Below are 576716 nucleotides of genomic sequence, written 5' to 3'. Positions count from 1 at the left end.
ACTCGGAATGGACTGGACCCTCTGGTTCAACTGAACCGACCATTGACTGGAAATGGTTATGTTCGACTAGTTTGCCGTGATATGGTCAGATGACTCCCGATTTCCGTTGATAAGAGCTGGTGATAGGGTTCGCATGTGGCGCAGACCCCACGTAGCCATGGACCCCTGTTGTCAAGGCACAGAAGAAACTGGTTGTGGCTCCATAATGGTGCAGGGTGTGTTTACACGGAATGTACTGGACCCTCTGGTTCAACTGAACCGACCATTGACTGGAAATGGTTATGTTCGACAAGTTTGCCGTGATATGGTCAGATGACTCCCGATTTCCGTTGATAAGAGCTGGTGATAGGGTTCGCATGTGGCGCAGACCCCACGTAGCCATGGACCCCTGTTGTCAAGGCACAGAGGAAACTGGTGGTGGCTCCATAATGGTGCAGGGTGTGTTTACACGGAATGGACTGGACCCTCTGGTTCAACTGAACCGACCATTGACTGGAAATGGTTATGTTCGACTAGTTTGAGACTATTTGCAGCCATTCATGGACTTCATATTCCCAAACAACGAAGGAATTTCTATGGATGAGAATGAGCCATGTCACCGGGCCATAACCGTTTGCAGTTGGTATGAAGGACATTCTGGACAGCTCGAGCGAATAGTTTGGCCGTCCAGATCGCCCGACCTGAATCCCATTGAACATCTGTGGAACAGAATCGATTGGTCAGTTCGTGCACGAAATCCTGGATTGCAAAACTTTCGCAACTATGGACTGTTGCAGAGGCAGCATGACTCAATAGTTCTGCAAGGGACTTCCAGCGACTTGTGATTCCATGCCATGACACGATATTAGGAGGTATGCCATGACTTGTCAACTCTGCGTAAAACTGTCGAGTCCTTTGTGGCCAGTTGTAGGACCATTACATATTGCCATTTGGATGGGAGGGGGGGGGGGGAGGGGGGCGGACGAAAATTACACGATATTTCTTTGAATTTGCTTTATTTATTACTTCCCTCGAACATGAGACAGGCCCCTAACTGGCTAACAATACTGACGAATCGAATAAACTGGAATTAGTTCCTTCATGGGTGAACTAAATTTCCTTATGTGTTTACTACAAACCTCAGTCGGCCATTTGCTTAGCAATAACTAGTTTTATGCTAACTTTCCGTTGTAAAATCACTCCAGACGGGTACCGTTAAGCAGTTTATGACTGTGTCTGAGTCCAGTGATTTATGAAACCAACACCCTGTGCTTCCATCTATTTACACGGACCATATACGTTGAGTACCAAGGACTTCCTGGTTCTCGCGGCGAGTTTATCAGGTCGTGAACTTCCAGTCTACAGCATGTCAGATTATTTCCTTATAGGCCTATAACTCATGCACATGCACTGCTTCTGTCGGACTCTTCCCATTGAGAATTACGAACTGTGTTCGGGTTAAGCTATAAAGAAGACATCTGACGTTGTCGAATGCTTTCTCCAGGTTGACAGATCCCAGGAGCGTGTCTTTTTCTTCAGTCTTATTTCCGTTATCGACTGAAATGTCAGAGCTGCCTCTCTGGTGCCTTTACCTTTCTCAAAGCCAAACTAATCCTCAACTATCATATTCTCAATTTTCTTTCCCATTCTTCTGTATATTATTCCTGTGAGCAACTTGGATACACGAGTTGTTAAACTGATCTTGTGATAATTCTCGCATTTGTCAGCTCTTGCAGTCTTCTAAACTGTCTGGATGATATCTTTCCGAAGGTCAAGAGTTATATCTCCAGAGTCATACATTCTACATATCAACGGGAAGAGTTGTTTTGAAGCCACTTCCCCCAAAGATTTTAGAAATGCTGATGAAGTGTTAACTACTCCTTCTGCCATATTTTGACGTTAAGTTTTTAGAGCTGTTTCAATTCTGATTCTAGTGCGGATCCCCTATCTCTTCTATAACGACTCCTGTTTCTTCTTCTATCACATCAGAGAAGTCTTCCCCCTCAGAGAGACCTTCAATGTACTCTTGTCACCTATCCGCTCTTTCGTCTGCATTTAACACTCGAATTCACACTGCACACTTAATGTTACCGCCCCTGCTTTTAATTTCACCGTTTGGAGTTATGACTTTTCTATATGCGGAGTCAGTCCTTCCGACAATAATTTCTTTTTCGATTTCTTCATTTTTTTCATGCAGCCATTTCGTCTCAGCTTCCCTGCATTTCTGTTTCTCCTCAAACACTTGCATTTCTGTATTCCTGAATTTCCCTGAACATTTTTGTACTTCCTTCTTTCATGGATCAACTGAAGTATTTGTTCTGTTTTCCCATGGTTTCTTCGAAGTTACCGTCTTTGTACGAGGGTAATCCCAAAAGTAAGGTCTCCTGTTTTTTTGTACAGGGTGTTTAAAAATGACCAGTATATTTGAAACGGCAATAAAAACTAAACGAGCAGCGATAGAAATACACCGTTTGTTGCAATATGCTTGGGACAACAGTACATTTTCAGGCAGAAAAACTTTCGAAATTACAGTAGTTACAATTTTCAACAACAGATTGCGCTGCAAGTGATGTGAAAGATATAGAAGACAACGTAGTCTGTGGGTGCGCCATTCTGTACGTCGTCTTTCTGCTGTAAGCGTGTGCTGTTCACAACGTGCAAGTGTGCTGTAGACAACATGGTTTATTCCTTAGAACAGAGGATTTTTCTGGTGTTGGAATTCCACCGCCTAGAACACAGTGTTGTTGCAACAAGACGAAGTTTTCAACGGATGTTTAATGTAACCAAAGGACCGAAAAGCGATACAATAAAGGATCTGTTTGAAAAATTTCAACGGACTGGGAACGTGACGGATGAACGTGCTGGAAAGGTAGGGCGACCGCGTACGGCAACCACAGAGGGCAACACGCAGCTAGTGCAGCAGGTGATCCAACAGCGGCCTCGGGTTTCCGTTCGCCGTGTTGCAGCTGCGGTCCAAATGACGCCAACGTCCACGTATCGTCTCATGCGCCAGAGTTTACACCTCTATCCATACAAAATTCAAACGCGGCAACCCCTCAGCGCCGCTACCATTGCTGCACGAGAGACATTCGCTAACGATATAGTGCACAGGATTGATGACGGCGATATGCATGTGGGCAGCATTTGGTTTACTGACGAAGCTTATTTTTACCTGGACGGCTTCGTCAATAAACAGAACTGGCGCATATGGGGAACCGAAAAGCCCCATGTTGCAGTCCCATCGTCCCTGCATCCTCAAAAAGTACTGGTCTGGGCCGCCATTTCTTCCAAAGGAATCATTGGCCCATTTTTCAGATCCGAAACGATTACTGCATCACGCTATCTGGACATTCTTCGTGAATTTGTGGCGGTACAAACTGCCTTAGACGACACTGCGAACACCTCGTGGTTTATGCAAGATGGTGCCCGGCCACATCGCACGGCCGACGTCTTTAATTTCCTGAATGAATATTTCGATGATCGTGTGATTGCTTTGGGCTATCCGAAACATACAGGAGGCGGCGTGGATTGGCCTCCCTATTCGCCAGACATGAACCCCTGTGACTTCTTTCTGTGGGGACACTTGAAAGACCAGGTGTACCGCCAGAATCCAGAAACAATTGAACAGCTGAAGCAGTACATCTCATCTGCATGTGAAGCCATTCCTGCCAGACACGTTGTCAAAGGTTTCGGGTAATTTCATTCACAGACTACGCCATATTATTGCTACACATGGTGGATATGTGGAAAATATCGTACTATAGAGTTTCCCAGACCGCAGCGCCATTTGTTGTTGAAAATTGTAACTACTGTAATTTCGAAAGTCTGTCTGCCTGAAAATGTACTGTTGTCCCAAGCAAATTGCAACAAACGGTGTATTTCTATCGCTGCTCGTTTAGTTTTTATTGCCGTTTCAAATATACCGGTCATTTTTGAAACACCCTGTAAGTACATAGACCTGTTTATTTCTACAACGGTTTACATCAGTTTACAGCTTGAACATTCAGCTATTTTCGACATAATCACCATTTCTGTCGATGCATTTTTGTAGACGCTGTGGCAGTTTTCGTATGCCCATGTCATACCTGCTCGCCGCCATGCTGTTCAGAAAGAAAAACCTCTTCTTTCACCTCGTCGTCGGAGCTGAATCGCTGGGACCACAATTAACGCTGACAGGTACTGTGAGACTGAAAAAACTCAAACGGGCAATTCAGAACCGGAGAAGAGGAATGTTGAGCAAGGGCGTACACATTCTCCATGACAACACTCTCCCCACACATCGCTCGGCAAACCGTTGCTCTCCTGCAACAGTTTCACAGTTTCAGTGCAACATAATCACCCACCCACCCTATATCCCGACTTGGCGCCCAGTGACTATCTATCACCTGTACCCTAGGTTAAAAGAACATGTGGCCGGAAAGCCATTCAGCTCCAACGACGAGGTGAAATAAGAGGTTCATAAATTTCTGAACAGCAAGGCGGCGAGCTGATATGACATGAGCATACAAAAACTGCCACACAGCGTCTACAAATATACATCGACAGAAATGGTGATTGTGTAGAAAAATAGCTAAATGTTCAAGCTGTAAACTGATGTAAACCATTGTAGAAATAAACAGGTCTATGTGCTTATAAAAAAAATAGACCTTACTTTTGGGATTACCCTTCTCCTTACGCAGCATCTACAGACCCAGAGAACTTCAAGCGTATCTCCTCATTATTTAGTACTTTCGTGCCCATGTCTTTGCATATTGATTGTTGCTGATTAATATCTTGAACTTCAGCGTTCTCTTCATCACTGCTAAACTGTGATCTGGGTACGCCTTACAATCCAGTATCTGATTTCGGAATTTCTGCCTGACTATGATGTAATATAACTGAAATTTTTCCTTATCTCGCTGTCTTTTCCAAGTATACCTTCGCCTCTTGTGATTCTTGAACAGAGTATTGGCTATTACGAGCTGAAATCGATTGCAGAACTCAGTCTTTCTCCTATCTCATCCCTAGTACCAAGCAAATATTCTCCTGTAACTCTTTCTTCTACTCCTTCCATAGAACCACATTCCAGTTCCCCATGACTTATATTTTCATCTCATCTTACGTAATGAATTACCCGTTCAGTATCGTAACATGTTTTCTCTATCTCTTCAACTTGCGACGTCGGCAAATGTACTTGAACTATCGTTGTCGGGACTGGCTGGCCGTCGATTCTAATGAGACCAACCATGTCACTGAACTGTTCATAGTAACTCACTTTCAGACCTACCTTCCTATCCATAACGAACTTTACTCCCGTCATATCATTCTCTACTGCTGTTTATACTACGATGTACTCATCTGATGAGGAGTCTTTGCCTTCTTTCCATTTCACTTGACTGATCCCACGGTATCTAGACTGAGTCTTTGCATTTCCCCTTTTCACATTTTATAGCTTCATGGTCACCTCCCCCTTGGCAGTCCTCTCTCGGAGGTACGAATGGGGGACTATTCCGGAATCTTTTACCAATGGAGAGATTGTAAGTGGGCTACTTCTGTGTTGGTAGCGCTGTGTAGCGCTTTGAATTGGACTGCGCTTTGTTTGTAAGAGACTCTGTGGCTGGTCGGACTCGTTGTTGAAAGTTAATCGCCAGTATTGTTGGGCAATTAGAAGTTAGTCGCCAGCAGCGATGGAAGTACTGTTGGGCAGGTGGAGGTGAACAGCCAGCAGTGATGGATGTTAGATGTGAAAAGTTAGCATTGATGGAGGGTAGAGGTCTGAAGTGTTAGCGTAGGCTAACCAGCTGTACATGTTCGACTTGGAGATTGAATATTATTCATGATTATATACCTTTGTACTAGATGTCAACGACGATTTGTATTCGTGTTTGAACTGGTTGTCACATCATTAAGGTAAAAAATACATTATTTGGTTTGCACGAAAGTCTTTCCTTTGCTAACCACGTGCCTATTAGTAGTTAGTGGCTTTAGTCAGGGCTATTGTTTTGAGTTAATTTGGTAGCAGTCAGATCGCGTTACCGTTGTATATTGAGAGTAATTAATGAATAATAAAAGTTTGAGTTTTGTTTGCCAGGGCAAATTCAGTAGGTCAGTATTGTAAGGATAAAGACTAACAAAGGGACACTTGCATTCAATTGTACTCAGCAAAAAAAAAAAAAAGAAAAAAAAAGGTTCAAATGGCTCTGAGCACTATGGGACTTAACATCTCAGGTCATCAGTCCCCTAGAACTTAGAACTACTTAAACCTAACTAACCTAAGGACATGACACACATCCATGCCCGAGGCAGGATTCGAACCTGCGACCGTATCGGTCGCGCGATTCCAGAATGAAGCGCCTAGAACCGCTCGACCACCAGCGGCCGGCTGCACTCAGCAGTTTAAGCAAATATTTTATTAAGAAGTTTCGAGATCATCACGACCCCTTTTCAGTTACGTTGACCATAGAATTAAAAAAACGATACAAACTCATATCTTGCCTGATTTTCCTTAAGTCCTTAAGGGGCAGTCAAACGAAAACGAGTCAGATTGAAAAAAAATTAAGTAGGCTGTTAATTACTTCGCCGGCCGGAATGGCTGAGCGGTTCTAGGCGCTTCAGTCTGGAACCGCGCGACCGCTACGGTCGCAGGTTCGAATCCTGCCTCGGGCATGGATATTTGTGATGTCCTTAGGTTAGTAAGTTTAGTTTAAGTAGTTCTAAGTTCTAGGGGACTGATGACCTCAGAAGTTAAGTCCCATAGTGCTCAGAGCCATTTGAACCATTTGATTACTTCAAAAGTAATCGCCGTAACTGTTACTACATTTATCCCGCTGTTAGACAAGACTGTCAGTACCTTAATGAAAAAATGTTTACGTCTGCTTACGGAACCATGATTGTACCCTGGCGTGCACCTCTTGGTCCAAAACAAATCGACGACCACAAATAACTTCCTTCAGGGCTCATGGAAAGAAAGCGGGAGTGTATGGAGGACGGGTAAGGGTGCCAAAGTTTAAACTATGCTGCAGAAGTGTCGCTGGAAAACCATTACACATCACACAGTCCAATCTCTCCCCGTGTGACTTCCACATTTTTGGAGCCCTGAAGAAAGACATAGGTCGTCGTCTATCTACTTCGGATAAAGAAGGTAAAATCATGTTACTGCATACAATTTTCCATGAAGGCACTGATCGTCTTGTCTTGTCTGGGATAAATATATTAACAGTTATGGCGATTAATTTTGAAATAATAAACGGGTTACTTACTTTTCTCGTTTGACAGTCCCTTGTATTACTTATGTATCTACACTACAACTTGTAACGGTCAAGAAACGTGGCATCGACTTGAGCCGAGTTACCTACAGCACAAGACGGATTTTGTTAAGTATCCAACAAACACTGTTTTTTACCCAAGAATGTTTTTTTTTCAATTTTTGGATATGTAACGTGCAAATCCGTGATTATATGTAGTTCACACATAGATTACAGCAGTAGAAATAAACGACTTTCGGAAAAAGGAAGAAGTATTATGACGTACCGTGTACGTCTTTACAAACGGCGTCGTAGCACCACAGTGCAGCTTTGCGCACAAGGAAGTTCACTTGGGGCGGACCGCACGAAGTTCCCAGTTCGGCGACTGGCAGGATCTCACAGATCAGCAGTATTTACGCACCGGCGGCTGCTGCATCAGTCAGGGGTACATTGTTTTCCGACCGTAGCTCCAGAAAGGGGCTGCTATTACGGAACGGCCTTCCCAGAAAGCACCTCCCGCCGTATTTCGTGCGCTAATGCGCGCGAGCAGCGTTTCGGACGCATACGCCGGCCTCCTCCTCAGTCACGCGCCGACGTTTATTGCGGCCCATTACGGACAACGCGCATGCGCGCTTTATGTTTTATGCATCCCCCTCTCTATAATCGGACCCTAATATAAAACGTCCCTAAAAATCCATAAACAAGACGATTTTCCTTCCCACTGTTCGTTTTGTTTCCATTCCGAGAATGCAATTCACTACGCAGTAATAACTGACGCGCCTCATTGAAATTCTAATGCGCACGCGCCCTAGCAGTGGCAGCTGCAAAACGTCTGCGAACACGCCGTCTCCAGCGTACGGCCTGACCACTGCCCGCTAACACTGGCGAGTTGCAACCGGTAGCTTCGTGAGCTTCGGCCTCCTCACGCAGGATGAAGCGTTACACTTAGTTCACAGGAAAGGAATTTCATGAAAAGTTAAAAATTATAAAAATCGCCAATACCTAGTGAAACATGTAGCAGCGTACAGTGTCATCAGAGATATCAGTTGGTTCACTGTAGAGGTCTATTTCGCGGGGTGTCGAACCGTTCACTTATTTTCGCAGTAATTTGGAAGCATGCTTGCAAGCGATATACGTATCGAAGGTGCGACTGTCACGGAGACTGATATAGATTATGTTTACAGCGGTAACAATGAGAACGGCAAAATATGAACGACATGGAGTTTCTGTACAGCGTTACAAACAGCAACGACCATACACGAACATCAGCCTATGATTAGGTGTAATGTAATTTCGCTTACCTTATTCGTCATCGACAACTCCGCGCGATGTGTACGCAACCGGCAGTAGTCCTTTCATTCCGTAACCAGGGTAGACTATAACTATGTCTCGTAAAAAATTGGTAAAGTTTCACTAGGATGTTTTATACCACGTAATCACAGATTGTGGAAGTAGACATAATGAAAGTTGCACAGTTTTTCACGTTCTTCCGGTCGGTCTTCTCTTTTCCTAGACCAGTTAAGAAATTTCCATAGACGCTACATGCTCTGCGTACATACAGAGGCATCATCAGAGGACACGAATTCCGGTGAATGATTCACAAAAACGTGGTCAAAACCTTCATTCTTGAGTGTCTTGTATGACTTCCATCCATCCGTAATTACTCTCGTTGCAGGCAGGATTAAATTCTTTGTAAGAGGTACTATTCGTATAGTCCTGGAATAAACTTTCACACTGAAACATTTCTTTGTTCCCTTCTCAGTACCTCCAAATGTCCAAATCTGTTCACCTTTATTCGTCAAACATTGTCCTTTCCTATACTTTCCGGTATTTAGGTGTGACTCATCGATTCCCACGGTTATTTATAAACGCCTATCGGTGCCATATCATTAGTCACAATTAGGTAGCACACTACGCGGCAGAATCAATAGTAATCACACACAGTTTTTAATGATAGTTTCTGAGGCAGTGTTCTCCAATATGTAGTCCTTAATCCAGCAAGCCACCACGATAATACACTACTGGCCATTAAAATTGCTAAACCGAGAAGAAATCCAGATGATAAACGGGTATTCATTGGACACATATATTGTACTAGGACTGACATGTGATTACCTTTTCACGCAATTTGGGTGCATAGATCCTGAGAAATCAGTACCCAGAACAACCACCTCCGGCCGTAATAACGGCCTTGATACGCCTGGGCATTGAGTCAAACAGAGCTTGGATGGCGTGTACAGGTGCAGCTGCCCTTGCAGCTTCAACACGATACCACAGTTCATCAAGAGTAGTGACTGGCATATTGTGACGAGCCATTTACACGGCCACCATTGACCAGACGTTTTCAATAGGTGAGAGATCTGGAGAATGTGCTCGCCAGGGCAGCAGTCGTACATTTTCTGTATCCAGAAAGGCTCGTACAGGACCTGCAACATGCGGTCGTGCATTATCCTGCTGAAATGTAGGGTTTCGCAGGGATCGAATGAAGGGTAGAACCACGGGACGTCACACATCTGAAATGTAACGTCCACTGTTCAAAGTGCCGTCAATGCGAACAAGAGGTGACCGAGATGTGTAACCAATGGTACCCCATACCACCGCGCCGGGTGATACGCCAGTGTGCGTTCATCGTAATGTCGCCAAATACGGATGCGGCCATCGTGATGCTGTAAACAGAACCTGGATTCATCCGAAAAAATGCCGTTTTGCCATTCGTGCACCCAGGTTCGTCGTTGAGTACACCATCGCAGGCGCTCCTGTCTGTGATGCAGCGTCAAGGATAACCGCAGCCATGGTCTCCGAGCTGATACTCCAAGCTGCTGCAAACGTCGTCGAACTGTTCGTGCAGATGGTTGTTGTCTTGCAAACGTCCCCATCTGTTGACTCAGGGATCGAGACGTGGCTGCACGATCCGTTACAGCCATGCGGATAAGATGCCTGTCATCTCGACTCCTAGTGATACGAGGCCGTTGGGATCGAGCACGGCGTTCCGTATTACCGTCCTGAACCCATGGATTCCATATTCTGCTAACAGTCATTGGATCTCGACCAACGCGAGCAACAATGTCGCGATACGATATACCGCAATCGGGATAGGCTACAATCCGACCATTATCAAAGTCGTAAACGTGATGGTACGCATTTCTCCTCCTTACACGAGGCATCACAACAACGTTTCACCAGGCAACGCCAGTCAACTGCTGTTTGTGTATGAGAAATCGGTTGGAAACTTTCCTCATGTCAGCACGTTGTAGGTGTCGCCACCGGCGCCAACCTTGTGTGAATTCTCTGAAAAGCTAATCATTTGCATATCACAGCATCTTCTGCCTGTCGGTTAAATTTCGCGTCTGTAGCACGTCATCTTCGTGGTGTAGCAATTTTAATGGCCAGTAGTGTACTCTGTTGAAATGTCAGTTTGCCGTTTCCGAGCCACGCACTTCTCCTTATACTATTTCTTTTGCTGCGTTTTGTGCAATACCTCTGAAATTGGAATTCCGTATCAGTACTTTTTGTGCCAAACTTTAGACTTGTCTGTCCACTGCAGTTGGTGCTGTTTCTCGAGTCCACTGTGTAATTCAGGATAGGTAGCGATCTGTGGCAGATCTGACGACAAAGTACAGTGTTGGTGCAGGCACAGGTGTTTCGCAGCGGTACCCGCCAAAGGTGGTTGTTGAACAAGGAGCTACACATCACACGACCCCTACGTGTTCGTTTGTTGACCCAACGACATCGTCAGCTCTGATTGCAGTGGGCACAGCATCACGGAGTTTTCACCGTGGATAGATAGGAATGTGTCGCCTGTCGAAGGAATCGCATTTCTTGTTACACCAGGTCGACGGCTGGGTCGTTACACGCCGTCGTACAGGCGGATGGCTGCACGAAACGTACACCGCGCAACAGAAGGAGGCCGTCGACGGCACAATTATGCTATGTCGCACATTGAGTTGTGCTTCCATGGGAGCTGTAGTGGTAAATGGAGGCAACGTGACAGCCGGCAGTGGTGACCGAGCGGTTCTAGGCGCTTCAGTCCGGAACCGCTCTGCTGCTAAGGTCGCAGGTTCGAATCCTGCCTCGGGCATGGATATGTGTGGTTAGTTAGGTTTAAGTAGTTCTAAGTCTAGGGGATTGATGACCTCCGATGTTAAGTCCCATAGTGCTCACAAGGGAACCTCCCCATCGCAACCCCCTCAGATTTAGTTATAAGTTGGCACAGCCTTGAAAAACTGAATAAATGGTTCAAACGGCTCTGAGCACTATGGGACTTAACATCTATGGTCATCAGTCCCCTAGAACTTAGAACTACTTAAACCTAACTAACCTAAGGACAGCACACAACACCCAGCCATCACGAGGCAGAGAAAATCCCTGACCCCGCCGGGAATCGAACCCGGGAACCCGGGCGTGGGAAGCGAGAACGCTACCGCACGACCACGAGATGCGGGCTGAAGAACTGAACACAGATCAGTCGAGAAAACAGGAAGAAGTTGTGTGGAACTACGAAAAAAATAAGCAAAATATACAAACTGAGTAGCCCATGTGTAAGATAGGCAACATCAAGGAGAAGATGAGGTGAGGAGCACTCTAGTCCCGTGGTTAGCGTGAGTAGCTGCAGAACGAGAAGTCCTTGGTTCAAGTCTTCCCTCTACTGAAAATTTTTCTTTCTTTATTTTCGCAAAGTTATGATCTGTCCGTTCGTTCATTGACGTCTCTGTTCACTGTAATAAGTTTAGTGTCTGTGTTTTGCGACCGCACCGCAAAACCGTGCGATGAGTAGACGAATGGACGTGCCTCTCCAATGGGAACCGAAAACATTTGATCGCAAAGTCATAGGTCAACCGATTCCTCTACGGGAAAACAGGTCTGATATATTCTATACGACACTGGTGACGGCATGTGCGTCACATGACAGGAATATGTTGTCGACCCATGGGTAAAAAGATTCTTCTACCTTGACCGATTTAGGTTTTCTTGTGGAAGTGATAATCACTCCCAAAAAAGTGATGAAAACATAAGAGTTAGTCACATACGCTGAAAATAAAAAATTAAACTTTTCACTCGAGGGAAGACTTGAACCTAGGACCTCTCGTTCCGTAGCAGCTCTCGATAACCACGGGACCACGGCGCTCCTTAACTCTTACTGTCCTTGATATTGCCCATCTTCGCATTGACTACTCAGTTTGTATATTTTGCTTATTTTTTTCATAGTTCCACACAGCTTCTTCCTGTTTTCTCGATTGATCTGTGTTCAGTTTCTCAAGGCCTGTCCACTGTGCCAACTTATAACTAAATCTGAGGGGGGTGCGATGGGGAGGTTCCCTTGTCAGAGCCGTCTGTCCGCAGCGTGACAGCAGTGAACAACGTGAACGTTATTGCAGACCACCTGCATCACTTTATGCTTGAAGTCTCTCCCTACGGCGATGACATCTTCCATTAGGATGATTGTCCGTGTTGCAGGGTCAGAATGGTGCTACAATGGTTTGAGGAGCATTATAGTGAACTCACACGGATATCTTGGCCAGCAAATGTGCCCGACCTGTACCCATTGCAACACATATCAGTCGTCTGCTGCCTGCCCGTAAACCAGCATTCCGTAATTTGTGGGTATTGCTTGACCTGTGCGTATACATCTGGTGCCACATACTTCTGGAATCTTGTCAAGGAATTGTAGAATCCATGCCAAGAATATTCTCTGTAGTACTGTGTTTGAAAAGAGGAACGCTATTAAACAGGGGGCATAATGTTTTGGCTCATCGGTATATATAAGGCTCTTTGCTATTCATGATGTGGCGATTCTCACACTAGATATGTGGCTCCGTGACAGTCATACCTTCGAGATATATCACTTGCAGGCTTTTTTCCAAACTATCATTCTCGTGACATGGTATTTGTGTCTTCAATATTATTTTCGTGATGTAGGGGGGGGGGGGGGGCGCTGTGGCCGAGCGGGTCTAGCCGCTTCCGTCCGGAACCCCGCTGCTGCTACGGTCGGGCATGTATGTGTGTGATGTCCTTAGGTTGGTTAGGTTTAAGTAGTTCTAAGTCTAGGGGACTGATGACCTCAGATGTTAAGTCCAATAGTGCTTAGAGCCATTTGAACCACTTGAAATGGTTCAAAAGTCTCTGAGCACTATGGGACTTAAGATCTGAGGGCATCAGTCCCTTGAACTTACAACTACTTAAACCTAACTAACCTAAGGATATCACACACATCCATGCCCGAGTCAGGATTCGAACCTGCGGCCTTAGCAGCAGCGCGGTTTCGGACTGAAGCGCCTAGAACCGCTCGGACACAGCAGCCGGCTAATTACTTTTTGCTGTTCCAGTTTTTTCCATGTCAGTGCATCTATCGTTGTAACGAACACGACACCTCCAGTCTGAATCCTGCATTCATTTGTGTATCCAATAACTCCTCCTTTTAGTATTATTACGTAAAGTATACTTACTTTACCAATGTCCGATTTCCACATTTGCTCACGCAAGTAAACGTATTCGATACATGCAGTCTGTGAAGTAGCGAACGCTCCGTTGTAATGATTCTTAAAAGAAGTACTTCTGGATATAAAATAAAAGATAACTGCAGTATTCGAGATGCAATTGACACCCTCGTAATAATTGTGTATACGGAAGCTAACAAAACTTGAGCGGATGCTCGAAAATGTCTTGGCAGACACAAAAGAAAGGACAGTGATGTGTAAGTAATGACCTCAGAAACGCCGGGATGTTAGTGTTTCTGACTTTGCTGGCAACTGCAGTTACTTTAGTATTAGAGATGTTTGCTTATGAGTAGATCAGTTGCCGACATGGTTTTCGTATTCAGAGCTTCAAGCCAATTTACATGAAACACAGTTCCATGCAATCACGATAGGAACTGAGATTGTAAATAGAGCCCTGGTAGTCCGTCGTTGCAATAAATCCCCTGAGAGGGCAGCCGTCTGGCGCAGCAGTTCATCGTCCCGATATCGTCTCAAAAAGTGCGAAATGGGCGCAACCTGTTCCCAGGCCGGAGGCGACGCGGGCAGGTGTCCGCACAGCCGCGCCGCATGTCGTATTTGAAATTGCAGGAGAAGCAAACACAGCCGGCCCGATTGGATCCGGTCGCTGGGCGACCCTCGCCTTATCGCGATCTCCCAGACTGGGCTGACGGGTTGCCGACGGTCGGGGAATCAAATGATTGCGGAGCAAATGTTGCTCGCCTAGCAGCAAATAAGGGCAGACTGCAGGCTGCGCTGGGGACACCTCGCCTGGCCGATGCTCTGCCGATAGGCCCGCGCGTCTCGCAGGAGTAACTCCGCAACTGACATTACTGGCTGGAAGTGGCTCTTGTTTAGCTATTGGCTGCAAACAATGGTAACGAAACAAGAATATCCAACATGGATTACGTTAGTACTGCGCACGCAGCACTGACTAGCTGCCACAGTAACTGACAGCCATCACTCACATGTCGTACAGACTGTGCAGGACATCTCCAACCAGAAATAAGAGCTAAACCTGATCGTTGGCACAGCACAAAACGATGGATGCAAAAGCAAGGTAGTAGACCTACACAAGCTACACAGCGCCTTTAAGAGGATACAAGCAGAAGACGGCAAAAATGAGAACAGTCCAGCTATACTAACACGTAACGGCGACATACAACGCACACTCACATCAGAAAACTCTCCCTGCATCGCCGGCCGGTGTGGCCGTGCGGTTCTAGGCGCTACAGTCTGGAACCGCGTGACCGCTACGGTCGCAGGTTCGAATCCTGCCTCGGGCATGGATGTGTGTGATATCCTTAGGTTAGTTAGGTTTAAGTAGTTCTAAGTTCTAGGGGACTGAAGACCTCAGATGTTAAGTCCCATAGTGCTCAGAGCCATTTTTTTCTCCCTGCATCAGAAACGCAAAATAGCGCATCGTAACATATCATAGCCATTTAAGATACAAATTTAGCAGCATCTTCAGAAACAAAGAATTAAAATATCCTCCAAGACAAGAATCACGATATAAAATAAATTAAAAACAGTGGCAGAAGAGAAAGATAAGTGGAACACAACCGCAATACCAGATCGGATACGTCTAGCATCTTGGCTGTACCTTTACATAACAGAAAATCTTTCTCCGTGTCATTCTCCATCTCAGCCATACGACTATGGAACGCGCTCCCCTGTGATCTGCGTCTTATCCAGAACCACTCAACATTCAAGAGGGAACTCAAGACTTACATATTAGAGACGGTATAGCACCATTGTTGTGCCTTTCTCATCTTTTTCTTTCTCCTCTCCATCATAGCTTCGAATTTTACCATTCTATTTCTCTTCCTGTAACCTATCTACCTCTTTTATATCTCTTTCACCCCATTCTATCGTCTTATGTCTCTGCTTGATGAGAATAACTCACAAGCTGCAAGACTATAACGAGAAAATTCCCAACTAGCAATAGGACTGACATTCATAAAAGAAAAATATGTTTACTTTCATATACATAGTCATTACTATTATTATTATTATTATTGATTGTTATAATTATTTTTTGATTGTTATAATTATCATTGTACTACTTTTATAATCTATATTTTTTTCTTTAACATTAATAGTGTATAACATGTTATATGTCCTTAATGTTCTGTAGAAACTGAAATTTGTTGAATCTGAGTATGCCTGGTTAGGTGTAAGAGAGGGCCTGAAGGCCCTATTCTTGACAGGTAAAATAAATGCATAAATAAGTAAATAAATAAATAGTTCAAAAGCAAAAGAACTAAAAAGTAATAGCTGTAACTCCAGCCGGCCGGGGTGGCCGAGAGGTTCTAGGCGCTACAGTCTGGAATCGCGCGACAGCTATGGTCGCAGGTTCGAATCCTGCCTCGGGCATGGATGTGTGTGATGTTCTTAGGTTAGTTAGGTTTAAGTAGTTCTAGGGGACTGATAACCTCAGAAGTTAAGTCCCATAGTGCTCAGAGCCATTTTGTAACTCCAAATATACTCAGAGTATTGCAAGAAATTCTGTAGTACTAAGTTCAAGGAACATATAAGGACATTCTAGTCTGACTGTACCCACTCCAAATTTTCAGAACATTTAATAGAAGAAAATCTACATCGTATTAGGATAACAACATGCTTGGAAATCGAATGCTAAAATAACAAAAGGAGGGGCACTCTCTCTGTCCAGAAAAGTTTCATGTAGTCATAAATAAAAATCAAAATGTGTTCAAAGACTGGAAAACCAGTAACAGAAGGTAAATCAAAGATTACTACACACACACACACACACACACACACACACACAGACAGAAAGAGAGAGAGATCACCTGCTATGTACAGCAGGCAACGTTATGCCCAGTGAAATACCTGATGGTGACAGTCAACTTGAAACTTGTATCGTGTGAATCTAGCGCTTGCACAAGAGCCAGTGGGCAGACGAAAATAAATGGAAACATAGAAGTAAGTATTAATAATAAAATGAGGCTCAGCATTGGTCGTTGAAGTAGAACTCTTTATTTCTGCTGCAAATCGACCTCAATCACTGCGTGACCATCATAAGTACTAGTATTAAAGCATTGTGGACTCATAGATACAAGTAGGAAAATTGCAATATTTGCACATAACATTGAAGGGTGCTTGTCAGCCTGACCAACGCTGACCCTTCTTTTGTTGTTAATAATTGTGTGGTGCTAACGGTGTACGCACCTCCCTATTGCGTGCGTCGCCATTCAAAAAATACGGTAAGTGATAAATTACAATCTTGAGAACTGTAAATGCTAAGATACTCGGCAAAGCAAAGTGGTAACTCGCCACGGTGGAGCAACATCTTGTTTACGCTACAGAAACAGGGAGCGGGAAGCTGAGCAGTAGGTACTGATGTACACTCCAGTGTTTTTACAAATGGGCCGGTTCACAGGTCGCCCATCTGACATCACGTTTACACGGGACACAATTTGTGAAAGACAAAAAGCTAACTTTAGGGCTGTATCTACTTCGCCAACTCGATCAAATATCAGTTTCCGAGTGTCAGTTGTTTAACACGAACGGAGTATGTAAATATGCTGTTCCTATTCAGTCAACTATGTGAAATGAGATTATCAGCGCTTCGTAGTATTTTTGTATAACAGACAGAGAAGTTTGTTCTAGAAGAGATTTTTAAAAGTATTACCTGTGCGTGATTGCCGTATTATTCCCACCATATCACGCGAATTATGGAAAATAAATGCGAAGTGATCATTGGTTGAAAGTTATTGTAATGAAACATTGTGGACATTTACAATGGTTAGAAATATACCAAATGTGTAAAGACATACCGAGTAATCAACAAAAAGAACCTGCGTGATGCTAAAGATACCAAGAGCATTAAAACCAACAGTGCTGTCGTTAGTAGCGTAGTGGTAAAAAAATATAAGCAAGAGGTCGAGAGTTAGAATCTCTTCAGATGTTTTATCTTATTAACTTATTTCAATCATTGTATTAACTGTTTTTAACACCCTACCATCTTATTGATGGTTTCAAAAATTCGATCTCTACTTCCACTTCTGAATTATCCCATGTTTTGCCACTAGCGAACGAGAGCTTTTGCTAGTAAGAGCAAGTGTCTATAATTTACAAATTAACCGGCTTCTAAGAAAGAAGAATAATACGGTTGTTCATAATTAATTTTTTTATTAATTTAGAAAATATTTCACGTCAAAGAGAAATAAAAGGTAATTCTTTTCAAATAAGTAAAGAAAAAGACTTCATGATCCATTTCTGAGTGTCCGACTTTTGGTTTTTGAATAACATATCGCACCCCGGTAAGAACAGTGATACAGCTCAAAACTGGAATACTTGAGAAAACTCGATTTGAAGAATTAAATCTATAAAACGTGTACTGTAATACTATAATCTTCCTTTATATTTTTCGTTAACATTGGGGTAGTTCATAAATATTTTTCACTGACCAAAACTAAAGATACCGTTTTTCGACTTGTCACTTTTCTTGATTGGGTGCGTTATGAGTAGTGAACACTTAACGATCAACCCATGTCACCGTCAGCTTCCACTGTTACACGCTGACGAGCTCTTTCATTCGACAACACTACTTGCACACTATCACTTTGCGAACACGTATTTACGGTGTAATGTGTGTGAACCCATGTTTCATGCCAAATCTAAACGAACGCAAAATCTCCAACATTTGCGATCTTTTACACAAGCTCGAAATTTAGCGCGGGCATCAATGCGAGATGCTTATAATAGCTTCCACAACGAAACTTTGCCTCGAAACCTGGCAGAAGGAAAATAAATACTATCGACGACAGTGCAGCGAAAGCAGAGTTACTAAACACAGCCTTCTGAAATTCCTTCACAGAAGAAGACGAAGTAACTACTCCAGAATTTGAATCAAGAACAGCAGCCAATATGGGTAACTTAGAAGTAGATACCCTAGGAGTAGTGAAGCAATTTAAATCATTTAATAAAATCTAGTCTTCCGGTCCAGTCTGTATACCAATTAGGTTCCTTTCAGAGTATTCTGATGCAAAAGGTCCATTCTTAACAATCATATACAAGCGCTCGCTCGACGAAAGATCCGTACCGAAAGTCTGGAAAGTTGCGTAAGTCACACCAATATTCAAGAAAGGTAGTAGGAGTAATCCACTAAAGTACAGACCCACATCATTAAAGTCGATATGCAGCAGGATTTTAGAACATATATTGTGTTTGAACATTATTAATTTCCCCGAAGAGAGTGGTCTATTGAACTGACACACAGTCAACACGGATTCAGAAAATATCGCTCTTGTGAAACACAACTAGCTCTTTACACACTCGAAGTACTGAGTTCTATTGACAAAGGATATCAAATTGGTTCCGTATTTCTAGATTTCCAAAATATTTTGCAACTGTATCACGCAAGTGGCTTGTAGTGAATTTGCGTGCTAATGGAATATCGTCTCAGTTATGTTACTGGATTCGTGATTTCTTGTCAGAGAGGACACAGTTCGTAGTAACTGACGGAAAGTCATCGAGTAAAACAGAAGTGATTTCTGGCGTTCCCCAAGGTAATGGTATAGGCCCTTTGCTGTTCCTTATGTATATAAACGATTTGGGAGACAATCGGAGCAGCCGTCTAAGGGTGTTTGCAGATGACGCTGTCGTTTCAAATGGCACTGAGCACTATGGGACTTAACATCTTAGGTCATCAGTCCCCTAGAACTTAGAACTACTTAAACCTAAGTAACCTAAGGACATCACACACATCCATGCCCGAGGCAGGATTCGAACCTGCGACCGTAGCAGTCCCGCGGTTCCCGACTGCAGCGCCTAGAACCGCAAGACCACCGCGGCCGGCACGCTGTCGCTTCCGACTACAAAGTCATCAGATCAAGACAAATTCCAAAACGATTTAGAAAAGATATCGGAGTGGTGCGAAAATTGGCAGTTGACCCTAAATAACGAAAAGTGTGAGGTCATCCACGTAAATGCTAAAAGGAATCCGTTACACTTCGGTTACACGATAAATCAGTCTAACCTAAAAGCCGTAAACTCAACTATTACCTAGGTATTGCAATTACGAACAATTTAAATGGTAAAGAACACATAGAAAATGTCTTGGGGAAAGGAAACCAAACACTGTGTTTTGTTGGCATAACACATACAACAGATCTATTAAGGAGACTGCTCACACTACGCTTGTCCTCCTCCTTTTTGGAGTATTGCTGCGCGGTCTGGGGTCCTTACCAGGTAGTATTAACGGAGTATATCGAGAAAGTTCAAAGAAGGGCAGCACATTTTGTACTATCGCGAAATAGGAGAGTGAGTGCCACATGATACAGGAATTGGGGTGGACACCATTAAAACAAAGGCGTTTTTCGTTGCGGCGGAACCTTCTTACTAAAATTGTCACCGACTTCCTCCTCCGAATGCGAAAATATTTTTTTGACGCCACCGAGAACGATTAGATTAACAAAATAAGGGAAAACAGAGCTCGATGGAAAGATATAGATGTTCATTTTTTACACGCGCTGTTCAAGATTGGAATAGTAGAGAACTACTGTGAAGGTGTTTCGATGAACCCTCTGGCAGGCACTTAACTGAGAGTTGCACAGTATCCATATAGATGCAGATGTAGGTCTAAATAAACCACTGGCCGCTTTGATTCTGGTCCTTCATTCTTCCATAAAAACGTAAAGTAGTATCCATTTTTGCAGATATATCCTCTCGTACTCAAATAACAGTTTTACTTTGGCAATTTTTATAATTAAATCCCGTAGAAAGAACGATTTTTGTGAGTTTCCTTGCTAGCGATGAAGATCGCTTTCGTGCAACAAAAGCTGTGTAGTTTTTCAAAGTTGGTATTTATTTTGTTCGTATTAGCGTAGAAATTGCTGCCTGATAATACAGTTACCCGTATCGTTACAGAAATATTTGTTGTGAGCATCTTGGTTCTACTTCTTTGGCGCAGAAACTTGAGTTGTGTTCTCATCTGTTTGTTTTCCTGTCCCTGCTTCCGTAATTTGCCAACCATCTTCTTGCTCAACTTTAATATTTGGCTGCACGTTTCGTCGCATTCCCCGCCTGTGCGATAAACCATTTCTTCTTTTCATCGTCAAAAAAGTGAATCACATCAACTAAAAACCGACGCACGAAGACATTTTCCGCGCTCACCTTCGACGCTTGTACTGCGATGTAACAATTCGTACTACTTTAAGCGGCGTTGTTTTTTGACCGTGCAGCACGTGGTCTAGTGGAGCCGGCACGGTAGCTCAGCGTGTTCGGTCAGAGGGCTGCGTGCTCTCTGTAACAAAAAAACTGAGTCAAGGAATCAACGATCAACTTGAACGGATGTCTTGTGACGTCCGCCCAGACCAAACGCGACGAACTACACTCCTGGAAATTGAAATAAGAACACCGTGAATTCATTGTCCCAGGAAGGGGAAACTTTATTGACACATTCCTGGGATCAGATACATCACATGATCACACTGACAGAACCACAGGCACATAGACACAGGCAACAGAGCATGCACAATGTCGGCACTAGTACAGTGTATATCCACCTTTCGCAGCAATGCAGGCTGCTATTCTCCCATGGAGACGATCGTAGAGATGCTGGATGTAGTCCTGTGGAACGGCTTGCCATGCCATTTCCACCTGGCGCCTCAGTTGGACCAGCGTTCGTGCTGGACGTGCAGACCGCGTGAGACGACGCTTCATCCAGTCCCGAACATGCTCAATGGGGGACAGATCCGGAGATCTTGCTGGCCAGGGTAGTTGACTTACACCTTCTAGAGCACGTTGGGTGGCACGGGATACATGCGGACGTGCATTGTCCTGTTGGAACAGCAAGTTCCCTTGCCGGTCTAGGAATGGTAGAACAATGGGTTCGATGACGGTTTGGATGTACCGTGCACTATTCAGTGTCCCCTCGACGATCACCAGTGGTGTACGGCCAGTGTAGGAGATCGCTCCCCACACCATGATGCCGGGTGTTGGCCCTGTGTGCCTCGGTCGTATGCAGTCCTGATTGTGGCGCTCACCTGCACGGCGCCAAACACGCATACGACCATCATTGGCACCAAGGCAGAAGCGACTCTCATCGCTGAAGACGACACGTCTCCATTCGTCCCTCCATTCACGCCTGTCGCGACACCACTGGAGGCGGGCTGCACGATGTTGGGGCGTGAGCGGAAGACGGCCTAACGGTGTGCGGGACCGTAGCCCAGCTTCATGGAGACGGTTGCGAATGGTCCTCGCCGATACCCCAGGAGCAACTGTGTCCCTAATTTGCTGGGAAGTGGCGGTGCGGTCCCCTACGGCACTGCGTAGGATCCTACGGTCTTGGCGTACATCCGTGCGTCGCTGCGGTCCGGTCCCAGGTCGACGGGCACGTGCACCTTCCGCCGACCACTGGCGACAACATCGATGTACTGTGGAGACCTCACGCCCCACGTGTTGAGCAATTCGGCCGTACGTCCACCCGGCCTCCCGCATGCCCACTATATGCCCTCGCTCAAAGTCCGTCAACTGCACATACGGTTCACGTCCACGCTGTCGCGGCATGCTACCAGTGTTAAAGACTGCGATGGAGCTCCGTATGCCACGGAAAACTGGCTGACACTGACGGCGGCGGTGCACAAATGCTGCGCAGCTAGCGCCATTCGACGGCCAACACCGCGGTTCCTGGTGTGTCCGCTGTGCCGTGCGTGTGATCATTGCTTGTACAGCCCTCTCGCAGTGTCCGGAGCAAGTATGGTGGGTCTGACACACCGGTGTCAATGTGTTCTTTTTTCCATTTCCAGGAGTGTATATCGAGGATAAAAAATAAAATTGTGGATGGCGTTGTTGTTCTTGAAACACGGGGTCCCAAGTTTGGTTCGCAGCTGGGTTTTTGTGTTGCCCTCACCATTTTCATCATCGTTTGGGAAAGCGGCGAGACTGGACTGTGAAAAGATTGGGACTTAGTATGGGCGATGCGCAGTTGAACGCATTAGTTCCTCCTACGGCCTCATTAAACTTCAGCTTCCGTGTTGCCAGGAAACACTACATGCCTCATAAGAAAATAGACTGTCATATCATTTTGTAGACCACAGATGACACCTAGTACGAATGGTTAAAACAAAGTAAACATTTAACTGCGGAAGATGGCTAATATTTATTCTTATATACATGACAAATGTAATGGTAATGACTAATGAGTACAGTTGTGAGATGTAGATAATTTCGTAAATGATACAACATGCGGAAGTTAGGACTCATATGCGCACTATAGTACGTATAAAATTAGGATGGATGGCATTTGGAAGAGTCCAAAATGAAAATCAACTTTAAAAGAAGAGTTTTGAGCCACACTGTTCTTCCCATTTTAACTTAAACCTGCGAAAACATTGACATTAAGCGAATTCGCGAAAGGAAAATGAGAACAGGATCGTTACCAGTTCTAACTCGAGAAGACTGAGAGCTGATGATAACTGTGTACTGATGCATTACAATGGAAACAATGGAAGATGGGCAAAGGAAGGCAAAAATTCAACGGGGCTTGCAACACCTGCACTCTGAAAAACTGTGCCCCACTGGTTGATTGTACAGCATTGCTGTACACATGGGGGCTGTAGTTGAAGATGTTCAACATCTTCAAAAGCGAAGCACTTGCTTTGACCCTGCTCCTTGGCTAAGCTAACCGATCACCGTCACATTTTGCCCAAGACTCGACGACGGCTGGCTCTGCCGGCCACTGTGGCCGAGCGGTTCTAGGCGCTTCAGTCCTGAACCGCGCTGCTGCTACGGTCGCAGGTTCGAATCCTGCCTCGGGCATAGATGTGTGTGATGTCCTTAGGCTAGTTAGGTTTAAGTATGTAAGTAGGCTGTTTAGATTTTTATATTGGTAATGCCACATAGCGCTCTGTATGAAAATCACTGGCTGTGCTGTGTGCAGTCTGTGGCTAGTTTGCATTGTTGTCTAACTTTTGAAGCTTTTGTCCCATTTGTTGCATTAATTGTAATAACAATGCACTGGTGTCTGAAACATGTTCCTCAGTGCTTTTCGGCAGTGAATTTGCACCGGCAACATTCACATTTTGACAAGCAGAAAATGTGTCTTGACTTATTTGAGAGAACGGTGAGGACCCAAAACCTGAATCTACAGTATTTGCGAGATTGTGTCCTGTCATTTCGGATTCCTGAGGCGAGTTGTTGCCGACCGATCGATCGATAATGCTTCCCTGTTCACTAATTGTTTCACTGTCTACGCCATTATTTGCCGCCCGCTCCATTTCCCTATGCACAATTACCAAATTACTACTTTGAACATTAGTTACTTCATCACACGGTGGCGCTAACACACTGCTTTCGTCTTCACTGTCATTTCTCAGTTTACTTTGGAGCCTAGTATTACGTTTTTCACACGCCATTATTGTCACAATATTTCACACGACAACACAGAAAAGCACAATTTGAAGAGCAAAAATAAGAGAACACATTAACATAGTACTGAAAATAATATCTAGTTAATTGCAAGCGCAGCTGCGAAATACTTGGTGCAAATCTACATGCATGCCACAACTGTTTTACTGTGCAACAATGAAAAACCAAAACTACCAAGGAAATTCTCTCTATAATTACGCGCTAGCAATAAACAAAAGCTACACTAAATACACAAACTACAAGAAAAAAATCAGAAGATTCCAATGAGGTATCCTAGGCTAAGAGTCGACATATGAAACGTCCCCTTAGAAAAATTTATACAAGACTGTGCTTAACCTGACACACAATATTTTTAGCGCAACGCAATCTGACTTTCAAAAATCTCTACTAAAGAATGGTCCTGACTAACATTAACCTATACCTTTCACAAATCACTTACCTCACAAAAATCTTCGTTACTCGAACTACTGCAATACAGCGAGCGCCACTACTGCCAGCTAAATAAAAGATTCAAACTACGGAGGGCACTAACTACTAATAGGGATAGTTAGCAAATGAAAGATTTTAATAGAGAACAAACAATGTATTTACCTTAATATCATCAAAAGTCATAATATATGTAATTTCAATACTCCGCCGTTTCCTTCCACACATCCACCACTGCTGGCGGCTCATCTCCAACTGCGCAGCGCTACGCGCTGTTAACATCCAGCTGCCCCTCTACAATGGCAGACAACAATGCAAACTAGCCACAGACTGCACACAGCACAGCCAGTGATTTTCATACAGAGCGCTACGTGGCATTACCAATATAAAAATCTAAACTGCCTACTCACAAGTAGTTCTAAGTTCTAGGGGACTGATGACTTCAGATGTAAAGTCCCATAGTGCTCAGAACCATTTGAACCATTTTGAAGATGGCAGTTAACGTATTGAAACCAGCAATCTTTTTAGTGTGTCTTCTCTCATTTTGTGCAGGGTTCATATGGTTACGAAAAGATGTGGCACAGTTACTTTACGGGGTGTCCGGATGCCCTTACTCTCACCATCCGTGATCGCCTGGGACGCAATGTGTGTTCCCCAATTGTCTGCGTGCAGTGTTATCCGTGGAAAAGTGAGCGAAACTTTTCCAAAGTTTGCGAATCGTGTAAATAAAGATGTGATTTAGGCACCAACACGGTATTTATTTATCGTGATGTGAGAAACCGCCTAAAAATCACATCCAAGTTGCCCGACACACCGACCCTCATCGTCAATTCGCCGACTGTTTTGATAGAGGGACGGCGCACCTCGCCGTTTCGGAAGCGGTGCCATAACACTAACGGCTATCGGGGCCTTTATTGAAAACGGTAATATGTAAGTGTGTAGTTACTAGTGACAATCTCGAAAAATTATTGTGTGAACATGAAAACGTCACAGTCTTCAGTTTTTAAATATGTTAATTAAAAAAACTGAAATTCTGAGCAAGTTCTGGCGAGATACACGGCATCTTATTGACGTGTGTGTCTCTTTACATTTTCACATTTCTGTTACACTTTCTAGCCTCTCAAACACGCCAGAGTTCATCTTTACTGCCCTCCTCCGTATGTCACGTGTGAAACCTACCCGATACGAGACCGACAGACTTGGACAGTATTTAAGTATCAATCGTACAAGTGCGAAATCTCTTATTTGACAAATAGTTGCTACATTCGCGGTAGTAATGAAGCCCATTATTTGCTTTACCCTCAATGCAAACTGTGTGGTCGTACCATCTCATATTTTTGTATCTACCATGATTCATTCGAACAGGAAATTCTTGTTTTTTGGGGTGAATGACAGTTATTAAGACAATTTTTTTCAGGAAGGGATGAGTTCGTTGCTTGGAACGTTTTCCTTTCAGAAATCTGCGGAAATTATTTCTCTACTATCGACTTAATATCAACGTCTGATATTCAATTTGTGTATATTTAGGCATTTATAGGTTAGAACCGAATGTCGGTATCAGAAAGAGTTTACGCGTGCGAGAGGTTTAACTGGTGGATTCTGTATCGATAGAATCTTTGCACTAGGATTTAATCGAGCCGATAGCATAAAAGTTACAATTCGCTACGCGGAAGAGTAAACAATGAAGTAAAATTGAAGTTAAATAAAAAGATCTCACGATAGAAACGATCCATAATTTCAACGATCATACAGCACTTGTCTCCCTCACAGTTTGATAGATGTAGGGGCGTCGCCAAAATGCTGTTAAAATGGGCAACCAATCACGCCCAACGAGAACAATACACACATTAACAAGATTACTACTCCAAATTTCCCAGAAATTACTTTCCACTTTCATCGGCCGTCGTGATGTCAGAAGGGAACAAGCACCGCCTGGATAAAGCGCACTCGGCTGGAGAGAACGTGGCAGAGATCACGAGTGCCCACTCTTTGTGATCCAGCGAGGCAGGTTCCCGGAAAAGAGAGTGATTCTGCTTCGCGCTGTGGACCTAGCGTGGTAAAAAACACACCAGCTGCGACTGGTAAAAGTTCTCTCCAGTATCTCCGGTCGTTGTCGCGGGGGTTCCAGGCACCACACAGAGGTGAGCGATGCACGAGCTGTTCCAGGATTCACTCTGTACTCCATCCTTCCTCGCCTTTTCTGCCTTTCATATAACGCTCGCCTAGAAAACCGGAAAGGGCCTAAGAAATTCCACAACTCACTTTACTTTTCTAGCAGGCGATTTGTGTCGCAAATAATCTGTCAACACATCGGAGAGTGGATACTTTCTTCAGTGGTACATTTGCATTGTGATATTTGCCTGAAGAGGGAGGATTACTAGAAAATGCAGAAGAAATAAATGCAAAGGTTACCGTGTTTACCATCTAAAATTCCTAGCCACATCGCGAATACACAACATGAACATGTGAAAGTCGTCAGCTGTAAACAATTTTCATATCATGTAGTAGCTGACGAACCCAGCACTGCCGCGGTATTCATTTTGCCGATTTTCTCTTTGAAACAAACAAAAAATTAACTGTGTCTGGAGTGTAATATCGGAAACATTTCGTGTCCATGTATTCGTTAAAACACCTTTGAAATTATGAAACACTCGCACAAACAAATATGCATAATGTACAAATGTGTAAGTACAGCATCTAGGCCAGTTTCTATACGCTGGGCGCAGCTACCTCACGTGCCTACAACGCAATTTTGTAAACGTCACTTTGGCAACGCCTCATTCTAGCTCTACAGTCGGCTATAGTTTTCGCCTACAATCGTTTGCACTTATCAATTGAAAGCCGTCAAAAGGGTAGCCAGGTGTCAGCGATTTCCTTGATTCAACAGTAGAAGTGTCTCATTAGTACAGAATAGTCCGCCCCCGGTACCTGAGTGGTCAGCGCGACAGAATGTCAATCCGAAGGGCCCGGGTTCGATTCCCGGCTGCGTCGGAAATTTTCTCCGCTCACGGACTGGGTGTTGTGGTGTCCTAATCATCATCATTTCATCCCCATCGACGCGCAAATCGCTGAAGTGGCGTCAAATCGAAAACCTTGCACCCGGCGAACGGTCTACCCGACGGGAGGCCCTCGTCACACGACATTTTTGTTAGTACAGAATAAATGTATTGAAACTTAACGCATGGTCCTGAATTTTTCACGCTTCTCAGTGTTTATGACGTTATATCTCCTGAATTATTCGTCGTACCATGATATAATTTTGTAGATCCATTTAGCCGCATATGTGGATACCTTTTGCTACATTTATTGACAGTATAATTAGCAGCACAGACGTAATAAATTTAACCGTCACACATGATGTTGCAGTTTTTCATGGATCTCACTAGGGGTAACATAGATACTGCCTACAGGAAAATTAAAGAGACCTTTGGAGAAAGGAGAACCACTTGCATGAATATCGAGAGCTTTGATGGAAACCCAGTTCTAAGCAAAGAAGGGAAAAGGTGGAAGGAGTGTATAGAGGGTCTACACAAGGGCGATGTACTTGAGGACAATATTATGGAAATGGAAGAGAAGGTAGATGAAGATGAAATGGGAGATATGATACTGCGTGAAGAGTTTGACAGAGTACTGAAAGACCTGAGTAGAAACAAGGCCCCCGAAGTAGACAACATTCCATTAGAACTACTGACAGCCGTGGGAGAGCCAGTCCCGACAAAACTCTACCATCTGGTGAGCAAGATGTACGGGACAGGCGAAATACCCTCAGACTTCAAGAAGAATATAATAATTCCAATCCCAAAGAAAGCAGGTGTTGATAGATGTGAGAATTACCGAACTGTCAGTTTAATAAGTCACAGCTGCAAAATACTAACGCGAATTCTTTACAGACGAATGGAAAAACTGGTAGAAGCCGACCTCGGCGAAGATCAGTTTGGATTCCCTAGAAATGTTGGAACACGTGAGGCAATACTGACCCTACGACGTATCTTAGAAGAAAGATTAAGGAAATGCAAACCTACGTTTCTAGCATTTGTAGACTTGGAGAAAGCTTTCGAAAATGTTGATTGGAATACTCTCTTTCAAATTCTGAAGGTGGCAGGGGTAAAATACAGGGAGCGAAAGGCTATTTACAATTTGTACAGAAACCAGATGGCAGTTATAAGAGTCGAGGGGTATGAAAGGGAAGCAGTGGTTGGGAAGGGAGTGAGACAGGGTTGTAGCCTATCCCCGATGTTATTCTATCTGTATATTGAGCAAACAATAACGGAAACAAAAGAAAAGTTTGGAGTAGGTATTAAAATCCATGGAGAAGAAATAAAAACTTTGAGGTTCGCCGATGACATTGTAATTCTGTCAGAGACAGCAAAGGACTTCGAAGAGCAGTTGAACGGAATGGACAGTGTCTTGAAAGGAGGGTTTAAGATGAACATCAACAAAAGCAAAACGAGGATAATTGAATGTAGTCGAATTAAGTCGGGTGATGCTGAGGAAATTAGATTAGGAAATGAGAAACAAAGTAGTAAAGGAGTTTTGCTATTTGGGGAGCAAAATAACTGATGATGGTCGAAGTAGAGAGGATATAAAATGTAGACTGGCAATGGCAAGGAAAGCGTTTCTGAAGAAGAAAAATTTGTTAACATCGAGTATAGATTTAAATGTCAGGAAGTCGTTTCTGAAACTATTCGTATGGAGTGTAGCCATGTATGGAAGTGAAACGTGGACGATAAATAGTTTAGACAAGAAGAGAATAGAAGCTTTCGAAATGTGATGCTACAGAAGAATGCTGAAGATTAGATGGGTAGATCACATAACTAACGCAACATTGCATCACATGCAAATATAGAGTTGGGGAGAAGAGGAGCATGTGGCGCAACTTGACTAGAAGAAGGGATCGGTTGGTAAGATATGTTCTGAGACATCGAGGGATCACCACTTTAGTATTGGAGGGCAGCGTGGAGGGCAAAAATCGTAGAGGGAGACCAAGAGATGAATACACTAAGCAGAGTCAGAAGGTTGTAGGCTCCAGTAGGTACTGGGAGATGAAGAAGCTTGCACAGGATAGAGTGGCATGGAGAGCTGCATCAATACAGTCTCAGGACTGAAGACCACAACAACAACAAAGTAGCTTTATCTGTAGATGGAAACAGCAGAGCAACTCTCTACCCAGAAGTCTGAATGCTGATTCCAACCAACTAGTCACACCGCTTGACGCCGTAACTTGAGTTCGATAGAGCATTGTAGTATTCTGGACACTCAATTTTGGTTTCCGCCTCGAGCTGTGAAGTACCTTTGCCTGGTGCCGGCTTGTAAAATACAGACATTTGTTTTGTGCTGCTAAAATGGGCGTACTGAAGCAACATCGTCTGTTGAGTTTTTTAGTGAGGTGGTTGCTTACTCGCACTGCACTGTCGTAATTATTTGCACTTGATTTTTCAGGTTTATTTACGGGACGTGCGTTGTAGTTTTGTATCATGTGCTCGATTTACGTATTTGTTGGGTTATGTTTCTAATTTTCGAAAATCCGTGGTTCTGTATGAATACATGGTATATAAAGGGTCATTTGTATACCTTTTTCCATGAGCTTTTGCATCCGATTTTTGGATAACACATGAGTTTAAATTCAACTCCCTCATTTTTTTCTCACGAAGCTATTTTTCAATCCTCTGATTCACCCACACATGTCGCTCAACAACTTGAAATCTATCCATCTATTTAACACATGTGCTCACGTAAGCCTCTGTCACGAATGCACCAAGTTCACGTGCAGCCTGTGTGAAATATTTCTTGAATTGCAGAGATAACGTACGGTTTTATATGCAAATTACACTTAACTAAGATGAGTGCGAGTAGCACTGGATCTTCAAGAGGCAGGTTGAAGGGACGAAGACTCTGAGACTTCTTTTCAAATGTATTATTTGCATTTGGATGTTATAAAGTTCAGCATGCGGTTACATCCTCATTTCACGTATCACGTCGATAAGGAGTGATACATGGACACAGATAGGTTGGGTTTGGACATTTGGAGATTTCTGGATGCAGTTTATCTTAATCCAGTTTATGTTAAAAGCCTGTTTATTATTCCACTGCGCTAAGAATTTTGGCGCACTGTAGTACATTCAGCTAAAAGCAGTTACATCGCGCGTTTGTCCATTTATGGGGAAAATTCCATACAAAGGAAGCTGTTTTCAGGGCTTTAATATCAGAGTTAAGTAATAGCTACGTTCACAATAAACGACCCAGCATACTTCCTCTCCTGAACAGCAGGAGCACAAATATGGAGTACGGCAAAGATAATTCGTAGCACACAGGGTATGTTTTTACCGAGTGGGTCACCGCCTACTGTGTACATATAATCAGTATACAACATTGTATCCTTCGTATCAGGAAGTTGAAGTAGTTCGCTATGCAAGAAATATCAGAATTAGAAAATGGTTCAAATGGCTCTGAGCACTATGGGACTTAACTGCTAAGGTCATCAGTCCCCTAGAACTTAGAACTACTTAAACCTAACTAATCTAAGTACATCACACACATCCATGCCCGAGGCAGGATTCGAACCTGCGACCGTAGCGGCCACGCGGTTCCAGACTGTAGCGCCTTTAACCGCTTGGCCACACTGGCCGGCTATCAGAATTAGAACGAGAGGTAAACATCTGTCATGGATTCGTTTTCGTTTTAACTTTTAAACATTCCTTCCATAAATATAAAAGTTTCTAAATATGGTACCGCATCATAATACAAAAACTAAACATTATGATGCGGTACCGTTCAAAGAAAACTGACCCTGGTCTTGGAAATCTGTGCAGTTACAGTCCTTCCAACACCTCCCCGGAACTTCCATAGAATCAAGCGAAGTCTCACTTGCGGCCGCAAATAAAATCTGCATGTTCTTTGCGATATGCACTGTGCGAAACCAATTTTAGTCGTTCGAAACACTGACTGTAGTATGTCATTGGTCAACCTAGATTAATCCTTTGCGCTGATGCATTATTAAATCGCTCACTCACTTGCCTGAATAGCAGCAGCGCAAATATTGAATTCAGCAGAGATGATTCGTTTCACATCGGATGTGTTTTTATTGAATTGCACTGTCTATTGCGTACGTACAGTCAGTGTCTAAATACAGTCTGTCTAAATAAGATTCGCCAACCTCTCTTTGACCTGCAAGACAGTGTTGAAATGATCACTTCTCCTGCGCAAGTAATGCTGCTCCTTTATTAAAAACTACAGTTAGGTCCAATAACGGCCCCACATTCTGATATGAGGCCTGTGTTCCCACTGGGCACATGAACGCTGATTAAACTGAAACATCACCTATTAAACCAGAAAGTGCCTCAGTGCAAAGTGCCTGCACAGAAACGAACTTTCGAGTTCTTTTAAGGCATTCCTTGTTTAGGCTTTTCTCATGGCCTGCCCTCATACGCATTCAACACACATTTTGCACACAGCTCTTCCTCCCCATGTCTGTCTCCCACTCTCACCTCTCTCTCTGTCCATCTCCTCCTCTCTCTGGTCAGTCGTTCCCATCTGCATGTGTAGCCCTCTGTAATGCATGCCGATAGTACCTACACAACATTCTTGTCGTGCACAGCAAGCTAGATGTCAGGGGTTGAGTGCTGTTTCCCAGATATTAAGTAGCATGTGCACCAAATGTGGTGGAAATCGATCCAGTGATTTAAGAGGAGACATTGGATGTGTACACACACACACACACACACACACATATATATATATATATATATATATATATATATATATATATATATATATATAAATTTTTATTTAAATACTAACATCATTATTGATAACAGAGGATTACTAACTCCCAACATCCGAAATGGTGACCACAATCCCTGCTGCAGGGGGCAAACGTCTTACCTTCTACACCCGAAGGGATTGGCGGTCAACTCCTCGATTTCGCAACATACAAGCAGCTCCACGAAATTGACATTTAGCCCCTTCAGACAATAAGTCTCTGCAGCAGAATGTTAGTTTTTCATCTGGCAATTCCAAACTCCACCTCTGGATTGCACTGTTTACTAGCAGCAGTTTTAAAAAATGTATTTCCAGCGGTTGCTCGAAAATACTTGCTGTCACATAGGCCATGACCAGGGTGGAGAAGGCCCTTTCCTAAGGATACCAGAAACTAGCCCTGGCGTCCGCTAAGGTCCGTAGACGCGAGCAGGAATATTACGTTACAGCTTGATGATGAAAATGTTTATATAGACCATCAGTTTCCATGTAAACCTTAGTGAAAATACAACTGCTTTAGGTCTATACGGACCATCAGCTGACGCTGGACCAGTAGCATATTTCAATAAAGTTTGTTTCTAGGTTAAAGTGTGAAAGCATTTTCACTTTACAGCACAGCGACATTATTCGAATATTTTCGCTCACCTTAGATAAAGTATGCTGAAGATTTTTCTCATATTGGTCGCCTTTGGTCAATACCATCTGATGATCGCTACTAGCAAATTAAAGCTCGTAGTAACCTGGAGGAGACCACAACACTATAGGGCTGTGTTAATTCAGGCAGCACGCAGAAGTCGCACATGAACAATTTGGCCTCTATGCATCCTTTACGAACAAAATTATAAACCGTTCGGCACCGTGGTAGGTAACGGAACATCTTGAAGGAAACGTAGATCAACGATGTCGGGTTCTCTTTACCAATATGCGTAGGATCTGACCAACGCTTGATTGTTGTTGTTGAAGAATGAGGAGGCAGCCAGACACCAGAGTATCTCTTAGGCCTGCAACCCACAGACACAGCAGGGACGTGTCACTGCTCATCTCTATCGAGAGTAATTTGAGGGCTGTGTGGTATGGGAGCAAGGTCCTCCAATCAATTGTGCAGCCTTACAGCCAACATTTCGATGCAGGCTGATCTTTCAAAATGGTAATGGATGTGCACATCACGACCATCACGTGCTACGCTCCTTCCAAAAGAAAAATTTTAGAATTCAGCAATCAATCAAATCTAATGGGTTGTGGCAGCTGTTAACATGAATCCTATTATGCATGACTGGGAGTAATGGACTACTTCGTCGCAGGAACCATCTTCACACAATGGGTGAAGGCCGTCGTCCAAGAATGGGGATGTTCGAGCACCAACATCTCTGCCACATCCAACCATGTAACACTGTACCTGGTGTAAATGTTACCCAGATGTCTATGACTGCACAGATGTGCCCCTGCGAACAGACTGTCTTTGTTTTGGTTTTCTTTTTACGCTATAGGAAAGTACTCTTGTTTCACAAGGCTTACTCCTGTTGCGTTTAAGCCCACACCCGTTCGCATACATGCTGACGCTACGAAAATATTTTTGAGTAGTTTATGTTCTCCCTTATCATATTCCAACCAGAGTAGGCAGCATCGCTGTCTTGTAAAGCGGAAATATCGAGTTACTGGCGTCAGTATCAAATGTGACGTCATTGTGTGTGCATCCCCCAAATGCAGAACTGAAACCTGTGAATACACTCCTGGAAATGGAAAAAAGAACACATTGACACCGGTGTGTCAGACCCACCATACTTGCTCCGGACACTGCGAGAGGGCTGTACAAGCAATGATCACACGCACGGCACAGCGGACACACCAGGAACCGCGGTGTTGGCCGTCGAATGGCGCTAGCTGCGCAGCATTTGTGAACCGCCGCCGTCAGTGTCAGCCAGTTTGCCGTGGCATACGGAGCCCCATCGCAGTCTTTAACACTGGTAGCATGCCGCGACAGCGTGGACGTGAACCGTATGTGCAGTTGACGGACTTTGAGCGAGGGCGTATAGTGGGCATGCGGGAGGCCGGGTGGACGTACCGCCGAATTGCTCAACACGTGGGGTGTGAGGTCTCCACAGTACATCGATGTTGTCGCCAGTGGTCGGCGGAAGGTGCACGTGCCCGTCGACCTGGGACCGGACCGCAGCGACGCACGGATGCACGCCAAGACCGTAGGATCCTACGCAGTGCCGTAGGGGACCGCACCGCCACTTCCCAGCAAATTAGGGACACTGTTGCTCCAGGGGTATCGGCGAGGACCATTCGCAACCGTCTCCATGAAGCTGGGCTACGGTCCCGCACACCGTTAGGCCGTCTTCCGCTCACGCCGCAACATCGTGCAGCCCGCCTCCAGTGGTGTCGCGACAGGCGTGAATGGAGGGACGAATGGAGACGTGTCGTCTTCAGCGATGAGAGTCGCTTCTGCCTTGGTGCCAATGATGGTCGTATGCGTGTTTGGCGCCGTGCAGGTGAGCGCCACAATCAGGACTGCATACGACCGAGGCACACAGGGCCAACACGCGGCATCATGGTGTGGGGAGCGATCTCCTACACTGGCCGTACACCACTGGTGATCGTCGAGGGGACACTGAATAGTGCACGGTACATCCAAACCGTCATCGAACCCATCGTTCTACCATTCCTAGACCGGCAAAGGAACTTGCTGTTCCAACAGGACAATGCACGTCCGCATGTATCCTGTGCCACCCACCGTGCTCTAGAAGGTGTAAGTCAACTACCCTGGCCAGCAAGATCTCCGGATCTGTCCCCCATTGAGCATGTTTGGGACTGGATGAAGCGTCGTCTCACGCGGTCTGCACGTCCAGCACGAACGCTGGTCCAACTGAGGCGCCAGGTGGAAATGGCATGACAAGCCATTCCACAGGACTACATGCAGCATCTCTACGATCGTCTCCATGGGAGAATAGCAGCCTGCATTGCTGCGAAAGGTGGATATACACTGTACTAGTGCCGACATTGTGCATGCTCTGTTGCCTGTGTCTATGTGCCTGTGGTTCTGTCAGTGTGATCATGTGATGTATCTGACCCCAGGAATGTGTCAATAAAGTTTCTCCTTCCTGGGACAATGAATTCACGGTGTTCTTATTTCAATTTCCAGGAGTGTAGATACTGTAAAGGAATTGTTGTCTAATATAGAGACATCTCTACAGTAACTGGAATGTAGGCCTACACTGGTTTAACTTCCTTTCCTGCATAGGAGAAAAAGCGGTACATCTTACATATATTTTGATCATTCTTTGTTGTACGCTGTCAAATACCAGCTGGAAATATAGTCCCGTATCATTGGCCCCCTTAACATCCGTTATTGGAGTAACCATTTTAAGAAAACGCTCAACTCTGATCATTAGCAATACCGTATATTGCTAGAAACTAAAGGCTTCCCATTTTCTTGGTACGTGCACATAGCTATACTCTCCTAACGGAATAGTCTGTCCAAGCAATTTGATTCGATTGCGACATAAACTGTCAGTAATTACAAACAAGTAGGGAACGAAATTGCAGACTGCACTGACTGTGTGTGCTTAGGAAATTGTTAAGCGTGTTACCTCATTTCCAGTATACAGATAATTCGATTCGCTATGAGGTAAGCCTGTGATTGGCATCTCTCTGGAGCAAGTTCAGGTGAATGTCAAGGATTAGTGCAATTCTAGGAGTAGGGAGAAGTTTTCAAACCGCTATAGTTCAAGGAAAAGCACATACATATAAAGGCACTGATACTAACACTATATAACTGACCCTTGAACCTGTACTGTAGACAATAGTCTTCAGTAGATCGTGTACCTGTCATTACCAAACAGTATTAACGCACTACAGCACAATATGCGAATAAAGAGTGCAAAAAAATCTCATAAAATACTCATTTCTGACACTGGCTTGGTCGTTACATAAACGCTACGTGATTGTTAGGACAGAAAAAAATGGTTCAAATGGCTCTAAGCACTATGGGACTTAACATCTGAGGTCACCAGTTCCCGAACTTACAGCTGCTTAAACCTAACTAACCTAAGGACATCACACACATCCATGCCCGAGGCAGGATTCGAACCTGCGACCGTAGCGGTCGCGCGATTCCAGACTGTAGCGCCTAGAACCGCTCGGCCACATCGGCCGGCTAGGACAGAAAATTTCGGTTCCTTTTGCGAAAAACTGTTAACTCTAATCTTTGTAGGAAGAAAATCCTTTTACATATAAGGCTGCTTCATTTTTAAACTATAGACAACTGTCGTAACAGAGGTTTCGATAGTCTTCCTCTTCATGGAGAATAGGAGCGCAATCGCCTGAACATGACTGCTCACCTTCAGTTTTTATAGCTGATTTTAGTTTCTAAACGACGTGGTGTTGTGTTCCAATGAATTTTAGTCGAACTCAAACTGACCATAGAACCTTATACACTAATATCAAATCGATACACATAATTGTACGTAATTTCTTTTATTTCAATCAATGTTTTCAAATTGTTACCAGACTATCCATGATCAACATCGTCAGATATGTAAGAAAAACAATAAATTATTAAAGCCTTAGCCGGCCGCGGCGGTCTAGCGGTTCCAGGCGCTCAGTCCGGAACCGCGCGACTGCTACGGTCGCAGGTTCGAATCCTGCCTCGGGCATGGATGTGTGTGATGTCCTTAGGTTAGTTAGGTTTAAGTAGTTCTACGGTCTAGGGGACTGATGACCACGGATGTTGAGTCCCATAGTGCTCAGAGCCATTTGAACCATTTATTAAAGCCTTAAACTTCATATATGGGTGTTTTGTGACTGTCATCTTGAGTTGCCGCCGTAGTTTTTCGGCATCATGTGTTGACACTAGCTCATTTCCTTTTTAATATATTTTTAATTACATTGGGTCCAGTATTATTTAAATCTACTTCCGGTAGAATCATAGAACATATTTTGAGCTGAGTATTATAGCTTATCAAGAACAAAATGAACTTCCGTATGGAATGAACCAGAGATTATACAATATCGATAATGGGAAACGCAACGTTTACTGTTCATGCACGATATTTTCAGTGCCTTGTATAGCTGAACACAGGTTGATCTCATGTTTCTACCGTGCTGAGAATCTTGTTATTCAGTACCACATCGAATCCTCTAAAGAAAATCTATTCATATGAGATCTCCAAATCAGTTTGCACTTTATTTAAAATTTCTTGGCAGCAAGGGTAAAGGAAGTTAACCTGAATCGAAAGTCAGCTACAGGCACGATACTAATATCTAGTAAGGCTAGGGGGAAGGCCCGCTCGGTTAGCCGTCCGGTCTAACGCACCGCTTTCCGGACTGGGAAGGAGCGCCTGGTCCCCGGCACGAATCCGCCCGGCGGACTTGTGTCCAGGTCCGGTGAGCCGGCCAGTCCGTGGATGGTTTTTAGGCTGTTTTCCATCTGCCACGGCGAATGCGGGCTGGTTCCCCTTATTCCGCCTCAGCTACACTATGTCGGCGATTGCTACCGCAAACAGGTTTTCCACCTACGCGTACACCACCAATACTCTACCATGCAAACATAGGGGTTACACTCGTCTGCTGTGAGACGTTCCCTGGGGGTCCACCGGGTACCGAACCGCACAGTAATTCTGAAAGAGTGGTTCGGTGTGGGGCGGCGGTGGGGTGAAGTGGACTGCGGTAGACGTCGTGGGGTTGTGGACCACTGCGGCTATGGCGGGGACGGAGCCTCTCCGTCGTTTCTAGGCCCCCCGGTTCACACACAATACAATACAATACAAGGCTAGGGGGAATGTAATAGGCCATCTGTATTAATGACTCAGCGGATAGTATTGGTCGAAATTTCAGGCTTTTCATGGATGATGTAGTTATCTAAGAGCAAATTCTATCCGGTAATAATTGCAGTATTGTCGGGACTGATAACTACAAAATATAAGGCGGGTGTAAAGATTGACAATTTACCATTAATGTGGAAACATACAAAGTCGTGAACTTCGCGAAGCGTAAGAGGCTTTTATATTTTGATTTAGTCCCCATTAGCATCAATCACGTCTTATCAGTGTTTGTACGAACGTGAAGAAATATGAAGTGGAGCGACAAAAAAGCTCAGTTTCTCTCCATAAAGAAAGTTTATTCGGCGAAAAATCTGAATTTAGCGTTATTCCACAAAGCTGCTTCTCCAGTTAACTGCAGCAGCAACATTCTGAGTCAACGGATGCCAGTACTGCAGGCGCTTGCAAAATGGCTGACATCGATGTTCGTATCTTACTCATAAATATGTACATTTATTTTTAGATCAGTCTGATGATCATCATTGCGATCGAAACCGGTTATTGAACTGAATGAAATAAACTGGCGATCAAAGACTGTTTTGATTTCCACGTACAATTGTACGTTTGATGCGTCTGCGAGTGTAATGCTTACGTACGTGGGACCAATATAAGGCTGACGAGGGAGATATTACGAAGGATGGTGGCGCGAATGGTCAGCGGCTTGTTTGACTGGCGGGAGAGTCTAGCAGAAATATACATTAACTAGCACACATTCGAAGAAAGACCGAACCCACTTCCAGAAGCTGCTTAGAAAGCTTCAAGAACCGTCTTTCAGTGTTCGTAACATTCTTGAGAATGTATCTAGCCCGTTGAGGGCATATAGATACAATTCAGCGAACAGATGCGTAAAAATTCGTTCTTGAGATGGTTCAGATGGCTCTAAGTACTATGGGACTTAACATCTGAGGTCATCAGTCCCCTAAACTTAGAACTACTTAAACCTAACTAACCAAAGGGCAATCCATACCCGAGTCAGGATTCGAACCTGCGACCGTAGTAGCCGCGTGGTTCCGGACTGAAGCGCCTAGAACCGCTCGCCCACCGCGGCCGGCAAATTCATACTTCTTACGGTCCATCCCTGAACAAATATGGATGAAATTTTAATTAAGTGGTACAATAAAAGATTCTCTATGCCACACAGCTTCGTGCGTGTGAAACACAAAATGAAGAGAATTCTCAGTACTGTGAACCATAAAACAAGTCACTGCGCTTAAAATTTCTCAGACTGGAGTGCCGCTGAGGGCATCTCATCAATTATGAATCATCGGCAACAAAATTCTAAAACTGTAGAACCAGACTGCAGCGTTTTCAAACGGTTTCTGCAATACTTCTTTACTTTTCAGAGCTCGGCGAGCAAGCGACATAACCTACAGGATCAAAAGTCTGCCACCCTGAACCGAAGAAAGAGGTTAGAAGTAGCCAGTCAGTAGGCACTATTCCCACAATGAAACTGAAACCACTGTCTTATGTTGGCTGTCGTATTCCTATCCAGGCAGGTCTAGTTTCATGCAACTATTATTAACAGCTTTCCAGACGTTGCAGTCTCGCATCTAGACGCAGGCTGTCCATCACCTTTCTATTAGAACGAGGCGCCTGTGCGAAGGACAGGAAAGCTTTTTGTCACCACCACCGCAAAAGTGAGTCCTTCTCATTTACAATACAGTAAAACGTTACCGTCGCTGGAAACAATAAGGCGACTGGCCCGCTCTATGAACCTCAGAAGAAACTGTTATCTCTCAACCAAACATTTCTCGTTACAGCACACAATTACGTGTAAAAACGCACTTTGCGTGAAAAATTGCCGCATCGTTCATGATGTTTGGATTTATCACTCCTTTGATAGGACACCTACTCCCAACACATTTAGCAGATAGTACCCATATATGCAGCTGACTGTACCGATAAAATTATATCATTGTACGGCACAGAGAGAGGACGAGGAGATGGAGATAAAAAGGGAAGAGGATGAGATAGGGAAGGGGAATAGGAGAAAGAAAACGGAGGAGTTGGACAGAGAGAGGGGAAGGAGGAGATGGAGAGAGAGAGAGGGGGGGGGGGTAATTAGATGGACAGAGATAGAGTGAGGAATAGGAGATGATGCACAGAGAGAGAGGGGCAAGAGGGGGAAGGGTGGCGGAAGTATACAGTGCTCTGGCGTAACCACAAGCGCCGGAACGAAGAGGAAGAACGCAAGACCAGAGAAGGCAGTGAGAGAACGTCAGCCAATTGCCCGCTGACAAGGACCGCGCCGTGCCAGGGGCGACCTCTGCAAGAAGTAAATATAAGAGCCGCTCCTGCCAGCCTCGGCCGGACGTTACTAGCTCAGATCGGCTTAGTATTTGGACATTAGTGGAACGTATTCGCGGAGCATAGCAAGGCCTAGGAGAGAGCGCTACGAATTCAGTTATTTGTGATCCACGAACTGTGTGATATACTTGCATGAACATAACTGTTCGCACGTCGCCCATCGTTTGCGACGACTGGTACTAGTAAACCTCCAAGTTGAGTTTTGTCAATCTGCTTTATAGAAATACAACTACTGATGTTATTTGCTTGAATTGTTGTATAGCATTCCGAGAACGCAGCATCCCTTAGGCACTCTGTATGAGACAAGTGAGCAAGACCCAACATACAGAGAGAAAGGGGAGTAGGAGATGGACATAAGGAGAGGTGTAGAGGAGGTGGACAGAGAGATGGGGAAGGAGAAAACTGGCCAGTAGCATGGAAATAAAGAGATGTCCTGGCAACGCTGAGTACTCAGCTAGTTTACAATAATCTTAGTTAGAGGGCAAGTAAAATCTCTCATTTTGAATACAAGGAAAAATATTATGCTGTATTTGCATCAAATAACTGGTATTGAAAATAAAAACACGAACTTCCAAGATAGTTAGTACTCAATTAATAATAATTAGCATTTCTTTTACTGGTGTTTGTTGCTTAAATCCTATATGTTTATTACACTGATGTTCCAAGATGCTAACCCAGGCGGGTGTAAAATGAATGTGCCCATCAGAGAATAATAAACGCTAAAAATGAATATTTGGCCCTGTCTGAGTACCCACTGAAGCAGATCTTAGGATCTCTTAATTCTATAAATTACCATCTAAATATAAATAAATGATGAAGGCAACTAATCCTACTAAATGATAAACGTTGTTCCTGCTTATATATTCATTGTAGATTAGAGAAAACATTTATATTACAAAGTTTACATTTCCTAAGTTAAATTACCAATCAATTGCCCAACTCTGCCCCTTATTATGGCTGCGCAGTCTAATATCAATAACGTGAAACGACTGACATCATCTACGTACCAAACACCAGAAGACACTACTTTCAAAGATGACCTACGGTGGTGTGGAACCCCAGTGGAACTAAAATAATGTGATCACAGCTGTTTAGCTTTGATACCGTAATAAGACGAAGCAATCTGCTATATCACCATATGTACTGCATCCACTGCGTCGAAGTGATGGTTCTCGTACTCAACTGCGACGATGGAACAATTCCAGCCACAAATAAACTCTTTCAAACACTAGGACGGCAAAAGGCGGTCCTGTGACTAATGTACTCTACTACTCTCTACTCCTCTCTGTGTTCTACAGACGAGAAACACGAACTCCCAACCACAAGGACGGGGTTCCAATAACGTCTCAACGTGAGTATAGGCAGAGGAAGTGGTCTCAATTACTGAACGCTGCCTAGTCAACGATGACTTCCAACCCAGAGGTGAAGTACAGAATCGTATAGGTTCGCAACGGTACAGTTCCTAACTGTTCTAACTATAAACTCTACTGAGAGCAAAGATAGCAAGTCCGTCTGTACTAACAAAGCTGATATCTAGTGACCGTCACACACTGGCGCTCACAACGGAAGACCTCGTCTCTCCACTGCTGTCTTACCAGCAAGGCTCGGCTCCCCACCATCGTAATCCCGCAAACGAATCGTATTCCCAAAACCACGTAATATTCACCTCTCTTCAGATTCTTCCGAACACCGACCAATCATATTTTAGTCTTTTGTCGTCCAGGGCCGAAAGTTTGCCAGGAATAACCTATACTAGTACAATGGTACGCTTCTGAGTATAAATCCTTGGAAGTAACCCAGCCTGCGTGGTTTACGAGGTGCCGCTTCCTCGTTCCTCTCACCTGCGTCCAAGATTTTCGTAGTTTCCGAAGTATAATCCTTCCGGTTCAGCTACAAACCGGCCGGTCGCGACTCTATTGTGCTCCAGCACTTACATGCTATGCCGTCCATCTTGCTATTTCCTGTGTTTAAGCAGGACCAAAACACCTGTGTGGGCCTTCCACCCAGGGCTTGAGTTCCGTCTGCCATTTCATTTCCATTGTCGTTGTCGTTCCAACCTCCACTAGTATGATAATCATTCATTACACCATTTTTATAATAAAGACACTCCATCACCTTTATGCAATAAGCTTTAAGAATTATTTACAAGACGTATGTTACAATGTCAGTCTTCTTTATATTCATATATACGATGTACACCTATCACATGATACCTAATTGTGTTTGTAGATCATGGAAAAGTATGTGCTTGTAAGGTGCGAAATTATAGCCACCTTACAATGTGTCATAATCATGGGATAACGATATGCTCATATACAGGTCGCGATAGTACAGCGAACTCAAGGTATAAGAGGGAAGGGTATTGGAAGTTGTCATCTATGTCAGGTGATTGATGTGAAAAGGCTTCCGGCGTGATTATGGCGACACTATGGGAATTAACAAACTTTGAACTCAGAATGGTAGCTGCAGATAGACGCATGGGAGGTACCTTTTCGGAAATCATTTGGGAATTCAGTATTCCGAGATTCACAATGCAGACAGTGTGCCGAGAATACCAAATTTCGTATTCGTTAGGGCAGAGCGGGGAAATTTGTCGTTAACGGGCTATGGCAGCAGACGCGAGTGCCTTTGCTAGCAGCACGATATCGCCCGCAGTCCCTCTCCTGGGATGGTGACCATACCGGTTGGACAACCATAGCCTGATCAGATGAGTCCCAGTAACAGTTGGTAAGAGCTGCTGGTAGGGTCAGAGCGTGGCGCAGACCTCACGAAGCCAGGGACCCAAGCTGTCAAACAGGCACTGTGCAAGCTGGTGGTAGCTCCACAATGACGTGGCCTGTGTTTACGGGGAATGAACTGGGTCGTCTTGTTGGCTACTTGGAAACCATTTGCAACCATTCGTGGACTTCATGTTCCCAAACAAAGAATTAATTTTTGTGGGTCAGAGAGCAATACGTCACTGGACCACAGTCGGTCGCGATTGGTTTGAAGAACATTCTAGTTTAAGCGAATGATTTGGCCACCCACATCGCTCGACATGGATCGCATCCAACATTTATGGGACATAATCGAGACGTCAGTTGGTGTACAAAATCCTGCACCGCCAACACTTTCGCCATTATGGACGGCCACAGAGGCAGCATGGCTCAATATTTCTGCAGGGGATTTAGAAACACATGTTGAGTGCATGCCACGTCGAGATACTGCATTACGCCGGCAAAAGGAGATTCGACACGATATTAGGAGGTATACCACGATTTTTATCTCCCCATAATACAGTACGTGGTGTGTAGTCGTCTCTTAGATTTTTTGTACATTGAAATGATACTGCATATATTCCTAATTCTCGTTAAACGTACAAAAACGTCGTTATTTTCCCATATCAGTATTGGTATTGTCATACTTTTGCAGTTCAATTAAATTAACTATGTTATGTTTCCAAAACTATCTAAACAGAAGTATTGCCCCTTTATCAGTAGTGTTCGAAAGACTATTGTGGCACCAGGCAATTCTGATTTGTCTTTTTTGTGATTACTTCTTCAGTAGTCATGCTTGCTCGGTCAGCTACTCCAGGAACTTGACGGTGGCTATTTTGTTGGTGTCCACGGCTCGGGGTCACTGTCGGTCACACGCGCTTCTCACACGGGACGCGCGGCCTCTGTCAACTGCGGCTGTAATTGATATTTATGTGCGCGACCGCTTCCTTCCTAACGCGCAGCCTCCCTTAAGCCCCAGGAATAAATGAATAAAAACATGAGTGAGGTGAGGTGAGCCGCGCCGAGGTTCCACGGCGCACGCCTGCCGGCCCCGCAGCGCGAGTATCGCAGGCAGCCTTCCCCGCGCGGCCGGCTGCGTGGGCGCGCTGCGCTGTGCATCGCCCGGGCACCTGCAGCGCCGTCACGTCGCCCCCTAATGAACGCGGAGTGCGCCAGGCGCGCCTCATTACCAGACGTCACAAACCCCTCACCCAGCAGAGATCACCACAGCATATCGCACAGTGGTACACCTCCCACAACTGTCACGTTAGGTTAGGTTAATGTTGTTTAACGTCCCGTAGACGACGAGGTCATCAGAGACGAAGCGCAAGCTCGGGTTAGGGAAGGATGGGGAAGGAAATCGGCCGTGCCCTTTCAAAGGAACCATTAAGGCATTTGCCTGAAACGATTTAGGGAAATCACGGAAAACCTAAATCAGGATGGCTGGAGGCGGGATTGAACCGTCGTCCTCCCGAATGCGAGTCCAGTGTGCTAAACAACTGTCAGGGGTTCGGCCGCTTGTAAACGAACATTTATCCACACTATCAAAAGTCTTGCCGCACATCGCCAGCTGTTATAAAAATTAATGCTACCAGTTTCAGTTTTACTAGTCATATTAAGATATGAGAAGCTTTTCTATTACGTCATCTCTGTGAATGTGCACAGGGAGTTTGTCTGGGAGGGGTTGTAACACCGAAAAATCAGATAAAATAAATACCTTCTGCAACATCCAAAATTTTTCGCCGTTTAATATCATTTGATAACTTTTACTGTACATCTGAATCGGTAAGCTTTATTACAGAAATTACACACTTCTGGCCATTAAATTAGCTACACCACGAAGATGTGCTACAGACGCGAAATTTAACCGACAGGAAGAAGATGCTGTGGTATGCAAATGATTAGCTCTTTACAGTATTCACAAAAGGTTGGCGCCGGTGGCGACAACTACAACGTGCTGACATGAGGAAAGTTTCCAACCGATTTCTCATACACAAACAGCAGTTGACCGGCGTTGCCTGGTGAAACGTTGTTGTGATGCCTCGTGTAAGGAGGGGAAATGCGTACCATCACGATTCCGACTTTGATAAAGGTCGGATTGTAGGCTATCGCGATTGCGGTTTATAGTATGGCGACATTGCTGCTCGCGTTGGTCGAGATCCAATGACTGTTAGCAGAATATGGAATCGGTGGGTTCAGGAGGGTAACACGGAACGCCGTGCTGGATCCCAACGGCCTCGTATCACTAGCAGTCGAGATGACAGGCATATTATCCGCATGGCTGTAACGGATCGTGCAGCCAAGTCTCGATCCCCGAGTCAACAGATGGGGACGTTTGCAAGACAACAACCATCTGCACCAACAGTTCGACGACGTTTGCAGCAGCATGGACTATCAGCTCGAAGACCTTGGCTGCGGTTACCCCTGACGCTGCAGCACAGACAGGAGCGCCTGCGATGGTGTACTCAACGACGAACCTGGGTGCACGAATGGCAAAACCTCATTTTTTCGGATGAATCCAGGTTCTGTTTACAGCATCATGATGGTCGCATCCGTGTTTGGCGACATAGCAGTGAACGCACGTTGGAAGCGTGTATTCGTGGTCTCCATACTGGCGTATCACCCGGCGTGTTGGTATGGGGTGCCATTGGTTACACGTTTCGGTCACCTGTTGTTCGCATTGACGGCACTTTGAACAGTGGACGTTACATTTCATTTGTGTTACCACTCGTGGCTCTACCCTTCATTCGATCCCTGCGAAACCTTACATTTCAGCAGGACAATGCACGACCGCATGTTGCAGGTCCTGTACGGGCCTTTCTGGATACAGAAAATGTTCGACTGCTGCCCTGGCAAGCACATTCTCCAGATCTCTCACCTATTGAAAACGTCTGGTCAACGGTGGTCGAGCAACTGGCCCGTCACAATACGCCTTTCACTACTCTTGATGAACTGTGGTATCGTGTTGAAGCTGCATGGGCAGCCACCTGTACACGCCATCCAAGCTCTGTTTGACTCAATGCCCAGGCGTATGAAGACCGTTATTACGGCCAGAGGTGGTTGTTCTGGGTACTGATTTCTCAGGATGTATGCACCCAAATTGCGCGGAAATGTAATTACATGTCAGTTCTAGTATAATATATTTGTCCAATGAATACCCGTTTATCATCGTCATTTCTTCTTCGTGTAGAAATTTTAATGGGCAGTAGTGTATTTAGTATGTAATGGATGTAATAGTGCATTTATTTCTGAATGGATATAATTGACTGTAATTATAATGTAAATATGTGATCTGTGGCGTTCTCGGCGTGTTTGCTGTTTTAAGAGTTCTCTGGTGTCCATCCAGATACGATCCTCAAATGCCTGCGATATTTCGGCGAATCATCGTTTGTAATGCATACGTGCATTCCCTTCACGTGTTTATGATAATTATTACGCACATTTATGAACCTTTGCGAGATCTAAACGCTCCGGAATGCTTTGTAGCAGCCAGGGTACATGTCCATCTGACAATTATGCGTCAACAAGGAGCATTAACGATAACATCATAAAAAGCAATGCAGGTGCGCTTTATTCGGAGGTGCGAAAAAGAAGACATCAGGTACTAGAAACCGACTTGAGAACGGTATCTGAATATGCTAGTCAGGTAGAGGCGGAAATATAATTGAGACTGGAGATGCGGTACGGACAGGAAAAGTTCAAAGATAGAAGTAAACAATACGTAGCCTCAAACGACCAGTATCTACGTGTGTACAAATTCCACAGCTTTCCGTCAAAAGGACAGATACATCCCGTAGCTTTTAAGCGGCAATTTGAGGGTGTCTTTCCTGAATATTGGGATGACAAAAAGAAAATAGGCTGTGTTGTAAGTAGGTTGGAAAGCGAAGCTTTATCCTGGGGTACGAAAACTGGATAGCAAGGCAAAACATATGAGGGGTTTATGTAAGCATTCATGATATGATGATGATCGCAGGAGAGGCGCTGCGGGCGATGCCGCACTGTTAGCAAAGGTACTGGCGTCGGTAATCTGGTGTCACAGCCCTTTAACGGACTGTGTGGCCTCTCCCGCTGGAGGTTTCAAAATGGTTCAGATGGCTCTGAGCACTATGGGACTTAACTTCTGAGGTCATAAGTCCCCTAGAACTTAGAACTACTTAAACCTAACTAACCTAAGGACATCACACACATCCATGCCTGAGGCAGGATTCGAACCTGCAACCGTAGCGGTCACGCGGTTCCAGACTGTAGCGCCTAGAACCGCTCGGCCACATCGGCCGGCGCCGGAGGTATGAGACCTCCTTCGGGCATGTGTGTGTGTGTGTGTGTTGTTCTTAGCATATGTTAGTTTAAGTAGTGTGTAAGACTAGGGACCGATGACCTCATCAGTTTGGTCCCTTAGGAATTCACACACAGTACATTACATTGGAAAGAGCAAACTCTCGAGTTTTATGTTGTTTCCGCTAGGTAGCTCCAGCGTACGTCCTCTTCAGTTCTAGTAAAAGTGGTGTCTGGACTAGAGATGGGGGATCCGCTCTTGAACTGATTCATAGAGAGAGAGACGGAGCATATCAGCAGCGCCTCTACTGGTCACAGCACAGTGCACGCCACACAACACAGCCAGCGCTGGCCTCTGCTGTGCTTCTACCTTGGCTGCCTGCATTGTGCAGTGCCCCATTGGATTTTGTGTTTCACATATGCCGTGCCGTCTCTGTGCATCGTCTGCCGCATGCAGTGTCTGGCACAGCTTAACTTCACATCGCACTCTGTCGGCGATCGTTTCAGTCGCACGTCCTGCCCTCTGGGCAGTTGATGCGAGCAACAGGACAGAGAGCCACCTAGCGGATACCATAGGAACTACTTGCAACAACCTGCTCGCAAGGGAACGGACGATTTGTCTCGGAGCGGGTGAGTTCACCGCTCCCCCCACCCTCGGAATTCGCCCGCTCAACGCTCACCCCACCGTTCTCGACTCTAGCCAGAGCATTGAGCAAAGCAACTCGGGTGTCACTCTGGTCTCTGCGGTCTTAGCTCACGCAGTAATACAGCTCGCTGCTCGACCTGCTCGACTCAGTGCCTCTGCATCGGAGTTCGTCTCTACTGGATATTGTTCTTCATAGTAATACCGCTATGTATATTACATTATTATGTTATGTATACATCATATGTTTTTATTTTATTTTTATTTGTTTAAACTGATCATATTAGGTTCCTGACGACTCCTCTTACTATAGGATTTTTATTATGGACACTCGAATTTACGCTTTAATTACGAGCGAACCGATAAACGTATCGCAAAATGTGATACACCAATATTTTCCTTGTTTTATTCTGCGTAAGGCTATATGCAGCACTTTCGTTTTACAGTCAAATTTATATTTTTTTTCGTATTCTGGTACGGATTTTGCGATTTTAGGCGTCTTCAGAAGGAAACGTTACTTTAAAAATATATGGCTTGCAATGTATTTGTATGAGGTTAATGAAATTTTAATACATTATAGCCAAATATATTGTTAATGTAAATCTCAAGTTACAACATTTTCCGATCACCCAAAAAACCACGATAGTGCAAAATAAATCAATAATCAAAAACTTTGTCATATCGTGGAAATTTCAATAAATAATACAAAATTCTTACTCATTATCTGTGTTACTTCAAAATAGGATCAAATAAGATCAAAATACAGGTATAGTACTGGAATAAACCAAGTTTAAAGGGCAATGTGCCTTCCATTTATTTTCTATTGTAAATGAGTGGTGAGTCATGAAAAAGAACTTATTCATTTCAGGGAGTGAACAGTTCTGATGCGATCTCTGAAAAGAACAGTTTTGCCCATCTCTAGTCTGGACAAGAGACAGCGTTTTGTGTTCTGCGTTTTGCGCTGTGTGAGACAGTAATAACTGTTCAGCGTGACTTTTGTACTAGGTATGGTATGGATGCTCCTACAGCACAGAGCGGCCGGCCGTGGTGGCCGAGTGGTTCTAGGCGCTACAGTCTGGAACCGAGCGACCGCTACGGTCACAGGTTCGAATCCTGCCTCAGGCATGGATGTGTGTGATGTCCTTAGGTTAGTTAGGTTTAAGTAGTTCTAAGTTCTAGGGGACTGATGACCTCAGAAGTTAAGTCCCATAGTGCTCAGAGCCATTTGAAGCCTTTGAATCAGCCTTACATTACTGGGCTCCAAGGTCACCGGACATGACTGTGTGTGATTATTTCTTGTGGGGGTTTATAAAAGACTCTGTTTATGTGCCTCCGTTACCAGCAACAGTGAATGAACATTGAATGAACTGAGACATCGCGTAACAGAGCTATGGAAGCTATAACTCAAAACGTACTCGCTGCAGTGTGGAAAAATTTGAAAACCGCACTGACATATGCCGTACATCTCAAGGGGAGCATGCTGAACTCCTATGAAAGGATATGAAAAGAAAAACGTTTTGAGATTCCCGTTCATCAAAGAAGAAAATTCATTGCAAATATTTATTAGTTTCACAAAAATAGACGTGACAAATCGGATGACTGTTTCTGATACACATTGTATATACACCGATCTGTGGGTTACTGAACTGGTTCATGTTGGTATCTTGTCGACAAGTATCGTTCTCGATGGTGGTGAGGAACTACGGAAAACATTTCCTATTCCATTGGAATGAAATTACGAAATGAATCTCGATCTTGAAATCTGTGTGATCAAGTACATTAATTCAGAGTGTTGGTAGTAAATGCAACATCCAGAATATGCATATTACGCACTGACATTAGATATTATACTTTAACTACAATTTAAAACTAAAAATTGTATCAAAATTCAGTTGACTTAATGATGTAGCTCACATCGTTGTACAGCGTTCCTCTACCAGTAATTTGCTGATCAAGCCACCGACGAGTCCAGAATTTTCTTGGCAACTTTCTCTGCTCTTCTTTGACAGTCGCTAACAGAGTTGAAACAGCTATTTTACGTGCGTCCATTTTCGAAAGAAAACTGTGTGGTTTGCGAGCGAAATAAAAGCGAAAACGGCCGTTGGAGAGCGCTGATCACGTTAAGGGGAGGTTTACTATCTTTGGCCCGAAAAAAGCACGATCTTTGAGAATTTTTTTCTCGGGATGTGTTACAGTTAATAACACAAAAATTTTCAAAAGAAGTTTTCTGCGATGTAGAAAAAGACTGGAGTTTATTCAAAGATACTTTAGTCGAAGCAGCACAAAAAGTATGTGGCAGAACATCTGGAAAGGAAAAAATAAGACAGACAAGTTGGTGGGATGATACCACAATCCAAGCAGTTAGAAGAAAAAATGGAGCATGGAGAAAATGGTGGAAAACTAAAAATGATGAAGACCATAAAAGATATATAGAGGAAAAGAAGAAGTGCAAAGAAATAGTGGAAACAGCAAAGAAAAAGGCATGGGAAGAGTTTACAAAAAAACTTGAAGAAGATGTGAAGAGCAATAAGAAAATGTTCTATAAAATGATGAAAAATAAAAGGAAGGCTTCTGAAGTACCAGTAAAGATGGAAACAGAGGACGGTACCATTATTGAAGATCCAGGGAATATAAAAGATCTCTGGAAAGAATATTTTAAGAAGCTGTTAAACGCTGAGGAGCAGGTATATGAGGAAACAACAAATAATGAAGAAATTGAGAGAAGTTGGAAAGCAGAATTAGGACAAGTTACACGGGAAGAAATGGAAAAAGCTGTGAAGAAGATGAATGGGGGGAAAGCCCCAGGACCTGATGAAGTATCAGTGGACATGATAAGAGCAGCAGGTCCAGTGGGAATGCAGTGGCTGTATAGAGTACTATCAAGCGTGTGGAGAAATAGTAAAATACCTGACGACTGGAGAACAGGAGACATTGTTCCCATCTTCAAGAAAGGCAATAAAAGTCTTTGTAAAAACTACAGAGGAATAACCATCATGAGTCATACAGCCAAGATTTTTGAAAGAATTTTACTAAATCGAATAAGTGAAAAGATAGAAAAGGAGCTGAGTGAAGAACAGCATGGGCTTAGGAAAGAAAGGAGCACGATCGACCTGATATTTTCTATCCGTCAACTGATGGAAAAAAGTTGGGAGTATAACAAAAGGGTGATAATGGTTTTTATAGACATAGAAAAGGCATATGACTCAGTTGACAGGGAAAGACTCTGGGAAGAACTGAAGAAGATAGATATAAAAGATGGATACATTAATGTTATAAAGACAATGTACAGAGGCCACAATTGTAGAATTAGAACACCACTGGGGAACTCTGAATACTTCGAAATAAGACAAGGACTTAAGCAAGGAAGTATTCTATCTCCTGCGCTTTTTAATGTTGTGATGGAGGGAATGAATATGGCAGTTAAAGATATAGTAAAAGAAAAAGACAAAAAGATGAGTTTTGAATATGATATGGTAATATGGGGTGATAAAGAGGTAGATGTACAGTTACAGCTTGATGCGTGGAAGGAAATAATGAAAAGGTATGGATTAAAAATAAATAAAGATAAGAGTGAAGTAATGGTATTTGGAAGGGAGAAAGGAATCAACGGAAATATTACCTTGAATGGAGAACCCCTCAAAGTGGTAGAAAGTTTCACTTATTTAGGGAGTGAAATATCTAGGGATGCAAGAATAACTAACGAAATTAATAGGAGGTTACAGAAGGGAGGCAATTCCTACCAAACAATAAAACATCTGATTTGGAACAATCAAGTTTCAGAAAGAGCAAAACTGCTTATGTATAAGAATTATTACATCCCTATTGTCACCTATGGTGGAGAAACATGGACAATGACAGAAAGGGACTGGAGCAGACTGCAAGCAGGGGAAATCAAAATTCTCAGAGCAGTTAAGGGAAAAATAAGAATGGACAGAGTAAGGAATGTAGAGATTAGAAAGGACCTAAAACAAAAAAGTATGAGAGAAGAAATTGAAAGAAAGAGATTAAGGTGGTATGGGCATGTTAAGAGGATGCATGGGCAGAGACTCCCCAAAATTATGGAAGAACTAAAGATGGATGGGAAAAGACCTAGAGGGCGCCCAAGAACACAGTGGAAAATGGGAGTGAGAATATCTGTTGAAAGGAGAGGTGTGACCTGGCAGCAAGTGTAGGAAGAAAAGTGGTGGGAGGACCGAGCCAAATGGAGAGGACTTGTCAGCACCCAGACCCGGCAGTAGCTGCAGCGGGATTCGGATATAGATAGATAGTGTTACAGTTATCAATGTCAAATTGTTTATTGATATTTCCTCTACAAACTGGATTTTTTTCGACTGGAAATGTCGAAGAGCAAAGTCGGAAGCGCCGTCGGAACGAAACAAAATTTGGATGTAGACCTCCACGCGCGATACGTCACAGGTCAGCCGGCTCGTCTGAAATCAAAATTGAGTTGACGTTAGCGGAGTATATAAGATTCTTTAGGAGTTGTACCTCGCTTAAGTTATTTGGACCAAAGAAACAAATTGGCGGCCATTTGAAAAAAAAATAGCGTTTTTTCATCGATTTTTCGACTTAGTCGGCCAAGTAAAAATATTTACAGTTGATGGATCGGAATAAAAGTGGTACAACTCATAGACAATTGAGTTAGTTCCCTCGGAAATAAAGAATCATGCCAATCGGTTCAGTAGATTTGAAGTTACCATACCACGCGATTAAAAAAAACGTCATTTATAGAAAACCGCGTTTGAAGTTTTGACTACGTATAAACGCAATATTATGCAACGTACGTTCAATCTGCTGTTCTGGGCCCATAAACTAGTCCTTCCTCTTCCCCACTGAGGGCGTTGTGTTCGATCTGGGCCATCCTGCGCTGCTCCAGGGCCGCTCATACGACCAGTGACAAGAGGTTTTCTACATCTACATCCATACTCCGAGGGCCACCTGACGGTGTGTGGCGGAGGGTACCTTGAGTACATCTATCGGTTTTCGGCCGCTTGAATCCGGTGGTCGTCCGAATGCTTGGCGAACTGCGTCGAATAGAGTCCCAGGGTGACGTCCATCGTTGTCATGGTCTTCAGAATTGGTGAATACCCTTCGTTGAAGCTGCTCGCTGTCAGGAAAGTCGCAGTCTCCACAGTCTTCGCACCAGAATGCAAATGCTTGGGCGCTAGCTTCCAAACACAAGCGTTCAAACTTTCATTTGAATTTTGTGTGTTTCCTTCCAATCACCGGTACAATAAGTCGTCCTCCGAAAGAATGGTGCATGAAAAAGGCCGATTTCTGGCAGGCGCATCTTTTTGTTCAACCGAGAATGAGAAGCATTTCCGTTCCGTATTCGGAAAAACCGTTTCAGGGGTGGATTCTAAACACTTTTATGGATCCAAAAATGCAATTAAAAAAATGGATTTTTTGAACCAAAAGAAAGTAAACCTCCCCTTAACCCTCCGGAAAGGCTCAAAATCATGAAAAGTTCAATTTTTACTTTTTTGCGTTTTCTGAATCTGCAGACTATTACCTTTTAATACGTATATAATTTATTCAATTCCGAAGACTACAACTATTTTTAAATGTTTTTTGAAATGTGTTCTACATGGGCGTGACCCACTGTGGCGCTGTTAAACTGCTGTAAAATGGTGTTATTAATGTTCAAGGACTGAAGACCTATGGTGATGATGTTGTAGTGCAGAAATTTGAGTGTATTGGACACGTACAGAAGCGAATGGGAACAAGACTTCCGCGACTGAAAGCTTCATACAAAAAACAAAAACTCAGTGATGGTAAAGGGTTGGATGGGAAGGGAAGGTTAACTGACAGTGTAATTGACTAAATACAGAACTATTATGGAATGGCTATTAGGCAAAATACACAAAGTGTCGACGAAATGAAGAAGGCTGCTTGGGCTCTTTTTTTTCACACTTCTTCAACTGATGAAAATCCCCAACATAGCTTGTGTCCCAAAGAAGAAGACAGTTGGTGTAAATATAACAAAGGATTGCTAACTGGTGAAGTGTACACTCATAAGCATAGTCTGCCTCATGCAATAATGGAGGTGATAAAACCTATTTTCAGAGACTTAGCAGCACCTGAACTGTTGAAAAAGTGTATTCACGGAAAAACTCAAAACCCCAATGAAAGTGTAAATAGTGTTATATGGTCGAGAATCCCCAAGACTGTATTTGTTGGAATAGAAACACTTCACTTTGGTGTGTATGATGCTGTTGCGACTTTCAATGATGGCAACATTGTAAGGTGCAAGGTATTTAGAAATATGGGAATGAAGATGGGTTCTAACATGGTACGAGCGATGTTTGCTTTAGACAAGGAACGCCTTCGGGCTGCAGACAGGGCTGTAAAGAGTCTAGAAATACAAGCAAGAGTAAACAGGAGGAGGAACAAGAGGAAGCTGGAGGAGGAGTTTGCAGAGGATGAAGATAATCCATCCTATGGACCTGGAATGCACTAAAAAGTTAATCCAATCTTTGTCGCTCGATTCCCAAAACTTTTATTTTCTCATACTAATTACATGTTTTCTAAGGATCTTCCAAACATATTTGTTTCAAACTTTCAGTAAATGTTACACAGTACCTTCTGCATAGTTTAACACAGCCTTTTTCCAAAAAACTGTATATTTTTTAATATATAAATAAAAAATTGCAAAAAATGTTGCGATTTTTCATTACAATTGAAAAAAAAATCATCTTTAATAACTGAACTAAAATTTTGTAAAATCCCTGAGTTAAGTTGTAGCCCATATTCCAATAAATAATCTGTAAAAAGTTCAACTTCCTACCTCAAACACTTTGTGAGGAAAGATGTAATTTCTAAGCGTTATTTTAACAGTGCAAGTATAGGGCATTCCGGAGCCCCTTAACCAGCTCGTCCCGTGTGACTGCGGCTCTCTGTCTCGTGAGGCCGGATGTCCCGTTCGCGTCCACATCAACGTTGGCTGCCAAGCCCCGTGTGATGACGTAAGCTGCAGAGCAGGAGGACCTCGGTGAGTCTGATAGCGGTAAGCGGCGGCCTCTCGCCTCAAACAGAGCCGGCCTGTGGGGCGCGCGCCGCAGGTATCGGCATTGTGAACTCCATCTGGGAGGCCGGCCGGCGTAAATCCCGACCAGTGGCTTCGTGTGTGGTCTCGCTGCGAGCCGTGGCCAGGGAGCAGTTGCGTGCGTCCCGGCTTTCGGCGCCTTACACTGGTTCCTCCCTTCTCTTCTCCTCCCCCTCATTCCTCTCCACTACTCAATGGATTAGAGTGCTGTCGGGCGTCGTCGTACGTAATCCACTCTATTCAAACACACGCAACGTGTAATATTTCAAAACAGATAAATCACGCAACGAGGAAAATGTGTCGTGAAACTTAATATTATCGTCTGTGTCGAGTCTCCTACTCGAGCCATTTGGAGTGGTAAATAAATGGGGGACACACCGAGGAGAAACAGTAATCGCAGACAGTCTCATTTATCACGGAACATTTGTTAACACTGAGTGAAAAATAACTGATTTATTGGCAACAATCTTCGGTCACAGCTTAACTTACCTGCTGAGTTTATTTTTATTATAGACTGTATTTTGCTCATATGAGTTAACGTACAATAAAATATTGGTGTTTTATAAATAGGCCATTATCTTGACGTTCTCAGGCGTAATGCAACTGGATAATGTTGCGTCCATATTTGCGCTGACAACCAGGCTGTTATTTTCGTATGAATTTTATGACTAGGCATTACTGTTTTGTTGTCATATGGAAATTTGTGGTAAGGTCTTATGGAACCAAACTACTGAGGTCATCGGTCCCTAATCTTATACACTACTTAATCTAACTTAACCCAATTTACGCTAAGGACAACACACACACCCATGCCCCAGGGAGGACTCGAACATCCGACGGGGGTAGCCGCGCGAACCGTGACTTGGCGTCCATGACCGCTCGGCTACCCGAAGCGGCTGTTGTCATGTGTGCCTGAGATCCACCGATTTCACAATATTTCTGCGTGTCGATGGCTATTTCTCACCTTGAAAGACAGAAAAAAAATGGTGCAAATGGCTCTAAGCACTATGGGACTTAACATCTGAGGCCATCAGTCCCCTAGACTTAGAACTACTTAAACCTAACAAACCTAAGGACATAACACACATCCAAGCCCGAGGCAGGATTCCAACCTGCGACCGTAGCAGCAGCGCGGTTCCGGACTGAAGCACCTAGAACCGCTCGGCCACTGCGGCCAGCTGAAAGACAGATAACGGGGCTTCTGCACTCGCAATCTTCCTATTATTGTCGTGTCCTCAGTTATCAGTCCCCTAGACTTAGAACTACTTAAACCTAACAAACCTAAGGACATAACATACATCCAAGCCCGAGGCAGGATTCGAACCTGCGACCGTAGCAGCAGCGCAGTTCCGGACTGAAGCACCTAGAACCGCTCGTCCACTGCGGCCGGCTGAAAGACAGTTAACGGGGCTTCTGCACTCGCAATCTTCCTATTATTGTCGTGTCCTCAGTTAACGTCATTAGCTTCAAAGAATGTTTCTAGGATTGTGTGATATCCTTCGAATATCATTCAGTATATTTAGGTTGCTGCGTAATCGCTTATGTTAACTAGATTTTCTACGTGTATCCTTACGACGACCTTGATGGTGCCTACTTGCAACGCATCGTGCATATTTCCAATTCTTTACCAGGGGTGGGAGGGGAAGAGGTTGCTTTGGTGTCCATGTAAGGGACTTATTTTCTAACGGTTGCAATCTGTGTGGAATAGATACAATACAGTAGTGTTGGTAAACCTGGTTTTATCTTCATCATCATCATCATCATCATCATTTAAGACTGATTATGCCTTTCAGCGTTCAGTCTGGAGCATAGTCCCCCTTATAAAATTCCTCCAAGATCCCCTATTCAGTGCTAACATTGGATCCTCTTCTGATGTTAAGCCTATTACTTGTAAATCAATCTTAACCGAATCCAGGACCTTCTCCTCGGTCTGCCCCGACTCCTCCTACCCTCTACTGCTGAATCCACGAGTCTCTTGGGTAACCTTGTTTCTCCCATGCGTGTAACATGACTCCACCATCTAAGCCTGTTCGCCCTGACTGCTACATCTGTAGAGTTCATTCCCAGTTTTTCTTTGATTTCCTCATTGTGCACACCCTCCTGCACAATGAGGAAATCAAAGAAACGGTCGGTGGATGTGCAAAGTGTTCGTTTCTTTGACCAAACAAACAACCAACCAGTGAGAAACTCGGTGTTAAAGTCTCACTAGTATCCGGGAGTAATATTTAGTTCGTCGGAGAAGTCGCTCTCGGATGCGACGCAAATCTGTGCACCAATTTTGACCAAATTTGGCGGACTCTATCGTTCTCTGTCCACCACAATCTGACAGTAAGTAGCGGCGACGGCGACAGAATGAGCTAGCTGCGTGCAGAAACACGACACACCACCGGCTGTTGTTTGCCCAATATGGCGAGCTAACAACTCCACACCGTTCCTTCTCTCCTTGTCGATTACAAGGTCAGTTAACTAGCAGCAAAGCATTACTTCATAGTGTGTGTATCTCGAGGAGCGGTGGGGTGCCAAGAGGATTTTTATGTGCATGATGCTTGCATCTCAAGAACGCTTCGTTTCAGGTCACGATTTTTCTGTTTATTCTGTGTTTTAGTGAATACTACCATGCCATTGACTTCATTCTATATATAGCATACATTTTTAATTTCCATGTTAACATCTACACCTATGTTCGTACGTACAGAGAGCAACCTTTATTCTAGGAGAGGGACAGTGGTGACCACATCGCCAAGGCTGCCTTTTATCACCGAGAAACCAACTGTAGGTCACGCACAGAAGCAGAATTCATTCTTAGACAGGTTTTAGAGAAGTCCATTGAAGGAAACAGACCAACTTATCTACGTTTTTTGATTTACAGAAGGCTTTCGATAGCATGCGGTAAAAGCAGCTCTATTGTAGGGGGATTCCGTCTAACTTAATACAAACCATTGAACAGATTTATTCCAACAACTACGTCCAGACGAAAATTGGTTCTGGGTTAGCTTGATGCGTAGCAGTTAATAGTGCTGTCAGACAAGGTGACTCTTCGAGCCAGCTACTTTTTATTATAGTCATGGACGAGGTGATAAAGAATATATTTTATGGTAGTGGTTATAGAATGGGGGACGACGAAATACCATCATTTGTTACGCTGACGATGCAGTTCCGCTGGCAAAGAGTGAGGATAATCTACAGAAACTTTTACACATATTCATCGTGGCGAACAAAAGCCTAACTATGGTCACACAGACTCAAAAACCCATATGGATGACCACATTCGGGGAACCAATTAGATGCAAACTGAGCGTGGATGGAAAAATTGTTCAACAGGTAATGACATTTAAATATCTTGTTATTGAATTGCCCAGCAGTATAAATGTCGAGAAAAGAGTTAGAGAACAAGTAGCAAACGCAAGTTAAATGGCGGGTGTTTAAAAGATACTTTTTGGAAAAATAAGCATATAGGGAAAGATGCAAAGTCAAGAATGTACAAACCAATAGTGAGAGGAGTTGTTTCATACATAGTTGAGGCGAGATTGGAAGCATCAAGAACAAAAAGACTCTTGGAAACCACGGAAATCAAAATTCTGCGAAGGATTATAGAAAAGAAACCGCGAGATAGATAGAGAAATGAAATCAGTAGAAAAGGATGTAAAGTGGACTGTATTAGCGACAGTGTACATAAGAGAAAGCGTGAATGGAAAGAAAACATATAGACAAGATAGATGAACGGAAGATTTTGAAAATCGTAAGGAATAAATTACGAGCTGGTAAAAGAAATATTGGCCGTACAAGGAAAAGATGGCGCGACAACCTCAGGGTAGACTAAGAAGTACTGAAGGAAGCAGAATTTAGTCTAGGCAGAAAAGGAGAGGAAGAAGAAGAAGAGGAAGAAGAAAAAGAAGAAGAAACTACCGGTACTCGTTCGACAACAGGCTGAATGGCCCTGCGCCTTCCTGCAGCGACTGGAATGTGGAAAAATTCTCTCTCCTACCCGGGATTGAACGTGGACATGCAAGGCCGGAATGTAGTGCTCTACCCACGAAACTACCAGGACCACATGTGGTCACCTATGCAGAATAAAATGAAGTCTCCTACCTTGATTTCCACATATTTTAGGTAGGTTCATGTGATGTAATACACACTTATATCTTCTTTTTCTGCAAAGGATAGCAATGCAAGTAGGTAATGGAATTCGTATTATTTGAGTTATAAGTCAGCTGCGTAATTATCGCATCCTGTTCCATTGTAAATGAAGCAATCTTCGAACTTCATGTAGATGTCCGGTGGCATATGTTTTCTTAAAGATCCACTTATTGACGCGAATAATTTCACGTGATCATTTGAAAACCAACTAAACAATCATCATAATCCTCTTCATCCTAGATTATAATTAGACTTCTAGAATGAATTTTACAGTCTATAGCGGACTGTGTGCTGATATGAAACTTTCTGACGTATTAAAACTGTTGGTAGAGCACTTTCCCGTGAAAGGCAAAAGTCTGAAGTTCGACTCTCGGTCCGGCACAGAGGATGATTCATTTTAAATTCCTGTTTCATTCCTGTGTTAAAGTTACGTAAGCATAAAGTTAATGTGAATGGTTAAAAGTAAGCGCTGCTGAGCACGCCAAAATGGTCGCTCGTCTTTCCGATGGCCAGTGAAAATGGCTGAAAAATAGAAAAAAATTATCTCTATCTGAAACACAAATTTCTCCCATTTCCAAAAATGTGTGCATTATAAATTTTCAAATTGTTTATTTGTTCTTAAACGCTCTTTGAACAAAAGTCTGTACACCAGCCACGTCTCCTTTCAGTTCACTGTCGCCCTGCCACAGTCATGCAAACAATAAAGTCAATATACAGAGACTTTGCAGATGTAATATTATTTAGCAGATGTCTACATGTCCTCACACAGAATCATAATAACAGTTTCAATAGTTGTGTGTGGCAACAAGTACCACACAGTGTTTGTTGGAAGGACGGTACTCAAAATAGGTGTGATGGATGCTGTCATCTGTTTCAGTGATGGTGTAATTAGCAGGACAAAGCTAACGGACAAATTGGTCCTCTAATCAGGAAATAATATGATAGTTCCTCCGACTGCCATAGATCGTCAGCGAGTAGTTGAAGCTGAAAAGCTGCGGAGGCCACCACTGAGGAGTTCAGAGTAAGGAAAGGACTCCTGAAAAAGTGTAGAGGATAAAGAAACAGCTGGCCAGCAAGTATGTGCTGCTGGAATGTTCTGAAAGATTCATTCGGTGAGTCAAAAGCTCTGTGAATTTTCTCGGAACTACATTTTCCGAACCTTAGGTACATACACTCCTGGAAATGGAAAAAAGAACACATTGACACCGGTGTGTCAGACCCACCATACTTGCTCCGGACACTGCGAGAGGGCTGTACAAGCAATGATCACACGCACGGCACAGCAGACACACCAGGAACCGCGGAGTTGGCCGTCGAATGGCGCTAGCTGCGCAGCATTTGTGCACCGCCGCCGTCAGTGTCAGCCAGTTTGCCGTGGCATACGGAGCTCCATCGCAGTCTTTAACACTGGTAGCATGCCGCGACAGCGTGGACGTGAACCGTATGTGCAGTTGACGGACTTTGAGCGAGGGCGTATAGTGGGCATGCGGGATGCCGGGTGGACGTACCGCCGAATTGCTCAACACGTGGGGCGTGAGGTCGCCACAGTACATCGATGTTGTCGCCAGTGGTCGGCGGAAGGTGCACGTGCCCGTCGACCTGGGACCGGACCGCAGCGACGCACGGATGCACGCCAAGACCGTAGGATCCTACGCAGTGCCGTAGGGGACCGCACCGCCACTTCCCAGCAAATTAGGGACACTGTTGCTCCTGGGGTATCGGCGAGGACCATTCGCAACCGTCTCCATGAAGCTGGGCTACGGTCCCGCACACCGTTAGGCCGTCTTCCGCTCACGCCCCAACATCGTGCAGCCCGCCTCCAGTGGTGTCGCGACAGGCGTGAATGGAGGGACGAATGGAGACGTGTCGTCTTCAGCGATGAGAGTCGCTTCTGCCTTGGTGCCAATGATGGTCGTATGCGTGTTTGGCGCCGTGCAGGTGAGCGCCACAATCAGGACTGCATACGACCGAGGCACACAGGGCCAACACCCGGCATCATGGTGTGGGGAGCGATCTCCTACACTGGCCGTACACCACTGGTGATCGTCGAGGGGACACTGAATAGTGCACGGTACATCCAAACCGTCATCGAACCCATCGTTCTACCATTCCTAGACCGGCAAGGGAACTTGCTGTTCCAACAGGACAATGCACGTCCGCATGTATCCCGTGCCACCCAACGTGCTCTAGAAGGTGTAAGTCAACTACCCTGGCCAGCAAGATCTCCGGATCTGTCCCCCATTGAGCATGTTTGGGACTGGATGAAGCGTCGTCTCACGCGGTCTGCACGTCCAGCACGAACGCTGGTCCAACTGAGGCGCCAGGTGGAAATGGCATGGCAAGCCGTTCCACAGGACTACATCCAGCATCTCTACGATCGTCTCCATGGGAGAATAGCAGCCTGCATTGCTGCGAAAGGTGGATATACACTGTACTAGTGCCGACATTGTGCATGCTCTGTTGCCTGTGTCTATGTGCCTGTGGTTTTGTCAGTGTGATCATGTGATGTATCTGACCCCAGGAATGTGTCAATAAAGTTCCCCCTTCCTGGGACAATGAATTCACGGTGTTCTTATTTCAATTTCCAGGAGTGTATGTCTTCAATATAGTTGAGCTATGTTCAGAAAATTTCTCCCAAGTGAAGAATGGCATAGTCTCATTGTATTATGCCTAATACATTGCAGAAAATTTCTATGTTTGTCATTATGCATATAATTTTAGCGGTTATATACGAGCAAAATAATTGTGTGGTATAACAAAGATTTCTGTTTCCCCAGCTGCACTACAAACTACAAAACGAGAGGGATAATGTGTTCCTATGAATGTTGACAGCAGCCTGCCATGGTATGAATGCTGTTAGATTGATGATGCACCAGAAAATAGTACCAGAAATGAAACGAGTGTTATAAAACCATCTAGTAGACAAAATTTTGTAATTCTTAAACTATAACTGACAATTTAATAAATTTCATTGTACAGCTTCAGTTAATATCATTCAGCGTTGGCGCAAAACCCTAACTTCATCCGCATTGCAGGTCATGGGTAACGCGCAGCGAAAGCGAAGCATAAAGAAACAGGCCGTTCACGTCCACGTTCTCTTAAGAATTGACGGGTTCATCAAAAGCTAATGTTTCGGTTTCACTCACTATTAACACTGGAGACACTGCGACGGATTTTTTTTACGTGCGTGCGTGCCATGCACCAATTGCGACGGATTATACATTGCTGCTGCAATGCAACTTCTTTCATAATTTTTGTTCAACTATCTCTTTACAGCGGTAGATCTTCGCACGTAAACTTCTGGCTGCAGCTACTTACGAGATCACAGAAAAGCAGTGTTGAGGAAACTGTAACCTCATAGCTACACGCCGGAGGCCGCTATAAGTAAAATTTGCTGAAAATTTTCTATGTACTTTAAAGAAATGATTCGGAAAGGGGATGTCACTCGTACTTTAAACATGAAGCTCAAATTTAAACCTAATAGATCTTTATTGCCGTTAAGCAAGATCATCAACCCACATTTACGAAAATTACTAAAGTTTCTGCTCACAGTTGTCACCATACCTAAAACAGCCAGAACTTTTACCTTCCCAAATTCCGAAACCAATTACTTGTAACACAGTCAATGATTGGCCAATTACCTCTGCACACGATATTCAGTGGTTGTCTTTAGTAAAAGTTTATGCTCGCCATAAAATACTCAGTAAGGATATACTCAGTACTGCCACGCTATATAATTCAAAGTTCACTCGCGATTTTCGTGGGAACGAATTATCACAACACTCTGAAGTTTTCATAAACAGTTTCTGGTCACTACCAGATACCATTAACACTGGACCATACGCGGAAGTCATCCCAAGACTTCATGTTACACATAATGCGAAAAGTCACATCCAGCATAACCGCCTCCAATCAAAGCTAGCTCGCGACTCTCCTCTCACTCTCCCACACTCAAAACTATATCTCCTCACTAGGCGGCCAACCGTCTCGCTTCTCATTGGCTGTCAGCACTTACGACCAATGAGAACTCACTTCTAGGACGCGGCTCGCGCCAAAATCTAGCAAGCACCAACCACTTCTCTAGGCTCATTGACGTCGTCAAATTAAGTAACACAAAACTCTCTAATTAAATAAACAAAACAAAATGAACTATTAGCTTTACTCTACATCTGGAAATTTATTATGTAGTTGCGAATGTTCTGGCTGTCTTATACATAAGCATACATACTTGGACATCCGACATTCACTAGTAGGGGAACCACTAGTGGATTCGTTCCCACGTTACAGAGTTGGAACACTTGCCAGTTCCTGTAGAGAATTACATGAATGATTTTTTAATAATGCCAAACATCCCACGTACTCTCACGCACGCATTCTCATTCACACGCACCCTAACACACAATACACATATTTTACTTAGAATTCTTGAAATTATTATTATAGAAAAGTCGCAGAGGTTTTCTGAAACTAAAAACTTCCCAAATTTATATATGAACACTGAAAGTGATATCAGATCATCGTACATAGTCACTGAAGGTGAACTATTACATCACTGTATTTATTTAAATTCTTGACTGTAGGAAAATTACATTTTTTTATGGAATTTTACTAACTTCCAAAATACAACTATTTTTGATCTCAGACTTTGACATATTGTTTGTTTTCACAACAGAAGGTTGAACATCAAATACGACGTTCCTCAGGTTATTCCTTTATTAGTTATTAATATTTTTAGTTTCGTATAATGTAAGTGGCCTGCCAGCACAACTCCACTGCTTTCACACGCGCAGCTGCAACAGATGGTCGTGACGTCAGTCTGCAGGACACAACTCGTCCGTTAATGACCGTGTAATACTCTACCGGCTTACATTGCAGCCCACATACATTCTGAAGTAAAGCTTTTAATAGACAAATGGGTGATCGCGCACTATTTCCGACGCCACAACACCGTTAACTTGTTAACATATCGAAGACCTGCAACACACTGACAGGCAGTGGACACATGGAACAATAGCACTCATAGATATTATATACTTTGTGTCGTCTCGTTGTCACTGTAAGCTTGGCCCATGTGAAGCAATGAGAGGACGTTGTTTGGTGACCGGTATCCTCTTTCTATAACACAACTGCACACGTATATTAACAAGTTTCTTATAAGTATAAGAAAGTATAAGAAAGCTACTTAACTTAAGCTAGTTGTTGTGGTACAAGCTCTTCTGTAATAGTCCACATTAGCCTCACTGCTGGTGAAGCACACTTCCCGATATGCACAATACTCTGGTCGCTACGTGCTGCCTGAGACTGAGACTCTGATTGCTACTGCGACTGCAAGTTGGGCTGACTGACTGTGAATGATGACTCGACTCGGTGACTCACAGGATGACTGACTGGGCGTCTGTAACTGACTGGACTCTTCGGCTCACGGCGGCGATCTAAGTACCAGCGGCCGAGAGGGCATTGGCGGCGCGTTTCTTGCGAGTTTGTCTTCGGCCTTCCTCCTGATAGGCTCGCTTGCTTCGGTGCCTACTATCGATCTTCTCGCAGCATCTTCGCCGACCGGAGTACGAGAAACAGCTTGAGCCATCTCAATATACAAAAAACACCTCTGAGAATAGAATGGTCAAATTTTGCATCTGTTATAAACTATCGACTGCCAGGCAACCAAGAAGGCGTCTGTCCTGCAATAGCTCTGTCTCAGCTTTCCCCATTTAGGCTAGGCGCAAACTGAGACGTATAGCGCGTGTGGCGCGACGCAGCGCAGCGCGCGTTTTTGTAACATCACAGGTTCAAATGGGGCCGCGCAAATTGCGACGCGACGCGACTGGGACGCGACACGCGCCTGCGCCAGGTCGCGCGGCGTTGTGGTTGAGGCACAGTTTCTCGCGCCGAGCGTCGCGCTTGCATCGCTAGCATCGTGGGAAATTTGAGGAGGGGAGCGGAAAAGTAACCCAGCCATATGCTCACATCGGAACGGCGCGTATCAGCAGTTGCAGTATTGCGAATACGATAAATTTTGCCTTATTGTGTACTGAATTTTATTGCCTTTGGGTAGTGTTTCGTTTTTCGTCATTTAAACGCTCCAGCTTTCTTCGTTAGCACGTTATACTTTTCTGTTATTTATATCTGCATAGTTTTGTTTTGTTTTTCTTCTGTCAAGAAAAATGTATACTTCAGTAACTGATGAGCCATTGGCCGCTGGAATTGTACCATATGCCTCCGTGATGTTTTCAGATCGCAAGAAGGGACAGTGGGTAGTGAATAAGGAAGCAAGGAATATTATAAAATTATGTGATTAAGAATCAAGGCAGGAAAGTAAAGCAAGGTTATATTCTCGCTGCCTAGTAAGCTAGCGTATCTGTACGATCTATTACAAAAATTTAGAAAGGGATAATCTCCACAGGTGTGATCCCTTTGTTCTTGTGGTAAAAAGCGTCCAAGATCTTAAGTATAGAAGTTTCACTGTGATTACTCTGATATGTATGTAATAATGTAATACGACACACTGTACTACATGCATGTGAACAACATATTTCCACTGCAAGCTAGAAACAGTCGAAAAGCAGTCACAAATAACAATGTTTTACTTGGTTCGCCGTGATGAGAAAAAGCATTTCAATTGTTGCATGGAGATATCAGCATTAATAAACTAATTATACAACAACAGGCTACACAAATGAAGAAAATGGTCGGTATTATTACGAAAGTAGGAATATCCTAAAAGAGTGTTATGATTAGATATATTTAATTTGTTGAAATGTGCTGCTGATAAAGGCAGATCTACTTTCATGACAATGTTTTTCGAACTCCATCTCACAAGGCACACATGGCTAACTTGTGCATTCCTATCGTGCGCATTATCCTTCGCCGCTGACAATACACTGACCATTGTGTTGTGCGACAGATCAATTGTTTATTTTTCTCAATAACAACTATTTTATTCGCGATCACGCATTGTCAGTTTGGCAAGCCCTAGGTGAGTAAACAGTATCTGGCATGTGCCTATCATTCCGCCTGAAAGAACGCTCGTCATTATTTTAATACTGCTCAGATCAAGAGAACGAATAAAATCCTTTGGTAAGTTTCCATTCTCGTCGCTCAGTGTTAAAAATACGATGGGTTACGGGAATTCCACCAAAATTCCAACAGAATTGCCAATCTGTTTTTGTGTGAGTTGTTAACCTTTTCTCATTCGAAGAAGCATCACCATTTATGAGTAAAGGCCACATTTTTCTTGGTGACTGGTTTAATTGTACTTCCTTTGTCACAATGTAATTTGCCAAACTCATCTGACAGCCGCTATTGAGACAGAATTCCGAAACGTAGGGCCTCATTAAACAAGTAATTGGCAATTAGAGAGCTCAATAGCTTACGAAAAACCTCGTAGTATCGGTTTGCAGTAACATAAAAGAAGAAATTTCATGTTTATTTTCATACTAGGAAGCTCTTGTTTCGCTAGTTGTCGATAACTCTTAAAAAATTACAGTCATTGGAGTAAAATAAATAAAAAAAGAAGTATAAGTAGTGATATATCGCCATAGATAAGAAAGTTCCGTGTGTTTAAGAATTGGCAAAACACTCTCCTCATTGTGTGCTATCATTCGCCAAACTTTCGTTTCGATGTCTTGAGCGGTTTAGGAGATACGAGAGATGTTGCGAGCATTTCATTCTCGCGGGCGTGAGATCAGAAGTGAGCGCGCTACATGGGGTCCATTTTCTCGAGATCGGAGGCACATAGAGATCTTCTCACAAGTCTAAACAAAAATTCAGCATGTTAGCTAAATTTCATACGCAGCAACATATGGTGTAATACGCACCAAACGCAAAATCATAGCGACCCCTAATTTTCGTTGCAAACTTTTTGAGTTTTGCGTAGTGTCTTACTAAAATGTGTACATCATAATAAGAATGGTCATTAGCGAGGTGATGGGCACTTCGTCACGAAGCTGACATATAACGCTACAAGTAAGACAAAAATCATATATTTTCAGAGAATAGTTTCTGTATAATCGTTTGTGAAAGATAAGGGGTTGCGCGCGCTTCGGTTCAGTCAGCGCAGAGCGTCGCCAGTCGGCGCGTGCGAAATATGGTGTACGCGTCGCAATATGCGCTGCACCCGCGTGACCCGTGCGGCACGTGCGTGTCGCGCTGTAGTGTCGTGTCACGTCACACGTGCTATACGCTTCTCAATTTGCGCCTAGCCTTAGACTAACGCACGTTGCAGCCATAGCCATCAGTGCGATTTGTATCTCTTGCTGATAAAAAAAAAAAACACACACACACACAAACTCTCTCGTCTACTCGAGACATACAATAATTACGCAAGTTTCTAGACGAAACACAGTCCTTCGTTGCGTATTGGAAAGCCACTATTCTATCCGAAAATATGATTAAACAGAGAAACTGGTGAGACCTGGAGGAACGTCCAGTTGTGCAAAAAATGCAAGCTCTCAGAATGGGCCCATCAAGGGCCCATCCCCAGCTGCGATAGAGTGGACTGAACAATTAAGTGTTAATATATAGTTTGACGCCTGTATTATATTTCTGACTTTACATTTGCGTGTCTGTCACTGAAATCTTCCTTTATATACAGTATTTGTGCCTTGTATATGTGCACTCCATACGGTAAATAAATAACAGTGGTGTAGACAATGTCTGAACAGCACCTTACCCCTAGTGCTCCAGCAGGCTTAGACTGGCATGAAGCGCACCCTCGGCATGCAGTAGAAGCGGAATCCCACCACCTGTCGGCTTCGTGCCGCCTCCTCACCTGCAACAGAGCAAGAATATGTGGGTCACACACTGGGACAAAAGTGTTCAGGTAATGGGCATGGACGTTCCCTGTTAGAGATGCGAGTAAGTATAGACTCCCATGACACCGATTTCGATATCAAGTATTCGATAAAATCATACACTGCATAGCATAGAACTGCAACACAGAGAACGATAACAAATAACGAAAATTTATGAACTACGCGTACTGTGATGGTGGAAGTTGCCTGTAGCATCAAGAGACTGGAAAGACTTTGAGGAAGAAGTCTTGTGCAGCTGTGGGTTCTAGGAGATCGGTATCGTATTCCAACTGGTACGCATAACGAATGTTTTGGGAACCAGTGATCGTCCGGAACCTCCCTACATGCTACCTTAGCTTCCAATATCACTTTACAGTAACTGCGACTTTGAAAGTATAATTAATCATCCCACATACATTTGTGGGAGACGATCTTCTTTGCCTATGTGTCTTGAACATACGAATTACTGCAACTTCCTGGCAGAATTAAAGTGCTGAGGCTGAAACACGGGAACTTTGCCTTTCCCGCGCATGTGATACACTTGCTGATTAACAAATAACTCACCTATCCGAGCACGGCTCCCGACCCGTCCCGTGAGTCGCGCTCGGGTAGCTCAGCTGATGGAGCACTTGCCCGCGAAAGGTAAAGGTTCCAGGTTTGAATCCCGGTACGGCACGCAGTTTTAATTTGCCAGCAAGTTTCGTATCATCGTACACTCAGCCGAGAGTGAAAAAATCCATCCACATGAATTACTTTTTACAATAAACGGGACATACGCAATTTAAATGCAGGACTGTGATTCCTTGACTCGTACTGACTCCACTGTTTTTTTAGGCAGACAAGGCTTGATGAACCATTGCCTTGCGTACCCGGACGGTCAAAGTCTTTTTATCCTGGCACCAAGCCGTCAAAGGAATTCTCATTCGAAGTCGCCTTTTCACAAAGGGCTGCTGTGTCTCACAACAGCCTGACGGTCCGCTTTCTTCTCTGGTGCCTACCCTCATGCTAATTTTCATCACAACCAATTCGATTCTACACAGAGTACGCGAAAGAACTTGCCCCCCTTCTAACAGCCGTGTACCGCAAGTCTCTAGAGGAACGGAAGGTTCCAAATGATTGGAAAAGAGCACAGGTAGTCCCAGTCTTCAAGAAGGGTCGTCGAGCAGATGCGCAAAACTATAGACCTATATCTCTGACGTCAATCTGTTGTAGAATTTTAGAAAATGTTTTTTGCCCGAGTATCATGTCGTTTTTTGAAACCCAGAATCTACTATGTAGGAATCAACATGGATTCCGGAAACAGCGATCGTGTGACACCCAACTCGCTTTATTTGTTCATGAGACCCAGAAAATATTAGATACAGGCTCCCAGGTAGATGCTATTTTTCTTGACTTCCGGAAGGCGTTCGATACAGTTCCGCACTGTCGCCTGATAAACAAAGTAAGAGCCTACGGAATACCAGACCAGCTGTGTGGCTGGATTGAAGAGTTTTTAGCAAACAGAACACAGCATGTTGTTATCAATGGAGAGACGTCTACAGACGTTAAAGTAACCTCTGGCGTGCCACAGGGGAGTGTTATGGGACCATTGTTTTTCACAATATATATAAATGACCTAGTAGATAGTTTCGGAAGTTCCATGCGGATTTTCGGGGATGATGCTGTAGTATACAGAGAAGTTCAGCATTAGAAAATTTTAGCGAAATGCAGGAAGATCTGCAGCGGACAGGCACTTGGTGCAGGGAGTGGCAACTGACCCTTAACATAGCCAAATGTAATGTATTGCGAATACATAGAAAGAAGGATCCTTTATTGTATGATTATATGATAGCGGAACAAACACTGGTAGCAGTTGGCCGGCCGGTGTGGCCGTGCGGTTAAAGGCGCTTCAGTCTGGAACCGCGTGACCGCTACGGTCGCAGGTTCGAATCCTGCCTCGGGCATGGATGTGTGTGATGTCCTTAGGTTAGTTAGATTTAATTAGTTCTAAGTTCTAGGCGACTGATGACCTCAGAAGTTAAGTCGCATAGTGCTCAGAGCCATTTGAACCATTTTGAACTGGTAGCACCTACTTCTGTAAAATATCTGGGAGTATGCGTGCGGAACGATTTGAAGTGGAATGATCATATAAAATTAATTGTTGGTAAGGCAGGTACCCGGTTGAGATTCATTGGGAGAGTCCTTAGAAAATGTAGTCCATCAACAAAGGAGGTGGCTTACAAAACACTCGTTCGACCTATACTTGAGTATTGCTCATCAGTGTGGGATCCGTACCAGATCGGGTTGACGGAGGAGATAGAGAAGATCCAAAGAAGAGCGGCGCGTTTCGTCACAGGGTTATTTGGTAACCATGATAGCGTTACGGAGATGTTTAACAAACTCAAGTGGCAGACTCTGCAAGAGAGGCGTTCGGCATCGCGCTGTAGCTTGCTCGCCAGGTTTCGAGAGGGTGCGTTTCTGGATGAGGTATCGAATATATTGCTTCCCCCTACTTATACCTCCCGAGGAGATCACGAATGTAAAATTAGAGAGATTAGAGCGCGTTCGGAGGCTTTCAGACAGTCGTTCTTCCCGCGAACCATACGCGACTGGAACAGGAAAGGGAGATAATGACAGTGGCACGTAAAGTGCCCTCCGCCACACACCGTTGGGTGGCTTGCAGAGTATAAATGTAGATGTAGATGTAGATGTAGCACGTGACACTAAGCTGTGGGTCCTGATTTATTTGTTCAGTTGCATTACAGCATGCAGAACAGGAAGAAGAATACACTGTTAAATTTGTCAGTGATTTGGAGCTGTACAGGTCGCAGAACAACAACGGCTCTAGCCCGGTTGGACATTGTGTCAAAGCGAGCTTTGATGACATGTACGGGTACGTCATTCCAACGCTGTTTCAGCTGTGTGCCAGAGCTCATCAGTCTTAGTGGCTGGCGAGTGGTGGTGCGCCAACCTATTGACAACCTGTGACCGAAGGTTTACAACTGGTGTGCTGCCTGGAGATACTTAGGGCAACTGTAGAAAAGACTCTGTCCAAGGAAGGTCAGAACAGCACTAGCAGCATGTGGGCTTGCGTTGCCTCGAAAATACTGCAGAGCCTCCAGTCACAAATTTAACGGTTGCCCTGTCTACAGGATGGTTATAATTAAACTTCGGTTACTTGAGAGGCTCTCATGATAAACGAATGAGCGTAGGACAACAAAACTTTGTGGAAACACTTGTAAGGATATGTGGAAGAGAAATGACAAAGAGATCGTTTAAAGAAACACAATGTAATTTCCACATGAGAGGGTAACATTTTTTAATTGTGTTCCATGTTTCCGTTCCAGGTTGTAAAAGTTGCTGGATATGGCGACCATGTGCATCCCCGAAAGCTTGGAATCGCACTGCAGAATGCTTCACAGCTACCCGAAACATATTAGGTGCGATGTTGGCTACCTCTCACGCTAGGCTCATCTGCAGCCCATAATGTGTGTTAGTGTTCGTTGATAAATCCTGCCCCTCAAGTAGAGCCACAGCCAAAAAGCACACGGGTTCAAATCTGGCGAACTTTGTGGCCATGCACTTTGGAACGATCGGTCAGTAATTCGTTTTTCTGAAAATGTGTGGCATTAAAAAAAAAAAATCCAGCAGCAGTGTCATTGAAGGACACTAGCGAAATGCCAGCAGCATTTAGCTAGGGCGTTTGCCATCAGCGATTGTTTAGAAAACCTCTTTTGTAACATGTCAAATAGTTTGTCCTTAAGTGATGCCAAATTGACGAAAAATAAATTGCTATCAATTTAGTTAATTTACCGGACCTGAGATGTGAAGCAGGGCGGGTAACTATGCGATAAAAATAAAATAAGCTTGTTGTGTGCGTTTTCCACGCAGTTGAGAGTAAACAAAAACACAGTAATTGAACAATTATAGATTTTATGCATATGTATAACGTGTCAATGTTTTTTTGTTTTCTTACTAAACAGCCTTCAAGCTTAAGTGCTCTTTTGTTTGTTTCTTTCTTCAAGTTATAGTGATGACAGTGCCTAAAATAGAAAATAAAAAAAATAAATTAAATGACGATACAACCGAGTTGCTCTTTCTGGGTGAGTAGATATCATTTACACACACTATGTACTTTGCAGCGTTATTATTTCAACCGGTTTGAAATCACCAAATATCCCACAAATTACATTATTTATCGGGTGCATTTGCTAGAAGTAAATAATAATGAACAACAAATTTGAAGTGAAATTGTGTAAATTGCATGATTTTGAGTTAGTCATGTTTATTTCAGTATAAAAGACACAAACTCATGATCTTCAAAAAATTTAGCTCTAGGTTTTTTAAAACAAGTAATCTACTTTTTTGTATAAATAACTCACTAACTGAATATGTATTCAAGGTCTAAAATTCAGCATAACAAATTTTAAGTGAATAATTACTTGAATTGTGTTATGTGTTATGCATTGATAAATTTCAGTTACATTCTGGAAATACAAAAGTAAAATATTAAGAAAAAATGAAGATAATATTACATGAATGAAAATACTTCGTAAGTCTACTTTTTACCAGAACTATGTAAATCACAAAAGAAAATACATAAATTAACTGGTCACAAATGTATATAAAGGATTATAAATGTTAAATGTCCATATGTACAGTATATACAACTATATATTTTGTTCAGAGATAAATTCAGAAGATGATCGTTTTCGCTTGGCTTCACGTTTATACGCATACTCGGAAACATCCTTTATGACAATCCAGCAGTAATCTGCTAAAACAGTAAGACTCCACCTTCCGGCATACCTCTTGTCAAATGTGGCAATATCTTGATGAAATCATTCTTTTTAAATGACATGTTGTAACCAAGTATTTCATAAGATAACATGTTATCTACAATCTCCTTGTAATTTATTGGTCGTTTGTTCCCTAAGAAATGTAAACAGACTGTCTTAAAACATTCCCATGTATGCTTCTCATCACCTTGTATGGTTCCATCAAAAATATGTTCTCCAAAAAGCTCTCGAATCTGTGGGCCTACAAAGATGCCTTCATTTCCTTTGGCATCACTTACACAAGGGAATTTTTGCCTTAAGTACTTAAAAGTGGCACCATCTTTGTTCATTCCCTTAACAAAGTTTTTCATGAGACTCAACTTCATGTGCAAGGGTGGGAGCAGAATCCTTTTAGGGTCTACTAGAGGTTCACTCTTAATGTTCTTTATACCTGGTTGAAGAGATTTTCTGGTTCGCCATTCATGTTTACTGTAATGAGATGCAGTAGCTCGGCTGCCCCATTAACAGAGAAAGCAGCAATATTTAGTATACCCTAACTGCATACCTAACAGCAGTGCAACCACTCCAAGTCACCACACATCTGCCATTGAGAGTCATTACACTTCAGGACTTCTAGTAAAATTTTCATGTTTGGGTATGATTCTTTCGTATGCATACTATGGCCAACTGGAATAGAAGGAAGCTCATCAACAATAAGTAAAAGCACCGCTTTTAAGCTCAACTTTGACGAATCAACAAAGAGTCCACTCATCAGGGTTGTAATTAATTCTGAGAGCCTTCATTAGACCATTTATGTCTACATAAGCCACAAGACTACCTTGCATGTTAAAAAAAGGAATGAATTGTTGCTCTCTTCTGCGACAGAATGAAACATTTACATTGCTTTCCAGAAAATTGCGCTGCTGCACTCCTGATGCTAAAATCTCAGCGTTAGCTTTAGAGAGCTCCAAATCTCTAACGAGATCACTTAACTCATTTTGAGACAATGTTTTTGGATCATCAGTTGATGACATATTTGGAAGAAACTCTGGATCTTGTGATGTACATGGCTCAGGACATTCAGAATCCCCATCAGAAGTAATCTCGTACACTGTCGGTGGTTCAGGTACTGGCAAGCCTTTCCCATGTAGAACTGGGCGTATGGTAGACGGAATGTTAGGATAGATCACTGTTCGCTTCTTTTTCTTCTTCTTCTTCTTAGATGTTCGCTTCTAGATAGGAGGAACCATACAAAAGTAGCAGTTACTGACATGGTTAGTTGACTCACGCCAGATCATGGGCACTGCAAAGGGCATTGAACGTCCTTTCCCCTGCATCCAATTCCTGAGGTTGCTGGCACAAGTGTTGCACATCACATGTGGAGCCCAGGGTTTATCCTGATCACCTATTTTGCACCCAAAATAACAACTGTAAGCTTTTTTGATCAATGGAGTTATTTGCTGTTTTTGTGAAGCAAATGTCACTTCTCCACACACATAGCAAAATGTGTCAGCACTGTTAACACAAAATCGTGGCATTTTTGTTCACTTCAGTAGCAGTCAACTTGAACAACTGGTAATTAATCTAGAAACAAATGTGCAAAAATTATTACATGCCTTAATAAAGTCAAAAAATTATTACATGCATTAACAAAGTCACTGAAATTGAAGAGGAGAGAGACAAAAAGATCACTAAAATTGGTATCAAAATGCTTATATCCAAAATATTGCACACAAGTAAGACCAGAGACAATAATATAATCCATTGTTACTAGTTATTATGACTTTGACAAACAATTATAATATTTCATATTAAACTTAACATAAAAATCCGTGTATAACAGTCTCATCTTAATAAAACAGTGTAAAATGAAAACTAGATCTAATTTTAAATTTTCTTTGTGATATTCGCGATCAGCACATTAGAATTGATAGGAAATGGCTATTTTCATTCGATTTACATTTTCATTGTTGCACAGCGTAATTTAAAACTTTATATATGTCATGATATTTACAGCTTTTCTGACATGGAACTGTATACTGTTCAATAACATTTCGATCACAAACACTGGGAGTATGTACTTACTAAGAAATTCGACCTTCTGCAAGACAGCGTCTGATTAGTTTTGTTTAATCCGAACATAGTTCAGCACTTTCAATGTTACCTTCAATGGGTTTTAAATTATTTTCTTTTTTACGTGACATTATCAGTTATTTGTGTTGGGAGTTCTCTGTCTGCCATGCATTCTACGGTTTTACATTTTTTTATGCTGTAGTTTTTTTCCCTTGTTTTTAAAGTGTTAAAACAGTTATTTGTTAATCAGCAAATATATCAAATGCGCGTGTAGCAGCTGAAAACACCGATACCAAAAGCATTAATTGGGCCCCACAGTGGTTAAGACCGACAATTCGTTTTTAAGAAATTCGTATCAAATTTGTAATCCATTCATCATGTCTGTTCTCTCTTCATCACTTTTTGTTTAATAAAATGACAGATTTACTTCTGAGATCCATAAATATAAAAAAGCTGTCTTCTTTCATAAATAAATCATTCAATACATCGGTTCCATGTCAGTTTGTGAATCCTTTTGGCACCTTAGAGAGGCATATTTGGTAACGATGCAACTGAAAAAGGTGAAGTTTGAATCGCTTTCAAATCTGGGTTATTGAAAGTTCTTCCTTCCTTTCTGTGAACCTTACTTAACTTCGAAAAATCTTCGCAGACTATGTGCACGACCTGGACGTGAACCAGGAACGTTACCATTGCTTTTAGTGACTGAGCTATCAAAACATGACTCACGACCCGTCCTCACACGTTTACATCCGCAAGTAACTCACCAACAACTTTCCAAACTTCACAGAAGTTCCCTTGGATACCTTCGGGACTGGCACTCTTGGAAGAAAGGAAGTTGAGGCGATAGCCCAACCGTATGGAAACGATTCTCAGCCTGCGAGGCGCGCCTACCTATAGCGGCGTGATCACTATAGTCTAAATGATAGGAGGGGGGGGGGGGGGCTGTGGCAATCATCGAAAAGAAAAAAAAAGTGAATTCCGACCAATTTACTAAAAGAAAAGAAAAGCAAAATACGTTCTGACATAATAAAAAATTAAAATTCACATTGACAGGTACAATACGCTTTTAGATAGGACTGCGTCAGTACTGCACATTGCATTTAATAATTAACTTTTCAATACTAAATTCAAAACAAGTTTGCCTGGCTTGCTGAGCAAAGCCTTCGAAAGAGGGTTTAATATTAGAAATAGGCAATCTGAGTAAAATATATCTTACGTATTGAGGAGTATAAAAAGTGGGGTACGAAAATTAATTTTGAGATGAGGGAATATCAATGTTGCGAAGAAGATAGAAATAACCTGGACATTGTCGGACAGCTTATTAAAGCGTATAAAGAGTTTAGGTACCTGGGTAGTATCTTATCACGTGATGGAAAATGGGACAGAGGTATCAAACAACGGATCAGGTGGGTAAGGGCGGCTATCCAAAAATTAAACCCTGTACTTTCGTCCTTAGTAATGAATTTGAAGGTTAACATTCATTTATACAATTACATCGTTGAACCAACAACAAGCTATGGGAGTGAGAACTGATAACTCACAGAAAGAAATAAAAAGATACTTAGAGTTTTAGAAATGAACCGCTTGAGAAGAACTTGTAGAATCTCCCGACTTGACCAAGTAAGAAATGGGGAAACAATAGAAAGGACACAGATACATCATAGTATTACGAATAAAAAAGAAGAAAGACAGTTAGGATTGTTTGCACAGGGCAAAAGGATGGAAGAAGACAGATGGCCCAAGAGAGTACTTTCGTGGCAACCTCCTGGACGAAGAAGAAGAGGAAGAGCACGGAAATTATGGCTAAGTGGTAAACAAGAAACGAGGGAGGGAAGAGGAATGGAAGAGGACGAGGAAGAATGGCGAGTTCGAAGCATTTGGGGACAGAGATGAGGAATGTGGCGACAACTGTAGGATCCCCGTAACAAGTGGTTGTTCTTTGTCTATGTTTAGCTGAGATTTATAATTCGTCTTCAAAGCAGCCAACGTAGAAAAACCGGTTTCGCAAAGATAGGATGTTGAGAATGGTACTAGTAGACGAAATGCTCTTTATTTTCACTGCAGAGAAGTCGTCACTTCACCTTACCCAAAATCCAAATAGCGATTTACTACCGAAGTGTCATTTGATTTCACCACTAGCCGCGAAGTCTATAACACTTCTTCCTCCACTGTTAAGAGACATTCGAAAGTATTTTCGCGCTCTACCTGTAAGACAGAGGGCAATTGAGAGCCATCGATTCTTATTCTTCAATGTAGACGATAAATGTTGCGATATAGCAAAACATTTCCATATTTACGACAGTTTGTAAGGTTGTAACATGGTACCATAAGCGTCAAAATACTAATATATATATTACTGTTATCGCATGAGTAATGGGGGGCGTGGGGGGTCTATGAAATTTATGACCGGCGAATACTGAAAGATAGGATACTGTTTCCAAAATGAATCTTTTATTCTGCAGCGGAGTGTGTTGAAACTTCTTAGAAGATTAAGACTATATGCTTGATCGGTAAAAATTGCCTACAACTTCCAGAAGTAGGTTATCATATCATATTGAAACTCTAAAGGCTCGTTCTTCATGTTTTACAAACAAGTGATATAATTTCGCCGTCATTTGAGGTGGTCTGGTCAACTAAAGCTCACTATCTAGCGAATTTTAATTTCTGTCCGCTCCCGCCACGAACGAGTAACCCGTATATCCGGGTGCGTCGAGCGTAAAACACTGAAGAAAAGCCAATAACAAGAAAAGGGAAGTCCATGTGCAGTGCAGGGTCGAAATACAGCACATAGAACGGCGGACTGATAGTAGCTCATTCAACGGACTGTTCATGAACAAACCCCTACCACGACGTACCGGAGAAGTAGGCAGCTGTTTCCTAATCGAAATCGCCATTTGCAGGGACGAGTATGAACAGTGGGGAAGTGACTTTAAGGGTATGAGGGACAGCGTAAGGAAATCGAAGAACAGAATAAAAGAATGTTGACCTCAAAAATCCTACGGAATTATCAAGGCTGTCTTAAATGAATGTAGTTTCCTAGTTTTCTGTAGTGGGTGTACAGCAAAAGACGGTAAGTTATAGGTATCTATTCAAGAACGTAGGTTTCGTTTCTTAGAAGTAATAACGAATTTGTGGCAAGTGATCGGTTGGCAATATTTGTATGAAACTTACGAAGTAGCAGATGGTGGGAGTATTTTATCATTCACTAAGTTTTTCACTTTCGACCCTTGTTTAATATTTCCTGGCACTTCCTCTGCGTCTATGTTTTGTACTCATTTTTCGTGTGGTATTAATTCTATCTACCTTTCTCCCCACGATTTTATCGTATTTTTCCTTCACCTGGCTTGGACTGAATAATTTTATCAAAAAATTACACTGCTTTCTAACAACAGTGATACAGAGTCTTTTTGAAAGTTATCTGCGACTGTTAAGTCACTCTGTGTATGCAACGTTTTATCTGGCATATGACATTATCTAGTGAGTGCAAACAGCGTTGCACTGCCAATGAGCAGTCTAGTTATTTTTAGTGATTCTATATACTAGATTGCATCACAGATGGGTGCTGATATGCATGAACACAGGACGGGATGGGGAAAAGAAGACTTGGTAGGACAGGCCTATAACTATCATCGTTTGTTATTTAAAAATCCATGTTTATTTTAAATAAACATAATACTTTAATAAAGTGCGTGAACAATGGTGCCAATTGAAATATGTTCTGGAATTCACCAGTTAAGATTAATCAATAATTAAAATGAACAACACCATAATGAAATTAAAAACATTTTGATAATTTAAAAAATAATCAAACTATCTCAGCCTTTCAGGCTGTAACTTTACAGTTAATATTTGACGACAAATAAAAGATTTCTATAAAATATATTCCCAAGTCATCAACAGACAATCTTAGCATTAAGGCAGGCAGACGCAAATAGTCGCAACAAAGGATCTAAATCTGGAGAAGTGGAACAATAGACAACTTTTCTCCAAAAATGAAACAATATCTACATGACACAAGGTGATGTTATGATAAAACAGGAATTGTAAAATGTAAACTTTCACGGCCAGAAATATCACAGTTAACAAAATGTTCGCGGCTATTATGCCGTGGTCGAATGGATTTCACCTTAAAACCCAACGTTTCTTTCCCATCTGCGGAGTATATCTTCAAGGGGGATAGCAGCGTCTTTGAATGTCCGATTCAGACCCTAGCTCGCTACTGATTACAGCGAAATTCCGCTTCCGCGTGCTTCCGCGCAGTGGCACCACGTCACGTGTTTTGAATGCTCGAGCGCAATTGGCCGTTGTCGACTGTCGTCGTCCGCTGTTGCTGTCAGCCCATGGTGCGGCACCGCGGTGTCACAGAAACGTGTCTCCCGCTCGCGGCAAGCACGCTACAATCGCGCGAGCATCCGAATTCCAGAACAGAATTAGCAAATTCAAATGGCTCTGAGCACTATGGAACTTAACATCTATGGTCATCAGTCCCCTAGAACTAAGAACTACTTAAACCTAACTAACCTAAGGACAGCACACAACACCCAGCCATCACGAGGCAGAGAAAATCCCTGACCCCGCCGGGAATCGAACCCGGGAACCCGGGCGTGGGAAGCGAGAACGCTACCGCACGACCACGAGATGCGGGCGCAGAATTAGCAAAAGCTGTCGACAAGAATACCATAGCCTAAGCTGAAATAAATTAAGCCAAGATAACTCAAGCCTTTTCTAACATTACTCGCATAAAGACGCCTTTAGAAGTTCATGCTAAGAAGCCAGAAAATTATTCTCTCAGCAACGGATTTAGAAATGCCTTTACTTGCTTTAACGTAACAAGGAGTTTAAAATAAGAAAAATTTGCAACACCATTCGCCAATGTATCTCAGACACCAAAGCTAACTCGAACCAAACAAAACGAAATGAACAAATTGATGTCCAGAAAACATAATTTAAATGAAAAGGCTTACGAATATAGATCCGCCAAAGGGCGGTTAATGCAATCACTGTCTTAAAAGATGCATAAGCCTCTCCTCTGTAATTGGTGATATGTAGCATAACTTTCCAAAGTCTTCAGTTTGCACAATACGATGTAAAACAATTCAAACAGATTAACAATGGCCTCTAAAATAACAAAATTTCATTTTAAGAAAAACATTTACCTCTATACAATAACAAATGAGTTTCAAAAAATTTGAAACTAGTTAATCTTCCAATTTTACGACACAACTTGGCCCATGAAACATCGCAATTCCCAAAATCGCATGAGCTGAACTGAAAATAAACCATTGCACTTTGAATAAACCGTATGGTAACTGCTCCATCAAATTAAACAGCAACAAATTTCACAGCCATGCAAGGCAGGAACCGAGTGAGCAGAGAGGTAAATAATACCAATTGCGGCACAAGAAGTGCTGTCCGTCCTGACACCTAACATTTCAGTCAACAAACAGACGGCCAAATCCGCAATTACGGCAATCCAACAAAATCGGAGACGACTCCCAAAACCAATGAGGGCGACGATTCCTCCACGCCACACACTGACTCTCTCAGCGCGCAGGGCTTGCTAATCAAAGACCTCGCGCTCCCGCGCCGCGGATCTTCAGTGGGGGTCGGACTTCAACCGGTGTGTTTATGGAGTGACCAGCCTCGCGGCCTCTCCTCCCGAGTCTGAGTTGGTGAGATGTAAGGACTACGTGGTATGTTTGTCTTCTGGGCGATCCGTCAGTGCAGGTCGTCAGTGGCTAACCGATCCGGTCGACTAGCAGATCTCGCCATCGGGTGGATGCTAGAAAGTGAATTTTCCTCCCGAGCGCCCGTATTTTCGGATTGTGCGAAACTTGCGTCTTCTGATAGAAGAGTTGCGCTGTCTCGCGGAAACGTTCGCGCAGTCTTTGTACTCCGGCCATCTGGTGTGCAACCGCCGAAGGGAAGTTGCGATCCACGTGGAGTGCAAGCAGGAGGGCTCGATTTTGCAGGGTCTGCAGTTTCTGGACGTGATAGTTGAAACGTCCCCTTAGGAAAATTATACATGACTGTGCTTAAACTGACACAATATTTTTAGCGCAACGCAATCTATCAAAAATCCCTACAAAAGAATGGCCCTGACTAACATTAACCTATACCTTTCACAAATCACTTACCTCACAAAAATCTTCATTACTCGAACTACTACAATACAGCGAGCGCCACTACTGCCAGCTAAATAAAAGATTCAAACTACTGAAGGCACTAACTACTGATAGGCATAGTTAGCAAATGAAAGATTTTAATAGAGCACAAACAATGTATTTACCTTAATAATCATAATATATATAGCAGTTCATGCCATCCAGTCTTACAAATTTCAAATCTCCGCCATTTCTCTCCCCACATCCACCACTGCTGGCGGCTCACCTCCAACTGCGCAACGCTACGCGCTGTTAACATCCAGCTGCCCAACACTACAATGGCAGACAACAATGCAAACTAACCACAGACTGCACACAGCACAGCCAGTGATTTTCATACAGAGCGCTACGTAACATTGCCTACTTACATCGTCAGCAGCATTTCCCCATACCACCGCAGCGTACTCTAGGACAGGGCGGAGCAGCGCCTTGAAGAGAGTCACCTTGAGGTGAGGAGGTAGCGATGAGCTCGGGTTGAGGAGGGGATAAAGAAGACTGAGCCTTCCTGAAGCCTTTCGTCTGACATCCGCGATATCTTGGCGCCACGTAAGACGGCGGTCGAGCGTGACGCCCAGGTATGGTGCGGTGTCGCTCCATGGAACAGCACTGCCGGCGAATGGCGGTGGTCGGAGGTCCAAGGGGGCGCGACGGCGGGTAACAATGAGGGCTTTGGTCTTTGCTGCATTAAAGCGGTCACGCCACCTGACTGCCCAACGGACGAGATCGTCGAGCTGGAGCCTCTGCTGCAGAAGATGGGGCTCCATACTTCGGGCGAAGACAGCAGTATCATCCGCGTACAGAGCCAGCTGTACGCGGTCAGTCTTCGGAGTATTCGCGGTGAACAGGGTGCAGAGGATGGGCCCGAGGACTGACCCCTGTGGTACACCTGCCCATTGATTCCCGGCGGGGTCAGGGATTTTCTCTGCCTCGTGATGACTGGGTGTTGTGTGATGTCCTTATGTTAGTGAGGTTTAAGTAGTTCTAAGTTCTAGGGGACTGATGACTATATATGTTAAGTCCCATAGTGCTCAGAGCCATTTGAACCATTTGAACACCTGCCCGGATGCGGCGGTCTGTGGACGTCCCAGTCTGGGCCCGCACGTGTAACGTCCGATCTGCCAGGTAACTGCGGATGAGGCGAACATGTGGCACGGGGAGCCCCTGCACTAAGAGGTGGTACAGGAGTCCCTCGTGCCACACGCTGTCAAACGCCTTCGAGACGTCCAACAAAACGGCTCCGAAGTATTCGTGGCGATCCATAGCATCGAAGACTTCTTCAACGAGACGAAGTAATTGCTGTTCCGTAGAATTGCCTCTTCGAAAACCGAACTGCTCTTCGGGGAGAATGGCTTCTGCTTCAACATAGCGCAGCACACGAGATAGAGCCGTTCGAAGCACTTGGAGACAGACGGCAGAAGACTAATGGGCCGATAGTTGTTCGCAAGCTGGAGATCCTTTCCAGGTTTGGGAATGGCCAGGGAATTGGATAACAGCCAGAGCGGAGTATCTTGTTAAAGATCGCAGCCAGTTGGGCGTGAGCGGGAGGTGGAAGCTGCTTGAGGATCGCATTTGGGACTCCATCCGGGCCTCCTGCTTTCCTGTTGTGGAGATGGCGTAGAGATTCGGCAGCCTCGTAGGCAGTAATGCGGTCGATCTCGTCTCCCTCCCCCTGCGGAGCGAGGAACACCGATAGCCTGGTGGCGACCTCGTGGATGGTAGAAGCATCGACGGGGTCGTCAACAGGGCGGAAGTTTTCAGCGAACGTGTCGGCAAGTAGATTAGCTTCCTCGTCAGGGTCGCAGACGACGCGTTGTCCATCACGAAGTGGAGGAATCCTCTAGGAGCGCCGTAGGAAGCTTTTCGTTGCCTGCCAAGCCGATTGGTCGTCCAGCCGCAGGCAGGCCACTCTGTTAGCCCACTCCAGGTGGCGGTGTCGTTCTACAGCAGCCTCGATGTTTTGGGCGAGGCGGTTTAGCAGACGTTTCGTCCGTGGTTGTCTCGTGAGCTGCCATTCACGACGGACGCGATTCTTTTCGCTGATCGCAACGAGGATGTCTGGCAGCAGCTGGCTAGAATAATTTCTCGGGCCTCGCCGTAGTGGAGGCGTAGCATATTCCGCAGCATGGAGAGTGGTCGCGCTAAAGTGCCGCACAGCTTCGTCGATGCCGGCGTCTGCCGAGGCTGGGGCCGCCCGCAAGTCGGCAGAGAGAGTGGCACGGAACTGCTGCCAGTCAGTGCTCCGGAAGTTTGGGGCGCCTTCAGGTAGTGCGATGGTGTCGGCATCGATCTCAAACAACACGGGGACGTGGTCTGAGGAGAGGACATTCCTCGCGTACGCATTAACATGTTGTCCGATGCCCTTGACGAGCGCGAAGTCGATGACATCGGGCTGGCCCCTGGAACGCGGGTAGACGGTAGGGTCGTAGCGCCCCACTGGTCGCGCTTCATGACGTTCCACTTCTTGCAGTAATCTTCTGCTGCTGGCATTGACGAGTCGGGAGATCCAAGCGGTGTTTTTAACACTGAAATCTCCGGCCAGGGAGAGTTTGCCTCGGGGAAATAGCAATGCGGCAAAGTCGTCAGGATCGAGCCTCGCTCTCGGCGGTCTATATACTGCAATGAAGTAGATGCGGCCCGTGTAAGTCTCGACCGCGACTCCGGTGGCTTCCAGCGCCGTCAGTGCAGGAAGTGCAATTTGGAAGTGGCGAAGTGTGGAGCGGACGTACACGGCAGTGCCCCCACCCGCCGTAGGTCGATCAGTGCGACAGCACATGTAGTTTGGCACTCGAACGTGGACTCCTGGTTTTAAGTGCGTTTCGTTGACCAGGCACACTGCAGGGCCCTATTCACGGAATTCAAAGACCTCGCCGCCGCCAGGCAGCGTCGTACTCCAGGACTCGGCTCTTACTAACTCCTGGTGGGAGCGCAAGGCCTATCTTTCACGTAGCTACGGTTACGATGAGTCCAGAGACACTATACTACGATCACACCAACTATCGAGCTGCCAGTAAATCGGACAAATAAAGGAGCCAAAGATTCGATTCTAGTAGGCACGGGTCAGCTGCCGACTCGCGCACGCTCCTGGTGGTGACAAGCACGAACCTTAGCGTCTCTGGGCCGCGGACGATTCCGGCCGTTGCCGGGGATTTTGAATCTTACAAATAACAGGTCCATTTCATCACCAGGTACCCCACAGCAATACTAAAGCAAGACTGATACTGTAAGCTCTCTCCTAGTAAATTGTTTTCGCGATTTATTTAATTTTCGGCTGTGATGTAAGTGACCCAGCTCATATCCGTTGGTCTTGTTGACAGCACACTCTAATCAATACGACCAGTGTTCAAATCATTAGAACGAGGACGTACTATTCCTGACTAGGAAAGTATTCTGTTATAGCCGTTCAAATCAGCTTTCACGACACTTTTGGAATTTATTATTAAATATGTTATTATCACTTCCACTCTCCCGGATAGCCATGCGCGTTAAAGCGCCGCTTCTGGGACGGGGAGATGTGCTGGCCCCAGATCGAATCCGCCCGGCAGGGTAACGCAGTAGCGGCAGGAAGGGCATCCAGCAACACCTTACACTACCCATGCTCTCTGACCTGTAACTCTTAACAACACATCATTCCGCCGCATCTACTTTCCGCAAAGCGTAATCATCTTGCAGATACTTTACAGTCTGCTAGCTGATGACGCTACATCGATACTAGCCCCAAAAGATTAGATTACTATTTAGTGACAGATTTAGGTGGTATAAAAAAGACCTTTGATGCCACATTTATAAGCTGTGGAGCACATTGTAGAGAGTATTTTCGCATGTATGTGCAGGACCTGATGAAACATGGATTCTTTTGCATCCTGTGTGAAAATATGTGGCGTCTGTGTTTGAGATATGGCTGATTGTAAAACTTAATTGAAAGGATGGTCTGATAACGTCGAAGACTGACGGAATAGTAAAAGTGACAGGTAAGTTTAAAATGTTCATCCGACAAAAAATCCACTGTCAATCCCTGCAGTCACACCTGTTGGTGAAAGGCAATAACACAATACAGAAATGCTCAATTATGAAGCATTGGGCTTCACCACCTCTCGTCAACTTGCTGATCAAACTCTTTCCCCATTTCTTCGGATAGGAGTCGAAGCGGAGGTGGATGTGGAGATCGAGACTTAAGTGGTGGTGGCGGTGATGATGATGATGATGATGATGGTGGTGGTGGTGGTAGTGGGGATGTCAACAGTCTTCTGACAGATCTGAAGTGCCAGCAAATGGTTCAAATGGCTCTGAGCACTATGGGACTTAACTTATGAGGTCATCAGTCCCCTGGAACTTACAACTACTTTAACCTAACTAACCTAAGGACATCACACACATCCATGCCCGAGGCAGGATTCGAACCTGCGACCGTAGCGGTCGCGCGGTTCCAGACTAAAGCACCTAGAACCGCTCGGCCACACCGGCCGGCGAAGTGTCTACATCTTCATGTCATAGTAGCGCTTACGATTAACATCCTTAATTATTTGTTGTATACTTTTCAACGTCTTCCCCTACAATATTTGCTCTGTAGTGTGGTAATAAGTCCCTAAGGGCTAAACCCAAATCCTGAAGTCTTGTGCCTTCTTCTAGTGTTTCCCATATACTTGTAATTATGACATGAAGTTACGCGGGAAGAATGCAACCATATTGCAAGAAACAGGAGTACTGCAAAATTGCTGTATTGGTCACAAAATAATAAACTACGAGCTGAGAAACCAACGACTTTATCTGACGCGTTTCGGTTGGTTAGTTGGTTGATTTGGTGAAGGGGACCAAACAGCCAGGTTATCTATCCCATCGGATTAGGAAATAACGGGGAATGAAATCGGCTGCGCCCTTTCAAAGGCACGTTTCGGGTGGAAACCATCTTCAGATTGTCATAAACATCTTGGTAATCAGATTTATAAAGGAAGTATGTGACAAAGAAAGGCATGAAAACTTTGTTTGTTACGTACTGTCTTTAATCATCTCATCACTAAGATGTTCATGACAATTTAAAGATGGGTTTTACTCAAAATGTGTCAGAGTCATTGGTTTATCAGCTTTTCATTTAATGTCCAGTATTGCAAATTTACAGTACTCCTATTGGTTTTCCAAATAACTGTGGAAAACCTCATCTCTGGAATATCTGTTTGGAACATTCTGTAACATGCAAAACCCTCTGGCCAGTCGAGGCCACTTCGGCACACCATTCTCCGCTGCTTCACAGGCTTTCCATCATACGTCCATTGTTTACTGCACTATTTTGTCACCCATATCTTCGTACCAAATCTCTGTAGTTCTAAATCGAGACCTTCTTCATGGGTAGGGGACGGGGCGGCACCGTAGCGTATAACCCCATTGGCGCTGTAGGGGTAAGTTGCGGAGTACAGCGGCAAGCACAGACAAACAACGTTTACATTTATTACATAGTTATACTGATATGAGGTTTATGGTAGCAGGAAAACGAAAGCTGGTAGATTCTAAATCAGATGTATGTCTGCTAGAGACCTAATAACTAAAATAACTGACCCCATCTCTGAAGGGCCGACAAATATCATCAATATGAGTATATATTAAGAATTCGACTCTCTTCACTGCTTTCAGCACATGTAGCCGTGAGAGATGGAGCAGCAAAGCTCATCAACACAAATACAGTGGTTTGAGGCATCGCGCCAGGCTCTGAACGAGGTAATTCGCGGGACGATTTACAATGTCCGATAACCACCCATACACTCGGCACCAGACTCACATTTGCCTGTGTTACGACCTGATTGTAGGTGAGTGCCGAAACAACTGAATTCTGAAGCTACTGTTCTTAAAAGGCCGCTGCTGCTCCCGGGGGTGTCGGACCTCTTCTTACTGCCAATCATCCTTCGAGGAACTGTTCTGACGCCCAAGGCTACCGAAAACCAGTAGCGACTTAGTTCGGAGCTCGCTGGACCATTACTTTTTGTCATTTTGTTTTCGGTGGCTGCACTGTTATTTAGAGGACTTCTTGAGCGCTCTCTTTCATTCACTTTTTTCTTCGTCACTCAGGTACGACGAATTTGAACACCGAATTCCGGACTTTCCCAGAGCAGCCGTCCGTTTTTTTTTTTTATTTTACTGCTACATTTACCGCTTACTGCGGACTCTATCGGAAACCACTTCGTACAGGAAGATTGGCATTCGTAAATGTGCCATTTACGTAAATGATTTCCTGTTATTGGTAAAGAACGAAATCAGTAAATGTAGGTCTCAAACTATTACGCCATTGATGCAACTCCCTACTTTCTTTACCAGTCATTGCCTTTCAGACTCCAATCTTTGCACCGATTATTTCCTTCATCCCTCACTACCTTACGATGCTTTCGTCTTTACATAGCCTAACTTCTTCTGCCCCCTATAATTTTTCCCTCTACTGCAATTTCAAATGTTTCGCACTTCTTTACTTACTTTTTTTCTAAAGGTATTAGTATCCTTTCTGTGCAATGCGGTGCTCAAGACGCGCATTTTCTGAAACATTTATCGCAGTTCCATGTCAACAGCGGATAAAATTACTCTTACGGCGAACAAGATTTTTCGGTTTGTTCTAGATCTTCAGAGATCCTTACATTACGGGACTGTTTCGTTTACAATGCGGATGTTCACGAGTCGAGGAGATAACAACAGTGTCCAGAGCGAGGCCGCTTCTCCAGGAAAACAATACTTTCTTTCTGAAACAACGATCCCAGTTCCATGTCAACAGCGGATAAAATTACTCTTACGGTGAACAAGATTTTTCGGTTGGTTCTAGATCTTCAGAGATCCTTACATTACGGGACTGTTTCGTTTACAGTGCGGATGTTCACGAGTCGAGGAGATAACAACAGTGTCCAGAGCGAGGCCGCTTCTCCAGGAAAACAATACTTTCACTTGACACTGATTTGAGTAAAATTTAAGGCCTCGGTGAAGATCTGCAAACACAAGTTTTGCTTACAGAAGGAAATCATGAAAACTGGTTGGCCCACCGCTATATGTGAGTGCGAAACATGGCAGTGGGGAAGGCAAAGAAGAAACGTTTAGTGGTTCAAATGGCTCTGAGCGCTATGGGACTTAACATCTATGGTCATCAGTCCCCTAGAACTTAGAACTACTTAAACCTAACTAACCTAAGGACAGCACACAACACCCAGCCATCACGAGGCAGAGAAAATCCCTGACCCCGCCGGGAATCGAACCCGGGCGTGGGAAGCGAGAACGCTACCGCACGACCACGAGATGCGGGCAAACGTTTAGTGTCTTTCGAAATGCGACTTTACAGGTGACTGTTTAGGATTTTCCTTTGGGGATGCATAAGGACCATATTTACGTATCCCCTACTGCACGGAACACTGGAAAATCTCGGAGAATGCATCAGTGATGCTTTGGTGGCCGTTGGCACGATGTTGCTACATAAGGTATGAAACGAATTTGACTACCGCTTGAACGTGTATCGTGTGACCAGTAGGGCACTCATAGAACATTTGTAGAGCACAAAACTGGTGAGTTTGCGATTATATTCAGGTACTGTTTTTTTCTTTTTTTTTTTTTTTTACAGTTAGTAATTCGGAAAACATAGAATTCAAAAGGAATGAATCATTTATAACACCCCGTATATTTATTTTTTATCTTAACTTGATCATTATTGTTAATACTATTGCTTTTACTATTACCATGGTGAGACACAACTTTGTAATCAATAAAAACGTGCAAGAGCTTAAAAAAATGTAACACACACAGCCTATTATATAAATATATTAAGTCTAAAGGAATCAATAAAATAAATAACAAGTAAGAAAAAGAGCGCAGACAAATAGCTACAAAGCTCAGATTTAAATTTCTTTACTCACTTCTAGCGTCACAAACGGCAATAGGCATTCAATGAAATTACGGAACTCTCAAAGTTGCACAAAAGTTTATTTTTGTTTAAATGGCGACCAGTCTCGGAACTTAGTCTATTACCAAGCAACAGACGTTAAGTGCTACCATAATGTGTGTACGCTGGCCGCACTGTTTGTTTGAGTGGCTAAGTGCACGATACTACACATATCAAAAAAAGTTTTGCGTCACCTCGGCTCCGAGAGTTCCGGAACCTGTACAGAAAACTGGAATAGAGATCAACATAAATATCATTTCCGCCCTTTTTATTGCTCATGAAAACCACACACTGCATGTTGCACCACCATACAACGAGACCTTCAGATATTGTGGTCGAGATTGTTGTACACACCGGTACCTCTAATACACAATAGCATGTCGTTTTGCATTGATGTATGCCTGTATTCGTCATGGCATACTATCCACAAGTTCATCAACGCACTGTTGGTCCAGATTGTCCCACTCCTCAACGGCGATTCGGCGTAGATCCCTGGAGTGATTGGTGGGTCACTTCGTCGATAAACAGCCCTTTTCAATCTATCCTAGGCAGGTTCGATAGGGTTCATGTCTGGAGAACATGCTGGCCTCTCTAGTCGAACCACGTCCTGAAGGAAGTTATTCACAAAGTGTGCAGGATGGAAGCGCGAACTGTCGTCCATGAAGAGGAATGCCTCACCAATACGATACCGATATGGTTGCACTATCGGTCGGAGGATGGCATTTGCGTATCGTACAGCCGTTATGGCACCTTCCATGACCACCAGCGGCGTACGTCGGTCCCACATAATGCCACCCCAAAACAGCAGGGAACCTCCACCTTGCTGCACTCGCTGGACAGTGTGTCTAAGGCGTCCAGCCTGACCGGGTTGACTCAAAAACACGTCTCCGACAATTGTCTGGTTGAAGGCATATGCGACACTCATCGGTGAAATAGACGTGATGCCAATCCTGAGCGGCCCATTTGGCATGTTGCTGGGCCCATCTGTATCGCGATGCATGGTGTCGTGGTTGCAAAGATAGACCTCAACATGGATGTCGAGAGTGAAGTTGCGCTTCATGCAGCCTGTTGCGCACAGTTTGAGTCGTAACACAACGTCATGTGGCTGCACGAAAAACATTATTCAACATGGTGACGTTGCTGCCAGGGTTCCTCTGAGCCATAATCCGTGGGTAGCGGTCATCCACTACAGTAGTAGCCCTTGGGCGCCTGAGCGAGGCATGTCATCGACGGTTGCTGCCTCTCTTTATCTCCTCCATTTCCGAACAACATCGCTTTGGTTCACTCAGAGACTCGTGGACACTTCCCTTGTTGAGAGCCCTTCCTGGCACAAAATAAAAATGCGGACGCGATCGAACCGTGGTATTGGCCGTCTAACAAGGGAACCTCCCCATCGCACCCCCCTCATATTTAGTTATAAGTTGGCACAGTGGATAGGCCTTTAAAAACTGAACATAGATCAATCGAGAAAACAGGAAGAAGTTGTGTGGAACTATGAAAAAAATAAGCAAAATATACAAACTGAGTAGTCCATGCGCATGATAAGCAACTTCATGGAGAGCGTAGGCTCAGGAGCGCCGTGGTCCCGTTGGTAGCGTGAGCAGCTGCGGAACGAGAGGTCCAAGGTTCAAGTCTTCCCTCGAGTGAAAAAATTACTTTTTTTTCGCAAAGTTATGATCTGTCCGTTCGTTTACTGACGTCTCTGTTCACTGTAATAAGTTTAGTGTCTGTTTTGCGACCGCACCGCAAAACCGTGCGATTAGTAGACGAAAGGACGTGCCTCTCCAATGGGAACAGAAAACATTTGATCGCAAGGTCATAGGTCAACCGATTCCTCCACAGGAAAACGTCTGATATATTCTGTACGACACTGGTGACGGCATGTGCGTCACATAATTGTCTGAAAAAATTTTCACTCGAGGGAAGATTTGAACCAAGGACCTTTCGTTTTGCAGTTGCTCACGCTAACAACGAGACCACGGCGCTCCTGAACTCAGATCGTCCTTGATGTTGGCTATCATGCACATGGACTACTCAGTTTGTATATTTTGCTTCTTTTTTTCATAGTTCCACACAACTTCTTCCTGTTTTCTCGACTGATCTGTGTTCAGTTTTTCAAGGCCTATCCACTGTGCCAACTATTAACTAAATCTGAGGGGGGGGTGCGATGGGAAGGTTCCCTTGTAAGCATGATTGAACTACGGACAACACGAGCCGTGTACCTCCTTCCTGCTGGAATGGCTGGAAATGATCGGCTGTCGGACCCCCTCCGTCTCTAATAAGCGCTGCTCATGCATGGTTATTTACACATTTGGCCGGGTTTAGTGACATATCTGAACAGTCAAAGGACTGTGTCTGTGATACAATATCCACAGTTGACGTATATCATCAGGAATTTTGGGAACCAGGGTGATGCAAAATTTTTTTGATGTGTGTCTTTCCTCGTGACAGTTCAGTGCTGCGTGTGCAAGCAGTGCGGCCAACGTACATAAATTATGGTAGCGCTTACGTTGATCGTTTTCAATGGACTAAGGTACGGAACTTGTCGCCTTTAAAAAAAAAAAAAACAAATTTCTTTGCAAATTTCATTAAATTTCTTTATGTAGCGAGATAACCGTAAGCAAATTCCAGCAGCAAACTTTCCGCTCTATAGTTTCGTCAGGTTCTTTAAACTCAGTACCGCCATTAGACTGTTTTGTTTATTTGCAGTGTTACATTTACACGATCATGATTTCGTCTGTAAGTTGCCATTATCAGGTGTTTTAATGTTATACAGTGCCTAAGATGGCCTACCCGTCGTATTTAGAATACACTATTAAACAATGTGTCTAATAGTGTATTTTAAATACGACGGGTAGGCCATCTTAGGCATTGTATAACATTAAAACACTTGGTAATGGCAACTTAAAGACGAAATCATGATCGTGTAAATGTAACACTGCAAATAAACAAAACAGTCTAATGGCGGTACTGAGTTTAAAGAAATGTATATGACTGTCGCCCCACATTATGGAAAACTTATTTCGTCAGTTTGCTCTCTGAAAGCTACTGATGACGTGTGCGGGTCACAGCCAGGCTAACTGCTGACGGAAGCGAGTGCTGCTCTGTCCGTCCCGGGAGGAGACGGGCAGGTCTGCCGCATTCATATGGTAATGACAGTGGCTGGCCAGAGCGCTTCTAAAAATACCTGGCGCCGTCTCACGCGATATTATTAACGTGCCAGATGCAGGCCGCTTCCTCGCGGCCGCGGAAGGAAGGCCTCGTCTTACTTTCCCGGCACGCCGCGCCGGCCTCCAGCGAGTAGCTGTCGCGCGTCTTGCGGGCCCACATTCCTCTCCATTACTTCCGTCAACAGCTGAGAACTTCCTGATGCCTTCGTTATCCGCGGTACGACCTCTGACGCATTAAGCTTATGCTTCACCATATCAAGTCCTGCTGACAACAGTCTGAGAGGAACTTCAACAGCCGGCCCGCGTGGCCGAACGGTTCTAGGCGCTACAGTCTGGAACCGCGCGACCGCTACGGTCGCAGGTTCGAATCCTGCCTCGGGCATGGATGTGTGTGATGTCCTTAGGTTAGTTAGGTTTAAGTACTAAGTTCTAGGGGACTGATGACCTCAGAAGTTAAGTCCCATAGTGCTCAGAGCCATTCAACATCTAGGTATACATCTATATTCTGCAAGTGTGACGTGTACTACAAACTTTGTTGTATGTGAGCAGGCCTGGTAGTACTATTAGGTAAAGTGTTGTACACACTCAGTTCTGTGGTAGAAGGACCGTGGACACAAACCCAGAGAAACACATGTAAATTATATTTATTTATCTAACACTAAAATACCGACAAATAACAATTTGAATAGTTAAAAAAGTCAGATGACAGTGACGTTGCCACGCAACGGACAGCGTAGCCTCAAAACAAATAGCTGATACGGCATTAATGTCCGCAGCCTTCACGGAACACATTAACACATGTCGGCTGTAAGCAAAATCTAAAACACACACACATTAAAAAATCGTGAAATGTTGCTGCTGTTGTGGTCTTCAGTTCGAAGACTGGTTTGACGCAGCTCTCCATGCTACTCTATCGTGCGCAAGCTTCTTCACCTCCGAATAACTACAGCAAGCTATATTCTCCTGAATTCGCTTACTGTTTTCATCTTTTCGTCTCCTCCTACGATTTTTACCCCCAACAGTTCCCTATTATACTACATTGGTGATCCCTTAATGTCTCAGAGCGTGACCTATCAACTGATCCCTTCTTCTAGTCGGGTTGCGCCACAAACGTCTTTTCTCCCCAGTTCTGTTCAGTACCTCCTCATTATTTAGGTGTTCTACCCATTTAATCTTCAACATTCTTCTGTAGCCCCACATTTCGAAATCTTCTATTCTCTTTTTGTCTGAACTGTCTGATTTATATACATGGCTACACTACACACAAATACTTTCAGAAGAGATTTCTAACATTTAAATCTACATTCGATTTTAACAAACACCTTCAGAAACAATTTCCTTGCGATTGCCAGCGTACAAAAAATGGTTCAAATGGCTCTGAGCGCTGTGGGAGTTAACATCGGAGGTCATCAGTCCCCTAGAACTTACAACTACTTACACCTAACAAACCTAAGGACATCACACACACCCATGCCCGAGGCAGGATTCGAACCTGCGACCGTAGCAGACGCGCGGTTCCGTATTGAAGCGCCTAGAACCGCTCGGTCACCGCGGCCGGCGCCAGCATACACTTTACATCCCCTCTACTTCTGCCGTCATCAGTTATTTTGCTGCCCAAATAGCAAAACTCCTCTACTGTTAGTTTACTCATGTTGAGCTCGAGGGGTCATGTGTAATGATTACTGAGGAGAAGAGGAACTTCTTAGCCGAAAGAATTCTACTGTAGAGAACCGGTTTCGGTAAATCAAGTTACCATCTCCATACATTACAAACATCTTGTGCCAGCTAGATACGACATCATTCGATTGAATTTAAAGGCACATAAAATAAGAAATGAGCAGTGCGTTGGCAAGTCAAAATTAAAATTACTATGTACACCACAATTCGCCAAATCATCGTGCCTATAACATAACGTCATGCCTACCCGGAGCTAAAACCTGCTAAAACGTATGTAGCCAATCTTTCCAATTAAATTAGATGAGTTTATGAACCAGTAACAAAACTTAACATTCACTAAAAGGATTACGACAAGGAGCGCCAAAGAAAATTTTCAACAAAAAATACACTTTCTTTTAAGGTACAAATTTAACGCTTGCAACGTGTGTAAACTCAATTCCAGCTCAATGTAACCAGCTGACAGAGAGCCACATTTTAGGAGACGCAATCGCTCTTTGCGTGGAAAGTTCCTGGACAGACTAATCTCGTTACGAGGAGATCAAACCTACCTACATCGATTTTGTGACCTGCACCTTGTGACGTTTTACTATGGGGATCCGCTGAGCCACGAGTTTACCACAAAAAAGAACCGTAACTTGTTGGTATTCAAATAAGAAATCTGAAGGGTACTCGACGTAGTTGATGGGAAACATATGTGCGGGTGATGGTTAATTTCATGGACCGGGCGATCGCGTGTGTAGGGTGTTTTGGGGGGGGGGGCTTATATGCCCCATATGTTTCACGTTCAAATCACATCATCTCCAGAAGAGAATGGTGTGCTTTGTTTGTTTCTTTCAAATAAACGAACTGGATTAATAGCAGTTTCAAATCTGCCATTCTTTTGGAGATTCCTTTTATAACTATTACTCCGATATGGAATTTATCTTGAGCTTCAAAATTATTGTTTTTAAACAAGACCAATTTCGTTCCTCGATACGCGTCCCGCTCGCGAGATGGCTCAAGAGCGCCTTTCTATAATCTTTTCACATATTAATATACGCAGTATTGCGCGAAGCGCAGGCACTCGGGATCTGCCCTGTAGGCATGATACGGCTCCACTGACTCACCTTCGCGCCAAACCGTCTCAAGGAGCCATTCTCTCTCTTCTAGAACTATTGGGCGCCGTCAGCGATGCCGCTGCGAGGTAGCAAAGAATGGTAAGAGTTGACCCTTCGGGTATATGATCGATATCTGTACCCTTACAATGTGATTAACACTTCTTTTCTAATATAACTGCGTAGGCTTCTGCGGCCAGAGTCAGTCGACATAGAAGTTTTCTGGGTTTGGTACCGCGTCATAATGTGACATTATGACGCGGTACCAAACCCAGAAAATTTTTATGTCGACTTCTTTTCTATTCTGTTACGAATGCCTGCTATCGAAGTCTATTGAGGCCACTTCTTGATCTTAAATGAATGATTCTTTGACTGAAGGCGTGCTTCACTATGTGATCGAAAGTACCCGCGTACCTCCAAAAACGCAAGTTTTTCATATTAGGTGCATTGTGCTGCCACCTACTGCCAGGTACTCCATATCAGCGACCTCAGTAGTCATTAGACATCGTGAGAGTGCAGAATGGGGCGCTCCGTGGAACTCACGGATTTCGAATGTGGTCAGGTGGTTGGGTGTCACTTGTGTCATACGTCTGTACGCGATATTTTCCCAGTCATAAATATCCCCAGGTCCACTGTTTCCGATGTGACAGTGAAGTGGGAACGTGAAGGGACACGTACAGCACAAAATCATACAGGCCGACCTGGTCTGTTGACTGACAGAGACCGCAGACAGTTGAAGAGGGTCGCAATGTGTAATAGACAGACATCTATTCAGACCATCACACAGGAATTCCAAACTGCATCAGGATCCTCTGCAAGTACTATGACAGTTAGGTGGGAGGTGAGAAAACTTCGATTTCATGCTCGAGTGGCTGCTCATATGCCACACATCACGCCGGTAAGTGCCGAACGACACCTCGCTTGGTGAAAGGGGCGTAAACATTGGACGATTGAACAGTGGAAAAAACGTTGTTTGGAGTGACGAATCACGGTACACAATTTGGCGATTCGATGGCAGGTGTGGGTATGGCGAATGCCCGGTGAACATCATCTGTCAGCGTGTGTAGTTCCAACAGTAAAATTTTGAGGCGGTGATGTTATGGTGTAATCGTTTTTTTGATGAAGAGGGCTTGCACCCCTTGTTGTTTTGCGTGGCACTATCACAGCACAGGCCTACATTGATGTTTTAAGCACCTTCTTACTTCCCACTTTTGAAGAGCGATTCGGGGGTGGCGATTGCATCTTTCAACGCAATCCAACACCTGTTCATAATGCACGACCTGTGGCGGAGTGGTTACACGACAGTAACATCCTTGTAATGGACTGGCCTCCACCGAGTCCTGACCTGAATCCCATAGAACACCTTTGGGATGTTTTGGAAAGCCGTCTTCGTGCCAGGCTTCACCGACCGTCATCGACACCTCTCCTCAGTGCAGCACTCCGTGAAGAATGGGCTGCACTCCCCAAGAAACCTTCCAGCACCTGATCGAACATATACCTGCGAGAATGGAAGCTGTCACAAGGCTAAGGGTGGACCAACACATATTGAATTCCAGCATTGCCTATGGAGGGCGCCACGAACTTGTAAGTCACTTTCAGCCAGGTGTCCGCATACTTGTGATCACGTAGTGTATGAGGGTTGGTGCCCGCATCTCGTGGCCGTGCGGTAGCGTTCTCGCTTTCCACGCCCGTGTTCCCGGTTTCGATTCCCGGCGGGGTCAGGGATTTTCTCTGCCTCGTGATGGCTGGGTATAGTGTGCTGTCCTTAGGTTAGTTAGGTTTAAGTAGTTCTAAGTTCTAGGGGACCGACGACCGTAGATGTTAAGTCCCATAGTGCTCAGAGCCATTTTTTATGAGGGTTGGCGTCGAAAGGCTCAGTGTTCTAAGCGCTACTCTTACGGTTCTCTTAGCAGCGAGAACTTTAATCACTTGCGACGGCTAAACCATTGAAACTCACTTGACGTATACAAGTAAGGTGTCGTAAGTGCTTTTCACAGTGTGAACCAGACCTCCACCGACGATCTGGAGGCTGTTGAGGAATAATAGCCGAGTATTTTGCTTTAAGGAACCCACGGTGACCTGTGGTTCGTCACAGGATAGTAAAGTAATTATGATTTATTTTGTTTGTTACCCCAATCACCTTCGTAATACGCATTCACCAGAACGCACAACACAAACGTATTGTAATTTGGTACTGTGGTCACCACTGCTGCGGGTGCAACTCAGCAACATAGGTGTCGTTGTTCCGCTCTTCCACCGCATTCGGTGAACCCATACTCGAGGCGTATATCGGCCAACTCTTCGTCAGTAAACTTATCCTCACTGCTGTGTATTACTGTCAGTGTACAACAATTATTGCGGGAGAAACAGACCTGAGAGAGAACCCTTCAGCAGTGGATTCAAACTTCATGGCGGGGAATAAAGTGAGATTTAGTGTTCTCAGCAGCAAGTAACATCAGTGAATGGAGGACAATTGTTTCCAGATAAGAGACAGAGAGTAACAGTCGACACCTGAGCTGTTGTGTAGATATTTTCAGTGCAGTACAGAGATAAATTATGGTTAAGTAAGAGATGAAAAAATTGAAATTCCCGTAACGAGACCCCCCCCCCTCCCCAATTTTCTCGATAGAGTTCGGGTTGACGCTGTATAACTATGCGGCCTCCCGGCGTCCGCTTACGTCACCTGCTCAGCAGCTGCAGTTCACACTTCGTCCTACTTTCCGAGTGGGTGAGAGCCCTTCACCACCTTGGCTTCAGGCACAGGTTTGTGTTCATTTTGACCTGAGCTCGTTCCCGAAGGATTCAGCTTCCGAGCGGACCAGGCGCTGCAAATTTCTCGAAGTTCGCTCACAACTTGCCGATAGCATATTCTTGTACACTGATGGTCCCAAGTCCGCCCACGGTGTTGGCTGTGCTTTTGTCGTCGGGGATGATAAGTTTCAGTACCGGCTTCTCGACCAGTGCACAGTTTTTACCGCAGAGGTTTTTGCCCTTTATCAGGCTGTTCACTACGTCCGGAGGCACCAGCTCACTCGCTGTGTGATCTGCTCTGACTCCCTCAGTGCCCTTCAGAGTCTGGATGATTCAGATCCAGTCCACCCCACCGTTCAACGGATCCAGGACTGCCTCCATTTGTTCCCGGATGGGGGAGCCCAAGTGATGTTGATGTTCCTGGCCATGTTGGTGTGCCTGGGAATGGCACGGCCGATGCTGCAGCCAAGGTTGCAGTCCATCTCGGTCGGCCCGCCTCTTACTCTGTTTCCTCGCAAGATATTCGTAATTTTCTCTACCGGTGGATCACGCCACTTTGGCATGACCATTGGTGCTCCATTCACGGGAACAAATTCAGAGAAGTCAAACCTCTCCCAACAGCTCGGTCGATTTTCTCCCGGCCGTGTCGCCGTTAGCTCGGTTGCGAGTAGGGCACTGCCGCTTTAGTCACCGGCGCTTGTTGAGTGGCGACCCTGCAGCCAGCTGTCCTTTCTGTAGCCAGCCATTAACAGTCAGACATTTCCTGATCCTCTGCCCTTATTTTAGCCACTTAACGTCTCAGGATCGGGCTGCCGCCCGCTTTGCCGGACATTTTAGCGGATGACGTGCGAGCTATGGCTTGCGTTTTAAGTTTTTAACAAGACGTAATATGACAAAAGAGATTTGCTTTCTACCTGGTGACTCCGGTGTCTTGTCGACGTCCTTTAGATACTCTTTCGTGACGTCTTGACGTTTTAGATTTGTTTTTTTCTTCCTTTCTGTACTGGACCTAGAAACGGTTTTTTTACCCTCACGTCGCAGCATTCTATGGTTCTCTACTGGGCGCTTATGACCTTAAATGTATTGCGCCATAACCTCCCAACCCCCCCCCCAAAAAAGAAAACTGTATAACTATAGAATAGTTGGATAGCTTACTTCATGACTCCTGCTCCTCATAAACTAGAATAGCCATGTGTTTGAATCTGATTCTTGCACTAGAATTTTACAAGAAATTTGTGTTCTTTGGAAAGATATATTCGTTTGACAATTGTAATCTTATGTTATGCAGGTTCCGAATTCTGTATTGGATTCTGTCATGCTGTTGGATCTGTGGAATTTTGTTTCGAACTTGTCATTAGATCAGGCCCAGCCGTAAGTACACTATTGAAAGCCCTTCGGCTTAATAAATATTAGGGGCGTTCAATAAGTAATACAACACTTCTTTTCATAAAGCAAGATGGTTTTATTCAGGATTTAAATACACCGTATTATTCCCCAGTTTTTTAGCTACAAATCCCTAGTTTTCAGTACAATCTCCCTCCGATGTGACGGCTTGACGCCACCCTACTGTGACGGCGTGTACGCTCGCACGGTGCCACTCTAGTGGTCGACGTCGGAGGCAGCACCTGGCTTCATCGATAACCTCCCCATCTTCCACACGCTGCTTCCAGGGGAGTACTTCCTTCATTGGGCCAAACAGATGGCTGTAGGGTGGACGAGGATGAAGAGTCCAGTGAAGTTCTGAGAGCTTCTCTCGGGTGCGCAGACTTGTGTGAGGCTTTACACGGTTATGAAGAAGCGGAAGTTCGTTTGCATCTTTGTGGTGACGAGCACGTTGAAGTTGCTTCTTCAATTTCCTGGGATTAGCACAGTACACTTCAGAGTTGATCGTTGCACCACGAACGAGGACACAAAGGAAAATAGCCCCTTTGTATTCCCAGAAGACCGTCGCCGTGACTTTACCGGCTGAGGGAGCGGCTCTGAACTTTTACTTCGGAGGAAAGATGGTGAGGTGCAGCACTATTGAGTGGCCTTTTGTTCCGGTTCGAAGTGATGAATCCTTGTTTCATCGCCTGTGACGATCTTCGACAAAAAAATTCTCACCATCAGCCTCGTAGCGTGCGAGCAATTCCGCCCACATGGTCCTTCGGTGCTCTTTATGGTCTTCTGTAAGCAGTGAGTAACCCTGCAGGCACACATCTTGCAGTATTCCAACTGGTGGCCGAGTATGTCTGCACTACCAACAGAGACGTCCAGTAGTGCACCGAGGTGTTTGTGTTCCGCCGATCACCTCGAATGAGAGTATCCGCACGTTCCAACACCGCAGGAATCAAAGCTGTGTGCGGCCCGCATCCACGAGGCATATATGACAGTTTTGCGCGGCCTTGTTGCGATGATGACGGATATCTCTCCCAACGACTCACCGTGCTTTTGTTCTCTGCAATGTCTCCGTAGACATTCTGTAAGTGCTTATGAATATCTGCAATACTCTGGTTTTCCGCCAGAAGAAACTCAATGAAACAGGCGTGGTACAACAACCGAGTTAGAAAACTGCTACGGAAGCAAAGGGAACTTCACAGCAAACATAAACATAGCCAAAGCCTTGCAGATAAACAAAAATTACACGAAGCGAAATGTAGTGTGAGGGGGGCTGTGCGAGAGGCGTTCTACGAATCCGAAAGTAAAGTTCTCTGTGCTGACTTGGCAGAAAATCCTAACAAATTTTGGTCTTCTGTCAAAGCGGTAGGTCGATCCAAACAAGATGTCCAGACACTCTGTGACCAAAATGGTACTGAAACAGAGGATGACAGACTAAAGGGTGAAACACTAAATGTCTTTTTCCAAAGCTGGTTCGCAGAGGAAGACTGCACTGTAGTTCCTTCTCTAGATTGTCGCACAGATGACAAAATGGTAGATATCGAAATAGATGACTGAGGGATAGGAAAACAAATAAAATCGCTCGAAAGAGGAAAGGCCGCTGGGCCTAATGGGATACCAGTTCGATTTTACACAGAGTACGCGAAGGAACTTACCCCCTTCTTGCAGCGGTGTACCGTAGGTCTGTAGAAGAGCGTATGGTTCCACAAGATTGGAAAAGGGCACAGGTCATCCCTGTTTTCAAGAAGGGACGTCGAACAGATGTGCAGATCTATAGACCTATATCTATAACGTCGATCAGTTGTAGAATTTTGGAACACGTATTATGTTCGAGTATAATGACTTTTCTGGAGACCAGAAATCTACTCTGTAGGAATCAGCATGGGTTTCGAAAAAGACGATCGTGTGAAACCCAGCTCGCGCTATTCGGCTACGAGACACAGAGGGCCATAGACACGGGTTCCCAGGTAGATGCCGTGTTTCTTGACTTCCGCAAGGCGTTTGATACAGTTTCCACAGTCGTTTAATGAACAAAGTAAGAGCGTATGGACTACCAGACCAATTGTGTGACTAGATTGAAGAGTTCCTAGATAACAGAACGCAGCATATTATTCACAATGGAGAGAAGTCTTCCCAAGTAAGAGTGATTTCACGTGTGCCGCAGGGGAGTGTCGTAGGACCGTTGCTATTCACAGTACGTATAAATGACCTTGTGGATAACATCGGAAGTTCACTGAGGCATTTGCGGATGATGCTGTAGTATATCGAGAGGATGTAACAATGGAAAATTGTACTGAAATGCAGGAGGATCTGCAACGAATTGACGCATGGCGCAGGGAATGGCAATTGAATCTCAATGTAGGCAAGTGTAATGTGCTGCGAATACATAGGAAGAAAGATCCTTTATCATTTAGCTCCAATATAGCAGGTCAGCAACTGGGAGCAGTTAATTCCATAAATTATCTGGGAGTAGGCGTTGGGAGTGATCTAAAATAGAATGACCATATAAAATTAATCGTAGATAAAGCAGATACCAGACTGAGATTCATCGGAAGAATTCTAAGGAAATGCAGTCCGGAAACAAAGGAAGTAGGTTACAGTACACTTGTTCGCCCACTGGCTGAATACTGATCACCGGTGTGGGATCCGTATCAGATAAGGTTGATAGAAGAGATAGAGGAGATCCAGCGGAGAGCAGCGCGCTTCGTTACAGGATCATTTAGTAATCGCGAAAGCGTTACGGAGATGATATATAAACTCCAGTGGAAGACTGCAAGAGAGACGCTCAGTAGCTCGGTACGGGCTTTTGTTGAAGTTTCGGGAACATACCTTCACCGAGGAGTGAAGCAGTATAATGCTCCCTCCTACGTATATCTTGCGAAGAGACCATGAGGATAAAATGAGAGAGATTAGAGTCCACACAGAGGCATACCGACAATCTTTCTTACGACTAACAATACGAGACTGGAATAGAAGGGAGAACCGATAGCGGTACTCAAGGTACCCTCCGCCTCACACCGTCAGGTGGCTGGCGAAGTATGGATGTAGATGTAGAAAACTCTCTGGTAGGAACTCACCTCTGTTACAGACGCCATTTTGAAGGCTACGTAGAGCGCCGTCACCTATTTGAACTTTATAAAACCACAGCGGCGTGAAGCAGGTATATTTCACGATGTCTCACAACATATTCCGCATTTTTTCAATCGAAAATGGTCGACAGAAAAAGTGGTCTGAATTACTTATTGAGCGCCCCTAATAGATAAAGTTTTAAAAGCATCGTCACTCTTTCGAATGTTGGCTCTTCCACATGCAAAGTAGAAATCAGAGCCACATCGCACCTGTGTACGAGTAATAGTGGAGAGGATGACTGACATGTAAAGAAGAGCTTCTCAGGACAGTGTTTTGGTAAGCGACTTGAAGCAAGTCCTTGGACGTTACTCTAATCTCTGTAAATGGGGCTCCCCGTTACTTTATTCAGTTCGTGCTAGAAATGAGCTGCTCTGCAGACCTGTGAGCGTCCCAGCCTCCCAGCTGGCTCCTGTGTGGAGAAAGTGTGGGGTGAGCAGGCGGCAGAGGTCGCCATTACCCGTCATCCATCAACACGAGGCGCTGCAGGTGGACGCGCTCCGATCGAGATACGGCGGACATTACGCTACAATATTTAACTGTCCGGTCACAATAGCGTTCCAGGCGGCGCCAGATACTATCACGTCACGGGCAGATATCCTTATTTGTTGTCTCCAGCTATGCACGGCGCGTACGTCGAAGGAAGCAGTCGCTTTCACAGGTGTCTCTCAGGACTTCCCTCTGTACCCAGTAGGAAGTTACTGATACTCTAAGTTATTTAGACACCGTTTATCGGATGACAAATGGACAGACCATAACTTGATAGTATAACAACACAGCTGTACGTACTCTCTAAAATTACAATGATTAACTGGACTGATGCAATGCTCTGTCTGCAAGAAAGAGTATTTAAAATTACTACTTGACGTAGTCTAGTGGCTAACATGTGTTAAATTACATCCAACCGATCAACAGACAAATCATAAATGCTGTAGATTCGTTATTACCGCAGCTTGGATTCATCTGGTGTGTATATCCCTAAAACCTCACAGCAACAGCATGATTAACGATTCCGCTTTCACGTTGAAGGAAGCGATTACATTCATGAGTCATACCATAAACAGTCTACCTTTATTTCTGTATGCTGTTTACAGAGAGTAAAGGACAATAAAGATAAACTTTTTGTAGAAACGAAAGAAAATGAACTGCTGGGAGAAATTTCTGAGAATGTACGTTTGTAGGACAGAACTGTATGGAACTGTATCGTGGACTCTGTGCAAACTGGAAAAAAAGATAATCGAAGTATTTTACATGTGGTGCTTCTCAAGGAATCTGAAAATTAAGTGCACTGAAATCTGTAACTATCTAAATTCCTGTCGTATGAATTAGGGTTGGTTGGTTGGTTGTTTTGGGGAAGGAGACCAGACAGCGAGGTCATCGGTCTCATCGGATTAGGGAAGGACGGGGAAGGAAGTCGGCCGTGCCCTTTGAAACTATGAATTAGGCCTTTTTACTTATTTTGCAATTGTAATAAAACGGCGAGTCCAGTATTACTGTAACAGTAATCCACGGACGAATAAAACTACCATTACAACTACGTCCCTTGTAAGAACGTCACGGAGATACTGAAGAAAATCAACTCATTGACGTTTGAAGGTAGGTGTCAACTGTCCCACGAAAGCCTACCTACAAAGTTTCAAGAACCAGTATTGCGAATTATAGGAATATACTACAACCCACGCGGCAATCCCACAGAGAGCGTAAAGACAAGATTAGACTAACTGAGAGCGTACACATAGTCATTTAAGTAGTCACTCTTATCGCAAGAGGATTTACAGTTCATGGCGTGTTGGTACAGCAACCTGTATGCATAATATGGTACAGACAACAGTCTTGGCTGCGGAATTGATTTTGTTGCTTTATTTAGTAGTTCAAATGGTTCAAATGGCTCTGAGCACTATGCGACTTAACTTCTGAGGTCATCAGTCGCCTAGAACTTAGAACTAATTAAACCTAACTAACCTAAGGACATCACACACATCCATGCCCGAAGCAGGATTCGAACGTGCGACCGTAACGGTCGCTCGGTTCCAGACTGTAGAGCCTAGAACCGCACGGCCACTCCGGCCGGCTTATTTATTAGTGATACGCCTTTCGCCTAGTACAGGGCACCTTCAGACTGACCCGTACAGTGTCAATCTGAAATGAACACACTTGTTGCAACGAGTAAATATGGCTGCTCAACATCACGGAAAGGGGCTTCAAAAGATTTGGTTTTGAATGAAACTCCGTAATGACGTGAAGGGATTGTACTAGGAATTTATTTGGCCCTGTACCTTCTATATACGCAAGGACTGGGCAAAAAAGAGCTAACACTGCGACCGGTGCAAGCTATAACACAAATGAAGACGCTAGCCAAGCTTGCAGATTGCGCTGCTGTACTTGACCACGAATGGCACCTGTGATTCATCGGAATCGTTGCTAGTATCAGTCGGGTCAGAAAATTGGTCTGTGTAGTCCTGAGTGCATTATGTCGGGGTTAAGTGAAATCGTATCGGGGAAAATAATGTTGATGCTCGTATGATAGGTGACTCCGAAACCAAAGCAATCGAAGTGTTTGGTGTTTCAGGACGCACCGTATCGAAAATTTATACCGCATACAAGGAAAATTGACAGTGTTGTCTGGAATACTCTCTTTCAAATTCTGAAGGTGGCAGGGGTAAAATACAGGGAGCGAAATGCTATTTACAATTTGTACAGAAACCAGATGGCAGGTATAAGAGTAGAGGGACATGAAAGGGAAGCAGTGGTTGGGAAGGGAGTGAGACAGGTTTGTAGCCTCTCCACGATGTTATTCAATCTATATATTGAGCAAGCAGTAAAGGAAACAAAATAAAAATTCGGAGTAGGTATTGAAACCCATGGAGAAGAAATAAAAACTTTGAGGTTCGCCGATGACATTGTAATTCTGTCAGAGACAGCAAAGGACTTCGAAGAGCAGTTGAACGGAATGGACAGTGTCTTGAAAGGAGGATATAAGATGAACATCAACAAAAGCAAAACGAGAATAATGGAATGTAGTCGAATTAAGTCGGGTGATGCTGAGGGGATTAGGTTAGGAAATGAGACACTTAATCTAGTAAAGGGGTTTTGCTATTTGGGGAGTAAAATAACTGATGATGGTCAAATTAGAGAGGATATAAAATGTAGACTGGCAATGGCAAGGAAAGCGTTTCTGGAGAAGAGAAATTTGTTAACATCTAATGCAGATTTAAGTGTCAGGAAGTTGGCTCTGAGCACTATAGGACTTAACTTCTGAGGTCATCAGTCCCTAGAACTTAGAACTACTTAAACCTAACTAACCTAAGGACATCGCACACATCCATGCCCGAGGCAGGATTCGAACCTGCAGTCGTAGCGGTCACGCGGTTCCAGACTGTAGCGCCTAGAACCGGTCGGCCACCACGGCCGGCTCAGGAAGTTGTTTCTGGAAGTATTTGTATGGAGTGTAGCCATGTATGGAAGTGAAACATGGACGATAAATAGTTTGGACAAGAAGAGAATAGAAGCTTTCGAAATGTTGTGCTACAGAAGAATGCTAAAGATTAGATGGGTAGATCACATAACTAATGAGGAAGTATTGAACAGAATTGGGGAGAAGAGGAGTTTGTGGCACAACTTGACTAGAAGAAGGGGTCGGTTGGTAGGACATGTTCTGAGGCATCAAGGGATCACCAATTTAGTATTGGATAGCAGCATGGAGGGTAAAAATCGTAGAGGGAGACCAAGAGATGAATACACTAAGCAGATTCAGAAGGATGTAGGTTGCAGTAGGTACTGGGAGATGAAGGAGCTTGCACAGGATAGAGCAGCATGGAGATCTACATCAAGCCAGTCTCAGGGCTGAAGACCACAACAACAGCAAGAAGGAAAATGGAAAAAAAAAAAATCATCTGCTAAGCCACAGCATGGCCGAAAATTTGTGTTGAGAGATCGTGACAGACGATCATTCAAGAGGATTGTGAAGAAAAGTAGAAGACGACATCTGCAAAAGTCACTGCAGACCTGAAAGTTGCACTCGCGAAATCCGACAGCACGACACAACTCGAATCGAGCTCCATAAGCAGCGAATTGCGGGGCGAGCTGGAACTACAGAACCACTCGTCTGTGACGCAAATGCTCGTAATAGGGAAACTTGGTGCCGAAGCCATTACACTTGGACTATGAAGCAATAGAAGAAAGTAATTTCGTCGGATGAGTATCGTTTAACACTGTTTCTAACTTCTGGCCGCTTTGACGTCCCAAGAGTGAAACATGTCGGCGATTCTGTGATGATTTGGCCAGCCACATAGTGGCTCTGCAAGTTGGATTTACTGTTACGGATTATGTGACTATTCTGGCTGATCACCCCCATAACATGATTCAGTGTTTGTTCCCCAATGGTGAGACTGTGTTCGAAGACGACTGGGTGTCTATTCTCACAGCTCGCATAGTCCAAGACGAGCACGAATTGTCGCATCTCCCCTGGTCACCAGATCTCAATATCATTGAGCCTTTACGGTCTACTTTGGACGGAAAGGTGGCGTGATCGCTGTCCACTTCTGTTATCGTTACCTGAACTTGACAATACTTTGCAGTAAGAATGGAATAAGATTCTCTTGAAAACCATACAAGATCTTAATTTATCCATTCCGACACGACTGGTAACTGTTTTGAACGTCAATGGTTTTCCTACACCGTATTAGGCATGGTAATATGGTGTTTAGGTTTTTATGTTGGTAACGCGGGGTAGCGCTCTCTATGAAAGTCACTGACTCTGCTGTGTGTAGTCTGTGGCTGGTTGGCATAGTTGGAATATTCTCTACTGTAGTGTTGGGCAGTTGGATGGGAACAGCACGTAACGTTGCGCAGTTGGAGGTGAGCCGCCAGCAGTCGTGGATGTGGAGAGAGAGGTGCCAGAGTTTTGAGAGGTTGCTATAAGCGGACGTGTGTCTGCCAGAAAAAGGAAATTTGTAAAGATGGATGTCATGAATTGATAGATATATATATATGATGATGACATTTGAACACTATTACGGTAAATACATTATTTGTTCTGTCAAAATCTTTCATTTGCTAACTATGCCTATCCGTAGTTAGTGCCTTCAGTAGTTAGAATCTTTTATTTATCTGGCAGTACTGTGCACTGGCTGTATTGCAGTAGTTCGAGTAACGAAGATTTTTATGAGGCAAGTGATTCATGAAAGGTATAGGTTATTGTTGTCAGAGCCATTCCTTTGTATGGATTATTGAAAGTCAGATGGCGTTGCGCTAAAACTATTGTGTGTGAGTTTAGTGATGATCAGAATAAGTAAATAGAAAACCGTTTGAGTACGTTGAGTTTTACTCAGCTGTTTCTGTATCAAATAACGTAAGAGTTTTACTAGCACAGTCATTTACAACTTTTCTAAGGGGACGTTTCATAACACGTAATGTTTTTGGAGCTTCAATTTTTATGCACCCCTGTGTACTCAACAAAACTCTGCATGCTGAGTGCATTTCCCCTTGTACCACTTTTTAGGGTTTCTTGCTGTTCAATTCGTGTATGCAGCTCAGGAGGAATCTGGTGCAGACAACAGTCTTGGTTGCAGAATTGATTTTATTGCTACATTTCTTCATGGTGCGCATTTCGCCTAATACATGGCATCTTCAAATTGATCAATATAGTGCTGCTAAGCGGGTTTCTGAGTTCCACCCACTTACCAACACTGTACTGGTCAGTCTGAAGATGCCTTGTACTAGGCGAAAGGCGTGTCACTAATAAATAAAGCAACAAAATCAATTCCGCAACCAAGACTGTTGTCTGCACCACATTCTGCATAAAGCTTGCTGTACCAACACGCCATGAACTGGAAATCCTCTTGCGAGAAGAATGATTGCTTAAATGACTGTGTGTGCGCTCTCAATTGGTCTAATGTTGTCTTTACGCTGTCTATGGGATTGCCGCTTAGGCTGTAGTATGTAGGTAGGCTTCCGTGGGACAATTGACACCTACCTTCAAACGTCAACGAGTTGATTTTCTTCAGTATCTCCGTGACGTTCTTAGAAGAGACGTAGTTGTAATGGTAGTTTTGTTCATCCGTGGATCACTGTTACAGTAATACTGGACTAGTTGTTTTATTACAGTTTCAAAATAAGCAAAAAGGCCTAATTCATACGACAGTAATTTAGATAGTTACAGGTTCAAGTGCACTTAATTTTAAGAATCCTTTAGTAGCACTACATTTAAAAAGCTTAGATTATCTTCTTTTCCAGTTTTCACGGAGTCCACGATACAGTTCCATACAGTACTGTCCTATAAACGTGCATTCTCAGAAATTTCTTCCTCAAATTAAGTTCGGTGTTCGATACTGGCTGACTTGTTTTGGTCATGAACGCCCACTTTGCCTGCGTCAGTTTAATTTTTATGTCGTCCTTGTTTCGTCTGCCATGGGTTGTTTCCTACCAACTTCGTCTATTTCATGGTCCCCAATTTTGATATTAAGTTTACCGCTTACTTCATTTCTGTTAGTCCTCATTACTTTGTATTTTTTAGGTTTACTCTAAATCCACAGTGGGTACTCATTAGACGGTTCGTTTCATTCAACAGGTCCATAGCCGCGATAAATTTAAAGGACTTCATCGTTTCTACATCTACATTCATAATCCGCAAACCACCGTACGATGCATGGTGGAGGGTACCTTTTACCACTGCTAGTGATTCCTCTCCTGTTCCACTCGCAAATAGAGCAGGGGAGAAACGGCTGTCCAAAAGCCTCTGTACGAACCCTAGTTTCTCGCATCTTATCCTCACGGTCCGCACGCGAAATTACTCGTACGTTGGCGGCAGTAGAATAGTTCTGCAGTCGGCCTCTAATGCCAGTTCTCTAAATTTGCTCAATAGTGCCCTTCGGAAAGAGTATCTTTTCCCTCCAGGGATTCCCACTTGAGTTCAGGAAGCATGTCCGGAATACCGTGCTGATCGAATCTCCCGGTAACAAATCTAGCAGCGCGCCTCTGAATTGTTTCGATGTGTTCCTTTAATCCGAACTTGCGTGGATCCCAAACACTCGAACAGTACTCAAGAAGAGGTCGCTGTAGTGTTCTATACGCCACCTCCTTTAAGAATGAGATAGTTTTTCCCAAAATTCTCCCAGTAAAACGAAGCAGAGCATTCGCCTTCCCCACTACTACCCTGACGAGCTCATTCCATTCGTATCGCTTTGCAACGTTATGCCTAGATAGATAAGGAAGTTACTGTGCCAAGCTCAACCCTACTAATGCTATATTCGATCAATACAGGATTGTTTTTTTCTACTCATCGGCATGGAAACGGAAATGAGCGTTTGGCGTCAGGGCCGGGAGACCCCTTGTGGGGCAGGTCCGGCCGCCTTGGTGCAGGTCTTATAACATTCGACGCCACATTAGGAGGATGAGGATAAAATGATGATGAAGACAACACAACACCCAATCCATGAGCGGAGAAACTCTTCGACCCAGGCGAGAATCGAACCCGGACCCGTAGGACGGCAATCCCTCACGCTGACCATTTACCTATCGGGGCGGACACTCATCGGCATTAACTTACATTTTTCTACGTTTCCACTAAGGTGTTAGTATACGGTTGTGTAAGTTTCGCCAACATAAAGACATCTGTACTTAAGAAAAGGAGATGATATTCTTTTGACTTAGAAATCATTATAATACAATTGTTTCCCAACCATTTGCCGATGGTGATTATTATGGTCTTTTCCAAACTTTATAAACATTTTTTTTTGTAGGTTGCAACTGCATTGAGGAAGTATACATACAAGTAACCTACTCTGCAACAGTAGATACGGGTTATTCCGCCCAACTGACAAGACGGCTATCATCAACTCTTTCGTTTCACGTATAATATGGGCTTTATTCTGTCCTGCTGCGCTATTTGTGTATCCATAGATTCAGTTTTAGGTACTACCCGTCCACGATATTATTATACTGGGCCTCCCGTGGCGGTTACAGGAAACATGCGGGAAGTTACAGTAAAGAAGTACAGAGGTGATGAAGGAGAAAGCATCACATTGCGAATACTCTCAGGAAAGTTGCCCATATACTGTCAACTGGTTCAGCATGGTCTCTTGAAATATCACGATAAAAACTCACGATAAGCCGACCGAAGTAGCCTCACTCCCAGGTGCAAGTAAACTGTGGTCGGCTAATACCGCAGTTACTGTAACGGAAAGAGAGAAAACATTTCCGCAACAGGTGCGCTGACGTCGAGCAGACGTGGAACAGTGAGACGAGCTTTACGAGAAATCGATTTGAATACAAAGGAGAGGAGAGTGTTGCCCGGGGGCAGGGTCGACGTCTTTGGGAGGCGCCCGTTGCACCTGTTGCGTTACGCCCTGGACCTCTCCTGTACGCGGCTCCTGGCCGTCACCCTGCAGATTCACTTTTCGACGTCCCACGCTTCCACATGTACGTCCTTTCAAACAAATGCAAAACGGTTATCAACAAAGACCACGTAGCAAGAGAATTCACGGGTGTATTACGTTTCAGCCATGAGTCACCTGGCAGAAAAGACACGCATTTTCACACTACTGGCCATTAAAATTGCTACACCAGAAAGAAATGCAGATGATAAACGGGTATTCATTTGACAAATATATTATACTAGAACGGCCTTGATACGCCTGGGCATTGAGTCAAACAGAGCTTGCATGGCGTGTACAGGTACAGCTGCCCATGCAGCTTCAACACGATACCAAAGTTCATCAAGAGTAGTGACTGGCGTATTGTGACGAGCCAGTTGTTTGGCCACCATTGACCAGATGTTTTCAATTGGTGAGAGATCTGGAGAATGTGCTGGCCAGCGCAGCAGTCGAACATTCTTTGTATCCAGAAAGGCCTGTAGAAGACCGGCAACATGCGGTCGTGCATTATCCTACTGAAATAAAGGGTTTCGCAGGGATCGAATGAAGGGTAGAGCTACGGGTCGTAACACATCTGAAATGTAACGTCCACTGTTCAAAGTGCCTTCAATACGAACAAGAAGTGACCGAGACGTGTAACCAATGGCACCCCATACCATCACACCGGGTGATACTCCAGTATGGCGATGACGAATACACGATTCCAATGTGCGTTCACCGCGTGTCGCCAAACACGGATGCGACCATAATGATACAGGCGCTCCTGTTTGTGATGCAGTGGCTCAAATGGTTCAAATGGCTCTGAGCACTTTGGGACTCAACATCTTAGGTCATAAGTCCCCTAGAACTTAGAACTACTTAAACCTAACTAACCTAAGGACATCACACACACCCATGCCAGAGGCAGGATTCGAACCTGCGACCGTAGCAGTCCCGCGTTTCCGGACTGCAGCGCCAGAACCGCTAGATCACCGCGGCCGGCTGTGTGTGAAATCTTATGGGACTTAACTGCTAAGGTCATTAGTCCCTAAGCTTACACACAACTTAACCTAAATTACCCTAAGGACAAATACACACACGCACGCCCGAGAGAGTAGATCGTAGCTGAGCGCTCACTGCATTAGCTTTGCTACACATCGCTTCCAGTTCTTTCACTATGTTGCCATTCTCACAGGATGGCAACATAGTGAAAGAACTGGAAGCGAGGTGTAGCAAAGCTAATGCAGTGAGCGCTCAGCTACGATCTACTCTCTTCTGCAAGAAGGAAGTCAGTACCAAGACTAAGTTATCTGTGCACCGTTCAATCTTTCGACCAACTTTGTTGTATGGGAGCGAAAGCTGGGTGGATTCAGGTTACCTTATCAACAAGGTTGAGGTTACGGATATGAAAGTAGCTAGGATGATTGAAGGTACTAGTAGATGGGAACAATGACAGGAGGGTGTGCACAATGAGGAAATCAAAGAAAAACTGGGAATGAACTCTATAGATGTAGCAGTCAGGGCGAACAGGCTTAGATGGTGGGGTCATGTTACACGCATGGGAGAAGCAAGGTTATCCAAGAGACTCATGGATTCAGCAGTAGAGGGTAGGAGGAGTCGGGGCAGACCGAGGAGAAGGTACCTGGATTCGGTTAAGAATGATTTTGAAGTAATAGGTTTAACATCAGAAGAGGCATCAATGTTAGCACTGAATAGGGGATCATGGAGGAACTGTATAAGGGGGGCTATGCTCCAGACTGAACGCTCAAAGGCATAATCAGTCTTAAATGATGATGATGATGATGACACGTTGTTAGCTTAAAACTTGCCACGATATAAAAACGAAAGAAGAACAAAACAGCGATAGTAAAAACAATCACTGCAGATCAACAGAACAAGCCAGGTCGACAACACAGGCGACACTGAACTGGCAATGAGTTACGCTATACTCCTTGCAGCACAAATGCGCTTTGTCAGCCTCTCCATACAAAAAGTAAATCTGAATCAGAAATCAAACTAAATGCAGTTACTCTGTACTGCGGCACCAATGGCCAGGAATCTATTACAGCAGTGTACTCGAAAAATACAGATCGGGTCCTTTTATCTAAGACAGCGTGCATGTTCTCCAGTGAACTGATGAACTTCTCCCAAATGTTGCTAAAACTGCAACCAGTCACTTTTTTGAAACAGTTATTTAGTATCCCATGAATCAGTTTCCGAATCCTTTCAGGCTCATCTGCAGATTGATTTCCGGAAGTACGTCGAAGCCAGCACGAAGAAATATGCTTGAAATAGCTATGTAACCGTCGGAAAACCATCTGAAGACGAGCCTGAAAAGTTCGAAATCCTGTTCAGGGCATAATAAATAACTATTTCAAAAAAGTGACTGGTTGCAGTTTTGTGTATTTACATTGAATAAACAGTCAAGCTCAAACCAATTTATAGTTTCAAAGTCAAGTTCGTTCCGTCAAGACATTTAATCAGAAAAATAATTTTATATTATCTCCAAATAACTTGAACATAGACGCTGTAGTTGGTTTCGCCACTGCAGGCCTTGGAGTTAGCTCAGTTTTGATTATCATATGATGCAAATCCGTTGCTTTTATTACTTATGGAATTTACACTGAAAGCAGTATAAGACTGAACTGACATGTTCAGCAAATGTAATTTTGAAGGATGGCGTCAACAAAGAATACTTACGGTTTCATGCATATCTATTGTTATCAGGCGTTTTCAGTCACATGTTCAAAAAACCCGGTGTTACTTTCAGACTTTCTTCCCCGTTTTGCTCATATTAGTGTTCAGACCTTAAGAACAAATCAAATAGCAAGAACGTGAAAATGGCTCCAATCGTTCCCAGCACTTAACCTAAAGGCTTATGGGCAAGGAGCGAGTGCCAGTATATATGCAGAGAGAGAGAGAGAGAGAAAGAGAGAGAGAGAATATGAGTGAGTTCGCGCGTAAGACAATACGAATGACAGTGTGCTTGAATACTTTCAGGAATTCAGCGGTGGAGCCGAAGTGAGGGAAAGCTTGTATTGCTTACTGGCACCGTGACTAAAAGAGTGGAAAATTACCAGACACATTAACTGCCGCGTCTACGGCGAACTGTTGCGGTCCCGCTGCTGCAAAAACAAAGGAAAGCTTTTCAGCAGTGAGGAGGCTGCGGAGAGAGAAAATCGAATCTGCAGCTCTGGACAAGGCCGTCTGTGAGATCTACCGGTTTCACTACCCGCTCTTCACACTGAACACAGACGCTAGTAAAGGCTGCTCGCACGTGTTAGAGAATGTCCCTAGAGCACGTTCCATCAGTCTCACCGAGCGAGGTGGCGCAGTGGTTAGCACACTGGTCTCGAATTCGGAAGGACGGTGGTTCAAACCTCCGTCTAGCGGTCCAGACTTTGGTTTTCCGAGATTTCCCTAAATTGCTGCAGGTAAATGTCGGAGTGGTTCCTGTAAAAGGGCACGACCGACTTCCTTCCCCAATCCTATGGGAGCGATGACCTTGCTGTTTGGTCCCCTCCTCCGAATCAACCTGTAACACCATACCTCTTCTGCTGTACAGATTTATTTTGCTTTTTGTTTTATTTAATGTTATAACATTGAGTATCTGTAAATGTTTTTGATTGAATTGATAACATAAAATTGTACACTCCTTTCTTGTAAGAACTTTGATGTCATGGTTTGGTTATATGCAAAGTAGTCTATCTGTGATTTACATTCTTTGTCCCATTTGGAGGGAACAAAACATACTGTATGTAATTGTAATTTTGTGTGAATAATTTTTTGTAGAAATGTCAATATGTGTAAATGTTTTGTTTTATTTAATGCATTTGGTTGCTGTTATGTAAACTGCTGATCCTCACTTAGGGCTCTTAGTTATTCTGTATGTAAAAGGTGTAGTGGTTACCCTCGGGAACGGAACTGTGTAGCGCGCGCAAATTGTGGTTGGCCTAGGTGGAAAAGGTGGAACTGATAGTCAGTCGGAGACGAGCTACGAGTCGGAGACGAGCTACGAGTCGGGGACGAGCCAGCAGTCGGGGACGAGCTACGAGTCCGTGCACTGCCATGTAACAGATGCATATTGTGCTGATTCCGAGAGAGGCTTTTCCTGCTTCTTTCCAAGGCCTCGGATGGATGGATAAATAGCTGGAACTATTCTGGAGTTTGTATCTATCATCGCCACCAAGAAATGACAGAGTCCAGCAATTCTGCCTACAATTCCACCTACCTACATGCAGTTGCCACCACATTGCGCAATCATGGCAACGTAATACTATAATGATGTACAGTGAAGGATCAGCTTAATGGACGTGCTAATGTGCTGAAATATAAGGTAATTTGTATCTGAATTTATGTACCTACCTTGATTTTTCTCCTCATCATAACACCTCTCAGGTTCCTCTCCGTTTGAGCTAAAGTGATATCCGAGTGTCCTTACTGAAAGAAATTAAAGCCTAGAGTTTTACTAATTAATGCCTCTTGAACTTAGTAAAAGGAAAGTTAAAGTTAATGTGGCAATAGAGTGAGTTAAAGTAAATGTTATTTGCTCAAAATAATTTTCCTATTAAAACTGCTATTTAAAGTGCTGTTGCTAACTTCAATATTAAAAGTTCTTAAGACTCAGGCTTATAAGGCAAATGATCACATTATGGTCTGTAGTAAATTCTAAAAGGTGAGTAAGTTTCTTGCAATTTGGTCAGTATTGTGTTTCGCTGTAGTAAAAGTGAGAAAGCTGCAGTTGTGAAACATTATATATTCATGTTTGCTAAGTGTTTGTGTATCTTGTGTATTAGAAGTGCATGTTAATAGTAATGTTATAAAGACCATTCACTTTATGTAAGCCTGAAAGTAATAGGGTGTTTCGGTGTCTCTTATAATTTAGCAAATAGTTTGTGCTGCTCCAGTTGTTAGCTTCAATCTTAAAACATATGTGTGTCAGAGTTCATTGCACTCGCGTGTGGCTAAGTCTAGGTTGTGTTTGTCCATTATAGTTACTTATACCTACTTTCATAAACGAGAACGTTAATCTTTCTCTTGCCTAATTAGGCTGGCGACCGTTTCCCTTATTCTATAAACAGTATAGCTAGGCAAAAATTCTGTTTTTTATTATTCAAATATTTACGTAATTCTGACTTTCATTTCCGATAAGCCACCTCCGTTAGGAACAACACGGTCAACATAACAAAATTCCTCTCAGAGGGTAACACTGCTCTGTTGCTTTATACCATTATTAATCCAACAAAATAATTCTGTTTTACAAATTGCCTCCAGTTTTGAGGTTATGGTATAGCAGTAGCAGACGGGAGTGTTATAAACCTACCAATCAACCAACAGTCTCAGATCGACTGGTAGCTGCTGCTTTCTGACCAACGGAATTTGAATCAATGTCCTCCGATTCCAGAGTGAATTTACAGTCTGCAGCGGGTCTGTGCTTATCTGATACTCTCTGGTAGATTAAAAGCGGCCCGAACCGGGGACCATTGTCTTTCGCGGGCAAGACCTCTACTGATTGAGCTATCCAAGCATGTCTCACGAACCAACTGAAGCTGTGAGGGCGGGTCGTGAGTTGGACGACTCAGTCAGGGAAGCACTTGCGATCGAAAAGCAGAGGTCCCAGTTTCGAGTCTCGGGATCCGGTTGCCGAGCGAGGTGGCGCACTGGTTATCACATTGGACTCGCATTCGTGAGGACAGCGGTTCAGGACCGCGTCCGGCCATCCGGTTTTACGTTTTCCGTGATTTCAGCACATCGCTACACGCATATGTCAGGATGGTTTCTTTCAAAGGCCACTGCGCTGTTTTATTCTACGTACTTGAAACATTCAGAGCTTCTGAACCGTCTCTAATGAACTTGATGTCTACGGGACATCACTCTTCCTTCCTTCCTTCGATCCAGCACTCAGTTTTAACCTTCCACGAAGTTTCAGTATGCGTAGCGCTTGTCGAAGTGTCGGTTGTTAAATATCTTCGTCGCCGTACCTTGCTGCAAGATTATTAGTTCTTCACAGAAACAGTGTCCTATTCTAAAGCCACGAGTATTTTTTTTATTGTTTCTGCATAATTGTCGGAATGCGTTACAGATTCCAGTTACAAGTGTGCAATCCTTGTTTGTTACTCTCTGTTTTCTATATAGAGCGTTAGTACTGAAATGACGCTCATAAACGATTGTGTTGTCACGTAAGCCTTTGTTTATTTTAGAATACTTCTGCACCTCCCAGTACTATTATCTTCAATCATTGAGTTTCGTTGTACTGAGCTGCGCTGTTTTATTGTTATAAATTTTTATATATTCCTGATAGTGATAGGACAGAAACTACTGCATCATCTAAAGAACTACTACATAACTCACAGAATGCCAATAGGATTTTTTTACTCTCTTAAAAAACATTAAAAGGCACGGGTATGTTGCACAAACTTTCATCGTAAGAAAGCTTACAATGCCTTCGCGCGATTGTCTTGCAGCTGACGATTATTACTCCACATATAGGATATATTTCTATCTCTCTGCCTGTCTTGCTGTCGACTGTCGATATACATTAAGTCGAAAGACTGACCATCGCACACCACGACAGAAAATGCCACCTTGTGGGCAGTAATGCCGTAAGGAAAGTATGTCTAGACAGGAAGCGGAGCAGACATGAATATGGAATGATTCTAGTGCCTATGCGTGCCGTAAGTGGAGAAGTTCACAGACGTAAGCAACTTTGATGCAGAAGAAATCGCTATGGCCTGTCACCTAGGGAGGATCATCTAGGGAACGGCGAAGGTGGTCGACCGTTTCCGTGCTGCCATGAGAGTGAAGCTCGGCGATACCATGAGAAGGGTAGGCCGCGATCTGTGGCGGATATAACGAGTACAGCTCTGGTTGAGGCACAAGTGTTTCGGAGCACATCAGGCATGGCACAGACGAACCCTAAGCGTTTCCATGTTTACCCATCTAACAGGGTTGGAATGGGCACGGAACCATCAAAATTGGACCGTGGAATAATGAAAACGTGTCGCCTAGTTGGCTGAATCACTTTTCTCGTTAGCCAGGTCGATAGTCGTGTCGGAATAAGACGTCATTCAGGCGAAAGATGCATCGCTCTATGGACCAGTCCGATAAGGGCAGTATTATGCTCTGTAACGTTTGGAAAATAATTACCCTAATTTCACTTCAAAAGCTGTGTTTTAATGAAGACTGTACTTTCCTTTTCCATTAATTCCACATATCAAATTATCACGCTACATTTTAGAAATTTTCCAGGCTGAAGCGAAGGAGAGCTGCCGACGAATTGTTTGGTGGCCGCAGCCGAACGCTACTAGTGTTCAAACGGCTATTACTTTATCAAACTTTTGTTTCAGCGTCCCTGAGATATCTTTTACCGGTCTTTTCTATCAGTATCCGGCCAATGTAATTACGCAAACTGCGTAATTTTTTGATCGGTCACTGGCCTCTAAACAATGCTGTCGGTCAACGTTCTCGTCGGTCTGATGGGAATCTGATGTTGGTTGGTGGAATGTATAATTTCATCATCCACAAGTAAAAATTTTCTACGCACCATTGTATCATTTTAAAAGCTTGCCGCCAGTAAAAGAAATAAATTTAATTTTACATTTTTTTTAAATACCAGTAAAATTAAAATGTGTTAAACATTTACAAAAAGAAGGGAAACGATTTGCAACTGCATCTACACGACTACTCTGCACTTCACACTTAAGTGGCATGCAGAGGGTTCTTTGAACCACCATCAAACTATTTCTCTACCGTTCCACTCTCTGACAGCGCGTGGGGAAAAATTAGCGCTTAAATTTCTCTGCGCGAGTTCTGATGACTCCTGGTTTATTACGATGAACATTTCTCCCTATGAAAGTTGGCAACAATAAAATATTTTCACATTCAGAGAAGAAAATCGCCGCAACGAAAAACGGGTGTGTTTTAATGAGTAGCCCCCTAACTCGGTTGCCGGCCGCTGTGACCGAGCGGTTCTAAGCGCTTCAGTTTGGAACCGCGCGACCGCTACGGTCGCAGGCTCGAATCCTGCCTCGGGCATGGATGTGTGTGACGTCCTTAGGTTAGTTAGGTTCAAGTAGTTCTAAGTTTTAGGGGACTGATGAGCTCAGATGTTAAGTCCCATAGTGCTCAGAGCCATTTTGAACCAACTCGGTTACCATACCCGTGACACTCTCTCTCGCATATTTTACGATAGCACAAGACGAGCTGCTCATATCTGAACTTTCTCGATATCCTTCGTCAATCTTAGCTGGTAAGGATCCCACACAACACAGCATTAGTCTAGTAGAGGACAAACAAGCGTAATGTAGGCAGTCTCTTTAGCGGATCTGTTACAGCTTCTAAGTGTTCTGCCAAAGAAACGTAGCCTTTGGTTTTCCTTCCCCCCAACATCAAAGATGATAAGTCATATGTTAAATCATTTAGAAATAATTTCCACGGTACCTGAGGGAGCTTAGTGAGTAAAAGCTGTGGAGATGACATGGGGGGGGGGGGGGGGGTTAAGGAAGGCAGAATTGGAATAAATCCAACAAATACTTTGGGTCCAAGTGGTACTCTGAGCCGAAAAGGCTGGCACAGGAGAGGGCTACTTCACATAAAAAAGTAGAAATTAAAAACTACACTACGGTGTACAATGAGAAACTCCTGTACTTATATTGTTTACTGACCTGTAGAGGGAATGTATATGCTGCTTATTTGTTGGAAAGTGATCTATGTGTTCAGTTACACTACTGGCCATTAAAATTGCTACACCACGAAGATGACGTGCTACAGACACGAAATTTAACCGACAGGAAGAAGGTGCTGTGATATGCAAATGATTAGCTTTTCAGAGCATTCACACAAGGCTGGCGCCGGTGGCGACACCTACAATGTGCTGACATGAGGATAGTTTCCAACCGATTTCTCATACACAAACAGCAGTTGAGCGGCGTTGCCTGGTGAAACGTTGTTGTGATGCCTCGTGTATGGAGGAGAAATGCGTACCATCACGTTTCCGACTTTGATAAAGGTCGGATTGTAGCCTATTGCGATTGCGGTTTATCGTATCGCGACATTGCTGCTCGCGTTGGTCGAGATCCAATGACTGTTAGCAGAATATGGAATCGGTTGGTTCAGGAGGGTAATGCGGAACGCCGTGCTGGATCCCAACGGTCTCGTATCACTAGCAGTCGAGATGACGCATCTTATCCGCATGGCTGTAACGGATCGTGCAGCCACGTCTTGATCCTTGAGTCAATAGATGGGGACGTTTGCAGGACAACATACATCTGCGTGAACAGTTCGACGACGTTTGCAGCAGCATCGACTATCAGCTCTGAGACCATGGCTGCGGTTACCCTTGACGCTGCATCACTGACAGGAGCGCCTGCGATGGTGTACTCAACGACGAACCTGGCTGCACGAACGGCAAAACGTCATTTTTTCGGATGAATCCAGGTTCTGGTTACAGCATCATGATGGTCGCATCCGTGTTTGGCGACATCGCGGTGAACGCACATTGGAAGCGCGTATTCGTCATCACCATACTGGCGTATCACTCGGTGTGATGGTATGGGGTGCCATTGGTTACACGTCTCGGTCACTACTTGTTCACATTGACTGCACTTTGAAGAGTGGACGTTACATTTCAGATGTGTTACGACCCGTGGCTCTCTCCTTTTTTCGATCCCTGCGAAACATACATTTCAGGAAGATAATGCACGACCGCACGTTGCAGGTCCTGTACGGGCCTTTCTGGATACAGAAAATGTTCGACTGCTGCCCTGACCAGCACATTCTCCAGATCTCTCACCAACTGGAAACGTCTGGTCAATGATGGCCGAGCAACTGGCGCGTCACAATACGTCAGTCACTACTCTTGATGAACTGTGGTATCGTGTTGAAGCTGCATGGGCAGCTGTACCTGTACACGCCATCCAAGCTCTGTTTGACTCAATGCCCAGGCGTATCAAGGCCGTTATTATGGCCAGAGGTGGTCTGATTTCTCAGGATCTATGCACACAAATTGCGTGAAAATGTTATCACATGTCAGTTCTAGTATAATATATTCGTCCAATGAGTACCCGTTTATCATCTGCATTTCTTCTTGGTGTAGAAATTTTAATGGTCACTAGTGTAGCTTCCTAGTATACGATCTGGAGTGTAATGATAATGGGTGACAGCATTAAATATTTAAAATGCGACCGAGTACCTTCAGTGCCAAAGCGTAGGTTCTTCCACCCAACACGTGCTGGTCAGATTGTGGATAGACTTCTCGATTGAACCTGTCAACGTGGCAGGACCAGTTCATATGTATAAGTCGCAATTATTGCAATCAAATGTGACATTTGCTGTTGCTAAGGAGAATTACTGTAAGACAGCCACATACACTTGTAGAAGACGATGGCTCTCGCGCCGCTGCTCTGCTTATAACCCGGGCGATCCCTCACAGTCCGAGTTGTCAGCCTCCAGTACGGATGGTAATGGGAGCGCCTGTCTCCGTGTGCGGCTCTGGCCGATGCGATCAGTCGCGGCCTTATACAGAGAACACAGCGCAGCGCAAAGAAACGCGCCGCGGCGAGCCAGGCCTCGCGTTGTCTGTTGTAGTTGGGAGAGCGACATTGCAGGGTCGATAACCGAAGCAGGAAATGCCGCACTGGAGGTCGAGGCAGTCTGGTCTCCGGTAGAGCGCCAGCGGCGGCGAGGTGGCCGGCGAAGCGCCGCTCACTGGTCGGTATCTGCCATCTCCGCCTCAGCGGTCTGCCTAGCCGATGGGGCTCACTGTGCGTCAAGGATATGGTCGACCTGGCGCTAAGTGCGTCGCTTGGTTGTGCAATACAGGGATGGAGAACACAGTGATGAAGTTCCACCAAGTTCCCCTTCGTATTCCACAGCACAGAAAATGGATTTCGAAATTCTTTTTTTTGTGATGTACACTGAAGAGCCAAACTGGTACACCTGCCTAATATCGTGTAGGGTCCCCGCGAGCACGCAGAAGTGCCGCAACACAACGTGGTATGGACTGGACTAACGTCCGAACTGGTGCTGGAGGGAACAGACGCCATCAATCCTGCAGGGCTGTTCATAAATCAGTAACAGTGCGATGGGGTGGAGATCTCTTCTGAACAGCACCTTGCAAGGTATCACAGATATGCTCAATTATGTTCATGTCTGGGGAGTTTAGTGGCCAGCGGAAGTCTTTCAAATCAGAAGAGCGTTCAGAATGAGATTTTTACTCTGCAGCGGAGTGTGCGCTGATATGAAACTTCCTGGCAGATTAAAACTGTGTGCCGGACCAAGATTCGAACTCAGGACCTTTGCCTTTTGCGGGCAAGTGCTCGCAGGAGAGCTTCTGTTAAGATTGGAAGGTAGGAGAGGAGGTACTGGCAGAAGTAAAACTGTGAGGACTGGGCGTGAGTCGTGCTCGGGTAGCTCAGTTGGTAGAGCACTTGCCCGCGAAAGGCAAAGGTCCCGAGATCGAGTCTCGGTCCGGCACACAATTTTAATCTGCCAGGAAGTTTCAGAAGAGTGTTCCTGGAGCCACTCTGTAGTAACTCTGGACGTGTGAGGTGTCACATTGTCCTGCTCGAATTGTCCAAGTCCGTCTAAGTCAATGGGCATGATTGGATGCAAGTGATCAGGCAGGATGTTTATGTACGTGTCAACTGTCAGAATCGTATCTAGACGTATCCTATATCACTCCAACTGCACACGCCACACACCATTACAGAGCCTTCACTAGCTTGAATAGTCCACTGCTGAGATGCAAGCTCCATGGATGCATCAGCTGTCTCCATACCCGTACACGTCCATCCGCTCTACAAAATTTGAAGCGAGACTCGTCCGACCGCGCAACATGTTTCCAGTCATCAACACTGCAGTGTTGGAGTTGACGGGCCCAGGCGAGGCGTAAAGCTTTGTGCTGTGCAGTCATCAAGGGTACACGAGTGGGCCTTCGGCTTCGAAAGCTCATATCGATGATGTTTCTTTGATGGCCCAGCATTGAAATCTGCAGAAATATGCGGAAGGATTGCACTTCTGTCACTTTGAACGATCCTCTTCAGTCGTCGTTAGTCCTGTTCTTGTAGAATCTTTTTCCGGCCGCAGCGATGTCGGAGATTTGGTGTTTTACCGGATTCCTGATAGTCACGGTACACTCGTGAAATCATTGTACGGGAAAATCCCCATCTCGGAGATGCTGTGTCCCATCGCTCGTGCGCCGACTATAACACCACTTTCAGACTCTCTTAAATCTTGATAACCTGCCACTGTAGCAGCAGTAACCCATCTAACAACTGCGCCAGACACTTTTATAAAGACGCTGCCGACCGCGGTATTGTGCCTGTTTACATATCTCTGTATTGGCATACGCATGTCGGCCGCTGTGAACGAGCGGTTCTACGTGCTTTAGTCCGGAACAGCGCTGCTGCTACGGTCGCAGGTTCGAATCCTGCCTCGGGCATGGATGTGTGTGATGTCCTTAGATTAGTTAGGTTTAAGTAGTTCTAAGTCTAGGAGGCCGATGACCTCAGATAGTACTTAGAGCCATTTGAACCATTTTTTGGAATTCGCATGCCTATACCAGTTTCTTTGGCTCTTCAGTGTGTATTGTGCACCTCGCGCAAAGTGCTTCGCTTAGTTTTGCACTAAAGTGATGGAGACAAGAGTGATGAAATTCCACGAAGTTCCCCTTCTTATTCAGCAGCGGAGATAATAGATTTCGAAATTTTGTTTTTTGTGATATGTAACATTCACATACCGAGAGGCGTGCAGTGGTTATGAGGCAGTGGTGTTCCCTTCAAGAAATAGCATGCCCGAATCCTTCATTTACGTTTTGCGAGGTTTTCCACGGTGCAGGAAGCATTTACAGAACGAGAACAAATCTTTGTGCGAAATGGAGTGAAACTTACCGATGTATTATAAATGTTTGTCAGCCTGGGACGCGAGCCATGACCTTTGTCCTTTAAAGTCAGTGCCCTTATCAGCTGCGTTATTTGAGCACATACCGCTTCTCAAGGCAAAACTGTCTCTACTGTTGCTCTCCTACACTTCTATGCGCGGCAGTGATGAGCAGAAAAAAATCTATGAGCCGTTAACACATCGTGTGAAATATTTGAAGTATTGAATTTATTATAAAATAAAAACAGTGGCATTTATCTACTGCTTGTACAGAAAGAAGACAGAATTCTAAGTGGCAATATTTGAGAGGGTAGTGAGATGCGTATGTCCTATCCTCGACGTTATTAAGTACGTACATTGTCTAAGCAGTAAAAGAAACTAAGGAGAAGTTTGGGAAGGGAACTACAATTCAGTGAGCAATCTTGTACACCTGTGACAACATTGTGATACTGTTAGACGAAAAATGTCTTGGAAGATTATTTGAACGGGATGGATAGTGTCGTGAATGTAGGTGGTAAGACAAACAATAACAAAATTAAAACAGGGCGACGAAGTATACACGAACTAACGTATGTGCTGCTGATGGAAATACACTCCTGGAAATGGAAAAAAGAACACATTGACACCGGTGTGTCAGACCCACCATACTTGCTCCAGACACTGCGAGAGGGCTGTACAAGCAATGATCACACGCACGGCACAGCGGACACACCAGGAACCGCGGTGTTGGCCGTCGAATGGCGCTAGCTGCGCAGCATTTGTGCACCGCCGCCGTCAGTGTCAGCCAGTTTGCCGTGGCATACGGAGCTCCATCGCAGTCTTTAACACTGGTAGCATGCCGCGACAGCGTGGACGTGAACCGTATGTGCAGTTGACGGACTTTGAGCGAGGGCGTATAGTGGGCATGCGGGAGGCCGGGTGGACGTACCGCCGAATTGCTCAACACGTGGGGCGTGAGGTTTCCACAGTACATCGATGTTGTCGCCAGTGGTCGGCGGAAGGTGCACGTGCCCGTCGACCTGGGACCGGACCGCAGCGACGCACGGATGCACGCCAAGACCGTAGGATCCTACGCAGTGCCGTAGGGGACCGCACCGCCACTTCCCAGCAAATTAGGGACACTGTTGCTCCTGGGGTATCGGCGAGGACCATTCGCAACCGTCTCCATGAAGCTGGGCTACGGTCCCGCACACCGTTAGGCCGTCTTCCGCTCACGCCCCAACATCGTGCAGCCCGCCTCCAGTGGTGTCGCGACAGGCGTGAATGGAGGGACGAATGGAGACGTGTCGTCTTCAGCGATGAGAGTCGCTTCTGCCTTGGTGCCAATGATGGTCGTATGCGTGTTTGGCGCCGTGCAGGTGAGCGCCACAATCAGGACTGCATACGACCGAGGCACACAGGGCCAACACCCGGCATCATGGTGTGGGGAGCGATCTCCTACACTGGCCGTACACCACTGGTGATCGTCGAGGGGACACTGAATAGTGCACGGTACATCCAAACCGTCATCGAACCCATCGTTCTACCATTCCTAGACCGGCAAGGGAACTTGCTGTTCCAACAGGACAATGCACGTCCGCATATATCCCGTGCCACCCAACGTGCTCTAGAAGGTGTAAGTCAACTACCCTGGACAGCAAGATCTCTGGATCTGTCCCCCATTGAGCATGTTTGGGACTGGATGAAGCGTCGTCTCACGCGGTCTGCACGTCCAGCACGAACGCTGGTCCAACTGAGGCGACAGGTGGAAATGGCATGGCAAGCCATTCCACAGGACTACATCCAGCATCTCTACGATCGTCTCCATTGGAGAATAGCAGCCTGCATTGCTGCGAACGGTGGATATACACTGTACCAGTGCCGACATTGTGCATGCTCTGTTGGCTGTGTCTATGTGCCTGTGGTTCTGTCAGTGTGATCATGTGATGTATCTGACCCCAGGAATGTGTCAATAAAGTTTCCCCTTCCTGGGACAATGAATTCACGGTGTTCTTATTTCAATTTCCAGGAGTGTAGATTAGTAAATAGACCGTGAAAGTAGTAGAGGAATTATTCTGTTTGAACAGCAAAATAACCGACAAAGACCTAAGTTGAGAGGATTTTGAATAAAAACTGCCGGTAGCAGTAAAACACATGTAGTAAACGGCACAGACAACACGAGAAGCTTTTGAAGCGTGGTTTTAAAGAAGAACTTTGAAGAATACGTGTATCGATCGAGAACATTATCTGGGTAGATTGAGCCACTAATGGAGAGGTACTAAATCGAACTGGGAATAAAAAAACTTCATAACACATGACTATTAGAAAAGCTGATATAAATATCCGAAAGCATAGTGTAATAGTTAATTTAGTAATGGAGGGTTCTGGGTGATAAGAACTGGTTACGGAAATTAAGGCTTGAAAACAGTAAACAAGGTGAAGAACAAGTAGGCTACATTAGCTATGCAAAGTGCTGTAAAGTATAGACTAACGTGGAGAGCTGCATCAAACCAGTCTGCGGACTGGTGAGTACAACATTACCTAGAAACGCCCTCTTGACGGCACAACGCGTCGTAGCAAGACACTCCACTATATCAATGCGTGGTACCTATTCTTTCGGACGTGTCCAAAAGAGTAGACACCACGCGGAAGGCGCAGCTGTGATACATATTATGTAAAAGTCCCGATTCAGCTGGTATCATCAGTTCCTTTTCTTTTCTTTTCTTTCCTTGCCTTTCTACCCTCCACCTTCATTTTGCATAGTAAGATACTCCATGACACACTAAAAACGATGCGGAGCCATTCTGTTCCAGGACCGCTCAAACACTCTCTTCCTTCCTCCTCCCCCCCCCCCCCCCTCCCCCGCACCATGCTTCCAAACTCACAAGTGTTGGCCAAGAGTGTCCAAGGTGGGCGAGTTCGTGGTGTAGTCCTTAACTGAATCCAACAAGCTTCGGGAGCTATAACTTGGTTCATTGTCTTGCTGAAGATGGGGACCGACTGCAGAATTCGCAAGTGAACTAGTGGATGCATGTGATGAAGTTTCCAATCGTCTCATTTGCGTGTGAGGAACGTTCATGTATCATGGGTCTCATTTCGCCTCCACATAATCATTCCGTATGCCAAACTACCTGCACAAGTTGCCTGTGGGCAACTAGGATGCATCCTCTAATGAGGATTATGGCGTACTCCTCCCTGTCACCTGTTTGTACTGCTTTGAGCGTCCAATGTTGCACACATTACAATCTTCGTGCCCCAGTGAGCACTCGTATTGAATGCTGTCTTCTGAACTCTTTAGCGACCAGAAGGCTCTAGGGGCTACATCTACTCGTTGCTTCTTGAACGGAACCGCAAGTGATCTGCTACACTTTGGTCCATCTACCCGCTGCAGCAATTTTTGATAGTCGACACAAGGTAGGCATGTATGCAGGACATTGATGATGAGGTTACTAGAGAATGAGCGCAAATTCGGATTAGGGAAAAACTCAGAGACCACTTCTTCCAATCCCCACCAGTTGCCATCAAAAGTTGTCTATGACAGTTAACTCAGGAAGCAAAATTTTATGATATGTTATGTCTTGCCAGTCCTGCTGAAACGGAATGTTTCCCGGGAATTTATTGTTTTAAATAATATCTATGTTATCTGAAATATGTAAATTTCCGTGAGTGCAAGTGTTGTACAAATATATTTTTGTTGTATGGGTACGATGACGAGAGAGATTTATATCTCTACAGAATCAGAGTAACGGACAGCTGAAGGAAAGTGGAATGAGTGAAAGAAAATGAGGTTTGGCGTGAGACTGTTTACACGTCCAGTATATGAAAAGAGGATTTGAACGCCTCAAGGACAAACAGTTGTGGAAAAGTTGTACAAACGTGGAGTAAAGAAAGTCTGATTCCAAGAGATTAAAGTAGCTGAGATTTCTGAGCATGAAGGAGCTACTGTGCGAGCTGTAAAGGATGCAAGAATTTGGCGATTTACTGAATTACGGCGAGGAGTCGTAAATTACTGAACATTACTTTTAAGAAAGCTCAGTCCATTTGATTGTTTTATACAGCTTTTCTGTTTGATAAAAAATCGCACCCACGATGACTGAAAATTCTGAGTAAATTGAAAATATTAGTCCCAACTTAGTTCATATACCGCTCCTAATTTACTTGTACTTTTCAGAAAATCTGTTTGATTCAAGCCAATTTGTTGCGTCAGAGCGTCAGTAATTATTACGGTGTGATATAGCATGAAATAAGGAAAGGCACCGTGTACTCTTAGAAAAATCATTGCAGTATCAGTCGCCATCTACACACATATTCAAGTAGGAGAAGCTTTTTTGCAATGTATGTTTGGTCATCGAAAACAATGACACCAAAAGTGAACAAAGTAAAGAGGCACGCGAACATAGGGAGAAACAACGTAAATTTCAGTCTAAAGCCTGCTTCCTTTCATATAGCAAAACGAAATTATTTATTTGGAAGAAAATTCGCAGTTTTTCCACCGAATTAAAATTGGGTAGCAAGAAAATATTAGTAAGTATAAAGCGGCCGCGCCGGCAACTAAAACAGTCTGGTGTCACGAAAGCATCCCCTAAGGACATCCACAATCGTTATACCGAATGATGGTCCCTTGTGTAAGGACATCCAGATTTCTTGTATCGAGTGCTTTGTATCGAGTGCTGGTCTAGCTGTGTTGTACGCTGGGTGTCTTCTAGCAAATTGGGAAGCTGACGAGTCAGACAATAGCTTGACGGTGCTCTCGTAGGCGCGCTCAAATGACCAAATTGCCTCGAAAGGCAAGGGTTTTTCAAGGGTATTTACATTTTCTAACTTTCGTCCCGATGAAAGACTTAACTTCCCTCATACCAATTGTCGCCCATGAGGATTTGGGAGACGTAATTATCCACCACGTGAATAAATAACATTAAATGCAAGTCTCTTTCTTTTTAAGCACTGTCATGAATATATACTTAATGTCGGCAATCAAAGGAAAAACCTTTCTAAAAGGCAGAATGCTTTAAACATATTTTTAAAGTATTTGATAGTGAAATCCTGTGATGAAACAGTGTTTGGAGCACTGTACCATCAATTTTGCTCCTGCCACGTGTCACATGGAATGTGGGTTCAAAAATGTTCAAATGGCTCTGAGCACTATGGGACTTAACATCTGAAGCGCCTAGAACCGCTAGGCCACCGCGTCCGGCTGGAATGTAAGTAGCTGTAGGTTTGTTATAATGTTTAGATATGGTAAAATGAATTTTATGTTTTGTTGTTACAACTGTAATACTGGAAGAGGTGTTTGTGTTTATTTCTGTTTCATGAAACGAGCGGGGGTGTGGCAGTAGCGGAAGGAAAGGTCTTCCCGTCGTCACATAGAGTTACCGGCCATCAGAAACGTCACGACGACGGCCGAGATCCAAAGAAGACGTCCGGAAGCGACTCGCCAACTTTGCCGTAATAATGGAAAAAAAGAATATTACAAACTGAAAAAGATTTTGTGTGGAATTGATACTGTAAAGATCGAGAGTGTTCTTGTTCAGCTTTAGTCCCGAATGGGTGCAAACGTACTCATCCTCGTTGTTAATATTTGATACGTGGCTATTTCTAACGGTATGGTTTCACTGTAATAAAGTGGATAAAAAGTGAAGGCATTAATTTTGAAGTGTGCAGTTGAAAAGTTTATATGAAGATAATTGTTACGAATTGAGTCTAAGTGGAATATATTGTGGATTAAGTGAAGCTAATTTTTTAAAGGTGAAGTGAGCTTAATGAAACGGGATAATGCTATCTTTGGAATTTTGAATGCACGGACGTGATATTTTATGGACTATACATCACGGCGATTAGGATGCTGAGATTTTATTTCGCATGCATACAAAAGATAAATATAAATTCATAACATTGCAGAAACAAATGTTTATCAAATTACGGGCGAAATAAGTTTTCAAGTGACAGTTATTAGACAACTGACAAAGATCATCTTTGTACTTGAAGTGCAGCTGCGGCGGACCACAGTACTAAAGTCGTTGGATATTGTAAGTTCCATTAAATAAACTTTTAAGGTGCAAAGTCACTCTAATTATGGAAAAGTGTTAGCTGGAACTAGTCGAAAAGCCAATTGTTCTTTAAAAATGAAACTTCGTGAGTCTGTGGTTTTGTTAGTGAAAAATCATAAACTGTTCCAACAGTAAATGTTATTACGACCAAAGATCAATTGTTGTGGAAACTTGACAGAAAGTGAGTATCTTTGGGTTGCTATGTCGACAAAATAATAAACAAGACCGTGATAAGGTAATTCTTATGAATACTACTAAAGCTACTATTTCCAATGCGCTTACGCCCTTCACGATCGACCATTAAAACTGAACCTGCATGTTGATAATATCGTCGGAACTATACAGTGTACGGCAGCCGTCATCAAGCAAGAAAAGTATACGTGCCACTGTAATCCCAAGGTTCTGAAACTAGTCATTCATTAAAGAAAACGTCAAGGAAATATTGCCATTGGAAAGATTTTTCATCGCATTCCATAACTACTATTCAACCATGACCGAAATATAAATTAACATGGCGATGAAGATATTCCAGTTGTCTTCTGAATGTTTTGCTAATGTTATCTTGAGGCTAAATTTACTTGATGCGTGCTGAATTTGGATGGTAGTGAGCACCCGATTTTGCTTCCCTACCCAAACAACAACAACAAAAAAGAAAAGGAGCTTAATGGCGAAACCACGCCCTGCCTAGCAGTTTCTTACGTGCGCGGAGTTTCCCGCAAACTGGTCACGTATTGGCGGGCGTATTGCACATACGGCGGAGGAACAACCGCGCACCGACTGTCCGGCCATAAATTGCGACGATTGTCGTTAGCGGCGGACGGACGCCTGGTTATAAATAAACGGCCTGCAGGGAGATTAATTACGGGCGTGCGTGCCCTTGACAATGGCGTCGCCGTTCTCCGTGTACTCGTTCATTCCCCACGGCCACTGCCACAGCATTCCTCTTCTTACAGAGAGAGTACAGCCAGCAACGATGCAACAGAGTTTAGTAATTAGCGTCTCGTTCAGGGCCATTACACACCGAGCACGTAGCTCTGTTGGACAAAGATAGGGTTGGGGCAGGGGGCAGTAAGTTGGCCATGACCAGTTACATATTTACATCCACATCTACGTCTATACACCGCCAGCTACCTTTCGATGTGACGCCCAGGGTACTTTCAGTACCACTACGAGATGAAATACAAGGTGTTTATAAATTACACTCATGCTCATAAACTAAGGATAACGCTGATACATGGCGAAACAACGCTCTGGTGGGCGGTTTTCGGGTTTAAATCACCTCGGGGTATGACCATGCGGTGCATTTGACCTGCGGTCGTCGCACTGTGCCGCTGGCAGCAGTCCACATACGCAGAGGTATGTTGGTGCATGTCAGAGTACGGTGCAGCGAGTAAGTGTGCAGACGTTTTCAGAGGTGCTAATGGTGACTGTGTCTTGAAAATGGCTCAAAGAATACATGTCGATGACGTTATGAGGGGTAGAATACTAGGGCGACTGGAGGCTGATCAAACACAGCGGGCCGTATCACGGGCCCTCCGTGTGCCACAAAGTGTGATCTCAAGATTATGGCAACGATTCCAGCAGACAGCAAACGTGTCCAGGCGCTACAGTAAGGGACGTCCACAGTGTACAACACCACAAGAAGACCGATATCCCTCCATCAGTGCCCGCAAACGGCCACGGAGTACTGCAAGTAGCCTTGCTCGGGACCTTACCGCAGCCACTGAAACAGTTGTCTCCAGACACAAAGTCTACAGACGACTGAACAGACGTGGTTTAATCGCCCGGAGACCTGCAAGGAGCATTCCACTGACCCCTGGTCACAGGAGAGCCCGTAAAGCTTGGTGTCAAGAATACAGTACATGGTCATTGGAACAGTCGTGTCAGGTTATGTTTACGGACGAGTCCAGGTGCAGTCTGAACAGTGATTCTAGCCGGATTTTCATCTCGCATGAACCAGGAACTATATATCAACCCCTTAAGGTCCTTGAAAGGGACGTGTAGGGAGGTCGTGCTTTGATGGTGTGGCGTGGGATTATGATTGGTGCACGCACGCCCATGCATGCCCTTGACAGAGGAACTGTAACAGGTCACGTGTATCGGGACGTCATTTTGCAACAGGATGTCCGCCTTTTTAGGTGTGCAGTGGGTCCCATCTTACTCCTAATGGATGATAACGCACGGTCCCACTGAGCTGCCATCGTGAAGGAGTACCTTGAAACAGAAGGTATCAGGCGAATGGAGTGGCCTGACTGTTCTCCAGACGTAAACCCCATCGGGCACGTCTGGGATGCTCACGGTCGACGTATTGCTGCACGTCTTCAAACCCCTAGGGCCCTTCAGGAGCTACGACAGGCATTGGTGCAAGAATGGGAGGCTATACCACAGTATCTCGACCACTTCATCCAGAGTATGCAAACCCGTTGTGCGGCCTGTTTCCTTGTGCAAGGTGATCATATCCGATACTGATGTCGGGGTACAAGCGCAGGAAACATTGGCGTTTAGTAGCACATGTGTTTCGCGGCCGTTTTCTCAACTTATCACGAATACCGTGGACTTACAGATATGTGTAGTGTGTGTTCCCTATGTGCCTATGCTATTAGCGCCAGTTTTGTGCAGTGCCATGTTGTGTGGCACCACATTTTGCAATTATCCTTAATTTATGAGCATGAGTGTAGTTGTACAAAATGTGCCCTTAATTGCGAAAAAGGTCAGTAACTTACTAAATGTTTGATACAGCCCTGAATGCAGTATATTTTCAAGTTTTATTTACAAATGTTTATTGTGGCTAACTTTCGTAACACGATAAACGTCCCATCTGTAATCAATTTCCTGACAAATCCTATGAAGCCAGTCTAGAACTATGGTGGCATCTGCTTGTGCCGTTGTAGCAGTTTCCCGGAAGTGGAGGAACAAACATTCTGACCCTGGTGACCACGGTCTTGTCCACTACGTCGATTCCAAGTAGACACATTCCTACGGACATACGCGACATTTTCACGGCGATAATGTGGTAACGCGCCATCTTGCTGGAAAATAAATTCTGCGCCTACAACATGTTGTAACTGAGGCATCAGATAATGTTCAAGCATATCCATTTACTAGTTATAGTTGATACGGCAAAACAGAAAGGACCTTAAATATTCTTACAGTTTGCAGCACAAGAAGACATTTACCTTAGACGAGTGCTGTAGATGTTCGTTTACGTTACGTGCTTTCTGCTCACCCCATATCCGAACATTATACTGATTCACTTTATCATAGGTATCGAAGGTGGCTTCATCAATAAACACAATTTCATAAAAATAATCGTCTGCAGTAAGAATTATGTTACACAATTCAACACAAAACTCAATTCGTTTTGTCACTTTCTCTTAAAGCTTGCAAGAGTTCCAATTTTTAGTCCTTGAATGACAGGCGTTCCCGTAATACCTTCCGCACTGTAATGCTAAACGTATTCAATTCTAAGTTCACATGTCTCGTCGATTTACCCGGTCTACGAATAAAGACTGCCGAACTTGGTCAGTTGCTGCGTCAGAGACTGCTGGCCGACCCTGATCCGGCGTCCTATACGATACACAGGCAGTTTCGGTGAAACAATTGTATCAATTGATGATAGTTTGCCTTTGAGGTCGTGGCATACGATAGTTAGTCTTGTTTTGTCTCTGAACTGCAGTAACCGGTTTGGATTCAGTATTCCACTCGCTCTGCACCATTATACGTATCCATGATGACTATTGGAATAACTCAATCGCGCATGTCACCTAGCGGGAACATCGGGAACTAACAGCATTGGGTCGGAATAAGACTTTTAGATATACTGCATTCATTGCTGTATCAAACATTTCTGTAAGTTACTGACCCTTCTCAGAATTAAAGGTAACTTTTGTATAATTACTTTATAAACATTCTGAATTTCCTGTACCAGTCGCGAAAACTGCACGGGAACAACAGCTGCAGTATTTCTGATTTTCCCGTTGTGGTAATTTCGCATGATGTGTGTGGGAGGAAACAGTATGATGCCTGACTACTTCGGAATTTTCGGATTTTTAAAGTTATTATTATTATATTGTTATTATTATTACTTTACAGTAAACCTGTACGTGACACAGCGTCTTCTTGTAGTCCATCACAGTTTGAAGAGCGTCTGCGTGACGCTTTCTAGCTTACTAAGCGATCTCGTGGCGAAACGTGCCTTTCTCTTTCGATCTTCATTGTCTCCTCAACTAGTCCTACCTGGTAAGTGTCCTATCTAGATTGACTAGCAATACATAAGAATCGACTAAACGAGTGTTTCCTAAGCCAGTTATTTCATGGGTAAGCGACGTTTCCTCACGATTTTTCCAATGAGTCTCAGCCTAGCATCTGATTTTCGTCCAATTAGTTTCAAGCGGTCGTTCCATTTCAGGTCACTCCGAACGCTTACTCTTAGGCATTTTGCGGTTGTTACTGTTTACCGCGTTTTTTTTTTTTGCCATCAGTGTAATCGGACAACAGAGTACACATTTGTAATGCTCAGTACGTCACATTTGTGTATGTTACTGCCAGTGCCTTCACTAAGTATCCTTCCCCAATACGTCTTTCAGCATTTCGCTAAAATTTTCTAACCTGGTGATTTTCTTACAAGTAATAGCATGAGAACAGAAGCATAGTGATTATCTGCGAACGCTCCTTTAACTAGTTTCGAAATTACTTTTAAATCTCATCCCGTTACCTTTGGCGTGTTAATGTCCATCTGCTAGTCATGTATTGAGTCACAAAGTGGGTCCGATACTATACGGGGTGATTCTGTGACGAATAAGTTTGCGGTAAGAGAAACTGGTCCGGAAACGACCGAATCGAAAGATACAAGCGAAAGCCGTTCTGATACCTCTGAAGTGAAGCTCTTCTACTGTAAACTCTTTGCTTTCCATATTTTGAAAGTTGGTAGTATGGACGAAAGAAGAAAATATTCTTCAGTAAACATAAAGGGCACACCTTAGGAGCTATGAGCACTGTGAAGCACACCTCTTCTAACGACTGATTACTCATAGCTCTTAAGCTAGGCGTTTTAGAGGTCATGTTTACCGACAATTTTTTCTTGTTTTGCTTCATACTACCTCCTCCAAAAATATGTAAAGCAACGAGTTTGCAATAGACTATGTCCACTGTCAGAGATAGAACAATATTCGTTTACGAGATGCATTCAAGTTCTAAGGACTCCGATTTTTTTTCTAATTAACTACTCGAAATCGATGAAACTGGTGTTACTTCTCGACGTAATCGCCCTGCAGACGTACACATTTTTCACAACGCTGACGCCATGATTCCATGGCAGCGCGAAAGCTTCTTTAGGAGTCTGTTTTGACCATTGGAAAATCGCTGAGGCAATAGCAGCACGGCTGGTGAATGTGCGGTCACGGAGAGTGTCTTTCATTGTTGGAAAAAGCCAAAAGTCACTAGGAGCCAGGTCAGGTGAGTAGGGAGAATGAGGAATCACTTCAAAGTTGTTATCACGAAGAAACTGTTGCGTAACGTTAGCTCGATGTGCGGGTGCGTTGTCTTGGTGAAACAGCACACGCGCAGCCCTTCCCGGACGTTTTTGTTGCAGTGCAGGAAGGAATTTGTTCTTCAAAACATTTTCGTAGGATGCACCTGTTACCGTAGTGCCCTTTGGAACGCAATGGGTAAGGATTACGCCCTCACTGTCCCAGAACATGGGCACCATCATATTTTCAGCACTGGCGGTTACCCGAAATTTTTTTGTGGCGGTGAATCTGTGTGCTTCCATTGAGCTGACTGGCGCTCATCCATTGTCACAAACGACGTGAATGCTGTCGTTGAGCGTCAACATTGCTTGGCAACATTCCACACGGGCAGCCATGTGGTCGTCCGTCAGCATTCGTGGCACCCAACTGGATGACACTTTTCGCATTTTCAGGTCGTCATGCAGGATTGTGTGCACAGAACCCACAGAAATGCCAACTCTGGAGGCGATCTGTTCAACAGTCATTCGGCGATCACCCAAAACAATTCTCTCCACTTTCTCGATCATGTCGTCAGACCGGCTTGTGCGAGCCCGAGGTTGTTTCGGTTTATTGTCACACAATGTTCCGCCTTCATTAAACTGTCGCACCCACGAACACACTTTCGACACATCCATAATTCCATCACCACATGTCTCCTTCAACTGTCGATGAATTTCAATTGGTTTCACACCATGCAAATTCAGAAAACGAATGATTGCACGCTGTTCAAGTAAGGAAACCGTCGCCATTTTAAGTATTTAAAACAGTTCTCATTCTCGCCGCTGGCGGTAAAATTCCATCTGCCGTACGGTGCTGCTATCTCTGGGACGTATTGACAATGAACATGGCCTCATTTTAAAACAATGTGCATGTTTCTATCTCTTTCCAGTCCAGAGAAAAAAAATCGGAGGCCTTAGAACTTGAATGCACCTCGTATAACTATCGATTCGGTCGTCTTCGGACCAGGGTCCTTTGCATCAAACTGATAACTTTACATCTACATCTACATCATACTCTGTAAGTTATCTACTGTTGTGTGGCGGGGGGGTACTTATGGTACCACAAACAGATTTCCCTCACCCGCTCTCTGTTCTATTCGCGAATGATGCGTGTGGAGAATAACTGTCGGAAAGGTTCTGTTTTTTTTTCCGAGTCATTAGTCTTCCACTGGTTTGATGCGGCTCGCCACAAATTTCTCTCCTGTGCCTACTTCTTCATACCAGAGTAGTATTTGCAAACCTCCGTCCTCAATTATTTGCTGGATATATTCCAATCTTTGTTTCCCTCTACAGTTTTTACCCTCTACAGCTCCCTCTAGTACGGTGGAAGTTATTGCGTGTATAGGGTCTAATTTCTAGAATTTTCTCTTCCTGATAATTTCGCGTTCTGTATTTGGTAGGAAGTAATATGTTGTCCGACCCTTCCTGGAAAGTGTGTTCTAGAAATTTCAGTGGTAAACCTCTCCGTGATGCACAACGGATCTTTTTTAGCAACTGCCAGTGGGGTTTGTTGAACGTCTCGGTAATGAACTCGCTCCAGGTAAACGATCCCGTGACGAAACACGCCGCTCTAGGTTGAATCTTCTCTGTCTCGTCTGTCACTCCTACGTGGTAAGGATCCCATATTTAAGAACAACACTCAAGAACCGGTCGAACAAGGGACTTCCTTCGTGGGTGAATTACTCCTTAAGATTCTTCCTGTGACTCTGTCCTACTATTTGTTTCGTGTGCTCATTCCACTTAAGGTTGTTCTAGATAGTTACTCCCAGATTTTTTACGGTGGATAACGTTTCCAACAACTTCTCATCAATAGCGTAGTTGTACAGCAGTGTCTTTCTTTAACTATGTTTGCGCAACATGTTACATTTAATTACGCTCAGCGTCAACTGCCAGATCCTGCACCACTCATCAACGCTCTGCAGGTAATTCTGGAAATCGATACTGTCTTCTGGAGTTGCTACTTTGTTACAGACAACAGCTTCATCTGCGAAGTCTTAAAGAGCATCCGACGCTTTCTACTGTATGATTTATATACATTGTAAACACTAGCGGTCCTGTCACACTTCCTTGTGGTACTCCGGAAATCACTCCTCATCATCCCTGAAAGTTTCTGACGTCATCACGGGATCACTCTCTTTGAACTCGTCTTATATCCATTAGATGAAAGTGCGGAACACTATCGAAAGCTTTCCAGAAATCAAGGAACAATTTGAGCGGTGTTATATACTGTTTCTTAGATCTTGACAATGAACAGAGGGGTCTGAATTGCGCAGGATCGCTGTTTACACAATTTCTGATGATTCCTACAGTGTATGTTTCCTTTCTTCCAAAAGGTCACATCACGCGGGCCTGAAACGTGTTCCACAGCAGACTGAGGTTAGTGATGTAGGCCTGTAAGTAAGTGCCTCATTCCTTGAAACGGGAATGACATCCTGTTTCCTGTCACTTGGAACACTTCAGTGTTTCAATAACTTACGATAAATTGCTGCTATAAGGTATGCTGAGGGAAGTAGATTAGGAAATAATACACTAGCTGAGGTATGCTACTTGGGCAGTAAAAAAAAAACAAACAACGGTCGAGGCAGAGGGGAGATCAAATGCAGACAGGCAAACCCTGAAAAGAATTTCTGAGAAAGAGGAATTTGTTAACGTCTGATATCAGTATAAGTGCTGCGAAGCAATTTCTGACCCCATTTGTTGGATTGTACGAAAGAGAAAAGCGGACGATAATCAAATCAGACAAGGAGGGAACGCAAGCTTCTGAAACTTCGAGCAATAGAAGAATGCTTAAAATTAGCTGAATAGATCGAATAACTAATGAGGAGGTACCGAAACTAATTGGGGAAAAATTAAGACGTTAGTTGGCATAAAGGATCAGTTGATGAGACACTTATGGAGAGATACAGGGAAGGAATAGTAGCAAAATGCTATCACCGAGCAAGTCGGGTTCTAATAGTTAGTCTCTGCCTGCCAAAGAGATAATAGGTGCCAGTTTTCTTCACTGGTTCACTGACGACGTATATACAGTATTCAAATGGTTCAAATGGCTCTGAGCACTATGGGACTCAACATCTTAGGTCATAAGTCCCCTAGAACTTAGAACTACTTAAACCTAACTAACCTAAGGACATCACACACACCCATGCCCGAGGCAGGATTCGAACCTGCGACCGTAGCAGTCCCGCGATTCCGGACTGCAGCGCCAGAACCGCTAGACCACCGCGGCCGGCGTATATACAGTATTCCACAGAATATTTGCAATTAAATATCACCATAGCCCTAATGAGTCTGACACATTTGGCGAAAGGATATTCATGTCGAGGTTTCAGCGAACAGTCTCTACAAGACGCGTTGATTGTCTTATACTCCTCTCGCAGTTCGTAATAATTTATAACTTGCACAGAGACCTGCAGTGCTTCATCTCTATTTGCATTTTACAACTGACCGAGCGAAGTGGCACGAGAGTTATGAAATTCTAATAATATCTAGAAGTTCAACTCTTGCCCATTCAGCTCGTTTCGCGGACATTCAGTTCGTTGTATCGCTTAAAACAAAGCATAAAGTGGTTACTTATCAGAGCAACCCTTTTCCAAATGAGCCTGAGCACTGCCTCTTGTAATTTTGTCTTCCACAGAACATTAATTATCAGCATTCCTTCCCTTTTCTTCGCCGTTGAACTAACTGTTGTCGGTGTTGTCACGCTCCGAGGAAAATAAAAGCAGTTATTTTGGCTCACCGAACGGTTGAATCATCCCCACGGGAGACGCCGCAAATCTAACATCTGGTGTGCCGCTCCGTCGTGGTGCATTAGAGTATGAAAAGTGGCAATTTTAAACGGCCCTTTTCTTCACTATTAGACTCGCTTGGCCGCATTAAGTTAAGGCGACACGAAATGTCGGGAGCGAAAATCCTTGCGACGGTCACCCACCTGCTATACATCCGTTAAGGAAATCCTAGCTGCCAATTACGGCTTTTCTCCACAGTTACTTAACGGTTGTTTCACAGTGTGTTCGTATCTGAACTGATGTTGACAACCGTTGCATTACGAGCAGAAATCACCAAACTTTAAGACTGTAAAAGATAAGATCGATTAACCGCCACCAGCACGATATCAATGAACATACCAAATACTAGTAAAAATTTAAATAAATGTTGACGACTTATTGGCAATATATTGTATAATAAATTGCTCTTACGCTTATTTTTTATTTATTTGGCTTCAAAAACCGTACACAACTGGTTCAAATGGCTCTGAGCACTATGGGACTTAACATCTCAGGTCATCAGTCCCCTAAGGACATCACACATATCCATGCCCGAGGCAGGATTCGAACCTGCGACCACAGCGGTCGCGTGGTTCCAGACTGAAGCGCCTACAACCGCTCGGCCACACCGACCGGCGTACACAATTACCATGCTTTATTTTAGATAAGTACACAGCGCAACAAAATAATATTATAGGGACATAAAAATAATTTAAATCACAAAAAATGGCGTTACAACATTCCGAACGTGTCTGCGACGTGTAAGTAGAAGTGGCTAGTCGTAATCTGTATGTTTCAGAAGATATTAGTAACATTTTCTATTCAGCGTAATATGTGCTCTTTTACGAACAAAACAGTGTGCATCAAATTTTTATTTAACCGTAACTGCTGTTTTCGGTCGTATTAGGTTCTCTTCAGATCTAAAACTACAATTAAACAAAACGTAATTTAGACTTTTTTTTCGCAAAAATAATAAAGCAACGTCTGTTCCAACTCATGTGATGCAATATACCTTTCTCTAAAGTAAGCTGTCAGTGTGTCAGTAACTCGTACCTTTCTACGATTGTGACCGTATTGCAATGGATCTGGACCAAAGTAAAATTTCGATACCTTCAACGTGTACGGGGCAATTTGTTAATGACAGAAGGTAAGATCACATTTCCTTCAACTAAGCCAATGTATTCTCTATAAAGGTCTGTACGTCTACGAGACATTGTCCTGAGTGCCCTTCAGAATTTCGTCACTCGATGATTGCTTTAAGTCTCTCTCGTTCAGCACTTCCTCACTGGTCTGGAGATCATAGCAGTTTGTATCTATGTCTGCCGTAAGACACGACATGCAACAACAAAGAATACCGGCTAAATTATTCAACGTCCCTCGCGGTTACCATGGTAAGCTAATGCGTCCAGTAAATTTCCCAGACAATCGAGCTCGTTTGTCCAGAAGGGGGTTTCGCACTTCCGTACTCGACTAATTACTCTGCTCTCCAGGTAGTGAGTTCGGCGACCTTCAACAAGGCTGCTTCTGTCCCATTATACTCGCTTTGGCCGCTCACACAATGAGTTCGTAACTAGACTCCACCGATGCAGCTGTCCAGCCTTATGCGAGACAGCTGCGGGAGCAGACACGATGACAAAGCGAGCCAGGAGGTCGGCAACATGTTGCTGTTCTTCACAGGGACACCTGAATACGATAATTGGGAGCTCACGCTAGCCTACTCCCTGACAGTATACCTGAAAACACACACAAATCTCCAACTTTCCATTAGCCTGTAGCAGCTAAAAGGGGCCGGCCGCTGCGGCCGAGCGGTTCTATGCGCTTCAGTCTCGAACCGCGCGACCACTACGGTCGCAGGTTCGAATCCTGCCTCGGACATGGATGTGTGTGATGTCTTTAGGTTAGTTAGAACTACTTAAACCTAAGTTCTAGGGGTCTGATGACCTCAGATGTTAAGTCTCATAGTGCTCAGAGCCATTTGAACCATTTTTCGGCTGAAAGGACAGCTGAGCGTGCGTAAAAGAAAAGAAAAAAAGATACAGCGGACTCCACATAAAACTAAGAAATCTGTGGCCATGGAAAAATCGCTAGGAAGAAGGAGAAGAAAAAAATAAGAAGAACCTAGTTACAAATCGTACCACTCCTGGCCCTGCGGACCAGCGTTCGTGTTCCAGGGATAGACTCTGGTATACAGTGGAGTAGTTCTTTTTAAGCGTACGACTTTCTGTAATCCTAAGTGGTTCTTGTTTGTGGTCTACAATGATTTCTTAAATGCTAATGATTTTTCCAATGATAGCATTTTCCAGCAATTTGTACAAGAAACTATTAAAATATCATACCAGGCTGCAATAACGTTCAGAGCACATCTATTACAGTGATGCGGATATTGACCAATGAAATGCCTCTCTTCTGCTGATAGGCTGAAAGGACTAAATGTGAAAACAATTTCGGCGAGCTGTTTGGACCTTGCGAATTCGAGGAGTCACCCAGAAACACTCCTGGGGGTAGGAGCTACTTTTTGGGCCCTGTGGGGTGGGGTGGTTTTTAAGACTGTTGTGCTGTAATATAGCTGTTTTATCTCGTATTGTTGTGGTTGGTGCTTGTGGGTCGACCGGGGTTCTTGAGCAGTTAGTGGAAGATACCTGCCACACGTGCAAACTCAAAAAATGATAAAATCCACTAACAATTCTACGCCATGTAGCTCTACAAAACAGCAGAATGACATTTGTAATGATAATCTCTGGCACCACTCAGTGCAAATGCAGCTGAAGTTCAATTACCAAAAATAAAATATAAGAATTCATAAAAACGAAATGAAATAATTAACTTTCTTCGTTAATTAATAACGTTCCTAGTAAGGACATTTCTTTTACACAGGAACGCTGACACAGCGAGACCACAATTTAGTCATATAGAATCGACGAACGGTATTTATTAAGATTAGAGTGTCACCGCATCGGACTGTTGTGGGACTAAAACTGATGACATCGCAGCCGTTGTAATTAAACATTAATTTATTGACCTTCAAAGATGCTTGTGAGATAAAGGCAAATTACAATTACACTTTCTTAATCAAGGATACAGATTAATCAGCATTAATCAGTCGTGCGACAAAATTGCGGTCACTTCCTAAAGCACTGTACAAATGCAGAAAGCACCAGCATGCAAAGTGGAAGACTGCTACTCAACAATCAAATTGGTTTTCAAAGTCTGAGCAGCTCGCAAATGGAAGATCGACCCACGATCCTAGTTATTTTATTTTATTTTATTTTTTGGAGTAAACTCATGTTGCAGAATAAATTCGCAAATTTTGAGCTGGACAAAGGAAAAGCAGCGCAAATGCTAAACGCTACAGTTATGCAAAAAACAGAAGTTCCCAGCTGGGGCCGGACGTCTTTGGATATCTCTGCGACGAACAGTCGTCACGCAATCTCGAACAGCAAGCGTTGTGTTCTGTCTACGCTCTACTCTGCTCCCAAATGACACCGGCTGGAGGGGAGGATTCGAGAATTTTTGGCACTGTGACAACGGAGAATTTCTCTGCATATTCAAAAATGCACGGAAAGCCTGCAGAATTTTATCAACAAGCGCTTGTAGAATTTCCGTAAACTAACTAGAAGTTGGCACTGGACGGCTCTCACCTTCGTTGGCTGACAATTTGTCTGGGCGCGAAATGCACCTCATTTCATACGCTGCGTACGTAAAATGGCAGTGGCTCATTATCTGCATATGATTCCAGGAAAGAACACAGGCATTACTGGCTATCCCCGAGGGACCTCTTACAGATCGCACAGTTCTGAAACGGCGTTTTGCGTATCCGGACCTGGGATCACCGTTACCTGCAGCGGCTTTCTCACGCCACTGCATCGCCTTTGGTGGAATTCGGCGTAACCTCCCGAATACCTGTTACTCGACCACCCAATGCCAAAGCCTGCGGCGGGCCTCTAACTGCCGACTTTACAAGCCCTGTTCATCCACACTGAAAAATCATAATACACTCCTGGAAATTGAAATAAGAACACCGTGAATTCAGTGTCCCAGGAAGGGGAAACTTTATTGACACATTCCTGGGGTCAGATACATCACATGATCACACTGACAGAACCACAGGCACATAGACACAGGCAACAGAGCATGCACAATGTCGGCACTAGTACAGTGTATATCCACCTTTCGCAGCAATGCAGGCTGCTATTCTCCCATGGAGACGATCGTAGAGATGCTGGATGTAGTCCTGTGGAACGGCTTGCCATGCCATTTCCACCTGGCGCCTCAGTTGGACCAGCGTTCGTGCTGGACGTGCAGACAGCGTGAGACGACGCTTCATCCAGTCCCAAACATGCTCAATGGGGGACAGATCCGGAGATCTTGCTGGCCAGGGTAGTTGACTTACACCTTCTAGAGCACGTTGGGTGGCACGGGATACATGCGGTCGTGCATTGTCCTGTTGGAACAGCAAGTTCCGTTGCCGGTCTAGGTATGGTAGAACGATGGGTTCGATGACGGTTTGGACGTACCGTGCACTATTCAGTGTCCCCCCGACGATCACCAGTGGTGTACGGCCAGTGTAGGAGATCGCTCCCCACACCATGATGCCGGGTGTTGGCCCTGTGTGCCTCGGTCGTATGCAGTCCTGATTGTGGCGCTCACCTGCACGGCGCCAAACACGCATACGACCATCATTGGCACCGAGGCAGAAGCGACTCTCATCGCTGAAGACGACACGTCTGCATTCGTCCCTCCATTCACGCCTGTCGCGACACCACTGGAGGCGGGCTGCACGATGTTGGGGCGTGAGCGGAAGACGGCCTAACGGTGTGCGGGACCGTAGCCCAGCTTCATGGAGACGGTTGCGAATGGTCCTCGCCGATACCCCAGGAGCAACAGTGTCCCTAATTTGCTGGGAAGTGGCGGTGCGGTCCCCTACGGCACTGCGTAGGATCCTACGGTCTTGGCGTGCATCCGTGCGTCGCTGCGGTCCGGTCCCAGGTCGACGGGCACGTGCACCTTCCGCCGACCACTGGCGACAACATCGATGTACTGTGGAGACCTCACGCCCCACGTGTTGAGCAATTCGGCGGTACGTCCACCCGGCCTCCCGCATGCCCACTATACGCCCTCGCTCAAAGTCCGTCAACTGCACATACGGTTCACGTCCACGTTGTCGCGGCATGCTACCAGTGTTAAAGACTGCGATGGAGCTCCGTATGGCACGGCAAACTGGCTGACACTGACGGCGGCGGTGCACAAATGCTGCGCAGCTAGCGCCATTCGACGGCCAACACCGCGGTTCCTGGTGTGTCCGCTGTGCCGTGCGTGTGATCATTGCTTGTACAGCCCTCTCGCAGTGTCCGGAGCAAGTATGGTGGGTCTGACACACCGGTGTCAATGTGTTCTTTTTTCCATTTCCAGGAGTGTAATAAAAAGCAAAGAAATTATTTATCGTTGCTTAGCGTCATGTGACTAACCTGTTACGTCGCAGCGTGTATCAAACTGAGAGTGAGTGATACTTCGTGATCCATATAATTATATAAAATTTTTGATTCGCTAGAGCGTTCCCATTTTTCACAACGTGCTTGGAAATAAGAGGCCTCTTATCTGAGCATGGAGCTAGAGTTGGAGTTTAGAAAACGAGACAGACTTGACGACTGTGACTGAAGCCAATAAATTTTATTTGTTTCAGTGCAAATTTCAAGTGTAGTGCATTTGTGTATCTTTTGACCACTGCATTTTTATTTTTAGCGAGGAAGATCGCCAAGCAGCCGCATGTTTTCAGAAGTTATTTTATATAGACAACCAGTTTCGGCATTCAATAATGCTATTGTCAGGCCCCAGCGTATTAAAAACGAGTCTAATGTAGTATATGACAGGGTGGGCTGTAAAGCTAGTTCGCGTCCGTAGCATAACACTACACGTGCCTGGGTAACGCTAAATGAACTAGCGTGTACTGGCAGTCAGATAATCTGAGGATCTCCTGACTATAAGACACTTTCAGTAAGAGTTATCTCACCAGACAGACCAAACGGCCCTTCTCAGGTCCCTCTGACCAGGAAACTCGGACCCGTGGTTCGAATTTGTCACATAAACATAGAAGCCATAAGCTATGCTAAATGCCAGTTTCTATCAAAACTATTAAAAAATGACAACATTGACTTGGTTGTTATACAGGAAACCCATTGTGATACAGTGCAACAACTAAATAAAAGGGGCAAAATACCAGGCTATGAGCTATTGGGAGCGACCTATCATAGGTCTTATGGAGTAGCCACATATGTCAAACAAGATATTGAAAACGCTTTCCTAATTTCTACATCCACCAACGAAGACATTCATAACGTTGTCACAAAAATCGGAAGCATTACCGTCTCCAATATTTATAAACCACCTGCTACACCTTGGCCAGCCCACGTTCTTCAAACTCAGCCACATCCTGCTGCATACGTTGGGGATTTCAATAGTCCTCATGAACAGTGGAAGTATAAAGACAATGATGCAAATGGAGAACCACTGGCAAAATGGGCAGAAGACGAATACTTATACCATGTATTCGATGCTAAGGATCGATTTACGTTTAGATCAGCTGCCTGGAGACAGGAATACAACCCATACCTGTGTTTCGTCTCGTCCAAAAACAGAGACCAACCTCTCATGGCCTCTCGTAAAGTTCTGCCCGACTTTCCGCACAGTCAACACCGTCCAATCATAATTGAGGTAGGAACTCAAATTCCCCTAATTACCTCTATTCCTCGCCCACGATGGAATTTTAAACAAGCCAATTGGACTGGGTTCTCCACAGATCTGGACAAATGTTTGGGATGGATACCACCTACTAGCAAAAATTACCAAAGATTTGTTGGGGCCATGATAAACACGGCCAAGAAGCACATACCAAGAGTGTACCGCAAAGAATCTATCCCTGGATGGTCCTAAACCAGCGAAGAACTATGCCAGAGCTTCCTTGAATCCGGAGATCAGGAAATAGCGGATGAAGTGCTTCACAGCTTGGATGCTGCCAGAAGACAAAAGTGGACGGAAACTGTAGAAAGCCTCAATTTCCAAACATCTAGCAGGCAAGCATGGTCATTGATGAGAAAACTAGGTGTCAGCCCACCAGCACAACGACAAAAAGCAGCTGTAAGACCAAATGCCATAGCTGCACATCTAGTTAACACGTCTAGACACCAAAGGATAAACACATACAATCCAAGTAAAGCGAGAACTCAAAATCTTAAAAAATGAAGCCACAGAAACTGTACACTTTCGCCCTTTCTCAAGCGAAGACATAGAAAAAGCTCCGAAAGATGTCAAACCAACAAAGGCACCAGGTTTCGAAAACGTTCACCCTGAATTCATAATAAACTGTGGCAAGTATACAAAAGTATGGCTGGCTCAATTTTTCACAAACATCATGCAAACTGGCAATATCCCACAAGAACTCAAACGATCTAAGGTTCTAGCTATTCTAAAGCCTGGGAAGCTAGCTGAAAACCCAAAAAGCTACAGACCAATTGCCCTGCTGTCTGTAATTTACAAATTACTAGAGAGGCTTGTATGTAACAGAATTAGTCCAGAATTGTTCACGGCGATCCCAGTTGAACAGGCAAGCTTTCGGCCAGGAAGAAGTTGTACTGACCAGGTGTTGTCACTCACTACTTACATTGAGGCGGGATTCCAGAGAAAATTTAAAACATCAGTCGCCTTTATTGACCTCTGAGCAGCTTACGACACTGTGTGGAGAGAAGGCATCATGTACAAAATTCTTCGAGTAATTCCTTGCAAATCTATAGCTCGCTTAATAGACAGCATGCTCAATGATAGGGTGTTCCAAATAAGTATGGACACTGACTACAGCTCCATCAAAAAACTAAAGAATGGCTTACCACAAGGATCAGTGCTTGCACCACTGCTGTTTAGCCTCTATATTGCAGACCTGCCGGAAACACAATCAAGAAAGTTCGGGTATATGATGATTGGGCCCTCGCTACAAGATGTAGCACAATTGAAGCATCTGAGGATATCCTAACGAAAGACCTGAAGATTATGGGTGAATATTTCCGTAAGTGGACATTTCAACCAAATGCTTCCAAAACAGAGGTTAGTTGCTTCCATCTCAACAACAAACTCGCTGGAAAGGAACTCAACATTCGATTTGAAAACACCGTTCTCAGCCATAATAAAATTCTGAAGTACTTGGGCATGACGCTGGACAGAACACTATCTTTTAAAGAGCACCTAACAGAGCACAGAGACCGATATTACTTAATGACAATATTATTCTGCTTTCATTCGTTCTGATGATCACCAGTGGTGGCCAATACAGGTATTCCTTTAATGGCTATTTTTTGTGAGTCGTCATTTCTTTCACTCTTCCAATCTACCCCTCCACGAATTTCTCTCCTGTGCCTACCTCTTCGCCTCATAGTAGCCCCTGAGATTAACGTTAGCACTTGAGAGCAGCTTCGTCAATTATTTGTTAGATGTACCTCAATCTCAGTTTTCATCTATCGTTCTTACCCTACACAGTTCGTTCTACTGTGACGGAACTTATTCCTCGATGTCGTAACACATGTCCTATCTCCTTCTCTCTTCTTGTTATCAATGTTTTCCATGTATTTTTCTCTACAAAATGTCCTCATTCCTTAATCAGTCCACTTAATTTACTACGTCTTCTGTAGCACCACACCTCAAACACTTCAGTCCTCTTATTTTCCGAATTTCCCTACCGCTTAACAGTGTAAAATATTTCCTGCTATTATAACTCCTCGACAAATCGGCATTATTTTTTCCAAAATCCTTAATCTTGTGACGCGTGTCAAGGCGATTCTTGCGACGCTGTTTAGACGTGTTGGAATAGTGCAGCAGTATAGATAAGGCACCCGAGTTCAACAGCACACGTTTTATAGTAAAAATTGGGAGCAGTACGTTACGTGAGGCCCTCACAGACGGTAGATGGCAGCACTGGCAATGGAGGGTGTATAAAGGGTGTCGGGTGAGGGGGGCAGGGGGATCCTGGAAAACAGTGCAGTCGTCGTCGTAATGCGGAAACGGAAAGATTTATATGAGGTCCAAAAGGGTTGACCATTGGCTTTCGCGCCAAGGGTGGAAGCATATCCGAAACAGCTAAGTTTGTAAATTATTCGATTGTCACCGTGGTTAAAGTATAACGTACATGGCAGAATGGCGCCATCTAAAACTGTCGCCTAGGTAATTGGGGTGCACCAGGTGCCATAGATGGCAGGGATGAACGACGGGTGCGGAGATGCGTTAGAGCAAATAGAGGTGCAACTGCTGAACAACTGACCACCCAGATGAAACAAGAGGCTACCAACAGAGTCTCGACAACGTCCACTCAACAAACCTTGCTGCGTGTAGTCTGCTGTAAGCGCCTGGTTCATACACCCATGCTCACTATTGTCCATTGGCGAGGACGTCACTGAGTGGCGACAGATGGCCTTTTCAGAGGAATCACGTTCTATGCTATAGACTTTGGAGTGTACGGCATGAAATGTCTGAAAGCAACCACCCTGAAACCAAGTTATGGTGAAGATTGTTTTCGTAGAATTCCCTAGATGGTCTCGTCATTCTGGAAGGCACAACGGATCAACACAAGCATGTATCATTGGGGATCGTATCGTCCCCTACACGCAGCTTGTTTTTTCTGGGAGTAGTTCGAAGACCACTAAGATGAGTTTACTGAACTCCCCTGGTCACCAAATTCTCCGGATTTGCCCCAGTTCGAGAACCTGTGGGACCACTTCATTAGGGCTGTTCGCGGCATGGATCCTCAACCGGGAAACCTAGCGCAGCTAGACACGGCACTGAAGTCGGCATGGCTCCACATCCCTGATGATACCTTCCATTACCACTCCGCATTTCTTCCTGAGTGCTTTTGGCAGTAGGTCACAGTAATGTGGCTCGACGGTGAATATCTCGTGCCCCGTACATCGTTAAGAATGCCTGTATTCTGGAGGCAGCATTCAGTGTGACTTCGTGCTGCGGAACAGAAATCCCGAGGACGTTACGTAACGAACGGTTGTCAGTGCCCTTTTTTTCCTACATTCATACTCCGCAATACACCATACGGTGCGTGGCGGAGGGTACCTCGTACCACAACTAGCATCTTCTCTCCCTGTTCCACTCCCAAACAGAACGAGGGAAAAATGACTGCCTATATGCCTCTGTACGACCCCTAATCTCTCTTATCTTATCTTTGTGGTCTTTCCGCGAAATATAAGTTGGCGGCAGTAAAATTGTACTACAGTCAGCCTCAGATGCTGGTTCTCTAAATTTCCTCAGTAGCAATTCACGAAAAGAACGCCTCCTTTCCTCCAGAGCCTCCCACCCGAGTTCCTGAAGCATTTCCGTAACACTCGCGTGATGATCAAACCTACCAGTAACAAATCTAGCAGCCCGCCTCTGAATTGCTTCTACGTCCTCCCTCAATCCGATCTGATAGGGGTCCCAAACGCTCGAGCAGTACTCAAGAATAGGTCGTATTAGTGTTTTATAAGCCGTCTCCTTTACAGATGAACCACATCTTCCCAAAATTCTACCAATGAGCTGAAGACGACTATCCGCCTTCCCCACAACTGCCATTATATGCTTGTCCCACTTCATATCGCTCTGCAATGTTACTCCCAAATATTTAATCGACGTGACTGTGTCAAGCGCTACACTACTAATGGAGTATTCAAACATTACGGGATTCTTTTTCCTATTCATCTGCATTAATTTACATTTATCTTTATTTAGAGTTAGCTGCCATTCTTTACACCAATCACAAATCCCGTCCAAGTCATCTTGTAACCTCCTACAGTCACTCAACGACGACACCTTCCCGTACACCACGGCATCATCAGCAAACAGCCGCACATTGCTATCCACCCTATCCAAAAGATCATTTACGTAGATAGAAAACAACAGCGGACCTACCACACTTCCCTGGGGCACTCCAGATGATACCCACACCTCCGATGAACACTCACCATCGAGGACAACGTGCTGGGTTCTATTACTTAAGAAGTCTTCGAGCCACTCACATATTTAGGAACCAATCCCATATGCTCGTACCTTAGTTAGGAGTCTGCAGTGGGGCACCGAGTCAAACGCTTTCCGGAAGTCAAGGAATATGGCATCCGTCTAATATCCTTCATCCATGGTTCGCAAGATATCATGTGAAAAAAGGGTGAGTTGGGTTTCGCAGGAGCGATGCTTTCTAAAGCCGTGCTGATGCATGGACAGCAACTTCTCTGTCTCAAGGAAATTCATTATATTCGAACTGAGAATATGTTGGAGAATCCTGCAACAAACCGATGTTAAGGAAATTGGTCTGTAATTTTGAGGATCCGTCCTTCTACCTTTCTTATATACAGGCGTCACCTGCGCTTTTTTCCAGTCACTCGAGACTTTACGTTGGGCAAGAGATTCGCTAAGTAAGGAGCTAATGCAGTAGAGTACTCTCTGTAAAACCGCATTGGAATCCCATCAGGACCTGGCGATTTATTTATTTTCAACCCATTCAGCTGCTTCACAACCCCAAGGTATGTTTGTACGATCCTACTGCGTGAAAGATTTCTCAAATGCTAAATTTAAAATTTCAGCTTTCGTTTTGCTGTCTTCCGTTGCCAGACCAGACTGATCAGTGAGTGACTGGATGGAAGCCTTCGATCCGCTTACCGATTTTACGTAAGACCAGAATTTCCTTGGGTTTTCAGCAAGATCTTTTGCTAATGTAGGATGGTGGTAGTGGTTGAATGCTTCACGCATCTCTCTTTTTACAGCAGCACGAATCTCTACTAACTTTTGCCTGTCCTCATTCTCCCGATCTTTCTTGTACCGCGAGTGCAACTGTGTTTGTTTCCTGAGCATTCTCCGAATTGCGCTGTTTTTATTGCTTATCGTAAAGCGTGGACTGTCACGATCGGCAAGCACCCTGCCGGAAAGAGTCTGCCTCAGCACAGGCAACAAGACGACAAGATGGGGCTGCTAGATTTACTCCGGACGCCGGCACGCGCACGCGGTGGCCTGCCATTTCCCTGCCCGCAATTACAGCCATCCGTCAGGTGGCGCGGCGGGCGTGGGAGTCGCCATGCGCTGGCCCGGCCGATCCGAGGGGATCAGATCTCGCGTTTATCACGGCGCGGCCTCGGGACGGTTTATCCGCTCGCATCGGCAGCGGCTCGGCGGAAGTGGCTGACCCGGCCGTCACAGCACGGCACGGCACGGCACACGAGATAGCATCGCGGCGCGTGGACGGGCCCTAACGAATTAAGTTATGCGCAGTCACGCGCTTCACACCCGCGCCTGCCACGGAGTTTCGGGGAGGTTCCTTCCCAGACCGCCGTGCAAACAAGCGGACGTCAGCGCGGCGAACGAGGCGGGACCCGCGTCCAGGTTGTCAGGGTATGCCACGCCGCTCCGACCAAACAAATCAACACAGCCCCACAGCTAATGGGGCGCTGCACGCTGCCTGTCAAATTTGGGAGAACGTAATGCAGGAATTCCTGAGTAATGCAATACGACAACGCAAATGTTATTGTACACTGAGGCGACAGAAAGTCATGGGATGCCAACTTACAATACTGGCCATTAAAATTGCTACACCAAGAAGAAATACAGATGATAAACGGATATTCATTGGATAAATATATTATACTAGAACTGACATGTGATTACATTTTCACGCACTTTGGGTGCACAGATCCTGAGATACGCCTGGGCATTGAGTCAAACAGAGCTCGGACGGCGTGTACAGGTACAGCTGCCCATGCAGCTTCCACACGATACCACAGTTCATCAAGAGTAATGACTGACGCATTGTGACGAGCCAGTTGCTCGGCCACCATTGACCAGCCGTTTTCAATTGGTGAGAGATCTGGAGAATGTGCTGGCCAGGGCACATTTTCTGTATCCAGAAAGGACCGTACAGGACCTGCAACATCCGGTCGTGTATTATCCTTCTCAAATGTAGGGTTTCACAGGGATCGAATGAAGGATAGAGCCACGGGTCGTAACACATCTGAAATGTAACGTCCACTCTTCAAAGTACCGTCAATGCGAACAAGAGGTGACCGAGACGTGTAACCAATGGCAAACCATAGCATCAAGCCGGGTGATACCCCAGTATGGCGATGACGCATACACGCTTCCAATGTGCGTTCACCGCGATGACGCTAAACACGGATGCGACCATCATGATGCTGTATACAGAACCTGGATTCATCCGAAAAAAATGACGTTTTGCCATTCGTGCACCCAGGTTCGTCGTTGAGTACACCATCCCAGGCACTCCTGTCTGTCATGCAGCGTCAAGGGTAACCGCAGCCGTGGTCTCCGAGCTGATAGTCCATGCTGCTGCAAACGTCGTGGAACTGTTCGTGCAGATGGTTGTTGTCTTGCAAACGTCCCATCTGTTGAGTCAGGGATCGAGAAGTGGCTGCACGATCTGTCACAATCATGCGGATAAGATGCCTGTCATCTCGACTGCTAGTGATACGAGGCCGTTGGGATCCAACACGGCGTTCCGTATTACCCTCCTGAACCCACCGATTTCATATTCTGCTAACAGTCATTGTATCTCGACCAACGCGAGCAGCAATGTCGCGATACGATAACCGCAATCGTGATAGGCTAGAATCTGACCTTTATCAAAGTCGGAAACGTGATGGTACGCATTTCTCCTCCTCACACGAGGCATCACAACAACGTTTCACCAGGCAACGCCAGTCAACTGCTGTTTGTGTATGAGAAATCGCTTGGAAACTTTCCTCATGTCAGCACGTTGTAGATGTCGCCACCGGCGCCAACCTTGTGTGAATGCTCCTGTCGGTTAAATTTCGCGTCTGTAGCACGTCATCTTCGTGGTGTAGCAATCTTAATGGTCAGGAGTGTATATCGTGTCGGATTTCCTTTTGCCCTGCGTAATGCAGCAATTCGACGTGGACTCATCAAGTCGTGGGAAATCCTCTGCAGAAATATTGAGCCATGCTGCGTTTGCAACCGTCCATAACTGCAACATAATTGCTGGTGCAGAATTTTGTGCACGAACTGACATGAATTCCGTCCCATAAATGTGTGATGGGATTCATGTAAGACAATCTGGGTGACCAGGCCACTATCTCGAATTATCCAACATGTTCTTCACACTGATCGCGAACAACTGTGGCCCTGTGACGTAGCGCTTTGTCATCCACGCAGATTTCACCGTTGTTTATGAATTCCGTTACCAGAACTGGAACATAAGCATTTCCAGTCGATGGGCGGTTCAGCTGCACCAGAGTGTAACGCCGGAAATGCATATCCTCCTATTTCCATCTATTGTACTATAAATTTGTTTTCCTTATTTTTGTTACCTGAATATATGCCATTTCTGTGTTTTTACATATTGTAATTGTTTTACTATTTGTATATATATATATATTTACGCATTTATGTCGATGTATAATTGGTTTGTTGCGTAAATATTATTTGTATTTTTACGCTGGGTCTTGCCTAGGGAAAACTATACTATCGAACGAATACATCGATAGGTCGTGTGAAGAATCAAAGTGTGTTGGATCTTTGGTAGTGTTAACTCTGCCTCGTGGAGCGCGGGCTGAGCAGAGAGAGTCTGGCTGGGGTGGTGCAGTGGAGCAGGTGTGTTGTGTGAAGCTCCCGCGAGTTGCCGCGCTTTCGGGGTTTGGCAGCATGTAATTGCGCTCGACTTGCTATGATAGTTTCTGACATGGTGTCGCAGACGGGAAGCATTAGCTGGCGCACATCAAGAGCCCGTTTCGTCTGGTGACCGTGTCGAGAAGAAGGCGCGCCAACATCCAGCTTCTGAAACAGCGACGGCCGACAATGAGTGACTGTCGCCACCTCCTCGATCGACGGCTTCAAACCTTCAATCAACCAACAAGGAAGACTGGAAGCACGTAAAGTTTTAGAACTGTATGGCAGACCTCAGCTTTTCAAACTTTTAAAATTGTTGCATCACAAAATTACAGATACTTAGCATGAACCTTTGTTGCTCATTGTCCCAATTGCATTACCAAGCAGGGTCCCTTCCTTTTCCGGAATGAACCCGAGTGTCGTTGAAATTCAAACGCCAGCATTAAAGTAATATTATAGCATTTCACTGCTTTAATTTCAAAGTTCAGTTGAAGTATTCATAGCTGGCTACAATATTTAGATTACACAAGCACGAATTAAGAGTGCGAGTTTTGTTACCGTATTTTAGCTTACCTGTGACTGCAGCTCAGCTTGGTACGTACTAAATTTTACTATTGTTAATTGTTCAGAATCATTTAATTCAAGTTCAAAGTTAAATCTCTGATTTCTAAATTGCGTAGATTCAAGTAGCTTTTGAAATGATTGTTGAGGTAGTCCAAGACTAACCGTATTTTACTGAATTTCGATGTGCTTCAGAAAGAAAGCTCACTATTAACTTCAGTCACTAAATTAACTTTCGATTTTCCGGTTTTATTAATTCTTTTGCTAAATTAAGTCAGAGTGTAGCGAAATTTATTACTTCTGACAAACTTTCAGTTTTCAAACTACACTTGTCAACCTTCAGTTGCCACGCTTCTAGTGCTAATTATATGTGTAATAACCTTTCTTTTTCAGTTACTATAGTAATTGTCCTTAGGACTGGCGACCGTAATTTCCCCCAAATCTCAAATATCTAATTACCGCTAGTTAATTGTTAACGTAACGGCCGCACATTTACTTTCTTTATTAACTTTACCCCTATTTCAAAACTAATTTCCACCAGTTTCATTAGCATTTTCCCTTTCATTTAGATGTAACCCTTTCCTCCCTCTTTCCCGACAAATTAACCTCGGTGACGATTGATTTTCCCAAATTTCCATTAGGTACACGCGGTTTAATTTTTCACTGTCATGAAGGTCGATAAGTGAGGGGGAGGTTACAAGAGGACCCAGTCCATTCCATGTAAACACCGCCCACACCATTATGGAGCCACCTCCAACTTGGGCAGGACCTTGTTGACATCTTGGATCTATGCTTCTTAGAAACGGCGCCACACTAACCTACATCAACTCTTACCAACTGCAATCAGAACTCATCTAACCAGACCACCGTTTTCCTGTCTAGCTTCCAACCAATGTGGTCACGAGACTATGAGAAGCGCTGAAGGCGATGCCGGGCTGCTGGCAAAGGTATTCGAGTCTGTCGTATGGTGCCATAGCTCATTAACGGCAAATGTCCGCCTGTTTAACTAGCGGGCCCGGGTTCGATTCCCGGCCGTATTGGAGATTTTCTCCGCTCGTGAACTGGGTGTTGTGTTATTCTCATCATAATTGCATCCTCATGACAGGCTCGCAAGTCGCCCAATGTGGTATCGAATGAAATAAGACCTGCACTTGGCGGCCTAGCTTCCCCGGATGGGGCCTCCTGACCAACGCCAAATTTTGCAGCACTTCCTAACGGATACGTTCGTCGCACGTCCGACATTGATTTCTGGGGTCATTTCATGCTGTGCTGCTTATCTGTTAGCACTGAGAGCACTACGCAAACGCGGCTACTCTTGGTCGTTAAGTGAAGGTCGTGGTTCACTGCACTGTCCGCGGTGAGACGTAAGGAGTGAGTTTTGGTATTCATGGCACATTCTCGACACTGTGGTCCCGGAATACCGAATTCCTCAACGATTTCCAAAATGGTATGTCCCACGCGTCCATGTCCAACTACCATTCATTGTTCAAAGTCCGTTAATTATCATCGTGCAGCCATAATCAGGTAGAAAAGCTTTCCACGTGAAGCACCAAAATACAAACGATAGGTTCGCCGATCCACTGCTCTTTTATACCTTGTTCACGATGTACGTGTGCATATCGCTGTCCCAAAAGTTGTCACCACAGGTTACTGCATCTTCACATGTGATCAAAGAATTAATTCTTACCGCGCGGGGTAAGTTATCTTAAGTTAGTTTAAGTTAGATTAAGTAGTGAGTAAGCCTAGGGAACGATGACCTCAGCAGTTTGGTACCATAGGAACTTACAACAAATTTCCAAATTAATACTCCAATCTCTTCTTCTTCCTCGTCGTCGTCGTCGTCGTTGTCGTCATCTCCTCCACTTCATACGACCCGTTCAGGAAAACATCTTTTCCTCGGACATCCGACACTTCGCCGCCCTGTGAGATTGTAATCCATGACAATTCTAGACATTCTTTCTAAAAGGTATCACCAGCTGACGTATTTCTTTTTAATTTTGCTTTTCATATCGAAATTCCGTATCTCTTACCTTGTATCTGTGTTTTGTATTTTGTCCTTCAGTGTGCAGCCTTTGACTGCTCCGAGAAATAATGTCAGCTAACGTAATTTTCTTTCTGTCTTTCTTCGTTCGCTTCCATATAATACTTTCTACATGAACTGTCATTGTTTAGTAAAGCTTCAGTTTAGTTCCTTTTCCGGTTCATATTTCAGAGTTCTATGAAATGATCCACGTACAGAATGTCCCACCGTAACAGCCGTCAGGCACATTTTCTCTTGTGTTTCGGCAGATATTTGCGATTTCGTTTTGGTAATGTGTAGCTTGAGTGAATCCACTGAAATACCGCTCATCACGTCGTCGAAAAGATTCGTTGTGTTTGCCGTTACAAACAAAATGCTTTTTAAAGCGGGATTTTACAGGTCACATTCGAAAGAGCGGGTAGAGCAGCTATTAGTTTTATCGATGTGTATTAACCAGGGGCGGTAAAACACGAAAACTAAACATCATCCCAGCAGCGACTGAGCAGCACTGCTGCACGTCGCTACGTCAGCGGTGGTGCTATCGCTGCTGGAGCACTGGTTATTTTTCGTGTTTTAATGTTCCTGGTTATTACATATTGATAGAACGAATATTGCACTACACGAATTTTGTACCGCTCTATCGAATGGGATACAAAAAATTCTGTTTTAAATATCATATTGTTTGTTGCAGGAAACAAACCCATGTTTTCCATCGACAGTGAGCGCCTTACGAACGACGTAGTGGGCAGTACTTCTTTGGGCGGACTCCAGCTACACAACACAGAAATACCACGGAAAATAGGCCTGACGTTTCTTTGGAGGAACACCCTATACATGTTTATCTTTGCGAAAATTTGTTTCTATGTTGGGATCAAATGTTGAGAATATTTCATATCTAAGCTACTGAAAGGTGGAGGATACTCACTCCAATACATTGCCACTTACCTCAATTTTGGATTTTATCATGCCTTTTCCCAGAAAACCCATTACTTTTGATTTATGTGGAATTATTGTCAGTCCATATTACACACATAAAAAAAAAGTTTTGCGTCACCTCGGTTCCCAGAACTCGTGAACATAAACGTTGACTGTGGGTATTGTATCACAGACACAGTCCTTTAGACTCTTCAGAGATGTCACTAAACCCACCCAAAGATGTAAACAACCATGAATGAGTAGCGCCTATTAGACGGAGGGGGTCCGACAGCAGATCATTTTCAGTCAGGAAGGAAGTACACGGCTCCTGTTGACTGTAGTTCAACCATGCCTAGACGGTCGATACCACGGTTCCATCCGCATTGTCACTTTGTGCCAGGAAGGGCTCTCAACAAGAGAAGTGTGCAGGGGTCTCGAAGTGAACCAAAGCGATGTTGTTCGAACATGAAGGAGATACAGAGAGACAGGAACTGTTGGTGACAAGACTCGCTCAGGCAGCCCAAGAGCTACTACTGAAGTGGATGACTGCTACCTAAGGATTATGGCTCGGAGAAAACCTGACGTCCTTGGCGAGGCCCATCTTTGCAACCACGGCACAATGCAGCGCGGTACAGTTGGGCTAACAACATGCCGAATGGACCCCTCAGGATTGGCATCGCATTCTCTTCACCGATAAGTGTCGCTTATGCCTTCAACAAGACAATCAGCGGAGACGTGTTTGGAGTCAACCCAGTCAGGCTGAACGTCTTCGACACACTGTCCAGCGAGTGCAACAAGGTGAAGATTCCCTGATGTTCTGGAGTGGCATTATGTGGGGCCGACGTACGCCGCTGTTGGTCATGGAAGGCGCCGTAACGGCTGTACGATACGTGAATGCCATCCTACGACCGATAGTGCAACCATATCGGCAGCATATTGGCGAGGCATTCGTCTTCATGGACGACAATTCGCGCCCCTATTGTGCACATCTTGTGAATGACTTACATCGCTCGACTAGAGTGGCCAGCAGGTTCTCCAGACATGAACGCGATCGAACACGCCTGGGATAAACTGAAAAGGCCTGTTTATGAACGACGTCACCCAACAACCACTCTGAGGGATCTAGGCCGAATCGCCGTTGAGGAATGGGACACTCTGGACCAACAGTGCCTTGCTGAACTTGTGGATAGTAAGCCACGATGAATAGAGGCATGCATCAATGCAAGACGACGTGCTACTGGGGATTACAGGTACTGCAGCCTGGAACACCGTCTCTGAAGGTCTCGCTGTATGGTGGTACAACATGCAATGTGTGGATTTCATGACCAATAAAAAGGGCGGAAATGGTGTTTATGTTAATCTCAGTTCCAGTTTTCTGCGCAGTTTCCAGAACTCCCGGAACCGAGGTGATGCAAACCTTTTTTGAAGTGTGTATGTATTACATTACTGAAGATGTATAGCCTTTTTTAAATTATCTTCTATCTGTTGCACAATAACAATATCGTCTGCATATAAAATACTACTTTAATTATACTGCGCCAAGAGCATTATCCCATACCAGAAATTTTGTTTACATCTTAATATGACATCGTCGACATTATTAATAAGTGATGGGAACAGTCAGGAAACCTTGTGCAACTTCTTTATTTGTTTTTAACGGTTCTTCCCTGCGTCAATAAACGGATTAATGTTTTGATATAGTGTTCTGATCATTTTTATTAGATTCTCTTGTAAAACCTTTGTGATCAAAATCTCCCATAGAATGCCTGCACTCAGGCATCAGGTGACTTCTGAAAATGGATGAAGACTACATGAGTTTCCGAACTGAATTCCTTTCTTTTCTCAGACATTTCTTGCACTAAAAAAAATCTTTCTTACACTGGCCCCGTCCAAAAACAATCATCTTCCATCTCTTATTTCGGGGGTCGACACTCTTAATCTTGTTTGCTCTTTTGGACGTATTTGCGTCATTTCGAGTTGCACTGCCATCGTTTTCATGTCGTTCTTTGGGGTCCTAATCCATGCATCCGGTGAGTGCCGAGGGATTTTTTTCAGTTCTTCTCATTTGGTTAGGTTCACGCCGCATGACACGCCTGAAACAGCCTAGGCGCAGGATTAGCCGAGTGGTCTAGGCGCTGCAGTCGTGGACGGTGCGGCTGGTCCCGGCGGAGGTTCGAGTCCTCCGTTGGGCATGGGTGTACGTGTTTGTACTTGGGACAATTTAGGTTAAGTAGTGTGTAAGCTCAGGGACTGATGACCTTAGGAATAAAGTCCCATAAGATTTCACACACCTTTGCAAACAGCCTAGGCGATTCCGTTTTTCTCTGTGTTTGCTGTCTTGTACTAGCCTTTGATGCGATCGTTTCTTACTCTGCCCTATAGGGTCACTCTGCCAGAACAGGGTAGTGTCTTTATTTGCATAACCTGGAGTCTTTGTTTTTCCAACATTCTGAACCGTACGTCAAAGCTGGTCTAGTAGCTTGTTCGCAAATTTTCCCTTCGACAGGCGTTTTCACACAGTAGATACTCTATGAATGACGTCCATTTGAACCACCGACTTTTTATAAAGTTTTCAATATCTGCATCGATACGAGGTACTCGAAGGGATCAAATGATATTACACTACTGGTCATTGAAATTGCTACACCAAGAAAAAATGCAGATGATAAACGAGTATTCATTGTACTAGAACTGACTTGTGATTACTTTTTCACGAAATTTGGGTGCATAGATCCTGAGAAATCAGTACCCAGAGCAACCACTTCTGGCCGTAATAACGGCCTTGATACGCCTGGGCATTGAGGCAAACACAGCTTGGATGGTGTGTGCAGGTACAGCTGCCCACGCAGCTTCAACACGATACCACAGTCCATCAAGAGTAGTGACGCGTATTGTGACGAGCCAGTTGCTCGCCCACCACTGACCAGACGTTTTTAATTGGTGAGAGATCTGAAGAATGTGCTGGTCAGGGCAGTAGTCGAACATTTTCTGTATCCAGAACGGCCCATACAGGACCTGCATCATTCGGTCGTGCATTATCCTGCATTCACAGGGATCGAATGAAGGGTAGAGCCACGGGTCGTAACACATCTGACATGTAACGTCCACTGTTAAAAGTGCCGTCAATGCGAACAAGAGATGACCGAGACGTGTAACCAGTGGCACCCCATATCATCACGCCGGGTGATACGCCAGTATGGTGATGGCGAATACACGCTTCAATGTGCGTTCATCGCGATGTCGCCAGACACGGATGCACCATCAGGATGCTGTAAACAGAACCTGTATTCATCCGAAAAAATGACGATTTGCCATTCGTGCACCCAGGTCCGTCGTTGAGTACACCATAGCAGCGCTCCTGTCTGTGATGCAGCGTCAAGGGTAACCGCAGTCATGGTCTCCGAGCTGATAGTCCATGCTGCTGCAAACGTCGTCGAACTGTTCGTGCAGATGGTTGTTGTCTTGCAAACGTCCCCATCTAGTGACTCAGGGATCGAGACGTGGCTGCACGATGCGTTACAGCCATGCGGATAAGATGCCTGACATCTCGACAGCTAGGGATACGGGTTCCAGCACGGCGTTCCGTATTACCCTCCTGAACGCACCGATTCTATATTCTGCTAACAGTCATTGGATCTCGATCAACGCGAGCAGCAATGTCGCGATACAATAAACCGCAATCGTGATAGGCTACAATCCGACCTTTATTAAAGTCGGAAACGTAATGGTATGCATTTCTCCTCCTTACACGTGGCATCACAACAACGTTTCACCAGGCAACGCCTGTCAACTGCTGTTTGTGTATGAGAAATCGGTTGGAAACTTTCTTCATGTCAGCACGTTGTAGGTGTCGCCACCGGCGCCAACGTTGTGTGAATGCTCTGAAAAGCTAATCATTTGCATATCACAGCATCTTCGTCCTCTCGGTTAAATTTCGCATCTTTAGCTCGTCATCTTCGTGGCGTAGTAATTTTAATGGCCAGTAGTGTATAAGGGAATTATGTAGATACTGGTGCCATTTAAAACTGGTACTCATTCTTGAGAAGTTGCAAAACATATACTCCGTTATAGTCCTCTATGGTCTAGGGCCGTGCACCATTAATGTCGTTTCAAATAACTGGTAGAGATTCTTCTATTAGGTCTACAGTGTCATCGTATAAAAAGTGTCCTAGGAGTTGGTTTTGTGCAGATGGTGTGTGAGTAGATGAATGACCACAATGAGAAGCAGTGAACTCAAATCGGATACTCGGTGAACCCCAACTTCTATTTCGTTGACATTTTCTGGGCTTACAACTTCTGTCTGTTTTTCTCATACACATTCTTCAGAATATAGATGTAGCATCTGTGACACACTGTGCACGTATAGGCTGCCATGTAAGCTTTCATGAGACACGGTAGAAAGTTTTTGCGATGTCAATAAACGCAAGACGAAGGTCTTACTTGGAATCTTTGTAATTTTTCTTCACCATTTTCTCTGTTTGAATAGCGTCAATAGTGCCTGCTCAGCTGTTGAAACTAAATTGTTATGATGAAATTTTTGTTTGCTTATTTAATTTGTTTGCAAGCACTCTTCCCACACCACTGCCGTTTGTGTTATCAGCCTTACTGCACAATAGTTTCCACAGCTGCTCTCTAGCCATCATCCTTTATGTTAAGCTAATGTTAGTCTGGTGAGGATATTATACTGGAATCTCTGCAAGCTAGTGTCGTTGCACGTGGATACCTTTGGTTGCTTACGCAACTACTTAGATCTGATGATTATCTGATATTCCTCGGATCTAGTCACATCAGAAAAATAAAAAATTTGACAACAAATAAACGATAAATGTTAAATTCTCAAAACATTCCACTCACGGACTTAACCTGAACACACGCACACATCATAATCTCAAGCTGTTGACAAAAGCTCATTTTAGTTTCGTCAGTATGTTGTATCACGTTGGGATGAAGCCTCACCCGTAAAGAGAACATTTGCACTGAAATGAGGATTGACACATTGTTGGATGAACCATTCGCAGAAGTGTACCCGTGGAGGCCAATCAGCTGCTGATAGTACCTGCACACGCTGTACATGGTACGGAAACTACTGGTTCTCCCGTAGCACTCTCCATACAGTGACGTGGTCAACGTTACCTTGTACAGCAGCAACTTCTCTGACGCTGACATTAGGGTTATCGTCAACTCCACGAAGAATTGCCTCGTCCATTGCAGGTGTCCTCGTCGTTCTAGGTCTTCCCCAGTCGCGAATCATAGGCTGGAATGTTCCGTGCTCCCTAAGACGCCGATCAATTGCTTCGAACGTCTTCCTGTCGGGGCACCTTCGTTCTGGAAATCTGTCTCGATACAAACGTACCGCGCCACGGATATTGCCATGTGCTAATCCATACATCACATGGGCATCTGCCAACTCCACATTTGTAAACATTGCACTGACTGCAAAACCACGTTCGTGATATACACTAACCTATTGATGCTACGTACTGATGTGCTTGATGCCAGTACTATAGAGCAATGAGACGCATGTCAACACGAGCACCGAAGTCAACATTACCTTCCTTCAATTGGGCCAACTGGCGGTGAATCGAGGGAGCAGTACGTACTGACGAAACTAAAATGAGCTCTAACATGGAAATTAAGCGTTTCCGGACACATGTCCACAAAACATCTTTTCTTTATTTGTGTGTGAGGAATGTTTCCTGAAAGTTTGGCCGTACCTTTATATATATATACACTCCTGGAAATGGAAAAAAGAACACATTGACACCGGTGTGTCAGACCCACCATACTTGCTCCGGACACTGCGAGAGGGCTGTACAAGGAATGATCACACGCACAGCACAGCGGACACACCAGGAACCGCGGTGTTGGCCGTCGAATGGCGCTAGCTGCGCAGCATTTGTGCACCGCCGCCGTCAGTGTCAGCCAGTTTGCCGTGGCATACGGAGCTCCATCGCAGTCTTTAACACTGGTAGCATGCCGTGACAGCGTGGACGCGAACCGTATGTGCAGTTGACGGACTTTGAGCGAGGGCGTATAGTGGGCATGCGGGAGGCCGGGTGGACGTACCGCCGAATTGCTCAACACGTGGGGCGTGAGGTCTCCACAGTACATCGATGTTGTCGCCAGTGGTCGGCGGAAGGTGCACGTGCCCGTCGACCTGGGACCGGACCGCAGCGACGCACGGATGCACGCCAAGACCGTAGGATCCTACGCAGTGCTGTAGGGGACCGCACCGCCACTTCCCAGCAAATTAGGGACACTGTTGCTCCTGGGGTATCGGCGAGGACCATTCGCAACCGTCTCCATGAAGCTGGGCTATGGTCCCGCACACCGTTAGGCCGTCTTCCGCTCACGCCCCAACATCGTGCGGCCCGCCTCCCGTGGTGTCGCGACAGGCGTGAATGGAGGGACGAATAGAGACGTGTCGTCTTCAGCGATGACAGTCGCTTCTGCCTTGGTGCCAATGATGGTCGTATGCGTGTTTGGCGCCGTGCAGGTGAGCGCCACAATCAGGACTGCATACGACCGAGGCACACAGGGCCAACACCCGGCATCATGGTGTGGGGAGCGATCTCCTACACTGGCCGTACACCACTGGTGATCGTCAAGGGGACACTGAATAGTGCACGGTACATCCAAACCGTCATCGAACCCATCGTTCTACCATTCCTAGACCGGCAAGGGAACTTGCTGTTCCAACAGGACAATGCACGTCCGCATGTATCCCGTGCCACCCAACGTGCTCTAGAAGGTGTAAGTCAACTACCCTGGCCAGCAAGATCTCCGGATCTGTTCCCCATTGAGCATGTTTGGGACTGGATGAAGCGTCGTCTCACGCGGTCTGCACGTCCAGCACGAACGCTGGTCCAACTGAGGCGCCAGGTGGAAATGGCATGGCAAGCCGTTCCATAGGACTACATCCAGCATCTCTACGATCGTCTCCATGGGAGAATAGCAGCCTGCATTGCTGCGAAAGGTGGATATACACTGTACTAGTGCCGACATTGTGCATGCTCTGTTGCCTGTGTCTATGTGCCTGTGGTTCTGTCAGTGTGATCATGTGACGTATCTGACCCCAGGAATGTGTCAATAAAGTTTCCCCTTCTTGGGACAATGAATTCACGGTGTTCTTATTTCAATTTCCAGGAGTGTATATATCTGTGTGTGTGTGTGTGTGTGTGTGTGTGTGTGTGTGTGTGTGTGTGTGCGTGTGTGTGTGTGTGTATGACAATATATATAAATGACCTAGTAGATAGTGTCGGAAGTTCCACGCGGCTTTTCGCGTTTGACGCTGTAGTACACAGAGAAGTTGCAGAATTAGAAAATTGCAGCGAAATGCAGGAAGATCTGCAGCGGATAGGCACTTGGTGCAGGGAGTGGCAACTGACCCTTAACATAGACAAATGTAATGTATTGCGAATACATAGAAAGAAGGATCCCTTATTGTATGATTATATGATAGCAGAACAAACACTGGTAGCAGTTACTTCTGTAAAATATCTGGGAGTATGCGTACGGAACGATTTGAAGTGGAATGATCATATGAAATTAATTGTTGGTAAGGCGGGTGCCAGGTTGAGATTCAGTGGTAGAGTCCTTAGAAAATGCAGTCCATTAACAAAGGAGGTGGCTTACAAAACACTCGTTCGACCTATAGTTGAGTATTGCTTATCAGTGTGGGATCCGTACCAGGTCGGGTTGACAGAAGAACAGTGATTATCGCCGGGTTTTCATATGGCGTGAATCAGGAACCAGAAACCAACGCCTCAATGTCCTTGAAAGGGACCTGTATGGAGGTCGAGGTGGGATTATGATTGGTGCACGTACACCCCAGCATGTCTTTGACAGAGGAACTGTAACAGGTCAGGTGTATCGGGACGTCATTTTGCACCAGTCTGTCCGCCTTTTCAGGGGTGCAGTGGGTCCCACATTCCTCTTGATGGATGATAACGCACGGCCCCACCGACCTGTCATCGTCGACGAGTATCTTGAAACAGAAGTTATCAAGCGAATGGAGTGGCCTGCCTGTTCTCCAGACCTAAACCCCATCGAGCACGTCTGGGATGCTCTCGATCGACGTATCGCTGCACGTCTACAAACCCCTACGACACTTCACTTCAGGAGCTCCGACAGGCACTGGTGCAAGAATGGGAGGCTATACCCCTGCAGCTGCTCGACCACCTGTTCCAGAGTATGCCAACCCGTTGTGGGCCCTGTGTACGTGTGCATGGTGATTATATCCCATATTGATGTCGGGGTACATGCGCAGGAAACAGTGGCGTTTTGTAGGAGATGTGTTTCGGAACGGTTTTCTCAACTTATCACCAATACCGTGGACTTACAGATCTGTGTCGTGTGTGTTCCCTATGTGCCTATATTATTAGTGCCAGTTTTGTGTAGTGTCACGTTGTGTGGCACCACATTCTGCAGTTATCCTTAATTTATGAGAATGAGTGTATTTGTTACAAGACGAAAGGTGAATCAACAGAACTTGGGCGACGTGTGCCTGGAGTGTACACATCCAACAACAACCCCCACGTGAACAGGCCACATCGACATCTCTTTGACCGCTACGGTCGCAGGTTCGAATCCTGCCTCGGGCATGGATGTGTGTGATGTCTTTAGGTTAGTCAGGTTTAAGTAGTTCTAAGTTCTAGGGGACTGATGACCTCAGAAGTTAAGTCCCATAGCGCTCAGAGCCAATTTTTTTGAACCCATCTCTTTGAAATTTCGAGCGGCTGGTTCATATCGTCGTGCTTTTATTCAGCTCTGGAACTGATGTAGTCTCGTGAAGTCCGAGAAATCTTAACAGGTGACGCCGCCGCCCCAGCGTGCAGCGTGGACGGCTGTCGGTGCGGCCAGGGCGGGCCAGCGCTGTCCAGCTGGTGTCGGCGCCGGTGTTCCGCGCCGCTGGCGCCCGAGCGACAGGCAGGCCAGCCCGGCGCTGGCGACGCCGCGACACGAATAAATGAGCAGCGGCGGCGCGTACGCCACTGGGCTGTCGGGGAGCGGCGGCGCCCTGTCAGCTCCTCCTGAACAGCTTTCACCTCTCTGGCGCCGCGTCCTCGCGTTAGAATCTCTTAATTTGTAGCCTAGAACTGCGCCATATGACTTCTGGAACACGAGCGCATTGAACTGGGAGTCAGCAGGAGCGACCACAGTATAAAGTTCCACGGGCAGCGCTGAGCGCTCCTCTGGAATGCCAAATGGAGCTTCAAATTTACTTTGTCGTTGATAGACGATCCCGTCTGTGACAATGGGAAAACAAGGAGAAATTTGGACGTGAAATTATAGTTCAAGGAGGAGACGTAAAAGATTTGAGGTTCATTTACGACAATGTAATTCACACAGCCAGCTACTAGGAAGCTCATTAGAACAAGGTGGACAGTGATTGCAAAAAGACTATAAACTTGTCATCAATTAAAGTAAGTTGAATTAAATCAGTTGACGGTAAGGGTACCAGATTAGGGAATAATAAACTAAAACTACCTTGCAGATTAAAAGTGTGTGCCGGCACACAGTTTTAATCCGCCAGGAAGTTTAATATCAGCGCATACTCCGCTGCAGAGTGAAAATCTCATTCTGAAACATTCCCCAGGCTGTGGCTAAGCCATGTCTCCCTATATCCTTTCTTCCAGGAGTGCTAGTTCTGTAAGGTTCGCAGAAGAGCTTCTGTGTAGTTCGGAAGGTTGGAGACGAGATACTGGCAGAAATAAAGCTCTGAGGACGGGCCGTGTGTCGTGCTTGGGTGCTCAGTTGGTAGAGCACTTGCCCGCGAAAGGCAAAGGTCCCGAGTTCGAGTCTCGGTCCTGCACACGGTTTTAATCTGCCATGAAGTTTCATATTAGCGCACACTCCGTTGCAGACTGAAAATCTCATTGAATAATAAACTAAAATTAGAAATTGAGATTTGCTGTTTGAGCAGCGAAGTGATTGACGATGGTCGAAATAAGGAGAACATAAAATACAGGATGGCAACAGGAAGCAAAACTGAACCGTGACGAAATGTCGCGTTTGGTTCTCTGCGTCTCCTACTCCTCTGTAGCGCGTTCCTTTTGAAAATCTCGCTTCGCGCTCTGTTGTTTCCTTACCCTAGCCAGACGGCGCTGTGGCGTTGCTGCGGCCGGCTGCCTGCCGTGTGTGCGAGAGAGCGTCGGTCTGCAGGAGGAACTCTAAATCGTTCAAATGGCTCTAAGCACTATGAGACTTAACATCTGAGGTCATCAGTCCCCTAGACTTAGAACTAACTAACCTGAGGACACCACACACATCCATGCCCGAGACAGGATTCGAACCTGCGACCGTAGCAGCAGCGCGATTCCGGACTGAAGCGCCTAGAACCGCTCGGCCATGGCGGACGTCTGAGAGCGTACAGGAGGACACGCCGTTTTGTCGATGTTTGGCGTGACTCGTGTCAGGTGTGAAGCATCGTTAAGGCCTTCATAGCAGCCAATGTTACTGTCTTCGTCACAGACGGAACAAAGGGGATGAGGCCTGGTTGTCCATAGAAACTCCTATCCTACGGATGCCGTCAGACTTAAAGTAAGACGTTTTGACCATTATTTTGCGTTTTTTGCAAGCAACTGGGTATTCCGGCGTCTACACTAATTCGGCGAAGATTATTTCTTTCGTCGGTGTGTAAATGACTGAACAAGGAGCAGTTTATTTAATGTTCACTTTATGCTCGTGTTCTGCGTGTGCTGTTTGCGACTGTAAACATGACTCTCACCTTTGTCTGTTGATTTTGAGCGCATCGTCAAATACTGGCGCGAAGTAGTGACTTTGAATTAATTAGCTTCCTTTTCCTCGTCACGATGCGTGTTAAATGGCAAAGTAGAACTGTATACCTTAACTGGCTACCTCATTTGCGTTGCTTCAATAACTGAGCCTAACCTGTTAACTAATTAAGGCTTGTCGTAAACAAAGGTATTTAAGTATGTTGTTTTAAAATATTATCTGAAATGTGTCAATGATTCATGTTGCTCTAGTTGATTCTGGGGTCTGCCGTGTAAGGGAATCCTGCCACTTTTGATTACCTTCTGACCACAGTCCTTGCTTGACGCTTGTCTTTAAATACGCCGCTAACCTGGCTAGCGTATGTTGTGGCTGTTTTAAATTCTCAATAGCCCAAAACAGTTGCCGGCCGTCAAAAGCCGTGTATGTGTTATTTTTCTTTATTCTAGTCAATCTATAAGGATGCTGTTCTTAATTTGTTACTCTAGATAGCCATTAAGTTGCCATTTTTGGGGTGTTTAGACGGAGTGCGGATCCTTGAGTATAGATTTGTCAATGTCCAATTTATTGTTTTCTACCAGTTTTTAATTGTGCTTATCCGCGTATATATATTAAATTTTTTTATTACTATTGAGCTGTACTTAATGTCATATAGTAAAGAAAGGAACTTATTGGAGGTCAATTGTCGCCGTAAGGTGTTGTGGACGGTGCACTTTCCTGTTATTCATTTTAATGTTCTAGTCAGTGTGTAAACTTGCTAATTATTTTCTCTTTATATGAAATGTGCCTGCCTTGATGTTACAAGTGACTGTTTCATAAACAGTTCTTTAACGCGCCTACGCGCATATTTATATTTATGGGAGAACTTTAAGTGTGTTCCCCTGTTGAACCTTAACTAAAGTGCAGAAAACTGAGTCAGGTGTTTATTATTGTTCTAGTGCTATTATCTGTCAAGTGTAACGCGACATTTTCGTGGTCTGTTATGAAGTGTTACAATAAATGCAAATAGCGGTGAAGCGATGCGCTATTTCAATTCTTCCCGTGATTTCCTATCTCCGAATTGGTTAATCTAAACTCTTAATATTTAATTGTTTAAATATTGGAGGGAGGTGCGTGTGTCTCAAAAACATTTTTGAAAATGAGAAATTTGTTAATATCGAATATAAATTTAACTAATTTCACTGGAATCCATATGATCCCGCTGTGTGCACCAGTCATTGAATGTAGACAATGGAAAAAGAACAGCAATCGATCGTGAAATCCGTCGTTCTATTGCAGCAGATCTGCATTTTAACTATTACATACTGATCTTCAGTGCGCACAATAACAGGTGACTTTAGTCCGAATGTCACGTAGTAAACAGTATTTGCTTATGTAGAGCATACTCCTATACGCTCTACGCCAACGACTAGGGTTTGGGGAATGTTTTCGTGACATTCCCTCAGTGATCTCGTTATTCTGGAAAGCACAAATGAGTAACTCAAGTATTCATCTATACTCTGGGAACATGTCCACCGCTACATGCAATTTGTTCCTTCTCTGCACGACGGCAGTTACCAGCAGGACAATGCAACGTGTCACACAGCTCGCAGTGTACGTCTGTGTTTACCGTTATCCTCTGGCACCAAACTCCCCGGATGTAACCCCCAACCGAGAATCTGTGACACCAGGTCGACCGTGCTGTTCGCTCCATGGGTCCTCAACCGAGAAACAGCTGAGCTGACCACAGCACTGGATCAGCATGTCTTGACATCACCTCGTTGACTCTTTTCCTGTACGTCTCTCAGCGGTTCTCGCTGCAAAACGTGGTTGTTCAGGCTTCTTACAAGTAGTCACACTAATGTTATTTGACACTGTGTTACAAGACCGCGTGACAACATGTGTAAGTTCGTAACCATTCGCTATGCAAACTGACCAGCTCTGCAAGGGGTCAGTTTCTATAGTGAGTAGTTACACTTTAAATGAGTTGCCATGTGGGTGTGTAGTATAATGACACGTTTTCTATCCACATACAGTGTTCTACACACATCAAAATGAGTTTTGCATCACCTCGGTTCCGAGAGTTCCGGAACCTGTACAGAAAATTGGAATAGACATAATCATAAACATGATTTTCGCCTTTTTTTATTGCTCATGAAAACCACGCATTGGAACTTGTACCACCAAACAGCGAGAACTTCAGAGGTGGTGGTCTATATTGCTGTACACACCGGTACCTCTAATACCCAGTAGCACGTCCTCTTGCATTGATGCATGCCTGTATTCGTCGTGGCATACATCCACAAGTACATCAAGGCATTGTTGGTCCAGATTGTCCCACTCCTCAACGGCGATTCGGCGTAGATCCGACAGAGTAGTTGGTGGATCACGTCGTCCATAAACAGCACTTTTCAATCTGTCCCAGGCATGTTCGATTGGTTTCATGTCTGGAGAACATGATGGCCACTGTAGTCGAGCGATGTCGTTATCCTGAAGGAAGTCACTCACAAGATGTGCACAATAGGGGCGCGAATTGTCGTCCATGAAGATGAATGCCTCGCCAACATGCTGCCGATATGGTTGCACTATCGGTCGGAGGATGGCATTCACGTATCGCACAGCCGTTACGGCGCCTTCCAGGACCAAGCGGCGTACTTCGGCCCCACATAATGCCACCCCAAAACAGCAGGGAACTTTCACCTTGCTGTACTCGCTGGACAGTATGCCTAAGGCGTTCACCCTGGCCCGGTTACCTCCAAACACGTCTCCGACGGTTGTCTGGTTGAAGGCATATGCGACACTCATCGGTGAAGAGAACGTGATGCTAATCCTGAGCGGTCCATTCGCCATCTTGTTGGGCCCATCTGTACCGCGCTGCATGGTGTCGTGGTTGCAAAGATGGACCTCGCCATGGACGTAAGGAGTGTAGTTGTGCAGCCAACTGCGCACAGTTTGAGTCATAGCACGACTTCCTGTGGATGCACGAGAAGCATTAATCAACATGGTGGCGTTGCTGTCAGGGTTCCTCCGAGCCACAATCCGTAGGTAGCGGTCATCCACTGCAGTAGTAGCCCTTGGGCGGTCTGAGCGAGGCATGTCATCGACAGTTCCTGTCTCTCTGTATCTCCTCCATGTCCGGACAACATCGCATTAATTCACTCCGAGACGCCTGGACACTTCCCTTGTTGAGAGCCCTTCCTGGCACAAAGTAACAGTGCGGACGAGATCGAACCGCGGTGTTGACCGTCTAAGCATGGTTGAACTAGAGACGACACGAGCCGTGTACCTCTTTCCTGGTGGAATGACAGCAACTGATCGGCTGTCGGACCCCCTCCGTCTAATAGGCACTGCACATGCATGGTTGTTTACATCTTTGGGTGGGTTTAGTGACATCTCTGAACAGTCAAAGGGACTCTGTCTGTGATACAATATCCACAGTCAACGTCTGTCTTCAGAAGTTCTGGGAACCGGGGTGATGCAGAACTTATTTTGATGCATATATAGGGACTACGTAAAATGTGGTGTCATATATGGCACAATAATTTAATTTACGTGCTATGTCTAATGTGATAAATCATATGAAGGTTATCCACATGAGCTTGAAAACGGTCGAAATCGGCCGATTGGACAAATAATAACGAATATTACAGCCTACTACACACCATATCGCCTTACAATAAGTAAAAAGGTATTTCAGTTCATATCACCTGATTGTGGTTCAAAATGATTCTTAACAAACAGATTGTGTTAGGAATTAACCGTTTTCTCTTGAGGTTTTAACACTCGTGTAAATATACAGCTCAACTCTAGCCCGTTATTAAAATACTTACGGTACCTAAAACAGGATTATAAGATGGCTGGACAAAGAATTAGCTGCCCATTGCAGACCTTACGCTAATACGGTGTAACACGGCGCTGGAGCCACGCATTGATGACTGAATCCCTTATGGCTGCGAAACTGCTGTGATGGTGGTTGTACGTTTCACCCGCTATTAAAAGTTGTCCCATTCCTATGCCATAAGATAAAGATTAGGTTATTTAGCAGTCCGCCTGAGGTGAGATGGGATGTCTCAAATGTATGCGTGCAGTATTCTGAGCACTGCTGCTGTCATCTTGGAAAATGGGGATGTCCACTGAGTACTCACATATAATCGTCTACGTCTACATTTACATCTACATCTACATCTACGTGGTTGTTGTGCAATTCACGGTTAAGTGCCTGGACGAGAGTTCATCGATCCACCTTCGAGCTACTTCTCTATCGTTCCACTTTCGAACGGCGTGCGGGAAAAACGAGCACTTAAATTTTTCTGTGCCAGCCCTGATTTCTCTTATTTTATCGTGATGATCAGTTTTCCTTATGTAGGTTGGTGCCAACAGAATGTTTTTGCAATCGGAGGAGAAAACTGATGATTGAAATTTCATTAGCAGATCCCGTCGCAACGAAAAACGCCTGTGTTTTAATGATTGCCACTCCTGTTCACGTATCATGTCTCTGCCACTATCTCCCCTATTACGCGATAATACAAAACTAGTTGCCCTTTTTTGAACTTTAACGGTGTCATTCGTCAGTCCAACCTGATGCCTATCCCACACCGCACAGCAATACTCGAGAATATGGCGGGCAAGCGTGGTGTAAGCAGTCTCTTTAGTAGACCGGCAGCATTATCGAAGTGTCCTCAGTAAATTACGATTTTTTTGGTTTGCATTCACCACAACGTTATTTATGTGATCCTTCCAAATTAAATTATTCCTTGGCTCCATCAAGGCGTAGGGAGAGTCTGATTGGCGAAAGTCAATCCAGATAGAAAGAGATAATTGTGTTATTTGCCAGCAGCGAGCGACGCAGGCAGCAGTCGTCGCAGCTCATGATATTGTGCGCTACAGCGTATGCGAGCCCCATCTGTCCTCCATAACAGTACAGTCCATTACATTTCTCATGCAACAGCCTTGACCGTACCTAGAAAAGTTATTCAAGTTGTGTAGGTGAGGCTCTCAGCCATTCTGCCGAGTAAATAACATTCTTAAAGAAAAGGGAGAAAAGAACCTTTCCATACTTTGTAAAATAATATCATTCCTATCCATAAGAGGCAATCTACTGTTCTGAAAAGAACCCGGAAATTTATATTTTATAAGAAAAAGTTTCACTTGCTTTCTCAGAATTTTTTGCAATAAAAAATATTTTTCGTTCGTTTAATGCTTTTCTTATACTAACTAGCAATACTCCAGTACCCAAGTATTCACTAGTTACGTAAGAATATAGAATATTTTTTTGTCTGTTCCTTACAGTAGACGACTCCAGAAGATATTTGTTGCTGTGTGTTTTTCAAGCAGTTCTTGTTGGCACATTAGGAGCGTGTCTCTGACTTCTGTAGTAGTGTGAGGTGGAAATTGTTTCCTGCAGGAGCCAAAAGATACTTGTTGGATCAATCCATTGCGCAACGTGACAAAATAAATCCCACACACTCCCACAGTGAAGGTACTGATTTCGTCTTGCTACCGGTGTACTTTACGTGTGACCAGAATCCGCCGAGCGAGGTGGCGCAGTGACTAACACACTGGACTCGCATTCGGGAGGGCGACGGTTCAAACCTGTGTCCGGCCATCCTGATTTATGTTTTCCGTGATTTGCCTAAATCACACCAGGCGAATGCAGGGATGGTTCCTTTGAAAGGGCACAGCCGATTTCCTTCCCCATCCTTCCCAAATCCGATGGTACCACGCTGTTTGGTCCCATCCCCCAAACCAACCAATCAACCGACCGATCTCTTTGGATTTTCTGCGACATTTTGAGACAGAGTTTCGTTGTAGATACTATTAAAAGCATCTCGAATTGTAGTTCGCGCTAAATTTCAAGCTTCTGCAAAATTTCGCCAATCTTGGAGATTTTAAATTGTTCTACAACAGTGTTATGACCCCATGGGGATCAGTGCCATCGCTCATCAAGTCATCTGGTACATGTGTATCAATTGAACAGCCATCAATACTGTCTCTATGATTTGTAACCACCTGTGGTCAACGCTTACATAGATCAGAAGGAGACTGTGTTATGGAAAGGCGTCAAGTGCCATAAGGAAAGGGAAAAAAGTTAGCCCCCTCATGATATTGAAATAAGTTACCTGGTTCACGTTAACGTAACGGGAATGGTGCGAATGACACCGCAAAAAGTCACAGAACGACCTCCGGCGTGAAAGTCACCCTCCACACACTGCGGATTAAACGCCTCATTGGGCCGTCGGAGCACTAGACGCCACGCATCAGCTGAAATTATCCAAAATCGCCACTAGTCGGACCACACTAAACACCTACAGTCAGCCATTGTCCAGCTTCTGTGTGTGGACCACTGAGGCGTAGCTTTCTGAGACGCTATGGGAAATGGCGCCGCGCGGGATTAGCCGAGCGGACTATGGCGCTGCAGTCATGGTCTGTGTGGCTGGTCCCGGCGGAGGTTCGAGTCCTCCCTCGGGCGTGCGTGTGTGTGTTTGTCCTTAGGGTAATTTAGGTTAAGTAGTGTGTAAGCTTAGGGACTGATGACCTTAGCAGTTAAGTCCCATAAGATTTCACACACATTTTAACTTTTTTTATTTTTATTTATTTTATTTTATTTTATTTTTTTGAAATGGCCTTTCGCGAGGTTCCCGACTCCAACCCCTTTCGAAAATGATCGATCGGAAGCCGGTTGAGATGGACTTGCATTCTGTGACAGAAGAAATTCCTATCGGGTTCGAAATCGATTGCCATAGACCAGGCACGACTCTTTTCTCCAATGCCTGTCTGTAAGGATCTTTTTACGAACCTTCCTTTTTACGTAGTATTACATGGCTGCTAGTGGTATACACTTCGATGTAGACACGCTGGACTGTCCACGTTGATACACACAGTAGCTCCATTCACGTCAAAATACGTTAACTGATTTCTGCCATTCTGTCACGTCTCCACGTGGACCCACGTTGACTGAACTGTTTGCATACAACCGACCGGAGCACACATACCACCACTACTTACGTCAACGGCAAAGAGCTACGCGAGCGCACCGGTAGCTGTTACAGACCATTTACAGTGCTTCAAAGCGACCATAGTGTATTTTAAAGAGTGTGTGATGTGAGATATATTTTTGCTCGTGAGCTGAATTAAATGTCCTTACGACTTATCAGTTACATATCGTCTACCGAAATCTTCACCCACCGTTATTCCGAGGATCAAATCCTCAGATACTAAAGTAGATGTTGTGCAGTTTTCTCAAATTTCTTCAGTTATTACCCGGTCGTAGCTTATTCCCCGTCCGTAATGTCTCCCACGTCGACATACTGTTAAATCGCGAGCGCACAGAGGGTTACGTTGTTGTTAAAGCAGATCGTGAACACTACCGAGTGCCCAGTCGGGCAGCGGCTGGAAACTTCCAGCACTGCTGGGACGGGTTCCCGGTAGCCACGGATTCCGCGACGCGATAAGTCTGCGACTGCGGCGGCTAGGGTTTCGCGCGGAACAGAAGCGGAGGCTGGGCAGGGGCGATCAAGTTGCAGCCGCAGCGCACGTGACGTCACGTCCCGCAGACCACGTGCTACGTATTTGTCAGGCTCCGGACTCCAGGCTCCCCCGAGCGCAGCTTTGCGGAAGACTGGACTCCACAGCCTCCTGAGGAAACTGCCGTACTGATGGCATCACTGCGCGCAGGCTGCAGAGTAGCTTTACTTCAGAAACTCGGGAAAGTTAGCTGAAAAAGCTCTCCCTCACACTCTTTCTGCCTCTGAACATTGTTCGGCGAGAGGTTAACGACAGCCTATCTAATCGAAACAAAGTTTTGTGCAGCCCTCTCGATTTTCTTGAAGACAGAAAAAATAATCAAATGCACCTATACTGACAAAGTCATTGTATTGTATTACGTATTTTGAAAGGTTGAAAAGTGGCTTCACATTAATTCTTTTTCTTGTGCCTTTGTCCCACATTAGCACAGGATCAGCTTGGTTATTCGATTTGGCATGGTTAGTTTTAAGGCTGGCCAGATGCCCTTTCTGTCGCCACCCCTTACTCTACGAGTACCACAAATGTCTGCATGTAGTGTAAGTCATGTGAAAGTGAGCGAAATTTTTCTAAATGTTTCCGACTCGTACTAATGGCAAGGGAAACTCCCCATAGCACCCCTCCCCCCCTCTCTTTTAAGTGGTAAGAGGCCTGATCGACAGCACGTAAAATACTGAACACAGATCGAGGATGAAAACGGGAAGAATGTGTACCGAACTGTGAAAAAATAAGGCAAAATAGGAACAGTGAACAGTCCAAGAATAAGAAGTGTGGCTGAGCAATGGCTTCGTGGTTAAGGGATCACGGTGTTGGACTGAAAAGCTGGCAACCCGTCTTCGAAGATCCCTCCTCCATTTTATTTTTAATTGTCGTCGTTCACCCTATTCAAATTTGTGTCTGAGTCGTGGTTTAACGTCCGTTTGCACCAGTGAAGAGCGAGGGGTAAGGAAGGGACCTACAGTGAAAGTTGATTCTGCGTAACTACTTTATTAGCAGCCGAAAGGAAGCGGCTTTCGAATGGGAACGGCAAATTTCATGACAAGGCAAGTCAACCGAATCCTGCAAGCGGAAAACACTTCTGGTGTATCGCACGCGGCATAGTGACAGTGCGTTTCTCATATGATAGCAATCTCTTATCGATGCACCTAATTTGTATGACTGGTAAATGACTGAGATATGTCTTCTTGTCCGATCTCCTGTTCGTACGAATGTGAATGTGATCGCTCCCAAGGAAATGATTAAAACATAATAGTTTGTCACATAAGCTGCAACAAATGAACGCAACAGTTTCACAATCACACAGTTTTCCTTGTGCTCTGTCAAAACATATGTTTTTAACGTTTTTGAAGCTGCGTTCCGTTTTGGAAGTTTTGACTCTTGAATTCTTTTGCTGGTAACAGCCGTTTATTTGCCGTTTACATTTCTGTGATACCTCTATGTCAGGGCTTCACAACATATGTGCTCGCGGAGCAAGCTGTGAGCAGCAAGGCGCGAGCACGGAGCAGCGCGAGCACGCTACCCCCACTACCGGACCAGAGCGGGGAGTGGGGAAAGTCACGTGGGGCACACAACAGCTGCCGCCAGTCAATGTAAATTCGCGGCCACCTGCAGGGATATCACTCACGAATTATTACTGCGACAAATGAAACAAATAAAGGAGAATGAACACATGCCACATAATTTTATTAGCTTAGTGTATGCCTCTACATTCGCATTAATTTGTGAACTGTTACACAATAAAAGGTGTCACTGAAGTGTGGGATTCTCGGTTATCTTGTACTTTTTGCCCTTTACAATTGCGTCTATGTTCGGCGTAATTGTTCTTGTGCATTTTAGGCGCAGCGTGCAGTTTAAATTTCGATCAGACAATGCGTTTCTCAGGCGCGTCTTGTTACATTTCATTGCAGAGAACAGTTGTTCACAAACATACGTGGAACCGAACATTGATATTATTGTAGCCGCCAGTTTGTGCAAACGAGGAAATCTATCCTGAGGGAAGTGTCTGTAGAATTCCAAAATGTTTTTCTTGTTCTGAAAGTAGTCTCTGTATTCTCTGTCACACTGCAGGTCAATAATTTCTTGCTGCAGCTCAGGACGAATCTCTTAAATATTCACTGAATATGGAGAGAACAGATCAAAATCACTGTCTAGTGCTCTCAGATCTTGAAAGCGCTGATCAACTAAACTATGTGAATAATGTTCACAGTCTTTGTGAACATCTTGCTTGGATGATAATTTAGGAAAATGAGCTAGGTTTCCTGTTTCCAGCTGACTCACCCAAAGTGTCAATTTCATTTTAAAAGCTCGTATTCGATCTATGAAATGAGTAATTAGCAGATCTTTACCTTGTAGTAAAATGTTCAAAGCATTCAGATGGCTAGTTAAATCTGCTAAGAACGCGAGATCACACTCAAACGTGCGCGTGCATTTCCCCTCCCTCCCCTCCCTCCCTACTCCGAGACCTTGCACCTGCTCGCGAGCACGTGCCTGAGCAGACGCGAGTACTCGCGCTCAAAACCGGCCAGTTGTTAGGCCCTGCTCTATGTGATATATCGCCTGCTCCCACTATTCATGACATTTATTTGCGACGGTACTGTATTCTTACCACTGACTCATATTCTATAACCAATGTGCAGTGTGACAACTGCCAGGACTACAGAAAGGGAACAAACATTTCAATGATCAGACGAACAGCTCATAATGTTGTGAAAAAAATGGTACGAGGGAGTTTTGAACACGGCTCATCCAGTTTGCAGTCCGACACTGTGACCATTTAACCACGGCGCCGTAGCACTTCCACTGCGTTCGATGTTGTACTTGTTAAAGTGGACCGTCCACTGTTTTTTATTTGGTTTTTTCTTACACTTCAGTACACCTTTGTCCAGTTTTTATGCTTGATCTGTGTTCAATTTTTGACGTGCTATCCGCTGGGTCATCTTGCCACTAAATCTGAGGCGGGTGCGATGGGGAGTCTTCAAAAATGGTTCAAATGGCTCTGAGCGCTATGGGACTCAACATCTTAGGTCATAAGACCCCTAGAACTTAGAACTACTTAAACCTAACTAACCTAAGGACATCACACACACCCATGCCCGAGGCAGGATTCGAACCTGCGACCGTAGCAGGCCCGCGGTTCCGAACTGCAGCGCCAGAACCGCTAGACCACCGCGGGGGAGACTTCCTCGTGAGGCGTGACTAATACCCAACTCCCGTATACAGCCAGTGGGATGTGGGAATCCGCCTAAATACCACATCCAGTCTGGCTGGCACACCGATCCTCATCGTTAATCCGTGGAGCGTATTCAATCCGGGGTCGGCACATTCCCCCGTCCCGGAAGCGGCGGTTCAACACGCACAGATATCTGTGCGTTTGAAAGGCGGCTTGAGAGTGAACAGCCAAGACATTATAGCCATCGCCCAGTGTCAGGTAGATTGCCACCTGGTGGCGATGCAGGCACGTGACGCTTTATGGGAAGTATACAGGGTGGTCCATTGATAGTGACCGGGGAAAATATCTCACGAAATAAGCGTCAAACGAAACAACTACAAATAACGAAACTTGTCTAGCTTGAAGGGGGAAACCAGATGGCGCTATGGTTGGCCCGCTAGATGGCGCTGCCGTAGGTCAAACGGATATCAACTGCGTTTTTTAAAAATAGGAACCCCCATTTTTAATTACATATTCGTGTAGTACGTCAAGAAATATGAATGTTTTAGTTGGAACACTTTTTGCGCTTTGTGATAGATGGCGCTATAATAGTCACAGACATATGGCTCACAATTTTAGACGAACAGTTGGTAACAGGTTGGTTTTTTAAATTAAAATACAGAACGTAGGTACGTTTGAGCATTTTATTTCTGTTGTTCCAATGTGATACATGTACCTTTGTGAACTTAACATTTCTGAGAACGCATGCTGTTACAGCGTGATTACCTGCAAATTCCACATTAATGCAATAAATGCTCAAAATGAGGCCCGTCAACCTCAATGCATTTGGCAATTCGTGTAACGACATTCCTCTCAATGGCGAGTAGTTTGCCTTCCGTAATTTTCGCACATGCATTGACAATGCGCTGACGCATGTTGTCAGGCGTTGTCGGTGGATCACGATAGCAAATATCCTTCAACTTTCCCCACAAAAATAAATCTGGGGACGTTAGATCCGGTGAAAGTGCGGGCCATGGTATGGTGCGTCGATGACCAATCCACCTGTCATTAAATATGCTATTCAACGCCGCTTCAACCGCACGCAAGATATGTGCCGGACATCCATCATGTTGGGAGTACATCGCCATTCTGTCATGCAGTGACACAACTGGTACTAACATCGGTAGAACATTACGTAGGAAATCGGCATACATTGCACCATTTACAGTGTCATCGATAAAATGGGGGCCAATTATCCTTCCTCCCATAATGCCACACCATACATTAACCCGCCAAGGTCGCTGATGTTCCACTTGTCGCAGCCATCGTGGATTTTCCGTTGCCCAATAGTGCATATTATGCCGGTTTACGTTACCGCTGTTGGTGAATGACGCTTCGTCGCTAAATAGAACGCATGCAAAAAATCTGTCATCGTCCCGTAATTTCTCTTGTGCCCAGTGGCAGAACTGTACACGACGTTCGAAGTCGTCGCACTGCAATTTCTGATGCATAGAAATATGGTACGGGTGCAATCGATGTTGATGTAGCATTCTCAACACCGACGTTTCTGAGATTCCCGATTCTCGCGCAATTTGTCTGTTACTGATGTGCGGATTAGCCGCGACAGCAGCTGAAACACCTACTTGGGCATCATCAATTGTTGCAGGTCGTCGTTGACGTGTCACATGTGGCTGAACACTTGCTGTTTCCTTAAATGGCGTAACTATCCGGCGAACGGTCCGGACACTTGGATGATGTCGTCCAGGATACCGAGCAACATACACAGCACACTCCCGTTGGGCGTGTTGATGACAATAGCCATACATCAACACGATATCGAACTTTTCCGCAATTGGTAAACGCTCCATTTTAACACGGGTGATGTATCACAAAGCAAATACCGTCCGCACTGGCGAAATGTTACGTGATACCACGTACTTATACGTTAGTGACTATTACAGCGCCATCTATGACAAAACGCAACTGTGGTCCAACTAAAACATTCATATTTCTTTACGTACTACACGAATATGTAATAAAAATGGGAGTTTCTATTTTAAAAAACCAGTTGATATCCGTTTGACCTATGGCAGGACCATCTAGCGGGCCAATCATAGCGCCATCTGGTTTCCCCCTTCAAGCTAGACGAGTTTCTTTCTTTGTAGTTTTTTCGTTTGACGCTTATTTCGTGAGGTATTTTTCCCGGTCTCTATCAATGGACCACCCTGTATAAACGGAGAAGAGACGAGTGAGGAATTATTCTAGCGACGATTCGTGTCACAAAAGGCGAAATGCGCTGACAGAAGCGAGTTTGACAAAGGGCTGGTTCATGTGGCTCCGGCTACTGGGAACTAGCATCTCGGAAATCGTAACTTTGGTCTACTGTTTGCTTGCTTCTGTCAGGAGCGTCTATGGAAAGTGGTTGGACAATGGTGAAACCACAGGTAGGCGACAAGGTGTTGGATGTCCTAGGCTCATCGCAGAATGTGGAGGCAGAGAAGGCGGCGATATCTGCCATCTGGTGCATGCGCAAGTGTTTCCGGGCACAAAGTTCAAGGCGCACTGTTGAACGAGGGGCTTCAAAGCAGATTCTACGTGTCCCATGTTGACAATGTGGTATTGCCAATTACGATTGCAGTAGGTCTGGGATCATCGAGACTTGACCTTGGATCGAAGGAAACGTGCTGCCCGATCGGATGAATCGAGTTTGTTTTTACACCAGACCGATGGTCGTTTCCTGATAAGCCGACAGTCCGGCAATCGGCTTTTCGAAACATGCTTCCGCCACAGACGTAGACCGGTGAGGGGAAGTATTATGCTGTGTGTGACAGCTGGGCTTCCATGGAAGCTGTGTTGTTCTCGTATAGGCAGCTGTGTGCGTGAACATTGTTGTGGATCACTTCCTCGCTTCATGTCTAATGTCTTCCCTGCCGCTGGTAACATCTTCCAGCAGGATAACTGTCCGTATGAGAAGGCCAGAAGTAGGACAGTGAACCTATATCGACGTCTTTGTTGCCAAATTCTCTTTATCTGATACCAATGGAACACAATGGGGAAGCTATAAGCTGCCAGCTCCGCACCAACAAATCATAGATCTGTAATTTACGGGAACTGCGTGACCTACGCGTAGATATCTGTGGCCGCATATCTTCGGAAACTTTCTGAATCCATACCATGCAGAATCACTACCGTATTGCGTTGCAAAGATGAACCAAAGCGCTTTAAAGCATGTGACACAATATTTTTAGTTGTCGGTGTGTGTGTGTGTGTCTGTGTCCAGAAGTTAAGCATAAAGATAAAATGAGGGCAATAATCGAACAATGTCGTAAATGTTTATCTACGTAATCTACTTGTTCTCTATATGTAGGAAAGGAGCACTCCGTGCTGTGAATAGCGGTGTTACTGGAAAGTAAACAACTGTGCATGAAATACCTCATGTCGCAGCCGGCCGGAGTGGCCGTGCGGTTCTAGACGCTACAGTCTGGAGCCGAGCGACCGTTACGGTCGCAGGTTCGAATCCTGCCTCGGGCATGGATGTGTGTGATATCCTTAGGTTAGTTAGGTTTAATTAGTTCTAAGTTCTAGGCGACTGATGACCTCAGCAGTTTAGTCGCATAGTGCTCAGAGCCATACCTCATGTCGCAGTCTTGTTTGTCCCTTCATGGTGAGCAAAGTGTAGCCTCTTGTTGAAGCTGAGGTAATGGCAGAAAGACACCCTGTTTTGAAGGGAAGAATATTCGCCCGCCTGGAAGCAGGCCAGACAGATCTGTGGTGTCACGTATCAGTACCACCCCACGGGCGTCGTTATGTTGGTATCAGAATTGCAAATTTCTGTTCAAAATTGTGTACAGCTTCGTGCAAATTGGTAAGAAGAGATAGGCTACTGAGTGCTGCAGCAACTGTCGTCGTAGGAAAGCTGGACAGAAGCAAAAATGAGTAGTGAACAAGCAACACAACAAGCAGATTTACTTAGCTTGTATTTCTCCAGATGTACGAAGACTCAGTACAAATGACGCAACAAGAAACAGAGTTCAGTACTACAGCAGCAACAACAAGCCTCGACTAGTCGGCGTCTGCGTATCTTCCCATTGCAAAGTGGCTCCGAGCGAGAGTGGACCACGTTGCTGCCGCCGGCCATCCTATAGAAGGGCGCTCGTAGTACCGAGTGCTGGAGGTGTGGCTAAGCGGGCGTGCACCATTGGGTCTGCCCGATCCCGCGCGACCACTTTCGGCGTTGAACAGAGACTTGCAATTCCATATCCCGTGTGTGGTGTAGATACGTGAAATGTCACTTTGTGTCACATTCATTGATACTGAGACTACAATATCGTAGTTTCATACCATTGAATGTGACACAATGTGACATTTAGATGTTCAAATGTGTGTGAAATCTTATGGAACTTAACTGCTAAGGTCATCAGTCCCTAAGATTAGACGCTACTTAACCTAAATTATCCTAAGGAGAAACACACACACCCATGCCCGAGGGAGGACTCGAACCTCCGCCAGGACCAGCCGCACAGTCCATGACTGCAGCGCCTTAGACCGCTCGGCTAATCCTGCGCGGCTGTGACATTTAGAGGCTTTGGTGACGGTTTAAAACACAGATGTTCGTTGTAGCCCAGTACAAGGCCGACCCAGAATAATCACAATCGATATCTGGCCGTAACGGCCCAAAGTAATCGCGCAAGACAATTGGCTGCAAAGCTTACAGCTACCTCAGGAGTTGTTGCTTCCCGACAAACTGTATATCCGAGACTCATACAAACAGGGGTGTTTGCCAGACGTCCAGCCGTGTGCATTCTCCTTACTCGAGCACAGAGATAGCGCGTGTTTGTTGAGTCGACAACATCAAAATTGGAGTGTGAACTGTGCTCTTGACAGATGAATCCCACTTCACTTTGCAAAATGATTCTCGTCGCACATTACTCTAGGACGAATCTAGTGGACGGTATAACCCCAGGAACATCGTGGAAAGAGACCGGTTTGGTGATGATGGCGTCATGTTGTGGGGAGGCAACATGTTGAATCCCCGTATGGAGCTCCGCATCTACGTTGGTGGTCGGAGGAATACTGAAAATACTCTGAGGTACATGTAACACGTCAGCCTCAGTTGCAAACAGAAACCATATTTCACCCAGTTTTAAGCCAAAATAATTTGGCCCTCTTCAGAAGCGAGTGACACTAAACACACTGCATGCCAAACTTTGGCCATGACTAGTAGATTATGACAAGTAGATTATGACTAGTTACTACGGTGCTACAGTTTTATACTTGACATGGCCAAACTTTGGCATGCAGTAGTTTAGTGTTACTCGCTTCTGAAGAGGGCCAAATTATTTTGGCTGAAATCTGGGTAAAATTTGGTTTCTATTTGCAACTGATGTTGAAGTGTTATATGTTCAATTATCACATTTGCTGACAGGACTGCACAATGTTAAAAATTCTTAAACTCTGAAGTACCGAGATGAGATACTGCTGCCCCACGTTCGCCTTTTCAGAGCAGCAGTTGTCCCAGATTTCCTTTTTATGGACGATTCATGCAGTTCACATAGAGCTGCTCTAGCGGATGAATTTTTTGAAAATGAAGATATTCATCGCTTGAAAAGGCCAGCGACATCCCTGGATCTGAATCCTATATAAGATGGTTGGGATGAATCAGAAAGGCGAACTGCCTCCCGTCGCCGCGCGGGATTAGCTGAGCGGTCTTGGGCGCTGCAGTCATGGACTGTGTGGCTGATCCAGGCGGAGGTTCGAGTCCTCCCTCGGGCATGGGTGTGTGTGTGTTTGTACTTAAGATAATTTAGGTTAAGTAGTGTGTAAGCTTAGGGATTGATGACCTTAGCAATTAAGTCCCATAAGATTTCACACACATTTGAACATTTTGCCTCCCGTCAGCCTACACCAACGACACTTCCAAACCTCCGCACCGCCCTTGCTGCCAACAGACCTCTTGAACCATACCGTAGAGAGCATCCCACGTCGCTGTGCAGTATTTGTGGTTCATAGGAGTTTACTCTTTTTTGCCGTGGAAGAGATTTCCCAGATGTGTTGTTTCCTTACAAATTTGTGTCTTAGCTATCAGAACTTTTCTGACATATGTTTCGAACACCGCTGTATGCCAAAGGCTTTTGATTAAGCTGTAGCTTCTTCAGTAACCCTTTCGAAATCGTGATAAGGCAACATGTCCTCTTTTTGTGACTATGCTTAACTTTTAGACACTACTGTACGTATACAGGGTGGTCCATTGATCGTGACCGGACCAAATATCTCACGAAATAAGCGTCAAACGAAAAAACTACAAAGAGCCACACTTGTCTAGCTTGAAGGGGGAAACCAGATGGCGCTATGGTTCGCCCGCTAGATGGCGCTGCCATAGGTCAAATGGATATCAACTGCGTTTTTTAAAATAGGAACTCCCATTTTTTATTACATATTCGTGTAGTACGTGAATAAATATGAATGTTTTAGTTGGACCACTTTTTTCGCTTTGTGATAGATGGCGCTGTAATAGACACAAACATATAGCTCACAATTTAAGGCGAACAGTTCGTAAGAGGTAGGTTTTTTAAATTAAAATACAGAATGTAGGTACGTTTGAACATTTTATTTCTGTTGTTCCAATGTGATACATGTACCTTTGTGAACTTATCATTTCTGAGAGCGCTTGCTGTTACAGCTTGATTACCTGTAAATACCACATTAATGTGGCCGAGCGGCTCTAGGCGCTTCAGTTTGGAACCGCGCGCCTGCTACGTCGCAGGTTCGAATCATGCCTTGGGCATCGATATGTGTGATGTCCTTAGGTTAGTTAGGTTTAAGTAGTTCTAAGTTCTAGGGGGCTGATGACCTCAGATGTTAAGTACCATAGTGCCCAGAGCCATTTTTGAACCATATTAATGCAATAAATGCTCAAAATGATGTCCGTGAACCTCAATGCATTTGGCAATATGTGTAACGACATTCCTCTCAACAGCGAGTAGTTCGCCTTCCGTAATGCTCGCACATGCATTGACAATGCGCTGACGCATGTTGTCAGACGTTGTCGGTGGATCACGATAGCAAAAAAAAAAAAAAAAAAAAAAAAAAAAAAACACCTATGGCTGCGCCATCTAGAGAGCCAACCATAGCGCCATCTGGGTTCCCCCTTCAAGCTAGACGAGTTTCGCTCTTTGTAGTTTTTTCGTTTGATGCTTATTTCGTGAGATGTTTGGCCCGCTCACTATCAATGGACCACCCTGTATAGGCAGACGAACTGGCTGCTTTAGGTTATGCGTTACATACCATGGCAGAAGCTGGGTAATGCCTGCTGTCCTATAGCAATCAATAATTTTGCTACGACAGAGAGAAGAGAGATAAAACAGAAAGGAGGCACCACTGTGACTGCTTTTGACACCAACATTTTTGTTTACGGAGCGATACAGACAGTGCGGAGATGCGCCGCGTAGTCATGCAACCAGCTCAGCCAGGGCGAGGCAGAACGTACAGCCCCCGCTTGATAGGCTGCCAGCAGCACAGGTTGCACGAGGAACTGCTGCCCATTTGGTAGGTGCTTGGCACAGTCTTCATAAAGTGCAGTCCTGAAAGTGCTTCGCGTCACCTAAGCTTGGAATGAAATACAAAAATCAGAGTCTTACTACTTTATTTCGTGACACAATAACACACACTGGAATAAACGGAATATAAAAGTTCATCAAACAGATGAATAGAACTGTAGGTCTATACTCCTGTCGTCAGTCTGTTACAGACTTTTGGAACACGTCCCTGAACCGTTACTGCGTTCTGCTCTTAAGTCATGAACTTGAAATTAGAAGACAGTATTCACGGTCTCAACCACAAGTGAAACGGTACAGTTCCGGTGGGCGACCAGCCTTAGTGAAGACGTAGCAATCCTATAAGACAGTATCACTACAATATTTAATCTAGTGTCGCGCTTCAATTACTGCTGCGAAATTTTATAGCATTGTTGAGAAATAACTATGCGGGTTATTAGAAACGTCAGGGTATCCGGGGGATACTTCGGCTGCTGTACAGATGACAAGTATGTCACGGTTTGGGAGTGAAATCACGCTTAACTGGAAACCTACTACAGAGTTCAAGTATGCGGGCCAGTAAGACTCTTGTGGACCAAACATCTAAACTGCACACAGATTCGTCGTGAAATAAGGTAAGAGGAGGTTTTTCGCAGAACTGGCGAGTATAGAAAAATGTGGGAAACATTGTCAAGAAGAATGGACAGGATGACAGGGCGTGTGTTAAGACATCAGGGAATAACTTTCATGGTATGTACTACAGGGAGGTGTAGAGAGTAAAAACTCTTGAGGAAATCGGAGATTGGTATGTACGCATCCATTAATTGACAATCTTTGTTGATCCATTGTGGACGCAGGGCAGCAGCCGATCAAATTTTTAACAAGGAAAATCGCTAAACCACCTTGGAATTTGAGAAGTTATTTTATTTTATTTTCACAATTAGTAATTCAATATGCCATCTTCAGATCCCATATACACCTCATGATACACTCAGTCGTATCGATATTGGCGTACTGGAGCCATCAGTATCTGGTTGTCGTGAATTAGTTTCTCAAGTGCTCCATTCGAAGACCTAACAAGAAGTTGTTGCTTGACAAGAAGTTACGTCTTCGAAAAATGCACTTGGAAAACCAATTCACGACATCCAGATGCTGATGACTTCAGTATGCAAATATCGATACGAATGAGCGTCTGTACATGATTTTCATAGGGGGCCTGAAGATGGAATACCTGCCGAAACTGGTTGTAAGATGAAATCATATAACTTCTCAAGCTGCACGGCTGTATGGCGATTTTCCTTGTTGAATAAAAAATTAATTGATAACCTTGGGTGCAAATCCTACAATGAGATGAAGAGGTTGTCACTGGAAATGAAGTTATGGCGCACCGCATCAAACAAGTCAAACCGACGGAAATAAAAAGATAAACTGTCGTCATAGCTAAAGATGCCAACTGTCAGATAAAGTATCCGCATCGCTGATTCTTCGTACGCACGTGTCGATGAACGGTCATGGGTGAATTTCACTGAAAATTACTAAAGCATCGTTACATTTGCTTTAAACCTACCAACAGAGGTATAATTACGCTCAGTTTTAATCATGAACGTATTCCTATCTCCTAGGAATCATTTGCCGTATCATAGTGGTCATAAGGTAACGTCAGAACTGAGTGTGTAGAGTAATAATTGCCACATTACACGATCGGCGATGCTTGTTGATTGCAGTGATCGCGGACCTCACAAGCAGCTGCCAGTTGTTGATTACAGGCGAGGAATACACGCGTAGGCGCAAGGTTAGAATCAGAGGGTACGAGGAATTCGACGGCCTTGTGAAAGCAGCAAAGCAAGTAACTCGTGGCCACATACGAGAGCTACAGAAAAAAAGAGAAACATACCTCCACTTCCTACAGTCGGTCAGGCGGTAGCATAAACTCCAGAGGATATCGAAGAAAACTACGTAAATTTCACCAGGCTCTCGTGCAGAGCTTTGGTAAATGACATTTTCGCAGCTTTTGGTTGTGTATGTAAAGGTGTACAAAAAATTATCTGATAAAACACTGATGAAAAAATAAGGCCAAAACGAGTGTCACTGAGTGGGCATAAACTTATTTGCCATTTATGTTCTTGACTGCGGTCTTGGAACAAAAAAATAGACATCCTATTCTCTCTCAAAACGCACGAAATGAGAGGCTGCGGCGATACGTAGAATTAAATGGTTCAAATGGCTCTGAGCATTATGGGACTTACCTGTTTAGGTCATTAGTCCCCTAAAACTTAGAACTACTTAAACCTAACTAACCTAAGGACAACAAACACATCCATGCCAGAGGCAGGATTCGAACCTGCGACCGTGGCGGTCGCGCGGTTCCAGACTGTAGCGCCTAGAACCGCTCGGTCACTCCGACCGGCTCATAGAATTATTTACTGTTTCTCCCCTGTCAACGCAGAATAACATCAGAGATGAACGACTGGTATCTCAGATGCTGCTAATGTTTTATATCTGAAGATATCTCCCGCAGACGAGGACGATAAGTTAGTGAATAGTTTCACGCATAGTTCTCGCCCTCTCGTTCTTGCTCTCTCAGCCCAGAAGTTTTAACAGAGGTAAACACCGATAGTGAGATCCTTCACTCAGTCTTCCTTCCTGATTTCTGTCACGTACAGACATGAACGACGTCAGTCTTACCGTGTAACGTTCCTACAACAAATAAAACCCATGTTCGTCTGTGAAAATGGAGTCGCTAAGCAAACTGAGCAATCAGTAATCAGAATCTAACCTGCATAACACTGTATGCGTGTTATATGAGGGTCAGTTTCTCTGTCATTTAAGCCCTCAACAGATCGTTACAGGAAAAACTTAAAACTAACATTTGGTTAAGCTACTTGGCAATGTATCGGAATATGAATTTACAAGTGATGCAGAATCTGGCTTGTGCAACGGAATTTACTGGATTAGAGTACATGGCACGTTGTGGTACGTCAGTGCCTATGTTTTGGCCCTAAGTTTTGCACTCACCTCTTTAGATGGCTGCCCTTTTCCGAGTGGTTTACAGCAATTCGCAGCAGCATGCAGCAGCGGCTAAAGCTTATTGTTACTAAGAATAATTTTAATAAAAAGGAGTTTGCCTGGGTCCTGTTAACTACCAAATAAGTTGTAAGAAGGGATTTCATAAATCAAGTCTATTTATAAACTGTAGAAATCATCACGGCCAATAATGGTTTGACAGTTGTTAATAATGGCGAAATGCCTGACAATACCCTAATGAGTATCAATAATGGGTGAGTGACAGATTAACAAATTATTTCAATTTCAAAATTACATTAAAATTTAATAACCACAGCATATTTGTGAATCAGATGTGCAGAATAATAATTATTATTTGGAGAATAAGGAGGCTTCTTTAACTGACAAGTAAAACATGGGACATTGCAAACTCGGACTGTAATCACGAGCCAAACCCTGCAATTGCGCTTTACGCTATGCTTGCGAATGTTATCTTGAATCCCACCTTCAAGCGTAGTTAAGCCATCTACGTCTCGCCTGGCTGTATAAATTAAATCAGGCCTTGAGTGTGGTGATCTGCCATCACCGAAATGAGGGCAGCTTGACGCGTCTTCTGTATACGATGTCTCGACCAACACTACTGAAATGTTACTCTCGCAGACAGGCCGAGTCTCACAACAATGCTTAGAATCGCTCTCACTTGTTTCGCCCTCAGATTGTGACTGTCGATATCTGAGTGCTTATTTATTTCCACAGAGAATCGCAGAATCTTACATAATGCAAAGAATGTCCTTAAGTTGGCTGTATTGATACTCAATGTAATATTTAATCAATGTAACTGAGAGTTCTTACACACTTCTTACAACAGCAAAAACGACCCAATGAATGAGAAGCAACTGACTGATAAGTTTGTCCGTGGGCCCAGCGAATTACATGGGAACATTAAAAAATCGGGCAAAATTTTGTTAATACCTTGCTAGCTCACAAACGCATTCAAATATGTATATACGGGGTGGTCCATCTCAAGTTTCTGATGAGATGATCTCGAAAACTATACATCGGGTAAAAATAGTGGGTAAGACAAGTTCGTAAGCTCAATGGGGAACATCAAATGATACTACACGTGACATCCAGCCCCCACCCTCTTGGGTGTGGCGTGGGGGGGGGGGGGGGGAGGGCAACTTTTAAATCTTAAAAGGAAACCCCCATTTTTTATTGCAGATTCGGATTCCCCATAAAAAAGTAATCACGTTTTGTCTGAAACACATTTAAACCATCGACAGATGGTGCGGAAATCGAGAAAAAAGTAAAATTGGGACAGAATTCTGATTTATTTAGAATTATCCGAGAAAGACCCATCAAATCGTTAAAAATGGCCAATTATTTCGTTACGCCAAATTAAGCTGTTTTTGTACAAAATGTACTGTATCTTACTTTTAGCGTTACCCAGCAACAACGACGCGGACGTAGTAGAATGATGTTCCTATGGGGTGCTTCATTAGTGTGAGTCCCATTGCCTCTCACATGTTGGGGTGCTTCATTAGTGTGAGTCCCCTTGCCTCTCACAATTTGGGGTGCTTAATTAATGAAATTAGTCATGAAGAAATTGTTCAAAATTATCCCCATTTGCTTCAATGCATGAAGTCAATCGTCTGCGAAAGATGTCCACAGTTTTGAGCGGCACATCCCGTGGTATGGCTGCACACGATCTTCGAATGCGTTGCTCCATATCGTTTCTGGTTGTGGGCTGTCTTTCATAGACAATTTTTTTTAAATACCCCCCCCCCCCCAAGAAAAAATCAGGAGATGTTGGGTCTGGTGAACTTGGAGGCCACTGAATTGGTCCGCCGCGTCCTATCCAGCGACCAGGGTACCGTAAATGTGAAACGTACGGCACATTTTTAGCATAATGGGGAGCTGCTCCGTCCTGTTGGAGCCACATTCCTTGCGTAGTTTCTAAATCAACATCCATTAGCTCCAACAAATCATCGCGGAGAAGTTGTAAATAAGATTCCCCAGTAACATTTCGGTCAAAAAAAAAACGGTATTATCAAGTAACCGTTTAAAATTCCACACCAGACCATTAACGACCATTTGTGTTGATTGTCAGTGGGTATGTGGCAGTGTGGATTGACAGGGGACCAATAATGACAATCATGACGATTTAATTCGCCATTGGTTTTGAATGTGGCATCATCGGTGAACATAACGTATCTAACTATATCATTGTCACCTCTTCTCATTTGCAAGGCCCATTGGCAGAAATGCACGCGTATTTGCATATCTTTCGGCGTTAATGGTTCAAATGGCTCTGAGCACTATGGGACTTAACTACTGTGGTCATCAGTCCCCTAGAACTTAGAACTACTTAAACCTAACTAACCTAAGGACATCACACACATCCATGCCCGAGGCAGGATTCGAACCTGCGACCGTAGCAGTCGTTCGGTTCCGGACTGCGCGCCTAGAACCGCTAGACCACCGCGGCCGGCTCGGCGTTAATGCCTGTGTCACTGTGATATGATACTCATGGTATTTATGTGCCTTGAAAAGCCTCAAAACAGTTGATTTCGGTATTCCAGTTTGTCTCTGAATCGCACGACTACTCATTTCGGGATCCAGTTGAACACAGGCGAGAACGGTAAGGGTACGAGTGTCATTTTCATTGTATTCGCGATGACGAGGTGGACGGTGCACGTATCAATTTCGAGCTCATTGAGTGCAATTTCGAATAATGTTTTCGCTTGGATGTCGTCTGTTTGGGAAACGATCCGCACAGTTGCGCAGCTGCAGCGTAATTGTTATGGCATTCACCTAAAAGTAGCATCATATCAACAATCTCTGTAGGAGGGTAGTGAGCCATGTTTCGCTAAAGAATAATTTACATTCGTCAGTTGATGTTTACGGTTCACAATCTGAAAGTGAAGTCACTTCTGATTGCATTGCACCGACCTTTGTACTGAGTCACAGTTCTCAGTTTGGCCACAGTAGCCCCACAGTCGGGTGAGTAATGCAATTGTGAAGAGTTCCCTAACGAGATTTTAATACCATTCCGGCTCCCTCCATCAAAAACTGTGGCGGGTAGGATTCATTTTGTAAAAAAATAGCTTAATTTGGCGTAATGAAATAATTGGTGCACATTTTGTATCGATTTGATGCGTCCTTCTCGGATCATTCTAAATAAATCGGAGTTCTTCCCCAACTTCTCGATTTCAGCGCCATGTGTTAATGGTTTAAAAAGATGTTTCAGTCAAAACATGATTACTCTTTTTACGGTGAATCCGATTCTGCATTAAAGAAAGGGGATTTCCATTTAAGGTTTAAAAGTTGCCCTCCCCCCCCCCCCCCCCACCACCACCACACCCAATGGGGCGGGGCCTGGGGCTCACGTGTAGTATCATTTGATGTCCCCCTTTGAGCTTACGAATTTGTCTCGCCCACTATTTGTACCCGATCTATAGTTTTCAAGATAATCTCATCCGAAACTTCAGATGGGCCACCTGTATATATGCTTTCTGATCAAAGGTATCCGACCACCTCTATATAATCCGCAAAACCAGCTATAAGCCACGAGAAGCGGACGCGATAGTATGGAAGGAGGTGGGGAGTATTGTGTTGTCAGGAGAGGCGTAGTAACAGCAGCATGGGTCGGCCAGGAGGGCTCAGTGACTTGCTATGTGGAGTACTCATTGGATGGCACCTGAGTAACAAAACAGTCAGGACCATTTCAACCTTTCTAAAGCTGAGTAGAGAATAGGTGGATGAGTCACATTGTGAAGACCTGATACAGAGGACGTCTGTCAATAAACATTCTGGGCTCTCATATGACGTAACACTGGGTTCACTGAAACGCGAGTTTAAAGAAGAAAATACAGTTCTACATTACATTCTGACTAATTAATACACAATAAATACTGATGCTTTAAGAAAAATCATTAAAAAGAAAAAATCATTGAACAGGGAAATTCGCAACATAGCAGTGGAACACACGTTTGTGCACGAAATGCTATTTTTCACAATTCGCCACATTGTGGGAGACGGTAGTTAGTCAATATCTTACCCTTAGCAGATGGGCAGTTTTAGACTAGCAAGAACCGTAATGTCGGCATGCTGCAGCGGAAACATCCCACCATCTGTTCCAGCTTAGCGCCCCTCCTCACCTGCAACAGGACAAAAATGTGTGCGTCACACTCTGGGATAGACGCATACGGGGTGTATGTACAGACGTTCCCACACTAATATTATCAGTACGCATCGATACTTTTGTTTCACTGCCTTTGGTAGCGGCATCAACATTCGATAATTTCAGATGATTGAAAGAAATATCAGAGTATCGGTATCGAAAACATTGAATAGTTGATACGAAGCGGGAGAGAGGAGAGGGGTGGTAATAACATTTCATGTTAGTTTAACCTCTACTGAAATACAAAGCCATGCTGTTCGTTATTCCCTAGAATCTCGAAAAGCTCTTGCCCAGTTTACTTCAGTTTTTCCCGATAATCTAATAAACGTTCGGGTGTTACATTTTTCAAATGTATAGGGCATAGAAATACATACCTACGTTATAAAGGGGAAATGTTTCTGCAAAAATCTCGAAGTGTTTTTAACAGTAAGTCAATAATGACGATATGTAATACGTGAAGGAATATATCAATGATTACATACAGGATTTGTATCTATTGGATTACGATGAGGAATAATTTTATTTATTGCATCACTGCATCAGAAGCCTTACTTTTTATATTAATCTTCTGAACTTTCTTTAGTAGAAGGCTATAATAAAAGCTGTGTCACACACACACACACACACACACACACACATATATATATATATATATATATATATATATATATATATATATATATATATATATATAATTTACAGGTTGTCTGTTAAAACGAACTGCGAAAATCTGCGGTTTAATTTTCTTTCCTGCAGTCAGTTTCAAGTACAATAGTAGGGAATTTAAACATTACACAAATCTTTTCTCCCATACACATTATTACAGCTTATATATCATTTTAAACAGATATAGTACACACAACTGTACGCTTTTTGTTTTCTCCCGGGCAGTCGGTTTTTATAGAAAAAGGATAGTTGTATCTATGGCTCATCGGCCTTCGATTAGAGTACTACTACGGAATCTGCGTCATCCAAACTTCGTAATCCTACCCAATCGCAGAATAAAACTACGTGAGTACTATCATTGGGCCGGCCGTTGTGACCGAGCGGTTCTAGGCGCTTCAGTCTGGAACCGCGTGACCGCTACGGTCGCAGGTTCGAATCCTGCCTCGGGCAGGGATGTGTGTGATATCCTTAGTTTAGTTAGGTTTAAGTAGTTCTAAGTTCTAGGGGACTGATGACCACAGATGTTAAGTCCCATAGTGCTCAGAGCCATTTGAACCATTTTTTGATATCTTTGAACCTGTATCGAGTATGGCGACTCATCTCTCATTTAATATTACGTAGCTTTTCGTTAAAATTAATTATCAGACTAAAGTGGCTGATCAATCGCTGCAATATAGCAATATCTGGGAATCCAACACATGGAGAGCTGAAACTTCCTGGCAGATTAAAACTGTGTGCCGGACCGAGACTCAAACTCGGGACCTTTGGCTTTCGCGGGCAAGTGTCTACCATCTGAGCTACCCAAGCACGACTCACGCCCCGTCCTCACGGGATTCGTGCTTGGGTAGCTCAGATGGTAGAGCACTTGCCCGCGGAAGGCAAAGGTCCCGAATTCGAGTCTCGGTCCGGCACACAGTTTTAATCAGCCAGGAAGTTTCATATCAGCGCACATTCCGCTGCAGAGTGAAAATCTCATTCTGGATACGGAGAGCTGTTTATGTTGGGATGTTGAGACGGTATGGAGATTAAATGCTGGCAGAGACCGGCTTCATTCGTGTAATATCGCACATTCCCTCGCATTCAACCAGTAGGCGGTCATTTATTAATTATTTACCACGACGTCTTATAAGTTCTGTGAATTCACACTGTCATTGTTTACACATTCCAAACCACAATATTCTTTCTCTGAATAACTGTAGCACACTATAACCACAGTCTGTACCAGTTACTTTTTAAATACTTGAACTCGACCACAAATAATTTGCTCTACTTTACACCACTTTCCACATCAGTAAATAGTTACAAGACTCATTTACTACAAGTTTTGATTTCTCGCACACCTTGTCACCAACTAGTCCAGCAAACGCCATGTCTTCTCGCCACTCGACTGTCATCTGTCTATTTAATTCCATTGCTCTGGTTTCTTTCATTCATTTTAATTTCTACGGAGGTACTACTTAAACAATAAAAACTATACATTTGCAACACACGCGTGCATACGAATGTACATATTTTAGATAGCGTAGAAAATATTTCTAAGTATTCTGATCACCAGTAGACGCAGAAGGAGGCCATTGTAGCCGTGACCGAAATGTTGGTTTCTGCATTATAGGTTTTTACATTATCAAACTTTACCATAGTTAGAAAACTTTTATGTTAGCTGACTCTGCCCGCGGGAGTCTACGCCATTATAATAGAAAATATTAAATATAGAAAAAAAATTATAAGCGAATACGCCGCGAAAATTCCTTCACAAACTTGTTCAAATTACCTTCACCATTCATTACATAATTTTACGTATCTATTGATATTTTACGTATCACCTTCCATGGTGATAGATGTTTGAAAAACTACCGTAGAACTAGGCTCTACGTTGTACAGAATATCTTCACCTTGTACAAGAGCGAGGGATCATTGCCGAGCGTTGCAAACCTGCTACTTCAAAAAGGACCAGCCAAGGAAGCAGATGTTTGTTTACAGTTCCTTCTTTTTGTTTGAGCCATCCTATACGCCGTAACTTCACGGGATCAGCATATTAGTCTTAATATGGTAATGTATGGTATGGGGTGCCGGACGGTATTCCTGTTGCCATATATAAACCACGAATAATATTTTATCATATGAATATAGTGCGCACGGGACACAACTGATGGATGTCACAGTTGCCACACTACAACCTAGCAACAGCAAGACCGTCCGGCACCCTATACCATACATTACCAAATGTAGACTAAAATGCTGATCCCGTGAAGATACGACGTATAGGCCGGCTAAAAGAAGAAGAAGGCGACCATAAATAAACATGTGCTTCCTTGGCTGGTCCTTTTTGAAGTGAGCAAGTTTGCAACGCTCGGCAGTGATCCCTCGCTCTTTTACAAGGTAAAGATGTTCTGTCCAACGTAGAGCCTGTTCCATCGCAGTTTCTCAAACACCCATTACCATGGCCGCAGATCAGCACGGAATTGGAGCGTTTGGATCGTTCTAGGTCAGAGCAGGGCTGACGTCTCGTTACGCTACCAGATTCCTCGTCTCGACAATGCGTGGAACGGATTTGTTGTCGGCGTCGACGCGTCATCCTGTGGCGCTTGCCGACTTAGCAGATTTTCCTCACACACTGCACAGCCTTGATGATGATGATGTTTGGTTTGTGGGGCGCTCAACTGCGTGGTTATCAGCGCCCGTACAATTACCCAATCTTTGCTCAGTCCAATTTCGCCACTTTCCTGGATGATGATGAAATGATGAGGACAACACAAACACCCAATCATCTCGAGGCAGGTGAAAATCCCTGACCCCGCCGGGAATCGAACCCGGGACCCCGTGCTCGGGAAGCGAGAAAGCTACCGCGAGACCACGAGCGGCGGACCACTGCACAGCCTTGCTCCTGCAGTGAATTTAATAAATGATTTGCATTCTCATAACCCTCCTGCCTCTAGTAGATCGCTAGTGCGTTTTCCGGCCAATCCTCGCCATACCATATCTCCCTGTGCTTCCTCCACCGTTCGAGCTTAAAAAGAAAGTCATAGAATCAAGGATACTTCCCACTCGTGATTATGGTATGAAAACTCACGCCGGCTGGGACTGTCGATAAGTGGTTGTGTGATACATCAGCGTTATTTCAACTATATCACTCTTGCCTAAGAACAATTATCATGGCTACGTGGCAATAAAAGTAGAGATTATTACGCTTAGCGCTTAGTTTATCCTTTTCTCGAGCATTGGACTCCTTCTTATTAATCTTCTACACTAATATCTGAACAGCACAGCAGGAACACTCGTTCTCAATAAAGTAAAATACTCGCTGTGCCAGTACACAATATTGCCATGTACTCTAAATCATCTTCTGTATCGGGAACCAGACTGTGGAACAATCTACTTCAAAATATTAAAGAAATTAAATTCCTTTCAAACTCCAAAAGACAGCTCGTGGTAGACCTTCTGTTACTGTAGCTGCCTCGTCCACATACATGTCTGTAGGTCACTCTCTTCAGCCCTTCTTGCCCCACGCCTATTCCCTCCAATCTGTATCTACGGAATTCTCTACTGAAGTTTTCTTCTTTATAACAGCCACTTCACTTTAATTTAAATCTTCTCCTCTTTTATTAACGCTTCCACTTTTTCTAACAGCAAAAAACGCTTCAAACGTGCTAAACAAATTAATATCATTCTTACTAACTCCTTTATTGGTTATTTATTGGCGTTATTTTTTTCTTTTGGATTTGTGTGATGTCCTTAGGTTAGTTAGGTTTAAGTAGTTCTACGTTCTAGGGGACTGATGACCTCAGCAGTTAGGTCCCATAGTGCTCAGAGCCATTTGAACCAATACTACACTCCTGGAAATTGAAATAAGAACACCGTGAATTCATTGTCCCAGGAAGGGGAAACTTTATTGACACATTCCTGGGGTCAGATACATCACATGATCACACTGACAGAACCACAGGCACATAGACACAGCCAACAGAGCATGCACAATGTCGGCACTAGTACAGTGTATATCCACCTTTCGCAGCAATGCAGGCTGCTATTCTCCCATGGAGACGATCGTAGAGATGCTGGATGTAGCCCTGTGGAACGGCTTGCCATGCCATTTCCACCTGGCGCCTCAGTTGGACCAGCGTTCGTGCTGGACGTGCAGACCGCGTGAGACGACGCTTCATCCAGTCCCAAACATTCTCAATGGGGGACAGATCCGGAGATCTTGCTGGCCAGGGTAGTTGACTTACACCTTCTAGAGCACGTTGGGTGGCACGGGATACATGCGGACGTGCATTGTCCTGTTGGAACAGCAAGTTCCCTTGCCGGTCTAGGAATGGTAGAACGATGGGTTCGATGACGGTTTGGATGTACCGTGCACTATTCAGTGTCCCCTCGACGATCACCAGTGGTGTACGGCCAGTGTAGGAGATCGCTCCCCACACCATGATGCCGGGTGTTGGCCCTGTGTGCCTCGGTCGTATGCAGTCCTGATTGTGGCGCTCACCTGCACGGCGCCAAACACGCATACGACCATCATTGGCACCAAGGCAGAAGCGACTCTCATCGCTGAAGACGACACATCTCCATTCGTCCCTCCATTCACGCCTGTCGCGACACCACTGGAGGCGGGCTGCACGATGTTGGGGCGTGAGCGGAAGACGGCCTAACGGTGTGCGGGACCGTAGCCCAGCTTCATGGAGACGGTTGCGAATGGTCATCGCCGATACCCCAGGAGCAACAGTGTCCCTAATTTGCTGGGAAGTGGCGGTGCGGTCCCCTACAGCACTGCGTAGGATCCTACGGTCTTGGCGTGCATCCGTGCGTCGCTGCGGTCCGGTCCCAGGTCGACGGGCACGTGCACCTTCCGCCGACCACTGGCGACAACATCGATGTACTGTGGCGACCTCACGCCCCACGTGTTGAGCAATTCGGCGGTACGTCCACCCGGCCTCCCGCATGCCCACTATACGCCCTCGCTCAAAGTCCGTCAACTGCACATACGGTTCACGTCCACGCTGTCGCGGCATGCTACCAGTGTTAAAGACTGCGATGGAGCTCCGTATGCCACGGCAAACTGGCTGACACTGACGGCGGCGGTGCACAAATGCTGCGCAGCTAGCGCCATTCGACGGCCAACACCGCGGTTCCTGGTGTGTCCGCTGTGCCGTGCGTGTGATCATTGCTTGTACAGCCCTCTCGCAGTGTCCGGAGCAAGTATGGTGGGTCTGACACACCGGTGTCAATGTGTTCTTTTTTCCATTTCCAGGAGTGTATAATGAGTCTGTCTCGTTTTTCTTATTTCTTCATTTCTTACGTGGTCAAGTTGGGAAATTCTGCATGGGCCTCTCAAGTGGTCTAAGACATTTTTTATCTCTTTCCGTGAATTTCCAGCTCTCAATCCCATATCTTGTTACTCGTTCCACGATGGATATTTTTTTAAACCCCTTTTTGAGGACCAACGTACAGGATTTAATTTTTGGCTAGCCGCCCTTCCCTGACTCATCCGTTGTTGGATATGTCTATCTCCCATTACATGGTAGGTACTACCCACGTACTTAAACTCTTTATACGCTTTAATAAGATGTCCCTCAATGTCCAGGTTACTTCTGCCTTCTTCGCAACATGGATATTCCGCCTTCTCAGAATTAGTTTTTAAAATCCACAGTTTACACTTTTCGAACAACTTCCTACGCATGTAAGATAAATATATCTATTTCAGAGTTTGGTGCAACGACGTGATCATTAGCACTAAAAGTGTGTACTTACACTGGTTTCCTACTTAAGTCCTCATTCTCATGCTCTTTCTACACCACAGAGCAGTGCCTTTCACATATACATTTTAAAGATTGTGGGAGACAGACAGCACACTTGCTTCTGTTCTGTAGTTATTCTGAGGGTCTCTCTAGAAACTCCTTTTCCCACTTCAATGACGGATTCAGTCGAGTTCTAGAGGTTTATGATACTTGGAACATACATTTTTGGCAGTCACCCTGACCACAGCACCTCGAACAACGGCTTTAGTGACACAGTGTCATTTGCTTTCTCATGATCTACGAAGACCAGAGGACTACTTAGATTCCTTTACAACCTATTCTCCATGATCTGTGTTAGCGTAAAGATGTTATGTACAAATGACTTGCCTCTTCTAAATCCACTTCGTTCTTCACTTCTTTTACAAGCTTCTCCATTCTTGATTTTAAAATCCTCCGGACAACCTGCTAATTGATCATGTGACACTTATACGACGATAATTGCTATACACTTCCCTGATCTGTTTTTATGTTTGGTGCTTAGATACGCTAAGTACCACACTGTTGGAATTTCCTGCCCGTAACAAAAAAAATGGTTCAAATGGCTCTCAGCACTATGGGACTTAACATCTGAGGTCATCAGTCCCCTAGAACTTAGAACTACTTAAACCTAACTAACCTAAGGACATCACATATATCCATGCCCGAGGCAGGATTCGAACCTGCGACCGTAGCGGTCGCGCATTTCCAGACTCAAGCGCCTAGAACCACTCGGCCACAACGGTCGGCTCCTGCCCATAACACACACATTTATTAAATAAGTTGCTTAGATATTCATACAGAATGCTCGGGCCATACCTCACTACATTTGCAGGCCCTGGTGATATCCCAACTACCATTTGTGCAGTCGCCGTCTGTACCTCTTTCGTAGTTCTCTATTTCTTCACCCTCCCGGTTCTCCCGTACCTCCTACTATTTCCTAGTATTCTGTGCTTTCTTCTGTTAGCAGGGCCTAGCTATTAATATTATTGTTGCTACTATTGTCAATTATTATTTTTATTGATAATAGAGATTAGTGAGCTTGTTCTTTAGTAACTCATCAGTGTAACTATTAATGCCTCCATTATTTTAGTGTCATTATTATTATTGTTGTTGCCAATTCATTTTACTAATAATGCAATTTTTTTATTATTGTGATTCTTATGAAGTATTTTTTTTATTGTGTTGTTTCTAGTCAGATGTAAGAGACGGCCTTAAGGGCTCAGTCCTTCAGGTGTGCCGCAGGGTAGTGTCTTAGGACCGTTGCTAGTCACAATATACATAAATGACCTTTTGGATAACATCGGAAGTTCACTGAAACTTTTTGCGGATGATGCTGTGTTATATCGAGAGGTTGTAACAATGGAAAATTGTACTGAAATACAGGAGGATCTGCAACAAATTGACGCATGGTGCAGGGAATGGCAACTGAATCTCAATGTAGACAAATGTAATGTGCTGCGAATACGTAGAAAGAAAGATCATTTATCATTTAGCTACAATATAGCAGGTCAGCAACTGGAATCAGTTAATTCCATTAATTATATGGGAGTAGGCATTACGAGTGATTTAGAATGGAATGACCATATAAAATTAATCGTCGGTAAAGCAGATGCCAGACTGAGATTCATTGGAAGAATCTTAAGGAAATGCAGTACGAATACAAAGGAAGTAGGTTACAGTACACTTTTTCGCCCACTGGGATCCGTACCAGATAGGGTTGATAGAAGAGATAGAGAAGATCTAACAGAGAGCAGCGCGTTTCGTTACAGGATTATTTAGTAGTCGCAAAAGCGTTACGGAGATGATAGATAAACTCCAGTGGAAGACTCTGCAAGAGAGACGCTCAGCAGCTCGGTACGGACTTTTGTTGAAGTTTCGAGAACATACCTTCACCGGAGAGTCAAGCAGTATATGGCTCCCTCCTACGTATATCTCGCGAAGAGACCATGAGGATAAAATTGAGAGATTAGAGCCCATGCAGAGGCATATCGACTTCCACGAACAATACAAGCCGGCCCGAGTGGATGAGCGGTCCTAGGCGCTACAGTCTGGAGCCGCGCGACCTCTACGGACGCAGGTTCGAACCCTGCCTCGGGCATGGATGTGTGTGATGTCCTTAGGCTGGTTAGGTTTAAGTAGTTCTAAGTTCTGGGGGACTGATGACCTCAGCAGTTAAGTCCCATAGTGCTCAGAGCCATTTGCACCACTTTTTGAACAATACAAGATTGGAACAGAAGGGATAACCGATAGAGGTACTCAAAGTGCCCTCCGCCACACACCGCCAGGTGGCTTGCGGAGTATGGATGTAGATGTAGATTTAGATGCTAAATAAGCAATAAATAAATAAATGTGCCAATTAAACTGAACTACGGGAGTCTGACTGCTGCGTACCGAGACAGCAGCCGAGGTGCGGCGGCAGTAGGGCAGGTTAGTTGCTCCCCTGGAGACGCGGAACGCCTCCCCCGGCCCTATTAATCACGGCCGGAGCGGCCTCCCGCGTTGCTTGTCCTCGCTCGGTATGCGCCGTGGCCACACTTTGTCTCCGTCCGCGCCGCCTCCTGTGTGCCTGCAGCATTACCCGCCGCCTGTTTTTGTGGGGGCGCCGCCAACGCGCAGTCGTTACGGCTGCCGGCAGCTCTGTCCTCTGACACACCTTCCGATCCATTTTTCTTCTTAAATTACGGCTGCCTCTCAAAATATCCAGAGATACATACACACTGTATAAAGAGTAGGCTTGGAAACGCCTGTGGTGCTACGTTGCACTCCACAGCATCGATTTACTGTGGTGGCGGGGGATGGACGTGCTACTGCGTAAGGTGTGTTCTTCCTCGCGTGCAAACTCTGCCGCAAAAGAACAAACATACGAGCACCAAAAGTGTCCGAATGCACGTACCGAGTAGCCGTGGCAGATCACGGGACTAAATTCTTTTCCCTTTTAATAATGAACACCACCGCTACTAATATTACTGCTAAGACGATAACGACGACTGCCACTACTTATACTATTGCTGATGATAATAATAACAATACTAATAATAATGACACTCACAGTTATTTATTTCTTGGCTATTCAAGTCTAACATTGCTCTTCATATCACGTAACGTACATAATGTACTTCCGTAGCGAGTTTGAGTTGTATGGTTTTCAGTTTCTTTTGACATTTAATTAGATTCATTTTCTTTAGTTCAGATTTTGAATTTCATGTTTATAGTTTAATTTCACGACACTGTTGAGATGCGAAACACAGTGCCAACCACCAGTCAGTTTTGATCAGCAATAGAATGCAATATCTAAAGTACACGTCACATAAGGAGAAAGTTTTTGAAACCAATATATTCACTTTCTCTTACAAGCAGACAATATTTTAATAGAAAGTTTACATCACCTTACTGTGTTTAAGAAAATGCTAAATGCAGAAGGGTATGAACAAATTTGAAAGAAGAGGAACAGTTCGGAGACGATTATTATACGTGTAAAACAAAGAGTAGGGCTATTGATAGAGAGATGCCGAATGAAACGCGTTTGATTGTCAGGACAACAATGCGTGATGGCTCCAACGACTACCGCAGCTGAATATTGCCAAGTGATCTTTCACAGAACCCGAAGAATTTCTGGTGGTATGTAAAGCCTGTTAGTGGCACCAAGCTTAGCGTCCAATCCCTAGCGAGTGACACAGGAACTGAAATTGAGTGTAGCAAAGCAAAAGCTGAAACGCTTAACTTCGTTTTCAAATGTTTCTTTACAAAGGAAAACCCAGGAGAATTGCCTAAATTTGATCCTCTGACCAGTGGTGTTCAGGAACAGCTGAAATCGTTAAAACTGAACAAAGTTCCCGGCGCCGATGAAATTCCTGTTAGATTCTATACTGAATTTGCGCCTGAGTTAGCCCCTCTTCTAACTATAACCTATCGTAAATCCCTCCAATAAAAACCGTGCCCAGCTCTTGGAAAAAGGCGCAGGTCACACCCGTCTACCAGAAGGGTAATATAAGTGATCCACAAAACTACCGTCCAATATCCTTGACATCGACTTTCTGTAGAATCTTAGAACATACTCTGTGATCAATGAGTTTTCTTGAACAGAGTGACCTTAAAGCCAACCAGCATGGATTTCGAAAACATCGGTCGTGTGAAACCCAACTCACACTTTTCTCATATGACATACCGAAAGTTATGGATCAAGGCAACCAGGAATATACAGTGTTTCTTGATTTCCGAAAAGCATTTGACTCACTACTGCATCTACGCTTATTGTGAAATATACTATTATATGGAGTACCAAGTGAAATTTGTGACTGGACTGAGAACTTTTTGGTAGGGAGGACACATGTTGCCTGGTACGGAGAATCATTGTCAGATGTAGAAGTAACTTCGGTTGTGCCCCAGGGAAGTCTGTTGGGACCCTCGCTGTTCATATTGTACGATAATGACCTTGCAGACAATGTTAATAGCAAAATAAGGCTTTTTGTATATGATGCACTTATCTACAATGAAGTACTATCTGAAAGGAACTGCATAAATATTCAGATGTTGATAAGAATTCAACGTGGTGCAGAGATTGGCACTCTACATGTTCATAAATGCAAAATTTTGCAGTTGCACTGTAGTATCAATGAGTCGATGCTGGAATCGGCCAACTCATGCAAATACCTGGGTGTAACGCTTTGTACGGATATGAAATGCCATTATCCCATACGAGGTTCAGTCGTGGGTAAAGCAGGTGGTTAGGCTTCGGTTTATTGGTCGAATACTGGGGGGAGTGCAATCAGTCTACAAAGGAGATTGCTTACAAATCACTCGCGCGACCGGTTCTAGAATATTGCTCAAGTGTGTGGGACCCGTAACAAACGGGACTAATGGGGGATATTCAACGTATACAGAGACGGGCTGCACGAATGGTCATAGGTTCGTTTAATCCGTGGGAGGGTGGCACAGAGATACTCAAGGAACTGATGGTTCAAATGGCTCTGAGCACTATAGGACTTAACATCTGAGGTCATCAGTCCCCTAGAACCTAGAACTACTTAAACTAACTAACCCGAGGACATCACACACATCCATGCCCGAGGCAGGATTCGAACCTGCGACTGAAGCGCCTAGAACCGCTCGGCCACACCGGCCGGCTGAAGGAGCTGAACTGGAAGACTCTTGAAGATAGACAGAAACTGTTCCGAGAAAGTCTATTAACAAAGGTTGAAGAACCGGCTTTAAATGATTATTCTAGGTATATACTACAACCTCCTAAGTATCGCTCACATGGGTATCGTGAGAATAAGATTAGAATAATTCCTGCACACACAAATGCATTCAAACAATCATTCTTCCAGCGCTCCATACGTGAATGGAACAGGAAGAAACCCTGGTAACCGGAACAGTGGGACTTAACCTCTGCCATGCACCTCACGGTGGTTTGCACAGTGTAGATGTGTATGTAGATCATGACGATCCACTCTATCATAGAGCAGCGTCTGTAAGACAATGATTGTCAAAAATGTCGTTCTTGAAATGGACTGACAACCTCAGTCCCGACCTGAACGCAGCGCCTTTGGGTTGAATTAGAACTTCGACGTAACTGGAGACCACAACATCAAAAATCTTTTCTGGGAGTATGCATTGCCATTTCTCCACTGACTTTCAGACTCTTCAATGAAAGTGTCTCTAAAAATGGTTCAAATGGCTCTGAGCACTATGGGACTTAACATCTGTGGTCATCAGTCCCCTAGAACTTAGAACTACTTAAACCTAACTAACCTAAGGACATCACACACATCCATGCCCGAGGCAGGATTCGAACCTGCGACCGTAGCAGTCGCGCGGCTCCGGACTGAGCGCCTAGAACCGCGAGACCACCGCGGCCGGTGAAAGTGTCTCTATCAGAGTTCAACCCGTCATAAAGGTGTAGGGTTGCTACACCCAAAATTCATGTCCACTGACCGGCATCCGGATACTTTTGATCAGGTAGCGCATTTTTGCTGCTCTTCACTTTTGCAGCCGTTCTCAAAAGATGGAGGCTGTAGGCACGTGACCTATCCTAGGTGATGACCAGGTACTTCGCATTGCTCTTGCACAATAATACAGTAGTTTGCGTATTTGTTGTTCAGATGGAATGCCGCAATTTCTTTCAATGGGTTTGCTTTCAGTTTCCATCCGCTGCCATACTCATTGTCGTTGAGTCGTGTGTGTGATACGGCGAGACCAGCAAGGCCGACTTGGGACAGATGGGGTCGGCGTCTGCGGCGATGTGTCCTGATGTATGCACGGCGCGGTCGCATCCGCAGCCCTTAAGTGGGTTACGATAAATCGTGGCCGACACAATAGCAGCTGATAACGCAGCCGTCGCCTTTGAGGATGTCCGGGTGGGGCGACCCTCCGCTGCAGGTGACTGCGGCGCGACAAAAAACTCTCACCGCACACAAAAAGCTGATCCGATCTGTGCACCAGAGGGGCGGGATCTCACAGCTGTTTGCAGTCGGCTGTGTTGACTGGCGCAGAGCTGTGGAACGCCCCATAGCTGGGAATTCACAATATGGTACCGACTTCCCTGACATGCAAGGGGGCAGTCAAATTAAAACGAGACAGGTGGTAAAAAATAAGTAAACCGTTGATTATTTCAAAAGCAATCGCTGCAATTATTGAGAGGCTTCAATTAGAACCGCATTGGTTTAAACTGTAACCCTTACCGCCTCACATCTTGTTTAATTTGTGTAATAATGTAATGCACAGCCATCAGTGGCGTTGAATATCTCTCATAATTGTGTTTCTTCCAATCTATATGTGGCTGTGCTGCATTATGCTTACTACCTGAGCCCTATCTGATTCTGTTACTCGTTCCTGTGAACGGGAACGCGTTATGCAGGTCTTGGAGTCACTCGCGTCCATCTAGAACAGTTTTTACTGAGTTTAACGAAGGCGATGTTGGCTTGATGTATTCGACGATGCCCTTTGGCTAAACTGTCTAAAGGATCGTTTTAAGAAATACCAAATTAAGATGAACTTGATGATGCCTAAATAAGGCGAAACGCATAGTTGAAAAAACAAAAAACAAAAATAAAATTGCAACCAAGACTGTTTTTAACCAGTACTATAATTGTGTTTCCATTCATGTATTACTGGACACTCAGATCATCTCGGGTACGGCAGAATGTAAATGTGGCGTAATTTATTTAATCGTGGTGCATATGCGTCCCCTTTCCTTATCGTTTCACCTCTTGGTGTGAATCTTGAGTAATTGTAGAAGTCTGACTAATTTCAAGATCGCTCCTGCTTAGGCAGAGGTAGAAAAATGGTGGATTGTGCTACCAACTTAGTAGCATCACTCCTGCAGGAGCAATCTGTGACATCGGAGAAACAGGTACTGGTCCAGTATTGGTAAAAGGTACGAATTTCCGCCCCCTACCCTTCGGGAGACGGAGCCGATAGAGCACACAAAGGGGGAGAGGCCACAGTGCTTCAGAGCTTCCAAAGTGAGAGACGTATGCTTTGCACTGTGCTGAACTTGTGAACATTCGTTTCGCAAAGGGGTCAATAGTACCTATTCGCGTATTTGTGTTGAATTTCATTCGCTGAGTTATTTTAAGTAAATGTCAGAGGGCCCCATGTACTCATTTTGTTGTGGGCTGACCGCTGAGCCACGTGGGTTGCTCTATAAAATAATGGTTCAAATGGCTCTGAGCACTATGGGACTTAACTTCTGAGGTCATCAGTCCCCTAGAACTTAGAACTATTTAAACCTAACTAACCTAAGGACATCACACATATCCATACCCGAGGCAGGATTCGAACCTGCGACCGTAGCGGTCGCGCGGCTCCAGACTGTAGCGCCTAGAACCGTTCGGCCACCCTGGCCGGCGGTTGCGCTCTAACTTTAGAGCTAATTCCTAATGTTGTCTTTCTTAAGTTTCAAGTTTAATTAATACGTTGAGAAAGCATTCGTGTATTTATAGGATATTTCCGTAAAGATAATTTAAGATGGAATTCATAAAATCTGTAGTTTACTACCATCACATGTGTAGTCTGTAAGAAGCGGGTACATCTGTTGGGTAGTTTGTGATACAATCTACAGAATATTGAGATGCACCCACCCTGTTTGATATTTCGTTAAATTCTGTTGGGATTAATATTCATTATCTGGCGAGCAGTTGGATCGGGCGCCACCTGATAAGACCGGCTCTCCCTATCACACAATGATGGCGAGTAAAAATTGTAATGAGTCATTATAAAAAGTGGAGAGGTCACCACAGCGTGTCTAAACTGCCGTCCAGAAGATGACTGAATATTTTGCGTGACCTCTCACCACTAGGAGTGTAGTTTTAAGTATGGCACCTGCCACAGGTGATACATCATCTAACATATACAGAACAAAGTGAGATGTGGCTATCGTGTGACGCTATAATTAGTTATTTTGGGGGTTTATTCTTTGTCTGTAGTCAGCTCATACTTGGACAGGAATCGTCGTTATGGTTACCTTTGTGTAAGCTGTTGCATAAACTGAGCCTTCATTTAATTGTTGCCAATCTGGAGTAGCCTTCTAGTTACGTATTACTTTTCGAAATGTTTCTCGTTGCAAGCAATTTATCTGTTTTCATGGTGCCAACTGCCTAATTCTGTGTTGCGATTCCTCCTCCAGTGTTTAGAACATTCCTCCAATAATGCCACTGAAAGCAGGGTCTCGTGTGACGATAGATGTCGTGTGACTAGGGCCTCCCGCCGGGTAGACCGTTCGCCGGGTGCAAGTCTTTCGATTTGACGCCACTTCGGCGACTTGCGCGTCGATGGGGATGAAATGATGATGATTAGGACAACACAACACCCAGTCTTTGAGCGGAGAAAATCTCCGACCCAGCCGGGAATCGAACCTGGGCCCTTAGGATTGACATTCTGTCGCGCTGACCACTCAGCCACCGGGGGCGGATGTCTCGTGTGATGGAGTACATGAGTGTCCAAGTGTAATTGTGAAATTAGATTATCCCCAGACCTCTGTACATCGGAATGCATCTCAACATCTGATGCCCATGAAATCCTGTACACGTTTATTCAATTAAAGTTCATTAGTACCTTAGGGCGAATTTTTATCTTACTCTGTATCATTCACTGTTGCGCACACCAAAAGTCAAGGCGAATTATATCTGCAGATCACAAATGCTAGTAAGTTCAAGTCAGTTGTAGACCTATTAGTTAAGGGCTGTAACGGCAGATGCCGGCTGTAACTGGCTGGCAAATCACGCTGTTTACAAAATGGACACGTGTAAAACTCCTACGTTAGCTCTATTAAAACGGACATTTCCTCACTTGTTCATATATTAGTTATAATATTTGCGAATATAATATAATGACGACAGTGAAAACCTCTACCGGATAGAGACTCGAACCCGGATTCCCCAGTTATCGCGAGCGGTCGCCTTACCATTAGGCTATCAGAGCACGACTCACGGCTGGACGAAAACATCCGTATGACAACAGCCATTTGTCTACAACCTGCACTCATACATTCATACGCACATGTCCGAAGGAACTTTGCATAGTACTTCTTAATAACACAGTCACGGCAGTATCGTATATACTAATCATGATGTTCTGTCTGTAGTACATACATAAAGAAGAATTTCAATATCCATGAACATGGTATAAGGCCAAAATTTAAGTACCATGTCCTGTCAGTAAGGACTTCGGCTTACGAAAGTTGCTACGAAATTTCAATGACAAAAAAGTGCGGTGTAAATTTACAATAGTTCTCCACGTAACACAAAAATTGTCACATTATTCACACTTTTCGGTAAAACCCTAAAGCCATTCTTACTTTAGCAGTGTTCCTATTCAGCAGCAGAATCTTCACAACATCTGAAATACAAAACTTGAAACAATAAAGTGCAAAATATCTTACAGCAAGTAGTGCTAGCTGTCTTTTAGATAAAGCTAATCGAATAAATTTCCCCTTAGAAAGAGCGCACTTACATTTACAAACCGTCGAATACTGGATGGAGTCTCCATATACCGTTGTCCTGATACGGCAAGCTTTCGTAATACGCAAGTTACAAACATTCTTTAACCGCCAGTAAGGTGTTTCCCGTCGTTTTCCTGTTACACTATGCAATCAACGCCGGATTTTCGAGAGATCCACAATTTTCTGATGCCTAGAAAGGGTATATGTATATATATGTTGTTGTTGTGGTCTTCAGTCCTGAGACTGGTTTGATGCAGCTCTCCATGCTACTCTAGCCTGTGTTAGCTTCTTCATCTCCCAGTACCTACTGCAACCTACATCCTTCTGAATCTGCTTGGTGTATTCATCTCTTGGTCTCCCTCTACGATATTTACCCTCCACGCGGCCCTCCAATACTAAATTGGTGATCCCTTGATGCCTCAGAACATGTCCTACCAACCAATCCCTTCTTCTAGTCAAGTTGTGCCACAAACTTCTCTTCTCCGCAATCCTATTCAATACCTCCTCATTAGTTATGTGATCTACCCATCTAATCTTCAGCATTCTTCTGTAGCACAACATTTCGAAAGCTTCTATTCTCTTCTTGTCTAAACTATTTATCGTCCATGTTTCACTTCCATACATGACTACACTCCATACAAATACTTTCAGAAACGACTTCCTCACACTTAAATCTATACTCGATGTTAACAAATTTCTCTTCTTCAGCAACGGTTTCCTTGCCATTGCCAGTCTACATTTTATATCCTCTCTACTTTGACCATCATCAGTTATTTTTCTCCCCAAATAGCAAAACTCCTTTACTGCTTTAAGTGTCTCATTTCCTAATCTAATTCCCTCAGCATTACCCGACTTAATTCGACTACATTCCATTATCCTCGTTATATATATAAGCTTCGTCTCGCGACTCTGTACTAAAGATAGATCATTCTGCTGCAGAATAATACCCGCCCACAAGCAGCCAAGGTTGTTTCGACTACACTGCATCCTCAATGTACTCCCGATCGCACCCCATGCGATTTCCATATTTTTGGAGTCGGGAAGAAAGACGTTTGTGGCCATCGATTTGTTTCGGACGAACAGCTGCACGCCTGGGTACAATCTTGGGTCCGTTGGCAACGGAAAACATTTTTCCATAAAGACATTAACTGTCTTGTATTACAGTAAGATAGATATATTAACATTTATGATGATTTATTTTGAAATATTGAACAGTTTACTAACTTTTTGACATCTGTCTTCATTTGACTGTCCCTTATAACACCAGTAGATGTTTCTAAAGTGCTTCTATTCATTGCTTAAGACATTGTGTGAGTATTTTTCTTAGTGATTTGAGGTATATTTTCATTATGCAAATTTCTACCACTTTTCATTGTGTACTGAAACATGTGGCCGCAGTTACGTTGGGCTATCCTCCTAAACTATGGCACCGATTTTAACTTAACTTGGTACACACACCCCTTACTATCACGCCACAATCGCAGTGGGGGCAACAAACTACCTATCATACATCAGGAGATATGGCGACACAAAAACTGAGATGTGTGAATAATTACCGACTCATGCATGACGTTTAAGTTAATTACTTGTTTACTACTAACTCTATTTGCACCACATTTCGGTGACAGTATACAAACATGCTGCTGAATGTACCTATAAAACTTTACCAATGTACGTCACATATTTCAAGAGATATGTGACTTCTAAAACACTGCAATACGTAAAAAAATGCCGGAACATGCATCAAGTTTCAGTACATTTAGTCTTTACTACTAAGACACTCATACAGTAGGGTAAGCATAAGGAAATACCTGACAGATATCAGCGCTTTTGACAGCTTTGAATTGCAAAGCGGAAACGTCTGTAGGCGGAGACGACAGCCGTCTATACTCGTAGAGCTATGGGGAGGCGTTTCCATAGAGACTTTTACAAAGTCGTGTTGTAGGCAGCGAAGCAGCAGCGCCCAGGGTACAGAAACTTTCCGGGATCATGTTTCTTAATTTGGTTACTATATATACTATGCGTATTTCTTTGTGCGACTGTTTCAAAATTTCAAAGGTGTTTTCACGAATACATGGCAACGAAATTTTTTCGAAATTTTTGTTATTTTCCTTTGTAACAGAACAATGACAAAACGAATCCCCGGGCTATTTTGCGTTTATCAACTAGATATTATTATTATTATTATTATTATTATTATTATTATTATCATGAGAGAATTTGATCGCAGTGGCAGCAGCCGGTAACAGTGGCATTAACATCATTGTCTCTGGCATGATAAGCACGGTATATCTGCAGCATTTGTTCACTGATATCTGCACACTTACTACACAATTCCAGTTGCTGCTGGTTACTTGCACGACAGAATCAGATCTGCAGTGCGTTACCGTCAGCTACAGTTTTAGTGTGCCGCCGGGAAACTTTCACTAGTCTTTCCTTTTCCCGAAGTGGTGTGCAGCTGACTGATTTGCTAGCCGTCGAAATGCGCTGGAAGCGCCTGTTGCTACATTTTAGTAGGCGGAATATAGTGAGGAGTGTAATGAGTGGTGGGAAAGGTCTGCCGCCAAGGCCGCGAGGCTGCCGTTCCAGCAGCTGGCAAAGCTGGAGCTGGAGCCTGGAGGCTGGAGGCCGGGGTCGGAGGGCGTGGGACGCGCGACGCCAACTGGAGCCGCCCGGTGACGCAATGAGAGGCACGACGCCAGCCAGCAAGCAACACAGCTGCTCCGGTCTGGCGCCGCTGGTTACGTCATGCTGCTGCTCCTAGAGGACGTCCATTCATCACGCGAAGGGTTTTCTTTAAAATCTGGAGTCCCCTCCAGGTCCTTGGTGTGGTGAGACTCGCCCCATTTCGCCCCTCCCCCCTCCCTTGTGAGTTTCACACCATGCGTAATAATGACTAAAAATTAAATGTTTAGTATTGCTTCAAATATTGATTAGGACCCTTTAATAAAACCATCCTTTATTATAAACTTTCCCTTTATAATAGGTTTGTTTATAAATAACTCAACTGCTATCAGTCACGATAATCCTTATTTTATTTTTCGCCCTCGCGTTTCGGGAAATGATTATCATTTTCAAGTGCATTTTTTGTGTTTCTTACGTCATGTGATGTCGCTGTGTGAAGCTCTGCTTCATTTCGTTGACTTTACTGCAGTATATAAGAAAACACGCGATTTTTAGTTGGTTGTCGATCTTTTTGTGAAGTTAGTGGCGAAATTTAGAAGAATTTGTACTTACAGTTTCCTTAGGGACCATTTGTGCAGAGTCTCACACACACTAAACATCACACACAAACTCTTGTACACTTTTAAACATCGAAAACATTTTACATAAACAAAACAGTGACACAGATGTTCTTACAAGTAGTCAACAGAGATGACATTGTAGGTCTAGTTTTGTACAAAGGTTATTTACCTTAACAATTTGGATCATAGTTCACTTATGTCTATTTTGCAATTGTGCTGATTTCTATGTGCTACTATTTTTATTTAAGTATACTATCGAAACATCTGAAGAAAATCACTGATTCACTTTCAAGTTTTTCGTTTAACATTTTATCTTCATATTTTCTGTAATGTGAATATATCTCCAGTTCTTCTAGAAAATCCATTTTATGTCCTTTATTTAGTCGGTAGAGTACTTTAACATTTTGCTCTATTTTTCCAAATGGGTGTCCTGTATCATGTACATGTGTTACTATGGCTGATGTAGTGTGTCTGTTGTGTGTGTAGGCTTTTATGTGCTCTGTGTACCTGGTGTTGAAATTACGGCCTGTTTTTCCTAGGTAGAACATGGAGCATTCCTGGCATGTGACCTTGTATATTCCAGAGTCTGAGTATGGATCATGCTTAAACTTTATATTGTGTATTAGTTTTTGTTGTAGTTTATTAGATGTAGAAAACCCAATTTTTACTTTGTGATTTTTGAAATTATTTGCAGTCTTCTGTGATACATTGCCAATATATGGGATACTAGATATATATTTTTTTTATCTTTTTCTTCTGTGGTGCGTTTGTATCTGTCTCTTTCTTCACTTTGTCTAGGATTGTGTCAACCATGGAAGCATTGTACTCATTGGCAACTGCAATCTTTTTCTCTATGTTTATTTCTTGTTGCATGTTTTCTTGGTTTAGTGGTATTTTAGTTGCCCTATGTAGCATTGACCTGTATGCCACCTGTTTAAGGATATTTGGGTGACATGAGGCTGCAGGGATTGTGGTGTCAGTCATTGTGTTTTTCCTATGAATTTTGAATGTCATACAGACAGACAAAAAGGATCCACGAAAGTATTAGGTTGGTGCATAAGTTAGTAGCGTTTATTGCTTTGCGTGTTGGCATTCTTGTTTCTATGGCTTTATTTATCGATTGTTTATTTTTTATTTGTGGTCCACTGTTGCCATTTGAATTTACGTGTTTTCATTTTGCCCTTTGGAGGTAATGAGTGGAGCTGTGGACGCTAGAAAATGGGGTGCCAAGTGGAAAAATCGGAACACAGTGTTCTCTTTGACTTCAATAGAGGGGTGGCAGCAGCAGACACAGGCAAAAACATTTTCTCCGTGTGTGTGGATAATGTCATTGCACAGAACACGGCAAGAAAACCGTTTTCTCGTCTTCAGGAGGATCGTTGTAACATTAGTGACTCTCCACGTTCAGGAAGACCTTCGAGGTCTGATCAAGACCGTTTAAACATATTAATTAACAATGATACACAACAGTGTACTCGAGAACTCGAAACTGAGATGAACTGTGATCATGCCATCATCGTGCGAGATTTGTATGGAATGAGAAAGGCTTAAAATTTCGGGTGTACGGGTACCGCATGCTCCCCACCAAAAATAGCAAAAATCGGCGAGTGGCTATATGTGCAGCTCTGCTTGCTCGTCATCAATTGGCTCGTCAGCAACACTGACCATTCCTCTCCTGTATCGTTACTATTGACGAGGAATGTTGTCTTTATGCTAACGTAGGGTTCAAATGGTTCAAATGGCTCTGAGCACTATGGGACTTAACTTCTGAGGTCATCAGTCCCCTAGAACTTAGAACTACTTAAACCTAACTAACCTAAGGACATTACACACATCCATGCCCGAGGCAGGATTCGAACCTGCGACCGTAGCGGTCGCGCGGTTCCAGACTGTAGCGCCTAGAACCGCTCGGCCAACCTGGCCGGCACTTAAATTTGCATTTGAGTATCTTGTTTATCCAGTTTTCTCTGAGGTTTCAGTTAAGTAGTTAAATAACTATTTTACACTTTAATTATGTAAAACTTGTTCCATCCGTGAAATGGGGTTTTGACATGCGATGTTATCTTTTTTTGGGTTCTGGTCAAGTCCACGTTATCTCATAGTAATGGTCTGTTAAGTGCCTCAGCACTCGCAACAGTCATATGGGGCATATTTAATTTATTACTTATGTTAATTAATAGTGATTTTATTCCGTTCATTTTAGTCCTGTCATTACTTGAGTGACTACAACTCTATTTTCTACCCTTGTTCTGGAAGTGTGAATGCCTGTAATCAGCAAAATTTATTGGCGGGTCTCTTCTTATATGCCGTTACAGTTGCCCGGCTCCTGGTGGCTGTTACGATTTCTATCGTGACCTGTTTGTTCCTCAGCCAATCGCTTCAATTAATGAGTTTAGCGCCTTTTGCAGGTCAGTCTTACCCTTTCTTTAAGTGCATCAGCCTTAGGGAGAAGTTTAATTGCTCAATTAGGACTCCTTTCATCTTATGATAGTTTTTTATAGCTCTAGAGAGTAACATATTGTGGTCGAGTTGTGTACCGAAATTCCTTGAAAACAGAGATAGTTCAGAATGTATTTTTCATTTTGTGGTGGAACCTGGAACCTTTGCCTCTCGCAGACAGGTGGTCAACCGAATGAGCTATCCAAGCCGGACTTGCGACGCGTCCTGACAGTCTCACTTGTATCAGTACCTCATCTGCTACGTTCCAAACTCAGTAGAAGATCTGGTGCGTAACTTGCATGACTATAACTCATGGAACAAAGCATGTTTCGGGGACGTGGTTTAGCCGCTCCCTGGGAGACAGGTCAGATCACCAGGGTAAAGAAATTCAAGTACTTCGGTGAGGCTATCTAAGAAAGAGTTGTGACAGGGGATCGATTCTAAAGACGAGAGGCGCGAAAACTGGTAGCTAAACAAAATTATGAAATAAAGTTACAGCTGTTGGCACCTATTTTCTTCAAGTTCACAAACTTAGCCATTTTGTAAATGCTTCCACCCTCGGACCGAAAACCAATACTCATGCCCATTTGGATGTCAGATAAATCGTTACGTTTCCGCGATGCGACAATGGCTGCACTGTTGTCTGCACTGCACTGCACTAATTCACGGAGTGTAATCGAGTCCTGTGGTGAGGGACTGTCATCGAATGTGGCGGTGAGGGAGGGTAAGCAGCATGGCTGCTGTTCCTCCATTGACGTCTCGGGTGGTTTGACGGCCTCTCTTTGGAATTGGCATCACGCAACTGCCTGAGGTTTTCGAAGTAGTTTTGCTGCTTCTTGGTTCTCTGGGGCAGGCTTCCTCCTGCCGGAGCTCCACTCTTCCTTCACCCACTTCTCCGCGACTTGGTAGACAAGCTCCCAATCTCGGAGGGTGAAGACAGGGTGGGCGTTAAGAAGACGCAGCTCCTTCCGGGACACCATCTCGTGCAACAGGCCACGGGTGTGGGGAAGGTAACACGTGTGGTGGGGAAGAGGAGACCTGGGCACGTCTGGAGGCGTGAAGGGATATCGGTTGTCCAGTGTGGGTACGACCCATCCCTTAGGGACGCCACAATCTTCTTGAGAAAGGGCTGCACACTGCGCTCATCTGGGAGCTGCAGGCATAGGGGCAGCTCTTTCTCCTCTGAGGTCTCTTCCTTGTCGTGGAGGAAGCGGACGGCGTCTCTTCCCCGGTTCATGTGTCCGTCTCCACAGCGGGAGGCAGAGCGGGCGCCTCAGCGTCCATCTCCAGGTGCACCGCCTCCTGCATTTCTGCAGGGGGCGAGGAGGTGGACGTCTACATAGCGTCTCCCGGCGCTCTTCGTACACACTGCCACCTGCCAACTGAGAGTTCCGTCCAACATCCGACACTATTGGCAAAGAACTAAACATCTATGGTCCGTAGCACGCTAACACGACAGTACTGGCGAGCCCCTGCAACACAGCTACTACTGGCAACCACAGATGCTCGAACCGCCGATAAACAGGCAACCGCAGGGAAACCGTACTGTACACAGCACGAAAACCATCCACACACACCCCCTACACTGTGAGCCGATCTATGACCGATCGCCCACTAATGTATGACGACCTTGCACTGTTACAGGGACGCAGCAACTGCAGCAAGCCCCACAACGAGCTTCCGCAACGACAAAGGTAGCGATGCACGATACCACGCACCAACATAGCCACACCTTTCATGCACTGTCGCAGCTAGCAAGCCGCTACTGCCCTTACTACCCTTCCTATTGTCGCAGAGGTTTTTTCCCTTGGCGCTTGCCTTGGCACTTTTTTCCTCTGCCCTTAGAACAGCTACCCTTCGATCGCTTTCGTCCACTTTCTATCTCCTGATGGACCATGTTAATGAGTAATCTTACCCAGACGCATGGATAACAGCACAGCCCGCATCCTGTGACTCCCGATTCAAAAATTAACATGTTATACGGAGGTGATAGTAGAAGTTTTGGTTTGGTCACCACGTTGGTGTGGACGTGGAGGGGCCCCATCCTTTGGAAAAAAAGCGTCCAACATAGGTAGTGGTCACATTACAATCGCTGGACCATGTATATATCCTGAAAATAACTATGAAGTGCATGAGGGAGGATACTTCTTATTGTAGCACCTGCTAAGCTTTAAGATTTCTTTCCGTTCCATTCTCTTATGGACGGCGGCAGAATGATTGTTTAACTGCCTCTGAGCGCTTTTCAGTTAGTCTTCGCAATCTCTATGAGACTTTGTTTCTTGAGACATTGTAATTAGGCTTCCAGAGGACAGTTGGCGTCAACCTCACAGTGGTTCCCAGTACAAGTTTTCCCATGGGTCAACAAACACAGTGACTACGCGTTCTGCCTTTCTTTGCGCACAGCCAAGATCTTCTTTTAATCCCACACACTGGATCAATGTTCTATACTGTTGACCACTAGAATTGCAGCCCCCCGAAGAGTAGCAAATAAGGAAATTTTGTGCGTTTTCAGTACATTAAGGAGAAACTTGATTAAATTCTTAGGTGGCTTAGCGCTTTCCAGGGCAAGAAAGTCGTTACACTGACTTGTCACGTTTGACGTCAACAACGGCTCTAACTCGTTTGGGCGTCGAGTCGTATCGAGCTTGGATAACAGACATTGTAACGTTATTCCATGCTGCTTCAGCTGTGTGCTATTGTCCGTCTGTTGTAGTCGCTGGCGAGTGGCAACCCGTGACAAGTGGATGAGAAACATGGAACGTTTGCTGGCCACAGTAACAGTCGTACATCCTCTATATCGAGGTAGGTCATCACACCGCGTGAAAGAGTGAAGTCTAATCCCAGTTTCATTTTTTCACAGACGACGTTGCCTGGTAAGCTCGTTCATATGTTGCTCAGATAGATTTCCTGCTCGTTGTAGCCCCTTGGAAAGAGAATATGCGATGATATTTATTTAATGTAATAACCAAAATCCTCTCCTCGTTCTCTCCGTATCCACGAGTAATCTCTGTAAGTATGAATGCATGGATGTGTATATATTGAAAACTGCGACTAAGGGAAACAGAGACTTTCTTGTGCTGTTTTGTAGGGTTGTGCCTTGATAATTTCCTCCAGAGAGGACTGTTAAAGTCGTTTCTTTGCGACACGGGGCGTTCTCACTTTTTCTCTCCGAACTATTGGCTCTGAGTTCCTCTCGCCTCCCGCCCCTCCCACTCTCTTGAAAGAGGGATCGTCGCGGCAACCACTGCTGGGTAGTTGTCCTCTGGGTGTCACCGCCAAGCGGATAAGCATGAATGTTCCTTGAAACATCTTGGTACGATTTCTACTTCCATTAGTAAGGGCAAATGGTTTCTTTAAAGGCTCTGGAGTGTTTATTTCGAATTGTGGAGTTTTTCCACTAATTTTCGCGAGCGATGTTTGAACTTGAGTTCTTCTTTTGTTCACGTCAGTACCGGCCATGTGCCTATGGTATTTCTTTAACTAAGAATCTTTCCGCATTTATTTAAAAGTACATTTTTCCTTCAATGTGCGAGCATAGCTATGGTGATATAAATGAAATGGTTAAGATTGCAACTGTTCAGTCAAGTCATCACTTTCAACGATCATCTTGACCTGGCTGCCATGTGTGAACAAAGTAATGATATTGTGAGCAGAGCCTTTCTTACTGAAAGAATAAGTTATTATAAGCAGAATGAAGGGCAATTCGCATAATGTTTATCAAATATAGTAATAGCTACGGAATTTATTAATTTTAGTGGTAATGCTCTGACACTAACTTCAGTCACCCTGTAGCCCAATCTCTTTCATTTCTATCGTTCAATGGTGGTGGAGATGAAACTGTCTCTGTTGGTCACTATGTTGCGAGTGATTACTGGAGCGTCAGTGCGGGATGATTCTCCACTTTGTATGGCTCCCAATTCTCATTTCCTTGCCTGTGAAGTCATTCCCATAATTTTATTTAATCATGATTATCACGCATGTAATTGACTGTATAACTGTTATTTGGGCTGTCGATCACCGCAATAAATCATTTAGTTTCATCGAAATTGCTTTCCAAATGTTCGCCCACATCATGCACTCCCACCTCGTATAGCGATTTCAAGCAGATTTCATGTGTAATCGGTGTTTATGTAAAATGCACTGCGTCTCCATGTAGTCGAAATGTATTACAATCATTTGACCATTACGCTACAAAATATCAGGGTTTTTATGTAGTTTGAAGCTCTTCCCGACTAGTCGACACTACGCACATGCTGGACCAGAGTGAGAAAAAAATTTACGTGCGTTACTTGCTTCCTCTCTTCATTACTCTAGGGCAAGCATGAACGTCCATGGCTATATGAAAGCTAATAACTAATCAAGCATAATGATACGCAGTGTCCAGGGATTAATTACCCCTATAGAGCCAGTTCATAAATAAAAGTTGTGCCCTGAGACAGCAGAATTGGAACCAAATCCCAGAGATATTCGGAACAGAAGTAGTAGTACGCTTGCACATGGACCATGTGCAGTCTTGCATTACAACGTCAGAAATGTAGCGTCTGCTGTCCACTTTAGCAGTCATCGAACCAGAGGTGGTCGTGTAGTATACCGAAAGAAATCTCATACCACCATGCCACCTGGTGGGCCGGCGGGACGACGACAACTTTCGTTTTCCACAGAACCTCCACACACGGCTACATACAACGTGATGGTGTTCACAGAACTGGGACTTGTCTGGTGGAACTCTTGCGTTCAGTTTCGTCGGGTGCACTGGTGTCGATGCGCCTCTTTCTTGTCGCGTCAAGGGAAGCCGCAGAAGGGATCGCCGTGTTCACACTCCACCCTCTGTGGTGCCCCAGACATTTTTGCACTGTCCCTGTGGGTACTTGTCGTGCTGCAACCAATCTCCACATCCACACTCAAGATGTGTGACATAGTAGTACCATCGTGTACTGAAGGGTGAAAAGAATCGTGCGAGAACGCCGAGATCGAACAAGGCTTTAAGCATTGTCCTCCTCTTTTTTTTTCTTTATTCTTAGACCACGTGGGTGGCGGAGGGTGGGGGGGGGGCGGGCGGGGGGCTGTCAACTGTACAGTTAACCCTCTCTTCATCCGAACGACAGAAAAAACTAAAGGACAAGAAAAGCAAGAAGGAAAGATATATTTACAATGAATTTAGAACTTTTTAAATGTGAAATTATAATGGGAGTTTTATATATACAAGAGATATGACTTCTAGCTCTTGCAATTAAAAACAGTAATAATAGTAGGTAAAACGAAACACATGGGGACACATTTAAAACACGATGCCGAAACACTGATACTGAAAAGAGACACTCTTCTGGCACTAAAACTGGAAGGATCAGTCCTGGGACAGGAGGTTTGTTGTTGAAGTGGAAAAATTTGGCCGGTGAAGAGGGCAGGAATGTGGTGGGATAAGGATGGAGGACTTGTGAATAGCATCGATGTGGTAAGAGTGGCTGTTTGGATGGAGGATGAGGTGGAGTAGAGGGGTGTATTGGTATGGCTACAAGCTGATGGGGAAAGAGGAAAAAGGGGAAAGGGACAAGGGGCAGGAAAGAAAGGCAGATGGGGAAAAGAAGGGGGATAAGGAAGTATGGGGAGAGGAAAGAGAGGTGGCCCTAATGGGGTGGAACGGCTGGAGTGGGCTTAGAGTTTGTAGGATGGATAAATGATGTCAGGGCGAAGGTGTTCAATGTGAGAGAGGATATGTGGGAGTTTGATGAGTTGGTAAAGGATCCTTGTTGGGTAAGGTAAATGGTTGTGGAAAGCGAGGTGGTGTGCATGGCGCTCCAGGATCGGGGGAGGGGGCGGGTTGGACTTGGGTGAAGAGGAAATAGATGCAACATTTACTTAGCAAAGGGTGGGTTGGATCAGGATTTTATAGGTGTGGAGGACAGTGGATGGGTGCGATCGCCAAGTTCGGGCAGTTAGTAATTTTAATCTGTTGTGGGCTTTATGTTGGACAGTTAGTAGATGAGGTGGGTCCACGGTAGTTGTCAGTCGATTGTTAGTCCAAGGCAAAAGCAATGGAGATTGAACGTATGGGTGGTGCTCTCCATAATTACCGCCTAGGCTTTGGAAAGGATGGGTTGGATCAGGATTTTATAGGTGTGGAGGACAGTGGACGAATCGCCAAGTTTGGGCAGTTAGTAATTATAATCTGTTGTGGGCTTTATGTTGGACATTTAGTAGCTGAGGTGTGTCCACGTTAGTTGTCAGTCGATTGTTACTCCAAGGAAAAAGCCGTGGCTTTGGAAGGGTTGATCTTGATCAACCATTGCTTACACCAGGAAGTAGCAGCATGGGTTGGATTTGGAGGTATCGTTGGGGTTTCTGGAGTGTAGGATGGAGAGTGAAGAAAGGTGTCACCAGCATACTGAAGGAGGTCGTTTGGTCGTGTTGACCATGTAGAAAAGAGAAAGGAGAGGAGCGAAGACTGATCCTTGGAGGATGACAGCAATGTGATGAACCGTGCGGGAATTGATGTCGTCAATGGTGAAGAAGGATGAGCGATTAGAGAGGAAGAATGGGATGAGGCAGACATAATTAATTGGAAGTGGGTAAGTGTTGAATTTGGAAAAGTGACCGGAATGCCGTACACTTTCTTTCTCCAGGTCGATGAAGACAAAAAACAGTGGATATATGGGAGTTGAGCTGGTAGGATGGGAGATGGGTGAGGTGAAGGAACTGGTCGTTAGAAGAGAAGGTGGGACGGAAGCCACACTTGTTAATGTGGAGGAGGTGGCGATGGTTCAGATGTTGATGGACCTGTCGTGAATGGTTTGATATGAAGACCTCATGGCCCTCCTGAACCCATCGACTCTATGTTCGCCTGATAGTCGTGGGATCCCGATGAACGCGAGCAGCAATATGGCGGAATGATAAGCAACAATCACGACAGGGTAAGAGACTGTAGCTGCCGAATTCCAACAAGTGCTGGTAGTTTCTGTTTCTTAAACGAGGCATTACATTACCTTCACGTAAATAACCAACATACTAATGTGGTTTCAGAATGAGAAACTCACTATGTAATTTTGCCTTATGTACAGAATTTAGATAGCTTTGCTCCTACCTACCCTGCGCTGTCCTCTGAAATGCTAGTTACTTGTACACTACTGGCCATTAAAATTGCTCCACCACGAAGATGACGTGCTACAGACGCTAAATTTAACCGACAGGAAGAAGATGCTGTTATATGCAAATGATTAGCTTTCCAGAGCATTCACACAAGGTTGGCGCCGGTGGCGACACCTACAACGTGCTGACATGAGGAAAGTTTCCAACCGACTTCTCATACACAAACAGCAGTTGACCGGCGTTGCCTGGTGAAACGTCGATGTGATGCCTGGTGTAAGGAGGAGAAATGCGTACCATCACGTTTCCGACTTTGATAAAGGTCGGAATGTACCCTATCGCGATTGCGGTTTATCGTATCGCGACATTGCTGCTCGCGTTAGTCGGTGGGTTGAGGAGGGTAATACGGAACGCCGTGCTGGATCCCAAAGGCCTCGTAGCAGTCGAGCTGACAGGCATCTTATCCGCATGGCTGTAACGGATCGTACAGCCACGTCTCGATCCCTGAGTGAACAGATGGGGACGTTTGCAAGACAACAACCATCTGAACGAACAGTTCGACGACATTTGCAGCAGCATGGACTATCTGCTCTGAGACCGTGGCTGCGGTTACCCTTGACGCTGCATTACAGACAGGAGCGCCTGCGATGGTGTACTCAGCGACGAACTTTGGGTACACGTATGGCAAAACGTCATTTTTTTCGGACGAATCCAGGTTCTGTTTACAGCATCATGATGGTCGCATCCGTGTTTACCGACATCTCGGTGAACGCACATTGGAATCGTGTATTCGTCATCGCCATACTGGTGTATCACCCGGCCTGACGGTATGGGGTGCTATTGGTTACACGTCTCGGTCACCTCTTGTTCGCATTGACGGCACTTTGAAGAGTGGACGTTACATTTCAGATGTGTTACGACCCGTGGCTCTACCCTTCATTCGATCCCTGCGAACCCCAACATTTCAGCAGTATAATGCACGACCGCATGTAGCAGGTCCTGTACGGGCCTTTCTGGATACAGAAAATGTTGGACTGCTGCCTTGGCCAGCACATTCTCCAGATCTCTCACCAATTGAAATCATCTGGTCAATGGTGGCCGAGCAACTGGCTCGTCACAATACGCCAGTCACTACTCTTGATGAACTGTGGTATCGTGTTGAAGCTGCATGGGCAGCTGTACCTGTACACACCATCCAAGCTCTGTTTGACTCAAAGCCCAGGCGTATGAAGGCAGTTATTACGGCCAGAGGTGGTTGTTCTGGGTACTGATTTCTCAGGATCTATGCACCCAAATTGCGTGAAAATGTAATCACATGTCAGTTCAAGTAAAATATATTTGTCCAATGAATACCCTTTATCATCTGCATTTCTTCTTGGTGTAGCAATTTTAATGGCCAGTAGTGTATATCCTATCACATAGAACAGTTCACGTTAGTTCGAGGTCTGTTGTAGGCCGCCTTCGGGAGCTGCAGTATTGATGACGAGCAGTGCCTTTCTGTCAGGCTGTGAGATACAGGAGGAAGAAAGCGATAACGCGTTGCTTCGTTCCCCTGGAGAGTCCCCCGAAACAGGAGCCGCGAACTGCTCGTCCAGGCTTCTCGCTGCAGTCTGCGGCGGTCGACCCTGGCAGTGGCTGGCGGGAACCCAGGCAGGAATGCAGCCTGCCTTGGCGGCGTCTCCGGCGCGCCGTGCGACGCACTATTCGGACTCAACAGCTGCTTGTCCCCGCTGCAACTTTGGTCTGCATCCCACGCGGGCTCGGCCGGCACCAGCGGCTGTGTTGTGTGAACTAGCGCTGCAGACATGGCTCAGGCTACTTCAGCTCACTACCTTCCGGGCAAGCGGAGGCGTTGTGCCCCACAGCGGTGACATACGATAAGAATGGCACGTGACTAACACCTCCCGCTGCTGAAACGCATGTTTTAGCCTACATGATCAACATCAGGTACAAAAAAAGAAATTTATATCGACATGTCAGTAGCTGATCATTGCCACAGGCTGTTTACAGATTATTGGTAATCTTCCACACACAGAACATAAACAATCTCATTTATGCTAGTAGAGCCTAACGTGGTTTTCCCAGGGTATTTGTAATTAGTCCCCTTAAGTGATGGCTTACCCGAGATAAATTACAATGACGGAAAAAACCCAACACCAACAAATAACAAATGTGGAGTAATGAAATTCCTGCAACATATTTTTATATGTAACAAACTGAAGTGTCAACCTTGCAAGATCACAGGTTAAGGAGAGGTTTACCATCTTTTGGTCCAAAATATCGATTTTTTACAAATTGCATTTTTGGATCCACCGAAGTGTTTAGAATCCACCCCTGAAACGGTTTTTCCGAATACGGAACGGAAATGCTTGTTATTCGCGGTTGAACAAAGAAATGCACATGCCTGAAATCGGCCCTTTTGACGCACCAGTTTTTTCTTTCGGAGGACGAGTTATTGTACCGGTGCTTGGGAGGAAACACACAAAACTCAAATGAAAGTTTGAAAGCATGTGTTTGGAAGTTAGTCCCCAAGCATTTGCATTCTGGTGCGAAGATTGTTAAGTTTGCGACTTTCCTGGCAGTGAGCACCTTCAATGAAGGGTAGTCAGCAATTCTGAAGACCATGACAACGATAGATGTCACCCTGGGACTCCATTCGACGCAGTTCGCCAAGCATTCGGACGACCACCGGATTCAAGTGGCCGAAAACCGCTTGTCACCGGCCGTACGAGCGGCTCTGGAGCAGCGCAGGATGGCCCAAATCGAGCAGAACGCCCTCTATGAGGAAAAGGACGGACTAGTTTATGGAACCGGAATAGCAGATTGAACGTAAGTTGCACAATATTGCATTTATATGTACTCAAAACTTCAACCGCGTTTTCCTGGAAATGACCGCTTTTTTATAGCGCGGTGTGGTAACTTCAAATCTACTGAACCGAGTGGCATGATTCTTTGTTTCTGACGAAGCTAACTAAATTGTCTACGAGTTGTACCACTTTTACTGCGAGCCATCAACTATAAATATTTTTACTTGGCCGACAAAGTCGAAAAATCTGTGAAAAAACCCTATTTTTCTTCATTTTGTTTCATATGGTCCAAATAACTTAAGCGAGGTACAGCGTCTAAAGAATCTTATATACTTTGCTAACGTCACTCAATTTTGATTTGAGACGAGCCGGCTGACCTGTGACATACTGCGCGTGGAGGTCTGCATCGAAATTTTGTTTCGTTCCGACAGCACTGAGAGAAAATATTAGTAAACATTTTGACCAAATTTAACATTGATATCTATAATACATCCCGAGAAAAAAATTCTCAAAGAACATGCTTTTTTCGGGCCAAAGATGGTAAACCTCCCCTTAACGTAAACACGAGAAGAGTCATTGCAAAAGTGAAGTTCTGGTACATTAATAACCGGAGCAATAACCATGGTGTTGAATGCAAGCATGCAAACGTTCATGAATTGTGTCGTACAGGTGCCTGCTGTCAGCTTGTTGGATGGTATTCCATGCCATGCACTTGGTCGGCCAATACAGGAACGATTAATGCTGGCTCCGGGTGACGCTGGAGTTCTCGATCGATGATGACCCATATGTGCTCGATTGGAGACAGATCTGGTAATTCGGTGGGCCAAGGCAACATTTTGAGGTCTGTAGAGCACGATTGGTTACAACAGCGGTATGTGGGCAAGTGTTATTCTGTTGGAAAACACTCCCTGGAATGCTGTTTACGAATGGCAGCACAACAGGGCTACAACTGGTCGAATCACCAGGTTGACGTACAAAACTGCAGTTAGGCTGAGTGGGATAACCACGAGAGTGATCCTGCTGTCGAACGAAATCGCACCTCAGACCACGTGTGGGTCCAGTGAGTCTACGCTGCAGACAGATTGGTTGCAGGTGCTCACCTGGCCTTCTTCTAATCAACACATGGCCACTACTCGCACCGAGGCAGAACCGTCTTTCATCAGAAAAGACAACTCCATCCTCAAATGAGCTTTCGCCTGTAAACACCGAAGTCGTAAACGGCGGTGGTTTGGGATCAGTGGGCTGCACGCTACAGGGTGTCTGGCTCGGATCTGTCCTTGAAGTAACCGATTGGTAAAACTTCGTTGGTTCACTGCGGTGCCAACTGCTGCTCGAATTGTTGACGCAGACCATGCGCCAGAGCGATACGTCGAACTCGATGGTCTTCCCCCTCGATACTGCCACGTGGCCGTCTGGGACCTGGTCTTCTTATGACCCTACCTTCCCTTGACCACCGCTGCCAGCAATCAGTAACAGCGGTTACATATTTACTAGGTCTTTCTGCAATAATGCGGAAGAAACATCCAGCTCCATGTTACACAACCTCGTTCAAACTCAGAGAGCTGTTGAAAACGACGTCTTCGTCGCCTTGAATGGTTTCTTGACCTACATCAACTCACTACAACAGAAAATTTTGTATTGTTCGCATCCATAGCTATAGAACTGAACCATGATGAATAACACTGCTCCAGGTGTATGATAAATCTGAGCCGCGCGCGGCTCGTGTTCATGCCGTTTCTGGCTTGACAGCTTCGCTTTACGGAACTGTCGCCTCGTTTCTTTTCGATTTACTGGCGTCACTAAGTTGCTGGCTTGCCTGCCCGTGAGTGGGAACAGCAGCAGCGCCTATCGATAAGAGCACTATGGTATTATCTTCGAAGCGATCGCTAGTATTTCCGGCTCGTCTTGTGTCGGGGAGTGGAGGGGGGGGGGGGAGGGGCAGTCGGGACGCAGCGCCAGTAAGGTCGGGACAGCCAGTACTCGTCGACCGCTGGCGACACACATCCACTGTCCGACGGAAGGAGACTGGAGCGGGAACGACCGTTTCTGAGCCTTATCAGTTGGTCATCTTGGGGGACGTGGGTAGGTTCCTTCCTTGTGCAGAGTTGTCGGGTAGCCAATGGACAAGAGTTACCTCTGCATGGTTTGGTCCGAGCCAGCGTGACCGGGTCGCCGTGTCTCCGAGTTCCGAACGGACGTGGAGATGAGTCGGTATGGAGCAGCAGTGAGGTCCGGACAGCCAAGACTCGCTCGACCGTTGCTGACACACATGACTTGAGTGGGGACGACCTTGGTTGGTCGTTCGGTCGGTCGTCTCATCGGACGACGTGTATTTGGTCACCGACCGCTTCGAGTTCTCCGTGTGTGTCGACTTGTCATTCGTCCTTGTCGTTCTATAGTGATTGCTTTTACGATTGTTCGATTTCTAGTGGAAGTGTTTTCGTGGAACTGTGTCCAGCTTGTGTAATTTCGACTGAGCAGTTATGTTAATGCTGTCTGCGTACTGGAGTAGGCAGTCGGTCGGTTGGGACAGAGCAGCGAGGAGGTCTCCGCGGCGAGGGCATTAGCGTAGTGTTCCGCAGTGTACTTTTTCCTCCCTTTGGTGTTGTTCGTACTTTTGAGTGGTTATTGTGCCTTGGCTGTTTTAGACGCCAATTTTCAACATATAGTGCTGCTGGTACCTTCGTCCTCGCTGATATTTTCTGTTGTCTTGCCGTTGGTCGGAGCGGTGGAATTGATTAGGTTGTTGGTCGGTCCTCGAGCCGTCCCTTGGTCGGGTTGCCATCTGATTACTTAATCTTATTCTTGGCTGCCTGTCTCACCTGTATTTATGTTAGAGTTACCGCCTCAGGCCGACCGTTGCAGCACTTCTGAGCACCACTGTTCTGTTGTTTGGGATTGTGATTTTCTTTTAGTCTCAAGTACTGTGCGAGGCCTTCAGCCGTCTATTAATTTAGTTTGTTTTAATATTGAGATAAGGGCTTCAGCAGTCTTAAATTAAATTAAACCTTGAAGATTCTTGCTTAAACTATTTTGTTAAGAAAAGGGGATTTTGCCCACTGGAAATCCTTATTATTATCCAGGCCTTAAGTCTTGAGTTGTTCTATGTTCAGTATGTGGCCATCAGCCGAATTTTACGTGAAATATTTTAAGATAAGGCCTTCAACCGTCTTAAATTAAAATTTGAAAAATCACTTGCATACAATTTTGAACATGTTTTCTCTATCTGAAATTCTTGTTATCCAGGCCTTAAAGCCTTAAGTCTTCTATCTCCAGTATGTAGCCTTCAGCCGAGTTTTTATGTAAAGTTTTGTAACTGAAGCCTTCAGCCGTTATATTCCTTAAGGCACTTTGGATTACTTGTGTTGGGGCTTTCAACCGTAATGTTTTGAATCCTTTTAAGGGCATGTGTGATTAAGTGTTCTTAGGAAAATAAAGTATGTGTGTTTTGTGCAACTGACAGTAACTGATTTTGGCCCCTTTCCACAACCATAACCTGATCCGCTCTGTTCTGCGAAACTGGATTTCAGTCTTTATTTCTGACCGAAATAGTTTCGCGGCTTTAGAGTCTTGTGTCCGCAGCTCCTGGTCTAGTGGCTAGCGTTGCTGCCTCTCGATCACGGGATCACAGGTTCGATTTCCGGCCGGGTTGGGGATTTTCTCTGCCCGGGAATTAAGTGTTTGTGTTGTCCTCATCATTTCATCATCATCATTCGTGACAGTGGCTAGATTGGACTGTATAAAAATTGGACTGTGTAAAAATTGGGACTTTACGGGCGCTGAGGATCGTGCAGTGAGCGCCCCACAAACCAATCATTATCATCATCTTTAGAGCCTTGTATTCAGGGATACAGATTGGAATAAATTATGAAAAAATCTGTATGCCTGAAGATGTGGCTCTAGCGCCGCGAAACTCCTTGTATTAGAAATAAAGATTTATAATATAGCTAAAGCGGTATTATTCATCGCGGTTCACTATATACAGTCTCAAACGTAACACGCTCACGACCGTTACGGAGTGAATTTAAAGCAGACCTGATTGGCATCCCCATAATGACGCTATTTGCGCCACTCTTATCCGACTGGTGCGAAGTCTAAAAATGGTTCAAATGGCTCTGAGCACTATGGGACTTAACATCTATGGTCGTCAGTTCCCTAGAACTTAGAACTACTTAAACCTAACTAACCTAAGGACATCACACACATCCATGCCCGAGGCAGGATTCGAACCTGCGACCGTAGCAGTCGCGCGGCTCCGGACTGAGCGCCTAGAACCGCTAGACCACCGCGGCCGGCTAGTGCGAAGTCTGAATAAACATCATCTTTCAGATGTAGAAACACGCCTACCAACTTTCGTTTACCTCGCACAACTCCTTTTTTGCTGGGATTTTTCTTCCGTTAGTGTATAAAACAAACTCACACTTAGGCTACACTGTAATGCACGGGGTCTAAATTGATCAAAGAACTGCTGCGCGCTGGTATGTGTGCAGCACAGGGCCTGTATTCGTGAGGCAGCCACGAACTTCTCACGTCTAAATGTGCTGACATCGTCGGTCGTACCTACATCGCTCTTGACCATCACGCATGCGGTCGTTCACTACAACGGCTGACGACATTCCGCTTGCGTGTCGCACGTTACTATTCTATTCGCGTGGCAATACCCACGCCTTTTCCTCAACACAGCAGGTACCTCTGCTTCACTTGTTGGGGATTTTATCAATGTTGTTTCCATTATCGCTGTACCTCCCACGTAGCTATTGGAAGTTGCTGCTACGTTATTGGGGCAACTGATGTCAAACGCTGCCAGCACTGCAACGCATTCCCAAGATTTTTGATGGTGTTAAGTAACGCGTTTTTGGGATCGTCTTTGCATCAAATCCACTTGATATTCTTCGACCTTTTTTCTCACGTTCCAGCCTGCTGCTGCTGTGGCAAACATCCTATTGTTTTCGTAAATACTGCATTCATTCTGTCGTGGAGGGAACCTATTAGTCTGTGCTTACAAGGGGACCACACGAACTTCCCATGACCGATTTCATTCATACTGACTGGGTGTGCAGGGCAGAACTAGAATTTCAAGAAATGTAAATACGAAGACGCAGATCTCAACCGTTTTCGAGGAAAACGAGTTTGGAAGTATTAGTAGTGCTTATGTATTTCGTGCGTTCGGTAGTATTCAAATCGCAGCCGCGCGAGTAAGCACTTAGTTTCGTAAGCGTGGTGTCTGTGGATCGATTCTCGCTGCCGCCACTCACTTTTTTGCATTCTCACTGAATGGTATGACACGAAATTGTGTGCTGAACGAGAACCATTTATGAATGTAAACCAGGCTTCTTTTACAACAGACACAGTGAAAAAACCATGTACACGCTCGTGAGCAGTTACACGAGCGTCGAGAGTCGACGGAACTCGTGTGGCTGTGTCCATCCACCGCTCTGGAGTCTGAAGATGACTCTATGAAAGAGTCGAAAGCGGTCACCCACTACATTAAAAAAAGGCGATCAGGACTGTTTAAAATTTTAATTTTAACAAATTTTAAGATCACTGACTACGTTTTCAAAAATTACATAAATTTTAGTTCTAGAAATGTCCCTAACACACAAGCTGCACTGATGGACTGCCCGTGACCAAACATTTTTTCATAGCGCAGGTAAAATGACTTCACGTAAACAAGTGCAAAACAGGCAGCAGTTACACGGACAGCACAGCACGTGTAAGCAGTGGCGAGGCATTTTCGGCAGCGGGTCAGCACGTTCCCGAGCTGCAACTGTGTAACTTGTCCGCGGCTACTAAGTTGAACCGCAGTGTAACCCAGAGCCAGACACTGTCCCGCCGAGCGGAAGATGTGTACAGGGCCGAGCTGCCTGCCATCTGGCGGCTGAAATTCCAGTAGCGGCGGCCCCGCCGGCCGGACAAGGAGAGCGCTGGACGGCGGCCGAAACCCGGCCCCGGGGCTTCTCGCTGGCCGATATTTCGCGCGCTTCCACACTTCCGCAGCTCTGCGTCAGCGTCTCGGGTTCTACTGCAAACACAGTCACCCCAACTGTTTAAAAAAACCACCATAATAACGTGTCTCTTGCACCACAGAAATCGTTCAATACATTAAAACTGTCAAAACTACTAAACCGTTCAATATGGGGACCCAGTACTTCAAATGGGTCAAAAATGGCTCTAAGCACTATGTGAATTAACATCTGAGGTCATCAGTCACCTAGACTTAGAACTAATTAAACCGAATTAACCTAAGGACATCACACACATCCCTGCCCGAGGCAAGATTCGAACCTGCGACCGTAGCAGCAGCGCGGTTCCGAACTGAAGCGCCTAGAACCGCTCGGCCACAAAGGTCGCCGACCACCTACATCACTGTACACTTGAACTTATGAACGTGGTTTACTGGGTGAAATACCTTGACACAGTAGATGGCACATCACGGACTGTGCGGCTGGTCCCAGCGGAGGTTCGAGTTTTTTTTTGGTCATCAGTCTACTGACTGGTTTGATGCGGCCCGCCACGAATTCCTTTCCTGTGCTAACCTCTACATCTCAGAGTAGCACTTGCAACCTACGTCCTCAGTTATTTGCTTGACGTATTCCAATCTCTGTCTTCCTCTACAGTTTTTGCCCTCTAGTACCATGGAAGTCATTCCCTCATGTCCTAGCAGATGTCCTATCATCCCGTCCCTTCTCCTTATGTTTTCCACATATTCCTTTCCTCTCCGATTCTGCGTAGAACCTCATTCCTTACCTTATCAGTCCACCTAATTTTCAACATTCGTCTATAGCACCACATCTCAAATGCTTCGATTCTCTTCTGTTCCGGTTTTCCCACAGTCCATGTTTCACTACCATACAATGCTGTACTCCAGACGTACATCCTCAGAAATTTCTTCCTCAAATTAAGGCCGGTATTTGATATTAGTAGACCTCTCTTGGCCAGAAATGCCTTTTTTGCCATAGCGAGTCTGCTTTTGATGTCCTCCTTGCTCCGTCCGTCATTGGTTATTTTACTGCCTAGGTAACAGAATTCCTTAACTTCATTGACTTCGTGACAATCAATCCTGATGTTAAGTTTCTCGCTGTTCTCATTTCTACTACTTCTCATTACCTTCGTCTTTCTCCGATTTACTCTCAAACCATGCTGTGTACTCATTAGAATGTTCATTCCGTTCAGCAGATCATTTAATTCTTCTTGACTTTCACTCAGGATAGCAATGTCATCAGCGAATCGTATCATTGATATTCTTTCACCTTGTATTTTAATTCCGCTCCTGAACCTTTCTTTTATTTCCATCATTGCTTCCTCGATGTACAGATTGAAGAGTAGGGGCGAAAGGCTACAGCCTTGTCTTACACCCTTCTTAATACGAGCACTTCGTTCTTGATCGTCCACTCTGATTATTCCCTCTTGGTTGTTGTACATATTGTATATGACCCGTCTCTCCCTGTAGCTTACCCCTACTTTTTTCAGAATCTCGAACAGCTTGCACCATTTTATATTGTCGAACGCTTTTTCCAGGTCGACAAATCCTATGAAAGTGTCTTGATTTTTCTTTAGCCTTGCTTCCATTATTAGCCGCAACCTCAGAATTGCCTCTCTAGTCCCTTTACTTTTCCTAAAGCCAAACTGATCGTCACCTAGCGCATCGAGGGGTACGGACTTGGAAACAGCGTCTTGGCCATCGTCTTCGAAGGGGGATATACAGTCTGTATCGCAGCATCGCACCAACACGTGTTCCGTACACAGTTCTGCGGTTAGAGCTCTTTGTGTGCTCAGAAGCGAGATTTGCACAAACGCCTAACCACTTCCAACAACTCACCTAATATTGTAGATCTAGAAGTTATCGTTGCGAGGTGCCGCGTATTTATCAACGCAGCTGCCGGTAATAGGGGCGCGTAGTTGCACATTGTTAATATGCCATTCTCAGGAGTGTGTGGGTGGACAAAGAGATTCACATTTTTTGTTGTAAATTTTGTCAGTTGTGGGGAATATCAAATTAAAATGCCAATATTACGATCGAATTATCGACTTCATTGTAGTTAGCATTTACCCTGTCCCAGTAAGCTTTACATGTATTATAGTCACTGCACAGCTTGCCCAGACGGGAAGGAAAGAAGGTTTGCAGTCTTCTATGTCAGCGACGGACAGATACTCTTACACTGGTTAACGTCCATTCCAGAAACGGTAGCTTGTCGCGCACAAGTATATAGTGCAGCAATTTGAAGTGCCTTGAAATCCGAAAAAATGTTTTGCAACAGGCTTCTTCATAACTAGAATAATTTCATCTACGTGGTTGGAAACATATGAGAAACTGTTTCATAAAAGCCGTAGTGACCTGTGGACGTCCTCAGCTAATAACTGTTGGCACTGTATAGTTTTAGGAAGTGATTTTGGATCGTTTGTTAGGAGCTTAATCGAAATTCGCCGTAACGTGCCCGTGAAAATGCACACTTTGGAGAATAAACTGTGATGTGTGTTGGCATGGAAAGAATTACACTGTCATTAACATGGGTTCATTTTCATCTATGGATTATTTACTGCATTCCTGCGTTCCCAAACCTCTTGAAGCTTTTTTTCCTTTTTTTCACCTATTAGATCTATTTCAATCGAAATGCTGTTTTCAGCAGCCGAAACAGCCATGTCTGGATTGATCAACATCCAAATGTGACGCTTGTCTGAGAGCACCAGCAAGATTCTCTATCAGGTTGTAAGCTGGAATTGTTCAAGATCAAGATATCACTTATGTGCACCCACATCTACATCATACTCCGCAAACCACCTAATGATGTGTGCCGGAATGAACGTTTTCTGTCAGTAACTGAGCCTCCCGAACTGTTCCACTCGCGAATAGCGTGTGGGAAGATTGATTGTCGATAAGCCCGTGTATTGGCTCTAATTTCGCGAATGTTCTCCACGTGATCAATACGCGAGACGTATATGGGGGGAAATTTCAACAGTAAACCTCTCCGTTCTCTTGTAACGCTTGTCAACGGAGTTTGTTGAGGATCTCCGCAACGCTATCGCCCGGCTAAACGGTCCCGTGACGAAACGCGCCACTCTTCGTTGGATCTTCTCTATCTTCTATTAGTGGTTCCTGGTAGATATACGAGATAGATAAGCAATAATCAAGAAACGGTCGAATAAGCGCCTTATAAGCCACTTCCTTCGTGCACGAGCTACGTTTCCTTCAGATTCTTCCTGTCATCCTGAGCTTGGCTTTTCCCATTGTTTGCCGGCCGGAGTGGCCGTGCGGTTCTAGGCGCTACAGTCTGGAACCGCGTGACCGCTACGGTCGCAGGTTCGAATCCTGCCTCGGGCATGGATGTGTGTGATGTCCTTAGGTTAGTTAGGTTTAAGTAGTTCTAAGTTCTAGGGGACTGATGACCACAGCAGTTAAGTCCCACAGTGCTCAGAGCCATTTGAACCATTTTTTCCCATTGTTTGTTTCATGTGGTCATTCCTCTTAACGTCGCTCTGGATAGTTACTCCCAGGTATTTGGCGTTAGATACTGCTTCCAGCGGTTTGTCATCAATAGTGTAGCTCTACAGTACTCGATTTATTTTCCTATGTATGCTCAATATGTTACATTTATTTACGTTTGATGTCAACTGCCAGAGCCTGCACCATTCAACTCTGAATGTCATTCTGCAAATCGCTACTATCTTCTGGCGTTGCTACTTTTTTATAGACAACCGCATGATCTGCGAACAGCCTTAAACACCATCCCACGCTTTCTACTAGATCATTTACATATATTGTAAACACTTCAGCCCTATCACACTTCCTTGAGGTACTACGGTAATTACCTTTTCATCTGTCGATATTGTTATGTGTATGTCAATGGCTGTGCATTCAGGGCAACGTTCTTTTCTAAGTTCTGGGAACACCGAATTGACTAGGTTAACTCTACCCATAAGACGCTCTGTGTGAAAAGGAGTGTGGGGCGAATGATAAACGTTGATTTCTGTGGACGTGGTCATTTGTTCCCACTCGTGGGAAAAAGTAATTCAACTCCCAATTAGACACATTTAGAACTAGTGTAAAGGGGCCGTAATTTCCTCTAATGGTTCAAATGGCTCTGAGCACTATGGGACTCAACTGCTGTGGTCATAAGTCCCCTAGAACTTAGAACTACTTAAACCTAACTAACCTAAGGACAGCACACAACACCCAGCCATCACGAGGCAGAGAAAATCCCCGACCCCGCCGGGAATCGAACCCGGGAACCCGGGCGTGGGAAGCGCGAACGCTACCGCACGACCACGAGATGCGGGCAATTTCCTCTAATAATCTGGTGTGAAGCTACAAAGTAAAAGTCTTTCGCGCTTAATACTATGACTAGGTATTTGCTTTGCTTCAGACGGTTGCTTATTTATCCGTCGTGTTTCCCTCCCTCCCCCCCCCCCTCCACATTCTACCTCTCTTTCCAACCTCGCTTTACAAATGTCGGTGTCTATAAGTACGTGTAAAGGATGATAAATGATTTCTCGGGTTATAAATGAATAGGAAAATAATTTCTGTCACGTTATAGGGGGTACTATTCGACTAAACTCAGATGTCAATAACACCAGTCAGCCTATTATCTCCAAAGACTATCAATTGTTTGATGCAACTCTACACTCTAGTCTGCCATTTGCCGGTCTGTTCATCTCTGCAGAACTATTGCAACCTACATCAACTAGTGAGATCTTCTATACCTCCCTCTGCAATTTACCCACCCCACCGATTCATCTGTCACCTTTACTCCTATTGTGACACTTACATCCATTCCTTGACGTTTCAGAATGTGTCCTCCCAGCAGATAACTTCTTTAAATTACATCGCGTCATTAATTCTTTTTTTTCCAATTCAGTTCACAGTACCTCTTCATTAGTTACCCGATTAACCTATCTAATCTCCAATGATATTCTGTAGAACCATAATCATGTCTGTAATGTTTATTGCCTTCTATTCACTACCATACAAGGATACACTACAAACATCATCTGGAAAGATCTTCTAACATTGATACTCGTTTTAACATATTCCTCTTTCGAGAAACACTTTTCTTGAAAGTTTCTGCATTCATCATCTCTGATTCTGACAGCTACAATCAATTTGCTCCTCGAACTAGTCTACTACTTTTAGTGTTTAAAAATGGCTCTGAGCCCTATGGGACTTAACAACTGACGTCATCAGTCCCCTAGACTTGGAACTACTTAAACCTAACTAACCTAACTAACCTAACGTGACAAAAAATAAAAACACCTACAGCCGTCCTTATGATTTTATTTTATTTTGTCGCGACCAGTTTCGTCGCTTCATTGCGCTATCTTCAGGCTGTTTTGATGCGGTACAGGTTGATACGATCCCCATGCATAGCCCATCAGTTGCCAGCATTACTGGATTCGCAGATAATGTGTCAGCCCTCCAACCATCAACTAACCTAAGGACAGCACACACATCCATGCCCGAGGCAGGATTCGAACCTGCGACCGTAGCAGCAGCGCGGTTCCGGACTGAAGCGCCTAGAACCGCTCGGCCACAGCGGCCGGAACTTTTAGTGTCTCATTTCCTAATCTCATTTCGTCAGCATCATCTAAATTAATGCGATTACGTTTCATAAATTCTGCTTCATTAGTTTCTTTGTGAATTGCTGACAGTTGAATGAGGTACTTTTATACGTAGCACTGAAATAATTGTATCTCTTAACGAAGGAAACATTGGACGTACGTTCATATGAACATCTTAGCTCGAAAATATCCATAAATCGCGTCCTGAATCATTTGTGAATCCATCTGAAATAGCCTTAGTACGCTGTAAGTTTGTTTCAATTGTACGCGCAGTAGCAGTGATACGTCTTCTCTGTCAATGTTTTCCCTAAATAGCTTCCTTTGTTAGCAGTGGAATACTACCCGGAGCAAAGTAGGCTGGAGGAATGCTTCGGCAGTGGCCTCCACTGCATTCGCCTTTGCGGTTCCTCAGCTCTCAGCAGTACCATTGATTTACGTGCACCTGGCCGCGAGTCCCACGTAATTTCCGTCCTCCGAGTGATTTACAGGCTTCGTAAACCTCAGTTGTGAACAGACTACAGTTTCACCAGAGCACGTATAACATAGGGACGTCTGTCACGTCGTGTTCCCTCACGTAAGCTGGCGCGAAAACACTGTCTGTCCAACTCCTGCAACCCACAAAGGAGACGAAGTGCAGAAATGGCCCTTACACCAGTTTCTGGTTGAGGAAAATGTGTCCACAACAGGACTGTAGAGGGCAGTATTGCTGTGAGACGAGGATCTTCTACTTAAAGTCTACCGAGAACACAAAAGATAAGTATACAAATTTCGCGCCAGCCCCATAAGAGTGGACCTAGTAGCGCCATTGTGAGGATTCATGTAAAGTTTGCTTTAAACAGACGTAACAGTTGTGAACGTTAGTTACCTTTGAGACTGGACGTGGGTAGTTATTGTCAGGCAGGAATGTCTTTCAAACGGCAAAGACGCCTGTATCAACACCTCACTGAATTCCAACGAGAACGTGTTACACGGCGACGAGAAGCTACTTGTTCCTTCTGCTATAACACAGAAAGACTTGGCAGCAATATAGCCGCTGTACGGCGTATAGCTCTGGCGCATCGTGCTGCGTCTGCAGCAGCACTTTGAGCATCAATTGGCAACAAGGTAACACGTCGAAGTATTACACTCGATTGTTTCAAGGACAGCTCCGAGCAAGACAGCCTCCGATTTCAAGCTACCGCAATTTGCGACTTCGCTGGTGTCAAGCGAGAGCTTATTGGAGGGCAGCGTGTAGGTTTGTTGCGTTTTCTGATGAAATATGGTTCTGCCTCGGTGCCATTGATGGCCATGTGTTAGTTAAGAGGATGCCAGCTGACGGCCTGCAACCAACCTGCCCGCTAGCTACATGCACAGGTCGTACACCTGGAGTTATGGTCTGGGGTACAATTTTCTATGACACCAGGAGCACTCTCGTGTTCATCCCACGCACCGTGACAGCATATTCGTACATCAATTTGGTGGTTCGACCTTTTGCACTGCCATTTATGAACAGCATTCCAGAGTGTGTCTTCCAACATGTTAACGCTCACCCACATACCGTTGTTGTAACGCAACATGCTCTGTAGAATGTCGACTTGTTTTGTCTTGGCCTACTCGACCACGAAATCTGTCTCCAGTCGAGCACATGGGGGACGTCATCGGACGACAACTCCAGAGGCATCCACAAACAGCATTAACCGTCCTTGTATCGATTGACTAAATGCAACAGGCATAGAACTCCATCCCACAAACTGATATCCAGCACATGTGCAAGACAGCACCTACGTGCTTGCGTTCAACATTCTGGTGGTTACACCGGTTATTAATGCACCAGCATTTCACATTTGCAATGGTTTATCTCGCGTTATCATTAACCTGTGTTCTTGCAATGTTAATCTCTTGACTACACGAATGTACTCCCGAAACTTCTAAAATTGTTTAAATGGCTCTGAGCACTATGGGACTTAACAGCTGAGGGCATCAGTCCCCTCGACTTAGATCTATTTAAACCTAACCAAACTAAGGTCATCACACACATCCATGCCCGAGGCAGGATTCGAACCTGTGACCGTAGCAGTCACGCGGTTCCGGACTGAAGCGCCTAGAACCGTGAAAGGTCTCTGATGGATTCCTTTCATGTTAATTTCTTAAATCTGTTGTCATTTACGGCATAAATTCCTCGTCTAAATTTACTGTGGCGTTTCTGACTATCTGGGAGGAGACTGAGTAGTGGAACGTGTTACTTTTACACATAAACAAGAACGATCTGTCACACTACTACACTTTAAAAGACAGTTTATATGTAATTCATGTCACACAGTCTCATACGGAACCTACATCCGCTTTCTTTTATATACTGTATATGATAAGATACTGTCATCCCACTTCCCTTCTGTGTGAGAGGATGAATGAGCAAATGTATTTCTAGTTGCATGCTTGAGGGTAGCAGAAAAGCCTGTCTGCTAGAGAACAGTGGGACCAACGTCGGAACAGGTAGCTACGCTTTCTAAAAGCAAAGAGGCTTCTATCCTTAGTATGGTGTAAGTAGGCTGTTTATGTTTTCTTATTGGCAACGTTACGTAGCGCTCTATATGAAAATCACTGTCTGTGCTGTGTGCAGTCTGTGGCTAGTTTGCATTGTTGTCTGCCATTGTAGTGTTGGGCAGCGGCAGCTGGATGTGAACAGCGCGTAGCGTTGCGCAGTTGGAGGTGAGCCGCCAGCAGTGGTGGATGTGGGGAGAGAGATGGCGGAGTTTTGTAATTTGTCATGAACTGCTATATATATTATGACTATTAAGGTAAATACATTGTTTGTTCTCTATTAATATCTTTCATTTGCTAACTATGCCTATCAGTAGTTCGTGCCTTCAGTAGTTTGAATCTTTTATTTAGCTGGCAGTAGTGGCGCTCGCTGCACTGCAGTAGTTCGAGTAACCAAGATTTTTTTGAGGTAAGTGATTTGTGAAACGTATAGATTAATGTTAGTCAGGGCCATTCTTTTGTAGGGATTTTTGAAAGTCAGATTGCGTTGCGCTAAATAATATTGTGTGTCAGGTTAAGCACAGTCTTGTATAATTGTTCTAAGGGGACGTTTCAATGGTCCTGTCCGTCCCTTGTCATGTTGGTATAGGAAGCTGCCCCTCTGGCTACTTCCGTTTGTATTTGTGAGCCACCCCTCAGGAAGGGACCAGGGCAGTCTGTCCATGGCGAGCGTCTGAAGTGGTAAGATCTCCGGCTAAGCGCGTGTCTGCTAAGTCCGTAGGACAATGGATTTCGTAAGTTCAGCCTAACTGAACATTTAATCGCCTTTATTTCAGGTTTAGCTCTAAAATTTCTAATGTTATCTTAAATTGCAACGCAGTGTATTTCGAGTGTGAAGTTCAGAATATTTTCCAGTAGTTGCTTTATCACTACTTTGTGAGTAAAGTGGAACCAAGTGTTGATCAGTAACTCTAACTAAGATCATCAATCTCAAATGCGAGTGTGCGTGAGATTATAACATCTTGTCTTAACAATATTTTTCAATATAGCAACTTTTCTTTATGTTCAACCCACGTGGGGTGTACTTTGTGAGACCACTACCACGTGCTTATATAATTGTTTGACCCATCAGGTTAACAGTAAGACGTTAGTAACCAGTTCGAGGTTTTTCTTTTGTAAATTGCTTTTCGATGTAATTTATTTTAATTATCAAAATTATTGTGGAGTTACACGCTTTGTGTAAACCAAGTTGACCACGTGAAGCATGTGGTGCAATCATCAAAGTAGCCCTCAGCTATTCTTTTCGGGAAGATTTCACAGAGAGTTAGTATGAATTTAGTATACCAGTGTGTGGTAATTACATGACGGACAGGATTGTGCTACGAACATAACTTCTTTGGGTGAAAATTGAATCGGTTGGTTGTGGTTAATTTCCTCTTGCATATGTTTCAACGTTCTTCGTGTGTTATTTTATGAATGCAGTGTTGTATGCAGTCTCCCAATCTTGGCTCCATATTTGATGTGTTCCGTAAGATTACAAATTCACATTTTCCACAATCCTAAATAAGGCACCAGTTTATTTATGAATCAAATTTAATATGCTGAAATTTCAATGATCAATGTTAAAATAAATTTCCAAATATAAACTGATTTACTTCGTTTTATTTAAATTCTCTTTATATTCTCTTTAAATTCTCTCTCTCTCTCTCTCTCTCTCTCTCTCTCTCTCTCTATATATATATATATATATATATATAGCCGGTTGTCGTATGACTATTAAAAGATTATAATTAATGTTAGTCTGGTTGGGAATTTGGTAAGCCAGACTGGATACCTGGTGAAACAGTTGCGCAGTAATGCAAGGTTAACTTCCCCAGACAGCTCACAGCTTTTAACCCGCTTTTATTGTCTATCAGTTCCGCTTACACCACAAAATAAAGCAACAACGTTATAACCGTTCGGCCACCACAGCCGGCCCGAAACTTCATTACTCTATTTTTAGTGTTCTATTTTTACCCGTTAGTTGATGTGTGGATAACTTCAGTAAAAGTAAAGTTTTACGTTCTGGCCCTAGAGGGGCCAATCGGGCCGGGGCCCGACCGAGCGCCGTGTCATCCTATGCCAATGACGTCACTGGATGTGATATGGAGGAGGATTGATAAGCACGCCGATCGTTGTCGGGTTTCTTGGGTTTGGAAACGCTATTAATCGGATGTTTAGCTGCTCAGTGGGCCTCACGAAGTTCAACGCACTCGCTACCGGTCCTCCCACCAAGCACAACGCCTGGCAGTGCAGGGAATCGAAACTGGATCCTCCGAATTGTAGTCGGCCGCGCTGACAACTCAGCTACGGAGGCGGACGGTATGTATGGTAGAATAGGTTTACTGATCAATAGTTACCCGGTGTGCACCTCGTGACTACAGTGGAAGAGTGGCACAACGACGCTACGGTGAGTTGATCTCCGAAGCAATGGTGGCTAAACCTAGTGGCTAAACTTCATACACTATATGTGGTGTCTGGTTCTTTGGACATGTCCGAAAGAACAGACACAATTTTGATCCTGCAGCCGCTATGAATCAAGACACAAAGGGATTAAAGACGTTAGTTACCAGTGGGCAGTGATTTACGTCAACAGGACTAGTTGAAAAATCTGTGCTGAACTGCGATTGGAACCTGGTTCTCCTGCTTACTAGGTAGATGCGCTGACTTCTGTGCCGTCTGGACACTTTGGTCATCACAGCCACTCGGACTTCTCTTCAGACCCAGATTCTCAACTTAATAAACACACAACTGACGTAGTGGCCCTGCTCCTTAGCTCCCTTACTCCCGGTTTCTCGTCGATTACCGTAAGAGTTGGAACTTAGTGTGCGTTATGCGGGGGTTTCAATAATAAATGAAATGATGTGATGTGGTGACCCTCAACTACAAACCCAAGGACTCAGAGTTGAAATATTAAAAGGGGTTTGCTGTTTTCGTTGTCTAGGGGCTGGGATACGTAGCTGCCACATTACAAGCCAAATATTGCTGAGTCTACAGTACCAATATGAATATACACATGAATCAAATAGTTGAAGGTTCCTATCACTCGGCAATTGCGAATTTTGAACGTAACATAGATATTTATACATGAAATATTGCAATTAAATAAATTCTGCAGTCCGCAGCTCGTGGTCGTGTGGTAGCGATCTCGCTTCCCACGCCCGGGTTCCCGGGTTCGATTCCCGGCGGGGTCAGGGATTTTCTCTGCCTCGTGATGACTGGGTGTTGTGTGCTGTCCTTAGGTTAGTTAGGTTTAAGTAGTTCTAAGTTCTAGGGGACTGATGACCATAGATGTTAAGTCCCATAGTGCTCAGAGCCATTTTTAAATTCTGCAGGTACTATTTTAACGACTTTAAATGATGAGTACGACAGCAGAAGTACCTTTAAGAATGCCTTTTATTACTGTAAAATACTTATTGGTGTCGATGGTCCAGCAGTTAAATAAAATATAAGTTGAATAACAGGGAAACAATACATTCCTACCGAGTGAGGTGGCGCAGTGGCTAGCACACTGGATTCGCATTCGCGAGAACGACGGTTAAACCCGCTTCCGACCATCCTGATTTAGGTTTTGCGTAATTTCCCTAAATCGCTCCAGGCAAATTCCGGGATGGTTCCTTTGAAAGCGCACGGCCGAGTTCCTTCCGCGTCCTTCCCTAATCCGATGAGACCGATGACCTCGCTGTCTGGTCTCCTCTCCCAAACAACCCAACCCCCAACCCAACAGATTCCTGCTTCACGTAATTAGTTATGAAGAACAACATAGCTCGCGAGATATTCACTTCCAAACGCATACTACGTCTTCACTGCAGAAGCCACGAGTGCACAAGACGGAACTACGAAATATTTCTATTTCCCGCAAACACGCGCAAACTGCTCCACCCTCCAAGTCTTTCCGTCGTGCCGTACTGTCCAGGAGCCCCTCCTGTCCTCTCCCGTACTGTCCCTCACGCCGCACTGTTCAGAACTTCCCCTCCCACACTTCCATACAGTCTCTCCACGTGTCCTTTATGGAAATGATGGCTGTGATTCGCTAGAGCGCTTCCGCCCTGTCTACAAGCCAAGGCACACTCACAAACATAATGAAACACATTCCAAATACTGGATTTACATTTAAATAACTTGAAATTAAATAAATATTCCTACAGCTGGACCAAAACACGCACTAACATATATCAAAGGAATAGAATAGAAGTAAGCCAGCAACCGAATGTCTCTGTGCTTTCTAAAACACAATAAATAACTGACCAATTTCTTTATGAATAGTATATATCGGATATAAACAAAGACATAGATGAATAAATATATTTATAAGCATGCTTCTACCGGTTTTTCGTGTAATTGTGGAGTACTTGTGGCCTGATGCGATCGATAGTAATCGGCCACTTTCACCTCCAATAACTCATGTACTATTCAAGTTATATGCCTGTAATTTATACCAATTTAGGTTTACACTAAAAGCTCTCTAAAGACATATTGATTGTCAAAATCGGATGAACCGTTTAGATTTTGGAAATTCGTTGCTGGGTGTTACTTGTATAATTTATTGTCCGATACTAAACTTTAAACTAATAAAGATATTGAAAGTGTGATTACACCATCAGAATCGTGTAAATAATGGTAATGGACATGTTTCTTTTGAGGTATCACGATTCCTCTGGCTAGTATTAATTTCTATATGAACTGTGAAATGTCTGCCGTGTTTGGCACTCCCAGCGTGTCTCCTTCATCGACACAGCGACACCATGGAATTCCCAGCCACGTGTTCGCTCAACCACACGCTGGGGCTACCCCTCTCGTCCGGCACCACGCGGTTGTCCTGCCGAGCGCTCCGTGCGGCCACGCCAACTCCGAACAGAATCTTTTCAGGGGTCCACAACTCGCCCGTTATTTCACAGTCTGAAATGAAAGGATCATTGGTCGTCATCGCCTTAGTAATTGTATGAATACGTGCCGGTGACGGCCAATGATCCCTTAATTTCAGATGCACACTAAGCACGAATCCTTACGGGGGTCGACGAGATGCCGCGAGTAACGAGACTAATCAGCAAGGGCACCACATCGGTTGTGTGTGGATAAGATGACAATTTTGGTCTGGCGGGAGGCGTGCTAGTACAGTCAGGATGGCGTACTGCTCAGCTCATTTCTCTAGTGAAGAGGAGACCTGGTCTCGAATTCCGATCTGGCACAAATTTTCAACTTGTTGTTGTTGTTGTGGTCTTCAGTCCTGAGACTGGTTTGATGCAGCTCTCCATGCTACTCTATCCTGTGCTAGCTTCTTCATCTCCCAGTACCTACTGCAACCTACATCCTTCTGAATCTGCTTAGTGTATTCATCTCTTGGTCTCCCCCTACGATTTTTACCCTCCACGCTGCCCTCCAATACTAAATTGGTGATCCCTTGATGCCTCAGAACATGTCCTACCAACCGATCCCTTCTTCTGGTCAAGTTGTGCCACAAACTTCTCTTCTCCCCAATCCTATTCAATACTTCCTCATTAGTTATGTGTTCTACCCATCTAATCTTCAGCATTCTTCTGTAGCACCACATTTCGAAAGCTTCTATTCTCTTCTTGTCCAAACTATTTACCGTCCATGTTTCACTTCCATACATGGCTACACTCCATACAAATGCTTTCAGAAATGACTTCCTGACACTTAAATCTATACTCGATGATAGCATATTTCTGTTCTTCAGAAACGCTTTCCTTGCCATGGCCAGTCTACATTTTATATCCTCTCTACTTCGACAATCATCAGTTATTTTGCTCCCCAAATAGCAAAACCCCTTTACTACTTTAAGTGTCTCATTTCCTAATCTAATTCCCTCAGCATCACCCGACTTAATTCGACTACATTCCATTATCCTCGTTTTGCTTTTGTTGATGTTCATCTTATATCGTCCTTTCAAGACACTGTCCATTCCGTTCAACTGCTCTTCCAGGTCCTTTCAACTTACCCCACTGATATAAATAAGCGCCCACTAGCAGCTAATGTCTTTAATTCCTTCGTGTCTTACTGTTCCTATCTGACACACAGGACAACAGCGCAAAAAAAAACAGATGGAAACAAAATATTGGTGTCAGATTTTTTCCCCAACAGGAGTCGAAGGGGTTGAGTATTACAGCAGCAGCGCGCGCTAGCGACCTCCGTAACAGTGACTGGAGCGCTCCTGCGTTTCTAATTGTAGCCCAGGCAGCCTACATAAGGAGTACAGGGCCCCTGCCGTAAACAAAGGCGTGTCTCGCTGAGGAAGCTTACGGGGCGTCTATCGGAGAGTGTCCAGTAGCTGCCGAGGTGTCGGATGACTGTCCGCCTAATGGCCCCACTTACACGGCACTTCCCGGCTTAAGTTTCCTTCCGGAACGGGGCTGTCTAGGCGTCGTAACACGGCCTGCCTCCCCGAGGTTCTCTCACGCTTGCAACAAACCTGGTTGTTTGTGGAAAACACTGATACCAACACTGGAGGCCTAGAATTTTCGCTTAAGGCAAATTATAAACTGCTCAAAAGACGTTTTCCGACAACTAAACGAGTGTGTTATGTAATATTCTGGCTCTTGTAGCTGCGATTGTTTTCATCCATTAAAGCATCCTGCTTACTGTAGCAGGAAGCTTGTGTCATTAAGTACTGATCGGTGTTTGCGACCGAAGAACATCACTCCCGTCATACTTGCCAAGGCACCATAATTTTGTGGATCCCTTCGCTAGTGGACGTAAATCCTGCAGAGCTACTCTAAGCTGCTTGTTAAACAGACGTGAAACAGGAATTTCAGTGAGTTTGAACAGTCATCAATGAAGTCATTAGGAAGTACCTGTGAAAATAATCTGACAGTTACTTTTGTGCAGTGAACACATAGTGCGTAGTGGGGCGATCACTCTGATGTGATACGAAGGCGGCCGGAATATGTAGGATGGCAAAGAAGATGAACAACACGGGAACAATGAAAATATTATCAAACGAAGGCGTAATAAACAACCGAGGAGGAAAAGTCTAAGCGAGGTGCACATTTAGCGCGGACTTCAATGCGAGATGCTTATAAAGAGATTCTGGTCGTATGGCAAGCACGCTAGCGGCAAGACACACTCAATGCCTTCTCTGCGCGATGGCAATTGGGATACTATCAAAGACAGTGCTGCCAAAGCAGAGTTACTAAACACAGCCTTCCGAAATGCCTTCATAAAAGAAGACGGAGTAAATATTCCAGAATTCGAATCAAGAACAGCTGCCAACATGAGTAATGTAAAAGTAAATAGCTCCATATTTAACAATCATATACAACCGTTCGCTCGACGGAAGATCCGTCCCCAGAGACAGGAAAGTTGCACAAGTCATACCAATATTCAAGAAAGGTAGCAGGAGTAATCCACTAAGTTACACGCATGTATCATTAACGTCGATGTGCAGCAAGATTTTGGAACATATATTGTGTTCGAACATTATCAATTACCTCGAAGAAAATGGTCTATTGGCACACAGTCAACATGGATTTAGAAAACATCGTTCTTGTGAAACACAACTAGCACTTTACTCGCATGAAGTGTTGAGCGCTATTGACAAGTGGTTTCGGATTGATTCTGTATTTATGCATTTCCGGAAGGCTTTTGACACGGTACCACACAAGCGGACTGTAGTGAAATTGCTTGCTTATACAATATCGTCTTAGTTATGTGACTGGATTCGCGATTTCCTGTCAGAGAGATCACATTTCGTAGTAACTGACAGAAAGTCATCGAGTAAAACAGAAGTGATTTCTGGTGTTCCCCAAGATTGTGTTATAGGCCCTTTGATGTTCCTTATCTATATAAACAATTTGGGAGACAATCCAAGGAGCCATCTTAGGTTGTTTGCAGAAGACGCTGTCGTTCATCGACCAATGAAGTTACAAGAAGATCAAAACAAATTGCAAAACGATTTAGGAAATATATGTGTATGGTGCGAAAATTGGCTATTGACCCTAAATAACGAAAAGTGTGAGGTCTTCCACATAAGTGCTAAAAGGAAGTCGTTAAACTTCGGTTACACAACAAATCAGTCAAATTTAAAGGCCGTAAATTCAACTAAATACCTAGGAAATACAATTACGAATAACTTAAATTGGAAGAAACACATTGAAAATTTTGTGGTGAAAGCTAACCAAAGACTGCGTTTTATTGGCAGGTCACTTAGAAAATGTAACAGATCTACTAAGGAGACTGCCTACTCTACGCTTGTCCGTCCTCTTTTAGAATACTGCTGCACGGTGTGGGGTCCTTACTAGACAGGATTGACGGAATACATCGAAAAAGTTCAAAGAAGGACAGCACGTTTTGTATTATCGTGAAATAGAGGTGAGAGTGTCACTCAAACGATACAGGATTTGGGACGGACATCATTAAAACAAAAGCGTCTTTCGTTGTGGAGCAATCTTCTCACGAAATTCCAATCACCAACTCTCTCCTCCGAATGTGAAAATATTTTTTTGACGCTGACCTACATAGGGAGAAACGATGATCATGATAAAATAAGGGAAATCAGAGCTCGTTCGGGAAGATTTAGGCGTTCGTTCTTCCCGCGCGCTATACGAGACTGGAATAACAGAATTGTGAAGGTGGACCGACGAACCCTCTGCCAGGCAGTTAAATGTGATTTGCAGAGTATCCATATAAATGTAGATGTAGTGCAGACTTGTCCCCATCCGACTGCTATTTGTTTCCAAAACTTAAAGAACTCCTTCGAGGACTTCACTTTGATATTGATGAAGCGGAGCAAGGAGAGTTGAGGTGGTGATTCCAACAACAAAGTCAAACATTCCACAGTGACGATATAAACCAACTACAAGGGTGACTACGTTGGGAAATAAGTACGTAGACATGAAGAATAAAGATACAGAATGTTAATAACGTTTGATTTATTTAAAAAAACCTTAAGAGTTTTCAGGTAATAATTCGGAGGCATTATTTTTCAACGCACCCTCCTATGTGATACGAAGGCAGCTAGAATACATAGGATAGCAAAGGAGATGAGCCACAAGGGAATAATGAAAATCTTACTAAACGAAGAAGTAACTGAGGAGAAAAAATCCAAGCGAAGTGCACATATGTTGATCATGAGACAAGGTCACTGAAATGAGGAAGTACGCTATGTACCACAAGCGAAGATTATTTCATGTAACTGTGAGTGCTTTTTTTTTAAGCTATGAAACGGTGACCAGCCAACGTATCTTGACTTTTACTGACAGTAAAACTAGTGGTACCGAGATGTTTGAAACCAGTCAACGAAACAGCCAATCTTTCAGGACACGTCTTCCGCGCATTGAAAAGGAAAATGTTATTTGGACCCAGAAATCTTTATTTCCCAGTAGGAACTTATTTTATCGGGCTCTCAACGGATAAACTTACAATGCTTTCCGCTAGAAGATGGGCGTTTACCAGAAAGATTAAATATTTAAATGTGTGTTTCGTGCATGATGGAAGTCGTCGTCATTCCATTGTTACAGCTGTCGGCTTCTAAAAAACAGATTCCGTGAGAGATGGATAAGAACAGGCGGACCGACACGGCGATCTCCATGTTCCGCCGAGATATACATCCTAAACTTTTTGTTTGTCGTGGAATTTGAAAAACTATTGTGGGGCGAAACTTGGTACAAAATACAGAGACTCCACGTGCTCCTTCTATGGGAGGCTGCGAAACCATGCACAGCCCGCATCTCGTGGTCGTGCGGTAGCGTTCTCGCTTCCCACGCCCGGGTTCCCGGGTTCGATTCCCGGCGGGGTCAGGGATTTTCTCTGCCTCGTGATGGCTGGGTGTTGTGTACTGTCCTTAGGTTAGTTAGGTTTAAGTAGTTCTAAGTTCTAGGGGACTTATGACCACAGCAGTTGAGTCCCATAGTGCTCAGAGCCATTTGAACCATTTTTGAAACCATGCACAAAGCTGTAGGGAAACGCCAGTGCATCAGATATTCAGTGCGAAGGCGTGTTGATGCCAATGGAAGTCATCTTGAGCACTTCACATTAAGAAGAGTTTAATGTGCTATGCTGGTGCGTTCCCTTACCTTTTCCCCCTATGATCGATGTACTATGAAGAGTTCTAGAAAATTTGTTCTAACGTGGAAATAAAGTGTTTCGGAACTTATGTCCATTAACACATTTTCTTCTACATTTTGTGAAGAATAAATGAGAGCTAAAAGTTCGGTCGTTTCTTTTCATTACAAATAAAGGCGTCTTTGTAGTGCGGAAAATCAAACTATGTACCGATAACGCTGGATCAATATTTTGAGAAACGTCTGCTAGTTTCGGCATCAAGTGCCATCAACAGGACGTCCCCTGGCATACAATCGTCAAAATCACTGACAAGTATAATGTCACTCATTATTTTGATGACCGCACGCCTGGCGATAGCTTGAAGATGGTACTGGGAAATGTCAAAATAAAATTGCGACCATAGAATCAACCACGAAAGAAAAGTTTTCAGGTTGTTGGTCGTTGTTACAACCAGCAGCATGTTGGCAACGTGGAATAAAACTAATTAATTCATGTGCATGATAAATATCAGCAGTGAACCACTAGAATGAGGATTGCAGCTTTCGAAGGACTGTACTCCGCGCTTGACTGACAGCCGTCCTAGGCCAATCTTGTTCATAGAATGTGGCATAGTTTTCCTTGTACATATATGGCGCCAGTCAGAAGTCTCCCACGAGGCAGCCTGTTCTAACATTAAGACTGCTTGCTTACACGCGTGCTGGTGCATCTCAAATTTGGAACGCAATAGAGCTGCTCTCTCTCTCCTCTCTCTCTCTCTCTCTCTCTCTCTCTCTCTCTCTCTCTCACACACACACACACACACACTCACTCACTCACTCACTGACCCCTTCCCCCCCCCTCCCCCACCACACACACATAAACCAGCTCTCCCAGAAAACATAATGCAAGAAGTTATATTTTCATCAAACGTTCAAAAATAGTGGCATACTGAACGGAAACAAAACAACGAACAAGTGAACAGCAACAATTACATAGCGTCTCTCTACGACTATGTTTCCTCAACTCTCGTTTTTCTGCAAAAAATCGTGTGTAAACAGGTGAGAGTGAACTATAAAAAGGTGCGGAAAACCGAGCAGATAATTACACCACAAAAAGAACACACACCAAAGATCACAAACACTATGAGCAAATTCTTTACTACTACTCTGAAGATAATATGCTGTCAGATGATAACTAGCATAAAATGACGTCGACCAATAGAAAATCACTTTTACAATGTAAAACTTCCTGGCAGATTAAAACTGTGTGCCGGACCGAGACTCGAACTCGGGACCTTCGCCTTTCGCGGCAAAGGTCCCGAGTTCGAGTCTCGGTCCGGCACACAGTTTTAATCTGCCAGGAAGTTTCATATCAGCGCACACTCCGCTGCAGAGTGAAAATCTCACTTTTACAATGTAGTTTCACGTGAGCAATCGAAACAAAATAAATGCATACGTTATAGTTTTTAGGCCTCAAATAGAAAACAACTGAAGAATTTGTATACTATTTTACAGAAATTAATTGAGAGCCACGGAAGGTGTCACATACCTGTAGTCGTCTAAACAAATTTGGATAAACAGAGGAAGAAAAATGTTGTGTTTTGCAAAACGTAGAGGTTAAAATCAAGCAAAAAACATAGCATTAATTTGTTTGGTATGGCTTCGATAAGTCTTTGTACAAGCGCCAAGAGAGAATAATAAGAGTGGTCGACCAAGAACGAAGTGCTCGGTTTAAATAGGGTGTAAAATAGGGATGTAGTCTATCATCCCTAATGCTCAACCTGTACATCGAAGAAGCAATGACGGAAATAAAGAAAAGGTTCAGGAGTGGGATAAAAGTTCAAGGTGAAAGCATATCACTGACACGATTCTCTGATGACGTTGCTATCCTGAGTAAAAGTGAAAAGCATTACGTGATCTGCTGAATGGAATGAACACACGAATGAGTACAGTTTACGGTGAGAGTTATCGAAGACAGAATATACTAATGAGAAGTAGCATAAATGAGAACAGTGAGAAACTTAACATCAGAATTGATCGCCACGTTGCAGATAAAGTTAATAAATCCTAGTACCTGGGTATCAAACAACTAATGACCCACAGAGCAAGGAGGACATCAAAAGCAGTCTAGCGCTGTCAAAAAGGGCATTCCTGGCCAAGAGAAGTCTACTAGTATCAAACAAAGGCCTTAATTTGAGAAATAAATTTCTGAAAATGTACCTTTGGAGCACAGCATTGTATGGTAGAGAAACATAGACTGTGGGAAAACCGCAACAGAAGACAATCCAAGCATGTCAGATGTTGTGCTATAGGCGAATGTTAAAAATTAGGTGGACTGGTAAGGTGAGGAATGAGGGGTTCTGCCCAGAATCGGAGAGGAAAGGAATATGTGGAAAACACTGATAAGGAGAAGGGGCAATATGATAGGACATCTGTTAAGACATCAAGGAATAACTTCCATGCCATTAGAGGGAGCTGTAGAGGACAAAAACTGTCGAGGAAGGCAGAGACTGGATTACATGTAACAAATAATTGAGGACCTAGATTGAAAATGCTACTCTGAGATGAAGAGTTTGGCACAGGAGAGGAATTCGTGGCGGGCTGCATCAGACCAGTCAGAACACTAAAAAGAAAAAAAAGAAAAAAGAAAAAATAGAAAAGTATTTGGTAGTTTTCCGGTGGCACGTGGTATCGGATGTCACGCGATTTTGGCCTTGTGACAGTCAGTTATGCTATTGGAAGATAACATCGCCGTCAGGGAAGACATCAGGAACGAACGTATGCAGATTGTCAGCGGTAATGTTCACGTTTTCCATAGCCGTCATGTTGCCTTCGTTTATTGCCACAATCCAGGTGAATGTCTCCTCTGCACAATACTGCCTGCGTACGTGGCGCGGTGCAAGTTTAATGCAACTGTTGGCATAGCCAGGCGTGACCATCGATCTGGTGAAGCGAGAAATGTGATTCACCCGACGGGGCGACGCGTTACCACTGGCTTACAGCTCAATCTTGGTTATCCCATGCACGCTACGATCGTCTTTAACAATGTCGCTGGGTCAGCCCGGAGCACCTTAGGGTAGTCTATTAACAGTGCCCCATGTTCAACAATGTGCGTTGAACAATGTAATCTGAAACACTTGTACCTGCTCCGGCAATGCACTCTTCCGGCGAGTCTGCCATACATAGATGCCTATCTTGCTTTACAGAGCAAGCAGAATTGTTTGGCGACTGGTTAAACGCCGGCCAGAGTGGCCGAGCGGTTCTGGGCGCTCCAGTGTGGAACCGCGCGACCGCTACGGTCGCAGGTTCGAATCCTGCCTCGGGCATGGATGTGTGTTAGGTTAGTTAGGTTTAAGTAGTTCTAAGTTCTAGGGGACTTATGACCACAGCAGTTGAGTCCCATAGTGCTCAGAGCCATTTTTTTTTTTTTTTTGACTGGTTAAACACAATGATCGTACAACCCAAACTAAAAAGAAAGAGAGGAAGAAGAAGAAGGGATAAAAAGGAAGAAGAAGAAGGAGAAAAATGAGGCTGCACCAAATGTCAACTAAGACTCAAATGTTCCGGAACGTCGAGTTTTCACTCACGTAATGGAAGAAACCCTGTATACACACAAGGGAAAATTTTTGTTACACTTCTAAATATTGACTACATATTGTAACATTACTATGTGTTGTGACATTACTATACACAATAATTTGTAAAGTTATTACTAGTAACTTTGGTTAGAAACAGAAAAAAAAGACAACTTTTCGGGCTACACATGGTTTTCAACATTCTCTCACCACTTACCGTAGCCTCTCACGACAGAAGTAAGCTTTGCCTTTTTCGAGATGCTCGTTCACAGATGCCGGGCCATAATAAACTGCCTTTTGGAAAGAAAACTTCGCATGAAGTTTTTATTGCCTTGTTCACTTGTAGGCATACCGGTTTACAAGGTTCAACAGGGCTAAACTGCCAACTTTAGATCAAATGTGCACAGGTTACGAAATCCATACTTTTGTTTATATCCCATTTTAATGGACTCATAATAAAAAGAGAGTAGTACATTAAAAAAATATAGCTGTGTCCTTATGGCAAGACAGACCCATACAACTCTGGCACGTGTGTGTGGGTTGGTTGTCGGCTACATACTGTTGGACAGAATGCGTATTATATTGCATCCAGCTGCAGTATGCGACCAGTTCGACAAACTGTGGAGAATTATGGGGTGGAGGGGTTCAAGTCTATTTTGTGCTATGAGGATGTAAATACTGCTTTTGTGTGTGGAGCCAAGCATCTGTATTCTCGCTCTGTTTGCAGTTTATATGGGCTGTAACAATACTTATTCAGTGATAAAATAGCTTAGAAGCACTTAAATCACGCTACACTGTCTGCAGTAAAAAATAAGTTTGAAACGGTGTCGTCTTAAAAATTCTACCAATACTTCTTTTTATATATTGATCCAGTACGTTTTATAATGTGCACTATATGTTTTTAACAACTGATTTGATCTAATAATTGATCTAATACCTTAACAAATGAGTGCGTTGAAAAAAACTGTTCGTAGTCTAGGCCTGTCTGTGGAGCTTGCGGACGCACTCATGGGTCACTTAAAGCCCACTTGTTCTGACGTTCTAGAGCTGATTTGCAAAGGCAGTCCTTTGATTTGGCATAAACAAACGGGTTTTCCCATGGATTTAAAAATGGGATGGTAGATAAACAACGGGATTACGACCTCATGTTTCGGCATCTTGAATTATCTCTGAATCAACAAGAAACTACTTCGGAGTTTGAGCATTTGGCTTCAACAAAGATACTGTCAAAAGTGTCTTTCAAGTTATTTCTTCAAATCGCTCTGAGCACTATGGGACTTAACATCTGTGGTCATCAGTCCTCTATAACTTAAAACTATTTAAACCTAAGTCACAAAGGACATCACAAACATCCATGCCCGAAGCAGGATTCGAACCTGCGACCATAGCGGTCGCGCGGTTCCAGACTGAAGTGCCCAGAACCGCTCGGCCACATCGGCCGGCCCAAGTTCTTTCTGATTTAATGAACAAGCATGATTTCCACGTTGTGCACGTATTCAGCTTGGACGAGACTAGCGTGTTCAAAATACAGAAACCTCGGAACATCGTTACTCGAAGAGGAAAGCACCTAGTGGAGGCTGTAACTAGAGCAGAAAGGGGGCCAAACATCACACGTGTTTGCTGTTTCAGTGCGTCTAACATGAATGTGCCTCCAATGGTGTTATCTGTCTACATATATTGTAGAGAATGAAGGTGGCATGAACTACATGGTTACAAAGGTGCGCAGAGTGTCAGAAATGGTGTTCACCCACTAATTTACAGAAAACAGAATATTTGATTACCGCAGAAATGAATCAAGGCCTGACATTAGATTATGGGGCTATAAATATCTGTGAGTCATTATCAATAAAGATGGACATAGTTAAAGCAGAATTAAGAATCGCAATGGTCAATGTAGACAAGCAACGAAGAAATTAAGTGGCGGTTAATAAAGGATACGTATTCGATCAGAAACAAAGTTTAAGACTTTTAAAAGTATTGTAGAAACAATAGCAACGTGTGGAGCAGGAACACGGAAAATAACTGAAAGACTTGAGAGGAACGTATTATAACTTTAGACGGGATTTTAGGACTGTTGCTCTTGGTTGACGCTACGCGCGAAATTAAAAACGTAGACATACGTAATACAATCTGGCCATCACTGTAATGGATGCAATCGAATCAAAACGTTTGCGATGGCATGGGCATATGGGTCGTTCGGTTGGTGACAGGTTTCGCACAAAGATGGTAGAATGGATTCCAACTAACACAAGAAGAAGAGGACACCCGAAAACAGTATAGGAAGACGGAATTGGAAAGCTATATACGAGACCAGTTTCCAGGCACAAGACTGAAAAGATAGGATATGTATTTCTGCTACGGTTTAGAGTTAACCATTAAAAATGTTTACTAATAGAAGTGATGAGACCAGCAATATTACAGGGAAAGACGAAACGTTCTGATCAAGAAAATGACTTTAAAATTGGTGTAGCTCGTTTCGAACCCAGTCTTTAATAGGGTGATGCTACACCGTGCATCGGTAATAAAGTTTTGAATCAGCAATGCTGGCGTGCGTGAAAATGCGTACATCAAATCTTAATCGGATGTCGTAAATCAAGAAGATATAATGAAAGGAGGTTCTAGGAACGACCATGCAAAATTTCGTATAGGCTGCTACGATGGCGGCTGATCAATTACATCACCTTATCAATACCTCCACATCTCAAATTGATGTTGAAACAGATAAATACGTGTTAGGATAAGGTAGATACAATGATTCTTTTTGAATAACAACATTCACATTTTAACTAATATGTTGACATAAAATATAAAGACTAAAATAGCGCACCTCATATCAAAGCGTGCTTGCACATCGGAAGCTAATATAGGAGAGAGTGAGTGAGGGAAGATCCCTTACTAAGGAAACTAGAATCATTTGCTTCAACAGACATTAGTTCAGTTTGAAGAGTCACAGATTACGTATATCTAATTTTTTACTATGTCACGTCGTTCCATCTGTGGAACGGCAGTTATCCAATAAATTTAGAAAATTTAGAAAAAGAGACTTTCGAAGCTGGGATGCGAGAAACAGATATAACGTAATAAGTCGTAGTAATAATAAATTCATCCCAACTTCTTAATGGCAAAACGTGAATGAAGGCAAAAGAACATAAGCTGGACATTCGGAGATACACTGAAGCGCAAAAAAAAAAAAAAAAAAAAAAAAAAACTGGAACAGGCATGCGTATTCAAATATAGAGGTATGTAAACAAGCAGAAAACGGCGCTGCGGTCGGCAACTTCTATGTAAAACAAGTGTCTGGAAAAATGTTAGATCGGTTACTTCTGCTACAATGCCAGGTTATCAAGATTTAAGTGAGTTTGAATGTGGTGTTATAGCCGGTGCAGGAGGATTGGGACACAGCATCTCGGAGATAGTGATGAAGAGGGGATTTTCCCCTACGACCATTTCACGAGTGCACTGTGAATCCGGTAAAACATCAATTCTCCGACATCGCTGCGGTCGAAAAAAGATCCTACAAGAACGGGACCAACGACGACTGAACAGAATCGTCCAACGAGATAGAAGTGCAACCCTTCCGCAAACTGCTGCAGATTTCAATGCTGGGCCATCACCAAATGTCAGCGTACGAACCATTTAATGAAACATCATCAATATGGGCTTTCGGCGCCAAAGGCCCACTCGTGTACCCTTGGACTGCACGACACAAGCCTTTACGTCTCGCCTGGGGTCGAAAATATCGACTTTGGACTGTTGATTATGGTAACATGTTGCCTGGTCGGACAAGTCTCGTTTCAAATTGAATCGAGCGGATTTACGTGTACGGGTATGGAGACAACTAAGCCGTGGCGCTCGTTACTGGCGCGCCAGTCTCTTGGATGTCCATTATCGATCCTTCGATGTTTCTCATCTTTGCTTGCCTTGTTGTTTTCCGCATTCGCGGGGCGAGTGGCAGTTGACGTTTGCTCGGGCTACCTGCTGAGACGCTGGGAGGTACGAGGTGGGAAGCAACCACGTGTAAGTGGAGTTTGTTGTACGCGGTGTGCCGGTTCAGGATGGAGCATATGTGTTGGGTGCCTGCCTGTCTGCTCTCCTGATTTTGCTCGCCGTGCCTTGCAGCCGCCTAGCTTGTGTTTCTGCCTGGTGTATCCTACACGAGACATACCGGACGTCAAGCAGAAGTACAGCAGCCTTGTGTTTCTTTTAAAGAAAAGGAGCAAATGTATAAGACTTTTGTAACAAATGTTGTTGGCCTCTTAAGTGTGGCCTGAGCGTTTACACTGCCTTTGGGGAGAGCTAATTCTTTTAAATTTGAATAGTTGGCGTTCCCTGTCCTTTATAATCTTTTGCGGGTTTTATTTGAATTTTCTCTTTGGGGTTCCTTCCTTGTGCTTGGCTAAATGTTTACTTGTATAGCGGGAAGTGACTTCCGGTTAAAACTCGGAGAAGGTGTTCGATTTTACTGCCGCCTCCGGCATTCGTCTTTTCAATTAAGTGTTGTCATCCCTTCGAGCTACCTGGTGTCACTCCTCGTTAATTAAGGCTGGTTTATGTGTACTTAATTTTGAATTGGCTATTTGAATTAATATTTTGGAGCGCAGTATAGCACTAAGGCAACGTCATTGTATACCACTTTGTGCCCCGGTCTAGTACCTTAATTTTCAGTGGCACGAGTTAGCTCCACTAGCGGTTTTACTGATGTGCTCCCTTCAAAATCTTGTCTTGTATAAGTTTGCCCCATGTGTGTCTAGGAACACGAAGATGAGCTTTAGTGAGACTTCAGTGCTAGTCAGTTAATGGAATCTTCATTTAGGCTTGGCTTCCACTGAAGAGTTTGAGTGGAGCGTAGTGTGTTTGATTTGTTATTCATTTAATTACTGTAATTTTGTTTATTTAATGGGGAGCAAGACATTTAAAGACTGTTGGTATTAACTCCCCTAGTTGCTGGGTGTTGCTAATTCGTTCCTAATAGCCTACTAATTATTCAATGGCAAGGCTGTTGATTAGTTGGTTACTGTGAGTACAAATTCACGCTATTTGTTTGTTGCCGAAATTGTTAAAGTGTCTGTGTCGTGATTCAATCACTAGCTACGTGTTTGAGCTAAATTGATATAAACCTTACATTGCCTCCTTAAAATTTGTTGCCAGCAGATACCCTTAAGAGAACTAAGTTTTTTCACTGCTTATGTTAACCTTTACTGGGAGCAATATGTCATGTAGTTAAAATTTGTCTTAAAATATGTATTTCTCTGATGTAATAAACGAGTGATAAAAGAAAAAAGCAAAGGGGCCTGGTCCTTCCTATTGTGTCCGGTTTGTAAGACGTATCAACAACATTGTGAATTCATGGACCCTGCATGTCTCCAGGAAACTGTTAAAGCTTGTGGAGACTCTGTAATGTTGTGGGGCGTGTGCATTTGGAGTGATATAAGACCCCTGATACGACTCTGACAGGTGACTCGTACATAAGCATACTGTCGGACCACCTGCATCCATTTCTGCCTGTTGTGCATTCCGACGGACTTGGGCAATTCCAGCAGGACAATGAGACACCCCACACATCCAGGATTGCTACATAGTTGCTCCAGGAACACTCTTCTGAATTTAAACACTTCGGCTGGCCACCAAACTCCCCAGACATGAACATTATTGAGCGTATCTGGGATGCCTTGAAACGTGCTGTTCAAAAGATATCTCCATCCCCTCGTACTATTACGGATTTATGGACAGCCCTGGAGAATTCATGGTGTCAGTTCACTTCAGCACTACTTCAGATATTAGTCGAGTCCATGGCACGTCGTGTTGCGGCATTTTGGCGTGCTCGCGGGGCCCTACACGGTATTAGGTATGTGTGCCTGTTTCTTTGGCTCTTCAGTGTATAAAACCAAGGGATGGGGAAAATACGAGGCAGAAATCTGTCGAGAACCAAGGACGTTAGCTGGCGGTTGACTGCGTGGCTTAACTAGAGAAAGCCGGTGGACACGCTCTGGTGTAAGCTAATCTGGAGCTGATGAGGCGTTCGCGGGTGCAACCGGCGCAGTGCGGCGCGGCGCGGCGGGACGGGGCGGTCCGCCCACACGCAGCATGCCAGCCGGCCAAGACGGCCTGCCTCCTTGCCTCCAGAAAGCGGGCCGGATGAAATTTCAGCGCAGAGCGCAGGGCGCAGGCCGTTACCGGCGCCGCAGCGGCCAGCTGGCTTGCACGTAATTCAGGAATTCCAAAAATGCGGCACGCTGTAATATCGCGTGTCCCAGCAAACAGTCCATCCTGGTATCTCTAAAAGCCACACGATAAAAATACAGCCATCATACTATGAGCGTAGTACTCGCTTCCGATTGAAGACCTCCAGTGGTAGGGCAAACTTCGTCTCAGCACAATTTGTTCTTGTGGGTTGCCTACATCAAGGTCAGGTATGCACTCAGTGGTAAACCTACTGTTCTCTTTTGATTGACAGGTTATGACTCCCTGGGGATAATCCTTCCTATTGATTGACAAGTCTTAACCTATTGTTCCCCCACCGCTCCCCCTCGTCTTCCCAACCACTCAGGAAACCTCCATCTCTCCCCCTTCCCCCCACTCTGATACAGATAAACCTTCAGGCCTGACTCATTCGAATAGCCCCTTCTCACTCTCTCGGTCACACTGGTGGAGTGAGAGAAGGCTATTCGAATAGAGAAGGCTATTCGAATAAGTCAGGCCTGAAAGATTACCTGTATCAGTGTGGGGGAAGGGGGAGAGATGGAGGTTTCCTGAGTGACTGGAGGGCAGTGGGGGAAGGGGTAGGCGATCAATAGGTAAGGACCTGTCAGTCAAAAAGAATGATTATCCCCAGGGGGTCGTAACCTGTCAATCAAAAGAGAATAATAGGTTTACTCCTGACTGCATTCTTGCCCCTCATGTAGGCAACCTGCACTAACAACTGTGCTAAAAAGATGTTTGCCTACGACTAGCTCCTACCGATTATGGCGCTTTTATCTTTTTTAGGGCATCTCAACCTCAGTTTCATTAATTCTCAGCGATGGATCTCTTATAAGATAACATAGCAGGCATTACGTTACAGTTGCGTTACACTTTCACTTGTGGCAGCTGACAACCTTAAAATGATTCCTATTTTGCATGAAGGAATCTTTGTACTTTAGTTGATTGTGAGTGCTAACACTTTTGTAACAAATATTTTCATTAAATGAGGTATTTTAGCTATAAACGTCTTAGTTGTTATAATTACAAAGCGAATTTTCCTACTCAATGACATCTACCACTATCGGAGGTTTGCACAGTAATTGTTGTTAATGGGACGATATCGACAGAGGTAAAGGTAATTTAGAAGTACCCCTTATGGAGTGTTACAGAAGAGCTACATTTGTGATATGCAGAGTGGTTCAGATGCGCCTACCGATGTCTCCCTTTTCTTTTATTTCACCCCACAATGCTAAGCTTGCACTTCAAAAACCTCGCGCAAAGTTTTCATACTCTTTCGCTCACTACACGAAACTACTAGTCCTTCAGAAGAAAATGAACAGGCTTTTTTCGTAAGAAATTTAATGTGGTTAAACTTTGTACTGGGATACGTTTTTGATGGAGGCCTTAGTGTTCGATTTATTCAACAAAAATTTACAAAAGTGACTTCAAACGCACCCCCACTCGAACACTCAGCGTCCACCGCTTAGTATTTCCAGTACGTTTTTGATGGTACTCCCTCCGATCGCTGTACAAAAATTTGCGACTCCACGAATTATTTCCTACATTCGGCCTACTTTGTTCTTCATTGACTTCTTAGCCGAGCACTTAGAAATTGTAAAACTGACGTTTGTGTAAATTTTACCAAAAAGTTTTGCGAATTTTGACACTATAAAATAAACAACTACTTCGTTGCATTAGTCAGGCCCTCTGACTACGAAACTACTGTGCCTGCAAGGACTAAGTTTTGTAAAACTGACGTTTGTGTAAATTTTACCAAAAAGTTTTGTGAATTTTGACACCATAAAATAAACAACTACTTCGTTGCATTAGTGAGGCCCTCTAACTACGAAACTACTGTGCCTGTAAGGACTAAGTTTTGAACGAATTGTTGACGCATTAGTTTTAGCTTAACGTTCACAAAAGAAGTTTTTCTTTCATTTTCTTAGCCGGCCGAAGTGGCCGTGCGGTTAAAGGCGCTGCAGTCTGGAACCGCAAGACCGCTACGGTCGCAGGTTCGAATCCTGCCTCGGGCATGGATGTTTGTGATGTCCTTAGGTTAGTTAGGTTTAACTAGTTCTAAGTTCTAGGGGACTAATGACCTCAGCAGTTGAGTCCCATAGTGCTCAGAGCCATTTGAACCAGCCATTTTTCATTTTCTTCATCGGTATATTATATTAATAATGTTAACGAAATAACCGACTATCCTGGTGCCATAACAAACCAATCAATGGAGCCAATGAGAGGTCGAAAGTCGGGAACATTTCCCGCAGTCGGGAATTTTTGTACAGTGGTAGGAGCGGGTGCCACGAACAACGTATTAAAAATCTTGTCTGGGCAGGGACGAGTCTGGGATGTAGGTACGTTTGAAGATCACTTTTGTACGTTTCCGGCGTAAGGACAAGTGCCGGCACGACGATAAAGAACGAAAGAGCAGAGAGGGTTGTGAGACGACTTCAGCCAATAGTAAGGTGACTAGAATGACACCAAGACAGGAGCGGCCTCTACACGAAGAGATAATAAGCGCCGCGCCGCATTGCCGCGGACGGATTGGAAGACGAGCCGTCAAACAAACGCTACGGCAGTGACTTATGAGATGAATTGTTTTGCTTGCAATGAAATTGTACAGGGTGTTTCAAAAATGGCCGGTATATTTGAAACGGCAATAAAAACTAAACGAGCAGCGATAGAAATACACCGTTTGTTGCAATATGCTTGGGACAACAGTACATTTTCAGGCAGACAAACTTTCGAAATTACAGTAGTTACAATTTTCAACAACAGATGGCGCTGCGGTCTGGGAAACTCTATAGTACGATATTTTCCACATATCCACCATGCGTAGCAATAATATGGCGTAGTCTCTGAATGAAATTACCCGAAACCTTTGACAACGTGTCTGGCGGAATGGCTTCACATGCAGATGAGATGTACTGCTTCAGCTGTTCAATTGTTTCTGGATTCTGGCGGTACACCTGGTCTTTCAAGTGTCCCCACAGAAAGAAGTCACAGGGGTTCATGTCTGGCGAATAGGGAGGCCAATCCACGCCGCCTCCTGTATGTTTCGGATAGCCCAAAGCAATCACACGATCATCGAAATATTCATTCAGGAAATTAAAGACGTCGGCCGTGCGATGTGGCCGGGCACCATCTTGCATAAACCACGAGGTGTTCGCAATGTCGTCTAAGGCAGTTTGTACCGCCACAAATTCACGAAGAATGTCCAGATAGCGTGATGCAGTAATCGTTTCGGATCTGAAAAATGGGCCAATGATTCCTTTGGAAGAAATGGCGGCACAGACCAGTACTTTTTGAGGATGCAGGGACGATGGGACTGCAACATGGGGCTTTTCGGTTCCCCATATGCGCCAGTTCTGTTTATTGACGAAGCCGTCCAGGTAAAAATAAGCTTCGTCAGTAAACCAAATGCTGCCCACATGCATATCGCCGTCATCAATCCTGTGCACTATATCGTTAGCGAATGTCTCTCGTGCAGCAATGGTAGCGGCGCTGAGGGGTTGCCGCGTTTGAATTTTGTATGGATAGAGGTGTAAACTCTGGAGCATGAGACGATACGTGGACGTTGGCGTCATTTGGACCGCAGCTGCAACACGGCGAACGGAAACCCGAGGCCGCTGTTGGATCACCTGCTGCACTAGCTGCGCGTTGCCCTCTGTGGTTGCCGTACGCGGTCGCCCTACCTTTCCAGCACGTTCATCCGTCACGTTCCCAGTCCGTTGAAATTTTTCAAACAGATCCTTTATTGTATCGCTTTTCGGTCCTTTGGTTACATTAAACCTCCGTTGAAAACTTCGTCTTGTTGCAACAACACTGTGTTCTAGGCGGTGGAATTCCAACACCAGAAAAATCCTCTGTTCTAAGGAATAAACCATGTTATCTACAGCACACTTGCACGTTGTGAACAGCACACGCTTACAGCAGAAAGACGACGTACAGAATGGCGCACCCACAGACTGCGTTGTCTTCTATATCTTTCACATCACTTGCAGCGCCATCTGTTGTTGAAAATTGTAACTACTGTAATTTCGAAAGTTTGTCCGCCTGAAAATGTACTGTTGTCCCAGGCATATTGCAACAAACGGTGTATTTCTATCGCTGCTCGTTTAGTTTTTATTGCCGTTTCAAATATACCGGTCACTTTTTGAAACACCCAGTATATACCGAAGAACATTGATTATTTGCATGTCGCCATTTGCTTGCGACACACCTTTGTAAATACGCAAAGTTAAACTTAACTTACTGTAATAAACTCCATTAATATGATTTGCTTGAATTGCTGCCTAGCGATCCTAGAAAACAGCTTCCTGGGTACCCTATAATAGACGAGTGGGCAGGATACAAAAAAGACCTAAAAAAGGCCCTGAATCACCCTTGTATAGACCTACAGAATCCAGTGCACCAAGTCGGATAGTTTGAGAGGCTGTTCGCAGTTGATGCTCTTTTCTATAGGGAAGCTGATGCGTCCGAGAATAAGCGAAATGCAGGAAGACCTTCAGATAGCCCACCAATAGCCCAGGGACCGGCAGATTACCGTGGACGAAAACAAATGTAACGCACTGCACGCAAATAGGACATAAATCCCTCGAAGAACCATAAAATATCTAGGAGTAAACTTCTGGATCGATCTAATGCTGAATGATCACATAAAACTAGTTGTAGGCCGAGCAGATGCCAGATTCATTGGAAGAATGTGAAAGATATTTAGTGTATCTACTAAAAATGTAGCGTTACGGAGATGCTTAACTTACTCTAGAGGCAGACGCTACAAGAGAGGCGATGTGCATCACGGAGTGGCTTACTGTTGAAATTCCGAGAGGTTATCTTCAAAGAAGAGTCGAGCAACCTATTACTTCCTCCCACTTACGTCTCACGAAATGCCCCGGCGAGAAAACTAGAGAAATTATGGCGTTTAAGGAGGTGGTAATAACAGTGCTGCCAAAGGCACCATCTAGCAAACCCGCAAGGTGGCCTTCCGTAGTAGTGTTGATATAGAAGTAACTGAGTAACGCACGTTGCAGGACGCAGTGGCAATGACAGACTTGTGCGAAATACTTGATGTGCTTGGTTTTTTGTTTTTTATTGTCATGTTCTGCCAAGCAACGAAAGAGAGGAGAGTTAACTGGAAGGAATGATAGGACAAGAAATAAGAATGTCCTCCTTAGAATCAGCGAGAAAAGGAATATGTGGAAGACATTAATTACAAGAAGAGATAGGACAAAGTCAGAATATTTAGCACTGAAGGATGTGCAGATGAGGTCTTGCAAGATCCAGGATGATGAGCTGAAATCGGTCTGCAAATTTATATACCTGGGGTCGTACATACAGAGGGACGGAGGACTGGAAAGCGAGATACAACACCGAATAAATTCGGCTGGAACAACTGGAGGAAAATGAGTGGTGTGTTGTGTGACAAGAAGGTGAGTATTGGGTTGAAAGGGAAAGTGTACAATTCGGTGGTAAGACGTGCTATGATATAAGGGGCAGATACATGGCCAATCACAGTAGCCCAGGAAAGGAAGATGGAAGTGGCGGAAATGAGGATGCTGAAGTGGATGTGTGGGGTAACAAGGAAGGACAGGATTAGAAATGAATTTGTTAGAGGAGCTGTGAAAGGGGGGTCCCGGAGGGAAAAATCTACAAGAGAGCAGACTAAGGTGGTACGGACACTTACACAGAAAAGGGGAAGAGTATATCGGAAACAGAATTGAACATATAAAGATAGAAGGAGCGAGAAGGAGAGGAAGACCGAAGATGAGGTGGAAGGATAAGATATCCGGGGACCTAAGGGAGAAAGGATGGAAGAAGGAAGAGGCAATGGATAGAGTACTATGGAGGAGAAGGATCCAGAAGAGCAACGCCGACCCTGCGTGACGTGGGACAAGGCGACGATAAAGAAGAAGAAGAAGAAGACGATAGAATAATTGTGTGTCTATATAAGGGGTATTCAAAGCCTTTGCGAGAAACGTTTAGGGTTGACGGATCGCGTCATGGGGAACAACTTCTGTTAGAGACAAAATATTCAGTGACGCTTCCATGTGACACTAGGTGTCCTTTCGTATTATATTAAATGTATTCGCAGTTGCGAATGTGGATAAACGTCAGCTGTATAATGGACTGCGACTCGAACCAGGATTTCCCGTTTATCACGACCGGACGCCTTACCACTTGGCTATCCGCACACGACTCATGTCGTCAACCATGTGTCTACAACCTGTACTCGTACATCCATTATGTATATACCCATAAATGGGAGACATTTTACTTGAAAGTCGCTTCCCCGGTGTCGGCGGATAATACGGTACTGCATTGCCTGTGTTATTCCGAATTACGATGCAGTGTTCCGTACAGCAACTGCGAATACATTTCATGTATTTCATGACGGTTTTAGTCGCCGCAGTGCCTCTTCCTTCAGACATGCATGCATGTCCGAAGGAAAATCGCATTGTAATTCGGAATGACACAGGCAGTGCAATATCGTATTTATCCGCCGACATCAGGCAAGCGACTTTCAAGTTAAATGTCTCCCCTGTATGGGAATATACATTATGGATATACGAGTACAGGTCGTGGACTCGTGAGCGACAACGTATGGAAGTTCAGGTCTGGTCGTGAGTCGTGCTAGGATAGCCAAATGGCCAGCGACAGTTAGCGATTAGAGAGAAATCTGGGTTCGTGTCCTGGTCCGGCGCAAACTTTCATTATCGTCGTTCCATTACGAAGCTGATCGTTATTCATATTCGCAACTGCGAATACATTTCATGTATTTCATAACGACTATAGTTTCCGCTGTGCCATTTCCTTCGGACAAGCATGCTTGTACGAAGCAACATTGCGTATGTAACACCATAGCTCTAATGCTCTATTGATTTATTTTGCCTTTTGTTTTATTTAATGTTACATTGCTGAGCTTCTGCAAATGTGTTTGATTGAATCGATAACACAAAACTGTATACTCCTTTCTTCGTAAAAACTTTGATGTCTTACAATATGAGCAAATTATATGTTTTGTCTTTGTCATACAATCTCTTTGATTATCTTTAAAATTAAATAATTTTATTTAAATAATTGTTTGTAGAAAAGTCAATATGTGCAAATGTTCTGCCTTCTTTAATATGTTAGGTTGCTGTTTTGTAAACTACTGACCTTCACTTAGGGTTCTTAGTTATTTTGTATGTAAAAGGTGTTGTAGTTCCCCCTCAGGAACGGAACTGTATAGCGCGCGCAAATTGTGGTTGGCATAGATAGAAAAGGTGGAACAAAGAGACAGTCGGGGACGAGCTACCAAACTGTGAACTGCCCATGTAAAAGTCGTATATTGTGCTCGTTCCGAGAGAAGCTTTTCCTGACGCTTTCCAATGCCTCGGATGGATGGATGAAGAGCTGGAATTTTTCTGAAATTGGTATCTATCATCGCCACCAAGAAATGACAGAGTCCAGCAATTCTAGCTGCAAATCCACCTACTAACATGCAATCACCACCACACTGCGCAATCACTGTAACGGAACACTATAATAATGTACAGTGAAGGATCAGGTTATTGGATGTGTTAGTGTGCTCAAAAATAAGGTAATTTATAACTGAATTTATGTACCTACCTTGATTTTTTTCCTTATCATAACACCTCTCAGGTCCTCTCCGTTTGAACTAAAGCGATTACAGAGTGTCCTTACTGAAAGAGCATTAAAGCCCAGTATTTTGCTAATTAATGCCTCTTGAACATAGTAAAAAGAAAGTTAAAGTTAATGTGGCAAGAGAGTGAGTCAAAGTAAATGATGCTTGCTGAAAATAATTTTCCTATTAAAACTGCTTATTAATGTGTTGTTGCCAACTTCAAAATTAAAAGTTCTTAAGACTGAGGCTTATAAAGTTTTGCTTAGTAAATGATCACATTGCTGCCTGTTGTAAATCGCAGAAGGTGAGTCAGTATCTTACAAATATGTTAATTTTGTGTCTCACTGTAGTAAAAGTGGAAAACTGCAGTTGTGGAAAGTTATATACTCATGCTTGCTAAGCACTTGTTTCTTTTGGGTACTGAAAGTGTATTGATAGTGTAATAGGATCCACAGGTAATAATTTATGCTCATGATAAATAACAATTAATAGAAAGAACACTATTTCAGAAAACAATAATTTCTTTATTCAAAAAAACAGTGAGAAGTAACCTGTTAGTGAATTCCATTTAACTTTCATTCTAAATAGAAAAGTATTTAGCTGAGAAAGGCTTAACCTGTGGTCAGTTCATAATTTTGCAATGAACTACATTCACAATTATATGTCAGCTAGGAAAATGTGTGAAACGTAATACTTAACCTATGTCCAATTTATGATTCTACAGTGATATCAGTAGTAATGTTATAAAGACCATTCAGTTTGAATAAGCCCTGAAAGTAATAGTGTGTATTGTTATCTGTTATATTTACGCAAATAGTTTGTTCTGATCTGTCAGCTCCAATCTTACTGTGAACATATGCAGGTGTCAGGGTTCATTGCACTCGCGTGTGGAAAAATATAAGTTGTGTTTGTCTGTTAAAGTTACTCATACCTATTTTCTTAAATAAGAATGTTAATCATTCTCTTGCCTAATTAGGCTGGCGACCGTTTTCTTTATTCTTTAAACAGTATAGCTAGATAAAATGTGAGGTGCATTCAAGTTCTAAGGCCTCCGATTTTTTTTCTCCGGGCTGGAAAGAGATAGAAACATGCGCATTGTTTTAAAATGAGGCCACGTTCATTGTCAATACGTCCCAGAGATGGCAGCACTGTACGACAGATAGACAACATCGGGCTCGCACAAGCCGGTCTGACGACATGATCGAGAAAGTGGAGAGAATTGTTTTGGGGGATCGCCGAATGACTGTTGAACAGATCGCCTCCAGAGTTGGCATTTCTATGGGTTCTGTGCACACAATCCTGCATGACGACCTGAAAATGCGAAAAGTGTCATCCAGGTGGGTGCCACGAATGCTGACGGACGACCACATGGCTGCCCGTGTGGCATGTTGCCAAGCAATGTTGACGCGCAACGACAGCATGAATGGGACTTTCTTTTTGTCGGTTGTGACAATGGATGAGACGTGGATGCCATTTTTCAATCCAGAAACAAAGCGCCAGTCAGCTCAATGGAAGCACACAGATTCACCGCCACCAAAAAAATTTCGGGTAACCGCCAGTGCTGCAAAAATGATGGTGTCCATGTTCAGGGACAGCGAGGGCGTAATCCTTACCCATTGCGTTCCAAAGGGCACTACGGTAACAGGTGCATCCTACGAAAATGTGCTGTTTCACCAAGACAACGCACCCGCACATCGAGCTAACGTTACGCAACAGTCTTCGTGATAACAACTTTGAAGTGATTCCTCATGCTCCCTACTCACCTGACCTGGCTCCTAGTGACTTTTGGCTTTTTCCAACAATGAAAGACACTCTCTGTGGCCGCACATTCACCAGCTGTGCTGCTACTGCCTCAGCGATTTTCCAGTGGTCAAAACAGACTCCTAAAGAAGCCTTCGCCGCTGCCATGGAATCATGGCGTCAGCGTTGTGAAAAATGTGTACGTCTGCAGGGCGATTACGTCGAGAAGTAACGCCAGTTTCATCGATTTCGGGTGAGTAGTTAATTAGAAAAAAAATCGGAGGCCTTCGAACTTGAATGCACCTCTTATTATTTGTTACTGTTTGATTAACTTAATTCTGACTTTCACTTTCGATAAGCCACCTCCGTTAGATACAACACGGTCAATATAACAAGATTCCTCTCAGACGGTAACACTGCTCTGCTTCTTCATGCTATAATTACTTGAATAAGAATAATTTCATTATACGAACTGCCTTCAGCTTTGAGGTTATGGTATAGTAGTAGCAGAGGACGGTAGTGTTATACGTGGCTTTTCCGTGACAGGACTAGTTGTTCTGATGGGGCATAGTACGTAATAGACCAAATTTGTCATTTGATTGTATAAGCTACGTAAATGCTGTTGAAGTGTTATACGTAGAAATTCGGAATAACACAGGCACTGCAATATCGTATCCTTTCGTGTTGGTTATGCCCAATAGAGGCAGCGGACATAAACTCTCTGCTGTGTTCATGATTAACGTTTGTTGCCTATCATCCAGTCATCTGCTCCGCGTGTTAGTTATTGTAACATTGGTAAGATTTTCCAGTGGCTGACAATGTACCGCGCACAGACCAATAACAGCAAGTCCATGTTCAAAAGAAGGTATCAGCAGTACTGGGTACTCATGCTAAGATTCGCTAGCAAAATGGTTCATATGCTACATATTTATCACAATTCAGGGGCAAAATTAAAAGTAAAGCTGTCCTCCAAGGTTCCAAATGAGTTACCCAGCAAATTGCAGGGTGTCGTATAGTTAAATCCATAATCAGTAATATGGTGCAACTTGGCGTTTTTTAAATAAATGTGTCATTGCCAGAGGTGAAAGAAGTAGTACGTGTTGGGAAGAAATTGGATTTGGGGTCATACGCTCAGCGTCGAGCCAAATCCAAAGGGGTACTTTGCTAGCTATAATGTACAGGGATCTGAAGCTTATGAGTCGCCTACCCTGTTTAAAACATTTGCAGCAAAGCTGTAATTCGATATAGAAAAGGAACTTCAGAAGAATGGGTATAGATACGGGTGAATAATGGTAGTATACGCTACAGTTTGCGATCGAGTCGTGTTTGTCAACGAAGAATATGCTCCACAATATACGTCACGAAAACTACAAGAAGACTGCAAACGACGGGACCTAGAAATGAACACCTAGAAAACAAAATATATTCGATTAGGAGCAGAACTATGTAAAGGAAACTGCAGTATGCATTACTTATGTAGCAGAAGAATTGGTACCACAGGTGAAGAGGATGAAGAAATTGCAAAACGAATAATTCAGGCCTCGTGTCCAAACGGACCTCTTTTTCAAACGGTATCCTTTGGAGTAGCAGCATAGGGAAAAGAAGGAAACACGTTATCTCTGAACAATTAAAAGCTCCTTCTATAGGTCTGAATCATGGAGAGATACAGAGGATGAAAGAGGAAATTGTAGATCACCGAAATGGTGACTGTGAATATCCAGAAGAGAGAAAATACCGTTACGAAGAGGTTCGATTACGAATGGGTGTATGAGGGCCATTAAAACTGACATGGAACAGAAACAATTAATATAGTATGGTTACGGACAACGGATGGATGAAACCAGGTTACGTAAGAAAACTACGCTGTGGACACCAGCGAACCGCGTGGAACGAGGAAGACCGACGAAGACTTGGAATTGTAAAAGAATGTGATCAAGATATTTAGGTGAAGATCACTGTGACGATAGAGAATAATGAAAATAGGGCTTCGGGCAACCCCGGACGGTGTTCTAAAAAGTGATACTTCCTAGTTGTTTCTAGTTACTACCCGTGTGTTGAGAAAATAACTACGCAGTACCATGTTGTGTCGTGCTGCGTAATGACTGATATGACTGTCAACAACTGTAACTAGTAGTTGTGTTTGTTATCCCTCCTCTCCTTTTTAGAAAATGTTTCTACAAATAACCCTTAAAAGAAATCAGCTCATCATTAACAATAATTAAATCGTCAGCTCAATGCACTAAGCTCGGTTAGTAACGCCTTTATTTTCATTTCAAACAAGAGATTTCGGGTAAAACAAAAGACAGAATTAAGAAAATGCAGTCTGTTTTGAAGCAAACGGCTTTCATTAAATCTTTCAGTATTCAATATGATTTCATATAAAATTAACCAGGTAAAATTCAGTATTCTGAAAGCATTACTTCCAGTTGATTAAGAAAATTACGCTTGTTTCTGGTACACTTGACAGGACAGACATATATTACACTCATGAAATTTAATAATAAGAACAAGAACGAAATTGGTGAATGAAATGGCTTCTATAGGAAGAAGCGAAAAGGCACCGTGCTGCTTGAACCTTACATACTTGTCTAACATTTAATAGGAGCCAGCTTGATACAGAGAAGGATTCACGCAGCACTCATATTACTACATCACAGGAAAGAAAAACAAGTTACCAGAACGGCAATAACAGCTTACAATAGATACTGTGGAACGGCGGAAACAAAACAGACAACAAAATTCTATGTTCCGTCCAAATTTAGCTGAAGCAGAACACAAATTCAGTAACTGATTGCTGGAGGTATTGCCATAATACAGTCAAATAAAGGTAACAAGTAATTGCTTGCCGCCCTTCAAATGTGTATACTATTGCACTGGGGAAGCAGATTAGTACGCAGGAAATAAATGTTAGGGCACGGCCAGGTCTGAACACAGTCACAAGTTTTTCCCGAGACAGCTGCTCACCAGTTTCTGTTACGGTGGCATACATCCAGAATGTAACAGCTCCAAGTACCGTCTCGGCAATGACCATGGGTGAGTAGTAGACGTAACGTGCCGTCATGGTTTTGCGGTCACTGTATTCGACTGCGAACAGAAAGATCCGGATTCAAACGTTACTCGCGGCCCAAACTTTATTTTTTCCACAAAATTGTGAACAGTCAGTCCGGTTATTAACGTGTCTGTTCGCTGTATTCAAATTTGTGTCTTTATCGTGGTGTAACGTCCGTCTGCAACAGCGAGGTGTAACGAAGGAACCCCCAGATGTACGTACCTCCTATTCGTTCTACACAAGTACCACATGTTATGCTTCTTGCGTTCCGTTTTGGAAGTTTTGTCTCTTGAATTCCTTCGTTGTAACATAACTCACACCCGTTTATATGTTGTTTTCATTTCCGTGAGAGGTCTATGAGGCATCTCGGCTGCTCACGCTTTTCATCACATTTATTTGTGACGGTAATCTTGCCTTACCAGATGATTCATATTCTATAACCAGTGTACAGCACGGCAATTGCCAAGACTACATAAGAGGAACGTACTTACCAATTACCGGACGGACAGTTCATCAATTTGTGAAAAAAAGGGGGCGCGATAAAGGTTTGAACACGGATTTCCCATTTTGCAGTCTAAAATCGTGACCACACAACCATGCCGTCATGGTTCTGAGAAGTTGCTCGATTTTACACATCTTGATCTCGGACCGTTCACTGTTTCTATTTTGCTTCTTTTTTCACATTTCAGTACACCTTCTTCCTGTTTTCGTTCTTGCCGCGCGGGATTAGCCGAGCGGTCTAGGGGGCTGCAGTCCTGGACTGTGGGGCTGGTCCCGGCGGAGGTTCGAGTCCTCCCTTGGGCATGGGTGTGTTTGTGTGTTTGTCCTTAGGATAATTTAGGTTAAGTAGTGTGTAAGCTTAGGGACTGATGACCTTAGCAGTTGAGTCCCATAGGATTTCACACACAGTTGATCATTTTTTTGTTTGTTTTCGTGCTTGATCTGTGTTTAAGCATGAAAACAGGAAGAAGGTGTACTAATCTGTATTCAGTTTTTGAAGGGCTGCGATGGGGAGTTTCCCTTGTAAGTACACACTTACTGCCACGGTCCCGGTGTCCTCACGTCGACCGGGGAAAACATAGGTGCAGCGATGATAGCAAATATCTCTGATCGGTTGAAGAATCAAATCAAGCCTCAACACTGCTCAGCGCCGGCCGAAGTGGCCGTGCGGTTAAAGGCGCTGCAGTCTGGAACCGCAAGCCCGCTACGGTCGCAGGTTCGAATCCTGCCTCGGGCATGGATGTTTGTGATGTTCTTAGGTTAGTTAGGTTTAACTAGTTCTAAGTTCTAGGGGACTAATGACCTCAGCAGTTGAGTCCCATAGTGCTCAGAGCCATTTGAACCACTCAACACTGCTCAGAATGAGAAATTAGACGGTGGGTCATACACCGAGGAGCAACTGGGAGAAAAAGCAGCTACCAAACACCCCGCAGATTCCAAATCTGCTTAATAAAGGCGCCGATTCAAATATAGTGTTGTGTGTAAACTACGCTTGAAGTAATGATGGCTGCAAGAGCCAGAAATGTTACAAAACACACATTTCACACACTTACGCTCTCACTCACACACACACACACACACACACACACACACACACACACGGAGAGTGAGAGGGGGGGGAGACAGTAAGAGAAAGAGGGAGAGGGAGAGCGAGAGGGAGGGGGGGCAGAGAGAGAGAGAGAGAGAGAGAGAGAGAGAGAGTGGTGTCACTGCCAGACACCACACTTGCTAGGTGGTAGCCTTTAAATCGGCCGCGGTCCGTTAGTATACGTGGGCCCGCGTGTCGCCACTATCAGTGATTGCAGACCGAGCGCCGCCACACGGCAGGTCTAGAGAGACTTCCTAGCACCCGTCCCAGTTGTACAACCGACTTTGCTAGCGATGGTTCACTGACAAAATACGCTCTCATTTGCCGAGACGATAGTTAGCATAGCCTTCAGCTACGTCATTTGCTACGACCTAGCAAGGCGCCATTACCAGTTACTATTGAGATTATGAATAATGTACCGTCAAGAGCGATGTTCACCATTGAAAGACGTATACATTGCCGGCGATGGGCGAGGCATGACTGAATCTCTGAGCAGAGAGTTGTTGCTAGTCTGCGCTTGACCGCGCGAGTCGACAGCAGTAGTAGTCAGTCGACAGTAGTAGTCAGTCGACAGTAGTCGTCAGTCCGTGCTAGTCCGTGCTAGTCGGCGGGAGTCGGCATGCGTCGGCTGTGTGCTGTGCTCGCGACTCTGGTCAGGACTCTGGAGGATGAGTATTGTTGTAGAAGGTAAAGAAGCAGCCTTGCGCATATTTAATAATGTATGTTAATTGTAATTTAATTTGTTCAAAGAAATGCCCCAATAATAATTTTTATAATATAAAGCAACTCTTTTAAAGAAAATCATTCATTTCAATTTAAAGAATTTCCAATGCATTATCATTGCATCCAAGAATTGCACGAAGCTGTGTCGAAAAATGACTAATTTAAGAGCAGATATAATTGCAGTTTTTATTGAGGTAAGAATTTTTGCTTTTTTATTCAGAATACAGGGCCGAAGGTCAACGCTGCTGTCCTCATAAAATTTATCAGGTTACAGAACTTTTTTTTATTATTTTGGTGTTTAGGAATTTTTCTATTTCGAACTTGACATTAAATGAGAAAAGAATTTTGTGGGAATATTAAGTGTGAATGCATTATTTGCACAGAGACTATACATCGGAGCCAATTTTGTTCAGAGGTTACAATATTAGAAAAATTCATTTAATTATTATTTTTTGTGGCGAGGTTACACTTGGGTCACATTTTCATTTTCAATTTTTTTTGTGGGGAGGTTACACCATTTATGGATTAAAGTTAAGTATTCCAGCAGCTACGTACATTTTTTGCTAAAGTCTAATTTCCTTGTCCTGTTCCAGACCTCACGCCAGCCTGCGTGAGCTAAAACGCGTGCCTTTCGTCTTCCTCTCATACTGGTGTTGGCTCTCCTGCCAACCCACAACAGAGAGGGTGGGGGGGGGGGAGAGGGAGGGGAGGAGAAGAGAGAGAGAGAGAGAGAGAGAGAGAGAGAGAGGGATGGAGTGAGAGAGAGAGAATGAGAGAGAGAGCACTTCTTCAGCGTCGTAGGACGCTTCCTAACTGCAGCCATGGAGCTCAGGAAAGGGTCTGCTACAGGGCCGGTGACTGCATCGGTCACCTGAGCCGGACTGTCCTCTAAACGGCGGACTGCGAGTAAGGCGACCCCAGCGGGAGGCGGGCCCCCGCCTTTCTGGGAAGAGACACGAAGCCACGCCCCAGGAGGTGCCGCGGCTCACACCCTGCACGCCGCGTATCGGCTGCCCTCATCTGTCTGACTTCCAGGAAGCGCTGATGGCAGCTTTTCTCTGCGCTCGCTGCTGCAGCCACGCTCTTCGGGGAACTGATTGTCACGAATCATTTACATCCGAGTTAATTTTTATGCTCGGCTCGCATCCGATATTTCCCGGTATGGAATACAATGTTCTTTGTGATGCACATGTACTCGAATCGCAGGCATTAAATTAGTAACCAGAATGAAGGTAGGAGGAAGGTGAAGCTCTTCTCGCGGTTTTCAGTTGTGCTGTGCTAACTCAGTCGACAAGAGCACTGTTCGCAAACTCCGAAGCTTCGATTTGATGCACACCGTTCTAATCTGGCAGGAAGTTTAATTACGTCAGTAACTTCAGAAGACCGCCCCCTCCGCACTTGCTAGCAAGCTAACCACTCAGCATTCCATTGAAACCATTTTCTCTCTCTACTTCAACTATAATTATGACTGAAATTTCGTGAAATACATGGTGCTCCATTGATAGTGGTGGTGGTGGTGGTGGTTATTGTTTAACGTCCCGTCGACAACGAGGTCATTAGAGACGGTCCATTGATAGTGACCGGGCCAAATATCTAACGAAATAAGCGTCAAACGAGAAAACTACGAAGAACGAAACTTGTCCAGCTTGAAGGACGAAACCAGATGGGGCTATGGTTGGCCTGCTAGATGGCGCTGCCATAGGTCAAACGGATATCAACTGCGTTTTTTTTAAAAAAATAGGAAACCCCATTTTTTATTACATATTCGTGTAGTACGTAAGGAAATATGAATGTTTTAGTTGGATCACTTTTTTCGCGCTGTGATAGATTGCGCTGTAATAGTCACAAACGTATAAGTACGTGCTATCACGTAACATTCCGCCAGTGCGGACGGTATTTGCTTCATGATACATTACCTGTCTTAAAATGGACCGTTTACCAATTGCGGAAAAGGTCGATATCGTGTTGATGTATGGCTACTGTGAGCAAAATGCCCAATTGACGTGTGCTATGTATGCTGCACGGTATCCTGGACGACATCATCCAAGTGTCTGGACCGTTCGCCGGATAGTGACGTTATCTAAGGAAACAGGAAGTGTTCAACCACATGTGAAACGCCAACCACGACCTGCAACAAATGATGATGCCCAAGTAGGTGTTTTAGCTGTTGTCTCGGCTAATCCGCACATCATTAGCAGACAAATTGCGCGAGAATCGGGAATCTCAAAAACGTCGGTGTTGAGAATGCTACATGAACATCGATTGCACCCGTATCATATTTCTATGCACCAGAAATTGCATGGCGACGACTTCGAACGTCGTGCACAGTTTTGCCACTGGGCACAAGAGAAATAACGGGACGATGACAGATTTTTTGCACGCGTTCTATTTAGCGACGAAGCGTCATTCACCAACAGCGGTAACGTAAACCGGCATAATATGCACTATTGGGCAACGGAAAATCCACGATGGCTGCGACAAGTGGAACATCAGCGACCTTGGCGGGTTAATGTATGGTGCGGCATTATGGAAGGAAGGATAATTGGCCCCCATTTTATCGATGGCAATCTAAATGGTGCAATGTACGCTGATTTCCTACGTAATGTTCTACCGATGTTACTACAAGATGTTTCACTGCACGAGAGAATCGCGATATATTTCCAACATGATGGATGTCCGGCACATAGCTCGCGTTCTGTTGAAGCGATATTGAATAGCATATTTAATGACAGGTGGATTGGTCGTCGAAGCACATTCACCGGATCTGACGTCCCCGGATTTCATTCTGTGGGGAAAGTTGAAGGATATTTGCTATCGTGATTCACCGACAACGCCTGACAACATGCTTTAGCGCATTGTCAATGCATGTGCGAACATTACGGAAGGCGAATTACACGCTGTAGAGAGGAATGTCGTTACACGTATTGCCAAATGCATTGAGGTTGACGGATATCATTTTGGGCATATATTGCATTAATGTGGTTCAAATGTTCAAATGTGTGTGAAATCTTACGGGTCTTAACTGCTAAGGTCATCAGTCCCTAAGCTTACACACTACGTAACCTAATTTATCCTAAGGACAAACACACACATCCATGCCCGAGGGAGGACTCGAACCTCCATCGGGACCATTAATGTGGTATTTACAGGTAACCACGCTGTAACAGCATGCTTTCTCAGAAATGACATGTTCACAAAGGTACATGTATCACATTGGAACAACCGAAATAAAATGTTCAAACGTACCTACGTTCTGTATTTTAATTTAAAAAACCGACCTGTTACCAACTGTTCGTCTAAAATTGTGAGACATATGTTTCTGACTATTACAGCGCCATCTCGCACAAAGCGAGAAAAGTGGTCCAACCAAAAAATTCATATTTCTTTACGTACTACACGAATATGTAATAAAAATGGGGGTTCCTATTTAAAAAAAAAACTCAGTTGATAACCGTTTGTCCTATGGCAGCGCTATCTAGCGGGCCAACCATAGCGCCTTCTGGTTTCCCCCTTCAAGCTGGACAAGTTTCGTTCTTTGTAGTTTTTTCGTTTGACGCTTATTTCGTGAGATATTTGTCCCGGTCACGATCAATGGACCACCCTGTGTACTCGTGAACACATACGTTAGACACCTGTGCCAACTGCGTGTATCACCAACTTTGCCCTCATGAGGTATTGTGAAATGTCCGAAACGCAAAAAATTTGCATCCTTTGACTGCAACATCAATGAATCATGAGTTATACAAGTATCTGCGCGTAACACTTTGGATATGAAATGGAATGGTCACATAGGCCCAATCCTGAGTAAAGCAGGTGGAAGGCTTCGATTCATTGGCAGGATATGCGAAACGCACTCTACAAAGGAGACCGTTTACAAAGCATCTTAGAATATTGATCATATGCGTGGTGCCCATACCGTATAGAACTTACAGGGAATTCTGGACGTTTGCAACAAAGAGCACCACGAGTGGTTACAGGTTTGTTTAACATAACAACGACAACGAAATGCTGAAAAATCTGAGTTGATAGACGGTTGAATGCAGAAGTCAATTATCCCACGGAAGTGTGTAAGAAGTCCATGAATAAGGAATTTATTGCTGGCGCACTCGAACAGATGCAATTTCGATGGAATGCTCACGCGCTGCCGGCGATATGTATGCTACAATAGAATCACAGATCAGAGAGCCGTGTCGGTAGCAGTAGTAGCTCGCAGGCGGGCGGTTGGACTGGTCGTGCAGAGCGATGGCGGTGCCTGAGCGATGTAGTATAAGGTAAAACCAAAATTCAATATTTATTGCCGCGCGAATATGTAATTTGTAACAACTGATTTTGTACTATTGTTGTATCAAGTCCCATGTAAATGCTTTTCTTATATAAAAATCTTTTAGTCATAATCTTTCGTATAAAATTAGCTTTTGACAATCATTCATCTGAATTTAAAGATTTTACTATCCTGGTCATCCCGATTATCGTAAAGAAAAATCAGTTGTTTCTTTTTACACATGACAAATCTAGCGGCCAGCATTGCACTGGGCCGAGTCAGAAAAATTTCTTATAGGAGCAGAGATATACGCGTTATCCGGCGACATAATTGAGGGAAGAATTTTCAGTTTATTCAGAATGACTTTACGCAGCATTGCTGACGTCCAAAATTTAACAGTTTAAATTCACAGTCAGATAATTATTGAAAGGTTATACGTGAGCCACAATTTTATTGAGAGGTTAGTCACATTTTATTCCGAAATTACGGAAAGAATTTAAACTGTTGGGATGTTACAAGCGTACATATTTTGAGAACCGGTATTAAATGGAGAATCCAGAAATTTATTTTAGCCGCCTGCTTCTTGTTCCATATCGACCGAGGAGGCAAGATTACACTAATTACAGCAGGCACACAGGAATTCAAGCAGTCAGTTTTCCCGCCCTCCATCTTGTAGTGTCTCTTGCAGCGGTCTCTCCGCGATATTTACAGAAATTTTATAAATTATATAACTCAGTACATATCTCGAAATATCTCTTCCTATCTTACCGATTCCTAAACTTTAATATACGATGATTATCAATGCAAAGTAGTTTCAAGCTCTGTTATTCCTTGGAGCGTCCATTTACTTCATGGAATAGCTCCTCTGCTATCTGTTTTCTCTTACGAAAAGAATGAGGCAATGCTTGCCGATTACCAGTGAAAGGAGGAGGATGTATATGTATGTATTGTTGAGCTAGTCGCCATCTTGATGAGATTCTGTATGAGAAGGAATTTAATACATGAACTAAACTAAAGTAAGTGTGTTCGCGTATTATTTAACTGATTATTATTGACAGTGTCTGCTTACTACGCTGTGTTGCACGGGATCAGTGGGGAACGTCTGATTTACACTGGACGAATCTGCCGTTTTCTATGCTCAACATATCCAGTTACTTCAAATAAATAGGCTAACACGGTCTTACCAGCAGATCTCCGGTCTTCCCCATGTGATCACCGAAAGTTAATAATTATTACAAATGTTTTCAGGTGATCGACTGACAATTTTCGTCGCACCGAGACTTCGAAATTGCTTCACTGCCTTATGGAATTTAAGTTAAACTCAAGTTAATCAGGATAGAACAGTATTGAACTGTGTGAATGTGATAAGCCTGCTTTGCGAAAGAAAATTCCCTTAATATACGCATATTTTTACTATCCTGATCAGTGAAGCTAAATTAGGCCGGTGTGAGAGAGGTTTTTAATTTTTTTGAATACCACAAAAAAATATTAAAAAGGAAAGAAATCCAAACGTCTGGTGAAATGCTAAGTGCCATCTGTTACGTACTGTACATTGATTTATGAAATAATTTCTACTGATTCAGTTACTTTTTACCAATATTCATCAGGTGCATTACAGTTACATGTACATTACATTAATCTGAACTGTGATGACGTTCATTTGCCAGGAGCGCCAGAGGTTATGTATCGAAATATAACAATTTTGAAACTTCCTGGCAGATTAAAACTGTGTGCCGGACCGAGACTCGAACCCGGGACCTTTGTCTTTCGTGCTTGGGTTGCTCAGTTGGTAGAGCACTTGCCCGCGAAAGGCAAAGGCCCTGAGTTCGAGTCTCGGTCCGGCACACAGTTTTAATCTGCCAGGAAGTTTCATATCAGCGCACACTCCGCTGCAGAGTGAAAATCTCATTCTGTAACAAATTTGCAGGAAATTTAGTTGTATGGTTAACGCAGCGCCGTAACAAATCCGTCCGGTTTGTAGAGTTTGGACGTCGGTATAGGAAGAAACAAGTTATACCTCGGGAGGGAAGGAAAGAAGGTTAATGTTTGTATCATCGACATAGAGTTCATTAGAGAGCCACAAGCTCTGGGGCGAAGCAGGCCTTTTCGAAAAAACCATTCCGGAATTCGCCTCAAATTATTTAGAGGACGCAAGAAAATGTAAATCTGTACGCCCGAAAAATGTAAATCTGGACTTCCGACGTGAAATGCTGTTACCCCGAACGCAGGTCCCGTGTGTGAATAAGTGCGACACGCTATTCGGTGTCACTTGATGACTGAGAAGCCACCCTCATCCACGCCACCTAAAAGGCAAGGATGTTGTTTGGAGTTGGCTTCAAGGCACGAAAATCTCCCTTAATTGGTGTCTCTGGGTCTCTGATAGGATGGATGTTCACATCGAGAGCTACATAGTTGCGTGTAATTCGGCTGGATGCAGTCACGTCGTTTGATTGAGGGGAGGCGAGTGTCTCTACCTTGTGTCCTGTCTGTGGGAAATTAGTCATGATTTACGGTCCAACGGTTGACAGTTGACAGTTTAAGTCAATCGAACTACTCCCTACTTTCAGTGGGTTGCAATTTGATTTATTAAGAAACTCAGGCGGTGTGCAGGGGTTACAACACACAGTGAAAGAGGTTATTATTGAAAATATTCACATATTAAAATAAAGAAATTTCGCACTGCCGAGGTCAGCCTTCACAAAACATAAAAATTTGAATTCAACTCTGTCCAAACGGAACATAAAAAGCGGTCCACCTCGTAAGTGCAATTTCAGGCGCAATTATTCACGTGTGGTACCACTATCACAGCCTCCCGAACAGCTATATCTGATGACACCGCTTGCCAAAGTTCATAGAAATTCGTCACTGTTTTCCTTTTCCCGTCGTTCCTTAGTTGCTTCAAAATTCATAGAGATATGATCCGTCTTTGCAATTAATAAGGCAATTCGTTTTTTCCAACGAAATGAAAACCATTAGCTGCTTACAGGCGTTGACGTACATCAACGGGGACAGATGAAAACGTGTGCCCCGACCGTGACTCGAACCCGGGATCTCCTGCTTACATGGCAGACGCTATATCCATCTGAGCCACCGAGGACACAGAGGATAGTGCGACTGCAGGGATTTATCTCTGGCACGCCTCCCGTAAAAACCCACATTCTCAACGTATTGTCCCGCACTACATTCGTAGTGTCACCGCCCATTAAACTCATAACTCGCGGCGCGTTTTCTCCGCTCAGGGACTGGGTGTTGTGTTGTCCTAATCATCATCATTTCATCTCCATCGACACGCAGGTCGCCGAAGTGGCGTCAACTCGAAAGACTTGCACCAGGCGAACGGTCTACCCGACGGGAGGCCCTAGCCACACGACACTTCACGTCACCTGACTGGAGCCTGTAGTTGCTATACGAGAATGTGTTTGCTATATTTAAGCGTCTATCCAGGCATGCAAGGTAAAAGTTAATGATTCGTCTGTGATCATGTAACATTTTGTATCATTATTGTCGTTTATTTTAGAGACATTATGGGCTATACAGTGTGCACTCATAACTTATTCACATAACTGACATCAACGAACTGAAGTATATTTAGGGCCATGATGCAACAGTGAGCTTATATCTCTTCTGTATATCTCATGTCGGTGGATGCCCCCCAACCCCCCCACCCCCTTCCCACGCCCCCGTTCCATTTGAATGCTATATTTACAATATTATGCGAGTGTTCACATTTTCAAGTGATACTTACTACGAGTGTATCAGTATCTTTTTGTAACAATAGCAGTATATGTCATGTGTTTTCACATCTTGCGTCATGTAAATCAGCTTGATGATAGTATATGATAAAGCAAGTTGTAAAGAAAAATTGTTTGTATACGAGTAGCAGCGTCTTGTCATTTAAAGTTGTCCTGATATCGCGTGTGCCACCTATCTTGCTCTCAACTGTCAAAAAGATAGTCCATAAGTACAGAAAACTGCGAAAAATGATAAATAACAGCTCGCTGCTTTGTTAGGACGCATTCTTTCGTAGCTGCTTTGTATGAGACAAGAGAAGCCATCAGGAATCAATGAAGTGCGCGACGCGTGCTATAAGTAGAGTGGGGTAGTACAGCGAACTTCTGAAAGTATAAAAATTAATTGTTTTTGACTACTGTTGTGCTCTTAATACTGTTATATGAGACAGATCTTAATTATCACTTAACTGCTTTACAAAGTGGTTTTAAATGTGAGAACCGCCGGAAATTGTATTCGTAGGAGTCTGATACGTTGTCGCTTACGTCAGATGTTGCATGTTCAAAGAACGAGTTGTTATTCTGTAACAGATACAGTACACTTTTTTATGAGGACAGCGCAAATACTTAAGTCATGAAAATGTAAAACATGAAAAATAGAATAAAAAACAACAATCGTCAACTGCCATAGACCTGCCAAATTATTGCCGTTTATGAAATGCAAGCAAGTTACACGCTGCTGGCGAGGCATATCGACAGCACAAGCGGCTCCGACCGCGATGCAACATTAATGGATGCGTGCAGCAGGCTTGCTAGGCTATAAATCCCAGGGATCACACAATACTGCATCTGCGTACCCCACAATACTGAACACTTCCTGCCAGGGTTTCCTCTGGGATTGTACCAACCATCTTCTCTTCGCGACTCTTCAGGCATTTCTGGATGCTACATTTACTGTACGGCTCTAGCTACGTGACACGACAGTTTTAAAACGTAGAAACACTGTAGCACACAAAGGGTTTGCGTGGTAACGTATTAAGTGTTTGAAGTGAGCGAAATAAGCCGTGTAGTATTGTAATGAGACATCCTCCTCTAGCATTACTTTTCCTCAACAGTAGTTGCCGATACCAGAATTATTTTCCGAATTTTGGACGGGTCCATATTATCTCAGTTACTTTTCTGAAAACTTTCATATAATTTTATACGCTGTATGTTATATTTCAAGCTAAAATTTATGAAAAGGAATTACTTTATAAAATATTTTAGTTTCGATGTTATAATCAATAAGTACAGTTAAAATAATTTTTTTGAGAAACATTTGAAATTACGAATTATTTCCACACTTAAAATTTCTATTATAATTTACGCAATCCTGAACTGTTTACTATGTCTATTTCTGGATTCATTTATGAAATAGTAATCAAATTTAATAATGTAACGAAAACTAGTAGGAATTCATTTGTTAAGAAAAATTGTAAACCCTTTGGAATATTGTTATTTCCACAGAGTGAGATAGTCGTAAGCTTTGCACTGATTGATAGGACGTATTTTTGTATAATACGTGCGAACAATGTAATTTCGGCTTTGTTAAAGACAGAAATCAAATTAGTGTATGGTACACTAAAATGTGAGAAAATTAGTGGAATACATGAAACGTCCCCTTAGAACAAATTATACAAGACTGTGCTTAAACTGACACACAATGTTTTTAGCGCAACGCAATCTGACTATCAAAGATCCCTGCAAAAGAATGGCCCTGAGTAACTTTAACCTATACCTTTCACAAATCACTTACCTCACAAAAATCTTCGTTACTCGAACTACTGCAATACAGCGAGCGCCACTATTGCCAGCTAAATAAAAGATTCAAACTACAGAAGGCACTAACTACTGATAGGGATAGTTAGCAAATGAAAGATATTAATAGAGAACAAACAATGTATTTACCTTAATAGTCATAATATATATAGCAGTTCATGACAAATTACAAAACTCCGCCATCTCTCTCCTCACATCCACCACTGCTGGCGGCTCACCTCCAACTGCGCAACGCTACGCGCTGTTCACATCCAGCTGCCGCTGCCTAACACCACAATGGCAGACAACAATGCAAACTAGCCACAGACTGCACACAGCACAGCCAGTGATTTTCATATAGAGCGCTACGTAACGTTGCCAATAAGAAAACATAAACAGCCTACTTACAAACATATTTACGTAAAAAATTCTGCAACAGCAATCTTCCAATTTATTTAGTTCATACCAGCCGTGAGGACCTGATGCGAGATATTCAGCTTCAAGAATCAGACGATTAGACAAGAAGAACTGGAGCCATGGTTAAAGGTTTATTACAATCTTCGTTCCTCTCAAATCTTCATAAAAGACTTCCGTATTATTTACTTGGACTGGGCATTGTTTAATGTGGACAGTAGATGGAAGAAGGAAGAAGGGAGGAGATTACAGTATCAGTGAATATTCTTTTTTTTTTCGTTTGATAGTAATTGCTCGTCTGGTTATTTACGAGTCACAAAAGTATACCGCTGCTCCTCATCAAGATGCCAAGATGGCCGATGTCGGGTGAATGCGATTACTTGTGTGAAATGTTTTGTGACGGTGCCACTACTTTTGAAATATATTGAAGATTTCATCTACACGCTGCAGCCCGCGAGTTCTGACACAGCACAAATTATTCGTAAAAGGAATGGAATGGAGGTAGAGCTTAGGGCTCACAATCCCGTTTACGATGAGGTTATAACGGACGGAAGACGAGCTTTCCGAAGGGTGGTAGTGGCTACAGGCAGTGTCCTATCTTAAGGGAACTACCCAGCGTTCGCCTTAAGAGTTTTAGGTAAAACAAAGGAAAACTTGAATGGCCGGATCATTGCGTCGCCTCTGTCGGCGAATATTGTTAGTGTCTAGTAGCAAGGAAAAATAAATACTACAATAAAGCAGCAAACTTCATTAATTCAATCATCAGCACATTGTTATTTCGGGACGATTCGACATGTAATGAACTGTCACTCGATCTAGCTGGGCGATAGTCCAGCATCGACATGGAACGAACACCACGAGCTACACTGTTGCGGTGAAGAAATGATTATCACCCGACAGGACAGCTGCACGTGTCCTTGTCGCGCAGACCTCCCGCGGCGGGTTGCGAGCACCTCGGCAGACCAGATTGCAAATTGTCTGCAGCAGCAGCAGCAGCAGCAGCGCACTGCAAAGGGTGACGTAATTTGGCACAGCACGAGTCCGCCGTGCAGCGGTGCCGCGTCCTCGCCCCCTGTCTGACATCTGTCTCCTTCCACACATCACATACGGCTTACACGGTACAAGGCCCGTTGTATTCACTGGCGGTAGTGACTTGGATGCAAATGACTACAGCTGGAAGAAATCTGTTTTTGATCTAGAAAACTATGTGTGTTGCTATTACTGCAGCGTTTCGGCCTGAATTTTCTTTGGTTAGTAATTTTTTCTTTAATACACTACCGGCCATTAAAATTGCTACACCAAGAAGAAATGCAGACGATAAACAGGCATTCATTGGACAATTATATTGTACTAGAACTGACATGTGATTACGTTTCCACGCAATTTGGGTGCATAGATCCTGAGAAATCAGTACCCAGAACAACCACCTATGGCCGTAATAACGGCCTTGATACGCCTGGGCATTGAGTCAAACAGAGCTGGGATGGCGTATACAGGTACAGTTGCCCATGCAGCTTCAACACGATACCACAGCTCATCAAGAGTAGTGACTGGCGTGTTGTGACGAGCCAGTTGCTCGGCCACCATTGATCAGTCGTTTTCAATTGGTCAGAGATGTGGAGAATGTGCTGGCCAGGGCAGCAGTCGAACATTTTCTGTATCCAGAAAGGATAGTACAGGACCTGCAACACGCGGTCGTGCATTATCCTGCTGAAATGGTTCAAATGGCTCTGAGCACTATGGGACTCAACATCTGAGGTCATACGTCCCCTAGAACTTAGAACTACTTAAACCTAACTAACCTAAGGACATCACACACATCCATGCCCGAGGCAGGATTCGAACCTGCTACCGTAGCAGTCCCGCGGTTCCGGAGTGCAGCGCCAGAACCGCTAGACCACCGCGGCCGGCCCTGCTGAAATATAGGGTCCACAGGGATCGAATGAAGGGTAGAGCCACGGGTCGTAACACATCTGAAATGTAACGTCCATTGTTCAAAATGCCGTTAATGCGAACAAGAGACGTGTAACCAGTGGCACCCCATACCATCACGCCGTGTGATACCCCAGTATGGCGATGACGAATACACGCTTCCGGTGTGCGTTCACCGCGATGTCACCAAACACGGATGAGACCATCATGATGCTGTAAACAGAACCTGGATTCATCCGAAAAAATGACGTTTTGCCATTCGTGCACCCAGGTTCGTCGTTGAGTACACCTTCGGAGGCGCTCCTGTCTGTGATGCAGCGTCAAGGGTAACCAGCTGATAGTCCAATGCGGCTGCAAACGTCATCGAAGTGTTCGTGCAGATGGTTGTTGTCTTGCAAACGTCCCCATCTGTTGACTCAGGGATCGAGACGTGGCTGTACGATCCGTTACAGCCGTGCGGATAAGATGCCTGTCATCTCGACTGCTATTGATACGAGGCCGTTGGGATCCAGCACGGCGTTCCGTATTACCCTCCTGAGCCCACCGATTCCATATTCTGCTAACAGTCATTGGGTCTCGACCAATGCCAGCAGCAGTGTCGCGATACGATAAACCGCAATCGCGATAGGCTACAATCCGACCTTTATGAAATTCGGAAACGTGAATGCTCTGATAAGCCAACCATTTGCATATCACAGCATCTTCTTCCTGTCGGTTAAATTTCGCGTCTGTAGCATGTCATCTTCGTGGTGTAGCAATTTTAATGGCCAGTAGTGTATATGTCATTTATGTTGTACAGGGTGTCACTCTCAAGAGTCGTCAGGTGCATTTCCTCTGGTGTTTCGGCAGATATTTGCAATTTTATTTTTGCAGTCAGCCCAAAGAAATACTGTTCTCACGCCCTTCATGCGTATCGATGTAAAGCCTCAGTTTGTTCAGTTTGTTTCTAGTTAAAAAAAATTATCATTTTTTAAGCGGAATTTTACGTGCCCATTCGACAGAGCGGTTTCAAAGTAGTCTAGTGCGATGCCTGTTTTATCGATTTGTATTAACAGGAACAGTGAAAACCAAAGAATAACCAGTACCACAGCAGCGACAGCACAGCCCTGGCTGGCGACGATTGCTAACGCGGTGTCGCTCAGTCGGTGACTTCACATGTTCAATATTTGTCATCCACTTTTGGAGTATTTCTCGATATTTTCGGCTCCGAGTGTGTTAAATTAAATTACTAGTCTCGGCGTCATATACTTAGCTTCTCGGTTTCTCAACGTTAATAAGATCACCGTGTGTAGTATCGCGAAGGTTTCTTATAACGTTTGTAGTTTCTCACGGCGAGTTTGGAGTTACCATTATAAACATCAGTCTCCACTGTCGCTTTTGTGTAAATTTGCCTCACATTAATGCGAAAAAGGCTACTTGTCAAAGTAATGAACACGTACAATTAGTATTCAATCTTATTTTTAAGGATTCCAGGCATAACAAATATAAACTGCAAGTATGTCTCTTCTAATTTTGAATAATTGACAGTGGATCGCTCTGAACGTTACCGGATTAGTACCTCTGAAGACAAGGGTATAGAGGAGAACGTCTATACACCCTAATGAACCTTTCAGTCTGCAGTGAAACAGCGTGACAAATTAGAGCTATCTGACTTTTGGGACTCTATCCTATATAATTGCCTTCCACGCGCTATACTCCTTCTGAGCTACCCAAGCAGGGCTATCGACCTCTTAAGGCCCTTAGTTTGTTTACAGTATCTCCAAAGAAAGTCAAGAGGCAAAGGTCGATTTCCCGCTGGGTATAATGTGGCACCCTGTCAGGGTGCTCCATAATAAAGCTAAGTGTTCAAATGTCAAATGTGCGTGAATTTCTAAGGGACCAAAATGCTGAGGTCATCGGTCCCTAGACATATACACTCTTTAAACTAACTTATACTAAGAACAACACACACATCCATGCCCGAGGGAGGAATCGAACCTCCGGCGGGAGGGGCCGCGCATTATAATATAGCACACATCACTCAATTGTGTTTTTAATGAAACGATGTACAGTGGAAATCTTAAGAAATGAAATTCAAAACGATAGTTGACTATGGCATCTCGTGAGTACGGATTGGCCCGTTTATAATGGATTTTACAATGTACAGGTTGTGTATCGCAATAAATTGTAGAAATATGAAAAAGAAGACACCACATTGGTCATTTTCGTGTTTGCCAAGGACACAGAGCGACTATAAGTTTCGAGAAACTTGTGGTAAACAATTGTGGTAATCAATAACAATGGGCAACAGAAATTCATTAGGCGCGTAACATTATATTAATGTAAAGCCGAAAAAAACTGTAACTGAATCGCCTTGGATCCAAGCATCTTACCATCCATTATCTGTTTTTAATTTTTTTGCATGTTTCTGAACATTTGTAACTAACAACTCTTAGTTTACATTTCATATGACATCTGCACCAAGTCAAATTCACCATTAAGTCTACCTCTCTTTTAATCACATAACTACTGTAAGTAGGCTGTTTAGGTTTTTATGTTGGTAACGCCACGTAGCGCTCTATATGAAAATCACTGACTGTGCTATGTGAAGGCTGTGGTTGGCTTGCATTGTTGGAGTATATGCTATTGTAGTGTTGGGCAGTTGGCTGTTAACAGCGCTTAGCGTTGCGCAGTTGGAAGTGAGCCGCCAGCAGTGGTGGATGTGGGGAGAGAAATGGCGGAGTTTTGAGAGCGGATGATCTGGACATGTGTCCATCAAAGACAGTAAATTTGTAAGACTGGATGCCATAAACTGCTATATACACTCCTGGAAATGGAAAAAAGAACACATTGACACCGGTGTGTCAGACCCACCATACTTGCTCCGGACACTGCGAGAGGGATGTACAAGCAATGATCACACGCACGGCACAGCGGACACACCAGGAACCGCGGTGTTGGCCGTCGAATGGCGCTAGCTGCGCAGCATTTGTGCACCGCCGCCGTCAGTGTCAGCCAGTTTGCCGTGGCATACGGAGCTCCATCGCAGTCTTTAACACTGGTAGCATGCCGCGACAGCGTGGACGTGAACCGTATGTGCAGTTGACGGACTTTGAGCGAGGGCGTATAGTGGGCATGCGGGAGGCCGGGTGGACGTACCGCCGAATTGCTCAACACGTGGGGCGTGAGGTCTCCACAGTACATCGATGTTGTCGCCAGTGGTCGGCGGAAGGTGCACGTGCCCGTCGACCTGGGACCGGACCGCAGCGACGCACGGATGCACGCCAAGACCGTTGGATCCTACGCAGTGCCGTAGGGGACCGCACCGCCACTTCCCAGCAAATTAGGGACACTGTTGCTCCTGGGGTATCGGCGAGGACCATTCGCAACCGTCTCCATGAAGCTGGGCTACGGCCCCGCACACCGTTAGGCCGTCTTCCGCTCACGCCCCAACATCGTGCAGCCCGCCTCCAATGGTGTCGCGACAGGCGTGAATGGAGGGACGAATGGAGACGTGTCGTCTTCAGCGATGAGAGTCGCTTCTGCCTTGGTGCCAATGATGGTCGTATGCGTGTTTGGCGCCGTGCAGGTGAGCGCCACAATCAGGACTGCATACGACCGAGGCACACAGGGCCAACACCCGGCATCATGGTGTGGGGAGCGATCTCCTACACTGGCCGTACACCACTGGTGATCGTCGAGGGGACACTGAATAGTGCACGGTACATCCAAACCGTCATCGAACCCATCGTTCTACCATTCCTAGACCGGCAAGGGAACTTGCTGTTCCAACAGGACAATGCACGTCCGCATGTATCCCGTGCCACCCAACGTGCTCTAGAAGGTGTAAGTCAACTACCCTGGCCAGCAAGATCTCCGGATCTGTCCCCCATTGAGGATGTTTGGGACTGGATGAAGCGTCGTCTCACGCGGTCTGCACGTCCAGCACGAACGCTGGTCCAACTGAGGCGCCAGGTGGAAATGGCATGGCAAGCCGTTCCACAGGACTACATCCAGCATCTCTACGATCGTCTCCATGGGAGAATAGCAGCCTGCATTGCTGCGAAAGGTGGATATACACTGTACTAGTGCCGACATTGTGCATGCTCTGTTGCCTGTGTCTATGTGCCTGTGGTTCTGTCAGTGTGATCATGTGATGTATCTGACCCCAGGAATGTGTCAATAAAGTTTCCCCTTCCTGGGACAATGAATTCACGGTGTTCTTATTTCAATTTCCAGGAGTGTATATTATGACTTTTGAACACTATTAAGGTAAATACATTGTTTGTTCTCTATAGAAATCTTTCATTTGCTAATTATGCCTATCAGTAGTTAGTGCCTTCAGCAGTTTGAATCTTTTATTTAACAGGCAGTAGTGGCGCTCGCTGTGTTGCAGTAGTTCGAGTAACGAAGATTTTTGTGAGGTAAGTGATTTGTGAAAGGTATAGGTTAATGTTAATCAGGGCCATTCTTTTGTAGGGATTATTGAAAGTCAGATTGCGTCGCGCTAAAAATATTGTGTGTCAGTTTAGTGTTGATCAGAATAGGTAAAGAGCGAAATGTATGAGTACGTTCAGTTCTGCTGAGATGTTTGAATATCAAATAATGTAAGAGGTTTATCAGCACAGTAATTCATTGATTTTTCTAAGGGGACGTTTCACTACATAAACATTTGTTACTATAGTTTGTATCACCAACACTCCATGTTACTCGTAATTTTCACTTGTTTATAAGTAATATTTTATGTGTAGTTTGCGCATGCTTTGTCCTTATTTCGCACAATATTATAAGACAATATAAATATTAAGATTTTCTGTAAGTGTGTTGTTGAAATTAAAACATTATATAATTTACGATGCAGCGCTTAGTATCGCCGCCTTCAGACAATGTCCTGTTTTTGTCAGAAGTGTAAAAAAGCATAGCCTACTATTTTTTGTAAGGTTTTGTGAGTACAATGACAAAATTTAATTTACATCATTTATGTCACTGCGTAGTCGAGCATGAGTTGTAGGTGCGAATCTGGCGGGCACAAAAGCTAGCAGAGTCCAAGACCCTTTGCAGTGGTCGTCGAATAAATAACAGCCGGAGCACAGGTTTTGTGCAATACGCAAGTGGTCCTCTTCTAGGCGTGTTGGGAACTTTACTCAGAGCCGTAAGAAGGTAAATGGCGCTACGTGATCCAACGCAGTGGCTTTCTTAGCTTGTAGCGCCGCTCTCACTATAATCAGGTTGGCATGCGCGCCGCTTATGATGGAACCACGCAAACCCATTGGAATGTATCGATATTCAAATCACTGGATACAGCAGAAGTAGTATTTCAAGTCAGTAAAGAGAGACACCAGTTTTATAACATGAATCTGTGATAATGTGAATCTAACAGTAGGGGCCAACCTTTGAACTGACTGAGGAAAATGCTTACATTTTGGTTTGCATTCCATAGTTGTATGTGAGGCGAGAGAGTATTTATTCGTGTGTACTTGTGCTAATAGAGTACAAAAGTAAAAAAAGTAGGTCTGTAGATTAACTACCATGAGAGCTTTGGAGATTGATTTATTCAGAACTATCTGGGTTACTTGCGTAATTGTTAAAGTATGGAAATGATTTTCATACCAATTAGTATTGCACAGTAAAGTGCAAAATTAATACCGTAGTGAAGAGCTGATACCATGGAGCAGACAAGTCATGGGAAGAAATTTAATTTAGTTGTTGAAATTTTGAGTTTAGAATTTTCAGTTGCCTTATTTACCAAAGTATTTATCGTGTATGGACTGGTGATTCATTACCTTGCAACAACTTATTATAGCTGCTTCGTGTGATCAAACAAAAAAGTCTCAAAATCTGCACTTCTCTGTGTACTGAATATGGCTTTTTTCCAGATTAGTGAATGACTTTTAGTCCGATTGCCTTAATAAACCATTAGTAACACAACCATGATCGAAATTTACCAGAATAGAACACTTAAAAAAAAGACAGTCTTACAAATTACTTTGCTCTTATGGAAATAATCTAGCATTATCTCGTACTTCTTTTTCTCTGTCACAGTTATTGTTCTATGGTAGGTATCAACATTTTTGACACTACCCCATACTTCCTGTCACTGCCTACAAGAAAAGATTTATTTAATTGAGCGTTTTTTTTTTTGTGTGTGAATCCCCATTCGTTTACTGTTCTGATCACATTTCACCTCACATGGCTTTAACAGGGATTTAGCGTATTACACATACATTTTTTGTCAATAAATATTAATTTCTGGAAATATCGGTTACTTGAAAGTAGATGTACGTTGACTAAGCACTAAATTATTGCGTGTACTATAGCTCATGGATATAGGTTTGATTGAACAGCTTATTTGATGGCAATGTATTTTTAGTAACAGGTTAACTGCAGGAGAATCACTGTCGTAATATGTGCAGTTACGTGAAAAATCAGCATGTTATTATAAAGACTGAAACACAACTTTGTTGGGGCTTTCAATCACCTCGTGCCATATAAAGCAGGGTCTAATGATAAAGGCTTCTTTTTGAAAAAGTGAGTCCCTTCGGTTACACAGCGAAACGAAATAGGGACTAATACGTCGCTTATTTGTACATCTCCGTGGTTTTTACTCTTAAGATAGTGCGTGGTAAGCTACTACTTATTAGTGAATACGGTATAGCTTATGTTGATCCTTGGGTTTTAGGCCTCTATTTGGTCACCTTACAATTACTCCCGCCTCTTGAAGTTATATTAAGACTTGGGTAGCAAAAATACAATAACTATTTAGAAATGGTATGAATAAGTAATACGTCCCTACGGCGTATATGGCATTGGGAGACAGCTGGCTTTCTCGCCGCCTGGAGCGCTAGTGTCGTTCTCGCTGTGAAATGGTAACAACCTCCACATTCGCCACTGTAAACTGTTACATGTAGGTGGAGCTGTCTGCTCTCGCGTCCAAAATGTAACCAGTAGTAGTTATTTCTGATATAGAGGTTGGGAGCAATCCTAATAAAACCAGAACCAACCCAGGGTATGTGACTAAGGAATAGTGTCGAGCGTTCTGTGGATTGAGGGTGGTGGGAACTTTCTCCTACTTCGTCACACACTGCGTCTTAATGAGAGCATCCGATCCCCGATAAGGAACAGTTTTATCATCATCGACTAATGACAGCATGCTTGGTATATAATGTACTTACGGATGCGTGAAAAACAGTAGTGGCCCCACTTTCACATCTGAGCGAAAGAATGGAGGTTATTTTCGAAATGCTAACACTCCGAGAACGTTGAGTCCCATTCGTATTTTCATTGCCCTCTTTGCTCTGGAGATTGCCTGCACCTTTATGATCCACAGCGTGTTACCAACTTTTACTGTCTGCATAAACCCGCTTCGTGTTTCTTGTTTAGCAGGAACATTCCATCGACGGTCTGGCAGAGTCATTTCCTTTTCAGAAGTTTTACAAGTAAGAGCTGTTTTTCTTGCGCACTAACGTCTGCGTATAATTTCTCCATTTGTATAGTGTGGATCATTACAGAATTACAATAATTATCAAGAGCTCAGATGGAAAATCTGTTCTAAGCAAAGAAGGGAAAGCAGAAAGGTGGAAGGAGTATATAGAGGGTCAATACAAGGGCGATGTACTTGAGGGCAATATTATCGAAGTGGAAGAGGATGTTGAAGATGAAATGGGAGATATGATACTTCGATAAGAGTCTGACACAGCACTGAAAGACCTAAGTCGAAACAAGGCCCCGGGAGTAGACAACATTCAATTAGATCTGCTGATAGCCATGGGAGAGCCAGCCCTGGCAAAACTCCACCATCTGGTGAGCAAGATTAAGGCGAAATACCCTCAGACTTCAAGAAGAATATAATAATTCCAACCCCAAAGAAAGCAGGGGTTGACAGATGTGAAAATTACCGAACTATCAGTCCGCAAAATACTAATAAGAATTGTTTCCAGACGAATGGAAAAACTGGTAGAAGCCGACCTCGGGGAAGATCAGTTTGGTTTCCGTAGAGAAGTTGGAACACGTGAGGTAATACTGACCCTACGACTTATCTTATAAGACAGATTAAGGAAAGGCAAACCTACGTTTCTAGCATTTGTAGACTTAGAGAGAAAGCTTTTGACAATGTCGACTGGAATACTCTCTTTCAAATTCTGAAGGTGGCAGGGGTAAAATACAGGGAGCGAAAAGCTATTTACAATTTGTTCAGAAAGCAGATGGCTGTTATAAGAGTCGAGGGGCATGAAAGGGAGGCGGCCGACCGTAGTGGCCGAGTGGTTCTAGGCGCTTCAGTCCGGAACCGCGCTGCTGCTACGGTCGCAGGTCCGAATCCTGCCTCGGGCATAGATGTGTGCGACATCCTTAGGTTAGTTAGGTTTAAGTAGTTCTAAGTCTAGGGGACAATGGCTGGTCGTAGGTTGTGTTCAAATAATGAACAGCATAGAGACAGAAATGATGACACTTTCTGCTGGACCTGACCATCAATTTGCAGGACAGTGCTCAAGCACGTACAGTGCAAGCTGTTACTGATTTGTTTGACTGATGGAGCTGCTAAGTGCTATGCCAGCTACAACACTCCTCTGGCTTAAGGCCTCGTGAGTTCAACTCGATTTCTAAACTGAAGGAAACACTTCACGGCATTCGCTTCAGAACTGCTACAAACTCTTCGGGCAATGGACCGCGCCGCTCGAACTGTCAACACAACTGGCACTGCTAAGAGTATACTACGACTTCCACATCGCTAGCAACGCGTTATACACAATGCTGGTGACTACTTTGAAGGACAGTAAAACTTTGAAACACGTACCTATTTCGTGCGAGCTGTAAATAAATACAGGATGGTGCACGAAATGTGTTACCATTTTGTTTTTGAATATAAACTTCACTGTCAATACAATCTGAAAGGCACATATACTACAAGGAAGAGCCGTCCATGGAGATTTGTTCTAACTCAGCACTTGCTCAATATGTCCATCATTTCGTTTCTTAACTTCCTTCAAACGAACACTGAAGTTAGTGATTACCCTACGGCACATGTCTTGCGTAATTTCACTGCAAGCTTGAAGAATAAGTCTTCTGAGCTCCATTAAATCACATGGACGTTTCGGGAAAAATTTTTCCTTTAGGTACCCCCAAAGAAAAAAGTCACATGGGCTATTGGGGGGGCCAATTTTGTCCGTCATTGAAGCGACCTGGAAACCTGAGTGAAATGAGCCGCATGTCGAAATGCTCCTGTAAAAACTCCAACACAGTGTTTGCAGTATGAGGCCTTGCTCTATCTTGCATGAACCACTGCATGTTGAAGGGCAAGGCAGTAGCAAGAAGCTGTGGAATGAAGCTATTGCGAAGCATGCTCAAATAACGCTCGCTGTTCACAGTTTCTTCAAAGAAAGAGGGTCTAATAAGTCCGTGACTGGAAGTTGCTGCCCACACTATAATTCTCGGACCATAATGTTGTCGTTCACGAAGCACTTGTGGGTTTTCAGTGGCCCAAAAGCGTACATTTTGTTTGTTAACCACACCGTCTAAATGAAAATGCGCCACGTCTGAAAACCAAACGTTACTGAGAGTTTCTTCCCTATCCTCCGCCCACTGAGCAAACAATAGTCTCTGCTGCTTGTGTTCTTCAGTGAGCTTCTGTGCACAGGTCATCTTGTATGGTTACATATGGAGGTCACTTTTAACAAAGCGTTGAACGGAGTGTCTGGATATTCCCATTTGCACTGCTGCCTTTCTACACGATTTCCCAGGACTTCTCTGTACAGCAACTCGTACCGCTTCACTATTCTCCGGCGAGCAAACAGGCTTAGGCCGAGGTCGCTTCGCTTCCAATACTGTTCCTTCCTGTACAAATTTATCGTACAACCTGTGGATGGTCTTCTTGCAAGGGACCCATCGTGTGTTAAACTGTTGTCGAAAACGCCTCTGAGTCACAACAAGGCTTTTCGTTTCATGGAAAAGTAATACAATTGCCGATAGTTGCTGTGTCGTCAGTCTTCCATTGTCAGCAATTGCTGCTTACTAGTCTCTTAGCGGCAGTATCGTGAATTACACGTTATTTTCTAGCTAATTTGTTTTTTCAAGCTCTGCTGGTACTGCGGTAGAGATACCAGCGGGATATCTAATGTCCGTCGTAAATTGTGAAAAAAACAATTGGTAACATATTTCGTACGCCACCCTGTAGTTGCCACTATTAAAGTTCTAACCCTCGTATAATCTCTAGGCTTAATGGAATGCAGCAATGATGACTGTTCGTAGGCTGGTAGGATACCGTCTAAAAAGTGTACATCCCAAGCATTGATCGTTAGTTCCAGCCTGCATAGTCTTTCGCACGAAAGTCTTTGGGGAATGGCATTACCATAGTCACGTACCCAAAGGAAATACATTTTTAAAAGTAGAAGAAAACGCCAGTCCAAAGTTGCAAATTTTTACTTTTTATTCACTCGATGACTAGTTTCGGACCGAGATCCATTTTCAAGTCACCATAACATAGACGAAAATAGCATTTCCGCAAGATATCAAAAAGTTATGTTTGGATAGTGAGTGAAGTGACGCTAACACCTACTTACAGATCCACAATTATCCGCAAGTTCTTTGCAGAAGACGAAAGGGTTACGCCGTTTAGGATAAATGGTGGAAAAGATTCTCTGAACGTAGAGGTAATAAGTCTTTTGTGAGCGACTAAAACTGCTTGCGTTTTAGATGGGTTTATATTAAACCTATGCTCTGCACCTAGAATTACAGGCTAAGCAAATCAGCAGTAGTATGGGGGCTGGCTGTGCACAGGTTTGTTGGAATTACACTTCGATAACTGAATGTCGTCATCATATACGTAATTTTAGCAGTGGGTGAGAATACCTGACACATCATTAACATATAATGAGAAGAATAAAGGGCCCAATACTGATCCTTGTGGGACTCCCGATACTAAGTCCGTCCATCGTGTCCTTCCTATCCCAGTCGCTACACGCTGTTGGCGAGATGTAAGGTATGTGTGAAACACTGTATAGCACTTTAAGAAAAATTTTCACTTGTGAGGTTAGCAAGTGGACTGTCAAAGTCGACAGTGTCTAAAGCTTTGCTGAAATCCAAAAGCACCTAACAGTCACCCGTTGGTTGTCCATAACTTGTTTCACTTCGTCGGACACTTCTGTAATACACCAGTCGATTTTGCTGGAAACCGGTCTACGAGGTGCATTCAAATTCTAAGGCCTCCTTTTTTTTTTCTCTGGACTGGAAAGAGATAGAAACATGGGCATTGTTTTAAAATGAGGCCGCGTTCATTGTCAATACGTCCCAGAGATGGCAGCACCGTACGGCAGATGGAATTTTACCGCCAGCTGTGAGAATGAGAACTGTTTTAAATACTTAAAATGGCGACCTTTTCCTTACTTGAACAGCGTGCAATCATTCGTTTTCTGAATTTGCATGGTGTGAAACCAACTGAAATTCACTGACAGTTGAAGGAGACATGTGGTGATGGAGTTATGGATGTGTCGAAAGTGCGTTCGTGGGTGCGACAGTTTAATGAAGGCAGAACATCGTGTGACAACAAACCGAAACAACCTCGGGCTCGCACAAGCCGGTCTGACGACATGATCGAGAAAGTGGAGAGAATTGTTTTGGGGGATCGCCGAATGACTGTTGAACAGATCGCCTCCAGAGTTGGCATTTCTGTGGGTCCTGTGCACACAATCCTGCATGACGACCTGAAAATGCGAAAAGTGTCATCCAGGTGGGTGCCACGAATGCTGACGGACGACCATACGGCTGCCCATGTGGCATGTTGCCAAGCAATGTTGACGCACAACGACAGCATGAATGGACTTTCTTTTCGTCGGTTGTGACAATGGATGAGACGTAGGTGCCATTTTTCAATCCAGAAACAAAGCGCCAGTTAGCTCAATGGAAGCACACAGATTCACCGCCACCAAAAAAATTTCTGGTAACTGCCAGTGCTGAAAAAATGGTGTCCATGTTCTGGGACAGCGAGGGCGTAATCCTTACCCTTTGCGTTCCAAAGGGCACTACGGTAACAGGTGCATCCTACGAAAATGTTTTGAAGAACAAATTCCTTCCTGCACTGCAACAAAAACGTCCGGGAAGGGCTGCGCGTGTGCTGTTTCACCAAGACAACGCACCCGCACATCGAGCTAACGTTACGCAACAGTTTCTTCGTGATAACAACTTTGAAGTGATTCCTCATGCTCCCTACTCACCTGACCTGGCTCCTAGTGACTTTTGGCTTTTTCCAACAATGAAAGACACTCTCTGTGGCCGCACATTCACCAGCTGTGCTGCTATTGCCTCAGCGATTTTCCAGTGGTCAAAACAGACTCCTAAAGAAGCCTTCGCCGCTGCCATGGAATCATGGCGTCAGCGTTGTGAAAAATGTGTACGTCTGCAGGGCGATTAAGTCGAGAAGTAACGCCAGTTTAATCGATTTCGGGTGAGTAGTTAATTAGAAAAAAAATCGGAGGCCTTAGAACTTGAATGCACCTCGTAGTTTAATCATTTAGGCACAAAGCTGTGTTAAATGTAGGACTGGTGCTTTGTGATGCAACACTTTCCATTTCCGCCCCTGTAGCAGAGTGCGGCAGGGAGGAGCGTGTGTCCTGGCCGCCGCCCGCCCGCCTGCAGACGGGAGGGGCATAACGGGACCGCCATCTGCCGCCGGACGACCTTCAGCATTTGCAACCTCGTCCCGCGGGTCACCTCCTCTCCACGTCCAGCGTCTCCAGACTGCAATGTCACCTCGATTCCCAGTTCCTATTAGGCTGTACAAGCAACACACCACCCCGAAGTTGCGTTTTTGTTGTGGTTTACTACCCGAAAGTTGCTTTGATTGCGCTCGACTCTAGTCTACGCCTTGTTCGAGCCTTTTCATATCTGCATAACTGCTGCAACCAACATCCTCTTACTGTAGTCAAGGAAGTCACGTTTTAACCCGTATACGGAGTGCATCTGCAACTGCTAAAAGTCATGACGAATGAATGAAAAAAAGTGCCGGCAGCTGGTAAAACTTGGTTTTAATTGACCACGTGACCAGCTTACCGACTTACAATCGCATCTTCATGAGCAACAAAAATTATTACATTAATCCGTCACATATGAGCCCAACGTTATTAGTCAAGATATTGTCATTCAGAGAACACTATCAGTATTTTTTTTTAAAGAAATAAAAGCTAGACGAACGAAGGTCACTTGGGAAGGTGGCTCTATTGATGAACCGACACACTGACCATTAACGGCACGTGCATGTGTCTTCCCAAACTAGACGTGGAAGGTGACAAAAAAAAAAAGACGTACAAAATACTTTGGGTAAAATCGACCACGAAGCCACGATGACAGGGCAAAAGGAGCAAAAATGAGAAGCAGACCAACAGTCACGAAACGAGAACAAAGAAAACTACCAAAATTTTGACAAAGCTGACATCACCCTATCATAGAAAGTTTGGGTTTTAGTGGCCTGTTGATCATTAAGGGCTTAAGTTTTCCGAGTTCTCAAATATTCTGATTATCTCTAACTCTTCCAAAATGGTTGATTTTTTCCCTTTAAGTACGACATGTAGGATCTGGAAACACTCGAGCGTCGGTTCACAACGGCCGCAAGCCATAAGATTAATAGCGACTGGAGAGTTACTTTTCACAGCGCACTTTTAAGTGAGAATGTGCCCCCGATACTGTATTTTGCATTTGCGACCTGTCTGTCCAGTATACACTGACGGGAAAAAATCGCAACATCAAAAAGTAAATAATGTAGAGTAATGAAATTTCAGGAATACATGATTGTAGGTAACATATTTAACAGATTCAAGCCAATGTAAATTTAGAATGCTGGTACATTAATAACCGCAGTAACCGCAAAAATGTTAACGCGACATTGTGCATTGTATTTTATAGGAGACGGATGTCAGTTTGGGGGATGGAATTCCATGACTATTGCACTTGGTCTGGACGTTTAATGCTGTCTGTGGATACTACAGGAGTTGTCATCCGATGGTGTCCCATACGCGTTCGATTGGAGACGGATCTGGTAATCTAGTAGGCAAAGGACATATGTAGCCGGCCGTTGTGACCGAGCTGTTCTAGGCGCTTCAGCCTGGAACCACGCGACCGCTACGGTCGGAGGTTCGAATCCTGCCTCGGGCATGAATGTGTGGATGATCTTATGTTAGGTTTAAGTACAGGGTTATTACAAATGATTGAAGCGATTTCACAGCTCTACAATAACTTTATTATTTGAGATATTTTCACAATGCTTTGCACACACATACAAAAACTCAAAAAGTTTTTTTAGGCATTCACAAATGTTCGATATGTGCCCCTTTAGTGATTCGGCAGACGTCAAGCCGATAATCAGGTTCCTTCCACACTCGGCGCAGCATGTCCCCATCAATGAGTTCGAAAGCATCGTTGATGCGAGCTCGCAGTTCTGGCACGTTTCTTGGTAGAGGTGGTTTACATACTGAATCTTTCACATAACCCCACAGAAAGAAATCGCATGGGGTTAAGTCAGGAGAGCGTGGAGGCCATGACATGAATTGCTGATCATGATCTCCACCACGACCGATCCATCGGTTTTCCAATCTCATGTTTAAGAAATGCCGAACATCATGATGGAAGTGCGGTGGAGCACCATCCTGTTGACCGTCGGCTATGGTACGTTTAGCTCCCTGCTTGCTTTATTCATCGACTTCCGCAGGCTACGCGTGAAACTTGCCCGCACGCGTTCAACCGTTTCTTCGCTCACTGCAGGCCGACCCGTTGATTTCCCCTTACAGAGGCATCCAGAAGCTTTAAACTGCGCATACCATCGCCGAATGGAGTTAGCAGTTGGTGGATCTTTGTTGAACTTCGTCCTGAAGTGTCGTTGCACTGTTATGACTGACTGATGTGAGTGCATTTCAAGCACAACATACGCTTTCTCGGCTCCTGTCGCCATTTTGTCTCACTGCGCTCTCGAGCGCTCTGGCAGCAGAAATCTGAAGTGCGGCTTCAGCCGAACAAAACTTTATGAGTTTTTCTACATATCTGTAGTGTGTCGTGACCATATGTCAATGAATGGAGCTACAGTGAATTTATGAAATCGCTTCAATGATTTGTAATAGCCCTGTAGTTCTAGGGGACTGTGACCTCAGATGTTAAGTCCCATAGTGCTCAGAGCCATTTGAACCATTTTTTGGCAATATGTAAACACACTGCAGAGCATGTCGGATTACAACAGCGGTATCTGGCCGAGTGATATCCTGTTGGAAAAGACCCCGTGGAATGCTGTTCGTGAATGGCTGCACAGCAGGTCAGATCATCAGTCTGTCGTACAAATTTATAGTCAGGGTGCCGCGCGGGATTAGCCGAGCAGTCTAGGGCGCTACAGTCATGGACTGTGCGGCTGGTCCCGGCGGAGGTTCGAGTCCTCCCTCGGGCATGGACGTGTATGTTTGTCCTTAGGATAATTTAGGTTAAGTAGTGTGTAAGCTTAGGGACTGATGACCTTAGCAGTTAAGTCCCATAAGATTTCGCACACATTTGAACATTTTTTTATAGTCAGGGTGCGTGGGATAACGATGAGAGTGTTCCTACAGTCATACGAAACCGCACCCCGGACCGTAACTCCAAAAATACAAATTTGTGAACCATCCATTTCCATGTGAGAAAGTATCGTTTATATCCAAGCTAAAATTAAGAGAACATCCAAGAAATACACAAGGTCCATCGACGAGGGCATGGGCTGCAACACTCTTCACTGGAATGCGATTCTTCTTGTCTGCTGATGTTGTTGTAAGTTCAATGTTTTCTATGGTTTTGTAGACTGTTGTGCGGGAACGACGATACCTCCTGTAGGGCATGTTGGCGGCGTTCAAAGTAGTTGCCTGTGCAGCAGCAAGACACAGACTGCGCGTAGCGCGGGAGAGCGCTCGCTTATATACTGTGAATGAACTTTGACCTTAGATAAGGACTTAGAGTGTTCGCAGTGGCCAGCGGAATGTTATCCCGAACGCGTGCTGTAGTCTCTTTAGCAGCACGCGTCACCGCTGGCGCGCCGCCAACACCAAGTGGTAACAGTGTTTACATAACAAAACTGTTGCATCCTTGAGCCTCCGGTTCTAGATGTACACTCGATGGTTCATGGCTAACGCTATAGATCTTTATTTATGGAAATATACAGTACAATCGGATACAAATTGTACATATTCACATACACCTTTACCTTTAACCCAAATAAATACAGACTCATTTTGATTAATTTTTCTTTTTCTACGAGTATAGAAGACAAGAGGAGATGTTGAATCGTAAGCTGATTTTCCAAAATCTTTATTACCAATTTCAAACATATGGTAGGTACGATAGGCTATTACATCTCTATCATTAAAACTTTCAAGACCAGGTACACTGGGGACATCTACAAAACCATAGAAAACAGTGAACTTACAACAACATCAGCAGACAAGAAGAATCGCATTCCAGTGAAGAGTGTTGCAGCGCACGCCCTCGTCGATGGACCTTGTGTATTTCTTGGATGTTCTCTTAATTTTAGCTTGGATATAAACGACACTTCCAGTGTGTCCAGCACGCTGACAGGTTGGTTAAGCCAGCCAACTGACTTCTTTCTAGCCAACATACGGCCATCACGCACCGAGGCAGAACCAGCTTTCATCATAAAACGCAATAGTTCTTCATACTGCCCTCCAATGAGCTCTCGTTTGACATCAATGAAGTCGCAAACGGTGGTCTGTTTGGGGTCATTGGAATGCATGCTGCAGGACGTATTGCTCCGAACTGGTCTTGCAGTAACAGATTTATAAGAGTTCGTTGTGTCACTGTGGAACCAACTGGTGCCCAAATTGCTGCTGCACATGCGGTACGATGCGCCACAGCCATATGCCAAACGTGATGGTCCTACCTCTCGGTTGTAGTACAGCTCACCACGCCCAGTCTCAAAGGTTGGGAGGAGACCCCGTACAAGGCAGTACAGGGTGAATGATGATGATTAACATTTTATTTTGTCTTAGAAATAAATTTAAAGCAAACCTAATTTGCAACCGCGTAGTGGTGCTACTAGCGCCGTTCTAATGCGACTGGCTCTAAGCTTCAGCAGTCATCATGTTCCAGATCTAGAAACACGCCTCCCAACTTTTGTTCACGTCTCACAACTCCTCGTCGGTTTTTCTCCCTCCCTTGCTCGGTCTGACCCTGGACGGCACGCCCTGCTCACGAGTCCGCGACAGGCCCGCTCCGTCACGATGTGAAACGCAACCCGGCCCGGCCTGTGACCCAGTGCCATCTGTCTCGCGGCGACACTTGGGCCGTTTCAGTTGGCACCGTGCTCACGCCTCTTATCTGGCGGGGCGCGTGCGGCACGCCGTCGTGACGTCAGCAGCGGCCTGCAGTCGCGGCTTTCCCGCGCTCCCCACACCCACAACCCCCCACCCGTCTCCTAAAGTCCGCACCCTGGTACACAGCACGCAGCCGTGCCGTGGCTCTGCCTCTTGCTAGGAACTGTGTATCAACATCCAGACCCAGAAGTGTTATCGACGTCGTCGTCATCATCATCATCATCATCATCATCATCATCATCATCAACAACAACAACAACAACCAATTATCCACTGCCACTACACGTCGCTTCCATTTACCAAGATTTTCTTTTCAAACGGAACACCGCCTCTGCACTAGATAATAGCTCGAATGCTGCTTCGAGTATAGTATGTCTTAAAGGATCCTTTTTTCGTGTGTAGCGATGAAACTGCTCGAGTGGGCTTATTGATTTTAAGGTAGGCGGGGTTTTTTAAAAACAGTCTAAAAGGCTTGTAAGGGTACTCCAGGATAGTGTGCTCAGAAATAAATGTTAAGAAAAAACATTGCGCAGTTAGCCGATCAGGCTGTTGCGCGCGCGAATTGAAGCGATCCAGCAGAGACAGAGCCGCGAAACGTGTTCTTCGAACCAGATAAAAATTGGACATAGCACGATACTAAGGGCCGAACCCGAGCCAAAGGCTATGAGAACTACTAACTGTATCTGGTGGGTCGCTTGAACCTGCACGTAGAACGGTCTGATTGGTTAACTTAAATGATACTTAAATCGGAAACGGCGAAACCTATCGCATTTTACACAAGCTGCGACATTGTCGCGAATAACACTGGACCCGTATATACAATAAGATTCCTTTAATTTACGTCAATAGTCACAAACTTTTTGTTAACAGATCACCGGTTTCGGTCTATTATGACCATCATCAGATCTGTTTTATAAACAGATTTGGTGATGGTCATTATAGAGCGAAACCGGTAATCTGTTAACAAAAAGTTTGTGACCATTGACGTAAATTAAAGGAAAGGTATCGCACTTTCCTAAACAATTATTTCCCAGGACAACCTACCCTGCAACAGCCTTACAAGCTCTTCAGACTCTTTCTGACCAACCTGTGTACGGCAGTCGGACTGACTAAAGCTGAGGCGCTCATGAAATTCCATCTTAATTCATCATAAAAAATCAAGCAGACGCGACTAAATTGAAAGTACAAGAAAATTTGCACACAGGCTTAAGCGGAGAAAGCTTAGAAATTACAAAAAGCACTACTTCTGATAATGCTATGGTCGCCAGCCAAATTAGGTGAGAGGGTCCTAGCAAGGTAACAACACCAAGTGTCTTCATTATGATGAGAAGCTGTTCTCCACGAAACGCTTAACATTGCAGTAAATTGATATCGCAGTGAGCAGCCGAAAATGGTATGTGCTATGTTCTCCTCCATGCCACAATAGCGTAAGGGTGAGTCAGTCAGTTACAGATAGAGATTACAGCACATTTTCTGATAAAACAACAAAGGTCAACTCTTGTGCGTGATTGAGTACGCCTTTATAAATATGATATTCCTGCTTTAGACTGCCGTGTAACAATTCTGATGATATTTCAGTTAAAATTTTTCCAAAATTATCGTAAATGCATTGAGTGGACAGCAAAGAATGTCTTGTAACTCTCTTATAAAAAGGCAAAATTTTTTCGAAAATTAACGTGCGTAAACTTCTGATTTAGTATAAATCTTTGTTTTACGATCGTGTAATCATGTTATCTATGTAAAAAGCGCCATTAATTGTTCATCAAGTTACCTTCGATTAGGAACGTCGGTGCACTCAACGACTGTGATATGACTTTCAAATGACAGAGCACAGCAACCAGTCGCCCTGTTCTTGCAGGTTTTATTCAGCAAATGTAGATTTAGCTAGGGTCTAGCCATTATCAACGCACCATTTCATAGTATCAATGCATGTTCTAGTACGTCAGACTCCTATTGTTCGGAATTGTTGCACAGATCTACTCAGTAGTCTTGAACGAACTGGACAGAAGCCCGAGAAACAGGGGGCTAACGTACTAGAATATGCACTGATAATGTCTAGGCGCTAGCTGAAATCTAGATTTGCCGAATAAAACCTGCAAGAAAAGGACGAGTGATTGCTGTGCTCCATCATTTGAAAATTGATTGTTTCCTTTGTTCCCTTTGTTGCAGCTACGCGATACAGATGGACGTGTAAGTTTTACCAGTAATAGTTGGACCAGAACATTTCCAAAGAGTCTGAGAATAAAAACAGCGTTGATTGGGAAATTAGTTAATATCAATGACGCATTTAATCCGTTTGGGTCATCATCAGATTGTGTAGAAGCAGCTGGATATGTAGCCCATCCGTCATAAAGCCATTTAAGATGGAAAATGGACGCAACAGTAACTGGATATGTAAGCTATCCGTCATTAAAGAACATAAAATGCAAGCTCGACCTTGAATACACCAGCTGAGTACACCACAGCAGTACAAAATAGGGCCACGCGTATGAGCCGAACGCGGCACAGTGTCCCTTTGGCGTACACACAAATACGCATCAGCGCTTGGGTGAGGCGTGGTAGTAAGCACTAGATTCCAGCCGGCTGGGTGGGGCTTGGTAAAGTGTTGTCCTCAACTGTCGGAACCACAGGATCGCCGCGGCACGGAAGGAGGTACTGATCCTCTGTTTGAAAATGGTTCAAATGGCTCTGAGCACTATCTGAGGTCACCAGTCCCTTAGAACTTAGAACTACTTAAACCTAACTAACCTAAGGACATCACACACATCCATGCCCGAGGCAGCACTCGAACCTGCGACCGCTCGGCCACAGCGGCTGGCCCCTGTTTGAAATTTCCGCACCTGGCATCGTGTTGAATTAAAAGCTATGTAGAAACCAAAACCAACGAGTTTTTGCATAATTCGATTTTACAATGATCATCCGTTCTTGTAATCTCACGGAAAGGAATGGGTAACGCCTGTATACTAGCAACTGTCAGTGGTGCCTGCGGTGCCAGTAGGTTAAACAGCGAGAACTGAGTTTTGTAATTTGAGAGAATTTCTTAACATGGCGTCGTCTTTGTCTAATTGCCTTAAGTGAAACCAGTGTAATGTTCAGTTATGAAATTTCAGTTCCGTTATGAGTATTTGAGGTGTTGAGCGAAATTTTACTGCGTATTCGTCTTTAATAGTATAATTGCCTCTTTTGAAGTTGAGTTGCGGCGGGTTGGTTAGCTTATTAATAATCATTAGTCATAGGAAATATTAGAATTGTGATAAACATTGTTCGCCATCTTTTACGAAAGCCTGGCAACTATTTCTGTGGTCAGTCAGAAAAGCGATGGAGAACATATCCAGCCCACTGAAAGAATTGTTTCCATTCTATATTTGCTCAGCAGGATCGGGACTATGATAATACTTGAAGATTTTGAGTTCTAATTGATACATATATTTGTTAAAGTTTCACACGCACAACATGTAATATTCATTATGTTCATACTGACAGTACATATCTCTATCCTAAGCAGCACTATGAGTAGAGGCGATATCTACGGTAAGGTCCTACTAAATTGTCTTTCGCTCTGTCTAGTGATAGTCAAAATTAATGCTCACCACAAAAGTGGAAAATAATTGTCACCACTTGCTACGCGGATTTGTTAAGAATAAGGTGGCACACTAACAGTTCCTTTTTGGAAAATCTAAGCAATCCAGGTAGGCGTACAGTCCTCGCGAGTTCAGTATCTACACTCCTGGAAATTGAAATAAGAACACCATGAATTCATTGTCCCAGGAAGGGGAAACTTTATTGACACATTCCTGGGGTCAGATACATCACATGATCACACTGACAGAACCACAGGCACATAGACACAGGCAACAGAGCATGCACAATGTCGGCACTAGTACAGTGTATATCCACCTTTCGCAGCAATGCAGGCTGCTATTCTCCCATGGAGACGATCGTAGAGATGCTGGATGTAGTCCTGTGGAACGGCTTGCCATGCCATTTCCACCTGGCGCCTCAGTTGGACCAGCGTTCGTGCTGGACGTGCAGACCGCTTGAGACGACGCTTCATCCAGTCCCAAACATGCTCAATGGGGGACAGATCCAGAGATCTTGCTGGCCAGGGTAGTTGACTTACACCTTCTAGAGCACGTTGGGTGGCACGGGATACATGCGGACGTGCATTGTCCTGTTGGAACAGCAAGTTCCCTTGCCGGTCTAGGAATGGTAGAACGATGGGTTCGATGACGGTTTGGATGTACCGTGCACTATTCAGTGTCCCCTCGACGATCACCAGTGGTGTACGGCCAGTGTAGGAGATCGCTCCCCACACCATGATGCCGGGTGTTGGCCCTGTGTGCCTCGGTCGTATGCAGTCCTGATTGTGGCGCTCACCTGCACGGCGCCAAACACGCATACGACCATCATTGGCACCAAGGCAGAAGCGACTCTCATCGCTGAAGACGACACGTCTCCATTCGTCCCTCCATTCACGCCTGTCGCGACACCACTGGAGGCGGGCTGCACGATGTTGGGGCGTGAGCGGAAGACGGCCTAAGGGTGTGCGGGACCGTAGCCCAGCTTCATGGAGACGGTTGCGAATGGTCCTCGCCGATACCCCAGGAGCAACAGTGTCCCTAATTTGCTGGGAAGTGGCGGTGCGGTCCCCTACGGCACTGTGTAGGATCCTACGGTCTTGGCGTGCATCCGTGAGTCGCTGCGGTCCGGTACCAGGTCGACGAGCACGTGCACCTTCCGCCGACCGCTGGCGACAACATCGATGTACTGTGGAGACCTCACGCCCCACGTGTTGAGTAATTCGGCGGTACGTCCACCCGGCCTCCCGCATGCCCACTATACGCCCTCGCTCAAAGTCCGTCAACTGCACATACGGTTCACGTCCACGCTGTCGCGGCATGCTACCAGTGTTAAGGACTGCGATGGAGCTCCTTATGCCACGGCAAACTGGCTGACACTGACGGCGGCGGTGCACAAATGCTGCGCAGCTAGCGCCATTCGACGGCCAACACCGCAGTTCCTGGTGTGTCCGCTGTGCCGTGCGTGTGATCATTGCTTGTACAGCCCTCTCGCAGTGTCCGGAGCAAGTATGGTGGGTCTGACACACCGGTGTCAATGTGTTATTTTTTCCATTTCCAGGAGTGTATTATTACTGAAAGTAAGAGTTTTGTAATAGCCTGTCTCCGACGTCATCCGAGGCAGCGCGCTCCGGCGTTTGAGTGAGGAGGATGTGACGGTGGCTGGGTGCGAAATGAAGCCTAGTCTTGCCTCTCGGACTGTATTTATATGTGTGACGCAGCAGACGGCCAAGGGAACACCTGCTGTCATCCGCTCTATGCCCACAGTAGCAGTCTCTAAACGGCCGCTTTCTCGGACATACAGTATTTAATAACAATGTGATGAATCAATTTAGAATCTTCATAATTTTTGAACGCATGTAGGTAAGTTGGTTAAAATCACAGAAAAAGTTTTAGCTTGCTTCTAGAATTCTTAGAACGGAAGTTTCAGTAGAACATTATCTGTGAACTACAACTTTAAGAGACATTGTATAGGTTGTTATTAACATCAAGGTGCTAAAACTTGTTACAGCTGTTTCATTTAATAGGTTTCATCACATGCTGTAACCAAAACTTTCTAGCATTAATATAACAGATAGTTAATCTATTACAAATAAGAACTTTTTGTTCCAAATTTAGTTTTCAGTAAATTACTCGAAAAATATTAGAAGCGGTTCTGGGCGCTACAGTCTGGAAACGCGCGACCGCTACGGTCGCAGGTTCGAATCCTGCCTCGGGCATGGATGTGTATGATGTCCTTAGGTTAGATAGGCTTAAGTAGTTCTAAGTTCTAGGGGACTGATGACCTCTGGAGTTAAGTCCCATAGTGCTCAGAGCCACTTTGAACTATTAGATGTATCTTAATGGGTCACGTAGTAATTATTTTTATGTTGAACTCAAGCATCATACAAATTTTGACCTTTCTAAGTCTAATATTTAGCGCCTTAAATTTTTCTTACAAACGTGGATTGTGACAAAATATTTCTTTAATCACGTTGAGACTTGTACTAGTTAATCTTGACATACATCTGCACATCATGACCAATTTCTGGCTTCCCAGCTTTATTATTTAGCGCCACTTACTTCTTTTCTTAAAACGATGTATTTAGGTAAAGTATTGACCTAATCATTTTCATACTTGGTAGTTTAAACATTATTACACAAAAATATGTTCACAAAGTTTGAAAAAGCAACTTTAACTTTTAATTTCATTCTTAATTATAGCCGGCCCTTGGTGGCCGAGCGGTTCTAGGCGCTACAGTCTGGAACCGCGCGACCGCTACGGTCGCAGGTTCGAATCCTGCCCCGGGCATTGGATGTGTGTGATGCCCTTAGGTTAGTTAGCTTTAAGTAGTTCTGAGTTCTAGGGGACTGATGACCTCAGTAGTTAAGTCCCATAGCGCTCAGAAGCATTTGAGCCATCTTAATTATGGTGCAATACTTGTGTGTTACACACAGACGGCCTCGCGGGCTTAGCCGAGCGGTCTCAGGCGGTGCAGCCATGGACTGTGCGGCTGGTCCCGGCGGAGGTTCGAGTCCTCTCTCGGGCATGGGTGTATGTGTTTGTCCTTAGGATAATTTAGGTTAAATAGTGTGTAAGCTTAGGGACTGATGACCTTAGCAGTTAAGTCCCATAAGATTACACACACATTTGAACATTTCTGAACCCACAGACATGTTATGGTGGCGTGGCGCTACTGGCAGTGAACTGGGGTAAGTCCCGGCACACTCGCTCTGCTCTGTGTTTCGCCACAGACTTTATTTTAGCTAAGCACTTTTATTATTGTAATAAAAGCTGGCCAAGGTAGTTCCTCCATTTTTTTTTTTTTAATTTTTGGGACAGTTGATAATATGAAACAAAAGTCGTAATGTTCACTCGACCGTTAACCTCATTTAAGTGACTGATGGTCTTTAGAATGTTTGTATATGTAGGAATGTACATAGTATCTTGTTTCTGTTTTAGACTAAATGCTATTTTCAAGTTGTCCCAGTATTACCTGTCCACTCTTGGCGTCATATTTATGGGGTTTATGGTACCCGCTGGTGATTTTTGTGAATACTGATTTGAATCGTACGATGTTTTGATTCTTTGTTGTAAATATTTAACTGCAATGAAATCTCTTTGTTTGTAAAACTTATTGCTTCCGGAGATCAGTTATTATCTAAACTTGACCTTAAATTGTCCATCCTACTCTCCTTCTATTATTTTTCCCATTTCGTTTAATGTATGCCTGTGATATTTAAATACTTGCTACCTGACAATAACGTATCAGAGTTAAAGTTATAATGTTTGTGCTGGTAGGACTGTTCAATAATAATTTACAGTTTTGGTGAAAAGCTCCCGAATTCCATTTTCAGGTGTTAGCGTTTGGATTCTGTGGCGTTTCGACGAATGCCACAGTCATCATCTTCGCCGGAAGATTAGCATGACATTCGTAGTACCTTCGCGGAATCTTAATGCTGACAACAGGCTGGAAAGCTCTAGAGCTTCTTGTCAGTAGTATAAGCCGGGGAAGACTGCGTTCATATTAGCAGTTTTGTTCGATAATAATGCGTGACAAAATCTGGTCAGCAATATTATAGCTTCTCTAAATCTTCGGTAAAACTTCATGTTCAGGTCAGTGTTGAATACAACAGGATGTCGAAGTTGGTTCCTTTTTGAAAATTTGTTGATGAGTTGCAAAGCAGAGAGTACACAATAAGACACATATACGACACAGTACATTCAATAGTTGCTCTTCTCGTATGTAACCTTAACTTGTTCTTCTTTTTAACGAATAATTTATCTCAAATATTAATAGTAAATGACAACAGGGATATCTTCCACGATCACCAATGAGAAAGGTGGTTTCAGATAAGATGCCTGGCTCTCTGACCAAGCGGTTCTAGGCGCTTCAGTCCGGAACCACGCAGCTGCTACGGTCGCATGTTCGAATCCTGCCTCGGGCATGGATGTGCGTGCTGTCCTTAGGTTAGTTAGGTTTAAGTAGTTCTAACTCTAGGGGACTGATGACCTCAGATGTTAAGTCCCATAGTGCTTAGAGCCATCTGAGCCATTTGATCATATAAGATGCTTTTTGTACTTCAGCAGAGTTACAAATTTTAATAAAATCTGACATCATTATATGCAATTATCACATTTTTGCTGTATTTCAGATAAATGACAGGGACAGCAATAGAGAATGTTACGAATAAACAGTTTTAAAAGTTAAAGGCGAGGATGAGGTTTATCAAACAGTTTTGTTTGACTGAATCCCAGCCACGAAAAACTTACTTGATTCACTCTTTGCTCCTCGGCAGGAAAATCTTATTTTCTTATGGTTTTTAATGATGCTGGGCACGTATAAAGCCAGTTTCTGTCTGTAACTACTGTTAGCCTTAGAACGCATGCCGTCCTTCCTCAACCGTAAAGCGTACTGGAATGATGTTGCATCATAAAAGCACTTTCAAAGATAACCCCAGTGCGGTAATAATTACATTATCCGGTGCCGCATGGTAACATAATGACATAAAACGGTTAATTAGCCATGTCAAGAAATTTCTTCCCACAAGTGTTAAGGTATTCAGAGCCTCAAGCGTGGCGGCTACCTTTTCCCGAGAACCCGTTCGAAAGAGAAACGGAGCTGCCGTAACATACGAGTATGTCCTGTGCGGAATTCAAATGCTTCCTACAAACGAAGTATAAACGGCAGTCATATCTCCATGTACTCTGATTTACTCGTTTAATTACGAGCGCAAACCACGTGTAATCAGAAATGAACCTTTGTACATGCTACAGCATTCAACATTAAAGAAAAAAAGGTTCCTGACGACCTGCAGCAGCAGATTCCGCTGCCTCAGAATTTCTTCTCTGAGTTTATTGAAGTATATTCCACGTGTTAGCTGCGTAAAAGACTTGTAATCGCTCTTCTTGCACAAATGCGTTATGGCCTGATATCGTTTGGACGGAAAGAAATTGCAGTGGCCGAGCGGTTGTAGGCGCTTCAGTCTGGAACCGCGCGACCGCTACGGTCGCAGGTTCGAATCGTGCCGCGGGCATGGATGTGTGTGATGTCCTTAGGTTAGTTAGGTTTAAGTAGTTCTAAGTTCTAGGGGACTGATGACCTCAGAAGTAAAGTCCCATTTTGCTCAGAGCCATTTGAACCATTTGAACGGAAAGAAATTACGAGAGAAGTTACGAAAGTAAGATCTGTCATCGTTTTTGGAAGGCAAGATGATATACCAGGTGACGCAAGCAAACGCCATATGAATCCACACTCGTTACTAGTTGAACAACGGAAGGAGCACCAGCGGAGGAGGAATGGAGCATGCACAGAGCGCCGAAGAAGTGTTAGCAGCAAATCGGCGTGCTCGAGGTTATTCTATGGCGTGTACTGACGACTGTGACGGTACGTCACATAAATGGACAGTTGGAGAAAGGGAAAGGAAGTTTTTGTTATGAGACGTGTGAATTATAAATTATTTCAAGACTATGTACTCGTACGTGTGCGCGATGTATAACAAATAGTAAAGAACGTAAGTTATTATTATCAAAACAAAATTATCGATGTAATTAACAAAACACAGTTGTCTGGTATAATCTCTGTGTAACATAGGCCATGGAGATCAGAGACAATGCTTTGATTGAACTAGCTCTCCTGTTTTGTTTCGTCTAGCGGTAGGCCGCCATTGTAGTGCTGTCTGATAATTAACGTAAGTTTTATCTGCATTTTGAAAAATATAATAGAAATTGTTATTAGAAAGTGTGTATTATTGACTTAGTTGTCACCTCCCATGATCGCAACCGCTAATTATAATTATCAAAATTTTTACAGAACTTCGTAGAGCAGGGAGCTCATCTTCCCTAGCAGGATTTAGTCGGCCATTACGCTGACCGTATTATTTAATTGAAATTTCATATCGTTATGTTAAATGTAAATGCGAGAGGCTTCTCAGTTTTGATCTTTCATTAATTTCAAAGTTAAAAGACAATAGTGATAAATTTCATTTACTACAATTCACAGCTCTGAATGAGTTCAGTATGTTTCATTTTGGCCGCCTAACGGCAGACGAGATTCTCTCCAGTTTTGCCTTGCAAATAATGAAGAAGAAATACTGAAAATCATTACATTGCGCAATATCTCAGTTAATCTTTATGTAGTTTGGTACATAAATAACCAGTAGCCCCTGAGACCCATATTAATAATTACAGTTTGCGTAAGAATACGCACATTTTCTTTTCTAAATAGCAGCGCTCATGCAAACTATTAGAAGGCGGTGAGTCGCGCGCTGTATTTAAACAATATTATATCGTACGTACTTCGGGGCAGCCGATGTCCATACGAGTGTTATCGTGGTGTAAGTTAATTAAAAGTCTCATGCTAGTCCACAGTATTTAAAGCCACCCCAACCGAAATCATAAAATATGTAATTATAAAAACAAAAATATATACTTATACCGTGATACGACGTGCTCAACAACGGAAGTGCATGCCAATGAAGGTGTATGCTGCTGAATTGGCACGTGTGCTGTTGTGTGGATCATCCATGAACGCCTAAAAACCGTGTATGGTTAAGAGATCATGTCTCTTCAAACGGTTGGCCGCTAGTGTTGCATGTTCAGAGAAGGAAGGCACAGAGTGGAGGATGGAAGTCGAAGTGGGCGTCCCTCCAAGTCTACGAATGGAAACAACATTCCTGGAGTTCTGAACATGGTGTTAACGGACAGGCACATAGCGGTGTACTCTGTGTATTGGCCATGTTCGGAACCATCACATGCTCCACGATGTGTTGCGTTACCAGAAACTGTACGAAAGATGGGTGAAGATAAACCTGACCTCGGATCACAAGAGTGCAAGAATTATAATCAGCCTCGATTACTTGATGCGGCGCGAGCGAGAGGAAAATAAGTTCCTGTCCAGAATCGTGACAGGGCATGAGACTTGGGAGCATCACTTTACCCCAGAACCCAAGGCCATCTCAATGACGTGGGAACATCCTGTTTCACCAGCGAAGAAAAAATCCAGTCACCCTCTTCAGGAAAGGTTGTGGCCACAGCTTTCTGGGACGCGAAAAGTGTGATTCTCTTTGATATCCTCGAGCAAGGAATCATCAGTGTGGCGCGCTAGCTACGACACACTCACCAAACTCAGGTCCGCCATTCTATGAAAGAGGCCAGGGTTGTTGAGCGAACGTGCTGTACTCATGGACGACAAGGCAAAAACACACACAGTAAGGCTCACACAGGGTAGAACTGTCGCTTCGGATTTGAGAGATTTGCTCACCCAGCCGTCAGTCCCGACTTTGCCCCAAACCAACGCTGAAGTAGAGGAGACTGTGAGAGAGTACCTTGCTAAGTAGGGCACCAAGTCTTACCAGAATTATTTATTCAAACTGATTGCGCGCTACGAAAAATGTCTCTATGTCGGTTGGTACTATGTCGAAAAATTGTGCAAACTGTACAGTTCATAATGGCATAGTATATATTTTTTTTTTTTTTTTTTGGCCATAAAGTTTCAGTGTGAAAAACAATGACTAACTTACCTTCGGAACGTCTCTAGTACATTAGGTAATGCTTAGTGCTCGATGATGACTTACTGTATGTTAATAATATACTGCTTTACTTGATCAAGAGAAGTATTTCTCCTTTCATGCAGAATATCTTTTTGAAGGTGACCAGAGTGTTGATGCCAAAGAAGTCGAAGAAGGAACTACATAAACTAATAGTAGAGTACACCGTCCAAAAATTTCCGTGACATTTACTCCAGGGGTTCATATGACGTCAGTGTAATAAATGCGGTGGCAGATTGAACTAACAACTGTAAACAACAGATTTTCACTCGACCAGTCAGTTGTGAGCAGGCAGTGTTAAGCAGCGGACATGCGGCCATAGTGTGCCAACATTGTTGTGTCGCAGACTGCGGTGGAGCTACGAACTGAACGTCTCTAACTAATGCATTCAGTGCACTCTCCAGAATGTGTATATAGTTTGTCCCGCACAGCGCACTTTGAATTGTTGTTGTTGTTGTGGTCTTCAATCCTGAGACTTGTTTGATGCAGCTCTCCATGCTACTCTATCCCGTGCAAGCTTCTTCATCTCCCAGTAACTACTGCAGCCTACATCCTTCTGAATCTGCTTGGTGTATTCATCTCTTGGTCTCCCTCTACGATTTTTACCCTCCACGCTGCCCTCCAACATTAAATTGGTGATCTCTTGATGCCTCAGAACATGTCCTACCAACCGATCCCTTCTTCTAGTCAAGTTGTGCCACAAACTCCTCTCTTCCCCAATTCTGTTCAATACCTCCTCATTAGTTACGTGGTCTACCCATCTAATCTTCAGCATTCTTCTATAGCACCACATTTCGAAAGGTTCTATTCTCTTCTTGTCCAAACTATTTATCGTCCATGTTTCACTTCCATACATAGCTACGCTCCATACAAATACTTTCAGAAACGACTTCCTGACACTTAAATCTATACTTGATGTTAACAAATTTCTCTTCTTCAGAAACGCTTTCCTTGCCACTGCCAGTCTACATTTTATATCCTCTCTTCTTCGACCATCATCAGTTTTTTGCTCCCCAAATAGCAAAACTCCTTTACTACTTTAAGTGCCTCATTTCCTAATCTAATTCCCTCAGCATCACCAGACTTCATTCGACTACATTCCATTATCCTCGTTTTGCTTTTGTTGATGTTCATGTTATATCCTCCTTTTAAGACACTATCCATTCCGTTCAACTGTTCTTCCAGGTCCTTTGCTGTCTCTGATAGAATTACACTGTCATTGGCGAACCTCAAAGTTTTTATTTCTTGTCCATGGATTTTAATTCATACTTCGAATTTTTCTTTTGTTTCCTTCACTTCTTGTTCAATATACAGATTGAATAACATCCGGGATAAGCTACAGCCCTGTCTCACTCCCTTCCCAACCACTGCTTCCCTTTCATGCCCCTCAACTCTTATAACTGCCATCTGGTTTCTGTACAAATTATAAATAGCCTTTCGCTCCCTGTATTTTTACCCCTGCCATCTTCAGAATTTGAAAGAGAGTATTCCAGTCAACATTGTCAAAAGCTTTCTCTAAGTCTACAAATGCTAGAAACGTAGGTTAGCCTTTCCTTAATCTAGCTTTAAGATAGGTCGTAGGGTCAGTATTGCCTCACGTGTTCCAATATTTCTACGGAATGCAAACTGATCTTGGACTTAAAAAAAAAAAAAAGGTCAGCGACGTGAGGACGCCTGCCGCGACTTGACTGAAATGAAAAACGCGGTTCAAATGGCTCTGAGCACTATGGGACTTAACTGCTGAGGTCATCAGTCCCCTAGAACTTAGAACTACTTAAACCTAACTAACCTAAGGACATCACACACATCCATGCCCGAGGCAGGATTCGAACCTGCGACCGTAGCAAAAACACGGACAATACTATTCTGTAAAAAAAAATCATCACGGGTTAGGAGGCCTGGTGTTATCGATACGAACCTCCCACGAAACTAAGTGCGGAATGGACCTCTGGTGGTTAGATACGACCAAAAAACGTGCAGATATCACACGTGAGCTGAACAATATTCCAGAGAAGGACTTCTCTGATATACACCGAGCGAGGTGGCGCAGTGGTTAGACACTGGACTCGCATTCGGGAGGACGGCGGTTCAATCCCGCGTCCGGACATCCTGATTTAGGTTTTCCGTGATTTCCCTAAATCGCTCCAGGCAAATGCCGGGATGGTTCCTTTCAGAGGGCACGGCCGACTTCCTTCCCCGTCCTTCCCTAATCCGATGAGACCGATGACCTCGCTGTCTGGTCTCCTTCCCCAAACCAACCAACCAACCAACTTCTCTGATAGTTTCATATTGTTATATGAACGTTTTGTGCATTTCACTCAAGTGGAATGAGACCATGTAGAGAACCTGGAGCATTAAAGCCAACAGCTTAACCGTTTTCTATTTTTATTAATCCAGTCTAGAAATTTTTTGGGCCGCTCGAGGTGGCGCAGTGAGTAGCACACTGGACTCGTATTCGGGAGGGCGACGTTTCAAACCAGCACCCTGATTTAGGTTTTCCGTCATTTCCCTAAATCGCTCCAGTCAAATGCCAGGGTGGCTCCTTTGAAAGGGCGCGGCTGACTTCCTTCCCTATATCCTTCCCTAATCCGATGGGACCGATGACCTCTCTGTTTGGTCCACACTCACCCCCCCCCCCCCAACCCCCACTAATCAACTAACCAACCAAATGTTTTGAACTGATTTTACGCATATGGATTAGTTTTAAGCCCGATAAACACGTAGTTCATCCAGATGTGTATGGTTAAAAACATAAAAAATAATGTGCAAAACAAAAGGTTCTGAATGTCAACTATTGAGTCTTTTACAATACTTAAAACATGTTACGTTAACTATTTCTCTCAGTAGTGTATTACGCAGTCATCTTTCGGCTCAGCGCTTAGGCAAAAGGTAATAATGCTCCATAACAGAGATTAATACGTGGCATTTACACGTTTGGATTCTTTTGACATCTTGTCACATTTATTTGTGGACAAAATGTGGTGCTTACGATCTGTCCGATTTTTATGAAAACTTTAAAAATAAACTAACGGAAGGATAAACGACCTGCACAAACAGCTAGTAATTTAACATTGCCACAGAAAGGAGTGAAATACATAGCAGTCTACCCACTCTCGTCTCAAAAGCAGCAGAAGTGTTTTCAAATGCAAATTAAAGTTGTTTCTCCACGTCAACTTTTTCTGCGCTATAGATGTATTCTCGACTGGAAATATTGTAAGCAGTCAATTACAAGACAGTGTGCATGGTTTATGTGACTACCTGCGTAGCACGTGAGCACATAAACATATATTTTGTTGAAGCAAGCAAATTTGTTCAGTTGACACGTTCCATGTCATAATATTTATTGTAAATATGATTTATAGGACACGTAATTTGCTAAACTAAACCTCCATAATGCAACTGACTCTTACAGGCTGAACTGGTTGTTCACGGCGATCACAGTGATTATTAAACTGTTAATATGGTTGTTGCAACAATTTCTGAGCTGTGTCAGTACTGCCCCAACAGTTTTCTCACTGATGAGTTATACTATTACTTAAAATATATCCTTCACTACAGGAGGTCCAAGGCTTAATTTTTTTCCGAAGTTTCGCACAGATTCTTGAACACTGTAGCAAGTAGGCACTACAGACGTAAAATAGTACACATGGTGCTAAATCGTGGAGCTGTAAAATAGTACACATAGTGTTAAATCGCAACGTAACTACAATTTGCCGCTGCGCCGGCATCGCTGGCTGTGATAAGAATCTAATCTTGTGATTCTTATGGCTGCGGGAGACTGAAACTTTAATTCGTATGAAGTACCATTTACCTTAATTGCAACAATATTTTCAAAACAGAACAGGAAGTTACAAGATTTACATCTTGAAAATCCGATGGAGATCTTCTCGTGAAACTCCGAACTGTAACGGCTGTTCCGCGGAACAAATATATTCATTAACGACTTCAGTAATTTAGATTTCTCGTGAAGATGTCAGATGTCTGTCTATAATACTTTAAAATGGATTACAAACAGTCTTGACCGCAAAAAAATATATATATTTATTTGCAACAGTAACTCGTTTCGGTCAGAATGTAACCTTCTTCACACCATTCATACTACGATCGTAGGCGGTGGCGGCGAACGGCACAGGTGTCGTGGCGCCAACGGCACTGGCTACCTCAGGATTTAAATGGTCTGAAGATGATCAAATTTTGACCTAAACGAGTCACTATTGCAAATAAATGTTCTAGAGCGCTCAAGACTGTTTTCATCTATTCTATTCCCAATAACTTTAATGTTCACCAGGTTGAAAAATTGTACCAAGCATGATTTTCATACTGGCACAGAAAACAACTTCTACAAAGATTTAAGATATATATGACTAAACATGCTTTCGGCAGTTTGTTAGTCCATATTAAACGTCATGTCAAATTAAGACATGAATAAAATAACTTTAACTTAGGGAACTATTACCCCACTGAGGAGTACGTTCACTGTGACAAAAACCTGTTTTAAATTATAATGTAATTTATATTAGCACTTCAAGACCACACAATCAAATAAATTGTGCATTCTTGATTTCTTCCCACATGGAGTTCGTTTCACGTCATAATAAATAATGATCTATACAATGATTCCTCCTGTGGCTGTAGTCACCATACAAAGTATTTTCTTTCAGTATACATAAAATTTGCACATTATGCTTATTTATTTTCAATTATTTAATACGTTTCAACACGGAGTCACTATGATTCGAACTGAAATGAGTTCACAGTTCACGGACAGTGTCACCTGAATAATTTTCACTCTAGACGTATTGGATAATAGCTTCTATTCGTTAAGTTTGTTGGTGTGACAGTCTTCCTCAGCAAGTACTGAAATACGACTTGAAACTGTAGTCGTAATAAATAAAAAGTTTTGATAATCATAAGCGATAATTATTACGTTTAATAGTTATTAAATACTCATTTATATATCAAAACCCTTTCTCTCGTTGAAATGAATTCAGTTTATAAGCCAATGTCCCCCTCACTTACCTTGTGCTCCAGAGCTGAAAAATGAAAATGTTAATAAAACCCACTGTATTTCAGGAACGTTTTAACCGATTTAATTCTAAAAGAGCATCTTAAGGAAGGCACATTTCTGCCACTTTGCGAGACTCAGTTTTCACAACTGTTGGCGAACCTTCAGCCATCTGAAGATGTTAGTTTTCAACGAAACCGGATATGACGTGATAAACTCACCTCAAATACACCTGTGCTAGTTTTTATTAACATTACAGTAGCTTCTGTTGAAAAGTGCATAAGACAGTGATTCAGCCGTTCACCCCTACTCTTCACTCTATGCAGAGTATACCGGAAATGTTGCGACAAACTTCGAGGGGATGTAGAGAGTGCCTTAAGGAACAAATCGAGGCTGGGAAGCCGTGTCCGGAAACGTCATCCAGCGAGAGTACAGAGCGTCGAAGTTAGAGGCGCTCGCGCGTGTCACTGGCCCATCCCTTTTGCAGATTGTTCGCCGACGGAGCGGAGGCGGAAAATGCGCAATGTCGTTTGTTATTCAGTGATCGCGATTGAGTGCCACGATTGTCAGTGGAGAAGATGGAGCTGGCCGCTGCGCAGATAGAATTTGTCTCCTGTGAATGCGAACACCTGTTGCTTTGTTGGATGATGTTTCGGCACACGAGTTTTTATCCTCAATTTGTTACTGACGACGCCCTCTAAAGTCCATTTAAGTTTGTCGCAATATGTCTGGGCCGCTCTGTATATCGAATGAGCAATGACACGAATGAAAGGAAGATTGAAAAGTGGGATCAAAATTCTGGGTGAAAGGATGCCGATGATAATATTCGCGAACGACATTGCTATCCTCATTGAAAATGAAGAAGTGCTGAACCTGTTGAATGGAACAGTCTAACGAGTACAGAATACGGACTGAGAGGAAATCGAAGGAAGACGAAAGTAGTGATAAGAAGCAGAAACCAGATTATTTATTTATTTAGACGTCAAGTTCGGTAGTAACAAACTGAGGAGCAAGTCTCCAAGGTCATGGAACGTGTCAGTACATTAAATTACAACATAAAGGTAATAACAGATAAAAATAAATGTTTATGAACCTGAAAACAGTCAGTTCATAAGTTTACGTAAACGCAATCAACAATACAACAAGAACCAGCTTCATTTTTCGAGGAAATCCTCTACATAACAGAAGGAGTGACCCATGAGGAAACTCTACAGTTTCGATTTGAAAGAGCGTTTATTACTGCTAAGATTTTTGAATGCCAGTGGTAGATTATTTAAAATGGATGCAGCAGTGTACTACACACCTTCCTGCACAAGAGATAAGAAACTCCGATCCAAATGCAATTCTGCCGAGTATTTACTGAGTGAAAGCTGCTTATTTTTGGGAATAAGCTGATACTGTTCAAGAAATGACAGTAAATAATATATATATTGAGAAGCCAATGTCAAAATACCCTGACTCATGAAAAGGGGTCGACAGGAGGTTTGCGAACTTACACCAAGTATTACCCGAACAGCCCGTTACTGATTCAAAAATATGCTTTCAGAATGGGAAGAGTTATCCCAAAATATAATATAAAATAAAATATGTATGACATAAGCGAGTGAAAATAAGCAAAGTAGACTAATTTTCGTGTCGAACAATCACTTACTTCAGATACCGTTCGAATAGTAAAAATGGCAGCATTCAGTCTTTGAACAAGATCCTGAATGTGGGCTTTCCACGACAGTTTAATATCTATCTGAACACCTAGATATTTGAACTGTTCAGTTTCACTAACCATATGCCCTTCTGTGTTTTGTTGAATTGTGTGTTAGAAACTGTAAAAACTGAGTCTTACTGTGATTTAACATAAGCTTATTTTCTACAAGCCATGAACGTATGTCATGAACTGCACTATTTAAAACCGAGCCAATGTTACACACAACATCCTTTAATACCAAGCTAGTGTCATCAGCAAACAGAAATATTTCAGAGTTAGCCGTAATACGAGAAGGCATGTCATTTATATAAATAAGGAACAGGAGTGGCCCCAACACTAATCCCTGTAGCACGCCCTCCCCCCTCCCCTCACCCATTTGACCGCACCCCACTCAGACCACACATCACAGCCATTCTCAACACTGTGAATAATGACCTATGTTGTTAAAGTAAGAGGTGAACCAATGGTGAACTACTCCCCGTATTCCATAATGGTCCAATTTCTGGAACAATATTTTGTTATCAACACACTCAAACGCCTTAGTTAAATAAAAAAAATATGCCTAGCGTCCGAAACCTTTTGTTTAACCCTTGCAGTACCCCACAGAGAAACGAAAATATAGCATTTTCAGATTTTAAACGTTTTCTAAAGCCGAACTGTACATTTGATAGCAAATTATGTGACATAAAATGAGCAATTATTCTTACATAAACACCCTTTTCAATAACTTTAGCAAACACCGATGGCATAGAAATGGGTCTAAAGTTGTCTACATTATCCTTTTCTCCCTTTTTATAAAGCGGCTTTACTAGTGAGTACTTTAATCAATCAGGAAACTGACCATTCTTAAAGGGGAAATTACAAATATGGCTAAGTACAGGGCTAACATATGCATCACAGTACTTTAATATTTTGCTAGGCACTCCATCATGTCCACGAGAGTCCAGGTCTTCAGTGATTTAATTGTTGACTCTATCTACCCCTTCACTGTATCACAGCGGAGTATTTCAGACACTAATCTCGGAAAGGCATTTTCCAAGAGTGTTATATGATTCCCTGTAGAAACTAAATTTTTATTTAATTCACCAGAAATACTCGTAAAATGATTGTTAAATACTGTACATATATCTGGTTTATCAGTAACAGAAATATTTTCACAACGAACTGACTTTATATCGTCGACCTTGTGTTGCTGACCAGACACTTCCTTCACAACTGACCATATGGTTTTTGTGTTATCCTGGGAATTAGCTATTCTATTTGCGTACCATATACTCTTTGTCTCCTAATATCGTTTTAAGCACCTTAAAATACTGTCTGTAATGGGCTACTGTAGCTTGATAAAATTAACATCAAAATTGGTGAGCACGAAGTGGATGGAGTGAAGGAATTCTGCTACCTTGAAAGCAAAATAATGCGTAATGGACGAAGCAAGGAAGGCATCAAAAGCAGACCAGCATAGGCAAAGAGGGAATTCTCGGTAAAAAGAAGTCTACTCCTGTCAAACATCATAACGTTAATACGTGTACACGAAAATAGAAATACCGAGTTCGAGACTCGGTCCGACACACTGTTTTAATCTGCCAGGAAGTTTCACCGAGTTCTAATATTAGCAGTACAACCTGGCCGATGAAACTTATATACTTCGAAAGGTGCTTTGCCATAGATGTACAGAAAGACAAAATCATCTGCGTACGTAGTCCTTAAGAGTATTAAAAGGAAGTAGATGTTTCTGTATTCGTAACTCTTATGATACCTTCTCCATCACGCATTAAAGTATACAGTAAGTGAACATCGACAGTTCAAATGCTGTCAACTTCTCCTCGGCGTACCAATCAGGTTCTCTGGTAGAAATGACACACACAAGTAACAACGTTTCATTGAATCGCATTCTAGGTATTTTCATATTTATTTGGTTCATTTGCAGTAACACAACCATACCGGGCAGCTACAACGTGATAACTGCTAGATCCATGATGTTGTCAGCAGTGAAAATAAACGTATCATAGTAACGATATCTGCAAATAACGATGAATGTGGGCGTCGTTACTTCGCCTACTTTTCTGTAAAAGTAAATTTCTGGTCATTTGCCACAGTAACCAGAAAATTTGAAGTACGTTTCTAATTTTTAATTTCTTCATTTTGAATAATTATAACTTTCGACTTCCCTTATAATACAGATACGATGTTTGTTTCAGGCTATGACTAGAAGTGGAACGCTGACAGGTCGAAGTAAAAAACCCAGAGCTAGAAAGACAATTTTTGCGTAGAGAAAGGGAGAGTAATGAGGACATTTATAATGATACTGCAACTGATTCATTGAAGATTGAAATATTAATACGTGAACATCAAAAATTGAAGTACCGATTTTTAAACTTAATTATACAAGGTGGCCAATGAAACTTATAGAACTCAAAAGTCACTCAGGGACAGATGTGCACAAAAAATCGTGTGTGTACATAAGCATTAAGAGAGTTAAAAGGAAGTAGACATAAACACATGAGAGAAGAGAAAAGTTTTCCTCTGTCTCTCACATTGTTGCCAACTTCTAACACACGTACCGATCAGGTGCTAAGGTACAAATGACACCCGAAAGTAACAGAGTTTCGTGAAATCGCAGTCTATGGACGTTCATGTTTAAGTATTGCAGATGGTTCATTTGCAGTAGCACACGCACAATGGGCAGCTACAACGCCCGAACTGCTACTTCGTTGATGTTGTCAGAAGTGGAAAACGAAATTTAATAAGGAAGTCGTCCGAGACAGCAAACATTGTTAGTGTCGCTTGCTTTTGTTTACTTTAGTCTAGAATAAAGAGAACTAACTTCGTGTTCTGTTGCCGCCGTCACCACAAAATGAGAAGTGTTCGCCGCCCGCTTTGAGGCGCCACGTAACGGATTACCGGAGGTTCGAGTCGTCCCTCGGACATGTGTGTGTGTGTGTGTGTGTGTGTGTGTGTGTGTGTGTTGTTCTTAGCGTAAGTTAGTTAGTGTAAGTAGTGTGTAAGTCTAGGAACCGATGACCTCAGCAGTTTGGTCCCTTAGGAATTCACACACATTTGGACATTTTCTGAAGTGTTCGTAATTTTCACTTTGTTCTTTTTAAATATCTGCAGCTTTGCTATATTTGTTTTAGGCCATGCCTCGAAGAAAAACACTAACGAGTCGAAAGAAGAAGAGATAGAGAGAGAAAACTTTGTGTAGAGCCGGCCGGTGTGGCCGAGTGGTTCTAGGCGCTTCAGTCTCGAACCGCGCGACCGCTACGGTCGCAGGTTCGAATCCTGCCTCGGGCATGGATGAGTGTGATGCCCTTAGACTAGTTAGGTTTAAGTAGTTCTACGTTATACGGGACTGATGACCTCAGATGTTAAGTCCCATAGTGCTCAGAGGCATTTGAACTATTTGAATTTTTTTGTGTACACAAAGTAATAGGAATAATATGTACGTTGGTAATGATAACACAGTTTTTGTTTTTACAGATACATTTAAATGCGCACTGAACATAATTTCAAATCCTTTTGAGGGCTATAATTGTATTTTGATGAATTTATATTCTAGATTTAGTAAAGCAAATGATATCGCGTCCGATGTTAGTTAACGCGATACAACGGCATTCATATTGCTTTATCAAAAGTTATTTTGCTGCCATTAACACAAAATTTATTTTTTAACGCATTGTATCCAGGGCTCACTTGAAAGGATCTAACTGTTAAAGAGAAATCAAAGAATTATTTCAAGAATACTTATAGGTACAATGTAGCATTTGCTATGGGTCATTTCTGATACTAAAATTTCAGAGTTTCACTTTATGATAGACGAGATTTTTTTATCTCAAATCACGTCCACTGACAGTTGTTCAAATTTCGACCACAGGCGATACTAGTAAGCATTAATGTGAGAAATAAACTACTGAGCATGTATATTTGGAGCAAAATATTGTGCGTTACATAATAATGGACTGTAAAAAAAGGGGAAAAAAAGAGAATCAAAACTTTTCAGATGTGGTGCTAAGGAAGAATGTTGAAAATTTGGTGGTCTGATAAGACAAGGAATGAGGTGGTTTCCCGCAGAATTGGCGAAGAAAGGAACACTGAAAAACACTCGAATTGGGACAGGATGGTCGGACGTGATTAAAGACATCAAGGAATAGCCTCCGTGTAGCTAGAGGGAGCTCAAGACGGTAAAAACTGCAAGGAATGACAGAGACTGCAATAGCTTCTATCAAATAACTGTGAGTGCTACTCTGAGACGAAGAGTCAAAAATGGTTCAAATGGCTCTGAGCACTATGGGACTTAACATCTGAGGTCATCAGCCCCCTAGAACTTAGAACTACAGAAATCTAAGGACATTACAAACATTCAAGCCCCAGGCAGTATTCGAACCTGCGACCGTAGCGGTCGCGCGGTTCCAGACTGAAGCGCTTAGAACCGCTCGGCCACAACGGCCGGCGACGAAGAGCTGTCACTGGAGGAGAAACCGTGGCGGACCACTCAGGAGAGTGATACCTAGAAACAAATCTTTTATTTGTCTCTGATGACAGATGTATGACTAAACATGTCAAGTATAGAGTATTGGAAGATTGCGGACTCGAACGTTAAATTTATTTCCTTTACTGACCAACTGGGACCTGAAATCACAGTGGAATCTGACATGTAGGGGAGGTGTTTAAAACAAGAAAACAAAAAAATTAGTTACTATGCTGCAGGCTCAGGGACGGAGATATATGGCCTCACATTTCTGTTGGTTCTCTGGGCAGACACCCTTTACGAAGAGGATTCGTCCTTTACGCTTCCAATTCTCGCTGGCGGCTCCAGAGCAAACGCATCACTCCCCTCAGGAGGCAGGCACATACCGTCCAGTCTGGAGTCTCGTGTGTGTGTGTGTGTGTGTGTGTGTGTGTGTGTGTGTGTGTGTGTGTGTGTGTACAGGACGGACACGCCCAGCCAGCACTTAGCGGCCCCCAGCTAACATGACGCCTTCCCGCCGCCCACCCACTCTTACACCGGAAATACCGCCAGCTTCTCGCGACCCGTTCCTCCGTACAAGTCGCGTCAACTCAGCGCGACACAACACTTCCTAGTCTGTCCGTGGCCTCTTCGTATAAACAAACTAAGCATACTGTGCACGAGGCCTTTCAGGAGAAACACAGTCTGCAACCGTGGACGTAACTATCCTTAATTCTCCAAAGTTGAACGATGAAGCCTTAACCAATCCTGTGGCAGCCATACATACCAGGAAAGTTTCATAAATTTATATTTCGTCCTTGTCGGTTGCATGAACATACAGCACTCGCTCAGTCTCGAACCACGTGCTTTGTTATATACCGCAACTATCCTGCCGCAAATAAATTAATACACAATGAGATTTTCACTCTGCAGCGGAGTGTGCGCTGATATGAAACTTCCTGGCAGATTAAAACTGTGTGCCGGATCGAGACTCGAACTCGGGACCTTTGCCTTTTGCGGGCAAGTGCTCTACCAACTGAGCTACCCAAACACGACTCACGCCACGTCCTCACAGCTTTACTTCTGCCAGTACCTCGTCTCCTACCTTCCAAACTTTACAGAAGAAATATTAGAACTCGGTGAAACTTCCTGGGAGATGAAAACTGTGTGCCAGACTGAGAGAGCTTCTGTAAAGTTTGGAAAGTGGGAGGCGAGGTACTGGCAGAAGTAAAGCTGTGAGGACGGGGCCTGAGTAGTGCTTGGGTAGCTCAGTTGGTAGAGCACTTGCCCGCGAAAGGCAAAGGTCCTAAGTTCGATTCTCGGTCCGGCACACAGTTTTAATCTGCCAGGAAGTTTCAAATTAATACACCATTTTAGAGGTTCCCAGTTGACTCAAGATTACACAGGACATATGGAGTACATGAAATCATTATAGGTGACATCATATTTACGACAGTGACTGTAACACCTTCTTTATTTTACGATTGCAATTTCGGTCTTAGGCCATTATCAAGTGCTAATTTTTGTGGCTTTAAGTCATGTCAACTTAAAATGAGATGACACATTTATATGTCGTTGTCATTATTATTAAATACATTCGTGACGCATATTGCGAGCAATATGTAACAGCGTCACGTATGTATTTAATAGTAATGACAACGACATATAAACGAGTATTCTCATTTTAAGTTGACATGGCTTAAAGCCACAAAAATCAGCACTTGATAATGGCCTAAGGCCGAAATTGCAATCGTGAAATAAAGAAGGTGTTACAGTCACATTCGTGACGCATATTGCGAGCAATATGTAACAGCATCACGAATGTATTTAATAGTAACGACAACGACATATAAGTGTGTCAGCTCATTTTAAGTTGACATGGCTTAAAGCCACAAAAATCAGCACTTGATAATGGCCTAAGGCCGAAATTGCAATCGCGAGCCGGCCGGTGTGACTGACCGGTTCTAGGCGCTTCAGTCTGGAACCGCGCGACCGCTACGGTCGCAGGTTCGAATCCTGCCTCGGGCATGGATGTTTGTGATGTTCTTAGGTTACTTAGATTTAAGTAGTTCTAAGTTCTAGGGGACTCAAGACCTCAGATGTTAAGTCCCATAGTGCTTAGAGCAATTTTTTTGCAGTCGCGAAATAAAGAAAGTGTTAAAGTCACTGGCGTAAATAGATGTCTTTTTTGAAGTTCTACATGACTGTGGATCCCAGGTATAAAAAGTTAATGAAATGATTACAGATCAATAGCACAAGCGGTTCTGAGTTACCTGGTATCGACCCTTGCTATAACACCCATATTAGTAAGTGGTGTAGAGTCCACGGGTGGCAATTCAGGTGCTGACTCTAGCGTCAGTAGACCGTAATGCGGCGAATACTGTCCTGGGATACGTTATGCCACATCTGCTCGACTTCTTCACGTAGTTCTGTAATAGTTGTTGGCTGACGAGTTGCGCAAATCACTTCTCGTCCCATCGTATCCAACACGTGCTCAGTTGGAGACCGGATATCGTGCTGCCCAGGAAAGTTTCTGCACGTCTTGCCGAGAAAGTTGAGTTTCAAGGGCAGTGTGTGGGCGAGAATTGACCTTTTGCAGCAATATATCACCTTCCTGTTACAAGAACGGCAAAAGAGCGGAACAACGTGTAAGGTGGCATCATTTTGAGCGACATTAAAACTACCACTCCGGAAGTATAAACATCGAGACAGGAAAACATTAACGATACTGACATCGGCTAGGGATCTTAATTTGTAGCAGAATATCTGCACTTTGGGCGAAAGTGAAGCGGACGGAGACGGGAGGCTGGCAGGAGAACGGGAAAGACACAAGCGTGGCAGGCAGGCCTGAGAGCTGAAGACAACAGCGGCCGTAAGCTACTCTGGAAACTCCAGGCGGGTGGACCGCGGCTTAGCGGGAGCCACGTGGCCGAGGACAAGGAGAAGACACAGGGGCTCGCTCACAAAACGCGTGACGGCGTGTAGGTGGTTTTCCCAACGCCCGGAGCGGAAGCTTCTAGAACAGTCTGGAAGCTTCTAGAAGCTTCGGTCGGTTGCAAAAATGAGATTGGTCGGCGCTCGGAAACGAACGCCTTCCAGCAACATGATTGGCCACACGCATTAAAAGAGGGAAGAAAAAAGAACAGGAGCTACGAAAAAGCGTAGCGACTGAGAAACACTTGTTCCTGGAGCGTCGAGGAGAGAGGTCGGTCCTAGTGAGTTGTGCGACCTCGTTACTGGGACAGAGTACTTGTAGCGAGAGCCTGAGGATCGTCTGGTGTTCCACGGCAGCCGTGGAGGTGCCCACGGAAGCTTTTGGTGAAGTAGAATTTATGTTGTCTCGCTGAGCCGAGAACCTTTGCAGCGATAAGCGTCAGATCACTGTAGTGGTCGTGCGAGGGAAGTAAAGTAAATTGCTGATCACGTGTCTTTTTCGTTCTATGCTGAGGCTTCACGTTGCTAGTCGCGAGTGTAGTTCTAAATATAATTGCAATTGCCATAGCTGATGTCAGTATTCCGCGCTTGAATTAACGACCGCGATTATATATCATAGGACAGTGCCAGACGGAGCGATTACCAAATATGAATAGGCAGAACTACACTCCTGGAAATGGAAAAAAGAACACATTGACACCGGTGTGTCAGACCCACCATACTTGCTCCGGACACTGCGAGAGGGCTGTACAAGCAATGATCACACGCACGGCACAGCGGACACACCAGGAACCGCGGTGTTGGCCGTCGAATGGCGCTAGCTGCGCAGCATTTGTGCACCGCCGCCGTCAGTGTCAGCCAGTTTGCCGTGGCATACGGAGCTCCATCGCAGTCTTTAACACTGGTAGCATGCCGCGACAGCGTGCACGTGAACCGTATGTGCAGTTGACGGACTTTGAGCGAGGGCGTATAGTGGGCATGCGGGAGGCCGGGTGGACGTACCGCCGAATTGCTCAACACGTGGGGCGTGAGGTCTCCACAGTACATCGATGTTGTCGCCAGTGGTCGGCGGAAGGTGCACGTGCCCGTCGACCTGGGACCGGACCGCAGCGACGCACGGATGCACGCCAAGACCGTAGGATCCTACGCAGTGCCGTAGGGGACCGCACCGCCACTTCCCAGCAAATTAGGGACACTGTTGCTCCTGGGGTATCGGCGAGGACCATTCGCAACCGTCTCCATGAAGCTGGGCTACGGTCCCGCACACCGTTAGGCCGTCTTCCGCTCACGCCCCAACATCGTGCAGCCCGCCTCCAGTGGTGTCGCGACAGGCGTGAATGGAGGGACGAATGGAGACGTGTCGTCTTCAGCGATGAGAGTCGCTTCTGCCTTGGTGCCAATGATGGTCGTATGCGTGTTTGGCGCCGTGCAGGTGAGCGCCACAATCAGGACTGGTTACGACCGAGGCACACAGGGCCAACACCCGGCATCATGGTGTGGGGAGCGATCTCCTACACTGGCCGTACACCACTGGTGATCGTCGAGGGGACACTGAATAGTGCACGGTACATCCAAACCGTCATCGAACCCATCGTTCTACCATTCCTAGACCGGCAAGGGAACTTGGTGTTCCAACAGGACAATGCACGTCCGCATGTATCCCGTGCCACCCAACGTGCTCTAGAAGGTGTAAGTCAACTACCCTGGCCAGCAAGATCTCCGGATCTGTCCCCCATTGAGCATGTTTGGGACTGGATGAAGCGTCGTCTCACGCGGTCTGCACGTCCAGCACGAACGCTGGTCCAACTGAGGCGCCAGGTGGAAATGGCATGGCAAGCCGTTCCACAGGACTACATCCAGCATCTCTACGATCGTCTCCATGGGAGAATAGCAGCCTGCATTGCTGCGAAAGGTGGATATACACTGTACTAGTGCCGACATTGTGCATGCTCTGTTGCCTGTGTCTATGTGCCTGTGGTTCTGTCAGTGTGATCATGTGATGTATCTGACCCCAGGAATGTGTCAATAAAGTTTCCCCTTCCTGGGACAATGAATTCATGGTGTTCTTATTTCAATTTCCAGGAGTGTATAATGTTGCTCGTACTGTGTAATCTTGAATAGAGTGAATTGCAGAAGAGTAAAGAATTTAACACTACTGAGTGTATCATTTCATAGCTAGTACTTTCCTTCGTCATTTTTATTATGTCCTTATTTGTGTATTTCATGTTTGCAACCACCTGGTGGAGGCAGTGTTTGTAGGTCACCACATTTGAACATTCTAGCGGATGCTGACGATATGGTTAGAAACTAATCAGATTTGCATACGACTAGTTAACGTCACATATGGAGCAAAGGGTCAGCTTACCCTTCTGGAGAGCGTATAAGCGTCAGGGCGACAGATTAGCGTTATAAAATCCGTTGTGCAAAATTTTTCACTTATATGTTCGGCTCTCAGGCTTAACCATGAGCAGAGAAGAGCAAAACAGAAGTGGTAGCTTACAAACGTTCTACACGTACCGAGCTATGTGAACGCGTGTGCGACGTCTTTCACAATGGTGAAGACGAGCAAGTAGTGGCGCATCTTTGCAAAAACAATCTTTGTACTATCATAAACTTTCGTTGATATTGTGTGAATTATCCGTTTAGTCCTAAATTATCTGAAGACGGCTTAAAAAGCCAAAAGCCGGTTGTCAACGAACTATATAAAAGAATGAGAAAGCCAAAACCAGTTCACAACGAACTATAAAATAAATGTTATTGTGGAACATCACTACTGTGTGTTTAAGTTTATTTTTAGGTATCTGTCCCACGTTAGGTTATCAGAGAACCAATTGGAATTTGTTGCATGTTGCTGCTACGTATCAGTGTCGCACCGGTGATGGAAAACTTACTAATGATTTGCACAATCCTAATAATACATATATCAAGATAGTAACTGTTCTCGAAAGAACAGATACCATTGATGACCGTGCAGCTTCTCTAGAATAAAAGATAATTAATTGAAACCCTCAGCTGCCCACAGCTGTTGTTGATATACCTCGATGGTGACAGCTGAAAATTTTTGCCCCGACCGGGACTCGAACGCGGGAGACGGGTAGATGGATAGAGCGCCTGCCATGTAAGCAGGAGATCCCGGGTTCAAGTCCCGGACGGGGCAAACATTTTCAGCTGTCCCCATCGAGGTATATCAACAACACCTGTCGGCAGCTGAGGGTGTCAATTAATTATCATTTAACCTTATAATATAGATTGCACCTGTAGATTGTGCTGTGTAGATTGCTAACACTCGTCACCGTTTTGTCACATCGAATTAGTGCGACCCGCAGACAGGCAACCCAGTTACCCGCTTTTCAAAGGGGGCTGCTGTCGCGCCTTCCCGGACACATCACGTCAGTGCCTTGTACCCACGAACTAAAGATTGCCAAATCGCAAACGGAGCTCATGTTGAGCACGTATAGTGTGAGTTACAAGCTTGGGGAAATGCTCCATCCACTGATGTTTGTTTGTTTTCAGTATGTCTTATAGGTTTTGCGCAGTCGTCTTATGAAACCCTGGAAGTACTTCGAAGAAGTCTTGTAAGCCTGTCTCTCCTAACACCCCTTTTCCCCAACGAAAATGAAACGGCGGGAAATATTCTTTTCTTGTTATTACGAGGGTCACTCCAAAAGAAATTCACACTATTTTTTTAAATCTATCTTTTATTCTACATGTTTGAAAGTTTTACAGTGTGTAGATACATCCTTTAGGAACAATATTTTCATTTCTCCACATAGTTTCCATCCCTCTCAACTACTTTACGCCATCTTGGAACCAGCGCCTGTATACCCGCACGGCAAAATTCTGGACCAACCTGTTGGAGCCACTGCTTGGCAGCGTGCACAAGGGAGTCATCATCTTCAAACCTTGTTCCACGAAGGGTCTTTCAGATTACCAAAGAGATGATAGTCACATGGAGCCAGGTCAGGACTTTAAAGCGGGTGTTTCAGTGTTGTCAATCCGAGTTTTGTGATCGCTTCCATGGTTTTTTGACTGGCATGTGGCCGTGCATTGTCGTGCAACAGCAAAACATCCTGCCGACCGGAGTGGCCGAGCGGTTCTAGGCGCTCCAGACTGGAACCGCGCGACCGCTACGGTCGCAGGTTCGAATCCTGCCTCGGGGATGGATGTGTGTAATGTCCTTAGTTAGATTTAAGTAGTTCTAAGTTCTAGGGGACTGATAACCTCAGAAGTTAAGTCCCATAGTGCTCAGAGCCATTTGAACCATTTTTGAAAACATACTGCTTTTGGGATGTTCCACTTGGCATGATGTCCACAAGCAAGAGTCCTTCGGAATCGAAAAACACCTTAGCCATAACTTTTCCAGCAGGAGAAGTGGTTTTTTTTTTTTTTTTTTCCTTGGGTGAATTTGCATGATGCCACTCCATTGATTGCCTCTTCGTCTCTGGTGAAAAATGATGGAGCCATGTTTCATCACCTGCAACAATTCTTCTAAAAAATTCATCTCCACCATGGTCCCCGCGGAGGTTCGAGTCCTCTCTTCGGCATGGGTGTTTGTGTAAGCTTAGGGACTGATGACCTTAGCAGTTAAGTCCCACAAGATTTCACACACATTTGAACATTTTTGAACATCTCCACCATTCTCGTACTGTTCCAAAAGTTCGATGCATATCTTTTTTTCATTTTTTTTTCTTTGAGCCACTGTCAACATTGTGGGAACCCACCTGGCTCAAACCTTTTTTAACGCCAACACTTTCAGTATTCCGCAAACACTTTCTTCCCCGATCCCAATGTAGCGTGACAATTCGTTCACTGTGTTGCGACTGTCAGCAGTCACCAATTCGTTAACTCTCTGCACATTGTCTGGAGTGTGTGCAGTACGAGGCCTGCCGCTGCGAGGACAATCCTCAATATTTCTGTGCCCGCTTTCATCACGTAACCTGCTTGCCCACCGACTAACTGTACTGCGATCGACAGCAGCATCTCCATACACCTTTTTCAACCTCTTGTGGATACTTCCCACTGTCTCGCTTTCACACCCCAGTAATTCTGTGACAGCACGTTGCTCCTGACGAACGTCAAGTGTAGCAGCCATCTCGAAGACATGCTGCGACGGCGCCACTCACGGTGGTGGTTTGAAAACAAGCGGGAAGGATGTATCTACACACTGTAAAACTTTCACACACGTAGAATGGAAACTGTACTTTTACAAAAATAGTGTGCATTTCTTTTGGAGTGACCGTCGTACTTCTGTGTAGGAAGCTATTCATTAGCGTTTTTGAGCCGGCCTCAGTAGCCGTGCGGTTCTACGCGCTACAGTCTGGAATCGGGCGACCGCTACGGTCGCAGGTTCGAATCCTGCCTCGGGCATGGATGTGTGTGATGTCCTTAGGTTAGTTAGGTTTAATTAGTTCTAAGTTCTAGGCGACTGATGACCCCAGAAGTTAAGTCGCATAGTGCTCAGAGCCATTTGAACCATTTGAGCCATTAGCGTTTTTGAAGTAAAATTGGTAGTTAAATGGTTAATGTGTCTACGTTCCTCCAAGTATCGACGGAATATTCCACAAATCTTAGTAAATAAAAAGAACGTTCGTGATCCGGACGCTGCCCAAGAATACTGAAGTACTCACATATCGTATATAGAAGGACTCAGCGCAGTTCCATCAAGGAGCTTCAGCCGGAGTAGTAATCATCCCTCAAAGTAAGCACGCTCTCGTGTTCGAGAACTGAGTGATGAGCGGCGCGTCGCTTATGCAGATGGCGGCCGTTTCCAGCACTCAGTATGCAAGAGCGCGCAGCCCACGGCGCCAGCAGCGCGCTATCTTATCTGGCCAGAGCTCTTCATTAATGGCTGCCAGCTAATGGGCCGCGCCTCGCGTGCCGACCAGTCCGGTCCGCAATTAGCTGCTGCCGGCGTCCCGGCCGCTCGCACGTCGCACGTGTACCTGCGGTTGCACTTGCACGGGAGATACAGCGACTGATCGCTGCATTATCACCACCTCGACAGCCTGTAGAGAGGTCACGAGATGTTTCCGGAGAATTACTGTGCAAACCTGCGGCGCATGGCGACATTCACATGCGTTTTCCATGGACGCAACAGGATTACCATCCCACTCATACATGTGGCAGGGACTTCATTGGAACTACAAAGAGACGTGTGAATACACGGTTGAAAGAACATAAAAGACTTTGCGGACTACGGAAAACAGACAAGCCAGTCGTGGCTGAACATGCTCTTCAGTCGGATGATCACGTAGTGATATTTTCGGAAACTGAAGTTTTATATACTATGACGAACTACACTACTGGCCATTAAAATTGCTACACCACGAAGACGACGTGCTACAGACGCGAAATTTAACCGACAGGAGGAAGATGCTGTGATATGCAAATGATTAGCTATTCACAGCATTCACACAAGGCTGGCGCCGGTGGCGACACCTACAACGTGCTGACATGAGGAAAGTTTCCAACCGATTTCTCATACACAAACAGCAGTTTACCGGCGTTGCGTGGTGAAACGCTGTGGTGATGCCTCGTTAAGGAGGAGAAATACGTAGCATCACGTTTCTGGCTTTGATAAAGGTCGGATTGTAGCCCATCGCGATTGTGACTTATCGTATCGCGACACTGCTGCTCGCGTCGGTCGAGATCCAAAGACTGTCAGCAGAATATGGAATCGGTGGGTTCAGGAGGGTAATACGGAACGCCGTGCTGGATCCCAACGGCATCGTATCACTAGCAGTCGAGGTGACAGGCATATTATCCGCAGCGCTGTAACAGATCGTTCAGCCACGTCTTGATCCCTCAGTCAACAGATGGGGACGTTTGCAAGACAACAACCATCTTCACGAACAGTTAGACGAAGCTTGCAGCAGCATAGACTATCAGCTCCGAGAACATGGCTGCGGTTACCCTTGACGCTGCATCACAGACAGGAGCGCCTGCGATGGTGTACTCAACGACGAACCTCGGTGCACGAATGGCAAAACGTCATTTTTTCTGATGAATCCAGGTTCTGTTTACAGCATCATGATGGTCGCATCCGTGTTTGGCGACAAGACGGTGAACGCACATTGGAAGCGTGTATTCGTCATCGCCATACTGGCGTATCACCCGGGGTGATGGTACGGGGTGCCATTGGTTGCACGTCTCGGTCACCTTTCGTTCGCATTGACGGCACTTTGAACAGTGGACGTTCCATTTGAGATGTGTCATGACCAGTGGCTCTACCCTTGATTCGATCCGTGTGAAACTCTACATTTCAGCAGGATAGAGCATGACCGCATGTTGCAGGTCCTGTATAGGCCTTTCTGGATACATAAAATGTTCGAGTGCTGCCCTGGCCAGCACATTCTCCAGGTCTTTCTCAAATTGAAAACGACTGGTCAATGATGACCGAGCAACTGGCTTGTCATAATACGCCAGTCACTACTCTTCATGAACTGTGGTATCATGTTGAAGCTGCATGGGCAGCTGTACCTGTACACGCCATCCAAGCTCTGTTTAGCTCAATCCCCAGGTATCAAGGCCGTTGTTATTGCCAGAGGTGGTTGTTCAGGGTTCTGATTTCTCAGGATCTATGCACCCAAATTACGTGAAAATGTAATCACATGTCAGTTCCAGTATAATATATTTGTGCAATGAATACCCGTTTATCATCTGCTTTTCTTCATGGTGTAGCAATTTTAATGGCCAGTAGTGTATGAGAAATTTTTATCTCTGACGTACTATGATCGATAGTTATGTTTTATCCTTGAAAAAGTTCATCGCTGCTATTACATGAAATCCAAACCACGCCCACTTTCCACGGTATTTAGGCCGTTCTTCGACGTCCGGTTCGTCAGTCGCCAAGACTCACCACAACCAGGATCACCTCCGAAGATGTCTAACGTAGCTTTGTATGGAACGTCAGGGATAGAATAGTACAATGGACCACGGCCATACAATCCGGAAGAATTCTCGGCAGCTGAACCATACAAATGTCTGAGTAGGTCATCCAGGCTCGAAACAGTTACTACAATTATGTTTTCCTGAACCAACAGTGCATAAGAAGACTGCAGTTCGTACAACATAGTTACTCTGGTAGAAATGTCTGCTTCTTGAGTATATACAAAAATACCTGGAGGTTGCTCACTGCAGCGCGTGGGACTAGCTGAAAAAATGATAATTACTGTATTATATTTATAAGAGTGACCGTTTGTTTGTTTGTAAATCATAGACGTTTATAATTTTATTCTGGCAGCGGCCTTGCCGCAGTGGTAACACAGGTTCCCGTCAGATCACCGAAGTGCTGTCGGGCTGGGCTAGCACTTGGATGGGTGACCATCCGGTCTGCCGAGCGCTGTTGGCCAGCGGGCTGCACTCAGCCCTTGTGAGGCAAACTGAGGAGCTACTTGATTGAGAAGTAGCGGCTCCGGTCTCTGAAACCAACATACGGCCGGGAGAGCAGTATGCTGACCACGTGCCCTCCATATCCGCATCCAGTGGCGCCTGTGGGCTGAGGATGACACGGCGGCCGGTCGGTACCTTTGGGCCTTCATGGCCTGTTCGGAAGGAGTTAATTTTATTCTGATTTTATAAAATTTTACACGCTGTACCTTTGAGACAAGAAGAAGATCACTGGCTGCATAAGATTTCGTAATCTGACTTGAAAAATATACAGAGTGTAAGAGCAGTTGAACGGAATGGATGGTATCTTGAAGGGAGGATATAAGATGAACATCAACAAAAGCAAAACGAGGATAATGGAATGTAGTCTAATTAAGTCGGGTGATGGTGAGGGAATTAGATTAGGAAATGAGACACTTAAAGTAGTAAAGGAGTTTTGCTATTTGGGGAGCAAAATAACTGATGATGGTCGAAGTAGAGAGGATATAAAATGTAGACTGGCAATGGCAAGGAAAGCGTTTCTGAAGAAGAAAAATTTGTTAACATCGAGTATGGATTTAAGTATCAGGAAGTCATTTCTGAAAGTATTTGTATGGAGTGTAGCCATGTATGGAAGTGAAACATGGACGGTAAATAGTTTGGACAAGAAGAGAATAGAAGCTTTCGAAATGTGGTGCTACAGAAGAATGCTGAAGATTAGATGGGTAGATCACGTAACTAATGAGGAAGTATTGAATAGGATTGGGGAGAAGAGAAGTTTGTGGCACAACTTGACTAGAAGAAGGGATCGGTTGGTAGGACATGTTCTGAGGCATCAAGGGATCACCAATTTAGTATTGGAGGGCAACGTGGAGAGTAAAAATCGTAGAGGGAGACCAAGAGATGAATACACTAAGCAGATTCAGAAGGATGTAGGTTGCAGTAGGTACTGGGAGATGAAGAAGCTTGCACAGGATAGGTTAGCATGGAGAGCTGCATCAAACCAGTCTCAGGACTGAAGACCACAACAACAACAAACGGTGTAGGCTACCATAATTATACAGACCGTACATCTCGGTGTGCGCGACATAAAAGTCTAATGAAACAGCGTATCGTGTTCTTTATTTTTCTATTCCTAAAAGGCAAATATTTCTAGGTTTGGTAGTAGAGGCATTTCTGTCTACAATGTCAACTGACGGCGCACGACCTTGCTCCTGTATTACCGGCATCGACGGGGCAGTCAGAGAAAGGTAACGGACGAACCAGAGCAATGTAAACATTGGACATATACAACGACGAGGTGCATTGGCTAGTTATTACCGAAACAAGCAATCTAAACAGTTAGTGTGTTCACAGAATGAGATTTTCACCCTGCGGTGGAGTATGCGCTGATATGAAACTTTCCTGGCAGATTGAAACTGTGTGCCGGACCGAGACTCGAACTCGGGACCTTTGCCTTTCGGTCTCGGCACACAGTTTTAATCCGCCAGGAAAGTTTCATATCAGCGCATACTCTGCTGCAAAGTGAAAATCTCATTCTGGAAACATGCCCCAGGCTGTGGCTAAGTCATGTCTTAGCAATATCCTTCCTTTCAGGAGTGCTAGTCCTGCTAGGTTCGCAGGAGAGCTTCTGTGAGGTTTGGAAGGTAGGAGACGACGTACTGGCGGAAGTAAAGCTGCGAGAACGGGGCATGAATCGTGCTTGGGTAGCTCAGTTGGTAGAGCACTTTCCCGCGAAAGGCAAAGGTCCCGAGTTCTAGTCTCAGTCCGGCACACAGTTTTAATCTGCCAGGAAAGTTTCAGTTATTGTGTTGTCAAGAACGTGTAACTCGTTTTACGTGAAGAATAAATCAAGCAAACCCGAGGTTTCCTCTTTTTCGACATTACCATAACGAAGGTCGTGTTAGTAAAGAAAAGCTAACATCAAGTAAAACGTGTTTTCCTTAATACAAAATCAACCAACTACTATGTGATTTGTTGTGGATTAATTACAATCAACTGTTTCCCCTTTTTGCGACAAAACCATATTGAAAATAAAATTCAGGTTACGAGGCGTATTCCGAATGTAAGGTCCGATCGGTGGCGAAATGGAAACGACAGTGCAAATCAAAGGTGTTTTATTTGCAGTAACTAGCCAAACCTTCCAGCAACGTCTCTACATAGGCGCCGCTCAGTATGAGTCATTTGTCGTAGCGTTGTACCAATACCCTCGTCATAAAACGCAGCCGCCTGCACTTTTCGCCGATTCTCTACGCTGATCTGCAGTTCGTTGTCTACGCCAAGACGTTGACTGTATGGAGGGCGATCAAACACTTCCCATAGAAAACGCTGCAGGGGTGTCCTCATTGCCCCTGCAGAATGCGGCCGAGAACTAGCACGAAGAAGAAAATGCGTGACAATTATGTTTTGTGGGCTGCAGCAAATCAGGCGAAATCTCTCATGGGTACTAATACTTGGCGGGGGACCCTGTTTTCTAGGCATCTTTATGTGCTCACTGTGCGCTCAGAACTGAAAAGACGCGATCAACAGGAATACTAGAAACACTGTCCAACACACCTATTCAAAGCTTTATCGGACTTTCGTTTTGGCTTCCATTTCGCGACCGATCGGATCTCACTTTCGGAATATGTCTCATATTTTCCTTTTCTATAACAGCAGCGTAACGGAAACGATACGCACATTACTTTGTTTCCTGTTACAACAACACCACGATAAGTGTTCCAAATGTCTACCATTCTATTCGACACATGCTTCATTACGGTGAAACAAGTTTCGTTGCACTCGTTCCCACATGCACGTTTGCCTTTATAGTATTGGCAGCATCGAAAACAGTCTGCGTAAAAATGGTTCAAATGGCTCTGAGCACTATGCGACTAAACTTCTGAGGTCATCAGTCGCCTAGAACTTAGAACTAATTAAACCTAACTAACCTAAGGACATCAAACACATCCATGCCGCCGGCCGCGGTGGTCTAGCGGTTCTGGCGCTGCAGTCCGGAACCGCGGGACTGCTACGATCGCAGGTTCGAATCCTGCCGCGGGCATGGGTGTGTGTGATGTCCTTAGGTTAGTTAGGTTTAAGTAGTTCTAAGTTCTAGGGGACTTATGACCTAAGATGTTGAGTCCCATAGTGCTCAGAGCCATTTGAACCATTTGAACATCCATGCCCGAGGCAGGATTCGAACCTGCGACCTAAGCGGTCGCTCGGCTCCAGACTGTAGCGCCTAGAACTGAGTCTGCGTAAGTTCGTCCACATCATTTACTAGTTGAGCATAAATAGGTTCCTTCATATGGCCCAAAATGTAAAAATCCAGAGGATTTAAATCAGGACTGCATTCTGGCAATCGACGTGGACCAAAACGACCTATCAATTGTGTTGGAAATCGCGTATTCAAAAACCTTCGTACTCTGTAACCAATGTGGGGTGGAACACCTTCGTGGAGAAACATGTTACGACGTACGGCTAACGGAATATATTATAATAAAGTGAAACGTAAGGCCCAATAATGTAATCATTGATTATATCCGATCACACATTTACGGAAAAGTGGGGCTGAAAAGACATTGCTACTACTTATAGCGGATTATGTACGTACACTGCACGTGCGTATGTTATGAAAATTAGCTATTCCGTGGCGAGTAAAACACGCTTCATCTGTGAGCAGTATGCTGCTGCGCACTTTGAAAAAAAAACTCGGAGAATTCTCGTCGCGGAGGGAAATCTTGCTCTTCCAGCTCTTGTACGCTTTAACAGTGGTAAGGCCGCAAACGCTCCTCTTTCAAAGTGCTATGAACGACAGTTGAGGTACACCAACTTGGCTGGCGATGCTTCTAGTACTATGAGTATGGTGTCCAGAATTTGTTCCACAGCTCCCAACGTACGTTGTTTCCGTTGCGGGCCTCAGCCTTCTGAGAGGGGTAGTAGAGAGCCAGTATCTTCCAACCTATGCAAATTAAATACGTACTTGTAAGTGCTATTCTCTCATGGTTTATTTAATAATAAAACGAAAGCATTTCAGAACAGACAATACTTTTCGCATACGGAATTAAATGTCAAAAAGGTTAAGATAACTACTGTAGTTTGTTACGAATAAATTGCAAAATAATCGAGTAAAAGTAGAGAACCATGATGATGCAAACCTTTGGCGAGCAGCAACAAACGTCGATCGTTCAGGAAGTCTTCGTTTTGGGAAGCGTTTTCTATGAATTCATACAGCTAGCCTCGCAACACCGTTTACCTCGGCATAAATTAAGTGAATATCGCATTACCCTTCCATTCTAACGTTTAACAGAGTTGCAATAAAGTCTGGACAGGTAACTCGACGACTGCCGACGTTCGGCGTATTAAAATGACTCTACCACGCAGTCCGTTGTTGCCTCCGCGTGCCGGCCGGTGTGGCCTTGCGGTTCTAGGCGCTACAGTCTGGAACCGCGTGACCGCTACGGTCGCAGGTTCGAATCCTGCCTCGGGCATGGATGTGTGTGATGTCCTTAGGTTAGTTAGGTTTAAGTAGTTCTAAGTTCTAGGAGACTGATGACCACAGATGTTAAGTCCCATAGTGCTCAGAGCCATTTGAACCATTTTTTTGCCTCCGTGTTTGCGACTCACGTTCGCGATGTCAATACGCGCAGCGGTAAATAACACGAACCGATTGCTTACGTAAGTGTACCTGTGTTGAGGGAGGGGTGGAACAAGCACCCCGTTGTGTTTTGATCCTGTTTAATAAATTCTCCCAATTTACTGTGCATAATGTTTCCACAGGTCACGTCTAATAGGTGTACGCTTTCTATTGTATACTGCTCCAAAAACGTTGTCCCGATCTGAACTGTGTTTTCCTGGGAAAACATTAGGAAATGGACAAACCTTTTAAATCAATTACTTGTGTGCTACTAAAAGAATTTTTTGGCATCTTATACCGTTTACACCGTGTATAAAGGGGAAAGGTTGTTTTCAAAAATCTCTGAAAGTTCTTGGCCGATTTCTTCCAGTTTCCACGCGATCCCCTAATGGAAGTTTGGGTGGACATAGGCATCATAGATATACGCTGAGGTGAAAAGTAATGGGTTAGTGATTGCACATACACAGATGACGGTCGTAACGCGTAAAAAACGTATAAAGATCGATGTAATGGCGGAGCTAAAATTTGTGCTTAGGTAATTCATGTGAAAAGGTTTCGGAAGTGATTATAGCCGCACGACCGGAATTAATAGACTTTCAACGCACAATGGTAGTTGGAGATAGACTCACGGGACATCCCATTGCAGCCGGCCGGTGTGGCCGTGCGGTTCTAGGCGCTTCAGTCTTGAACCGCGTGACCGCTACGGTCGCAGGTTCGAATCCTGCCTCGGGCATGGATGTGTGTGATGTCCTTAGGTTAGTTAGGTTTAAGTAGTTCTAAGTTCTAGGGGACTGATCACCACAGACGTTAAGTCCCATAGTGCTCAGATCCATTTTGAGCCAGCCATCCCATTGCGGAAATCGTCAGGGTATACAATATTCCGAGACCCAAAGTGTCAAGAGAATGCCGAGAATACCAAATTTCAGGCATCACCTCTCACCACTTACAACGCAGGGGCCGACGGCCTTCACTCAACGGCGGAGAGCAACGACGGTTCCGTAACTTTGTCAGAGCTAACAGACAAGCAACACTTCGTGGCATAACCGCAGAAATCAATGTGGGACGTACGACGAACGAATCAGTTAGGACAGAGCGGCGAAATTCGGTTTTTATGGCTACGGCAACAGACGACCGACACGAGTGTGTTGGCTAACAGAAAGATACTGCCTGCAGCGCCTCTTCTGGGCTGATGACCATGTCGCTTGAACATTAGAGAACTGGAAGTCCGTGGCCTGGTCACATGAGTCCCGATTTCAGTTGGAAAGAGCTGATCGTATCGTTCGAGTGTGGCGCAAACCCCAAGTTGTCAACAAGGCACTGTGCAAGCTGGTGGTGACTCCACAATGGTGTGCGATGTGTTTACATAGAAGGGACGGGGTCCTCTGGTCCAACTGAAAGGATCACTGACTGGAAATGGTTATGTTGGCTTTTTGGAGACTATTTGTAGCTAGTCCGCAGCTCGTGGTCGTGCGGTAGCGTTCTCGCTTCCCACGCCCGGGTTCCCGGGTTCGATTCCCGGCGGGGTCAGGGATTTTCTCTGCCTCGTGATGACTGGGTGTTGTGTGCTGTCCTTAGGTTAGTTAGGCTTAAGTAGTTCTAAGTTCTAGGGGACTTATGACCACAGCAGTTGAGTCCCATAGTGCTCAGAGCCATTTGAACCATTTTATTTGTAGCTGTTTATGGTCTCCATGGTCCCGAAAAGACGATTTCATGCCACTGGGCCACAATTCTTAGCAACTGGTTGGAACAACATTGTGGACAATGCGAGTGAAGTTTTTGACCGCCCAGATCGCCCAACAAGGAACCCACCAAACCTTTATGGGATAATAGGGAAGTCACTCTACGTGCAACATGCAGCACCGGCGACGCTTCTGCAGTCATGAACGGCTGTAGAGGCAGAATGGCTCACTATCTCTGCAGAAGGCTTGCTACGGCATGCTAACAAGGGATCCTCCCCATCGCACCCCCCTCAGATTTAGTTATATTTTGGCACAGTGGATAGGCCTTGAAAAACTGCACACAGATCAATCAAGAAAACAGGAAGAAGTTGTGTGGAACTATGAAAAAAATAAGCAAAATATACAAACTGAGTAGTCTATGTGCAACATATGCAACATCAAGGAGAGTGTGAGATCAGGAGCGCCGTGGTCCCGTGGTTAGCGTGAGCAGCAGTGGAACGAGAGATCCTTGGTTCAAGCCCTCCCTCGAGTGAAAAATTTAATTTCTTTATTTTCGCAGTTATGATCTGTCTGTTCGTTCATTGACGTCTTTGTTCACTGTAATAAGTTTAGTGTCTGTGTTTTGCGACCGCACCGCAAAACCGTGCGATTAGTAGACGAAAGGACGTGCCTCTCCAATGGGAACCGAAAACATTTGATCGCAAGGTGATAAGTCAACCGATTTCTCCAGAGGAAAACACGTCTGGTATATTCTATACGACACTGGTGACGTGCGTCACATGACAGGAATATGTTGTCGACCCACCTAACTTGTGCACTTGGCCAATAGGTAAAAAGATTCTTCTACCTTGCCCGATTTATGTTTTCTTGTGGATGTGATAATCACTCCCAAAAAAGTGATGAAAACATAAGAGTTTGTCACATAAACTGCAACAAATGACTGCAACAGTCGCACAGTTTTCCCTGTCCTCTGTCAAAACATATGTTTTTAACGTTTTCAAATTTTTCCGTGTGTAGACCGTCAAATCCTGCATATGTCCAAGCAAATCTGAACATGTCCTGGAATTTTGGAGAACGAAGTTGATTGTGTGTTTGTGTGCCTGAACTCTGATAATTGTCTGATAATAAAAAATTAAAATTTTCACCCGGGGGAAGATTCGAACCAAGGACCTCTGGTACCACAGCTGCTCACGCTAACCACCGGACCACGGCGCTACTGAGGTAGTTAATGTTACATATCTTCAGCATGGACTACTCAGTTTGTATATTTTGCTTATTTTTTTCATAGTTCCACACAACTTCTTCCTGTTTTCTCGATTGATCTGTGTTCAGTTTTTCAAGGCCTATCCACTGTGTCAACTTATAACTAAATCTGCGGGGGGTGCGATGGGGAGGTTCCCTTGTAAGTCTATGTACCACGTCGAGCTACTATACTATGCAGGGCAAAAGGAAGTTAGACACGATGTTAGGAGGTATCCATGGCTTGTGTCAGCTCATTGTATCACTTTAATTTGTAATCTGAAAAGGAATCAAAGCATAATCTATGATGTAATTATTATTACTAAACTTTTGGTTTGACAGTCGTTCTTATTTGCGAAAGTCAGAACCGGAAGCTTAGATTCTTATTTTTATGAATACCGCAGGTTAAAACGTATTCATTCGTGGCAATCCTTTGACACAATGTGATTCAAACATGCCTTTCAGTTGACAATGATTTCAGTTTCTCAAGCAGCTTGCATTCGCTATTAGTAGCAAGAAGACACAGGGCCAATCAATTTGCCTGGCAGATGTTAAACATCCCGGACAACGCGTGGGCACAGCAGCTAAAGGACCACATTGCTGAGGTCATCTGTCCCTAGACTTACACACTTGCACACCCTTGCCCGAGGGAGGACTCGAACCTCCGGCGGGAGGGGGGGGGGGAGGAGGAGGGGGGAGCAGCAGCTGGAACTAGGTAGCTGTGAGTCGATTTCCGATGTGCGCTTGTCTTCTTCGCATCTCTGTCGGATGACTATTTAACTGCGGCGCGCGCGCTCTGCTGGGGCTTGAGTTCGGGTATCAGCTGTGTGAGCCACAATGACGTGTGGCGCTGTGGATGTATGCAGCGTGGCGAGTGGCCGAGTCGGTACACAGGAGGAGCGTGGGCAGCTGCTGCGCCTTGTTTAGCCGTTGGAATGCAGATCCGCTGCCGACGGTGACTGGGATTTCCTTGAGATTTGAAGAACAAATTTCCTTCCTGTCTGTTACATGTTGCTCAAAGTGAGTGAACTGGAGTCGTCGAATTGTTCCTTGGTGGGTTCTGTTCATGTTAATTGAATACCCAAGTGCACTGAAAACTATCTTGGTTGTTTCATTTACTTGTCACTGTATTTGGTCTGGACGCCTGATATGTTGACGGTATTTAAGGGAGTGCTAGCTACGCACAACAAATAGACATGAAGCCGTGCTTAATGCGTAGCTAGAGGTCATACCAAGTAGTGCGTGAGCCTGTGCCTGGCATTCGAGAGTGGGTCGAAATAATTGTCCCTATTTCCTTTTCCAACATTATTATTTATTTGTTTGTACTAGAGAATTGGCTAATCAAATTTGGGCGAGTGGTCACGTAGGTTAGGTCTGCTTGAGGTCATTAAGTGCCGCGTATAATTAAAGGTTTATTTATAACCAGTTGGGCACATACGTTTTGTGTTTCTGATGCGCGAGAATGTTGTCTGCCGCTGATGTGCTTATGTTTGAGATAATTCGCAGTGGTCGACGCGAGCAAACTATGATCGGGGTATCACAGTGGAAGAGGGAAATTTAAGGACCTTGGTCGGTGTCTATGGTTACGTTGTTAGTGTCCTGCAACTCCATCTTTCCGGTGGAGCGTTGTGGTTTTCCGGAAGCTTAATTGTAGCTCAAAGTTGAGTATAGTTCTGCCTCACCTTCTGGTCCGTGAATCTCCTGTATCTGTTAGAACCTTTCGGTCTGCTCGCATCCATCACTAATTTTCAACGTAAAATTTAAACGGCCCCATTTTAAGACTATTTAATATGCTAATATTATATTCTGTGGATGAAATGTATGTGAACCTCGTACCTGTAAGTAACACTAAAGAGAAGCCTAGTTGAGTGTATTAATCTGATGATAATTTTAATTGGTTAGAATTGATTAAGATCAGTCCATGGAAGATGTCTTAGTTGTTGGAAGTAGTTTTAGAATTTGATATGAGTTACCTGAAAGCCAATTTCTATGTAAGTCATGAAGCATATTTCAAAGGTTTGTCCGATTCTGTTATGTTAGTCAAATTTGATTAATGGTGGTTTCATGAACATTGTTTTAATTAGTGAATATTAGTTGAGTAAATTTTGAAACATCTGTATCTATAGGGCTTAAATGCATTAATGTTTCAATCTGAGTCCTGCTGGTGGTTCGGTAGGGCAGGTGCCTTTTATTATAACCGTTGTTACTGTCAATTTGCCGACCGCTGTGGTCTAGCGGTTCTAGGCGCGCAGTCCGGAACCGCGCGACTGCTACGGTCGCAGGTTCGAATCCTGCCTCGGGCATTGATGTGTGTGATGTCCTTAGGTTAGTTAGGTTTAAGTAGTTCTAAGTTCTAGGGGACTGATGGCCACAGATGTTAAGTCCCATAGTGCTCAGAGCCATTTGAACCATTTTTTGTCAATTTCATTAAGAGCATGTGTTTATAATAAAGAAGTGTATGACAACTACAAACTGGTTGTGTGTTTAATTTCGGTGTGTCGAATGGAATATCACATCACCCTGCAGAAATAGTCAGCACATATATGCGTCTATAACTGCCAAAGTGTTGCTGGTGCAGGAAGCTATGCACAAACTGATTTCTCGATCATGTCCTATAGAAGTTGTATGCGATTCGTGTTGGGTGATCTGGTTGGCAAGATCAGTCGCTCGAACTGTCCAGAATTTTCTTCAAACCATTTGCGAACAATTGTGGCCCGGCGAAACGAGGCATTCTTATCCATAAAAATTCCATCGTTGTTTGGGGACACGAAGCCCATGAATGATTACAAATAGTCGCCAGGTAGCCGAACATAACCATTTCCAGTCAAGCATAGGTTCACTTTGACCAGAGAACCCTGTCCATTGTATATAAATCACCAGCTTGCACAGTGACTTGTTGACAACTTGCGTCCATCGCTGCACAGCCCACACCATTATGGAGCTATCGACAACTTGCACAGTGCCTTGTTGACAACTTGCGTCCATCGCTGCACAGCCCACGCCGTTATGGAGCTACGGACAACTTGCACAGTGCCTTGTTGACAACTTGCGTCCATCGCTGCACAGCCCACACCGTTATGGAGCTACCGACAACTTGCACAGTGCCTTGTTGACAACTTGCATCCATTGTTGCGCAGCCCACACCGTTATGGAGCTGCATACAGCTTGCACAGTGCCTTGTTGACAACTTGCGTCCATCGCTGCACAGCCTACACCGTTATGGAGCTACCGACAACTTGCACAGTGCCTTGTGGACAACTTGCATCCATCGTTGCGCAGCCCACACCATTATGGAGCTGCATACAGCTTGCACAGTGCCTTGTTGACAACTTGCGTCCATCGCTGCACAGCCCACACCATTATGGAGCTACCGACAACTTGCACATTGCCTTGTGGACAACTTGCATCCATCGTTGCGCAGCCCACACCGTTATGGAGCTGCATACAGCTTGCACAGTGCCTTGTTGACAACTTGCGTCCATCGCTGCACAGCCCACACCATTATGGAGCTACCAACAACTTGCACAGTGCCTTGTTGACAACTTGCATCCATCGTTGCGCAGCCCACACCGTTATGGAGCTACCGACAACTTGCACAGTGCCCTGTTGACAACTTGCATCCATCGTTGCGCAGCCCACACCGTTATGGAGCTGCATACAGCTTGCACAGTGCCTTGTTGACAACTTGCGTCCATCGCTGCACAGCCCACACCGTTATGGAGCTACCAACAACTTGCACAGTGCCTTGTTGACAACTTGCATCCATCGTTGCGCAGCCCACACCGTTATGGAGCTGCATACAGCTTGCACAGTGCCTTGTTGACAACTTGCGTCCATCGCTGCACAGCCCACACCGTTATGGAGCTACCGACAACTTGCACAGTGCCTTGTTGACAACTTGCATCCATCGTTGCGCAGCCCACACCGTTATGGAGCTGCATACAGCTTGCACAGTGCCTTGTTGACAACTTGCGTCCATCGCTGCACAGCCCACACCGTTATGGAGCTACCGACAACTTGCACAGTGCCTTGTTGACAACTTGCATCCATCGTTGCGCAGCCCACACCGTTATGGAGCTGCATACAGCTTGCACAGTGCCTTGTTGACAACTTGCGTCCATCGCTGCACCGCCCACAACGTTATGGAGCTACTGACAACTTGCACAGTGCCTTGTTGACAACTTGCATCCATCGTTGCGCAGCCCACACCGTTATGGAGCTACCGACAACTTGCACAGTGCCTTGTTGACAACTTGCATCCATCGTTGCGCAGCCCACACCGTTATGGAGCTGCATACAGCTTGCACAGTGCCTTGTTGACAACTTGCGTCCATCGCTGCACAGCCCACAACGTTATGGAGCTACGGACAACTTGCACAGTGCCTTGTTGACAACTTGCATCCATCGTTGCGCAGCCCACACCGTTATGGAGCTGCATACAGCTTGCACAGTGCCTTGTTGACAACTTGCGTCCATCGCTGCACAGCCCACAACGTTATGGAGCTACCGACAACTTGCACAGTGCCTTGTTGACAACTTGCATCCATCATTGCGCACCCCGCACCGTTATGGAGCTGCATACAGCTTGCACAGTGCCTTGTTGACAACTTGCGTCCATCGCTGCACAGCCCACACCGTTATGGAGCTACTGACAACTTGCACAGTGCCTTGTTGACAACTTGCATCCATCGTTGCGCAGCCCACACCGTTATGGAGCTGCATACAGCTTGCACAGTGCCTTGTTGACAACTTGCGTCCATCGCTGCACAGCCCACACCGTTATGGAGCTACCGACAACTTGCACAGTGCCTTGTTGACAACTTGCATCCATCGTTGCGCAGCCCACACCGTTATGGAGCTGCATACAGCTTGCACAGTGCCTTGTTGACAATTTGCGTCCATCGCTGCACAGCCCACATCGTTATGGAGCTACCGACAACTTGCACAGTGCCTTGTTGACAACTTGCATCCATCGTTGCGCAGCCCACACCGTTATGGAGCTGCATACAGCTTGCATAGTGCCTTGTTGACAACTTGCGTCCATCGCTGCACAGCCCACACCGTTATGGAGCTACCGACAACTTGCACAGTGCCTTGTTGACAACTTGCATCCATCGTTGCGCAGCCCACACCGTTATGGAGCTAACGACAACTTGCACAGTGCCTTGTTGACAACTTGCGTCCATCGTTGCGCAGCCCACACCGTTATGGAGCTGCATACAGCTTGCACAGTGCCTTGTTGACATCTCGCGTCCACGAAATGATAATTAAATCAAAATGGTTCAAATGGCTCTGAGCACTGTGCGACTCAACTTCTGAGGTCATCAGTCGCCTAGAACTAATTAAACCTAACTAACCTAAGCACATCACACACGTCCATGCCCGAGGCAGGATTCGAACCTGCGACCGTAGCGGTCACGCGGTTCCAGACTGAAGCGCCTTTAACCGCACGGCCACACCGGCCGGCTATTAAATCTATACCCTAAGCTGTAGACAGGTGTTGATATACGTCAACTGGACTCAAACTCTGGATCTCCTGCTTACATGGCAGACGTTCTGTCCACCTGAGCCACCGAGGGCACAGAGGACGGGGCGACTGCAGGGATTTATCCCTTGCACGCTCCCCGTGAGACCCACATTCACAACTTAATGCCCACACACTACATTCGTAGTGCCCCTTCCTCTGCCCATTACACCCGTTACTCGCAGGAGACAATGTTACCGAGTCCCGTAAGAATTCGGGAAATGCGTGTGCATCCAGCACAGAAGAAGGCCAATGGCCGGTTAGCCTTAACTATATGAAGATGGTATCTGTTCTTTCGGACATGTCGGAAATAACGGATATTATCTTCATACTTGCGTCCATGGCTTCGCGGGATCTGCACCACACTCGAACCCTACCATTAAGTCGGTATAGCATCGATGTGCCGCTCATCCGCTGCATTCAGTGAACCCGTATAAGAAGCGCGTATCGGCCACCTCTTAATCAGTAAACCTATCCGTACTGCTGTGTATTAGTGTTAACGAACTCCTAAAGGCACCGAAAAACAAACCCGAGACATAACTACGTACTTGTTAGTCCCAGCTTCAAGGCGGAGAGTTGAAGTGGGCATTACTGACGCCAGCCGCGAGTACCATGGGTGAATGGAACAAATTAAAAGGAAGGTCAACGCTGCCCGTACTGTTGATGTTTTATTGATAGCAGAATCGATTTTCGATCACATGGTGATGATCTTCAGTGCTCTACAAATTAAACTCAAACACTGGTATCAAGTTATCAATAACCAAAACTGAGAAGCATCAATACCCATTGTAGACTGCAACACTGTTGACAGTCTTTTTACAAATGGTGCATGGAAAGACAGAAAGCCTAGTATTGTGGTTTTATTTTATTTATCGTATGACATGCCAGCAGCTTACATACAAAAATTGTCAATACGTTGCAAAGGGATATACACTACTGGCCATTAAAACTGCTACACCAAGAAGAAATATAGATGATAAACGGGCATTCACTGGACAAATATATTATACTGGAACTGACATGTGATTACATTTTCACGCAATTTGGGTGCATAGATCCTCAGAAATCAGTACCCAGAACAAACACCTCTGGCCGTAATAACGGCCTTGATACCTGGGGATTGAGTCAAACAGAGCTTGGATGGCGTGTACAGGCACAGCTGCCCATGCAGCTTCAACACGATACCACAGTTCATCAAGAGTAGTGACTGCCGTATTGTGACGAGCTAGTTGCTCGGCCACAATTGACAGACGTTTTCAATTGGTGAGAGATCCGGAGAATGTGCTGGACAGGGCAGCAGTCGAACATCTTCTGTATCCAGAAAGGCCCGTACAGGACCTGCAACATGCGGTCGTGCATTATCCTGCTGAAATGTAGGGTTTCGCAGGGATCGAATGAAGGGTTGAGCCACGGGTCGTAACACATGTGAAATGTAACATCCACTGTTCAAAGTGCCGTCAATGCGAACAAGAGGTGAACGAGACGTGTAACCAGTGGCATCCCATACCATCACGCCGGGTGATACGCCAGTATGGCGATGACGAATACACGCTTCCAATGTGCGTTCACCGCTATTTCGTCAAACACGGATGCGACCATCATAATGCTGTAAACAGAACCTGGATTCATCCGAAAAAATTACGTTTTGCCATTCGTGCACCCAGGTTCGTCGTTGAGTACACCATCGCAGGCGGTCCTGTCTGTGATGCAGCGTCAAGGGTAACCGCAGCCATGGTCTCCGAGCTGATAGTCCATGCTGCTGCAAACGTCGTCGAACTGTTCGTGCAGATGGTTGTTGTCTTGGAAACGTCCCCATCTGTTAACTCAGGGATCGAGACGTGGCTGCACGATCCGTTACAGCCATGCGGATAATATGCCTGTCATCTCGACTGCTAGTGATACAAGGCCGTTGGGATCCAGCACGGCGTTCCGTATTACCCTCCTGAATCCACCGATTCCATATTCTGCTAACAGTCATTGGATCTCGACCAACGCGAGCAGCAATGTCGCGATACGATAAACCGCAATCGCGATAGGCTACAATCCGACCTTTATCAAAGTCGGAAACGTGATGGTACGCTTTTCTCCTCCTTACACGAGGCATCACAACAACGTTTCACCGGGCAACGCCCGTCAACTGTTGTTTGTGTATGAGAAATCGGTTGGAAAGTTTCCTCATGTCAGCACGTTGTAGGTGTCGCCACCGGCGCCAACCTTGTGTGAATGCTCTCAAAAGCTAATAATTTGCATATCAGCATATCACAGTATCTTCTTGCTGTCGGTTAAATTTCGCGTATGTAACACGTCATCTTCGTGGTGTAGCAATTTTAATGGCCAGTAGTGTAAGTCCTCCAAAGCACTTTTAAATTCTGATTCTAGTACTGAATTCTATGATGGTCTAGATATGATCTAAACCGGTTAGAAGTGAATTGTAATTTTTAATGTTTTATAAAAAAAATTTGCGATGCGGGCTTACTCTTTCAAATCCTCTACAATCTCTATACGTTTGGTGAGGATTCTGCAAAATTTACTAAAGGGAATTTGATTTACATTTCAACGGATCTCAAGCATTGTTTACTGTAGAGGCATTTGAAGACGTAGCAGCTTTGCAGAAGACGCCTGTCACGCAGCAGGTGTCGAGTGGTTGTGCGGGTGGGTGGTCCTGGGCCGTGCCGGTAATGCGCTCGGACAGTGGTCGTGACACGCTAACTGGATCAGAGTCGGCAGCCGGCTGGTCGCCGGACGGAATGCGGAGACTCGCGGCTGTTGTGTAAGCAGCGAGCTACAAGGCCAGCCCGCCAGCTGAGGGGTTTCTGCCTCTGGCTTCGCGCGCATTCCGACGTAAATAGAAGTCTGTCCGGCCAGCTGGACTCGCCAACCGTCGGGGCTTACTAGCGGCGGTCCCGTCCCTCGTAACCGATGGCTTTTGACAGGCGCTGGTTTTATCCCGATGATATTTCAGGTAGTCGGTAGCCACTTAAGACCGGTAGATCCTTAACACGCGTTCCTAATGATTGGGAAAACGCGTAGTTCGTTCTTGTTTTGAAGATGGGTCGTAGAGACGCACACACTTACAATACTTTACTCTGACGTCAGACTGTCAGTAGGCTTCTAGAAAATGTTTTATGCAAAGGAACTGAAACATCTACATCTACATGGATACTCTGCAAATCACATTTAAGTGCCTGGCAGAGGGTTCATGCATCCACCTTCACAATTCTCTATTATTTCAATCTCGTATAGCGCGCGGAAAGAATGAACACCTACACTACTGGCCATTAATATTGCTACACCACGAAAATGGCATGCTACAGGCGCGAAATTTAACCGACAGGAAGAAAATGCTGTGATATGAAATTGATTAGCTTTTCAGAGCATTCACACAAGGTTGGCGCCGGTGGCGACACCTACAACTTGCTGACATGAGGAAAGTTTCCAACCGATTTCTCATACACAAACAGCAGTTGACCGGCATGATTGGTGAAAAGTTGTTGTGATGCCTCGTGTAAGGAGGAGAATTGAGTACCATCACGTTCCCGACTTTGATAAAGGTCGGATTGTAGCCTATAGCAATTGTGGTTTATCGTATCAAGACATTGTTGCTCGCGTTGGACGAGACCCAATGACTGTTAGCAGAATACGGAATCGGTGGGTTCAGGAGGGTAATACGGAACGCCGTGCTGGACGACCTGATATCACTAGCAGTCGAGATGGCCAGCATCTTATCCGCATGGCTGTAACGGATCGTGCAGCCACGTCTCGATCCCTCAGCCAACAGATGGGGACGTTTCCAAGACAACAACCATCCGCACGAACAGTTCGACGACGTTTGCAGCAGCATGGACTATCAGCTCGGAGACCATGGCTGCGGTTACCCTTGACGCTGCATCACAGAGAGGACCGTCTGCGATGGTGTACTCAACGACGAACCTCGGTGCACGAATGGCAAAACGTCATTTTTTCGAATGAATGCAGGTTCTGTTTACAGCATCATGATGGTCGCATCCGTGTTTGTCGAAATAGCGGTGAACGCACGTTGGAAGTGTGTATTCGTCATCGCCATACTGGCGTATAACCAGGCGTGATGGTATGGGATGCCACTGGTTACACGTCTCGTTCACCTCTTTTACGCATTGACTGCACTTTGAACAGTGGATGTTACATTTCACATGTGTTACGACCCGTGGCTCTACCCTTCATTCGATCCCTGTGAAACCCTACATTTCAGCAAGATAATGCACGACAGCGTGTTGCAGGTCCTGTACGAACCTTTCTGGATACAGAAAATGTTCGACTGCTGCCCTGGCCAGCACATTCTGCAGATCTCTCACCAACTGAAAACGTATGGTCAATGGTGGCCGAGCAACTGGCTCGTCGCAATACACCAGTCACTACTCTTGATGACCTGTGGTATCGTGTTGAAGCTGCATGGGCAGTTGTACCTGTACACGCCATCCAAGCTCTGTTCGACAATGCCCAGGCGTATCAAGGCTGTTATTACGGCCAGAGGTGCTCGTTCTGGGTACTGATTTCTCAGGATCTGTGCACCCAAATTGCGTGAAACCGTAATCCCATGTCAGTTCTAGTATAATATATTTGTCCAATGAATACCCGTTTATCATCTGCATTTCTTCTTGGTGTAGCAATTTTAAAGGCCAGTAGTGTATATCTTTCCGTACGACCTCTGATTTCCTTAATTTTATCGTGGTGACCGTTCCTCCCTCGGTAGATCGGTGTCAAAAAAATATTTTCGCTTTCGGAGGAGAAAGTTGTTGTCGTGAGAAGGTTCTGTCGCAACGAAAAACGGTTTTCTTTCAATGATGTCCAGCCAAATCCTGTGTCATTTCTGTGACATTCTCTCCTATATTTCGCGGTAATACGAAACGTGATGCCTTTCTTTGAACTTTTTCGATGTACTCCGTCAGCCCTATCTGGTAAGGATCCCACACCGCGCAGCAGTATTCTAAAAGAGGACGGAGATGCGTAGTGTAGGCAGTCTCCTTAGTAGATCTGTTACATTTTCTAAGTGTCCTGCCAATAAAACGCAGCCTTAGGTTAGACTTCCCCACGACGTTTTCAATGTGTTTCTTCCAATTTAAGCTGTTCGTAATTGTAATACCTAGGTATTTAGTTGAATTTACGGCTTTAGATTAGACTGATTTATCGTGTTACCGAAGTTTAACGGGTACCTTTTAGCACTCATGTGGATGACCTCACTCTTTTCGTTATTTAGGGTCAACTGCCACTTTACGTACCATTCAGATATCTTTTCTATATCGTGTTTCAGTCTGTTTTGATCTTCTGGTGACTTTATTAATGGATAAACGACAGCGTCATCTGCAAACAACCGAAGACGGCTGCTCAGATTGTCTCCCAAATCGTTTATATAGATAAGGAATATCAAAGGGCCAATAACACTACCTTGGGGAATGCCAGAAATCATTTCTGTTTTACTCGATGACTTTCTGTCAGCTACTACGAACTGTGACCTATCTGACAGGAAATCACAAATCCAGTCACATAACTGAGTCGACATTCCATAAGCACGCAATTTGACTACGTACCGTGTCAAAAGCCTTCCAGAAATCCAGAAATATGGAGTCGATCTAAAATCCCTTGTGAGTACCACTCAACACTTCAAGCGAATAAAGAGCTAGTTGTGTTTCACAAGAACGATGTTTTCTAAACCCATGCTGAACGTGTGTCAATAGACCGTTTCCTTCGAGGTAATTCATAATCTGCAAACACAATATATGTTCTGAAATACTGCAACATATCGACGTTAATGATATGGGCCTTTAATTTAGTGGCTTACTCCTACTACCTTTCTTGAATATTGGTGTGGCCTGTGCATCTTTCCAGTCTATGGGGACGGATCTTTCGTCGAGCGAACGGTTGTATATGATTGTTAAGCATGGAGCTAATGCATCAGCATACTCCGAAAGGAACCTAATTGGTATACAGTCTAGTCTAGAAGACTTGCTTCTGTTAAGTGATTTAAGTTGCTTCTCTACTCCGAGGATATTTATTTCTACGTTACTCACGTTGGCAGCTTTTCTCGTTTTGAATTCTGGAATATTTACTTCGTCTTCTTTTGTGAAGGCATTTCAGAAGGCCGTGTTTAGTAACGCTGTTTTGGCAACACTGTCTTCGATAGTACACTCCTGGAAATTGAAATAAGAACACCGTGAATTCATTGTCCCAGGAAGGGGAAACTTTATTGACACATTCCTGGGGTCAGGTACATCACATGATCACACTGACAGAACCACAGGCACATAGACACAGGCAACAGAGCATGCACAATGTCGGCACTAGTACAGTGTATATCCACCTTTCGCAGCAATGCAGGCTGCTATTCTCCCATGGAGACGATCGTAGAGATGCTGGATGTAGTCCTGTGGAACGGCTTGCCATGCCATTTCCACCTGTAAAAGATCGCCAATCTTGGGGTTTTTGCGTCTTTTTAAATTTGGCATATTTGTTTCTGCAACAGTGTTCTAACCCTTTTTGTGTACCAAGGAGGATCAGCTCCGTTGTTTGTTAGTTTATTTGCTATTTCTTTGAATTTAAGCCACATGTGGTCTACACTTATATTATTAATATGGAATGAGTGGAGATTGTCATGAACACTTTAACTTATTTTTCGAGGATTTGGGGATTACAATATTCAATCTCGCTGCGACAACCATGTCTTCACTAATCTCTGAATCAGTTTCCTCTCTAGGAATCAAGATATATTCCCCAAACAACCCAGTTCACTACGTCCGTCAACGAGGTATACAAGACAACAGACACTCACACTATGTTCCTTGACTTACGGAAGATTTTTGATTCAAATCTAATCTATCAGCTAATGAAAGAAAAAAAAACGAGCTTATTGAATACCAGAGAACCTTTGTGACTGGATTGAAGAGTTCGTACTAAATAGCACGTCTTTCTTAAAGGACATGAAATCTTCAGACTGAAAACTAACTTCGAGGAACCCCAAGTGACTGTTAAAGGATTATTATTGTTCACAACATACAGTCGGACACTAAAGTCTACATACTGAAGTCTACATAGACCCCCATTTTGCATCATGTCGCGTACAGCCTGGATGCACAGACGTAGACGTGCAACGCTGTACCTGGGTCCACGTCCACAGTGACATAAACCAAGGTCTTCACACCGGTATCGTGCACTGCAAGCGTGACAGATGCAACAGTGTGTGTTTACTGCAGTACAGGAGTCAACAGACACTTCGAGTCTGTCATTAGTTGCAAGAGAGACGTTGCAGTGGACACAGTGCAAGTGCTGTGGTTTGTTGATATAATAGACGTATTTTGCAACACATAATTCGATCGCGTAACATGGATTCAAAAACAACCGAAATGCCAGTGGAGTTGAGGAAAAATATTACTGAGCTCAGTAAAAAGGACTTTTCACTGCGGAAAATTGGGGAAATTGTTGGAAGGAGCCATGTAAGTGTCCAAACTGTAATAAGAAATTACAGGGATCGAGGAAGTGTAGAAAACAAAGCTATATGTGGACGACCACCAAAATTTTCTAACAGGGAGCGCCGACACATCATTAGAAAAGTGAATGCGGATCCCAGAATTACAGCTACGGAGTTGGCATTAGATGTCTCAAATACTAGTGGAAATCACGTTCATCCCATAACAGTACGAATACTGCCGCACAATCATGGATTTGAAAGTAGAACAGCAGGGAAGAAATCGTTCATAAGCAAGATAAATGAACAGAAGCGCCTGAAATTTGCAACTGTGCACGGAAATAAAGATTCCACATTTTGGAATACAGTACTTTTCACGGATGAGAGTAATTTTAACGTCTTCCAGTGTGATGGACAGGATAAGGTGTGGCGAAAAGGAATGAAACTTGGAAGAAGAAAAATCTTGTCATATCAGTAAAGTTTGGTGGCGAAAATATTCTTTTGTGGGGTTGCATGTCTGGCGCTGGAGTTGGGAATTTAGTATTTATTGAAGATATTATGGATAAATGGAAGTATCTCACCATCTTAAAGAAGAATCTGAAGCAAACTGCGGAGAAATTGTGACTAAGAACAGACTGGGTGTTTCAGCAATACAATGACCCCAAGCATACGGCCATTGTCGTAAGAGAATGGATACTTTACAACGTACCACAGCTGTTGCATTCGCCTCCCCAGTTACCATCATTACCCCAACTGAACATCTTTGGGGACAACTAAAGCACGGATAAAGAAATAAAACATCAAAAGCAAAGATGATTTAAAAGCAGCATTAGTGAAAGAGTGGAATAACTTTCCTCCTGCGTACACAAAAAAATTGGTGGAATCTATGCCTCGACGGTTGCAAGCTGGAATTATTATTAACTATGGAATGTATATGTTATTTTTCAGTTCCTAACATGTCTGTTTATGTCACAGAAAGTGAACACATAATATTTTATTGATTTATTTTGACTTCAAGTGTTATATTTAGGGTGTATGTAGACTTCCATGTCCGACTGTCTGTCAATGGCCTAGCAAATAACGTCGGAAGCTTCATAATCAAGGACAGTCACATCCACTAAATGGCTCGGAGTATGCTTACACGACAGTAGGGGATGACGTAATAAAGCTAACGGTAGGGAAGACAGATCCCAGAGAGTCTTCAGGAAATATAATCCACCCACGAAGGTGGTAGCTTTAAAACTCTCCTCGAAATGACACTTTAGTACTGCTCGTCGGTCTGGGATTGATAGATGTAGAGATGATACCAAGGAAAGTTGCTCGTTTCGCCTCAGGCTCGTTTAGTAACCGCGAACGCATCACAGGAATATTCGTCCAGCTCTAGTGGAAGACGCTGCAGAAGAGGCGTCGTGAATCGTGGTGTACTTTAAAAATTCCGAGAGCATGCGTCACTAGAATGATTAACTGATACATTGCTTCATCTTAAATGTATCTAAAACAACGGGCAGGAAGATAAAATTAAAGAGATTCGAGCTCACATGGAAGTTTACCAACAACCTCTCTTCTCGTACATTATTCACGACTGGAACAGAAAAGGGGTTAAGGGACAGTGGTAGAGAAAGCTTCATCCATACGTATGGTTTTTATGTGTCGAGAGACAGCCCGGGGGGGGGGGGGGGGGGAGGAGAATTCCGGGCGGTGTGGATAAGGCATTCACCGTTGGCTCACACTTACTAGGACGACAAAACCATTTGTGGCAGTATTTATCATTAGCAATTGTCCTATAGGACACCCAACTCCATTCACACAATAAGGGGACGTATGGGAAGCACTTGAAGAGAAGGAAAAGTTTTATGTAATATTTATAGACTTCACAAAAGCCTTTGACTTTATAAACAGCAAATTAGTGACATAAAAGCTAAAGGAAACTCTAAGTGAAAACAACATATCCATCATAGGTGCAATTCTGTGATGAAAAAAATAAGGATCTCAGATAACCCCTACCCATTAGGAACAATAAACGGTATGGAAGATTGGTGTGTCCAACGTGTCTTCGAAATAAATGTGGAAAAAAAAACCAGAAATGATGGTGCTCAGATATAGAGGAATGGTTCAAATGGCTCTGAGAACTATGGGACTTACCTTCTGAGGTCATCAGTCCCCTAGAACTTAGAACTACTTAAACCTAACTAACCTAAAGACATGACAAACATCCATGCCCGAGGCAGGATTCGAACCTGCGACCGTAGCGGTCGCGCGGTTCCAGACTGTAGCGCCTAGAACCGCTCGGCCACATCGGCCGGCCAGATATAGAGGGAGACTACTTGCATCGGCTGAGGTCTTCACATGAGAGAGAAAACTGAAAATCGCACGATACTTTAAATACCTAGGGGTCGCGATACAAAATGTTTCACAAACAAATAACAAAGCAATGAATGCAATATTGGCTACCGTTAGATCCCTCAACCTAGAGACAGCAATGGTACTACTCGGAGTCAGAATCTCGCCAATACTGACTTACGGCTTAGAAATCATCGGACCACATCTCACAGTGAAAAATCTAACGACACTAGAAATCGTAAAGGCGACCTATAAAAAGACAGCAATCGGAGCGTACAAAACAACGCTATCCAGACTCGTATACCTGCTGGCGTGAGAATCCTTCCTCATTGGAGACCTACGGACAAACCTGATGTTCGACAACACCAGCGCTTCGGAATGTCTATTAACAACATTGAAGGAAACTGGGAAATACCTCCAGAATTCTACAGCACAGGCGCGATGACTGATCGAAGATGGACAAAGGAAAGCTGTCAAAATGACAGTCCATGGTTTCCTTTGCAGAAACACACTATATCATGAACCAAACACAATGTTTGAGTGTAAACTATGGCATGAAATGTGGAATCGTCACCATATAGATCTCTATACCAAAAAGGCACGTTCGATAATTGACTATGCAAGCCATAATATGTAAAATTTCTAATTTCCTGTATTATTGTAATTGTACTTTGATCTTGTATGGCTATTTGGCTGTAATAAGCGTGTTATTATTAATAAGTGTACCTCAGTTGGCAAGAGAACTGCCCAAGAAAGGTAAGGTTCTTGGTTCGAGTTCAGACTCGGTACGCACATTTAATTTGCCAGGGAGTTAGAAAATTGTGCACGCTCTATTGCAGGGTGAAAGATTCATTTCATAAGCAATCTCCCAAGTTGTGGATAAGCCATTATTCTACTAGTTCAGCCATACGAAACGGAGAAGTTCTATAAAGGAGAGAGATACGAGCAGAAAACTAGTCATGAGTCGGGTCTGGACTAATCAGTTCGTAAGAGCATTGCCGACAAAACAAAAGGATACGAGTTCGTGTCTCAGCCCAGCGGACACTTTTGCTCTGCCGGGAAGTTTAAAAAAGGCGTGCAGTCCGCAGCAGAGTGAAAAATTCTCTATGGAAACTATAAGGACAATCAATATCTTTACTCCTTGTTCTGCAGACATTACGAAGTCATCCATTAAAGTAATGGGGTAGACGGGCTTGTCTTTCTATACCCACTTTTCGTTCTTTATTTCGTAGGTCATATCTCAGTTATCCTTGTAGTTAAAACTTCAAGCCTTAATCCAAAAATTAAAATTCATATGGCCATCCCAAATGTTTCTGTTTCGTACTGTCAAGTGATACCAAGCACCAGTAAACACTTCCATCTGTGGAAATCTTGACAGTCGGAGCATATCGAAGCAACCAAAAACATTTCAAAGCTAAAAACTCGATGTTTTCATAAATAAGGGGTAAGGTACGAAGGTAGATTCAAAAAGGAAAAAGGAAATTATGTCTATCGCCGAGAAGATGCAGCTCAAGGAAACTATGGACTCCAGGAAATTTAGACGGGAATTGGCGACATCAGCAAAATTATTTTACAATACATCCATCCTCTCTCATCCAACATCTTGGCTGCTGTATTGTACGTGAACTTGAATATATAGCCAATGTAGGCTGTACCGATGTAGTTAGTTTTACGCGACGGCGAAAGAATATGCGAACTCTGTCAAATATACCGGTCCCCTACGAAGCGGACTAAACCCCACTTTCTTCAGTGTCGCGGGTAGCAGTCACACCATTCTAAAGGCGCACAAAAGACGAAAGAACTCTCGATCCGTCAGGCTTCTCACACAACCGCATTCTCAAAAAGAGTTGAAAACGTTAAATAAGGTATTTGCTTCTTAGTACTCCTAACACTGTCTCAGACCAAAGAAAGAATGAGGAAAACGTCTGCTGTGTCTTCAACAGCTTCCGTGTGATGTTCCAGTAAATACCGACTTGTAAAAAGCATTATTGTGACAATGTTTCTCGGAAACTTTCTTCATGGCTGAGGGAAAATTTATTGCGTAGCTAAAATTTTAGCACACATACATTTTCTCTATTGTACAGAACTGTCTCGCTTACGTTGCTGAGAAAAAGCGGTTGTTCTTCCGCTGTCACAGACAGTAAGAAACGCAAAATTTTGGAAATTTGTGGTAGGGTTCTATGGGACCAAACTGCTGAGGTCATCGGTCCGTAGGCTTACACACTAATTAATGTAACTTAAACTAGCTTACGCTAAGGACAACATACGCACCCATTCCCGAGGGAGGACTCGAACCTCCGACGGGAGGAGATGCGCGAAAGCTGACAAGACGCCTCAGGCAGCGCGGCTAACCCGCGCGGCTAGAAGCCGCTAATTTATGAGTTTCTTTCATTCAGTGTTGGGACTTAATTCCTGATAATTTCATTTATCATCACCCAAGAAAGATTACGCCTAAACACGCCAATAAAGATCGCTTAATTAAACTCCTCTTTACGAGCTGTATAAGTACATTTATGTAGGTTAAAATTTTGTTACTGTAGTTTATTAAAATCATTAGCACCTCGAAATCACTCTTCCTACAATAACAATTACTGGCTAATGGTGCAATACGAACACGGACGTCTCATCTGCAAAGAAAGTCGATAATGATCTGTAAAAATTTGTTGTCTAGTTTCTAAACTTTGTCTCAACTTCGCGTCACTAGATTAATTAAAATTAAGGCAAATGAGGAGGTATTGAATAGAATTGGGGAGAATAGGAGTTTGTGGCCCAACTTGACAAGAAGAAGAGACCGGTTGGTAGGACATGTTCTGAGGCATCAAGGCATCACAAATTTAGCATTGGAGGGCAGCGTGGAGGGTAAAAATCGTAGAGGGAGACCAAGAGATGAATACACTAAGCAGATTCAGAAGGATGTAGGTTGCAGTAGGTACTGGGAGATGAAGAAGCTTGCACAGGATAGAGTAACATGGAGAGCTGCATCAAACCAGTCTCAGGACTGAAGACCACAACAACAACAACAACATATTTTGAGCCATCAGTCTTCTGACGGATTTAATGCGACCCTCCACGAATCCCTCCTCCAATGCTAGACTCTTCATCTCAGAGTGGTACTTACATCCTAGATCCTCAATTATTTGGTGAACATATTCAAATTTCTGTCTTTCCCCACAGTTTTTACCATCTACAGCTGCCTCCTGTAGTATCATGGACGTCATTCCGTGATCCCTTAACACATGTTCTATCATGCTGCCTCTTCTTCCTGTCAGTGTTTTACATACGTTCCTTTCGTCGTCGATTCTGTGGAGAGACTCCTCTTTCTTTATCTTATCAGTCCACCGAGTTTTCAACATTTTTCGGTAGTACCACATCTCCAATGCTTCGATTCTCTTCTGTTCCGGTATTCCCACAGTACATTTTAAATACTATACATTGCTGCACTTCAAACGTAGATTTTTCAGACATTTATCCCTGAGATGAAGGTCCACGTTTGATTCTAGTCGAGTTGTTTTTGCCATAAGTATCTAGTGTGATTTTTATGTCTTTTTTTGCTTTAGCTGTCGTTAGTCGATTCGTTTTTGCCATAAGTATCTAGTGTGATTTTTATGTCTTTTTTTGCTTTAGCTGTCGTCTGTTATTTTTGCCTCCTACGATGGCTGTTCGGGAAGTACGGTTCGATCGGGCACGAATTATTACACTGTACATTTTCGTAGTATGTAAGTATAAATACAAAAAAGTCATAAGATACAGCACTTTAGCTTCGAAAACACTGTTTGGTTTGATTCTATTGGCCAGTCACAGGACACGTGACATCACACAAACCTATTTCTGGCGGAACAGCAGAACAAAGAGATGTTTTCAGGCGTACGCCTCTACGGCTGTTGTCACAATAAAAAAATTCTTCTTAATATGTGAAAGCTTTGTCAATATTTAAAATTCTCCGACGTTTCGGCAACTGTTGCAAATTGGTTCAAATGGCTCTAACCACTATGGGACTTAACATCTGAGGTCATCAGTGTCCTAGAACTAAGAACTACTTAAACCTAACTAACATCACACACACCCATGCCCGAGGCAGGATCCGAACTGAAGCACCTAGAACCGCTCGGTCACAGCGGCCGGCTGGCAACTTTTGCAACAGTGGTCGAAAGGTTGGAGAATTTTAAACATTGACAGTGCTGTCACATATCAAGAAGAATTGTATGTACAATGAGATATTTATTTATTATTATTTTGTAAAATGAAGTCCGTGGTGACAGCCTGATATATAGCATAGCCTGAGATGTAACTGGCTGAAAGAAGAAACCAGAGTCGGCTTATGTTGACAAAACCAGAGTGTTAATTTGGTGGTTTTTGTATTCATACTCGCCTACTGGGAAAATACATAATTTAAGATATACACTCATTAATAATCTCTTAAGTCGTTTTTGCTGCGAATGTATTTACAGAAGGGTTGCGTAATAAGACGTTATCAGATAATACTTTTACCGGATAGGGTCACATATAGGGCTACAAATTTTTTTACGTGGGAAATTAATGGTAATTTTAAGGCTATATATAGGACCGCAACCTTGAGAAAGACGGGAACGGAAAAAATGACAAATTTCACTTCATTTCGCGTTATTTGTAGTAATTTTGCTTACGCGAAATTCCCATGTCTCTGCCTATTGTACATGACTAAAGTGATGAATATCGATTCTTGTGTAAGCATTAGTTTGTAGAGTTTTATTTTTGACTGATTTTTCTGCTTTGTGTCTCAATATTATATTCATAATGTCGCATTTATTACTTGTGTAGTTTTTTTCTTGCGGATTTAGCGTTCATAATTGATAGTTTAAAAATATTAGGTATGACAGCGGTTTCACAAGACACTTCCTGTGATTTGTGCTGTCTTGTAGGAAGACATAAATATTTCGCTACTGCTTCGAATTTTTTCTGTCTAGATGTAAAGTTGCTTCAGAATATTCTTCCACATAACACATTAATTAAAATAAGTACGTGAATTGGATTATTATCCACCGTTTTCATCAGCAATTTTATCAGTTACGCGATGATAAAAATCCGCTGACCTTAATTTATTCCATGAAATTTTTAATGTACTATACGTTATGATATTACTGCCGCTTACGACGACCGAAATAAAAGGTGAATGACTAAAGTGAGAGATACAACTCCGGCTTTTCCCCCACTGTGTCTCCAAAGTACTAGCGATGGTAATGTGTTGCGTATATAGTCGTTAACAGCAGTGAAATATTTGAGGAATTTTATTTTATTTACAACAGATGTACTCGTTCTTTTCATTAATTATTAAGAAACAGATTTCGGCCTAAACAGAACCATCTACAGGCTAAGCATCATACAAAACGTATCCTTACAATATGGTTCTTCACATGGCACAAAATTTGCCGAAAGTCATATGGAAAAAACCATATGTGATAACAATTACTGTACAGCATATTCACGCCGTTATCAGAACGACGGATCCATGAAAATTATAAAATTACGTAATAATCCTTCCTATTCTTCTTGAAGTGCGAAACAACCATTCCTTGTACCTACCGAGCGAGGTGGCGCAGTGGTTGGCACACAGGACTCGCATTCGGGAGGACGACGGTTCAATTCTGCCTCCGGCCATCCTGATTTAAGTTTTCCGTGATTTCCCCAAATCGCTCCAGGCAAATGCCGGGATGGTTCCTTTGAAAGTGCACGGCCGATTTCCTTCCCCATCCTTCCCTAATCCGATGAGACCGATGACCTCGCTGTTTGGTCTCTTCCCCCAAACAACCCAAACCTTGTAGATACCGGGTGATAAAAAAGTCAGTATAAATTTGAAAACTGAATAAATCACGGGATAATATAGATAGAGAGGTACAAATTAACACGCAGGCTTGGAATGACATGGGGTTTTATTAGAACAAAAAAAAAAAAAAAAATACAAACGTTCAAAAAATGTCCGACAGATGGCGCTTCATCTGATCAGAATAGCAATAATTAGCATAACATAGTAAGACAAAGAAAAGATGATGTTCTTTACAGGAGATGCTCAATATGTCCATCATTCCTCAACAATAGCTGTAGTCGAGGAATAATGTTGTGAACAGCACTGTAAAGCATGTCGGGGGTTATGGTGAGGCATTGGTTTCGGATGTTGTCTTTCAGCATCCCTACAGATGTCGGTCGATCACGACATACTTGCGACTTCAGGTAACCCCAAAGTCAATAATCGCACGGACTGAGGTCTGGGGATCTGGGAGGCCAAGCATGACGAAAGTGGCGGCTGAGCACACGATCATCACCAAACGCCGCGCGCAAGAGATCTTTCACGCGTCTAGCAAAATGGGGTGGAGCGTCATCCTGCATAAACATCGTACGTTCCAGCAGGTGTTTATCAGCCAGGCTGTGGATGATGCGATTCTGTAACATATCGGCGTACCTCTCACCCGTCAAGGTAGCAGTTTTGCTGTCCAGTGCCATTTGTCGGACATTTGGTGTACTTTTTTTTGGTTTTAGTAAGACCCCAGGTTATTCCAAGCATGTGTGTCAATTTTTACCTTTCTATCTACGATTATTCCGTGGTTTATTAAGTTTTCAAATTTATATTGACTTTTTGATCACCCGGTACAATGAAGTACTTCAAATATCAGCGATTGTGTCTTGGATGAACACAACCCTGAGGGCGGTAATCTGTTGGTAGATGCTGCGGGGCGTACAACTAATCCGACGTCACTACTCGTATTTGCACGAAATTTCTGTTCCGTAAACAGACGTAAAAGCGGACGGGCCTGAAGTGGCGTCAGTCGTATGCAAAGGAAGGAGGGTGTGACGGGCGGAATGTGAAGTTACACACGGCAGCTCGGCAGCGGGCAACCTTGTTGCGTCACGACAGCTGTTTCTCGGCTAATGGTCCGGAACGGGTGCAATCAACGTCAGATATCTCGCGAGTCACGGCATAAACTTATATCTGCCATTAGTGGTACTAAGCCGAGTGGAAAGGTTACAGAGGGAAGCCCGCCTTTTTGCGGTCTGTCTTTGCCAGCGCTCTGTGCACCACCTCCCGTGACCTTACCTAGCGGAGCACACCACTGACCGTACATGCTGTGATATTATTGGATTTCAGACATTTTGCATATGAGAAAAGGACAGCTATCGAGCTGTATTTTGTAATGATACTAAGCATGACAACGCGAGAGTAAAGAAACGAAATCTGTTTATAACGTGCGCCTATACCAAGACGCGCGGCCAGCGTTTAAAAGGTACTTTTAAACACTGTGACTCGCTGGGCGCAGATATTTAAAATCTTTGCCGCAGCGCTTGATAGCAAGAAGCTGCGAAACAGAAGAAAGAACAATTTGTCATTTGTTAGAAAAATTCTAGAGTCTTTATAGCTAGTTGTACTTCTGGTCGCCGATATGTTAACATGTACTTCATTACCTTTGATGTTTGGTCGCCGACTTGTTAAGACGTGTTGTGTAGCACCGCTACAAGTTATATTTCATTTAGTGTGAAAAACCACGTAATCACCAAGAAAAAAAAAACGCTTTTGTAAACCTTATGACGATAAAAAATACTTACGCGCACGCCAGGACATTTAATTTTTACAAAATATCACACATACAAAAGCAGCGATTGTTGGACTGCTCCATGTATGAGAAAAACAAAAAATGTAAGTTTTGTATTCATTGTAAATTTGTTAATGTTTATAGTTTAACGCCTTTCTTCTTTGAGAATATATTGATGCTTCACTGTACAGAAAATCTATGCTTATTCTTTTCTTTAAATTAATCACAAATAATGTTTATGTTTAAATGTACTTTGTTACAGGTTCGCTCTGTATCGCGGTGTCTCGATTGTGTTTGGGAGACCATTAATGTGTTGAATTTCCGATCTGACAACTTTTTTTTTTACAAAATTTCACTGTTTTGCATTCATTTCCAATTTTTTTTATTATTCAAATAGGTTCCTTAGGTAATTTCATTGAAGAGTCTGATTGCGTGAAAGCAATCCGGGTTAAGAGGTCATCTGAGAAACTGTTTTCGCGCAATCAATCTGTACGTCTCCTGAACACAATCGAGAACCGACGCATCGGCGATCATTCATTAATTTTTCTCTCTTTCCAAGTCGTACCAAAAAAACAGCCAAGGAGAACTGCCGTTAGTACGCACTCTAGTGTTAAAGGTTGCATTCTTTATCTTGTCGGCAAACATTGCCATAAATTATCATCATCAATGTTAAATTTGGTTAAATGAGAAAAGCCAAAAAAAACCTTTTAACGCTAGAATGCCCAAGACAACAATGTCTTTCTTAACTTCTAGCACGAACATCAGTACCTATAAAACACGCGCAATTGCTTAATTTTTTCATTACCACTACGTCAGGGTATAAAAAAGAACAGTTATTTATAGCAGTTATGACTGTTGCACGTTCCAACGAATAACCAAATATTACACAGTAACCTGACACTGATGCGTTTGTTTTTGATCACAGAATTAGTTTCGGAGAGAAATCGGCATTAAAGGTGGTTCATTATGATAATTTGATTTCTGTAACTTCTGCCATCTCGGTTTCACATAACTTCATGCGTGTCGCATGGAGGTATTTTGGATGAGCATATGTTGCATGTTAGTGACTGGCGGACGATATTAAAATTAATCTTACACTTTAATAAAAGAACACATTTGTCCGTTATAGGCTGTACTGTGCTTTATTAAAATCGTGCTATTAGTTAGTTTCGGCCGTGAGCTATAACAAGCAAATATGCTATGTCATGTATTCATGCTCATCACATTCTTTTGTGTCACACACATAAAACCAGAAGTCTTACGCCATCGTGACAGCACTTAGTATATATGCTACGATTGAGTACTACTTCTGCTTTTATGTATATGACAAAAGAACGGGATGACCACGATATGTAATACGTATTCTAGCTGCAGCACTTAGAATATCTTACGATAGAGTACGGTTTCTGATTTTATGTACGTGATACAAAGAATTTGATGAGCACATTATGTAATATATGACATAGCAAATGGGCTTGACAATTGTTCTCGGCCGGAATTAGCTAACAGCACGATTTCAATAATTCAGAATACAGCTTATAACGGACAATGTGTTCATTTATTAAAAACTTAAAGGCTGCGGATTCCCACGGTAGCAAAATTTTTAAACTTACACTTTTTGCAGTTATTACTGTGGAGCACTATTAGTCTTCTGTCAGTAGTTGTAAATATTTTGCGAAAACTGCGATTTAAAGTCGTAACTATTGTATATTCACTTTGTCTCTGAGAATAGCTGCGCAAATATCCTTTACATATTCGTTTTATAAATAAAAACCACCTTTTCCTTGCTAAAACTTATTTTATTTGTTCCTGATCGGTTTCACCTTTTACTTTGAGGCAGTGGTATCTAGAATGATGGAGTTTTGTTCTTATATGCCATATTTTTAGATTATGAAACAGTTCACGTTTTGTTTTTTACGTAGATAAATATCTACTTACCGTTATTTCGCTGGCATCGGCGTTGCCTCTCATCTGGTCACAAGCTGGAGGTCGCAATATGACACCACTAATGGAATTTAAACACATTTTTACGTTACGAACTTCTTTCTTCACAATTTTCATGTTCTTTGCAGTAACGGCTGTGGAGTACTATTAGTCTTCTGTCACTAGTTGTACATATTTTACCGGAAACAGTGATTGAAATTCGTAATAACTGTGTATTCACTTTATCTCTACCTGTTTGATTTGTTTACGTATTATAGCCAACCTAACGGAGTATATGCTGAAAACTTACGTTCTCTTTATATGTGTGTTTGTGTGTTTGTGTGTGTGTGTGTGTGTGTGTGTGTGTGTGTGTGTGTGTGTGTGTGTATGGGGGAGGTGGCGAAGGGATGCCGTTGATTATTGAGAGCTGGTTGTAGAAAGTTGAATATGGATGCAATAGCTGTCAGTGAGTGATTTAAAGCTTTGGTGTTAAGCTGATTTGAGTTTTGGTTTAAACGTTTTGTGAAGAGGTTCGTGGACATCTTGGTAGGATTTCAAAAAGACGCAAAGACTTGCTATTAGTTGCAAATGTGAAGCTCAACACTTTTTCAAGAATCAAAAGCATATTATCGTATGATTACAATATTAATAAATTAAAACAGGGATCTGTTAAGTCATGCAAATACCTGAGTGTAATAATTTGTGAGGATATGAAACAGAATGACGACGTCGCCTGAGTTGCAAGGAAAGGAGGTGGTAGGCGTTGGTGTCATGGGCAGAATACTGGGAAAATGTAGGAAGTCTATGGAGGGATACTGTGCGATTATGTGTCACCACGGCAGTACTGACAAGGGAACCTCCCCATCGCACCCCCTCAAATTTAGTTATAAGTTGGCACAGTGGATAGTCCTTCAAAAACTGAACACAGATCAATCGAGTAAACAGGATGAAGTTGTGTAGAACTATGAAAAAAATAAGCAATATACAAACTGAGTAGTCCATGCGCAAGATAGGCAACATAAAGGATAGTGTACACTCAGGAGCGCCGTGGTCCCGTGGTTAGCGTGAGCAGCTGCGAAACGAGAGGTCCTTGGTTCAAATGTTCCCTCGAGTGAAAAGTTTAGTTTTTTTTATTTTCGCGAAATTATGATCTATCCGTTCGTTCATTGGCGTCTGTGTTCACTGTAATAAGTTTAGTGTCTATGTTTTGCGACCGCACCGCAAAACCTTGCGATTAGTAGACGAAAGGACGTGCCTCTCCAATGGGAACCGAAAACGTTTGATCGCAAGGTCATAGGTCAACCGATTTCTCCACAGGAAAACACGTCTGATATATTCTATACGACACTGGTGACGGCATATGTGTCACATTACAGGAATATGTTGTCGACCCACGTAACTTGTACACTTGGCGAATGGGTAAAAAGATTCTTCTACCTTGCCCGATTTAGATTTTCTCGTGGATGTGATAATCACTCCCAAAAAAGTGATGAAAACATAAGAGTGTCTCATAAACTGCAACAAATGAATGCAACAGTTTCACAGTCGCACAGTTTTCCCTGTGGTCTGTCAGAACATATGTTTTTAACGTTTTCAAATTTTCCCGTGTGTACACCAGCAAATCCTGCATATGTGCACGCAAATCTGAACATCTCCTGGAATTTTGGAGAGCGAAGTTGATTATGTGAGAGTACCTGAACTTCGATAATTGTCTGAAAATAAAAAAAATTAAACTTTTCACTCGAGGGAAGATTTGAACTAAGGACCTCTCGTTCCGCAGCTACTCACACTAACCACGAGACCACGGCGCTCCTGAGCGTACACTATCCTTGATGTTGCCTATCTTGCGCATGGACTACTCAGTTCGTATATTTTTCTTATTTTTTTCATAGTTCCACACAACTTCTTCCTGTTTTCTCGATTGATCTGTGTTCAGTTTTTCAAGGCCTATCCACTGTGCCAACTTATAACTAAATCTGAGGGGGGTGCGATGGGGAGGTTGCCTTGTGAGCGTTTACAAAGAAGGGCAGCAAGAACTGTAAAAAGGTTCGTTTGACTCAGGATATCGCCATGAAAATGAAGAAGCCGAAGTGGCAGTTGATTATAGATATCACTTGTCCCACGGAATCCTACTTAAAAAGTTTCAAGAGCCTCATGTCTCCATAACTACAACTACCTGCATCCATTTGAATCTGTTTTCTGTAGTTTAGGCTTAGTTGTATCCTGCAAGTTTTACGCCCCACAGTTCGCTCAAACTGACTATTCTTTCACGTACCAGAAAATGTCCTATCAACAAAGGCCTTTGTTAGTCAAGTTTTGCCGTAAGATTTCTCTGCAGTTCGATTCAAGACCTCTTCATTTTTGATATGATCCAACCACCTAGCCTTCATCTTTCTTGTCTGACACAAGTCTAACGCATTCTCTTATTGTCTCTACTCCTTATCGCCTACGTATCACTTTCGTATAAGGCCACACTCTAAACCAATACACTCTAAGAGAAGGAAAAAGAAGACGCACGACGAAGGAATTATCCGAATGGTATGGATATCAGTAGCTGTACTGTACATGCATAGGCAAACAAATGATTACAATTTCATAAAAACTGGATAATTTATTCAAGGAAGAGAGCTTCGCAAATTGAGCAACTCAATTCGTTTGCCATCGAGGCACATTTCTAAACGGATCCTATCACTCAAGACAGTTGTACTCCAGTCAATGAGATTCCAGGCCGAAGACCTGCCTGAAGATGCCCTGGACAGCAGTGGGGAACCAACCTGATGATCGCCCGCCACATGGCTCATCAACCAGGAGTGATATTCTGGGGTGCAATTTCTTTTTATATCAGAAACGCTTTGGTTGTTATCCGCGGCAGCCTTACTGCTCAGCCGTACGCCCCGTTCTGTTACCCTTCATGGAAAACCATCCTGGACTTACATTTCAGCAAGATAATTATCGCCCGCACACGGCTTGTCTTCGTGCTTGCCAAACCATAACTTGACCATCAAGGTCACCGGAACTCTTCCCAGTCGAGAACGGGCCCTCCAACCATCTCGGGATTTTGACGATCTAACCTTCCAAGTGGACAGAATTTGGGACGATATCCCTCAGGAGGGATCAATTTCAAGCTGAATAACTGGTTGCATAAGGGTCAGAGGTGGACCAATATGTTATTGACTTGCTAAGTTTGTGAAGAAATCATCCAATTTTTCTGAAATTGTAACCACCTCTTTGTCTATCGATTTCATTCCCGTTCAGGTAGGTTCTTTTTCTTAAGAGTGAAGTTTCTAAAAGTCTTTTCGGAACACTTCAGTTTATATTAGAAATTACTATTTTTCATTAAAAATAGTTTTTGCTATTGCCAGTCTGCATTTTATATCCTCTTTACTTATTCAGCTAAATACCTAGGCATTACAATTACGAATGAATTAAATTGGAAGAAACACATAGTAAATGTTGTGGGGCAGGCTAGCTAAGACTGCGTTTTATTGGCAGGACACTTAGAAAATGTAAGACATCTACTAAGGAGACTGCCTGCACTAGGCTTGTCCGTCCTTTTTTAGAATACTGCTGCGCGGTGTGGGATCCTTACCAGATAGGACTGACGGTGTACATCGAAAAAGTTCAAAGAATGGCAGCAGGTTTTACATTATCGTGAAATGTGGGAGAGAGTGTCACAGAAATGATACAGGATTTGGGCTGGACATCATTAAAAGAAAGGCGTTTTTCTTTGCGACGGAATCTTCTTACGAAATTCCAATCAGCAACTTTCTCCTCCGAATGCGGAAATATTTTGTTGACACTGACGTACATAGGGAGGAACGATCATCACGATAAAATAAGAGAAATCAGTGCTCGTACGGAAAGATCTAGCTGTTCGTTCTTTCCGCGCGCTATACGAGATTGGAATAATAGAGAATTGTGAAGATGTATCTTCTGGTAAACCTTCCGGGATGTAAGGTCGTGGTCCATGAAGTTCTTCAGCTCCTAACGTTTCGTCCAGAGCTGCGCTGGACATCTTCAGAGGGGTGTTTCTCCTCCGGTGAGTCTTGCCGACTCACTTGTCGGCAAGACTCACCGGAGGAGAAACACCCCTCTGAAGATGTCCAGCGCAGCTCTGGACGAAACGTTAGGAGCTGAAGAGTTTCATGGACCACGACCTTACATCCCGGAAGGTTTACCAGAAGATATGTCATCCGGTCGTGAAAGCCTTCATACTATAATTTGTGAAGATGGTTCGATGGACCCTCTGCCAGGCACTTAAATGTGATTTGCAGAGTATCCATGTAGGTTTAGATGTAAGCAGTCGTTAGTTATTTTCCTGTTCGCGTTACAACCTCCCTCTACTACTCTGAGTGCCTCATTTCCTAATCCAGTTCCCACAGCATCAGTTCCGTTAAACTTCTTTTACTTACGTTAATGTTAACCTTCGTACACTTTCAATACGTTGAACTGTTCTCTAACAGAACTACAGCGTCATCGGCAAATCTCAAAACTTTCGTTTCTTCTTCTTGAACTTGAATTCTCTTTCGAAATATTTCCTTGGTTTCCTTTACTGTTGTCTCAAAGAACAGATTGAATAACATCGGGGATACGCTACAACTCGTTGAAAACTAATAAACGAAACGGGTGTCACACTAGATAAGGTAGGAAGATGGATGTGTCTGACTCAAGAAGAACGCAACCAAGCAGTGGAGGTGGCTACGGTGTGAAGGTCGCAGCGTGCTCCTGGTGCCCGATCCGACGTAAAGCCGTTGCCACACGGACCGTGCTGTCGAACGTTAACGTTGATAGTGCTGCAGAACGCTCTGGAACGATGCGACTTGTGCATCGGTACGTGCGCTCCAACGTGGTATACGCGATCGCAACGCACTCCGGCGCAGTTGAGGGATGTTTCTAGTTTGTAAATCACAGTGTTTACCCAATAGGCGCGCGTAAAATTCCCACGTTAGCTCTATTAAAACACATTTTCACCATCGTCCACGATAAGGAAAGTACCATGTCCAATCAATTAGGACACAGGCTTATAAAAGTTCCATTACAAACAGTGCGTTACAAATTTGGAATATTTCTCCGCGTAAGATAAACATTATTTCATCATTCCCACATTTTAGTAAAACCACAAGGTCAGTCTTACTTGATCACTGTTCCTACCCAGTAGCAGAATCTTTGCAACTCGTGAATTACGAAGCGTAAAAGAAAAAGGAGGAAAATATCTTTGTACAAGTAGCGCAAGCTGTCCTGTATCCCAATCGAACAAAGTCGCCCCTCAAAAAAAGTTGAACTTATATTTACATAACACCAAATATTATAGTATATATTTATATTGAACTAATAATAAAGTATCAGAACCTAATAAAAGGGCGAAAGTTAGGAAAAAAATTTGGAAGTATCAAGACAAGAACCACCGCCCAACAACTAACGTAATACTGGGCAGTGACGCTACTCATTACGCTATTTTTTAAAAAAAATCTCATTTTGTTCGCTTTGTTTCGTTGTATCTGCTCGGGGCAGACATCGTAAGACATCCGTGTAAATTTATTATTGATCGACTAACTCAGTTTTTTTTATTACGGAGGGCAGCTAACCCTCTGACCGAACACGCTGAACTACCGTGCCGGCTAGCTAAGTCAATACATCTTTTGCGTATAATCATATTATGTTACCCGTTGCTGAAAACCGTAATCGTAGATATGTTACTAATTGAAATTTAATTATAACAAATTGTACCAACAACAATACGTTTTGGGTGGATCTTCAGTGTGTCGTTGCCTTCAAATAGGCTACTCTCATAATACGCAAGTTAGGATAATTCTTTTGCCACGAATATGATGTTTCTGATTATTTTGTTGGAACGAATCACACAGTTAACAACGGGTTTTCCAGTGATTCTCAATTTGCTGGTGCTCAGAAACGGCATATATACAGGGTTATTACAAATGATTGAAGCGATTTCACAGCTCTACAATAACTTTATTATTTGAGATATTTTCACAATGCTTTGCGCACACATACAAAAACTCAAAAAGTTTTTTTAGGCATTCACAAATGTTCGATATGTCCCCCTTTAGTGATTCGGCAGACATCAAGCCGTTAATCAAGTTCCTCCCACACTCGGCGCAGCATGTCCCCATCAATGAGTTCGAAAGCATCGTTGATGCGAGCTCGCAGTTCTGGCACGTTTCTTGGTAGAGGAGGTTTAAACACTGAATATTTCACATAACTCCACAGAAAGAAATCGCATGGGGTTAAGTCGGGAGAGCGTGGAGGCCATGACATGAATTGCTGATCATGATCTCCACCACGACCGATCCATCGGTTTTCCAATCTCCTGTTTAAGAAATGCCGAACATCATGATGGAAGTGCGGTGGAGCACCATCCTGTTGAAAGATGAAGTCGGCGCTGTCGGTCTCCAGTTGTGGCATGAGCCACGCGTGAAACTTGCCCGCACGCGTTCAACCGTTTCTTCGCTCACTGCAGGCCGACCCGTTGATTTCTCCTTACAGAGGCATCCAGAAGCTTTAAACTGCGCGTACCATCGCCGAATGGAGTCAGCAGTTGGTGGATCTTTGTTGATCTTCGTCCTGAAGTGTCGTTGCACTGTTATGACTGACTGATGTGAGTGCATTTCAAGCACGACATACGCTTTCTCGGCTCCTGTCACCCTGTCGCCATTTTGTCTCACTGCGCTCTCGAGCGCTCTGGCGGCAGAAACCTGAAGTGCGGCTTCAGCCGAACAAAACTTAATGAGTTTTTCAACGTATCTGTAGTGTGTCGTGACCATATGTCAATGAATGGAGCTACAGTGAATTTATGAAATCGCTTCGATCATTTGTAATATCCCTGTACATATAGGCTTGAAATGAATGCCAATATGGCGTCTCACAACTCTGTGCTGAAGGGAGACGGCGTGCTTGTGACGCAGGTGGCGGTGTGCCATCTCATTGGCCAACGCTCAGACGCACGCCCAGAATATCTGACATCCCAGGTATTGCTCCGCACGTTCGGAAAGACTCTCGAGCGTGCTATTCCACGCTATGACGTCAGAAACTCGGCACGCTCAACGTTCGGATGCGCGGTTGGTGTGCCGACGGCATAAGCTTCGGTTCGGTACGGATCGGTGCGGTGAGGCCGCGTCTAAACCCGTCCCAGGCGCCCGCGGCGCGCCTCCGTCCGCTGACCGCTCAGCGCCACGGCGTCGTCTTTTTCTCTCGCCGCGCTGCTAGCCTCGCACCGCCTCGCCGCCCTATTTAGTATGCATCAAGCTCTATCAGCCATCCGGGTGACCCTCAATAGCACTGCCACAGCATTTTGCGGCCACTGTAGCGCATTACCCAGCATCCTTGAACAAGTTTACACTCACTTCTACTCATCTCGAGGGAAGTCATTTTCCTGCGTACGCTCTATTTATTTTTTTGAATAAACACTTTACTTCCTGCTTTAGCTATATGCTAACTTCATGCCCTTGGTTATTTTCTAGTTGCCTCTGTCACGGTGAAAAACTGTAGTCACATAATATTTCATCTTCCAAAGTTTGTGCGCAGGAACCTCTACCTAATGTTTTCGTCAATAAAGGTTTCCAGAATGAGATTTTCACTCTGCAGCGGAGTGTGCGCTGATATGAAACTTCCTGGCAGATTAAAACTGTGTGCCCGACCGAGACTCGAACTCGGGACCTTTGCCTTTCGCGGGCAAGTGCTCTACCATCTGAGCTACCGAACCACGACTCACGCCCGGTACTCACAGCTTTACTTCTGCCAGTATCTCGTCTCCTACCTTCCAAACTTTGCAGAAGCTCTCCTGCGAACCTTGCAGAACTAGCACTCCTGAAAGAAAGGATATAGCGGAGACATGGCTTAGCCACAGCCTGGGGGATGTTTTAATCTGCCAGGAAGTTTCATATCAGCGCACACTCCGCTGCAGAGTGAAAATCTCATTCTGGAAACATCCACCAGGCTGTGGCTAAGCCATGTCTCCGCTATATCCTTTCTTTCAGGAGTGCTAGTTCTGCAAGATTCGCAGGAGAGCTTCTGCAAAGTTTGGAAGGTAGGAGACGAGATACTGGCAGAAGTAAAGCTGTGAGTACCGGGCGTGAGTCGTGCTTCGGTAGCTCAGATGGTAGAGCACTTGCCCGCGAAAGGCAAAGGTCCCGAGTTCGAGTCTCGGTCGGGCACACAGTTTTAATCTGCCAGGAAGTTTCAATAAAGGTTTGTTATGAATATGGAAGTGGTAACGGCTACAGCTCATAAATGTGAATTTGGTAATCAGGATGAGAAAAATACAACCCTTGAGGGGCTCCGGAACGCCCTATACTTGCAATGTTAAAATAACGCTTATAAATTACATCTTTCCTCACAAAGTATTTGAGGTAGGAAGTTGAACTTTTTACAGATTATTTATTGGGATATGGGCTACAACTTAACACAGGGATTTTACAAAATTTTAGTTCAGTTATTAAAGATGATATTTTTTAAATTGTAATGAAAATTCACAACATTTTTTTGCAATTTTTTATTTATATATTCAAAAACATACAGTTTTTTGGAAAAAGGCTGTGTTAAATTATGCAGAAGGTACTGTGTAACATTTACTGAAAGTTTGAAACAAATATGTTTGGAAGATCCTTAGAAAACATGTAATTAGTATGAGAAAATAAAAGTTTTGGGAATCGAGCGACAAAGATGGGATTAACTTTTTAGTGCATTCCAGGTCCATAGGATGGATTATCCTCATCCTCTGCAAACTCCTCCTCCAGCTTCCTCTTGTTCCTCCTCCTGTTTACTCTTGCTTGTATTTCTAGACTCTTTACAGCCCTGTCTGCAGCCCGAAGGCGTTACTTGTCTAAAGCAAGCATCGCTCGTACCATGTTAGAACCTATCTTCATTCCCATATTTCTAAATACCTTGCACCTTACAATGTTGCCATCATTGAAAGTCGCAACAGCATCATACACACCAAAGTGAAGTGTTTCTATTCCAACAAATACAGTCTTGGGGATTCTCGACCATATAACACTATTTACACTTTCATTGGGGTTTTGAGTTTTTCCGTGAATACACTTTTTCAACAGTTCAGGTGCTGCTAAGTCTCTGAAAATAGGTTAGCCACAACACATACTTTATCTCACATCACTAAAATGTACCTGATGAACACGGACGTTAATAATAACACCATTTGACAGCAGTTTAACAGCGCCACAGTGGGTCACGCCCATGTAGAACACATTTCAAAAAAAATTTAAAAATAGTTGTAGTCTTCGGAATTGAATAAATTATATATCTATTAAAAGGTAATAGTCTGCAGATTCAGAAAACGCAAAAAAGTAAAAATTGAACTTTTCATGATTTTGAGCCTTTCCGGAGCCCCTTAAGTGGTTTTGTCATTGCGTCAGTGTACAACATATTTAAATACATTAGATTAACATGTCGAGTAAAACTATACACGACGTTATCAACGTATTAGAATCAAAAGTTTTTTAATGGTGTTCTAAACAGAGGAGTGGAAGAAAATACAATCCAGTGGACGCGCTGTTAGCATGTAATGCAACGAACAAGATGATGCAGTGGTGAGAGATTGGACTCGCATTCTGGAAGACTCCGGATCAAATCTCAGTCCGATTATCCTGTTTACGTATCTCGTAATTTCTCGTAATAGTTTAAGGCTCCTTTGAAGCTTATGGCAGATTTGCTTTCTCGTCCTTCCCAAATACGAGTTGTAGCCCCGTCCCTAATGACATCGTCGTCGATGGGATGTTACACTCTAATCTTTCTTCCTTCTAGTTACTTAATAGCATGTTCCATGGATCATTTGCACGATAAATCGTTATGATGTGGAACGAGTTATTTTACGTACACATCACAACTTGACTTTTAAATACCACTACATGTTAAACATTGTATACTTTTCCGTGTTCCCTTTTGAACCACAGCGAATTATTTACAACAAACTCCATGACGGACAAAGTATATTGTGAAGCAGTTGTCAGAACGCCCAATTCATTAACAGGTGACTAATAGATGATCGTCAGTCTGTGCCAGATAATACTCTTACGGCACGTTTTCGAACAATGAAGTTAAAATTGAGTTATCCCAGAACATTATTCCACATGAGATTATTGGATGAAAATATGCAAAATAAGTTAGCGTATTGATTTCTCACTCCCCAAGTTTTGCAGTTATTTTAAGTGCAAATGTGGCTGAACTAAGTTGTTTTAGGCGTTCCTAAATTGCTTATTCCAGTTTAAATTCTCATCAGTATTAACACCTAGGAATTTTGAAATTTTTACCCTATTTAATATCTCCTTACTATGTGTTACACTTATCGTTGGTGTTGTAATCCTAAATGTGCAGAACTGAATATGGTATGTCTCTTTAAAATTGAGAGTGAGACCATTCGCTGAAAACCAGTTAATAATATTTTTAAGAAAAGGGTTTCCTATTTCTTCTGTTTCTGTATGTATGCTTGGATTGATTACAATACTAGTGTCATCTGCAAAAAGAGTTAATACTGCTTGTTGTACATTAGACGGAGGATCATTTACATATTTGAGGAACGATAGTGGAGCTAAGATTGAGTGATTGAGTCTTGTATGTGATCTCCCCCATTCAAAATAAAGTATCTGGACTATATTTGTTGAATTACGAAGTACAGCCTACTGCATACTTTTGTTTAGATAAGTAACAAAGAAGTGTGCGATTTAAAATTTTTCCGGCGTGTAGATTACACCACGAAATTTCTGGCGAACTGGCGGATGTCGGTAGCTTCCTGCCACGATATTTCGGAGCAGCCTTCTGGTATATACTGACGAAACTACACTGAACTTCTGTATTGCAAATGAAGTTGCGCGTGCGTGGTGTACTTGGATGTCACTGCGTAAGCGTTACTTGTGCGCATGCGCTTCTGTTATAAGTCTGTGGTTGTTCCATGCGCCTCCGATAGAGAAGCGATCGACTACTTTCAGCCAACTTCGGCTGTGCATAACAAGAAGTTTTAAAATGAGAGGATTCCAAGTCATATCCAGTATCCATTTGTAATTTCGTGGAATAAAAACAGTTGCTTTCATGTTAATTCTTCAACAAAGCCCTTGTTCACAACGAAAAGTTAAATTGTAATTACGTATGTTTCATTAATTTTGTTGTTCGTAGGTAAGTCACATCATGACAAAAATGTATGTGAAAGAAAAATATGGATTCACGGTCCATGGAATCATGAGAAGAGGTCATTACTTACTACAGTGTAACAAAACAGTTTTTTTCTATGAGTCGCTGTAATTTATTTCTTAAAAAAATTACTAGCACTTGTGTACCTACGGGTAATGTTTACTAACATAAATCACGATCCAAAAAGGAGTCGTTTGAGTTCCAGTGGCATTTGAGGGCTATGGATTTTAAAAGAAGGTTTGGTCCTAGACATTTAGATTTTACGTGTTTTCCTTCAATTGAAAACTCGTAGCACATTAAAACTGTGTGCCAGACCAGCTCTAGAACTCTGGACGTTACCTCTCGGGGTCAGTGCTCTTAACGAGTGAGCTATCCAGCCACGATACACCAAACGCTCTCATTTCGCTAATAAGAAGTTTGAAACCAGTGAAAACTTGCCTGCGTAATAAATGACAATTCCCTTAAACTCCTGGGGCAACCTCACGTTGTTTCATTTAAGGAAGACACGGATATCATTCCGAGTTGGAGATTGGATGGCAGATTCTAATCTTCCTTTCCTCCTTAAAGCCACTTAATTTCAAAACCTTATTTTTCCTGCTCTAATCCTAGTTCCTCACGAAGGAGACTATCCATCATACGAGGACCGTTGAGTATGTAAGAAAATACATTTATTATTTTTTTAAAGTAGCTTGGTTCTATTCAGGATTACAGTACACCATATTATTCCCAACTCTTCTGACTACAAAACCCTATTTCTCAACATAATCTCCGCTCAATGTGACGGGCTTACACCTCCTTACTGGGAGCGCCTGTATGTCCGCATGTTACCACTCTACTGGTACCAATCTACCTCGGAGCCAACGCCGTTCTGCATCAATAACCTCCCATCATCCACATACTGCTTACCGTGGAGCGCGTCCTTCATTCGACCAATCAGATGAAAGTCGGAAGGGACGAGATCCGAGCTCCAGGGTGGATGAGGAAGAACAGTCCAAGTTTCGGGAGCTCCATTCGGATGCGCAGCCTTGTGTTTGGCCTTGTCATGGAGAAGGAGGAGTTCGTTTGCATTTCTGTGGCGACCGACACGCTGGAGTCACTTTTTCAGTTTCGTTAGGGTAGCACAATACACTTCCGAGATGATCGTTGCGCCATGAGTTAGAGCAACAAACAGAATGACTCCTTCAGAGACCTGTACGATCTCCGCCATGACTTCACCGGCTGAGAGAGGACTTTTTCGGAGGAGAGCTGGCGTGGCGCCACCTCATGGATTGCCGTTTTGTTTCCTGTTCGAAGTGATGACCCAATGTTTCATCTGCTGTCGATATTCGACAAAATGTCACGATCAACCGCGAAACGCGCGAGAAACTGCGCACAGATTTTCCTTCGTTGCTCTTTATTGTCTTCTGTTAGGCGGTGAGGACCTCAGCGGGCACACACCTTTGACTACCACAACTGGTGGACGAGAGTGTCAGCACTACCAACAGAGACGTCCAGCTGAGCAGCGAGGTGTTTGATTGTGAGCCATGGATCACCTCGAATGAGAGTGTTTGCACCTCCCAATATTCCAGGAATCAGCTGTGTGCGCCCAGCCGGCATGCGGGACATTGGACAGGATTGCACGACCTTGTTGCGATAATGACTGGCGCCTAGCTCAACGACTCACCGTGTTTTTGTTCACTGCCAGGTCTCCGTAGACATTCTGCAAGCGCCTATGAATATCTGCAATGCTCCGGTTTTCCGCCAAAAAACTCGATGACAGCTCTCTCCTTGGAACGCACCTCCGTTACAGATACCATTTTGAAGGATACGAATAGCGCCCCTACCTATAGGATCTCTATGAAACTACCGGGTGATCACAAAGTCAGTATAAATCTGAAAACTTCATAAAGCACGGAATAATGTAGATAGAGAGGTAAAAATTGACACACATGCTTGAAATGAAATGGGGTTTTATTGTAACAAAAAAAACAAAGTATTGCTAAACGCGTCAACGATCTCTTGCGCGCGTCGTTTGGTAATGATCGTGTGCTCAGCCGCCACTTTGGTCATTCTCCCAGGTCCCCAGACCTCAGTCCGCGCTATTATTGGCTTTGGGGTTACCTGAAGTCGCAAGTGTATCGTGATCGACCGACATCTCTAGGGATGCTGAAAGACAACATCCGACGCCAATGCCTCACCATAACTCGGGACATGCTTTACAGTGCTGTTCACAACATTATTCCTCGACTACAGCTATTGTTGAGGAATGATGGTGGACATATTGAGCATTTCCTGTAAATAACATCATCTTTGCTTTGTCTTACTTTGTTATGCTAATTATTGCTATTCTCATCAGATAAAGCGCCATCTGTGGGACATTTTTTGAACTTACGTATTTTTTTGGTTCTAATAAAACCCCATGTCATTCCAAGCATGTGTGTCAATTTGTACTCTCTATCTACATTATTCCGTGATTTATTCAGTTTTCCAATTTATACTGACTTTTTGATCACCCAGTACTTTATATTATATTTTATCGTATGTCTAGGGCCCCCGCCGGGCAGACCGTTCGCCGGGTGCCGTTCTTTCAATTTGACGCCACTTCGGTGACCTGCATTCGATGAGGTTGATAGGATGATGAGGAGGACAGCACAACACCCAGTCATTGGCGGAGAAAATTCCCCGACCCAGCTGGGAATCGAACCCGGGCCCACAGGACTGACAGTCACGCTGACAATTCAGCTTCCGAGGGCGGACTATGAAACTAGTATATACCACAGCAAATTTTGCATTTTTTCAACCGAAATTTGGCAAGAAAAAAGTGTTGCATTTCTTATTGAACGTCACTCGCACTTTCCAATTCTTCAACGTCTTCGCCTGCCACGGTGACCGAGCGGTTCTAGGCGCTTCAGTCCGGAACCATGCGGCTGCTACGGTCGCAGGTTCATATCCTGCCTCGGGCATGTACGTGTGTGATGTCTTTAGGTTGGTTAGGTTTAAGTAGTTGTAAGTTTAGGGGACTGATGACCTCAGATGTTAAGTCCCATAGTACTTAGAGCCATTTTAACCATCGTTTTTCAAAGTCTTCCTCAATTGTAGTCAGAAGGTCTCTGCACACTAACAGCCAAGCAATAGCATCTATTCACCTTGACCTTTTCTCTCATTCCGCTCAATCCTCATAGCATTGGCCGTAATCAACAAATGCTCCAAAGGGCAGCGTCACCGAAGAGCACTTTTCGCTTCTTCTCCCACGTAGCCTGAACGTAAATAATGGCGACAGGAAGAATGCTGTGTTTGGATACCACAACCTCGTGGCGATGCCGCTGCTGATTGCTTCCCTGTCCAGCCGGGTCGCACGTCTCTGATTGGAGGGGGACAAAAATCTCCGCCGGTCGTGCCTCGCATCCTACTGCGCTCCCGAAAATCGTTCGGGAGTCTGAGCGAGGCGGAGCGCCTGCGAGGAATGTGACCCGCGTAGCAAACCCCACGTCCCCCGGAAAAACACAGTCGCCGCGCTGCAGTGCAGTGCAGTGGGATGGGACGGCAAGGCCTGCGGCGACATTCCTGCAGCGCGCCAGGTCTGCGCTGATCCGCGCGCCTGGACGTGCTCATAACGGTCCGCGCTGCAGTCGCACATTCCTCGCGGCTATCTGATTCCAGGTAGCTTTGACGGACGCTGCGGCGACAAAAACGAAAAACCCAATTATCACGGCGGGGCCGCGACCGGACTAACGGATAACATCTGGTTCCGAGAACGTCTCTCCGGAAACATTCGTTTTAAATCCGACGCATGCCTTTACGTCTCCTTTACCACTGTGCACCGCCGGCGAAAAAGTACGCACATTTACTTTGTTACCTACATGCCAGAAGGGTGGACCGCATATTGATCCCTGCGGTCGTATTTTTCTAATTCTTTTTATTGCCTTTTGTTCTGCCACTATCTAATCTAAAGTTTTACCATTGCCAAAACCATACAGACTGTAGTTGAGGCATTCAGGGATCCATACTTGGCTTAAAAGCAAAAGCTTTCGAGGCCAACGCAGTGTATCGAAGGTGCATTAAATTTCAATCGCAATATACCTCTACTCTACAAGCCCCTGCACAGAGTATGCGGGGGGGGGGGGGGGGGTTACATTCGCCTTGCTATTCCATTCAGATAAGGCATGCGGAGCGGCAAGTTCCTTAAGCGAAAACACAACAACATTCTTTAACAGTAAGTTTCTATGGTGTTCACCTGACATTGTCAGCTGTATTGGAGGAGATCTGGCGAATAAACTTCTGTGATATGAAGAACAACCGTATTTAATCACTTTCTAAATATAAATGAGAAACTCGGTACAGCCAGCCCAAAAGAGAAAGCGTTGTATATGAGAAAATCAGTATCATAAGCAGTCAATCAGTACGACATCACTCCAACTTCTTCCACTGAAATCAGGAAGCTAATTATCTCTCATAGATAAAAACTGACAAACGATGTTAACACTTGAAGCAAAATATGAAAAGTATGTCTTTGATATATCTGCTGTACCTCTCAGTTCTTAATGCATCGTTTTCACAAGCTATCTTTGCAGAAAGACTGAAATATGTGCTTGTTATACTCTATTTTAACAAAGGTAGCACGACAGTTATTAATAATTATTAATCTTTTTCGCTATTAATCTCCTGAACGTTTTGGAAAAGGTAATGTATTGAAGAATTGTTGAGCATGTCTGCAAATATAAAAGTCTCAGTGGGTCACAATCTGATTTCCACAAGCGCCTGTTCAGTGAAGAAGCCATCTACCATTTCACTGACCTCGAATTGAAATACCTGACTGACAATATGTCACATCTGCCGGGAGAATACGGCTCTATAAATCGCATTCTATAGGAGATACTTTAAATACATGGCTTTTGAGGTATAATGAGTACCTGTTCATATTTAACTAATAAGAAACAACGAAATCATGTTAGCCCACACAGATCTCACGACTATTGGTGTTCCTCAAGATTCAACGCTTAGACCAGTCTTCTTCCAGTTTACAACAGTAAAGATGAAATTTTGTTCTTTAATTGATGATGAAAGCATCATAATCTAGCTCAAGAGAGTAGTAACAGAACGAGCAATAAACGAACGATTTAAAATTATTATTTATTAGTTCTCGGTAAATGATCTGTCCACTAACTTAGAGAAAAACAACACGTTTTTCCACGTCTGTACAAGGCAAAATGTATCATCATCATCAACAACAGAGCACGAGGGAAAGTATACAACTGAAACTGATAGTAAAAAGATCCTGTGTGGGAATACTGACAAGGTGTGAATTGGAAATCACTTATATGGTTTCAAACGCTGCAGTTCAACAACATCTGCTCTGCGTGTAGTTGCTCATTTTCGCTTTGAAATCAGAACATTTGATTACTTCCCTCACTCCCATTCTTTACTGTCATTTGGAATAAGTGTATGGAGCAATTCCACCCATAGGAACAAAGTGTTCATTTTACAGAAATGAGCTGTAAGGATAATATCACATGTCCATTCTCGAACTTCATGTAGGCAACCGTTTAAAATATTAGTCACACGAACAGCAACCTTCCAATATATTTACTCCCTTACGATAGTCTTTTCTGTGAAGGAATAGGCATTACTTGAAAATAATAGGAGCAGTCATTAATAAATATCAGGAACAGAAATAGTCTCCACTAAACACTCACTATTCCACAGAAACGGACAAAATTTGGAGCCATAAAAATATTTGTCCACCTTCCCAGTGAATCAGAGGCGCTGATATATCATGGAAGTTTTAAAAACAAATTGAAATTATTTCTGTTTGACAACTTCTACTAAATTCTGGTATTTTTGAGTTGATACTACACATTTCTCTCAGTTCTGTTTACAAAATATTTATTGTAGATTAAAATTTTAAGTAATCCACTTATGTAAATGGTCAGCATGTTGTCATATTTTCAGAAACAATAGGTCTCTTAATTTTGAACCTATTGACGAGTTGTCACGAAAATGAACCACAGAACAGGAAAAAACTCAAAAACATTGTAGCCGAATTGATCTAATTTTGGCGTCCCAATCACTACGTGAGGTGTATATTGGCGATATCACTATGTGAGGTGTATATTGACGATATACCATCTGACTTTCGGAAAAGCATCATCCACACAATTCCAAAGACGGCAAGAGCTGACAAGTGCGAGAATTATCGCACAATCAGCTTCACAGCTCATGCATTGAAGCTGCTTACAAGTATAATATACAGAAGAATGGAAAAGAAAATTGAGAATGCGCTAGGTGACGATCAGTTTGGCTTTAGGAAAAGTAAACGGACGAGAGAGGCAATTCTGACGTTACGACTAATAATGGAAGCAAGGCTAAAGAAAAATCAAGACACTTTCATAGGATTTGTCGACCTGGAATAAGCGTTCGACAATATAAAATGGTGCAAGCTGTTCGAGATTCTGAAAAAAGTAGGGGTAAGCTATAGGGAGAGACGGGTCATATACAATATGTACAACAACCAAGAGGGAATAATAAGAGTGGACGATCAAGAACGAAGTGCTCGTATTAAGAAGGGTGTAAGACAAGGCTGTAGCCTTTCGCCCCTACTCTTCAATCTGTACATCGAGGAAGCAATGATGAACAAAAAGAAAGGTTCAGGAGTGGAATTAAAATACAAGGTGAAAGGATATCAATGATACGATTCGCTGATGACATTGCTATCCTGAGTGAAAGTGAAGAAGAATTAAATGATCTGCTGAACGGGGTGAACTGTCTAATGAGTACACAGTATGGTTTGAGAGTAAATCGGAGAAAGACGAAGGTAAAGAGAAGTAGTAGAAATGAGAACAGCGAGAAACTTAATATCAGGATTGATGGTCACGAAGTCAATGAAGTTAAGGAATTCTGCTACCTAGGCAGTAAAATAACAAATGACGGACGGAGCAAGGAGGACATCAAAAGCAGACTCGCTATAGCAAAAAAGGCTTTCTGGCCAAGAGAGGTATACTAATATCAAATACCGGCCTTAATTTGTGGAAGAAATTTCTGAGGATGTACGTCTGGAGTACAGCATTGTATGGTAGTGAAACATGGACTGTGGGAAAACCGGAACAGAAGAGAATCGAAGCATTTGAGATGTGGTGCTATAGACGAATGTTGAAAATTAGGTGGACTGTTAAGGCAAGGAATGAGGAGGTTCTACGCAGAATCGGAGAGGAAAGGAATATGTGGAAAACACTGATAAGGAGAAGGGACAGGATGATAGGACATCTGCTAAGACATGAGGGAATGACTTCCTTGGTACTAGAGGGAGCTGTAGAGGGCAAAAACTGTAGAGGAAGACAGAGATTGGAATACGTCAAGCAAATAATTGAGGACGTAGGTTGCAAATGCTACTCTGAGATGAAGAGGTTAGCACAGGAAAGGAATTCGTGGCGGACCGCATCAAACCAGTCAGTAGACTGATGACAATATATATATATATATATATATATATATATATATATATATATATATATATATATATATATATATATCTGTTGCCTCATTTGGTTCAAATGGTTCAAATGGCTCTGAGCACTATGGGACTTAACATCTGAGGTCATCAGTCCCCTAGAACTTAGAACTACTTAAACCTAACTAACCTAAGGACATCACACACATCCATGCCCGAGGCAGGATTCGAACCTGCGACCGTAGTAGTCGCGCGGTTCCCGACTGAAACGCCTAGAACCGCTCGGCCACCAAGGCCAGCACCTCATTTGGGAACCGAATCTTGTGAATAACGCTCTCGGTGATGCGTAATATTTTCCTTGTGCTGTGACCCATAGTTATTACTTGAACATTCTCACGCTGGCTAAAAAAATACATATCGAATCGTGCTGCTCTTTTATGAATTTTTTATTCCACCGTTATTGCAACTTGCTGACGGCCCCAGGCTGACGAACAATACATAATAATTCTCTGTGTGTCCATCTCTTTAGAGGTGGTTGCGGAACTCGGCTCTTCGATAGAGGATACCAAATTAAAACTCTCCAACCGTCAAATTTCCAACCTTATTTTATTTGGCAACCAGTTCAACAGTCGGCAGGTGATGGTTGAAGTGATCTTGATGTTTCGCCCTAGACACAAAGGGCGCTATCAAGGCAACGCAGTTACACCAGCAGTGAGATATTTCGTCAGTTTCACATCTTGACACCTTCGCGCAATAAATAGGGATCCGGTGTGAAGCGGTCAGGTTAAGTTGCCCGACCACAAAACTGCCGTGCTCGACGTTTAGGCAACCACGCAGTGCGTGGGCAGACACTTCGAGCCAAATGCGCGGGCTTGCTGGTGTGGTGCTTCAGAACCCAAACTGATGCGCACATGAGGCGCTCGCGCAGTTCTTGGTGCGCCGTGCACCGTTTTCGCATCTGTATTCGGACCTGCAGAACTCCTACTAGTCCTATAGTATCCTAGTATAGAAATGGCAGTATCCTGGACAATTTTATGGGATTGCGTAGTAATTCCTTTACTCTGAAAGAGCCAGAAGAAGCATCAATACCCATTGCAGCCTTTAACACTTTTGACAGTCATTTCGCAAACGGTGCTTGGAGAGAGAGCAAGCATAGTATTGTGGTTTTATTTTATTTAGCGTTCACATGCCAGCAGCTTAGATACAAAAATTGTCATTACGATGCAAAGCGATATATATACAAATATATTTAAAATAATGAACTAGTGAATAAAACATTTCTTATACATGCAAGTGGTCGATGCGATATGTACAGAAATATGACATGCGAGACTAGAGGCTATTGGTTATACATCGATGTCCAGGTCTTGGATCCACTTCATAGCTCGAGGTACCACGTGTAGACGACCTCCAAGATGATGCACCCCAGGCAACGTCCTTCAAGAAAAGAACGGCGGAATGTCTACACAAACGACGACTATACTGGATCAGCGATCTCTCATGGTCCGCATCGGCAGCAGCGAAAACAAAACAAAAATGGAATTTTTAAACGCCAACTAAAGGTCTTGCAAATCAATGTAGAAGGAATCTCCAGAAACAAATACGAATACCTAGTATTGTGGTATCGTGCAGAGATCGCGGTGCTACACCGAAGTCTAACATCGCGACATTACGAAGGGCTCGCTGGAGTCCGCACAGACATATGGGAGGCTCACCTGGAGACCACGCCTTCCTCCCAATACAACAGCGCCCTCACGCTGAGGTCAATATAGTGTCGAGCATGCAAGAGTTCATCCTAGTTCGTAACCTCAGCTTCAGCAGCCAACAGCATCGTGAAGGAACAGACTGTGAAGTTCTACATAAGCGTGTACTGTTGTAAGTGTCGAATACTGTACTTCAAGAGAATTGCTTGTTACTAAGTGCATCAAATGATGTTTACGTAGTCAATGACGTAAATTATCAAGTACGCCTGTGGCAAAGGAGTGTCTCAAAGTAATTTTTTTATTTGTTTGCTTATTAAAGTGAACTAATACATCGTGGGCGTCTAGTTTGAGAAGCCTTCTCCCATAACAAACTAAAAAACCCACAGTTGCGGCCGGACGGAGTATTTCTCATGGTAACAACAAGTATGTAGAATTCGACAGAAACTCTCGTCTTTCTTTGGCTTAGAGTGCTACTAAGATACATTTAAAGTTCAGAAGAAAAGCGCAGACTGCAATATTATTACCTAGACATGCAAATATGTTCCTTTGAAAGACACGAAGTACATTGCTAGGCATTAAAATTGCAACACTAGCAAGGATAGAAGATAATTTTACTTTTTACGAGATATGATAAGGTTGGAAGAATATGTTACTAAATGTGTAGGTGGTTTGAGAGTATAAAAGGTGCAAAATTTAGTACACTGTGGCTTTGACCGGTTGGGCATCGACTATGGAAAACAGATACGGATTTGTACTTCCTTCCTCCTTCAATTCTACGCTAGAAATCCTAAATCGCAGTGGCTGGCAAATGGTGGCGTGCAAGTCTCTCGTAACCAATGGCAAGATATTTTGAATGCGTGAACGATATGGAGAATTTTCAGTCCAGGAAAACAGTTGAGAACCGTCTATATCGACGTAGATCAGGAAAGCTCTGTCAACATACGATCTTTCAGTATCTTGAAAGTAAGCATCGCTTTTTGAGACCTCAAAGCTAGCGAACAGCCACCACCCTTGACAAGTCAGAAATGAAACGACACATGACTAAATTACCTTTTAGGTTAACCAGAGGTCTTGGTATTATCTACCCAATGGCATGCCACATAGTCATGTGGCTGCGGTTATAGCTTGTGAAACGGATGTATGAACGTTATCTTCCTCACAGAGTCCATCCATTACGCGTTTACATCGTACCACGTATCTATTAAAGCAAAATTGAAATATATGTATCACATATGCTTAAATACCTCATGAAAATTCGTTCTCCGAGTTGTAGCTAGTTCGACCACAATGAACCAGAAACTGCTTCACGATTCACATCGCAACAGATACACGAAATAATCGACAGGGCAACGCAACAGTAGCTATGTAATGGCTACTACGCTGCTGTAGGGCATACACAGTACTTTTATTGTTATTATTATTGTTGTTGTCGTTGTTGTTATTAATAACGCAGTAGTCTGACAGAAAGCAATTGCAACCTGAAGTCTTAGTTTCTGTCAGTTCAGGAGTAAGGAGTCCAGCAATCAAGTGACTGCAGACAATGAATACAGTGCACGTCTTTTATCTTGGTCGATTTTAAATAGGGATGCAGGGTGTGTTCAAGGAAGTATTGCTATGGAGAGGAGTTGTGTAGACAAGAAACTTTTGTAACAAATGTCAACCTTAAATGTGGATTGTTAGCTTTTTCCTCTGAGAAGGAGTTGCGGATAGAACTGTCGATGCATTAGGAATTGCTTCATCAGTTTATAAATAAAGGTTCTTATAAACAAGAAGTACAAATTATCTCATTGATTCATAAGCTCGTGGCTTAATAAAACACACAAAAACATTAAATACAATTTATTTTTCCTCGTTTTAAAATATTATTTATTAGTTTTCGTTCTTAAGTTAGGCACTAATTTTGGCGGGCGAAGGGTGAGAGTAATATCTAATATCTGATTGCCCTCAGGGGAAATGGTCTCAGAAACGTCGGTAACCACAGACTTAGTAGATAGGGTGAAAAAAGAAGAACCTAGGTTAATAGTATTTGTTGATTTAGAGACAGATTTTGACACTATTGGCTGGACTGCACTCCTTAAAATTTTGAAGGTAGCAGGGATAAAATAAAGAGAGCGAAAGGTTATTTACAACTTGTGCAGAAACAAGACTTTAGTGATAAGAATAGGAGGGAAAGGGAAGCTACATTTCAGGACGAAGAGATAGGATGTCTCCCCGATGTTATTGAATATGTACACTCAACAAGCTATGAAGGAAACAAAGGAGAAATTTAGAAAATGGATTAAGGTGCAGGGAAAACGAATGAGAACTTTGCAGTTTGCCGATGCCGTGGTAATTCTGTCGGAGACGGGTAAGACTTGGAAGAGCAGTTGAACGGAATGGATAGTTCTGTGAAGTAAACCAGGTGATGCTTTGTGAATTATATCAGTACTTGTGTCCCTAAAATTAATACATGAGTTTCGTTTTTTCGGTAGTAGAATAAATGATGCCGAAGTAGGGAAGATATGAAATGCAGGCTAGTAAAAGCAAGAAAAGGGTTTCCGAAAAAGAGGAATTTGTTAACATCTAACACAAATTTTTTAGGAAGCCTTTTGTGAATGCATTTGTTTAGAGTGTAAGCTTTTATGTCAATGAGACGTGCATAATACGTAACTCAGACAAGAACAAGATAGAAGACTTTGAAGCGTGATGCTCCAGAAGAATGCTGAAGATTAGAGGGTAGATCGAATAGCAAATAAGGAACTGTCAATTTGATAATGGAGGGAGGTGCTAGGGGTAAATAATGTGGAGAGAGACCACAGTTCGAACACAGTAAGCAGACTCAAATGGATGTAGGCTGCGGTGGTTATGCGAAGATGGTGTCCGCAGGACAGATTAAGATGGAGAGCAACAGCAAACCGGTCTTCGGACAGAAGACCACAACGGTAAGTGTTCTTTAGATCCATTAAGTAAGGTTATGTCGTCTGTGAACATTTGTGTTGAAAACTCCTCCTCTTACGGAACTTTATTTCACTACTCTTTGACATATAAGAAATACCTCTAAACATACCTTAGTTAAAAGAAGGAAAACAGTAGTTGGGGGTAACCAAATGCATCTGAGATATACTACTCGACACTGGAATCAGCAGCAGAGAGGGAAACTTTCTAGAGCAGACGAATGTAATAAACTTTATAAGAATAACCCGGGATTTTTTAGTGTAGGGATCAAACGGTAAGCGTAAGGTAGGAAGGCATTCTAGACGTCATCAAACAAAGATAGGATTGCAAAATAACACCCAACCAGTTACAGAATTCAGGGTTTATTGACCGTTCATCATAGTTTCGACAAATATAAAATTGTCTGCTTCAGAAGGGAAATGGACCTATTAAACAAATTATTATAAACAGTTAAAAATTTCAACCAAAATCGATAAACAATAAATCGTATTTAAATTATTTTTTATTTTAGAAGCACGTGTACACTCGTAAAATCATATAATGACAAAAGGGGCGTTGGAGCCTAAAGGCTCTTGTCTGGTTCAATGAACGTGTCGACACAACTTTTTTTTTGGGTCAACAGTCTTCTGAATGGTTTGATGCAGCCCGCCACGATTCCCTCTCCTGTGCCAACCTCTACATCTCACAGCAGCACTTGCAACTACGACCTCAATTATTTGTTGGATATATTCCAATCTCTATCATCCTCTACAGTTTTTGGCCTCTACAGTTCCCTCTAGTACCCTGGAAGTCATTCCCTCATGTCTTAATGGATGTCGTGTTATTCTATCCCTTCTCCTTATCAGTGTTTTCCGCATATTTCTTTTCTATCCGATTCTGTGCTGTACTTCCTCATTCCTTACCTAATCGGTACACCTAATTTTCATCATTTCTTCCTCAAATTAAGGCTGATATTTGATATCAATAGACTTCCCTTGACCAGGAACGCCCTTTTTGCTACTGATAGTCTGCTTTTCATAGCCTCCTTGCTCCGTCCATCATTGGTTATTTTACTGCCTAGGTAGCACAATTCCTTAGCTTCATCTACTTCGTGACCATCAATCCTGATGTTAAGTTTATCACTATCCTCATTTCTACTACTTCTCATTACCGTCGTCTTTCTTCGATTTACTCTCAATCCATGTTCTGTAGTCATGAGACTGTCCATTCCATTCATCACATCATGTAATTCTTCTTGACTTCCACTTAGGATAACAATGTCATCAGCGAATCGTATCATTGAATTTTAATACCGCTCTTGAACATTTCTTTTATTTCCATCATTGCTTCTTTGATGTGCAGATTGAACAGTAGGGGCGAAAGACTACATCCCTGTCTTACACCCTTTTTAATCCGAGCACTTCGTTCTTGGTCGTCCCCTCCAATTGCTCCCTGTTGGCTCCTGTACTTATTGTATATTACCTGTCTCTCCGTATAGCTTACCTCTATTTTTCTCAGAATTCCGAACATCTTGCACCATTTTACATTGTCGAACGCTTTTTCCAGGTCGACAAAGCCTATGAAGGTGTCTTGATTTTCTTTTAGTCTTGCGTCCATTATCAACCATAACGTCAGAATTCCCTCTCTTTCTTAAAGCCGAACTGATGGTCATCTAGAACATCCTCAATTTTGTTATCCAGTCTTCTGTATATTATTCTTGTCAGCAACTTGGATGCATGGGCTGCTCAGCTGATTGTGCGATAATTCCCGCACTTGTCGGCTCTTGTAGTCTTCGGCATTGTGTGGACGATGTTTTTCCGAAAGTCAGATGGTATGTCGCCAGACTCATACAATCTACACATCAACGTGAGTAGTCGTCTTGTTGCCACTTCCCCCAATGATTTTAGACATTTTTATGGAATGTTATCTATCCCTTCAGCCTTATTTGAGCTTAAATCCTCCAAAAATCTTTTAAACTCTGATTCTAATACTCGATTTCCTATCTCTTCTAAATCGACTCCTGTTTTTTCTATCACATCAGCCCTCATGCAGGCTTTCAATGTACTCTTTCCACCTATCCGATCTCACCTCTGAATTTAACAGCGGAATTCCCGTTGGACTCGTAATGTTACCACTATTTATTTTAATATCACCGAAGGTTGTTTAGACTTTACTGTATGCTGAATCAGTCCTTCCGACAATTACTTCTTTTTCGATTTCTTCACATTTTTCATGCAGCCATTTCGTCTTAGCTTTCCTGCACTTCCTGTTTATTTCATTCCTCAGTTTCCCGGGTAATTTTTGTACTTCCTTGTTTCATCGATCATTTTCTGTTACCCATGGTTTCTTCAAGGTTACCTTCTTTATACCTATGTTTTTCTTTCCAACTTCTGTGATTATCTTTTTCAGAAATGTCCATTCCTCTTCGACTGTACTGCCTATTGAGCTATTCCTTATTGCTTTATCTCTAGCCTTAGAGAACTTTAAGCATGTCTCGTCATTCCTAGGTACATCCGCGTCCTATTTCTTTGGTATTGATTGTTCCTGACTATTCTTCATCACTACTGTACTGTGATCTGAGTCTATATCTGCTCCTGGGTACGCCTTATAATGCAGTATCTGATTTTTGAATCTCTGTCTGACCATGATGTAATCTAATTGAAATCTTCCCGTATCACCGAGCCTTTTCCAAGTATACCTCCTCTACTTGTGATTATTGAACAGAGTATTCGCTATTATAGCTGAAATTTATTACAAAACTCAATTAGTCTTTCTCCTCTCTCATTCCTTGTCCCAAGACCATATTCTCCTGGAACTGTTTCTTCTGTTCCTTTCCCTACAATTGGATTCCAGTCCCCCATGACTATTAAATTTTCGTCTGCCTTTACGTACTGTGGCAACGGCCTTGCCGCAGTGGATACACCGGTTCCCGTGAGATCACCGAAGTTAAGCACTGTCGGGCGTGGCCGGCGCTTGGATGGGTGAACATCCAGCCACCACGCGCTTTTGCCATTTTTCGGGGTGCACTCAGCCTCGTGATGCCAATTGAGGAGCTACTCGACCGAATAGTAGCGGCTCCGGTCAAAGAAAACCATCATAACGACCGGGAGAGCGGTGTGCTGACCACACGCCCCTCCTATCCGCATCCTCACCTGAGGATGACACGGCGGTCGGATGGTCCCGGTGGGCCACTTGTGGCCTGAAGACGGAGTGCATTTTTTTTACGTACTGTATTGCCCTTTCAATATTCTCATATAGTTTCTCTACCTCTTCATCTTCAGCTTGCGACGCCGGCATGTATACCTATAGGATCGCTGTCGGTGTTGGTTTGCTGTCGACTCTGACAAGAATAACCCCTTCAATGTACTGTTCACAGTAACACACTCTTTGCCCTACGTCCTCATTTATAATGAATCTTACTCCCGTTATATCATTTTCTGCTGCTGTTGATATTACCCTAAATTCATCTGACGAGAAATCCTTGTCTTCTTTCCACTTCACTTCACTGGCCCCTACTATATCTAGATTGAGCCTCTGAATCTCCCTTTTCAGATTTTCTAGCTTCCCTACCACGTTCAAGCTTCTGACATTCCCCGCCCCGTCTCGTAGAATGCTACTATTTCGTTGATTATTCAATCTTTTTCTCTTGGTAACCTCGCCCTTGGCAGTCTCCTCCCGGAGATCCGAATGGGGGACTACTCCGGAATCTTCTGTCAATGGATTGATCATCATGACACTTTTTCAATGACAGGCCACAAGTCCTGTGGATAAACGTAACGTGTCTTTAGTTCAGTGGTTTCCATTGCCTTCTGCATCCTCATGCCGCTAGGGGCAGTTTCCCACCCTTCGGACAAGAGTGTGTGTGTTTGTGTGTGTGTGTGTGTGTGTGTGTGTGTGTGTGTGAGAGAGAGAGAGAGAGAGAGAGAGAGAGCGTGCCCTGAACCTCTGTCCGCACCTCCACCCTCTTGACAAGGCCATTGGCAGGACGAGGGTGATTCTTTATGCTGGAAGTCTTCGGCCGGCAAAGCTGATTATTAATCAAAATTTCTGCAGTGGTGGGATTCGAACCCGGAACAGAGGATGTTTTAATTACGAATCAAAGATGCTACCCCTAAACCATGAATGAACCACAAATATCAACAATTAAAAATGCATAACTGAGAGTAGGAGCGTAACACCGTACCTCTTAATCCTTAAACGTATAAAATAAAATACACGTACCATTGGGTGCAGCTGACATTTAGTATGGCTTTGTCGTAAAACTTCTAAAATAAAACACAAGTGACACTAGATGCGTCTGGAATTTGATGTGAGCATATATGTACACAGGGACGTCAGCCAAGTGGTAGTAGGTAAACAGTCCGGAACCGCGCGACTGCTACGGTCGCAGGTTCGAATCCTGCCTCGGGCATGGATGTGTGTGATGTCCTTAGGTTAGTTAGGTTTAAGTAGTTCTAAGTTCTAGGGGACTAATGACCACAGCTGTTAAGTCCCATAGTGCTCAGAGCCATTTGAACCATTTTTTGAGTGTATGCATAGCCGCACCGAGCACCCAATGCCTGATTCAGCAAATAGTTAACAGCTAAAATTAAAAAGGAATAAGACTGATGAAAACAGGGAAAAGGGGAGGGTGAGAGAGGCGAGGAGAGAGGCGTTAAAGTGATATAGCTTGTAAAGAGCAAAAAGGCTCAGGTAAACAGTGCTAATTACTTACACAAAGCAGCATGAGAAGGACTTGTAAATAAGTACGGGACCGTGGTAAGTAACAATGAATGAATATGAAGCCAATAGCATTGTAAAACATGTTAACATGATGTAAAACAGGCATAAATACAGGGAACCATATTCATCAGCAAGTAACTACCTTGAAAGAAAGTATACTTATAAGAAGGAATGTAACAGATTAAAATACACCCAAGAGAGGTGGAAGAGGGGGAGGGCGGAAGGATGGCGTAGTTATGACCAGGAAAACTAGACATTATAGCATTGCTTCTTCAGAAAAGGTACATAAAACCTAGTAATCGATAGTCAGCGACCATGATAGCGCTCTATGCGCTCCTAGGATTGTAATAAGCACTATATTTGTCTCGTAGTATACAAGAAAAGAACCTTTGTTCCTTTGGGCTCTGCTTCTCTTTCGTCTTCTTGGTTCTGACGTACTAGCTGAAAGTCGCATATAGATCAAGGTCTATAATTAATTTAACTATATGTAGTGTAATTATAATTTTTGTTAAATATATATGTCAGTATCCAATGTAGCAAGTGTTTTTGTTAGTAGCTAGGAAGTACCTCCCCTGTCCATTATTTAATTACGTACCAATTAAATGTTTCCCTGGCCATTTTGGGTAAGTGCACTGTTGAAGCGACGCCACTGGTGTTAAAATGATAAAAAGTTTCTTAATAGTCATTTAATTCTGAAGTATTGAAAGGATTTAAACTCAATACATAGAAAACAGCGTTTTATAATATTTTCTATTTCATTTTAGGCCAGAGATACAGTTTTATTAAAAACAATTGTATACGCTGCCATTGCACATAGGCGGCTATACTGGAGCATCAATCCTCACAGAGAAAAATAAATAATTAATTGAGTGTTGTGTTTAATCTGCTTATCGCGTGACATTAAAGAAAGATATTTTTTTATCTATCGCGAGTAAGACGGTGTCTTCACGTTGGAATACGTATGAATTTCTGGCGATAGCGCCCTGAGAAAAATTTGCCGTGGCTTTTCAAGAACATAAAAGAGATTTCTTAACGAAACATCTCATTCCAAATTTAACGGAATATTTTATTTCATTCACTTTTCAAAAGGTTACGCGGTAACGTGAACTTTGCATGCTGTATGAACAAATTAAAATTGGATGTAAGTAGCATTCCGAGGGATGTAAAGGCAAATAAATCGTAAGCCGTTAGAACAGAGAATGATAACAAAATGTTCAAAACCTTAGTGAGCAGTACATACATATTTGAAAGAACAATATACTTAAAAGGATATAAGCAGATTAAATTACATTGAGAAAAGTGGGGAAGTGTGAGAGAAGGGAAAAAAAGGGGGTACATTATATATGAAATAATAAAACAAAGTAAGCAAATGTGGATGACAAAGTTGCTGTATGAAATTAAAAAACTGAATGTAGGCTTCATAAATGGAAATAGAATTTTGAGGAAAACAAACATCGCACGGGGGCAACAGCGAGCGAAGCCATACTAATGGGCTGATAAACCTTTATTTCTGCAACTGGTTCGTTGTTATTTTCCAGTCCTATCAAGTTTCTGCGTGCAACGTCGCTGAGGCACAGCCAAGTTAAAAATTTTTTGACCAGTTTAAAAAAAAATCTTTTATAAAATGGCTTTGACTCGTTTCCTGCTGTTCTCCCTAGAAAGGGACAGAGGCTCAGTGAGGCAGTGAACAGTAGACCACCGAGAGGAGAACTAGAACGAAAGGCGCTCCTTTGGGAGATGCCGATTCGTGCTGTGCTCGCCCCATTCACACGACAAGTAAAGGCGCACCCTGGAACACGAACAGAGACAATCAATGCGAGCGGCCGAACGCCGGGCCAAAGGTTCTCACGCGGAGGGGCGCAGAGACAGGTAGCGAAAGCAGGCCGCGGCCCCTGACCGCCGCTACCGGCCGCTCGTGCGCCCCGGCCGCAATTACGGCCAAGGCCCCGCGGTCACTTCCCAGGTTTCCTACCCGCTCCAAACCCACCTTTCCTCTAGAGACGTTTGCAAGGCCAATGTTTCGCCTCAGAGTTCAAAGGCGCCGAGTTCTCCAACTCGGACGGTTGTTCTACACGCCAAAGGGTGTCGTAGAATATTTATTCCGAAATTAAATTTCTGCGGATAGGCATTTCGAATTACTTCAGTGCTGCGACTAATACCAGTAATTGAACACAAATCGCGACGCCAAACGATAATGTATCCTCTCGTTTGCTTATGACCACTGTATTGCATTTCCCTATGTTGAGGGTCACTCCCAGTCTTTGACACCAGGCCCCATTCATAAACTTTATAACGATGCTACCATGTACATAAATACGTCGCCTGGGAACAGCCTCATAAGTTACGGGCCTTATCCAGTTGCCCATTTGATACATAGTCAACAACAGCACACGTACTCCGCCATTTTCAGCAACATCAGACTAATGTTGGCTGGGTGTTGTGTGCTGTCCTTAGGTTAGTTAGGTTTAAGTAGTTCTAAGTTCTAGGGGACTGATGACCATAGATGTTAAGTCCCATAGTGCTCAGAGCCATTTGAACCATAGTAAAGGCTTGACTCGTCAATCATTACAGTTGTTACTTGCAACGCTTCATGTACAAATCTAATCAAGCAGGTACTATCTCTCGACTGGCGACTTTCCGTTCTGTCAACAAATCTTCTACACCCCTTCTATCGTATTTCCAAAATCTAGATGAGACCCTCACCACTAAACCCATCATTTCCCACTATCAGCCCCATTTCATGCAGGCCACCTTTCATCCAAAACAGAACCTACTCAAACAAGTCGCCACATGTCAAATAGTGGTCTCATAAGGACGGTTTTGCATTGAAGAGATGATGACACTTTCCAAGTTACAAGCCACTTTACTGCGGATAAACATCACGTTTCTTTAACGCAGTGGTTTCCACTGCCTTTTGCATCCACATGCCACTGAACACAGCCGATTTTCCGTCTTTACTTTGCGTCTCAGTCAGCTAAACGACCCTCTTTCGACAAGTCCGTTGGTAATATGTGAGGGTCTTCAAATTCTATGGCCGCCGTTAATAGCGAATTCTATTCGAACTCTAAGCAGAGGCTAGGATCAAACCTGGGACCCGGGACCTTGTGATTAGTAATTGGAGATCCTACCCCGTGTATCTTTTTTTTATTATTTAACTTCACGCTGATCATACTGTCTGCCTACGCTACAGGACAAACGCAGCAAATAAAAGACGTCATCAGAGCTGAAAGTATCTTCCGGTGTACGGTCTTGGAAACGACCCGACTGACAACGTTTTTCACTATTTTTCTGACGATGCATGTGTGTGTACGTGGGTGCTATGACGTTAGAAAATCGACACGAAATTCATATAGTATTAGTGGTGGGAAAGGAATACTGACAACTGACCAGCACATAATCAAATGAATTACGTGAAGGATAGACTAATTGATCTGATATCGTTGACCTATAGACGGTAAGTCTTTAGAATCAATCAAATTCGACAAGCAGCTGTACTGCCACGTATGCATTTGTAAGTAAGAAAACGTTATTGCATCTATTGTTCTGTTAACATTTTCTGCGGTGTGAGTGACGTTTCTACCGTCTCTTCGTCGGTGTCAGAGTACTCAGACCAACTGAAGAGGACTGACTGAATGAGCGGTGTGCATTTTCATTGTGGTTCCATTTGTTTACCGTTGACTCCAGCAAGAGGACCAGTTTGTTATCCCAGTGTATGCATACTGTGCAAGTACTGGAGAGTCAACGTCAATATGACAACCCATTAGGGGAGAAAGTGGACGACCAATTAAAAAATAGTTTGAGAAATAAATGCCCGCTCCAAGCACGGGGCTTCACCGTGCAAGTAATGAGAAAGGAAGGAGAGGTGTAACAACCTTGTAAAAAGAAAAAAAGATTTCACATGGCCAGCGTGATAGCACACTGTGAGGGGTCGATGCTATGGATAAGAGAACACTTGAAAGGTGGTCAAGGCGAAAAGAATGGATCTCGGAAAAGCGGATTTAGAGGGAAGAAGCAACACTAGAAAAATAAATCCACAATGCATCTGACTTGCAACAAGTGGCAAAGTGGTCAGCGTTTTTTCACCAGAGATACTGCTAGAAACATATTCCTCAAAACTAACACCGCTGTATGAATTCAACAAGCAATCAACAATGGAGATGCACTTTATAAGAGATTTTACCCCATGGGCACCCAGTGTCCCATCTCCAAAGAAATGAAAAGTGGGCATTCGGATGCTGGGGGTCTACGACATTGTGCAAAGAATGAGCAGGAGCGAACTCAGACAAACAACTAACAATAAAATCAAACACAAGAACGTATATTACCTTGCCACTTTTAATGTAAATTCACTACTAAAACAGGATAACTTAAAGCTTTAGTACACTTTCTAAAGGGAAAAAATATAGTGATAGAAGCAGAACAACAAGCAAGATTTATTGATGAACATTGTCTAGGTTTAGAACGATTCAGGATATTTAAGGAAAAACCAGGAAAAAGATTTATGAAAAACGTACCCCAATTTCATTATAAATAAAAACACATTAAACTCAGTAATAGAATTTAAATCAATTAATAAAACACTTTGCACATTAACATTTAAATCATCAAACCAAGTTTACACTATTTTAAATACAAATGCACCAAAAAATGAAGAAAAATGACCACAGAAAGAACAAACAGAACGTTTTTGGCAAAATGAGTCAAACAAGCAAGATCAAATTCTAGCGAAATAAATATACTACTGGCCATTACAATTGCTACACCACGAAGGTGACGTGCTACAGACGCGAAATTTAAACGACAGGAAGAAGATGTGAAATGCAAATGATTAGCTTTTCAGAGCATTCACACAAGGTTGGTGCCGGTGGCGACAACTACAACGTGCTGACATGAGGAAAGTTTCCAACCGATTTCTCATACGCAAAAAGCAGTTTACCGGCGTTGCCTAGTGAAACGTTGTTGTGATGCCTCGTGTAAGGAGGAGAAATGCGTACAATCACGTTTCCGATTTTGATAAAGGTCGGATTGTAGCCTATCGCGATTGCGGTTTATCGTATCGCGACATTGCTGCTCGCGTTGGTCGAGATCCAATGACTGTTAGCAGAATATGGAATCGGTGGGTTCAGGAGGGTAATACGGAACGCCGTGCTGGATCCCAACGGCCTCGTATCACTAGCAGTCGAGATGACAGGCATCTTATCCGCATGGCTGTAACGGGTCGTGCAGCCACGTCTCGATCACTGAATCAACAGATGGGGACGTTTGCAAGACAACAACTATCTGCACGAACAGTTCGACGACGTTTGCAGCAGCATGGACTATCCGCTCGGTGACCATGGCTGCGGTTACCCTTGACGCTGCATCACAGACAGGAGCGCCTGCGATGGTGTACTCAACGTCGAACCTGGGTTCACGAATGGCAAAACGTCATTTTTTCGGATGAATCCAGGTTCTGTTTACAGCATCATGATGACCGCATCCGTGTTTGGCGACAATGCGGTGAACGCACATTGGAACGTGCATTCGTCATCGCCATACTGGCGTATCACCCGGCGTGATGGTATGGGGTGCCATTGGTTACATGTCTCGGTCACCTCTTGTTCGCATTGACGGCACTTTGAATAGTGGACGTTAAATTTCAGATGTGTTACGACCCGTGGCTCTACCCTTCATTCAATCCCTGCGAAACCCTACATTTCAGCAAGATAAAGCACGACCGCATGTTGCAGGTCCTGTACGAGCCTTTCTGGATACAGAAACTGTTCGACTGCTGCCCTGGCCAGCACATTCTCCAGATCTCTCACCAATTGAAAAGGTCTGGTCAATGGTGGCCGAGCAACTGGCTCGTCACAATACGCCAGTCACTACTCATGATGATCTGTCGTATCGTGTTGAAGCTGCATGGGCAGCTGTACCTGTACGCGCCATCCAAGTTCTGTTTGACTAAATTCCCAAACGTATCAAGGCCGTTATTACGGCCAGAGGTGGTTGTTCTGGGTTCTGATTTCTCAGGATCTATGCACCAAAATTGCGTGAAAATGTAATCACATGTCAGTTCTAGTACAATATATTTGTCCAATGAATACCCGTTTATCATCTGCCTTTCTTCTTTGTGTAGCAATTTTAATGGCCAGTATTACTATTTGGAGTCTGTAATGTACAAATTTTTAAAAGAACGACAGCACAGATTAGTTGTATAAATATTCCTTTCACGTTAAGGAATCAGCCCAAACGGTGAAAGACTCTTAAGCCTATGGAGGCAGCATAAACACAATACTAGTGTGATGAGTTGATTACAAATATACAACAAATTTCTAATATCTGGAACGCCAATAAAAATGATAAGAAGAGGAAAAATTTTGTTCATGCGAAGAAACGTGCATCAAAAGGTCTCAAAAGAACCATAGTGCAACATTTAAATGATCAACTAACCTCAACTGAGTGACATTTTAAGCAGAACAAAACAAGGAAGTTTTACAAAACATTCAAAAATAGTTTACAGTAAAACACACCATCAAGATTACGGTTTAGGGAGATTCAAAACACAAAAGACTGCATATAACCATACGGAGAACCGCAGAATACTTGCGGTCTGCTTCAAAGAATCAAACAACAGCAATCCAAAAGGAGAATTTCATTTTGATAACGTAATACAAATACAGCCAGACTCAAAGCTACCAACGATAGAGGAAAGCTGAGAAATCATAAAATAGATTAAAACTAACACAGTATCAGACAATATGTATTGTAGAAAGTAATTTCTACAATAGTTCTTTGAAATAAGCTGTCATACAGTCAACATTAATTCAGAAGGCATAAATCATTTCTCCGAACACACGTTGAAGCATCTGGAGTTATACATATCATCTAATAGAACTAATAACCTTTTTCTACAGGTATTCTCACTGTATACAAATTCTATATACTTCAACACTGTCGTCGAATGAATAGAAAATATTGGAGCAGCTTTGTGATTGGATTGAAGAGTCCCTCGCAAACAGAACAAAACACATCATTCGTAACAGGGAGGAATCTTCAGACATAAAAGTAAGTTCGAGCGTGCCCCAAGTGTGTGTTGTGGGACCATTCACTGTCATCTTTTTGTTGTTGCAGTCTTCAGTCTGAAGTACAACCCTGATGTAGCTCCATGCTACTCTATCCTGTGCAAGTCTCTTCATCTCGTAATAACTATTGCAACCTACATCCTTCTCAATCTACTTACTATATTCATATCTTGGTCTCCGTCTATGATTTTACCTCCCCCGCCCCCCGCCCCCCCCCCCCCCCCCCCCGAGTTTCCCACCAGTAATAAATTGAAGATTCGTTAATGTTTCATCAATGTTTTACCAAACGATCCCTTCTTTTAGTCAAGTTGTGCCACAAGTTTCTAGTCTCCCGAATTCTATTTAGTAGCTGATGATCAGTTACGTGATCTACACAGCTAATCTTCAGTATACTTCCGTAGCACATTATTTTAAAAGTTCCTATTCTGTTCTTGTCCAAACTGTTTATCGTCCATGTTTCACTTCCATAAGCGGTACACTCTAGACAAACACCTTCAGGAAAGATTTTCTAACAATCAAGTCTATATTCGATGCTAATAAATTTCCGTTCTTCAGAAACGCTTTTCTTGCTATTACCCTCTACATTTCATATCCTCTCTACTTCGGCTATCATTAGTTACTTCGCTGCCCAAACTCCATTTTTATAAAGGGAAATCGTGTCAGTATTTTGCAACCATGACTTCTTAAATTGATAATTCTGTAATTTTCATACCTGTCATTATCTGTTTTTTTGAAATTGGAATATTACATTCTTCTTCAAGTTTGCGGGTATTTCGCCTTTCTTGCACACCAGTTAGAAAAGTTTTGTCATGACTGGCTCTCCCAAGACTATCAATAATTCTGACAGAATTTTGTCTGCTCGCGAGGCTTTGTTTCGACTTAGGTCTTTCAGTGCTCTGTCAAATTCTTCCTGCAGTATCATATCTCCCACGCACACCGCATATTACATAAATTACCTAGTGGAGAATTCCTAAAATTCCATCACGCTGTTCACGGAAGATGCTGTTGTATACAGAGAAGCTGCAATGTTAGTCTCGTAACGATATGCACGAAGATTTGCAGAGGATCTGCGCTTGGTGTAGGGATGGTCCGTTGATCGTCTAAATTAGCAAATGTAAAGTATTTTGTGAAAATAGGAGTGAAACGTATGATTACACGTCTGCCGAATATCAGTGGAAACAGTCACATCCGTCAAATATCTGGGAGTATTCGTACGAAACGATTTAAAGCGGAGCAGCCACATAAAACTAATCGTAGGAATAAAAGGTGCCAGACAGAGATTCGTTGGAAGAATTCTAAATATGTGTAGACCATTCACGAAGAGGTACCTTACTAAACCGTCGTACGATGGTCAGTGGAATATGCTCGTCAGTCTGCGAAACTTAGCAGACAGTAATGTCAGAGGAAATAGAGAATATGCAAATTAGAACAGAGCCTTTCGTCACAGGTTCAAGTAAGAACGAAAGCATTACGGAGACCCCACCACACTCTAATGGCAAGACGCTACGAGAGGACCGTTGAGCATCACGGTGTACAAATTTCGGGAGTGTAAGTTTCTAGAACAGTCGGCCAATATACTGCTTCACATGTCGCGAAAAGATCGTGAAGGTAAGATTTGTGAGGTTCGCGTCCACTAATTGGAAAATTAAAGAGGGAAACAGTGGCAGTGGTACACAGTGTATCCTCCACCACACACCACTATGTGACTTACGGAATAGCTGTAGAGTTTTTATGTATCCCTTACCTGCCTGACAGCTGGTTCTCTTTCCATTTCATCGAGAAATGGAGCAATATTTGGTTGAATGAAAAAATAACAATAACAAGTCCATTAACCACAACTAACAAATTACATCAAACAGCCAAGATCCACCCGAATATAAAGAAACAAAGTAGTAGCGAGTGCAGGTACAGAATATATTCCTTGCGACAGCAAACAAGGCTTTTTCTTCATAATTTTCTTCACGATGTTGACGACACTGGACATAATTTATCCTCCATAGCAAGTACATATTTCTTGCTTTTTTGCTGTGGGTTAGCATCACGTCAGCAGTGCCGTAGTTAGATACGCACGGTGACGCTGCTTTTTGTGGAGACGAAACGGGAAATTAGCCCCGTCTTGTTCAACAAAATTCTCCCTCATCTCGTAACTAACTTACGGCACAGTAGCCGGAAGGTAACGGAGCGTTTAGCATGTTAACTCCCTCATAATTTCTCCTGCTACCTTCTACACTGCAAAATAAATAAAACAAAAGGTACTTCATCTTGTAAGGTGACTAGTTACCAGTTCGTCGATCTCCCTGCAAATATTCGCAGGTGATTCAGTACAGCGTTTATCACAAATTAACTGCCGAATCCGAATCAGATGGTATCTTCTTAATTTGAAATGTTACTGTGGCTTGTTGTGACGTAATTCAGTGTGCTTAGGACTTACTGTAGCTTACTACTATTTAATGCAATACAACAACTGCTACACGAGTCCTCTTGTGTTGGCAGTACATCCGACCATTCGAGAGGATGACACTTTATATTGTATTCAGTTTCAGCTGCCAGTTGTTTCCTTGACATTTTCAGAAATTTCTGAGAAATGCAGATGTGTCAGTAAGACATTGTAAATCTTGATTAGGAAACTACTGAGTCGAAATTTGTAAGCGACAATATGAATCTTGCAGATTTACATGCATTCCAAAACTTTGAAGACAGGCTGCGGATTGGCAGGACAATAAAATCGAGAAAGAAAGCCGCGAGAACCTTCCTTTGTGTTCGAGGAGTCTCCCACATGACGTGAGGTACCACGAAAATTACATCCACTTACAACTGCGTCTCCGGCTCCAGTCTATTTCCTGATCAATTTTTTGCAAACAATGACATTTCAGTCGAACTGCAGAAGCACGGTGATACTTTTGAAACATTTTTACAGTCCGGCACAATAACACTAATTTCTAAACGAAACTACGGTTTTAGAGTGTCATCGGCCATCTGCACATCATAAAACACATGCCGTGGTTCACTCCCCACGAATGCGGAAACCAAATTGTCCATGAACATACGAGACGCGTTTGTAAAGTAGGTACCGTTTAGAAACATAGCCGTTAGAGCTTTGCCGTCGCTTTACTGCTTATGTATAAAATGGCGCATCCCATTGGAAATGCTGCCGATTGTAAATTACGCTCTAGTACTCGTTTGTTAAATGCAAGAGTTGCCGGAATTCTTCGGTAGATTAGTGAAGTCTATGGAGAAAACTCTTTGTGTGCTGGAGTGGTTACAAAAGGATGTAGTGCATTTAAAGTTGATACCCTCAGACTTCAAGAAGAATATAATAATTCCAATCCCAAAGAAAGCAGGTGTTGACAGATGTGAAAATTACCGAACAATCAGTTTAATAAGCCACAGCTGCAAAATACTAACACGAATTCTTTACAGACGAATGGAAAAACTAGTAGAAGCCGACCTCGGGGAAGATCAGATTGGATTCCGTAGAAATACTGGAACACGTGAGGCAATACTGACCTTACGACTTATCTTAGAAGAAAGATTAAGGAAAGGCAAACCTACGTTCCTAGCATTTGTAGACTTAGAAAAAGCTTTTGTCAATGGAAATACTCTCTTTCAAATTCTAAAGGTGGCAGGGGTAAAATACAGGGAGCGAAAGGCTATTTACAATTTGTATAGAAACCAGATGGCAGTTATGAGAGTCGAGGGGCATGAAAGAGAAGCAGTGGTTGCGAAGGGAGTAAGACAGGGTTGTAGCCTCTCCCCGATGCTATTCAATCTGTATATTGAGCAAGCAGTAAAGGAAACAAAAGAAAAATTCGGAGTAGGTATCAAAATCCATGGAGAAGAAATAAAAACGTTGAGGTTCGCCGATGACATTGTAATTCTGTCAGAGACAGCAAAGGACTTGGAAGAGCAGTTGAACGGAATGGATAGTGTGTTCAAGGGAGGATATAAGATGAACATCAACAAAAGCAAAACGAGGATAATGGAATGTAGTCGAATTAAGTCGGGTGATGTTGAGGGTATTAGATTAGGAAATGAGACACTTAAAGTAGTAAAGGAGTTTTGCTATTTGGGGAGCAAAATAACTGATGATGGTCGAAGTAGAGAGGATATAAAATGTAGACTGGCAATGGCAAGGAAAGCGTTTCTGAAGAAGAGAAATTTGTTAACATCGAGTATAGATTTAAGTGTCAGGAAGTCGTTTCTGAAAGTATTTGTATGGAGTGTAGCCATGTATGGAAGTGAAATATGGACGGTAAATAGTTTGGACAAGAAGAGAATAGAAGCTTTCGAAATGTGGTGCTACAGAAGAATGCTGAAGATTAGATGGGTAGATCACATAACTAATGAGGAAGTATTGAATAGGATTGGGGAGAAGAGAAGTTTGTGGCACAACTTGACCAGAAGAAGGGATCGGTTGGTAGGACATGTTCTGAGGCATCAAGGGATCACCAATTTAGTATTGGAGGGCAGCGTGGAGGGTAAAAATCGTAGGGGGAGACCAAGAGATGAATACATTAAGCAGATTCAGAAAGATGTAGGTTGCAGTAGGTACTGGGAGATGAAGAAGCTTGCACAGGATAGAGTAGCATGGAGAGCTGCATCAAACCACTCTCAGGACTGAAGACCACAACAACAACAACAACAACAACAACAACAAATGAATTCGGAGACTGGCTGTCAGCATTTGATGACCAGACCTAGAATGATGATAAAAAAGTTCGAGAAGATGAATGCTTCACGACTATATCAGGCTTTCCCTCGCCTTTCATAAATGTTCTTCCTGAAAGTGTATCAGAAATCTAACAGTACCGGACGTCGTGTGCACCCCGGGTACCAAAAATGCTGACTGGGATACACAGAAGTAATCGTTTAGCCACTTCAAAGACTTTCCTCCGGAGGCACTGTGTCAAAGAAATAGGTTTTTAAGCGAAACCGTCACTGATGAGAAACATGGGCTGCTCATGTTACACCGGAAGAAAAAAACAACGTAAGGCCAACATCTCGAAGCAACTGAAGTTCAGAGAAGAATTTCAGTCCGAAAAAAACATCTTTTTTCGGACTTTTGGAAACGTGGAGTCTTTCGCTTCTTGCGCGATATAGCAAACTGCGCCAAGGAGAAAAAAAAAAAAAAAAAAAATCTGAGTGCGTCGTATGGTGGTGAATCGTTAGATAACCTTCCATATAGCATTAATCTAGCACCTAGTATCATTTGTTCTAGCACATTTAAGAAGCGCTTTGCCGGTCAGCATTACGAGGAAGATGATGATGCGAAAAAGTTGGTACAGAACTGGTTAAAGAAATCAGGCGAGGTATTTTATATAGGATGGATTTCAGAAGCTGGCATACGACGTGGTAAGCGGCCTTAATAAACACTAAGAAAAAAATTTTAAAAATAATATAAAAAACAACGCACCACGAACACATTACCCGAATAAGACGAAAACCAGTAGATGTGATGGACGTGTACAGACAAACAAATGCAAACAAATAATTCCACTGCCATCGAACAACGGTTTGGTAAGGTACCTCTTCGTGGATGGTCTACACGTCTTTGGAATTCTCCCAACGAATCTCTTTCTGCATCTTTCATTCCTCTGATTATTTTTATGTGGTTGCTCCGCTTTAAATCATTTCGTACGAATAGTCCCAGATATTTAACGGATGTGACTGTTTCCACTGACTATTCGGCAAACATGTAATCGTACTTTTCGCTCCTATTTACACAAATTACTTTACATTTCCTAATTTGGACGATCAACGGGCCATCCCTGCACCAAGCGCAGATCCTCTGCAAATTCAGAAAAATTGGATGATGTAATCAAGAGAAGAAAAAAATGGTTCAAATGGCTCTAAGCATTATGGGACTTAACATCTGAAGTCATCAATCTCCTATAACTTAGAACTACTTAAACCTAACTAACCTAACGACATCACACGCATCCATGCCGGAGGCAGCATTCGAACCTGCGGCCGTAGCGGTCGCTAGGTTCCAGACTGGAACCACTCGGTCACATCGGCCGGCAATCAAGAGAAAGAGTTTCACAAATTGAGCAAGTAACTAACGCATTGGTCCACATCTGGCTCTTACGCAAGCAGTTATTCGGCTTGGCATCGATGGACAGAGATGCTGGATGTTCTCCTGAGAGAAATCGTGCCAAATTCTGTCAAGTTGGCGCATTAGGTCGTCAAAATTAGGAGATGGTAGTAGGGCTCTGCCCACAATGCTCCAAAGGTTCTCAATTGGGGTGTGAGATGGCGACCTTGTTACCAGGGTAGGGTTTGGTAAGCACATAGAGAAGCAGCAGAAATGGTTCAAATGGCTCTGAGCACTATGAGACTTAACATCTATGGTCATCAGTCCCCTAGAACTTAGAACTACTTAAACCTAACTAACCTAACGACATCACACAACACCCAGTCATCACGAGGCAGAGAAAATCCCCGACCCCGCCGGGAATCGAACCCGGGCGCGGGAAGCAGCAGAAACTCTCACCGTCTGCGTACTGGCATTATCTTGCTGAAATGAACCGCAGGGTACCTTGCCATGAACGGCTACGAAACGGAGCGTAGAATATCATCGACGTATCACTGTACTGTAGGTGCCGCAGATGGCAACCAAAGGGGTCGTGCTATGAAAAGAGATGGCGCTCTAGAAAATCATTCCTGACTCTCGGGCCGCATGGTAGGCGACTGGTTCTCGGGCCGTATGGTGGGCGACAGGTTGATATCCCACCACTGTCCGAGGCCTCTCCAGACACGTCCTAATCCTGGAATCTCATTGACTGGAGTAGAATCGTCTTCAGTGATGAGCCCCGCTTGGAATTACAACGAGGCGTTGTGGTCTTGGGTGCCATTTCTTTCCACAGGACGGCTCCCTTACAGCACAGCGGTAAATCGGAGATATTTTACGACCCGTTTTGTTGTCATTTGTGGCAAGCTATCCTGAGCTTACATTTCAGCAAGATAACTCCCGCCGCACACGGCTACTGCTTGTCTTCGTGCTTGCAAAACCCTGTCGTGGCCAGCAAGGTCACTGGATCTTTCCCCAATTAACAAAGTTTGGAGCATGATGGGCAGGGCCCTCCAACGAGCTCGGGATTCTGACCATCTAACACCCAGTTGGACAGAATTTGACACGATTCCCCTCAGTAGGACAACCAGCAGCAGTGATGCTAAGCCGAGTAACTGCTTGCATTAGGTCCAGAGGTGGACCAAAGCGTTACTGACTTGCTCAATTTGTGAAGCTCTTTTTCTTGAATAAATCGACCAATTTTTCTGAAATTGTGATCATTTACTTACCTGTACATGTACATCACATCTACCGATCTCAATCCCATTCGGATAATTTCTTCGTGGTGCGTCGTATTTTTGTCTCAGAGTGTATGTAAATAAAAAATTCTCCAAGTAGTTATATCTATGCCCTCTTAAATGTTTTATTGAACTATGTAAATGGGACGTTACCCATCAGGGGGTTAGCTTTTATATGCAGAACCCTCATTATGGATATTAATTGAAAATTGGTTTCTCTAGTGGTGAGAGTGAACTATAATAACTGTTTTATGCTCCGATGTTGGCCAAAGAGCGTCGAAACCCGTAATTTCGCTTATTAATCAGTGCTATTAGTATTTGTTTCTGGTTTCTGCTGTTGATTCCCATACGCATGTCCCCGGCCACAGACACAGACTTTTAATGTGAAAAGCATTCAGAGTAGCACAAGCCAAAACATTTAACACGTACAGTATATTCGAACGAAATTAATAGTGGCGGAATACAGCAATTAGTAGTGTTCTTTTTTTAAAATTCTCCTAGGCACTGAGGTGAAAAGTTTGCTGGTCTGTTACAGGTATGCAACTGACTCGTTCCCCACCTTTTTCCTGTCAAGCCACAAGTCTGTATATATTGACCTTGAAGTCATTAAATTCTAAACTTTCTTTGCCCCTTTCTTCCCTTAATTTGGCTGCTTTGAGAATTCATAGACACACTGTACATAGTTCGGTAGGAGTTGCCACCAGGCTATTTACCGTAAAGGTGACATAGGGGCACAGCAAGTGCAGGGGGGTACTGAATGAATCACGCATTCCGCCCACTAACAAGTAGGTTGCAGGAAACATTTCCGGGAGCATTTGCATCTAAAATACGAGAGCGCAGCCCGCATACTGTGCCAGGCGCACAGCGAGCGGACACTTCGTGAGCCTCCGTGGAGATCAATGGGGAAAGGTGCCGTCTTCCCTGTTAGCAGCTAATGTATTCCGTTCTTTGTACACGCCACGAGGAGATCACGCCGAGGTCCTGGAGAGATGTCGGCGAAGCAGCAGCTACCACTGAACCGAGGCAGCCTCTCAGATGTAGGCCTTTACACTAGTGATGGGGAGCTCGTGAATGAGTCGTTCAAATGAACGCTTCACTCCTGTGAAGCGTGAACTAACCACTCAATTTCAATGAACTGGTACTTCAAACTCTTCACAGATGGCACACTCCACAGTTTTTTCTAGTTCACTCACTCTCTTCCCCTCTCCCTCTCCCACGTCACTCATCCTCCCTTCACTTCAGTCCTCCCTGTGCTGCCTGTCGACGAATCGCGCGGCGTTTGTGGGGAACGATAGGTTTAGGAGTGGCGGGGGATGTGAGGGGCGAGAGAAGACAGCGTCAGCTGCTACCTGCAGTGCTGACATCATTACCCGTGACTATTTGTGCAGTTAAACTTCGCGTGTACGGGTAACCTACCGTTGGCAGCGCTTGAAGACAAATGAATATTAAAGATGGAAACGAAGAGGCTATCTGTGTGAGCACGCACAGCCAACATGAAAATAAAAGGTTTGTTAATAACACTGAAAGAGGGATTTTACCTGAAATCGTACCAATGACTACAGGTGACAGTTTACGTTTTGAATCTAATGGGTTATTATTGTCAACAAAAATAAAATCTACAGGAAAACTTCTGAATAATTACTTAACGTAGGTATATAGACTTTGTGATAGTGTTAAACATACTCATTCTATTTTGGATTAAATTTTAAAAGGAACCTAAAACTGGACTGCATTTCGTTGGTAGCCCTATTTTTCAGTCCATGAATACAACAAATAATGTTTCATTTGGCAGATAAAGACTTTTTTGGGCGCTTCACGAGAAAATGTCGAGCAAGATTAAATGTAGTACCTTCTTTATACGTGACAGCCTTCTCTGTTTATCTTTCCTTTGTCCCCTTCGACCATGCTCTATTTAAGATAACTCAGACGCTGTAAGAGCGTAAAACGTTGCGTGCACGTTACTCCATAGTTCCGCCATCTGTTGGTAAAATTGTGAAGTATTACGAAGCTTTATTATACGAGCGAGGCGAAGCGAGCGTAGCAGCGGCGAACTGGGCAACTTCGCTAGGCTTCCGTACTTCACGAATGAACTACTTCATTTGAACGCTTCACGGCAAAGAGTGAAATGAATGAAGTAGTTCACGGGAATGAACGAGTTCGACCCACCTCTACTTTACACTGCATCTGGTAAAACGGAGCCCAAATGCGGAAGGAGTACACTTTTCAGTGCAGAACCTTCCTTACTCTTTACTCGATCAGGCCCAGAGGACCACGTGCAGCTACATGGCTCCTATAAAACTGAATTCTATTTCTTGCTTTCTATCGCCAATCACCCTCTTTGCCGATTTGCAGCAAGTCCCTATGGGTTCCGTCTACCCACTTTGTCTTTGGTCTGTCTGGTTATCTTCTTCCGCGAGGAGTAAAATCCGTGGATCCATCGGTGTTTATACATCCGAGCGACATGCCCTCCCCATACAAGTCGTCTCTCATCCGACCTACAATGTTTGATCTGTTGCAGATCTCATCCTTCTCAAAGTTATGCCGGATCCTCCATTTCCCAGTGGTCTCGTATCGGACCACAGATCTTCCCTAAAGCCGTCGGCACACGGACCGTGCTGTCGAACGTTAACGTTGAGCGTGCCAAGGTCAACGTGCTGCTGAACGCTCAGGAACTATGCGACTTGTGCCTACGGTACGTGGGCCCCAAAGTGGTATAAGCGATCACAACGCACTCCAGCGGCAGTTGAGGGATGTTTCTAGTTCGTAAATCACACTATTTACTCAACGGCCGCGTGTAAAATTCCCACGTTAGCTCTATTAAAACGCACATTTCCTCCATCGTCCACGAAAAGGAAAGTACCATGTCCAATCAATGACACGGGCTTATAAAAGTTCCATTGCAAACAGTGCGGTACAAATTTGGAATACTTCTCCGCATAAGATAAACATTATTTCATCGTTCCCACATGTTAGTAAAACCCCAAAGCCAGTCTTACTTTATCACTGTTCCTATTCAGTAGCAGAACCTTTGCAACATGTGAATTACGAAGCGTAAATGTAAAAGGAGGAAAATATCTTAATACAAGTAGCGCAAGCTGTCCTGTAGATTAAGCCAATCGAACAAAGTCACCCCTCAAAAAATAAAGTGAACTTATATTTATATAATAGCAAATATTATAGCATATACTTATATTAAACTAACAATAAAGTATCAGAACCTAATAAAAACGCAAATGTTAGAAGAAAAAATTGGAAGTGTTACGACGCGAACCACCGCCCCAACAAAATACTCATCCTTGGAGACTTGGCTACTTATTACGCATTTTTTTTTTTTTTTTTGCATTTTGTTCGTTATTGATCGTTGTGTTTCGTCGTTGCGGACGTCGCAAGACATCCTGTTAAAGTTCGGTGGTTGATCCTTCCATTCAGTTTTTTTATTACAGGGGCCAACCGGCTCTCTGACCGAACACGCTGAGCTACCGTGCCGGCGAACTAAACTAGCACCATGCTTATTGTGATCAATCACATTGTGTTACCCCTTGCTGAAAACGTTAATCGTAGATAATTATGTTACGAATTGAAATTTAATTATAGCAAATTGTACCAAGAACAATTCGTTTTGGGTGGATCTCCAGTGTGTCGCTGCCTTCAAATAGCCTACTCTCATAATACATACGTTACAATAATTCTTTTGCCACGAATGTGATGTTTCTCATTATTTTACTGGAACGAATCACACAACTAACAACAGGTTTTCCAGTGATTCAGAATTTGCTGGTGCTCAGAAACGGCATATATACATATAGGCTTGAAATGAACGCCAATATGGCGCCTCACAACTCTGTACTGAAGGGAGACGGCGTGCGTGTGACGTAAGTGGCGTTTTGTCATCTCATTGGTCAACGCTCAGACGCACTCTCAGAATATCTGACATCCCAGATATTGCTCTGCACGCTCGGAAAGACTCCCGAACGTGCTATTCCACGCTATGACGTCAGAAACTCGGCACGCTCAACGTTCGGATGCACGGTCCGTGGGCCGACGGCTTTAGTACACGGAGTTCAATTTAAAGAGCAATATTGATTAAAGTGATAAATGCTTGAGGTCAGTCTATTCCACACCAATGATTTAAGAAATCGTATGTTACGTAGCTTCCGATGATGGGGCAACCGTCTCCAAAACTAGTCGTGGTAATAAAAAATTATATCATTTACCACTGAAACGGATTTATCAAATTAAACCATCTTCCTTAAGACTCTCCGTCGAAAACGAGAAGATTATTGAATTTTTTTCCGGACATTCCAAGTTGCGCAATCATATAGCACTGCGGGTTGTATCAGTGTGTTGTACAGCTGGAGTTTGAAAATCCACTACGCAAACCCGTATGCTTTATGTCTCCGATCTGGACAAATGTAGGAAACGACTGGTTACTTAGAAATCTGGTAAGAAGCGCATTGAGAAGAATGTGTTATAATCGTTTTCTGTTTGCCTTATACGAGGGTAACCCAATTATTATCCTCAAAGTAGTTACAAAATTTTATTGTAATCAAATAGGAAACTTACAAGAGTTTCACGTGTGCTGCGTAGGCCCACCGCACGGCGCCCATGGAGACGAGGCGCTCGCCGGAGCTTAAGTCTTGTTGGTGAATTAGTACCTGTGTACCGCATTTTTAAAATGTGACTACGCCTATTCAGGTTGTTTTAGTTTTATTTCTAGACCATGCCCTCATAGACATACACTCCTGGAAATGGAAAAAAGAACACATTGACACCGGTGTGTCAGACCCACCATACTTGCTCCGGACACTGCGAGAGGGCTGTACAAGCAATGATCACACGCACGGCACAGCGGACACACCAGGAACCGCGGTGTTGGCCGTCGAATGGCGCTAGCTGCGCAGCATTTGTGCACCGCCGCCGTCAGTGTCAGCCACTTTGCCGTGGCATACGGAGCTCCATCGCAGTCTTTAACACTGGTAGCATGCCGCGACAGCGTGGACGTGAACCGTATGTGCAGTTGACGGACTTTGAGCGAGGGCGTATAGTGGGCATGCGGGAGGCCGGGTGGACGTACCGCCGAATTGCTCAACACGTGGGGCGTGAGGTCTCCACAGTACATCGATGTTGTCGCCAGTGGTCGGCGGAAGGTGCACGTGCCCGTCGACCTGGGACCGGACCGCAGCGACGCACGGATGCACGCCAAGACCGTAGGATCCTACGCAGTGCCGTAGGGGACCCCACCGCCACTTCCCAGCAAATTAGGGACACTGTTGCTCCTGGGGTATCGGCGAGGACCATTCGCAACCGTCTCCATGAAGCTGGGCTACGGTCCCGCACACCGTTAGGCCGTCTTCCGCTCACGCCCCAACATCGTGCAGCCCGCCTCCAGTGGTGTCGCGACAGGCGTGAATGGAGGGACGAATGGAGACGTGTCGTCTTCAGCGATGAGAGTCGCTTCTGCCTTGGTGCCAATGATGGTCGTATGCGTGTTTGGCGCCGTGCAGGTGAGCGCCACAATCAGGACTGCATACGACCGAGGCACACAGGGCCAACACCCGGCATCATGGTGTGGGGAGCGATCTCCTACACTGGCCGTACACCACTGGTGATCGTCGAGGGGACACTGAATAGTGCACGGTACATCCAAACCGTCATCGAACCCATCGTTCTACCATTCCTAGACCGGCAAGGGAACTTGCTGTTCCAACAGGACAATGCACGTCCGCATGTATCCCGTGCCACCCAACGTGCTCTAGAAGGTGTAAGTCAACTACCCTGGCCAGCAAGATCTCCGGATCTGTCCCCCATTGAGCATGTTTGGATGAAGCGTCGTCTCACGCGGTCTGCACGTCCAGCACGAACGCTGGTCCAACTGAGGCGCCAGGTGGAAATGGCATGGCAAGCCGTTCCACAGGACTACATCCAGCATCTCTACGATCGTCTCCATGGGAGAATAGCAGCCTGCACTGCTGCGAAAGGTCGATATACACTGTACTAGTGCCGACATTGTGCATGCTCTGTTGCCTGTGTATATGTGCCTGTGGTTCTGTCAGTGTGATCATGTGATGTATCTGACCCCAGGAACGTGTCAATAAAGTTTCCCCTTCCTGGGACAATGAATTCACGGTGTTCTTATTTCAATTTCCAGGAGTGTATTTTAGAATCAGGTATATCTTCTGAAGAAGGCTCAATTACTTCGGCTGATACCTAGGTAAATGTTGGTTTCATTACCGCAATATTAGATTATTGCTGACTGGGCTGCAATGTTGGAAGTACTAAAACTTACAAGAACATTTTTTGACATACTCTCCTTGCGTTTCAACGCACTGGGTCTATAGCTGTACAAGCTTCCTGATGCCCTCATGAAAGATGGTTCTCGGTTGAGCTGCGATCCAGGAATGCGCCGCTTCTTTCACTGCGCTTCGTCCGAGACAAATCGACGGCCCCTTAATGCCTGTTTGATGGACCAAACAACTGATAGTCCGAAGAGGCAACATCGTGACTATATGAAGGATGATCCAGTACTTGAAATTTGATTTTCTGGAGTGTTTCAGAAGTGTGGGCAGCAGTATGCAGACGGGCATTGTCGTGCAACACAACACGTTTTCGACAGCAATCCTCGGCGTTTGCTTCGGATTGCAGGCTTTAGCCTGGCAGTAAGCAATTCACTGTAACGTACACTGTTTATTGTTGTGCCCGTTTCCCCGTAATGTTCCAGTACTGAACCTTGTGCGCCCAAAAAGCCGCAAGCATAAGTTTTCCTGCGGATGGTTGGGCCTTGAACTTTTTCTTGCACGGCGAATTTGGATGTTTCCATTCCATACTCTGTCGTTTACTCTCCGGCTCGTAATAATGGATCCATGTTTCGTCATCAGTAATGATCCTGTCTAAGAAGTTGTCCCATTCGTTATCATAGCGATCCAAATGTTTTTTGCGGATGTCCAAGCGCGCTTGTTTATGCAACTGTGTGAGTTGTTTTGGGACCCATCGTGGACAAACTTTGTGAAACCCAAGTCTGTTGTGGAAGATTTCGTGGGCAGGACCGTGTCTAAGTTGCAGACGAAGTGCCACTTCAATAGTTAATCGTCTAAGAGAATCATTTGACGTGGATGCTCAATGGTTTCATCATTTGTGGCGGTAGACGGTCGTCCGGCTCTTTCACCGTGCGTAACACTTGTGCGACCATTTCGGAATTTCGATTCGTAAACACTCCTTGCGGCAAAACACTGTCCCCGTATTGCACCGAAATTCTTCGATGAATTTTGGCCCCTGATACGCCTTCCGACCACAAGAAACGGACCACTGAACGTTGCTCTTCTTTGGTGCAAAAAGACAGCGAAGCAGCCATGATTAACAGCACGGCAGCGATAACGAAACTAATCTAGCAGCTTGAAAATTGCAAAAATATAACAACAAATAAACAAAGCATCCGTCATCAACGTAAAACAACAGTACTACCGAAATAAACAAAAATATAACTAAATTGCGGATAATAATTGACTTACCCTCGTATCTTACGTGAAGGATGATCCAGATGATTTGAATGTATTCTCAAATTCTGCATCACACTGATGGAAAAAAAAAACCACAGCACCAAGGAAGAGATGTGTGACGTAAAGGAAAGTTGACGGACATGAGTCTACACCTGAAAGGTGATGTCTATTCCAATTTCGCGCCACGAGCATAAGAGTGGCGCTAGTAGCGCCACTATGAGGATGCAAATCAGGTTTGCTTTAAATATACGCTTTTACGATCGTGAGCTTGAGGTACGTTTGAGACTGGTAGTGGCGAGTTGATGTAAGTGAAAAAAACCAAAGCACCAAGAAAGAGTTGTGTGACGTAAAGGAGAGTTGACGGACATGTTTCTACATCTGAAAGGTGATGTTTATTCCAATTTCGCGCCACTCGCATCAGAGTGGCGCTTGTAGCGCCACTATGAGGATTCAAATCAGGTTTGCTATAAATATACGCTTTTACGATCGTGAGCTTGAGGTACGTTTGAGACTGAAAGTGGCGAGTTGATGTAAGTGAAAAAAACCAAAGCACCAAGAAAGAGTTGTGTGACGTAAAGGAGAGTTGACGGACATGTTTCTACATCTGAAAGGTGATGTTTATTCCAATCTCGCGCCACTCGCATCAGAGTGGCGCTTGTAGCGCCACTATGAGGACGCAAATCAGGTTTGCTTTAAATATACGCTTTTACGATCGTGAGCTTGAGGTACGTTTGAGACTGAAAGTGGCGAGTTGATGTAAGTGAAAAAAACCAAAGAACCAAGAAAGAGTTGTGTGACGTAAAGGAGAGTTGACGGACATGTTTCTACATCTGAAAGGTGATGTTTATTCCAATTTCGCGCCACTCGCATCAGAGTGGCGCTTGTAGCGTCACTATGAGGATGCAAATCAGGTTTGCTTTAAATATACGCTTTTACGATCGTGAGCTTGAGATACGTTTGAGACTGGAAGTGGCGAGTTAATGTAATTGAAGAATACCTTTATGGCGACAAAGACCACATTATAAACACGCAATGAGTTTGAGCGAGGTCCTGTAATACGGCTACGAGAATCTGGATATCCCTTGTGTGATACTGCAAAAAGGACTGGGCAGGGGTGTATCCACCGTACATGGATGCTGACAGAGGTGGTCACTAGAATATACCGTTGCTGGAAGACCGGGCTCTGAAGGACCACGTGGCACTAACAAGACAGAAGACCCTGGTGTTCGGAGTATGGCTCATACTTCATCTGCAGCAGCAGCAATCTAAACAGCAGTTGGTATCACAGTGACACAGTTACATCTCAGAGCCAGACCCCTGTAGCATGCATTCAAAAATGTTAATATGTGTGTGAAATCTTATGGGACTTAACTGCTAAGGTCATCAGTCCCTAAGCTTACACATTACATAACCTAAATTATCCTAAGGACAAACACACACATCCATGCCCGAGGGAGGACTCGGACCTCCGCCGGGACCAGCCGCACAGTCCATGACTGCAGCGCCTGAGACCGTTCGGCTAATCCCGCGCGGCGTAGCATGCATTCCACTGGCCCCAAACCATCACCATTTGCAACGTGGTCTGAAAAGAGAGCTCTTTGGAGGGATGGGTGGAGGTCCATTGTGTTTTCTGATGAAAGCCGGTTTCACCTCGGTGCCAGTGACGGCCGTGTGTTGGTTAGGGGCCAGTTGAGGGCCTGCAATCAACCTGTCTGCGTGCTACGTACACAGCAGCTACACCTGCGGTTTATGGTCTAGAGTGTGATTTCTTACGACAGCAGGGTCAGTTTCGCGGTTATCCCTCGCATACTGACGTCAAATCTGTACGTCAATCTGGTGATTCGACGTGTTGCGCAGCCGTTAATGTACAGCATACGAGGAGGTATTTTCCAACAGGGTAACGCTCGACCACATACCGCTGTTGTAACCAAACGTGCGCTACAGGGTGTCAACATATTGCCTTGGCCTGCTCGATCACCACATCTGTCTCCAATCGAGTTCATATGCGACACCATCGGACGACATCCACAAACAGCATGAACAGTCCCTGTAGTGACGGACCAAATCCAACAGGCATTGAACTCCATCCCTCAGGCATCCGGCACGTATACAACACAATGCACTCACGTTTACATGCTTGCATTCAACGTCCTGGTGGTTACACTGGTTATTAATGTATCAACATTTTACGTTTGTAATAGCGTATCTCGTGCTAACATAACTTGTGATTTTGCAATGTTACTCACTTAAATACGTTACGTGGACAAAAGTATTTCCAAAATTCCTTTTCCATCAGTGTATAATATAATGGAAGAGTCAAAAATGATTTATTGACATCGGTACTGGATTTTAACAAAGCAAGAAGCCATGGGAGCAGAGAGCGCAGACTCTGACAAAATTACGAAGATTGTTCGAATATAATTTCTGATTATTTTGGTAGAAGGGATCCGCGGTCTCCGGTGTCTCGTTACAGAGTACTTTCAGTCAGTTTGGTTTCCTACTTCCAGTTATATTTGTTTTTGCACTGAAAATATCTGAACAACATGTCAAATGTCAACGGCATACACTGCGTGTCGTCTTTAGGAAGATACACAGACACATGTTCCATTGACTCACGGTACTTCCTCTTGACAACAATAATGCCCAAGTTGTTCTTCGGCCCCAAGCTTGCATCAGTACTGTTCTGGTTTATCAGTAATATCAGAAATTGAGTCCGCCTTCATGCAAAACACCTTGTTATTCGTTTATTTCTTTATTATCCTAAATTAGTTTCGGCGACAAATATCACCATCATCAGTGGTTTTTTTAAAATCTAAAACATGCAAGACATGGCATGATTGTACAAACACAGTAAAACATTATTAGATTTTTACAAATCGTCTTTTGAAATATAGTTTTATATTGATACTTTGATACTACATTATTTATTGTATGTTACAGCATGTTTTAAGCAATTAGCAGTTTCCCGATAAGGAGTTGGTCGATAAGCACTTCGTGCTTGTGATAACTGAATGTACTCGAACAGCTGCACTACGACTCTATGATGAGCTGTTCCTGCAGCGGCGGCAGCCACATCGCAGTACTTTTTCCTTAGAGGATTGTCGCATTACTCTGTGTTTTTGTGTTGTACATTTTGGTGATTGAAAATTACATGCTTTTTCTCTGTGGTAACAATCCGGAAAAATCATAATAACATTACTATTCTGGGAGGAGCAATCGGTGACGACGGATCCTTTGTATCTTAATACTCAGAAACTGTACCTTAGGAACCTCCGATATTATATCTTTGAAGTTTGGTTTTCACCTTATATTCTTCCCTGGATGGAAATAGAAATGACAATACAAGATATTTAATTTGAATGAGGAACTAGTGAAATTCAGGAATATCCAAAATGAAAGACTGAACAAGAGGATCTGAGGGTAAAAGAAACACTTTCCTTCAAATGATTGGTAGACCACCATCACCATTTCCTAAATATGTAATTTTAATTATATGAAATATCCTAGCAGATTAAAACTGCATGCGGGAACAGGACTCGAACCAACGACCTTTACCTTTCGCGAGCAAGCGCTCCTCCGACTGAGCTGTCCAAGCACAACTCACGACCCACCTTCACTAATTTACCTCCGCCAGTACCCCGTCACCTACATTGCAGCTACACAGAAGTTCTCTCCTGCATGTCTTGCGGGAGTGGAACTCCTGCAAGAAGATGTATTGTGGAGACATAGCTTAGCCACACCCTTGACGATTGTTTCCATGTTTGGTTATTTGCAACAGTTACTAATCACATTTATTTCTGCTAATGATTGTTTTTCCACGACACAGTGCCAATCATAACTTCTAATCACCGACATGAATGGTGGTCGATATTTTCTCCGAAACTTCTAAACTTTGTCACCAGCTGCTCTTTCCATTGCCAAATTGCGCAATCGTGTGTGTCTTAGTTCACATTCTTCCAGCAACTATGCTTCTCCATATACTTTTTCGCTTTTTACAGTAGGTCTTCAAATAACTCTTTTTTAAAATTTTCTACCGAACTCCACACACCACCCTTACGTAGTTCGATAATTCTATCTTCACAATTTTTAATTAGTCCTTTTCTACACAGCATTAATTTTCTTTTATCTTTTTTTTACTCTGTTTTGTTATGAGGATGCACCCGAGCCCATACTCATGAGTATACTCCTCAGTCCACTTCAAAGTATCTTCTTCATTTACAGGTTTTCTTCACAGTTATAGTTTTTTCTTCATCTCAGTTTTGAACAGCAGAATACTATTTTCGATGTAACTAGTGAGAATTTAATAACCCTCTCCTGTTTTTCATTTCTTTCGCATTACCAATAGACTCAGCAGTTTTTATTTACCTTTTCCATCTTTGCAGCAACGCTTTAATTTTCTATGATTATCGCATACTGATCGCGTTTTACACGTTCATTTCTCAGCCCCATCAAAAAATACATTAGGGTAAATCCAGCACAGTCACCGCATGCGGTACAGGCTGCTCACCCCTCGTAGTTTCGGAAAACAACAAGTGAGTATGTGCGTATCGGCAGTGCAGTTGCTCAGTGGAAGCCAGGCTATAATATAAGTGTTTACTATTCGATCGAGAAAGTTTCACAAAAGCTATGGGGGAATAACTGAAGTAAGTCTATAAATACCCCTTCAAGATTTTTTCAGCGTCAAGATTAGTTCTTATTGTATGTTAAATAGTCAAACATTTCCAATTGTTTGAGCAGTTGTATTAACAGTAATTTCTGTTGGGCGTGTTTTGATTCTAGTGCGGACACCTTGGCTATCAAAGCCATGAATTTATAAGGTGCGGCGTCTCTCCCCTGCAAATGAGGATACATGTCGCCGCAATAAAATCCGGTACATCTGACACACATTTTTGCGTCAGGCATACTTCCCGCACAAATAAGATAACAGTTGTAAATTATATCTATTTTGTTTATATTCCTCGTTCAAATGACTTAGCATACACAACGTTTCAGATCTTGACGACCCAGATGAAGACACAAGAGAATCAAAACAAAGTACCCGTAGATATGTGTAAGGAGTTCGGAGAATTATACCTGAAAACATAAAAAAACAGATTTGTTATGTTGCCCAGCTTGTAAGTTTTGGGTACACAAAGACTGTAAATTTCTTTTTTTTTTACCTTTCAGTCCACTGTGACCGAGAAAATAGAAAGAAAACCAAATGAACTAAGTTTGTAAATCTTATTTTTGTTTTTGATTTAATATTTTACCAGGATTTATTGAGTGTATTAAGTAAAGATAAATGTATTATATATCTTAGTTTTAATGCTTACAAGCATCAGTAAGTAAACTAATTATCTAAACCAGTGAATTACTCAGCTATATAAATAAGATATTAAAAAGTCTACTGTTAACAATTCATAGTTTTTCTATCCCAACAACGCATTTATAACCAATAATGTATGTACAGGTTCTTAGCATGCGACATATCGTGCGTGACATAAGACATATACGCCGCAATGTAAATATGTTTTCATGGTCAAAACTCACGTAGTAATGTTACATTAAAAAAATCAAAAAAATTGTATCTACTAGACAATTGGCGTTCTTACTTGTACAGAAAAAGTGTTAGTAAGAATGCATCATGGCACTTTACATATGCAATTTGAAAATGTGCGCCATCTCTCCTAGGTTTATTCTATCAGTCTCAAACGACAGTACTTAAACGTGTATCCCGTTTTCAAAATATTTTGTAGAGAAATTGAATAATCAAGAAAGCTACAATGCGGAATACACGACAAGAGGAGCTAGGAAATTACAAACTGTAAAAATGACTGCGGTCAATTTCACCACAAGATCAACCAAATGACGAAGCGAGGTGGAAATTGACTCGTATCCGGGAAGATGCCGGTTCGCATTTCCCTTCCGCTGTCTGGATTTAGGACCCCTTGGTTTCTCTTAATCGATTAAGGTGGATGCCAATATGATTCCTTTGAAAAAGTACAGCCGATTTTCTTCCGCCTCCTTCCTTGGGTTATAAGGGTGGTTATAATTAACGTGCAGGTACACACGGAGGTACATTGTGGGCTGTAATTACCGTACGGCAGCGAAACTTGGTAGTCATTCTAACCCGTTAATGCAGAACCAAATTACTTTGGAAAACAAACTAATTCCAGTTGAAGCCAACAGGTGCAAATCTGGTACCCGTACAAGATTCATACGGTGCAGTAACTGAAACCTCATGATCTGCCAAAATGCTCTGAATTTGTTCTTCGGTTGCTGGCACGGATACGAATTGGTGACATGTGGCCGGGCAATATTGTACGGAGTGAGGTAGTACATTTTACGCTTTAGGATGCAGTGATTTTTGAGGTGGTGTTAAAGCGCGTGTTGGACACGAAGAGCCATTGCAATCGCCGCATGAGACTACGTCGTGTGGATTAAAGCACCTTTATTTTCAGTCCGTTCTTCTTGGAAAATAATACACTCAGAGGGCCTGTCAGTTGAACCGTGATGATTCCTGATTTGAAAGAGCACAACTGTGTCGAAACCAGTGTTTTCATGCAAGTCACTCGCCCAGCGCGAGATCTACTTAATGCGACCCTCCACTCCAGAGATTTTCCACATGCATGGTTTGGAAGGTCACCTGATCTTAATGCATGTGACTTTTCGTTCTGGAGCTATCTAGAATAACACGTTTACCACAAACACGTTCGATCTCTATCTGACCTGAAGGCTAGTATACAGGACCACGTTGCTCAGATTCCACTGAAAACGCTGCGAGTAACTGTTGATCAGGTCGTTTAACGCATCCAGCATCTCGTCGACTTCTCCAGTGTTCGTACAAAACAAACAGTGTAATCACAGTTATGCTTTTCTCAGTTGTTTGACGTTTTCTGCCCACGCCCTTTCCTAATCCATTACATATGAAAACGTATCTATATGTTTTTCTTGCATTCACAGCGCCTGATCTACACCTGGTAGCCAAACTTTTTTTTTCTAGCGCAATTCGGTTCTACATTAGCATACCTACAAAGTTTTGCAGTCGTGAGATAATTGTATCCCACCCTGGACCTCTGTTGGTAGCTGCACTTTAATTATACCCACTCGATATTTCGTCGACAGTTTGTGTCCTACACATTGTTAATAGCTATTTATGCACTTTGATCCTTGTGCGTACTAAAAAGCGCGCAGATTCCATGACTGGGGAAGCTGATGGAAATAAGGGGGGAAAGAATACTGCTTTTTCCTTGGCTCAAAACATCCGTTTCTAGTGCTGTTCGGGGACAGCATTCTAGCACAGTCGTGACTCTGTGAATAATCTCACTCCCAGTGTAGATGCTATAAGCAATTCAAATGCAAAACACTTATTTGCAATCAGAAGTCAGAGAGGAAAGACGAGGGAAATGACTTGCAAATAAAGGTTCAAAGGGCATTTCGCCGCAGAAACTCGAGAGGAATTCAGTTCGCTTCAGTCCTTGGGTTATCCTGTGTATAAGACTGCATAAACCGCCTACGGAAATATTCATCTCATCAGTTCCTAACACTCACTGCCTAGTATAGCGACAGTTTACATTTCTGCTTCTGAGCTTCAACCTGCGCTTCATTATTACCAGGTTGTGAGCAGAGTCCATATTTGTGTCGAATAATGCTTCGGGCACCCGTAACGGGTTCTTAATTCTTCGTCTAGCTGATATATATTCCTCTGCCACTGGTCCTTTTCCCCCCTAGTGCACCTTCTCTCTTTTCTGCTTCTGGAGACTGATATTGTTAGGAGCAAATGAAACAAAATTAAGAACCGCAGAAAATTTTAGTAGCCCTTATTCTGCCATAATTAATCACGCTTTTCCGTCTCCTATTTTATATTCTATTCTCACACCACTTTCATCAGTTTCATACATTCATAACGACCACCACATTAGTGTATATATTATGTAATTTGTAATAAAGTAAACTAGTAGAGTGGTGGAATTTACTGTTTCACAATATTCCTCGGAGGAAAGTTTTTGTCATTACATTCCTCCTCAGTCACCTGTGCCTTTCGTCTACAGTGCCCTGGCTATAGCCCAGTTTTCTTACTCCGTTTAACTCTTTAAACGTGCAATCTACTCATCTCGATCATCAGGTAACTCTGGAATGTTCTAATGGAAGACTGTTGCTCCGGTCTCTGAGTGTTTGCGCTACTAGGAACTATACATTTAGGGATTATGAATTTGTTTCCCGCACAATATCCAATGTATTTCACGAACCGCTGATCGTTACTGATTATTACGTCTGCTTTACAGCTTCCCACACTAACGGAAATAGCATGAAGCAATACTATTACTGCGTTCCATCACAGTCGCTTGGCATTTAAGCAGCTTACCTCGCTGAGGTGAGCAGTACAGAAGTGAGGATTTTTACCTGCAACAGAAAGAAAAGGTAGATAACAATTCTCCTCTGCAGGAAGCTTATTTGAAAGCTTCTGCAATGATCCAGAAAACATTATTCAAGATTAACCTCTTCGTTTTAATTCTCTTATTAGTCTCAAACACACAAAATATTTTACTTACAAAATATCATTAGTACTGTACCAAAACATTGTCCATAAACGCAGAAACATTTTCCACGCAAATCGTTAGCAAAAAAAAAAAAAAAAAAGGTTTTGGTAGCATTTCCATTCGTTCTCAATTAGTTCTGTATATGCAGAGATATCGTTGGCGATGAAGGTTTGAAATTTTGTCAGACTTTCTCTGAATACTTCATAGCACCAATAAGCGAAAGAAACCCATTGAAAGCGTATCTCTCAGTCACTTATAAAGTACGTTCCCGAATAAGCGTCGATAGACAAAAATTATCGTATCTCAACAGACACATAAATCAGAAAATGTACAGTTTTGCTGCCATAAAGACATTCTGTAGATATAAAGCGTAGTGGTAGCAACTCATCAGGAATGACATCCAGAGTCAGGAGCCATAAAAATGGCATTCAATAAAAATGATCATACTAACACTTTTTCTGATCTTGACTATGTACCAAATGTGTTAGCTTCTGTTATTTCTTTAATCTCTGTTGCATTGTTGTTTCTCTGTCTGAATCGCGGAAAGCAGCACAGTCGGTGGCACAGTAACGAGTGTGTTCAATATTTAACGTTTTTATTTCTTGGAGAGCGCCGACTTCATATCACGTAGACCGTAGCTGTTCTTGATAACACGTATTTCAAATGATTAATTCCGGAATGGAAGTGGTTCTCATCAGAAACAGTTTACGATCTGTATATCAGTATCTGTAAAGCGGTTGTGGTAGGAAAATCTGAGGCCTGATATAGTATAAGAGAATAGGTCGGTACACAAAGTGGCCGACACGCCCATCCGAATGGCATTTTTCTTTCTCTCGACAACTGGATGTTTGGATGCATGCTGTTGGCAGAGAACAATAACGTTGTTGCGGCTTGCTGTAACGACGACTCACTTTTCGAGTGGTCGCCATTTCGTGAAATGACAGACGCAATGGCTATGGGTTCTCCATTGTCTACTGCAGTGGCAAACTTCTTTATAGAACATTTAGAGGAACTACATTTGGCTCCATTACGCCCATATTCATTTTACTGATGTGTTGTGGAGGCGTTTATGGTCTGGTCACATGATGTCGGAGTTCTTAAAGACTCCTTGAACACATTAACCGCGTGACTGTAAAAGGTACCATAATACTGCAAGTACATACTAGGGACAGTTATAACCCTGTGAAACCAGATTTTTTTTAAAGAAGAACTTTGCGTAAGTTAAAATATTTCCGAAGTTTCTACCATCGTTCGTACAGACAATATGGTCTGAAATCGAAAGGATCTTTTTGAAATAACCTATAGTTTAGCGGTAGTTGCAGCCGTGACTAACGAAAATTAAAAACTTTGTATTTCTTATATTTAATCATAAATCTACTGCGATATAAATTATGGAACAACTAATCAGTGACGAAGCTCCAGAATACCCTATGCTTTTGTACAAAGTATTCAAACCGAAAGACAAACCGACAGCGCCCGCTCTATACAGGGTGTTACAAAAAGGTACGGCCAAACTTTCAGGAAACATTCCTCGCACACAAATAAAGAAAAGATGTTATGTGGACATGTGTCCGGAAACGCTTAATTTCCATGTTAGAACTCATTTTAGTTTCGTCAGTATGGAGCACGTTATCATGATTTAATACGGGATACTCTATCTGTGCTGCTAGAACATGTGCCTTTACAAGTACGACACAACATGTGGTTCATGCACGACGGAGCTCCTGCACATTTCAGTCGAAGTGTTCGTACGCTTCTCAACAACAGATTCGGTGACCGATGGATGGTAGAGGCGGACCAATTCCATGGCCTCCACGCTCTCCTGACTTCAACCCTCTTGACTTTCATTTATGGGGGCATTTGAAAGCTCTTGTCTACGCAACCCCGGTACCAAATCTAGAGACTCTTCGTGCTCGTATTGTGGACGGCTGTGATACAATACGCCATTCTCCAGGGCTGCATCAGCGCATCAGGGATTCCATGCGACGGAGGGTGGATGCATGTATCCTCGCTAACGGAGAACAATTTGAACATTTCCTGTAACAAAGTGTTTGAAGTCACGCTGGTACGTTCTGTTGCTGTGTTTTTCCATTCCATGATTAATGTGATTTGAAGAGAAGTAGTAAAATGAGCTCTAACATGGAAAGTAAGCGTTTCCGGACACATGTACACATAACATATATTCTTTCTTTGTGTGTGAGGAATGTTTCCTGAAAGTTTGGCCGTACCTTTTTGTAACACTCTGTATATTTTTTTTTCCATATGATTGCTTAATGTCTATAATCAATCTTTCACGATGTAAGCAAAACACTGACAGCTACTGCCTGACAGCACAGAGCAGAAAGAAGTAACTATGCAGTCACAAAAAAAAGTTTGCTCGTTGGCTAAGTGATCTATAAGCTAATAATCATTCAAAAAATATTTCAGCATTTGGTTGACGACTGACAGTCCGTAGAATTATTTATTACACGTTTACATAAATGTATTTGTGTTTCACTCTGCAGAGGTAAACCTATATTTAAATTACCATAAAAGTAGGATCAGTAGTGTTTCGTGTAACTACCTATGTGACCAGATGCAGCAACAGAATCACTTTAAAGAGGTTTGTGATATCTGACTATTTCATATACTAACTTTTTCGGTATGACAGTGAGTATTCGCATATGGAACAAACAAGGTAAACTTAACTAACTTGGCAAATCATTGGATCTATGCTACGACCTGTCACGCAATCGCCAAGAGATTTGAGTAGATGATGTTTAAATTTGGGCAAAATAAAATTGATAACCCTCATTACAGACTACAACGATTATCTTCCGGAAAAATTATGAAACAACTGCGTTATAGTCAGACTGGACCAATCTCATTTCCAGAAGTGGTTCCGCACCCTGATGACACGGTGCATACAGACGATACGGGTCCACTGGAACGGCGACAATTAGGACCGGCGGAATGGCGAAGGCAGTGTGCAGGGAATTGAAACGTCCTGATCTCATCTAGTAATTATGTTAAATCGCGTGCTACGTCATCAAAACGTCCGCAATTAGTTTTTTTGTGTATAAAATTCAAATAACGGCTCGACAGTCGTGCGTCGCCCCGGGAGAATGCGACTCCGACTATCCATTCCGTTCCGTCGGGCGATGACCCGCCCCACCCAGGCGGCTAATGCCACAATTAAACGCCACTAAAACACGCAAGACTATCTTTCTGCGCCATCGTAATAGCGCGATGATGACGCTCTAAAGAACATTAGCTACGGGGATGCCATTCAAAACTACAAAGAAAATTTACATTTGTTCCCTTTTTTGTGATAATCGTTTAAGAATGCATTAAACTGATGAGAACTCCAACCGCACGAAGAACTTATACCTTCACTTGTGTGGTTACTCTGCGTATCGTGTACGCTAAAACTTGTGTAAATGTTTCTTTAGTTTTACATGCAACATATTTTCCATAAATGGATCTTATCTTGTAGGTGCCATTGTTTTGTTTACTTACAAGGGAACCTCCCCATCGCACCCCTCTCAGATTTAGTTATAAGTTGGCATAGTGGATAGGCCTTGAAAAACTGAACACAGATCAATCGAGAAAACAGGAAGAAGTTGTGTGGAACTATGAAAAAAATAAGCAAAATATACAAACTGAGTAGTCCATGCGCATCATAGGCAACATCAAGAAAAAACGGGGTTAGGAGCGCTGTGGTCCCGTGGTTAGAGCGAGCAGCTGCGGAACGAGAGGTCCTAGGTTCAAGTCTTCAGTCGAGTAAAACATTTTTTTTCTTTATTTTCGCAAAGTTATTATCTGTCCGTTTGTTCATTGACGTCTCTGTTCACTGTAATAAGTTTAGTGTCTGTGTTTTCCGACCACACCGCAAAACCGTGCGATTAGTAGACGAAAGGACGTGCCTCTCCAATGGGAGCCGAAAACATTTGATCGCAAGGTCATAGGTCAACCGATTCCTCAACAAGAAAACATATCTGATATATTCTATATGACACTGGCGACGCCATGTGCGTCACACGACAGTAATACGTTGTCGACTCACCTAACTTGTACACTTGGCGAATGGGTAAAAAGGTTCTTCTACCTTGCCCGATACTACGGCGAAGTTTACCTCGCATCGTACGGACGGACGGACAGATAATAATTGTCTGAAAATAAAAAATTAAACTTTTCCCTCGAAGGAAGACTAGAACCAAGGACCTCTCACTCCGCAGCTGCTCACGCTAACCACGGGACCACGGCGCTCCTGAGCTCGTACTATCCTTGATGTTGCCTATGATGTGCATGGACTACTCAGTATCTATATTTTGCTTATTTTTTTGATAGTTCCACACAACTTCTTCCTGTTTTCTCGATTGATCTGTGTTCAGTTTTCCAAGGCCTATCCACTGTGCCAACTTATAACTAAATCTGAGGGGGGTGCGATGGTGAGGTTCCCTTGTTAGGAAAAAAATTGAGGAAGTCAACTGAACAAGTACGTCAGTAATCTTGAAGTTGAATTAAAAGCAGATTTTAATCTATAATCAGTATGCCGATTGGCAAAAGTAATAAAACAGGTTAAGAAATTATACACCTGAAAAAACAGGGTTTGGACGCCCAAAGAAATAAGCTGGAGGTACAACTGGTTTGGTGTTCATTTGGGAAATTCACGATGTGCCTTAAACAAAAAGTTTATATTAAATGAAACAACAAGTTTACTGTTACCAGTCACCGTTTTATTTTATTTTCTCCACGACGCGTTTCGAAGGTTTAAACCTCCATCAATGGGTGGATTTACATTAGTTAGTATTACATATGTGTGTATGTTGTGTTACGATTTTGGAGGAACTTGTGGCACTGCCTAGTGGGGAAACAAGACACTATTTCAGAAGATGGTTTTGGATAACTTTTGACAAAAACAAACTGATATCTAATGGTAAACTTTAATAAGTAAACTAGAGTACCTCCAGTGGTCACAGGTTCCTTTTTCTGTCGTAACACTTCACATATATACTGCCACATTTGTAAACAAATATGGCGTCTGGAATCAGCTGGGTGCAAGGTTCGTACAGCAGAAGAGAAGACATAATCGCAAAGTGCAAAGAATATAGATCGTAACAACATTATTACAGAATAATCGTTTACACCATTTGGGGGTATTTGTTTTGAGGTGTCGAATATATGTGTGTGTACTTCAGGTGGTATATAAATCCAATTTTGAAATGTTAAAACATGTAATCTTCAGACTCCTTGCAATGTAAATGTTTGCTCTCATATAATCACTCCTTCCTCTCTCTCTCTCTCTTTCTCTCTCTCTCTCTCTCTCTCTCTCTTTCTTCAAAGAGTGTCATCTATTTATGATTTTACTGCTGTAGCCATTATGATCATTGTAATTCAAGCCTGTAACATTTCACCTAATTGTTATTAGCAAGTATGAAGTTTAAGCCATTTTAACATTTCACGTGATTGCATAAACGAGTACGAATGTTTAGCTGTTTTAACCTTGCAAAATTGGATTTATATAGCACCTGAAGTACACACACATATATTCGACACCTCAAAACAAACACCCCCAAATGGTTTAAACGATTATTCTGTAATAATGTTGTTACGATCTATATTCTTTGCACTTTGCGATTATGTCTTCTCTTCTGCTGTACGAACCTTGCACCCAGCTGATTCCAGACGCCATATTTGTTTACAAATGTGGCAGTATATATGTGAAGTGTTACGACAGAAAAAGGAACCTGTGACCACTGGAGGTACTCTAGTTTACTTATTAAAGTTTACCATTAGATATCAGTTTATTTTTTGTCAAAAGTTATCCAAAACCATCTTCTGAAATAGTGTCTTGTTTCCCCACTAGGCAGTGCCACAAGTTCCACCAAAATCGTAACACAACATATACACATATGTAATACTAACTAATATAAATCCACCCGATGATCGAGGTTTAAACCTTCGAAACGCGTCGTGGAAAAAATAAAATAAAACGGTGACTGGTAACAGTAAACTTGTTGTTTCATTTAATGTCAGTAACAGTCACGGTAAAGCCTAACCTAAAAATGTTCGCATTTAAAGAAAAAGTTTATAACCAGTGTGTATTGCCAATATTTCTTTATTGAATTGAAACATGAACAGTAAATGCTGAAACTTGTCCCCGCGCCACCATCTAGTAGCGGAAAACAATAAACAAGCGTCTTACTACAATTGGGAGGTAGGTCTTACGGAACTGTTGCTGAACACAAATCTGAATCGGCCTAAATAATCTTTATCATACAGCTCCCGCACCCTCCCAATTCAGTGTATTCTTCATCTTCTTCGTCTTCCTCTTCCCCCTCTTACTTCTCCCTCAATCTTACTTTTTCCATTGCCTTCCTACTGGTTTTCGCCTGTCACAAAACTGCACCCCCAACAAGAATCAGCTTAATTTTTCAAGGAATTCCTCTACAGAATAGAAGGAGTGACCCATGAGGAAGCTCTTCAGTTTAGACCTGGAAGCGTGTGGATTACTGCTAAGATTTTTGAATGCGAGTGGTAGCTTATTCAAAACTGATGCAGCAGTATACTGCACACCTTTCTGCATAAGAGTTGAGGAAGTCCGATCCAAATGCAGGTTTGATTTCTGCCGAATATTAACCGAGTGAAATCTGCTCATTCTTGGGAATAAGCTAAAATTGTTAACAAGAAATGACAGTAAGGAATATATATATATATATTGAGAGGCCAATGTCAAAATACGCAGACTCGTGAACAGAGGTCGACAGCAGGTTCGTGAACTTACACCACTTATTGCCCGAACCGCCCGTTTCTGAGCCAAAAATATTCTTGTAGAGTGGGAAGAGTTACCCCAAAATATAATACCCTACGACATTACCGAATGAAAATAAGGAAAGTAGACTAATTTTTGTGTCGAACGATCACTCACTTTAGATTTCGTTCGAATAGTGAAAATGGCAGTATTGAGTCTCTGAACAAGATCCTGAACGTGGTCTTCCCACGACACCTTCCTATCTATCTGAACGCCTAGAAATTTGGACTGTTCAGTTTCACTAATCATATGCCCGTTCTGTGAAATTAAAACGTCAGGTTTTGTTGAATTGTGTGTTAGAAACTGTAAAAACTGAGTTTTACTGTGATTTAGCGTTAGTTTATTTTCTACAAGCCATGAACTAAGGTCAAGTACTGCACTATTTGAAACTGAACCAATGTTGCACACGAGATCCTTTACTACGAAGATAGTGTCATCAAACAGAAATACCTGTAATACTGAAGGGCATATCATTTATACAAATAAGGAACAGGAGTGGCCCCGACACTGGTCCCTGGGACATCCCCCACTTGGCCGTACCCCACTCAGACCCCACATCACAGCCAATATCAACATTGTGAATAATGAACTTTTGCTGTCTGTTGCTAAAGTAAATGATCGTTAAATGTTGTACATATATCTGACTTATCAGTAACTGAAATATTTTCACTATGAACTGATTTTATATCGTCGACGTTGTGCTGCTGACCAGACACTTCCTTCACAACTGACCACAAGATTTTAATTTTATCCTGTGAATTAGCTATTCTATTTGCGCACCACTTACTCTTTATCTTCCTAATAACATTTTTAAGCACCTTACAATATTTGTAATGGGCTACTGTAGGTTGATTGTGACTACTTCTAACATTTTGATATAATTCCCGCTTTGTTCTACAAGATATCCTTATCCCACTAGTCAGCCACCCAGGCTGCCTATTACTGCTAGTATACCGTTTAGAACGTTCTAATGAAAAGCAACTCTCAAAAAGTATGATAAATTTGTTAAGGAGCATGAGAAGTGTGTGTGGTCTTAAACCCCATCCATATATTCAGTTGCAGTTGTGAGATATTCCTGTAAGACTTATGAGGCGTAAGTATTGTCACCATCAACGTATTAAAAGCCATGCAGTTTGTATTAGTGTTCTAGTACTATTATAAGAACGCGTTAGTATCGATTGACTCGTAAAGAAATATATCTAATGACATATTGGATTCCACTGTCCACACTCCTTGGGGCCTGGCCATAATTTATATTGACTCGCTACTCACGTGGTGTGGTCTCTGACACTGCGCGAAAAATATATTAGTACAAAATTACTTCGCAGGAACGTATCAATTTTAACGATCCTAAGTTTGATGAAATTCTTAGTCGATGGGTGTCAGGAAATGTTAGTGATATAGATCAAGAAATGAAAAAAACAACAGTTTTCCAATAGCCAATAATCACAATTCCGATATCGAACTAGAGGACGAGACTTCAGGACAAAGGTAATGGCGGCCTTTCAGTTTCTCCACTGAAATACTTAAAGTGTTTGATAAATCAAATGCGTTCTGGGTGGTGATGTAGATCCGAGCATTGAATGTCAATTTCGCTACCTTTTTTTACATATCTAACTGGCGCAATTTTTATGCCCAATTTGAACCCAGGTATTTAGTTTTATTTTAAACATTTACTTCCTAGCGAGATACAATAATTTTTCAGAAAGTAAAATTCAGTTATCTAACAGTTCGTTTATGCGTAGTATTTAAGAAAGTACAAAAGTAAGTTATTTTGTATGATAAACAGTATAATACTGCAGGCTGTATTTTGGACAGTAAAGTCAACAGGGAGTATTTAAACAACTTGCCGTTGGTTTTGTTGTCTTCAGTCCGAAGACTGGTTTGATACATCTCTCCATGTACTTCACACATAATAACTGTTCTCTTACTGCGTTTACTGTATGTTTATCTCTTGTAATTGCTGCCGATTATTGTGATTTTGATCATTTTGTTTTACTTTTCTGCTTTTGACCAGATTTTACTGGTTATCAAATGACATCTACCTTTACGTTAGTGTACTTCCTTCGCATTGAAGGTCGTCTCGATTTTCCGTCCGACAATACTTCCCTCATTCTTGAGACCATTGTTACTATGTACACAGAGAAATTTGTTGTCTAGGCGTGTTATAATAGCACAATGCTATTATTTATTGAATAAGATATTCGTTATGAAAAGTAGAATCTAATGGACAGAGATTCTGTGACCACCTAAATTAGATTTAAATTTTTAGCTTAAGCTAAAGTGAGAACTTTATAACAATTATAGAATTTTGTAGAAGAATTAATTTAAAACAGTAAATATTTGTTTCAAAATTTTAAGACATAAAATACATGACTAGGTTACATTATTTACGAAAAATGGACATAAAGTACACCCCCCCCCCCCCCTGCGGCTGGTATTGCTACGCTAGGCTTAAATTACTCTAAAGTCAGCCTACATCGTTGGATGTTGCGCTTTTAGTTATGAGTTGTTGAAGTAAGCTATTTATATGCAAACCAGTTTTACTTGACAACACAGTCCGATCGACCAGTCAGTTGTATCACTTGCTAGAAATCATTTACGGTGGACGCTATGCAACGGGAAACGTACGAGAAGGCATTTAAAATCCCATGGCGGCGTTCACACGGTCTGTCAACGTAACGGAATGTCAACTGAAAAATTTCTCGTAAAGAGGGTAACCGACGTTGGTGGAGGGACAGTGACATCGTTTGTTGCGATCGGAAGTTTACCTATTGGCGCCGATCCCACTCATCTTAAAGAGAGGATTTTGCATCTTAGGCATGTTTGTTTGATTGTTTCGTCTGTTTTTCTTACTGCAAATAGTTCGCAACTATTTCGGTATATTTCCCATGAGTGCACTTCAACAAAATTATATGAAATGTCGGAAAATGGTTTATCTTTTAGAATATCTGCACAAAGAAAACGCTTATGCATTAAAGCACTGCTGGGCATTTGCTAAGGAACAACTGCCAATATCCACGGAACCACCGAAAATTTTTGCGGAACATTCGACCAACGATAGTGAAAGGAAATTTAGAAAGCGGGACGTATTAAATGCAGCGAAATTTGTGCACGAATTCTTTGTACAGGCCCTACGTTCGACAGTTCATGCAGTACGGTATTTGACGAAGATGGCTGTAGAACCGATTAATTCGACATTCCATGTTGTATGGCAACATGTCTGCAGAACATCGTTTGAATGTTTACCACTGCGGACGAGCATCTGGACAACTCGAAGTTGGTCAAAGTGTCATTACCGTGGCCACAGTAATGGATGAGTCCAGTGTCATCTCGTGATTAAAAAAAGGCCGCAGAAGATGGAAATGATACGCGAAAGCAAGAGGATCGATACGTAGCCCTGGTGGCTAAAAGGAACAAACGTCTAACTCCTAGGCAGATTGCTGCGGACTTTCAACCACTCTGCCAGAACCATTTCGTGGCGATTAACTCAGGCTAGTTTTTATGCTCGGAAGCATGTTAAATGTAACCCACTTCAACCACGCCATCGTCGGGAAAGATTTAGTTGGTGTAGGGAGCATGTTGGTTGGGGGTCAGCAACAATGGACCAGAGTGATCATCTCCGACTGTGGAAAGTAATTCTGGCTAGCAGTTAACGTCTAAAGAGAGGGCACAACATTGCACACCACAGAATGTTCATGAACATCGTCGTTCTAGGCATTTCGGGTTGCTCGGTCATTATGCACAAGCTAGCACAGGATAGAGTGGCGTGGAGAGCTGCATCAAACCAGTCTCAGGACTGAAGACCACAACAACAACAACAACAACATATGTACAATGGCCCGACAACGCTAAATATCTTTTCAAGAGGTACCGTTACAACACAGCTGTGTTACAGGGAGATTATTCCGAACCACGTGCGTCCGTCTCGGGGTGAGGTACGTCCCAACTTTCTGTTTCTGGACGACAATGTGCGTCCGCACAGAACCTCTGAAATGTCACACACTCAGGAAAGTGAATATATTGAACGCATGTAATTTCCTGCGTACTCCCCGGCACTTAGTCCTATAGCCCGTGCCAGGGGTGCTCTTGGCAGACGTGTTTCTCGACAAACACCCCTTTCCCAACCGCCTTGACAGACTAATACGACGGTATCCCCTAAGGACTCCGCAACAGTTTGCTAGCCAGCTTGAATTTCAGGTGTGAAATGTGCATTAGTGGCCGAGTTGAGCATATTCCTTACTGTGAGTCAGAGATAGATCTTTCTGTTGGGAGTCTGATCTGTATCAAACATGAATGTTATTTGTATCTGCTATCCTGCTTTCCCCCATGGTGAAATATGTATCATTTTTCGTTGTAAATAGACCACTCCACCTCTTTTAGTACATCCAATGTTTCATGTCGTCCATTATGATTATTCCTGCCCAACAAAGTCACTGTTCCTTAGCAACTGTCAACCAGTGTAACAACATCAACTGATGAAACAGTTTTCATAAAAAAAAAGACTTTAACACGGAAAAAATCAACACTACTGAAGAAGAAATATACACGTTTTAGTGATTTTATCCAGTACTACTTAGAAAACCAGTTACAAATGATAAGGTAGAAAGGCTCTACGTATTGCCTTCTAAACATTCTTTATCGACCAAATATTAGGTAGCATAATCCTTTGTATTCTTTCACTTCTCAGCAATGTGGACATTTTTATGAACCACGAAGGAAGATCGGAAAGTAACGCGCGATTATTTTACTAGCAATAAGCTTAATAGGTAACAAAACAAAATAATCAAAAATGAACTTACACCTTTTATCTACTTTTCTGCAGAGTTACCAACGTTCCCAGCACATTTCTCCCGTCATGATACCAGTTTGAACGTACCCTATTTGTAGAACTCTTTTTGGTTGGAGTAAAACCACATGTGGATTGCTGATTTCACTTCCGCACCTGTCGCAAAGCGATGGAGACATTGCTACGGACCGTACAGGCGTCCCCATACACGCCACTCATGTCTCAGTGAATTTCATTAGGTTTAGCCCTTTGGCCCACAAATATCGAACTACACTTCGCTGCTCTTCTTAAGTTGACGACAGCAACATTCGTGCCATGTTTGTTTCTTAGTTCAGGCTTCTATCGCTAGGACTGCACATGAAAACAAAGTACCGTGTGCAGCGTGAACTTCAGTCTACATCGTCGTGAAATTTCAACATTGCAGCTGCAATACCATGGGAGAAAAGATTTACTATGAGTTACTTTTCGATCCTCCTCCGTACATATGTTACGAGTTTTGCTTTAGCCATTAACAACGGCTACTATCGTTGCTAGTTCTTGCTGTTAGCGTATGCATTTCCTAAATTCAACAGTACTGTTCGGTACTGGGCTAAGCTCAGTGACGTTGTGTTGACGTTCCGTTTGGTGTAAACACAGGTCCATTTACCGGTGACGTCGCCTTTCATTCCGTTCACGTCCACTGCGTATTGACGTTAAGTCGAGCAGAGCTAGCTGTGACACCCCTGTACTGATTGCCGTGTGCGAGGCGGCGTGTGGCGTGTGCCGCACACGTGTGCTGCACGCAGAGTCCGCGTTAATTGTTTCCGGCGTGCAGCGTGCGTGCCGGGCAGGCAGTCCGCATACTAAGGCGAAGGCACAGCCGCCGGTCGCCGCTTATGGAGACGGCAGGCAGGTCGGCGTTCCGCCGGTCTCCCACATAGCGGCGAGGGCCTTGGCCCTGTCCACCGACTCGCCTACAGTGTGGACACGCCCGCACCACCACCAGCACTGTGCATCAGCCCTCCATCTGTCCCCAGTCTCATGCGGGACAGCGGAGCCACTTACAGTGACTTAATGAGACAACATGACTGAAACATGAAAAACCATCCGACAAGGCAAGGAAGTGTCAAGAAGTGGACGAATCATTATGAAGCAAAATATGAGACAAAAAAGGAAAAGAACATTCGGCATATTTCCCATGTGCTGCTACAGAGGCAGTATTTAATTCCCCGTTTATGAAATACTAACTCGCGTATCTGCAAAATGAAATGAAATGAAATGTGTGTTTAGCTTTATACTCTGGAAGACCCCATTCAGAAAGTTCCAGCTCTTGGGGCATGTCATTTTATTTAGCGCCAAGTCGGCGACTTGCTCGTCGATGACGGTAAAATTATGATGAGGACAAAACGCACGCACACAGGCGCGAGCGGAAAAAAAGACCAGACTGGGAATCGAACCCGGGGCAATCAGTATAAAAGTCAACAATCGGACCAGAAGACCACCAACAGTTAACAAAACTTAATATGCTAATTTTGTTAGAAGCTGTACGAGATGCGTCATGATCATCGGCTAAAATGCAATAGGTCTGTGACTGATAGCAGTATGGAAATACGGATTAAACATCGTAGAGTATTCTTTAATGACTCTATTCATTACGTTGAATCGTGTCGTATAGACCATATCACACAATGAAAACATTTCTACAAATTTAATAAAGTTCAAATTTCAAAGAGTAAATAGGTTCTTCGAACAGTACTAACTGTTCCATATTTCGCGTTATAGTCTTCAATTCAAGAAATGTTTTCTACGGCACACTTTCTAAAGTTGCCTTTGTCCTTCCTCATCGTTCAAGCTGTAGCCATGCCAAATTTCATCAAAATCAGTTTAGCGTTTTAATCGTGAAAGTTAGATACAAACTGGTTGGGAGAGAGTTGGGAGGGGGGGGGGGGGAGGAGAAAGGAAAGTGAACGGATTAGTGATGTCAGCTGCATCGGGAGATTATGCGGATTCAATGGCGACTAGTGAAAATGAGTAGCGGACTGAGATTAGAACCTGGGATCTCCTGCTTACCAGGTAGGTGCATTAAACCACTGCTCCATCAGGGACACACTGTTATCGCCTCTGTGTGGACTATTTCGGCACTCCTCACTGCCACTCCACACACCGCTACGGTCGCAGGTTCGAATCCTGCCTCGGGCATGGATGTGTGTGATGTCCTTAGGTTAGTTAGGTTTAAGTAGTTCTAAGTTCTAGGGGACTGATGACCTCAGATGTTGAGACCCATAGTACTCAGCCATTTGAACCATTTGAACTTAACATCTGAAGTCATCAGTCCCCTAGACTTAGAACTACTTAAACCTATCGAACCTAAGGACATCACACACATCTATGCCCGAGGCAGGATTCGAACCTGCGACCGTAGCAGCCGCGTGGTTCCGGACTGAAGATCCTAGAACCGCTCGATCACAACGGCCGGCGCACCACCTGTCCGCAGTCCCTGTCCATTTCCTTCATGCTCGCTACTCTGAGATTCCCTCAGGAGGTCGGAAGCATTTGTGCATTCACACTGAAGAAGGTGGATCCATTGCCCATACAGGCGAATCAATTAGGCCCACACTGAAGAGCCAAAGAAACTGGTATACCTGCCTAATATTGTGTAGGGCCACCGCGAGCATGCAGAGGTGCCGAACATGACGTGGCATGGACTCGACGAATGTCCGAAGTGGTGCTGGACGGAACTGACACCACGAATCCTACAAGGCTGTTCACAAATCCTTAAGAGTAGAAGGGATTCCTTCTTCTGAACAGCACGTTGAAAGGCATCCCAGATATGCTCAATAACGTTCATGTCTAGGGAGTTTGGCGGCCAGAGGAAGTGTTTAAACTCAAAAGATTGTTGCTCGATTCACTCTTTAGCAATTCTGGGCATGTGGGGTGTCGCTTTGTCCTGGTGGAATTGCCCAAATCCGTTGCAATGCACAATGGACATTAATGGATGCACGTGATCAGGTAGGATGCTTACGTCCGTGTCATCTGTCAGAGTCGTATCTAGTCGTAACAGGGGTCCCATATCGCCGGCCGTAGTGGCCGAGTGGTTCTAGGCGTTACAGTCTAGAACCGCGCGACCGCTACGGTCGCAGGCTCGAATCCTGCCTCGGGCATGGATGTGTGTGTTATCCTTAGTTTAGTTAGGTTTAAGTAGGTCTAAGTTCTAGGGGACTGATGACTTCAGCAGTTAATTCCCATAGTTCTCAGAGACATTTGAACCATTTTTGATCCCATATCACTCCAACTACACACGCCCCACTCCATTACAGAGCGTCCACCAACTTGAACAGCTCCCTGCTGAGATACGGAAGCGAATGATCCGGCAGCGTAGTGTAAAACTTAAGAGGCACTTAGTCAGTTCGGGTGCCTTGTCTTCGTTGTTCACCGTTGATACCAGTGTCATTCACTTGAGGGAGTCTGCAGCAGCAAAATATTTGCATGGCACGCAGAGGAAGACACAGTGGTAAAAGGACTCCGTCAGGGCAGTTTCGAAGGTCGCAGTCCCGAGGAATGGGAAGGTACCAGTCACAGAGGGACGGAAGAGAGAATGGCGCCGGGTCACAGTTGGGAATGAAAGAATTTAACGGATATGAAATTCACATTCCGTGCAAGAAAGGCGCGAAAATCACACAGCCATTGTACTATGTCTATTTCAACGTCCGCTGAGGTGTCAAACCTGGCTGACAATGATGATGCATTCGGCACTAGCTCTGTTCTGTCGCGAATCTAAGTGATTAACAGCAAATCGTAACTCAAAAATGAACATTTCTTTGAGTTATGTCTTCTGACTGGTTTGATGCGGCCCGCCACGAATTCGTCTCCAGTGCCAACCTTTTAATCTCACAGTATCACTTACTACCTACGTCCTCAATTATTTGCTGGATGTATTCCAATTATAGGTTTGTTATTTAACATAATGATGTTCCCAAAAAACACTAGGTTAAGGATTTGCTGTGTCGTCTCCCTGATGGAAGAAACACAGCCTTAGTTCGCTCCATGATCCATATAAATACAGCACGTTATTGGCATGGTCAGGACACACTTTCAGTATGAAAAAAAAATCAGATCCATTATTCAAGATTAGATGTTTCGTGGTATAGACTCTTTTGTTAGTATTTTGCAGTCAGATCAGAGAAAAATAAAGCCGTTGCAAAGTTAAATTAGAATTTCATACGAATAAATAGTAAAGAGAGACAACACCAGAATAAAATGACAATTTAATTTCAATACTGTTATACATGGTGTTTGATTATTATGGTTGCAGACGGAAGAGACGAGAAGAGCACAATGGAACAAGCAAATAATCCTAATAAACACAGGTCCGAGAACCATTGTTTTCTCAAATATGATGTGTTACAGCTGTCTACGTGGACACTTTACAGCGGTGTACTCAAGAATCCGAACTATAGTTACGCAACTGAGGGCAAGTGCAACAAGACAGCAACGACTACCATTCATGTGAATGCAGACTTCAGAATGTCTGTTCATCGACACCCGTACACATTCAAAAATCACAGGCGTGTTCCGGAAGCATTGACAACCATATATAGTACGTTCCGGTAGTTCACTAACGTTGCCAATAAGGCTCGTATACACCAAAGGTTTGAAATATCCCCACACAAAATAATCCAATGGATTAAAATCGTGGGAGACGATGCTTTGGCGCACTAAGACCGATACGCTTGTCGAAGATCCGTATTCCCGAGTAGCCATATGATAGTGTGCTGATGCACTCTCATGCATGGACCAGATCTGCAACCTTTCATCCAAACAGACATTAAGAGTGTTGTAAAGTTGGCATAACTATTATAGTGCCTATGTCGTATCAGTTGGGGGGGGGGGGGAGGTGCATTGATTTCCAAACACTTGTTTATCAGGAATATTTGCTTGTTTCACTGTCTACTCGCTCCTTTTGTCTGCACCCATAACAGTAAAACACATTGTATATTGGTTACAGTGCCGAACTTCTTAATCCAGTAAAATAAATCATAACGTATTTGGTAAGTAAACATACTGAAAGCTTTATTTAAAAAAATAGTGTTATATACAGAGTAGTAAGATACAACATCTTAGCCTGTAGGAATACCACTTTTTCCTTTTTAAGAGATCTGTGTGTATTGAGTTGCATGTTAGTTGTCTGTTTTAGATATGCATCCGTTCTTGCGTAGCTGAATGGTAGGGCAACAGCCGATATGTACATAAAAAGATATCAATAAAACATTTTGCATTACATGGTGGGCTGATTGATAGAACTACCAGTTTCGGTTCCAAAGCGATTTTTATTTAAAGAAACTTGGTTGTTTTATTATCATTTCCCAATGACGCGTTTCATCTTTATTTTAGACATCTTCGGATTACAAATAACGCATCTCGCCTGGATAAGGCTTCCTCAGACTTTGAAAGCTGTCACGGCAGTACATATCACTGGCGGGTAGCGTGGTTGGTCAGGAAGATTTTTAATAAAAATAACTTTGTAAGCCAGTGGGCCTGATGATGGCATATTATATGGCCGAAACCGGTAGCCTATAAAATATACTGGAAATAAACTTACAGCTGATAGTGTTCTTGATATTTTTTCATCAATTGTCTGATTTGGACAACCACACAAATCTTATTATGTCGAAAAGGTAAAAACATTGGATAGTTATTAGGCTAATTGCACTGATTTACTGATACATCCTAACAGCGTTTGATTCTGTCTCCTTCTTCGGGAGACGAAACGTTAAGGTTGTAAAACTGCTTCTGCTCGTGGTCTATTATGCATAAAAAAAGTGGAAAAGGATGAAAATAGCGGTCCTGAGAACCTGCATTGTACTTTACATCATGTGTCAAAGAATAGTTCCCATTTATAATTGTAGAGAATAACGCACTAACTGAGTAAAAATTGAAATGCCGTGTGGCTAGGGCCTCCCGTCGGGTAGACCCTCCGCCTGGTGCAAGTCTTTCGAGTTGACGCCACTTCGGTGACTTGCTTGACGATGAAGATGACACAACACCCAATGCCTGAGCGGAGAAAATCTCCGACCCAGCCGGGAATCGAACCCGGGCCCTTAGATATGACATTCCTTGGCGCTGACCACTCAGCTGCCAGGGGCGGACACCAACTGGGTAATTTCGTAAGATTATTAGGATAACGCGTTTTGACTCCTTTTACAGGTAACAACACATCCAACATCTAATTACTGTGAAGTGCAGCTCGTCATCAGGGCGAATATGCACAGAGGAGACTGATGTTACGGGATACCTTCTAATCTCGTGTCGGACCTCTTTTTGCCCGGCGTACTGCAGCAATTTAACGTGGCATGGATTCACCAAATCGTTGAAAGTCCCCTGCAGAAATATTGAGCCAGGCTGCCTCTATGGCCGTCCATAATTGCGAAAGTGTTGCCTGTGCATGCTTTTCTGCACAAACTGCCCTCTCGATTACGTCCCAAAAATGTTCGATGGGATTCATGTCGGTCGATGTCGGTTGTCAGATCATTCACTAGAATTGTCCAGCATGTTCTTCAAACCAATTGCGAACAATTGGCATATGGCATGGCATATTGTCATCCACGAAAATTCCATTGTCGTTACGGGGACATGAAGTCCATGAATGGCTGCAAATGATCTCGAAGTATCTGAACATTTTCATTCAATGATCGGTTCAGTGGGACGATAGGACGCAGTCCATCCCATGTAAACACAGCCCAAACCATTGTGGAGCCACCACCAGCTTGCACAGTGCCTTGTTAGCAACTTCGGTCCATGGTTTCGTGGGGGTCTGCGCCACATTCGAAGTCTGCTCTTACCAACTGAAATCGGGACTTATCTGACCAGGTCACGATTTTCCAGCCGTCTATGGTCCAACCGATATGGTTACGAGCTCATGAGAAGCACTGAGGGCGATGTCGTGCTGTTAGAAGAGGCACTCTGGTCGGTCATCTGCTACCATAGCCCATTAACACTAAATTTCACTGCACTTATGACAACCTACTACACGTCCGGCTAATTAACACTTAAGAGAACCGTGTACCAATTGCGCGGACAAGTCATTTACTCCGACAAATAAATGAAATCTATGAAATGTATGTGTAGTTATAACCGAATCGCCAGCACTCTGTACTTGCAGTAATGACAAGACGAAGAAAAAACTCGGAGGAAATTAAATGAATATTAAATTTGACTGGATGTAATTACAGTACCTAATTAAATTTAGGGAAACATTATAAGTTTAGTTACTGAATTAAAGAAAATTAACATTCATCAGCTCACTATGTGAGCAAAATTACTGTCACTAACTTACTCTCTGTTAGTGGTGAAAAACGGACGTTTGTTGCAAAGCGAAAACAGCACGATGTGTAAGTACTACTCTAGCGTGATTTCGAATGGGTATGTCATAGTGAACAAATAGCTTTCAATTATGTAACAGATCATGGAAATCAATTATCAATGATCAACGAACAACAAAATCTCACCAGCAGTAAACAGACACGTAAATGCAAAAATTCGTGGCGTCACTCAGTGTAATGCTCACTGTCTTTAATTTTACTCAAAAAGTTATTTATATTTATTCATTACTGAATGCTCTCATTTGGTTTAAAATTTGTCGCAATTATATAGCGTCATTCAATAATCACTTTCCTGTGAGCTACATCAGTGTAATTTGCCAAGTTAAAATTTCGATTGTAAAAGAATAGCAAAGTTCTTGACATGATTTTACTGAGTCAATTGGTTTCTTGTAAATCCAACTTTTATTACAATTCATTAACAATTACTGCTAAGCACATTGTGGAATTGCTACTATTGTTGGTTCAAGATGTTAACACACATTTGTGACTGATTGCAGTTTCGTAAAAATGAAAACTTAATTATCCATGAAAAACTACAACAAAAAATACCTTTTTCTGAATTTTACTTTGTTAAACCCGTCTTTGAAATTACTGTCCACTGGAATGAAGCACTTGCGTCAATTATCGTTTTGCAAATTACAGAAATTTCAATTACTATTATTTATTTCATAAAAATACTGTAATAGTTTCTCAGTCATCAGGTCTCAGGTTCAACAACGGATAAGATAGATACTACTTAGGTATTTTTTCTTAGATAAAAGTGGAGGTCCTCATTTTGGTATAATTCGATATTATTCGAACACAAAATGAAGTACGAGGCCGCATTCAAGTTTGACCACGTAATTACTTGGATCTTACTTCAGGTTGAGATGTCGTCGGTGCAACATAAAGCATTGTTCGTCGACATTGTGCGACACAGGTCTTCTTCTTGTAGCTTGGTAGCAAATGAAAAAGGTGCTGCAGCAATCTTCATGTTAATTTGCATCCTCTTGCGGTATTTATACTGTGCCCAGATGATGCCATACACTCCACCCGTCCACATCAAATGTACGCTGCGCCATTACACATTTTAGCTCCACTGCTTTACGACCATTTCTCAACAAAAAAGCCGCAACCTGCCTAGACTCGACTGCTTGTTTCAACACTCTTCTAGGTTCTGCTTTGCACTGTAGTCAACTGCTAGCGCGAATGCGCACCCAGAGATAATGCAACTTCCAGTTCACTATATTCTCTGACAATATGGCAGCGCTCTTAGTAAGCCAGCGTATCTACTTACAACTTGCTTGGAACGAACATTTATTTAACTTTACAATAAGTAAACATTCCCTTCCGTAATACAAACATTAGTACACTTATTTACAAACTCTGATTCATAGGAAAAATACAACGAAAAGTAAAATTGCAAGGAAAATATGTGCTAGCCCACAGAGTTGTTGATTGTCTGTTATCAATGACAACTCTACGCAAACACCGCTGCTCTCGGTCGTTAAGTGAAGGCCGTCGGCCACTGCGTTGTCTGTGGTGAGAGATAATGCCCGAGATTTGGTATTCTCGGCACACAATTGAAGCTGTGGCTCTGCACTGAATTCCCGAACGACGTCCGACGTGGAATGTCCCATGCGTCTAGCCCCATCTACAGTACCGTGTTCAGAGTCAATTGATTCCTATCGTGTGGCCACAATCACGACGAAAATCTTCTGACATGAGTCACCTGAGTACATATGACAACTCCATCAACGCACTGCCATTTTGCATCTTATGTACACGATACTATAGTCATGGGTATATGGACAGATCGCTATCTCACGACTTTTGTCGACTCTTCTGGATCTACAGCTTGCTAATTCACTGCAATTCCTAGTTAAAACTATTTATCCTATTAATAAGAAGTGACCTAGAACGTGAACTATTTCATTATACCCGTGTGGGTTGATTAACACGTATCTTTTCTTATGGATGTGCGAGTTACCATGCGTTTCCCCGGTCACAAGATCTATTTATATTTGGATTGGAAAGAGTCTACTGGGGTACGCTTCTATGTGGTACCCGAATATTGTAAACTAAAATTAAACTATTATATTGTAAACGATGTATGTCTCTGATGGTCTCAAAGAACGGATCGCTGACTTTGCACGACCGCAGAGCCAAAGATACTGCTTCTGGTCTGAGACAGTAGGTTTGGAGTAAGAGAGTGCTTGGCGCACAGCAGTGTGTGTGTGTGTGTGTGTGTGTGTGTGTGTGTGTGTGTGTATCAGTCTATGAGCGGAAGTGGATCCAATAGACAGTTTTTGTAGTTTGCTCTGTAAAGCCACCAAGTGTTAGATTATAATGTAGGAATTTTCTCATACCAATATTGTGTGCTATACCTCACGTGAAACAGGTAGTTCTTTTGGTGAGTGATTTTGTAATGGAATGTAAAGTGAAACGATGAAATGCAAATTTAACTGTAGCAAATTACTGGACTGATGTTACACAGAAGCTTTACGAGTACATGTATTATCGAAAATATAAATGGGAAGCAGAAGTCTTCTCGCAGTTAAGGTAAATGAAGTAATTCTTTAATACTTTCCTTTTGCCAGCTCGTTAGTGTAAATGAGTCTGCTGATAATTGGTACAGGGAGTTCTGTGTTGAGCAACCCCAGAATATACGTAAACAGATTTGATGTATAGGCTACTTAGATATTTTACTTTTGTAATGTTTCTAAGATTAACACAGGTATACGTCATATGATGATTTGTCTTTATGCTTTTTAGTGATGTTACATCATATCTGCTGTGCAAGTCTCATTGTTTGTGACTACGTCAGCAAAGAAAGGTTTTCATTTAGTAAAAAGGATGTAATTTTTCTGAGTAATGTAATTTTAATTATCAGATGTTTTGGAAAGCCAAACTTAACTTCGAATACAACTTCATTATTGAAAAAGTCAGTTTTCGTAATTCACCCAAACCACTACTGCCTCCCTGTCCAGGTCATATGATTTTTAAAGACATTGAATTTTTCTTAAAAGCTTTCCATTATCAGCCAATGGAAAACGCCTTGTTCCACCAATGACAAGACGCAATGCTAATACCAATAAAATACCACCTAATACGCTTCCTCCTCAGCCTCATATCCAGTTACAGCACTCCTCCGTAGTATACAAGTAATCAAACTAGCGCCCATTTAGCAGTTAGCAGTACACCCAGAAGAAGGCGTCTTGCAATAATCGCCGTAACGTCGAAATTTTATAGTTGACAATGCGGTCACAAACCCAGAAGAATTTTATTGTGGCAACGGCCGCAGAAGCCTGCATACAACGTTACAGGGTGTTAAGTCCCATAGTGCTCAGAGCTATTTGAACCATTTTTTGGCAATATGTAAACACACTGCAGAGCATGTCGGATTACAACAGCGGTATGTGGCCGAGTGATATCCTGTTGGAAAAGACCCCGTGGAATGCTGTTCATGAATGGCTGCACAGCAGGTCAGATCATCAGACTGACGTACAAATTTATAGTCAGGGTGCCGCGCGGGATTAGCCGAGCGGTCTCAGGCGCTGCAGTCATGGATTGTGCGGCTGGTCCCGGCGGAGGTTCGAGTCCTCCCTCGGGCAAGGGTGCGTGTGTTTGTCCTTAGGATAATTTAGGTTAAGTAGTGTGTAAGCTTAGTGACTGATGACCTTAGAAGTTAAGTCCCATAAGATTTCACACACATTTGAACATGTTTTGTTGTGTTTTCACTCGTCAGCAGACAATAGCACTCCGCAAGCGCTGTGAGTCCGGATTTTTACCGCAGGTTGGAGGGACACGGGAAGAGCGTGAGACATCTAGCGGCCAAACAAGGCGTGAGCTGGAGGCGGGTGGTTGGTGGCGGTCCACAATGGGGCGATCCATCTGGCGCGCTCTGGCCAACAGCGGCAGCGGCAGCGGCACGAGCGGCTGACGTAACGCTCCAGCTTTTGTTTCGCGCGGGATTTACGGGACGAGAGCGGATCGGCGTTGCCAGCGTGCGCCACCACCCGCCATGCCACCAACTCGCGCGGGCGGCTGGGTTGACACGGCGGGCTGCAAGGTTGCGCGGGACACGCCTTAAAATCAAACCTGTCTTGATCGCAACAGAAAATTTATTAAAAATGATAACAGGTTTCGGTCAAACAGCGGTCTTCAGACTATCTACAATCACGGTGCATATGGTCTGAAGATGGTTGCCATTTGACCTTTACCGGTTGCCACTTTTAATAAATGCGATATTGCGAACGAGAGTGTTTTAATTTTAATTTTAAACATTCCATCTCCATTCAAACGCCTCCAAAAACTACGACTATTCCGTGCGACCCTCCAAGACTTCCTCTACAGCGCAAACCTCTTCATCTAAGAGTACCACCAACACCCTGCGCCCTCAGTTATTTGCTCAATGTATACCAATCTCTCTGTCCACCCCTACAGTTTTTGCCCTCTGCAGCTCCCTCTAGTACAGTGGAAGGTATTCTCTGATGTATAAATATTCTATCGTCCTATTTCTTCTTCCTTACCGACGCTGATGACAGCCTCCTCATTTCGTATCACTCCACTCAATTTTCATTGTCACATCTCAAATGCTCTTTATTTTCTAGTGTTCTCACAGTCCGTGATTCACTTCCATGCTGTGCCCCAGATGTACGTACTCCAAAATTTTTCCTCATATAAAGGCTTATATTCCTACTCGTACATCATCTATACACATCCTCTGCAAGCTATCGCTCGGTGCGTGGCGGAGGGTACATTGCACCATTACTAGTCATTTCCCTTCCTGCTCCACTCACCAATAGAGCGAAGCATAAACGACTGTCTTATCTTCGTGGCCCTTACTTTGGCGTCAATGGGATCGTTCCGCAATCAGTATCAGAGCCGAGCGGTTCTAGGCGCTACAGTCTGGAGCCGCGCGACTGCTGCGGTCGCAGGTTCGAATCCTGCTTCGGACACGGATGTGTGTGATGTCCTTAGGTTAGTTAGTTTTAAGTAGTTCAAAGTTCTAGGGGACTGATGACGTCAGAAGTTAAGTCCCATAGTGCTCAGAGCCATTTGAACCATTATTTTTTTCAAAGGCCGGTTCTCTAAATTTTCTCAGTAGCGATAATCGAAAAGAACGTCCCAATCCCTCCAGGGATTCCCATTTGAGTGGCGAAGCATCTCCGCAGTACTTGTGTGTTGATCGATCCTGCAGGTAAGAAACCCAGCAACCCGCCTCTGAGTTGCTTCGTGGTCTTCCTTTAATCCGACATGTGCGAATCTCGAACACTCGATCAGTTCGCAAGAATGGATCGCACTAGTGTTCTACACTGAAGATCCAAAAACACTGCTACATCTGCCCAATGTCGTGTACGGCCCCAGCGAGCACGCAGAAGTTCAAAATGGTTCAAATGGCTCTGAGCACTATGGGACTTAACATATGTCATCAGTCCCATAGAACTTAGAACTACTTAAACCTAACTAACCTAAGGACATCACACACATCCATGCCCGAGGCAGGATTCGAACCTGCGACCGCAGCGGTCGCGCGGTTCCAGACTGTAGCGCCTAGAACCGCTCGGCCACTCCGGCCGGCCACGCCGAAGTACTACAATATGACGTGGCATGGACTCGACTAATGCCTGTAGTAGTGCTGGACGGAATTGTCATCGTGAATACTGCAGGGCACTCCATAAATGCGTAAGAGTACGAGGGTGTGGATATCTCTTCTGAACAGCACGTTGCAAGGCATCCCAGATATGCTCAATAATGTTTGTGTCTGCCGTGATTGGTGGCCAGCGGAAGTATTTAAGCTCAAAAGAGTGTTCCTCGAGCCACTCTTTAGCAATTCTGGACATGTGGGGTGTCGCTTGTCCTGGTGGAATTGCACAAATCCGTCGGAATGCACAACGGACATGAATGGATGCACGCGATCATGCCGGATGCTTACGTCCGTGTCACCTGTCAGAGTCATTTCTAGACGTATAAGGGGCCCCCGTATCACTCCAACTACAACGCCCCACTCCATTACAGAGCCTCCACCAACTTGAACAGCCCCTGCTGACGTGCAGGGTCCATGGATTCATGAGGTTGTCTCCACATCCGTACACGTCTATTCGCTCTTTACAGTTTGAAACGAGACTCGTCCGACCAGGAACGTGTTTACAGTCATCAACAATCCAAAGTCAGTGTTGACGGGCCCAGGCGATACGTAAAGCTTTGTATCCTGCAATAATCAAGGGTTTGTGAGTGGTTTCGGCTCCGAAAGCTCATATCGATGATGTTTAGTTCAATAGTTTGCAGGCTGACACTCGTTGACGGATATCCTCTGTGCCCGCGGTGGCTCAGATGGATAGAGCGTCTGCCATGTAAGCAGGAGATCCCGGGTTCGAGTCCCGGTCGGGGCACACATTTTCAACATGTCCCCAATAAAGTATATCAACGCCTGCTTGCAGCTAGGGTGTCTATTTAATTATCATTTCATTTCTAGCAAAGCTGCATGGTCATTGACGGTAACTGTTCTTTCGGGAACAGATACTACCGTCATATATAGTTAAAAATATGGGTTCCCGGCCTTTGACCTTCTTGTGCGAACGCACACGCTATGCCCGAACTCGTACGGGACTTTGTAGATTAATCTGCCACGAGTAATGAGTATGATGGGCAAACATCTATTAGGCGCACTACGAATGTAGTGTTGTGGACATGTTGGGAATGTGGATCTCACGGGGAGCGTGCAAGGGATAAGTCCCTGCAGACGCACTATCCTCTGTGCCCGCGGTGGCTCAGATGGATAGAGCGTCTGCCATGTAAGCAGGAGATCCCGGGTTCGAGTCCCGGACGGAGCACACATTTTCAACATGTCCCCAATAAAGTATATCAACGCCTGCTTGCAGCTAGGGTGTCTACTTAATTATCATTTCATTTCTAGCAAAGCTGCATGGTCATTGACGGTAACTGTTCTTTCGGGAACAGATACTACCGTCATATATAGTTAAAAATATGGGTTCCCGGCCTTTGACCTTCTTGTGCGAACGCACACGCTATGCCCGAACTCGTACGGGACTTTGTAGATTAATCTGCCACGAGTAATGAGTATGATGGGCAAACATCTATTAGGCGCACTACGAATGTAGTGTTGTGGACATGTTGGGAATGTGGATCTCACGAGGAGCGTGCAAGGGATAAGTCCCTGCAGACGCACTATCCTCTGTGCCCGCGGTGGCTCAGATGGATAGAGCGTCTGCCATGTAAGCAGGAAATCCAGGGTTCGAGTCCCGGTCGGGGCACACATTTTCAACATGTCCCCAATAAAGTATATCAACGCCTGCTTGCAGCTAGGGTGTCTATTTAATTGTCATTTCATGTAGAAATTGTCAGTGAAAAGGAAATGAAGTGAGGTAAGTGTTCATACATGACCACTTTTTGGAACAGTGTTGCACCAACTCCAAATTAAGAAAGTGGTAGCAAAATCAATGAACACGTTAGATTTTTTATGCCTTGCGTACAATTTCTAAGGTTGCTACTGCAGGTGCAGTTTTCTGTGGCATGATGAATGTTCCAAATCCCCCAACCAAGTCCACGAATTCTATAAAAGACTTATAGAGTCTAAAGTAGGCGATGTTTGTATAGAATCTATGTAGAAAGCTGTGGAGAGGCAGTAATAGAAAACATTGATAACAGAGACTTGATTGCAGCATTCGATGGTACGTGGTGTGAACGGGGACGCACGTCTCTTCATGGTATAGTATCTACCACCAGTACATACACAGGGAAGGTGTTAGATGTAGCAGTAATATCTAAATATTGCAGGTGTCCACAAAAAAAAAAATAAAAATAAAGGTGCATATGTATAATAACAGCACAGCTAACTACAGTGGCAGTAGTGGAGGAATGGAAGTGGCTGGTGTTGCTAGTATATTTCAACGTTCTTTGTGTGTGGTAGTGCGATATGTGAATTACCTTGGTAACGGTGATTCTAACAGTTTTAAATGCATTCAAGAACTGAAGCCCTTTGGTGATGATATCGCAGCGCAGAAATCTGAGTGTGTCGGACACATTCAGAAACGAATGGGATCAAGACTTCGGGGACTGAACAGCTCCGTACAAAAAAATTATAACTCAGTAATGGTAAAGGGTTGGGTGGGAAGCGAAGGTTAACTGACAGTGTAATTGACAAAATACAGAACTATTATGAAATGGCTATTAGGCAAAACACACACAGTATCGAAGAAATCAAGAAGGCTGTTTGGGCTCTTTTTTTTTCATACTTTTTCAACCGATGGAAGTCCCCGTCATCACTTTTGTCCCAAAGGAGCTGGTATAAGCACAACCAGGGACTGCTAACTGGTGAAGTGTACACGCATAAACATAGTCTGCCTGATGCGGTAAAGGAGGTGATGAAACCTATTTTCAGAGACTTAGCAGCAGAAGGATGTTCATGGAAAAACTCAAAACTCCCATGAAAATGGAAGTAGTGTTATATGATCAAGAATCCCCAAGACTGTGTTTGTTGGCGTAAAAACACTTCGCTTTGGTTTGTATGATGCTGTTGCTATTTTCAATGATGGCAATTTTGTAAGGTGCAAAGTTTTTCGAAATATGGGAATGAAGATAGGTTTCAACATAGTTCGAACTATGCTTGCTTTAGACAAGGAACGTCTTTGGGCTGCTGAGAGGGCTGTAAATAGCCTAGAAATGTAATCCAGAGTAAACAGGAGGACGACAAAGAGGAAGCTGGAGGAGGAGTTTGCAGAAACTGAAGATAATCCATTCTATGGTCCTGGAATTCACTAAAAAGATCATCCAAACTTTGCTGCTCGATTCCCAAAAGTTTAATTTTTTCATACAAATTACATTTTTTCTCAGTATCTAACTAACCAATTTGCTTCAAATTTTCATGAAATGTTACACAGTCTCTTCTGCGTAACGTAACACAGCCTTTTTCCAAAAACCTGTATATTGTTGAACTTATAGACAAAAAATGTCACAGAAAAGTAGTGAATTTTCATTACAATAGAAAAAATTAATCTCTAACAACTAAACTCAAATATCTAAAAAACCCTGTGTTAATTTATAGTCAGTATTCCAATAAATAACCTGTAAAAATTACAACTTAGTAACTCAAATTTTTCCTGGGAAAACATGTAATTTATAAGAGCTATTTTAAAATAGGAAAGTTAGGGTTCTCCGGAGCCCCTTAGGAACAAATGTTCTCTATCTTGTCTCAAGGAGAGGGAATTTATTATTCTGATTGTAACTACAAGAAAGTGTGAATTGCATTCTCGGCAAGGTCTGATTCTTCATGTACATAACGTTGCACTACGAATAACAGCACTATTTCCACTTTGAATGGAACTGGGATATTTCTGCGTAACTTGCAGTGAATCGTTCTGACGGATTCAAAATACACGTATTCTCTCTTCCGGAACACTGAACAAAGAAGGTGATCAAACAGAAAACGCAAAATTATCTCTCATTTTTCAACATAGCCTCCTGAGTGAATACACCTAGCCCACCAACTTTGTAACTAGCTTACTACTTGTATAAAACAAAATTTGTACGCCCGTCCAAAATAAAGACATATGTTGTTCACGTATGTATGTGAATTCATTGTGACGATACATTATTACTGGAAGACGAAACCTGAGAAATTCGCTGAAGAGTTAAGACATTATAGTTTCGCAAAGACGATTGGACTCGTGTATTATCGTGAGCTACCATGATGAAAGAAAACTTTCTCCTCCCTTGTGAGATATGGGCGTTTCATTTGAATAGCATTTATCAATCTTCCGGTAGCTAAGCGTACTATTCCTTAATGACGATTGTTCCGTAACAGGGATAGCCTGTGAGCACTATTTCTCAAAAAAATTTATTATTTATAATTTTTTCGTGGAAACGAAAAAGTTTTTACTTTCTTCAGATTATTGACTTGTCCTACGACTTTGTAATGACGAATTCTTGCTACATCTGCTGATAAGAAATTTCGATTATAAAATGACCCATGAATCTGTGACCATTGAGTAAGACATTGTCAGCTTGTCGCATTTTTACTGAACAGGTTTTCGGAAATCTTGAAGTCTCGTTGTCTTCCGTAGATAAACGAGGGTTATTGACTTCACAGATCGACTTCTTAATTGTCAATATCCAAGCAGAAGAATCGTTCAGCGCCGAATATCTCATATCGATTGTATCAAATGTGCTTACAAACGCAAAGTACTTTATCACAGCTTGTATTCTCTTTTATACGTGTAAGACGAAAATCTTAGCACCTGACTGCTAACACGACTATCAGACACAAGTAACACATTTTACGGGTATAGAAGTCATGCCCCGCAGCTCGAAAATATTGAGTCACAGCACGAACGGTACAATAGGCTGATGTAAGAAAATTTCATGTTATGTGAACTGTTAGTGGAGGGAGGAGGGGGGGGGGGGGCGCAGAAAGGAAAGATATTAGTTGTATCGGAACATTATGTGGAATCAGCGGCGACGATTGAAAATGTGTGTCGGGCCGGGACTCGAACCCGGGATCTTATGCTTACTAGGCAGTTGGAGTTACAACTTCTCCATCCGACCACAGTGTTTATCGCATATGCACGGACTGTCTCGGAACTCCCCCTGCCGACCCGCATTCCCAAGTAGCGCCACATATCAGCTGTCCCCGTTTATGTCCTCCACACTCGCTGATTTTAGATTCCCGCTTGGGGGTTGAACGATATTGAAGATCCGCACAGAAGCTTGCGTCCTTGAGGCTAATCAATTATTCGGACATGTCCGGAAGATCACATACCATGCAGACATGTGCCTGTATGTCACTTCATGATGATCGGTTCGACGGAAACTCATAGTGAAACAAGATATAGGAATAAGGATTGAGAGTAAACCGAAGAAATACGAAAGTAGTGAAAAGCAGCAGAAATGAGAAAGCGAGAAAACATGAAAAGTGATAACCACAAAGTAGATAAAGTTAGGGAATTCTGCTACTTGAAAGGAAAATAACCCATGACGGAATAACCAAGGAGGACATAAAAAGCGGACTAGCACAGCCAAAAAGGGCATTCCTGCCCTAGAGAAGTCTCCTATTACAAAACATAGGTCTTAATTTGCGGAAGAAATTTCTGAGAATTTCGATTTGGAGCGCAGTATTGCGTGGTTGTGAATTACGGACTGCGAGAAACCTGGAACAGAAGAGAACTGAAGCATTTGATATGATGTGCTACAGAAGAATGTTGAAAATTAGATGGCCTGATAAGGTAAGGACTCAGGAAGTTCTCCGCAGGATCGGCGAAGAAGGAACGTATGGAGACCAATGACAAGAAAACGGGATAGCATTATAGGACATGTTTTAGACATTAGGGAATGGCTTCATTAACACTAAAGGCAGCTGTGGAGGGTAGAAACTGTAGAGGAAGACAGGGACTGGAATATATACAACAAATAATTGGTGACGTAGGTTGGAAGTGCTACTACCAGATGAAGAGGTTGGCACAGGAGAGGAATTCGAGAAGGGTCGTATTATATCAGTCAGAAGAATGATGTCTCACAGTTAACAAAATTTGACTTTCCTCACAGAAATAACTAAGAGTGTCACGGATATGCTACATCACTATGTATGGCAGTCATTACAACAAAGGCATTTACCGTTGCATCGACGGAAACTCTTAGTGAAACAAGAGTTAGGAACAAGGATTGAGAGTAAACCGAAGAAATTCGAAAGTAATGAAAAGCAGCAGAATCGGCGAAAAAAGGAACATATGGAGACTTTCTCTTTCTACCACGAAAATATTCTGCTGACGCCCAGTTACATGGGGAGAGATGGTCATCGCAATAAAATGAAGACTCACAAGAATAAACGTAAGTCTTAGTTTTTCCCATGGTGTTCGGGAGTGGAACGGCAGAGGATTAGTCTAAAGATCGTTCGATGTGCTCTCTGCCAGGCTCTTAAGTATGAATTGCATAGTAGTCCAGTAGATGTACCCATCGAATTATACTGGTGTGCCATCTAGGAAGTCGCACTTTCCCTAAATCCTATTAATTTGTTAACATTTATGCCATATCGCTGTTAGTCCGATAGCTTTCAGAACGTCCTTCGTAGAAACGTCCTCGACTTTTATCTGATCATAAAATAGTACGAACATCCATTATTGTACAGTTGGGATTGTGGCTTCTTTAAAATTTGAAGATAATACATACCTGCATCCCATCAACATAGTTTTAATCTGCGTTGAAAGTAAATACGCAAAAGTTATCTCATTATAGCTTGGTGGACAGTAAACAAACGACTATTATGTGACATCGGTACAAATTTCTTTTCTTTCATGCTGTCTCTTGGAAATGGCGTCAGAACAAGGTCTTTTTTTGTCCTAATCGTACTGCTCTGTCAAAATATATTCTTGAGAAATGCTTATGCGCTGTAAGTGCCGTCATTAACGCAGCCTGGTCGCACTCATTTTTATTTACCTGGAACACAAACCACAGAACAAGGCGGCGCGGGGTAGCCGCGCCGTCTCAGGCGCTTTGCCACGCTTCACGCGGCTCCCCCCGTCGGAGGCTCGAGTCCTCCCTCGGCCATGGGTGTGTGCGTGTTGTCCTTAGCGTAAGTTAGTTTAAGTAGTGTGTAAGCCTATGGACCGCTGACCTCACCAGTTTGGTCCCATAGGACCTTACCACGAATTTCCAAAATTTCCACAGAACATGGTCCATATTCGTCGAGTTACAGGATCTCGTCTGTTACGTACAAATTATTTCCTTGTAGATGACAGTAAATATGAAACATGATTAAGGTCGGAGCAATTTTTGTCTTGGCTTTGTTTGTAAATTGTCTTGCTTCAGACAAAGAGAACTGAAGTAAACTTGAAAAAACTTTGCTTAGAAAGTTGGCAGTATAACAAAATGAGGAAATGTATCACACATAAATCCCCTAAAGAAAGAAAAAAATGCAGAGGTTTAGTTAAATTCAATCGTATGTCATGTTGGCCGGCCGCTGTGGTCTAGCGGTTCTAGGCGCTCAGTCCGGAACTGCGCGATCGCTACGGTCGCAGGTTCGAATCCTGCCTCGGGCATGGATGTGTGTGATGTCCTTAGGTTAGTTAGGTTTAAGTAGTTCTAAGTTCTAGGGGACTGATGACCACAGATGTTAAGTCCCATAGTGCTCAGAGCCATTTGAACCATTTGAACCATTTGAACGTATGTCATGTTGACACCAAAAACTGCTCTTTTTCCACTTTTGTGTCACTATGACCATCGTAACTCATTAAATATTAAAAGCTGTGAGGCACTAAAAATAAATGTCAGCGCTTTGATTAGTTTAGTAACAGTTCTCCATATTTTATTATTATTTAGTCAGCTTCTAGAAAGTAAAATCTGTAATACAGGTAATAATGTTCTCCTTGGTATGTGCAATACCATAATTGGGTCTGAAGCTGAATTTCCTATAGGTCCTCCACCTCAGCCTGTTATCGGGTGACCTTGACAACAAGTAGCAGCTACCAGTTCCCGGAAGATGCGAGCCTTCCCTGAGAGCAAAGCGTTGTTGGCGTTGTATCTTGGGAACGTTATGTGACGTCCCCCGCTACCGAGCGCGTAATTACGTTAGTCGAGCTACGCGCCGCGGCGTCTTCTGCGGAAGCCTCTTCATTAGTGGAGGGGCCCGGATCGTAAAGCAAGCCGCTCCCTGCGTGCCCGCACGGCTATCATAAGTCGACGAGAGCTTTCCCAGGACTCAGCCCTCCACTGTTTCCAGGATCCGCCAACGTACGGGCCTCTCACTGAGCTGCTGTTTATGCGGGAGTGAGTCATGTGCGACCACACGGTACCGCTAGAGTTCCTCTCCGCGACCGCTTAGTCAGAATTGACACTTTCACGTTTTGCAGGCTCGGCAGTCTTCTGGGCAACAACAGCTGTACGTGTAGGATAAAATCTCGGTTTTGAAGCAGAGTCAGAAGTAAAACCACCGACTGCAGTTTTACTCCTGACGACGATGGCGGAGCTAGCCATCGAAAGCTCAAGATTGTTATTGGAATTGACGCGGCTTGAAAACTGAGTAGATTTTATCCAGTCATGCCACCGCGATAGACTCCGAGGACAGAGCTGTACGTCTACATTACACGCTGTTGCTGCGTATATGACTGCCGGAACTTCCCGAAGTACAGTTGTGCGGAGGGGTCTTGAGCCGTGCTTTCGTAGATCAGTTGGTAGAGCACTTGCTCGCGAAAGGCAACGGTCCCGAGTTCGAGTCTCGATCCAGCACACAGTTTTTATCTGGCAGGAAGTTTCATATCAGCGCACACTCCGCTGCGAAGTGAAAATTTCATTCTGGAAGCGGGTATATTTTTTCATTCATTGTACTGTTATTTTCGTTCGTCCAAATGATTTGGGTAACAATAACAACAATAACAACAATAACAATAACAACAACAATAACAACAATAACAACAACTACAATAACAATAAAATATGGGTTTTGGAACAGACAAATTTAAGAAAAATAGCATAGTCAAGGGAAAACACACTAAACAAGAAGATTACATATTGGATAACCACAGCGACTGCATAGAAGCGATGGAAAAAACAGATGCCTATAAATATCTAGGATACAGACAAAAAATAGGAATAGATAATACAAATATTAAAGAAGAACTAAAAGAAAAATATAGACAAAGACTAACAAAAACTGAACACAGAATTGACAGCAAGAAACAAGACAAAAGCTATAAATACTTATGCTGTACCAGTACTGACCTACTCATTTGGAGTACTGAAATGGAGTAACACAGACCTAGAAGCCCTCAATACACTTACACGATCACAATGCCACAAATATAGAATACATCACATACATTCAGCAACAGAAAGATTCACATTAAGCAGAAAGGAAGGTGGAAGGGGATTTATAGATATAAAAAACCTACATTATGGACAGGTAGATAATTTAAGAAAATGCTTTCTAGAACGAGCAGAAACTAGCAAAATACACGAAGCAATCACTCATATAAACACATCGACTACACCATTGCAAATTCATAACCACTTCTACAACCCTTTAGATCACATAACATCAACAGATACGAAGAAAGTAAATTGGAAAAAGAAAACACTACATGGCAAGCACCCGTATCATCTAACACAGCCACACATCGATCAAGACGCCTCCAACACATGGCTAAGAAAAGGCAATATATACTGTGAGACAGAAAGATTCATGATTGCAATACAGGATCAAACAATAAACACCAGATATTACAGCAAGCATATTATTAAAGATCCCAATACTATAACAGATAAATGCAGACTTTGCAAACAGAAACAAATAGAAACAGTAGATCACATCACAAGTGGATGTACAATACTAGCAAATACAGAATACCCCAGAAGACATGACAATGTAGCAAAAATAATACATCAACAACTTGCCATAAAACATAAACTAATAAAACAACACGTTCCCACATACAAGTATGCACCACAAAATGTACTGGAGAATGATGAATACAAATTGTACTGGAACAGAAGCATTATAACAGATAAAACAACACCACATAACAAACCTGACATCATACTCACCAATAAAAAGAAGAAATTAACACAACTAATCGAAATATCCATACCCAATAAACAAATATACAGAAGAAAACAGGAGAAAGAAATTGAAAAATACATCCAACTGGCTGAGGAAGTCAAGGACATCTGGCATCAGGATAAAGTTGACATTACACCAATTGTACTATCAACTACAGGAGTCATACCACACAATATCCACCAGTACATCAACGCAATACAGCTACATCCAAACTTATATATACAACTACAGAAATCCGTAATTATTGATACATGTTCAATCACCCGAAAGTTCCTAAATGCAATATAACATATACCGTACAGTTAAAAGGAAGTCACGCTTGATGAAGGTCCGCGTCACTTTCCATTTTTCACCAGACTTATGGTCTGAGAAAATAGAAATAATAATAATAATAATAATAATAATAGTGAAATGGAGTAACACAGAACTAGAAGCACTCAATACACTTACACGATCACAATGCCACAAATATAGAATACATCACATACATTCAGCAACAGAAAGATTCACATTAAGCAGAAAGGAGGGGAAGGGGCTTTATCGACATAAAAAACCTACATTATGGACAGGTAGACAAGTTAAGAAAATTCTTTATAGAACGAGCAGAGACTAGCAAAATACACAAAGCAATCACTCATATAAATACATCGGCTACACCACTGCAATTTCATAACCACTTCTACAACCCTCTAGATCACATAACATCAACAGATACGAAGGAAGTAAATTGGAAAAAGAAAACACTACATGGCAAGCTCCCGTATCATCTAACACAGCCACACATCGATCAAGACCCCTCCAACACATGGCTAAGAAAAGGCAATATATACTGTGAGACGGAAGGATTCATGATTGCAATACAGGATCAAACAATAAACACCAGATATTACAGCAAGCATATTATTAAAGATCCCAATACCACAACAGATAAATGCAGACTCTGCAAACAACAAATAGAAACAGTAGATCACATCACAAGCGGATGTATAATACTAGCAAATACAGAATACCCCAGAAGACATGACAATGTAGCAAAAATAATACATCAAGAACTTGCCATACAACATAAACTAATAAAACAACATGTTCCCACGTACAAGTATGCACCACAAAATGTACTGGATAATGATGAATACAAATTATACTGGAACAGATCCATTTTAACAGATAAAACAACACCACATAACAAACCTGACTTCATACTCACCAATAAAAAGAAGAAATTAACACAATGAAGCTGTTTTTCATCCTGGTACAATCTGTTGCAATCCGACATTCTGTTTCCAAGTTGGTGTGTGTTCTAGTGGAATCATCCCATACCATAGCCGCTACATTGCAGTCCAGCCATCTGTTGTGGAGGGCACGCGAGTTCGGTGTACATCAAGCTGAAGCCAGAGCAGACAGTACTTTGGTAGTCTTCCACACAGACCGATAACGGCAGTGGTCGCGCTATTGCTCGTCTCCGTCACCTTCGTCAAACGGGCAGAGAGATGACGTTACTCTGTCTGAGAGGGCAATAAGTGGACCTGTGATGTCATTCAGCGGCCATAGGCAAAGACGTACATTTTCGTTCTCAGCACACGTGGCTATTTAAGCAAATGAGCAGCAGAATCTTGAATTTCTGTCTGAAACCAGCAGACTATAGTCTTCATCAGGATTCTTCATGCGACAGGTATAGCAGCCACGAACTCTCAGCGATGTCTTAGCTCTGGGCAGTCTTTACTTCTGCAGAGTGACTAAATTTCAAGGCACTCTAACAAGTTATAAAGATCAGCTCACGAAACAAGAAGGGAGTTGCATAGTGACTGCCTGGTATGAAAACAGTGCAGTGCAGGTCCTGCTGTGGGGCGCAGTCGTTAATGGCTGCCAACATAATGGGACCCGATTTTTTTCAGCAACTTCACAGTGCAGGATACGGTAAAACAAATCCATGTCAGGGATTGGCATATGTTCTAGGCGCTCAGTCCGGAACCGCGCGACTGCTACGGTCGCAGGTTCGAATCCTGCCTCGGGCGTGGATGTGTGTAATGTCCTTGCGTTAGTTAAGTTCAAGTAGTTCTAAGTTCTAGGGGACTGATGACCTCAGAAATTAAGTCCCATAGTGCTCAGAGCCATTTGAACCTTTTTTTTTTTTTGTTTTTTTTTTTGAGGGTATTGAACATATGTCAGTACTTAAGGGGATATGAAAATCCAATAATTAGGCTGATATTAACACTAAAGGAACAGAAGAAACGTCCCGTCGAGAACGAGGTCATTAGAGACGGAGCACAAGCTCGGATTAGGGAAGGATGGGGAAGGAAACCGGTCGTTCCCTTTCAAAGGAATCATCTCGGCGTTTGCCTGACATTTAGGGAAATCACGGAAAACCTAAATCAGGATGTCCGGACTCTGGTTTGAACCGGCGACCTCCCGAATGCGAGTCCAATGTGCTAACCACTGCGCCACCACGCTCGGTGAACAGAATGAAGGAATACGGGAAAATATGGGTTCAGTAGCAGGAATGAGAATGGAGAATGAGTTCTGTGATAAATTTCAGTTAATAATACAGGATACACTGTTGAAAAATTGCAGGAGGTGGAGATATACTTGGAGAAGACCTGGGACATGTGAAGATTCAGGCTGGATTGCATCTTGATCAGACGCAACTTGTGAAATCGGGCCCTGGATTGTAATGTGTACCCAAGTACACAAGTTAGCTGTGTTGAGGAATTTGTTGAAGCTTAAGAGATGTGGAAGAGAGTGGGATGTTGAAGTGTTGAGGAATGATGAGCTCCGGTTAAAGTTATCTACTGTTGCGTATATTGCGATGATTTATACCGCAACATGCAGCTCGAATGAAGTGGTATGGAGAGTGACAACAATGGCAGTCACCCAAGATGGACAAATATGGATACAAGGCAGGTAACGGTGATGAAACCTTGGGTAAGAAATCAATTGATCAACGGAAGACGAACTTACGAAAAGGTTAAAAATATGGAAATATAACAATAAAACCCGCTTAGGAATGAAATAAACGGGAAGTGCAGGAACTTCAAAACGATGTCTCGGCAGGAAAAATTAGAAGAAATAAAAGCAAAAGTAGTCATCATTGGAGTAATTCAGCATAAAGAAAAGTCAAAACAGTCTTCGGTAAAACTAAAAGAAAACGTCAACATTAAACCTACAGAGAAATTCCACTGTTAGGCGTCAGTAGAACGGTGGAAAAAATACGTTGAAAACCTTTACGAGAGTGAGCAACTTCCAGAATAAACTAGTATCAGTGTAAGGAACGTAGGGCATCAGTAGTAGAGTCAGAGCTGAAGAGAAATTCAGAAGACTTGCTATCAACTAAGGTGGTACTTACAGATAACATTCCTCTGGAAATGCTAAAATCATTGGTGGAAGTGCTCACCAATCAACGTTTCAAGTTAGTTTGTAGAATCTGTGATTCTGGAGACATGCTTTCAGATTTATGAAAACAATATTATCTACACAATTCCGAAGATAGCAAGGGCAGATAAGTGTGAGATCTATCTCACAGTTAGCTTAAAAGCTGACGTCTACAGGTTTTTGACGAGAATAATATATAGAAGAATGGAAAAGAAAATTGAGGATTTGTTAAATGTCTATCATTTTGGCTTTAGGGAAGGTAAAGGCACCAGAGGGGCACTTCAGGCGACGTGCTTGATAATGGAAGCTAGACGTAACAAAAATCAAAACACCTGCATAGGATACTTAGAAAATGCGCTGAACTGTTTCCTATCACGGCTTTCTTCTAGAAATTCTGAATATCCTATTCCATTTTACGTTGCTGAAAACATTTCCTAGATTCACAAATGCCAGGAAAATATATAATGATATTTTCCTTTTTTCAGTCTACATTAATTATCTAAGTGCATTTCCTGATTCTCGTGTATCTTCTCTGAAAACAAACTGGTTTTCGCCCAATACGTCTTCTTTGCACTGTAATCTTCTGTATATAAAAGGCGCAGCCAAATAAAAACTAGACAGATGGAAAAAAATTAAAGAAACTGTTCATTATTTCGAAAGTAATCCCCCTAACTGTTACTACATTTATCCCACTGTGAGACAATACGGCAGATGCCTTCATGCAAAAATGTTTGTGGTTGCTATGGAAACATAATTGCACCCGGCATTGCACCTCTTCCTGCGAAGCAAATCGACGCCCACGGATGCCTTTCTTCAAGGTCCAAAAATTAGGAAATCGCATGGGGAGACAACGGGAATGTATGGAGGACGTGTAACGGCTTTCCAGCGAAATTTTTGCACGGAAGTCGGAAAACATTGACAACATGTGGGCGGGCATTTTGTTGCGAATACGCTGCAGGAGTTTCACTGGGAAGCCGTTGCACATCCTCCAAAGGCTCCCGGTTTCCCCTCATGCGATTTCCATGATTTTGGAATCCTGAAGAAAGATTTGTCGTTTTTCCGTGAAGGAACTGAGCATCTTGTATCAGAGTGGGGTAAATGAATTAACAGTTACGGCGATTATTTCTGAAATAATAAAGTTTACTAACTTTTTTCCATCTGTCTCGTTTTTATTTGACTGTCCTTTATACAACAAGTTGACAGTTCAAAAGTGTGACTTGCCGGGATAATCGTCCGATAGTGTTCAAGTTTTTCCGCACCTGTCGTCTACGTTAATGTGATGATAAAATCCACCGGTAGGTCATCCGTTTCGTACATTTCGGACAAACAACCTCCCAGTTCGTCTCCATTCTTCGTATTTCATTAACTCCTAACGTTCTCTTTGTCTTCCAGCAGAACAAACGAATCTCCTGTGACACTTCATTTCAAGAATTTATAATCATTTGTTTTCTGTATCTCTCTCTTTTTCTATGTCTCTCTTCCACTCAGAGTTGTGATGTAAACATAGAGGTTCATGAATATTTTTCTGTTAACAAAGTCTCTACTGAAAGGGGATGAATTGGGGGGGAAGGAAAAGAATAAGACTTTTTTTATTTCCCTTTTTCCTGCTTAGTATATTTACAATTCTTTAGACGTGTTTCAGGAAAATTCTTTCCGGATTTCGAAACAAGTTAATCCACTTCCCACAGTAAAAAGCTTTCATTAGCTCCGCAAATATCGCGATAGTATTCTTGTTTTTCTTAATTAGGTTGCTAACTTTTAATTGGAATTAAATTTGATATAAATTGGACATAATTTTTTATCGACATCAATATATCAAGCAGCAGTCTCCGTAACGTTCCCATGTAACGAAAATCGAGGCTTTTGCCTTAAGAACCAGAACATGGCCCTACTTGTCCTTATTGCTTCTCGATCCCGGCTTGCAGAGCTTATCTGATAGGCTGAAACAAGTTTTCGCTACTATACCACTCCCTCGGTTTTTACTACCGGTTTTTACACAGAGACGTGGTTTAGTTGCAGAAAATCACATCCCTTTTGTAGGCTGTAATGCAAATTGCATTGCGTGGTTAGTTAAGGTATTCGCAGCATCAGAACTTCATAGAACTGGACGTCTAATATTTTAATCTGGTGAAGTTAGAATTTAGTTTGCGATGTTCTTCAGAAACGTAAATTTTTACTACCCAATTTAAATGGTAATGAATCACGTTAATGAGTCTTCTAGATATCTGTTTTATCCTCTTATTTTCTTGAACTATTAAGCACGTATAAAGACGTATGATGTCGCCGAAGTGAAAATTATGGCATCGTCGGTTTGGGACACAAATACGCATCGCAAATGCATACTTTCTCAGGCTACACGCAGTGGACGCGACCGATTATTTTCCACACCAGATCTCAACTTGTGCTGAGTCTATAAAGATCTTGCATAAATTGAACATTAAATTTTATCCTACCTTCTCTTTCTTGCAGTATCAGTCCCAAAACATTTTACACAGCGTGTTTCAAAAAGATTCAGCGGATTTCACGAGACTATATCTTCTACATGAGTGCAGGTAGAAACTTGGGGTGAATTTTAAATTACACATAGGACCACTTTTCCTTATCGCCAGAGGTGCATTTCTTTCACACGTGAACACATAAGACATTGGAGTACCCTTTATAATGAATTTAATTTCCACAGAGATTCAGTGTGTTCTCCACCGGAACACGACAAACATATCAAACTAACCTTGAAGCTCAGTGGTCCTTCACAAACTATCACAAAAGCAAAAAATGCTCGTACCATGACGTCAGGTGACCCTGAAGCTGAGTGGGTCAAAGTGAGATCCGTACGACCCTTATAGCCGATCCACGGTAACTCGTTAAGAAATGCCTTTAAATGCAGGTGCCAGTGATACAGCGCTGAAAAATGAAAATTTTGGTTTATTTCTGCAGTAGTGAAAAACGTCAGATGTCAAACGTATCCAGACCTACCCAGGCGTGTGAACGTACGTACCAGCTGTCTGTCTTCACCAGAACGACCGGTAACGCTAATCACAAGAGCCGGCAACTTACAACTGATGCCAATTTAAATATTAGTTACGATACATACTGTAATGTAAAATTCTCCCCAAGTTTCTGTCTTCATTCGCATACAAGATATAGTTTTGTGAAATCGGATGAATCTTTTTCAAACAGCGTGTACAAGTTGCTGTGGTCTTCACTTCAAAGAATGGTTTGATGTAGCTCTCCTCGCTACTCTATCCTGTGCAAACCTCTTCATGTCCGAGTAATTACTGCAGCCTACATCCTTCTGAATCTGCTTACTGTATTCATCACTTGGCCTCCCTCTACGATTTTTGCCACCATGCTTCCCTACAGTACTAAACTAGAGATCTCTTGATGCCTCAGAATGAATCAACCGATCCCTTCTTCCAGTCTGGTTGTACCACAAATTCTTCTACTACCCAGTTCTTTTCAGTACCTCCACCTTAGTTACGTCATCTATTCCTCTATCTTGAGCATTCTTCCATAGCAGCACATTTCAAAAGATTCTATTCTCTTGTTGTCTAAACTATTTATCGTCCATGTTCCACATCCACACATTGCCACACTCCATACAAATACTGTCAGAAGGGAATTCCTAACACTTAAATCTATTCTCGATGTTAACAAATTTCTCTTCTTCAGGAACGTTTTCGTTGCCGGTGCCTGTCTAGATGTTATATCCTCCCTCAACCACAATCATTTTGCTTCCCAAATAGCCAAACTCATCTACTACTTTAAGTGCCTCGTTTCCTAATCCAATTCCCTCGGCGTCACCTCATTCAATTCGACTACATTCCATTATCCTCGTCTGCCTTTTGTTGATGTTCGTCTTGTATCCTCTTTTCAAGAGACTGTCCATTCCATTAAACTGCTCTTCCAAGTCCTTTTCTGCCTCTAACAGAATTACAATATCATCAGCAAACGTTAAATTTATATTTCTAATCCCTAGACTTTAAATCGTACTCTAAATTTTTCTTTTGTGTCCTGTACTGCTCGTTCAGTATACAGGTTGAATAACATCGGGGACAGGCTACAACCCTGTCTCAGTCCCTTCTCAACCACTGCCTCCCTTTCATGGATCTCGACTCTTATAACTGGTTTCTTTACAAATTGTAAATAGCCTTTGGCACCCTGTATTTTACCCTACCACCTTCAGAATTTGAAAGAGAGAATTCCAGTCAACACTGTCAAAAGCTTTACCTAAGTCTACGAAAGTATAAACGTAGGTTTGCCTTTCCTTAACCTATCTTCTATGAGAGGTCGTAGGGTCGGTATTGCCTCGCGTGTTCCTACATTTCTCCGGAATCCAAACTGATCTTCCCCGAGGTTATTCTATAAAGGATTAGTATCTTGCAACTGTGACTTATTAAACTGATAGTTCGGTAATGATACGCCCGCTAAACCCGCTGGGCAGAACAGATGATAACGATCAAAATTGTAATTTAAGAACACCTTCAAACCAAAACGGCACATAGCCGAACCTTTAGAACCACGAGTTTCAAAAAGGCAATTATTTCACGGCTGAAGGCCTCCAAACAAGAAACCTTAGAGCAACAATATAAATCTCCGGTGGTAAAAATATGCAGTTAAAATTGCAAATAAAATAATTTACATATACATACACAGCGAGGCTGAGAGCCGCATGGCAAGGGTGAACAGACAAACATAAACAAAATGAAATACACTCCTGGAAATGGAAAAAAGAACACATTGACACTGGTGTGTCAGACCCACCATACTTGCTCCGGACACTGCGAGAGGGCTGTACAAGCAATGATCACACGCACGGCACAGCGGACACACCAGAAACCGCGGTGTTGGCCGTCGGATGGCGCTAGCTGCGCAGCATTTGTGCACCGCCGCCGTCAGTGTCAGCCAGTTTGCCGTGGCATACGGAGCTCCATCGCAGTCTTTAACACTGGTAGCACGCCGCGACAGCGTGGACGTGAACCGTATGTGCAGTTGACGGACTTTGAGCGAGGGCGTATAGTGGGCATGCGGGAGGCCGGGTGGACGTACCGCCGAATTGCTCAACACGTGGGGCGTGAGGTCTCCACAGTACATCGATGTTGTCGCCAGTGGTCGGCGGAAGGTGCACGTGCCCGTCGACCTGGGACCGGACCGCAGCGACGCACGGATGCACGCCAAGACCGTAGGATCCTACGCAGTGCCGTAGGGGACCGCACCGCCACTACCCAGCAAATTAGGGACACTGTTGCTCCTGGGGTATCGGCGAGGACCATTCGCAACCGTCTCCATGAAGCTGGGCTACGGTCCCGCACACCGTTAGGCCGTCTTCCGCTCACGCCCCAACATCGTGCAGCCCGCCTCCAGTGGTGTCGCGACAGGCGTGCATGGAGGGATGAATGGAGACGTGTCGTCTTCAGCGATGAGAGTCGCTTCTGCCTTGGTGCCAATGATGGTCGTATGCGTGTTTGGCGCCGTGCAGGTGAGCGCCACAATCAGGACTGCATACGACCGAGGCACACAGGGCCAACACCCGGCATCATGGTGTGGGGAGCGATCTCCTACACTGGCCGTACACCACTGGTGATCGTCGAGGGGACACTGAATAGTGCACGGTACATCCAAACCGTCATCGAACCCATCGTTCTACCATTCCTAGACCGGCAAGGGAACTTGCTGTTCCAACAGGACAATGCACGTCCGCATGTATCCTGTGCCACCCAACGTGCTCTAGAAGGTGTAAGTCAACTACCCTGGCCAGCAAGATCTCCGGATCTGTCCCCCATTGAGCATGTTTGGGACTGGATGAAGCGTCGTCTCACGCGGTGTGCACGTCCAGCACGAACGCTGGTCCAACTGAGGCGCCAGGTGGAAATGGCATGGCAAGCCGTTCCACAGGACTACATCCAGCATCTCTACGATCGTCTCCATGGGAGAATAGCAGCCTGCATTGCTGCGAAAGGTGGATATACACTGTACTAGTGCTGACATTGTGCATGCTCTGTTGCCTGTGTCTATGTGCCTGTGGTTCTGTCAGTGTGATCATGTGATGTATCTGACCCCAAGAATGTGTCAATAAAGTTTCCCCTTCCTGGGACAATGAATTCACGGTGTTCTTATTTCAATTTCCAGGAGTGTACAAACGGCTGAAGGCTTACAACAAAATTTAAAATAAATTGCCATAACCTTTTAAAGGCAAAAGGCCACAATGTTTTTTTTTTTTTCAGAATAAGGATTTAAGTGGCTGAAGGCGCACAATTCATTTTCCAAACTTCAAAAATACATAAAATCCAGTAAAAGCAAGAATATTTTAAATCATAGGCTGTGATAAATTATAAACAGACTAACACCGGTGAGAAGGTCAATAAAGAAAACGGCACTCAGAAGCATCCAGGGAGGTCGGTCTGCCCTCTTTCAATTAGGTGAGACAGGTGGTGAGTCCAACTACACGTCGGAACCCAACTAGGGGTCAGCCACTGTTCGACCAACAAAACGACTTGCTTGCCACCAATCTGTACATGAGAACTCAAACACAAAAGGTTACGAACGTGATCATCCACAATGAAATATGTATCAGCTGTCAAAACTACACACCATGTTGGACAGCGACAATAGGTGAGGAAAGGACGCTGCCTGAAATTACGTTAGTGGCCGGGGCAGGTAACCGGAACACTAACGGCCACAAGACAGAATTCCACTGGTACATTTGAATTTGAGTCAACCAATATAGTTGATTGCACCGCATGGCGGATAAATTTCAGCAATAGAAACACTCGGTATTACTCACAGGAAAACTTCCCCAACAGCGAACCACTGAAACGAACCACACAACATGAATGGAAGTGGCTTGGGTAGTTGAAACCACTACTCATCTTTTAAGTCCTGGATCGGTGAACCACGAAGCTCGTAGCGATCAGACAGCTCCACACACGCTCCGACACTGCGCAGGGACTGCACCGCACGGAGATAACTTCCCTGGTCCGCAGCAACTGACCGACTCCTCTCAGAATGCCGACAAAATCTAAAATAGTCGTCAGTGGAAATAACGGCAACTACACACACAACCTGACAAACACTTGCACGAAGACCTGAACAATACCCAACAGTAACTAAGCACGCACGATGACAAATCGGGAGTCGAAGCACACACACAAAGTCGACTCATGAACAATCGGCGAGTCAAAACGCGTCTTCCGGTAGGACGACCGACCGACGATCCACCAAGACCGTGGCCCGGCTCAAGTGATTGGCGGCGGCAGTGGTCGTGCGAGCCATGTCGACACAGACCTCATTGCTCCAACGCGATGCACTAGTGCTGCTTTGCAACTCCCCGGCTGGCAGGCTCAGACTGTGCTCCAGACACTATCCAACTGCCGACAGCCTGAACTCAGGATCCGAACTGGCCTACGACAGATAACGACCGGGAAGTAATAGCAGACGAGCAAAGATAATACGAGAGGGGAGATATCGATACGCGCTGCTAACGCCGGTCACGGTCAGGCAAAGTAGCAACCTAGTTACAGTAGTACGACGTGCATTCAAGTTCTAAGGCCACCGATTTTTTTTTCTCCGGACTGGAAAGAGATAGAAACATGCGCATTGTTTTAAAATGAGGCCGCGTTCATTGTCAATACGTCCCAGAGATGGCAGCACCGTATGGCAGATGGAATTTTACCGCCAGCGGCGAGAATGAGAACTGTTTTAAATACTTAAGATGGCTACGTTTTCCTTACTTGAACAGCGTGCAATCATTCGTTTTCTGAATTTGCGTGGTGTGAAACCAATTGAAATTCATCGACAGTTGAAGGAGACATGTGGTGATGGAGTTATGGATGTGTCGAAAGTGCATTACCCCTGTTTGATTTTGCATTTATAACCTGACAAGGATTTCTTTTACGCAACTTCACTAATTCCCACTATATCTGACTTTAACCCATCCATTTCCCTTTTTAAGTTTTCTTACCTACCTGCCAGATTAAGGGATCTGACATTTCACTGTCCGATCCGTAGAATGACGGTTTCGTTTCTCCTAGTAATGACGTCGTCCTGAGTAATCCCCATCCGGATATCCGAAAGGGGGACTATTTTACTTCCGGAATATTTTACTCAAGAGATGCCATCATCATTTAAATGGTTCAAATGGCTCTGAGCACTATGGGATTTAAGATCTGAGGTCATCAGTCCCCTAGAACTTAGAACTACGTAAACCTAACTAACCTAAGGACATGACAGACATCCATGCCCGAGGCAGGATTAGAACTTACGACCGTAGCAGCCGCGCAGTTCCAGAATGAAGCGCGTAGAACCGCTCGTCCACACCGACTGGCTCATCATCATTTAGCCCCACCGGCCGGCTCACCATCATTTAACGATACAGTTGAGCTGCATGCCCCTCGAGAAAAATTACGACTGTCGTTTCCCCTCGCTTTCAGCCGTTCTCAGTGTCAGCACAGCAAGGACGTTTTGGTTGACGTTACAAGGCCAGATCAGTCAATCACGCAGACTGCTGCCCCTGCAACTACTGGAAAGGCTGCTGCACCTCTTCAGGTACCACACATTTGTCTGGCCTCTGAAGACATATACGAGGTGCATTCAAGTTCTAAGGCCTCCGATTTTTTTTCTAATTAACTACTCACCCGAAATCGATGAAACTGGCGTTACTTCTCGACGTAATCGCCCTGCAGACGTACACATTTTTCACAACGCTGACGCCATGATTCCATGGCAGCGGCGAAGGCTTCTTTAGGAGTCTGTTTTGACCACTGGAAAATCGCTGAGGCAATAGCAGCATGGCTGGTGAATGTGCGGCCACGGAGTGTCTTTCATTGTTGGAAAAAGCCAAAAGTCACTAGGAGCCCGGTCAGGTGAGTAGGGAGCATGAGGAATCACTTCAAAGTTGTTATTACGAAGAAACTGTTGCGTAACGTTAGCTCGATGTGCGGGTGCGTTGTCTTGGTGAAACAGCACACGCGCAGCCCTTCCCGGACGTTTTTGTTGCAGTGCAGGAACGAATTTGTTCTTCAAAACATTTTCGTAGGATGCACCTGTTACCGTAGTGCCCTTTGGAACGCAATGGGTAAGGATTACGTCCTCACTGTCCCAGAACATGGACACCATCATTTTTTCAGCACTGGCGGTTATCCGAAATTTTTTTGGTGGCGGTGAATCTGTGTGCTTCCATTGAGCTAACTGGCGCTTTGTTTCTGGATTGAAAAATGACATCCACGTCTCATCCATTGTCACAACCGACGAAAAGAAAGTCCCATTCGTGCTGTCGTTGCGCGTCAACATTGCTTGGCAACATGCCACACGGGCAGCCGTGTGGTCGTCCGTCAGCATTCGTGGAACCCACCTGGATGACACTTTTCGCATTTTCAGGTCGTCATGCAGGATTGTGTGCACAGAACCCACAGAAATGCCAACTCTGGAGGCGATCTGTTCAACAGTCATTCGGCGATCCCCCAAAACAATTCCCTCCACTTTCTCGATCATGTCGTCAGACCGGCTTGTGCGAGCCCGAGGTTGTTTCGGTTTGTTGTCACACGATGTTCTGCCTTCATTAAACTGTCGCACCCACGAACGCACTATCGACACATCCATAACTCCATCACCACATGTCTCCTTCAACTGTTGATGAATTTCAATTGGTTTCACACCACGCAAGTTCAAAAAACGAATGATTGCACGCTGTTCAAGTAAGGAAAACGTCGCCATTTTAAGTATTTAAACAGTTCTCATTCTCGCCGCTGGCGGTAAAATTCCATCTGCCATACGGTGCTGCCATCTCTGGGATGTATTGACAATGAACGCGGCCTCATTTTAAAACAATGCGCATGTTTCCATCTCTTTCCGGTCCGGAGAAAAAAAAATCGGAGGCCTTAGAACTTGAATGCACCTTGTACCTTCTTTGTTATTGCACCTACGGTACGGCCATCTGTAATCCTGAGGCACGCAATCCTCCCCACCCCCCACCAACAGCAAGGTTCTTTGTTCATGGGTGGAGGGGGGGTGGGGGGTTGGAGTGGGAGGGTCTGTACATGTAACTGTTTATAAAGCTATAAAGAAGCAGAAGACTCAATACTAGAGTAAATAGACGTTTTGTACCGTGAGAGATTAGTGAGGAGATCATCAAGAATGCACGAGAACGTGTATTATAAAGAGAATAAATAATACATACAATGACTCACAAAAAAGTGAAATACTCAGAGGGGGAGGAAGTGAGTTATATCTTTCTTTCGTGTTATTTTAGTAATTATGAGCTCGAATTAAATTTGCTAAGAACTTTGCAGTAAGATGCCACTTATCAGCCTGCTGTTACACCCCTCTGGCCTTGATGCACACACTGATTCTTTTGCAAAGGATGTCATCAGGCCCTTGTACCCACTCCTGAGGAAAGCTTTGCCACAGCTGTCCTAACGCGTCTTCGTTGGCCATAGGACACACTTGACCACTGAGCTGGTCCACACATATTCTATCTGGGCACCTTGCTGGTCACATCAGTGCCTCAACATCAAGCACAGTTCACAGAGAAGCGTCCCACGTGTGGACGAGTATTATCCTGCTGAAAAATGGCCCCTACATACTGTCACATTAGAGGCTACACGTGAGGTCGAGGAAGGTCTGTTACATATCTTTGTGCCACTGTGCATCACTACCAGTCAGGACCTGAAGTCATATCCAATGGCTCTTAACACTGGGAGCGACGCAGTTGTGCCTCTCTAAAACACTGAAAGAATGGGACCTCTTCGTATGACGCCTCCATACTCGAAGACAACGTTCACCTGGAGCAGTGTAGAATCACGATTCTTTGCTCAATACAGTGTGACGCCATTCTGAGCAGTCCATGTTTCCCAGTCACGGCACCTCTTCATACACAACCACTTGTGTTGTCAATATTTCAGATGGAGAGTGCGACAATGGCTGCTCAGTATACGACAATTAATGGTAACACCTTCAGCCATGTGTTGTGCTGTTAACAGCAGTCTACACATGAGACAGCGACTCCCTAGTCTGGCTGCTGCTAGGCTCCAACCAGTGTTGTGGGATGGCACAGAATGTTGCCTGTTCTCAGGTGGCAGTGCATATGTGAAGAAGTTACAGTGCGCTTGGTGCACAATACGATGATCCTCTCTTGCGGTGGTCAGACATGACTGATCAGAGCATGACGTGTCTGTATCCTTCAGTAACAACTCAACGTCGTACACTGTCCACACCTCATGTGCACCTTATTACACCCAGTAACAACACTGACCCACTCTGGTGCTCATTCTACATGTCACAGATAACTGCAGCTCTGATCATTTACCTGTCTGCCACAGTATCTACACATATGGTGTTACACTGTCATGTCTTCTGAGTGCTTCACTTAATTGTTAGGCAGTGTATTAAAAAAAAAAGATCTCTAGTAAAACTGTTCTTATGGATGTGCAAAACATCAAAAACTCTTGGAACATATTTTCACTGTATAGGTAAAAACAAAACTTGTCACACACATGCAGATGTGCAACAGATGTGAGTTGTAACATTAATGCATATGCAGGCGAGCAGATCAGCCACCTAGGACTGGTATGAAATGAGGTCAATTTGTTTGGGAACCCTGTAGCCTGAGGGCTGTGCGTGCTCCACTACCAGTCTGGCTAGGCAGCTGTTATGGGTAAATCTAGATGCAAAGGTCTCCACATGCCCAGATCGTAAATCCCAATATGGGGAATTCTGACAACAGTCGGTTGCTTAAGAGGACACATAATTGTCCAAGAAATGGCGCTGTGTCAGACAGTTTGAAAGATGGCTATGTTTGCTTTTTAAAATTCGACAATAAATCGCAGATACATAATAAAGCAAATATGAACACATCTATGATCTCAGATAACTGAGACACACCTTATTACATAACAATAACTTCAGTAACTTTAAAACTACAGAAGTCAATATTTCGCAGTGAATAAACATGTTTGATATGAACCTCTGAATTAACAACATTTACATGCTTCATGTGATTCAAAGAAACTATGAGCCTAGATGAAAGCTTTGCACTATAGCTATCATCCTTGATTTATTACATTCTTGATATCTTTTCATTATGCAAGTATTTGTCAGAACGTCATATTCTCCACAATGACACACAGTATGAATGCAGCATCAATACATCATATTTTGTCATACTTGTGTACTTATTTAATGAATATATTACTACTTCTGCCGAACATTTATTCAACTATTGATTACGATTCCTAATACAAAATCATGGAAAAATAATAAATGGTCCATTGCATGTATTAGCTGACACCAATATTGTCAAGATAATCAAAAGATGACTTTATCAAACAGGCATAACTAACTATTTCAAAAGTAATTAGTGACAATCTGTTGTCATTTAATTCAAGTGTACTTGCACAAGAATGTTGAATTATTTATTTAAGAACAAATCTTTATTTGTAATAATTGTTAATGTTCTGAGTATGACCAAATATTTATTTATAACATTTTTATTTAAATATTTTTTAATATATTAATTTACTGCAGTATACTAGTTTACTGTGGGAAGTGGTGAAACTGAGTCATATCGTGTCTGTAGAATTTAAGAACGATCTATTTTTGTGGAGATGGCCTTCAGCCAATGGAAAAGCAGGCAGTGGCGGTACACCACTGGAGCATGGTGAGAGAATTTCTCAGGTGTTGCACTCAAGGGAGCGGTTCTTGACACTTTTCGTTTACATCTTGAACAGGACACATTATGTGGAGATATGGAAGGGAGACATGCCTTTGGTAGTGGGTGTTATTCGATTGTGTAGGTGACTGATTTTGGGTGGTGGACAGCCACTACTGCACTTCAGAAGGGACTACTGAATATGCTCCACTGTATGACATTACGGATTTGTGAACAGAGAGAGTACGAGTTACTACTCTTTGTATTAGTGTGTCTTGTAAATCGTAATGCTGAACTCTTAATTATTTGACCTGGCTAATATTTCGTGTATTTTGATCACAAAATGGACTTAGTTTTGTCAAGTTAGTTTGGGAATTTTACTACCACTCTCGTAACGCTCTCAATGTAACTTTACTTCATTGTAGAAGAGTATATCTGCCTGTACTATACTTTGTTATCGTAGAATCATTCCTCATTTATTTGAGCTTAACTTTCTTGAATAAACAGTTTTCAACATACTCATTTTACTAATGTTTGAAGCTCCTCCTTTTGTTTTTCCGTGTTTGCGATTAAAAAAAATGGATCGCTTGGAAAATCACCCTTATGCAAACACAATTAGTTTATTTTTATATTTATCCAGACATGTTTCGACACCTAAGTGTCATCTTCTGTGGGTCAAATTTTTATTTATGTGGAGTACAATATCACATTTATAATAATTTAACTGCTGTAGGCCCAAAATTACAATATGTGCAGTTCGCTTTGTTTTGTTTAGACACTCACCTTAAAATTACATCGCTAACTGAACTGTATTATTACACACTAGTTTTGGTGGTCGTTTTCACCTTTTTTTTGACAGCATGTTACCTGCAAACCAGCCATAAGGAAAAAAATTATTGCGTATTTATGAAGAACTGTTTCGAGGGTAGAGGTTATGTACGTTCCTGTACTTACATTTTTCGTCCCTTTCGTGTCTCTGGTTGGTGTCTCGAACAACTGCTATTTAGTGCATTGTTTTCACTCAGTTCTTCACAAATTTCCGCTCACTACTTCACCTCACACGTACTTTGACAAAATGTGGCAAAATGTGACCTGAGCAGACACATCTGACGACATAGTGAGAGATGTTAAGTTATTGTCGCGGCTCACTTGTTCAACGTCAGTCTTGTTGTGGCGCTAATTTTGACTGTTTCGTCAGAACTGGTGTGATGTGGCAGCTGGTATATATATATATATATATATATATATATATATATATATATATATATATATATATATATATATGTGTGTGTGTGTGTGTGTGTGTGTGAGAGAGAGAGAGAGAGAGAGAGAGAGAGAGAGAGAGAGTGGGGGAGATGGAAAGAGGGGTGGGGAGGGTATCAAGTAAACAGAAGTCCTTTCTTATTACTATTTTTTTTTATTTTTCAGTCTGTTTGACTGTTATGATTTTTGTGGGGAGTCGCCTTTGTATAGTTCATTGAGTATTCCAAACAGTGCTTTGTTGCACAGTATTGTATTTTCATTCTGGACTCTCCTTCCCTTTATTATTGCTTTTTGTATAGGGCAGTTCTCCTATATTGTGAGTTTTTGAGAGCGACTCTTGCTTTCTCTGAGGATCTTAAGATCAGTCTCCATTTTTTTTGGGTGGTGGTTTTCTTGTATTAGAAGGTCTGCAAAAGTGGCGAGTGTACTATCACTTCTTAGGGCTCTGAGGTGTTTGGAGTACATGGTTTTGAAATTCCTGCATGTTTGGTCTACGTAGACCGACTGGCATGAACTACAGGTTAACTGATATACTCCAGCTTTGGAGAATTCGTCTGCAGAGGTGTTCTTAGAGCTTAGGTTCTTCTGTACTGTGTTATTTGTGCGGAATGATATTTGTAGCCCTTGTTTTTTCAGTATGTTTTCCACCCTGTGGACATTTTTGTTACTGTATGTTAGTATGTGCTATACTGTACTCTTTGTAGGGTGTTCCTAGTATCCTGTGTTTATCTGGAGTTTGTGTTCTTGGTTTTCTGTTGTTGATGGTTTGTCCTCTTTTAATTTGTTTTTTGATTTTCTTTTTCACTTTGTTTATAATTTGTGTGTTGTACCCATTCTCTCTGGCTATTTGTTGTATTGTATTTAGTTCCTGTGCGTAGTTGAATTTGTCCAGTGAGTTCTGTTGAGTCTGTGTAGCATGTGCCTGAAACTTGAGAGTTTGTGTGCTTCGGGGTGGTTGGAGTTGATGTGAATGGTTGTATTTGTGGCTGTAGGTTTCCTGAAAATTCCAAAATTATGTTTGTTGTTGATTCTGTCTTTGTTAATGTCTAAGAAATTAAGTTTCATTTCCTCTTCTGTCTCAATGGTGAATTTTATTTTTGGGTGAACTGTATGTATGTCACTGTGAAATTGTTTTATTGAGGTATCTGTTTCATCAATCAAGCAAATGATGTCATCCACATATCGGTACCGGACCGGTATATAATCTCGTACTGTTTTGGATGCATGATTTCACTGAATATTTCGTTTGGTGAGGCCTGGCACGAATTCGGCGATCCAAAACATCACAAATGCGTTCTGTAGAATTCAGGTCAGGACTCTGTGCAGGGCAGTCCATTACAGGGATAATAATGTCGTGTAACCTCCCCGCCACAGGCCGTGCATTATGAACAGGTGCTTGATCGTTTTGAAAGATGCAATCGCCATCCCTAAATTGCTCTTCAACAGTGGGAAGCTTGAAGGTGCTTCAAACATCAAAGTAGGCCTGTACTATCATAGTGCCACGCGAAACAATAAGGGGTGCTAGCCCCCCTCCCCCCCCTCCCCCCCCTCCCCCCCTCCACGAAAAACAAGATCACACCATAACACCACCGCCTCCGAATTTCACTGTTGGCGCTACACACGCTTGCAGATGACGTTCACCGGGCATTCGCCATACCCACACCCTGCCATCGGATCGCCACATTGTGTACCGTGATTCGTTACTCCACACGTTTTCCCACTGATCAATCCTCCAGTGGTTACGCTCCTTACACCAAGCGAGGCGTCGTCTGGTATTTATCGGCGTGATGTGTGGCTTATGAGTAGCCACTCGACTATGAAATCATCTCCCGACTAACTGTCATAGTACTTGCAGTGGATCGTGATGCAATTTGGAATTCCTGTGTGATGTTCTGCGTAATGTCTGCCTATTGCACATTACGACTCTTTCAACTGTCGGCGGTCTCGTCAATTAACAGACGATGTGGGCCTGTACGCGTTTGTGCTTCACGTGTCCCTTCATGTTTCCATTTCACTATCACATCGGAAACAGTGGACCTAGGGGCGTTTAGGAGTGTGGAAATCTCGCGTACAGACGTATGACACTAGTGACACAAAATCACCTGATCCCGTTTGAAGTCTGTGAGTTCCTCGGACTGCTCCATTGTGCTCTCTCTCGATGTCTAATGACTACTGAGGTCGTTGATATGCATTACCTGGCAGTAGGTGCCAGCACATTGCACATAAAATGAAAAAGGTATTTTTTTGGAGGTGTCCGGTTACTTTTCACCACACGGTATATATCTTGTGATGTGAATGCCAGTTTGAAGGTGAATTAAGATGTGGTGATTTTGGTTCTACATTTAAGATACTAGTAGTTTTGATCCTTGACTTGCAGCAGTTCCGGCTTAAGTGTGTATCTCGCTCGAACGTGTTAACTTTAACTAGCATAACGAGGCAGAGGGGCAGCAGCCTTTTCAGTAGTTGCAGGGGCAACAGTCTGGATGATTGACTGATCTGTCCTTGCAACACTAACCAAAACGGCCTTGCTGTGCTGGTACTGCGAAAAGCTGAAAGCAAAGGGAAACTACAGCCGTAATTTTTCCCGAGGGCATGAAGCTTTACTATTTGGTTATACGATGATGGCGTCCTCTTGGGTAAAATATTCCGGAGGTAAAATAGCCCCCATTCGGATCTCCGGGCGGGGACTACTCCAGAGGACGTCGTTATCAGGAGAAAGAAAACTGGCGTTCTACGGATCGGAGCGTGGAATGTCAGATCCCTTAATCGGGCAGGTAGGTTAGAAAATTTAAAAAGGGAAATGGATAGGTTGAAGTTAGATATAGTGGGAATTAGTGAAGTTCGGTGGCAGGAGGAACAAGACTTTTGGTCAGGAGAATACAGGGTTATAAATACAAAATCAAATAGGGGTAATGCAGGGGTAAGTTTAATAATGAATAAAAAAATAGGACTGCGTGTAAGCTACTACCAACAGCATAGTGAACGCATTATTGTGGCCAAGATAGACACGAAGCCCACGCCTACTACAGTAGTACAAGTTTATATGCTAACTAGCTCTGCAGATGATGAAGAAACTGATGAAATGTATGATGAGATAAAAGAAATTATTCAGGTAGTGAAGGGAGACGAAAATTTAATAGTCATGGGTGACTGGAATTCGAGAGGAGGAAAAGGGAGAGTAGGAAACATAGTGGGTGAATATGGAATGGGAGAGAGAAATGAAAGAGGAAGCCGTCTGGTAGAATTTTGCACAGAGCATAACTAAATCATAGCTAACACTTGGTTCAAGAATCATAAAATAAGGTTGCATACATGGAAGAATCCTGGATATACTAGAAGGTATCAGATAGATTATATAATGGTAAGACAGTGATTTAGGAACCAGGTTTTGAATTGTAAGACATTTCCAGGAGCAGATGTGGACTCTGACCACAATCTATTGGTTATGAACTGTAGATTAAAACTGAAGCAACTGCAAAAAGGTGGGAATTTAAGAGATGGGACCTGGATAAACTGAATAAACCAGAGGTTGTACAGAGTTTCAGGGAGAGCATAAGAGACCAGCTGACAGGAATGGGGGAAAGAAATACAGTAGAAGAAGAGGGATGGCGTAGTGAAGGCAGCAGAGGATCAAGTAGGTAAAAAGACGAGGGCTAGTAGAAATCATTGGGTAACAGAAGAAATATTGAATTTAATTGATGAAAGGAGAAAATATAAAAACGCAGTAAATGCAGCAGGCAAAAAGGAATACAAACGTCTCAAAAATGAGATCGACAGGAAGTGTAAAATGGCTAAGCAGGGATGGCTAGAGGACAAATGTAAGGACGTAGAGGCTTATCTCACTAGGGGTAAGATAGATACTGCCTACAGGAAAATTAAAGAGACCTTTGGAGAAAAGAGAACCACTTGAATGAATATCAAGAGCTCAGATGGAAACCCAGTTCTAAGCAAAGAGGGGAAAGCAGAAATGTGGAAGGAGTATGTAGAGGGTCTATACAAGGAAGATGTGCTTGAGGACAATATTATGGAAATGGAAGAGGATGTAGATGAAGATGAAATGGGAGATACGATACTGCGTGAAGAGTTTGACAGAGCACTGAAAGACCTGAGTCGAAACAAGGGAGTAGACAACATTCCATTAGAACTACTGACGGCTTTGGGAGAGCCAGTCCTGACAAAACTCTACCATCTGGTGAGCAAGATGTATGAAACAGGCGAAATACCCTCAGACTTCAAGAAGAATATAATAATTCCAATCCCAAAGAAAGCAGGTGTTGACAGATGTGAAAATTACCGAACTATCAGTTTAATAAGTCACAGCTGCAAAATACTAACGCGAATTCTTTACAGACGAATGGAAAAACTGGTAGAAGCCGACCTCGATGTAGATCAGTTTGGATTCCGCACAAATGTTGGAACTTAGAAGCTAGGTTAAGGAAAGGCAAACCTACATTTCTGGCAATTGTAGACCTAGAGAAAGCTTTTGACAATGTTGACTGGAATACTATCTTTCAAATTCTAAAGGTGGCAGGGGTAAAATACAGGGAGCGAAAAGCTATTTACAATTTGTACAGAAACCAGATGGCAGTTATAAGAGTCGAGGGGCATGAAAGGGAAGCAGCGATTGGGAAGGGAGTGAGACAGGGTTGCAGCCTGTCCCCGATGTTATTCAACCTGTATATTGAGCAAGCTTTAATGGAAACAAAAGAAAAATTCGGAGTAGGTATTAAAGTCCATGCAGAAGAAATAAAAAGTTTGAGGTTCGCCGATGACATTGTAATTCTGTCAGAGACAGCAAAGGACTTGGAACAGCAGTTGAACGGAATGGACAATGTCTTGAGAGGAGGATATAAGATGAACATCAACAAAAGCAAAACGAGGATAATGGAATGTAGTCGAATTAAGTCGGGTGATGCTGAGGGAATTAGATTAGGAAATGAGACACTGAAAGTAGTAAAGGAGTTTTGCTATTTGGGGAGCAAAATAACTGATGATGGTCGAAGTAGAGAGGATGTAAAATGTAGACTGGCAATGGCAAGGAAAGCGTTTCTGAAGAAGAGAAATTTGTTAACATCGGGTATAGATTCAAGTGTGAGGAAGTTGTTTCTGAAAGTACTGTATTTGTATGGAGTGTAGCCATGTATGGAAGTGAAACATGGACAATAAATAGTTTAGACATGAAGAGTATAGAAGCTTTCGAAATGAGGTGCTACAGAAGAATGCCGAAAATTAGATGGGTAGATCACATAACTAATGAGGAGGTATTGAATAGAATTGGGGAGAAGAGGAATTTGTGGCACAACTTGACAAGAAGAAGGGACCGGTTGGTAGGACATGTTCTGAGGCATCAAGAGATCACAAATTTAGCATTGGAGGGCAGCGTGGAGGGTAAAAATCGTAGAGGGAGACCAAGAGATGAATAAACTAAGCAGATTCAGAAGGATGTAGGTTGCAGTAAGTACTGGGAGATGAAGAAGCTTGCACAGGATAGAGTAGCATGGAGAGCTGCATCAAACCAGTCTCAGACTGAAGACAACAACAACAACAACAACAACAACAACAACAACGATGCGAGTTAACATTCAGTGGCACTTAAATCTTAATATTAGTTATTGGATTTTTTTTAGAGCCTGAGCAGAGGCTTTGGTTTTATGTATCAGTTAACGGCTTAAGAGAGCTGTACTTTACACGTTGTATTGCACTACATATCCTTTCTCGACTTGCTGCCGCCGGGGCTGTGTCCCGATTTTAATGTGTTGTTTTAGTTGAGTCTTGTATTGTTGGTTAATAAACTGCTTTATGGAGAGCTTGGTAACAAATGATATTCAATAGTTTTCCCCAGCCCTTCATCTAGAACATCTTGGTGGGTGTCGTCCTAAGTTAAAGCTCTTGTTGCCTATATCAACACCCTTTCAATTGACTCGTTTGAATATTCTGTTCAGCTTAACATGAGACTGTCGTCCTGAAAACTGCTTGTGCTTTCCTTTTATTGGAAATTAAAATTTTATGCAACTGTATGCTGGTGTTATCTATACAATAGTTGCGGGTACATTGTAAGAAGAAGCGTAGGTTCTTTGGGATGTTCAACTCGCGCTCACAGTGGCATGATTGTCGGTTATGTCATCAAAAGTCGTCTGAAATTCTAAACTCTTTCGTTCTGTGATAGATTCGTATTGATAATACCAAGTTTTGTAATGATTTTTTTTTTTCAGGAAACAACTGTCCGCCATTTGCATTTCACGTAAGTCCAAGAAGTCTTTGGTTTTGCTCGGGAGTTAGGTCGTGCAGAACAAAATTTAACACATACTTTTCTTCAAAACATTGTACAGAATGTCTTGAACACTTTATCTAGAGACGTTGTTCCATTGTCATTTGTGACAACGTTGGCACTACGACCGCACTCCCATTATCTGACACCGCTTGTTTGCCAATGACTGGTCGAATGGACATCTGTTGTTTACAGTTGTTAGTTCAGGCCGACACCCACCGTGTTTACTGCCATGGCATCGCTTATACGCCAGTAATAAAATTCGCAGAGCTTTTTAGACGGACGTTGTAAATACAAATGACCACTATAATTTATTCTGACATGACTTTTACGATTTTATGACAGCCAAATGTTGTTACAGTTTCTTCATATAAGCATACAATGTTAGTGATGCAGACCCACAACTATGAGTTCTAACAGAGGCCGTTCACTGATGTGCAGATGATATTGATTTATTTTGCTTTCTATGTATTTTTTACATGACCATCTACAATTACAGATTCTCTCTTGTAGGCCAAAATCGAAATTATGTTTTCACACAGCCCTCTTTCTTTCTTCACCAAATTAACTATGTCTTGATCCCTCATGATGTGTCCAATCAACTTATCCCTTCTCTTATTTAATTTACCCTACAAAGCTGTTTTGTCCCTCCACTGAAACAGTCATCTTCATTACTTATCCGATCTATCAGTCTAACTTTCGACTTTGTTCTGTAACATGGTGGTAAGTTCCTATGAGCCCAAACTGCTGTCATCGGTCCCTAGGCTTATACACTACTTAATCTGACAAACTAACTTAGGCTAAGGACAACACACACACCCATGCCCGAGGGAGGACTCGAACCTCCGACGGATGTAGCCACGCGAATCGTGGCAAGGCGCCCTAGACCGCACGGCTACCCCGCGCGGCTTCTGTGACGTGGTATTTTAGAAAGTCCTCTTCTTGCCTCTACTGTTACAACTGCCGTTAATGCAAAGTAACATGGTCGCCTATGTTCGTTATTTAGGAGCATTATGTCCTCTTCTGAAGGGGTTCTTTACTTCACATGAAGTGTAGTTATCGCTGATGTTCTGTAAAGCAGTAATTCGCAAATAGCCTCTCCTGAAGGCACCCTTCGGCAGTGATGATGAGACTCTCACATCGTCGGGAAATTATACGTGTTGCCTGAATATTCTTAAAAGCTCTGGTGATAAAGCCATGGTGGCCGTAAAGGAGGTTCAGCAGCCGAAGTTTATAGCGGCCTTAAGATACTCCGTCTTACATAGGATCCAAAAGCAGTTTGGTTAACGACTTCCACTTCTCCACATTCACAATCGCGGATAACTGTCCTATGAATTTTTTGTACCTGTTTAATGAACAGCCATGGTTGTCTGTTAACTGGGTTGCTGCTGTATCCACTGGAAAATTTTCTCATCGTGAAGAAATGTTTTGGAGACGCTTTAATTTCTTCATCTTGTTGAAGATGGAGAACTGGTCTTGCCGCTCTAAAATGAATACTTAGGATATTCGTTTTTATAGCACGACTGGTTTGGACATATGTTTAATTTAATTTAATTTAATTTAAAATTGTAAACTCGCTTCGTAACGTCACAATGTGACTTATATTTTCGTAATGTCCGGACTGTTCGTAAATACTGATAAACTGTAGACAGAGGCACATTAAAAAGGCGACTTCTTGGCAGCATAGTGGAACTCGGTGTTATGTCACTGAACTTTCACGGTAACTGACCGCATTGAAATGATTGGAAATGTACTGGGACGTCCGAATAAGTAATGGAACATATTTTTTTTCTGAAACCAGGTTGGTTTTATTCAGGGTCAAAATACACCACATTACTCCTCAAACTTTTGTCTACAATATCTCGATTTTCAAAATCTGTGTTCAATGCGACGGCCTTACACCCTCTTACTCGGAGGACCTGTATGCCCGCTTGGTACTACTCATCTGGGCGACGTCGGAGCCAACTTCTTTCTGCATCAATAACTTCCCCATCACCCACATACTTCTTTCCGCGAAGTGCATATTCTATTGGGCCAAACAAATGCAAGTCGCAAGGCGCGATATCCTGGCTGTAGGATAGATGAGGTGCAGCAGTCCAATGACATTTTGTGAGCAAGCATCTCTCTGCGTTGTCACGGAGAAGTACGTTTGCATTTTTGTATCGACGAACACGATGAAGTCGTTTCTTCAGTTTCCCGAGCGTAGCACAGTACACTTCAGAGTTGCTCGTTTCACCATGAGGGAGGGAACTGAATAATCTCTTCAGAGTCTGGAAGACCGTAGCCGTGACTGTACAAGCTGAGAGACGGCTTTGAACTTTTTCGTCAGAGGAAAGGTTGTGTGGCGCCACTCCATAGGTTGCGTTTTGTTTCCGGTTCGAAGTGATGAACCCATGCTACATCGCCTGTAACAATGTTCGACAAAAAAGTTTCCGCGATCAGCCTCCTAACCGGATAAGCAGTTTCTCACATATGGCCCTTCGTCGCTCTTTATGCTCTTCTGTTAGGCGGCAGGGAAACTAGTGGGCACACTCCTTTGAATACCCTAACTGGTGGACGAGTGTATAAGTGCTACAAACAGTTCGAAGTGATGAACCCATGCTACATCGCCTGTAACAATGTTCGACAAAAAAATTTCTGCGATCAGCCTCCTAACCCGATAAGCAGTTTCTCACATATGGCCCTTCGTTGCTCTTTATGCTCTTCTGTTAGGCGACAGGGAAACTAGTGGGCACACACGTTTGAATACCCTAACTGGTGGACGAGTGTATAAGTGCTACAAACAGTGGTGAACAGTGATATGTTTGATCGTGATCCGTTTATCATCTCGAATGAGAGTGTCTGCACGTTCCAGCATTGCAGGAGTCGCAGCTGTGTGCAGTCGGCTGGCACGAGGGAGATCGAACAGGTTTACGCGATCTTGTTGCGATGATGACAGACGCCTCGCCCAACGGTTCACCGTGCTTTTGTTCACTGCCATGTATCTACAAATATACGTCATGCTCTGGTTTTCCGCCAAAAGAAAATCAATGGTAGCTCTCTGCTTGGAACGCAGCTCTGTTACAGACATTTTGAACGATACGTATATCGCCAGCACCTATGGGAATTTCATGAAACTATGTGGGTTGTAGCGAGAATATTTCACGATGTTCCACAACCAATTCCACATTTTTTCACGGTTTCTATCGTTTTATTTAATCAAGAGATTGTTCAGTATTAAGAGAAATTTGGATCAGATTCACGATATGACAAAATAGTTAAGTACGTAAGTTCCTTTACTGCTACTCCAGAAAACAAAATAAGAAAACACAAGAAAACAAATACTTTCGGAGCAAAAAACCATACTTTTTCCGGCTCGTTTGCGGATGATGTGTTTAAAGTAATACAATGCAGACCACCGTGTACAACCCACATTTATAATATAAATGCAGCTTCATGTGAGCAATTACACCGAAACATATACACATGTTACCGTTTTAGGCCTAAAATAGGGAACCAATCGAAAGTACGTATAATATTTTTCCAGAAATAAAGCGAGACCCACAGAAATATCACATACGTGTCTAAGCATGTACGAGTAAACAATAATAAAAAAAACTCGTATTTTGCAGAAGGTAAAGCTTTTTAAAAAAGTATTTAATTAGCAAACTTGGAGAAGGAGCAACAGCAGGGTGTAACACCAGCAATGTAGAGTGTAGGGATGCAACAACACATGAGAGTAATCCCAAAAATATAATTCCTACACTAAAAATTCTATTCCGAAAATTTGTGAGTCATTCGAAATAGCTATGGACTTGTGAGTTTGAGGGAACGGTCATACGACGTGAAAAATTAGACATGAACTTTTCCAATTTCTTTTACACAACCAGTGTCAGTATGTTACAGTGTCCTGACGTAGATTGAGTAAGAATGCGATAACTACATCAACTGCGACGGAACAACGGGGCACGCATAGTCACATAGCGCAGTTTCCCAGTCCCGTTGTTGTAATCATAAGTGTGGGAACCGTGTCCGGCCGTTAACACCCACCAGCGCAATTTAAACGGAAGTTGTCATCACTTCCTGCTACTCGTTAAACTAAAGGCACGACGACTTTAAAGTGATGCACCGGCCATCCTGAGGCGAGATGGCATTGTGTGTCACTCGCAGCAGGAAGATTTGAATAGATTCCTTTGTGCGGCTAACAGAGCTTTGAAATATGAAGAGGCGCGGTGGCATGTAATTACCGTTGCTGCCGTATTTCTAAGTGGCTGAATTAATTCTGGGCCGATGCATGTTGGTGCGGGTACAAGTTGTAACAGACAGCACAGTACAACATGGTCTCAAGACAAGAGAATTTCGATGCGAACCAAACTTTTATGCAGCCGCCAGTTATATCTCCGTCCATAGTCAAAAATATGCTACGCAAAGTGCGCAGCAGGAGTAATTTTGTTACTTTATAACCGTGTCAGCTGTAACCCACTACCTTCGTTCCAGTCACGTGCAAGCGAAAAATGACTGCTTATGTTGATGTTGTGGACTACTTCAGCTCCCAGTGCCTACTGCAACCTATATCCTTCTGAATCTGCTTAGTATATTCATCTATAGGTCTCCGTCTACGATTTTTACCCTCTTCGCTGCCCTCGAATACTAAATTGGTGATCCCTTGATGCCTCAGAACATATCCTACCAACCGATCCCTTCTTCTAGTCAAGTTGCACCACAAATTCCTCTTTTCCCCAATTCTGTTCAGTATCTCTCCATTAGTTACATGATCTACCCACGTAATCTTCAGCGTTCTTCTGTAGCATTACATTTCGAAAGCTTCTATTCTCTTCTTGTCTAAACTATTTATCGTGCATGTTTCACTTCAATACACGGCTACACTTTCAGAAAAGACTTGCTGACAGTTAAATCTATACTCTCTTCTTCAGAAACGCTTTTCTTGCCTTAGCCAGTCTACAATTTATATCCTCTCTACTTCGACCATCATCAGTATTTTGCTCCCCAAATAGCAAAACTCATCTTCTATACTTTCTAACCTTACTTCCTCAGCATCACCTGATTTAATTCGGCTACATTCCATTACCCTCGTTTTGCTTTTGTTGATGTTTATCTTATATCGTCCTTTCAAGACACTGTCCATTCCGTTCAGCTGATCTTCCAGGTCCTTTGCTGTCTCTGACAGAATTTCAATGTCATCGGAAAACCTAAAATTTTTATTTCTTCTCCATGGATTTTAATTACTGCTCCAGATTTTTCTTTTGTTTCCTTTACAGCTTGCTCAACATACAAATTTAATAACATCGAGGGAGGGCTACAACCCTGTATCACTCCCTTCCCAACCACTACTTCCCTTTCATGTCCCTCGACTCTTATAACTGCCATCTGGTTTCTGTACAAATTGTAAATAGCCTTTTGCTCCCTGTATTTTACCCCTGCCACCTTTAGAATTTGAAAGAGAGTATTCCAGTCAACATTGTCAAAAGCTCTCTCAAAGTCTACAAATGCTAGAAACGTAGGTTTGCCTTTCCTTAATCTTCCTTCTGAGATAAGTAGTCAGGTTAGTATTGTCTTTTGCTCCCTGTATTTTACCACTGCCATCTTCAGAATTTGAAAGAGAGTATACTAGCCAACATTGTCAAAAGCTTTCTCTAAGTCTACAAATGCCAGAAACGTAGGTTTGCCTTTCCTATCTCCGTAAATACCCACCTTTTTGCAATTTCTTCAGTTTTAATCTACAGTTCATAACCAACAGATTTGGGTCAGAGTCCACATCTGTCCCTGGAAATGTCTTACGATTTAAAGCAGACAGGGCGCACAAAATATGTGAACCAGCGTACTTAGATGATGAGATTGAACATCTTAGAGCGACCTTCAAGAAGAATGGGTATTCCAACAGAGAGGTAGATCGTGGACTACGCCCAAGACTGACAACCAGGACGGACGATGATCGACTTAACCCAAGGGGAAAGTGTTCTTACCATTCATCAGTAAGGTCACTGATCGCATCGGAAAATTTTTAAGCATGTACGATGTGGATACCGTTTTCAGAACCACCATGAAAATAAAAGAATGTTTAAGATCCGCAAAAGATAAACGACATCCTCTAGCTACACCAGGTGTCTATAAAATTCCGTGCAGTTGTGGAAAGGTCTATATAGGCACAACAAAAAGAAGCGTCAACACCCGTCTGGGTGAACATAAAAGGAACTGCCGCCTAGGACATATTTATATCGGCTGTAGGGGAACATCTGTTACAGGAAGGTGATTATGAAATAAAGTTTAGTGAGACGACCGTCATAGCAAAGACGTCGCATTATTATGCGCGAATGTACAGAGAGGCCATGGAGATTGCCAAACACTGCAATAATTTTAATAGAAAAGATGAAGGCATTAAGCTGGATAAGATACGGATGTCAACACTCCAGCAACAGCGTGACAATCTAATAATTTCAATTGAGAAAGTTGGCAATATCAGAGATTATAGCACAGCCGACGTCACGTGATTGACAGCGGCGCCCTCTGGATGGCTTATACAGGGTGTTACAAAAAGGTGCGGCCAAACTTTCAGGAAACATTCCTCAGACACAAATAAAGAAAAGATGTTATGTGGACATGTGTCCGGAAACGCTTAATTTCCATGTTAGAGCTCATTTTAGTTTCGTCAGTGTGTACTATACTTCCTCGGTTCACCGCCAGTTGGCCCAATTGAAGGAAGGTAATGTTGACTTCGGTGCTTGTGTTGACATGCGACTCATTGCTCTACAGTACTAGCATCAAGCACATCTGTACGTAGCATCAACAGGTTAGTGTCCATCACGAACGTGGTTTTGCAGTCAGTGCAATGTTTACAAATGCGGAGTTGGCAGATGCCCATTTGATGTATGGATTAGCACGGGGCAATAGCCGTGGCGCAGTACGTTTGTATTGAGAAAGATTTCCAGAACGAAGGTGTCCCGACAGGAAGACGTTCCAAGCAATTGATCGGCGTCTGAGGGAGCACGGAACATTCCAGCCTATGACTCGCGAATGGGGAAGACCTAGAACGACGAGGACACCTGCAATGGACGAGGCAATTTTTCGTGCAGTTGACGATAACCCTAAAGTCAGCGTCAGAGAAGTTGCTGCTGTACAAGTTAACGTTGACCACGTCACTGTATGGAGAATGCTACGGGAGAACCAGTTGTTTTCGTACCATGTACAGCGTGTGCAGGCACTATCAGCAGCTGATTGGCCTCCACGGGTACACTTCTGCGAATGGTTCATCCGACAATGTGTCAATTCTCATTTCAGTGCAAATGTTCTCTTTACGGATGAGGCTTCATTCCAACGTGATATAATTGTAAATTTTCACAATCAACATGTGTGGGCTGACGAGAATCGGTACGCAATTGTGCAATCACGTCATAAACACAGATTTTCTGCGAACGTTTGGGCAGGCATTGTTGATGATGTCTTGATTGGGCCCCATGTTCTTCCACCTACGCTCAATGGAGCACGTTATCATGATTTCATACGGGATACTCTACCTGTGCTGCTAGAACATGTGCCTTTACAAGTACGGCACATCAGGTGGTTCATGCACGGTGGAGCTCCTGCACATTTCAGTCGAAGTGTTCGTACGCTTCTCAACAACAGATTCGGTGACCGATGGATTGGTAGAGGCGGACCAATTCCATGGCCTCCACGCTCTCCTGATCTCAACCTTCTTGGCTTTTATTTATGGGGGCATTTGAAAGCTCTTGTCTACGCAACCCCAGTACCAAATGTACTCTTCGTGCTCGTATTGTGGGCGGCTGTGATACAATACGCCATTCTCCAGGGCTGCATCAGCGCATCAGGGATTCCATGCGACGGAGGGTGGGTGCATGTATCCTCGCTAACGGAGGACATTTTGAACATTTCCTGTAACAAAGTGTTTGAAGTCACGCTGGTACGTTCTGTTGCTGTGTGTTTCCATTCCATGATTAATGTGATTTGAAGAGAAGTAATGAAATGAGCTCAAACATGGAAGGTAAGCGTTTCCGGACACATGTCCACATAACATATTTTCTTTCTTTGTGTGTGAGGAATGTTTCCTGAAAGTTTGGCCGTACCTTTTTGTAACACCCTGTATATACGGCGCTCACTCGTGCTCACGTTTCAGTTCGCCGATTGTCCTCGTAGGATGCCTTCCGCAGTCGAAGGCGAAACGTCGGGGGAGAGTCCTATGTATGGACCACGGCATCTCAGCCCGGAAGTGTTAAGTGATGAGGATGTGTTGGATGACGATCAGTTTGGCTTTAGAAAAGGTAAGGGCACGAGAAAGGCAATTCTGACGTTGCGGCTGTTAACGGTAGCGAGACTGCAGAAAAGTCAAGACACGTTGATGGATTTTTCGACCTGAAAAAAGCATTCTACAATGTAAAATAGTGTAAGATGTCCGAAATTCTGAGGAACTGGGGGTAAGCTATAGGGAGAGACGGGTAATATACACCATGAACATAAGCCGAGAGGTTATAATAAGAGCGGAAGGCCAAGACCGAAGAGCTCGTATTAAAAAGGGTGTAAGACAGGAATGTATTCCTCTGTCCCTACTGTTCAGTCTATACATGGAAGAAGCATTGATGGAAATAAAAGAAAGGTACAAGAGTGGAATTAAAATTCAAGGTGAAAAGATACCGATGATACGATTCGCTGATGATATTGCTGTCCTCAGCGAAAGTGTAGAAGAATTACAGGATCTGCTGAATGGAATGGTCTAATGAGTACAGAAAATGGATTGAGAGTAAATCGAAGGAAGACGAAGATAATGAGAAGCAGCAGAAATGAAAACAACGGGCATGCATCAAAATAACCAAGACGGACGGAGTGCGGAAGACATGAAAAGCAGACTAGGACTGGCAGAAAGGGCATTCCTGGCCAAGAGAAGTCAATTACTGTCAGACATAGACCTTAATTCCAGAAAGAAATTTCTGTGAATGTACGTTTGGAGCGCAGCATTGTATGGTGGTGAAACATGGACTGCGGGGAAACAGGACCAGAAGAGAATCTAAGCATTTGAGATGTGGTGCTGCAGACGAATGTTGAAGGTTAGGTAAGAAATGAGGAGGTTCTCCGTAGAGTCGGAGAGGAAAGGAATATGTGGAAAGCACTGGCAAGAAGAAGGGTCAAGATGGCATGGCATATGTTAAGACATCAGGGAATGACTTCCGTGGTACTAGAGGGACCTGTGTAGGGTAAAATCTGTAGAGGAATGCATCGAGCAAATAAGTGGGGACGTAGGTTGTACGTGCTACTCTGCGATGAAGAGGTTGACATAGAAGTGGAATTCGTGGCAGGCAGCATCAAACTGGCCGGAAGACTTATCACTCAAACAAAGAAGGCTGTAACACCGAAAACGCGGTACCTGCTACTGATATATAACTTATTTTTTAATTGTATGTCAATATTTGTAGTTTAAATGCTTTCTTTTAATAAGGAAGGACATTGCTTCACTGTATGAGTACATTTAGGTAGAAGTCTGTTGACGTTTCATTGTATTTATCTGTGTTTTACTGTGAAACTTATAAGCTCTGGGAAAAAGCCAAAGGAATTGTTATTTGCATCGACTAGCAACGATAATAGCAGTGCTTGTACGTTGTAAAATCTTTGGGTAGGGAGTTGTTGCACAGAGCGCACGGAGAGAGGGGAGATGGGTTCCAGCACTTGTAGTGTGCGGAAGTGTGGTGTTAACGTTCTCGCAGTTGGTAGTACCATTTTCGGCGGCATCATGTGCGCGCGCCGACCAGCTGTCTGGAGCGGGAGTACGAACAGTGGACGGGCGGAAGAGGCTGTATTAATCACGATCGTCCGTTCCTATAATTAGCCGTGGCTCCACAATATGCTACCGTCCTCAACAACAGCAGCAGCTCCAGCAGCAGTTTCGTCGTCGGCTCTGAGCTTCGTCGTATGCACAGCACTGAAGCAAGACTGTTCATTGGTAGAAAGTATTGACGGCTAACCCGGCAGCACAACTGAATGTGATTTGATTGATGAAACTTATTTAAATAATAATCACTTAAGCTCAGGGCGATTGTGTCCTCATTGCCCCCAGACATTGTTATGAAGCAGCATCCTTGTTCCTTTTCTTCCTAATATGCTAACTGAGTGTCATAAGAAACAAATCGAATAGTTACAGCGTTTATTAATGAATAATTTCTCTTTTAAGAATTTTAGACTCAGTCTACTTTCAATTAACTGTTGTACAACAGAGGCTTCAGTATATGACTAAAGTAAAGCAATTTCATTTTTCAAGTTTGAGAATTAATCACTAAAAAAAATCCAAATGTAAAGAAATGCACAAATTAAGAGCGTGGAAGTTTTATTTATTTTACATATAGTTTGGAGCACATGGCTGTTTGGTTTGGTACGTATTCTAGTATTTAACTCTGTTCAATTCAGTAAAAAAGGCTCAGTTGTTCAGACAATAATATGAAATCCAATTTGCAAAATAAGTAACGGCAAAGTAAAAGGTACTTGCTTTTTTTTTTAAATTTCTTTGATGACGTTATGTTGAGGTCACTGGAAGTCATTGTTCACCTTACGAAGTTCAGTACTGATATAATTGCATATTTTCAAATCATGACTCGATTACCTTTTTCAAAATTTAATGCCAAACATAAGGTAAGAGTGACTTCTCAGTTTTCTTTATATTACATACTCAAAATTAGTGTAAAAAAAAAGACAACTTGGCAACCTTCAGTTGCTGGTCACTGGAAGTCATTGTTCACCTTACGAAGTTTAGTACTAATATAATTGCATATCTTCAAATCATAACTCGATTACCTTTCTCAAAACTTAATGCCAAACATAACGTAAGAGTGACTTCTCAGTTTTCTTTAAATTACACACTCAAAATTAGTGTAAAAAAAAAGACAACTTGGCAACCTTCAGTTGCCACGTCAGTGTTAAATAATACATATTTTTCTTTTGTATCATCTTGTACAGGATTTTGGGTGTAAATTGCCCTAGTGGGCTGGCGACCGTTAATTATTTCCTTTTCGTTCATTAGTGTAACTTTTGGATTCATGATCAGTGGTACCCCTTTCTGTCCAGTGTTGTTCGTGAGTGAATGCACAAAATAACTTTCATTTGCAAATTATAGCCCTGTTCGGTTTAATAACTTTTATTTTTAGTAGACTTTCCATCAGAAGGGTCGGTTGTACACTTTCCTCCTACTTATCGGTATCATTTCTTCGGGAAAGATAGCCTTATACAATTAGAAAAAGTCCATTAGGCATACACGCGATCTACGGTCATATTTTATATCGCAAGCGGGATTGGCCGATTAGTAAGGGGGAGGTTGCAAGGCGTACAAGAAAAAGCTAGAATGACAACCAATATATATACCGAGAGGTACTGAAGGACACAGTCCTTAGCCTAGGAAGAGAGGAAGAAGAAGAAGGAAGGTGGTGCTAATTTCTACATGAGAAAACAAATACAAAAACTTGAAAAATGTGGTTTAATTTCAAACAATTTTATATAGTGGCCGACAGGGTCTGTTTTGTTACAGCAGAACGAAATTTCGTAACGTAGAATCACCGGTTGCCCACGATCGAGTGTCATTAATGTGAGCACCGTCTACGTTCCATGTCGTTGTGCCATACCCACTCACAGACGGGAGATGGCAGCACTAGAAGTGGAGGGGTGGCGCTGAAAAACAGTGCAGTCGTTGTTGTAATGCGGAAACAAAACGATTTATCTGACGTCCAGAAGGGTATGATATCTGGCTTTAGGGCCAAGAGTAGATGCATTTCTAAAACGGCTAAGTCTGGGACTACCAGCAGTGCCTGCTGAACGACAGTTGCCGTGTACGGGCCTCCGCAGCAGGTACCTTGTCCATACACACATGCTGACAGCTGCTCATCGACGACGAAGGCTGGAATTTGCACGCCAGTACCGCAACTGGACCCACTGAGTAGCGACAGGTGGCCTTTTGAGCGGAATCACCTTTTATGCTTCACCGGACAGATGGCCGTTGGTGTGGTCGTTGTGAAACGTCTGAAAGCGAACACCCTGCAACAAACGTTGGAAGGGTCCAGGGCGGAGAAGGAAACCTTATGGTCTGGGGAATATCTTCGTGGCATTCCCTGAGTGAGCTCATCATTCTGTAAGGCACAATGGATCAACATGAGTACGCATCTATCTTTGCGGAACATGTACACCTCTACATCGGCACGATGGTATCTACCAGTGATTGCGGCCACATGTAGTAAGCTTCACGCAGTGGAGAATGGCAAAACAGAGGCAGCCGGCGATCGAGGCGTTACGAAGTGAACGCGGCACAGATAGCCTTGCTGACAGTAGCAAGTCTACCAACAAGCCGACGGAAGGACGCACACAGACCGAGCACCGAGCGAAGCCTGGAGAGTGCTGGGTAAGGGAAGTGAGGCCAGCAAGCTAAGTTACGCTGCAATATACTGCGGGAGTAATAACAAAAAGCTACCACCGAGGGTAAAAAGTGTCCTCCTGCCGGATATAAATTGTGGAGCGCAGTCAGCAACAGACAGAAGCCATTAGGAAGCAGTTCGGATCTGAGGACGGACGTGGTCCGTGTCGGAATGTTCAATCTTCGTAGGTGACGATTCCGAAAGTCTGTTCCAGCTCGCAGGAGTCATCCGTTCGCCGCCAGATGTCAACTTTATCTCTGGGGGTCGGCCCGAGTTCGTTCGGCACCATGGCTGACTAACTACAGCGAGAACTTCCAGCAGGACCGGCCGCAGCGCGGTCTCGGTCACAGGCGCCGACGGGGACTGACGCCCGGACTTAACGGAAACCGGCCCCACGGCGCTTGGTCCGTCCATGACAGGACCACGCGGACATCGCGATTGACGGCTTCCCAGCCGCCGGTGCAGCAGACGTCGGCAGCTGACCTCACGGCGACGAGTTCATCTCAACCACAGGGCATCCTGGCTTCAGCGAAGCACTTGTGGCCTAGTGCGATCAGCGGCGCGCGTGGCGCGCATTGTCGGAGAATCTACACAGCAGCAGCCAGGCGGAGGGATCCGCAGGGCTGGGCAGCGACGAAGTGGGAGAAATTGTAAAGAAAGTTCAATAAATAATTGTGAAACTCCACGCCGTCTCAGTCTTTGGCGCAACCACTGTGTCTGCTGCTAACAAGTGGTACAGAAGTCCGCAGCTGGTGGTCGTGCGGTAGCGTTCTCGCTTCCCACGCCCGGGTTCCTGGGTTCGATTCCCGGCGGGGTCAGGGATTTTCTCTGCCTCGTGATGACTGGGTGTTGTGTGCTGTCCTTAGGTTAGTTAGGTTTAAGTAGTTCTAAGTTCTAGGGGACTGATGACCATAGATGTTAAGTCCCATAGTGCTCAGAGCCATTTGAACCATTTGAACACATGTGGTACAGAAGTCGTAACAAGTGGCCATCTGTCTTAACAGTACATTCTTCTCAGCGGACGCTCGTGGTCCGAAGATAATCAGGATGAGTTTAGCGTAATCCACTGACCACCATAATCTATGGGACCACCTCGATCGGTCTGCTCACGCCATGGATTCTCAATCGAGAAACCTGGCGCAACTAGTCACAGCAATGGAGTCGACATGGGTCGACATCCCTGCATCAATATTGATGCCTTGCGGAACCTCATTGACCCGTTTCGGAGCGGTCCGCACTGCAAAAGATAGTTATTCAGGCTTTTGGCAAATGGTCACATTAACGTGTTGGACAGCTTTCGTACGAAGCAATCGATTTGGAATAGATCGACTGGTGGCAGTCGATTTGCGATTCATGGAAAGACCGGAGAATTCAATTAAATTACGTCGCGGTATACTTTGCCTCGTTCCATGTCACTGAATGTGATGGGATCTACGAAAAATGGTAACTGGATGAATGAGTGAACAAATTAGTGAAACTGTTCGTAGTCGGCGGCCGTAGCCGCGAAGACCTAGAGCCTAAAGTGGAAAGAGCGATAACTATACTTACAACATGGTGCCAAGAGACGAAAGTGACGATCGCGCCCAATGAATCAACATATCTCTTACTCGAAGGCCAACTTGTCAGAAATCCCATAGTAAGAATCAATGGCTCACCAGTTCTTCGGCGCCGTGAGGCCCGATATCTAGTCATCGACGAGAGGTGGAACTTCGCATCACATTTTGATACCGTATCTCAAAGATCTTTAGTACTGCTAAACAACCTCATTGGAATAGGCCACAAACGCTTTCATCTTCCACCCAATTTAATTAAACTGTACCACAATAGTATTATAATATCAATAATAGGATACGGATCAGGGGTCTGGGCACACAGACTCCCGAGTGTCATGCCTGCTATGGCTGTAAGAAGGGTGCAGCGTAATATGCTCCTACGTTCAGCAGGAGCATACAGATCAACACCTGGAGGGGCGCTTCTTGTGCTAATGGGGATCTGTCCACTTGTAACCTCCCCCTCACTTATCGACCTTAATGACAGTGAAAAGTTAAACCGCGTGTACCTAATGGAAATTTGGGAAAAGCAATCGTCACCGAAGTTAATCTGTCGGTAAAGAGGGAGGAAAGGGTTACATCCAAATGAAAGGAAAAATGCTAATGAAACAGGTGGAAATTAATTTTGAAAAGGGGTAAAGTTAATAAAGAAAGTAAATGTGCGGCCGTTACGTTAACAATTAACTAGCGGTAATTAGATATTTGAGATTTGGGGGAAATTACGGTCGCCAGTCCTAAGGACAATTACTATAGTACTGAAAAAGAAAGGTGATTACACATATAATTAGCACTAGAAGCGTGGCAACTGAAGGTTGACATGTGCAGTGTGAAAACTGAAAGTTTGTCAGAAGTAATAAATTTCGCTACACTCTGACTTAATTTAGCAAAATAACTAATAAAACAGGAAAATCGAAAGTTAATTTAGTGACTGAAGTTAATAGTGACCTTTCTTTCTGAAGCACATCGAAATTCAGTGAAATACCGTTAGTCGTGGACTACCTCAACAATCATTTCAAAAGCTACTCGAATCTACGCAATTTAGAAATAAGGGATTTAACTTTGAACTTGAATTAAATGATTCTGAACAATTAACAGTAGTAAAATTTAGTACGTACCAAGCTGCGCTGCAGTCACAGGTAAGCTAAAATACGGTAACAAAACTCGCACTCTTAATTTGTGCTTGTGTAATCTGAATACTGTAGCCAGCTATGAATACATTAACTGAACTTTGAAATTAAAGCAGTGAAATCGAATGATGTTGGCGTTTGAATTTCAACGACACTCGGGTTCATTTCGGAAAGGAAGGGACCCTGCTTGGTAATGCAATTGGGACAATGAGCAACAAACGTTCATGCTAAATTGCTGTAATTTTGTGATGCAACAATTTTAAAAGTTTGAAAAGCTGAGGTCTGCCATACAGTTCTACAACTTTACGTGCTTCCATTCTTCCTTGTTGGCTGATTGAAGGTTTGAAGCCGTCGATCGAGGAGGTGGTGACAGTCACTCATTGTCGGCCGTCGCTGTTGCTGAAGCTGGATGTTGGCGCGCCTTCTTCTCGACACGGTCACCAGACGAAACGGGCTCTTGATGTGCGCCAGCTAGTGCTTCCTGTCCGCGACACCATCTCAGAAACTATCATCGCAAATCGAGCGCAATTACATGCTGCCAAACCCCGAAAGCGCGGCAACTCGCGGGAGCTTCACACAACACACCTGCTCCACTGCACCACCCCAGCCAGACTCTCCTCTCTGCCCGCACTCCACGCGACAGAGTTAACACTACCAAAGATCATAAACACTCTGGTTGTCCATACGACCTATCTATGTATTCGTTCGATAGCATAGTTTTCCCTAGGCCAGACAAAGCGTATAAATACAAATAATATTCACAAAACAAACCAACATAAATGCACATCGAACTATGGCAGCAAGAGTGGAACAACGAGGTTACGGGGCGCAGAACTTATTAGCTGTTACCGGACATAGAGGAACGAGTAAAGCTTACGTGCTTCATGCCTACGAGAGGAATGCTGCACTTTCTTACTGGACCTGGACCCTACCCGACATATCTATGTCGGTTTGGGAAGCAGGCTATAACCGAGTGTGACTGTGCTGCTGTGCAAGGCACGCCAGAACCTGTGGTGTATGAGTGCCACCTCTTCGGTGACGTAGCAAACGAACTACGACAACAACTTCCGAATAACGACACGTACAGTCTTCTAAGGCACGACAACACCTTCAATGTCTTCAACAAATTGATAGACGAGATTTCGAATAAAGTCCTTAAGAATTTTCTAAGGGACAACCAGCAAAAATCACACCAACTCAGACTCCATGCACCTTTTCTGTTCCGCCGGGTCTGGACTCAGCCAGCCGCTTCACGGCTGGGATCCGCCTTGCTCTGGACTAGGGGGGGGGGTTACATTTAACCGAATAGGACACGCACCAATTGTGACACTAGACCTAAAATAGGTTAGTATGTTGAAAGATAGGATAAGGTTTTCTAGGATAGACTGCAGTGATACCAAGTTACCGGCCAGCCCAGCGCCAGGGGCACGGCCACTGGGATTAGCTCAGTGGGCCAGGCCAACATCCATCAAGTTTGTAGATCACTGGCACATCTGCAACGCTGCAGGTAGCATAAGTTTTGTAGATTAAGTAGAAATAGGAACCCTGTAGCGGTAAGTTCAAAATTTAAGATTACCTGTAGCGTAGAAAAATAGCTGCAAATGTGTGTATGAAATTAGGACCGACTAATATATTCAGGTAGTGGGTTAATATGTGTAATGTAATGACTTGAATAAAGATTTTTTAAAAAAGAAACTGTTGCAGGTCGGGAGTGTGTCTGAATGAGTTACAATGACACTGTAACAGTTCTGGTACTAAATGTAACACTTCTGTCACTAAATGTAACTGGGTTTTCTCTTCTGACGCTGTCAATTGTCATGATGAGCATTCTAAAGCATTCTGTCAGGGTGAAAATATTAAATTAACCAATTTTTCTCTCTTAACAACATGTGGGCAGGGTGGGTTCTTCCTTGGCTCGGGTATGAGGTAGAATGAAACAGCATTTTTACATAAGATAACTTTTATTAAAAGTTTCGTACGACTGTATCTTACTGGATGTTCTGGTTCGGGGAACGGCAGCTGTGTCGTTTGCGTAGCCTTCTGCTGCGGCAGCGGCGGCGGCGGCGGCGGCGGCGTCTGATTACGCGTAGCGGTGTGTCTCTCGTGTCGCCGTCTCGCCCAGCTGACTGGAGACGCGCAGCGCGAGATGGCCCATTTAATTATTGCGAGCGAAGTCGTGCATCGGATGGTGATACCTTGGATGTGGCGTCCCAGTGTTTCTCTTCTCTAAGCGGCCGCGTGTGTTGTGCGTCAGCCAGCGGAGCGGTGCGGCGGGGGAAGGCCAGTGTCCCGGACTCGAACACGGACTCCCGCTTGCCAGTCTTCGGCTGTCAGATCTTCATCCCAGCTCACAGGTGACTGCTGATGTGAGGCCGTCTCCTTCCCGTCCTCACGAGTCACCCGGGTACGTAAAAATCAGACTTCAAATACCTTTTAGCTTCTGTCTTCTGGCGCCGAGGCTGCTGCTTGCTATTCCATTACAGCGGCGGACTTGGTGCGCCTGTGCATGATGCAGTCTCTTCTTGCATGACGGTCTTCAGCACCGAAACTGGCTGCTACGCTTCTTCGTCTCTCGTCTCCGTCTTCGTCTCCGTCTGTCGGGCCGACTGCGTCTCGCGTATTTATTCACTTCAGTTTACTGGAGGTAAACGACTTCACGGTCATTGCCTCTTCTGTCACGTTGAAAAGCTTCTCGAAGAATCTTCTTAACGTCGGTCATTGGCTCTTGGGATGTAGGCGAGGGCCTCTGCTCACATGCGAGAACTGAGAAACACGTGAGCCGGTCGGGCGATGTCCTGACGGCTGAATCGACAGCCCCCGCTTATGTGGAACTTGCTGACTTCACAGTCATTGTCTCTTCTGTTCTGCTGTTTTGTCCGCTGTTTGCCAGTATGTAACTCTCTAAACTAAACCAAATTTTTCATTTATATTCTAATTTCTGCTTCACTTTGATTTCACTAATTTATTTACTTAAGTACCACTCAACAACACAAAATCTACTGTTGTTACAGCAAACTGCAACAGCCCCAAATGTTAATATTCTGCGTAAGGGAAGAGAGCTTCTGCCCGTACGACCGCAGCAACTGCTAGCGACTAATTGGGAGAGGCGACTATCCTCACGCTCGGTAGAGCGGCGAAGGCCAGAGCGCGCGAGCCTCACCTACATATGAAACTGGCAGAAACGTCGCGCAGCCAGTGCGGCTGGCTTTCCTCGGACGCGGGCCGGCGCTAATGAGTTTCGCTGTTTACTGCCCTCGCGGCGGCGCGCAGTTACTCACGACAGCGCGCAGTTTGTCCTCGCGCGAAGATGCTATCACGCGGAATAAGCCGGGCCGGACAGCACCGCAGCGGGGGACACGTCGCGCTAAGGCACGGCTGCGGCCGCGAGACGCCGCGACTGTACGTTACACGCGTCGGGTAATTACTTACCTACAACGACACAAAGACTCTGTCGCGAATTTTTCCCCCGCCGCGAAATGCTGACACACTGGGTGGGGAGGGTTGGACGCCTGCACGCACCAGCTGGTTAACCACTATAGAGCCTACCCACATGGTGTCGCATGCGCGTCACGGAACAATACTTCACCTTGCTTCTCGAAAGCAAAGATGGATGTAAGGACATCGTGGATGCTGCCTGCGTAACGTGGGAACAAGACACACACACACACATACATACACACACACAGACAGACAGACAGAGAGAGCAATCCAAAGGTGTTAGCAACGCATTCCGCTACGTCGTATACATCTCCACGTAGCTTAGGTCCTACTAGTATCAGGGAAGCTATTCAAAAAATGGTTCAAATGGCTCTGAGCACTATGGGACTTAACATCTGAGGTCATCAGTCCCCTAGACCTTAGAACTACTCAAACCTAACTAACCTAAGGACATCACACACATCCATGCCCGAGGCAGGATTCGAACCTGCGACCGTAGCGGTCGCGCGGTTCCGAACTGAAGCGCCTACAACCGCTCGGCCACCGTGGCCGGCTAAGCTATTCTCTGACCTGTCCCTTCTTTCTTGGGGCATCAGACTTCTCAATGGTTTGGCGCACCCGCCACACGAATTCCTCTCCTGTGCCAGTAGCACTGGCACCCAACGTTCTCTGTTACTTGTCACATGTATCCAAATACACTAATCAGCTAAAATACTGTATGATGACCACTGCCCATCGCGACGTTGGATGCCGCCTGGTGGCTAGCGCGCACGTGCTACAGTAACGGAAGTATGTAAGAGGAGCAGATACGGAAGGGCGACCATCCTCGCGAAGATCTGGGCTGCAGATGGGGGAAATACATTGAAATTAGCGGGTTTGACATAGGGTATATTATCGTTACGCAAAGCCTGTGAATGAGTATCTCGAAAACGGAGAAACTGGTTGACTGTTCATGTGCTACTGTCATGAGCATCTACGGAAAGAGGACAGTGGCAGGTAATTCTCAATGGAGAGAAGTCTTCCGAAGTAAGAGTGATTTCAGGTGTGCCGCAGGGGAGTGTCGTAGGACCGTTGCTATTCACAGTATATATATTTGACCTTGTGGATAGCATCGGAAGTTCACAGAGACTTTTTGCCAATGATGCTGTAGTATATCGAGAGGTTGTTACAATGGAAAATTATACTGAGATTCAGGAGGATCTGCAACGAATTGACGCATGGTGCAGGTTACGGCAATTGAATCTCAATGTAGACAAGTGTAATGTGCTGCGAATACAAAGAAAGAAGGATCCTTTATCATTAGCTACAATATAGCAGGTCAGCAACTGGAAGCAGTTAATTCCATAAATTAGAGACTTAAAATGGAATGACCATATAAAATTAATCGTCGATAAAGCAGATGCCAGACTGAGATTCATTGGAAGAATCCTAAGGAAATGCAGTCCGAAAACGATGGAAGTAGGTTACAGTACACTTGTTCGCCCACTGCTTGAATACTGCTCACCAGTATGGCATCCGTACCAGATAGGGTTGATAGAAGAGATAAAGAAGATCCAACAGAGAGCAGAGCTTCGTTATGGGATTATTTAGTAATCGCAAAAGGGTTACGGACATGATAGATAATCTCCAGTGGAAGACTATGCAAGAGAGACGCTCAGTAGCTCGGTACGGGCTTTTGTTGAAGCTTCGAGAACATACCTTCACAGAGGAATCAAGCAGTATATTGCTCCCTCCTACGTTATCTCATAAAGAGACCATGAGGATAAAATCAGAGAGATTAGAGCCCACACAGAGGCATACCGATGATCTTTCTTTCCACGAACAATACGAGACTGGATTACAAGGGAGAATCCATAGAGGTACTCAAGGTACCCTCCACCACACACCGTCAGGTGGCTTGCGGAGTATGGATGTAGATGGAAAGATGCGGTGTATTTAATTATATTATAACTTATTTGATCGAGGTCCCCAATTACTACAGATATTCACAATACTGGTTTCAGCAAATCATTGCCGTCCTCGGATCCACAAACAGTTTTATGATGCATAAAGTCTAGTTGTATGTATCTAAATATTATAAACATGTATCATAGTACGACTCATGCCATCATAGAGTTAAAAGAGTCAGAAATTGAAATATGAGCGTTTAATGTTCCAATAAGGCTTACGGAATAGTGGGGCTTTGGAAAAGGGGACTGTAACTATGGCTGTAGGCGAAGGAGTCAGTTAAGAGAACGCTCTATATGCACGTCTGTTTGCTCTATGTAATATTTAGAGATAATTCTTGAAAGTACAAGCAATCGCAAAAAAGTACAAGTCACAAAGTTTTAAAGCAACTTATACAGGGTGTTACAAAAAGGTACGGCCAATCTTTCAGGAAACATTCCTCACACACAAATAAAGAAAATATGTTGTGTGGACATGTGTCCGTAAACGCTTGATTTCCATGTTAGAGCTCATTTTAGTTTCGTCAGTATGTACTATACTGCCTCGATTCACCGCCAGTTGGCCCAATTGAAGGAAGGTAATGTTGACTTCGGTGCTTGTGTTGTCATGCGACTCATTGCTCTACAGTACTAGCATCAAGCACATCAGTGCGTAGCATCAACGGGTTAGTGTCCATCATGAACGTGGTTTTGCAGTCAGTGCAATGTTTACAAATGCGGAGTTGGCAGATGCCCATTTGATGTATGGATTAGCACGGGGCAATAGCCGTGGCGCGGTACGTTTGTATCGAGACAGAACTCCAGACCGAAGGTATACCGACAGGAAGACGTTGCAAGAATTGATCGGCGTCTTAGGGAGCACGGAACATACCAGCCTATGACTCGCGACTGGGGAAGACCTAGAACGACGAGGACACCTGCAATGGACGAGGTAATTCTTCGTGCAGTTGACGATAACCCTAATGTCAGCGTCAGAGAAGTTGCTGCTGTACAAGGTAACGTTGACCACGTCACTGTATGGAGAGTGAAACGGGAGAACCAGTTGTTTCCGTACCATGTACAGCGTGTGCAGGCACTATCAGCAGCTGATTGGCTTCCACGGGTACTCTTCTGCGAATGGTTCATCCAACAATGTGTCAATCCTCATTTCAGTGCAAATGTTCTCTTTACGGATGAGGCTTCATTCCAACGTGATCTAATTGTAAATTTCCACAATCAACATGTGTGGGCTGACGAGAATCCGCACGCAATTGTGCAATCACGTCATCAACAGATTTTCTGTGAACGTTTGGGCAGGCATTGTTGGTGATGCTTAGACTGGGCCCCTTGATCTTCCACCTACGCTCAATGGAGCACGTTATCATGATTTCATACGGGATACTCTACCGGTGCTGCTAGAACATGTGCCTTTACAAGTACGACACAACATGTGGTTCATGCACGATGGAGCTCCTGCACATTTCAGTCGAAGTGTTCGTACGCTTCTCAACAACAGATTCGGTGACCGATGGATTGGTAGAGGTGGACCAATTCCATGGCCTCCACGCTCTCCTGACCTCAACCCTCTTGACTTTCATTTATGGGGGCATTTGAAAGCGCTTGTCTATGCAACCCCGGATCCAAATTTAGAGATTCTTCGTGTTCGTATTGTGGACGGCTGTGATACAATACGCCATTCTCCAGGGCTGCATGAGCGCATCAGGGATTCCATGCGACGGAGGGTGGATGCATGTATCCTCGCTAACGGAGGACATTTTGAACATTTCCTGTAACAAAGTGTTTTAAGTCACGCTGGTACGTTCTGTTGCTGTATGTTTCCATTCCATGATTAATGTGATTTGAAGAGAAGTAATAAAATGAGCTCTAACATGGAAAATAAGCGTTTCCGGACACATGTCCACATAACATATTTTCTTTCTTTGTGTGTGAGGAATGTTTCCTGAAAGTTTGGCCGTACCTTTTTGTAACATCCTGTATAAAAACATGTACGTATATAACTAGTTTTAAAGCTTTATATTTTTGTACACTTTTACGCTTTCACTGTTAGTGTGTATGTATCACATCTGAAGATGCAGTGATTTACTGAGAGCCGTAATGTAGTAATTAGGCATCCTTGAAATAATGATTATATGAAAGAAGGAACTGGCAGTCACGGTCATAAGAGGTCTGAAATAATTTCTTACAGCAAATCCCGATTTGTCACGGTGATACCATCTGGAGTTCAAAATCTGTTCGTTAACTCTTATGTTCTTCTGAATTGACGCCATGCCTTTGTTGCATGAGTCTGCAGGGCTTTATTATTAGCACTGAAGATGGTGGCACCGTGACTTAAATCTATTTGCTGTAATAAATGATTTCAAACCTTTTGCGACCAAGGCTGCCACTGTTTTTGTTTACAATGCTAATATTGCTGTGTTTGAGTACATGGTTCCCAATGGAATCCATCTTAAATGATATGAAAAATCTCATAATATACTTAAAATTCGATGCTAGTTTGTTACGCTGCAAATGCAGATTCCTGTAGTTTAAAGAAAAGTAGGCAAGGACTGCAACTGGAGACGGGAAGAGAAGTCATATGACATTGAAAGTTCCGGCGGGTTAAAACTGTGTGCCAGCCAGGGATTCTAATCTGGGATATTTGCCTTTCAGAGGAAGTGCTCTGCCAGCGCGAATCACGACCCGTCCTCACAGCTTTTCTTATGCCAGTATCTCATCTCCTACATTCCAAACTTCAGTGAAATTTTCTCGCGAAACTTGCAGCACTAGTACTCCTCGAAGAAAGAACAGGTCGTGCGTGAGTCGTGCTCGGGTAGCTCAATTGGCAAAGCACTTGGTCACGAAAGGCAAAGGTCCCAGGTCCGATTCGCGGCCCTACATACACAGTTTGTTTGTCAGGAAGTTTCAGGTCAGCGCACACTTCACTGCGGAGTGAAAACACATTCTGGCCATTAAAATTGCGACACCACGAAGATGAAGTGCTACAGACGCGAAACTTAATCGACAGCAAGAAGCTGCTGTGATATGCAAATGATTACCTTTTCAGAGCATTCACACAAGGTTGGCTCCCGTGGCGACACCTACAACGAGCTGACATGAGGAAAGTTTCCAACCGATTTCTCATACACAAACGGCAGTTGATCGGCGTTGCCTGCTGAAACGTTGTTGTGAGGCCTCGTGAAAGGAGAAGAAATGCGTACCATCACGTTTCCGACTTTGATAAAGGTCGAATTGTAGCCTATCGCGATTGCGGTTTATCGTATCGCGACATTACTGCTCGCGTTGGTCGAGATCCAATGACTGTTAGCATAATATGGAATCGGTGGGCTCAGGAGGGTTATACAGAACGTCGTGCTAGATCCCAACGGCCTCGTATCACTAGTAGTCGAGATGACAGGCATCTTATTTGCCTGGCTGTAAGGAGCGTGCAGCCACGTCTCTGTCCCTGAGTCAACACATCGGGATGTTTGCAAGACAACAACCACCTGCACGAACAGTTCGATGACGTTAGCAGCAGCATGGACTGTCAGCTCGGAGACCATGGCTGCGGTTTCCCTTGACGCTGCATCACAGACAGGAGCGTCCGCGATGGTGTACTCAACGACGAACCTGGGTGCACAAATGGTAAATCGTCATTTTTTCCGATGAATCCGGGTTCTATTTACAGCATCATGATGGTCGCATCCGTGTTTGGCGACATCGCGGTGAACGCACATTGGAAGCGTGTATTCGTTATCGCCATACTGGCGTATCACCCGGCGTGATGGTATGGGGTGCTATTGGTTACACGTCTCGGTCACCTCTTGTTCGCATTGACGGCGCTTTCAACAGTGGACGTTACATTTCAGATGTGTTACGACCCGTGGCTCTACCCTTCACTCGATCTCTCCGAAACCCTACATTTCAGCAGGATAATGCACGACCGCATGTTGCAGTTCCTTTAAAGGCCTTTCTGGATACAGAAAATGTTCGACTGCTGCCCTGGCCAGCACACTTTCCAGATCTCTCACCAATTGAAAACGTCTGGTCAATGGTGGCCGAGCAACTGGCTCGTCAGAACACACCAGTCACTACTCTTGATGAACTATGGTATCGTGTTGAAGTTGCATGGGCAGTTGTACCTGTACACGCCATCCAAGCTCTGTTTGGCTCAATGCCCAGGCCTATCAAGGCCATTATTACGGCCAGAGGTGGTTGTTTTGGTTCAGATTTCTCAAGATCTATGCACCCAAATTGCGTGAAAATGTAATCACATGTCAGTTCTAGTATAATATATTTGTCCAATGAATACCCGTTTATCATCTGCATTTCATCTTGGTGTAGCAATTTTAATGGCCAGTAGTGTAGATGGGAGTACTGCAAAACGTTTGATCGCAGAGGTATCAACCGCTATCTGGTCGTGCGGAAATAGTAGAGAGTCTATGTACACTCATGTGGCCTATTGTAGCCATCAGGCGCTCAGTGATTGCGTGACGCGGTGAGTGCAGACAGGCTGCTGGTGCCACGGCGTGCCAGTGAAGGCCGCGCCGCTGGCTCAGTGAGCGCGCCTGCCCCACGGAGGAAAGTGTCGCTGCGGCTGCGGTCTTGCGCAACGCTGCATCGCTGCAGTTGGCAGCCTTGCAGAGGTGAGGGACCTCCGCGAGACGGCCAGCGCGCCGCCCGCGGCCCGACCGGATCGCTTCGGCCCAACTCGGCAAAAGGAGCAGCGAGACGCCTGCCCGCCGCAAACCCGGGACCCCGGGCCTGCGGCCGGAGCTTCCGGACCGCTCTTCCGAGGGAATGGGCGGGCGGCGCTCGGTCCCACTCTGGTATGTTCCTCCAGAGGTGTGTCAGGAAGTACAGGTAGAGGAAGAATAGCCGGCCGCGGTGGTTTAGCGGTTCTAGGTTCTCAGTCCGGAACTGCGCGACTGCTACGGTCGCAGGTTCGAATCCTGCCTCGGGCATGGATGTATGTGATATCCTTAGGTTAGTTAGGTTTAAGTAGTTCTCAGTTCTAGGGGACTGATGACCACAGATGTTAAGTCCCGTAGTGCTCAGAGCCATTTTTTTTTAGAGTAAGAATAAGAGGAGTAGGAAGAAAAGGGATGAGTAGATGAATAGGTAGAAGAAGAAGAAGAAGAAGAAGAAAAGGAGGTACACAAAGAGGAATTGGAGGAAGACGTTGGGATTAAGAAATAGAGGAACGGAAGGTAGGGGTAAAGTAAGAACGAAAAGAAGGAGGTGAAAAAAGAAGAGGAGATGAACGAGCTGAAGGAAGGGGAGAAGGAATTTGAGATGAAGGAAAAGAAGGTATGAGGTATGAGAAAGTGAAGAAGAGTTGAAGGAAGGGAAGAGGGAAGAAAGAAGAAGTAGGAAGAGAAGCAAGGGGAAAAGAAAGAGGAGATGAAGGAAGGGAAGAAGGAAGATTGTGAAATACGTGGAAGGGGAGAAGGGAGAAGGAAGAAGAGTTGAAGGAAGGGAAGAAAGGGGAGAAGGAAGAAGAGATGAAGCAAGAGATGATTCTAATTTTGTTGGTAGAACAAATTTCTCAAATACTGCAACACTGAGGGTCACGAAAGTCATAATGAAACACTTCCTGTATGTCAATGCTATTTTATTCTTGCAACAACTGATATCCATTCGCATCCAAGTGCTTTGACCAAATCGGGCATGAAAGGTGGAAAGATGACCACTGTTCAGTATCGCGATACACGCGAAGCCTGTACCTCAAGATCATTTTTGAAAAGTTGCACTAAACATCGTTCTTGTGAAACACAACTTCCTCTTTACACGCAAGCAGTGCTGAGTGCTGCTGACAATTATTTCAGATTGATTCCGTACTTTTGGATTTCCTGAAGGCTTTTGACACTTTACCACACAAGCGTCTTGTACTGAAATTGCGTGCTTATGGAATATCGTCTCAGTTATGTGACTGGATTCGTGATTTCCTGTCAGAGAGGTCACAGTTCGTAGTGACTGACGGGAAGTAGTCATTGGGTAAAACAGAAGTGATTTTTGGCGTTCCCCAACGCAGTGTTATAGGCCCCTTGCTGTTGCTTCTCAACATAAACGATTTGAGAGACAATCTGAGCAGCCGTCTTAGATTGTTTGCAGATGACGCTATCGTTTATCGATTAGTAAAATCATCAGTAGATCAAAACAAATTACAAATCGATTTGAAAAAAAATTGTGTGGTGTCAACGTCAGACACCACCTAGTAGTTGCGATAATCGATTGGGTCCAGCACTTGCAACCTCGCTGGCACGGACAGACTTGCAGATCCCACCGGCCGAGTCAGCTACAGGTCGTGAGCGAAGTCAGATTAGAATAGCCATAGCCTTCAGCGCGCTACGTTCGCAGCCTCTAGTTCGCGCATGTATTACGCACGCAATACCAGAATTGTGTTATCTTGCTTGTTGTATAGTCCAGTGACTGTCTGTTAATGAGTCATTTGTATTCAAGAAAGACAGTTGTTATTAGTTATGTTCCTGGAGTGCAGTATCAGGACAAAGTTAAGTAAAAGTTATGTCCTAAAGTATTCCAGTACTAATTATTATAGAATGTTCCAGATTCCTACAACCACCCCACTCGTGCTAGACTATCATCTAAATGCAAATCCCAGGGGTACCGATCGAAAAGCATCCTGCGTTTGTGAGGTCATGACATGCTGCCATCGAACTGCACATCAATCTTTATGTGGCGAAAATTGGCAATTGACATTAAATAACGAGAAGTGTGAGGTCATTCACGTGAGTGCTAAAACGAATCCGTTAAACTTCGGTTAAACAATAAATCAGTCGAATCTAAAGGCCCTAAATTTAACTAAATGCCTAGGAATTACAATTACGAACAACTTAAACTGGGAGGAATACAGGAAATGTGGGGTAGGGTAAACAAAGATTGCGTTTAATTGGCAGGACACGTATAAAGTGTAACAGATCTACTAAAGAGACTACCTACACTACGCTTGTCTCCGCTCTTTTAGAGTACTACTGCGCAGTGTGGGGTCCTTACTAGGTAGGGTTGACGGAGTTCGTCGAAGAAGTTCAAAGAAGGGCAGCACGTTTTGTATAGGGGAGAGAGTGTCACTAAAAAGATACAGGATTTGGGGTGGACATCATTAAAACAAAGGCGTTTTTCGTTGCGGCGGAATCTTCTCACGAGATTTCAAACGCCTACTTTCTACCCCGAACACGAAAATATTTTGTTGACGACGGCTTACATAGGGGGAAACGATCACAACAATAAAACAAGGGAAATCAGAGCTCGCACGGAAAGATATAGACGTTCGTTTTTCTCCGCGCGCTATACGAGATTGGAATAGAAGAGAATTGTGAAGGTGGTTCGATGAACCCTCTGCCATGCACTTAAATGTGATTTGCAGAGTATCGATGTAGATGAATACTTTTATGACAGTGAAAGCTGGTCAACGAATATTTTCTTAAGTTCCTGCTATTTCCTTCGTGGTAACAGATTACGCTATACAGATTTCTTTCGGGGGTCATATCTAATCTGGAAAAATATTTGCCCCTAAAATAAAACTACTTTTAATTAAAGACTTGTCTGTTAACATAGGTTAACTTCCCTTTGGCACATCTCATCTGTGTTTCTCCTGTGCAACAGCGATCCAGTTTCTCTGTCAAACTGCCAACGCCCCCCCCCCCCCCCCCGGGCTTAATTAATCAGTATCTGTTTTTATTTTTCCTCCACTTCATCTGCTATCATTACTAATCACCCTATCGTATGTCGCTCTTCCCCAAGCCACTGAACTTCCTCTGCAAATTTGATTCCATCTGTACTGTGACCTTGCATGTCTACTGGTTGTCATTATCAGAGTTTGATAAGAATCTTACATTATGAGAAAAATATTTAACACACTGTTAATTACTTTAACTTCTATAGTATTACAGCTATTCTTGTTATGCACATCTTGCTTACTACGCACCTTGAAACATTAACGGTGTATCTACGGGTGGCCTGTTAGATGTACGAGTGAATCTGATGGCCCTCATTATCCCAAAATAAATAAATAAGTGACACTAGATTACAGATAACCTGCGCAGCGGAGCTTAAGAGTACATTCACATATCTCGTAAGAACAAAAGTGGAAAGAACCGCTCTGTTACTTTTGTACTTATTCCCGTGTACATTCAGTCCTTAATTACGCTATCAATTTTTGGTAACGTACAAAATACGGCTAAAATATTCAAATAACACAAAAGGGCTGTTAGAATAACTGAGAGCAATGAATGGCCTCACTGTAAAGAGATATTTAGAGATTTGGAGATTTCAACTGCATCATTTGAGTACTTGTACAACTCTCGAACCTTTATGCACGTTAAGAAAGACATCAGTAATTTATGTTAACAATAAGAGTTCTATTAAGGACCGTGGAGCAATAGGTACAGAAAATTTATATGTATCGAGAAAAACTAAACAATAAACTTAAAATGGTATTTTCTAGCACGAATCAAACTTCAATAAATTGTCCAAAGAAATGAAGCAATAACTAAAATATTGCTAAGAGGGTCGTTAAAGAATACCTTTTAAAGAATGTCCACTACGCAGTGAAAGATTACTGAAATGATAGATGCTGGTAAAAAGTGTTCGGATTGTTAGAAATTAAAATATTAACCCTTGCAGACATTGCACAAATATTATGATACCCTTGTCGGATTTACAGACAAGTCAAGTTGTTGCCTTGATGATCAAAAGTTATTCCACTGGGAATGCTTACAAAGTGACATTCCACAATAAACTTTCGAAATACTGTATAATACACGTTGCTGGGGAATTGTAATACCAAGATTTGCACTGGAAAATACGTAAGCGGGGGTGCACAAAACTGTAATATTGCCTCTCGAGAAGAATTGGAAATGGACCGCATTATAGCCGGTGAAGGAGCTCTTTCGAGTCTCATATTGTGCAGCAGCGAAGGCTCTGGTGAAAGAGGAGGGGAGGGGGGAGGGGAGGGGGGAGGGGAGGGCTGGTCCTTGAGAGGGCGTGGCAAGGCCACACAAGCGAGAGGTCATAGCTGCGCGCTCTCCCAAGACAGGCAGCGAGCGTGCCTAGGGCAGCAACTGCGGTTCCCGTGTTTACAACCCGCTACTGCATTCATGGGAAACCAAAAGGCAACACAGTGGTCAAAGCGCTAGACTCTATCCAGAACGTTCTTTCCGCTCTGCAGCGGAGTGTCCGCTGTCTTCAAACTTCCCAGCAGGCCAAAACTGTGTTTTCCACCGGGACTTCAAACCCGGAACCTTACCTTTCGTGGACAATGGTTATATCGACTGAGCTATCCAGGCACGACTCATACTGTAGTGGATTGCCTTACGAGACAGCTACTGGTAGAAGTATAGCGGTGAGAGAGGCACGTTTTGCAACGCCACATGTTTAATAGTTCGGTGCCCTCCTCCAATTTTCTCACAGTCTGATTCACTTCCTCACTGTGCTGCGGTCCAGACGTCAATTCTCAGATATTTGACTATCATAGCAAAAACCCTGTGTTTGACCTATTATTTTAGAGGTCGTGCAGCAGCAGCCAAAGTTGCACATGGCGAACAAAATCTTCCGCATTGTCTTTTAAAATACTTTATTAACAAGTAACGACAGGTTTTGCATCAGTGGAGATCCATCTTCTGGTGATAAGTTTCCCAAATTTTTTAAACAGTCATGGCGAGGCGAAATGAGTGCTTAGAGCCAAATCCCATTGTTCATTGTCAAGATAAACCAACAGCAAACTAAAAGCGGTTGTCTATTATTAAACTGACCCATGAGTCTGAGTCGTATGTCGTATGCCAAAAAAAGTGTAACTATTACGTCATAACTTTTATTTTTGTTTCTGACTTTGTTGCCTAGTACAGTACTACACATCATCAAAAATTTATTTTATTTATTGCGTAGGTGGCCTGAGACCTCCCTGTCAACCATGGTGCTTGCCAAGATGGGGTGACTGGAATGTCCAAATATACGGCCTGCCATACAGCACATGTGACCACAGAGGAGAGCTATCTGTGGAGAGGCCACACAAAACTGTCACTCCTCAAAAGGGATAGTAGCGTTTTTATTAATTCTAGGGGCAACCCTCTGGATTATTGGCTGATGTGGCCTCGTAACTTAAGCCAACATGACCGTGCTGTGCTGATGAGGCGGAAGACTGCAATCATGGAGAAACTACAGCCGTTATTTTTCCCGACGGCATACAGGTCTTCTGTATGCTTAAACGATGACGGCATCCTCTCGGATAAAACATTGCGGATATTAAATACACCCCGACACGGGCCTCCTGGTAACAAGCGTCATCAGAAAAAGCATGACTAGCGTTGTACGGGTCGACCGTAAAACGTTAGATCCCTTAATCGGATAGGGAGGTTAGACGGTTTAAAAGGAAATGGATAGGCTGAAGTTACAGTAGTAATGGATAAGAAAATAAGAATGCCGTTCAGCTACTGTGAATAGAATGATGAATGTATTATCATAGCCAAGATGGGCACGAAGCCAGCATCCTTCACATTAATACAAGTTCATATGGCAACGAGTTCCATAGATCTTGCGGAGATTGACATATTGTAGAGATAAAAGAAATTATTCAGCTAAGGGAGAGGAACTTTTAATTCTGATAGGGGGCTGGAATTTGATAACAGGAAAAGGAAGGGAAGGAAAAATAGTAGAATAATATGGAGTGGCTGAAAAAAATGAATGAGGAAGCCACCTTGCAGACTTTTGCATAGAGCATAACCTAATCATCTCTAACACTTCGTTTATAAGGTTGTATACCTGGGATAAGGGAAAGTTTCAGATTAACTATACGGTAGTAAGACTGAGATTTCGGAACCAGATTTTCAATCGTAAGACATTTCCAGGCGTAGATCGGGACTCTGACCATAATGTTTTGGTTACGAACTGTAAGTTAAAACTTAAGAAATTGCAAAAAGGTGATAAATCATTTAAGTTGAACGAAGGAGATATATTGAGAGTTTTATATGGAGCATTAGGCAACGTTTGACTGATACAGAGGAAGGGAATATAGTAGAAGACGAATAGGTAGCTTTAAGGATGAAATATGAAATAGTGGAGGCAGCAGAGGATCAAAAGGGTAAAAAGAAAAGATCTAGCAGAAATCTTTATATACAAAAGGGAATACTGAATTTAATTGACGAAAGGAGAAAATATAAAAATGCAGAAAAAGAAACGAGGTCTAAAATCATGAGATTCGCAGAAAGTGCAAAATGGCTGAACAGGAGTGGATAGAGGACAAATGGAAGGCTGTAGAAGCATCTATAAGTAAGGCAAAGCTAGATGCCATCAGTAGGACGACTCCAGAGATATTGCAAATATTGGAAGCATTCTGTGAACATCAAGAGCTCGGAAGTCGAGCCGGAAGGAAGGAAGGAAGGGAAAGCTGAAAGGCGGAAGGAATATACAGAGCGGCTCTACAAGGGAAATGAAGACAAGATTATAGAAAAAGAAGTAGATGAAGATGAAATGGGAGATATTATACAGAACGCTGTAAGGTGGTGTATTAACAGTCAACTTCGACAGCTCATTCGATAACAGCATTCGAAGAGTCTTTCGAATGGTCTGAGCTCTAATACCGGCGTGTACATAAATTTTACACATCTATGGATTACGTCACCCATCACCTAATATCCCTTTCTTTTTGTCAACGGTGCAAAATATCTAAACGAGGTTCTCAAATATTATTACGCAGAAGGGCACATAATTTTGTTTCATGGCTAACAAACAAGGATCAAACCTGCCGATTGTCGGTCTGATAATGGGAAAAGCATTTTAAAGGCTTGCTACAAGAAGGAGGACAGGCTACAAGGAAACAAATTGGGGGTGGGAGAGAACGAAGGTGGGAAGAGATACAGAAAGTAAGCACAAAAGCAATACAGAAGGCGGCTACACGAATGAAGATGTAGAAGTCACCAGGACCAAGACATGTACCAATAGCGAGTTATTCCATATGAATATCTAAGCAAGTTATTTAATAAATGTACGGTGTATGGGGAGGAAATTCCAGCAGAGTGGAACTTAGCTTATCTTAGTCCCATACATACATAAGCAATAAAGTAGTTAGCAACCGTCGTAATGTAAGTGACACAAGTTCAATCAACAGGCTGTACCGGAGGATTTAAAATCGAGTATGGAGTCCCACTGTAATCGAAGTAGAAGAGCAAAGTGGCTATCGAAGGGGCAGGTCATATGTAGATAAAATCTTTACTCAAAGACGGATCACGGAGATGAAATTGGAAACAAAAGCAAGCAGTCATTTGTTTTTCATAGATCTTATGAAAGCATGTGACACAGTGCCGCTAAAGATATTGTTCGAGATTTTGAGGTGAGGGGAACTGACAAAAATTTATGTAATAAGAATCAGAAGCCTGTGCTAATCGGCAGAATGTGTCATCATTAAAGTGGAGAAAGAAATTTCTGGAGAGGCCTTCAGAATAACTGAACGACTGGAACAAGGATTATGTCTCCCGCACCCTTTAATATGTGTTTGCAGAAGGCACTCGATCTCTTGTGTAGAAAGTGCATGGGCATGGAGACTGAAATAGGAAACCAGTGCATGCACACACTTGTCTATGCTGATGATTAGGTCGTTGCAGCAAACGAAATAGAAGATACATCTTACATGCTCAGAACATATTCTGAGCTTAGAGCTTGAAAATTGATTCTGACGGAACGGAATATCTGAGATGCGGAGAAGAGAGAAGTAGTTCGGGCTTTGGCGTATCAAATTAAAGTACCAGGATAGTACCCTATCCCATGATGCAAGATATGATAGAGATATCGAGCAACGGATAAGGAAGGGAAGAAGGGCCATCCAAAAATTAAACCTGTCCTTTGGTTCTCAAAGTTGAGTTTAGTGGTTAAAATGCGGTTACACAAATCCATCATGGAACCAGTAACAGGTTATGGGAGTGAGTGTTAGGAACTGACTCAAAGAAATAAAAAGAGGGAGCTTTAGAAATAGATCACTTGAGAAGGGCGTGCATAATTTCGTTGGTTGGTTGATTTGGGGGAGAGGACTAAACAGCGAGGTCATCGGTCTCATCGGATGAGGGAAGGATAGGGAAGGAAATCAGCATTGCCCTTTCAGAGGAACCATCCCGGAATTTACCTTAAGTGGTTTAGGGAAATCACCGAAAACCTGAATCAGGATAGACGGACGCGGGTTTGAACAACCGTCCACGCGAATGCGAGTCCGCTGTGCTAACCACTGCGCCACTAGCTTAGTACGCAGAATTTCCCCATCTGATCACCTAAGAAACGAGGAAATAAATCAAAGAACGTAGACCTATTGCCGGCCGGAGTGGCCGAGCGGTTCTAGGCGCTACAGTCTGAACCGCGCGATCGCTACGGTCGCAGGTTCGAAGCCTGCCTCGGGCATGGATGTGTGTAATGTCCTTAGGTTAGTTAGGTTTAAGTAGTCCTAAGTTCTAGGGGACTGATGACTTTAGAAGTTAAGTCCCATAGTGCTCAGAGCCATTTGAAGCATTTTTTGTAGACCCATTATAGTATTATGGATAGAAGACAACTAGGAAGGTTAGCGCATGTCAAAAGGACGGAAGCAGACAGGTGGACAAAGAGAACACTTTCATGGCAACCACATGGAAGGAGAAAAAGACCACGAAAATGGTGGTTAAGGGCTATTCACGAAGCGTCGAGGAATGCGGAACAGAAGAGGATGAGGAAGAGTAGTTACATCCAGGCGTTTGGTAATAGAGATATGGGATCTGGCGTTAGTTGTAGGACCCCAGCGACAAAATGAAGTTAACACTCTCTTGTGTCAATGGAAATGTAGAAGCAAGTATGGTTTCTGCTTAAGAGAACGATATACTGTATTTTTTTTTTTTTTTTTGTTGATTAATTTGAAATCTCTTGCAGTGATGAGTACAGTGATATAACATTCCTTGATGTGGTCATTAGTACTTCAGAAAGTACTTGAAAAATGTGCTGTAATACACTCCTGGAAATGGAAAAAAGAACAAATTGACACCGGTGTGTCAGACCCAAAATACTTGCTCCGGACACTGCGAGAGGGCTGTACAAGCAATGATCACACGCACGGCACAGCGGACACACCAGGAACCGCGGTGTTGGCCGTCGAATGGCGCTAGCTGCGCAGCATTTGTGCACCGCCGCCGTCAGTGTCAGCCAGTTTGCCGTGGCATACAGAGCTCCATCGCAGTCTTTAACACTGGTAGCATGCCGCGACAGCGTGGACGTGAACCGTATGTGCAGTTGACGGACTTTGAGCGAGGGCGTATAGTGGGCATGCGGGAGGCCGGGTGGACGTACCGCCGAATTGCTCAACACGTGGGGCGTGAGGTCTCCACAGTACATCGATGTTGTCGCCAGTGGTCGGCGGAAGGTGCACGTGCCCGTCGACCTGGGACCGGACGGCAGCGACGCACGGATGCACGCCAAGACCGTAGGATCCTACGCAGTGCCGTAGGGGACCGCACCGCCACTTCCCAGCAAATTAGGGACACTGTTGCTCCTGGGGTATCGGCGAGGACCATTCGCAACCGTCTCCATGAAGCTGGGCTACAGTCCCGCACACCGTTAGGCCGTCTTCCGCTCACGTCCCAACATCGTGCAGCCCGCCTCCAGTGGTGTCGCGACAGGCGTGAATGGAGGGACGAATGGAGACGTGTCGTCTTCAGCGATGAGAGTCGCTTCTGCCTTGGTGCCAATGATGGTCGTATGCGTGTTTGGCGCCGTGCAGGTGAGCGCCACAATCAGGACTGCATACGACCGAGGCACACAGGGCCAACACCCGGCATCATGGTGTGGGGAGCGATCTCCTACACTGGCCGTACACCACTGGTGATCGTCGAGGGGACACTGAATAGTGCACGGTACATCCAAACCGTCATCGAACCCATCGTTCTACCATTCCTAGACCGGCAAGGGAACTTGCTGTTCCAACAGGACAATGCACGTCCGCATGTATCCCGTGCCACCCAACGTGCTCTAGAAGGTGTAAGTCAACTACCCTGGCCAGCAAGATCTCCGGATCTGTCCCCCATTGAGCATGTTTGGGACTGGATGAAGCGTCGTCTCACGCGGTCTGCACGTCCAGCACGAACGCTGGTCCACCTGAGGCGCCAGGTGGAAATGGCATGGCAAGCCGTTCCACAGGACTACATCCAGCATCTCTACGATCGTCTCCATGGGAGAATAGCAGCCTGCATTGCTGCGAAAGGTGGATATACACTGTACTAGTGCCGACATTGTGCATGCTCTGTTGCCTGTGTCTATGTGCCTGTGGTTCTGTCAGTGTGATCATGTGATGTACCTGACCCCAGGAATGTGTTAATAAAGTTTCCCCTTCCTGGGACAATGAATTCACGGTGTTCTTATTTCAATTTCCAGGAGTGTACAAAAGCAAGACGCTGGTAGCCGTTATAGCGGTGTAAACAGCGGTAATAGTTTTATTGCGGATAACGACGGAACCTCGCGTGAGAGCTCCTCTAGGCGGTGTTTACGTAACTCATCCTTTATAGTCAGCCAGCTGCATGGCAAAGGGTACTTAGCGTACCATTCTCACTTCCCTTCTTCCCTGTTTTATTGAAGAATAGACTGGAAAAGAAAGAAAACTTGACGGTAAGACTCCGTACATTTCCCAAGATATGTGTGGAAGAGTGTGATACGTTACCTGACTTCTTGGAACGTATGCTCTCGGTATTTTTGCGGTAATGTTTCGCGTAAAGCATAACGTCTATCTTCGTCTTACTCATGTGTTTCACAAGCTTCTCTGTGACACCCTCAAGCTTGCTAAACGAAGCCGTGACGAAACGCATCGTTCTTTTCCTTTTATCTGTTTCTGTATCTGACGAAGAACCGTCCAATCGAGGTGAGATATCTATTCCGAGTGTAAATTACGTTTCCTTAGTTCACTTCCAATTTCAGAGGGCCATCTGCATTGCCTAAAACTAGCTTCATGTTGTCGTTGCACTTTGAGTTTCACTGGACGCATGCTTCCACGTATTTTACAGTTGTTACAGCTTCCAGTGTAATATTTCCGCCCATTTATGCTAAAAAAGCTAAATTTCCAGAGTGAATTTTCACTGTGTAGCAGCGTGTGCAGCCGCGCCAGGTATCCGTGCGGTCTTGGGCGCCTTGTCACGGTTCGCGCGTCTCCCCCATCGGAGGTTCGAGTCCTCCCTCGGGCATGGGTTTCTGTGTTGTCCTTAGCCTAGGTAAGTTTAAGTTACATTAAGTAGCGTGTAAGCCTAGGGGCGGTGACCTTAGCAGTTTGGTTCCATACGAACTTATCATGAATTTCAAATTTCAGCGTGTGCACAATTTTGAAACATTCTGCTAGACTGGGACACTAATCTGCAACCTCACTTCTTAACGGGCAGTTACTCTTTGCAACTGACGCAACATTCTGCATTCGCGTCCCGTTCGCACACAATTACATTTATGTGTGTTGCGGTTCAACTTCCAATCCCTGCACCAAAAGTCTGTCGTCTACAGGTCTTCCTACATTTCGTTAAAATTTTCTGACCTTTCGACGGTTCTATGTTAAATGATACTATCACGTGGGAATTTGCTCACAGAGCTGCCGACCACCAGATCATATACTCAAATTGTGAACAGAAGCGACCCCCGTTAAAAGCGGAATGTTGAGTCTCGACTCTATTCATTATCAACTTTTAGGTGGTTTTATTCTACTGTTGCAATGATACATTACTTAACGGGAGGTTCCGGTCGAGACCGATGACAAAATGGATTTTTTACGTAATTTGTATCCGTGAAGTATATGGAAGAAGCCTACGAAGGGATTTTTTTGATTGTGAAGATAGTTTTATAAGTTTTTGCATTTCGACATAACTGTCATCAAGGAGTGTGACTGAATGAAATTTAAAATGTTTATTTAACACCACAAAAGGTCGTCAAGCAACAGTCACTAAAACAATGAATTTTTTAAAAGAGTACATAACTACACTCCTGGAAATTGAAATAAGAACACCGTGAATTCATTGTCCCAGGAAGGGGAAACTTTATTGACACATTCCTGGGGTCAGATACATCACATGATCACACTGACAGAACCACAGGCACATAGACACAGGCAACAGAGCATGCACAATGTCGGCACTAGTACAGTGTATATCCACCTTTCGCAGCAATGCAGGCTGCTATTCTCCCATGGAGACGATCGTAGAGATGCTGGATGTAGTCCTGTGGAACGGCTTGCCATGCCATTTCCACCTGGCGCCTCAGTGGCTGCTGGACGTGCAGACCGCGTGAGACGACGCTTCATCCAGTCCCAAACATGCTCAATGGGGGACAGATCCGGAGATCTTGCTGGCCAGGGTAGTTGACTTACACCTTCTAGAGCACGTTGGGTGGCACGGGATACATGCGGACGTGCATTGTCCTGTTCGAACAGCAAATACCCTTGCCGGTCTAGGAATGGTAGAACGATGGGTTCGATGACGGTTTGGATGTACCGTGCACTATTCAGTGTCCCCTCGTCGATCACCAGTGGTGTACGGCCAGTGTATGAGATCGCTCCCCACACCATGATGCCGGGTGTTGGCCCTGTGTGCCTCGGTCGTATGCAGTCCTGATTGTGGCGCTCACCTGCACGGCGCCAAACACGCATACGACCATCATTGGCACCAAGGCAGAAGCGACTCTCATCGCTGAAGACGACACGTCTCCATTCGTCCCTCCATTCACGCCTGTCGCGACACCACTGGAGGCGGGCTGCACGATGTTGGGGCGTGAGCGGAAGACGGTCTAACGGTGTGCGGGACCCTAGCCCAGCTTCATGGAGACGGTTGCGAATGGTCCTCGCCGATACCCCAGGAGCAACAGTGTCCCTAATTTGCTGGGAAGTGGCGGAGCGGTCCCCTACGGCACTGCGTAGGATCCTACGGTCTTGGCGTGCATCCGTGCGTCGCTGCGGTCCGGTCCCAGGTCGACGGGCACGTGCACCTTCCGCCGACCACTGGCGACAACATCGATGTACTGTGGAGACCTCACGCCCCACGTGTTGAGCAATTCGGCGGTACGTCCACCCGGCCTCCCGCATGCCCACTATACGCCCTCGCTCAAAGTCCGTCAACTGCACATACGGTTCACGTCCACGCTGTCGCGGAGGCGGTGCACAAATGCTGCGCAGCTAGCGCCATTCGACGGCCAACACCGCGGTTCCTGGTGTGTCCGCTGTGCCGTGCGTGTGATCATTGCTTGTACAGCCCTCTCGCAGTGTCCGGAGCAAGTATGGTGGGTCTGACACACCGGTGTCAATGTGTTCTTTTTTCCATTTCCAGGAGTGTAGTTCCGACTCACTGAGTCGCCATTTTCAAATTTAATCACAAACCTGGAAAACTGTATTGACAATTGCAGCCTTACTTCTTTCAAGTATTACGAAAAAAACACTAAAACCAGTAAAATGAACCAAAGGCAGCAGAATGATTAATCAACCAAAGATTGTGATAACGTCTTATGACCCATGTTGCTGCCTGTGCTTCAGTTTCCTGGTTTCAGTGTATTTTCGTAATACTTGAAAGAAGTAAGGCTGCAATTAGTAATACAGTTTTCCAGGTTTGTGATTAAATTTGAAAATGACGACTCAGTGAGTCGTAACTAGTTATGTAATCTTTTAAAAAATTCATTGTTTTAGTGACTGTTGCTCGACCACGGTTTGTGGCGTCACCTACAACGTGTAGACATGAGGAAAGTTTCCAACCGATTTCTCAAACACAAATAGCAGTTGACCGGCGTTGCCTAGTGAAACGTCGTTGTGATGCCTCGTGTAAGGAGGAGAAATGCGTACCATCACGATTCCGACTTTGATAAAGGTCGGATCGTAGCCTATCGCGATTGCGGTTTATTGTATCACGACATTGCTGGTCGCGTTGGTCGAGATCCAATGACTATTAGCAGAATATGGAATCGGTGGGTTCAGGGGGTAATACGGAACGCCGTGCTGGATCCCAACGGTCTCGTATCACTAGCAGTCGAGATGACAGGCATCTTATCCGCAAGGCTGCAACGGATCGTGCTGGCACGTCTCGATCCCTCAGTCAAAAGATGGGGACGTTTGCAAGACAACAACCATCTGCACGAACAGTTCGACGAAGTTTGCTGCAGCACGGACTATCAGCTCGGAGACCATCGCTGCGGTTAACCTTGACACTGCATCACAGACAGGAGCGCCTGCGATGGTGTACTCAACGACGAACCTAGGTGCACGAATGGCATAACGTTATTTTTTCGTATGAATCCGGGATCTATTTACACCATCATGATGGTCGCATCCGTGTTTGGCTACATCGCGGTGAACGCACATTGGAAGTGTGTATTCCTCATCGCCATACAGGCGTAATACCCGGCGTGATGGTATGGGGTGCCAGTGGTTACACTCTTCGGTCACCTCTTGTTCGCACTGACGGCACTTTGAACAGTGGACGTTAAATGTGTTACGACGCGTGGCTCTACCCTTCATTCGATCCCTGCGAAACCCTACATTTCAGGAGGATAATGCACGACAGCATTTGGCAGGTCCTGTACAGGCCTTTCTGAATACAGAAAATGTTCGACTGCTGCCCTGGCCAGCACATTCTCCAGATCTCTCACCAACTGAAAAAGTTTGGTCAATGGTGGCCGAGCAACTGGCTCGTCACAATACGCCAGTCACTACTCTTGATGAACTGTGGTATCGTGTTGAAGCTGCATGGGCAGTCGTACCTGTACACGCCATCCAAGCTCTGTTTGACTCAATGGCCAGGCGTATCAAGGCCATTACTACGGCCAGAGGTGGTTGTTTTGGGTACTGATTTCTCAGGATCTATGCACACAAATTGCGTGAAAATGTAATTGTGGTGTTACCGCCAGACACCACACTTGCTAGGTGGTAGCCTTTAAATCGGCCGCGGTCCGTTAGTATACGTCGGACCCGCGTGTCGCCATTATCAGTGATGCAGAACGAGCGCCGCCACACGGCAGGTCTAGAGAGACTTCCTAGCACTCGACCCAGTTGTACAGCCGACTTTGCTAGCGATAGTTCACTGACAAATTACGCTCTCATTTGCCGAGACGATAGTTAGCATAGCTTTCAGCTACTTCATTTGCTACGACCTAGCAAGGCGCCTTTACCAGTTACTATTGATGCTGTAAAACATGTACCGTCAAGAGCGATGTTCACCAATTATGGATTAAAGTTAAGTATTCCAGCAGTTAGGTACTTTTTTTAATAGTCTCAATTCCTTTATCTGTTCCAGACCTCACGCAGCCTGCTTGAGCTAAAACGCGTGCCTTTCGGCTTCCTGTCATAGTGGGTTGGCTGTCTTGCCAATCCACAACAGTAATCACATGTCAGTTCTAATATAATATATTTGTCCAACGAAGACCCGTTTAACATCTGCATTTCTTCTTGGTGTAGCAATTTTAATGGCCCGTAGTGTAGTTACAGCGTGTTAAATGGACTCGTGCGCCGACCGAAATAAAGGCAGCTGTAGGCGCTCGATGAGTAAGTTCAGGGAAATATTCAACCAGTATATGCATTTCTACCCAATGAAGTTTTGCTGAGAAGATGCACTGGTACCAACACGCAAGCTTCTAAGCGTGGATTTGGAAACTGGCAATGAAACATCTTCATTGTGGGAGAAACACAGTTGAAATAGCGTATATAGCTGCAAGTATATTCAGCAAAGGTTATTCACTTATACTGAAGACTATGAAAGTGTTAGGAATCGTCATAGGGACGAACGGTATATTGGCCGGCCGGTGACGTCGAGCGGTTCTAGGCCCTTCAGTCCGGAACCGCGTGACCGCTACGGTCGCAGGTTCGAATCCTGCCTCAGGCATGGATGTATGTGATGTCCTTAGGTTAGTTGGGTTTTAAGTAGTTCTAAGTTCTAGGGGACTGATGACCTCCCATGTTAAATCCCATAGTGCTCAGAGCCATTTGAACCATTTGAACGAACGGTATAAACTTCGCCGAGTTACCCAACTAACATAAGGACATCACACACATCCACGCCCGAGGCAGGATTCGAACCTGCGACCGTAGCGGACGCTCGGCTCCAGACTGTAGCGCCTAGAACCGCACGGCCACTCGGCCGGCGCGGAGTTATCTGACAGGTGAGGTGTGGCCACCGCAGAGTAATGAATGTCTGTCTGTTAAAAGAGCCCGTATTTAAGAAAATACAGCACCAAATTTAGAACCAGAGCATGCTGGAGGAAGAGGTAGGATCCTCTATGGTCCTGGGATTCCAGTTTAACCGTAAGTTTTGAAACAACGACTTTTTTTTTTCCTTCTCATCAACATTTTTCAGCGTGCGAAGTACTTTAGAGCCTCTACACATAACTGATTCATTTGACATATTTTAAATGGGAAATGATTTAAGGCTTCTTAGCTAGAGTATTTTTCGAATTTTAAATACCTTCATCAAGCATTTGAACTTGCCAAGAAACTGACAAGTTTATCGGATAGCTATCTTCTTTGAGATACTTTTAAAATCCCCATCGCAATGGCTTCCAGAATTCGTTCTAATTTAAGAATTTTCTATTTTTATGAGTTTCAGGCTCTGCACGCCGCGAGGCGCGTCCTTGTACAAGGCTGCAGCTACCATTTTCAATTTTTTTACGAGATAAAAATATACCTTTAATACAGGAATGTATGTATTGTAAAGTTATAAAACCCCAGTCTAATAAAAACAGTTCTTATATGAAAAAGCGTTCTATACTTCACCCACTTTCCGTGCCTCTAAACCAGAACTTTGCATTAGCAGCAAGCCTGTAGGGTGACACTTTCTTTTCTTTTTTCCTTTTTTTTTTTAACCGTGTAATCTAACTTTAAGCTAATGTCTCGTAAAGAAAAGGAAGGGAAAGGAGGGGCAAGTGTAGATGAGAGTGAGAGAAAAGGTGGACGGGAATTAGGAAAGCGACGCAGTGGCGGTGGGCGAGCGCAGGGTGACGCAGCACCCACGCCTCACGTTTGGCTTCGCGGAATGCGGGCCGCCTCGCCAGACGACGCGACACTTTCCCCGGGACTGGCACCTCGTCTTGTCACGGGTGCAGACCACACCGCTGAGGCATGAAAACGTTCCGGATGCCGCCGCCGCAGTTGTCGGGACTAGTGAAAACACCTGTCAATCAGCTTCTTGCAAATGTTGCTACGAATTCAGCGACTACCTAAGAGAGTGATACACACGTAGGCACTTGTCTTAAACGATCTTGTTCAGATAGTCGTCCGAGAACTAAGCAAACGATGATCACATTTCAGAATTCGACTGTGAAGTAGAATATCTCCTTAACAGTGTCTGCTATGAAGCCTGTATACTATAATTTTACACCAAAGTCTTCCAAGGCCGGTTGGCTTTGATGCTGATGAATCTTCCGTCTTGTGTCTTCGCGGTCCATGAAACTGTTTCCTTTCTTAAATTACATCCAGAGCCGCGTTGTATATCTTCAGTGGTACTCCACCGAATTAGCGGAACCAGGAGTACCACTCAAGAGGTCCAACGCAGCTCGGGAAGTACAGTCAGAAACGAAAAAGTTTCATGGACAACTGCACTGAAACGCCAAAGAATCTGGTATAGGCATAAGTACTAATATACAGGCAGATGACGGCGCTGCGGTCGGCAACGCCTACGTAAGACAACAAGTGTCTGGCGCAGTTGTTAGATCTCTTAATGCTGCTACAGTGGCAGGTTATCAAGATTTAAGTTGGTTTGAACTTGGTGTTATAGTCGGTGCACGAGCGATGGGACTCAGCATCTCCAAGGTAGCCATGAAGTGGGGATTTGCCCGCACTACCATTTCACGATGTTCCGTGAATATCACAAATCCGGTAAAACATCAAATCTCCGACATCGCTGCGGCCGGAAAAATATCCTGCAAGAAAAGACCAACGACGACTGAAGAGAATCGTTCAACGTGGCAGAATTTCAGCCCTTCCGCAAATTGCTGCAGATTTCAATACTGGCCCATCAAGAAGAGTCAGCGTGCGAACCATTGAACGAAACATCATCGGTATGGGCTTTCGGAGCCGAAGGCCCACTCGTGTACCCTTGATGACTGTACGACACAAAGCTTTACTCCTCGCCTGGGTCCGTCAACACCGACACTGGACTGTTGATGACTGTAAACATGTTTTCAGGTCGGACGAGTCTCGTTTCAGATTGTATCGAGAGCATGGACCTGTACGGGTATGGAGACAACCTCATGAACCCATGGATCCTTCAAGTCTGCAGGGAAATGTTCAAGCTGGTGGAGGCTCTGTAATGGTGTGGAGCGCGTTCAGTTGGAGTGATGTGGGACCCCTGATAAGTCTAGTTACGACTCTTGTCAGGTGACACGTACGTAAGCATCCTGTCTGATCACCTGCATCCATTCATGACCATTGTACATTCCGACGGACTTGGGCTATTACAGCAGGACAATGCGACACTCTTCACGTTCAGAATTGCTTCGGAGTGGTTCCAGGAACACTCTTGAGTTTAAATGCTTCCGCTGGTGACTAGATATGAACCTTACTGAGCATATTTGGGAGGTCTTGCGAAGCGCTATTCAGAAGAGTTCTCCACCCACTCATATTCTTACGGATTTATGGACAGACCTGCAGGATTCATGGTGTCAATTCCTTGCAGCACTACTTCACACATTAGTCGAGTGCATGTCATGTTGTACTGCGGCATTTCTGCGTGCTCACTGGGGCCCTACAAGATATCTTGCAGGTGTACCAGTTTCTTTGGTTCTTCAGTTACCATACAGCCCCTAGAATTCTTTTTCTCCTTCTTGTTCCTTGCCTTTTTCCGTTCATCTTCAGGGTAGGCAGTTATATTTCCGGTTGTTTCGTGACAGTTAGTGGCCAGATCTCGTTCCTATACTCCTTCTGCAGAGAATCTCAAGTGTGAGAACGTTTTCCAAATGTTTGTGTAGCCTGTATTTGAGGCGGGATCTGGGTACTAGCTGGTATTCACTTAGTGGGGTGCAGGAAACCGCCTGAAACCATAACCACGATGACACGCTCACCAGCCCTCATAGTTAATCCGAGAGGCGGGTTTGAGCGGAAAATTCAATATCAGCTAATGAATTGGGTATTTATACTAAACAACAGATACGCATAACAGACATGTTAGGCATCAATAACATATTCTCCTTCAAAATTTACAACATTCTGCCAACGCAGGGGTAACTTTTCAGTTTCACGACCGTAGAAATCACGTGGTTTTGAGGCGAAGAATTCGTAGAGCCTGTTCGGAGTGGATTTACATCCGCAAACGAAGCTCCTTAGCCAACGGTTCCCGTCAGATCATCGAAGTTAAGCGCTGTCGGGCTGGGCTAGCACTTGGATGGGTGACCATCCGGTCTGCAGAGTGCTGATGCCAAGCGGGGTGCACTCAGCCCTTGTGAGGCAAACTGAGGAGCTGCTTGACTGAGAAGTAGCGGCTCCGGTCTCGTAAACTAACATACGGCCGGAAGAGCGATGTGCTGACCACATGGCCCTCCATGTCTGCATCCAGTGATGTCTGTGGGCTAAGGATGACAAAGCGGCCGGTTGGTACCATTGGTCCTTCCAATGCCTGTTCGGACGGAGAAAAAAAACGAACTTACTTGAAAATTTAGACAGAGAGCGGAAAATGTGAGGGCGCAAGATCAGGTCAATAACTTGGATACGGAATGACTTCCCAATCCCGCTCAGTCGGCCGGTGTGGCCGAGCAGTTCTAGACGCTTCAGTCTGGAACCGCGCGACCGCTACGGTCGCAGGTTCGAATCCTGCCTCGGGCATGGATGTGTGTGATGTCCTTAGGTTAGTTAGGTTTAAGTAGTTCTAATTTCTAGTGGACTGATGACCTCAGATGTTGTTAAGTCCCATAGTGCTCAGAGCCATTTTGAACCAACCCAGCTCCTCTATAGTGATTTTTATCAGTCTATCAGAATGCGGGCAGCCCTTATCGTGGAGAAGCATCACTTCAAGCAGGATTCCTAGACGTTATTCTTCGACTGTGTCTGCAATACGACTCAGTTGTAGACAATAAATGTCAGAAGTGATGGTTACACCTCGGGGAAGGAATTTGCAGTACACCACGCTGTCACTGTTCCACCAGATGCATAACATTATCTTTTGTGGGTGTGTGCTGGTCCTTGTTTAGGCAGCTGCTTCTTTATTTTTGGCTCAGCCATTCCTTTCCTTACGTTAGCATAAAGACACCATTTCTGGTCACCAGTAACGATACAGGATAGGAATGGTCCGTACTGTTCACGAGCCAATAGATGATCAGCAAGCGGAGATGCGCACACATGGCCACCCACTGATTTTGGTTGTTTTGGCGTAGAGCATGCGGTACCGATACACACAATTTTCAAACCTGACCCATTGCAAGAAAATGTCGTACGGTGGTGGAATAATCACGGTTCATCACATTTGCCAGTTCACTAGTAGGCTGACGTGGATAATTGTGGATTAATGTGTTGAAGAGATCTTCATCAAACACCAAAGGTGTTCCTGAACGTGCAGAGTCACTAACGTCAAAACAACCATCTTAAACGATAAAACCTCTTTCTTGCCACGCTCTATCCAATGGCGGTATCCCTACACTAGGTACAAATGGTTCTGGCTGCCTCCGATACTGTTACCCCTCTATCGAAATCAAACAGAAGATTACGTCGGAAATGTTGTGGTTTCTCCAATCGACACTCAATTTTCTAGCATTCACAGCCCTACACACTGTCTCCAAATGACAACATGTAAACTCAGAGAGCAACATTGAACTACAAATAAAAATTACGATCGATAAATAAACCCATAGCAACCGGAATACCAACATGCAAAACAAAAACGCTACGAACTTATAATATAACCTAATAAATTGAGGGGAAGAGTGCATTTGCCTCAACCTTTAGTTAAATGATCAGTTTCATTATTACATGCTAGCTTTCTAGGCTTTTAGACTTATCTTTCGGTTTATATACACACATTAAAGAAATACAATAAGGCAGTGCATACTTAATACAATTGCGTTACTTACTGATCATGACTTAGTAACTACATAGATATCTTTCGGTTACGAGTTCTATTAATGCTTCTAGGTACATGGAATTACAGTTCTACGTAGTCATTGGAAACAAACGTTCACACAATGACATTGACATTTTATTTATATTCAAAATTATCCAACATTTATAATGTGTGTGTGTGTGTGTGTTTGTGTGTGTGTGTGTGTGTGTGTGTGTGTCTGTACAGCACGAAGTTACTACGTTACTATTATTGCTTTGCGAGCACATTTTAGAGAGAAATAATATGTACAGCTCAGTGGTTAACAAAAACACATCAGCGTCAGTTTCCAAGGTGCTAGCCTCGACTTCGTAAGTCTCAAATTTGTTCAGGGAAAGTTTCGTTTGTTATAACCTCGGCTGTCAACATCTCATAACGTAGCGTGAAGCATCATTCTACCGTGCTGAGTGACAAAACGGTCGTAAGCAGACTTAAGTGCCGAAAGAAATGTTAATAGCAACTACACCCAGCACGACAAACGAGCTAACGTGGAAAATGCCACACGCTAGCCTCAGAGGCTAACTGCGAGCCAGAGACAGTTCATGTTGCACTGCGTTTAATAATCACAGAGTATGGGTCGCATTGAGTGACGTGACGCAGTGATTAATTAAGACTGGTTGCACACGAGAGAGTAATGTGTTTTCAAATGATCACCGTTAACCCCACTTTTTGAGGCTTCCCTAAAGAGATTAAAGACATTGGATTTTTTATGATAAAATTTTCTGAGTCATTAGACTGCGTCATATTCATTGTTGACGTTTCGATCTTCTTCAGGATTCCACTGGTGTCCCTGGATGGCTGAAAACTGCCGAGCAGTGGAGAAGGGGTATGTGACGAGGCCTAAAGACTCTGAAGATTTTATCATCCATGACAACAGCCAGGAATGCCTGAAAGGAGCACACCTTCTCCTTGGTAGAACTTAACACCAAGGGCAAGATGCAGTGCTGGCCTTCAGACTCAAATACGTCGTAATAACAACTTGAAACTTGAGCGTTACCAGCGAGAGACTACCGCTGCGTCACCCACGTCCTGGATGAGGGAAACGGAAACCCACGCCCAAAACGCAGACGACTGACATTCATGGCCCATCTGTATGAGCTACAGACAACAGCAGGACCCCCTCACCTCGACAGTCCTTTCATCGCAGCAAACAAATGTAATAAAGCTTCCCACTAGTGCAATCTTGGGAGAGCAATCACATCAACATTTTTAAAGTTGTGGTGTAATGTACATCCCAGTAGAAGGGTCGCGAGGCATCAAATTTGGACCCTGGATAGCACGTACACCTATAGACCAAGAGGAAGGCCACTGCAACCGTAAAAGCGATGTTGGTGGCATTTCTTACAACATGATGCCCGCCCCCCTCCCCCTCACAAAATTTTTGGAAGTTTCATCATGTCGTGCTGCAGAGTAGGAGACTCACCCTGATTTCATTGCGATTTCCTAATATAATTTCAGGTTATTGACGGCGTGGTTCCATGAACAACTTTATCTACATCTACATCTACATTTATATTCCGCAAGCCACCCAACGGTGTGTGGCGGAGGGCACTTTACGTGCCACTGTCATTACCTCCCTTTCCTGTTCCAGTCGCGTATGGTTCGCGGGAAGAACGACTGTCTGAAGGCCTCCGTGCGTGCTCTAATCTCTCTAATTTTACATTCGTGATCTCCTCGGGAGGTATAAGTAGGGGGAAGCAATATATTCGATACCTCATCCAGAAACGCACCCTCTCGAAACCTGGACAGCAAGCTACACCGCGATGCAGAGCGCCTCTCTTGCAGAGTCTGCCACTTGAGTTTGTTAAACATCTCCGTAACGCTATCACGGTTACCAAATAACCCTGTGACGAAACGCGCCGCTCTTCTTTGGATCTTCTCTATCTCCTCCGTCAACCCGATCTGGTACGGATCCCACACTGATGAGCAATACTCAAGTATAGGTCGAACGAGTGTTTTGTAAGCCACCTCCTTTGTTGATGGACTACATTTTCTAAGGACTCTCCCAATGAATTTCAACCTGGTACCCGCCTTACCAACAATTAATTTTATATGATAATTCCACTTCAAATCGTTCCGTACGCATACTCCCAGATATTTTACAGAAGTAACTACTACCAGTGTTTGTTCCGCTATCATATAATCATACAATAAAGGATCCTTCTTTCTATGTATTCGCAATACATTACATTTGTCTGTGTTAAGGGTCAGTTGCCACTCCCTGCACCAAGTGCCTATCCGCTGCAGATCTTCCTGCATTTCGCTACAATTTTCTAATGCTGCAACTTCTCTGTATACTATAGCATCATCCGCGAAAAGCCGCATGGAACTTCCAACACTATCCACTAGGTCATTTATATATATTGTGAAAAGCAATGGTCCCATAACACTCCCCTGTGGCACGCCAGAAGTTACTTTAACGTCTGTAGACGTCTCTCCATTGAGAACAACATGCTGTGTTCTGTTTGCTAAAAACTCTTCAATCCAGCCACACAGCTAGTCTGATATTCCGTAGGCTCTTACTTTGTTTATCAGGCGACAGTGCGGAACTGTATCGAACGCCTTCCGGAAGTCAAGAAAAATAGCATCTACCTGGGAGCCTGTATCTAATATTTTCTGGGTCTCACGAACAAATAAAGCGAGTTGGGTCTCACACGATCGCTGTTTCCGGAATCCATGTTGATTCCTACAGAGTAGATTCTGGGTTTCCAAAAACGACATGATACTCGAGCAAAAAACATGTTCTAAGATTGTACAACAGATCGACGTCAGAGATGTAGGTCTATAGTTTTGCGCATCTGCTCGACGACCCTTCTTGAAGACTGGGACTACCTGTGCTCTTTTCCAATCATTTGGAACCTTCCGCTCCTCTAGAGACTTGCGGTACACGGCTGTTAGAAGGGGGGCAAGTTCTTTCGCGTACTCTGTGTAGAATCGAATTGGTATCCCGTCAGGTCCAGTGGACTTTCCTCTGTTGAGTGATTCCAGTTGCTTTTCTATTCCTTGGACACTATTCCTATACACTGGTCCCTCCGAGCTGGTAGTCCGTCTTCAATGGTTTCTGCACCAATTTAATTTCCGCTCTATTTCGTTACCGAGACATTCGTAATACTATCGCATGGACATGCGGACTGACGTTACATAACATATTGCGAAGAAGATAGAGACTCACTCGAACCCATTACATTATAATGGTTTGGGAGAGCCTCAGAAAACTAGAATGTGTAGATCCTGTTTCTTCCTTAATGCATTCCTTTTATCCTCTTCTGGACGTGTCAGTGGGAGAACATCAGAAAACTAGAATGTGTAGATCATGTTTCTTCCTTAGTGCATTCCTTTTATCCTCTTCTGGACGTGTCAGTGTCGTTTCGTACATGTTCACGAAGTTGCAGATAGCGTCGTCCGCTGGCTGCGCAAGTATCCGACGACGCGACTTGGTTTTACAGACAGCAGCCCTTCCTTTCACTATGAGGCCGGCAGCCGTTGTTCCTTTCCCTTCTGTTGCGGCCAGAGCACCGCCCACAACGAAGCAGGGGCGCGCCTCCACTACCCACGCCAAACTTCCAGTTGGAAGCAAAGACTGATGCAGCTGGCGGTAGAAATTATCGTCCCTCCAATCGCTGTCCGACTAATGATCACGTAGTCCCTCGCAAACAGTCGAGGGCTTTGGAACTCATGCTCATTTCATTCTATGCTTCTTCTACTCAAATTTTCCGCGTCTCAACAAGACCCTTTTTCAAGAGTCAAGTGTCTTCAACAACACACACTGTGCGCCTACAGAAGAGGGGTTGGGTTGTTTGGTGGAGACCAGAGAGCGAGGTCATCGGTCTCATCGGATTAGGGAAGGACGGGGAAGGAAGTCGGCCGTGCCCTTTCAAAAAAAACCATCCCATCATTTGCCTCGAGCGATTTATGGAAATCACTGAAAACCTAAATCAGGATGGCCGGGATTGAACCGTCGTCCTCCCGAATACGACTCCAGTGTGCTAACCACTGCGCCACCTCGCTCGGTTGCCTACAGAAGATAGTATGTTCATTTAAAACCGCAATAAAACCTGCAGACACTGTGAAATTTATTTCTCTCCCCTCACACATAGTGGCATCCGGCAGCATACTACACTAGCTACGCCTTTCTTAGTATTTCGAAGCACCGTAACTGGAGGAACTCCATTTGCTCAAATTTCTGGAGTCATCTCTTACTCTCGACAGGTCTTCGGTGCTGTTTTGGGGAAAATTCTAAGTTACAATTAATTAACGTGACTCATAAGAAATAAGGAAAATTTGTCTGTGGGGACTACAGATACGATATTTGGTAGCAGCACCCAGCATGTTCGTAGAAATTTAGCTGTAAAATGACACATTTCGTGGACCCACAGCGGAATGTGCAGGTGACATAGATTCATTTGTAATAATGACAGTAAGTAATGTGTTTATAAAACGATGAGTGTATTCATACTTAGGTGCAAAAATGGTTCAAATGGCTCTGAGCACTATTGGACTTAACTTCTAAGGTCATCAGTCCCCTAGAACTAGAACTACTTAAACCTAACTAACCTAAGGACATCACACACATCCATGCCCGAGGCAGGATTCGAACCTGCGACCGTAGCAGTCGCGCGGTTCCACACTGTAGCGCCTAGAACCGCTCGGCCACCTCGGCCGGCTCATGCTTAGGGGGTTTGGTATAACGTTCTCATTTTGTGAAGTGCTATATTCTTGCATCTAATTGATAGCCTCTTATACACGTGGGTTGCGTAAACATGCTTGACACGAGAACAGTGTGCTCTTAAAAAGAATGATACGCATTAACGCAACGCACTAAAAGGTAAACTACGAAGAGGAATACTTTTAAAAAACAAAACTGTTTAAAAAAAACATTTTGAGCATAAACGTATTCTTAAAGTTGAACTGGTCTCTAAGCAGTTTAAGTTGTTATAAAAATAAAAGCCCAGGTGCAAAATGTTGAGCTTTCTAAAATCTCCAAGGGCACAACATTTTGTGTTCGATATTGATCAACAACAACTCTCTAATTTCTGAAGCGCTTATCAGTGGGAAAAATTTTACTCTGGGTTCGCCAATTCGTGAAATGTCTCTCCATTATTAATGGTCCATTGGCGTCAATATCATTTTCCCACTGTTGTTCTGAGTCATGTGTATTGCAACGGTAAACAAAATTCAAATGGCTCTAAGCACTATGGGACTTAACATCTGAGGTCATCAGTCCCCTAGCCTTAGGACTACTTAAACCTAACTAACCTAAGGACAGCACACACATCGATGCCCGAGGCAGGATTCGATCCTGCGACCGTAGCAGCCGCGTGGTTCCGGACAGAAGCGCCTAGAACCGCTCGGCCACCGTGGCCGGCGCAACGGTAAACATAATAGGGATAACTATATGTATAACTGATACTAATACGATCGTCTATTTTCAGACTACGAAGCACTCTCGCTTTCTTCAGTATCACGAACTGTCGATGAAGAAACATATAAAAGTCATGCAATGTAGACTTAACAATGCCAGTGTTTACTCCCGTTAAAAGTTACGGGTTGAGAGGCCCTGGTTTGTCTACAGGGTTTCAATTTGTCTGAAGAACTGAAATATCTCGAAAACAAAACATATCTCGGAAACAAACAATTTACAGTTGAAATACGTACGTCTCGGAGGTGGATATCCAATAATAACAAACTCTGCCGTCAACCTCCCCCCGAGTGTGGAGGCAGGGAAGCAACTTTGAAATCTTAAATAGGAAACTCCATTTTTTATTGCAGAATCGGATTCTACGGAAAAACATACGTAAGTTTTGTCTGGAACATTTTCTTGGTTTAGCGATAGATGGCGCTATAATCGGAAAAATCAGGAACGGTAGAAAATCGTATGTTTCAAAATGCTATCCAATGACACCTGAATTAATCCAGCACCTCCGAGGGCAGGCAATTATTTCAGAACTATTAATGAGAAATCCCGTTCTCAACTTTGTGTTCGTCCGATAAAACGAAAATGGGGGCTGGTCGACGCGCCACTGTGGCCGTGTAGAGAACTACGACTTATCGTAACAGACAGTGCAGTAACATTAAACGCTATGAAATAACTGGCTGACCTACCCTCGAACCGTGGAGGTGGGGAACTAATTCAGGTGTCATGAGATAGGATTTTGGAACATGCAATTTGCTACCCATTTTGATTTTTTCGATTACAGTGCCATCTCTAGCGTAACGAAACACAAGTTTGTGACAAAACGTACATATTTTTTCCGTAAGAAAAATGTTTCAGACAAAACTTAACTCATTTCTTTCCGTAGAATCCGAATCTGCAGTAAAAATGGTCACTCCGCACCGCCCCTCCCCACACACGGGGTGGTTTGGTGGGTTGGATTTGGTATCATTGGATGCCCCTTCCGAGACGAACAAATTTTAATTATAGTTATTTGGATGCAGCATGTAGTTTTGGAGATAAATGAACGTCTTTAGATAAATTGAACACCCTATATAAAAGTGTTCCCGTTCGTTTCGTCTCCGACTGAGGAAGATATCTTAGGAGGTAGAATGGCGACTACATCGAGAATTCGAGGGTGTCCCGAATTTATAGAGCTGTGTAGAGGGTACCAACCGCCATTTTTCATGTGATGCGTGATTATCTCTGGCTGGCACCATCGTTCTCGATTAAAAGTAATCGATTGTCATAATGTTGATGCAAAGTTGATATCCATATTTCATCTCCTTTACACCTCCTTTTCTGTTAAAATTTATTTAAGATGATTTGTTTGAATGAAGGTATTTTATTTGTAGCAGATACTTTCACGAGCAATATAACAGCTTTAGACACTAGATGTTACCCGGTGCATCGCTCGCATGTCAGTAGTTTTGTTGTGATGGGTGATGGTGGGGAAGCAGACTGGTAATTTTACGATATGTCTATGTATAGAGTGGTGTAGAGACAAATGTACAAAAAATGTATTAAGTGTCGGTATACAGGTACGTAATGAATGTGTTTCTATTATTTTATTATTTTGTTGTACGTGAATTGTGAAGGCATGCATTATATTTCCTAATTATATTTTTAAAAAGTCTCGATTCATTACATTCATCCAGAAGTAGAATTTTTAGGGGTTTCTCTGTCTCACGTGTTAATGTATATGAGTTTTTCCAGCAGAACAACACGTATCAACCGTTTCTCCCTTTCATGTTAGCATATATGGTACCTACATTTTTGATCCATCCCACTACAATGTTTAATGAAGAATTAACATCCTCAGTTAATAGATTATAATCTAATGCAGACTCACCAAAAGCCTCCCACATTCGACATGTAAAGGTACGACTCTCTGTTTGGCGTACAGCCGTCTTTGTGAGTCTTCAAGCGTCTTGGACGCTGTTAGAGTCGCGTGACGCTCTAAAAAGCGACGGCCTTGTGACTGTTCTAATGTCTCCGTATCTCTCAAGGTCATCTGACGTTCTGTGATGAAATTCCGGCGGGCACGAGACTGCTCTGAGGTTCGTTGGATTCGAATAAGTTGCACAGTTTGAGCTCTCTTAGAACTATGCGCTAAATCATACTTTTGCGAGGCTTACAGTAATAGTTTTAAATATTGTTCTCTGGCTTACCGTCCGATTTTATTGTTGTATCTTCACCCAAACTCTCTATCTATGCCAGGTGGTATAGGAAATCAGTATCGTAAGCCACGCGCACAGTAACATAGTATTTTCACTGTCACGTGCACTATGATTCGCCGATCAGAGCGCAAGCGTCGTCTGCGTGTTAATAATACAAACATACAGATTTCTAAAGTAGCCTATGGTCTTCCTCAGGGTTCAAGCTATCTCGATAGCAAATACCATAGGAAACGGTTCAACGGTAAAATAAAAATAATGGTTCAAATGGCTCTGAGCACTATGGGACTCAACATCTTAGGTCATAAGTCCCCTAGAACTTAGAACTACTTAAACCTAACTAACCTAAGGACATCGCACACACCCATGCCCGAGGCAGGATTCGAACCTGCGACCGTAGCAGTCCGGCGGTTCCGGACTGCAGCGCCAGAACCGCTAGACCACCGCGGCCAGCTAACGGTAAAATAGTGGAAACGTAACAGAGTGAGTTACTTTCGCAGTTAATGGTACTGGCATTAATATGGATTAAACACCGTAAAAATTGAGTAAACATTGTACTGTTTACGTTAAATCATATTGCGTAGCAACTAATAAAATCATTTTTACAATTGTGATAGACTTCAAAAGTGAAGGAGTAAACAGCCTTTTGAAAGATCAAATATTTTCCTTAATTTGCGTAATACTCTTAAAATCAATAAACATCTTGTACTTGTAAAGTAGCCTATATCCTTCAACATGGTTCAAGGTATCTCACGTCAGATTTCGTGTATCTTGTAAAGTAGCCTATATTCTTCAACATACTCCAAGGTATCTCATGTCCAATTTCATGGATGTCGGTTCAGGGACTTTGTCGTGAAAGCGTAACAGACAGGACTACTTTCGAATTTATAATATACTGTGGAAGTATGAGATGACATGGATTAAACTCTTGAGGAATGTATAAGCAACGTATTATAGCTTTTACCCACGTCTGCGTTCGAGTATTTGTAAAATGAAATGAAATGTGCGTATGGCTTTATTGGCCAGGAGACCCTGGTTGGGCCGGCCGGAGTGGTCGAGCGGTTCTACGCGCTACAGTGTGGAACCGCGCGGCCGCTACGGTCTCAGGTTCGAATCCTGCCTCGGGCATGGATGTGTGTGATGTCCTTAGGTTAGTTAGGTTTAAGTAGTTCTAAGTTCTAGGGGACTGATGACCTCAGAAGTTAAGTCCCATAGTGCTCAGAGCCATTTGAACCATTTGAGATCCTAGTTGGGATGTTCGGGATCTTGGTGCAAGTCTTTTTATTTCATTCCGCTTCAGTGACTTGCACGTCGATGGCGACAAAATGATGATGACAACTCACACATCTTGACGCGAGCAGAAATCAAACACCGATCCGAGAAGGAACTGAACCTCGCCGCCGCGGTGGTCTAGCGGTTCTGGCGCTGCAGTCCGGAACCGCGGGACTGCTACGATCGCAGGTTCGAATCCTGCCTCGGGCATGGGCGTGTGTGATGTCCTTAGGTTAGTTAGGTTTAAGTAGTTCTAAGTTCTAGGGGACTTATGACCGAAGATGTTGAGTCCCATAGTGCTCAGAGCCATTTTTGAACTGAACCTCGGGAACCCGTGATCGAGGAATAGCAACGCTAACCGCATGTCCGTGAGCTGCTCACATAAATCTGAACTGAACATAAAACTGGTGAGTGGCGCTTGATGCTCAGTGGCTAAAATGTGAAGGGCTTGTGATTCGTACTATTACGGATTAAACAGAGGATTGTATGAGCATTGCATGTCTTACGCTGTATCGTATTATTACACCACATCACGCTCTAAAAGCATTTTCACAAATATGACAAAATTCAAAAGTCTGGAAGTAAACAGCTTTTTCAAAGTGTCATTGTTGTTCCGTATTTCGCGCCATTGGCTTCAAATCAGTAATTACGTTGTACTACACTTTTTCTAAAGTAGCCTGTGTTGTGTTCTTCAGCGTTCAAGCTATCTCCATACTAAATTTCATCAAAATTAACAACTTAAAATTAACAGAGTATAACGATAAAACAATATAGTTGTTTGAATTGTGGAAATATTCTAGTGACAACATTATTCTTTGCCTAAGAGAAATCAATGAATTTTGGACAACAAACGCCCACCATCAATTATAGAGGGATCTCCCGCTTACCAGTGGCATATAAGATCGTGAAGTTAAAATCTTCTGGATTATTAGGTCGCGTCATATTTCTTCTAAAATGATCGACGTTTCGACCCCTCTGCTGGGATCTTCCGGTGTCCACTACTGCTAGGACACTGTCAAAGATGAGTGTCAGGGGAGTTTCCCCGCGTTCGTGCTGGAGAAATGGTAGTATTGGTTAAAATTATGTCTACCATTGGTGGAGCATAGTCATAGGCTAATATTCCTGCTCTGATGCAGAAGAAGGGGCGTTGTTATCTCCTGTGGATACTATCGGTGGCCTATCGTCATTGGATAGAAAGGCACTGTTCCACACTTACATTGGAGAAGGGTTATTGGTTGAAATTCCTCCTACTGCTATTGGTTGGTCCTCATCATTGGCTAGATTCGAAACGGACTGAGCAAGAAGGGAATGTTTACCCAAAACCTTATTGTCCACCGAGGTGACTTGCAGCGCATTGTTTACGCCACTCGGACACCGCGGCCGCGTATTCACTTCCTTGATGGCGTGGAGCCATGACGCCAGAAGCCTATAGCCGTCCTCTCTATTTAAATTAGATGCATTCTTGGAAATTTCAACCGCTTCTTCGACCTTTCTTCTATAAGTGTTTGTTTTCTTAGCCAGCATACGTACGTTATTAAAATCGATGTCAGAGCCACAGTTCTCACGTTGTTCGCTACTGCTGATTTTGCAGTTTGTTTTAGTCGCATGTGCCGTTCGTGTTCCTTAATGCGTCCTTTAACAGTTGGTGGATCAGTGGTTCAGTCGTGAGAGTGGGTTAATTTTGCATTTATAATACACGTATCGACTTATCTGGATTGTCACACTACTATCTATTTCCGGTAAAACAGCCTTTGGTTTTTATATTAACAAGAATACTACTCAGTCGCCATTATCACAATCTTACGCAAGGGCGTTGATGAAAACGCTGTTTAGCGCCCAACAACTTTAAATCCATGCTATCTATCCATCCATCCATCCATCGCGTGCAACAAGGAATTTCACGAGGAAATAGACGGGGTAGGCTCGGGCAGCCCTCTTTGTCCAGCTGTTGCCAGTTTGTTAACAGAGATTTTTGAACGACGCGCGCTGCGAACAGCCAATAAAAACTAGGTTAATAGTACTGCTATGTGGATGATACCTTTGTAGTATGGTAACATAACATTTCAATAGTATCATTCCAAAAATTCAGTGAAAGATGAAGGGAAAGAGCAACGGGCAGCTTAATTTTCTGGGTGTGGACGGGTTTTTGGGTGATACAGTGTATGGAAAATCTACACACACTGATCGATACTGCCATAAAGAATCGAACCATCACTCAAGACAAAAAACGGTTGTTTTAAAACCTTTGTGGACGGGGCTAATAAAATCTGCAAGTCAGTTTACTTACAAGGTGCGATGCATCACTTAAGGTCGGCCTTAAAGAAAAATGGCTGCTCCATTAAGGAAGTGACTCGAGCAGTCCGTCCAAGAAGAGAGAAAGCCAGGGCTAATGAGGAATAACGTCTGCCAACTCGGACAGTTGTTTTCTCTTTTTATTTTCTTTTGTTTCCCAACGAGATTACGTATCGCATCTGGAATGTAGCCGAACATGCGGCTTAAGCGATCTGTAGACCCGCTAAGAAAATGGAAGAATTCTTAAGAACGGAAAAAGACCAACGGCATCCACCATTGGCGCCTAGGACTTACAGAATTCCATATTGTAGGCAGGTATGCATCGGTACCACAAAAAGAATTGTTAACACATGCTCAGCCGAACACACAAAGAAATTCTGCCTGCGACACAAAGACAAATCGACCTCAGCAGAACACTTTTTCCGAGATGAGTCTGCTGTGTCGTTCGAAAAACGCACACAGCCGGCCGTGAGTGTCATGCGGTTCTAGGCGCTGCAGTCCGGAACCGCAGGACTGCTACGGTCGCAGGTTCGAATCCTGCCTCGGGCATGGATGTGTGTGCTTTCCTTAGGTTAGTTAGGTTTCAGTAATTCTAAGTTCTAGGGGACTGATGACATAAGATGTTAAGTCCCATAGTGCTCAGAGCCATTTGAACCATTTGAAAAACGCACAGCAAGGGCAAAAGCACCACAGGCGCAAGGTTGCGAGCTGGTGCCAGTGCCATAGAGACTCGCCACTGGCGCGAGTTCCACCAGAGGCTTGGGCGGCGCTGAGGATGAAGATATCGACTTTGCCTCGGCCAACTGCCGGCCGAGTACAATCCTCCAATGACAGGACGACAACGGACAGAAGTCTACTCGGAAGATAGAAGAGCAGCTCTCGCCCACTTTGTTATAGACCATCGTCCAGGGCAGTCTTAGCCAGGGAACGTCGTTTAGCGAACTCTTAGAAGTGAACAGACAGGTAGTTTTAAACTGCATTTGCAATGAACTGTGAAGTTTAACTACGATTATTTGCACTTAGCCATTGAGGACCTTTATTGTGTTACACTACATGCAGTGTTGTACACCTCAATATCCGACAGGTCGCAATGATAAGTAAACCTTTTGTGACTTTGTTACTAATTTGTTGGAGTGTTGTACAACCTTCGTTCTCCTATCGTATTACCTGAACCGGGGGCACAGCTGTGTAATAGTGACAGGGAGAAATTGTCTTTTACTTCACCAGAAGCCTTTTTACGAACCCACAAGCTCGGCCTACCGTAACAACAGAGTTAACTCGTCCTCCACAGCAGTAGCGACGAGGCCTTTACAAAACTCGCGACGACGACTTACAAATGAAGCCACAAAATAAAATTCATTGAGACGAAAGTTTCAGAAACAACAACACGTGTTTTACAGGTATCTTTAGATTTAGAAGCACCATAATAATCAGTCGGAGAGAAAACGTTAGGGAATAGTCTTATACAGGGTGTTACAAAAAGGTACGGCCAAACTTTCAGCAAACATTCCTCACACACAAATAAAGAAAAGATGTTATGTGGGCATGTGTCCGGAAACGCTTAATTTACATGTTGCTCATTTTAGTTTCGTCAGTATGTACTATACTTCCTCGATTCACCACCAGTTGGCCCAATTAAAGGAACGTAATGTTGACTTCGGTGCTTGTGTTGACATGCGACTCATTGCTCTACAGTACTAGCATCAAGCACATCAGTACGTAGCATCAATAGGTTAGTGTTCATCACGAACGTAGTTTTGCAGTCAGTGCAATGTTTACAAATGCGGAGTTGGCAGATGCCCATTTGATGTACGGATTAGCACGGGGCAATAGCCGTCGCGCGGTACGTTTGCATCGAGACAGATTTCCAGAACGAAGGTGTTCCGACAGGAAGACGTTCGAAGCAATTGGTCGGCGTCTTAGGGAGCACGGAACATTCCAGCCTATGACTCGCGACTGGGGAAGACCTAGAACGACGAGGACACCTGCAATGGACGAGGCAATTCTTCGTGCAGTTGACGATAACCCTAATGTCAGCGTCAGAGAAATTGCTGCTGTACAAGGTAACGTTGACCACGTCACTGTATGGAGAGTGCTACGAGAGAACCAGTTGTTTCCGTACCATGTACAGCGTGTGCAGGCACTATCAGCAGCTGATTGGCCTCGATGGGTACACTTCTGCGAATGGTTCATCCAACAATGTGTCAATCCTCATTTCAGTGCAAATGTTCTCTTTACGGATGAGGCTTCATTCCAACGTGATCAAATTGTAAATTTTCACAATCAACATGTGTGGGCTGACGAGAATCCGCACGCAATTGTGCAATCACGTCATCAACACAGATTTTCTGTGAACGTTTGGGCAGGCATTGTTGGTGATGTCTTGATTGGGCCCCATGTTCTTCCACCTACGCTCAATGGAGCACGTTATCATGATTTCATACGGGATACACTGCCTGTGCTGCTAGAACATGTGCCTTACAAGTACGACACAATATGTGGTTCATGCACGATGGAGCTCCTGCACATTTCAGTCGAAGTATTCGTACGCTTCTCAACAACAGATTCGGTGACCGATGGATTGATAGAGGTGGACCAATTCCGTGGTCTCCACGCTCTCCTGACCTCAACCCTCTTGACTTTCATTTATGGGGGCATTTGAAAGCTCTTGTCTACGCAACCCCGGTACCAAATGTGTTGTGGACGGCTGTGATACAATACGCCATTCTCTAGGGCTGCATGAGCGCATCAGGGATTCCATGCGACGGAGGGTGGATGCATGTATCCTTGCTAACGGAGGACATTTTGAACATTTCCTGTAACAAAGTGTTTGAAGTCACGCTGGTACGTTCTGTTGCTGTATGTTTTCATTCCATGATTAATGTGATTTGAAGATAAGTAATAAAATGAGCTCTAACACGGAAAGTAAGCGTTTCCGGACACACGTCCACATAACATATTTATTTTCTTTGTGTGTGAGGAATGTTTCCTGAAAGTTTGGCCGTACCTTTTTGTAACACCCTGTATATAGACCCAGGCCTCTCAGGCTGGAATTATGAAGTAAGTAACTGACTTTTGTTCCCAACTAAGAGAGCTGGGGCAGTAGTGAAGGCACTGGACCAGCGCTCTGGAGGACTATGTTCCAAATCGTCTTCTAGCCTTACACGACAAACTGATTTTCTTCCGTAATCGGGTTTGCGCTTCATCTCTAATTATCTCATCAGGATATTGAACCCTAATCCTCCAGCACGTTGGACTCTGCAGCTGCTGTTTCCAGTAAAAACGTGCAACCAAGCAACTTCAGCTTCATATAGTAAATGTAACACACATTTACTATATGAAGCTGAAGTTGCTTGGTTGCACGTTTTTACTGTGTTACTGTCCAGTCCGTGCGTCAAAGTCACCTGCGTTTTCTTTTTCTCATTTTTTTAAAGAGCTTACCCGATTTTTCTCCCGCAGCTAATGGTAGTGCAACTTACAATGACGATGACCACTGTCAGCCGCTTTGCGGAAATCTTTTGACAAATATCGTTTCGAACGTCGTAGCTGTGTTGGGAAAGAACCAGAGCTACAAGCCTTAAAAGAAAGCACTCAAGCTCAAATAATTATAGGTACAGGAAGTTGTCTGAAGCTGGAAATAAGTTCAGCCGAAATTTTTCAAACGATCTTACAGTGTTCAGAAAGGACAGATTAAATACAGTTGGTGATGGAGTATTTATTGCTGTCAGAGGTAGTTTCCCTTGTAGTGAAATTGAAGTACTTAGTTCCTGAGAAATAGTGTGACGGGAGGTTATACTTGACAATCGGACTAAACTATTAATTCGATCGTTTACCGACCCCTCCGCTCAGAAGATATAGTTGCTGAACAGTTCAAAGAATACTTGAGTCTCATTTCAAATAGATACCTCGCTCATACAATTATAATCGGTGGTGACTTCAATCTACCCTCGATATGCTGGAAAAATGAAACGATTAAAGCCGGCGATAGGCATTAAACGTCATCGGAAATTGTATTGAATGCATTCTCAAAAAATTATTTTGAGCAATTAGTTCATGAGCCCACTCGAAGCGTAAATGGTTGCGAAAGCATAATTGACCTCTTAGCAACAAATAATCATGGACGAATAGGGAGTATCATAATGAATACAGGGATTAGCGACCACAAGGCAGTTGCTTCTAAGTTGAATACCGTAACACCTGTAACCATCACAAAGAAAAGCAATCTATTTAAAAATAAAAGGTGATAAAAATGCTCGTAACGCCTTTGTAATAGACAGTCTTCACTCCTTCCGATATGATCGTGTAAGCGTACAAAAGCTGTGGAATGATTTCGAAGCGATAGTATGGACGGTAGTTGAGAGATATATACCACATAAATTACTAAGTGATCGTACTGATCCCCCATGGCACAAAGAACGATTCAGATCGCTGTTGCAAAAGCAACAGAAAAAAGCATGTCAAATTTAAAAGAACACTAAATCCCCAAGATTGGCAAAGTTTTGTAGAAGTTCGGAATATAGCGCGTACTTCAGTGCAAGATCCTTTTAATAATTTCCACAACGAAACTCTGTCTCGAAATCTGGCAGAAACCCCAAAGAGATTTTGATCATACACAAAGCGCACCAGTAGCAAGACGCTATCAGTACCTTCACTGCGCGATAACAACGGTGAAGTCACTGATGACAGTGCCACTACAGCAGATTTATTAAACATGGTTTTCTGAAACTCCTTGCCCAAAGATGACTAAGTAAATATTCCTGAATTCCAATCAAGAACAACTGCCAAGATGGGAAACATAGAAGTAGATGCCCTCGGTGTAGCAAATCAGCTTAAATCACTTAATAAAGGCAAGGCCTCCGGTTCAGATTGTATACCAGTCAGATTCCTATCAGAGTATGCCAATGCGATAGCTCCGGATTTAGCAGTTATATGCAACCGCGCGCTCACAGAAAGATCCGTACCTAAAGACTGGAAAATTACTCGAGTCACACCAATAACCAAAAACGGAAATAGGAGTAATCCGCTGAATTACAGGCCCATATCAATAACGTCGATTTGCAGTAGGGTTTTGGAACATATACTGTGTTCGAATATTATGAAGCACCTCGAAGAAAACGATTTATTGACACGTATTCAGCAGCGATTCAGAAAATATCGTTCTTGTGAAACACAACTAGCTCTTTATACTCATGAAGTAATGAGTGCTATCGACAGGGGATGTCAAATTGATTCCATATTTTTAGATTTCCACAAGGCTTTCGAAAAAAAATGGTTCAAATGGCTCTGAGCACTATGGGACTTAACTACTGGGGTCATCAGTTCCCTAGAACTTAGAACTACTTAAACCCAACTAACCTATCACACACAACCATGCCCGAGGCAGAATTCGAACCTGCGAACGTAGCAGCAGCGCGGTTGCAGACTGTAGCGCTTAGAACCGCTCGGCCACTCCGGCCGGCAGAAGGCTTTCGACATCGTTCCTCACAAGCGTCTTATAACCAAACTGCGTACCTATGGAATATCGCCTCAGTTGTGCGACTGGATGCGTGATTTCCTGTCAAAAAGGTCACAGTTCGTAGTAATAGACGGAAAGTCATCGAGTAAAACAGAAGTAATATCCGGTGTTCCCCAAGGTAGAGTTATAGGCTCTCTATTATTCCTGATCTATTTTAACGACATGGGAGACATCTGAGTAGCCGTCCTAGATTGTTTACAGATGATGCTGTCATTTACCGTCTTGTAAAGTCATCAGATGACCAAAACGAATGGCATATTGATGTAGATAAGATATCTGTATAGAGCGAAAAGTGGCAATTGACCCTGAATAAAGAAAAGTGTGTAGTTTTTCACATGAGTACTAAAAGAAATCCCCTAAAATTCGATTACGCGGTAAGTCACACTAATCTGAAGGCTGTAAATTCAACTCACTCACTCACTATAATGACGGGCCTGCCTTGGCCCGAGGTAGCGGAGTTTAAGCTGTTGTGAGCTGTTCCTCCTGAAGTCCTCTCGGTTTGGAATGGTTTTTCTTCGCGTGTTGGTCTGTCCTCTGGTTTCTGTGATGCAGCAGCTTATCTGCCGGCCGATTCCGGCGGCTTCTTCTTGTTCTTCTTCTTCTTACTGCTTCCTGGCTGCCCGAATTCTATTTCTTCGGGCGGGAGTGGTCCACTGTCGGCGGTTGTGTCCGGATATACTTGACTGCTTCCTCAGTCATGTATTTCCAGTCCTCGTCCGTAAAGATCGGGTGCTTGTTTATGAGCTCCAGATCTCCACGCCTGACGATTTCCCTCCCGCGCAGCTTCCGGTTTAAGGGTTCGCACCCCCAGTGGAAATCGTAAGGTTTGTGAGGAAGGGAAGGGATGTTGTCTACCGTGAAAGGGTAGGGACGATCATGATGGGGGTAGCTACCGTCTCGCAGGGAATCGGCGATCTTGGTGAGCACCTCCCTCACACAGTTCTTGTTAGGGAGGGGGAGGCACTCGAACGGCTCGTCTTCTTCTTCTCCCTCGGTCTCCATCGGCACTTCCTGTGTCGTCTGCGTTTCCGCAGAGACAGGAGTGACGACTGCTTGTATGTCCTGCAGGTGCTGCTTCACCACTTCCGGCGGCGGCGGCGAGACGGACTGTACCACGTCCATGGGCGTCTTCCCGGTCTCCTGTATTGCTACAGGTTCCGGGGCGACGTCCGTTTGCGCGGACACATCCGTCTGCGTGGACACATCCACCCCAACTTGTCGTGCCACCGTGGGGGTGGCAACGGGGGCGGGTGTCTTCTTTCGCGTCGTCCGGATTTCTTCCCGCAACTCTTGCAGCTGCCGGTGGAGACCGACGATCTCCTTCTGCATGGCTGCTCTCTCTGTCGCCATCGCGGCTTTGAGGGCGGCCACGGCGTCGTCGGTAGCGGCGCTGGACGGGATTGCGGCCGCCCCGTTTTCCCCCTTGGGCGGGGGTGGCGGGACGGTTGACTCTTCTTCGTGTACCGCTTCATTGGCGGTTGTTGGTGTCCGCTGCTTCAGGTATGCGCAGCTGCGTGCATTTGCAGCGCGCGCGCCGCCACAGTTAACGCACGTTGGCGCGACGTGTGGTGGCTTGTCGAAGTCGCGTGTATCATGTGCCTTTGCACATTTCAGACACGCGACTGCGTCCCTGCACGTCCTGGCGACGTGTCCCATCTTCTGGCAGCGGTAGCACTGCCTCTTGTGCTGCGGTCGGCTGCGCTTCTTCTTCTTGTTGCTGCCGCGGCCGTCTCCTGCCAGCGTGAGCAGAAGCTTTGCCACAGCAGCAAGTTTGCCTCCCTTTCTGCGTCCGGACATGGCGATGGGCTAGTGGCGAGCGACGGTGTAAACGGTGCGAGCCGCAGCGAGTCGAGCAGCGGAGTGTAAATTCAACTAAATACTTAGGAGTTACAATTACAAATAACCTAAATTGGAACGATCTCGTAGATGATGTTGTGGGTAGAGCAAACCAAAGACAGCGATTCATTGGCAGAACACTTAGAAGGTGCAACAGGTCTACTAAAGAGACTGCTTACACCACGCTTGTCCGCCCTATTCTGGAGTATTGCTGTGCGGTGTGGGATCCGCATCAGGTGGGACTGACGGATGACATTGAAAAAGTACAAAGAAGGGCAGCTCGTTTTGTATTATCGCGAAATAGGGGAGATAGTGTTACAGACATGGTACGTGAATTGGAGGGGCAATCATTAAAGCAAAGGCGGTTTTCGTTGCGACGGGATCTTCTCTTGAAATTTCAATCACCAGTTTTCTCTTCCGATTGCGAAAACATTCTGTTGACACCCAACTACATAGGGAGAAATGATCGTCACTATAAAATAGGGGAAATCAGGGATCGCACAGAAAAATTTATGTGCTCGTTTATCCCGCGTGTCGTTCGAGAGTGGAACGGTAGAGAGACAGCTTGAAGGTGGTTCATTGAACCCTCTGCCAGGCACTTTATTGTGATTAGCAGAGTAATCATGTAGTGTAGATGTAGATGTACATGTAGCTGCAAAGGAAACGAAAGAGAAATCTGGAATCGAAATTAAAGTTCAACAAAGAGAAATAAAATCTTTGTGGTTTGCCTATAACGTTGTAATTCTATCGAGACGTTAAAGGACTTCAGTTCAACAATAAAGAAAATGTCTTGAAATGAGTTCATAAACTGAATATCAAAAAAATTTAAACAAAGTACTAAAGTTAAATCAGACGATGCTGAGGGGATTAGGTTAGGAATTGAGACAGTTAAAAAGGCCGGCAACTTTTGCTACTTTGGTAGCAAAATAACAGAGGACAGACGAGCTAGAGAGGACATAAAACGCATACTGGCTATAGCAAGACAAATATTTCTGGAAAAGAAATTATATTACTTAATCTGTAAATTTACATATTAGGAAGTAATTTCTGAAAGTGTTTGTCTGCAATATGCGCGAGAAGGCTGTTGGAGCGGATGACCTAACAATGAGCGTAATGAAAACAAAAATGTTGTTGTAGGACAGGAACCCGGATTGAGTGAATTGTACACGAACCAAGAAAGAGTACTAAGAGCACCTGGACGAAAAGTGAGGCAAATTTTCGTTTCTTTATCGCACCGTTTAGAGCCGCTGTGCTTCAATACGCTCTCTGCACATCCGTCGCATCTTGGACTGTTTAGTGATGCAAAGAAGTCTAATACATACATTGGCATCCGCCGCAGGAATTTCATTTGTCTATGTCAAATTGGTCGAGTGAGTAATATCTTGAGGACATACAAGAATGTCAGTATATCGCTGTGATGACGTTTACATTATGACACAAAATTACATTTCAAAGTGCATATTTCCATTGCAAATATTCATTAAATGGATAACGGAAACAACCATTACGTTACAGTGTGTACATAGCTCGTGGATTAAGGCTTAAGAGCTCTTCCGTGTTTACAGCCTTATCTACTTTACCATGGCTATAAAGGACATACGTTGTATAAGCAGTGTTTAATTATCACCTCGGACTTAATTAGGCATAAGATATGTTGTGCTATCTGTACAATTTATAACAGCAATTACCTCAAAGTGCTATTATGGTACTAACTGACACTTTCATTAGTACATGTACAGTACTAATTACATAAATACACAGACGGCAAGGCAATGTGCGAGAGGAACTCAGGAATTTACTGTTCCTTCAGTTAGGAACGAAAATAGGTAGAAAATCTAATGTTTCTTACTTCTTTCTTCATTCGCACCCTGTCGAACTAAAACTGAAATAAATTATTTTATCACACTACGGATAAGATCAAAATATTGTTAACTCTTAAAGATAAACGCATTTCATGATTATATGCTGCTGCCCGCTATTTTCCTTTACTGCAATTGATATTTACGTGTTGCGTGATATCAAACTGAATTTTTTATTCCTTCTTTGCGAACTATACCACTGGATTATAGAAGCAAACAACAAAGGGGAAAATGCTAGTTCCTAAAGCTGATCGTATTAACTAAATTAATCACAGATCTGACGTAGTCGCTATAAAAAAAATGTACTGAAACTCAGCGTTAAGTCGTTCAAACTGAATTTAAGGCGTCCATCTGTGTATCTAGTACTGTGTTGTTATTCTGAACCACTGGATCCTATTCAGAGATCGGAAAATACAATAACCCACAGCACGATCAGATGATTCTTGTGAAACTTCCTTGCCAAGTCCGTCTGTTGGCTTTGAGGCTGCCTTTCATACCGAACTCCAGTCTACAAACCCTTAGATCAATCTTAAATATCACATATATTATCTATAAGCGTATGCCGCCATCAGGCATTGGTGTGGCTATGATTCGCAGGTCATCGAAAACAATGTTTCGATACATGTCATACACTGTTTGCTGCACGAGTTAGGTTTTGCATAATTCATTATTCGAAATACTTTCTGCTTGTTGAAAAGTAACTTATTCAAATCCTAGAGCTTTTTATGACAACTATTTATAAATAGCCTTCTTGTGCGTTTAATAAACACCCAATCTGAGAGGACGCTCTATAATGGTAACTACAGGCTTTTTTTGCCGAAAACAGAATAGGATTATAGAATAACCTCGCAAAGCTTTGACTGCTTATGCAAGTAACACGAGGGCTGCACGTAACAATTTTTATCCAGTCGTTTCTTAATATAAACTCAGCCAACCATTATGAAGACTAAGCCACTGAGTGGTCTGTTGCATGTATATTCGTCTACCATGACTATGACTTATTTAATGACACAGCTGGCTTCCTGGACAAGTCCTTAAAGCTTGTAAACATGACTTCAGGGTATAAACTGTCGATCTTTTACCGTTAATTGTAGGAATGTAAGTAGTAAAAAAATGTTCGACCTCTGCCACTGAGTTGATTTATTCCTAACTTTACATGTTTCGGAAGAAATTTTCCATCTTCGGGTGTGTTCGGGTAGGGCATCCGGCCACCCTCTACCACTGGTTTGCCAAATTCAGCTTAACATGCCGACCTTATGTAGATACGTGGCAGGGACAAGAAAAAGTAGCATGTTTGGGTGAAATTCCTCCTATTACATAGGAGTGTATCTTCTACAAGAATTCGGATATAAATATGGGAACATTTAACTTACGCATGGAAAATACAATTTTACCCCGGCATACGTGAATGGAACTTAGAGAAGCCTAATAACTGGTACACCGGAAGGCACTCCTTCTCCACGCACTACAAAATGGTTTGAAGAGTATGGATGTAGATATAGAAAAGTATAGAACGATTCTGAATATCGTCTGGATGTTTTTCTTGCGACTGCAGGAGGGTAAACTGAACTTTTGTGATAGATCAACGAAAATTTTTCCCTAAAAAGTAATTGTAAAAGCGCCCCAAGATTTATATGCATGCGTGTCCATAACAATAATAATAATGGCTCTGAGCACTATGGGTTTGGTTAGATTAGGTTAGTGCTTTTATCGTCCCGTCGACAACGAGGTCGTTAGAGACAGAGCACAAGCTCGGGTTATGAAAGGATGGGGAAGGAAATCGGCCGTGCCCTTTCAAAGGAACCATCCCCGCATTTGCCTGAAACGATGAAAGGTGGCTACACTGAGCCACAGCGCCAGAGATCGCGCCAGAGAGTATTGTTCCGCCGCCTCCACTGGCAGTGATTATTGAGAAGTAGCGGCAGGCAGTTCTTGCCGAGAAGTTGTGGTGGACACTGCTTGTCGTGAAGTCGGAGTGAGATGTGATAGTGGAGAGTGTTGTTCCATGTTTTATGCAGTGGTTTGATGGGAGAGATAGAAGATGTTGTTCCAATGGAGATATTGTAATGATCTGAGTGCTTTTCGTCAATATATATGAAGGTAACAAATTCCCTGTTTTTTGTTTTTAATATTTCTGTATCTCAAATAATGCATCATTACAGGTTCAGTCAACAAAGCATCTGGCTTGTGTTTTTGTATTAGAGTGAATTCTGGTTTTCTTGCGCAATTATAGTATTTCTAATTTTTTTTTAAATTACTTCAGTATAAATGGTATTTAAAATTTCTTGTCTTATTGAAGAAGAACCGTGCCAGATGTGTACGTTGACTCTCACTTCCACACACAGAACAGATATATTTGTGCTTTGGTTTCATAGGTTTTATAGTTGCTGAAGACTTAATTGTGTTAACAGAAAATTTTCATTTCATTCTTTGTTGTTGTTCCATGCAGTCAGATTGCGTACAAAAACTAGTCAGGGCCAGCCGTTTACGAGACTTGCGTAATCGGACTTACAGCTACTAAAAAATATTTGCATAATAATCAAAATATCCACGGGTATGCTGCCGGTCTATAGTGTCCAACGGGCACAATATTTCGGCGATCAAACATGTCGCCATCATCAGGTGAACTGACGGACTGAGCTCCTGTGAACGTGCCGGCACGGAGATCCGTACGCTATGGCTGCTCAGAGGGAACTGGGTTTGGTCGCGGCGGCGGCCGATTTAAATACCCTCCGCCCGCGGCGCGCTCCCTCCGCCGTCCGCGCCCAGCGCCACGGTCGCGCGGTGGAACAGATTGCGACGGCGTCTGAGATGACGTCGGTGTGATGGCTCTGTCCGCCGTGGTCGTCACAACTATACGTCTGCTCGATTTACTCTTGATTAACCCGATCGCTGGTTCCCAAGCCTTGCTAAGATTATAGCCACAGTCCCGGTTTATGAGGTCGTCATTGGTGCGAATTTCGATGGCCTCTCTAACAACGCTGTCCCAGTATCTCGACGTCTGTACCAGAATCCTCGTGCGGTCATACTCCATGGCGTGATTTTCCGACAAACAATGTTCAGCGACCGCCGACTTGCTCGGATACATCAGTCGAGTGTGCCTCTGGTGTTCACGGCATCGATCCTCGACGGTACGCATCGTCTGACCAATATACGACTTGCCACATTGACACGGAATCTGGTACACGCCGGCCTTCCTCAAACCGAGGTCATCTTTGGCGCTCCCCACCAGTGCACGAGTTTTATTTGGAGGACAAAACACAGTTCCGACCCGGTGTTTCTTCAGAATGCGGGCGATTTTCCCCGAGAGTGCGCCTGTGTATGGAATAAATGCAATGCCTACCTCCTCCCTCGTGACTTCATCCATCTCAACAGGTTGTGCTGCAGTGGGTGGGCGGAGAGCACGTTGAATCTGCCACTCTGAGTACCCATTTTTTCGAAATACAGTTCTCAGATGTTCCAATTCCTGGGGTAGACTCTCTGCGTCAGAGATAGTGCGCGCCCTATGTACTAGAGTTTTAAGTACCCCATTCCTCTGTGAAGGGTGGTGGCAGCTGTCTGCATGCAAATACAGATCAGTGTGCGTAGCCTTCCGATACACCCCATGACCTAGGGTGCCGTCAGCCCTTCTCTTGACCAAGACGTCAAGGAAAGGTAATTTACCCTCCGTTTCAGTCTCCATAGTGAATTTGATGTTGGGGTGTATGGAGTTTAGATGTGTAAGGAAGTCAAGGAGTTTATCCATACCATGTGGCCAGATGACGAACGTGTCGTCCACGTAACGGAAAAAGCAAGTAGGTTTCCATACGGATGACGACAGGGCTTCCTCCTCGAAGTTCTCCATGTACAAATTCGCTACCACCGGTGAGAGTGGGCTACCCATGGCGACTCCCTCCGTTTGTTCGTAGTATTCTCCATTAAAAAGAAAATACGTGGAAGTCAAGACATGCCTAAAAAGTTCAGTGGTCTTCTCATCAAACTTCTGACTAATCAATTCTAGTGACTCTCGCAGGGGTACCCTCGTAAACAAGGAAACGACATCGAAACTCACCATGATATCTGACTCATCCAACCTGAAGCTATCAAGGCGTTTAACAAAATCCACGGATTTACGGATGTGATGAGGGCATTTACCCACATAAGGACTTAATATTCCCGTCAGGTATTTGGCCAACAAATATGCAGGTGCCCTGATGTTGCTGACAATGGGGCGTAATGGTACCCCCTCTTTGTGAACCTTCGGGAGTCCATATAGTCTAGGCGGTACCAGACCTTGGGGTAACAATTTCTTAGCGTCACCCTCCGGTAAAGAAGGTGGAGAACAAGACGAGGGCGCTTCTCAAAGACGCAGATTAACGAAATTACTAACATGGCGAACTCGCCAACAGAGGAAAACAGTGTCATAAATAATGTAGTGGAAAACAATTTAATAAGTAGGGAAAATAGTCCGGAAACAGTTCAAAATTTTTCACAATCGAAAAATTCTCAGGTTGCGTGGTTAACGCCAGAAGAAATGGAGCAGTTAATGAGTGCAATATTAAATTTGGGATCACGGATAGAAGCAATGACAACACGGTTGAGCTCAAAAATAGGAACAATTGAAACCAAGATGAAAGCAATGACAACACGGTTAGGCCCACAAATAGGAACAAGTAAAACCGAGATGGAAACACAGTTAGGCTCACGAACAGGGACATGTTTCAAAAACATGAAAGATGAATCAAACAAAGAAAGTAGAGAAGAAGTACAACCGATTCTGAATGCTCACAATAATAGTTTAATTTCAATAGAAATTAGACAAGAGGAACAGGACAGAGAACAGGAAGAAAGAGATCGCGTGATAGTACAAAAATTTTCAGAATTGAATTTACAACGTGCATGGGGGCTTAATTAAATAAACTATTATGCAAATATTTTTTAGTAGCTGTAAGTCCGATTACGCAAGTCTCGTAAACGGCTGGCCCTGACTAGTTTTTGTACGCACTGACTGCATGGAACAACAACAAAGAATGAAATGAAAATTTATACTGAAGTAATTTAAAAAAAAAATTAGAAATACTATAATTGCGCAAGAAAACCAGAATTACACTCTAATACAAGAACACAAGCCAGATGCTTTGTTGACTGAACCTGTAATGATGCATTATTTGAGATACAGAAATATTAAAAACAAAAAACAGGGAATTTGTTACCTTCATATATATTGACGAAAAGCACTCAGATCATTACAATATCTCCATTGGAACAACATCTGCTATCTCTCCCATCAAACCACTGCATAAAACATGGAACAACACTCTCCAATATCACATCTCACTCCGACTTCACGACAAGCAGTGTCCACCACAACTTCTCGGCAAGAACTGCTTGCCGCTACTTCTCAATAATCACTGCCAGTGGAGGCGGCGGAACAATACTCTCTGGCGCGATCTCTGGCGCTGTGGCTCAGTGTAGCAACCTTTCAACGATTTAGGGAAATCATGGAACACCTAAATCAGGATGGCTGGAGACGGGATTGAACCGTCGTCCTCCCGAATGCGAGTCCAGTGTGCCACCTCGCTCGGTAGCACTATGGGACTTAACTTCTAAGGTCATCAGTCCCCTAGAACTTAGAACTACTTAAGCCTAACCAACCTAAGGACAACACACACATCCATGCCCGTGGCAGGATTCGAACCTACGACCGTAGCGATCGCGCAGTTCCAGACTGTAGCGCCTAGAACCGCCCTGCCACAACGGCCGGCAATAGTAATAGCAATAGTAATAGGAATAGGAATAGTAATGATAATAATATGATAATAATATGATAATAATAATAAAACCCGTGACCCGTGGAGGCCCGGGGAAAGAATAGGCCTCCAGTATGTTCTGCCACTCGTAAAAGGCGACGAAAAGAACAAAACCTTTTAGTGTGATTAGTTGGTACAGGACAGAACTAATGAAGCCTCGGACAAGCGCTGTCATGGTCGGGGACGACGCTTGAACCCTATGCCGGTCCACAATGGTAACGACACTGCTAACTTCACGGAAAATTACTTAAATCCAGATAGAGGTGTTTTGCAAGATATGCTTCCTGCAACCACTCTAGAACGAAAACAAAGACAGAGGATGAGATGGTCAGATGAAGTTAACCGAGACCTCATGTTCTGTTATTACCAAGCAACAAACTTAGAAATCAACACAACTGGATACAGATCACAAGTATACACAACATTTATTACCAGATACCCAGATTTAAAATTTTTAACAGAACAACGACTAGCTGATCAGATCCGTGTAATAATCAAAAATAACAGGATACCCCAGTCAGAATTAGAAAACATCAAACAAGTACAACAAATACAGGAACAAAATAATGCGCAATCAGAAGAAGAAGAAAATACAGTAATGGACTCAAACATCCCAGAGCAAACAAACAAAGAACAACACGCATCAATTAAACAATCAGAGGAAAATGAAATCTTCAGACAGCCACCAGAACAAGCACAAATAGAACACGAAGTGACATACATTTTAGATATAGAAGAACAATTTCAGCTGACATATATTGAATACAAAGACACAAATACAGACATTAGACCATTCTTGCATAGACCACCAAATAACCCACAAGTCGAAACAACAATAACAACTATTAACACAACCATACACAACAAAATAAATGAAAATACAACTGTGGAAGAGTTACAACTACTGGTTTATATAGGAGCACTCACTACACTAAATATACACACTAGGCAGAGATCAGAACCAACCAACACACAGAAGAAACCCACAAAACCAGCATGGCAACACAGGCTACAGATCAGAATAGAAAAACTGAGGAAAGACTTCGGACAGCTAACACAATTTGTAAGAAATGAAATATCAGACAAAAAACGAAAAAGGTTAGGTAAAATCTCACAACAAGAAGCGATAGAGCAATTAGGTGAAAAGAAGCAGAAGTTACAAGCATTGACCAAACACCTTAGAAGATACAAAAAAAGTGAAAATAGAAGGAAACAAAACCAAACATTCAACACAAACCAAAAGAAATTTTAGCAAACAATAGATAACACACACATTAAAATAGACAATCCACCAAACATAACAGACATGGAACACTTCTGGAGCAACATATGGTCAAACCCGGTACAACATAACAGGCATGCACGGTGGATACAAGCAGAAACAGACTCATACAAGATGATACCACAAATGCCTGAAATGATAATTTTGCAACATGAAGTCACCAGAGCAATTAATTCTACGCACAATTGGAAAGCCCCTGGAAAAGGTAAAATAGCAAATTTCTGGCTAAAGAAGTTCACCTCAACACATTCACATCTAACTAAATTATTTAACAGTTACATTGCAGACCCATACACAGCCCCTGATACACTTACATAAGGCATAACTTAACTGAAACCTAAAGATCAAGCAGACACAGCAAACCCAGCTAAATATCTCCCCATAACATGCCTACCAACAATACACAAAATATTAACTTCAGTAATTACACAGAAATTAATGACACGTACAACACAGAACAAAAATATAAATGAAGAACAAAAATGGCTGCTGCAAAGGAGCACGAGGATGTAAAGAGCAACTGATAATAGATACAGAGGTGACATATCAAGCTAAAACTAAACAAAGGTCGCTACACTACGCATACATTGATTACCAAAAAGCTTTTGATAGTGTACCCCACTCATGGTTTCTACAAATATTGGAAATATACAAAGTAGATCCTAAATTGATACAGTTCCTAAACATAGTAATGAAAAATTGGAAAACCACACTTAATATCCAAACAAATTCAAATAATATCACATCACAGCCAATACAGATTATGTGTGGAATATACCAAGGAGACTCATTAAGTCCTTTCTGGTTCTGCCTTGCTGTGAACCCACTATTCAACATGCTAAATAATACAAATTATGGATACAATATTACGGGAACATACCAACACAAAATCACACATTTGCTATACATTGATAATCTAAAACTACTGGCAGCAACTAATCAACAACTCAACCAATTACTAAAGATAACAGAAGTATTCAGCAATGATATAAATATGGCTTTTGGAACAGACAAATGTAAGAAAAAATAGCATAGTCAAGGGAAAACACACTAAACAAGAAGATTACATATTGGATAACCACAGCGACTGCATAGAAGCGATGGAAAAAACAGATGCCTATAAATATCTAGGATACAGACAAAAAATAGGAATAGATAATACAAATATTAAAGAAGAACTAAAAGAAAAATATAGCCAAAGACTAACAAAAATACTGAAAACAGAATTGACAGCAAGAAACAAGACAAGAGCTATAAATAACTATGCTATACCAATATTGACCTACTCATTTGGAGTAGTGAAATGGAGTAACACAGACCCAGAAGCACTCAATACACTTACACGATCACAATATCACAAATATAGAATACATCACATACATTCAGCAACAGAAAGATTCACATTAAGCAGGAAGGAAGGAGGAAGGGGATTTATCGACATAAAAAACCTACATTATGGACACGTAGCCAATTTAAGAAAATTCTTTATGGAACGAGCAGAAACTAGCAAAATACAGAAAGCAATCACTCATATAAATACATCGACTACACCACTGCAATTTCATAACGACTTCTACAACATCGATCAAGACGCATCCAACACATGGCTAAGGAATATGATTGCAATACAGTATCAAACAATAAACACCAGATGTTACAGCAAGCATATTATTAAAGATCCCAATACCACAGCAGATAAATGCAGACTTTGCAAACAACAAATAGAAACAGTAGATCACATCACAAGCGGATGTACAATACTAGCAAATACAGAATACCCCAGAAGACATGATAATGTAGAAAAAATAATACATCAACAACTTGCCATACAACATAAACTAATAAAACACGTTCCCACATACAAGTATGCACCACAAAATGTACTGGAGAATGATGAATACAAATTATACTGGAACAGAACCATTATAACAGATAAATCAACACCACATAACAAACCTGACATCATAATCAACAATGAAAAGAAGAGATTAATACAACTAATCGAAATATCCATACCCAATACAACAAATATACAGAAGAAAACAGGAGAAAAAATTGAAAAATGCATCCAACTGGCTGAGGATGTCAAGGACACGTGGCATTAGGATAAAGTTGACATACCAGTTATACTATCAACTACAGGAGTCATACCACACAATATCCACCAGTACATCAGCGCAATACAGCTACATCCAAACTTATATATACAACTACAGAAATCTGTTATTATTCAGACATGTTCAATTACCCGAAAGTTCCTAAATGCAATGTAACATATACCGTACAGTTAAAAGGAAGTCACGCTTGATCAAGGTCCGCGTCGCTTTCCATTTTTAACCAGACATAATGTCTGAGAAAGGAAAGAAATAATAATAATAATTAATACTATTGTTTCGTGTGGCTCACGGAATGTTGCAAGTCTTTCAGCTGGACACTGCTTTGGCGAATTTTGAGTACCTTACCCACCGCTGTAATTCTACCAGGGAAAGGGGAACTACAGCTTAACGAGGCATTCGGACTACGTGTTGTTGACGGAGAATCTTCCCGTCATTGAGAGGTGAAAGCTAGGTTAAACGCAGACTGAAGTATTCCGAGATCAGGATGCAAACAGATCCCGCGACCTTTAGGTTTCCAGGCACGTACGTTACCACAGTATGGCCAAGCGCGACTGCATGCATCGGGTGAAACTTTTAAAAATAAAAACATTGTAGCCCAATGCACAAGTAGAAATTTACCTAACGTTCCTGTCTTCAATGGTGTAGAAATTAAATTAATGTGAATTTTCAACATTGCAGCCTAGTCAGCAATCGTGATAGCCTAATATATAAGAAACTATCAGCCTCGACTGCGGTAATGAAACCAAATTTTACCTAGGTTTCAGCCCAAATATTTGAGCCTTCTTCAAAAGATATACCTGAATATATAATTTGTCTAAGAGGGCATGGTCTAGAAATAAAACTAAAACAGCCGCATTTTTAAAATGTGACTACTACTGTTCAGGCTGTTTTAGTTTTATTTCTAGACCATGCCCTCTTCGACAAATTATATATTCAGTTATATCTTTTGAAGAAGGCTCAATTATTTGGGCTGAAACCTAGGTAAAGGTTGATTTCATTAACGCAATCGAGGCTGATAGTTTCTTATATCTTAATGTGAAATAAGATTATTCTCCTTGACGGACGCTGTATTTTACCTAAAGATAGGTAGGACAAAACAATCTAAGGAAACATGTATTGTGGGGTGTAAATCAGCTAAGTAACAAATGTCGAACATTTTATTACTTTAAATGGCTCTGAGCACTATGGGACTTAACATCTGAGGTCATCAGTCCCCGAGAACTTAGAACTACTTAAACCTAACTGACCTAAGGACATCACACACATCCATGCCCGAGGCAGGAATCGAACCTGCGACCGTAGCAGTCGCGCGGTTCCGAACTGAAGCGCCTAGAACCGCTTGGCCACCGCGGCCGGCTTTTATTACTGCTTTCTCAGGTAGTCAGGGTTGGCACAATTACATACGAAAATGCAGAAATGTGTATGGAATGAAGGGTGGGTCTACTGAGTTACCTCAGTGAAAAAGAAGGGAAAGAAGCGAGTGTCGGGTGTTCGCCAGCTTACGTCACGGACGAGAAATCCGCGCGGCACTGCGTTGTAATCCAAGCCGAGGCGTCGCTATTATCCGCAATTTGGTCCGTAATTAGAGCGAGTCGGTGGAGTTTCCTGCAGGCTGTCAGCTAGCGGCACCGAAGCGGCCGCGCCTGGAAGGCTGAACGCTGTACACGTGTGTGTGTGTGTGTGTGTGTGTGTGCGCCGTGTAGCGCAGCACAACTCACTGTGCTCTGCGGTAGCGTATAATGCATGGCGTCCTGGGGCAGGTAGGCAGTCCCACACCATTAGTCATGCCGCAGTTAGCTGGGCGCAGAGCATGCAAAAAGCGCTGCGCGGACTATACTACGAGACCAGCGTGCGGGAGCAAGTACACACACACACACACACACACACACACACACACACACAGATGGAGCTGGAAGGGCAGACACTGTGGTATGGAGGAACGAGCGCTGGACCTCGCAGCCTGTCCGCGAACATGCAAGATTCAGTAGAGATCGATTCACAAGCGTCATTTTCCCCCCGACGTTTATGGACTCGCGAAGACACACTGCTGATGTTTCAGCAGTTGCAGTGCCTCGCTTTCTGGTTTTAAATGTCACTGCTATTTCCGTAACCGTAATCTTGCACTACGAGGATGGATGTTCTCTTTTGCGTCGTCGAGCAGTTTCTAACATTCTGCGTAGTGTCTGTATGTTCTAAGTCGTGTCTCCCTACCACTTTCGTGCAACGACGCTCTGAGCGTGTTTTTTAGGGAACTGACTGGTTTGCACCTGGGATCTGTTGCTGGTAAGGAGACGCCAGACCACACGTGACATGTAGAGTGTGGTGTCACCGCCAGACACCACACTTGCTAGGTGGTAGCCTTTAAATCGACCGCGGTCCGTTAGTATACGTCGGACCCGCGTGTCGCCACTATCAGTGATTGCTGACCGAGCGCCGCCACACGGCAGGTCTAGAGAGACTTCCTAGCACTCGCCCCAGTTGTACAGCCGACTTTGCTAGCGATGGTTCACTGACAAAATACGCTCTCATTTGCCGAGACGATAGTTAGCATAGCCTTCAGCTACGTCATTTGCTACGACCTAGCAAGGCGCCATTACCAGTTACTATTGATATTATGAGTCATGTACAGTCAAGAGCGACGCTCATCATTAATGGATTAAAGTTAAGTATTCCACCAGCTACGTCCGTTTTTCTAAAGTCTAAATTCCTTGTCCTGTTCTAGACCTCACGCCAGCCTGCGTGAGCTAAAACGCGTGACTTTCGGCTTCCCCTAGTACCCGGTGTTGGCTCTCCTGCCAACCCACAACATAGAGTTCAGAAGACTTCAGTGAGACTAGCGATGATATAATCAAATACTTAAATATTTCAGCGTCAGCTCCACTGCACTCCCAGTAAAAGAATCTTAATACTGACTAAATTTAGTGGAAGGGGTTCAAGGCTTTCCTATTTTTAGTTAGCTGGTAAAATAACGTCGAAAAAGTAGTTAAGTTTACCATTGGAATTTTTATTCTACTCACAAAACATTGTTTATAAATCGCGCTATTGATGAAAAGAAATATTTTAATACAGGATGATAAAAACCAACTGCGTTCAACATTCCCTGAAGGATGACCTATGCCATATCACATCCATAATCTAGGTTTAAGTTAAGTTTCATAAAAGAGAAAACTATCAAAATGGTCTACAGTGACCCTCAATTATCTTTAATTACTTATTTAACTTGTCGTAAATTACAGTGGCTGATGTGGCTTCTCAATAGTTATATAACAGAAAAATCATCGCGTTTCAGATTTTAACTTGTAGTAGCAAATGTGAATATCACGAAGTTTAATTGACGATCGACACCAGTATTACGTAAAAAGGCATATAACAGATGAGACTTCTGCAGTTCTGAGTGAAGCCTTATGCGCTCTTATGCGGCATCGCGTGCATTCATTACCTTGTCGGTGGTTAGGCAGCGTCAGGGAGCGGCGGGCAGCGCAGCTCCACACACCGTCTCGGAAGCAACTTTCTCTAACTTCTCTTTACCACAATTTACTGAAGTGGGTTTAAGAAAAAGATATCTGGCTGTGTTTTCAACTGACCAATCAGGGTCTCAATGTTAACCTTAATCTCTGCCTACAAAAATTTTGTCTATCCAATGAGAAACGTTATACTTTTCGTGGTGGGGCAATGTTTTTAATATTTGCTACGTAACAGAGACGCGTGTAGTCTCACGCTAAAACTTGCAGCTGGTGTGGCCCTTTTAGTGTTATCGTAAGATCTATACTGTTCTCTATCTTTTAACATGGGCTGGGGGGGGGGGGGTTGGCGATCGGCTGACCACGTGGGTGTCCGTCCCTTATCGTAGGGCCTCCTAGCCTACACGATTCTGCTCTCGGCTTCTGTTCTCGTTTCTCCCCTCGGAACTGCGTCTGTTTCACTGTGGGGAGGTATGACATGCATTTAGGCGTTCTTGTGTTAGCCTGTAGTGTTCCATTTGCTCACTCGTTGATCGTATTATTTTGGTTAATTTAATGTCAGGATTTATTCGGAGCTAAGTGACATACTGCCGGATTTGCTATCATGTCAGGGTTTTCATGGAATGTATTGGATTTGCCTGACACCTTACAAGTTATTGTGCTCATAAAAGAACCTACACGAAAAAAGAGACAGTATCTTGCTTCTTTAGGTTACGCAAGCCTGGTAAGCACCTCAATGTTGCCTTCAGAACTAACAGTATCCATTTACTCCTGATGTACAGGTATGTACACGTTCCAGTCATATTAACGTGACCATTGCCTATTTTCGACGTCAACGTGCAATAACCACTCACAGACGGCAGCTGCTATGGAAGATATACAAAGCGTGTCGGGGGGACACGGAAAACAGTGCAGTCCTTGTTTCAAAGCGGAAACAGAGCGATTTATCTTATTCGACCTTCGGGCCAACGGGTGGAAGCATTTCCGAAACGGTCAAGTTTGTAAACTGAAACTTCCTGGCAGATCAAAACCGTGTGCCGGACCGCGACTCGAACTCGGGACCTTTGCCTCTCGCGGGCAAGTGCTGTACCGACTGAGCTACCGAAGCACGACTCGCTACCCGTCCTCAGAACTTCAATTCTGCCAGTACCTCTCCTCCTACCTTCCAAACTTCACAGAAGCTCTTCTGTGAAGGTTCGCAGAAGGACTTCTGCGAAGTTTGGAGTATAAGAGACGAGGTACTGGCAGAATTGAAGCTGTGAGTAGGGGTGGCGACTCGTGCTTCGGTAGCTCAGTCGGTACAGCACTTGCCTGCAGAAGGCAAAGTTCCCGAGTTCGAGTCGCGGTCCGGCACACGGTTTCAATCTGCCAGGAAGTTTCATATCAGCGTACACTCCCCTGCAGAGTGGAAATCTCATTCAAATTTGTAATTTGTTTGCGTACCGCTGTGATTAAAGTATGGCGTGCATGGCAAAACTATTCTAACGAAAACGAGCGACGAGGCACCAATAGTGCATCATGGGCATTAGATAAAGGGGGGGGGGGGGGGGGCTGGGGAGGACGGCGGCGGAGATGTATAGGGGCGAATAGACATGGAACTGTTGACCAAGTGACCGCCCAGATGAACCAAGAGGCTACCAACATTGTCTCCTCAACGAGCGTTCAGCGAACGTTCCCGCATATAGACCTCCACATAGGCGTGTGGTTCATGCATCCTTGCTGCCTGCTGTTCAAATGGTTCAAATGGCTCTGAGCACTATGGGACTCAACTGCTGAGGTCATTAGTCCCCTAGAACTTAGAACTAGTTAAACCTAACTAACCTAAGGACATCACAAACATCCATGCCCGAGGCAGGATTCGAACCTGCGACCGTAGCAGCAGCGCGGTTCCACTGCACAACTGTCGGGTGTTCAAGGAGTGCTGTAATGAGTGTCTTCAACATGGGGCGAAACCAAGGAGAAACCGTCCACACGTCATGGGCTGGGCAGCAACCTCTAGTTACAAATGTCGGACGTCGTAGGGAGGGCAGACTGGTAAAACAAGACATACGGCGATCTGTGGCTAAAATCAAACTTTAACGCTGGTCTGTGCACACCGTGCACCGTACACTCCCAACGATGGGCCTCTTCAGCCGACAACACATACATGTGCCAATATTAACACCACGACTTCGGCAACTACGACTGAAACAGGCACGTAACCATCGGCAAAGGACGCTGGTCCAGTGGCAGAGCGTTGCATAGTCTTATGAATCTCTTCGTCGTCAAGCCGACGGAAGGGCGCGAACCGTCATCTTTCAGGGTAACAGCTCCTTGACACCTACACTGCAGGACGGCGGCTCCATTATGCTCCGCGGAAGATTCACGTGGGCATCCATGGGTCCACTGGACCTGGTGCAGACTAGATGCACCCCTTCATGACGATCATATCTCCCGATGGCAGTGGCATTTTTCAACAAGATAATGCGCCACCGTCACAAGGCCAGGAGTGTGATGGAGTGGTTCGAGGAACACAGCGGAGAATTTCAATTGACGAAGTATTGGATCCCAACTCGAGATACATGCACCCGATTGAATACATCTTGGATGTTATTGAACTTGGCGTCAGAGCTCAGCGCCTTCATCCCGGAATTTACGGGAATTAGGTGACTTGTGTTTGCAGATGTAGTCCAAACTCCTTCCAGCTACCTACCAAGGCCACATTGCTTTCATGCCACGACGCGTCGCTTCTGTTATCAGTGTGTAACTTGGCTGCCCTAAACACAGAGAAAAACCGGACTTCTACTTACGGAGCCGGCCGTGGTGGCCGAGCGGTTCTAGGCGCTACAGTCTGAAACCGCGAGACTGCTACTGTCGCAGGTTCGAATCCTGCCTCGGGCATGGATGTGTGTGATGTCCTTAGGTTAGTTAGGTTTAAGTAGTTCTAAGTTCTAGGGGACTGATGACCTCAGATGTTAAGCCCATAGGGCTCAGAGCCATTTGAACCATTTTTTGCTACTTACGAAGCCGGTCCACGAGGACAAGGAACTTCCCTCCAAGTGAGCTTGAATGACATATGTCCTTAAATCGCAATTGCTCACTAGTGTGACCATCCCAGCCTCTCCGCAAATCGTGACCAGATGTTTTCAACAAATGAGAGCTATGGAGAACGTTCTGGCGATGGAAACCATTTATTTCACGACGGAATGGTCATCATGTGGTCTTACATTATTTTAATGAAAAAATAACGCCAGATATCTCGGACATATGACATATGTATCGATATTAATACATTAACTGCTGTCCATATTACCGATTAGGCGAACCAGAAGTGAATGTGTGTGTACCAATTGACATCTCACACCATCCCACCAGGTGCTAGCCCCATTGCGAGGATGACAACTGGAATCTGACAATGTTAGTTCACCCCAGAGCTTCCTCACGAAGAGCCATCCATCGGGGTCTGTACGTAGAACTGGGACTGTGTGAGTAAACGACTTTGTGCCACTCCTGCATCCTGCGTTATCGATTACCGCACCGCTGTCGACAAACCCGCGTCTATGGAGAAACAACAACGTTTGCCATTCAGATAGTCCACGGTGCTTCAAACGTCATTACACATTCCATCTGGATCCTTGTCTTGCTACAAAGATACCCATTTCCCCTCTCAAGGTATGTGTGTTGGCTGTACGATCTTGTATGACATAGTGAATGTCTGTCCTCTCGGGCGCTGGTCGCACGAAGTTTACTGCACGGCACCTTCATGGTGTTGTATGTAGTTTTAATACTCAGCAACGTATAAGGTTTAGAATAACAACAATTACAGAGTACACATCGAAAAAAACGAGAAAAATTGTGCAAACGAGATACTAAATCGACATATCCATAAGAAAAGAAGAATTAATCTCCTTACCTTTCCACTCAGTGAAGTTTATAAAACGATAACCGACATCTTTCAATCTCTTCGGGAAGGCGAATTGCTGCTTGAGCAATGTTTGTCTGTATTCACAGTGATCTCTGCTAATTCCGATCTATAAAATTTATTTCCGAACCTCTGGTAGTGTAACTTGTTTTACGCTACATACATCATCATTTAGGGTTCCCCCATAGATAGGAGACCATCACCTTCCTACTAACGTGGAAAAAAAATCCATCTAAGTTAGTTCGTACACCTCGGTGTTATTGTTCATATGGTTCAAATGGCTCTGAGCACTATGGGACTTAACTTCTGAGGTCATCAGTCCCCTAGAACTTAGAACTACTTAAACCTAACTAACCTAAGGACATCACACACATCCATGCCGGAGGCAGGATTCGAACCTGCGACCGTAGCGGTCATGTGGTTCCAGACTGTAGCGCCTAGTACCGCTCGGCCACTCAGGCCGGCGGTGTTATTGTTGTTTTGTGTTGTCTCGTTGAAGGACATGGTCTGTATTTTCATTGTGGCTTCCAAGGGGTGTGTGCATAAAACTTTCGAATTTCCTTTCCCCTCTGACGATACCTTTAAGAAACGATAGTACCTTCCTGCTTTTAGATGACAATCAACGACAGATATAAATTCCTGTTAGATTGACTACTTTTTCCGAACAAGTAAAAATTAGGTTGTGTGTGCGTTCTGATAGCGATTCTCCGTTGAATTTCTTTGGTTGCGTTGCTGAGCTGCGGCGGTCGTTAATGTGTTAGTGACGGTTCGCGAGAGAAACTTCTGCTCTGTCACCATTAAGTATCGTTCGTTGTTCTTGCTCGATCATTCCACTGGCCATAGTTGGGCCGAGGCGTTAAAGATGGATCAGCATCCTGCACATCACTAGTTTAACGATTATTTGATTGCAAATCTCGCCTCGCACCGTTGATGTGTGAATTTGTAAGCAAGTATTTTATATCCCTGACTTTTAACAATTTTGCTCTATTTCCGTGGTGTTTTGCGGGAGCTCCGTACGGCCTTTCACTTGCTATCTGATTTGCGTTCTCAGTTTATGTTTTACAAAACGTACTGGTTCTGTACTGTGAGCATGAAAGGAGGCTATAACGCTGTTTCGTGATTACCAAGTTCATAATTTAGTATAGCGGTCTCTTCTATTTACAGCAGTTCAAAATTTTGTTTAGTTGTGTTTACTAATCTAAAAATCTTCTTCTCTGAATTTATTTGCTTTGATTTAGTATTTGTGGCCCACAAAAGGACTTCTGATTGCATGTAAACGTAGCACTGTTGTGTTTAATGGGCCGGTGTAAGTTTTGTCATCCACTTGCTATATAATCTAATTTGTATTTTGTATGTTCTAAACTCTCTTCTGAATTGAGAAATTGCCTGGCCTCTTAAATCTAAAGCTGTTGTTAATAACTGAAACGAGAAAAAGCTCTGACCGCTTCATGGATATGAGTAATTTATTTTGCTTTATAATATTTTTATTAGCATCATCCTATATGTTTCACAGTCGTGTAGTTTGTTTCATTCTTAAACGTTTGATTGTTTTACTTATTTCTTTCAGTATTGCTTCACAGACGTGTGCACAATGTTCACTTTGGATTAATGGTTTCACTGTCTGCTTCATAGACGTTTATAATTTGTTATCTCTTTGAATTTTGCGCTTTGATGCTTTCAGTTATGTGCTATGATAAGTTTTGAACGTACTGTTGAGTCTACTTCACAGACGTGTTTAATGCGTTGCCTTTCAAAATTATTTTTCACTTAAGGTTTTACTGTCTGCCTCAAAGACGAGTATAGCACCTTAGATGTCAGTTATGTTACTGTTTATTACAGCAAATGTTGCTGAGATATTTTTTACATTCTTCTACGTTTATCATAATCTAAAAAATGGTTCAAATGGCTCTGAGCACTATGGGACTCAACATCTTAGGGCATAAGTCCCCTAGAACTTAGAACTACTTAAACCTAACTAACCTAAGGACATCACACACACCCATGTCCGAGGCAGGATTCAAACCTGCGACCGTAGCAGTCCCGCGGTTCCGGACTGCAGCGCCAGAACCGCTAGACCACCGCGGCCGGCCATAATCTAAAGATTTGTTTCCAGTTACTGATCCTTGCAGTCAAAAAGTTTGCTCGTTGTGACGAATTAATTTTACTTATTCTGATAGTTGCAAGATAGGCATGTGGTAAATAAACAATTATTTGTCTTTAAATTATTTTATGTGCGCTCAGCACCTTACTACTCACGGATCCTAGCTCTCTGTCAGTTCAAAAAAACGTACACTTGCCTTTGCTCCCATCCGATCAATTATGCTGGCATAATGTTCCATTTAAGTTTTCTCTTATGATGCCATATTTTTTCTTCACGAAGACTTAATTCTCTTGCACACAGGTCCCCGTCAGTAAAACAGTACTACATTCTCTGGACTTTGTCGTCTCTATTTAACTCACGTATAAATATTACAATATATATATTTGTAACCCCTTAAATTCAGGAACTTAAACTAGTTCCGCTAATGTTTTTACTCTCACAGTGCTCCCAGATCAGTTATGCGCGTATCGCTACACAGTGTTACGAGTTACTATAACTTATCAATAATATGTGGATTTGATTTAGCATGTTAGTGGTTCTGCTCCATTATGACTTCTCTGCATCTCAGGTTGTCACTTACTGGATCGTGTATGCATCAGATCATTTGACAGACACGGCACCAGAATTTAATAAGTTATTAAGCACAACTACCGCCTATTGGCAGTTACATTATTCGTCAGTAGTCCTATGAATATGTACAACTTATCAAGTGTGCTACTCTGTGATGAAGAGGTTAGCACAGAAAAGGAAGCCGTGGCGGGCAGCATTAAACCAGTCAGGTGACCGACGGCCCGAAAAAATGGACAGCTAAGTAGGTTTTATTAATTTGCAGCTACTTCCGGTGACAGTTATCTTTGAAGAATGAGGTACTAAGAAGAATTCAGTTGATCATAACGTGAAATCAACCAAACTGTGTGTGTGTGTGTGTGTGTGTGTGTGTGTGTGTGTGCGCGCACATACTATGAGATTAAGTAATGACTCACTTCTCAATTGACTGAATCGGACTACTGAGGAAGGAATCATCAATGGACTTTCTGCAGGAGCTCCTTCGACATTTTCTTCAGACGAAATGTTGGGAAGTGTGAATTAGAATCTGAAAACTGGCAGGCGAGTCAGTTTCCCCAGGAACTAGTTCGCTAGCTTAAAGCGACGCACCGTACAGTTTTTGACAAGTGTAACTTGTTCAGAGTTACAGTGGTCAGACATGAGAGCTTAGCGTATCTCTCACTTCTCTAAATAAAGTTATTCAAAATCGCCCATCCACTAACAAGGGAACCTCCCCATCGCACCCCCCTCATATTTAGTTATAAGTTGGCACAGTGGATAGGCCTTGAAAAACTGAACACAGATCAATCGAGAAAACAGGAAGAAATTGTGTGGAACTATGAAAAAAATAAGCAAAATATGCAAACTGAGTAGTCCATGCGCAAGATAAGCAACAGCAAGGAGAATGTGAGCTAAGGAGCGCCGTGGTCCCGTGGTTAGCGTGAGTAGCTGCGGAACGAGAGGTTCTTGGTTCAAGTCTTCCCTCGACTGAAACTTTTACTTTCTTTATTTGCGCAAAGTTATGATCTGTCCGTTCGCTCATTGACGTCTCTGTTCACTGTAATAAGTTTAGTGTCTGTGTTTTGCGACCGCACCGCAAACCCATGCGATTAGTAGACAAAAGGACGTTCCTCTACAATGGGAACCGGAAACATTTGATCGCAAGGTCATAGGTCAACCGATTCCTCCACAGGAAAACGCGTCTGATATATTCTACACGACACTGGTGACGGCATGTGCGTCACATGACAGGAATATGTTGTCGACCCACCTAACTTTTACACTTAGCGAATGGGTAAAAAGATTCTTCTACCCTGCCCGATTTAGGTTTTCTTGTGGATGTGATAATCACTCCCAAAAAAGTGATGAAAACGTAAGAGTTTGTCACATAAACTGAAAATAAAAAATTAAACTATTCTCTGGAGGGAAGACTTGAACCTAGGACCTCTCGTTCCGTAGCTGCTCTCGCTAACCACGGGACCACGGCGCTCCTTAACTCTTATTGTCAATGATGTTGCATATCTTAGGACGGACTACTCAGTTTGTATATTTTACTTTATTTTTTCATAGTTCCACACAACTTCTTCCTGTTTTCTCGATTGATCTGTGTTCAGTTTTTCAAGGCCTATCCACTGTGCCAACTGATAACTAAATCTGAGGGGGGTGCGATGTGGAGGTTTCCTTGTAAGCTGATTAAGTGCGATTTGCCAATGTACGGTCGGCTGCATTCGTGTAGTTCCGTTTCGTCACCTGAAGAACCCAGCAGGAGACAGTCCGATAAGAAGTGCACGAACATTTCTTTCCATTAAACCGTTAAACCCCAGCGCAACTGCTCCGTTACTAATGACCTCAATGCTGGTGGTCTTAACATACCTCACTGCAACCACGGTTTAACAGCTGTTAACTAGGGGCATTTACTCTTCGCTATGAGGCGCTCTAAGTAAAATGTAACAAATTTCTCACAAAGAAATATTTTTTTTTTCATACAAGAGATCTAATGATACAAGTCTACACCAAATATTGCGTTTATCAATGTCTGTTGCTCTTAAGAACATTACTGAATACACCTATGATATTGATATATCGAATTAACTGCTTGACTGGTCTTGTAAACAATTTATTAACGACCGGTTTCGTAGCCTAGAAACCATATCGTCAAGTTAGATAGGGCGAATCATGACATGCAACTTCAGTTGTAATGATTCACCGTATCTAACGTGATGACACCCCCCCCCCTCCCCATGAACCATGGATCTTGCCGTTGGTGGGGAGGCTTGCGTGTCTCAGCGATACAGATAGCCGTACCGTAGGTGCAACCACAACGGAACGGTATCTGTTGAGAGGCCAGAGAAGCGTGTGGTTGCTGAAGAGAGGCAACAGCCTATTCAGTAGTTGCAGGGGTAACAGTCTGGACGATTGACTGATCTGGCCCTGTAACATCAAACGAAACAGCCTTGCTGCGCTGTTACTGCAAACAGCTGAAAGCGAGGGGAAACTACAGCCGTAATTCTTCCCGAGGACAAGCAGCTCTACTGTATAGTTAAATGATGATGGCATCCTCTGGGGTAAAATATTCCGGAGTTAAAAAAGCCCCCAGTCGGATCTCCGGGCGGGGACTACTCTGGAGGATGTTGTTACCAGGAAAAAAAAAAAGAGAAAAAAAGAAATAAAACTAGCCTTCTACGGATCGGAGAGTGGAATATCAGATCCATTAATCGGACGGGTAGGTTAGGAAATTTAAGAAGCGAAATGGATAGGTTAAAGCTAGATATAGTGGGAATTGGTGAAATTCGGTGGGACAGGAACAGGGCTTTTGGTCTGGTGAATACAGGGTTATAAATACAATATCAAATAGGGGTAATGCATGAGCAGGTTTAATAATGAAATCAAAATAGGAACACGGGTAAGCTACTATAAACAGCAAAGTGAACGCCTTATTGCAGCCAAATAGACACGAAGCCCACACCCATCACAGTAGTACAGGTTTATATGCCAGCTCCGCAAATGACGAGGAAATTGAGAAAATGTACGATGAATTAAAAGAAATTATTCAGATAGTTAGGGGACACCAAAATTTAACACTCAAGTGGGACTGGAATTCGATAGTAGGAAAAGGAAATGAAGGAAAAGTAGTAGGTGAATATGGACTGGGGGAAAGGAATGAAAGAGGAAGCCGCCTGGTAGAATTTAGAAGAGAGCATAATTTAATCATAGCTAATACTTAGTTCAAGAATCATGAAAGAAGGTTGTGTACTTGGAGAAGACCTGGAGGCTCGGGAAGGTTTCAGCGTGATTGTATAATTGTAAGACAGAGATTTTGGAACCAGGTTTTAAATTGTAAGGCATTTCCAGGAGCAGATGTGGACTCTGACCACTGCAAAAAGGTGGGAATTTAAGGAGATGGGACCTGGATAAACTGAAACAGAGGTTTTAGAGAGTTTCAGAGGGAGCATTAGGAAACGACTGACAAGAACAGGGGAAAGGAATACAGTAGAAGAAGAATGGGTAGCTCTGAGAGACAAAACAGTGATGGCAGCAGAGGACCAAGTACGTAAAAAGATCAGGGCTAGTGGAAATCCTTGGGTAACATACGAGATATTGACTTTAATCGATGAAGGGAGAAAATATAAAAATGCGATAAATTTAGCAGGCTAAAGGGAATAGAAACGTTTACAAATGAGATCGACAGGAAGTGAAAAATGGCTAAGCAGGAATGGCTAGAGCACAAATTTAAGGATGTAGAAGCATGTATCGTTAGGTGTAAGATAGATATTGCCTACAGGAAAATTAAAGAGACCTAATTAACACCCGGTTTCGTAGCCTCGAAGCCATACCGTCAAGTCAGATTTGGTGAATCAACCATGACATGCAGCTTCAGTATAATGATTCACACCCGCAGATTTCAAGAACAATATAGTAATTTCAATCCCAAAGAAAGCAGATTTCGACAGATGTGAAAATTACCGAACTATCAGTTTAATAAGTCACGGTTGCAAAACACTAACACGAATTCTTTACAGGCAAACGGAAAAACCGGTAATGTGGCATTTTATTGGAGATGTGTGTTACTGAATATTTGACACCTTTTTGGATCACGGTAACTGATTTTAGGTTTTTATGTCGATTGTCCTTATTCCTAGTGTTGATACTATGTATTGAGATATTAGTTGGACATAGACATTATTTGCAACAATTTTCATCAAGGAATAAATATACTGAGAATCCGTGGTTAAAATACCTAGACCCGACGTGATATTCTTGAATTTAGACCACAAATGAATCTTATTAAACGCCATTGTACTTCAAAAACTTTTTCTCGATATGACGAGATACCCCAAAATATGATCCCATATGACATAGAATGAAAGTAAGCAAAGCATGCAGGTTTGTATTATATTTTTATCTCCCACCTCTGATATCATTCGCAATGCAAACAGTCTTGTTTAGGAGCTTCAGCAAATCTGTGGTATGCCCAGAAATTTAACACTGTCAACGTCTTCGATCTGGACGTCTTCATATGTTATACACATGCTGGAAGGAAGTGTCTTACAGGTTCTGATTTGCGTATGGTGGGTCTTTTCAAAGTTAAATGACAATGAATTAGTTTTAAACCATTTATTAATGTCAGTGAAAAATCGATTATCAGCAGCTTCGAAATCGGTACTTGACTTGCTATTTCGGTCGCAGGCTCGAATCCTGCCTCGGGCATGGATGTGTGTGATGTCCTTAGGTTAGTTAGGTTTAATTAGTTCTAAGTTCTAGGGGACTGATGGTCTCAGCAGTCCCATAGTGCTCAGAGCCATTTTTTGAACTTGCTATTTATTGCAATGCTTGTATTATCTGCAAACAAAGCAAAGTTAGAATCTGGCAATGTAACCGACGAGAGGTCAATCATGTACACAAGAAAAAGCAACGGACCCAAGATGGAACGTTGAGAAACACCATATACTCCCAATCATATGAAGATATTACTTACTCCACAGGTATTTCGCAACGACACCCTTCGTTTCCTAATACGTAAGACTCTAAGCATTTTGCAGAACAGACAGTAATACAATAATATTCTAATTTACTTAAGAGAGTGCTGCGATTCACAGTGTCAAAGCCTTTTTGCAAGTGACGGAAAATGCCAGAAGCCTCTAATTTGTTATGTAATATATTATTTTCTCACTGTAAGTGTAAAC

General features: G+C 43.8%; 1 non-coding gene across 1 annotated transcript; it reads left to right on the top strand.

Moving 5' to 3' along the window:
* Nucleotides 1–452698: 452698 nt before the first annotated feature.
* On the top strand, nucleotides 452699–452773 carry Trnat-ugu (transfer RNA threonine (anticodon UGU)). The gene has a single exon. It is a non-coding gene; the product is annotated as a tRNA-Thr (tRNA).
* The last annotated feature ends 123943 nt before the right edge of the window (nucleotides 452774–576716 follow it).

The sequence above is a fragment of the Schistocerca cancellata genome, chromosome 5, assembly GCF_023864275.1.
Source record: "Schistocerca cancellata isolate TAMUIC-IGC-003103 chromosome 5, iqSchCanc2.1, whole genome shotgun sequence".
Lineage (NCBI taxonomy): Eukaryota > Metazoa > Arthropoda > Insecta > Orthoptera > Acrididae > Schistocerca > Schistocerca cancellata.
Note: the sequence above shows the minus strand (reverse complement) of the source record. Positions and strands in the feature narration are given on the sequence as shown.